The sequence below is a fragment of the Panthera pardus genome, unplaced genomic scaffold, assembly GCF_024362965.1.
Source record: "Panthera pardus isolate Hobbes unplaced genomic scaffold, ASM2436296v1 HiC_scaffold_2, whole genome shotgun sequence".
Taxonomy (NCBI): domain Eukaryota; kingdom Metazoa; phylum Chordata; class Mammalia; order Carnivora; family Felidae; genus Panthera; species Panthera pardus.
The window spans coordinates 51,549,778-52,126,493 of NW_026526765.1; the positions used below are offsets into that span (position 1 = coordinate 51,549,778).

Here is a 576,716-nt window from a genome sequence, read left to right on the forward strand (position 1 = left end):
TTTTGAATTTTCTCAGGAAACTCCATACTGTTTTCCAGAGTGGCTGCAACAGCTAGCATTCCACCAGCTGTGCAAAAGAGATCCTCTTTCTCCACATCCTTGCCAACATCTGTTGTTGCCCGAGTTATTAATATTATCCATCCTGACAGGTGTGAGGTGGTATCTCACTGTGGTTTTGATTTGTATTTCCCTGATGATGAGTGAAGTTGCGCATTTTTAAATGTGTCAGTTGGCCATCTGGATGTCTTCCTTGGAGAAGTGTCTATTCATGTCTTTTGCCCATTTCTTCACTGGATTGTTTTTTGGGTGTTGAGTTTGATAAGTTCTTTATAGATTTTGGATACTAACCCTTTCTCTGATGTGTCATTTGCAAATATCTCCTCCCATTCTGTCAGTTGCCTTTTAGTTTTGCTGATTGTTTCCTTTGTTGTGCGGAAGCTTTTTATTTTGATGAGGTTCCAGTAGTTCATTTTTGCTTTTTTTTTCCTTGCCTCTGGAGATGTGTTGAGTAAGAAGTTGCTGTGGCAGAGGTCAAAGAGGTTTTTGCCTGCTTTATCCTCGAGGACTTTTTTTAAACTTTAACTTGTTTTATTTTTTATTTTTTAAATTTATATCCAAATTAGCATATAGTGCAACAATGATTTCAGGAATAGATTCCTTAGTGCCCCTTACCCATTTAGCCCAACCCCCCTCCCACAACCCCTCCAGCAACCCTCAGTTTGTTCTCCATATTTAGGAGTCTCTTCTGTTTTGTTCCCCTCCTGTTTTTATATTATTTTTGTTTCCCTTCCCTTATGTTCATCTGTTTTGTCTCTTAAAGTCCTCATATGAGTGAAGTCATGTGATTTTTGTCTTTGTCTAATTTCACTTAGCATAATACCCTCCAGTTCCAGCCACGTAGTTGCAAATGGCAAGATTTCATTCTCTTTAATTGCTGAGTAATACTACATTGCATATATATATATATATATATATATATATATATACACACACATACACACACATACCACATCTTCTTTATCCATTCATCCATCGATGGACATTTGGGCTCTTTCCATACTTTGGCTATTGTTGATAATGCTGCTATAAACATGGGGGTGCATGTGCCCCTTTGAAACAACACACCTGTATCCCGTGGATAAATGCCTAGTAGTGCAATTGCTGGGTCATAAGGTAGTTCTGTTTTTAGTTTTTTTGAGGAGCCTCCATACTGTTTTCCAGAGTGGCTGCACCAGCTTGCATTCCCATCTCCTTGAGGATTTTGATGGCTTCCTGTCTTACATTTAGGTCTTTCATCCATTTTGAGTTTATTTTTGTGGATGGTGTAAAAAAAGTTGTCCAGGTTCACTGTTCTGCATGTAGCTGTCCAGTTTTCCCAGCACCATTTGCTGAAAAGACTGTCTTTATTCCATTGGATATTCTTTCCTGCTTTGTCAAAGATTAGTTGGCCATATGTTTGTGGGTCCATTTCTGGGTTCTATATTCTGTTCCATTGATCTTAGTGTCTGTTTTTGAGCCATACGATACTGTCTTGATGATTACAACTTTGTAATGCATCTTGAAGTCTGGCATTGTGATGCCTCCAGCTTTGGTTTTCTTTTTCAAGATTGCTTTGGCTATTTGGCATCTTTTCTGGTTCCATACAAATTTTAGGATTATTTGTTCTAGCTCTGTGAAGAATGCTGGTATTACTTTGATAGGGATTGCATTGAATATGTAGATTGCTTTGGGTAGTATCGACATTTTAACAATGTTTGTTCTTCCAATCCAGGAACATTGAAAAATTTTCCATTTTTTTGTGTCGTCTTGAATTTCTTTCATAAGCTTTCTATAGTTTTCATGTATAGATTTTTCACCTCTTGGTTAGGTTTATTCCTAGGTATTGTATGGTTTTTGGTGCAATTGTAAATGGGATCGATTCCTTGGTTTCTCTTTCTGTTGCTTCATTGGTGGTGTATAGGAATGCAACCGATTTCTGTGCATTGATTTTATTGAATTCATGAATCAGTTCTAGCATTTTTTGGTGGAATCTTTTGGGTTTTCCATATAGAGTATCATGTTATCTGCGAAGAAAGTTTGACTTCCTCTTTGCTGACTTGGATGCCTTTTATTCCTTTGTGTTGTCTGATTGCTGAGGCTGACTTCCAACACTATGTTGAATCACCACAGTGGCAAGAGTGGACATCCCTGTCATGTTCCTGACCTTAGGGGGAAAGCCCTCGGTTTTTCCTCATTGAAGATGATATTGGCGGTGGGTCTTTAATATATGGCTTTTATGATCTTGAGGTATGATCCTTCTATCCCTACTTTCTTGAGGGTTTTTATCAAGAAAGGATGCTGTATTCTATCAAATGCTTTCTCTGCATCTATTGAGAGGATTATATGGTTCTTGTCCTTTCTTTTATTGATGTGGTGAGTCATATTGATTGTTTTGTGGATATGGAACCAGCCCTGCATCCCAGGTATAAATCCCACTTGGTTGTGGTGAATAATTATCTCAATGTTTTGTTGGATCTGGTTGGCTAGTATCTTGTTGAGGATTTTTGCATCCATGTTCATCAGGGAAATTGGTCTGTAGTTCTCCTTTTTAGTGGGGTCTTTGTCTGGTTTTGGAATCAAGATAATGCTGCCCTTATAGAATGAGTTTGGAAGTTTTCCTTCCATTTATATTTTCTGGAACATCTTCAAAAGAATAAGTGTTAACTCTTCTTTAAATTTTTTATAGAATTCCCCTGAAAAGCCATCTGGCCTTGGACTCTAGTTTTTTTGGGAGATTTTTGATTACTAATTCAATTTCTTTGCTGATTATGGGTTTGTTCAAATTTTCTATTTCTTCCTCTTTCAGTTTTGGAGGTGTATATGTTTCTAGGAATTTGTCCATTTCTTCCAGATTAGCCATTTTATTGGCATATTGTTCATAATATTCTCTTATTATTGTTTGTATTTCTGCTGTGTTGGTTGTGATCTCTCCTCTGTCATTCTTGATCTTATTTATTTGGGTCCTTTCCTTTTTCTTCTTGATCAAACTGGCTAGGAGTTTATCAATTTTGTTAATTCTTTCAAAGAACCAGGTTTTGGTTTCATTGATCTGTTCTACTGTTTTTTTGGGTTTTTTTTTGGTTTCAATAGCATTGATTTCTGCTCTAATCTTTATTTCCTGTCTTCTGCTGTTTTTGGGTGTTATTTGCTGTTCTTTTTCCAGCTCTTTAAGGTATAAGGGTAGGTTTTGTATTTTAGACCTTTCTTCCTTTTTAGGAAGGCCTGGATTGCTATATACTTTCCTCTTATGATTGCCTTTGATGTGTCCCAGAGATTTTGCTCTGGTATTATCATTATCATTGGCTTTCATGTACTTTTTAATTTCTTCTTTAACTTCTTGGTTATCCCATTCATTCTTTAGCAGGATGTTCTTTAGTCTCCGAGTACTTGTTACCTTTCCAAATTTTTACTTGTGTTCATAGCGTTGTGGTCTGAAAATATGCACGGAATGATCTCGATCCTTTTGCACTTGTTGAGGGCTGATTTGTGCCCCAGTATGTGATCTATTCTGGAGAATGTTCCATGTGCACTGGAGCAAAATGTGTATTCTGCTGCTTTAGGATGAAATGTTCTGAATATATCTGTTAAGTCCATCTGGTCCAGTGTGTCATTCAAAGCCATTGTTTCCTTGTTGATTTTCTGTTTAGATGATCTTTCCATTGCTGTAAGTGGGGTGTTGAAGTCCCCGACTATTATGGTATTATTATCAATGAGTTTATTTATGTTTGTGATTAATTGATTTATATATTTGGGTACTTCCATGTTTGGAGAATAAATGTTTACAATCATTAGATCTTCTTGGTGGATAGACCCCTTAATTATGAGATAATGCCCTTCTTCATCTCTTATTAGTCTTTATTTTAAAATCTAGATTGTCTGATGTAAGTATGGCTACTCAGGCTTTCTTTGGCAACTATGAGCATGATAGGTGATTCTCATCTTCCACACTTTCAATCTGAAGGTCTAAATGGGTCTCTTGTAAATAACATATAGATGGATCTTGTTTTTTATCCATTCTATTACCCTATGTCTTTTTATTGGAACATTTAGTCCATTGCCATTTAGAGTGAGTACTGAAAGATATGAATCTATTGCCATTGTGTTGCATGTAGAGTTATAGTTTTTGGTGGTGTTCTCTGGTCCTTTCTAGTCTTTGTTGCTTTTGGTCTTTTTTTTTTTCTTCATCTTTTCTCCCCTCAGAGAGTCCCCCTTAAAATTTCTTTCAGGGCTGGTTTAGTGGTCACAAACTCCTTTAATTTTTGTTTGGGAAACTTTTAACTCTCCTATTTTGAAAGATAGCCTTGCTGGATAAAGAATTCTTGCCTGCATATTTTTCTGATTCAGCACATTGAATATATCCTGCCACTCCTTTCTGGCCTGCTAAGTTTCTTTGGATAGGTCTGCTGCAAACCTGATCTGTCTTCTCTTGTGGGTTAAGGACCTTTTTTCCCTTTCTGCTTTCATGATTCTCTCCTTGCTTGAGTATTTTGTGAATTTGACTATATATGCCTTGTTGATGGTAGGTTTTTGTTGAATCTAATGGGAGTCCTCTGTGCTTCCTGGATTTTGATGTCTGTGTCTTTCCCTTGGTTGGGAAAGTTTTCTACTATGATTTGCTCACATAAAACTTCTACCCCTTTTTCTCTCTCTTCATCTTCTGGGACCCCTATGATTCTGGTGTTATTTCTTTTTTTTAATTTTTTAAATATTTATTTTATTTTGTTATTTTTAAAAATTTTATTTTTTATTTTTTAAAATTTACATCCAAATTAGTTAGCATATAGTGAAACAATGATTTCAGGAGTAGATTCCTTAATGCCCCTTACCCATTTAGCCCATCCCCCCTCCCACAACCCCTCCAGCAACCCTCAGTTTGTTCTCCATATTTAGGAGTCTCTTCTGTTTTGCCCCCCTCCCTGTTTTTATATTATTTTTGTTTCCATTCCCTTATGTTCATCTGTTTTGTCTCTTAAATTCCTCATATGAGTGAAATCATATATTTGTCTTTCTCTGACTAATTTCACTTAGCATAACACCCTCCAGTTTCAGCCACGTAGTTGCAAATGGCAAGATTTCATTCTTTTTGATTGCCAAGTAATACCCCATTGTATATATATACCACATCTTCTTTATCCATTCATCCATTGATGGACATTTGGGCTCTTTCCATACTTTGGCTATTGTTGATAGTGCTGCTATAAACATGGGGGTGCATGTGCCCTTTGAAACAGCATACCTGTATCCCATGGATAAATGCCTAGTAGTGCAATTGCTGGGTCATAGGGTAGTTTTATTTTTAGTTTTTTGAGGAACCTCAATACTGTTTTCCAGAGTGGCTGCACCAGCTTGCATTCCCACCAACAATGCAAAAGAGATCCTCTTTCTCCACATCCTCGCCAACATCTGTCATTGCCTGAGTTGTTAATGGTAGCCATTCTGACAGGTGTGAGGTTGTATCTCATTGTGGTTTTGATTTGTATTTCCCTGATGATGAGTGATATTGAGCATATTTTCATGTGTCATTTGGCCATCTGGATTTCTTCCTTGGAGAAGTGTCTATTCATGTCTTTTGCCCATTTCTTCACTGTATTATTTGTTTTTTGGGTGTTGAGTTTGATAAGTTCTTTATAGATTTTGGATACTAACTGTTTTTCTGATATGTCGTTTAACAAATATCTTCTCCCATTCTGTTGGTTGCCTTTTTAAAAAAATGTTTTTATTTATTTTTGAAGGAGAGAAAGAGAGCATGAGCGGGGGAGGAGAAGAGAGAGAGGGAGACACAGAATTTGAAGCAGGCTCCAGGCTCTAAGCTGTCAGCACAGAGCCAGGTGCAGGGCTCGAACCCACAAACTGTGAGATCATGACCTGAGCCGACGCCAAACGCTCAACCGACTGAGCCACCCAGGCACCCCATGGTTGCCTTTTAGTTTTGCTGATTGTTTCCTTTGCTTTGCAGAAGGTTTTTATTTTGATGAGGTCCTAGTAGTTCATTTTTGCTTTTGTTTCCCTTGCCTCCAGAGATTTGTTGAGTAAGTTGCTGAGGCCAAGATCAAAGAGGTTTTTGCCTGCTTTCTCCTCAAGGATTTTGATGGCTTCCTGTCTTACATTGAGGTCTTTCATCCACTTTGAGTTTATTTTTGTGTATGGTGTAAGAAAGTGGTCCAGGTTCATTCTTCTGCATGTCGCTGTCCAGTTTTCCCAGCACCACTCGAAGAGACTGTCTTTATTCCATTGCATATTCTTTCCTGCTTTGTCAATGATTAGTTGGCCATACATTTGTGGGCCCATTTCTGGGTTCTCTATTCTGTTCCATTGATCTGAGTGTCTGCTCCATGCTGTCTTGGTGATTACAGCTTTGTAGTATAGCTTGAAGTCTGGGATTGTGATGCCTCTTGCTTTGGTTTTCTTTTTCAAGATTGCTTTGGCTATTTGGGGTCTTTTCTGGTTCCATACAAATTTTAGGATTATTTGTTCTAGCTCTGTGAAGAATGCTGGTATTGCTTTGATAGGGATTGCACTGAATATGTAGATTGCTTTGGGTAATATTGACATTTTAACAATATTTGTTCTTTATCCAGGAGCATGGAATCTTTTTCCATTTTTTGGTGTCCTCTTCAATTTCTTTCATAAGCTTTCTATAGTTTTCAGTGTATAGATTTTTCACCTCTTTGGTTAGATTTATTCCTAGGTATTATATGTTTTTTTTGTGTGTGTGCAACTGTAAATGGGATCGATTCCTTGATTTCTCTTTCTGTTGCTTCATTGGTGGTGTATAGGAATGCAACCGATTTCTGTGCATTGATTTTATATCCTGCAACCTTGCTGAATTCCTGAATCCGTTCTAGCAGTTTTTTGGTGGAATGTTTTGGGTTTTCCATATAGAGTATCATGTCATCTGTGAAGAGTGAAAGTTTGACCTCCTCCTGGATGATATGGATGCCTTTTATTTCTTTGTGTTTTCTGATTACAGAGGCTAAGACTTCCAATACTATGTTGAATAACAGTGGCAAGAGTGGACATCCCTCTCTTGTTCCTGACCTTAGGGGGAAAACTCTCAGTTTTTCCCCATTGAGGATGATATTAGCGTTGGGTCGTTCATGTATGGCTTTTATGATCTCGAGGTATGATCCTTCTATCCCTACTTTCTTGTGGGTTTTTATCAGGAAAGTATGCTCTATTTTGTCAAATGCTTTCTCTGCATCTATTGAGAGGATCATATGGTTCTTGTCCTTTCTTTTATTAATGTGATGAATCACGTTGTTTTGTGGATATTGAACCAGCCCTGCATCCCAGGTATAAATCCCACTTGGTCGTGGTGAATAATTTTTTTAATGTATTGTTGGATCTGGTTGGCTAATATATTGTTGAGGATTTTTGCATCCATGTTCATCAGGGAAATTTGTCTATAATTCTCCTTTTTTGTGGGGTCTCTGTCTGGTTTTGGAATCAAGGTAATGCTGGCTTCATAGAGTTTGGAAGTTTTCCTTCCATTTCTATTTTTTGGAACAGTTTCAAGAGAATAGGTGTTAACTCTTCCTTAAATGTTTGGTAGAATTCCCCAGGAAAGCCATCTGGCCCTGGACTCTTGTTTTTTTGGCAGATTTTTGATTACTAATTCGATTTCCTTACTGGTTATGGGTCTGTTCAAATTTTCTTTCTCTTCCTGTTTCAGTTTTCATAGTGTATATGTTTCTAGGAATTTGTCCATTTCTTCCAGATTACCCATTTTATTGGCATGTAATTATCACAATATTCTCTTATTATTGTTTTTATTTCTGTTGTGTTGATTGTGATCTCTCCTCTTTCATTCTTGATTTTATTTATTTGGGTCCTTTCCTTTTTCTTCTTGATCAAACTGGCTAGTGGTTTATCAATTTTGTTAATTCTTTCAAAGAACCAGGTTCTGGTTTCATTGATCTGTTCTACTGTCTTTTTGGTTTCGATAACATTAATTTCTGCTCTAATCTTCATTATTTCCTGTCTTGTGCTGGTTTTGGGTTTTATTTGCTGTTCTTTTTCCAGCTCCTTAAAGTGTAAGGTTAGGTTGTGTATCTGAGATCTTTCTTCCTTCTTGACTGCTATATACTTTCCTCTTATGACTGCCTTTGCTGCATCCCAGAGGTTTTGGATTGTGGTGTTATCATTTTCATTGACTTCCATATACTTTTTAATTTCCTCTTTAACTGCTTGGTTAGCCCATTCATTCTTTAGTAGGATGTTCTTCAGTCTCTAAGTTTTGATACCTTTCCAAATTTTTTCTTGTGGTTGATTTCGAGTTTCATAGCATTGTGGTCTGAAAATATGCACGGTATGATCTCGATCCTTTTGCACTTACTTAGGGCTGATTTGTGTCCCAGTATATGGTATATTCTGGAGAACATTCCATGTGCACTGGAGAAGAATGTATATTCTGCTGTGTTAGGATGAAATGTTCTGAATATATCTGTTAAGTCCATCTGGTCCAGGGTGTCAGTCTAAGCCATTGTTTCCTTGTTGATTTTTTGATTAGATGATCTGTCCATTGTTGTGAGTAGGGTGTTGAAGTCTCCTATTATGGTATTACTATTGATGAGTTTCTTTATGTTTGTGATTAATTGATGTATATATTTGGGTGCTTTCACATTTGGCACATAAATGTTTACAATAGTTAGGTCATCTTGGTGGATAGACCCCTTGATTATGATATAATGCCCTTCTGCATCCTTGATATAGTCTTTATTTTAAGGTCTAGATTGTCTGATATAAGTATGGCTACTCTGGCTTTCTTTTGATGACCATTAGCATGATAGATGGTTCTCCATCCCCTTATTTTCAATCTGAAGGTGTCTTTAGGTCTAAAGTGGGTCTCTTGTAAACAGCATATAGATGGATCTTATTTTTTAATCCATTCTGTTACCCTATGTCTTTTGATAGGACAATTGAGTCCATTGATGTTTAGAGTGAATACTGAAAGATATGAATTTATTGCCATTATGATGCTTGTGGAGTTGGAGTTTCTGGTAATGTTCTCTGGTCCTTTCTAATCTTTTGTTGCTTTTGGTGTGTGTGTGTGTGTGTGTGTGTGTATACATACATATACGTATATATATATTTTCATCTTTTCTCCCCTCAGAAATTGCCCCTTAAAATTTCTTGCAGGGCTGGTTTAGTGGTCACAAACTCCTTTAATTTTTGTTTGTCTGGGAAACTTTTTATCTCTCCTTCTATTTTGAATGGCAGCCTTGCTGGATAAAGAATTCTTGGCTGCATATTGTTCTGATTCAGCACACTGAATATTTCCCACCACTCCTTTCTGGCCTGCCAAGTTTCTGTGGATAGGTCTGCTGCAAACCTGATCTGTCTTCCCTTGTTAAGTTAGGGACTTTTTTTCCCTTGCTGCTTTCATGATTCTCTCTTTGCATAAGTATTTTGCGAATTTGACTATGATATGCCTTGTTGATGGTCGGTTTTTGTTGAATCTAATGGGAATCCTCTGTGCTTCCTGGATTTTGATGTCTGTGTCTTTACCGAGGTTAGGAAAGTTTTCTACTATGATTTGCTCACATAATCCTTCTACCCCTATTACTCTCTCTTCCTCTTCTGGGACCCCTATGATTCTGATATTGTTCCTTTTTAATGTGTCACTGATTTCTCTAATTCTTAAATCGTGCTCTTTTGCCTTAATCTCCCTTTTTTTCTGCTTCGTTATTCTTTATAAGTTTGTCCTCTATATCGCTGATTCTCTGCTCTGCCTCATCCATCCTTGCTGCTGCTGCATCCATCTGTGATTGCAGCTTGGTTATAGCATTTTTAATTTCATTCTGGCTAGTTTTTACTTCTTTTTTATCTGCAGAAAGGATTCTAATCTATTTTCCACTCCAGCTAGTATTCTTATTATCGTGATTCTAAGTTCTGGTTCAGACATCTTGCTTATATCTGTGTTGGTTAAATCCCTGGCTGTCGTTTCTTTGTGCTCTTTCTTTTGGGGTGAATTCCTTCGTTTTGTCATTTTGAAGGGAGAAAAGGAATTAATGAGGTAGAAAAATTGAAATAAAAAAATAAAATGAAAAAAATATTGACATTAAAAATTACACACACACACACACACACACACAAACACACACACACACACACACACACACAAATCAAATAGATGATGCTAGATCCTAGGTGTGTTGTGGTCTGGGTGTTGACAGTGATTTGACAGATTAGAGAAAAAAAAGGGAGGGGGGAAGGAAATCGTTTGAGAATTTGAAAAATTGAATACACTGAAGTAGACTAAAATGAGATGACGGGAGTAAAATAGAATTTGAAAAAATACACATAAAAGTAAAGAATGTAGGGAGAGAAGAGGGGAAGATGGCGGCATAGGAGGACGCTGGGCTCACCGTGTCCTGCTGATCACTTAGATTCCACCTACACGTGCTTAAATAACCCAGAAAACTGCCAGAAGACTAGCAGAATGGATTCTCTGGAGCCAAGTGCAGACTAGAGGCCCACGGAAGAGGGTAGGAAGGGCGGAGAGGTGGTGCACACTACACAGACTTGTGTGAGGGAGCCAGGGCAGAGGGCAGCCCGCTGGCCAAGCAGAGGCCCCGGGTCTGGCTTGCAAAAGCAGAGGGGCCAGATGGAGTGTGTTCAGGCAGTAAGCGGGACTTAACATCTGGAAGGTTATAAGCTAACAGCTCTGCTTAGAGAACAGGAGGGCTGGAGGACAACGGGAGGGAGAGCTGTTGAGCCTCGGAGGACAGAGCTCAGCTTGGTGGGGAACAAAGGAACTCACCAGCGCCATCTCCCTCGCCCATCCCCCAGCCAAAATCCCAAAGGGAACCAGTTCCTGCCAGGGAACTTGCTTGCACCATGCAAACACCTAACGCTGTGCTTCTGTGGATCCATCCCTCTGGCGGCGGGTCTGACTCCCTCCCAGTGCCACAGGGCCCCTCCCGAAGTGGATCACTGAAGGATAAGCGAGCTGAGCCTACCCCTCCACCACTGTGTACCTTGCCTATCCACCCCAGCTAATATGCCAGGTCCCCAGGACCACAAGCCTGGCAGTGTGCAAGTAGCCCTGACCGCCACGCCACCCCACAGTGAATCCTGCCCCTAGGAGAGGGGAAGAGAAAGTACACACCAGTCTGACTGTGGCCCCAGTGGTGGGCTGGGGCAGACATCAGGTCTGACTGCGGCCCCGCCCACCAACTCCAGTTATTGAAGACAGCACAGGGGAAGTGCCCTGCAGTTCCGCACCACTCCAGGTACTATCCAAAATGACCAAACGGAAGAATTCCCCTCAAAAGAATCTCCAGGAAGTAACAACAGCTAACGAACAGATCAAAAAGGATTTAAGCAATATAACAGAAAGTGAATTTAGAATAATAGTCATAAAATTAATCGCTGGGATTGAAAACAGTATAGAGGACAGCAGAGAATCTATTGCTACAGAGATCAAGAGACTAAGGAATAGTCAGGAGGAGCTAAAAAAATTCTATAAACGAGCTGCAAAATAAAATGGAAATGACCACAGCTTGGATTGAAGAGGCAGAGGAGAGAATAGGTGAACTAGAAGATAAAATTATGGAAAAAGAGGAAGCTGAGAAAAAGATGAAAAAAAATCCAGGAGTATGAGGGGAAACTTAGAGAACTAAGTGATGCACTAAAGAGAAATAATCTACGCATAATTCATATTCCAGAGGAGGAAGAGAGAGGGAAAGGTGCTGAAGGTGTACTTGAAGAAATAATAGCTGAGAACTTCCCTGATCTGGGGAAGGAAAAAGGCATTGAAATCCAAGAGTCACAGAGAACTCCCTTCAGATGTAACTTGAATTGATCTTCTGCAGGACATATCATAGTGAAACTGGCAAAATACAAGGATAGAGAGAAAATTCTGAAAGCAGAAAGGGATAAACGTGCCCTCACATATAAAGGGAGACTGATAAGACTCGTGACAGATCTCTCTATTGAAACGTGGCAGACCAGAAAGGAATGGCAGGAAATCTTCAATGTGATGAACAGAAAAAAATATGCAGTTGAGAATCCTTTATCCAACAAGTCTGTCATTTAGAATAGAAGGAGAGATAAAGGTCTTCCCAAACAAACAAAAACTGAAGGAATTCGTCACCACTAAACCAGCCCTACAAGAGATCCTAAGGGGGATCCTGTGAGACAAAGTACCAGAGACATTGCTACAAGCATGAAACCTATGGACATCACAATGACGCTAAACCCATATCTTTCTATAATAACACTGAATGTAAATGGACTAAATGCGCCAACCAAAAGACATACGGTATCAGAATGGATAAAAAAAAACAAGACCCATCTATTTGCTGTCTACAAGAGACTCATTTTAGACCTGAGGACACCTTCAGATTGAGAGTGAGGGGATGGAGAACTATTTATCATGCCACTGGAGGTCAAAAGAAAGCTGGAGTAGCCATACTTCTTTCAGACAAACTAGACTTTAAATTAAAGGCTGTAACAGGAGATGAAGAAGGGCATTATATAATAATCACAGGGTCTATCCATCAGGAAGAGCTAACAATTATAAATGTCTATGCACCGAATACAGGAGCCCCCAAATATATAAAACAATTACAAACATAAGCAACCTTATTGATAAGAATGTGGTCATTGCAGGGGACTTTAACCCTCCACTTACAGAAATGGATAGATCATCTAGACACACGGTCAATAAAGAAACAAGGATACATTGGATCAGATGGACTTGACAGATATATTTAGAACTCTGCATCCCAAAGCAACAGAATATACTTTCTTCTCGAGTGCACATGGAACATTCTCCAAGCTAGATCACATACTGGGTCACAAAACAGCCCTTCATAAGTGTACAAGAATTGAGATCATACCATGCATACTTTCAGACCACAATGCTATGAAGCTTGAAATCAACCACAGGAAAAAGTCTGGAAAACCTCCAAAAGCGTGGAAGTTAAAGAACACCCTACTAAAGAATGAATGGGTCAACCAGGCAATTAGAGAAGAAATTAAAAAATATATGGAAACAAACGAAAATGAAAATACAACAATCCAAACGCTTTGGGACGCAACGAAGGCAGTCCTGAGAGGAAAATACATTGCAATCCAGGCCTATCTCAAGAAACAAGAAAAATCCCAAATACAAAATCTAACAGCACACCTAAAGGAAATAGAAACAAAACAGCAAAGACAGCCTAACCCCAGCAGAAGAAGAGAAATAATAAAGATCAGAGCAGAAATAAACAATATAGAATCTAAAAAAACTGTAGAGCAGATCAACAAAACCAAGAGTTGGTTTTTTGAAAAAATAAACAAAATTGATAAATCTCTAGCCAGGCTTCTTAAAAAGAAAAGGGAGATGACCAAAATAGATAACATCATGAATGAAAATGTAATGATTACAACCAATCCCTCAGAGATACAAGCAATTATCAGGAAATACTATGAAAAATTATATGTCAACAAACTGGACAACCTGGGAGAAATGGACAAATGCCTAAACACCCACACGCTTCCAAAACTCAATCCGGAGGAAATAGAAAGCTTGAACAGACCCATAACCAGCGAAGTAATTGAATCAGTCATCAAAAATCTCCCAACAAATAAGAGTCCAGGACCAGATGGCTTCCCAGGGGAGTTCTACCAGACGTTTAAAGCAGAGATAATCCCTATCCTTCTCAAGCTATTCCAAAAAATAGAAAGGGAAGGAAAACTTCCAGATTCATTCTATGAAGCCAGTATTACTTTGATTCCTAAACCAGACAGAGACCCAGTAAAAAAAGAGAACTACAGGCCAATATCCCTGATGAATTTGGATGCAAAAATTCTCAATAAGATACTAGCAAATCGAATTTAACAGCACATAAAAAGAATTATTCACCATGATCAAGTGGGATTCATTCCTGGGATGCAGGGCTTGTTCAACATTTGCAAATCAATCAACGTGATACATCACATTAATAAAAGAAAAGATAAGAACCATATGATCCTGTCAATCGATGCAGAAAAGGCATTTGACAAATGACAAAATTCAGCAACCTTTCTTAATAAAAACCTCGAGAAAGTCGGGATAGAAGGAACATACTTAAACATCATAAAAGCCATTTATGAAAAGCCCACAGCTAACATCATCGTCAATGGGGAAAAACTGAGAGCTTTTTCCCTGAGATCAGGAACACGACATGGATGTCCACTCTCACCGCTGTTGTTTAACATAGTGTTGGAAGTGCTAGCATCAGCAATCAGACAACAAAAGGAAATCAAAGGCATCAAAATTGGCAAAGATGAAGTCAAGCTTTCACTTTTTGCAGATGACATGATATTCTACATGGAAAATCCGATAGACTCCACCAAAAGTCTGCTAGAACTGATACATGAATTCAGCAAAGTTGCAGGATACAAAATCAATGTACAGAAATCAGTTGCATTCTTATACACTAGTAATATGAAGCAACAGAAAGACATATAAAGAAACTGATCCCATTCACAATTGCACCAAGAAGCATAAAATACCTAGGAATAAATCTAACCAAAGATGTAAAAGATCTGTATGCTGAAAACTATAGAAAGCTTATGAAGGAAATTGAAGAAGATATAAAGAAATGGAAAAACATTCCATGGTCATGGATTGGAAGAATAAATATTGTCAAAATGTCAATACTATCCAAAGCTATCTACACGTTCAATGCAATCCCAATCAAAATTGCACCAGCATTCTTCTCGAAACTAGAACAAGCAATCCTAAAATTCATATGGAACCAGAAAAGGCCCAGAATAGCCAAAGTAATTTTGAAGAAGACCAAAGCAGGAGGCATCACAATCCCAGACTTTAGCCTCTACTACAAAGCTGTCATCATCAAGACAGCATGGTATTGGCACAAAAGCAGACACATAGATCAATGGAATAGAATAGAAACCCCAGAACTAGACCCACAAACATATGGCCAACTCATCTTTGACAAAGCAGGAAAGAACATCCAAAGGAAAAAAGACAGTCTCTTTAACAAATGGTGCTGGGAGAACTGGACAGCAACATGCAGAAAGTTGAAACTAGACCACTTTCTCACATCATTCACAAAAATAAACTCAAAATGGATAAAGTACCTGAATGTGAGACAGGAAACCATCAAAAACCTACAAGAGAAAGCAGAAGACCTCTCTCTCTGACCTCAGTCATAGCAATTTCTTGCTTGACACATCCCCAAAGGCAAGGGAATTAAAAGCAAAAATGAACTACTGAGACCTTATGAAAATAAAAAGCTTCTGCACAGCAAAGGAAACAACCAACAAAACTAAAAGGCAACCAACGGAATGGGAAAAGATATTTGCAAATGACATATCGGACAAAGGGCTAGTATCCAAAATCTATAAAGAGCTCACCAAGCTCCACACCCAAAAAACAACCCAGTGAAGAAATGGGCAAAAACATGAATAGACACTTCTCTAAAGACATCTGGATGGCCAACAGGCACATGAAAAGATGCTCAACGTCACTCCTCATCAGGGAAATACAAATCAGAACCACACTCAGATATCACCTCATGCCAGAGTGGCCAAAATGAACAAATCAGGAGACTATAGATGCTGGCGAGGATGTGGAGAAACGGGAACCCTCTTGCACTGTTGGTGGGAATGCAAATTGGTGCAGCCACTCTGGAAAACAGTGTGGAGGTTCCTCAAAAACGTAAAAATAGACCTACCCTATGACCCAGCAGTAGTACTGCTAGGAATTTACCCAAGGGATACAGGAGTACTGATGCATAGGGGCACTTGTACCCCAATGTTTATAGCAGCACTCTCAACAATAGCCAAATTATGGAAAGAGCCTAAATGTCCATCAACTGATGAATGGATAAAGAAATTATGGTTCGTATACACAATGGAGTACTATGTGGCAATGAGAAAGAATGAAATATGGCCCTTTGTCACAATGTGGATGGAACTGGAGAATGTGATGCTAAGTGAAATATGCCATACAGAGAAAGATAGATACCATATGTTTTCACTCTTATGTGGATCCTGAGAAACTTAACAGAAACCCGTGGGGGGAGGGTAAGGAGAAAAAAAAGAGGTTAGAGTGGGAGAGAGCCAAAGCATAAGAGACTGTTAAAAACTGAGAACAAACTGAGGGTTGATGGGGAGTGGGAGGGAGGGTAGGGTAGGTGATGGGTATTGAGGAGGGGACCTTTTGGGATGAGCACTGGGTGTTGTATGGAAACCAATTTGACAATAAATTCCATATATTAAAAAAAAATAAAAACTGAGAACAAACTGTGGGTTGATGGGTGGTGAAGGGAGGGGAGGGTGGGTGATGGGTATTGAGGAGGGCACCTTTTGGGATGAGCACTGGGCGTTGTATGGAAACCAATTTGACAATAAATTTTATATATTGAAAAAAATAAAAAAAATAAACTAGTTCCATCTTAAAAAAAAAAAAGAATGGGAAGTAAATGTCCCATCTCCTTAAGGGCAGGATATTTACACAAACCATTTGGAATTCTTCTGCATAGGAGATTTGTCTTTTTTCTCCATTTTTATTTCTTAAATAATTTATTCATATTAGTATGGCTTCCTTGGTTCCTAATCTTTCTATGACAAAGAGTTTATTTAATTTCAGTTACATATATAGGCCTTCTTCTAACTAGGAATCTTCTTTTTTCTTTTCATGCTTTCCCCTTTAATAAAGTCTGTAGAATCATGCTCTTAAAATTTAGGCCAGTAATTTTTTTTATCTAAGAGGACAGATATTAAATATTCTGTCCCCCAAAATATTGGCTTTATTAAATAATTTGGGCCTTACGGTTTCTGTTATAACTATGTGAAGGCAGTCACAGACAACACGTTAAGAATAATTCATTGTTGTAGCCAATAAAACTTTATTTATAGAAGCAGGTGAGGCAGATTTGGGTCAGAGGCCCTGTCTTAGAACATTAATTCAATGTCTCTAAGACCTTTACTCCCTTATCCTCTTTCTATGGTCTAATAACCTCTTTCCTGGAATAACTTCCAGTTTTGGGGATTCTTAATTGTCTTCCTTGCTAAGAGATATTTTAAATTTTTTATATGTAATTAAAAGTTAAATTTTTTATGTGTAAGAGAAGTTGGCACATAACTAAGAATGTGAATTCTGAATTCAAGAATTTGTTGAAGAAAGAGTATTGGCACTTTCTCTTTATAGACTTTGGATTAAGACAGAGCTAAACATTCTGGAGCAAGATACTTGGCTCTGTTTGTTATAAATATTTCTTTATCTTTTCCTTTAAAAATAAAGAATGTAGTAGAAAAAATTAAAGAAAAATATTTTTAATAAAAATTAAAAATATATATGAATTTTTAATTTTTGTATTTAAGAAAAAAGAAAAATGAAAAAGAGAGATAAAAAAAGAAAAAATCATTTGAAAATTTGAAAAAGTGAATACACTGTAGTAGACTAAAATAAAATGATGGAATTAAAATAGAATTTGAAAAAACATAACAACAAAAATTATAGTAATAAAAATTAAATAAATATTTTTAATAGGAATTGAAAGTAAAAATGGAGGTTTTCTCTTTCTGCAATCAAGAAAAGCAAAAGAAATGAAAAAGGAAAAAAGAAAAAGAAAGAAAAAAAAAAAAGGAAGTTGAGAATTTGAAAAGGTGAGTACACTGAAGTAGACTAATATAAAATGATGGAAGTAAAGTAGAATTTGACAAAAATTTACACAAAAGTATAAAACGTATAGTAATAAAAATTAGATATTTTTAATGAAAATTGAAAATAAAAATGAATTTTTTCTCTTTATTCAAGAAAACGAAAAGAATTGTAAAGAGGAAAAGGAAAATGAAGAAAGAAAGAAAATTGAATAGATGAACTTGCTAATAGATTGAAGTAGGACTGAAATTGTTTTGTTTTCCCCCAGAAGTCAGTCTACGTAGCTCTTTAGAGTCCATAAATTAAGATGGCAGTGAGACTTGTGTTCTTGAAGAGCGAAGTTAGCCTGGTTGGGCGGTTGTCAGTGTAACAGCTTTGCTCTCCACTAGCTGGTGCTGCTAGCCTACTGGGGTGGATTGTTGCGGGGCTCATAGGTGCGTATGTGCATGCGTGGGAGCAGTGAAAATGGTGCCACCCAGGTACCCTTTCTGTTCTCTCCGATCAGCAATTGTATACCCTCTGTCTTCAGCTCTTGTCCACTCCCAGCTTCTTCACTCTCCATGACCTGGCCCCAGGCAGCACCTCTTTCCCAAACCTTGTCTCAGGTACGGCTGTTTTCCCCGACTCCCTACTTCCGAAGGACTGTGGCTTTGACCCGTTCCGCCCCTCTGCAGGAGGGTCTCACCAAGAAATGGCCAAATGAGCAGTGGCCATATATCGCCTGCACCCAGGTACGCCCGCTGGACCCTGTTGTTGCCGGTGCCCTGAGACTGCGGCTAGGTGCCAGCCCATCCCAGAAAATGTTCGCGAGACAGTGTAGCAGCCCCGTCTCAGGGATTATGGAAAATCACAACACACATCTGGCACCAGGCTTCACCCTTAACAACCTTGCCCCAGACCAGTGAACTTGGCTGCCTTCTGGGGTCTGCTGGAACCAGGTGGCTTCAACAGTCTCTACCAAATGTCATTCTAGCAGTGGAATCGCTTTTCCCCATGTGGCCCTGGCATCTCCCAGATCCCACTCCGTTCATGGGGATTTACCCTTCTCACCAGAGCACCACCAGGTATGAAGCTGCAGAATTGCAGCCTTTGCGCTCCCCTTGTTTACAGTCTTAATGGAATTTAAACCCTCGCCTTTCTCCTTTCTCCCTTTTTAGTTTAGCCCTGTGGCTGTTTCTAATTTTCCACTTTCTTTCCAGCTGCTTTTGGGGAGGGGTGATTTTCCCATTTTCTACCCCCCTCCCCAGTCTCCATCCTCTCTCCACCCGCAAATTGGTTCCCTACCTTTCAGGGCTTCTTGCTCCCCAAGTTCAGCTCTCCACACCACGTACCTGCTGAATTCAGTGGTTCAGGTTGTGCAGATTGTTGTGTTAATCCTCCAATCAGTTTTCTAGGTATGTAGGATGGTTCAGTGTTGGTCTGGTTGTATTTTATGGATGTGAGACACACAAAAAGCTTCCATGCTCTTCCACCATCTTGGCTCCTCTCTCTGTCATTCCTTTTTTTTTTTTTTTTTTTTTTTAATTTTTTTTTTTCAACGTTTTTTATTTATTTTTGGGACAGAGAGAGACAGAGCATGAACGGGGGAGGGGCAGAGAGAGAGGGAGACACAGAATCGGAAACAGGCTCCAGGCTCCGAGCCATCAGCCCAGAGCCTGACGCGGGGCTCGAACTCACAGACCGCGAGATCGTGACCTGGCTGAAGTCGGACGCTTAACCAACTGCGCCACCCAGGCGCCCCTCTCTGTCATTCCTTTTTAATGAGTCACTGAGTTCTCTAATTCTTATATTGGGCTCTTTTGCCTTAGTCTCCCTCTTTTTTCCTGCTTCATTATTCTCCAGAAGTTTGTCTTGTATATTGCTGATTTGCTGCTCTGCTTCATCCATCCTTGCCACTGTAGTATCCATTCGATATTGCAGCTCAGTTATAATATTTTTTATTTCATCCTGACTAGTTTTTATTTCTTTTATCTCTGCAGAAAGGGATTCTTCTAATCTATTTTCAACCCCGCTAGTATTCTTATTATCCTGATTCTGAATTCTGGTTCAGGCATCTTGCTTGTATCTGTGTTGATTAAATCACTGCCTGTCATTTCTTCCTGTTCTTTCCTTTGGGGTGAATTCCTTTCTTTCATCATCTTGAAGGAAGAAAAGGAATTAATAAAGTAAAATAATAAAAATTAAAAAATTAAAAACAACACAAAAAATAAAGGGTGCTAGATCCTAGGTATGTTTTGGTCTGGTTGTTGAAAGAAGCTTGGTAGATTAAGAAAAAAAAGGGAAAGATAGGAAAAAAAAAAAAAAGGAAAAGGAAACGTTTGAAAATTTGAAAAAATAAATACAATAAAATAGAATAAAATGAAATGATGAAAGTAAATTAGAATTTAAAAATTAAAAAATGAAGGAATAGAGTAGAAGAAAATTAAAAATCTTTTTAATAAAAATGGAAAAAAAAATTCTCTTCCTGTATTTGAATGAGAAAAGAAAAGAAAAAGAGAAAAAAAGTTAGATAGATGGACCAACAAACAGAATTAAATATGATTAAAATTACATCTGGTTTCCCCTAGAAGTCAAACTATGAAGCACTTTATAGCCTGTAAACTAAGCAGGTGGAGAGACTTGTGGTGTTTCTCAAGAGAAGTTGAGCTGCTCTTGGCCCAGTTGGGTGGGGTGTAGTGTAACGGCTTCATTCTCCACTAGATTGCAATGCTTAGCTTACTTGGGTGGATCGTTGTGGCATGTGTAGGCATATATGTGCACGTGTGGGAGAGGTGAAAATGGCGTCACCCAGTTACACAGTCTCTAGTATCGGAACTCTCTGTTCTCCCCTACTGGCAACCAAGCATCCCTCCATTGTTTCCTGCTTTTGTCTACTCCCTGCTTCTACACTGTCCCTGATCAAGTCGTCAGGCCACCAGGCATTACCTCCCTCCTGAGTTTTATCTCAGATGGGGCTGTGTTTCCCAACCCCCAACTTCTGAGGGACTGTGCCTTTGACCTGCTCAGACCCTCTGGGGGAGGGTCTCTGGCCCATCCCCAGGAATGTTTATGAGACTGTGCTGCTGCTAATGCCCAGTGACTGTGGCTAGGTGCCAGCCCATCCCAGAAAAATTTCATGCGATTGTGTAGCAGCAGCTTTTCAGGAATTATGGTAAATCACAACATACATCTGGCACCAGGCTTCACCCTTAACATCCTTGGTCTAAGTGGTTGTTCTCCAGGGTCTGCTGGGACCTTTGTGTGGAGGCTGTACATCCTCTACCAAATGTCTTCCCAGCAAGGGAACCACCACTCCCCATGTGGCCCTAAGACCCCTTGAACCTTGCTCTCCGCTCCTGGGGATTCACCCTTCCCACCAGAGCACCGCCAGGTATCAAGCTGTGGAGTTTCAGACTCTGATCTCCCCGTCTATAGAGTCGAAAGGGAATTTAAACCCTCTCCTTTCTCCTTTTTCTCTTCTTTGTTCATTCCCTTGTCCACTCTTCCACTTTCTTTCCAGCTGATTTTGGGGCAGGGGTGATTTTCCCATACTCCCTCCCACCCTCCACCCATCTCTGTCCTCTCTCTGCAAGCAAAAACAGTTCCCTGTCCTCTGTGGCTTCTCTCTCCCCCAGTTCACCTTTCTGTGCCACGTACCTGCCGAGTTCTGTGGTCCAGGTTGTGCAGATTGTTGTGTTAATCCTCAAATCAGTTTTCTAGGTGTGCAAGATGGTTTAGTGTTGATCTGCTTGAATTGCAGGGTTGACAGAGCTGAAAAAACTTTCATGATGTTCTGCCATCTTGGCCCCTCCCCCAAGCACCATTTACTTTTTATTTAATTAAAAAATTTTTTTTGAATTGTGCACTTTATTTTTTATTTTTTTTATATAACTTATTGTCAAGTCAGCTAACAGTGTAAAACTGTGCTCTTGGCTTTAGAAGTAGGTTCCCATGATTCATCACTTACATACCACACCCAGTGCTCATCCCAACAGGTGCCCTCCTCAATGCCCATGACCTATTTTCCCCATCCCCCTACCTCCACCCCCTCAACCCTCAGTTTGTTCTCTGTATTTAAGAGTCTCTTATAGTTTGCCTCCCTCTCTGTAGCTATTTTTTTTCTTTTCATTCCCCCATGGTCTTCTGTTAAATTTCTCCACTTTCACGTATAAGTGAAAAACATATATCTGTCTTTATCTGACTGAGGTATTTCACTTAGCATAATACCTTCCAGTTCCATCCACATTGTTGCAAATGGCAGTATTTCATTCTTTTTCATTGCCGAGTAGTATTCCATTGTATAGGTATATACCACATCTTCTTTATCCATTCATCAGTTGATGGACATTTAGACTTTTTCCATATTTTGGCTATTGTTTACAGCACTTCTATAAACACCGGGGTACATGTGCTTCTGTGAATCAGTACTCCTGTATCCTTGGATAAATTTATAGTAGTGCTATTGCTGGGTTATAGCAATAGGTTAATTTTTTGAGGAATCTCCACAGTTTTCCAGAGTGCCTGCACCAGTTTTCATTTCCAACAACAATCCAAGAGGGTTTCCCTGTTTTCACATCCTCACCAATATCTGTTGTTTCCTGAGTTGTTCATTTTAGCCACTCTGACTAGCCCAGCACCATTTATTGAAGATACTGTCTTTTCCCCATTGCATACTTTTGCCTCCTTTGTCATAGACTAATTAACCATGTAAGCATGGGTTTCTTTCTGGGTTATCTATTTTGTGCCATATATGTGTCTATTTTTGTGCCAGTACCATACTGTTTTGATTACTATAGCTTTGTAGTACAATTTGAAATCTGAGAGCACGATAGTTCCAGCTTTGTTCTTTCTCAAGATTGCTCTGACTATTCAGGGTCTTTTGTGGTTCCACCTAAATTTTAGGAGTATTAGTTCTGGTTCTACACAAAATCCTATTGATATGTGGTAGGAATTGCACTGAATCTGTAGACTGCTTTGGGTAGTATGGACATTTTAACAAAATTCCTCTAATTGATGAACATGGTATACTTTTCCATTTATTTGTGTCATCAGCAATTTCTCTCATCAAAGTCTTATAGTTTTCAGAGTGAAAGTCTTTAACTTCCTTGGTTAAATTTATTCCTAGGCATTTTATTCTTTTTCATGCAATTGTAAGTGGGATTGTGTTCTTAATTTCTCTTTTTGCTACTTTATTATTTGTGTATAGAAATGTGACAGATTTATGTGTATTAATTTCATTTCCTGAAATTTTATTGAATTCATTTATTCTCATAGTTTTTTGGTACAGTCTTTAGGGTTTTCTCTATATAGTATCCTGTCATCTACAAGCAGTGATAGTTTTATTTCTTCCTTATCAGTTGGGATATTTTTTATTTCTTTTTCTTGTGTGCTTACTGAGCTACGATTCTAGTACTATGTTGAATAGTAGTGGTAGGAGTGGGCATCCTTGCCTTGTTCCTGATTTTAGAGGAAAAACTTTCAGCTTTTTACTGTTGAGTATGATGTTATCTGTGAGTTTGTTATATATGGCCTTTATTATGTTGACATATGTTCCCTGTATATTCACTTAGTTGAGAATCTTTATCACAAATGGATGTTGCATTTGGTCACCTGCTTTTTTTTTCTTTTTCTTTTTTTTTTTTTTTGCATCTATTGATATGACCATATAATTTTTATTCTTCATTTTGTTTATGTGCTGTATCATGTTAATTGATTTGCAGATATCAAATCATCCTTGCATACCTACAATAAATCCCACTTGATTGTAGTAAATGCTCCTTTTAATGCATTGCTGAATTTGGCTTACTAATATTTTGTTGAGAATTTTTGTACCTGTATTCATGAGGGATATTGGCCTGTAATTTTCTTTTTTGTAGTATCTTCATCTGGTTTTGAGATCAGGGAATGCTGGCCTCCTAGAATGATTTGGAAGTGTTTCTTTCTCTTCAATTTTTTTTGGAATAGTTTGAGACGGATAAATATTAACTCTTCTTTAAATGTTTGGTAGAATTTACCCGGGAAGACATCTGGTCCTGGACTTGGATGGGAGTTTTTTTTATTACTTATTCATTATGTCATTACTAGTGATTTGTCTTTTCAGATTTTCTACTTCTTGATTCAGTCTTGGGAGATAGTATGTTTCAAGGAATTTATTCACTTATTCTAGGTTGTCCGATTTGTTGACATAAATTTTTGTCATAGTCTCATAATCCTTTATATTTCTGTGGTGTTAATCATAACCTCTCCCCTTTAATTTATGATTTTATTTATTTGAGCCCTCTCTCTTTTTCTTGAGGGGTGTGTCTAAAGGTTTACCAATTTCGTTAATATTTTCAAAGGACAAGCTCTTCATTTTATTGATTTTTTTAAAAAAATTCAAAGTTTATTTATTTTGAGTGAGTAGAGTGAGGGAATGAGGGAGAGGCAGAGAGAGAGGGAGAGAGAATCCCAAGAATTCCCTGCACTATTAGCATGGAGCCCGATGTGGGGTTCGAATCCAAGAACCCTGAGCCAAGTTCAAGAGTTAGACACTTAACTGAGCCACCCAGGTGTCCATTTTCTACTTTTTTCTTAGTTTTGATTTAATTTATTTCCACTCTGATCTTTATTATTGCCTTCTTTATGCTAACTTTGAACTTTGTTCTTCTTTTTCTAGTTCCTTTGGGTATAAAGTTAGATTGTTAGAGATTTTTCTTGTTTCTTGAAGTAGTCCTGTATTGTTATAAGTTGACCTTTTAGAAATGATTTTGCAATATCCTGAAGATTTTGGAACGCTATGTTTCTATTTTCATTTGTCTCTATATTTTTTATTATCTTTTTTGATTTCTTCCTTGACCTATTCGTTGTTTGATAGCATGTTGTTTTGTCTTCATGTGCCTGTTTCCCCCTCCCCCCCCCCCCGTTTTTATCTTGTAATTAATTTATGGTTTCATGCCATTGTTGGGAAAGTTGCTTGATATGATTTCAATCTTCTTAAATTTGTTGAGGCTTGTTTTGTGGCCTAACGTGATCTATTCTGGAGAATGTTCCCTGCAAATTTGAAGAGAATGTGTATTCTGTTTTTTTTCTGGATGGAATTTTCTGTATGTATCTGTTAAGTCCATCTGCTCTATTGTGTCATTTGAATCTACTGTCTGGATGATCTATTCATTGATGTAAATGGGGTGTTAAGCTCCCCTACTATTATCATATTCTCTCTTAACATCAATTTCTCTTTATGTCTGTTAATACATAACAGACATATGTCTGTTGGGTACATACATATTTATAATTGTTACATCCTCTTGTTGGATTGATCCCTTTATCATTCTCTAATGCCTTTCTTTGTCTGTTATAGTCTTTGTTTTAAAGTTTATTTTGTTTGATATAAGTATTGCTACCCCAACTTTTTTTTTTGGCTTCCATTTGCATGGAGTATCTTTTTCTGTCTCTTTACTTTCAGTTTGTATGTGTCTTTAGATGTGAAGTAAGTCTCCTGTAGGTAGTATGTATGTGTGTGTATACACACACACACATACACACACACATACATCCATATGTATACTGGTGGTATTTTTTTTAAAAATCAATTCAGTCACTATATGTCTTTTAATTGGAGCATTTAGTCCTTTACATTTAAAGTAATTATTGATAGGCATGTACTTATTGCCATTTTTTAATTGTTTCCTTACTGTTTTTGTAGTTATTCTCTATTCCTTCTCTTGCTCTCTTTCCTTGTGATTTGATAATTATCTTTAGTGTTATGCTTGGATTCCTTTCTCTTTCTTTTTTTTATGTATCTAATATAGGTTTTTGGTTTGTGGTTACCATGAAGTTCATACATAACACCCTATGTACATAGCAGTATATTTTAAAGTGATGATCACTGAAATTTGAACACATTCTAAAAGAACTATATTTTTACTCCTCCCTAACTTTTTATGTATGTGATGTCACATTTTAATATTCTTATTTTGTGTTTCCTTTACTAATTTTTATAGATAGAATTAAACATTTTTAAAAAGTAATACAATTATTTATTTTGAGAGAGAGCGAGCATGTGTGTGATTGGGGGAGAGGCAGAGAGAGAGGGAGAGAGAATCCCAAGCAGGCTCTGCACTGTCATCACAGAGCCCAATGCAGGGCTGATCCCATGAACAGTGAGATCATGACCTGAGCCAAGATCAAGAGTTGGATGCTTAACCAACCAACTGAGAGACCCAGTTGCCCCTAACTTTACTACTTTTGTTCTTCAACCATCATACTAGCTTTATAAGTGGTTGAGCTACTATCTTTACTATATGTTTGCTTTTACCAGTGAAATTTTATCTTTCATAATTTTCTTCTAGCTATGGCAATTTCTTTTCTGTTTAAGTTTCTTTAACATTTCTTGTAAGGCTGGGTTAGTGGTGGCAAACTTTTTAAACTTTTGTTTGGGAAACTCTTTATCTTTCTTTCTTTTTTTAAAAGTTTATTTATTTTGAGAAAGAGATTATGTGAGCTGGGAGGGGCTGAGAGAGAGGAAGAGAGAGAATCCCAAGCAAGTTCCACACTGTCAGCTCAGAGCCCAATGCAGGGCTTGATCCCATGAACTGTGAAATCATGACCTGAGCCAAAATCAAGAGTCAGATGTTTAACTTACTGAGCCACCTAGTGCCCCATATCTTTCTTTTAAATCTGAATATTACCTTTGCTGGGTAGAGGTCTTTTTGGTTGTAGGTTTTTTCCTTTTAGTACTTTGAACATATCATTCCACTTCCTTTTGTCCTGTAAGTTTTTGCTGAAAAATCAGCTGATAATCTTATGGATGTTCCCTTGTAGATAACTAGTTGTGTTTCTCTTGTTGCTTTTAAGACTATTTCTTTATCTTTAAATTTTTTACATTTAAATTATTTTGTGTCTTGGTGTAGACATCTTTGGGTCCATCTTGTTTGGGGCTTTGATTCCTGGACCTGGATATCTGTTTCTTTCCCCAAATAGGGAAATTTTCACCTATTTTTTCTTCGGCTAAAATTTCTCCCTCCCCCCTTCTCTCTCTTCTTCTGTTGTCCCAGAGGTCCCTTAACCTAGCCTTATTTTTGTTAAATTGTTTTTTTCTTTTTTGCAGTTCAGTTTAGATAATTTCTATTATGTGTCTTCCGGATCACTGACCTATTCTCTTGCATCCTTTAATCTGTTGATTCCTTTTAGTGTATTTTTCATTTCAGCAATTATATTCTTCAGCTCAGATTGGTTTTATGTATGTATGTATGTATGTATGTATGTATGTATGTATGTATGTTTCTGTTGAAATTCTCATTGAGTTTATTCATTCTTTTCCCATGTTCAATGAGCATCTTTATTACTATTACTTTGAACTATTTATCAGGTAGATTGCTTACCACCATCTCATTTAGTTCTTTTTATGTGATTTTTGTCTTGTTCTTTTGTTTAGAACATATTCCTCTGTCTCCTCATTTTATCTCTCTCTGTTTGTTTCTATGTATTAGGTAGATTAGCTATGTCTCCTGGTCTTGAAGGGAGTGGTGTCATATAGAAAGTGTCCTGTGGGACCCAGAAATGCAATCCCTCTTGGTCATGAGAACCAGGTACCCCAGGGGTACTCCTGTGTGGGCTGCATGTGTCCTCCTGTTAATGACTGGGCTGTAAGTGATGCAAGCACAATGGTGGGCATGACTGGCTGAGAGACATGCTGTAGCTACTATAGATGTTTGGGTGGGTGGGACTGGCTCCTACCCTCCTTGGGGCAGAAGTCACTTTGAAGGTACATGGTTCTGATCAAGGCTGCCTGTTGCATGCTATAGGAAGGGAGGTGTTTTGGAAGGGTGCCTGCTAAGAAAGGTGTTAGGGGCAGGGTCGGCCCACATGGGAACACTGGGGCATAGTAATTGGTGTTCAAGAAGTAGATGGAGAGTGTCAGAACTAGTGCCTACTAGCATTGGCCAGTTAGGCTGAAGGAAGGCAAGAAAAATGGAACCTTTCAGTATTTCTTTTTCCAGGAAAAGTTCCCACAGATCCCTGGCCTTCTGGCACATGCCCTAAAATTAGTCAATAAATCTTCCTGTATGGCCCAGGGCTTTTCAAACTATTGACTCTGCTGGATCTTAGAATAAGTGAGATTGTGTGTATGCCCTTTAAAAGTGGAGTCTCGGTTTCCTATAGCCCTCTGCAACTCTCAGTTAAGCTCCATTGATTTTTCAAAGCCAAATGTTATGGGAGCTCATTTTCTTGGTGCACCAAACCATGTGGTTTGCTGTGTTAGGGATTTGATTTTGACCAGATCACATGTATGCTCCTCCTACCATTGATTTTTTTTTTTTTATGTGTGGAAGAGTTGTTTTACTAGTCTTCAGAGCATTCTCAGAGGGAGTTGCTTTATATGTAGCTGCTGCCTTGGTGTGTTCATGGGAAGAGGTGAGTTCAGGATCTTCCTGCTTCACCATATTCCCATTGCTCTCTATTTCTGAGCCATTCTGAGGTTCTTTGACTTTATCCTGGTTTCTCACCCTGTAGATCCTTTGCAGAGAGAGGAAAGATGATATCTAATCTATTTACCACTCCTTCATTTCTTTTCCATTTTCTTTAGTTTCATTGACCCCTCCCTTTTGCATCTATTTCTTTCCGTGTCTTATTGTTCTTGAGGTTTTAGACTTTCTTCTTCCTTAACTCATATTCTAATGGGATTTTAGAAAAGAATGGAGAAAAATGTGTATGTCAATCCATCACATTTAAGTGGAAATTGAGCTGATTATTTCTTTTTATTCTTCAGAAGTTAACTTTGCTATTGTTGGTTATTTGAGTTTGCCAGGCTTTCATTAACTAGAGACATTTGGTTTCATCTTGGAAGATTTGTGTTTTTTTTAAGCTTAAGAATTTGTCTTTAGAAGATTTTTTTCAAGTTGCTGATATCTGCCCAAATTTCAAAGCTTGTATGACTGAGCAATACATCCATTCAAGAGAAGGGGTAGAAAGTCTTAACAATCTGGACTTACCAATGTGGACCCAGGGGCCTTTCACATATCCAATAAATCTGCCATAGAATATTGCTGAGCTATATTAGTTACTAAAAAAGTCTACATATCTCTCAGACACAGCGCATGTCTCCTGTGCTCCGTGTTTATGTATCTACAGTCATTAGTATCATCTCTGAGTGTTTTCTGCACTTTGCTGAGATTCTGTGTTAATTTGGTGCTGCTTCTGTCTACCTCATATATTTCTTTGGCCACAAAATATACAGCTGCTTCTGTACTAGCATGGTGTGTTCCTTGTACCATTTCAGTTCTTACTACTTCATAGACCCTGTAGGCATGAAAGATTTTAGAAATCATCTAGTGGCTTCAAACTTGTATTCTACAGATTAAAAATGCTTTAAAAAAAAAGAATCTTAGGGAAAATGCTGGCATATGAAACAGGATGAGAGCTTCTCTGGGTAATGTAGGGAAGGGAATTTGACCATATCCATCTCAGAGAGATAGTTTAAATACCACTGATCCTTTTTAACTCTCATTTTAAACACCAGTGTCTGAGTCCCTGAGAGGGAAAGAATTTGCACAAGGTCATCCAGTAGATTAGTCCAGGATTTGAATTAAGGCTTCCTTATACTATACCAGTTGCTCTAGATGCACAAATCATGACACTTGAAGGGAAATTGTGGAGACTCTAAAGTTAATAGTCAAACAGTGGCCTATTAGCTGGGATACCCCCTTTTTTGGATGCCTCATAACCTTGCACTCCATCTTTAGTCTTGTATGAAAAATTATAAATAATAATTCTTCCTGAAACAGCCTCCTTCCTGCCCCAGTATTTGTGTACTGCTGGCTTGTTAATTTTAGTTTGTGAGACCTAGTTCAGTTTCAGAGACCTAGTGATGACCACTATCATGCCAGGCTTCTTTGCTGTTCAATAGATGCTAATAAAGCATAATCTGCCATCCTAACAATCGCTGCTGCCTGAACCAAAATGCAAGGGCAAAGATTACGTTGGTCTGAATTGGATTTGAAAAGGCTGAAAGAACAGGCTTTGAGTGCGCAGTGGAAATGCCGGTTGAATATTAATTATAGCAGCACTGCTGGTCTGTGGAAGGTTCAGCAATGAGCACTAGAGAGGGATTATCAAACACATGCAAGATGGTTCTGCATGTGGAATCCAGGAATGTGGCTTCAAACAGAGTCCAGGGAGCCTCGGGTGGTTTTCTGCAACTTTCCTGGTGTTCAAGGTCTTTTTGGCCTTCTAATTTGCTCTTTTTATTTACTTCTCAAAATCACCAGGATGAGTTGGCCAGGAGCTATCTTAGGGGCAGGTTTTAATTAGTGGCTTGGGGATTCAGAAAGTGGCAGTGAGGTAGATTGGGGTTCCATAACCTCTCTGCCCTACTGATTATTTCCCACGTTTTAGGAATGAAATACTCTTGTCTACCATGATCCAGACATGTAATTACAACCAGTCTCTTTACTTAGTGGTTATCTACACACAAACACAGAGCATTAATAGCATAGGGTGGGGGTGGGCGGGGATAGTGGTTTGCTTATGGGTGTACCAAGCTGTAGGCAAGTAATAATTTCCATATACCTCAACCCCTGGCAAACTTTTAAATTATGTACATTGAATAATTTCCTACAGATCTAACTGCCTGATAGATTGTGTGACTAATTGTTTCTTTCCACTTAAAATGGGAGCCTCCTGGTAGGCTGTATGTTTTGGTGCAATTATGTCGCCCAGACCAGGGCTGAGGCCATTTTAGCCCCCTGAAGAGTGTGCTAATTGTTCTGAAGTATGTTGCCTGGTGTGTGCCTCATTGCTGTAGTGGTTTTAATGGAACTTCTAATTAAAAATAAGAAGAGAGGCAGGGCTGGGTACATTCCTCCCTCATCAGGGGTTCAGGCAGGGCCCCTTTGAGCATGGCAATGTGAGCCTTCCCATGGTGGGAGCCAGCTGGGGCAGAAATTAATGTGCTTCTGGTATGGTTTGTCTGCTAGGCACAGACAGGCTGTTGGAGCTGTAATTAGAGCTAGGCCAATGTCATCATGTCTTCCAGGGTGCCAGTCCTTCTCCTAGGCTCTGTGTCAGTGTTTGGAAGGTGTGTCTATGGAGAAACTGGGAGGGAAAGAGGGTGGAAAGCTTAAGTGGCTGGAGGTACAGACAAGACCCTGAGGGAGTTTGTGAGACAGAACTGTGGAAAATTACATGATGTGCTATTTACCAAACACCAGGCTTTCTGTTAGTTACAGTGGGCTGGGAATCTGGTCTGGGTTTGGAATACTATTCCTGCCTCTTATTAATAGTGCATTTTTGTATAAGGTACCTAACTTTTCTGAGTCTGTTTGCTTACTTATAAAATGGGAATAAAAATACCAATTAAAATTTTGATGCTATTTTGGTGTCATGGACATAGAATACAAGAATGTGGGCATCTTACATGAATAGTCACTGTCTTTCCTCTGTGGGCCTCCAGTTTCCCATTGCTCTACTTCCTTCCCCAGACTAGTACTACCAGAGTCATTAGAAGAATGGAAACAGAAATAGTTTATTAATAACTGAGCCCATGGCCCAAAGTATAAGAGGGAAAAGGGAGTAAAAGAGAGGTTGGCCTTCCCTGTGGGGTGAATCTTAGCTTAGTTGTGCCGTTTGACCTCATGGAAGGAGGAAACAGAAGAGAGAGAAGAGCCAAAGATGTATCTGGAACCATTTTAAGATTAGGCCCTCAAGAACCACTGATTTTCCTGGAACATTGACCATTGTATCATCTTCTGGTCTTTGCCTTCAGGAAGAGAAGAAGGAGGAGGCCAAGGCAGAGACCTCCTGGGATGGGGAGAGGTAGATGAAATGCCTCTCCCTACCCCTGCCCCCTGGATTTGTAGTCAGGAGTAGATGAGAAAACATTGTTTTTTTTCTTAAGAACATTCTTATGAGCTAGTCCCCTACTATCATTGGCCAAGCCTTGGTCTAGCCCTAGGATGAATCATTTAGGACCTGTTACTTCAGGCTCTGTCATTCTAGAAGGAATGATTTAAAAAAGAAAGAAAGAAAAAGATCTGAGTAACTAGATGTGTCTGTATTGAGTTCTGTAAGTGATGTGCAGAGAGCTTTGGGAGGTCAGCAACTAGGGATAGCTTTATGGAAGAAGTGGTCTGTAGAGGGCTATATTTGAGATTCAGGCTTTGAACAGGCATTTTAGGTAGAGGAGATGGCTCAAACCAAAGGCACAGAGGTGGGAAAGTATAAAATGTAGTTATATAATGGGAGCAATTTATGTTTCCTTGAACATGGGCTCTGAGCCTGGCAAGGTAGATCAGGACCAAGTAATGGAGGTCCAGTGTATACCTGGCTCAGGAGCTGGGAAATAAGTAGAGCACACAACTCTTATTTCCTTTGGGAGTTATCTTAATATCCTTCAGATTTCTTCCCTAACACCTGCTTACTCCTGCTCACCTCCCCAAGCTGTATTTGTGATTTGCTTAGCCAGTCAGCAGGTCTTCAGTTGACTTACTAGTGCCTTTAATTATCCTTTACAAGAGCTGATTAGTCTGGTTTCTAACACATCTACTTGAAAAAAGATTTCTTATTGATAGGTTGAGTGAAAGCTTCAAGGGAATTTATGAGTAAATGGAGTATGTGTTCTTACAGGTGAGAATCATGAATTCAGAAAAATCTGGGGTCCTTAGAAGTCTCTGACCAATCCCCTAATTTTACAGATGGAGAAAGAAAGGGGAAGAAAACTTTCACAATAAGAAACTTGTAGATTTGGGGGTCTGGATCTCCCAACTCTAAATTCAGTCAGGGCTCTTTTCTATTCTATGTAAGTATATAGCCTAGTGGTTAATATTTTGGGCCCTGAAGTTGGGCAACTTGGGGTTGAATTTCTGCTCTCAGCCACAAATTTGCCTGTTGACTTTGGGTAAGTTATCAAACATCAGTTTGCTTCTCTATATAATGGAACAAGGAAACCAAGTGGAAAAACACATTAGCATTTGCAGGGGACAAAAAAAGGAGGTATATTCTCTGTTTGTCCTATTGCAAGAGCTGTCTGATGTGTAGGCCATCACTTCCAGGGGGTGAAGCAAGGGATTTCTAAAGAAAGGGTCTTCTGGTCAAAGGTGTATATCCCCTACCCCTCTGCTCTGGCCTGCCACCCTACCTGAACTCCTGCTTATTCTTTGTGATGAAGTACCCCAAACTGCTGTTAAAACAGATGAGTTACCAAAATCTCACATTAGGTCATGATATTAAGACCATGGCCCGAAAGACATCCTCTGATTATCCAGAACCAATTGATTGAATGGGTCTATTTGGTAAAAGCACCTATTAAGGGTATCCCATAAGTTTTATTTTCAACATAGAATGTATCTTCTAAATTACTGTCTTTCAGCCACCTGGGGCAAGCTCATGAGATATCTGAGGGTAGCAGAGGTGATTCTCATTCTCTGGCAAGTTCACCCTCTTATCTGGGCCTTGCATTGCCTCTTTGGTTCCTTGCTCTTCAAAAAGAGAAATGGTTGTCTAGAAGCATAGCAGATGTTAAGCTGCCCTAGGTTCTTGTACTTCTCTCTTGAAAGAGAGCTCTCACTGCCCAACATACCGGTCTGTTACAAATGGGGAAAGCAATAGGATGTTTCTTTTAAACATTTGTTTTTGTAAAAGGGACAAAAGCATAATACAGTCCTTCCTTCCCTCTTTCTTTTCTTTTTCTTTTTTCACCTCTCTTTTCCTTCTTTCTTCAGAAAAAGGTGGGTTGTTTTGAAGGCAGAATCAGAGGCTCAGAAGCAGCAGTTGGTGGGGCTTCAGAATTCGTTTCTGCCCCTGCAGATGGGAGAAGAGAATTTGGCTTACTGGTATAATCCCCTTCTTCAACCCTAGGCTGCCCATTGGCAAAGAGGGTGATATGAGGAGTTCTGGAAGGATTCCATGGTTAAACAGGTCTACCCTGACTCACCTGCCATGTGGTCTGATATTTTGAAAATTTTACTCCTTTTCATTAATATTCTGATATTTAAATGTCCAATCAGCCCTGGAAAGGATTGCCAGTTAATCTCTGGCTGACAAGATAGTTGAAAAGCCCTCACTGAATGGTTAGGAGACCCCAATTCCAGTCTCAGTTCTAATTCTAAATTACCTGGTAATCCTTGGACTCATATCTGTTATCTGAGTTTTGTCATCTGCATCTGCAGGAATATCTTTCACCACATCTTGTGGGATAGAGGTTAGTTGGGGTAGGAAAAGCCTATAATACTGGGGGAAAAACATTTTTCCTTAAAGTTCAGTTAAGTGTCTGGTCAGCCAGCTTCCCTTTGTTGAACTGGGTTTGAAGGCAGGCACTGAGGATAATGTCACCTCCCAGGTGGTCTTGGTTCTTGAGATGCCTGGGCTTCTCTTTCCTCAGGCCTGACCTCTGAGGGGCTGGCTTCTCTTGAAGACAGACTGAGAGGGCAAAAATGGTGGCAGTTTAATTTTTTTTTAAGCTTATTTATTTTAAGAGAGAGCACAAGTGGAGGAGGGGCAGAGACAGAGAATCCCAAGCAGAAAATCCCCTGCACTGACAGCATGGGGACTGAAGCTGGGCTTGAATCTGTGAAACAGGAGATCATTGCGTGAGTTGAAATCAAGAATCAGATGTGTACCTGACTGAGCTACCCAGGAGCCCAGTGATAGTTTAAATATCAGCAGAGGAGGGGCTTAGGGGCAGTGATATGCATGGAAGGGGCTACTGGAGACTCAACTTGGTGCTTTATTTATAGAGAAAGCAGTTGTGTTTAAGGGGAGGTGGAGGTATTGAAGGAGGTCATAGGAGACTAAATCTGCTCTTCTCCACTCCTTAGACTCCTCAGCACCTTGAGTGAGCCTATGGCCTGTTTGAGGGAAAGAGGTGTCCTAGCTCTGGTTTCCCTCATGACAGCTGGAGATAGTGGCTGTCCTGGACCTGCTTTAGGTATTTGCTGCTTACTATTCACTGAGGTGAAAAAGACAATGAGGGACCTCAAAAAGGCTTAGGGGGTTCATTATCTTCTCAAATAGTGTTGCTCTTCTCCTGCCTGCTATACTCCGAGACCAGACCCCATCAATGAGTTTCTTCAACAGCAAGACTCACAACATTGTTGAACCCTGCCATTTGCTAAGCATTTGGAACATAACAGAGAACAAGATTGCAGGGTCTCTCCCTCATGGGATCTTCCACCATGTGTGTGCATGACAGAGAATCAGACAGCTGCACAGATACTAAACTAAAGGCTTTGATTGCACAGGGGCATTCCTGCACTGTAATCTCCCCCAAATAGCTCTTAGAACCACAGAATGTTAGAACCAGTCCTGTTCCCACCTTGAGCATTTGAGAAAAACCAAAAGAACCTCAGTTTGAGGTTGAAACCTGGTGAAGGGATTTGTCCAGAGTCACAGTGGATACCACTGGCAGAGTGGACTTAAAATCTAGGCTCCCGGTTCCTGGCTCAGTTCTCTTCTGTCTTCTTTACCTTGCTCTAGCTACAGAAGAGTCCTCAGAAGCGGCAGCTCCTCCACTGATGCTAGGTGGCACCAGAACGCCTTTGAACAAAAAGGCTCTTGTCTCAGCTCCTGTCTGACAATGCCCAGATCCTCCTTGTGGGAGGCCTAAAATTGGGATGGGCAAGATTCCTTCTGTAGTGCTCTCAAAAGGCCTACTTGCCCCAGCTCACAATCCCCATCCTTCTTTTTTTTTTTTAAGTTTGTTTATTTTTGAGAGAGAGAGAGAGAGAGTGCAAATGAGCAGGGAGGGGCAGAGAGGGAGAGAGAGAATCCCAAGTAGGCTCTGTGCTGTCAGAGCTCGACAAGGGGCTCTGACTTACTAACCGTGAGATCATGACCTGACAAGAAACCAAGAATCTGATGCTTAATCATTGAGCCACCCAGACACCCCATCCCCACCTTCCTTATCAGTGAAATCCTGCCTGGGTTAAAGGTAGGTATGTGTGTGTTTGTGTTCTCTAATTTCCTGGGAGAATTTGCTCCTGTATGATTGATTTCTCCTAGGACTCTCAGTGCAGGATAGAAAGTTCTGGCTAGGTGATCAGCTCACTGGAAGATATTTTAGGGATGTGCAGGCATGAGTTATAGTTCTTCTTAGCTATTAGTATTTTCTGAGACTTTTGTGTGGGTGCTCAATCCAGTTGAACATGGTGTGGTCTTTCTCCGGGTCACATTGCCAGTCTGTGACAGAGTTGTGGTGGAATTCTAGCTAACTAACTACTGAACTACCTTGCCTCTCAGAAGAATGGAAAAAACCAGACCCTCTGTCATCTGGTTCCTATCTGCCCCTTCAGCCCCATCTTGTAGTTGTGTAGCTTTGTGGCTAGGAGTATAGGCTCTGGTTTCAGACTCTTGAATGCTGCCACCCCACGGGCTGTGAGACTGTGTCCTATTTATGTAACTTGACTTTACCTCAGTTTCTCCTTTTGTAATCGAATGTAATGTGATGGATTGCAAATGACCTCAAATTTCTTTGTAGATCCTACCATTAAAGGTAGAGGATATTTTCCCAACCCCTTGAAACTGGGCTGGCCTTATGATTTGTTTGATAGAATACAAATCAGCGGCACTGATGATGTGTGAGTTCTGAGCCTAGGTCTCAAGAGGCTTTGTAGATTATGTTCTCACTCCCAGAACATTGCTGACATGTGACACTGTTGGTTGATGATTTTAAGGATGGGAGATCCCAGCCATCCCACCTCAAATAGAATTGTGAAAACATAAGTAATTGTATTAGTCCACTAAATTTTGCGGGGAAGGGGAGTGGTTTGTTATGTCACAGAAACTAACTGAAATAGTAGAAAATAACAGTCCCTATCTCAGAGGGTTGCTTTGAGGTTTACATGATGATAGGCACTTAGTCTAGTATGTAGCACACAGTGAGCTAGTACAGTTGTTCCTATAAGCATTATCACAGGGTCACTATCTCTTTTTTATTTGTGTTCTAGTCATGCTGACCTTTCCTTTTTTTTTTTCCTCCTCCTCCTCCTTCTGTATACCAAACTTGTCCTTTTTAGGACTTTTGTAATTAATTCTCTCCATTTGGAATGGCCCGGTCTTATTTTCATGGTTGAAGTCTCCTCTCCTCCCCTCCATGGGAAGACCTTTTCCTGATCACCTTGGGAACCACCCGGTCCCTTTTTCTCCATTCTTCTTTCTCCTCATGGAGTACAATGATCCCATTTATTTACTTGATTATTGCCTCTCTTCCCTTTTAGGTTGTAAATTCCTTGGGAGGAGATGGCCCTGTTTTGTTTCCTATTTTATCCTTACTGCCTAATACGGTGCTGTGTATAGCAGGCACTCGATATTTTCTGAATGAGTGACTGAAAAGAGGCACCTGTATCAATCTGGAATTGAGGCTAGTGTCAGGATTCCAGCAAGAGGAGAGTAGCCAGGTTAGAGTTTCAGACAGAGGAGACTCTCTGTGCTGCTGCTTCTAATTCCTACAGCCATTTTGGCTTGTGTCACACTCTCATGTTGGATCAAATATGTTCCTGATAGTCTGTCTGACAAAGTGTGAGTTTAAGACTGAGTCTTAAGACTGAGTCTCTGTCTTAAACTCACAGCCCCTAGCACATCACAAGGCATCTAGTAGGGGCTTAACAGAAGTTTATTGGATAGATAAATGGATGGACAGATGACTAGAATAAATAAATGAGTGTGAAGAAGGATGGGTGAACAAATGAGATGGTGCCCAGAACTGCCGGCAATTGTGAAAAACAATATTTATTTCTTTTTTTCTAATAAAGAATAGCACATTTCCAGTCAATCAGTAAAAGAAAAAGTATAAAAATTACTAAGTACAGTCATTAGCATAATGTTATAGGAAAAATCATAACCTTTTCCCCTAAATGGCATGTTGGGTGGTCACAGTTGCTTTGGTTTCAAAGGGGGGCAAGAGTATGTAATCAGCTATCTCAGGTGGCCCAGGACTGAGGAAATTTTCAGTATAAAACTTGGAAAACCCCAGGCAAACTGGGATGGTTGGTCATGCAAGAAAGAGTGCGACATCACAATGTTGGGTATGGCTTGGCATTTAGGTACAGTGGTCTGACATCTGCATGACTTTCCTATTACCTTGTTTCCTCTTAGCTCTGAAATAAAAATTCCTGTGTTATTGTTGAGGGTGTTACAACTTTCAAAGGGTTTTCACGTCCCTTATGTAATTTTGACTTGATCCTTAGGCCAAGTCCAGGAGGTAGGCCAGTTCTAACCTAATTTGCAGGTGTGGCATCTTGTTTCAAGGCTCCTAGAGAGTACAGTAGCAATGACTCAATCCAGATTTCCTGAAGCCAGTGTTCTTTCCACTATTCTCTTCCTCTCTGAAACATCCCACCTATCTCAATATGGCTTGCAGGAGTGGGCAGGAATCAAATGGGGGAAAGGGAGGACCTTGAGATCCAAGTTTTGGCTCAATCTTCTCATTTGGAACAATTCATATCATTACTGCTTTGCCTCTCTAACAATCTCCATGTAGGATTCTCCTGTTGGCCATTATTAGTAACATCATGTGGCACATTCAGTAAAAGAGATTCAGCATACTGACTCCAGGATAATGCTTCAAATGGTCCCTCCAGTTAGGTTTGTTAGCAGAATGGTCAGTGGATGAGCTCAGTTTGCCATTTGCCAACTTGATTGTTGAGATCTTTTTGTTCATCTTTGCTGAAAAGTTACTCAAGTGTTAAGTCAACTTGTGTGTGGGGGTGCTATGACTCTTAGGCTCAAACACTTATCACAACATTGCATCCATCCCCTAATATACAGGGATTTTGCTGAATATATAGGTACTATCTTAAAGAGGAGAGGGTTCAGTAGCCTTCTCTGGCTTATCTTAACAACTAGGGACAGGCTATCCTTGCCCATAGTATACCTTAATTCTCTTGATAGCCTCTTAGAATTCTATCAGTCATTTTTAAAATTTCAATACTTTTTTGAGTTCTTTTACATTTTGGCACTTATAACTCTATGGATAAGAAGTTGTGTAATCCTTTTACCTCTACAGTGAGACTTACTCTGATTCTCCCTAAAATAACTGAAGCATGGGTCGGTGTCTTCCAGGTCTTTAAGGTGTAATTGTTTGGGCTCAGTGTTGCTCTCATCCATACTATTCTGGATGCAGATGTATTAAAGTCTACCAATCTTAGAGCTGAATGAGGATGTGTACTTGTATTTTAAAAATGAATAAATAGCTTTAAAAAAGAATACTGCTCCTATCCTCTTGGTACAGATTGTGGACATATGGTCTATTAGCTAAAGCTTGGGGTTTCCAGTGCACCCATTTGCTTTAGCATGTTCCTTCTGCCTCTTACACTAGGTGTGGACCTATAATTCTCAAAAGTCTCTGTGACACTGAGTTAAAATCTAGTTTTAATCTTTAGATATGGTTTTCTTTGGGTTAGAGACAAAAACAACCCAATTCTTGATGAATGAAAGAATTCATATACTCAAGAATTCATATACTCAAGATAAAGTACCTGTGTGTATGGGTTTCTTTTGAAACTTTAACTCTTGGCACAACGAGGTGATGTGATGGCTTGACAAGCCCAGAAACTTCCATACCTTGAGAAATTGCCTGGGTAGATAGATCTCTTAGAATATTGGAAAAGTATGGCCTAGTTGCATTGGCCACTGGCTATACTTATCTAAAGAGCCACAGGAATGTCTCTGGGCTAAAAAAAATTAAAACTCAATGCATGAGAAACATACCTTCCTTATAAAAATTCTGTTTGCATGATCTGCTACCTGGCAGCAGGAGAAAGGTAGAGGGTGACTGGTTTCCAGTCTTTTTATGTCAAAGCCCTTGGGGCCAGCACTTTCTTCAAGGAAGTCAAACCTGGTCAGGAGAAAAGAACAAGAATGACACATCCTTTCCTCCATGAAGAGGAAGAGTCATGGGTTAATTAGGCCATTGATTGGGTGGTTTCTTCTGAGTTTATACAGATTTCTGCAGGCTATTCATATGGTCAGTGAACTCTGGGATCAGCGATGACTGCTCCTGCTTGAGGGCTGGTACTCAGCAATCTGTCCACTTGAGTAGGTTCCAGAAGCCATTGTCCTACTAGACCCAGAAGAAGGTATTCCCTGGATTAGAGTTTAGCTGAGGAGTCCTCTGGGCATGGGTCATTCCTCAGATGGTCTCTACTGCATTTCTCTCCATGCAGCACCCAGTCCTTCTTTCACTTGTACTTGGAAGGGCTAGAGCTCTTTGGGCTGTTGGCTCTGAAGTCCTGTTCTGGGACAGGTGGCACTGGATGGTGGGTATGCTGAGCCTCTTCAGGAATGGGGGCAGGCCTCTGTCTGTTTCTCCAACTCTGGATTTCTAGATCTCTTTTGTCCATAGGGAGTTTGTCGATTTTCTGAGCTTTTAAGATCAGAGACTTCCCATAAGTCCCTTGTAGAGATAGGAAAAAGTACCTGGTATGAAATAAAAGAATAAAGGCATTTTGATTTTTGTTGACTTGAATTTTAGCATTGAAAAGGACCTTAGAATCTAACTCCCCACACAGGGCAAGATCCTCTTTGTTACACTCCTGTTGGCTATCAAATCTATGTCTAGGCATCTCTGGAATTGGGGAGTTCAACAATAACAAAATATAATAGCTAACAGTTATTATCTACCAGGGCTATCCTAAGTGATTTAGGCATTAACTTACTTCATTCTTCCAACAATCCCATGAAGTTGTACTTTCGTTTCCCTGTATGTACAGATGAGGAAACTGAGGCACCAAGAGATTAGTGATTTGTCCAGGGGAGCCACACAGTGATGGAGTAGTGATCAGAACCAAGCACTCTGGATCCCAAGGCTTTTATCCACCATGTACAAGGTGGTGCATTCTATTTCTGGGCAATTCTAAATCAGGAAAATGTACTTCCTTTGCAATGTCAATGCTTTGCCTAACTTATTAATGTTTAAGTAGTTTCTAAATACATGTTCTTTCCCTGAATCTGTGGGTTGACTTGACAGCATCACTATATTATCACTATTTGCTAGATGAAGAAACTGAGTCCCTAAGTGATAAGAAGGGTTTCCCAAGATTTCCAGAGAAGTTAATTGACCTCCCTGAATGGTTAACTCAGGTGTTTCTTTCCCCCTGTCAAGTTGAAGGTAGTGGACTCTGGATTTGGGAGTCTCCATCTGTGTTTAGAATCTAAGTTTAGGGAAAAAAGGAATGAGAAGGTGAATAAAACCATGTGGTATATGGAGAAAAAAATCACACCATTACATCATTTTGTGATATTGGGCAATTCATGTTCCCTCTTTTGGTGTCAGTTTCTTAACCTAATGTGTAATTCAGTTGCTCAGGATACCTGTGATCATTTCCAAAAATAATCCTTTAAAAGTTTTTATTTCTAAAGCCTTATAGAAAGACTCCATCCTTCCACTATTGTCTAAAAACTTTAGGGTGACATTACAGTGGCCAAAGGGTTTCTGAAGACAACAGTAGTTTCCATGGAATCAGATAAACTTTCCCTCATTCTTTCTCTTCTCACCCAGTGAGGCAGTACTGGTGACCATATATATGTTTCAGGAAATACTAACTTTCTTGCTTGGAAATTTGAATTTTCTCAGTTTAAGCCTTTCCTCCAAGCTATTACTTTCCTTCTTCCAGCCATTTATTTAACAAATATTTGTAGAGTCCCTACAATGGGCCAGGCCCCAAGGGATTAAAGTGTGAACAAGACAAGGTTCTTGCTCTCATGTAGCACATACGTAGACTTCTAAATGCAGAGAGCACAGAGAGTGTCAAACACCTGATCTAGTTTGAGAGAACTTCCTTGAGAAGGAAACATTTGAGGACTGAGAGATGCATAGGAGGTAGCCAGGCAAAGAAGGGGTGAGAGAACAAAATCCTGAGCATGATGGCTGAAGTATGGATAGTGAGGGCAGAGTGTGGAAATATGACACAGAAGGTGTTGGTAAGGCCAGAACAGGCAAGGTCTGGGGGCCATATCTTGGTTTTTGTGCTTTATTGTGATGACCTTGGGAAGCTCTTGGGAGGGACATACACGGATGACACGATTACACTTTGACACAATAATAATAGGTTAGAGCAAACCCAATAGGAGACTACTGAAGTAATTTGGGGTAAAAAGATTAGAAATAGAAAGAGCAGATGGATATGAGAAATAGGTACAAGACAAAACTGTCAGGTCTTGGTGACAAGCCAGATATGAGGTGGTGAGTGGTATCAAGGATAACTCCCAGGGGTCTGTCCTGGTCCTGTGTGGGTAGCATTTGAGAGAACTCTGGAGGAGACCCAAGTTTCTTTGATGGTGGTGCTGACAGAGGATGGATTATGAATTAAATTATAGAGGTCTCTCTGTTTCCTCAGACCTAACATGCCTAGTGGAGGTGATGATTGGTATCTAGAAAGATGTATCTAGAATTCAGAAGAGAGGTCTGGACTGGGAATTTACATTGGAGATTTGTCTGTTAAAAATGATATTTAACTTCACAATAGTGGTTGCTATGTATATGGTGAGAACATAAAGTCAGAAGACAGAAGAACCCAAGACTAAGACTAGACATCAACTATGTCAAGGACATGAAGCAGCAAGGAAAATAAAGAAGTAGGAGAAAGATGAAGAGAATGTTGTGTGATTTAAGCCAAGGAAAGAGTGTTCAAGGACTGTTATCCTCTCTTGTAGCTAATTAAGATACTGCTTTGTGTTGTAAAGTTAGTGTGTTATTTCTTTTGTCTTATCTGTAAAATAATTTACATATTCCTAGTTTAAGAGACTCAGTACAGTTCTTTAATATTGCTTGAATTAATTAGACCAAGATAAGTGAGGTCACAGCTAGTGGGCTAATTATCACAAGCTTGGTGAGTGAGATCAATCTCCATTATGATAAATATAGCTTATAACTTCAAGTGAACAAATAGTTTTCTGTGGTGAACATTCGATTATGTAGATTTAAGAAACATTTATTGTTCCAAAGTTATAAGTCCACAGTCCTTGGAACTATTAAAATAATTGTTTCTCTATCAGAGGAAACCTCTGCCTTTCTTAGTAAACAACATTAAGCAGAAATCCAACTTTACAATGATAATAAAGAATAGCAGAGATTTAACTTCTGTGTTATTGGTAACTAGCAAGTAAATATTTTCCAGCTTTCCCCTAATTTGTCCCTCATCTGTTTTAACAATCTATAACACTGAAGGTTCGTCTTGTCAACAGTCTTCATTCTTTCCAAGGATCATCATCAAACTGGTTGCTGTTGGCTCTAAGTGTTTTCTAGCCAAGGGTAAGCAAAGAATGTATGATAATTTTCTTTCCATATCCTAAATCTGATACAGAACAGGGAGCTCAGTCCTTGGGTAATGGTGATCATAACTGTGTGTAACCCAAAAGTGTGGACAAAAATACTTAACCCATATATTTGATGTTTTTCCAATGAGAGCACAATCTTCTTTGTCTCCCCCAAGGGTTTGGGCTGAAGAAGGTGTGGGGTGGGCAATATTTCCTCTGAGGTTTGTACTTGTTCTTAATTGCTTCCTGCTCTTCACTCAGGGCCCTCTATCAATACTAGTCACTTTCACCTGTATTATGGTCACAGTTGTGTCTGAATCGTATACTGAGTTGCAGGTTTCTTGAGAACAAGGGCTCTGTTTTATTCACCTTTCTGTTCTTCTAACATCTATTGCTCGTTTATCTCAGAGTGCAGCATATGTGATAGGAACCGTGCTAAATGCTGGTTATATAATAGTAAGAAGGATACCTTCTATCCAGGAGTTAATGGTCAGACAGAGACAGACAACAAATGGCTAAAGGCAGTGACAGGGTTACACCAAGGTGATGGGAACACATAGGAGAGGGGGATGTATTTCCAGGTAGGAAGGTAGGCAAAGTCACAGAAGGGTTGGAATTGATGCCTGAAATGATGTCAGAGAATGAGGAGGTTTGGTCATAGGAAGTGTATTCCAAGTAGAAGAAATTGCATGAATAAGGGCAGGAAGGTGAGAAGGCATGGGCCTTCAGGGGAGCACAGGAAGCCTGGTGGTGTTGAATCCAAACTTTGAAGCAGGGAGGTGGGAGAGGACTGATGCTGCAGACACCAGCAAGGGACAAGGAGGGAGGCATTGCACATAGAGCATACTTAGAACTCAACTGGTATTTATGTTTGCCATCTAGGTATCTTCAGCCTTTATGCATCAGAGGTCAAGGCTCTGAGTTGGCTTAGGACAAGGAAATGGAAACCAACCTAGGTTAAGCAAGGTGCCACATTTATTAAAGGAAGTAAGGTCTGCTATAGTTCTACCTAATTTTGGATTAGAAAAAGTTCTGTGCAATGTTGAGATAGTCTGTTTACTATAGCTTATAATGGTAGGGAGGCTGAATTTTGATGTTTAGAGTGGAAAGATCTTAAGAATGGAGAGGGGCTAAGTCTTGCCCATGGGGTACATCATTGTGAAGTTCACTGACTGCTCTGACTAGAGTGTGGGCTGCAGAATAGAACATTGGCCATTGAATTGGGAGAATCCAGCTCCCACTGTTAGGTGTGGTGGACTTGTGGACACATTATGTTCTTTCTTGGGACTTAGCTGTCCCATGAGCAAGTGGGACTAGAACCATAGCTCTGTTTAACTTCTAGGTGATGGCAAAAGCAAAATGAAGTGCTAGGTAGCATGTGGCAAGAGTGAGCTTCAAGGAAATATAAGGTATTATTGTTGCTGTTTTTCTGGATAAGGCAAATGCAGAAGGTTTAGGCTAGAAATGTTAGAAATAGTCCCTGGGCATAAATGATTTATTTGGCTAATACAGGTTGTGGGTGTGTGTGTTAAACAAATTTGAGTAACATTAAAAAGTTGACTATTTCATGCAAAATTTGGATTTATGAAAAAAAAATCTAAAGCTCTGGAATGCTAAGACTTGATCTTTCCTGGTGGCAATGATAGGGTGAAGCTGAGAAGGTCTTTTTCCCCACGTCTGTACTTCACCTGGTTTGTTGCAGTTGCTTGTCTGTCCCTGTAGATATTTGAGTATGAGACTCCTTGGCTAGTAAATAAATGATCCTTTATGTACAACAAAATTTGTAAGGCAGGAGGACAGGAATTATTACTCATTTTACAGATACCACAACTGAGGCCAAGCCAGTTGGGGACTTTGCTACTCTGTGGCTGACCTGGGACCACACTCTGTGTTATTTGCTTTTTAGTTTATTGTTCTCTCTGTCCTAGTACCCTGTCTTTGAAACTGTAGTCTCAAGGTTCCTATCAGGAATCAAACTCCTGACTCTTGGATTAATAAGTGGGCATTGGTAGTTCTATGAAGACGACAGCCCCTGTGCTCAAACCTTGGCAGAAGAGCTGTGACTGGTGTGACGAAGCAGATGAGGTAGAAAGTGGGGTCTGAGAGCTGGCCTTCCATCACCCAATAGGGATTGGTGGGACTGTTGCAGTTGATGCAGATGGCATTGTAAACAAGGGACACCACAAAGTACATCAGGAAGCTGCCTGCCAGAACAAGTCCGTGGATAATGGTCTGTGGAAGGAAAGGAGAAGTAAACACTGTTAAAAGTATAGCTTAGATCGGGAGGCAGTACAATCATGGCACTTGGCTAACTTTGTTGTAAACATTTTTTGGGGGGAAATAAATAATTAAAAAAAAACCATGCAGCTTAATGGATCATTATAAAGTGAACACCCATGTTGCTATAATCCAGAATTTGAACACACCTACCCAAAGAGCCCTGAAAGATTCTGTCTCACCCTTGACTTTGGTGATAATTTCCAAGCCATCCTTTGTCGTTTCACTGCCTATCTACTGTTTCTAAATGTTAGGTAAATAGAATCCTATTTGGTGTGATGAATCCATTTTTTTCACATGTGGCTGCAGTTTATTATTTTCAAAGCAGACAGTATTCTGTTGTCTGATCTTATTCTGTTTTGTGTTTCTTTCCCCATTCTTATCCTCTTTTAACTTACTATTTTGTACAATTTCATTTTCTCCCTTTACTGGTTTGAAAGTTATACACTCCATTTCTATTCTTTCAGTGATTACTCAATAAACGATAATAAGCAATCTTAAATTACCACAGTCTAAAATATGTAACTACTTTTCCCTCCTCCTGAATTATACAAGGACTTTAGAGCACTTTAACTCTTAACCTCTCTCCTGACTTATTGCTACTGCATTTTTTTCTGATTTTTTAAAAAAAATTCAAGTTAGTTAACATACAGTGTTGTCCTGGTTTTAGGAGTAGAACCCAGTGATTTATCTCTTACATATGACACCCAGTGCTCATCCCAAGAAGTGCCCTCCTTAATGCCCATCACCCATTTAGCCCATCCCCACACCACTTCCCCTCCAGCAATCCTGTTTGTTCCTTGTATTTAAGCGTCTTTAATGGTTTGCCTCCTTATAGTTGAATATTGTCAATATTCATAAAATTCAGTTACATGTTGACTACTGTTTATGACTTCATTCCTTCTTGCATCTTGGACTGTCCATCTGAGATTTTTTTCCTTTTGCTTTGTACCTCCTTTAGAATTACCTTTAGTGGGAATCTGCTGGTGATCTATTCTGATGTTTCATTTCATTCTCATACTTGAAGGATATTTTTGACAGATAACAGAATTCTTGTTTGGCAGTTCTTTTTTTCTTTGCATATTTAAAATAGCATTCCATTGTTTTTGGCTTATGTTTTTACTACTGAGATGTCTGTTACTTTTGTTTCTAAGAATGAAATCTTTATGTCTTAAGATCTGGCTATTTTTATGGTTTTTGTCTTTAGTATTCTATAGTTTCTTTATGGTAAGTATGTGTTTCTTTTATCTTGGGTTTTGTTGAACTTGAATTTGTGGATAGACGTTTTTCATTTTTGCAAAATTCTTAAGTAACCATCTTTTTTTGTGTGTGTTTTACATTTTATTTATTTATTTTTTTAATATATGAAATTTAGTAACCATCTTTTAAACTTACTGCCTATCTCATTTTCTCTCTCCTTTCCTTAGACTCTGATCAAATGTATGTAGACCTTTTCAGATGCCACACTATTCTGTATACATTTTGTACCTTTTCCATAAGTTTTATTTTTCTTCTGTTTTATATTTTGCATAATTTCTCTTGACAAATTCAATAAATCTCCCTTTCAATTTTTTCTGATTTTTTGTTAAGCCAGCTACTGTATTTTATTTCTAAATGTTTTATTTGGTTTCTTTTTAAATTTGCTAGGTTGCTTTATATAGTTTACCAATCCTTGCAGATATTTTAAAGCTTATTCTTTACTTCTTTAAACATAGTAAACATAATTTTCTATAATATATATCTGATAATACCAACATCTGAAATATTTTTCTTTAATTTATTTATTTTGGGAGAGAGAGTGCATAAGCAGGGGAGTAGCCTAAGCAGGCTCCAATCTGTGTAGAGCCCAGTGTGTGGTTCTATCTCATGAACTGTGAGATCATGACCTAAGTTGAAATCAAGAGTCAGCTGCTTAACTGAATGAGCCATCCAGGTGCCCCTGATGCTTGTTTTTTTTTTGATCCTCACCAATTGGTTTTTGTTTCTTTGAGAGTTGGTTACTTTGGATTATGTGATGCTCATTGCCCTTAAAGTTGCTAGGAACAGTTTGAGGCATAGGATGAGATACCTTTCTCTAGAGAGGGTGTATGTGTTTATTTTGCAATGTCCTTGGCAACTGTCAGTCTTGAATTCACTTTAAACTGAATTCATATGTCAAAATTTGGCTCAACGATGAACTAGAAACTTGGGCTGCAAATATGTCTGAGGCCAGCTCATGGTTCTTTTCCTAGGACAGGTCTTTTTTACAGATTCTCCAAGCCCTGTTCACAATGAGAATGATTCCTACAGTACCTGCTGGGGAGATTGAATAGGTAGGTCCATTTTTTGGGTGTACCATTACCCTGAGGTATAGCTTTGGGGTCCTAATTTATTTATTTTTAAGAATTAAACATTTATTTGCCTTCTAAAAAGATGGAAGCAATAAATCATAAAAACTTCTTTGAAAAAAAGTCTTTGAAAATAACTTTTCATGGCTTCCAGGGGAAGAAAATCCATCACCTGGTTAGCATCAAGTGGTATCAGTAGTTGATTGATGTTTTTCTTTTTCTTTTCTCTCTTTTTTAAAAATTTACATCCAAGTTAGTTAGCATATAGTGCAACGATGCTTTCAGGAGGAGATTCCTTAATTCCCCTTACCCATTTAGCCCATCTCCCCTCCCACAACCCCTCCAGTAACCCTGTGTGTTCTCCATATTTAAGAATCTCTTGTCTCTCTCCTCCCCTGTTTTTATATTATTTTTGCTTCCCTTCTCTTATATTCATTTTTAAAAATTTACATCCAAATTAGCATAGAGTGCAACAATGATTTCAGGAGTAGATTCCTTAGTGTCCCTTACCCATTTAGCCCATCCCCCCTCCCACAACCTTTCCATTAACCCTCAGTTTGTTCTCCATATTTATGAGTCTCCTCTGTTTTGTCTTCCTTCCTGTTTTTATATTATTTTTGTTTCCCTTCCCTTATGTTCATCTGTTTTGTCTCTTAAAGTCCTCATATGAGTGAAGTCATACGATTTTTGTCTTTCTCTAATTTCACTTAGCATAATACCCTCTAGTTCCATCCATGTAGTTGCAAATGGCAAGATTTCATTCTTTTTGATTGCCGAGTAATTCTCCATTGGATATATATGTACCACATCTTCTTTATCCATTCATCCATCGATGGACATTTGGGCTCTTTCCATAGTTTGGCTATTGTTGATAGTGCTGCTATAAACATTGGGGTGCATGTGCCCGTTTGAAACAGCATACCTGTATCCCGTGGATAAATGCCTAGTAGTGCAATTGCTGGGTCGTAGGGTAGTTCTATTTTTAATTTTTTGAGGAGCCTCCATACTGTTTTCCAGAGTGCTGCACCAGCTTGCTTTCTTTGGGGGTCCTAATTTAATGTGGGCTCTTATTAGACTCTTGCCTTGGGTGGCTGGGTTTGATTTCTGAACTTTTTGCTCAGTCAAGGTGCCAGAAACAAAGTTCTTTTTGAGCAGGGTTGCAAATACCCTCAAGGAAACAGGATTTGGGTCTTTGTCTAGAATCCCCCCTTCTCAAAGGTTTTTGTTACTATCCTGTTAGCTTTTTTATGATTTTGAAGAGTTTTTTTTTTAATTATTCATTTTTAGTTTTCAGTAGGAGAGATGATCTGAATACTCCAGCCCCTGTTCGTGAAGAAGAAAGCAGTTAGCTATTTGTTGTTGTTGTGGTTATTTAGTTAGTTTTATTAGGTAGCAGTTAGCTGCTTTGGTGGGAACTGTGGAAACTGACAGTTATTCAAATTCATGTTAGATTTCTATCTGGGAAAACAAAGAGACTGTCCTTCTGCTTCAGGTACTTTCAAAAGAGAAATGCGTTTTTTCATAATGATTCCAATAGCTGACTCCTTTGCCAAGAGCACTGGAAATTGCCAGTAACCACTGGGTTAGCTAGTCTAGAGATGCATTAGGTGAGTTAATAATGCTGAATGGTGAGTGAAAGGAACAGGTACCCTCTTTGAAAGCAGCCAGATGCAGTGCTGTGAGAAAGTGGGCTGAGTGACCAGTTAGGATATAGAATCTTTAGTCTCATCACCCATATAATATATGGTTGAGGACTGCTTATGCATTTCAAGGCATTTTGAAAAGTTAAAAGAGAGTAGAATTCTTCTTGGGAAATATCTTGGGCTAGTTTTTTAAAAAATGGAATTAAATTGTGAAATACTTCAAGCATACACATAGTACACCTCATATAGCCAGCACCTAGCTTTATCAGTTTTAACTTTGTCATATTTGCCTCCAATTTTTATTAAAAAATTAAGTTTAACATATACAATTAAAGCACCCATAATACCCTGCAAATGTTTTCTCCTTAGTCTAGAACATAAATTCAGTGTTCTCATCACTCTCAGACACATTTTATACCTACATGTTTATGAATACTTTTTTACTTTATCATGTATATGTATCCTTCAACTTTTTTTTCACTAGACCTTATCCTTTTGGAGTTTCATCCATGTTGATAGATATGGCTTTAGTTAGTTATTTTACCTGTTCTATTGTATGAATATGCCACAATTTATTTTCCTATTGATGAACACTTATGCTTTTTCTTTTCTTTTTTTTTTTCTATTAAGAATGATTAATTCTTGAACATGTTTCTGTATATACACATGCAAGAGTAATTTTCAGGATGCATCATACTTAGAAGTGGAATTGTGTCATAGCAGATGAGTACTTAAACTCCTCCAGCTATTTTCAAATTGCTCTCCAGAGTGATGGCATTAGCTTATATTTTGTAGTCTACTACCAGGACATAAAAGCTCTTTGGTCGGGACTTATTATCTTTAACACACTGCTGAGTCGATTTGCCATTCACTTAAAATGTTTATTTATTTTGAGAGAGAGAGAGAGAACTCCGGCAGGGGAGGGGCAGGGAGAGAGGGAGAAAGAATTCTAAGCAGGCTCTGTGCTGTGAGCACAGACCCCAATGCTGGGTTCCATCTCAAGAACTGAGAGATCATGACCTGGGTCCAAATCAAGAGGGGGACACTTAACAGACTGAGCCACCCAGGCACCCTGCCAATAATTTATTTAGAAGTTTTATATCTCTGTTTGTTATGGTCTATGATTTTCTTTCCTTGTGACCTATGCTTATTTCGGTATCAGGATTATTTTAGCTAATTTCTGTAATGGTGACTAGTTTATTCAGGTTTGCTGACTGACCTCGGTTATGTTTTGGTAAATTTTAAAGAAATTATCAACTTGGTTTAAATTTTCAAAAAATATTAAAAAATTATTATAGCTATGTTTATCAGTCTTTTTCATCTTGTTTTTGTGGTCTTTGTGTATGTCTGTGTGTGTGTGTGTGTTCTGGATCAGTTTTGCCAGAGATTAGTTTTAATTAAAATTCCAGTTTGGGTGTTCCTGGGTGGCTATCAGCATGCAGCCTGCTTGGGATTCTCTCTCTCTCTCACAATAAATAAATAAACTTTAAAATAAAATTCCAGTTAGTTCACATACAGTGTACTATTAGTTTCAGGTGTACAGTATAGTGATTCAACACTTCCATATAACACCCTGTACTCATCACAAGTGCAATCCTTAATCCCCATTACCTATTTAACTCATCCCTCCACCCACCTCCCCTCTGGTAACCCTCTATTTGTTCTCTATAGCTAAGAGTTTTTTTCTTGGTTTGCCTCTCTCTCTTTTTGCCTTTGCTTGTTTATTTTATTTCTTAAATTCCACATGAGTCAAATCATATGGTATTTTTCTTACTTCACTTAGCATAATACTCTCTAGCTCCATCCATGTCATTGCAAATGGCAAGATTTTATTCTTTTTTATGGCTGAGTAACACAGATTAGTTTTTATTAGGGTTTTGAGGAACTCCATTATTGGTCTTACTGATCCTTTCAATTGTTTCCTTGATTTTTCTCTTTAGGTTCTTGAATTGAATTCTTTTTTTTTTTTTTTTAAATAATAAATGCATTAGATGCATCCCATAAGTTTGCATATATGGTACTTTTATAGGCATTTAGCAATAATTTCCATCATGATATATGCTGAACCTTGTGAATTATTTAGAAGTACATTTTGAAATTTCCAAGCATGTTAAGTTTGTTTCGCTCTCTTTTTATTGCTCATTTTTAATCTAAATGTGTTGTCAGAAAATCTGTTTATGATTCTTTCAAATTCCTTTGTGAGAATTTGGTCTTTTAATTTTTGGTATATCATCTGTGTTTGAAAGATACATGTTTGGTATTTGTTTGGAACAGGATTTTATATATTATGTGATAATTTATTCAAGGCTTCTATATTGTTTTTGTTTGATCCATTTCTGATAGAATTATATAAATCTCACAGTTCTCACAGTATAATTGTGAATTTGTCTATTTCCCCTTATATTTGCTGGACAAAAATATCCAATCTGATAATTTTTGGTTTTAACAGGTGAATTAAATCTATTTACATTATTATGGGTGTTGATATATTTGGGTTTCTCTTGAACATCTTGTGTTTTATTTTGGGGGCAATCATTTTTCTTTGCTCTTAATTTTTTTATCTTTCCTATATCCTGCAGAATTGATAGTTTTCTATTTTCCTCTTATTTATTTCCATTCCTTTATGGTTAACCTTAAGTTTTTAAGCTACATTTTCAAGTATTAAGATACCTTACATCTTTAGACACACTAAATAGGGACTTTTATGGAAAAATTGATAGTTAAATGCCTATTTCTATCTTCCTCCCATTAATGACAAAGGCTGTAGCATAAATTGTCTATTGAATAGCTCTTTCTTTTTTTTTAATGTTTCTTTATTTATTTTTGAGACAGAGAGAGACAGAGCACGAATGGGGCAGGGGCAGACAGAGAGGGAGACACAGAATCAGAAGCAGGCTCCAGGCTCTGAGCCAGCATCAGCACAGAGCCCGACGCGGGGCTCGAACCCACGGACCGTGAGATCGTGACCTGAGCTGAAGTCGGATGCTTAACCGACTGAGCCACCCAGGCGCCCCTTGAATAGCTCTTTCTTACCGTTATGTTGTTTCTTACAGTTTTAGCTTTCATGTTCTTGCAGAAGTATGTTTCTACTTTTGTTTCAGTATCTGAAAATGTCATTTATTTTGCCCTGTTCTTACGTGATGTGCAACTCTTTATTTCCCCTCAGGTCTTTGAAGATGATTACTCCACTGTTTTCTAGCTTCTATTGTTTGTCAGTTTAACTGCTATTCCTTTTCAAGTAAGTTGTCCATAGTCTTTGGTAGACTTTAAGATCGTCTCTTGTACATTGTATAGTTTTGCTATGATATATCCAGATTTATATTAATTTTCTTTTTCAATGATTATCTTTTCAGATATTGCTTCTCTACCATTCTTCTTCTAGCCATTATTCCTTTGAATTACTTTTTTCATATTTGTGTGGCATTCCAGATGAGTTCCTAGTAATATCTTTCAATTTGGTAGTTTACTCCTTGCCAGTGTCTGATCTAGAGTGGATCCCATGAATTGAATTTTTAATTTCAATGACAAAATTTTCATTTTGAAGAGTTCTAAATGTTTCCCTAGCTTGCTTCAGTTCCCAGGATTAAAGTTGTCTCTTTGATTCTTAACCACCTTCCTCATGGCTTCTGATAAAACTGGAATTCCAAATAGCATGTCAACTTTTCTTCAGCTTGCTTTCTTGAGTGGGGAATTTCAGCCCAGACCCTGGACCTAGCAGTAAACAGGGCTCCAGTCTTTCTTAACCCATAGGAACAAGACTCTCCTCTGCCACAGTTTCCTGTCCTGGATTCCAGAAAGCCTTCAGTTTGGGCCAGCCCAGTACCTCTTCCTCCCCTGTCCCACTGTTTTTCAGTCTCTCCTCATGCTGGTGCTTCTTGAGGAAATTTATCCTGTACTTGGCTCTGCTATACATTTTTTGGGTTTATCACTTTATTCTATTTATCTTTGGCATGAATTGGAACAGGGGGTCTGGGATCTGAAGTTTCCTTGGGTGGCTCTTACTAGCTACTGCACATCATGTCAGGGGCTGATCTGGTTTAGTTAACATCCATTATATCACAATATATGTATGTCAAGTGATTATTCTGTACACCTTAAACTTATACAGTGGTATATAAGTCAATTATACCTCAGTAAGACTGACACTGACCCCCCCACCCACCAACAAAGGTCTCTAGGAGGTTAAATGAGATAATACACTAAAAATCATATAAATAGGTACCTGGTAAATAATTTTAAGCTCTTTGTTGTTATTACCATTGTTTAGAAGAATTTAATGAGAAAACTGGCATTGCTGTTTTTAGATACTGAAATGTGATATTTAGACATGCTTGTGATGTGCTTACCCTGAAATTAAATGGAGAGAACAGACCTCCCTAACACAGCCTCAAGTATAGTCAGGCTACCATTTTCCTCATCTCTGAAACATCCTCGATTTTTTAAATCAAAAATACAGATTTAAAGGGGGTACATGCACCCTAATGTTTCTAGCAGCATTATCAACAATAGCCAAACTATGTAAAGAACCCAAGCATCCATTTACTAATGGGTGGATAAAGATATGGTGTATATATACATACACACAATGGAGTATTACTCAGCCATGAAAAGAATAAAATCTTGCCATTTGCAATAACATGGATGGAGCTAGAGTGTATTATGCTAAGTGAAATAAGTTGGTAAGAAAAAGACAAATATTATATGATTTCACTCATATGTGGAATTTAGGAAACAAAGCAGATGAACATATGGGAAGGGGAAAAAAAAGGGAAGCAAACCATAACAAAGTCTCAACTATAGAGAACAAACCGAGGATTGATGGAGGGAGGTGGGTCAGAGGATGTGTTAAATGCGTGATGGGCATTAAGGAGTGCACTTGTTGTAATGAGTACTGGGTATTATATGTAAGTGATGAATCACTAAATTCTCCTGAAACCAACATTACACTGTACGTTAACTAACTAGAATTTATATAAAAATTTGGAAAATACATTCTATTTTTGCAAAAAATTGTCCCATTATTTTATAGGTCTTAGTTTTATCATTCTGGATAGATAATAAGCAAGTTGAGGCTGGGGACTTTATCTTTTATACCTCCCTCATTCCTGTACAAATGGGACACAGTGTAGGAGTTCAGCAGTTAGTTATTGATTAGATCAATGATACAGAGTAAAATGAATGAAATTTTTCAGGTCAAAGGGGCTCTTGGGTGCTTACCCAGGTCTTCATTTCCATTGCGTGGTGCAAGAGAATTGTGGCAAGGGAGATGGTGTTGATGGGTGTCCCAAAGGTAAAGACATCAATATCAGAGTCTTTGTAGGTCTGCAGAGGAGGAAAAAACAGGCACTGTCAGATGTATCCTTGGATTCAAGGCCTTGATTTTGACACAGTGATGATAAAGCATCAGTGAAGGCAGATATCATGGGAGGGGAAGGAATGAGAAGATACTCAGCTGCCATCCCTGGGGAACTGACCCAAGGAACAGACAAGATGAGGAGTGAGTTAATATGGTTAAATTCCTTGGAAACATATTTGTAGCAGAAGCCATGATGTGTATTCCAGAACATTGCAGAATGGATGAACAAGGAATTTATTGAGCAACCAGCAGGCACAATGCCAACTGCTGAAGATGCTTCTGTGTACCTTCAAGGAGTCTATAGTCTACTAGGCAGGGAAAATGTAGTACAATTTAAGGTAGCAAATGATACAATGGTACCAGGTATACAAAGTACCCCAGGGGGTACAGAAGAGAATATATATCATAATCAGAGGAGTTAATCTCTTGAAAAGAGAGGAAAGGCAGACCAGGGAAAAGTGAGAACTTGATGCTGAAAAGTTCAAAAAGGTCCCAGATGGTCCATTAGTTGAGCGCATAGTAGGGGAAAAAAATGAAGTAGGAAAGGTAAGCAGAGTCCTAGAGAAGGAAGGTATTGTAAGCTAGGGAAATTCAAATGAAGCACAAAATCACTCGACCCATCTTGTTGCTGACTGCAAAAGGATGTGAGGCAGGGTAGACACCACAGTTTAGCACTTGACCCATATTCTGTTTTCCCTGTCCAGGAGAAATACGGATTATATTCTGCTATCTTTGTTCCCAGTCTTCAAACTGGGAACCAAATTGAGATGGGGCTGGTATCCCTTGCTTTCTGTATTCTTGCTTTTATTTCAGATAATGTAGTATCCTTTATTATCAGAACTTATTTCCTGAATGTGTGCGGCCTTGACCTTGAAAGCAGAAACCTAAATATAAATCAAGGGTTGTAAATTCAAATACCTTCAATATTCAAGTAAGAAATAGTAAATGAGTGAAGAAAGCTAGGTATAAGACAAAATGTAGTGGTAGGGACTATGGCAAACTGAAGAACATGCACCCCATCTAAGCAGGGCTGTGAATCAATTCTGGATTTTTGCCACGTGGCAAAAATGACCCAGTGTAATGACAGTTTCCAGTTTTTTAAAAGGTGGCAGAAATTAAGATGTTTTGGAAAAAATTCTGATTTTTCAAATACCCTGAGTTGGATATAGTCTGCAGACCACCTGTTTGGATCCTCTGTGCTGCATCATCCAGAAAGATACTACTAGTCTAGGATTCATGTTTACAGTACCAGTTGCAATCCACTCTGTGATTTGTATGATTAGAAAGGGACTATACGACTTACCAGGTAAGGAATGAAGAAACAGACAAGGCTCTGATAGAATGCATCCACTATGCAAATCCAGAAAGTCATAGAGTTATAGCACTGCCAGAAAAGAACACATCAACCACCATCAAAGCAAGCCTTTGTAAGGAATGTTCTTGTGCTATCTGGGGCAAACAATAGGGTATTTAGAATGCTTTTTATCTTAGAGGCAATAGAATGGGACCATTAAGAACACAGACCTGGGGATGACAGACCTTAGTTCAAGTCTCAGCTCTGCCCGAACCTTGAACCTTACGACCTTGTGAAAGTCACTAAACCGCTTTGATAATTGCTTCTTCTTCCATAAAAAAGGATGAAAACACCAACTATCTCCTTGGGTTTCAAGAAATCTAAATGTGGTTGTGCTGTAGTACCTAGTAAGTGCTCAGTTATCAATAACTGTCATTCATTAGCACCATGCTAGCACTAATACACAATGGGTAAGTTTAGAGATTCTAAGGTTTCTATATAGCCTCTGAAAGGGAGCTCTCCATCACAGCCCAGGATCACAGATTCCCAAGAGACAGGGCTCAGTGGCTTCAGAGACCAGTGTTTTCATTTTGTGCTTCACTGCCCATGGTCTGGCTTCTCCAAATCACTAAGGGTGTCAGTGTGACCTCTGTCTTCCAGGAAACCATCCTGATGGTTTCCCAGGCCTTCTTTAGTCTACTGGCCACCAGCAAATTCTAGACCATGTGTAATCTTGTGTTCTAAGCTTTGTATTCCCCAACATGAGTAGAAGCCCTTATTTATCACCCAGTGATGAGCAAACTAGCTTTTAATCCCAGGGGTTCCCAAACCAAGCCTTGGGGGTTCTGTCAAAGGCCTGGAAAAGGGGCCAGTTGAGGGCAATGGGATCTCTGTGCATGTCCTCTCCGCATTCAACTAGGACAGTCCCATGTTACTTAATTAACAAATAACTAAAAAAGAAAAATACCCACTGGTCTGGTCCATTGCCCTCAACAGCAAATGCGAAACAGACCAGGAACAGGGAGTGGAGCTACTGGGTCACAAAGGAGCTAAGAGGCAGGGTAGCGACCAGAGTGTAGGGCCCCTAACCCCAGGCCAGTGCTCTTTCTCTGACACCTGCAGGGAGGATTCAGAGACAGGGAGGAGTTGAGGCCCCTCCAGCTTACCTCAGAGTTTTGGCCACTCTTGTACAGCTCTGGCAATGCCAGGAGTGTTTCTGCAGAGATGTCTTTATCGAGGACTCCAAAGATGAGAGGAGGCAAGGAGGTGAAGAAGAGATTAAAGAATATCATCTGCCAATAATCGATCATGGTGGAGCCAGAGAAACCACAGAAAAACTGGTACCAGAAGAGCAGGTTGACATAACACTGCAGGCAGAAAGAGTGGCCTTGTGAGTGAGGACCCATGGGCAGTAGTCAACAACCGTTGCTTAGAAGCCTCTGGCAAGTCACTATGCTGACTTGGAGCTTCCATTTTCTCATTTGTGACATGCAGAGTTGTGTAAGCATCAGAGATAAATAATCCATAGAGCTGCTGCTGCTACTACTATTACTATTACTGCTCTTCGGGACCTGAAGGGAATTGCACCAACTTGTTAAGGTAAGTGTAATGGGGTGGTTAAGAGCACAGGTTATGGAGGCAGAAAAGGCTGGTTTGGAATGATTACATCTGTTATTTACTAGCTGTGTGAGCTTGAGCAAATCACTTAACCTTTCTGAACATCATTTTGGCATCTTTCAGATGGGAATAGTAGCATCTTAGACCATGGCACAGGATATCAAAAGGCAGTAGTTATGATTAGTAGTGTGGGAAGAGAAGGGGGTGTCCCAGGGAAGGGATGATAGAAAGACCAGATACTGGGCAGAAAGCCTGGTGGGAAGATGATTTCATGAGATTTTCCTCACAATATATTCCTAATGGTGATGCAACTCAGACAGGTGAGGAAGAATATCTTCTCCTTAACTGTTGCTTTATGGTTTCTGAAGCTGTTTTCCACTCAGGACTGCCCACCTGAGAATGCAAACTGGTGCAGCCACTCTGGAAAACAAAAAATTAAAAATAGAACTATCCTGTGATCCAGCAATTGTTCTACTAGGTATTTGTCCAAAGGACACAAAAATGCTGATTGAAAGGGGCAATGCACCCCAATGTTTATAGCAGCACTATTGACAATAGCCAAAGTATGGAAAGAGCCCAAATGTTATCAACTTATGAATGGAAAAAGAAGATGTTATGTGTATATACGTATGTACATATGTATATGTATATGTATATATATACACACACACACACATATACATAAAATGGAATATTGACTATCAAAAAGAAAACCTTTCTGTTTGCAACAACACGGATGGAACTATAACATACACTAATTGAAATAAGTCAGAGAAAGACTAATACCAAATGATTTCACTCCTATGTGGAATTTAAAAAACAAGACAGATGAACACAGGGGAAAGGAAGCAAAATAAGATAAAAACAGAGAAAGAGAGACAAACTATAAGAGACTGTTAAATACAGAGAACAGAGTTGCTGGTGGAGTGTTGGGTGGGGGATGGGCTAAATGGGCAATGGGCATTAAGGAGGATACTTGTTGGGATGAGCACTGGGTATTACATGTAAGTGATGAATCACTAAATTATATTCTTAAAATCATTATTATACTATATGTTAACTAACTTGGATTTAAATAAAAACATTTTTTTTAATTAAAAAAAAAAAGACTGCCCACCTGAGATGGGCTGGGATCACTAGTATTGTTTACCCCCATGCGATGTGGCTTGGTGACTTGACCAAAGTCATCACTTAAGCTGCTGCTCCCAGTGCTGGGACCAGAATGTCCTGTGTGGCTGAGGCACACAGGATAAAAAGTATAGTAAGAAATTGTTCCTTAGGTTTGTGTACAAACTATAACGCCCATAACCTAACTGCCAGACTAGTGTTATTTTGAAAAGGATGTAATAATATGGGCATGTTAATGTTATTAGTGACACCAATGATTATACTGGAGCTTCTATTTGTGCCAGGTGTGTGATATATATTATAGCATATTACTATATAGTATATTAGATGTGCAATAGACCTTATCATTTGTCCCGTGTTGAAAGATTATTGCTAAAGATAGTACATATTATATTAGTGTTATATCTCAATGATAATATTATTAGCCCCACTCTACAGATAAGGAACCTAACGCTCTAAGATACTCAGTTACTTCCTGCCTAAGTTCAGAGCCAGAAAATCACACAACCAGCATCTGAGTTTCAAGCCTTCCTCTTTGACCATTCCTAAACTTTCTCAATCTCCTATTGGATTCTACAATAACAATGCTGACTGAGAGGCTTCTAGCCAAAGAGCTCCATCCTTTGGCTTTTCTGGTGACCAGTGGGAAGTTTTCTGGTTCTGAAAGAGATCCTGATGCCCTGAGATTTCCTGGATCTTGCATCTTTGTGTCCAAAGAAGGGAGAAGGCTCAGTCTGTTTACTGAGCTACAGGTAGGTTTGAAATGCACTATGGGAAGACTTTGAGACTCCAGATCGACAGCAACCACTTGTGCACTTGATGTGGTGGGTTTAAGAAGAACTGAAGTACTGAAGTTCCCTTGATACTATCATTCAGCAGCTGTTATGAAGCTTTGACTTTCTTTCCCCTTTGAGAATCTTGTCTCGCTTCTCCCTCCTCAGCTAAATGGGAAAAATAGTAACTCTTCTCTCTCTTACACATGGGTAGGTCAAGTGGCTCAGATGAGCTAAGTGACCACACCAAATGCCCTTGGCCACTTGGGGCTGGAACTGTGACTTGAGGCTGTAGTAGCCTAGGATACCAGAGCTGGAAGGGACACCATCTTACAGATGAGGCCAATAATAGCAACAACAGCAAATAACAACAGCAACAAAGACACATAAAGCACATACTATATGCTAAGCTATGTTCTGACCCATTAAATCTACCTAGCAGCCCTTTGAGGTAGTGATTACTACTCTCATTTTACAATTTAGGAAACTGAGCTTCAGAGAGGGGTCAAGTCATTGGGCTGGGGGTATAGAGCTAGTAAGTAACAAAATTGGAGTTCAAATCCAGAGGTTCTGGATGCAGAATCCATCCTCATGAACTTGATGTGGAAAGTGGATGCACTTGTTAAAGTGAATTCAAGGTCGGAGATCACAGTTCAGTCTCCGGCACTAATGTCCAGAATCCTTGATTCTACACTGTGAGAGGCCAGTAGGATCCATTTTAAAGTGCTAGAAGTGGGGAAAGTACTGGACACAGAATGCTGTGATTGGCAGTTTCTTCCAGGGATGCCAAGGGAGGAAGTTTGCCAGTTATAGGCCATGCTCTGATAGTTGCAATGTAGATTTGGTCCTTCTGACTCTAAGCCTCAGTCTTTCCTCTCCATCAACTTCATCTTGCCAAATTCCAGCTTTTAATTTGTGCAATCTTATCTGGTGGATGCTGTGATGCTTGACCCAGTTTTCACCCAAGCCTCAGACATAGGCTAAAGCCAAGGGAGGAAGAGAGCAGTAACCTGGCTGGTGTCGGAGGCTGTTTGAAGCTCTGTGTCCAAGTGTGATGATCTCATCACATGATATTTCTTGAACAATTTATGTTGAGACACAGTGCTAGAGATGCTTGGACAGTGGACAACACACAACATGGATCAGAGTGATCTCTGCCTTCAAAGAGTTTGGCAACCACTGGAGAACAGGCTTCTTAGACCTCTAGGAGGCACTGAGTGCCATGGAGTGAGGGCATTCAGTCTGGGGAATTTGGAGTACAGTAGAACTAGGTCCAATCCCGATTCTGTGATGTACTTAGTTATGTGACCTGGGTAACCCCTCTGGCTCTCAGCAACCAGATCTATAGAGAGATAACTGTCCCCACCTCACAGGGTTGTTAGCACCTGCTGCCATCATCATCATCATCCTAGTTTAATCTGGACAAATGATGCATTTATTATGTACCTCACACATGTAAACTCATTTATGCACACAATAACCCTGTGAATTAGGTAGCATCTCCCTTTTACAGATGAAAACACTGAGACACAGAGCTTAAGTAAATTACTGAGGCCATATTGCTGCTGAGTAGCAGAGTGGGGCTGGGATTTGAACCCAGCCTTGTTCTAGCACATACGCTCTTAACCCCTATATTACACTTGTCTCTCATAGTTACATACATACATAAAGTTCTTAGCACAGTGTCTGGTATGTGGTAGGTTCCCTGTAGATGATGGTGGATGTTAATGTTAATAATGCTATGCCAAACAGTACCAAGTTGTACTAAGTACCAAAAAAACTACAGGAATCAAGGGTGGCATGGGGAACGTTGGTGACCTGGGTGTTGGAGGACTAGCATTTACTGAACTTGTCTTACACTACACACACTGCAGTATTAAAGGGCTTTAAGCCCTAGTCAAAGCAATAAAACACTGCTTGGATATCACTTGCTCATTTTTCCATAGAAATACTCTTACTGAATTATAATTTAATATTGATTTTTATTAAGAGTTGTTAGAGAAAAAGAGTGGCCATATGGAGGTTAATTTTCATTTCCTACAAAAATGCCACTGAAGACAGTTTCCTGAAGGTTTTTGTGTGACCTTTTTCTAAGGATTTCCTTGAATAATTGATCTCTACATTTAAAGCAAAGAGAGGGTGTTCCTCATGAAGAACTGGTCTGCTTGTTTTAACCAAACATTTAATACTTAGCATCTTATCTGAAGTTCCTGGTGCAAACTACCTCTTCTCTTTCTATGGTTCTGGTCTGTACTCTTATAAATTTCTCTTGTAACTTCCCTATTGCTTTGTGTTCTTACTGTAAGTCATGTACATCTCGTTTTAGAATTAGATATAGCATATGACATAAAATTGTAAAGACTCAGGTTGTTAAGCCTCTTTTTCTTGGCAGGGAAACTGGCAAATTCTTCTTTTAGGTCATAGCTTAAACGTTGTTGTCTTTCTAATTTATTTGGTCAAGAATCTCCTGGTGATATGTCCATAGCACCCTGACCTTCTTTGAGGGAGATGTGCCTAAGAAAATGTTTGTAAAACTTTAATCTCCTTCCCCTATACCAGCACTTCTCAATCTTTAAGGTTCATACAAATCATCCAGGACTCTTACTAAAAGTGCTGATTCTGAGGTAGGAGGCCTGGGATGCAGTCTGAGGATCTGCATTTCTAATAAGCATCCAGGTGATGCAAATGTGCTGGTCCAGGAGCCACATTTTGAGAAGCAAGATTTATTAAGATGAGGAGATGACAAACTACTTCCTGGAGGCTGAATCAAGCCATAAATAAGGTTTTATTGGGACACAGCCACATGGATTCATTTGCATGCTGTCTTATAGCTGCTTTCATGTGGCCGCAGCAGAGTTGAGTAGGTACAATGGGCTATATGGCCCACAAAACTAAAAATATTATCTGGCTCTTTGCAGAATAAGCTTACTGAGCCCTGATTTAGACTGTCAGCCTCATGAGGCAGGGACCACGTCTGTCTAATTCTCTATACCCAGTGTCTGATAAGGTTCCAGACACAGCTGTTCAATGATGATTTGAATAAATGAAATAAATCTTTGCTGTTCTATTGTCCCAATACCCACCCTGGAGTTTAACACTGAAGTGTTTCCTTCCTCCGCAGGCCCTGTTTGGACCTTGTTTGCTTCCACTTCCTCTGGTTGGAATCTTTGCGCCTCTGAGGGCACCCACTGAACCTGGTGACAGCCTCACGGAGACTGGGGCCTGCGTTTTCCTCCCAAGTGGCTACAGTGCAGTAATTAATTCATTGTTCAAATTTCAGAGCATGTAGGGTTTTAATCCCCTCTGAAATTGGTTTTGGATGTGGAAGTCATAGTTCTCCACCCTCTAATTGCAATGGGGAGATAATGCCGCATCAGTATCACAATTTCGAGCATGGCATTGGGCTGGAAATAAATACCATTTAAGCTTTGAAAGCATGGCTGGCTGGAAACGTTTCCTTTTCTATTTCACAAATTTAATGCAGAGAAGAGGTTGTGCTTATTCAAAAGAACGGCTCCTTTGGAGGCAAGAAAAAAATTAAATGGGCATTTTGAATTCTAAGTAAACAGTCTTTCATGCTCAGAGTGAGTTTCAAGTTAAATAGAGTGACTTGTTTGCATAGACTTGCTGAATATTACCATCCAGTTTATCGAATTTACATTATTTTTTGTCATGCTGTTTATTTACATACACATTGAACTTTGCACAAAAATGCTCACTCTTGAGCAAGGGCAACTGTGACATGCCTAAATCAGGACTGGGAGAGTGGAATAAGGGGACACAATGCAATTTCATAGCTGCTACTTGGCTAATGCATTTTTCTTCTACCACCCTGCTCTTAATCCTCCCTTTTTCCTTATGCAAACAGGAATCAGATTCTATTTGCAGACTCCTGGGGATTATTCAAAGGTCCTTGAACTAGGTAATGAAAACTCAGTTCCCCTGTACCTCCCCACCTCCCCTTAGTACAGCAATATTCTGTCTTCTTCTAATTCCCATTGTTAATCAAGGACTTTTCAAACAAAAGCTGCTGACAGTTTTAATGCCTCAGTTGGTGTGTGCCTGCTTTGGGCCCTTATCAATAAGACAAAAATGAACTATTTTTCAGGAGAAACAATGGCATCTTCCTAGGATTGTATTTTATAGTGTTACATACTTTCCTGAGCTCTGACTCTAAAGCCTCTTAAATAATACTTCTAGGGAAGAGGGAGTCATAGTGTCTCCATATTACTGATGAGGAAACCAAGGCTCAGAGTGGTTAAGTGACTCTTCCAAGTTCACACAGCATGCTAGAGTCAGGCAAAACTAAAATCCAGATGATCTCCCCCTTTAAAACATTTTTGCTAATAGATATTTTATTTAAATATCCTGACCTCTGTGAATTCTCTGCTGGGAAGGCTGGCAAAGTTGAAGTGATACATAGAGTCTCAGGTGGAAGCTAGGAGACTGGTCTTAACCTGTACAAGGGATAGGCTATAGCTCCCAAGGGATAGGCTATAGCTCTTGCATTGGGGTGGCTCTATAGGGAGAGAAAAATCTCAGATACATGTCAGGCTAGTTATTCGAGTTTTTTCTTCCTTGCAGTCAGAAAATAAATCTCATTTATGGAGCCCATCTAAGAGTAATGACAATAGTAACAATAATAAAAAATAATGGCTAACTTTATAAGGTGATTACTATGTGCCAATCACTTTATATACAAGCTCCCATTTAACCCTTGTAGCAAATATACAAGAAAGGTACTCTTATCATCCCCACTTTACAGTTGGTGAAACTAAGGTGTAAGGCCATTATCAAATGTAAGAGCATAGATTTGAACCAAATAAGATTGACGCAAGAGTCTGTGCTTGTAACCACTCACACTGCCTTCTGTGTGCCAGGTGCTTTCCATACAGTATTGCTAATGCTCACAATAACTTCACACAATAGTCTTAGCCCATTTTACCAAAGAAGAAATTGAGGCTCAGAGAAATGAATTACATTGCTCAAGTTCACAGAGCTAGTAGGAGACAGTCTCAGGATTCAAAATCCAGGCCACCCTGACTTACTCCCTTATGCTGAAAAGGTTTGTCTACCACTGTGGTGGGAGCTGGGTCCCTGGCTGGGCCTCCCAAGGCCTGGGTGGGAGGTTGCTATAGGGCTACTCACCACATTCTTGTAGAAGTAGTACACCACCATCCTGGATAGGCGTGAGTAACACCAGTGGCCGTGCACAAGCAGCAGCTTCTTGAGGTGTCTGAAGCGGGAGATGGCAAAGTCACTGGACATGACAGCCTGAGAGGGCAGAACAGAGACATCAGCCTCTATCCACAGCTGCCAGTGAACCACAGAGACTCCCTCAAGGGCCATGCTTTGTTCTAGGTCCACAGCTGGTAGGGCCGAAAAGACCCTTTGTAATTATGTGGCACCCTTGGGTGGTTCACCCTATCCTCTCTTCTGGAAAAGCCAAACCTTACTAGAATCCAAGAAAGGCAGCTCATAAGGGACCACTGGTCTAGTCTGGCCCTTCGTCTCCTTCTGTTTATCCAATAAACAGTAACTATGGCCTAAAATGTGTTGGCACCATGCTAGAGATATGATGGCTAACCAGAGAGTAGGGGCTTCTGTGCAAGTAATTCTCAAACCTCTCAACTCCCTTGGTCACCTCCTGTGGCAGACCATTTGATCCATTCTCAGATGGAGCTGATGGTTGGATAGTTTTTCCTTTACATGGAGCTGAAATATGTCTTCTGCCCTTAGGATTGCTTAGAACAAGACATAGCTCTTAGTACTCTTTTAAGAGTATAAAATTGAAATATGCCTGGTTATAAATCCTGGTGTGAGTCTTGGTCAGACTGTTTAACCTCTCCCAGACTAAGTTTCATTTGAAAGAATGGAGTAATAATCCCTAACACATGGGGTTGTGATTGTTCATGTTAATTGGAGAATCAAGTGAGGTGCCTAGTAGAGTGCTGGCATATGGTAGATACTCAAAAGGTAACTGCGTTCTTTCATCCTTATCAACAAACTTAGGCAATACCTATTGTATGCACCAGAGGTGGGAATATGATTGATTGTTAATAGTTCAGAATGATAAGGTGGGGTTTGTTTTAATGGGAGACATTAGTAGCTCAAGTTATATGCTTGTCCCAAGCTGAATTTTGACTTAGGTATGTCTATTAAAGTGTACCAAACAATTTATAGGTCAATCTAGCCATCAAGACTAAAATGGCAATTGAAATGTGTTTTCAAATGTTCTTATATCTGTCACTGCTCATGGAGGGCACTATACCCTTGGATGTGGGTATAGGCTACAGGGAGGAAATATGGAGTCAGAGGAAGGCTTAGCCCTACCTGAATGGTTAGGCACTCTTTGGCTTTAGAATACAGGTATTGCCAGCTGTCTATAAAAAGCCAAACACCTTTCTATTTTCCTCTGTACCAGAGGGACTGGGCAGCAGGGGTATAGTGATGGAGGTTATGTAAGAGGAAGTAAGTTACATAAGAAGGAAGCCCCCCCCCCCCCCCCAACTCTAAGATGATAATTCTGCAAAGCTCTTGGGGAGAGATTCCTCCAACACTGTGGGGAATTCCATAACTCTCCAATAAGGGGAGTTAGGGTAGAAAGGAGAAGAATGGAGGGGAACAATACCTGCAGGCCTTCCTGTCCAGATATTCCAATTCCAATGTCAGCAGCATGAATCATGCTTACATCGTTTGCTCCATCACCTGAAAGAAGAGATGTCATGAGGTATCTTTATTGCTGGTCTAATTGCTGCATGACAATGAAAAGGGTGTTACATGAGTGGCTCTAACGTGTCCCCATTTGTATATAATCGAATCCTTTTACAATGCTCTGATTAGTCCTATAGGAAAAGTCACTGCTACTTGGCCTGAGAGAGGTTTTTTCTTTTTTGACAAGAAGCTCTATTATTCAACAAATGTTTATTGTGTCTTTTTTTCTAGGCACATTAGGTATTGGGAATACAGTAGTGACTGAGACTTGAGCAGTGCTTTACAGTTTACAAAAAAGGGCTTCACAAATGTTACAGTGGACTTTACTAATGACTAAATGGAGAATTTGAGCAAAGTAGAGATTTAGCAAGGGTAATACAGCTAGGGAAAAGGCCCAGAAGCATTGGCACTAAGATCTTTCTGATAACTTTCCTAACTCAGTATAACTTAAAATACTGACCATATTAAGACTGCTAGAATGTCTGGACAGCTAAATCATCAAAGATTGTCAATAGTGTCCAGGGGCAGGGATGGTATTCAGTTTTGTTTCTGAATATAGGAAAATAGGATCGACTGGGTTTTTTTGGTTGAGGAACATTTAATCACACTGAGTTCCCGTTTAATGAACTAAGTTGTTTCAGAAAATTGGAGGTTAGGGCATGGAAATACACATATACACATAGCTTCCAGCACTGTCAAATAGCTTTTTCTGTGATAATGGAAATGTGCTATATCTTTACAGTCAAAGAGGGAAACCACTAGCCCCATGTGACCATTGAAATGCAGCTGGTGAAATTTTGTTTAATTTTAAATTTCCATACCTATGCAGAGCTGGGTGTCAACCATTTTGGACAGCACAGCTCTACACAATTGAGGCTTTCCTTACAAACCTGGCTTTTCCCAGAGCTTTATCTTTCAGAATAGAGTTTAGCAAACTTTTTCTGTAAGGGGCCAGATAGTAAATATTTTAAGCTCTGTGGCCAAGAAGCAAAATTGAACAACTGTTCTTGCTGAGAGGCAGTCTTTTACACGTTTTACATTTAAAAACATAAAAATCGTTCTTCGTATCCCTGCAAAATCATGTAGTGGGCTGGATTCATCCTGGTGGACTGGTTTGTGGACTGCATTGCCTTTATTCTCCTCCTGGCCACACCTCTTTTTCCAGTAAGTTCTCATAATATGTAATTAAATTTATATTAGATACCATAGAGACTATGGGATTGGGAGAATTTTCTTCCCTTAATTATTTGGCAATGAAATTTGTTAATATTAACAATTTTCTCACTATAAGTAGCCATTATTTTTGTAATGATTACTTTTTTTTCATGATAGCATAACAGGACATAATTTTTATCTTCCCCATGGCAAACAAGTCCACCCTTTAACCTCTTCTGTTAGCAAACTACTGGAAGTAGAGGTGTGGAATCATGCCATTGCTTACCCTGCTGTTTTTATTTCTGCCTCTATGGCAGCAGAACCAATTTCTTACCTCAGGGAGTCAGTCCTGGGCTGTTGCCTTGTGTGTGTCTAAAGTTCTGAAGAGGGCAATTCAGGGAATAAAATTAGGATGCAGTTGCTAAAGTTTTGCTCCCTGTATCCTGTCTACCCACTCCTCCCCTCCCCTTTTTGTTTTGAACTGCTTTTACCTGAAGAATGGGAGAAAAAAACAATATATAATATAGAGTTATTTGAAATGCCAGGAAGGAAAATCTCTTTCCATGTCTGTGTAGGAAGGATAGAACCTGGAACCATCTGCAAGAATATCCTTAAATGAATGCAATATTTACTATGTGCTTGGAGTGTGCAGAGCATGGGATGAAATGGTATGAATGATATGGTCCCTCTATTCAAGGAACTCATGGTCTGCTGAGCAGGCCCTCACAGAAGGCAAACCAGTGCTCTGCAGCTCTGAGGGCTGTGTGCTGTGGGAGTTCTCAGAGATAAGGAAAGTTAGGTGGGATTAGAAGAAGGGGTGTTTTATAGAGGAAATAGCTTGTACAAAGGCCTGGGAGTGAGAGAGATAGGACAAACCTCATGGAGAATGGAGGCAGTTCCATTTGACTGGAGCATGGAGTTCAAATGTTGGGGACAGGGGTTTCTGTGGTTAAGGACATGACTGGAGGGTTAGCAGAGACTACATCATGAAGATTCCTGCAAACCAGGTTTGCTTGTTGATGTAGGTACAGTTTTTATTTCTCTGCCTTAACCATGATTAAAGTTTAGTCTCTTATGAGAAATTTTTTCATCAACCAAGAGGCTAGCATTTGTTGAGAATGTGCTTTGTGCTGGGCCTTGTATTTAGGAATGAACATATGTGAAAGTCTCAGCTTCTAAAATCTCCCCACCAGCCGTCAATATGCAGAATATCAAATCCACAAACATCTTAGGTTTATGTTATTATGCCATGTGTTAAGTATCGAAAGGGAAATGGTCTGCATCCCAGAACTGATTGGCCTGAGTGTACATTATTGAGTTATGTGAATGTTCTAAATTTGAGGTCTCTTTTGGCTTTGACCTCCATCCAAGCCCTGTTTTCCTTTGTGACCTGCTAATCCTCAGAGCTGTGAATCACTTTCTCACTCTACTTAGCCTCTGTTTCATCTCCAGCTGCCACGTATTGATTGTCACTTTGAACTCTCTCAGTCTGAGAAAATGATCCTCAGCCTGGCTGTCTCAACTTTGATATGTGACCTCCCACCTCTGGCCCAGGACTTTTGTCAGATCAGCCTTACAAGCTGCACCCACATCTCAGCATGATGGGTACCTATGGAAAGGGTCATGACGCTCAACTTGTCTCGCACCAGCTTGACTATCATACTCTTCTGGAGAGGGGTAGAACGGCAGCATAGGACAGACCGGCAATACTGAGTCAGCTCTAAAAATTTCATCTCCAGCTTTCCCTGGAAAATGGCATTCAATGTCTTCCCATTGATGACCAATCCAACTTCTGGAACTGCAGCTCTTGAGGTAGGAGGTGGTGTCTCAGAAGGTAGGCAGAGCCCAAAGAGCTTGCGGTTTGGCTTCTGTGGTCCATGAAATTGCTTCACTTCTTCCAGTGCATAGTTAAGGATGGATTCACAGGTTTCCTATAGAGTCAGAATAACAAGTATGGTATTAGTAAACAACACAGAAATGTAGGTTAAAGATCTCACTTTATCTTTTAGTAAAATAGTTATGAAATTCTACCACCATAGAGATTACCCAGGAATCATTTTCTGATTCTTACATTTCTCTTCAACCTTTCAAAAAGCATCAAAGCAATATTAATTTGGAAGCAAATTAATGGCAAAATAGGAGAGACTGCTAGGCAATGGGAGTGGAAATAGCTCAGCAAGATGGGGAATGATACAGGGACGGTATAAGCTAATAAATATGAATGTGATGGTAAATAATGATATGTCATGATAATACAGTGCTTATTTCTTACAAATCATTTTGGTTCTCCTGAGGAAACTGAGTGATGAGGAAGTTGAAACAGTGAAATCTTTAGTAACTTGCACTAGCTCATCCAACTTACTAGTGGAGGCAGATCATCACTGCTTGAATTATCGCTTCCCAATTGAAAAAATACACTGCGTGTTTACCTGTTGATATGAATGTGTTGCTCATACATGTTAAAACTGACTATGAATGTGAACATTTTACTGATGTAAAGAAACGTATTTTTTCTGACATTTACCTCGAAACATAGTGAAGCATTCATTTCCTCTTTTACTTTTGATTATATCAGAGATCAAGTCAGATTTTGGTTCTAAATATATCCTTAGTACCTTATTAGATTTTGCAACATTACTTTCAAATAAAGTTGTGGCAGTCAGTAGTATTATTGATTTTAATAGCATTGTTTTGTTCACATGATCTTTATTTAGCAGTGTTCTTTTATCCATGGCAAGGATGATGGTTTTCATTTAGTATAGTCCTAAAAAATTATTCTAAAAATAAATTTAAAAGTGTTCAAAGTGAGTCAATTTAAATGAATTCATTACTGGAAAAAAAAGTACAGGTAATATGTGGATTTAAGCAAAAATTGTGAAGATTTTTCTGATATGACAGGTTTGGGGACCATTGATCTAGAAGCTTCTGAGATTATTTGGGATACTTTCTTGTGGAGTGAGCAGAACTGCAGTTAATCATTCCCGAGTCTTCCCTTAGGGGATGCTAAATTGAGTGTTGCAAGCAGTAGGGTATGCCCAGAACCTAGAGGGGTGAGATGAAGCTGTGCCAGGGGTGGGTGGTTATGCCTGAGGCACTTATCTGGGAAAGAGATCAAGATAGTCCTTGCTGGGAGTTGGGGCCAGCATAAATTATATAAATTCCTCCAACGCAGGACTGCAGGAAGTCACTGGAGATATGTTTCAAAATAAAATTTCTGAATTTGCTTATTTCAAAGTATGATGTAATAACCACAATAGTTACCATTCATTTAACCTTTAGTGTATGCCGGGTACTGTGGTAGGCAGCCTCCAAGATGGTTCTCAATGATCTCTGCCATCCTGGGATGCATGCCCCTGTGCAATCCCTCCCCTTGGTTATGAGCCACACCTAGCAATTCCTTTCTAATGTAGAGAATTCTGCAAAAGTGATAGGATGTCACTTTCCAGATTAGCTTATAAAAAGACTTGTGGCTTCCAATTTGGCACTCTTTTCCCTCTCTCTTGGATGGCTTGCTGTGGGAGAAAGCAGCTGCCATGTTGTGAAACAGCTCTATGGAGAGGCCCATGTGGTAAGGAAATGAAGTTTGCCAGCAATCATGTCTGTAAGCTTTGAGGATGGCCTTCTCTTCATTCCCAAACAACCCACTAGTTGGGGCCTTTAGATGAGCCCACAGACCTGACAGGTTGAATTCAGCCTTCAGAGAGACTTTGAACCAGAGGTACCCAGCTAAGCTGACCCTGGACTCCTAACCCACAGAAACTGTGGGATAATAAATGTTGGTTGTTTTCAGCCACTGAATTTTGGAGTGTGTTAAATACTGTGCTAATAAGTATTTTTCTTCTATGATCTTATTGAATCCTCCCAATAGCCTCTGAAATAAATCTTTCTAATCCCTATTTTACATATGATGAGGGTGAAGTTTAGGGAGGTATGATATCTGGACCATATTAAGCTTTCAATATACGCTACTAATAATGACAATCATTTCTGTTATTGGTTTTTAATGCTCTAGTTCCTTCTAAATTCCTTGACAGACCAGCACTTCCACTGATGATGATAGTAATTCTCTCATTTTATGAAAGAGAACCTTGAGGTCTACAGAGGTCCCATAACCTGCTTACAGCTTTAAGATACATAACAAAGAAACAGTAGCCCTAAATCAATTTATAATGAATTAGGCAGATTAAAACCCTTGGAGGAAATATCCACTGAATACATAATTATATTAAACTAAGGTTTAAATAAATCTGAGATTTGGAATGGATTTCCTGTTTTTGGCTTAACATTTCCATGTACCCACCACTTTTTCTCAGGTAGAAAGACTAATCTTACAGGTTTAAAGGACTCAGGGCATGGGCTGGTCCTAACATTCAGGTACCATCAGGGTCCCAAACATCTTTGAATGATTCAACAGTGACTGAACCAAACATGAAATGTGACATGCTATTCCTTAGGAACATTGGATAATTAATTGTTAAACATCTTCAGCTTCCTGTAGGAATGCATTGTATTTAACAGAAACCACAGAAGCCCACTCTATCCCCCTTGGACTGGCTGACTCACAAGTTTGCCCATGTCCTCCTCCTGGAATTACCTGAAGTGAAATGATCATTGCAAACAGAATTTCCATTGTGAGTAGGGCAGGCAGACATCAACGCTATTACAGGGATCAAGTACTCAAGCAAGCAGCAAATTACTTTCTTTCCTAAGCATAATATTAATGCCAAAGATTTCCCCAAGATTATTTTCATTTTGAAAATTCATTGGAGTTTAATATAATCAGAGCATAATCTGTGCACCTGACAAGAAAGTGATTTTTCCAATTCATCTAAAGGGCCTCAGGCACTTTTCATAGTATACACTACTGTTTAAAAAGTATGTGATATGGATTTGTTACGGAATAAAAACCAGAGTTAAATCTTCCGAACTTCTTTTCTGGGTCCATATCTGTTTTAAGCAAAACCAAAAGAGGTTCCGGCACTGTCCCTGTATCCTGTTTTTGTGCTGTTCTTTCCCATGTTCCTCCCTCTTCTCCATCCTTTCTCCCATGGTGTGTCTAGGTCTCCCTTCCAGTGCCCTGCTCCCACTGCCCTTCCAGGACAATGTTTTCCTGCTTCCTTTTGGAAGCATACATCTCAGTGCCTACTTCCCATATTCATCAACCAAGGTGTTAAAATTTCACTTTCTGTGGTTTGCATTGTGAAAATAGATTTTTTCTCCTAAATACAAAATTGTATTATAACTTTGAATACTCTTCTCCAGATTTTACACAGCCCTTTCTCCAAACCCCATCCCCTGCCACCCACAACCTACTGGGGTTTAAAATTGCAGTTTTAGGACTTTGCTTCTCTCTCTCCTATCCTGTCAAAATTTACTGGTCTCATGAATCATTTCCTTCAGGTTTTATTCTGTGGCAAACCAATCTGACATACAAATTGGAGCTGCAGTTTTAAACTCATAATCATTTCAATTTAGTTGGGGCTTTTTCAATGGAAGAGTTAGTCCAAAGTATAAGAAACTAACAACTGGGGTTCTGTGAGCAAACAATGTGGTATAATGAAGATAGCACTGGCCTGGCAGAGAACGGTGTTCTAGACTTAGTTCTATTAGAAACTATCAGGGTGACCCTGGGCAAGTGACTTAGTCTCAAGGGTCTTTAGTTTCCTTATTTGTAAAATGAGGAGATTGGGCCAAAGGTGAAATCTGGAAGATCAAAACTTTCTAACATGTACTACTAGATGTAATATAATCAAACTGGTCAGCCATGCATGGGGATGAGGTGGATGATTTCTGGGGACCTCTGAGCCCCAAGGTTCAGTGATATTTTAAGGGTAGGGGTGCTTCCCCTCTGCACCCAAATCCCTCCCATAACCCTATCTCTTGTTGGTCTAGGGGCTGTTCTGCACTTGGACATGTGGTCCCTACTTTGGCCTCACCTGATTTTCTGTATTAATGGAGTAAACAGTGTCAGTCTGATCTAACAATCTGCAGGAATAGGCGATATTAACTGCTGTCTCCTGCTTATCTCCAGTCAAGACCCAGAGCTGGATCCCAGCTTCCCGCAGAGCAGCAATTGTGTCTGGAACCCCTTCTTGCAGCTGGTCTTCAATCCCAGTGGCTCCTGGAGTGATCAAAGACACCAGAGCTTACATTTAGAGTGAAAAAGTAGCTGTTTAATTTCCCCAAAGCCCTATCAAGTCAGACAATGATTACTAAATATCTCCAATGTTCTAGGCTCTGCTAAGCACCCAAGATACAGCAGTGAAACGGAGCTGGTCCCTCTTGCAGCTGAAAAGATTATTGAAAAAGAATTTATAACTGAACTATATGAGGGGCAAAGCCCAGGATGCCAGGTGAACATATACTAGAAGACCTGAACTTCATCTAGATAGTCAGGGAAGGCCTTGCTAGGAAGTGCTACTTAAGCTCAGACCTGGAAGATAAGGCCAAGAAGTGGCAAAGGAGGAGAATTCCAGGTAGAGTGATGAGCATGTATGAAGGCTCAGAGGCCAGAGTAGATGAAGGTGAAGAAAGGGAGGCAGAATGGGGTGAAAGATGGGGCCAGGAAGGGAGGTAAGGCTGTTGGATCATGCAGAGCCTTGTCAGAGCATTAAAGGATTTGGAATTTATTTGGTAGACAAGAAAGCTATTAAAGGGAGTTAAGTTGGAGAGTGACAGGATCAGTTTTGAGTTTTAAGAAGATCATTCTAGGGAACAGATTGGGAAGCAGGATGAGATTAGAGGTTTAGCAGAGTTGTGGAGGAGTAGCCCCTGTGGGCCTACCAGCAATGGGAGTGGAGAGAAGTAGAGAGACTGAGACCTTTGCTCTCTAACAGTTCACAGCAAAATAAGGACTCAGGTTTTTGATGATAATCTTGGAATTAAACATGCAGATTCCATAATTTTTGAACGATCTCAAGCTTTGCACCAACCCTGATGAATATATACCCAAATATCAAATAGTTACTGATTAGGCAAAAATCTGTATTTAAATTGAGATTCTTTTCAGACCACAGACTAATGGCTACCCACTTCACTCTGGGCAGGAGCAAGGCATTTCATTTCTTTTAACAATCCCTACTGACAATAGGTTGGCAAAGCAGTTACACTGGATGGATACTGAAAAGACCATTTCATGGTGTGGGACTCAGTGTAAATGCAAATGCAGTATTAGTGACAGGGCAGATTCTTGGTGGTAAGATGAAATCTCTTCCCAGTCCCAGTCCTCTCCTTCCAAAGCCACTTTGAGGGAACAAAAATGATGACTCTATCCTGATAAGTGCCTCTTTTGTATTGCAGGCTCAGATGTGCAGGTAAACAACCCCATGATAAGTGTTGCTTCAATCCTTGTCTTTCTCTCCAAGGGTTAGCCTGGAAGGTGAGATTCTGAAGCTGATTTATACTATAGGGAGGCAGAGTGAAGGAGGAGAGAGGAAAAACACATTTATTTGTGTGAAAGAAAAAATGAAACAGAGAGGTGGTGAAAGTCTTTCCCAGAAAGGGAAGCCAACAGATCTTGACAAGCACGTTCTCTTTCATGCCGAACCAGCTGAGGAGCACCTCTCACTGACTGAAACTAGAACCCTCCCCTGAAACAAAAGCAGCCTCAGGCAGGTGAGGAAGGAGTCACATGCCCTAATGGGATGACATTCTGTGGCCTCGTGTGGTGGATAGAGCTGTCTGGCCTGGCTACCCTCTGGTTTCTGTTAAAATAAGTTCTCATGGCCAGCTTTCAGAGGGGCTTTGGGAGGCAATAGGCAAAGGTCCTGGAATCAAAACACAGGAACAAAAATAAGGCAGAAGGAGGTGGGGAACAAATGGTCTCCCTTGCTTGCCACTCCTCCTGCCAAATCCTGTTGCTATATTTAGTATGTAAAGGCATCACCATCTTCTTTCAGCAACCCTAGGTCTGTCGCCTTGCACCCCTGCGTGGCTGAGAGCTTGGAGCAGTATGGTTTATACAGAAGAGAAACTAAAGCTCAGGGGGGTGGGGGTTGTATATAGCACAAGGCCAAGATTTGGCCCTCATCCCCAGTTCAGCATTGCCTCCCAAGATGAAAGAAGGCTTTAGCCATGTGGCCAGTGGCAGGGTGCTGTCACATGTTGCCTTTTTCAGATCTTGCTCCTGAGCTGTGAGGTAATTAACCCTGATTAAATAAAGCTTCCTCCTTCTACCTGGGTAAATGCTTTTTCTCCCACAGAAACACAATACTACAGTCTTAGCTGGTCTCCCTGCTTCTCGTCTTCCCTCAGTGTATCAATCGAATTTCCATACAGCAGCAGCCAGAGTAATTTTTGTAAAGCATGAACCTGTCCCTGCTTTTACTCCCTTCTCTCTAAACTGTTAGCATATGATTTAAGTGCCTTCATAACCTGGGTCATACTGACCTTTCCCACCTCACATCATTTCTCCCCCCAACTCTGTGGTCCAGTCATAGCAGACCTTGGAGTTCCTAGCCTCTTGGGTCTGTCTCACCTCTATCTCTTCATTCTGTCCCCTCCCTCTGCCTGAAAATTCTTCCTCTTTGCCTGACTAGCTCCATTGCTCGGCTCAGTTCTTACCTTCCTGCACTCTCCTTGGCCCCAGTCTAGATTGTGGTCCCATACAACCAGGCATGTCTTCCAGCCCAACCCTCATCACACTCACTTGAAATTCCTTGTTGAATCATCCAGTTTCCTTGCTAGATTGAGCTCTGAGAAGATAGGGCCTGTGGCTCTTGTTCCCTAGTCCCAATGCCTAGCATGCACCTTGGCATATAGTAGGTGCTCAATAAGCATTTGAAAAAATGGAGAAGCAACCAAGCTCCTGGGTTTTGTCCAACAGAAAGTGTGGGAATGCTCCTGGGCATCCTCAGGAAGTGGTGTGTGGAGTCTGGGTTGGATATTGGCACCATTTGTGCCAAATACCTGGAAGGGCACTCCAGGGAAGGTTCCTAATTGAGACACATCTGTAGCAGTGTCAGAGTCGGGCCAAGAACTCCCTTTCCAGCTTGTAGCATTTTTTTTTTTTAATTTAATGATGACTTATTTTTAGCTACCGAGTAAGGTGAGTTGATTCTCCAGATGTTGTGCCGTCTCCATTAGAAGCTCATCTCGGTTGTCGAGGGATGCCTCCGCCTCACACCGGAAACTGGCCCATCGTCGGAAGTCATCTTCACTTATGACCTACGGAACAGGAAGAGGTTCTTTCACAATGCTGGGTGAATACTGGCCAATTCAGATGTGCCTGGCCTGTCTGAGCTTCCCTACACAATTATTTCTCCTCAATGTTTTTTTGTTTGTTTGTTTGTTTTGAATGCATGAATCAACGAAGGATTGATCCTCATGTTCCATTATCACCAAACATCCATTGAGCCCCTGCTCCTGCTATGCTCTGGGCACTGGCGGTATAGCAGTGATTAAGACAGACAAGATTCCTGGGCTTATGGGGTAGTGGAGGGTGAGAGATATTAATCCATGTAAATTATTTAAAAGAACAGATAATTTTAGGAAAATAAAGAGTGACATGATAGAATGTGACTGGATAGGGTGATAGCTGTGGGAAGAAGGATTATTTCATTTGGATTTTTAGTTTTCTTAGACAAAGTGAAGTCCAAGTTGAGATACACTGATAAGAAGGGGTCAGTCACAGGGAGGGGCAAATGCAAGCAATGGACTTGGCTTTCTTTCTGTTCCTTGAAGACATCAGTTGAAGGATGGAGAGCCAGGTAGAGAGGTGGCAGCAATTGGAGTACCCAATAGCTGGAAGAACCAAACTAGAGGGCATCTCTTCCTCCTTTGGAGTCCACAGCACATTTATATCCCTCTGTTAGCATTACATGCATACTGTCTCTTATTACAATAAATTATTCTTTTGTCCAACATGGAATTATAAGGAAAACCAAGGGGACACAATAGGCCTTTGCTTTTGAGGAATTCACAGTCTTATTAGAGGAGGCAAAGTAGGCACAAATAATTTCAGGGGAAAATAGAAGGTGGTAAGGGTATAATTATAATCTGTGGAGTAGTAAGCACTGGTCACTGTCTCAGGCACTACACATGTGTTATTTCAGTAATCTCTATTACAACTGTTTGAGGTAGGAGGCATTAGTATATTTTACAGATAAGAAAATTCCAAACTCAGAGAGGTGAAGAAACTTTCCCAAGGTCACACACCAGGTAAGTGGTGAGATTGGAACTTGTACCCAGGTAGGTCTGACTTTAAAGTGGGTGCTCTTAAACTTTGCTGCACTAAGCACCATAAAAGATGAAGAGCTCTGAGGATCTGCAGAGAAGAAACTACTTTTAGCCATCTAGCAGTGGATGTCATCATAGCTCCCCATCTGACTTTAGGTGCCTCATTAGATGCCTCTAATCTGATATTCATCTCTCTTTGCCTGCCTTCCTTGCAGGTGTTGCAAAGTCAAAAGGCCTGCAGGGTGAGAGGTGGGTAAATACATAACTATAGCTGAGCCAAGGGCAATGCAACAGGGAAGTTAGGGGCTGTGACCAATTATAGAACACAGGAGAATATATCCCTCATCAAAGGGATCAGCTACTACTTGGTTCTAGCTATTAGCTGCCTTTCAAGAATGTCGACCCCATTCATCAGATGCTCTACATTTATAAGAGAAATCAGAAATCTAGAATTTTATGTGATCACAGAGTATCTCTTGAATTTCAAATCTAGGCAAATAATGCAAAATTTAAAAGGATACTTTGAAGGTAAAATTATAACAGTAAAAATTATTTTATGAGTAATGGGTTACCAATTATATGTATAAATAATGAAAAATGGGGAACAACAAAGCCATGCTAATATGGAATCTTGCCATCCAGAGTTTTGTCCCAGAATAATTATCAAAATCCTTGGTCTTTGTGGTGAGTCAGAATTTGGAATGTTTGAAATAGCTAATTTTGAAAATATTAAAACAACCACTATTAAGGGCCTTCTAAAATGGAATAGAAATGACCAACTCAGTGTTGAGACCTTAAAGCCACTAAAGGAGAAATTTATTTTTACCTTTTTGGCGATGCACAGTGTTCGAAGGCCATCTCTTGCATACAAGTCTAGGTGCTTCTGGGTCCTGGCTCGGATTTTCCTTACCTTCTTTTCCACATCAGAATCAGTTGCTGTAAAATAGTCATTGTCCTCCATGAGTGAGGAGGAATCCCCTTATAACCCACCCCAGAAACATAGAAGATCTCTCTTGGCTGTCAGGACGTCCCAAAAGGTGATGACTCCAGGAGTCTTTAAATTCTCTGCCTTCTGTATCTGACCAAAAAGGCCTAGCTGAGAAAAGTTCTATTTAGGGAAGGTAGGTCATTTTAGGTATTGTTCCCAAACACTTGTTTGCATTAGAATCACCTGGGAACTTAAACAAATAATAGAGATTCCCAGGTCCAGTTGAAGTCCTTCTGAATCAGGGGATGGACCAGAAGTCTGAATCTTTGTTATTACCTCAGGTGTTTTCCAGGTAGCCAGTTTATCCCTGGATAAACTGTTTGCTAAGTCTTAGACATATCATCCATCATCCCCTGTGTCATCTATTTCAGTCTTTATATCAAGTTAGATCCCAAGACAGCCACAGATCTGAATCTCATTGTTAAGTTCTTCACCACATAGGGGGGTGTTTTTCTGAGTTAGGCTTTCTTTCTATAATAGGAAATGGCCTTAGAAAAAATATTTTTTGCATTTCCTATAACTCCAGTATAAAAATATTTCATTGTGTTGCTCAAAGTCCCCTTTAGGAAGTCTTACATGTTTCTTTCAGAAGAAATTTATCTTTTTCTCCTGCAATTATAGTACTTTTATCTATCAGATAAAAATAATTTTTCAGCCTGGGTTGGTGGGTATGGGGCAGGATTGATGCCATCACCACCTCCTTTATCTAAGATGTTACAGACATCACTAATCAGGTGCAGCACTGTGTAAAAGTCAGCTGGGAGAAAGCTTCAGAATCCTTCTTTACCAGGGCTGGATTGCAATCTTTGGAGGCCAGAAGTAGCAAGCAGATTTTATGTACCTCATCTACTCCCTTCATATAATGCAAAAATTAAACATACAATTCTTTACGGTAAAATAATTATAAGGAAATCCAACAAATCTCTGATTTTTCCCATGGTATTATTCCAAGGATATTTTATGCAATATAAAAATCCTTTTAAAGATTATCTTCTCATTTTTCAGGTTCTACTTTTCCCCTAGTGCCTGAAGCACAATCTTTGTGCCTATTGAGCACTACTGTCTTATTGAGCACTATCTACAATATTTTATTTTCAAAGACATCAGCTCCCCAAGATGAAACCCTTTTGCCTTCTACCTGTGTGCCCTGGAGTGTTCACTTTTTTTTCTCAGGCTACTAGGAACCTCAGGGTCAAGTTGAATGTTCAAACACTGTAAATATATTACATCTTGGGTTATTTTCTTCCCTGCTTTTCAAAGCTTTGACTCTCAGTTTTAATAGTAATATTGTGTACATGTCTTTTATTGGAAGCATCTCTATTTTTGAATCAGGTGAGGGACAAATAAAAAAAATATCTCCAGGGCAGCTTGGATGGCTGTTGCCCAGGGATAGAGTGCCGTGGTTCCCTTGACTCAGGAACACTGAATTCACTTGTCTGCCAGAGTCTGGGGATGAAGAGACCTAATTAGCTCCCTTCCCATTCTAAATACTCATCAATCCCCATGAACCTCTTGGCTTTAATCCATAGCTGATAATGCAGGAGGCACAGGGCTGCCTGGGCAATTCTAAAGCTTGGCTGGAATCTACTATCCTGGGAGAATCACAGCCCCATAACTGTCTTCTTGTTAGCAATAAGGAAGCGGCTGCACACTAATTCATGCTGCAAAATTGGACACTGATATGTAGGGACTTTGGAACATTTTTCTGGCTTGGAGCAAGTTTATGAAAATCCATTTGGGGGAGGCTGGGGAAAAGGATGATAAAGGGGGACACCTGAGGCTTCCCAGAGAGAACTGAGCCTGGTGTAGAATTCTGGTGGCATAGAAAGAACTCTGAACTGAGATTCAATATACCTAGGCCTAGGATTTACCACTGGTTAGCTGTGCCACCTCTATTAAGTCACTTCCTTCTCTGGGTTCAGCTGGCTTCTCTCCACAAGTAAGAGGACCACAGTGTGTTCTAGGTTATGTTAATGAGTGTCCTGGTAGAAAAAAAATTGTGTGTGGATAATCCATGTTTAAAAAATGAGTTTGGAAAACCAGAAACTGGGATAAATAAAGAAGTTTCTTCAGTATAAGACTATAATAAGCTCATGAGCACTGTAATAATCCTGGGTGAGGAGATGCAGAATGCAGCATGATTTAAGAGAACTCCTTTGAAGAAAGCATCTTGTGGCCTCTGTTCCAGCTGAGACCTCTGGACTAAATGACACTATAACTCCAGCTCCTCATTACTGTTCCATACTGCCTCCTAAACCAAGGACCCCTCTTCCCGGAACCCTGGTGAGGTGGGACTCACCGCAGGCCGGGTCTTCCAGCAGGTCCATGATAACTGAGTCTGCGCCTTTGGTGTAGACGATGATCTCACCCGTCAGTGGGTGCCTCACAACCACAGACATTCTCTTCCTGACAGAGTCAAAGCCCAGGGTGCAGAGGACATCGAAGGTGAGGCAGGTGCCCTGGGGCAAGCGCACGGTCACCTGCTCTGGTGTCCGGGACACCAGAGTGAAGCTGTAGGCATGGGCAGCATGCACCAGGGCTGCCTCATCAGGGCTCTCAGCCTCATAACAGAGCTCAGGGCTGGCCAGGCCTAGAGCTGGGGCCTCCAGCACCTCTTCCAAGGAAGCGTCTAATCCAGACCCCTGGATGTCAACCTGGTCCCATGTGCTGCTCCTATAGCCACCATCAGTGGAGTTACCTCCACTGCACACAGACATGTCATCTCTCTCTTCTGAGTCTGGGGTTGGAATGTTGGCCCCCAAACTCTCTCCCAGGTCAGTGTCAGAGGGCACAGTGGATGAGAATGACTGGCTAAGGTTCAAAAGCTTCAGTCTGTGGAACAGTTGTTGAATCTTCTCCAGGGATGTCCCCAGAGCCTTGGCAGAGGGTGGCATGGTGACCTTGTGGTAAAAGGAGGAAAGTGGAACATTAACTCTCAGTGTTGGAAAAAAAAATATCAAGCTGTTTTATGGCAGAAGAGGAAGGTCATTTTACAATAAATGGATTATTTGGGGCTTTAGGGATTATAGGCAAGTCTCACCTCTGTGAGCCTCAGTTTACCTACCTACAGCATGAGAAGATTAGGCCAGATATTGCTTTCCAGCCTTGACATTCTAGGGATTGGTAATGCTCAATTTTACAATCCTGCTTTGGTCATGGACAAAGGAAAGAAAAGGAGACAAAAGCCAGACCCATAGTAAGAGTTTACATTCCCCGGGCTTTTCCCATGACCTTGTCTGCTTTATCCTTGCATGCAGTATCTTATCTCGCCCTCCCCAGCAATTCTAGCAGATGCCATGTAATCCTAACTTCTAGATGAGGAAACTGAGGCACAGAGAGGTTCAATAAATTGGCTATGACCACCTAGAGTGTAGTAGTAGAGCTGGACTAAAATCTGGGTGTTCCTGGCTCCAGAGATTGGACTCCTGAGTTACCTGTCAGCTAACATCTCCCCATTAACTTGAAAATTGGGAGTTGGATGCTGTCCTTCCCAATATGTACTTCTTCCTTTCTTGAAAATAGAGTTAATTTCTCAGAAAACATTTCCTGCCTCCCAAATCTCCCTAAAAACTTTTGATAACTTGGTGACTTTTTAGTGGCTGAATGGGATCTAAGTGTAATATGGGAGGCTTTGGTTTGGTACCTGGGTGAACCCTCTTTTTCTTGATTTCATTAGCCACAAGTTAAAACACTCAATTATTCTCTTCAGTCACTCATAAGGGAGCTTGGGTGAGAGTCTGTGGATAATCGAAGATCAATCTATCTTTAGTGCTGAAAAAAACAATTCAGAGTATAAACTTCTATAAATGGCCATACAGCTGCATTATCTCAAAATTGGCAGAGCTTCACCCATGGTTTTTATTATTATTATTATTAATTATTATTTGCCCTCACATAAAAACAGAGACCAGTATAATGTGATATTGTTATGTAGCTGTACAGAGGGTTCTTCTGTGTAGTTCCCATACATCCTTTGTGAAGTTGTCCAAGCTCTCTGAGCCACTGTTTCTTCACTTGTGAAATGCAAGGACATAGCTCACAGGGTTGTTGGGTTGTGAGGGTTAAATGATAATGCAGGTGATGTGTTTGGCATGGAGACTGACACACAGCACTGCTTAGTAAATATTAACTCTTAATATCTACCCTACAGACAGATAGATACAAAGTTTAAAAGCTACATAGAAAGCTCATCTATAACTTATTCCATTTCTTTTAAAAAATGAAGAAACTGAGGCCCAGAAAAAAAAATCTGTTCAAGGTCCCACAGTGGTGAAATGGTGATGCTGTGACTAGGGTCCAAGTATCTTGTCTCTCTATTCAGGGCTTCACCCCTTGTCCCATCTCCCATCCATCCCACCACCCACTATCGGTGGTCCTTACTCTCTGCCTGGTCTCAGTGGTTGTAGAGACCATGACGGAGTTGCAGATGGTTAGGGCGAGGAAGAAGTCAGCAATGGAGGAGGTGGTGGAGAGAGAAGGCTTGGCTGGTTTTGTGTCTGACAAGGTCTCCAGCCACAGAGCAGCATCTTGTACTTTGGCCAGTAGATTTTTGTCTGGAGTCACATCTTTTTCCTGAGAAAGAAAGGCCTGGATGAGAATATTTCATGAAGGGATTGGGGAGGAAGACCCCCTCCAGAAGATTCTTTGTACATCTGTAGAAAGGATAATACAGTCTTCCTGAAAGTCCTGCCTCCAGCACATCTCTTCCTCCCACAGGCCTGGTCAATGCATTCTTATGTGACTCCTCCCTTTCCCTCAACCTGACATGTCACATACTCATTGGTTATAGACTCTGGCAGCCCTTCCCTCACTGTGGCTCCCTGCTTTCACTGCTGATGCTTTCAGCCAGACTCAGACCTCTAGCCCTCAAATCTAGATTCCTGCATCAGCCTCTAAAGTAATTTCTATCTCTTACCTCTTTTCTTTCTAACCCTTCATATATGTTATCCATGCGTCTTCCTAAAACATCCTTTCCCTCAAGGTATTTTTGAGCTTGAAAACTTTCAGGAGATCTTAATTGTTAGCACAATCAATTCAGTCTGGCATCTAAATGTTTTCACAGTCTGCATTTCTACTCTTTACTTCCACCACTTCTCAATGTAGGCCCTCAGCTCAGCCTGTTGGTTTGTTTGCTGCCTCCTGGATATGTACTCCCTTTTTATGCCTCTGATCATACCTTGCTTGAAAAGACCTCTCCTGCCTACCAAAATGCTACCTAGACTTCAGGATCCATGAGAAATATTCATATGTTCATGAGATCTTATCCAGCCCACAATGAGTTCTCAGTCTTCTGAGCCACAATAGTGTGTTCTTGAACTCAGAATCTCCATGGGAATCAGGCAGGTAAGGTGGATGAGGGAAGTTGCCCAGGTACAGATGAGGACACTGTGGGATGGCGGGGGTTGTGAGACCTGGCAAGTGCTACCTGTGTGAAAGGTGGCAACTGTTCTGCTGGTGAAATGCTCTGGTGCTAGTCCAGTTTGCCAAATCTATTGATTTTTCAAGATAGAGATGATGTGACAACTCCTGTTTTTTGAAAAGAAAAATCTGTGGGCAGGATCTGACTCATGGATTTCCAATTTTTCACATCCTTGTAGAAGCTGCCAGTTGTACCATCCCTTTGGAATTCACCACATATTGACCTATATTTTAAATTTAATTTTTTTATATCCATATTGAATCTCTCTAGAGATAATAGCCTCAGAGATAGAGACTGCATTTTCCACAAAGTTGTACATTCTAGAGCCCCAACTATTGTTTTGTTTGAAGCAGAAGTTCAACAAACACTGGCTCTTAACAGATAGGACAAAAGCTACCATGCAAAGAAATTGCCACACAAAACCATTTATATCAGTGTTAATAGTTCATAGGTTAATTAAAGTTTAGAAGAAAGAGAGTTAATGGTTGAAAATGGTGGACTGGGGTGCCTGGGTGGCGCAGTCGGTTAAGCGTCCGACTTCAGCCAGGTCACAATCTCGCGGTCCGTGAGTTCGAGCCCCGCATCAGGCTCTGGGCTGATGGCTAGGAGCCTGGAGCCTGTTTCCGATTCTGTGTCTCCCTCTCTCTCTGCCCCTCCCCCGTTCATGCTCTGTCTCTCTCTGTCCCAAAAATAAATAAAAAACGTTGAAAAAAAAATTAAAAAAAAAATCGTGGACTGAAGAAATCTTGATTAATTTATGCAGGGTAAGACTGAGTGCCAATGAGCTAACAGATTTTACAAATAAGAACCCAGGTTGAGATTAAAAAAAAAAAAAAATGAAACAAAACCCTGTGGATAAAGAGTCCTCAGAATGTGTCTTCTCTGATTACCAAATGCAATGATTTCAAAAGTCAGACTCTATCCTCCCTGGGGCTGCTGGCACAGGTGAGCCACAGGAGAGGAAACCCAGACACACAGGGGAGATACTTGATGCCTGCAGAGATGAGAGTTGGGCTTTCCAATAGCACAGGGAGGTGAAAAGAAATGGACGGGAGCAGAGAGTTCTAGCTTTCATTTGGAGTGTTCTCTGAGAGTCAACACTGTACCTCCTCTTGTTCATACCCTCTTAAGAAGACAACAACCAGAAAAAAGTACTTCTTATTAAAAGGAAGAGTGCTAGTAAGACTGAAACAAATCTGCATTTCTTCTCATTGCCTTGTGATAAGCAGCAGTGAACGATCCACACCATATGGTGTCACTATTTTCAGAAAGCCAAGGAAGGGAGCATGTATCATCCAACCTCTCAGCCTTTGAATGCCATCTTCCTAGCAATAGTTCACACTGATCAAGCTCTTCCTACTTTTCCAAGCAATGTCTTTTATGTGACCTCACCGGCTTCTCATAGTCCCAGGTTGAGATGAAATGAGTCTCAACCTAATTGAAACTGAGAAAGATGGCTGACATGACCAATATCACTCAGTGAGTCAGCAGAAAGCCAGAATCAGATGTCAGACCCTTTAACTGAGTCCTTTCCATGGTCATGGTAAAGTTGACTTCTTCCCTTACTAATGCTCTTAATGCTCCCTGGCAGACTCCCCTCACCAGATTCCAGGCTCCATCTACTGCCTGTCATCAGTGTACAATCATCACTCAAGGAGCTCTGAGCTCATTTCTCAAAGTAGTAATGATAGTTCCTATTCATATAGTGCTTCTTCTGTGTACATCGATTCTGTGTACATCCATTATTTCATTGCATCTCCACAGCAACATTATCTGTTGAGTACTATTCTCCTCCTGGTTATCTGTGTATCAGATGAGGAAATTGCTATCCAGGGAGATTAAGTGTTTTTCCCAAGGTCACACAGTAAGTAGGTGAGACTCCTTCACTTGATTTGACATAGTCCAACTAGAATTCATGCTCTTAACCTTTGTGCCAGACAAGGTCCCCCACAAGAAGGAAGTAGCCTCTGATACTTGCTGACAGACAGCATCTTTAGTGTTTGGCATCCCATGCACAACAGGTTTATATATCCAGTCCTTAAGGCTCATCAGATAGTATTTGAGATTATAAAAGATATTATGGGAATCTCCTTTTTTTTTTTTTTTTAGAAAATAGACTTCATTTGGGGGGGTATACATGATGGGATGTTTTATTTTTTATTAAAAAATTTTTTAATGTCTATTTTTGAGAGAGACAGAGAGACAGAGACAGAGTACGAGCATGTGAGGGGCAGAGAGAGAGGGAGACACAGAATCTGAAGCAGGCTCCAGGTTCTGAGCTGTCAGCACAGAGCCCAACATGGGGCTTAAGCCCAGGAATGGTAAGATCATGACCTGAGCTGAAGTTGGACGCTTAACTGACTGAGCCACCCAGGAGCCCCAATTGGATGCTTAAAAACCCCTTTTATTTATTCTGAGAGAGAGAGAGGGAATGAGAGAGAGAGAGAAAGAGGCATAGTCCCTCTTAGAGGGGCTGAGCAGGAGAGGGAGAGACTCCTAGCACAGGCTCTGTGCTAATTGCATGAGACAGACATGGGGCTCCATCTTATTAACCATGAGATCATGACAAGAGCTGGCACTCAACCAACTGAGCCACACAGGCACCCCACGAATGGGATGTTTTTAACCCTTACCACAGATGCCCAGAGTTGCAAACAAGGTTGGACGTCACCAAAACAAATCTTTCATTTTCCTGATGACAAAATTGAATGGCAGAGAGAAGGGAGGTGAACTATTCAAGACTTCACAATGAATTAGGGTCAGAACTAGGGCAGCTTTCATACCACCTGACTCCCAACCTCTGACAACACACTGCTTTGCTCTAAGCTATGTATTACGTCTTTCCAAATTGTGACACAGTTAAAATGATTTAGGGTTATTTATTGCATGTCCATTTACCCTTTAGTATATGAGTGCCATGAGGGCAGAGGCAATCTGTGATATGTCCCCAGTGCCTGGCAGACTGCAGGCATTCAAACTTCTGTTGACAGACTCCTATCTAGGACACCACACTACCCCACCACTGATTAACTCATGGGATCTCTTTGTTAAAATACTTCTTTAGTATATTTCCTTCCAATCATAAAGCAATGCATTAAAAAAAATCTCTGCAAAGGGCCTACTTCTCTCTGGGAATGGCAGCAAGCCCAGCCTGCAGGTGTCAGCCGTAGATGTCAGTTAAGCTTTATCCAGTCACCACAGACTGTTTTCATGGGGCAAGGTTCTTCATGGTTCTTCTTGCCCACAGCCCATTGGTTTCCTGTCTGGCCCATTAACATTTAGGAACTTGGCACTTAGGATACTTAGAGAAAGCAGTGCCCGCACCCACCTCTGGGCCCTTTGGCTAGTCTATTTCTCTGAAGGAAAAGAAATAAAATTGTGGGTTACCAGTTCTTCAGATTAGAGCTTTGTGGCAGTCAGGTACCCAACTGGTTAGATTTCTTTCTATTGCAGAACATGTAAAGCTCATACAAACCTTTGATGAAGGTGATCTCAGGCCTCACACTATACCCTCAAAGATCCTATTATTATCATTAGAATACATTTATTGACAATTTACAACAAAGTCAGGTGCTTTGCTAAGTGTGTTTATCTACATCATTTACTCATCACGACAGCATTGAAATAGCTACTATTATTCTCCCATTTTAATTATGAGGTAAATGAGGCTCATTGAATTTAAGTAACTTGTTCAAGGTCACAAAATCAAGAAAAAGGCTGGGTCTTGAATCCAGTTCTGCCTCCTGATGCCAAAAGCTGAACCCTTAAACATGATGCCAGAACTTTCCAAACTTTAACATGCACACAAATCAACTGGGCATCTTGTTTATACTCAGATGCTTAAACTCAGATGCTGATTCAGTGGGTCAGGAGTGGAGCCTGAGCATCTGCATTTCTAGAAGCTCCCAAATATGCTCATGCTGCTGGTCTGAGGACCACAGTTTGAGTAGTGAGGATTTATATGGACACTGTATGCTACATGACTGGGGTATATTCCACATTGAAGGCTGGGAAAAGGAGGCCAACTGCTAATCTGCTACTCTCTTCTCAGTTTTATTTTTTATTTACAAAATTTTTAAATTGTATTTAAATCCAAGTTAGTTAACACAGAGTGTAATAATGATTTCAGGTCTCTTCTCAGTTTTAATGATAACTTACTCAAGTTCACATGGATGACTATCATTCATTGGATGCCTATAGCCCCTCTGTACCCATACACTCAGCACCAAGAGCAGTTTTCTGTAGGCACTGGTGTTCTTCTCACCTCTCTACTAGGCTGTAACTTCTATATATTTTTGGTGAGTGTCTAAACTGGTACAACCTCTTGGGAAGTATCAATCAAGATAAAAAAGGTATACACAGTTTAACAATTATGCTAGAAGAATGAATACTATAGAAAAATATACATGTGTAAGCAATGGCTCAACCATCCAACAAATTCTAATGCCATTAATAAAAAGATGAGGCAGATCTCCAGCATGTCTGTCTACAGATATGAAATATTCCCTCAGATTCACTAAGTAAAATGCCAAAGTCCAAATCAATGTGTAGGGGATGCTCCTATGTGCAGTAAAGGATGTGCTCATGTGTCTACCACACTTGTATGCTTCTATATAGGTGAAACACCTCTGGGTCATACATGAGAAACTTCAAATAATGGTTGCTGCTGGGGTTGTGGGGAACATAGAAGAGAGGGAGACTTACTTTTTACCTTTTGAAGTTTAGTTACTTTCCACTACTTACTTAACCATGTGGTTATATTACTATCGTGGAAACAAACTTAACTGGTTGCTGGGAAGCTGGAGGCTCAAATATGTTTTAGGGGAGTGATGTATTTTTTTTTTTTTTTTTAACGTTTATTTATTTTTGAGACAGAGAGAGACAGAGCATGAACGGGGGAGGGGCAGAGAGAGGGAGACACAGAATCGGAAGCAGGCTCCAGGCTCTGAGCCATCAGCCCAGAGCCCGACGCGGGGCTCGAACTCACAGACCGTGAGATCATGACCTGAGCCAAAGTCGGATGCTCAACCGACTGAGCCACCCAGGCGCCCCTAGGGGATTGATGTTTTTGCCCAGGTTGAGGTTGTGGCCTAGAGGATACTGCCTTCCATTCAAGAACCGAGAGAACCCAATGTTAACAAATATTTGCTTAAATAGAAGCATGTGGATTGTTAAGGTAAGCTTTGTCCAAAAGGGACATAACCTCAAGGAAAGAAATTAAGTGGGTGAGCAAGAAGGGAGTTTTCTAGATCTTGCAAGACCCCACCCTTTGTGAACAGGGTCACTGCAATTGTGTGCTGCCCTTTGGGACCCTTTGGGAAGTTAAGGTAGGCCCAGCTGAGATAGGCTTTATCTGTTCCTGCCCTGTGTGGTCATATTACTTCCAAAAAGATTTTGTGTGCTTGGCTAATTAAATCAGGACTCTTACCTAACTTTTTTTTTTTTAATGTTTATTTTTTTTATTTTTGAGAGAGACAGAGCATGAGTGGGGGAGGATCAGAGAGAGAGGGAGGCACAGAATCAGAAGCAGGCTCCAGGCTCCGAGCTGTCAGCACAGAGCCCGACCACGCAGGGCTCGAACTCACAAACTGTGAGGTCATGACCTGAGCCGAAGTCAGACACTTAACTGACTGAGCCACCCAGGCGCCCCTCTTACCTAACTTTAAAGTGGGAGTGTGTATCTGTGGGCTGTCCCTGCCAGTCTGGAAAGAAAGGAAGGAAAACCAAGTTAAGGAAAGGAGGCAGAGGGCCAAAGACACCTCCTTTACCTTAACTGTGTTCTTTCCAGACAGGAGAAGTCAGGCCCACGGAAGGAAATTGTGGTGCCATCTGGAGGAGCCTAAGCGGCAAATTTTATGATTAGGAAGATATTCTTTGGTCTGATGGTTCTGGAAAACCTTTTGCAAGTGCCACTTTTAAACAAAGACTCTCTGCTCAAAGCTTGGCTTCTTATACACCGGGGGAGGGGGGGGGGGTTTCATTTTCCATCTGCCAGTACTCTTAAACATTGGCTCAGAAATCACCACTTTCCTAAGTATATTATCCCCACCCTAAAGCCACAGATTTTATAGCAGCCAATTAGGCAGCAATAACTGATGCTTCCTTGTTCTTTGTAGTAAAAGAAAAAAAGCCATCTTTTGTTGCTGTTTGCCTTGATGCTCATTTTATTTGGGGTTTAGGGCAAATTTCCAAGAAAACCAACAACTGGTTTCTTTAGAATGTGGAAGGGTGCTTGCACTGCCAGGATTTGGCATCATGGAGGTTTCAGAGAAAGTTCTGACTAATTTACAAAGGGAAGATAAAGACCTGGTGGTGCCTGGAGAGTATTACCCTACCAGACCGGATGCCAGATGGGCGGGTGGAAAAGGAAGCAAGCTCAGAGAGCCTGCCAAGATTGGGTGGGGGCAGGAGCCAGGAGGTCCACCTGGGGCTGCCACAGATATTCTCTATAGGCTAATTCAAGGATCTGCCACTCCAGCCACAGATATTTTATGGATTAGCGTCAGAGTCCCTTAAGGAAGCATGAATCATCCCGTTCAGCCAATGCCTCCCAAGCCGTAGAACATACCCATTTGAGCCAAATGAAGATTATTTCCTAGCAGAGCAATGCTATGCTTAGAGAGGTTCTCAACCTTGGTTGCTCACTAGAATCATCAGAAATTAAAAAAAATATGAATGTTCAGGCCCTATTCTAGACCAATATACCAGAATTTCAGGGGAGAGAGCTTGACATCGCATTTTATGAAAGCTCCCATCTCCCACTCCATATCATCAGATACAAACATTTGTGCAAGGAAGACAGATTTCCTTGAGAAAGATTTAGAAGTTTAAGACTTCTTTTAGTTATCTATCTAGAACCTATAATTGTAAGAGTTATGTCCTCAAAATAAAGTAATGAGACAGAACAATACTCCTTTTTAAAGATGGGGACATTGAGGTTCTAGCTCAGTAAGTTGACCAAAGTCACATTATAGATGATGGAGCTGAGATGAAAACCTGGGACATTTGACCCCAAATGTGCTAATTTATAGCTGGAAGGAACCTTGCAGGGCATCATAAACATCATGTGATTTAACTTTTAGGACAGCCAGTGATGGTTGTAGGCCTTAATGATAGGTCCTAAATAAAAGTCACACTGGCTGGCTAAGGGCTGCACTTTTTCTGGGTGACTAAGATTTGTCAGGTTGAACAAGGGGCAGTGAATCTTTGTGTTCCAACTGAGATCTACAAAGGAAATCTTCCTGCTTCTGCCCATGTGTCCTGGGGCAGACATTCTCAGGCACATGGGATGCCCATGGTGCTTAGAACTGGAAGGTGCCAAAAGACACAAGTAGTGCAAGACCTAGAACATGTGCCTGATGAGAATTCACTAAATTCGTTGTTCAAATATTTAGGTAATGAGCTGGGGAAGAGCATTTCATTCAGAGGGGTCAGAATTAAATCAAAGAAGGAAAAGATGCAATATGCATGCCCTGTTATCTCACCTGAGAAAAGAGAAAAGAAAAAATCTTTCCAAAGGCATCCATGGATCATTCCTCTTGTATGTTTATGAGCATCATAGGCCTTAACACCTGGCTCATGTTTTATCCTTGTTAATGTTGCATTTGTTGGTCAAGACAGTACATGAGAGTTAACTGTACTCACCTGAAGTTAGATAAGTTCTAACCCAGAACACACAGATTCACAGCATTACTTTGTCATGATCAGAAAACACAGTTCTGGATTATGAAAACCAGGTAGCAATATGGAAGACGCTTTTGATACTTTTGATATCATATCAGATTAAAAAAAACCCAGAACCTTTAATTTATAGGTATTATGACTGCAAAAATGTTACATATATGTAGTTATGTGTGTATTAATGGAGAAAATAAAAATTGGAAGGAAATTCATTATGAGGATAATTTTGAAATTATGAGGATAATTTTCTAATAATGATATAATAGCACTTCAGTCCTTCTTGTAATATGTGTGTTTTGTTCAAGATAGCTGGGGCTCCCTGTGGTCTTTTCTGTAAGTGTAGAAGATTCTTGGTGGTGTGTTTCCTAGAGAAAGAACATGGTATGGAGGAAAGTAAAATGGAACAGAAGTCAGAAAGCCCTAGTTCTGGCCTTGCCTTTGAGGGAATGGTGTGTAATCTTGGGGAAGAAACTCAATTTCTTTACATGCTACCTGGATGTTTAGTGATAGCTGTATCATTGGATCACATGTGAAAGAACCATATACAAAAACTCCAGACCAGAGTTAAATCCCCACAGGGGCCAGGCAATTAATTTAAGGGAATGAAATGTGCTGGTTGATTTTGATATAGAAGTTCTTTGCTTTAAGACTCTTTTTGATTATCACAAAAAAAGTACATTCTTCATTTTTGAAATCTGCAAGCCTTAAGGCTCGTCTTTTGTTTCTTTACTTTATAGAAACATAGCATGACAACTGTTTCTTTTTTCTTGAACTGTATTTTGGAAACACATGTATCATGGACACACTGCTGGCCTTCAGTTTAGTGATGGGGGTAAACAGAGAAGGGGGATAGTCTGTGTTGAACAGAAGCCCACCTGCTTCTAAGGAGCATGTCTAAGGAGCATCAACTTGGTCATTAAGGCCAATTATTGCCACAAGGAAATACTGGCTTAGTGTCAAGAAATTTTCCAATTCCTTTTTTAAAAGAGAAGCCAGAGGATCACCTGGGTGGCTCAGTCGGTTATACGTCTGACTTTGGCTCAGGTCATGATCTCACGGTTTGTGGGTTCGAGCTCCACGTTGGGCTCTGTGCTGACAGCTTGGAGCCTGGAGGCTGCTTCAAATTTTGTGTCTCCTTCTCTCTCTGCCCCTCCCCCACTCGCACTCTGTCTCTGTCTCTCTCAAAGTAATAAACATTAATTTTTTTTAAATAAAAAAGAAGCCAGAAATCTATATGTTTATGTGACATCTCCCAATTTCTAAACACTAAACATTTAAAATGAATGAGAGTTGTATTTACCCAACAAAACACAAATGCAGATTGCATATAAGACTTAAAGGGCTGCCATTTTAAGAGGTCTTTAGGGCTTATACGGTCTTTTCTCTTTCACACCCCAGAGTCCTCTCCCATCTATCTGCAACAGAAGCCACTGCAACTCTAAGAGAAAAAGACAGGGACTTACTAGGGAGCTGCTGAAGGCCACAGGAGGCTGTGAGCTTTCACAGTGCCCCACAGACCTTTGTCGGGAGTGACCCTGGATAGGTACCCGGGCACTGTGGCACCTCCTTAGAGGCTGGGCTCGTCCTTGGCCTCCCACTGTTGCTGGGCGCTGAGACCATCGGGCTGGGAAGGATAGGCACTTGTATTGGGTCCACTCTTCACTGTCTGAGTCCAGCTCCTTTGGGGTCTCCAGTCGTTTGGCTGCAAGAAAGGAGTCCTGTTATTGCACCAGTCCACCTTGGCCAAGTCACAGGTGGGGGAATCCCAGACATTGTGGGGGGGGAGCAAAGGGCACAGGATAAGAGCACTCTGCTGCCCTGGAGCATGGGCAGCTGGACTACCTTGACCGGAGAGGGAAGGGTGCAACTAAATTGCACAGATTTAAATCCGACTCTACTACTTCCTAGCTAGGTGACTGAGCTTTGACTAAACCTGTGCCTCTATTTCCTCAATTAGGGGTTTTAAAAAAATACCTATCATAGGGTTATTTTGAAGACTTAATGAAATAATGTGTCAAAGTGATCAGAATACTCTAAGTACTGGTAATGGTAGTTGTTATTATTATTAAGAAGAGATCAGAAGCTCCCATGTAAATGGTTACCAACATGGCAAAGGTGATTGGGCTCCCCATAGTATCGCCTGCTTTCTTCTTCTCTGTTCCTTTCACTCAAAGGAATGAATGCTGCTCTCTTGAAACTCCTTCTCTTAGTTAGAAAGTGTGGGCAGTGTGTGGTGATGATGGCAGAGGGTTGCTGCTGAGAAAATCAGGTCAGCTTTACAGGCCAGCTTTAGTTCATGCATGATGACATTTCAGGCATTATTCAGCCACACCTCCCAACTTGAAGCTCTCCCTCAGTAAAAATCCAAGAGATGAGTTAACATGGAAGGCTTTTCCTGGATGTATTGAATCTGACCATGTACCTACACTGAGGCTGTCTTGCATGTCAGGTAAAGTGACCCCCCAAATTCTTAAAACTTGGCTGTATAATGGGTAAACAATTTGGACATATCCCCAATCCATTCCTGACAGATAGAAATCCTGTGTGTAAATGGCACCAAAGACTGACTGGAGGGCTACCACACAGGAGATCACTAATGGCCTTTGTGAACAAAGGAAAGTTTACAGGTGATAAAAACAGCACTGATCTAGGACAAGGAAGCCCACAGGGCTATAAGAAGCAACCTGCCACAGAGCCAGGAAAAACTGTGGGGAACCAGGGAAATGTCTTTCATTACCATTCTTTTAGGAGAGCAGAGTGATTCATTTAGAAAGAGTGGTGAAAGCCCCTGAGAATCCTTGTACCATTTTCTTGGTGAGAATATTCGCTGCCCATGATAGTGCAACGCCGGAACACCATCTTGTTTTCAGTCAGCGTCCCCGTCTTGTCAGAGAAGACATACTGGATCTGGCCCAAGTCCTCAGTGATGTTGAGGGCTCGACACTGGATGGACAAATCAGTCTCTTCATCGTACAGGTCAAGGTCATTTTGCAGGAAGAAGATTTGCCCAAGCTTCACCAGCTCAATGGATATATACAGGGAGATTGGGATCAGCACCTGTGGAGAGATTGATTCCCACTGTGTCAGAGAGCAGGCTAGTTCCAAGTCTTAGAACTCTCACCAGTGAGCAGCGAAGGCATTTAATGGAAAGCTGTGGTCAGCTCACATCATAGACTTTCTCTGAGAAACTAAAGGTCAATGACTTCATCCCTCCCTAAGAATTCTTAGGGGCATTTGAAAAGCATGTGCCTCTTGTTGGGATGAGCACTGGGTGTTGTATGGAAGCCAATTTGACAATAAATTGTATTTAAAAAGTCAAAAAGTATGTGCCTTCTTTAATAAGGGAGATCTGGTTTGGAGTAGGCACTCATCTGGGTGCCTGGGTGGTTAGGGGATGAGGAGCTCTAGTGCCTCTGTCCACAGTTTCCTGACACCCCTCAGATCTCTATGCCACCAGTGGCTGCCACTCACTTTTAAATGTATTCTGACCCATTGTTGATTACTGTCCACTGATTAAATACCTAATATCTATCAAGTGCTTGCCATGTGTCAGATCCTGTTCTAGGTCCTGAAGATGGCAGTGAGCAGAAAAAAAATCCCTAGCCTTGAAAACCTCATATTCTAGTAAACAAATATATATCAGGCATTGAAAGAGAAAAATCAAGAGGGTAGAAGGTAGCTGGGAGGGACTCTTTTATAAAAATGATCACCTTTGAGCAGAGACCTGAAGAAATGAGGGTGTGAACCAGAAACTTATCTGTGGGAAGAGGAGCACTGTGGGCAAAGCCTGGGCAGTGGGAGTGGGCTGGGTATTTGAGGGGTAAGAGTAAGCAGGTCTGGTATGAATGAGCAGGAGTTGGCTAGGAGATGAGGGAGTCAGGGTCCAAATCACATAGGGCCTCATTTGCTGCCATAAGGACTGTGGATTTGAGTGGATTGTGAAACCGTTGGATGGTTCTGTGCAAAGGAAGGGTATGACTCAACTCACATTTAAAAAGCATTGCTCTGCTGAATGAATGAATGAACTAATGACTGAAAAAGTTCACCTTTAAGAGGACAATAAAACACCCTCAAATACTGCAAGAAATTGAATGTAAATGGAGCTTCATAAAACAAAACTGCAACTTCATCTTTTCACCGACTGTAATTTCTTACAGAGTCTGAAGAATTTATTCATCCTCTTATTCCTGACTGCCCCTTTCTTGTAGGTGGCTCTATGCTTTTGTGTTTTTTTTCTTTACAGGGCCAGTTGTGTTTTTTCCCTCTTAGTCTATTTGATGCTAAAACACTAACCTGTGGTTCCTTTCTCCCATGCTTGGGGATTGACAGTTCCCTGTAGTTCTCTGGGTTATTTTATCTTCTGTTCCCAGGTCATTAGGATTTTACCTGTTCTATTATATCTGGCAAAGGTACAGGTATACTTGGATCACTATTGTAATCTTACTCTTAAGCAGTAAAGCCTGATAAATATTTTTGTCCACTATTATCTGGGGCAAGGTTCCTTCCACAAGGTAGGGCTGGCCCTGACATTGTCCCAAATTTGAGTACTTTCAAAGACCCACAAGAAAGCAATGAGCATATTCTCATCTTAGTTCAGTTAGTTCTTTCCTGGGTCCAGCACTGATTTTTCTTTCTTTTTTTAAATTTTTTAAATGTTTATTTATATTTGAGAGAGAGAGAGAGAGAGAGAGAGAGAGAGAGAGAGAGAGAGAGAGAATGAATGAGAATGCATGCGAGCATGAGCGGGGGAAAGCAGAGAGAGAGTGAGAGCAGAGAGAGAGTGAGAGCAGAGAGAGAGGGAGACATAGAATCTGAAGAAGGCTCCAGGCTCTGAGCTGTCAGCACAGAGCCCGATGTGGGGCTCGAAATCATGAGCTGTGAGATCATGACCTGAACCAATGTTGGATGTTTAACTAATTGAGTCAGCCAGTTTTTAACTAATTTATTGATTTTATTTTATTTTTCTTTATTTCACAAAATTGAGTGAGTATTGGCCACAGGTCTTTTTGAGTCCCTAGTTAAGGAAGGCTTCCTACCTGGAGCAGGATGATCATTGTAAGGAACATGTAAAAGCCCCTAAGGGCAAGGGGAAGGAAGTTGCCCTTGGCATCTGGAACATCAAAGGGAGGGTGTTCTTCAAAGGTCCCATTCCAGAGGCTGTGACCTGAGAGGAGGCAAAATCATAGATGAAGCAGAATCCTTAATTAATTCTAAATTGGTCTATTATAGCAGTCCTTAATATATTCCTGGAAATGAGTGTGCTTTGGAGGAACCCATTCTTATTCTTTACATCCTAGTCCTAGTGTGTGAGTATTCATCTAAAGTGGTCCTTCACATAACCTACATTTCAATCTCTTGATAGACATTAAAGTCTGTCTTACCTGGAGGAGACTAGCATTGGGATTACCTATATTTTGATGAAGTCATGTTATACAAGGATTGGAAAGAGAAAAGGGAACACAGTTCTTTTTAGTTGTGTGGCAGAAAGTGCATGGTCGGGGATCTTAACAGACCTGTATGCTGGGCCCTCTCCTTCCCCCATGCACATACCCATCTATCCATCTACACATCCACCCTTTCACAATTCATCCATCCACCCACCTATCCATTTATTAATTCAGGAAGGAATCAATCTCAGTTCTTGTCTTTGAGCAGGTAGCTAAAAATCCAGAGGCCAGATGTAAAGGGACAAATCCCACAGATTGTGAGAGGTACTACACAGAGCATCTGCAAATGCACAGCAAGCCCCATTTCCTTGTCTGCAGACAGGGATAACAACATCTGTCGTGTGAGGAAGTGCTTCAGAGCTCTCTGAATCTCAGTGTTCTCATCTGCCAATTAGTAATAATACCTCCTCTGTAGGGTTATTATGAAAATAGACTAACTGAGTGTGTATAATGCTCTCAGCCCCAGGGTAGGAACTACAGGGTATTAAAGATATAACGGATGTACCCTGCCCCCAAGATGCTTCTTTGCCCAAGATGTTAGAGGCTGGCCCCAATGCCTTTATATATGGCTGAAGAAAGGGGAGTTACTGACATGAGGTTATTTGAAGGTAATTTTATAGGGCAAATGACCAAGGGCCAAATACATGACTCAGAGTAAGGACCACTGGTCTTCAGGGGAAGCCAGGGAAGGCTGCACAGAGGAGGAGTCCTTGAGGTGTCCTGGAGACCAGGAAGGAAGGTGTAAGGTGATCAGAAATGCCTGAGGAGGGCATTCTGGGCAGAGAAAAAAGAAACACTACCCTGACACAATCCAAGTAAGCAGGTGATAGAGAACTCTGGAAATGGCACTCACTAGAGAGCTTTCACAGCAAGGGCTGTGCTTTAATTAGGTGCCACCAGAGGCCTGTCACTCTGTATGAGTCTTGATTCTCAGCATACAATTCTGCCCCTTCCTGTTACTTTCTCAATTTATTTATTATTTTGGGCCATCTGCCAAGTAGATTGTTTGCCTATACCTTATCTCACTGTGTGACCTTTTAATCATTAACTTCCTTTCTCTGGAGACACAGTGAGATGATCTCAAATGTCCTTTCCAGCTCGGACATTCCCTGAAAAGCCTTTTCTGAAGCAGAGGCAACAGTTCCTGCAGTGTCTCTGAGGACATGAGGTGGCCACATGGGGATGGTTTTGTTTGCCTGCTTCCCTGGCCCTCTAGGTGTTCTCCTTCCAGCTGTGGGCGACACTCACCTGGAGTGCCATTAGACACAACTGGGAAGTGTATTAGTTAAAAACTGCAGGCTACTCACAAGGCTAAATCCCATTGTCCTCACCATGGTGGCACACAAAATCTCTCTGAGGTCTAGGAGGTCTTAGCCTTTCAGTCATGATTTTCCAAGAACTGCAATGGACACAATTTCCAACCAAGGCAAATAAAGAGCAAATACAATTGCTGCCCACTGTTTTGGGGTCAACGGGGTGGGGGTGGGGTCTGGAGCCAGCACATAAGTGTTTCCTTTTGAATGTCCCTCGTTCTTTTGGGGAGGGTTCCTTTAAGGTCTTGAGGGCCATTCTTAGAGAAAGTGGGCACAGCAAGTGTCCTCTTTGCCCTCTGAGAATCAACTTTAAATGGCTGAGATTACCAATGTCTATACCTCCTGCAGCTTTCCACACTCAGCATTTGTAGAACTTGGTCACAGCCTGGTTCTAATCAGGTCTCCATGGTTGGCTTTGCTCTTGCCACACCAAACAGTCAAATGTTTCTCTGCATAAAAGGATTCTTCTTCCTATCTCTGTGCTTTGCTTGTGCTGTTTCCAGGGCTAAGAGTAACTTCTCTCTTTTTAAAGCTTCCTGCCCATTCTGCCTCTACCACCTACCTCCTGTGATGAAAACCTACTGCATTCAGGAATCAGCTCTGTCTACCTCCTCCAGGAAGACCTCCTCCCCTGATGCTCTCATATTACCAATAGTAGGGTGAATAATAGCCTCCCCAGAAGCCCACATCCTAATTCCCCAGCCCCATCAATATATCTTTTTTTTGGTTTATTTATTTATTTTGACAGAGACAGAGAGAGAGAGAGAACAAGCAGAGGAGGGGCAGAGAGAGAGGGAGACAGAGAATCCCACAGGCTTTGCACCATTAGTACAGAGCCCAATGCGGGGCTGGAACCCACAAAGCATGAGATCATAACCTGAACCAAAATCAAGATTCAGACACGTAACCCACTGAGCCACCCAGGTGCCCCTCAATATGCTATCTTATATGGCAAAAGGGGCTTTGCATATGTGATTTAAGTTAAAGGTCTTGAGATGGGGAAGAGTATCCTTGATTATCCAGATGGGCCCAAAGATGTAGTTACAAATGTCCTTATAAAAAAGAAGACAAGAGAGATATTACTATAGAAAAAGGAGAAGGACATGTGAGCTGAGATTGGAGTAATGCACTATGAAGAAGGAGAAAGGAATCACTAGAATGTCAAAAAGACAAGGGACAGATTCTTCCCTCATAGCCTCCAGAAGGGGTAAGCCCTGCTGACACCCTGACCTTAATTCAGTGAAATTAATTTTGGATTTCTGACCTCCAGTGCTATAACAGAATAAACAAATGTTGTTTTAAACTGCTAAGTTTGTGTTGTGGTTTTATAGGAACAATAGAAAACTAATACAGTACTTCTCTGCAGTCTTCAATGTGTAGGACAAATTGTTATCAATCCTGTTCACAATTGGACTCCTTCCTGATAAACTATGAGCTCTTTGAGGACCAGTCCTTATACTGATACATCTTTTTATTCTTTTATTCTGAGAGAGTGCCTAGGTTTAATTAGTATTTCTCAGAGAAATAAACAACAGATGATATTCCTAATATTTAGATTATACAGGCATGTAGATTTTCACAAACATTTTATTCAATTGATATCCTATTCAAATACATGATAGGACTTATTTTTTATTAGTTCTTTTTTGTAGATGAGGAAATCGAGGCTCAGAGAGCTGAAACAACTTGCCTAAAGAAACAACTTGCCTAAAGAAACAGAAGATTATTGTGGTCTTGTTCTTTCCGAACATTCCATACCTACAGCTCCGACGAGACACATGAGGAAGAGGAGCCCAATGCAGAAGAAGATGTCTGTGTTCATGCGCCTCTCTATCTTGCTGCGTTTGTATCGTGGGCCATTGTTGTTCAGCATGGCTTTTGTCTCATGGCCTTTGGAAGAAAATGAGGTAGTAAGTCCTTTAGCTTCTGTTTTTCTCTGGCCTGGATCATGTCTTTACCTCTTCCAAGAGCTTATAATAGAAAAGAGGCTTCATCCTCTAACCTAAATATTTTCTGCCTCAGGGAGATTGCTGAGAACAGCTGTAGAGGCCTTACACAATTTGTTACCACGTGTTTTACTGAGCATCCCCTACGCACCAGACGCTGTGGTATGTGCTGACAGAGCTACTATGTACAGGTTGTATACTGCACAACTCTAGAAACACCCCTCATTTTTTAAGTTGTCATAGATTTGTAGGTTTATTAGGATAAATTTACGCAAATGACAGAAAGCTCTCTGGAGGAAGGGCTATTTTTTTCTAATTTGCACAAAGGCACTGTTACGGGCTAATGGTAGGATACAAGGATGAGACAGATGACTCACATTTTGGTGAAAATACACAAGAAAACAAATAAATAATTATAGCCAGTAATAAGTCCCATGAAATAAGCAATGGGCTGGTAAATAAGAGATGGTGTTAGAGAACATGGTCAGGGAAGGCTTCTCAGAGGAGGTGACATATAAGGAAGACCTTAAGGGAGAAAGAAGAGTTGGGAGAACAGGGTTTTAGGCTCGGGAACAGTACATGCCAAGGCCCTGTGACAGGACAGTGTCTGAGGCCAGTAGTTTTCTATGTGCTTCTTAGCCTAAGGTGTTGGTTTCACTTGTGCAAGAGTGGTAAGGGCCTCCACCGCAGCATTAGCCTTGAGCTGCTCCATGCCTATCTTGGAGTTCTGCATAAAATTTTGTTCAAAGAGAGGACAACATATTTGAAACGTACCAATCTCATCTAAGTCACCCTTGTTCCAGTTGGAAACTGGGGACCAATCAGTAGAAGGGACTTGCCCAAAGGAAATAAGCCATAACATCAGAGCCATACTGAGAACCCAGGATTCTGATTCCCATTCTCTTTCTCCTTCCACCAATCCATGTTACCCAGGCCATACAGCTAAGAGCTGAGAGCCAAACTGAGACTGTCTTTAGACAGTCCTTTGGGGCTGCTAAACTTAACCACCATGCTGTATTCCTCAGCAAATTAAAAAACACCACATATTTGCTGTGCAAAATTAAAGAAAACCAATACATCAGCTCCAGCAGTGAATGGCTTTAATGCTGTTTAGCTGGTTGCCTGGTGGATTTAAAGCAGCAGCAAAACAGTAGGAGTGAGGAAACTCTGGGCTTATTAACCAGACTCCAGTCCCTGTAGTTGTGGGGGAATTTCCACAGCACAATGAGCACAGGATGACTGCACTGAAGGCACTGTGGCCTTCCTACCTTCAGGCTCACCCCATGTAAGGGGTCCTCAGAGCACCCTTTCCACCCATCTTGCTTCTCACCTTCTGAGATTCCTCTGTTCTCCTGGAAAACATTGGGTTCACAGGGGAGGTAGCATGGTATAATGGTTGGAATGTGGTCTCCAGAATCAGACAGGGCTTGGCCCTGCAGATACTTGACATTAGGTTATAAGGAATTAATCTCAGGAGATAAATGACCTTGGGTGAATTAATCCCTTTGTACCTCAATTCCTCATTTTCAGAATGAGAGATAATAGTTGTGGGTATGTTGGGGTAGGAGAGTGAATTAATATACACAAAGTACACAAATTACATCCTTAAACACAGTAGGGGCTCAAATGTTTGGAGTGAGGAGCAAACACCTCTACATTGTATCTCTTTCTTCTGGAAGGCTAACTTTGGCCTTTTTTGTCTCTGAGGTGCTTCTATTTTTTCCATCCATATAATCAGAGGAGGAAATATGACTCTAGACTAGTCGTTCTCAACCAGGGGTGATTTTATCTCCCAGGGGACATGTGGCAATGTCTTGAGAAATTTTGGGTTGTCACATCTTAATGGCATCTAGATACCAGGGATTCTGCTAAACATTCCCCAGGACAGCCCCTGACCACAAAGAACAATCTAGAACAAAATTTCAATAGTGCCAAGGTGGAGAACCCCTTGCTGTAGACAATTACACTAAAAACACTTAGTACCATTTTTGCTCACGATTTTTGAGAGCCTAATATATGCCAGTCATTGTGTTAAACCCCTTTTCACAATCTCATTTGAACTTTATAACCCTATAAGGTGGGAACTATTAGTCTCCTTGTGTTGAAAGCTTAACCAGCATGTTCAGGAACATGCATCCAGTGAGTGGATTTCACCCCCAGGCAGCCTGACTCCTCAGAGTCATGATTCACTCTCTTCCAACTCTGCCCCCTCATTTACCACATCCATCACCCACTCAGAGTTTGCTTCTGATCAGGCAGAAAAGTGACCAGGGGTTTTTTGGAGGGGTGGACATTTGGGGGGGGGGGAGTTCATCTTTAGTAGGTCCACCAGATGGCATTGAACTCCATTGCCAAAGACCCTCGAAAAGAGTTACCTGAACTGACATGCACAACCAGCCTCCACCAAGTTAGGTAAAGCTAGATATATTGGGACATTATTTTTCCTTGATCTATTTTTCTTTGACAGTCCCAAAAAGTGAATCTTAGCATCTTAAATTCCCTTCCATGTCCATCAAAAGTGGAGTTCTATGAATTCTGAAACAAATCACATCAAGGAAAATAATGAACAAGCAAAATATATCAAGACATCCTAGGGAGTCGAAGACCCAGGAAAACATGTTCTAGGATCTTCCAATGAAGGTAGACACTCAAGGGAGACTGTGTTTTCTCTGTGGAAGAAGTCTGAAGCTGTTGATATAAGAAAAGAAATTGATGGAGCCCCAATTGAATGCTGGACATGAAGTAGGAGGGATATAGCAGTCCCAAGACTGCACCCTCAGACTTCAGATTCATTGTGAATGTTATCTTTTTTTCCCCATTGGAAAGCAAAATCAAAGCATAAAGGAGAACTAGAGCACCTCAAAATGAATAAAGATAATAATAAATGCATAATTGTATATGCAACAACTAAAACCCACTGAGAATTCAGTTTGTTAAGACACAGTGTTGGGTGCTTTTCCTATGTTGGGTCATTTTATCATCATGAGTATGCTATGAGTCTGAGCCAAATGTTCTTGCCATTGCATAGATGAGGAAACTCATCACACTTCTCACAAAAAGGTGGAGTTGTTAAGTTTGGCTCAAGATACACTCTTTTTCCTGCCTTTAGTTAGTGTTAAAACACCATTCGAGGTGAATAAGTATGAATTTCTCTTTCTGTTCAGATGAGTGGTGTTAGCTTGGAATCTAAATATATTTCTTGTAGATGGAGTGAGCTGTTAGGATTCTAGCCTCTCTTTGCTTAGCTGAGAAATGGGAAGTTTCTTGTACCACTTATAAATGTGAATTCCCACTAATGGAAGATGGATTTGGAAGACAAAGAGGGGGGAGGATAAGGGGAAACCACAAGATAAGTCAATGACCTGCGTAGATGACAATGCCAACAGCCACCTTGGTGTTCCTGATGGTGCAGCCTCGAAGCAGAAGACTCTCACTGCCAAAGCCGGTCCTCGACTGGTCAGGATGCTCCCTGGGGATGAGGAAATATGGAGAGTGGTTTGGTGGCCTCTCTATGCTGTCACTGGTTAGTGTCGTAAAACTAGAAGTGGTGAGTGAACTCGACCTCTCTCCAGTCTCATTTTCAGAAGAGCGGTGGACATTATTAACTTTGTGTCTAATCTTCATGTTCAAGTGCAAACTCCACTGCTCCTGGGAGTCCTGGTGGGGGCTGGACCATTACAAGGGGATTATCCATTCCTCTGGAAATCATCACTCACCCACCTTCAAGTCAGAGCTCTGCTGAAAAAACCTTGGCTGATTCAGATTTCTCACTCAAAACAATTTTTGGGACACAGTGTGGGAACTGGCTTGTGGCCCTACAAAGATTGTGCTGTGTTTCCTCAGGCAGTGTTCCCTGCTCACTCTCACCCCACAGCTGGGACCAGATGGCACAAGTTCAATGTGCAAGTCTGTCAACATCAAAGTCACCAGACAGTCCCCATTTCTCACACTGTGAGATGGCAAAGCTCCTCTTGTTTGGAGCTAAATCTCTCACACGCCTCTCTCCTGTATCACCCTCCTCTTGCTCAGTCTCTTGTGAAATAAACAGACCTCCAAGGAGGTGGACGTGGCCCTCTGTGTAGTGTATGGGAGGCAGCTCCTTAAAGCAGAGGGAGAGCTCTTTCTCTGCTCTAGCCTCAGGTGCATGGCAGTTTTCCACCTCTCACCAGAAACTTCTGAGGCCAACCAACACCTGTTATTACTTGGGATCTGGCCCTTACTCGATCCTAATGCTCTTCCTTGGGGATATTCAGGTCATTTAAATATAACTTCCCCAAAACATTAGGAGGAACAAAAAAAATAGTAATCTGAACCTGTAGGGCTTTTCTCTGTTCAGTTCTTAAATGCTTCATTTCTCTAGGTCCAGTTATAATTGTTTTCCATTTACAAACTCAGTTAATCGTCATGACAACCTTGTAAGATAGGTTATGTTATTATACCCACTTTATAGACAGAGAAACTGAGGCAAGCTCATAAAGCTAGTAAATGGCAGAATAGGGATTCAAGTCCACAAAGTCTGGCTCTAAAGTGCTATACTGCCACTCAATATGCCTTTTAATGCCAACTATTCCTTACAGTAGTTATAACCTAAGTTTACTTACATCATTTTATTTGATTCCTGATAGCTCTGGGAAGTTAGCAGGGTGATTATCCTTCCTTGTGAAAAAGATAAAGCCCAGAGAGGGTGAGAGAATTTTCCAAGTTTGCACACCTAGTACATGGGATATCCTAGGACTCAAAAACCCAGGCCACAGATACCAGCCCTCATGCATTTTTCCAACACTAGGGTTCCCCACTAACTTGCATGGAATCACAGAGTGATTTCCATTTGCATTTTGTAAATATGAAATTTATTGTCAAATTGGTTTCCATATAACACTCAGTGCTCATCCCAACAGGTGTCCTCCTCAATGCCCATCACCAACTTTCCCCTCTCTCCCACCCCTCATCAACCCTCAGTTTATTCTCAGTTTTTAAGAGTCTCTCATGGTTTGCCTCCCTCCCTAACCTTTTTTTTTTTCCTTCCCCTCCCCCATGGTCTTCTGTTAAATTTCTCAGGATCCACAAAAGAGTGAAAACATATATCTGTCTTTCTCTGTATGACTTATTTCACTTAGCATAACACTCTCCAGTTCCATCTACGTTGCTACAAAAGGCCATATTTCATTCTTTCTCATTGCCACGTAGTATTCCATTGTGTATATAAACCACAATTTCTTTATCCATTCATCAGTTGATGGACATTTAGGCTCTTTCCATAATTTGGCTATTGTTGAAAGTGCTGCTATAAACATTGGGGTACAAGTGCCCCTGTCCATCAACACTCCTGTATCCCTTGGGTAAATTCCTAGCAGTGCTATTGGTTGGTCATAGTGTAGACCTGTTTTTAATTTTTTGAGGAACCTCCACACGGTTTTCCACATCAGCTGCATCAGTTTGCATTCCCACCAAGAGTGCAAGAGGGTTCCCGTTTCTCCACATCCTCGCCAGCATGTATAGTCTCCTGATTTGTTCATTTTAGCTACTCTGACTGGAGTGAGGTGATATCTCAGGGTGTTTTTGATTTGTATTTCCCTGATGAGGAGTGACATTGAGCATCTTTTCATGTGCCTGTTGGCCATCTGGATGTCTTCTTTAGAGACATGTCTATTCATGTCTTCCGCCCATTTCTTCACTGGATTATTTGTTTTTAATGTCCACTTAGTTTTGAAAGAGAGAGAGAGAGCATGAGCAGGGGAGGGAGAGAGAGAGGGAGACACAGAATCCAAAGCTGGCTTCAGGCTCTGAGCTGTCAGCATAGAGCCCAGCGTGGGGCTTGAACCCATGAACTGCAAGATCATGACCTGAGCTGAAGTCTGATACTTGACTGACTGAGCCACCCAGGCGCCCTTGATTTACAATTCTTTTGATTCTAACAAGAGAATGTTTCACAGCTGACTTGGGATGAATCAAATCCACAAACCACAGCATGAGGGAGGGCCTCTTTGCTGGGGCAGGTGGCAAGCTCTACCTGAACAGATGTCTGCAACGAATTCTCCTCTTTGCCAGGAGCTCAGGCCCTTCTCTGCCTGTCTCCATCTGTTCTGTGTGTTTGGAAATAATATGTGTTTAAGAGCTGCTGGTTATCTTGTATTGTTCTTATTCTTTCCCCTCTCATACTGCTCTTCATGACATCCCATACACGCCTGAGAAAATGTGGGTGGAGAGAAAGCACAGACATCTGCCTTCTAAGAAGTCTACTTAAGCTTCATTCCAGACTTGCTTGGTCAAGAGTTTCCCTTATCAAGCAGAGCTCTGTTCTGCACAACAAGAGGAAACACACTGGAGTTGAAAGACCTGAATTTAAGTCCTGGTGTTGTCTGGTACCTATTGTGCACCTTTGGGTCTATATGGAAAAGCCTCAGATCATCAGATTCCCTATCTGAAAAATGGAGATCATAATACTCATTTCCTTGGATGGTTGTACAGATTCAATGAGGTGATGTCCCGTGTAAGTACTCTAAAGGCTATTATAAGGGCATGTATTCACATCTGTTACCACTGCTTGTTTTTGGTCTTTCTCTGCATGAAGTAGTCTGATGTGGGAGCAGAAACACAGTAAGATTCTGAGGCCAAACCAAAGTTGAGGCATAAGAATAACAATTGCAACAGCGCAGCCACCATTAACTGAGTGTTTACTCTGTGCTAGTTGTTGTGCTAAGGGCTTCTCATGTGATAACTTAATTCTTAGAAAAGTCCTATGATGTAGATCTCAGAATCTTTATTTAACAGATAGGAAAACCAAGACCCAGAGAGGTTAATTTACTCAAAGCCAAGTCTGTCAAACTAAAAAGTCCCTGTTCTTACCTGTGATGCGATACAAGCTCTTTTAGAAAACTGACCTTAATGACGTCATACTAGCTTTTCCTGAGAGTGTAGTCTGATTGTTAAATTTAACCCTGCAAGATAATTAACTGCCATGCTGGCAAAAAAAAAAAAAAAAAAAAAAAAAAAAAGTAGGAAAAGTTTCCCAATTTAGGTTTCTCTAGCAGTTTTTAAAATGTTTACTTATTTATTTTGAGAGGGAAAGAGAGAGAGAGCACGAGCAACGGAAGGGCAGAGAATCCCAAGCAGGCTCTGCACTGTCAGCTCAGATCCAACTAGGAATCAATCTTACGAACCAAACCGTGAGATCATGACCTGAGCCGAAATCAAGAGTTGGACACTTAACCAACTGAGCCACCAAGGTGCCCCTAGCATTTCTTTAAGGCAAAAAGCAAGACACATCCTCAGGACCCCAATGCTTCTCTCTTTGGCCATTTCAAGAACAAATGTTTCCAGCAGCACAGGGGCATTAGATACTTACATATAACCCTTAAACTTGTTGAGGTGGTTGTTGGGTTTCTCACACACGATGGTGTTGCAGAAACATTCGGGTTCGAACTGTGCCTCCTGTGTGTGAGAGAGATCACCATGAGGTTATTAATTCAGAGGAATCCAGTTTTAATAGGATCACTAAGAGAGCTAATCACTGTTAGAAGCACTGTGAATAAGGTAATCCCTGCTTTGTCACACTGCAAGAGTTATAAAATGTGAGAAGAAAAGTGAAATCCTCATTAAGAAGGAGGAAGTAGGTGCAATGAAAATGCTAGAAAGTCAGATGTAGGGCAGAGGGAGGCTCCTGCCTGGCTCACATTTCTCTGGCAGTCCTGGGTTTGAGTTTCCTGACCAGCACTGCCCAACGGAGCTCACAGCGATGATGGGTGTGTCCTAAATCCTCACTGCCCAATGTGGAAGCTACTAATCATGTGTACCTGGTGAAATGTGGAAATAGGACCGAGAAATCGATTTTGAAATTTTATTTAATTTTAATTAAAGCTAAATAGCTACATGTGGCAGGTGGCTACCACATTGGACAGCACAGAAGTAATAAAAAAGAGATTATAAATCACACCACCTAAAGGTAACCAGAATTAATATTCTTGTGTGTATAATACTTCCAGGGTTAAAATACATATATACGTGTGTGTGTGTGTGTGTGTGTGTGTGTGTAAATTGTACAAAACACATACATCTATAATGTGCACACATTTATGGATTTTGGAAGATGAGATGGTGTTCATATAAACTGAAAGTTTTTACATCTTAAATTTTTTATACATCTTAACACCTGGATAGAAACCTGGTGTATGAATGCCACCATGTTCATTTAACCATTTCACTAGAGAACAGTTATATTGTCTCAATTTGTTTTTCTGTTGTAAACATGATGTGAAAACTGTAGCTAATAAACAGGCTTTGCTGTACTCTTGCTTCTTCTAGATGCTGTGATGAGGACATACTATCATTATATAAATATATATTAGAGGGAGAGGGAGAGAGAGGGAGAGTGAGAGAGAGGCAGAAGGAGAGGGGGAGAAAGAATCCCAAGCAGGCTCCACACCCAGTGCAGAGCCTGATGCAGGGCTTGATCCCATGACCGTGAGATCATGACCTGAACTGAAATCAAGAGTTGGATGCTCAACCGACTGAACCAGCCAGGTGCCCCACATATTATTTATTTTTACATTTATAATTATTCTATGAAGAATACTAATCATCCTCTCTTTAGGGATGGAAAAACCGTGGCTCAGAAGGGTAGGTAGGCTGCTCATAGCTGTACCAGCACTGGGATTTGAACCCAAGTATGACTGCAGGCCCCTTGTTTTCTACTTGCACAGCATGCTGCCCCCTCCCGCCCAAGTAAACATTCCTATAGCTAAGTACTTCAGACACATTCTTGCCTTTTTCTCCATGATTTCTCTTTCATTAGGTTATCTAGTTGTACAATATCTTAGAATCCAATGTTGGGGGCAAGGGACACAACTGGAGAAGAGGAGATCTTGCTTTCTATCCACGTTGGCTAATACTCCCTTCAATTCTCAAGCCTCAGTTTCCTACTCTGTAGACTGGGGCTAACACCACCTTCCCTGTCCATTTCATTTGTGTCTGGAAAGATAGAATTCATGTGGAAAGTTTTAGCAGATGTAACATGCTATGTAGAAGGAAGGAGTGTTAAAGATGGGATTAGAAATGGTTTCCTGGGTAGAGCTTTCGGCATGGGGGCTGAATTTATTGCCAAAAGCTTCAAGGTACAGCTGTTCAAAGGGGCAAATTGATTAGAAGAAATGATAGCATTTTCTGGCTTCGTATAAATATACTGTCCATTGGATCTGTGGGGGCGCCAACATAAATAAACTCTCCACTCACTTGAAATAAATTACCCATCCAGGAGTTTCTAAAAATATGGTCCTTTTCTCTCCAGGTATCGATTCTTTCAGGGACAAACACTTGCCGAGTCCTGAGATGATGACAAATCACGCTGTAATTTGTCAGCTGCTTTCATGCCTCTGATTAAGCCGTGTGCTTCACTCTGAGCTATACCTCTCGGCTCATTGCAGGCTTTCTAAATCCAAACTCATTTCAGGTATGAGTGGCAGCGGGTCTCAGAGCTAATGATCCTGCTGCAGTCAGTCCGCGGTGTCTGTTTAATCACACCCAGCAGATGCCAGCAATGTGAGGTTTGCGTCTCTTGTCCCTCAGCTGGGGCTTCCTGGTCACCTTCCTCTTCAAGTGTCCCATGTTCTCTTTTTCTTCTGGGAACTGGCCTTGGGTCCTCTGTCTCCCTCTATCCTGGAGAAGTGACTTCGCCCTTTCTAATTACCTTTTCCCTGGGCTTCCTACTTCCTTCCTCAAGATGGGCTGTGAAGAGGGGCATGTGGGTCTTGCTACCTTCCAAGATAACCTCTCAGGATTACTTGTTCTGAAGGACTTGCTATAGCCACTCCAGGCAGCTGCCAGGAGAACCAAGGATAGGAAGGCATGGGGGGGGGGGGGTACTATATGAAACCCTATAAATCTGTCAGGGTCATTATTTTTTATTTTTAATGTTAATTTATTTATGAGAGACAGAGCATAAGCTGGGGAGGGGGAGAGAGAGAGAGAAAGAGAGAGAAAGAGGGAGAGAGAGAGAGAGAGAGAGAGAGAGAGAGAGAGAGAGAGAGAGAATATCCAAAGCAGGCTCTAGGCTCTGAGCTGTCAGCATAGAGCCCATTGTGAGGCTTGGACTCATGAACTCTGAGATCATGATCTGGGCCCAAGGCTTAAGCAACTGAGTCACCCAGGTGTCCTGAGGGTCCTCATTTTAACCTTGGTCAGAGGTTCTGACCTTGGTCAGAAGTTTCTGATTCATTACCACACAGCTCTTTTTAGCTTGCGGATGTAGCCTACCTATCTGACATTTCTTTCCGACTCAGCCCTTTACCTGAGAAAGCCCCACTAATAAGCAAAAAGGCCTGGGGAGCCATCAGGGTCCAGGAAAAGATAAAGCCTTTCCAGAGAGGAAGGTGTATGTCTCTGCAGTTCTTCAGGCCAGACCCACCTCCTCTGAACACACACAATGTGCCAGGCACCTGTCATTAGGTTCTCACAGTAACTGGTAGATGTGCAAATGGAGACTGAAGTAAAGCAATTGTCTTGTGGCTGGTAACAGGACCATGACTGCCCCTCAAATCACTGGAATCCAAAGCTAATTACCATCATTGTTGTCGACATGGTCAATTGGTGTTACCATCATCGATGTGTTTAATCCTCTTTGTCCTCCTATTTTTACTGTTCTTGCCACAGCACTTATTGAGTGCTTGCTGTGTGCCAAGAATGAACTAAATATCTTATATACACTATTGCCTTTAAATTACACAATAATGCTATCAGGTAGGTATGATTATTATCTCTATTTTACAAGTGAAGGAATTAAGGTCAAGGAGATCCAGTGATTTTCCCAGTGACACACAGATAGCAAAATGAGAACACAGGATTTAACCATAGGACTTCTGATGTCATATGGTTTGCTCTCTTAAACCATGGTGTTATTTTGATGCACAAAGTAAAGATCAGTGTTTAAGGTCTCCTCTTGGCTCCATTTCCTTTCCTATGTTCCTTTCCTACTTTCTATAATTGAAGTATCTGACATAATAAATAAATTCATATATGTGGAATTAAAAAACCAACCCCCAAAACACTGAGCTCATAGATCTAGAGAACAGATTGGAGGCTGCCAGAGGTGGGGTGGGGTGAAATGGGTAAAGGGGATCAAAAGATAATAAACTTTCAGTTAAAAAATAAGTCATGCAATGCAATGTATAGCAAGACTATAGTTAATAATATTGTACTGTATATTTGAAAGTTGCTAAGAGTACATCTTAAAAGATCTCATCACAAGAAAAAAAAATATAACTATGTGAGGTAATGGATGTTAACTAGACTTATTGTGATTTCACAGTATATACAAATATGAAATAATTATGTTATTTACCTAAAACTAGTAAGTGACTTATATCTTAATAAAAAAATAAGCAAATCCCAATGCCTAGAAATCATCATTATTATCATGATCATGATCAGCATCATCCTTTTTAATGTGGGTCAAATAAGGAAGCATAAAAAAACTAAATTACATAATATTGTCATACTGACCTTTGATTTGCCTCTATTGAATGTTTTTGATTGTTTCTAAAAGATTTCTATGTTTTATAAAAGGTTTTTCTTAGAGTCATTGGCTCACTCTCATCCTTTTTCTTAAGATCTATATAGACAGCTAGTTGGTAGGCAGGTCAAGGCATTTCTAGACCAGAGTATCTCAACTTTGGCACTATTGACATTTTGGGCTGGATAATTCTTTGACTTTTAGCAGCATTCCTGGTCTTTAAGAACTTGATACCAGTAGCACTCTCCCCTTCTGCCAGATGTGATGACCAAAAATGTTTAAGGACATTGCCCAGTGTTTCCTGCATAGAACTGAGCATTGCTTTAGAAGAAATTCAGGGTAAGGAGATATAAAGTTGCCCAGATTGAGAACACCCTCTAACCTATCTGTCCATCAGGAGAGGACATGATAGGATTTTTTTTCCTTTCTCTTCAATTGGAAAAAAAAGGTTAGGTTTTATGACTGGGGGGAGGGAGGGTCCTAATGACTTGTAATAAGAGACATCTGCATATATCACTCTATACTATATAAACTATGGAGTCTATTATATAAGCATGGTGGGGGTTTCCTTGCAATATATGTACTGTGCTAAGGTTAAAAATAAAAGGGAACTGATAATGGAAAAAAGTGAATTCCTTGTCTAAAATATAGTAGAAAATATATAGAAAAGACCACAACTAATAACCAATGCAATGTGTTATCTTTTCCAAGTATATTTGCATTTTAAAGTGGGGTACCTTCAAAGGGTAGAGGTTAAGACCCTACCCAGATAGGGGACATTCTTTTGAGGATTGTATACATACATACATACATACATACATACACATATACATATATTAATTTTTTAAGCACTCAAGAGGGGTTTTTTTGCCACCTCCTCTGTGAAGCCCACCCAAATCTCCACAGACCCTTTCACCCAGCCAATGAGAATTGTTCCTTTTTATGTGCTTCCACACCACACTGCTCATGACTCCATTTAACACTTACATATCTGAATCTATGCTTCCTCTCATAGCCTGCTAGCTGCCTCTGGGGCATCTCCCATAATACCTTGTGGCAACAGGCATACCACCAAGACTTGTTGAGATAAGGTTAGTACTGGAGAGGGTGATATTAAGAATGTATATATTGAAAGGTGATGGATGAAGAGATGAAAGGAAGACCTCTCTGTAAAGATCACCCAAAACAATTGGGAAAAGCCCCAGGGACAAATCTTAACTTTGATTCATGGGAATAGGACTTCTTGTAAGGAAATTCTTTGGCTCAACTAATTAAAAAAAATAAAGTCCTAGATCCCAACATTCCAACATGGGCCAGACTAGTCTCTTATCCATTCATTCATGTATTCAAACATTTATTGAATATCCATTATATATGAGGCATGGGGGAAAGTGAGAATCAGAAAGAAGGGAGAGTTTCTTCACTATTTTTTTTAATATTTATTTTTGAGAGAGAGTGACAGAGCATGAGCAGGGGAGGGGCAGAAAGAGAGGGAGGTACAGAATCTGAAGCAGACTCCAGGTTCTGAGCTGTCAGCAGAGAGCCCAATGTGGGGCTTGAACTCATGAACCATGAGATCATGACCTGAACCAAAGTTGGACGCATAACCAACTGAGCCACCCAGGTGCCCCACCAGGGAGAGGTTTCTGACACAAGTCAATTATTGCAATCATAAAATAACTCAAAACTCCCAGATTATCCCAGGTACATCAATGGAAATATGTATAACCCCTTCTTTGGGGTTAAGGTATCCTCACTGACCTACGGCTCAGAACCAACAAGCTGCATCCCCCAAGGACCGCTGGGAAGGCCAAGGTTTAGCAAACAGGATGACATATGTTCTAGTAGCCAGAATAGGCTATTTCCCCTGCACTGACCTCAACTTTTATTTTCCTAGACTTATTTTCCACTGTTCTTCACAAATGAATTTCAAGTTGATTAATAAATATGATTATATAAATGTATGAATGAGTTTTTGAAATTATTTGTAGTAGATAGTTGCCTTCTGGCTACCCACCTTCCAATCTGCTCTCTTTTCCTTAACAATCCTTTGACTTCCTTTTGAGAAATTACCTCTCCTCTGTGCTTTGTAATGTTGATGAATTCTAAGTCAGGATGCCCTTCCCATTAGACTCGCTCACTCTGGGACTTTGACTTGAGTGCAATGACTCAAGGAAGGAAAAACAAATGAGATCATGAAGTAATTGCTTCTTCCAATACTCTCCCATTGCACTGAGATTTCCTTTTTTTGGTTCTTTTTTGGGAGCTGGGGTTTCAACTTTCTTTTGATTCTGTGAGCCAGACTGTGTGCTTCTTCTTCCCTTCTACCCTACCTCCCACCACATTTTTGCAAGGATACTATTTTGCTTAAGTTGGCCAGAACTATTTCTGCTTCTTGCAAAAAGAAGTCTGATAAAAACAGTGGCCTATTCAATTGCATGGATAGATCTCCATCTTTAAAAACTAATGATTTTTATTTATTTGGTGAAATTGCAGTTCACAAAATGCTGCCCCTTATTTACTTGATCTTAATCGATCTTCCCAGATTTCCTGTAGAGAGTTCAGGACAGGCTAGTCCCATTTTATTGGAAAGAAAACTGAGTGTTGATTGTACTAAGTAGCTTGCCCAAGGTCACACAGCTCATGAGCACCAAGGTTTGTCTGATTCTAAAGCTTATACATGTCCTTTCCTTAATGTAAGCATTTAATGCTATCTGCCTACAGGAAAAAAAAAAAAACCCTCTGGGCCTTTTTCTTTTTTTTTTTTTTTTAAATGTTTTTTTTTAATTTTTTTTTAACGTTTATTTATTTTTGAGACAGAGAGAGACAGAGCATGAACAGGGGAGGGGCAGAGAGAGAGGGAGACACAGAATCTGAAACAGGCTCCAGGCTCTGAGCTGTCAGCACAGAGCCCGACGCGGGGCTTGAACTCACGGACCGTGAGATCATGACCTGAGCCGAAGTCAGATGCTTAACCGACCGAGCCACCCAGGTGCCCCTCTCTGGGCCTTTTTCATGCTTATTTGCAGGTTTTCCATATTGATAATTCTCTTAAACTTCCATTGCCAAGCTCAAGTATTAGACTTCTTAAGGACCCATGTGTCCACCACAGACAATAGCAATCTCTCCTTCCTTTGAACAGACAATTCTTAATATCCATACTACTCACTTGGAACTTGTAATATCTTACACTTTTAATAGTTAAATACCAAGCCATTTCTACAAGCCAATTGGTAGATTCAACATTACAACTTATCTACAAATCCCTATATGCAGCAAGAAGCCATCTGTAGACAGAGTAAAAATAAGTCTCATACACATGGTTTTCCAATTTCTGCAGGGATTCTTGAGATCAGCAAATTACAAATCCAAATCCACAGCTTTTTGTTTTATTTTCATAATAATGGACACTCAAAGGTCAATTGCTTTCAGGTAGGAGGGTTGGGGAGGGGTAAGGTTTTCAAAGATTTTTGATAATCACAAAGGGTCTTTAAATTAAAAAAAAAAATAGGTACCCGCAGTCTTAAATTCTTAGAGGATAAGAAGTATACTTTAGATCACTTTGAAACCCCACCACGGTCATTAGGAAATATTCAAGAAAGAGTCTGTTAGTAGAAGAGAGACAGAAGTCAGCTAAATTTTTTCCTTAAACACAGAATGTACTTATTTACAGAGTTTTTACTTTGATCCAGGGACATGTGTGAAAAAGAATTGAATCAGGGATGACCAAGCTTTGGTGCAGCTCTGTCTCTGTTTCTACATGACCCTCAGGGTAGATGACTAGAAAATCAGCCCCATACTGGAGAGAGGATGGCAAAGCAGAACTAAGTCTTTGTGGAGGGCTCATGGAGGTGGAGCCAGGTTTCAGATACACAGATTACAGCCTTCCAGGGGCTACACAGGAGATACACCGCATGCAACCTTAGGAGAATACTCTTTAAAGTTTCACTTCTTTTTTAAAGCTTATTAGTTTGGAGAATGCTCAAATCAAATGTTCTTCACTCCCTAGCTGCTGATCCAGGTGACTGAGGTTTCCTTCCTGGCATACAAATAAGCAACCCTCTGATTTCTGAGAATTCTGTCTGAAAAATAATGACAGTTACCAGCATTTGATAACCTTCCTGTTCCTGGCCAGTGGTTGAGGTTTTTTTTCAAGATAACTTGCAACAGAGTGACTGGCAGTTACTTTCCTTTCTGACTCTGGGTGAGGAAATGATCTGCATATGCAATCACCTGGGTGTGTGTCCCTGCCTGCCCAAGAGATTCCCACCAAAGCACACAGACTGGGTTACAGGGCTGTGGGCAGGAGATTCAATCTAAGGATTCCTTACAGTCTTGTGTGGCCTTTTTTCAAGTGTACAAATGTTCTGATTCTTATTCAGGGCTAAGACTAAGACTAAATTTAATCTCAAAATCAAGTTATGACACTTTCCAAGCTATAAGGCATGGGTTTGACATGGCAAGAAAATACTGGGAAAAGAATGATGTTTTCTGTCATTCTTAAAAGGAAACAATTACTAATTGTTTGTGGGACTGTTTATTAATAAATGTCTTTGTGATTCCCTGTTAGAGTATAGAGTCACAGCCTCTCTCTCATTTACAGCTGAACACTATAGCACCTGGCACAGAGGATATATTCAAGGACTCACTGGTGAATCAATGAGTGAATACATGATACCTGAAATATGGACATCTGCCACCAAGTGGGCAGTGCTGCCTTAACAGAATACAGTGTTAAACTGGCAAATTTTTTCTGCATCAGTTTTTCTTGCTGTGGATAACTGAGACCAAAGAAAGTAACATGACATCCAATATTTTGTACCTCATATTTTTGGCAAAGAAGATCACACACAAAAAAAAACCAGTATGAATTCTGGTTTGAGAAACTTCAATATTAAGTTAGTCACAGAAGAGATGACCATAATGTGTCACCTCTCATGAACAACAACAAAATATCCTAGCACAGATCTAATCAGATACTAGTTGGGTAAATGAATTTATTGACTGAAACACAGTGAGGTAGGCACTACTGCTGAGAGTGATAAGTCTATGGAAGCACAGAGGAAGGAGAGATTCACTCTGGGTACATTGCAGAGGATGTCCTGGAGGCAGAGAGAAGGCAGATAGGGAAGGAAGGTTTTGTAAGCGGGAATACCACTAGGGGCATGGGAGAGAGACAGATGACCTCAGGCCTTTCTCCTTAAGGATAGAGGAACTTGGTCAACAGTAAGTTGGGTGTATATAGCATAATTATATAATGGATATTTATTACTGAGCCGCTCAGAACTCTCCTGCACCTAGACCAATTTCCACCATACAGTTGAAGCAGAGGATGCCTTTCCCTCTGGCCTGAGTTAATTGGTCTAGGGGTGGGTACATAATACCAGCCAGACCAATCTGTGTCTCTTTCCCAGTCCCTCTCAGGAGGTGAAGCTGTGAGTGTAGGTCTGTTTGTGAGAGATGAAAGCCAAATACAGAGAGAAACACAGACAAAAAAATGAGCATTGCACTGATGGATTCCAAATTTCTGGTTGACATGACCCTAAGGCCCAATTCACCCTGTTTTCTTTCAATAAATTCTCTGTCTAAGCTATTTTGAATTGGGGTTCTGTCACATGCAGTCAAGAGTCTTGACTAATCCTTATACTAGATTGGTATGGTTCTCCTTTGAGGCATCAAATATTTCCCACATTGGGCTGAAATACTCACAGTTATCCTTAGTGGTTAAGACTGTGAAGACCACTATCAAAATGTAAATATGTTATCATGGGGCAGGGAGACAGTGGGAAAGAAGAAAACTTGAAGCTATCATCTATTAACACCTTTAGATGATTATATCTTTCATATAACCTAGCAGAGCTTCCTCATAAGGCCCTAAAGGGACAAAAATTAAAAAAAGGCTTTTTAAAAATGTTTTCTAACATTTATTTGTTGTTGAGAGACAGAGCGAGACAGAGCACAAGCAGGGGAGGGGCGGAGACAGAGGGCGACACAGAATCTGAAGGAGGCTCCAGGCTCTGAGTTGTCAGTACAGAACTGGAAGCAGGATCTAACCCATGAACCATGAGGCCATGACCTGAGCCAAAGTCAGACGTTCAACCAACTGAGCCTCCCAGGCACCCCTAAAAAAGACTTTTTAATAGAAGTTTTCAAATAGTGCTAAACACTGGGAAGGAGAAGGGATCTCCCATGTTTGTGGTGTGTGTGTGTGTGTGTGTGTGTGTGTGTGTGTGTGTGTATGCCCGCGCACGCACTCATGCCTTAGAAGACCTCTGGAGGGGAGAATCACCAAAAAAAGGTCAGAGGACTGCAAAAAATAAAAGTAAGCTTTTTGTAGGGTTGTGTCCATCATGGTCTCATTATTATCATTGCAAATAATTGTATAGTTTCATTATTTTCATATTTGTGAAATTGTATTTATTTGAGAAATAAAATAAACATGTAAAGGGATCTAAGAATTACTTTAGCAAAGGGAAAAATAATCAGGTACATCCAAATTGCCTTCCAAGTTTGGCATAACCCTGCATTAGCTGAGTAATCTTTGATAAGATTTAATCTTTTAGAAATTGTTTCCCCATCTTGAAATTATTACTAATTCTTCCCTTTTCTACTTCTAAGGATTGTTTTTGTCAAATATCAAAATACAGTATACTTCGTACTACAGAGGCTAATTGACTTTGTCTAATGTGGGAGAAGGACTTACATATTTAATATTGGTGAGGTTGTGTAAAGACCTCTAGTCCTGAATTTCAAGTACCAGCATAAATCCTCATCTATTTAATCTTTAAAAAGTCCTAGTTCTGTCCATTTAATGGCACAGAAATAATGATCAATCCAATACCAATATGTACCTTCAACATGTACTTATTGTGATTTCTAAACACCATTTTCTCTTAAAAGTGACTAGATCTATTGAAGACTATTGAGGTCATGAAAAAGAGCTCAGGAGCCAATGTGAAGAAGGTCCCGCTGGCTAAAAATGGGGCAATCAATAAAGATAACAAACGCACTGATTTGACACACATCAAATATGTTTAAATCCATGAGTGCATATTGATACTAAAATAGACAAACTCATTGGTCACCTGTGCAGGATGGTAGGGAATCAATTCATGCAACAGTGACATATCCACCCACAAACACAAATCTAACCTGAATCAGATTTAGGCACTAGCTCTGACTACCAATTTACAGAAATACAATGAACGGGGAGACATGTTAAATGACATAACTGGGAGATAATGCGATCAGCAAAATCCAGACTATGGGAAATTTCATAGGACAAACAATCTTATTGATTCAGCAACAAGAACTAAATATACAAGAAAAACAAACAAACAAAAAAAGAAAGATGAATAGGGAACCTATCGAATAAAAGAGAGTTAAGCTTATCTAAGTGTTTAGACTTATTTGGATTCTGCTTTTTTTAAAAAAAAATGTTTTTATTTATTTTTGAGAGACAGAGCAAAAGTGGGGCAGGGTCAGAGAGATGGGGGACAGAGGATCCTAAGCAGACCCTGTGCTGAAAGCAGAGAGCTTGATGTGGGGCTCAAACTCGTGAACCATGAGATCATGACCTGAGCTGAAGTTGGATGCTTGACTAAGCCACCCATGCACCTCTAGACTTGTTTGGATTCTGATTCAAATAAACTGGAAGATATTGAACACTGAATTGAAAGTTGATATCAAGGAATTAATGCTAATATTTTAGGAATGATAATGGTATAGGGGCATTTTTAAGAAATCCTATCCTTGAGAGATAGATATTAAAATGTTTGCCAGTAAAATGTTGCAACATTGAAGATTTGCTTTGAAATAAATTGCAGAATGAAGAGTGTGAGGCTATTGATAAAACAAGATTGATTATGAGTTGATTGTTGAAATCAGGTGATGGGCACATTAGAAACTTATCATATTATTCTCCCTACTTTTGGATATGCTTGAAAATTTTCATAGTAAAGAGTTAAAATAAGATAATCTTGAGTTTAAGTCCAAGCTTAGTCCACTGCTAGCAGGGTTACTTAACTCATCTGTCAAATGGCGATAATCAAAGTGCTTATCTCACAGGGTTATTTATGGGGAGTATAAAGAGATAATAGGTATAAAACACTTAGGAGAACTGCCTATGGCACACAGTATGTTTAATCAACCTATCTGTTGACATTATTTATTATCATTATATATCATCATGTAGATTTTATATTAAAGGGATACTAGAAAATTTGATCTCTGCTCAACATTTAAGCAGTGGATAATAGGTAGAAGGGCTATCGTTCTTTTTTTTTTAATTAATTTATTTATTTTGAGAGAGAGAGTGTGTGTGAGTGGAGGAGGGCCAGAGAGAGAGAGGGAAAGAGAGAAAGAGAGAAAGAGAGAGAGAGAGAGAGAGAGAGAGAGAGAGAGAGAGAGATAATCCCAAGCGGGCTTCGTGCTGTCAGCAGTGTGGAGCCCCAATGTGGGTCTTGAAATCATGAATCACAAGATCATGACCTGAGCTGAAATCAAGAGTTGGACGCTTAACCAACTGAGCCACCCAGGGGCCCTGAAAGACCCCTTAGGGTCTTTCTTAAGGAAACTTGGAACAACAGCCTATCAGGGGCAGGTTCCATTACAAAATCCACCAGGAAAGGGACTTTTTCTCTGGTTGTCAGGGTAGGCAGAGTTGAGAGAACATCTACCTTTTGCTTCATTCCAGGTGCATCATCAGTGAACCACGAGGGTGATAAATAACTCATTTACCCTATCTCAATCTTTTGGCAAAGTGCTCTCCTGCCTAAGTATGTTAAAGTCAGTGTACACATTCACTGCAGAGGATCCAAGCTACAATGGTTCTTCATAATTGAGAAAATGGTTTAAAATCACTAATCATCATGGAATGCAAGCTAGTTAAAAAGGAGAGTCAATTAAAAATCTTTAATTTGGGCAATAAACAGATAAGCACAATTATTACATCAATCATTGATGCCCTTGGCCACTGCTTTCAAACTTTACTGTGCACAGGAATCACCTGGGGATCTTGTTAAATTGCAAATTCCAATTGAGTTGGGGCAGGGCCTGAAATTCTGCATTTCTAACAAGCTTCCAATTGATGCTGAAGAGGTTAGTCCATATATCATACTTGCTGTAGCAAGCACTTGTTTAGTACTGGGAAATGATCTGACACATGTTTTAGTAGGACTTAGGATTCAGTGACTTGGATAAGATATACTCAGAAATATGTTTGATCTGAAATACTAACTGGAAGAATTCATTTCTGACTCTTTGGCTTTGGTAATTTACATCTACCAAAATAAATGTCACATACTCCTTTTCAGGCATTAAATTCCCAGTACTCATCTAGGAAATCCTTTTAAAGAAGAGATTTCAGGTATCAGAATGTCACCAAAGAGAAAATGGTACAATTTAATTCTCTAATAAAGTCCTCTGACCTGCTCAGCAGACCTTAGCATAAGACTAATTTTGGATCCCTTCCCTTTCCTCAGCAATGGGATGTAGGAATAAATACTGCAAGAATAGGTCAATAATTTTGTGAATTCAAAGATCACCCAGCATGATAAAAGTCTGAATTGAAAAAACAATTGGCCTGGTCCAAGTTGAATTCTGAGAAAAAGAATTTGAAAGCAACTCTTTGGGGGGTGCCTGGGTGGCTCAGTCGGTTGAATGGCTGGCTTCAGCTTGGGTCATGATTCTTACAGTTTGTGAGTTCGAGCCCCGCGTCGGGCTCTGTGCTGACAGCTTGGAGCCTGTTTCGGATTCTGTGTCTCCCTCTCTCTCTGCTCCTCCTCACTCATTCTCTGTCTCTCTCTCAAAAATAAATAAACGTTAAAAATATTATAAAAAAAAGAAAGCAACCCTTTGGAGACCTTGAGAATGATGTCTCATGTCACGGGAGGAAATTACTTTTGAGAAGCTCTTTTATGTTTATAATTTCATTGGAACCTGTTTGGGTAAGTGGAGAATGAATTGCCTAAGTCATGAAGATTGTTAACTTCTCTGTTACTGCTCACCTGCTTTGATCATGTGTGCTTCACAATCCAGGTTAATTTTTCCCCCAAATTTTCATGGGAATGCTAGAATTGTTGTCTTGAAGAACAGTTCTGAAAACTCAGGGTTAAAGTTTAAAAGATCTGTTGCCTGCAGATCTTCTCAGAGACCTTACTATGTTGATGTATGCTGGACCCTCTAAGAGAGGTCGACAGGACACAGATTTTTCCATCCAGATTTGACCATGAACCTTGTTTTTCAACAACTCTCTCTTGAGATAAGCATTTGGCAGACTTCACTTTGAGAAATGCTGATATAGGGGAGCTGGGACAAAGTTTGTCTTAGTGATTTTGAATTAACAGAATATACTAATCTCTCATCATCCACAAGATGTAAAAATGAGTGTGGGTGTACGAATGGGGTGGAAAATTTCTAGAAATCTGTTAGTAAAAACCCTTTTGGCAAGGTGAAGGTATTAACCCCTAAGGATTTAGAAGGAAAACAAACAAAAGCCATTGATACTTATTACTTAAGATATCAAATTTCCATACAAACCATATCTGTAGGTACCCAAAACCTTCTCTGAGACAATGGTAAAATTTGCTATTTCTATTCCTCAGAGTTTCATCTGTAAAGGAGGATAGATATATCCATCTCACAGGGTGGTTGCAAGGACTAACAGGGACAATGCATGCAAAGAAACTAGCACATGTAAGAAGCACAGAGATGGTAGCTTTTTTTTTATTATTAAAAGTGTTTTTTTTAGGTGCCCAAGGTGACACAGGTGACACCTGTTGTACAGGTTTTCAAGAAGGTAGTAGGTTCATGTTGAGATATAAGGGGGAACATTTAAAACATATCCATGCTTGGTCGGATGCGGAAGATGGCGGCGTAGGAGGACGCTGGGCTCACCGCACATCCTGCTGATCACTTAGATTCCTCCTACACCTGCCTAAATAACCCAGAAAACCGCCAGAGGATTAGCAGAACGGAGTCTCTGGAACCAAGCGAAGACGAGAGGCCCACAGAAAAGGGTAGGAAGGGCGGTGAGGCGGTGCGCGCTCCACGGACTGGCGGGAGGGATCTGGGGCGGAGGGGCAGCCTGCTGGCCAAGCAGAGCCCCCAAGTCTGGCTGGCAAAAGCGGAGGGGCCGGACGGACTGTGTTCGACAGCAAGCGCGACTTAGCATCTGGGAGGTCATAAGTTAACAGCTCTGCTCGGAAAGCGGGAAGGCTGGAGGACAAAGGGAGGGAGAGCTGCTGAGCCCCCGGAAGACAGAGCTCAGTTTGGTGGGGAACAAAGGCGCTCGCCAGCGCCATCTCCCTCACCCATCCCCCAGCCAAAATCCCAAAGGGAACCAGTTCCTGCCAGGGAACTTGCTCGCTCGGCGCAAACACCCAACTCTGTGCTTCTGAGGAGCCAAACCACCGGCAGTGGATCTGACTCCCTCCCGCTGTCACAGGGCCCCTCCTGAAGTGGATCACCTAAGGAGAAGCGAGCTAAGCCTGCCCCTCCTGTCCCCGTGCACCTTGCCTACCCACCCCAGCTAATACGCCAGATCCCCAGCACCACAAGCCTGGCAGTGTGCAAGTAGCCCAGATGGGCCACGCCACCCCACAGTGAATCCCGCCACTAGGAGAGGGGAAGAGAAGGCACACACCAGTCTGACTGTGGCCCCAGCGGTGGGCTGGGGGCAGACATCGGGTCGGACTGCGGCCCCGCCCACCAACTCCAGTTATACACCACAGCACAGGGGAAGTGCCCTGCAGGTCCTCACCACTCCAGGGACTATCCAAAATGACCAAACGGAAGAATTCCCCTCAGAAGAATCTCCAGGAAATAACAACAGCTAATGAACTGATCAAAAAGGATTTAAATAATATAACAGAAAGTGAATTTAGAATAATAGTCATAAAATTAATCGCTGGGCTTGAAAACAGTATAGAGGACAGCAGAGAATCCCTTGCTACAGAGATCAAGGGACTAAGGAACAGTCACGAGGAGCTGAAAAACGCTTTAAACAAAATGCAAAACAAAATGGAAACCACGACGGCTCGGCTTGAAGAGGCAGAGGAGAGAATAGGTGAACTAGAAGATAAAGTTATGCAAAAAGAGGAAGCTGAGAAAAAGAGAGATAAAAAAATCCAGGAGTATGTGGGGAAACTTAGAGAACTAAGTGATACACTAAAAAGAAATAATATACGCATAATTGGTATCCCAGAGGAGGAAGAGAGAGGGAAAGGTGCTGAAGGTGTATTTGAAGAAATAATAGCTGAGAACTTCCCTAAACTGGGGAAGGAAAAAGGCATTGAAATCCAAGAGTCACAGAGAACTCCCTTCAGATGTAACTTGAATCGATCTTCTGCGCGACATATCATAGTGAAACTGGCAGAATACAAGGATAAAGAGAAAATTCTGAAAGCAGAAAGGGATAAACGTGCCCTCACATATAAAGGGAGACCTATAAGACTCGTGACTGATCTCTCTTTTGAAGCTTGGCAGGCCAGAAAGGATTGGCACGAGATCTTCAGTGTGCTAAACAGAAAAAATACGCAGCCGAGAATCCTTTATTCAGCAAGTCTGTCATTTAGAATAGAAGGAGAGATAAAGGTCTTCCCAAACAAACAAAAACGGAAGGAATTTGTCACCACTAAACCAGCCCTACAAGAGATCCTAAGGGGGATCCTGTGAGACAAAGTACCAGAGACATCACTACAAGCATAAAACATACAGACATCACAATGACTCTAAACCCGTATCTTTCTATAATAACACTGAATGTAAATGGATTAAATGCGCCAACCAAAAGACATAGGATATCAGAATGATAAAAAAACAAGACCCATCTGTTTGCTGTCTACAAGAGACTCATTTTGGACCTGAGGACACCTTCAGATTGAGAGTGAGGGGATGGAGAACTATTTATCATGCTACTGGAAGCCAAAAGAAAGCTGGAGTAGTCATACTTCTATCAGACAAACTAGACTTTAAATTAAAGGCTGTAACAAGAGATGAAGAAGGGCATTATATAATAATTACAGGGTCTATCCATCAGGAAGAGCTAACAATTATAAATGTCTATGCACCGAATACCGGAGCCCCCAAATATATAAAACAATTACTCATAAACATAAGCAACCTTATTGATAAGAATGTGGTCATTGCAGGGGACTTTAACACTCCACTTACAGAAATGGATAGATCATCTAGACACACGGTCAATAAAGAAACAAGGGCCCTGAATGATACATTGGATCAGATGGACTTGACAGATATATTTACAACTCTGCATCCCAAAGCAACAGAATATACTTTCTTCTTGAGTGCACATGGAACATTCTCCAAGATAGATCATATACTGGGTCACAAAACAGCCCTTCATAAGTTTACAAGAATTGAAATTATACCATGCATACTTTCAGACCACAATGCTATGAAGCTTGAAATCAACCACAGGAAAAAGTCTGGAAAACCGCCAAAAGCGTGGAGGTTAAAGAACACCCTACTAAAGAATGAGTGGGTCAACCAGGCAATTAGAGAAGAAATTAAAAAATATATGGAAACAAAAGAAAATGAAAATACAACAATCCAAACGCTTTGGGACGCAGCGAAGGCAGTCCTGAGAGGAAAATACATTGCAATCCAGGCCTATCTCAAAAAACAAGAAAAATCCCAAATACAAAATCTAACAGCACACCTAAAGGAAATAGAAGCAGAACAGCAAAGGCAGCCTAAACCCAGCAGAAGAAGAGAAATAATAAAGATCAGAGCAGAAATAAACAATATAGAATCTAAAAAAACTGTAGAGCAGATCAACAAAACCAAGAGTTGGTTTTTTGAAAAAATAAACAAAATTGACAAACCTCTAGCCAGGCTTCTCAAAAAGAAAAGGGAGATGACCCAAATAGATAAAATCATGAATGAAAATGGAATGATTACAACCAATCCCTCAAAGATACAAACAATTATCAGTGAATACTATGAAAAATAATATGCCAACAAATTGGACAACCTGGAAGAAATGGACAAATTCCTAAACACCCACACTCTTCCAAAACTCAATCAGGAGGAAATAGAAAGCTTGAACAGACCTATAACCAGCGAAGAAATTGAATCAGTTATCAAAAATCTTCCAACAAATAAGAGTCCAGGACCAGATGGCTTCCCAGGGGAGTTCTACCAGACATTTAAAGCAGAGATAATACCTATCCTTCTCAAGCTATTCCAAGAAATAGAAAGGGAAGGAAAACTTCCAGACTCATTCTATGAAGCCAGTATTACTTTGATTCCTAAACCTGACAGAGACCCAGTAAAAAAAAGAGAACTACAGGCCAATATCCCTGATGAATATGGATGCAAAAATTCTCAATAAGATACTAGCAAATCGAATTCAACAGCATATAAAAATAATTATTCACCATGATCAAGTGGGATTCATTCCTGGGATGCAGGGCTGGTTCAACATTCACAAATCAATCAACGTGATACATCACATTAATAAAAAAAAAGATAAGAACCATATGATCCTGTCAATCGATGCAGAAAAGGCCTTTGACAAAATCCAGCACCCTTTCTTAATAAAAACCCTTGAGGAAGTCGGGATAGAAGGAACATACTTAAAGATCATAAAAGCCATTTATGAAAAGCCCACAGCTAACATCATCCTCAATGGGGAAAAACTGAGAGCTTTTTCCCTGAGATCAGGAACACGACAGGGATGCCCACTCTCACCGCTGTTGTTTAATATAGTGTTGGAAGTGCTAGCATCAGCAATCAGACAACAAAAGGAAATCAAAGGCATCCAAATTGGCAAAGATGAAGTCAAGCTTTCACTTTTTGCAGATGACATGATATTATACATGGAAAATCCAATAGACTCCACCAAAAGTCTGCTAGAACTGATACATGAATTCAGCAAAGTTGCAGGATACAAAATCAATGTACAGAAATCAGTTGCATTCTTATACACTAGTAATGAAGCAACAGAAAGACAAACTGATCCCATTCACAACTGCACCAAGAAGCATAAAATACCTAGGAATAAATCTAACCAAAGATGTAAAAGATCTGTATGCTGAAAACTATAGAAAGCTTATGAAGGAAATTGAAGAAGATATAAAGAAATGGAAAGACATTCCCTGCTCATGGATTGGAAGAAGAAATATTGTCAAAATGTCAATACTACCCAAAGCTATCTACACATTCAATGCAATCCCAATCAAAATTGCAGCAGCATTCTTCTCGAAACTAGAACAAGCAATTCTAAAATTCATATGGACCCACAAAAGGCCCCGAATAGCCAAAGTAATTTTGAAGAAGAAGACCAAAGCAGGAGGCATCACAATCCCAGACTTTAGCCTCTACTACAAAGCTGTAATCATCAAGACAGCATGGTATTGGCACAAAAACAGACACATAGACCAATGGAATAGAATAGAAACCCCAGAACTAGACCCACAAACGTATGGCCAACTAATCTTTGACAAAGCAGGAAAGAACATCCAATGGAAAAAAGACAGTCTCTTTAACAAATGGTGCTGGGAGAACTGGACAGCAACATGCAGAAGGTTGAAACTAGACCACTTTCTCACACCATTCACAAAAATAAACTCAAAATGGATAAAGGACCTGAATGTGAGACAGGAAACCATCAAAATCCTAGAGGAGAAAACAGGAAAGGACCTCTCTGACCTCAGCTGTAGCAATCTCTTACTCGACACATCCCCAAAGGCAAGGGAATTAAAAGCAAAAATGAATTACTGGGACCTTATGAAGATAAAAAGCTTCTGCACAGCAAAGGAAACAACCAACAAAACTAAAAGGCAACCAATGGAATGGGAAAAGATATTTGCAAATGACATATCGGACAAAGGGCTAGTATCCAAAATCTATAAAGAGCTCACCAAACTCCACACCCGAAAAACAAATAACCCAGTGAAGAAATGGGCAGAAAACATGAATAGACACTTCTCTAAAGAAGACATCTGGATGGCCAACAGGCACATGAAAAGATGCTCAACGTCTCTCCTCATCAGGGAAATACAAATCAGAACCACACTCAGATATCACCTCACGCCAGTCAGAGTGGCCAAAATGAACAAATCAGGAGACTATAGATGCTGGAGAGGATGTGGAGAAATGGGAACCCTCTTGCACTGTTGGTGGGAATGCAAATTGGTGCAGCCGCTCTGGAAAGCAGTGTGGAGGTTCCTCAGAAAATTAAAAATAGAACTACCCTATGACCCAGCAATAGCACTGCTGGGAATTTACCCAAGGGATACAGGAGTACTGATGCATAGGGGCACTTGTACCCTAATGTTTATAGCAGCACTCTCAACAATAGCCAAATTATGGAAAGAGCCTAAATGTCCATCAACTGATGAATGGATAAAGAAATTGTGGTTTATATACACAATGGAATACTACGTGGCAATGAGAAAGAATGAAATATGGCCTTTTGTAGCAACGTGGATGGAACTGGAGACTGTGATGCTAAGTGAAATAAGCCATACAGAGAAAGACAGATACCATATGGTTTCACTCTTATGTGGATCCTGAGAAACTTAACAGAAACCCATGGGGGAGGGGAAGAAAAAAAAAAAAAAGAGGTTAGAGTGGGAGAGAGCCAAAGCATAAGAGACTGTTAAAAACTGAGAACAAACTGAGGGTTGATGGGGGGTGGGAGGGAGGGGAGGGTGGGTGATGGGTATTGAGGAGGGCACCTTTTGGTATGAGTACTGGGTGTTGTATGGAAACCAATTTGACAATAAATTTCATATATTGGAAAAAAAAGAAAAAAAAAATAAAATCGCTATGCTTCAAATTTTCATCTGTAAAAAAAATAAATGATCCTTTTAGATAAAATAAATAAATAAATAAAAATAAAACATATGAACACTTGACCCCTACTCAGTCCTGGTGAGCCATAACTTAGTGATAATGTGGAAGGATGCATGTATATTTTTAAAAGATTCTTTCTGTGGTAATTATGGTACATCTTGAACACCTCTAATGTATTTGGGACAAATCCCTAAATTGTGATCCCACATCTCCTGTAGTAGTCCTGGAATGTGTTCCTTGGAATAAAAGGCTTCTGTGGTTAAGTGTTTAGAAATGCTACATACTAGTACCTGTCCCCTCTCCTCCTTGGGCTTACCAAAGTACCTGAGCAGTCTGGCAGGAATATTTGAAATATTTGAAAATTTGTAACCTAATGTCTTCTGTCTTTTTGATTTTGCAAAATGTATTTTTCTTGCAACTGTCATCAATGTCTGCCCAACACATTTGAGAAATGCTATAGTATAGAGTTAGAAGAGAATTCTACCTATATTCAGAAATCTTTTTGCACTGATGACATAAGGGAGAAACAAGATAGCAAAGAACAGCCCAGATTCCTTTTTCAGGGACCTGGATAAGCCTACTTTTATTCTTCCTACCATGTACTACTTATATGTGAAAAGAATATTAAAAATGATAAATGTGTGCTTTCAAGTAAACATCTCTGGGTAAACTCTGGGTAATAGTCAATAGGCCAGGGAGATGAGCTTCTACAAACCTTAAGAGTTGAGACTTTGGATAAACTTGGTTTTGAATCTTGTTTCAAGCACTTCCTGGCTCAGTGACCTTGGACAAGTTACTTAACCTTCCTATGCTTCATTTTCCTCAGGTGTATAGTGGGGACAATAATAGCCCTTCTCTCAGTGGGGATTTGTGAGGATAAAGGAGATAATCATGCAAAGGCTCAGTAAGGACTTAATAAAAGTACGTCATCATTATAACTATTTTCATAGAAATGGAAAAACACACTTAAGCAAAGTGAGGGGGAGAATGAAGGAACAAATAGAGAACGCTAAAAACCTTCAAGCTCAAATAAATCTTCTTCCCTTCACAAATGAATTTAACTTTTTTTTTTTTTTTTGTAAATCATTATGCCAACTACCCTGTGAGAATTCAGGGTTAGAGTTTGAGAGATGTTATTAAATTGGCTGGTCTATGGCACTGGAGTGTGAATGACCCTTTTATCTGGCTCTTCATTCCAGTCAAATCCCAAACTATCTGACTAATTAAAATACAAGAAACAGCTTGGGAGCTGCTGCCAGAGACAAAAAGAGAAGCTACTGGTTGAAACTCAACAACCCTGAAAACCCGCTGCCTGAGAGAGAATAAAGAGGACTCAGAACAGAGATGAGGAGATTGGGAAGGGGCGGCAGAGGGATAGGTTTGTAAGCAAACACAAGTTTCACTGCTCCCAGAGCTTTGTAAAATAATGAAATAGAATAGAAAGTCTCAGAGTGCTTTGCATGTAGTATCAGGTGGCAATTTTACATCTCACATACACACATCCACCTGTGTGTGTTGTACATTCATAATATGTATTTCTTACTGTGAATTATGTTTAAAGAAGCTTAAAAGTCTCTGATCTAGAGGGCAGGCCACAGGGCCCTGAGCCAGGAAATAGATTGCTGTGTATCTAGAATGGCTTTGTGAACTTTCCTCAGATCCTGCCCTTGTAAACTCTAGGGTGATTTGGTGAATGTGGTGGGGACAAGCAAAGGAGAGAAAACTTAGACACCCAGCACCAGTGCAGTGACTGACTTGGGTGGAGCCTGGAGACCAATGGAAAACTGAACGTGAGAAATGACAAGAAAAGCAGATGGCAGCCATGTGGTCATGGTGGTTTCCATGCCCAGGGCAGTAAGTGCAGCTGAGGTATCAGCAACAGACCATTTACTGTGGGCCTACTATGCACCAAGCCCTATATTTCATTCCCTCCTTCCTTTATCTCATGTGAATCTCATAACAGAACTAGGGGAGAAACACGCAGAGGCAAGAGAAGAGACTCCTGAGGAATCCATCGTACCAAAGAGATTTTGTGAGAACTGCTCATCCGGTGCTTTGGGAGGGGCAAAGTGAGGTAAGTGGAGTTGTCTTCTCTCAAGAAGTTTCAATCTAGATAACCTAACTCTAGCTTATGATAATCTCTGAGGAATGAAGCACTTGCCTTCTCACCCGTAAATCCCCTGACTCATCCAATTTCTCTCCTGCCGAAGACTGGCAGAATGAAGAAAGTGATAGAATTTTATTCTTTTCCATGTGCAGAGAAAGGTTCCAGATTGAAAATCAACCCTTTCAAGGGGACTTTTAATTAAAAATTGGAATATCAATCACACCCAGTTTCAATTACTCAATACATTGCCTATGAACACTGTTGATATTTACTGCAGACTATTTACTGGTCTCTTACTATATGTTTACCTTCATACTAAGTAATTGCTATACATATTGTTCAGTCTTAAGAATCACTCTAATGGAGAAGGTACTATTTTTATACCCATTTTCCAGGTGAGGGAATAAAGAAGTGAGAGAGGAGTAACTTTCCTGAGGTGACAATGCTAAAAATGGTAGTGTAGCTCTGTCAACCTCCGGAGCCTGGGCTCTTAAACCTCCAGACAATAATGACTTCCCCATGATGTTCAAGGTACCATATGTGTAAATGTGGGAGTTAAATAAAGATGTTGGCAATTGTTCCCTGTTTGTCTAGGAGGGAAGGTAAGATGTACACAAGTGAAAAAATAGTTACCAATACCTTCCTATAAGTTTATGCTGGGGTCAAAGTAGTACTAGAGAAGATTCAGGGAGGGAGAGGTTGAGGGAGCAGAGCTGGGCAGGATGGGCAGGGCTGCATAAACATGGAAAGCGGGTTGGTCCTAAGGGTAACCAAATAGATATTAGACTCCTTGGTTTAGAACAGAGACCACAGTTTCCTTAAACATAGTGGGCCCCCATTTAGGAATTCTGAGACTTTTAGCAAGTTATTTACCTTTCTTAAGCCTCAGTTTCCCCATCAGTGGTATAGGGATAATACCCATTAAGAGGCTTGCTGGGAAGATTAAGTGTACCTAAGTGCTTGGGAAAAGGAGGCATCTCCTACTTTCCCTCTGGCACCAGATTGAGTTCAGTTTTCCAGTAGAGTTGGCTTGCTTCTTCCCTTTGACCTCACCTTTGGAAATCTTAGAAAGATCCTTACCTGCTGTGAGAAGCCCTTCACAACACGCCTTTGTTTGAGGTTTGTCTCTCCATCCAGGTTGGCAGTTTCCAGGTGGCAGATCCCATTTGGGTCTGAAGAGAAGAGCAGGAGTATGTCTGCTGGGATGATCTCATTGCATTGCATTTGGATGAAGTCGCCCACACGCACATCCTTCCAGCACTTCTTCACGTAGCTCTGCTGTTTTCTTGGGTGGGAGAACAACAGGGGTCAGAGTGAGTTTTAAGGTTCTCTAGAAAATTAAATGAGTGAACAGAAGAAGGTCCCACCTGTGCCTAAATGTCCCACAGGAAGCCTGTCGCAAGACTGTTTAGTATTTTACCTCCAAATGACCACCATCATAATCTCTCTAGAAAAGCTAAGCATGACCTATAGAATACCACTAGTAGAAGGTCTGTTCTCAAGATCATTTAGAGTTTTGATTGACTGCTGGCTGTTGACTGTGCTTAGCTTTGCTTCTTAGCCGAAGAAGGAAGAGGGAGAAGGTGACTACATAGTCATATTATTATATTATTATTATAGTACTCTTAATATACATAATTTTCCAGAATAGGTAGCTAACCTGTAGAAAGCAGGTTGCAAGGAAAGATTATTTCTAATTATGAGAGGAAAGTGGCAGTAGGAAAGTGAGGATATAGACCATTGTGGAGGAAGATCTGGGGCTGTGCTGAAACAGAAAACTCTGGGCAGTCAGGGAATTAGGAAGACAGCAACAGTAAGGTTGATAAGATGGGACCCATGGTGATCATAGAATCAGAGGGCTAAAGAAATCTGAGGAGATTATGAACTGTCTCTTTCTATTCAATTTATCAAGCTCAGATATCACAGTGGCAACAATAATCACAAATGTAGGATTTCTACTGTGCCAAGCATTAATGTTTGTTAATACTTTATTTACTTGCATAATAACCCACTAGAATAGATATTGTTAGACCCAGTTCACAAATGAGGAAATTGAGGGTCCAAGAAAAGTTTCCAAGGTCTTACAAAAATAGAGCTGAAACCTGAGACCAGGTCCAGCTTGACACACATCCCTACAGTTTTCAATGCTTGGAGATCCTACTGCCTCAAAAGTATCCCCCTCCCTCCTCGGGTCTCAGGTGGTTATGCAGCCTCAGCTTTTGCACCAACAGCAAAAGGACTCCCTACTACCCAAGGCAAGACATTCTATTTCAAGGAGCTTTCATCTTAGAAAGTCCTCCAACTACATAGCCAAATATTGAGCTAGATCTGCTCTCCTGGAGAGCCTGATATATTCCATCTTCTACCATTTTGTAAATATTTTAAGGCATTCATCAGGTGTCCCCTGAAATCTTTTGGGCTTCCCAAGTCAAATTTAATTTTCCAAGTGTCCTCTGTTATTCTTGTATGAATGATAGTTTCAAGAGCTGTCCTGGAGGTGTGAGCTGTTTCGTCTAAGGCTGCATTTGGAAATATTTCTCTTTAAATATGGGATGTGGAACCAAACCAATATTCTACATGTGGTCTTTTCAACTGAGCCCAGCTGGCTTGCAGCTGGATGCCTCTCAGACCAGCCAGGCCTAAGGAGGTAAGCTCTCCTTTGCTGTTTTTCTCTACTGATGCTGAACCCCTCTGGGCATGTTATTGCTTCAGTTTCTGTTAGAATCTGGGTGCCCAGGCATGACAAGACTACTCTTCCACAGAGAAAGAGATGTGACTGGAATTTCACTTTTCTCTTTTGACTTCATAAAAGTCCCTAAGAAGGATAAGGGCTTGAGGTCTTGCTTCCTCTTTGGTGCCCCCTGGAGAACCCTGAACAAGCCCTCCTAAGACCCCATTGTCCTTGTCATAAAAGATCTGTGAAGATGACTCCCCTAGTCCCCTGAATGAGTGTGCTTCTATCTGGAAGGCCAACCAAGGGAAGGTCTGATCGGAGTCTACAAAATAATCAGGGACATTAGTATTGGGGAACACCCTGCCATGCTAAAGACCCATAGAATTCTTTGGAAGTTCCTGTGGCTCCAGAAAGCACAGCACGGCAGCTACTGGCAAAATCAGTCGATGGGCAGTATCACCCAAATGTCTATTGAAATCACTTCTGAGGATTTGGGAGGCAATGCATCTGTAGCATCTTAGTAATATTTCTTCTTTCCATGGAAGGACATTTAACAGGTTTCTAAACAATTTTTGATTCCATCAGCTTATTTTATCACCTTCTTTTTCCCCCGTGAAGAACAAGGACAGTCAGTCCCCACCCCCCATATTTATTTCTCAGTGGCACTTCAGAAATATATTTATCTGTTTATGGATATATTTAGGGTGGATACCCCTCCATCAGAAAGGTGAACATTACTGTAAAATAATTCATGGTTTCTCTGCTGATTCAGGGAAAGATTTGTTTTTTTCTTCAGAGTAGCCCTGAGAACACCTGTTAAATGTTCAATTATAAGACTACTTAAAGAAACTGGAATGGCCTGTACTCTCCATGGGAAAAGGAATCTCACAGGGCCAAAGAAAGATTGGATTTCTCTCTTGCTTTTTTGTTGTTATTGTTCTTTTTGAGGGGGTGCTTAAAACAAAACAAAAAATTCCTAAATATTGTAGCAAAATTGTTCCAAGTGATAAAGGATTATCACTGAACTTGTCCACATTCTTCCCCACCTCCCCTCTTTGAGTTCTGTGTCCTATCAGATAATGCCTTTGGGGATGGTGGGTATCAGCTGATTGCTATAATCTCAGCATTCTGACTGGTATTTGAGATTGAGTTTAGTGAGAATGGCTTTGACTCTGAGGAATATCCTGATTGCCAACTATTCCAGAGCGCACTGGTTCAGAAGATTGTCAAATGCTAGTTGGGATTGGTGTATATATAGACATATTGGAGGCAAGGCCAACATACCTCCATCCATGAATAGTGAATTTCATTCTTCCCCCTTCTAATAAAGGACACCACTGCTTCTTATGGGATCTGGGCTATAAGGGTGATGGAAGATGGAGGGTTATGGAGATGAGCTTATGGTATATACATATTTATAAGTGGTCACTTTTGTGAGCTGGGCTGGCATGTTGTCTTGTCAATTCCCATCATGATGATAGGTGTTATGTGGTAAGTGGAGCCGCCCAAGAGTCTGTAAGTCAGACCAGTCTCTGACTTCTATTATTTCTTGGATCTCAGGGAAGTCACTGCCTTACTAGTAACAATCACCTCTGTCTTTGCTTTATATTAATCCTCTTTTCCTTAGGATGATATGCGGTGGTAAAGAAACATTCTTAGTCCCTGTTGTAGGCTTACCATCCCCAAGAAAGAGAATGCACATCTCTGTGAACAGAATGAGTGCTTTTCAAACAGAGACATGCATGCTTCAGGCACACATCCCATTATGTGTGTCTGGGAATACAGAGGCTACCGAATCAACATGATTTTGGGATGTTAGTTTCAAAAAACATGTTTTTTGGGGGGACTGGGTGAGAGGATACAGTTTAGTAATTTAGCTGGTACATAATTTGAAGAATTATGTTTATATTAACCCTAGCATAGTTAGGTTATAAAATCAGAGTCAAATTTTAAAGGAATTTTTTTGGAAAACAATGAGATATCAGGGTAAAAAATGAGACCTTCTTTCACTTGGCTACTTTGTGCTAGTCTTCTGGTCCTCTGGAGTCCACTTTGTCTCCCTATATTCCTATAATCAGGAATATGAGTATGTCTGTGGAAAAGGCAAGGATGCACAGCCCAAGGGGTCCAGCCAGAGGAGGTAATGAGTGGCTGAACCCAGTTGATGCGGAAAATCAGCATGTCCCTGCATTGAGTGACATCCAGATGTGGCCAGCAGCTGGCTGGGTGCCACCTGAGGAAGTCATTTGGAACAGCTGCCTCAGGTGGATGTGTCCATACGCTCTTGATCACCTCCATGCTCAGTGAGTCACACCTGGGAACTGACTGCTATTTTAGTTTCATGGGATGTTCACTGCTGTTTAAAAATAAGACAAATCAACATGGCTTGGGATGAAGACTCCATCTGGCAGATTCTGCTTCGAGGAGAAATTAAGTGGTGCCGTGCTAAACGGCTTTCTGAGAGGAGATGGGGCTTATTAAGAGGGAAATAAACAGCAAGAGAGGTTTCTAACCAACTGGAGTCCATGGGGGAGCAGGTGAAAGGAGAGAAATAGGGGAGGAGAGGATGCTTAAGGCTCCATTTCTCAAGTGTGTGGGTTTTATGAAAAGGGCTTGAAGGAACTAGAGTAAAGAGGACTTATCAGGAGGTTTAGGTATCTGTGGGACTTCCTATTCAAAACAGGGTTAGGAACTGACCTCAGCTGTCTTTCTGGAAGCTTGAATGCCAGAGGCAGAACAGTCAGCATCACTACCCCATAATGAAAGGGGAATGTCAGGGACAATGAGTGCAGTAGAGGGATAAAGAGTAGATTTGAACTCCAGATTCACAGCTTATTACTCATGTGATGTTGGACAAGTTATATAACTTCTAGGAGCCTTTGTTTCTTCAGTTGAAGGTAATATGTGCACTTGCCTCAGAGGGTTGTTGAAAGGATTGGTGACATGACCCATGTAGGGGACTGAGCTAAGCTTTGCATTTAGTAAGTACTAAATAAATACAAGCTTCTTTTATGATGATGATGATGATGACTATGACCACAATGATAATGATGACAATGATTGTTAATATCATGGTGCGTGCTAACCCCCCACTCTGCCAGCCCCAGCACTCTCTCCTTCATGCTATTGGGACACCCATTTTATGCCCATGATTGCATTTTGTGGCTTGAGCCCAGTTATACAACACACAAACACAAGAAACTCTAAAAATTGAATCCGTTCCCTCAAGCTCAGAAAAGAGGGATTCAAATCCAGCCAATTGAAGACTTAGGTATCTGGCTACTGGCACAAACTCCCAGAAAAGTGTATCCTTAAAATCAGTGCTGCCCACCAAGTTAATTTGCAGATGTTGACAACTGGATTCTAAGGTTTATATAAAAGAGGCAAAAGACCCAGAACAGCCGATAAAATATTGAAGGAGAAGAACAAAACTGGAGGACGATTACTACCTCATTTCAAGACTTCAAGCTACAGTAATCAAGACAGTGTGGTACTGGTGAAAGAACAGTTTCTTACAAAACTAAATATACTTTGACCACATGGTCCAGCAATCATGCTCCTTGGTATTTACCCAAAGGAGTTAAAAAACTTATGTCCACACAGAAACCTTCACATGGATATTTATAGCAGCTTTATTCACCATTACCAAAATTTGGAAGCAAGAAAGACGACCTTCAGTAGGTGAATGGACAAACTGGTATATCCAAACAATGAAATATTAATCAATGCTAAAAAGAAGTGAGATATCAAGCCACAAAAAGACAGGGAGGAAATTTAAATGCATGTTAGTAAGTGAAAGAAGCCAATCAGAAAAGGCAACATACTGCTTGATTCCAACTATATGACATTCTGGAAAAGGCAAAACTATGGAGGCATAAAAACATTTGGGGTCGCCAGGGGTTGTGGGGGTGAGGCAGAGAAGGTGTAAAGGCAGAACACAGAGGATTTTTAAGACATTAAAACTATTCTGTGTGATACTATAATGATGGATACATGTTACTATACATTTGTCCAAATGCACAGAATATATAATACCAAGAGTGAGCCATAAACTATAGATTTTGGGTGATTATGATGTGTTGTGACAAATGTAGCACTCTGGTGGGGGATGTTGATAATGAGGAAGGCTATGTATGAGCGGGGCTAGGGGTAAATGGGAAATCTCTGTACCTTTCCCCTAATTTTGCTGTGAACCAACAGTAGACTACTCTAAAAAAATAAAGTCTTAATAAACAAAACAAAACAAATCAGGAATGAAGAGATTTGATGGATTTCTAATTCTCAGCTGAGAAAATGGAGGCTGAGTGACCTGGCCAACATACACAGTGATGAAACTTGCATTGGAATCTCTACTCTTTCTACAGTGCCAAGAAAGAGAACCAAGGGCCTTGTGGCTGGCTCATGAATACTTGTACTACCCAATTGTTTTGCCAGTGGTATGTTGAGGTAGAGGCAGTCCCACAGAGTGGTTAAAAACTTTGGAGTCAGTTGAACCTGATTTGAAACCTGGAACTATCTCCTATATGTGGTGATGCCTTGGACCCACTGCTTAACTATCTGACACTCAATTTATTCATCTATCAAATGGGACAACTAAAATATATTCTATAGGTTATAGTGAGAGCTAACTAAAATAATATGTGAGAAGTATCTAATGACCACACAGCAAATGGCCTTTACTGCTGCTATTATTATCATTATAGTTATTATTAGCTTGGAGCAAACAGGGTTACTGCTATGGAGACAGTGTTAATTGTCTATTTTTATGATGTCATATACATAAGGGTTTTTTTTTTTGCTTGTTTTTTTGTGGATTTTGTTTTTAGTTTTGCTGGAGGAGGAATCTGGCAAGAGAGTGTAGAAGACTTGAAAAGGGACAACAAAGGGGTGCCTGGGTGGCTCAGTCAGTTAAGCGTCCGACTTCAGCTTCAGGTCATGATCTCATACCTTATGGGTTAAAGCCCTGTATTGGACTCTGTATTGACAGCTCACAGCCTGAAGCCTGCTTCAGATTTTGTGTCTCCCTCTCCTTCTGTCCCTGCCCCACCCCTCAAAAATAAACATTAAAAAAATTAAAAAAAAAAGAAAAGAAAAGGGACAACAGGTTGTGTGGCCTTTGTCCTTGACCTGGCCCCAGGAAGTGGAACAGAAGCTAAAGCAGTTATGTTAAAGACAGTCTGAACCTGGGCAGTGAGTGCCCCCTGCCTGGCTATTCCTTGTCCTCTGCATCTAACTGTCAGCTACAGACCACAGTGAGTGGCCTTCAGGCTCACAGGATTGAGGAAAGTACCGGAAGGAGACAATGGAGGCCAGAGGAGTGGTAGGATACCTTGATTTCTGGCTTGGCTGGAAATATTGGTGGACACAGTGACATTCGCCATATGTAAGTATGCCCAGGCATATCTGGGGATGCTTGAAATTAGGGTGGGAGGACACATCTCAAATCAACAATTTGGGTCTGTCACTGGAGTATTTGTATTAATATGACCTCATCTAGAGGCCAATGAGGCCTAACACAACAGGTCACATCTGCTGTTAAAGTCCTTCTTTATACCGAGAGCCCCAGCTTTAAGTTTTTTAAAAATGTTTATTTACTTTTGAGAGACAGAAAGACAGAACATGAGCAGGGGAAGGGTAGAGAGAGAGGGAGACACAGAATCCGAAGTAGGCTCCAGGCTCTGAGCTGTCTGCACAGAGCCCAACGCGGGGCTAGAACTCACCAATCGCGAGATCATGACCTTAGCTGAAGTTGGCCGCTTAACCAACTGAGTCACCCAAGCACTCCAAGAGCTCCATCTTTATTGAAGCTCCAAGGAGCAGCCTACTCTCTAACCTCTTTGTGCACTTTGTCACATGCAGAAAGCAGAAATGAGCACAGAATGGCACAAACAGTGATGGCCATGGAAACACCCTGCTTAGGGGACAGGAGATTCACAGGTGCACTCCATCAAGATCACATTCACAGACTATGGGGAAACAGGCTGGGGGCATCAAAGGCATGAGATGTTACCCCAAATGTTACCTTGAGCCTCTGCAGATCCAAACACTACCTTTCACTTTCACTTCTGGGCAGTGAGTGTCAATGGTGCACTTTTCTTTGTCCCATTTCCTGACACATTATGGCCCTATTTGCTGTTTCATGTATCTCTTATTTTCAACATTCTAATAAGCTTGTGGAGAGCTAGGATGACCCTGGGCCTTATATTTCTGTTCCTTCATAGGGTCTGGTGGAGTGTCTAGCATATGGGGAAGTGTTCAGTAAATATTCAGTAACTGATTCTGTGTAGATCTGTCTTGAACATGAAGCAGTAGAAGGGAAGCTTTTCCTAACCTTTAGCCATTTTAACATCCAATTTGTTTTTGTTATGGACTCAGCAGGGAGACTTCTGATAATATACAATACAATACAATACAATACAATACAATACAATACAATACGCTTATCTGTCTTGGGCCCAGCACTTAACCTACATTACTTATTTAGCTGCCTAATAATGAGACAACTTTTGTTATCATTATCTCCATTTCATAGATGAGAAAGCAGGCCCAGAAAGGTTACCTAACTTGGGTGAGGTCACATAGGTATGTCTACAAGGACATACAAGTGACAGCCATAGGAGCTTCATGGCTTACTGTGGACCCTTGGTTTTGTATGGGAGTGAGGTACAAGGCAGATGAAGCCTCAGAAGCTAGTGACAAACAAGTGAAGCTGGGTTGAAAATTGGAGCCTTACCTTTTGGAATTGTGAGCTCCTTAACAGAAGCTTTAAATCCTCACCTGCCAAAATATAAATATAAATCATGCCTGTTGACATGAGGGCAGAGCTTCAGGGACACCTGAATTCTTGTTTTATGACTTTTCCATCCATTGAGTTTTGGAGAAGACCTAATGCATTCTATACTGAAATGACAAATGAATTGGTCCAAATAGTTTATGGCCTTCTGTGAGCACAGGACAGGCAGTGGGTATAGGGTGGGCACTTGTAAAATTGATGCTTCAGAGCAGAGCCTCATTTGCTGATGCCACATGTGAAGCAAAGATGTGTGCGATGAAAGAAATGGTCTGCTGGTCTGTAAACTCCAGCCAGTGGTGCTTTTCATGGTCATGCTTCATATGACACCAGATGTTTCTCTGTTGTCTGCGTTTTTCAGATTCTTCCCTCAGGCCCATTTCGCTATGTTATTAAGAGCCTGGAATTCAAGTTCTTTAGCTTAAGAGTTTGTCTTCTCTCATGTAGTTTCAAATGCTAGCCAATGGCATTTCTTCCTTAATCCTCTTGGGTCAAGTTCATGGCAACTCCTGGGTAGCAAGGTTATAGAACTCTCTTTAGCAATATTTTAGCTAACATTTTCTGAATGTCAGGCACTATGTAAGTATTTTACATGCATTCTCTCATTTAGTACCCACAACAACCCCGGGAGGTAGTTTTAGGATGAAAGCATGTTTATATGTCTTGATGTTAGAATAACCCTGGCAAAGCCTGAATTCTGTCTTATCAATCATCTCATCTCCTTTGGGTTTCCCAAAGAGCTGTTACCCAGAGGAAATAATAGTGAAATTGGGCCCAAATACCTGCTTTATTAATATCCACACAAGTGTGATATTCTCAAGCACACTCTGTGTTAGAAGTTGCATTGGCCAAAGTGCCCTAGGCTCTGGGCTGGTTGGGGCCATCTAGATCCCTTGCCTGAGTGTAAATGTTGGTATAGGTGTGCTCAGGTGTGCTGTAGAACAGGAGGAGGGGGAAAGATGGCCAGGCTCCAGAGGGGTTTCTTGATTTCAGGTTTAAAATTCTACCATACAGAATTTTATGAGGGAGCACAGCATAGGTTTTTGCTTTGAAAACATTGTAACTCTGCCCACTGATAAATGCAGCTCAAAGAATCCTTGATTTTTACTAATAATATAAGTGATTCCTCCCTTGTATGTGTGGGGAGTATGGTATGAAAGTTCAAAACTGAGGCTGGGCCTGGCACTGAAAAAATTAGAGTTGAAGTCACTGGAAATTAAAAAAAGATTGCTTAGTGCTACTTATGGTACAGAGGCAGACTTAAACGGGTTTATAAAGATGATCTCATTCAATCCACAGGACTCCAGGAAATAGGTGCTACTATTGTTCCCACTTTAGAGATGTTGAAATGAAGTCTCAAGTGATCCACTGACTACATATATTCACAGCTTTAGTAAGTGGCAGTTCTGGGACAATCCTAAGTCTGATGCCAAAGTCCTTGAAGCTAAGCACCTAGTAAGATGTCACATTTTAAACACCATTGTTGAGACTCATTTTTCACCCTCCTTTGGTACTGCATTGTATAGTTTATTTCTATAGCTCTGTTATTTTCAAGCACTCTTGCTCATCAACTGCACGTCTTTTTGCAAAATATACCATAGAGATTATGATCACTATTTAAAGATGAGACAATGGGGCCCCAACCACTTAAGTGACTTCACTGACATCATACGGTTAATTGTGGCAGACCCAGGACCAAAACTTCTGGTTTCCTCGTTCTCAGCTTTCCAATAATGTGGGCTCTGTCATGAAAGGCAACTGACATACAAATAAAAACAGGCTACAGGCCAGGCTTCTTTCTTCCCACCAGCGCTGGCTACTACTGGGAAATCAGACCCTCAGTGCTAGGCTGTCTGAAGACTGGCCACTCTCCCGTATCATCTGGAATTATTTTTCTGTTATAGAAGCCACCTGGCTTCCAGAAAAGAGAATCTCCAAGTATTAATCAAAGAGCCAGAATTTTAAACTTTCTAATCGGAGTCATTCTTCTAAGTTTCTGACATTTCTTGATTCTAGTCTTTTTGATACCAGCATAAGCCACACATACAACCTTTAGCTGACACATGAAGAGGCTGTGAGCTAAAATTGTGTTTCCTCTGCCTGTTTAATGCTACTCATCTTTTGATGCCTCTGGAAATGTCACCTCTTTGGGGAAGGTTTCCCTTGGCCTTGATATTTTCTGCAGGTAGATGAGTCACCTCATCCCCTTAACGACTATAGCCCTTTGTACAGAGGCATGGGACACTGTGGCTGTTTACAAGTTCCTTGTGATCACTGGACTGAGAGCCCCCGGAGGGCACTCAGGGCCTACCATGTGGTGCACACACACCAGATCCGGGTGAATATTTGGGACCAAATGACTGCTCAGCTGCTGAGACACTGGAGGGCTTTTGTTTCATTGCAGTATGGAGACAAAGCCCATCATGGATCTCCTCTGTTCACACCCCTGCTTCCTTACCACATGTTTTCTGAATACAAATAAAAATTTACTAAGCTGAATGGAAGGATAGAAATCTCTTGCTGGGTATGGTTCCCAGATTTATTAAACTGAGCCCTGGGAGAAACTAAGCTAATACAATTCTGAAGCTAATCTCTTCTTAAAGTCATTCCATAAATCTGATTAATGGGTCACCTTTAGACCACAAGCACAGTTGCTATATTAAAAGAAAATGCTCTAAAAGGATTGTAATTCTGTTAACAAGGCTTCTGCTGTTTGCAAAAGGACTCTTTCACAGTATAAACAAGTCTGGACCGTATGATGCATGGGACTGGGTTAAGCAACATTCTAAGGGCCCTAGTATTCAATTACATACAAGCGTATGCAAATCCTCCCCCCTACCTCCCCCCTTCCCCCCACCCCCACCTGCTACAAAGATATTATTTCTCAAATGTATGATTCTGAGACAAAATGGATACAGCTAGTGCTTGAGGGAGAAGCTTTTATCTTGTCCTGAACAAACGAATTGTCCTTTCGGATCTTGTATCCTTTGCCTAACATCCTATCATGTGTCATCGATATTTGGCAAAAGAAAATGTCCTTCAGCATCCATCAGTTAAGATAATAACTAACACTTATCTAGCATTTCCTGGCTTCCTATTCTGGAATATTTTATAGAATCAATCCACTTCAGAGTTGGAAGAGCTTCACTGATCTATAGTACAGAATGACGCCAAGTGTGTATGTTCCTAATATGTGGAAAGCAATTTACAAAGATTCTAGGCTCAAAAATATTTTAAGATGAGTACATAAAGGTGGCATCTCCAATATCTATTCCCCTTTCACTTAGAAACTATCTTATTTTTTTCCATTTGGGTTTTACATCTTCTCTGGGTGGCACATATGCTTTCAGGGAAGCTGACTTTGTGATGAACTCTGTGGTTCAGGTAAAATTCAATAAGCATAATCCCTACTCACAGGAGTGGTTCAGGGATGGACATGTGACTCACTGGGGTCACTGAGGTGTGAGGAGGATCTGGAAAGTAAGCTTCCTTGACCTTCTAAGAATGATCCCACAAGTGCCTTTCTTTCTCCCTTTGTGAGTTACCACATATAGACATGAAAGCTGGAGCTGTTGCAGCCATCTCACTGCCATGAGGAAAGTATGCCTGAGGGTAAAAATGATGCAGAGAGGACTGAATGAAATGGACAGCCAAGTGCGAGATCTAGGATGCAGATTCATGCCTGATCACTTGCCCATCTCAGAATATTTGTAGTGACTTAAAAACCGACAAGTCCCTTTGTTGTTTAAATTTGAGTTGAGGTTTCTGCTGCTTACAACAGAGAGTATTTCAGAGGACACAACTGAGTTACACAAAATTGGATAGGCTACTTACTGAGGGTCCTGGTAGGATCAAGTATGTCCTATTTCCCAAATTTATTTGGTTGTGGATTCTGTTCTTTCTAGCATATTTCACAGGACAAGATCTAGTCTGACTCCCAAGATCTAGTCTGATCCAGTCTGAAAGTGGAAACTGAGAGGGGCAACTGGGTGGCTAACTTGGTTAAGTGCCTGACTTTGGCTCAGGTCATGATCTTGCAGTCCATGAGTTTGAGCCCCACGTCAGGCTCTGTGCTGACAGCTCACAGCCTGAAGCCTGCTTTGGATTCTGTGTGTCTCTCTTTGCCTCTCCCCTGTTTGCACTCTGTCTTTCTCAAAAATAAATAAACATTAAACAAATTTTTTTAGGAAGTGGAAACTGAGATCCAGGATTTAAATGACTTTCTAAGCTGTTGTTAGTAGTCAGTCACAGGTCTGGGCTTAAAGTTTAGGCCTCCTGAGTATGAGGCCTGCATTCTTACTTCAAAGTCATACCCCATCTCTGCCCTAAGAGGTTAAGTGGTTCCCTCACTTGAAGATGAATCTCAAAAGAAGAATCTAATCATTCTTTTGCAGAGATCCAGATTCCTAGGACTCAATTATAAAGCAAAGTCTGCAAATTTGGGGCTCACAGGCAAAATAAGAACTTTAGGTCAAACAAAATAGGTGTGAAATAATTGAAAAATTATATTAGGTTATTTCACTTAAATGCCAGGTTATTTCAAATAAAAACATGAACTTCTAGCTCCTTTAACAAAATTCAGACAATCTGGCAACACTAGGTCTATATTTGCACATGGTGGCTAGCTCTGCCTTCTGATGTGAGGGCCTGGGTCCCCTTATTTGCTACAATGCCTACCGTTTCCTGTCTTAATCTAACACTGATGCTGAGTATCAGTCCCCATTTATCAGCACACAGACAACATTGCTCCCCTCTTTGTATTTAGTTTATTTCATTCAATTACCTGCCTGACCCTCTAGTCAATTATTTTGCTATACTGAAGAAAGTAAAATTCCCCAAATTTCCAAGGTTTAGTAAGTTTGGAACAACACTGAGTTAAGGATGGACAGATATCTTTACTGCGTATCTTAGTTCCCCCATGGAACATGGGTTAGGAGGGCTAATGTATAATTTTTTGATCATGAGTGTCTTTTTTTTCGGAGACCACCTCTTAGTCATTATTATTCCACTGAATACACTTCAGGAAATATTGCTATTATAAAACCTCTTATGTCCCTCCCTGCCAGTGAACCTATGAACTAAGGCTTCTTTTTGCTAGGATTGCTGCCACCTTGGTTTTTCACTGTTTCCTGGAAGCTATTTTGAGAACAGAACAACAGCCTGGCATACATCAAACCAGTTCTCAGCACAGGTCAATCTAGGGTCTGATAAACACTGAGATTATCCCCAAGAACAGGCCTGTGATTCTAGGAGGCTTAGGGCAGAGGATTTCTGGCAGAGCAGGGAGAATAGGATCAGGCTAATTGAGGTCCACACTCATTCTTCCCTAAGGAATCAGCTTCCTGGCTCACCACTGTGTATCTTCTCTGAGGAAAAAAAAAAAAAAAAAAAAAAAAAAAAAAAAAACAACAAAAAAACAAAACTAAGGAAAAAGAAAGGTAGCAAACAAAAAGTGAAGGTGTGGGTTGGTGACAGTCTCTTTGAAAAAAGGCAGCCTGCCAATTATTTTCCTTCTTTAGATGTTCAGTGTGCTAACAACATTCGAGACAATTAGAAAACACACACACCCTTCAGATTAACTTTTTTAGACGTGCAGTTGTGGCCCTGCCAGCAAAGAGGCCAGAAGTGAATCTGATGCTGAGGGGAGACATGGAGATTTTCGTAGAGGTGCCCTGAAGACAAATGAGTCCCTTGCATTCGATAGTCTCCCATTAAATCCTCTCATCAGCCAGCTACAAGTCGGTTACCTGCCATTCCCCTGGGGAAGAGAACCCCTCTTTATAAAGAAGCCCCTAAATGGCTACAGTGCACACCCTGAAGCCAGCCCCTTTCATCTTAAGAGGGACCAGAGCGACTGGAGAATTTCTGCCAATTAGGGCTGATAAAGTCAGAGGGAAAAAGTCAGACAGGAATGGTGCTCATCGAGAGAGAGATGGACATTTTCCTTATCTGCCAAGAAGTCAAGCCCTCACCTGCTAGTGACTCAATCATCAAAGGCTAGCCCACAAAGCACTCAGTCACGGAAGTCTCTCTCTTAGCCCAGACTTGACTCTCTTGCTTCTATCTTGGCTATATGTGCAGTCATAAAATTGAGACCTATAATAACTCTTATCTTCTCTTTCACTGGAGAAGAATATAGATATGACTGTCCAAGATCATATCCTTTCCCTAACAACCCTGTTTTGCCAAATGCTCAATGGAACCTTTGTAAAGTGACAGCATGTATAAAATAATTTTAAATAATGTGGCAAGATGGGTGGTGTGCAGTTTTTGCTTTTGTTGGGACGTCAGAGAGGAATTATAAAGAAAACCTTGATGATGGCGCTACTGTGAGTTTTACATTATAAAAATAGAGCAATTGTAGCTTGCACATTGAGCATTTACTATATATCAGGCATAGTTCTAAGCACCTTCCAAGGATGCAATTCTCATGAGCACCCCAGGAGAGGTTTCAATTTTACAGATGGTAAAACCAGACTCAGAGAGGTTGGGTAACCTGCCTAAAGTCATGTAGTTAATGAATGATTTGACCCAGGCAGTGTGTCTCCAGTTCATCTAATACAATGCTCTACTGCTCCGCTCCCCTGAAAAACAGTGATGCCTCTTCCCACCAATGGTCTCTAAATATGCTCCAGTGTGCTCATACACTGGACTAGGAATGGAGGAGAATTTATGCAAAATTCTTAAATGCTAAACACATTTGAAACAGCAAAGAAAACACCAAATAATAAAGACCTCCTAATTTTAATGAACATGGACTCAACCCTTTTTTTTTATGTGGTTTTTGGTTTTAGGTAATAATTCTGACATTGGAGAATTAAACAGCTTCACTGAGATAAAATGATGCTATCTCCCTACAGTATCCCCTCTATAAAAAGTAGCAGCAGTGGCAGCAGGCACAGAAAGATCTTCTGGACCCACCAGACTTCCCCAATGGGTTTTGCTTTACCTGCTATAGATGAGACATTCTTGGTTATTGATCACTTTATCAGATTTGCATCTTCGGAGGTCTTCCCAAGCATCCTTTATAGCAGTGACCGCCAGGATGATACAGATTGGTATCACACCTACCTCAGGCTGGAAAGCATTGGTCACGGGAACAAAATTCAGACCCACAATGCCCAGAAAATAGAGATTGGCAAACCGGTGTAGCTGTTCAAAGATGTTCTTGGGTATGAAGGACAACACGGTGTACTTGCTGGTCTTAATTTGATTCCCACAATAATGCCTGTTGGGATTCTCTTTGTAGGACCATACTTCAAAGGGCAGATTGGAGATTACTATGCGTTTCTTGTCTTCTTTCCTTTTCTGTCTTCTTTTGACTTCCTTTCCCATCTCTGCTCAATCCCGTTTCTTGAATTCTCATAGGATGGCATGTGAGTTCTCCGTAAAAGAGTTTTTTCCCCTAATCAGTTCCATTGTTCAGCTGCCGGTGAGTCACGTCCCTGATATCTTTTATTTGCGTTCTTTGCTGGAAATTTCTCTCTCTTCTTTCAAAAGGAAAATTAAAAACAAAAGGCTGGTTTACAAATGCTGGGGGAGAAATGACAAGGAAAAAGCTGGCAGAGAACAGGTGTGCACTTGTCAGGTCACTTCCTTCTACTTGTTGGGACTCCACCTATTGGAATGTAGACGTCACCCACAGGGATCTTCCTTTTCCACCCAGGCAGCTGAGAACAAGTGTGCCAACTCTAGTCATAAAACCTACCTGGTTAAGTTTTAAAAACAAGAATTTTTAGCCAAGAGCCTCAGATGCTTTAAAAATGGTATATGTTTTCTTGTTTGAGAGATGTCGCCTGTCACTCTCCAAAGAGCCGCTCTTAAATTTGGTCTCTTGAGATGATCCAGTAAATTCTAGAGACCAATTCTTGAGATTTAACCTTACTCTCAATAATACAACATTTTTGTGCTTAATATTTTGAGTGTTTACATGTGCTAAATTAAGGTTTCTAAATCTCAGCACTAGTGATATTTTGGGCTGGATGATAATTCTTTGTTGTGGAGGGGCTGTCCTGTATATTGTAAGATGTTTAGCATCATCCTTCTGCTTTTATCCACTACCTGACATTGGCATTCTCTTCAATATGGCAACCAAAATGTCTCCAGAAAGTGTCAAATGTTTCCTCCTCAGAAAGATTGCTCTGGTTGAGAATCACTGAATTAAGTGAACTTAAGAAAATAAAATGTGACAAGAGAGACCAATCCTTTGAAAATGCTGATGAGTTTTCATAACCTATTTGGAAGCAAGAAAAGAGAAGGGTGATTTCTTTTACCTTTCATATATCCAGATGTTGGAGCAGTTGATCTTTCTATCAAGACGATATCTCTTGAAGTCTTCCATGCCATCCTTGACCATGATGAGGAATAGCACAATAGCCAATGGTAACATGGTGATTTCTCTGTGGAAAACTTCCATGGAAGGCATCCAGTTGAGAATCACCAGGAATAGGAAATACAGATTAGCCCATCTGGAAGGGACAAGAAAAGTGTGAGTGAAAACCATGGAGAAGGAAATATACTTTCCACACTATTTCTTCCCTATTGTTGGCCTTTATCAACTAAAATGACATGCTCTTTTAGGGTGATCTCGAATTATGGTAAGGGCTCTGAAGCCAGATCCAGCTATATTCAAACTCAAATTGTTTATTAGTTGTGTGACTTTCTGGAGCTTGTTTCAACTTGTGTAAAATGGGGCAAGTACTATGTACTTTAAAGGGCTCTTATAAATATTACATAGGATTATATTTGTTACATATGTAATAGAGGGTTCTCAGTCATAGTAGTTTCTCAATAAATGACAACTTGTAACGATAATTACAAAATTTAGGATGATATCTAAGTGTATATTTTGCTTTATAATTAAAATACGATCTTGCATGTATCATCTCAAAATTATGGCTTACATTTTTAACTTTTCCAAGTGCATCTAGCATCCTTTTGCCACTGTGCCTTTGCACATGAAGGTCTGTTGGCAGGGACATTCTCCTGGCTCCCTTCCTGACTTCTCTCTGTTTTTACCAAGTTAATGCATTCTCTTCTTTCAGATTATTTCAATTGTCACTTATTCCTGGAAGTCTTTCCTGACTTTCTTAACTAGCCCAGATCTCCCTCTTATTTACTCTAACATCACCATATACCTCTTTTTAGAAGTATCTATTTAAATTCTAATTTGACATCAGTTTATATAATTCTTAAATTTAATGTCTGTCTCTTTCATGAGAAAATATAGTCAAGACTATGTCTCTCTTTTCCCCCTCATGTATCTCCAGCAGTGAACACATGGTCTAACACAGTAGAATCTGATATTTATTGAATGAATGAATGAATGAGCAAATGAATGACAAGTCTTTTTAAGGTACATGCATTTAGATATTAAAGGATAGGTATCCCAGAGGGCAGCATCTTTGTTTCAGAAATACTGGCAAATACTTGGTTAAAGCGTGTATCGTTTGGCCAAGTGGTTGTGTACCTATGAAACTGCTCAAAGAGATTCTGAGGCAGGAAAGTGAGAAAGGTGTATTTGGTTGTGCAGATTCTGTTGCCGGAGTATCTCCTGGTGATCTCTGCCCAATCTCGGTGGCACGTGCTGTTGTTGGGGAAGATGACCCGTTGTTGTGTCAGGTTGTAGCTTTGCCTCTTCTTCTCTTCAGACAATAGTGGTGTGGCTTCTGATGGAGACTGGGGGAGGCCATCTCTGACTCGCCACTGCCACCGGTGCCAGGATGAGTCCACTGAGAGTGCCATTTCTGGCAGCAAGCTATGGTCTAAAACAGACACATGAAGTTGTTATGGGCAGAAGAAAATATATGGTATATTGGCTCACCCACTTGTTCACCCATCCAACCAAGGTAGATTATGGAATACAATGTGAGGAAAATAGGTTCAATCCCTACAAACCACATGTTTAAGAGTGAGAGATGTAAAGCAAATAATCATATAAATATATAAATAATATACAACTAACACTGTGACAAGTACCATGAAAGCATTTAAGGTGGGGGGAAGGTGTAGATGACCTTGTTGGGCCTATGAGGAAAAGTATGGTTCTATGGGCTATGACACCAGAGGTCAGAATGCTATCTGTGGCTTGTTCCTAATGCTGAACTGTCTGTTTACCTTCCCGGTCTTCAGTTTCCTCACTGTAATATGAGGAAAACTAGTCTTATTCTACTTTTTCACGAGCGTTTTGTAAGGAATGAAATTGATAGTATATAAAGTATGCTGAGCCATGTCTTAAAGGGAAAGGTGTTCCCTAGCTATAAAATTTTCAGGTATTGGGTACTGATATTTTGAAGAACCTCATTTGTGATCAGAACCTCATAGAAGAGTAATATGTGGTACAAAGGAGATAGTTTCTTTCCTAGAAAACTTTGGCCTGAGGTGACTGGGCTGTATAGAATGTTGTTCCATGAACACCACCTGTTTTGTTTTTTTTGTTTTAAATGTGTTGATTGGGGGTGAGGGTGGGAAACCCCTTCCTTCCTCTCCACTCAATTTAGTGGTTTCTGAAACTGAGCACTTATTCAGATGATCCTCCTAGATGATGGACGAATGCTGTGTTATTTAGGATATTGCCATTTCTGAGCTCTTTTAATGGAACCTATAAGCAAAACTTTAAGGTTCCCTCTAGCCATTCTTACTTAAGTCCATGAAGGATATCATTAAGACATACTTTGAAAGGTTAGAAATTGTATATAATGGTGCTTCTCACCTAGTAGGCTCACAGGATGATTTTCTTTTGAATAAATGGATGAGTAAACATCAGATATTATTAATCTTATTATGAGAAACTCCACCTGTCATTGAAAACATAATCCTTTAAAGGAGAAAAAGTTCCATTTCTAGTTTAAGTGATAATATTTTACTTTCCTGATGCCCATATGATCGGACCCTTATCATAATTCTCATGACTTTAATCAATCCAAATGATTTTCAATCCACAGGAGCTCTTCAGAGTCTTAAGTGAATCCTTGTAGCAAGCATGAAAAAATAAATGCAATTACTGATGCCCATTATTATGTGACCAAAAGCAATATTATGACATATGGTAAGCCAGAAATAATATTGTATATCTTCGTTCTCATTTTAAAAAATGTCCCTTTCATGGATTTTTTTATTATTATAAAAGAAAAGGAAATGAAAAGATAATTCATGAATAGAGTTGAAAATGCAAATGAGAAATCTTGCAGTGGCTAATGCCATACATAACAGACTTCTCTCAATTTTAGGTTATAAGAACTTCAAAAAAGAAGATTGGGTTGATATGGGAGATGCAGGTATTTTTGGTGGGGTGGTTTAAAAAGTTCATTTATTGTATCATATTCTTAATTTTATTTTAGTTGTCTTTACTTTTCTTAACACTGTAAAATAAGTTTTCTTAAAAATAAAGCACATGCAAAATGGACGCCAAACTAGTGGACGTAAGTTTGATGAGGAACTGAATGTTTCCATAGTTTCAAAGTATCTTTCTCCCAAATCATTAATTACAATGGCCACACACACAAAAAAATCACTTTGCAGTGAAGTAACATGGCAGATACCACCTTACCCCAGAGATCAAAGCAATATCACCAATATGGTATAACTTGACATTCTGTGCCTCCTGATATGATGTACCAAGGACATGGCATCATTTCTGATATCACAAGGAAATATTGAAAAACTTCAAACTGGGGATTATTTTACATAATAACTAGCTTATGTTTTTCAAGTGTCAAAGATCAAAGAAAGGCAGAGGAACTATTTATGATTAAAAGAGACTAAAAAGATATGGCAAGTAAATGGATCCATCTTGGATTGGATCCTGGATTGGGGGAGATAAAGTGGGTATAAAGAACATAATAGGACAATGCATAAAATTTAAAAATGAACTGAAGATTAGTAATAATATTTCAATAATGTCAAAATTCTCCATTATAATAATTACATTGTGGTTATGTAAGAAAATGTTTTTGTTCCTAGGAAATCCATCCTAAAGTAGTTATGAGCAAAGGGGCAAGTTGTTTCAATGGCTTAGAAAATAATGTACATGTTTGTATATGTGTGTGTATACATATGTACACATACACACTTAGCTAGGTAGGAAGGTTGTGCGAGGGTGTTCCAGGTAGAAGAACTGGCTCTGGAAACACAGTTCATAGGAGTGTCCTATAGAATACATGAAGTGAGGGACAAAGAATAGTCACAGTTGAGGATGGAGGCACAGACAAGGACCAGATGGCCTGTTAAGGCTATTTATTATGCTCAGAGTATAAAGGAGTCCTGAAGAGTTTTAGGCATCGAAACACATGACCACAGCTGTGGATCCCACGCTTTGTTCTGGTGGAAGCACACAACGATGGACTGGGGACGGTGGCCAGGAGAGGACAGGAAAGTAGCTCATTAACCCATTGCTTCCTCTTTCTTCCAAGTAAGCTATTTCTTTCCAAAATTGGAACAGGAAACAAAGGGAGATTGTGCAATCCTTCGATCTGAGGTGTAGTTTATTGCTTTCATAAAGGGAGGGACATGTCTGAAGAATCTCTCCAAGGTCTGGTCACTGATAAAGTCTCTCATTCTAATTTTCTGAAACGGTACCTCCCACTAACAATAAACTTGAACATATTCTAGTTTTACTAATTTACACTCAGATCCTTCTGGCTTGAAGTAGTAATTCTTTCCAGCACCACTATCATTTGCCCCTGGGCAAAATGTGCTCTAGATGGTAGGGGGGTACATTTTTATTTTTTTCTTTTTAATTTTTTTTTTACATTTATTTATTTTTGAGAGACAGAGAGAGACAGAGCACAAGTGGGGGAGGGGCAGAGAGAGAAGGAGACACAGAATCCGAAGCAGGCTCCAGGCCCTGAGCTGTCAGCACAGAGCTCGACACAGGGTTCGAACCCACAAACCGTGAGATCATGACCCGAGCTGAAGTTGGATGCCCAACTGATTGAGCCACCCAGGCGTATTAGGGGGGTACATTTTTATATGGTGGGCCATTAGCCTAACATACTAAGTACAGTTTACTGACAAATCCTGTTCCTGCTCTCAACTTTCTCCATCTTGCCTAGCCCACATTCCAATTAATCCCATTTCCCTTTTTTATTTTAATGAACCGAGTAAACCCCATTTTTGGCAAATTCTACTTTCACTGTTAGGGGTCAACCAGTCTTTCACTGAGCCAAAAAATACTTGTTGAACTCTTGTTTTGTACCAAGTGAGTAAAGCCTATACATCTCTTTTCTTCTGGAACTTGCACTCTAGTGAGACTGACAGATTATAAATAAACACTCATAGAAATAATGATACAGTTGATTCTTGAACAACATGGCTTTGAACCACATGTGTGTGCTTATATGTGGAATTTTTTCAATGCAGCATAGAACGGTAAATGTATTTTCTCTTTCTTACTATTTTTTAAATATTTTTTTCTCTAGCTTACTTCATTATAAGAATACAGTATATAATACATATACAAATTATGTGCTAATTAACTGTTTATGTTATCCAAAAGGCTTCCCATAGGTTATTAGTGGTTAAGTTTTTGGAGGGTCAAAAGTTATATGGGGATTTTTGACTGTGTGGGGTGCCTGCACCCCTAACCCCCACACTGTTCAAGGGTCAAGTGTATACTCACCAACTAGGATAAGTGCCACAAAGGAGAACAGGGTGCACTGCTATTACATAACAGAAGGATGTGACCTTGTTGCTGATGAGGTGGGGCTTGAGCTAAGATCAGGATCATCAATGCGAGGTAACTGGATGGGATGTGTGTGTGTGTGTGTGTGTGTGTGTGTGTGTGTGTGTGTGTGTGTGTTTGTGTGTGTGTGTGTGTGTGTGTGTGTGTGGTGTTTGTGTATGTCTGGAAGTAAGTGAGCATTCTAGAAAGAAGCCACATTTGCAAGTGCCCTGTTAGCTAGAGCAAACATTGATTTTAAAAATGGAAAGAAAACTGAAGTAAGGCTAGAAAGCAGTAATAAGTGGTGACTAGAGAACTACTTTACCTAAAGGTCCAGTTCTTTAAAAAAGTATGTGAGTTGGGGGATGCCTGGGGGGCTGTCAGTTAAGTGTCCGACTCTTGATTTTGGCTCAGGTCATGATCTCATGGTTCACGAGTTTAAGTCCTGCATTCAACTCAGTACTGTCAGTGGGACCATGAGAGGGATTCTCTCTCACTCCCTCTCTGTCTGCACCTCTCCTGCTTGTGCTCTCTCTCTTTCTCAAAATAAGTAAACTTTAAAAATACTATAAAATTATGGGGTGCCTGGGTGGCTCAGTCGGTTAAGCGGCCGACTTCGGCTCAGGTCACGATCTCGCGGTCCATGAGTTCGAGCCCCGCGTCGGGCTCTGTTCTGACAGCTCAGAGCCTGGAGCCTGTTTCAGATTCTGTGTCTCCCTCTCTCTGACCCTCCCCTGTTCATGCTCTGTCTCTCTCTGTCTCAAAAATAAATAAACGTTAAAAAAATTAAAAAAAAAATACTATAAAATTAAATGTAATCTATACTTAGATTCTTAATAAATAGTACACTATCTTGATATTAGAATTAATTAGAAGCTAAGAGAGTTTGGCCTTCACTTAACCACAGGGGTTTGTAAAGCACTCTATCCTGCGTGCTACAAAATGTGTAAATCTCATAAAATAATTTCCTGTTAGACACCTCGTTAACAAACAATAACCACCTTAGAATAGTCAGGGATTAGTGTGTCCTTAAATCAATCAATTATGTCAGTTTTCCCCAAATTGTAGTCATTCTTGAATCACTGTTCCAATTTCTGCCATACCCAAAGATCATTTGTTTTATTAAGTGCAGTATATTTTAAGTTAAATCACTTAAAATTTTTTAATAATATTTATTTAAAATTTTTTAAATGTTTATTTTGAGAGAGAGAGAAAGACAGAGCATGAACAGGGGAGGGGCAAAGAGAGAGGGAGACACAGAACCTGAAGCAGGATCCAGGCTCTGAGCTGTCAGCACAGAGCCCGACATGGGGCTTGAACCCACAAAGTGTGAGATCATGACCTGAGCTAAAGTCAGACACCCAACCAACTGATCCACCCAGGTGCCCCCATTAATATTTATTTTGTAAAGAGGGAGACAGAGTGTGAGTGGGGGAGGGACAGAGAGGGAGAGAGGGAGAGGGAGACACAGAATCTCAAGCAGGTTCCAGGCTCTGAGCTGTCAGCACACACAGCCCAACGCGGGCTTAAACCCACCAACCATGAGATCATGACTTGAGCCAAAGTTGGACGCTTAACTGACTGAGCCACCCAGGCATCCCTCAAATAACTTTTCAAAAGCTTAAATGTTGACTTTGGCCTCATGTAAAGCAATGATATCTGAAATTAGAGGTTTGATACACACGATTTTTTTTCATAGGCACTAACATAGACCTACTTTTATTGAAATGAAAACTGTTGGCCCATTATCACAGCTTTGTCCCAGGCCTTCCATATCTCTATTTGCTATTCTGAGAATGAGGCTCAGAAACATCACCAATTATCCAGAGTGTCAGTCATTTTCATTATTGGAGGCTTACGTACTAATGCAGGAAAGGCTGCTAACATGTTTTTCAAGGTTTTTGTTTGTTTGTTCATTTCCCACAGAAGTGTCAAAACAACAAAGGCAACAGCAACAAAAGGTTTTTCATCTACCCTGAATTTAAAAATCCAGAGAACTCAATTCCTATATATTCCCCAAGAATTCTACTAGATCAAGGAAAGATTTGCAATATAACAATCTTATTACCAATTTTCTATTCATTCTGTTTTTTCCCCACTTAATCTAATTGGATTTGCTTGAGGAAATGGTCATAACTTTTATGTAGTCTTCTAACTATTTTACCCATACCCATTTTACAGATGGAGAAACAAAAAGGGGAATAGAATAATTCCTCTCTAGAACTTTCTTTCTCTCCCTTTCAGAAAAACCTATATTTTTTAGAATCCAAGATGTAATTTTTGGTTCACATTTTAACGTTTTGAACCTAGGATATGTCACATAACTGATATGGTAATAGGTTTCTTTTTTTTCTTTTTACCCTCACAATATATTATTAAATTCATGACATTTTAGATTCAAGGGAATATGTTTAGTTGTAGGCTAGAAAACAGAAATCACAATTTGAAAAGCCCTCACTAAGCTTTCCAGTTCTGGAACCTGCCTGGGAAAGTTTGGTAAGGACTTCTTGGGAAAGGAATGACCCAAGAGGAGACATTCTTCAATGCAATTCAGATAGGCTAGAAGCCTTGAAGATGGCTGAACATCAGAGCCTTCATTTGTCTTGTATGCAGCTATGGGATTCTACATATAGCTGCTGAGTGCAATCAGTTCTTACAAGCACCAGAAAGTGCTCTGTCCTTCCCAATGGGAAGAGCAGGAGCTGTGATTTGCCTCATTCACAGGCTACAAAATGTGTCCTATAATTAGGATGCCAGATGCTGACTTCCTCCAGAGAGAAATATTGAATAAGAAATGTGTCTGCAGGCCCTTGCACAGGGTGGGGTGGGGATTGTGGCTTTTGGAGGCTGGTGATAGTGGGCACCAGTGTGGAAGGGGAAGGCAGAGTGAAAAGAAAATAGGAATCACCTTAAGTAAAATTAACTGAAGGATGTACTTCTGTAGAAGGTAATAAAAACACGTGACAAATGAAATCCTATAGAACAGGTCTTTGTAGGAATGATCAAAGGGTAGATCTTTATAGAACTCAGACATCAATGGCGTACCACACTCAGTCTCCATCGCTAGTCTTTTTTGTGAATGCTGTTTACCCTGATTTTTCTTAGCACCATGGTCCATGAGAGCCTTAATCTAACAGATTTTCAAGGACAACGATTTTGTTTCTTTAAATTTTTTTTTAATGTTTATTTATTTTTGATACAGAGTGAGAGACAGAGTGCAATTGGGGGAAGGGCAGACAGAGGGTGGTACAGAATCTGAAGTGGGCTCCAGGCTCTGAGCTGCCAGCACAGAGCCCCACATGGGGCCTGAACTCACAAACCATGAGATCATGACCCAAGCCAAAGTTAGACGCCCAACCAACTGAGCCACTCAGGCACCCCATGATTTTGTTTCTTGGGCAACAAGAAAGATCTGTGGTCTGCTATGCTATACTCCATTACTCCCCAGGTTTTTTGGAGTTTAGGGCATCACCAGGCACCCAGCAAGCTGGTCTCCCATTAAGTATATCTGGAGCTCAGGCGTCACTCATGAGTTTTGGACAAGAGTATCCCACTGCTTCTTTGCCATCTTCATTTCTTTTCTAGGTGTCTTTGGTCCAGTAGCCCCCTTCCTATGAATAGCATCTACCTTTACCTGAATGACCTGGAACTCATCTTTGATTTTTCCTTCATTTGCTACAGCCAATCTATTTTTAAGTTCTATCCATTTTTACTTTCTAAATATTTTTCAAATCCATCTGTTTATCAACATTCCTCCTGCTTCCAGCCTAATAAAAGACATCACTGTCTCTTGTATGGACCACTACACAGACCTCCATCAGGGTCCTGCATCCTCACTTGCTCCTGTTCCAACCTAGTTTTCTCATGACAGCCAATGTTGTTTTTCTCAAGTGCAAATCATATCATGTCAGGTCTCTTCTTAATGCTCTCAATGATTATGTTTGCTTTTGTATAAAACCCAGCCTTCTCACCGTGGCCTACATTATACTTCATGTGACCCAGCTTGTACCTACCTCTTTTCTCCTTACTCAACTATTCTCAAACACTCCAAGCTTTCTCTCTTTCTCCTCTTCCCTCCCCATCCCTACATGAGAATCTGGGCACTTGGTAGTTCCTCTCCCTTGAGGGTCCTTCCTTCAGATTTTGCCTACCATATTAGTCAGGCTAGGCCATGGGCCAGGCTATGAGACAAAGTCCCAAATCTCAGTGGTTTAGCACAACCTATGAAGAGTTTGCAGTTCCAAATAATTCTCCTCAATCCAACGTTTCAGGGGTCCCGGCTCCTTCTGCATCACAATCTCAACATGTGGCTTTAAATAGAGCCATAACAGTATGCAGAAGTGAACTACATCACTTTGCTTCAGTCAAATGGTGACAATTAGCTACATTGTCTAATCCTGGCAATAAGAGAGGCTGACTATGTGGGGAACACATAGAATCTTTGGTAAGCACTGGTGTCATTTCCAGGTCCCAGATTAAATGACATTTTTTCACAGAGTGGGTATAGGATTAAACCACTGAGGGCTACTAAGGCAATGTGCCAGCATGGCCATAGGATATGGTAAGACCTGTCATTGTTTCCTATAAGCTAAGGAAAGGGATTCTACACTTTCTAAACACTCTGACACCTTCTATTTGGGTGTTCTCCTTCAAATTTGAAGCCAAGAGAGTGACCCCTAAACTCTGGCCCTCAGATGCTGCCCTGAGTTAGGCTGCTGATAGTGAGATGTTAGTGAATTCATACATGCTCCTGGCATAGTCTGTAGATAGAACACATCATGTGCTGCAGTCACATGTGAGACAGTACTTTTTTTAAGTTTTAATTTTAATTCCAGTTACTTAACATACAGTGTTATAATAGTTTCAGGTATACAATATAGTAATTCAACACTTCCATACATTACCTTGTGCTCATCATGACAGGTGCACTCATCAGTCCCCATCACCTATTTAACCCATTCCCTCACCTGCCTCCCTTCTCAAAGCCGTCAGTTTGTTCTCTACAATTAAAAGTGTTTCTTGCTTTGTCTCTCTCTCTGTTTCTCTAATTTTTCCCCTTTGCTTGTTTGTTTGATTTCTTAAATTCCACATGGGAGTGAAATTATATGGTGTTTGGCTTTCTCTGACTGATTTATTTTGCTTAGCATTATACTTTATACTTCCATCCATGCCATTGCAAATGTAAGCCACTGCTTTTAAGTGTAGCAGATATGGTTGAGATGTATATATTGCAAATTTGTTTAAAGGCATTACTGATTTCATGGTAAGCTTTTGCTATTATGTATTTTCTCAATCCATGGTACTAAAATTATACCAACTCTTAGGTATAGGTTATGAAATTCTTTTATGAAAAAAGAGGTCTTCGGGCTCTGAAAGGTTGGAAACACTGGTGTAGCAGAGGGAACATGAAACTGAATACAGGGTATTTGGCTAAGGGCAGAGGGAAAGTTCCCTAATGCACATTTCCCACCCCAACAAAATGGTTGGAGAGATGAGGTATATACACGGGAAAGGTAATAGACAGGGTATGAACAGGGAATTGAATAAACATAGATACTTTGGAAGTTGTCAAAGATAGAAGAAAATATGGGTGACTGGGGAGGACAAGGCAAGCTTCCTGGAGAAGCAGAAGTGGTCTATTAGTAAATAAGAAAGCTTGGGTATCCAGAAGCAGGGATAAGTCCAGAATGTGCAAGAAGAGGCAAGTGAGAAGCTCTGTCTCTTATTCCCACTTCTCGGATCTACTGAGTTAGGCACTCTAGGGGTGGGGTGGGAAATATGTACTCTTAACCAGCTCCCAGATCATTGTAAAGTAGTGACTTCCAAAGAACAAACATGGAGAGACCCTGCCTTATGCACTCACATATCTTCCCTCCATTGACATCTACCTTTAACCATTTTCTTTCCTCTGTTACAGGCCTGATTTCCCAAGTATCTTCTTAATAAAGGCAAAAGATCTTGGGAAATAAAAAGACAATGTGGGCAATCTTTTTTTTGTAAGAGGCAGGCAAAATGAGATGCATAATTTCATTTTTTATATCCCTTCAGGCAGAAATGTGATTTCACTTAAAAGTTGTTTTATAGATTCTTTTGGTTTACTTTACTGACAAAATAATTAAGTTGGGTCTAATTAAAAGTGAACAAATTGCTTGCACAAGCTGAATAAATCAGTGCTGAGCTGAAGGGTGAAGAAAGTTGTTCAAAGTCTGCAGGGCTGAAAGCAATTAAAAGACAATAGTGACACTGACAGGCTCAGTTCACCTCACTCCAAACATATGCATGATTATATGAGTTACATGCTCACTAATACCTCCAGGAAAGATGGAGGTGAGGCAGGCAGCAAGTGAGAAGGAAGTGGGAAATTTGGGAGAAGCTTTGTCAAGGTCAAATGGACTAGACACCTGGCTTAGTGCAAAGCAATTGCACCAGATTTGTAAAATGGGGTAAGAAAAACTGATATTTTAGCAGGTGCCTCCAGAGTTTCCTTAGGAAGGGAATATAGGCTGATTAGCACTTGGAATGAAAAATAAGGGAACACAAATTAAGGGGAAGAAGAAAAGGGAGAGGGAAAGGAGGAGAGAATTAGCTGGCAAGAGCACAAGAAACAGTGATTAAGATGGCAGCAGGTTCGTGCTTGTGTTGTCAGAAAAGGGTAGAGGGACTTTTTTTTTGAGATCTACTTTCTTAGCAATTTTTAAATATATAATACCTGTTATTAACTATAGTCATATGTTGTATGTTACATCCCCAGGACTTATTTATTTTATAACTGAAAGTTCATACATTTTGATCCCGTTCACCTATTTCATCCATCCCTACACCCCCACCTCTGGGAACCACCAATCTGTTCTCTATTTCTATGAGCACATTTTTTTAAATTTTGCTTTTTAGATTCCACATATAAGTGATTTTACTCTATATTTGTTTACCTCTGATTTATTTCACTTAGCATAAAGCCCTTAAGATCCACCACATGTAGTTGCAAATGGCAAGGCTTCCTTCTATTTTATGACCAAATAATATTCCATTGTATATATGAGACTTTTTTTAAAGGTCAGATATGTACTAATATATGTATGATATTGAAATATGATATATGTTCTTTTCATGTTACTTTAAAATTGTTTGTAAAACTTCACAATGCTGAATGGACTTTTATAAATGGTAACCTTTGATTAGAAGTCTAGAAGTCAAGAAGGAGTTGCTCCCATATTTGGCTCAATGTCAAGGGGAGAAGCTAAAAGAAGAGGCACAAGAAAGAGTGGAGAACAAGAAAGTTAGCAAATACTAGAAATCAGAACCAGAGATTACGAGGAGAAACATAAGTCCCATAAAAATTCACAGAAATTTGGGAGGCATGTAGTGGCATAGGGTTTTTCATTTTTCAAGTTCATCTAATTTGGATTTTAAAGGGAAGGGTAAGCCAAGCCAGGCTGACACCTGGTTTATACATCCCACTAACCAGCTGTGTGACCAGGAGCAAGGCTCTCTGGGCCTTAGTTCCTTCCACTATGAATGAGGGAATTGGAGCAGGTTATCACTCAGGCCCATGTGTGTCTCTAACACTTTTGCTTCAGGTTTAATCCCCACCCTGACTTTTCAGAAGTCAAGGAGATGAGCGGCCCTCATGAGGGACTTTACCAGAGAGAAGACTATTTCCTCCCCAGGTGATAGCCTATCCATAAAAAGGAAGATCTCAAGCACATAGTTGCTAAGTGGCTTCAGAAATAGAGGCTTTTTTGTAGATCTGTTTTGGCTGAGTTTTTCTTTCATCCACGCTTTGGGCTGAACATTCTCATATTTCCAAAGAAATAAGTGAATCCTCTCATATTTATTATTTCTCCTCTCTTAATAGATTAATATAGTAATGACAAGGTTCTCAAAAGGCCTCCACGTGTTCCAAACTTCTATTCGCAATATAAGGAGGAGTTTCAAGGAAGATCCGATTGTTCTACTGGACATCACCATCTGGACTTCTCTTAAGAATCTCAAGCTCAGTTTGCTTCTAAAGAGACTCATTATCTTTACTCCTATACTTGCTATTTGACCCCAGTTCTTATCTCATGGAATGGTGATGCTACCGCTTCAGCTACCCTTTTGATTTCTCTCTCATCCAATGTATCCAATCAACTATCATGTCCTGTTGATTCTAACCTATACACATTCTATCAGTTCTGTCCACTCACCTCTGGGCTCATTCCCACTACACATCAGTCTAAGCCACTCTCATCTCTTGCCTCAATTACTTGAACAGTTTCATAGTTTGTCCCCCTCAAAATTTGCTCCTCTCTAATCTGTTTTCACAAAATGAAATAAAAAAGATATCATCAAATTGTGAATCCATTCATCTCATTGCCTTGCTCAAAAACCCTTCCAAGCTTTCAAAATAGAATAAGGAACACAACTTTAACATGATTTACAAGTCCTTCCCTCCATGAACTAGATACAGCTCCTCTTTTGTTTATCTCTTTCATGCTCTATCTAGTCATAGGAAATTATTTTATTTCCTTTTGTGTCTCTCTTTCACCATCACAACCAATACCAGCAGCATTCTCTACTCCTCACCCCCAAAGCCTAGCTAATTTCCATTCATTTTTATGACTTAGATGTTCCCTCCCCCAGAAAACCTTCCTTGGTCCGGAAGTATGATTGAGGGGTTAATAATGTGCTTCATAGTACTCTGTCCTTATCTCATTTTAGCTCTTAGTTCTGTGTATTGAGCCTATGTGCTTCTCTAGATTGAAGGCTTCTATAGGGCAGTCATCACTCTACCCTCCAGGTTTCTTGGAAAAGTCACTATTTTAACCCCCCAGTGTCTCCTGAAAGCAGTGACCACTCTCTCCCTCCAGCGAATTCTGGGAGCAGTCACTACTCTTCCCCAGTGCTTGGCAGTTTCAGTCATCACTTTACTCCAGCACCTCCTAGGAACCATCAGCACTTTACATATTAAGGTAGCATACTACATAATTTTAATATAAATGGAATTTATCCTTTTAAAAAATAAGTATTGCACAGTTTCACTCACAATCTTCTCCCTAGAACTTTCTAATGCTTGTCTCCCCTAACACAAGAAACTTGAAATTAATTTTGTTTGCAGTGCACATCTGTTATGAAGCATAAGAACAAAATTGTTCTGATTTATGAAGAAGGGTTTTTTACTTCGGGCTTCTTAGATCTCAGTGATTCTGACTAGATCTTTGAGCTGGACAAATTACTCGGGAAGTGTTTCTGAAACTCCCTTCCCATGACACAGGATTACATGTCCTTAACTGCTCAGGAGCTTTTCTGACTAAAGTACTTGTAAAAGGATGCTCTTAGAGCTCTTAGCAAGAGCTCTTCCTGCAGTTCTAAAATCACAATTCCTGTGCTTTCAATATTCTTTATCTTTCAATATTATCTCATGCAAATATTTACTTCTGATACACTGTCCTTATGTATTACTAAATCTTTAGTTCCTTATTTTCTTAGAAATGACTTGATATTTGCACATAGTGGAACTGTATTGTTTAGGTCAGTTGGAAGATTGCAGAATTAAATTTGTTTATACTGAATTTTCATATTTGGTGAAATTGTGACTTGGAGGGTATGGCTGCGAATAATTCTGAATTTTTCCATCTTTAGAGATTGATCTGATGTATCTTTTACTCTGGAATAACAAAATTGATGAAGAAAGGTTAGGTGACTTGCTTAAGGTCACAAAGGTAATTAGTAGCAGAACTGTCAGTTTCCTAACGCACAGACTGGACAGCTTGGCTTTGGGTTTTTCTACCTCAATGTGAGCCATTTGTGTTTGCTCCTAAAACTTTAGACGTCTGTGATTGCCCTGGATGATTCATTTAAAAATAAACTTTTGATTTTAGAATAATTTTAGGCTTACAGAAAACTTGCAAAAGATAGTACAGAGAGTTCCTTTACCTGACATTCTCTTAATCTTACAGAATCAGGATACATTTATCAAAATAAGAAGCTAACATTGGTACAGTACTATTAACTAATTTACAGACTTTGCGTTTCACCTGGGCATTTAAAAAATTTCTTAAATTACAGAACATTTCAAATTAGATAACAGCACAGATCCTGACCGCAGTGCCACAATGATATTTGGTTATTGGTATCAAGAAACTCAATTGGTCAAAGGTTTGTTTATGGATCGTTCATTTGTTTTAATATTCCTTTATCCCTACCTGAAATAATACTAAGTGACTTTCTGCTGTGAGCCACACTACTTCTAGCTCTCCCACTAAGAGTAGGACCCTTGAGCTGGTATGGACATGCAGGAGTCTGGCACTTGAGGGCAGGAAACCTGGACTCTCCAGGATAGTGTATCATAACAGTTTTGCCTCATTTGAGATTCTTAAAGGCTCCCTGGTTGTCATAAGACTCATTAAACTTCAAGCAAGAATATGTCTGGACAGAGACTTTGCATTGGCATGTGACAACACATAAACTTTATTGCATAAACTTTTTTGTTTATTGCAATATGCATATTTTATCTTCAGGATAGGGGCAAATAGATCCATGTATAGCTTTCTGAAGAACAATACACCATACATATTCATCTGTTTCCTATAGGAAAGAGGTTTATCAAAGTTGGATGTGTGGAAGGAGGTAAAATTGTGAAGGAGAACATGACTGTAGTCTCCTATGACAAAACCACAGACCTGTAAACCCAGAGACAGAAGACACACACACACACACACACACACACACACACACACACACAAATGGAAAAAAAAAAGTAGGGAAACAAGTGTCATCACTTAAATACTCCTATGGCTAAATGGCAGAGGCTCATGGAAATGTGGAGAAGCAGCATAGTGATAAATCAATCTGTCACCACAAGCTTGAAGGAGAAGGACAAGAGTGATGTCCCCTTGACTGGACTGTTTGATGAGGGTTAGGAGTTCCCACCCCTTTAGGAATCTTTCCTTTCTGAAGACTTAGTCCCTGAGACTCAATTCTTCTCTCTTCATTAAACCTCAATCCTTGGCGAGAGAACCTGGATGTTTAGAAAAAAAACATTGGGCCTTGCTTTTTGTGTTCCTGTCTGATTGACTGTGATTGAGTCTGCTGAGGAGATCTGCTGACATTTCCTGGTGCCCAGGGGGGTTGGCAACCATTTAAACATCTTTAGGGTGTTTCAGGGTTTTTAAAATTTTATATATAAGACACAATTAGAATTCTTTCTAGGATACTTTCTTTGGCTTATTATTCTGATATAGGAAATTTAGAAAAAAGCAAATTAACACATGTACTCACCTTCCCTCCCACCCCCTAATCACTTCATTCTGTCCTTTCATGAAGGAGCCAAGGAGATAACATCCCTTGGTGAGTGGGTAATTTATTTCCAATTTTCTCAATCTTTTTAGAGTCATGCATGTAGAGATTTGGTGACCAATAAAGACCAATATAATGGTCTTTGTCACAAGGGCTTCATACTATCCAGGCTATAAATATAAAAGGCACCTATCTTTTCCTCTGGGCTATTAGAAAGACAAATGGCTTTCTGTCCAGCAAGTGGGGGAGGGGGACTGTTGAGTACAACATCATGAAGAGTAGGCTTTGATGGTGGCAGAATGAGTGTGTGGATTTTAGATCCTGAAACACCATGTATATGTATATTGAGATGAGAGGTAAAAGGCAAGTTTGAGTTAAATCTATTTCTCCCTTCTGCTGTGTTCCTGTGGCACTGAGACTTGTCCTACATAGTGTTGGAAGAGCTGTCTGAACAGGGGAAAATCCATCCTATGATTTGATTTATCTGCATGATGCCAACAAACCAAGGTTCCTGAATTATCTCATGGATTAAAGACCCCTTGGAGACAGATTCAGACAGTGCGTATTGGCACCAAAATAGCAAATAGACAAATGATACACACCAGAGAGCTGGGCAACAGACTTATGTACATATGGGGACTTGATATGTGACAGATGTGGCCTTACAAATCAATGCAGACAGACTACTCAGTCAGTAGTGCTGAGATCATCGTTAACTCATATAGCAACAACAACAACAAATTTCTACTTTACACTGCATGGAAAAAATAAATTCCAGGTACAGTAAAAACCTCCATCCCAGGGAGGGAGCATTTAAAACAAAATATAGGAGAAAATCCTTATGACCTTGTGATAGGGAGGGAACTCATAAGGCAAAGATATCAATAATTAAAGGTTGACAAATTGACTACATTAAATTTTCTGTGCCCTGGGGTGCCTGGTGGCTCAATTGGTTAAGTGTCTGACTTTAGCTCAAGTCATGATCTCACAGTTCATAAGTTTGAGCCCTGTGTTGGGCTCTGTGCTGACAGCTCAGAGCCTGGAGCCTGCTTCAGATTCTGTGTCGTCTTCTCTCTCTGTTCCTGCCCCACTCGCTCTCTCTCAAAAATAAATAAAGATTAAAAAAATTTTTTTAATTTCCTGTGCCCTAAAGATTGTAGAAAGGCAAGTCGCAGATGGGGAGATGTTTGTGACATTATTACATGTACAAATTCAAAAAGGAAAAGATAAACAACCCAGGGAAAAATAAGAAATGATACGAACAGGATGTTATCCGATGAGGAAACCCAAATGGCTTAAATCACGTGAAATTATTTCCAGCTTTACTGGTGGTCAAGGAAAAGCAAAGAAAAACAACAACAAAGTGATACCTTTCTAGGTCATTAGACTGGCAAAAAAATAATCCTAATTACATCCAGATTTTCAAAGATAAAATGCAATGAGCACTTTCTTATACAAATTGTTACAACCTCTTTGGAAAGCAATTTAGCTTTATCAAGCCAGGCTGAAAGTGCACATGCCCCTAGACTCAGCATTTCTACTTCTGGGTAGGTATCCTGGAAAAATTTGCACGTACGTCAGAAATTCAGGAAATGTATTCAGAAATGTTCAATGTATCATTGTTTAGTAAAAGTTAAAAACTGGAAACAACTTAAATACACATCAAACATAAAATGAAAAAATAAATTATAGCATGTTTATGAAATGGAATATTATGTGGCACTTAAAATTGAACTATACCATCATGGATAAATAGCAAAATAATAGTTAATAATTCTCTATAGGTTTAAGAATTTTCCTATAGGTAGTACTGTTAGCACTTTGCATGTAAATCTGAACTCATTTAATTCTCTTGATAATCTTCTGACAGTGGTACTATTATCATCCCAATTTTATAGATGAGCAAACCAAGTACAGAAAAATGTAAGTAATTACCCCCAAGCCTCATAGCTGTCAGTGACAGAGTTGGGCTGTAAATCGGCTAATTTTAGAATTGGTGATTTAAACACTGTACCTGTCTTATAAAATAAATTCAGAATGCTGAGCAACAAAAATATTATGTTGAGCAAAAAATTTAATTTGGAAGATGATTCATACAGTACAATTGTCTATTATTTCAGGTAAGTTTCAACTACATTTAACAACAAAAAGTGCCTTGAACAAGATATTTGTTTATAACATAAAATGAGTCTAGAGGTGGGTAGTCCAAGGCTGATACAGAGATTCCAAGGTCATGAGGGACTCAGACCTGTCTGCTCCACCATCCTGAGCACGGGTTTCTGACCTTAGGGTGATCTCCTGAACCAAAGAGCTACTGGAGTTTCATCTGCCAACTGTGCTCCAAGTAGGAAGGAAAAAGGAGGAAGAGCAAAAGGTACACCTGTCAGCTGAGTCACTTTAAAGGGTCATCCCAGAAGCCCTGCCCAATGACCTTTGCTTTCATCTCCCCGGCTATCCCTGTAGCTGTGAGAGAAGGTGGGAAAAGTAGGCCTTTAATAGGGAGCATTGTTGCCCAGAATATACTACATGTTCTATAAAGGAAGAAAATAAATACTGAGTAGGTCAACTAATAAATAAATATCGAGTAGGAAACTAAGATTTTCTATCATAGGTACCATTTATACAAGGCTTAAAAGAATATTATTGTTTATGAATTTATATTCATACTTATGGTAGAAAAACATGTATGGGAATAATATCACATTTAGGACAATAGTTATATTTAGAGAAGGAAGGACAATGAGGCACTAGAGAGGGATACACAATAAACTTCAACTATATCTCTAATCTTTAAAAAAACTCTAAACCAAAAATGAGATAATATTAAAATTTGGTAAGTTGGGTGGAAGATAAGACCTGATGTGTCATTTGGGGGGTATATGTGTGTTTTCTAGGATCTCTTCTTCTTTTGTGTAGTTCATTCACTGTCTTTTTTTCACTTGTCAAAGAAAAAAATTTGAAGAGAGGAGCTCTGAGGAGTTGTTAAACATGAAAGGCTTTTATGGGAAGGAGGGTGGGGCAAGGAAGTTATTAGCAAAATTTTAAAAAGTATTGTTCCAAGTAAGGCCACTTTCCTTTAGGGGGAAGGGCAGGGGTCTTAGGTGGTTTACACATTTTCCTTTGGGAATGCAGAGGGCCTATGTGGCAGATACCTTAATGATGCTGATCAGAAAATTCCTCACTTACCTAGTTAACACTACATTGAAATTAGGATTTGTATTAAGCCCTGGTTTGGTGACATGGTCTAAGTGACACCATTTTGGGCCTGCAGTTTTCTTTTTGACACTCTCTTCTTGAAGAGAACTGCCTCCCCTCTTGAAAACTTAAGCCCTTACTGGACTTAGGATAGTTTGTTCCAAAGTGCAGCATTTTTGGAATGCCTGCTTTAACAGGAGTAAATTATTTACTTATCAGTTCCTTATCAGTAACAGATATTTACTTATCAAATGTGAAGCACTGTAAACCCTCTCAAGGAACTGGGTACTTATGACTACTCAATATGCTTCAGCTGTAACTCCTAACCTAATGGTTTTCTACAGGCAAATCTAGTTGATATAATCGAAGTCCTTATTTCCATAGGATAGATGTTATGAATTGGTATTACCCTATGGAAACTTTGTATACCATAGAAACCCAACACTAATCATGAAAATAAATGATGGGGAAAACCCCTCAAATATGTGCTTTTACAAATATTTATTAAGAAGCTAAAATCAGTCCAGAAGCTTTCCTTCTGTTTTTATTTTTTAGACTAGTTTGAGAAGGATAGGTATTAACTCTGCTTTAAATGGCTGGTAGAATTTCCCTGGGAAGCCATGTGAACCAGGACTCTTATTGGTTGTGAGATTTTTGGTAACTGATTCAATTTCTTCACTGGTTATTGGTCTGTTCACATTTTCTATTTCTTCCCATTTGAGTTTTGGTAGTGTGTGGGTGTCTAGGAATTTGTCCATTTCCTCCAGGTTGTCCAGTTTGTTGGCATATAATTTTTCATAGTATTATGTAATAATTGTTTGTATTTCTGTAATGTTTGTTGTGATATGTCCTCTTTCATTTGTGATTTTATCCATTTGGGTCCTCTCTCTTTTCTTTTTGAGAAGTCTGGATAGGGGTTTACCAATTTTGTTTATTTTTTCAAAAATATGGCTCTTAGATTCATTGATCTGTTCTGCTGTTTTGGCAATGACAAAAAATGAAATCCTGCCATTTGCAACAATGTGGATGGAACTGGAGGGTTATTATGCCAATGAAATAGTCAGAGAAAGACATATCGTATGTTTTCAGTCATATGTGGACCTTGAGAAACTTAATAGGAGACCACAGGGGAAAGGAAGGGGTAAAAATAGTTTCAAACAGAGAAGGAGGTAAACCATAAGAGACTCTTAAATACAGAGAACAAACTGAGGGTTGATGGGTGGGAGGACTTGGGGGAGGGGGGAAATGGGGGAAATGGGCGAAATGGGAAATGGGTATCGAGGAGGGCACTTGTTGGGATGAGCACTGGGGTGTTGTATGTAAGTGATGAATCACAGGAATCTACGTCCCAAACCAAGAGCACACAGTGTACACTACACTGTATGTTAGCTAGCTTGATAATAAATTATATATATAAAAAATTAAAGTAAAATTTTGATATTTGGCTAAAAAAAAGGTGAAAATCAAATAGTGAATATAAAGTCTACTTCGTATTTTCTTTCTTTTTTTAAAAAAGACTTGACAAAAATATGAGTGCAATGAAGGTTGAAATGAAAATGCTGGCTTCCTATCTTGGCCAATATCTCTCTAACAAGCTTCTTAAGCAATCTTCTTTGCTTCAGAGTCCTTTGAACTGAATTTAAATTAAAGTCAACCTCCTAAACTTTTCTTATGAGTCAGTATGCCTGAAAACCTCTGCAATCAGGCTTTGACCAGGAAATCTTGATCTTGCTTTGTGATGTAAAATACTCTGCAATTGCTAGCCTCTTACTTCAATAGTTTCAACTCTGGAACTTTCTGGAATATTCTTGCCTTGATTCTTTTCTGTATTTGCATCTTTTCTTTGGGTATATAGCCTCCTCTTCCTGAAGAGCTCAAACTATCCTTTACTCATGCTGAAAACTCCTTTGATGTTTCACCACATTTGCTGTCAGCTTTTTAAAGCAAGATGTTGCCTTGGTCAAAATTGTAGCTTTGATAAAGAAGCATATGATTTGCATGTCTGCTTATAAGGCCTTAATAAAAAATTATTCCACTTCACGACTCAGTCCATTGCCTTTTCTTATTATTATTGGTGCCAATTCACTCAGATGGTAAATGGCAAGAGTGCCTACGTTGGCTGTAGTGAGTAGGCCAATTTTAATACAAGTTGTGACATCCAATGAGTGAGGGTATATGTGTGTGTGCTGTGTTACCTATGATAAAAATAGTATAAATAGGAAAGTTGCCACTTGGACTTTCATAAGTTGGGGACAATGTACACACATTGCTCTCTTTGAATCGCAGGTTGGGATGTATCACCTAGGGATTCATGTGTTCACCTAGGGATTTGTGAACAATGGTGCTCTGTCCTCATGGAATGTGTAAGGTTGGAAATATTTTCCCTTCTTCCATTCTAGGTTTTTTGGCTAATCTAAAAACTAAATTGACATAGGACAGATTAGCAGAAGAAAAACTAAAACATGAGACTCCTTGACAGTCAGGTAACTGGGACTTATATACCACTCTTAGGTAAGGAAAAGGAAGAGGGATCTGAGACTTCAAAGAGAAGGAAGACAATTCATAGGAAGATATAAAGAGCAAATGTTTGGTAAACAAATGTTTGCCATGACACGTAGGTAAGTCTTTTTGATATAAAAAGTTATCTCTGGTAATAGCTCTCTTCCTAGTACAGACCCCTTCTTTAAATTCTTTTGGGCAGTTGAGGGGGGAGGTTAAAAGCTATTTCTGAGTCTGCTAGGCCCTGACTATACTCAGCTTTAAATAATCCGCATGCCAAAGTGGCACATTCTGGGGTGGGACATTCTTCTCCCTCTCAAATATTAACACTTCCTGAGCAATGGACATTCATAGGTAATTATGGTGATGTTGACTGATTTATAATATTGATTTTATCAAAGGGGAAAATAAGGTTTCAAGGTATAAAGTGGGTTCTGCAAGATCTTCAGTGCTATCATCCCTGGGTTCAAGCCCACACTTTTGCCTTTTCCAAGGCCAAGGTTCATTACCATGAATATCATGGCATGAAGGAAGGGACATGGAACACACAGTTCTGAACTGGCTGCTACAGTGCAATTCAAGATATCCAATGAATCTTCTAGAAATTAAACTTTTAAATTCTATCCATTTAGGCTAATCATTATTTATCTCTAGAACCAAAGATGAAGGGTAAATGTGAGAGACAGATAGCAAAGGCTAAGAAGCTGTGATTGTGTGTTGGTCAGCTATGATGGGTCACATTTAAGCTGATGGGTAGGTTCATAGGCTACTCTTGCTGAGAAAACACAAAGAAAAGCTAAGAGACCAGATAGATGGTTGCAAAGGCTCCTGATGACTTGATAGTCTCTGGTTCTAATGCATTGTGAGGCTAGTTGCTCTCTTTGCCTTTGGATTCTATGAGATGCTCTGATTCTTTGCACTATACCCTCTTTTATAAGGCAAAACCAAAAACAACTCTATAACCATGTCCTCTCCTTGACCTACCAAAACATGTATATACAATTAGATCCAAACTACCTAAGTTAAAATCCTACCTCTGCCATTTACTAGTTATTAAGTACTACTTACCTTAGTATCTCAATGACACTATTTGTATGGGTTAGTAATAATATTTATCTAAGGTGGGTATTACATGAGATAATATATCTAAAACATTAGAACAATGACTGTCCCATACTAAATTTTTCCTTATAAGTGGTTGTTAACTAAATATATTTTTAAAAGCACGTTTCAAGCAATTCATGGATACTTGAGTCCATTGACCTGGATTAAAAATTCCTTTATTTGGATAAAAAGTTTTATTTGTACTCAGAACGCGTTTTTATTTACTTGAAGATTATATTCCATGGAAAACCATCTATATAAAGGCTAAATTTACTTAGACCAACAAAATAAGGACTAAATAATAAAATTTAGCATATATCCTCTCCTCTCAGCTAAAAAAGAGGGAATGATTTTTAAGTCTTCATTAATATATTCATCCATCCATCTATCCATCCATCCATCTATCCATCCATCCATCTATCCATCACACCAGTTGTTCTACCTCCTCTCTTTCCACTGGATTGTTTTTAGCATTATGTGAACTGATCACATAGGTTCCTCAGTGAGCCTATCTAACTTTTGGTTGCTACTTCAGCTGCTCCCAAGGATTTGAAATATTCGTTCCAGACCAAATGGCCTTTATACTGGCAGTGAGCATGTGAAACACAGAGAAAAAGACTCAGGGACTGAAAAAAGTAAGGCATAGAAAAAAGGACTTGCCATACCAAATGGAGCAAATCTTATTTACAAATGACCTCTAACCCCTGAGATCAACCCAAATAAAGAAGCATCTGTCATCTTTGGGAACATCCAATACTCTTCACCCTGACAAGGGGCCTCAAAAGACCAGATTCCATTTCAATCTAATTGGCTCCCTGCCCTTTTCCTGCCTTCCTCCAGCCATGCACAGCAAGCTAAACCATCTTGGGATGGAAAGCCAGCTCAGAGATGTGCGACATCTTGACAGCAGAACCAGGGGGCGGAGGCAGGGCAACAGCTCTGCTAATTAAAGAACAACCAGGTGCATTGATTTCAGTTTCAGAAGGAGCAGGCATGGACTGTGGTGCCCAGAATCTCAGAGCTCCTGCTGATTTCTGTATTTAGATAGAACTTTTCCTTTCATCAAGGCATAGCACAGGGAGATTTTTCAGAATGAACTGTATAACTTATGTGTGGTCTACCTTTTAAGTCTCTTCTTAATGCCAGTGACTAAATGTTCTAAACAGTAAATGTTTATGAGTGTATGAAACATATAGTACATATGTCAAACAAAGACATCATGGGAAATCCAGGCAGGCTGAGTGTTCCATCTTTTCACACTTATAAATATTTATCAAACATATGTTAAGGTGTTGAAACACTACTGTAGAAGCTGATGACATAGTATGAACTTGACACATGAGATCTTTGTCCTCATGAGGCTTACATTTTGGTGAAGGAAGTAGATGACAAAAAAATTAAGTAAGATTTTATGGCAGACTATGCTTAGTTTCCTGAAAGAAGTAAGCAGGAAAAAGAGGAGAATCATGAGAATAGCAGCTAACACTTGCTTGTTGTGAACCAGGAATAATTCTAAGCATTTTGCTTGTAACAACTCATTTAATTTTCATTTATTTATTTTTAAATGTTTATTTTTTTTTTTGAGAGGGAGAGAGGGAACAAGCAGGGGATGGGCATAGAGAGAGAGGGGGACAGCAGATCCCAAGCAGGCTCTATGCTGACAGCAGAAAGACCTATGTGGGGCTTGAACTCATCAACCATGAGATCATGACTTGAGACAAAGTTGGATGCTTCACCAACTAAGCCAGCCTGGTGTCCCTCACTTAATTTTTATAAACCTGTAATTTTAATTAATTTGCCCATTTGGTAGATGAGAAAACTGATGTAGAAAGAGATTAAACATAATTTGTTTCCAAATTGCAACTCCCATCTTTGTTGGCCAAATACTTTTGTGTCATTCTCATTTCCCTTTGACTTTGTCTGTCTCTATGTTATAACCTGTATCCAATTATATACAAGAAATCAGGAAATACTACCTTCTTTTCTGCCTCAATATGTGTCCAGAGTCTAACCATTTCTCACCACTGATATACCCTGGTCTAAACCACCATCATCTCTGAACTGGCTTGTTGCAATAAACACCAAGCTGATTGCATTTCTACTATGCATTTCTACTATTTCTTCCTTAAAGTCTGTTCTTAAAAGAATAGCCATACTTGTTCTTAAAAATATAAATCAAGTGATTTCATGACTCTAACTCAAAAGTTTCCAATGGCTTCCTATATGCTCAGGGCAAAAGTCAAAGTAACTGAAGTTCCTTTCTGGTTGTATTCCTTACTCTGCAGTTGCAACAGAAGATCCTATACATTCTGGCTGCTCCTCTCTTCTCTGACTCTCTAAGGCCCCTCCCCTCACACTCACTCTGCTCCAGCCACTGTTGCCTCTTAGTTGTTGTTAGGGCACTCCTGGCATGTGCCCCCTCAGAGCCCAAGAGACTGGTGTCACCTCTGTCCTGGTACCTGCTGGTCTCCCTTGATCACCTCATTCTTGCTCAAGTTTTATCTTTTCACAGGGGACTTAGCTGGCCACCATAAACTGCAAGCCCCCTATGCCTCAAAACTCTATTATTCTTCCTTAGATTTTTTTCCTCCAAAACATTTATCACTATTTTATAGATGTTTTTACTATTTTTTGTTTTCTTATTACTTGCTTCCCACTATTAAAATACAAACTGCATGAAGGTAGCGATTTTTGTGTATTTTGTCCTTTCCAGTTTTTAAGATTGCCTAGAATAGTTTGTGTGTAGAAGGCACTTAATAAATATTTGCTGTTTTAATGAATTAAAGAAGAGGCCCTATTCCTCTGACCTGATAATTTTGAAAATATCAAGATTGAAAAACATAATGATACCTGATTTAGAGAAGGAAGAGGAGGGAGAATGACTACAAATAAGGTAAAGGAAGGAAGGAATGTTCATAGGGGAAATATAATTTCAAGCGAAATGAGAGAGGCCAGGTATAAAAATAGCCAGAGACATTGAAAGCAAAATCTTTGCTTAGTTCACTTCAGTTCAGTCTTTACTCATTACCCAAGACTAGTTAGTCACCCACTCAGCTCACTAAGAATGTCTGTGACCTTGGAGAAATGACTTTCTCTCTCTAGACCTTATAGGTAAAATAAGAGCAGTGCACTGATGTTTAACTATCTTACCCAGTTTTTATGGCCTGGGACTATTTCACAGGCTTATCATGAGATTCTCAAGCAGAAAATGTAAAGTCTCCTTATCATTGACCATTCCAAGTGCCACGTTTGTGGGAAGAGGTGCAGAGAAGGAAATAGCAAAACCTGTGACTCAGATCTTTAACAGTCTGAAAACAGAGGCCCTGAACCAGGACATTTTTTGGATTTTCTTCTTTATGATTGTAGCACTGCAGGAGAAGGTATTTTGAAGGAAAGTGTACACAGAAGGCTGATCTCAACCACAGAATAGGAATCTGGAGAAGAATTCCCTTTCCTAAACCCTAGAATAATTCCAGGCAGCATCAGGGAGCCTCAGAAAGACGTACAAATGTGGCTCAGGATGGTGTGAGTTCTGTGGTCTCGCTAAGACCTGACTTCATAACATGGTCAACGTTACTCTTGGGTGCTTTAGACTCTTGCTCTGTGCAGTGGGCGTACTGGTTGCTAATGCTACTGAGAAGTGCAGAGCTTTTCTTAGGAAAATTCCCTGGCATGTGAGCCCAGCCATCCCTGTGAACCCAGAAGAGAAGCCCAAGCAAGACTATTGTATAACCAAAGGTGAAACAGGCCCAGACATCTGTAGCAGCTCGATTATTTTTGGAAAACACATTTTCATCTTCAATTTACACCAGATCTGGAGTGAAGCTAAGTTATTACAATGTGTTAGCTCTTATTCATCCCAGCCTGGGACAGCTGGCTTTGTCCCACAGATACCATCACCAGCTGTCTCTAGGGGGCAGCATATCCCAAGGCTGCTGCTTGCAGGATTTGGTTCCTCTGAGTCTGGCATTTCCTTATTCACAGCACACTGAAGTGGCATCCTCCTATCTTGAGAGAAGATGAAAGGTTGGAAAAGGAAACAGGATAAGGAGAATGAAAGAGATCATATGGGAGGGAGAGAGAGAGGGAAAGAGAGATCATGAGAGAGAAAAGGATGAAGAAAGGACTGAAGAAGGCTATTAATTTATTTGGTACCCACTACACATGAGCATTACATGAAGTATGTTAAAAGCATTAACTCTGATCCTTACAAACGCTGCCAGTGATAGGTATTTAATCCTCATTTTCCAAAGGGAAAAACTCAGGCTTAGAGATGTGAGTATCTGGCTGAAATTATGTGGGTAAAGTGACAGTGCACACAGGACTGTCTGACTCCAAAGCTCATGCATTTCCCACTATACTTTGCTGAAGTGAGGGTCGGGGCTTCAGAAGGAGTTTGTGCTACAAAGATTTTAACCTTGCCTGAAAAACGTCTACCCTTCTTCCACTTCTGGGAAGTAGTGTCTAAGGCCCCAGAAAGTCATGTGTGAGAGTGTTTTGTTTGCCTATGGATGTTGGGTTATGCTAGATAGTGTAACCATGTGATTTAGGGTGGGAACATTGGGTCACATAGTATCAGCTCAGCATGCAGAGGGCCTGGAGACTGAAATTAGCCATGTGGGCAGCCAACTGTGTCTATATGATGAATCCCCAATGAAAACCCTGAACACCAAGGGCAGGGGGATTACCCCTGGTTGGCAAATACTCTGTGCATGTTGTCACACATTGAAGTTGGGGAAGTAACACTATCCCTAGTTCTGTGGGAATAAGACAATGGAAACTCTGCATTTGGAACTTTCTTGGAAGCTGCTTCCTGAATCTTCCTCTGATTTTAATCTGTATCCTTTCCCCATCATAAACCATAACTATGAGTCTAACAGTTTACAATGAGTTCTGGGTCCTGCTAGCGAATTAACAACCATAAGGGTAGTCTTGGGAACCTCCAAACTTTAAGTTGGTGTCAAAGGTGAGGGTGGGCTTAGGGACTGTGCTCGTCTCTAACTTTGTGGGCTCACTCAGTCCTTTTGCTGGCTGCTTCATGCTTTTGGGCTGTGTACCTCTCCTTGTATAAATAATAAGCCCCTAGAATGAACCCTTGTCACATTGGGTTGGGCCAGCAAGGGACTGGGAGCATTAAGTCAGGGGTCAAACTCAGGAAAATGAAAATCAGGTAAAGCCTGAAAACAGCAGGTGGGAGCTAGGGAAGGATGGTCTGCACATGGCAGGCACAGAGGGGCCATGATCCTAGCTTCAGCTCTGCTGCTCACTTGCTTAATGCCTTTGGGGGTTGGAGGTTAAAGCTCTCTGGGCTTGTTTCTTTACATGTAATATACAGATACTGAATTAAATTATCACTAGGTCCCTTAAGGCTTTAGATTTTAGGGAAATTCTGTGACTGCCAGCATGGAAAGAGTGAAAACCCTCTAGAAGCTTATACTCAGAAGAAGCTTATTTTTCCAATTCTGGGTATTCATGCTGGGCTGAGTAGCTTGATTGATTAGAACACAGTGCTAATGCTTGTTGTGATCATGGATCTGAGCTCCCCAGAGGGCAGTTTACAGCACTCTGTATTTCTGCCTTTTTTCTTTTCCTTTCCTTTCCTTGCAACAATTCTGTATTCTACCATATGTCAGCCACTGTGCTAGCTAGCAGTGATTACAAAATGATTATGTACATTCCTGCCCCCTGCCCCTGATGGGGCTTTTAACAGGGTGGGAGATTGGGTTATGTAAACAACTAAATAGAATATCTAAATAAAACAGGGCTAATTATAAAGGAAGGTACAAGCAAAGTTTTAAGAAGTAAATGAATAACTCAGAAGGTGGCAATGGTAGTCCTTGAAATAAGGGCCTAGGAGGGTATATGGGATTTAAAATAAGAATTTCAGGGGAACTTGGGCGGTGCAGTCAGTTAAGCATCTGACTCTTGATCTGACTTAGGTTTCCATCTCATGGTTCATGAGTTCAAGCTCAGCACCAGACTCTGTGCTGATGGCATGGAACCTGCTTGGGATTATCTCTTTCCTTCTCTTTGCCCCTCCCTGACTTGTGCGCACACATTTTTTTTCTCTCTCTCTCTCAAATAAACTTAAAGAAAATAAGAATTTCAACAGGTAGAGATTAATGAAAGTGTTTTTCCAAGAAAAGAAAATGGCAAGAATAAAGCCCCAGAGATTTTTAAGTATAAAGTGTATTTGGGGACTGACCCATAACCAGTGAGCCTGGGTTATGAAATGCAGCAGGGGAAGCGGTAGGAACAGGAAGGAGAGAATGCAAGAAATGAGGCTGGAGATGGCTTTATCCAGCAAGTCAAAGTATTTTTATTTTACTTGGCAGCAAGGAAGAGTCTTTTGAAGAAAGATAAGAACATACTTTGAAGTTGTACTTTCTTCATTCTTGCTCCTACTGTGCTTTCTTGAATCAGTGGTGATGCTGATGATAATAGTAATGGTGACAATGATAATATCAAAAACTAAGTGTGCCCCCACAGGTATTTTACATTTTTCAAAGTACCATGACTTACCTAAAAAAGTCTTTTAACCAAGGTTTTAAGTCCTTGAAATATAAGGCTCTACGCACAGTGCTTTGTAGAAATTTTTTAATGCTGACAAAGCCCACACTGGGTACACCTGTCCTTGTTTTAGAGATGCAGAGTGTACAGTTCTGAGAAGGTGAGGCTTGAGCAGTTGCTTAGACTTAAGGTCTCTTTTATTAACTTCTGCACTGTACCACCAGCTAGCTCACTTCATTCTTACCTGTCTGGGAAAATATTACTCTTCCCATTTTATAGATGAGGAACCTGAGGCAAATAAAGGTTAAATCATAAGCCCAAGACCACATGATGAAGATGGAAATTAATTCTTTGGCTTCCCAAAGCACTTTCCCCCTGCTTGATGGGAGTTGTAATGATGCATGTAAGATACAGCATGCACAGGTGTTGCATATGCTCAAGGTTGAATGAGCTGCTGGGAAAAATCAATACTTTTTTGTTGTTAGTTCAGATGACTGAGTTGGCAAAGCATTTTTCTTTTGTATGTGTATGTTGCCCACAAAGCAGGTCCTCTAAATTGTCCTCTACTCTCCCTTATGCATTTGAGGCATTTTCGAGGATATTTGTCCACTTATTCTTTCTTTTCTGAAAACTACAACGCTCCTACCCCAGTATCATGTTTGATTCTTATATGATCCTCCCCGCTCCGGTCAAATGGTTGGAACAATTGGTTAGGCCTGAGAGCTTCTCAAAATCAGCTGGCCCAGTCAAATTATTTCTAGGCTTGGAGTTGACATGTGGTAATTCTAATGGCAGAACACTGGTGAAAGCATCCTGGACTTTTGTCCCCAGGGCTGCCTTGACCCCAGCCCTCCCAGAGGCCTGGGTACAGCCTTTCCTTGGATACTGTGTGAGACCCTATTAACCTTCCCATAAATGCCTTCTTAACATTTCCTCTAGTTGGAAGTAAGCAAAGCAAAGAAATTTAACCAATAGTCAATTCTGACTATAGAAACTATAGCAAAGCTGTAGAAGCTTCCATTAAAAAAACCCTCAACAATAGTCTCTGTTATTATTTTCAGTTACTTTTAAATATTAAAAGTCATAAACCCAGGATACCTACTGAGATGAACCCACCTTGTTTGCAGTGTATGGGTCTCAGGAAAACATGGGGAATAAAAATGCTTCTAATGTGTAAGTTCAGAACAGCTGTGTGGTTCTGACCCAGCCTTCTGTCATAATGACCAGCCAGGCCATATCTGGGCTGAACCTCTGTGGGTGAGTTTGGTTTTGCACAAGGGATCTCTCTGGCAAGTGAGCAGATAGCTTCTCTTGACGCCTTTGTAAGTGTTCGAGGGTAAGTTTACATTAAGGGGATCTTTCACAAGAATGATGCAATGGTTTTCTGGACTCTGGGCACTAGCTTCTGAATGGAGAATCTGGTGAAGTCATCAGGAGGTGAGATACAAGACAAGAGGCAGATGATGGTTCTGTCTGAATATAGTTAGCATTCTTTTAGCTACTTTTGAACAAATTCATCTATTTATTCAACACATATTTATCAAGTGCCTGATAATAAAACCTAGGACTTATTAAGTGCTAACTATACTCCAGGTATTGAGATAAGACCTCAATTTGTATTACTCATCCATCCATTTAATCACAAATAATTACTGAGTGCTTATTATATGTTGGGCATTGTTATAGGCCCTGAGGATATGGCAACAAAATCAACCCTCTGTCACCAAGTGTGTGTGTGTGCATGTGCATGTGCGAGAGAGAGAGAGAGAGAGAGAGAGAGAGAACTATATGATTGTTCAGAGAGTGATAAGTACAATGGGGCAAAATAAAGCAAGGTAAGGGGACTAGTTAATGATGATATGGTTGCTATTTTATGTGGTGAGTTCAGGGAAAATTTCTAGGGGAAGGCGACATTTGAACAGAAAGTGGAAGTAAGGGAGTAAAGCCATGAGAATATCTTAGGGAGGAGAACTGCTGGAAGAGAAAAGAGCCAGTGTATAGCCCTGAAGCAGAAGCATGCTTATCATTTTTGAGAAGAACAAGGAGACCAGTGTAGCCGGAGAAAAGAATGGAAGAAAAGCAGTTTGGAGGTTACTAAAATAATGTTGCTACTTAAAGGATTATGGCAGTTTAGACCAGTAAGCTAGGGTTAGAGATGATAAGCAGTCAGACTGTGGATATATTTAGAAGAGCCTAAAAAAAATTCCTGATGTACTGCATGCAGGATAAAAGAGAAAAAGTGGTCAAGAACCAGAGTGCAATATTTGATACAAGCAACTGGAAAGATGGAGTTATTATGTACTGAGATGGGAAGACTATGAAAGGAGGTGGCTTGAGAGATAAGGCAAGGAGTTCAGTTTTGCATAAGTAGGTTTGAGATAACTATTAATTATCCAAGTGAAAATAACCAGTATGCAACTAGTTATTTAAATCTGGAATCTGGAGAAGAGATCTAGGTTGGAGATATTTATTTTCAAGTCATCAATGTATAGATAGTATTTAAAGCAATGGGACAATATGAGATCAGTTAGACAGTGAATGAAGTATCCTAAGAACTGAAGCTGAAAGATTAAAAGAGAATGGCTGGTGAAGTAAAAGGAGAACTAAGAGAGAATAGAATCCTGGAAGCCAGTGAAGAAAGTGAAGAATGAGGAGTGATAACTGATTATTGGATTTGCCAATATGAAACTCTCAATGAGAAGTGTTCTCATGAGTTGATAGATAGAAAAGCCTGATTACATTGATCTAGCAGAAAATGGGGGGGGGGGGCAAGGAAAGGATCTCTTAAGGACTGTTAAATAGGGGATAGGCCAATGGAGAGGATGTGAGGTCAAAAGAAGTTCATTTTGTTTTAAGGAGAGAAGTCATCACAGCATGTTTGCACATTAGTAGGGGCAACTGAGTAGAGGTGGAAAACTGATGACCTAGGATAGAAAGGGAACAATCACAGGAACAATGTCCTTGAGTAAAAAAAAAATTACACCAAGTCCACAAGTGAAGGAATCACTTTATATAGCAGTGTTGACATTTCACAAGAGGAAAGAGGGAAAATGGACATGGATGTAAGTACAAAGGTAGATCAGTTGGTGGGAATGTGTGAAAGTTTCTTTTTCATTGCTACTTATTTCACACTTTCCTCAGTGAAATCAGAAGCAAAAATTCATTCAGTGAAAATGAAGAAGGGGCAGAGGCATTGGAAATTTGAGGGAAAAGAAGGTATAAAACACTCGAAGAATAAAAGAGTATTTGTACTAGGGAAATCATTTTATTTACCCTAAAATAGCCCCATAAATCAGGTATTGTTAAGTCTATTTTACAGTATAGGACACTGAAGTTACAGAGGTAAGTAACTTGTTAGAAATATACAGTAAATAAGAAGCACAATTTGGATTTAATCTTTATCTGACTTTAATTATGAGGAGGATAAAAAATAATTGCCTAAGACATATTTCTTGTGACCATGGAGTTTAGGCCAATTATGAGGGGGAAGAAATCCCACCTTTACCTCAAAAAGACATTATATGTAAAAAATGTTACTCAAAGGAGATGGTGTTAACTGGGAATAGAATGATGGAAGGTTTCAAAGTGGAATCTGAGTTAGGATTTAGATGGTAGGAAATGAATAATCAAAGAAGCACTAGAGAAGGAACTCAAAATGAGAGGAAGATCAAACGTAAAGAGAGATTGGTAGAAATGATAAAGAAGTATTTAAGAAATGGAATGTTGGCAAACCTAACCTGAGTAGAACTCAATACAAATAAAGCTTTATGTGTTAATAAGTTTCCCTACCAATAGAAGTAATTTTAACACCAAAAAGATGCAGAAGTGGAGGAGGAGGTGTGGGGAGGGGGCAATACATTTGGTGAAGAGCAGTTGGTAAGAGTGCTTGTGGAAAAATCTCAGTCTTTGTGACATGGGTAGCCAGAGGACTGGGTCTAGGGAAACCATATTCATTGTAGAAAGAAAGAGGAATGATTTCAAACAGGAATAAGCCAGAGAGGGGACCACCAAGTTCTGTTTGCTCGCATCTCTGGCTAATTCCTGAACTATGCATGATGGAATAGGCTCCAAGAATATCCATTAAAAACAAACAGATTTGACCTGAGATGGGAGTTGCTGTTCAAGAAAAAGAGTTTGCAGTTAAATTCCAACAAAGTATGTGCCTGTTAAAAGACAAAAAACTATATCTTGTGGAAAAATAACAGGATCCAGAATCTTCATGCTTAACATTCATAGTGTCCAGGATGCTCAACATATAAAACCAGGGAAAATGTGACTAATTCTAAAAGGAAAAACCCATCAGCTAAGACTAATCCCAAGGTGACTCAGACTTTGGAATTAGCAGACAGAAAATTTAAAGAAGCTATAACCATGAACATGAGGGAAGGGAAGGAAAAATAAGATAAAAACAGAGAGGGAGGCAAACCAGAAGAGGCTTTTACATACAGAGAACAAATTGAGGGTTGCTGGAGGGGTGTTGGCTTGGTGTATAAGCTAAATGGGTGATGGACATTAAGGAGGGCACTTGTTGGGATGAGCACTGGGTGTTATACGTAAGTGATGAATCACTAAATTCTACTCCTGAAACCATTAATTGGATTTAAATAAAATTTTTAAAAAAGCTATAACCACCTTCAATGATATAAAAGAAAACATGCTTGCAATAAATAATTTAAAATCTCAGTAGGGTGGGGCACCTGGGTGGCTCAGTCGGTTAAGTGTCTGACTTTGGCTCACGTCATGATCTCACGGTTTGTGAGTTTGAGCCCCGCATCGGGCTCTGTGCTAACAACTTGGAGCCTGGAGCCTGCTTCAGATTCTGTGTCTCCCTCTCTCTCTGGCCCTTCCCCTCTTGAGCTCTGTCTCTGTCTCTCAAAAATAAATAAAAACATTTAAAAAAAGTTTTAAAATCTCAGCAGGGATATGAAAACAATAAAAATGCAAAAAATTAGCATTCTATAACCAGAAATAAAATATCTGAAATTAAAAATTCATGGGAAAGACAACGGAGAATAGACAAGACAGAAAAAAGTTTGTGAATCTGCAGATAAATCAGTAAGAATTATCCAGTGTGAGGAACAGAGAGAAAATGAGGAGAGCCTCAGGTCCTTGTTACAAAATATAAAGTAGTCTGACATCAATGTTATTCAAGTCCCAGAAGGACAAGAATCAGAGAATGGGGAATAAAATATATGTAAAGAAATAATGGCCAAAAATTTCCCAAATTTGATAAATGATAAATTTACAAAGATACTCAATAAACCCAAGAAGAATAAACATGAAAAAGGCCACAGGCACATACATGTGTCAATGACTATGAAAAGCCAAAGAAGAGAGCAAATCTGGAGAGGAATCAAAGAAAAATGACACATTACATATAAGGGAACAATGGCTTGATTAAAGGCCAAAGAAGATTGGAACATCCTTAAAGAGTTGAAGGGGGGGAAACTGAATTATGAAAGCAGCAAAAATAATTCTTCAAGAGTAAAGCAAAACAGACATTTTCATCTAAAAGAAAACTATGAGAATTTGTTGCCACCAGATCTGCACTATAAGAAATACTAAAAGAACTTCTTCAGGCTAAAGCAAAGTGACACCAGATGGAAACTCAAATCTCCAGAAAGGAAAAGAAGGCATCACAAATGGTAAATATCTGCGTAAATGTAAAAAAGTGTATTTTTTTTGCTTGTTCCTCCTTAATTTGTTTATAATACATGTGCCTACATAAGGAAAAAAATAACATTGCCCCCTGGGATTTTTATGTAAGTAGATGTAATACATATAACAATAGCATAAAGATAGAATTAGAGAATAAATGGACTTTCTTGATTGCAAAGCTTTTACATTTCATGTGAAATGTTACACATTAACTCTAAGTAGACCATTAAAATTTAAGGATTTATACTTTAAGACCTAGTAAAACTACCAAAAAAAAAATAATATAAAGAAGTGTAGCTAAAAAAACAAGAGAAAAATTAAAATGGAATTCTAAAAATTATGAAAAGAATCCCCAAATTTTCAGGAACAGAGGAGCAACAATAACATAAAACAAAACCCAGAGGGAGCAATTTGAAAATAAATACCAAAATAGTAGCCTAAACATAACCATATAAAAGTTACATTAAATATTAAGAAAGTTAACACCCCAATTAAAATGTAGAATTTGTCAGAATGGGTAAAAATCAGTGAATTACAAATAAAATTAACATAAAAATAATATAAATAGACACAGGATGAAAATAAATGTATGGGAATAAAGATAAACTATGAAAACAGCAAGTATAAGAAGACTGGAGTGGCTATATTAATATCAGGAAAAAGATGATTTCAAGACAAAGATAAGGAGAGAAATTTCATAATGTTAAAGTATCAACTTATTAGGAAGATATGATGATCGTGCATATATATGAGCCTGAAAACAGACCTTTAAAGTCTGTATTTGAAGCAAACAATTAGTTAAAGGAGAAAATAGACAATTCTACAATTACAGTTAGAAATTTAATACCTTTCTCTTAGCAATTGGCAGAACTAACCAAAAACTTAGTGAAGACAGAATATCTGAGCATTATTATCAATCGCCTTTGTGTGTTTGACATTTATAGAACTATTAACGACTGCTAGCACATACATTCTTTTCAAGGGCACATGCTCACCAGGATATGTTAGGTCATAAAACAAATCTTAATAAATCTAAAGAGGCTGAAATCATACAATGTGTGATTTTTTAGAAGTTTATTTATTTTTAGAGAGATAGAGACAGCATGAGTGTGGGAGGCACGGAGAGGGAGACAGAGAATACCAAGCAGGCTCCGCCCTGCCAGTGCAGAGCCCACTGTGGGGCTTGAACTCATGAAACTGCGAGATCATGACCTGAGCCAAAAGTAAGAATTGGAGGCTCAACTGACTAAGTCACTCAGGCACATCTACAGTGTATATTCTCTAACCACCCTGGAATTAATTAAAAATCAATAGCAATAAGATATCTATGAAAGTCACACGTATTTGGAAAGTAAACAATGCTGTTTTAAATAGTTTGTGTACTAAAGAAGAAATAAATAAGGAAAAAATATTTTGAACTGAATAATTAAAGTAAAACATCAAATCTCGCGGTTTGTGAGTTTGAGCCTTCCCTCGGGCTCTGTGCTGACAGCTCAGAGCCTGGAGCCTGCTTCAGATTCTGTGTCTCCTCTCTCTGCCCCTTCCCCACTCATGCTCTGCCTCTCTCTGTCTCAGAAATAAATAAACATTAAAAATATTTTAAAAATTAAAAAATAAAATAAAATAAAACATCAAAATCTGTGGGATACAGATAAATGAGTACTTTGAAAGATATTTATAGCTTCAATTGCTTATATTAAAAAAGAAGATTTAAAAATCAAGGATCTAGGTTTCTACCTTAAGAAACTAGAAAAACACCAAGGTAAACCCAGGGTAAAGGAAGGAAAAAGATAATATATAAACCTAAGTATTTAAGCATCTGACTTCAGCTCAGGTCATGATCTCATGGTTCATGGATTGGAGCCCGGTGTAGGGCTCTGTGCTGACAGCTCAAAGTCTGGAACCTGCTTCAGATTCTGTGTCTCTCTCTCTCTGCCCCTCTCCCATTCATGCTCTGTTTCTGTCTCTGTCTCTCTGTCTCTCTCTCTCAAAAATAAACAGTAAAAAAAAAACCACATAAATATAGAAATCAATGAAATAAAAATTTGACACAAAACAGAAAACAAACAATAAATGAAACCAAAAGATCAATGATCTTTGAAAAAAGTCAATAAGTTGATGTATCACTATCTGATTGCTCAAGAAGACAAAATAAAATACCAATATCACTAAGCACTATATCCTATAGACATAAAATGGTAATAAGAGAATATTGTAAACACTATGGTAATAAATTTGACTGTTGAAAACAGACAAATCCTTTAATGGACATAAATGATAAAAATGTACACAAGAGGAAACAAAAAGAAATGAATACTCCTATGTCAATTAAAAATATGAATTAAAATCAAAATCTCTTTACAAAGAAGAACCAGGCACAGTTGGCTTTACTGGTGGATTCTACCCAACGTTTAAGAAAAGAAATCTTAAACTCCTTTAGGATATACAAGGGAAGGGAATACCTCTCAAATTATTTTATAAGTTCAGTATTACAGACAAATACATCACAAGAAAAGGAAACTATGTACCAATATCCTGCATGAACATAGGCTGAAAATCCATGACAAAATATTAGTAAATAAAGTATAGTCATATATAAAAGGAAAGTATATTATGATCAACTTGGATTTATTCCAGGAGGTCAAAGTTGGATTTAACGCACAAAATCAATTTTCCTCATATATTAATTGGATAAAGAAAAAAACCCATATGACCAATTCAGTAGAGGCAGGAAAAAAAAATAAAATCCACCTTTTTTTTGTGATAAAAACTCTAAGCAAACTAGGAACAGATGGGATTTTCTTCAACCCAATAAGGATATTTATACAAACTTTACAACTAATACCGTATTCAATAGTGAAAGATTAAATGTTATCCCCTAAGGTCAGAATTAAGGCAAGGATATCCACTCTCACAGCATATTCAACTAGGTATTAGTGTAGCTAAGCAGTTCAGTAAGGCAAGAAAATTAAAAGTCATACAGATTTAAAAGCAAGATATAAAAATGTCTTCATCTGCATATAATATGATAGCATATTTAGAAGGTCCTAAAAGGTAGAATAGATGAAATTAAGAGATTGCAGAATATGTGGTAAGTATACAAAAGCCAATTATATTCCTACATAGTAACCATGAACAATTGAAAAATAAAATTAAAATAATCCACTTAAAATATCTTAAAAATACTAAAGAACAAATCTAATGAAAGATGTGCAAGACTTACGTATGATCACAAAACATTGGAAAGAGAAATTAAAGAATGCCTAAATTAATGAAGAGAAATACTATGTTCATAGATTGGGAAACTTAATGTTGTTTCGATGGAATTCTTCCCAAGTTGATCTATAAGACTCAGTGAGATCTCAATCAAAACCTTAACCTTAATTTTGTTAAAGAAACTGCCAAACTAATTTTAATATTTATATGAAAGTGCAAAAGACCTGGAATAACCAAAACAATCTTGAAAGAGATGAAGTTTGAAGGACCTACTCTGCCTGATTTCAAAACTCACTGTGAAGTAATTAGGACAGTGTGGTATTAGCATAAATTAGAGAAGTGGAGCAGAATGGAGAACCTAGAAATAGACCCTTACACAGTCAATTGATTTTGACAAAGGTGCCAAGGTAATTCAATGGGGAAAGGATATTCTCTTTAACCACTGGTGCTGGAATAGCTGGATATCTGTGTGGGGAAAAAAAAAAGAATCTTGACTCTTATTTACACTATGCACAAAAATTAATTTGAAATTAATCATGGACCAAAATATAAGAGAAAAATAACAACAAAATCCCAGAAGAGAACATAGGAGATAATCTTTATTATCTTGGGTTAGGTAAAGATATCTTAGATAAGACACCAAAAGCACAAACTCTAAAAGAAAATATTCACAAATTAGATCATGACAAAATTAAAATCTTTTGTGTTTTGAAATACAAAGAGAAAACCAGAAAGCAAGACATACTATTATAGGACATATTTGCAAAACATTTATGTGAGAGATTGCTTCCTGAATTTATTAAGAACACTTAATAACTCAGTTATACTATGAAAAGCAACGTAATTTAGAAAGAGGACAAAATATTTGCACAAATATTTCACAAAAGAAGATAAAATGAGCACTTGAAAACAAGCATGTGAATGGCTGTGATTCCTTCAATTCTCAAACACATGAAAAAGTACTAGATACTATTAGTTATCAGAGAAATGCAAATTAAAACAACTTACACACATTAAGTTGGCTAAAACTGAAGAATGATAATATCAATTGTTGGGAAGAATTTAGAATAACTTGGACTCTCCTATAGTGCTGATGCCAGAGCAAAATAGGATAGCTGGCTTGAAAACCAGTTTGGCTGTTTCTTATAAAGTTAAACAGATACTTACCAAATAACCCAACAATCCCTGGTATTTACCCAAGAGAAAAGAAAACAAAGACTTGCATGTATATATTTCTAGTTACATTATTTATAATAGTCAAAAACTAAAAACAACTTAAATGTCCATCAACAGATAAATAAAGAGTTGTCATATAGTCATACTATGAACTGTTAGTCATAAAAGGGTATGAAATGTTGATACACTCAACAATGTGATTGTATCTTAAAAATGTTATGCTGAGTGAAAGAAGTCAAACACAAAAGACTTATATACAATATGACTCCATTTATATGCAATTTCAAAAAAGGGAAATCTGTAGTGACAGAAAGAAGATCAGTGGTTTCCAGTGGCCAAGAAGAAGGTGAAGGGATTGGCTGAAAGGAGCCTGGGTGCAAGGGAAGCTTTAATGATGATAAAATGTTCTGTATCTTAATTGTAATGACAGTTACAGAACTATATACAATTATTAAAACCAGACTGTAATCTAAAGTGAGTACGTTATATTCAAATTATACCTCACTGAAGCTGGGGGAAAAGATCCTAGCATGTAAGACCGAGGTAAGAGCCTTTACAATTATAGCAAAGATGCTATAGTTTCACCCAGATTTCACTTCTGCCCTCATTTTGTGAGAGTCATAAACTAGCAGCATATTTAGTTTCTGACTAGCACTCTCAATCTTATGTGCCACACACTCAGACACACCTAAATGTACATCAATTTAAATAACATAGGTAGTTCCTCCTGCTATTCCATCTGCTCACAGAGCTCATGCTCTGGCGAGAGTCACAAATAGATGCTATTCCTTCAAACCTCAAGCATCTGATCCCATTGAAAGTGAATCCAGTCTCTAGAGATACCCATTTTCCACCACAAAGTCCCCAGGGGCAATCCAGCCTTAATTGTCCAGGGTTGTAAAAAATAAAATCACACAGAAATACAGGTATTTTATGGGCAATTTAAAGGATTTCCAAAAGTAGTTTCAACCAAATATGATTTTTGTTTCAGGGCCAACTGTCAAAGCTAATTCCTACATATGCTATGACTTTATTGAACTTCAAGAGAACCCTAAGGCTACCCAGAACAGTTTGTAAACCACTCCATGCTTGGATGCTTCAAGGGGGGAACTTGTTAGCTCACAAAGCATTCCATTCCGTTTTGGACCACTGACCTGTCAATTTTCCAAATGCAGGGTCATCTTGTTGTGACCTCTACTTTTGGCCCTCTCTCTGCTCTCTGAAACCACTCTGAAAAAATGGTCTTTTTCCTGAGAGTTCTCTTCAAATATCTGAAGGGCTATCAGGTTCGCCTCTAGTGTTCTCTTTCCAATGCTAAACAATCCTAGTACCAGATTGATTTTTCTTCCCTTTTATAATCAGCCCAGCAAAGGCCCATGGTCTCAGCTCAAAACAAGTGCCAAATCAGGCAATGGTATCTTGGCACCACCTGTCTTCAAGTTACTTAACTTCAGCTATGGAAAAGTGCAGGAGGCCCTGGAGTCTGAAGAGTGCTTGCACTAATTACACTTTTCCAGTTGAGTTTTTCGACAAGGAGTAGCAGTGGTGAATGACTTTAGACCTTTACCTGACTTCCATCACTGACATGCAGCTGATCTGCTTTAGGAGATCACCATCCCTTGACAGCCCAAGAGCCCACTCAGCTCTTATTGCAATGGGACGTTATAAGGTCATGCAATAGAAATAGCCTCCCCAATCCTCCCTTCCTTTGCCCCAGCCTCTATCAGGAAGATATTCAAAATATAGTAATGATCTTTAAGAAGTTGCATGTTTATTTTGCAGGCAGTCTCTGCTGCCTCCATTAGTGGACTGAGCCCTCTCCCAGGCTTGTACAAACAGCTCTCTGGGAAGCAGTCACGCTTTATGAACTGTTCACAGGGTAAGCACATCACTAGCTGTCAGCAGCTGAATAATCTTTTACCCTGAAGAGCTAGAAAAGGAAGGAAAGACAAATAGCTCTGAAGAAATGCTTCTGTAAGTTTAGCAAACAGAATGGCTACACAGAATCACTTGATGCCTCTCATTCTCTTTAATGTCATTAGTCGGTATATCCAGCCTTGCCATGAGATCCAGAGGGGGAGAATGGGAAGAGTTTCTAAGACCCCTTGCATTCTGTGAGTGAGAAAGAAACCAGACTTGAGGTCAGGACTTGGGTCCCAATCTGACTCGGCCTTGAGTTGCCTTCATCAGGGGTTTCTAGCTGGCTCTCCTTGTCTAGGAATGTGCTAGAAGGGCCTACGGGTAACTAGCTTGTTGATAGCCATTGCCAGGATCAAATACAACAACAACAAAAACAGTATGCAAAGAATGAGAAAATTATTATTAGTTAAACCTGTTTTGCACTTTACAATTGTCAAAGATACTGTCTTATAGTTTAGTTCCTTGAGCCTTTCATTCTCTTTCTAAGCAATTGGAAGCAGATAATGTTAACTCCATTTTTGCCTAATTGGAAACTAGGCTGCAGACATCGAGACAGTCACACAAGAAAATGAGATGAACCTGTGGTCCTAATTGCTAGTGTAGAGGCCTTTTCATATACTGTTTTTCATAGACCACCATTATTTTCATCTAAATAACCATTCTTTTCAGAACCACTTGTTGAGCATTTATTAGATCCAGGCTTTGAGCTGTGTCATAAGCATTGTTTACAAACTGAATCCTTAGAACCCTGGGCTGAAAAATTACACATATGAAAACTCAAGCTCAAATGGGTCAGATAACTTGCTAGAGTTATTTTCTGATCCATGACAAACTGATATGTCATCTTAAGTGACTAACAACCTCTCTCACTCTTGGTATAATGGAGTTGATGCTATGTACCTCTGTCTCTCCAAGGCTAGCTAGCACAGGGACCATCTGCACTACTGGAAAGGAGAGTGTCTTGAAATGTGTAGAGTGACCATCCTTTGCTCACAGCTAGTAAGTGGCAGAGCTGGGATTCAAATTCCAAACAGGGATGTAGGCATGATACCACTGCATACAAATTACATACAAAGAAAGCCACCACCCAGGCCACTCTTTGATGATCACATACATAGAAGAAATAGCACCCCATGGTAAACACTTAAATCTTTGCAGATTAAAAAAAAAAGATGTCTGCAAGACTTTTGAGCCCCTAAATCCTAAAGGGCTATTTCCCTTATGCTGGACACACAGGCAGCAAGGAGTTAATGCTGGATGGTGAGAATGGGGCAAGAGCTACTGTGGCAGCACCTGAGATTCACCTCTTTGACCTTGTTTTTTTTTTGTTGTTGTTGTTTGTTTGTTTTTTACCTGCTGAGCAAATAAACATTACCAAGGAAACAAGATCTTTTCTCCCCTGTCATTTTGAAGTCAAGTGTAGCAGCTTCAGATGATGGCAGTAGCTACTTGTGGAAAAGGCAAGGTGGAGTTGGGAGGCCCTATGTAGGTGCCTAAGAAAAGAAAGAAGGGAAATTTGTGGGGGCCTGGCTGAAATTTGTGGGGGCCTGACTTCCTGGTTTCTGGTTCTGGCTGAGTTCATTGTAGATATCATGGACATTTTGGCTGGTGATTAAAAAGGGATGCTGACAAAAATTTTATTTTCTTTTAAAAATGTTTATTTCTACAAAAGTTCTTTTTAAAAAAAAATTTTAATGCCTATTGAGAGAGAGAGCGTGGGGGAGGGGCAGAGAGAGAGGAAGACAGAATCTGAATCAGGCTCCAGGCTCTGAGCTGTCAGCACAGAGCCTGATGCAGGGCTAGAACTCATGAACCATGAGATCATGGCCTGAGCTGAAGTCAGACGCTTAACCGACTGAGCCACCCAGACACCCCTCTACAAAAGTTCTTAAAGCAATCCCCTGGTTGCCTGAAGTCATGATCTCTAGGTACTTTTAGCAGAAATAGAAGAAAATGGAATGGAGTGATAATTACAAATAATTATAATGGTGATGATGCTAGGGATAACAGCATGTATTGAATGCTTCCTATATGCATACAACTTTGCTGAATACATATACCATTTTGTTAAATCCTGCTAGCAACCGGCCCTATTACTGTCCCTACTTTGTAGATAATAAAACTGAAGCTAAGAGTTTCTGGAACTTACAAGTTTGAAACTAATGGATGAGTGAGCCAGCATTCAAACCTAGGCTGTGGTCTGATTATGGAACTCAAACTCTTCAATACTATGCTCACAAACAGTGTGTGACTTAAGCCCTCAACTAATTAAGTAGTTATTACTGGAGAGAGTCAATAAGAAAAAGACAATTTACAAATATAAGGTAAAAAATAAATGATGCCCCTTGATAAGAGAAAGCTTGTCTGGGTGACTTAGCCTTAGCCTAGATACTTGCATTTATTTTTATGTTTCTTCCAGCTTAACATTCACAGGAAGAGGAGGGCTGATCAGTGCAGTTGGAAGCAACAGGAGGTGGTGAGAGAGGTGAACCTGTGAGGGATTATTAGAGCTAATTTTTTTTTAGTAACTGACTTGAGGTCAAGTACCCAAGAGCAACTGGAGTGATGGCAAACCACTGTGCCCTTGGCCTCAATGTATCCACCAGGGCATCTAGATAAAGGACAAGTTTAACAGTAGGGAAAATCTACTGAGTTTGACTTTTTATAGAAAACATCTGAAATATCATAGGGATCATAGGGATCATAGGACTGTAGCCAAATGGCACTTCTGAAATCATGTAATTCAGTGTTGTACTGGGATTTATTTTGATTTGTACTGGATTTTATTTTCTGGGAGTCAGTTGGAAATTTCTGGAGATATTTTTGATTGTCACAAATTGGGGGAGGGTCGGGTCATGCTAATGGCCTTTGGTGAGTCGAGGCCAGAAATGTTTCTAATTATTCTACAATGCCCAGGATAGTTCCTATAACAAAGAATCATCCAGCCTAAAATGTCAATAATGCCAAGGTTGAACAATTTGTTCTGGTTCAACTCCCTAGAAGCTTAATGTTTAAGTTCCATGTTTTATTTAGATGTTATATTTTATCAATAAAGTGTAAAGAAAATCAACCTCCAGAGAGGTTTACCTTATTATTATTTGTATCATCAGCCCCAGCCTATTCATGCAAATTAAATACCATACATTTGGTCCCTGACAAACCAGGTATCACCAGTGCCTCTGCACATCTCAAGCAAGCCAGGATCAGTGTCTCAGAGGGTGCTTCAAAACTCATTGGCTGTAGGGTCAGAGCCCAGCATTGGTGTGTTGTCCCACCCCATACTCCCATGAGTTGGCTCTCTTTTCGAATCCGTTCTTTCTCCCCAGCTCAGGATTAGATTCTCTCCCTTTCCCAGAGAAATCAGACAATCATGCTATCCTTGGCTAGAACCATGGCTTTCTTGTTCAGTTACCAGAGCCTAAGGTTCCCTGAAGGTGCCTCGTGGGCTACTGCCCTTGTCCCCCTTGGATGAGTGCAGTTCCCCTTGTATTTAACCACCCTAAAGGCTGGAAAGATTTTCACCAAATTTGGATACTAACATTTGGGTTATTCTGCCTTAAAATTTATGCTTTGAGGCAGACATGAATATTTCTTTGAAAGACCCAACGAAGCACCTCAGAGACAGACTAGCTAAGAGTGAGATACAATGACAGGCCTGTGTAACTGTCAGTCAGGTGAGACATTTAACATGTATTAAGTCCCTGTGGATAGTAAAATCGAACAATGGTTTCAATATGACCCCAAGTCATAAGCTGCAAATGCACAGCTCTGTAGTGCTGGCTCTCATTTGCAAGCAGCTGTAGTGAACCGGAGTTGAACAGCAGAGCAGTGGCATGGGAAAAGTCATGGGCCCTTAAGGCAGCCTGCCTGATGCCCACACTGAGCTCTATGACCTCGAGCAAATTACCTAACATTTCTGTGCCTCAGTTTCCTCATAGGGTTGTTGTAAGGCCTAGATGAGTTATCATGAGTCAGGTCTCAGAATAAATAGTGCCTGGCATGTGGCAAGTTCTTAGCAAGGACTTGGTGCTATTATTACCATCATCATTATTATTATGCCTTAGCAGCCCATAATGGACACCAGCTGACTCTATTTTATATGCTGGTATTCTATGTAAGGTTTCATTTTTTAAAAAAAGGGTTTTCTGCTAAAAATAAATTTGAAAACCACTGGACAGCTTCATTTTCACATCAAGAGCTTTTAGGACTAAATGACATCAATATGAAAGCAAGATTCCTCTTATTTTGAAGCATGAATTAAAATTGTCACATGACTGAGAAAAAAAGCTCAGTGATTAAATCTTAGGCCAAATGATGCAGCACTAAGGAGGGACCTTCTTACCTCTTCTTTGCCCTTCACATTTAAAGAAGTCTATGTAAGCTTTCAGGCATTCACTTTCATTTTTACGGACTTTCACTGGAGTTTGTTAAAGATAGCAGCCAATGCAATTGGGTCAGTATTTTGCATCCTACCTAGATCCGGGTAGATTGGTTGATGGAGGGTCTTAGAAATGTCAGAAACACTTATTGAATACTGCAATATAATGATTAAATATAGTGACTACACTACCTGGGTTTAAACCCTGGGCTTTGCCACTTACAAGTTCTGTGACCTCGGCAAGTTATTGAACATTTCAACCATGGCCCAGAGAGGGCACATAACTGACCCAAGGTCACAGAGAAAATGGCAAAACTAGCACTGGAAGTGACTCAAAGCCAGCACTGACCCTTGATCAACCAAACAAAGCAGCTGACCATGGGCTGGGACCAATTTTGCAGATAGGCTTGTTTAAAGTATATAATGTTTTGAAAAGTATTTGATTTAGCTGCTATGATTTAAAGGAATTGTGTTTCACCTAAAACTGTGCCGTTTCAGCTTCTGTTTCCTTGTTAATACAAGTCATTGTAATATCTACCACATGGACCTGGCATGAGGACTAACTGCAAATAATCCACGAAAGCTCTTAGTACAGTGCCTTGTATATAGAATAAGCACAATGAGCTGTTGTCCTTGACAGCATTAAAGCCACGATTTGAAGCTTTTCTGTCTCCAATCTGTGGCTGACTTTCTTACCCACTCAGATGTCCCTCACATTTCTGCATTTGGAATTCATGCTTTTAACAACTGTGATGAAATAGCTGCTAAGTCTTGCTGAGAGAGGAGGTAAGAAAGGACGTAAGCATGAGAAGGATTATTTAGCATTAGGCTGGGGCAGGCACTTTCTAGTGGCTTTAACTTGATCCACTTATATAATCCTTAGAATAACTGCATAAGGTCTCTCAAGTTTTCACATGTAGAAGTTTTATTTCTCAAATTAATCTGTAAGCACCTCCAGCATGGGCCTGGAATCCTATGCTTCTGAACATTCACTACCATCCCCAGGGGGAAGATCAAGACCATCTCATCCTACTGGGAAATTGTGGCCCGGAGATGGAGGGTAACTACCCAAGGTCACACAGCAGTGGCAAGCCTGGGACTTGAACCTGAGGCTCTTTACCTGTGGTGGCAAAGTGGCTGCTCATGACATCCTAGTGTGCAGGTGGGCTTAGTTGGCCTGTACCACATTATGAAAAAAAAAAAAGTTGCCAAAGTTTAAGAAAAATTGTGACATTTGACATATAAATCAGGGTTCTCAGCTCCTTGTTAGGTCTGGCCTCCCTGAACCTCAGTCCCACAAGGCAAATATGGCTGGGGCTGAAGAACCTTTGCCATTCCAAGGACTGTGGGCTAAGAGACAACCACCACTTTCCTAGCCTAGTTAGGCTACCTACCTGGCCTTTGCAGGCATGTGAATTTGTGGCCCTGATTTCCTGACTAGTACTCTTCCTGCTCCCTCCCACCTGCCCCCCGCCACACCTTCTACAATGCTGAGCTAAATTAACCAGTCAGCAGCTCTCTGAACAGCCTATAATGGGTTGAAATGTGTCTTCCTGAAAGGTATTGAAGTCCTAGCCCCCAGGACCTGTGGATGTTATCTTATTTGGAAATGGGGTTTTTGCTGATGTATTCAAGTTGAGTGAAATGAGGTCACACTGAATTGGAGTGGATCTACTTCCATTAGAAGAGGAGAAGAGATGTAGATGCAGAACCAGAAGCAAGATAGCCATGTGAAGTTAGAGGCAGAGGTTGGAGTTAGGCTACCAGAAGCCAAGAGGCAAGGAAAGATCCTGCCCTTAGAGGCTTCAGAGGGAGCATGGCCCTGCAGATGCTTTGATTTCAGACCTCCAGACTTCAAAACTATAGGAGAAGAAATTTCTGTTGTTTTAAGCCTCTCAGATTGTGGTACCTTATTATGGATGCCCTAGGAAATAAACACACAGCCCTATATATATCCCTTTCATTTTTTGTCCTCATAGCTTGCTTTTATCTTTGTTGTCCCTTCTTTTCTATTTCCTGTTTCTTCTCATCCCTCCTCTGGTGCATCTCTATCTTTTGCCCTGTCCTCCTCAGGTCCACTATGGACTCTGAGACTGACTCATGTCTCCCAGGATGAAAAGATTGCTGGAACCAATTCAGAGCTTGGCAAATAGGGAGGTGACAAAGGGGAGTAACTATCTGCAGGTGATGATATGGCTTAGAGCTGGGAGACATAGTTGCCAGGGTGCCAGAAACAGCTGCAGAAACCCGAGATGTGCAGTGCAGATCATTGCAGTACCACCTTTGGAAGCTGTTAGAACAACAAGCTTGCCCAGGACTTTGTGTGAATTGGCCCAGACACCTCCTTTCTCTCCCCAGCATCTCGAAATCGACTCTAGTAGCTTCTTAGCATTCAGTGCAGCACACGCTGGTGAAGCTTAGACAGGCTGTTTGCTCCCTACAAAGCAGGGTGCTGACAGCCTTTTTGCTTTTCTCTTCCTTATTGCTTAATCTGTCCACTTCCTGATACTAATGGATTTTTAAATGAGCCTAGGACAATTGATAGCATTTCCCAATTAAAACCAAATACCCTTCGTCTACCCTTTACATAGCCATAGGGCCACAAAGGAGCACTGGGGAGTGTATGCCCACCTAGACCTCTTTCCCTAGCTCTCCTGCCTCCTACCCTCTATGCCTGCATACATATACCCCCTCTCATAGGACCTGGATCTTGAGATGCAGGACTGACTTCTAGATGCCAGCTAGAGTGATGTTGGCTAAGATGTCTGAACAGTCACAGGGTTACTGGCAGAGACAGGATTTTTCCCCATCTTCTCTAATGTCAACTGGTTTCATAGCCACCAAATTCAGAAGCTTCCCTCAGGATGGGAGAAACATTATACAGCCATCATAACTGATAGAAAGTTTGAGAGAGGGTGGGCTAATGGTCTGGGGAAGCATATCTTCTTATTTATTACTATGATTTATTAAAAATGAAATAATATACCTACTGTTTACTGAGTCTCTGCTCTGTGTTAGGTCTTGGGCTTGGCCTCCTATATAAAGTATCTCTAATTCTTTTAAGAATGCTTAATAAAGATTATCTGTATTTTACAGATGAGGAAATAGACACTCACAGAAGTTAAATAACCCATCCAAGACTACACACTGCAGTAAATGTCAGAGCTGAGTCGAGGTAGTCTGAATCCAAATACGTGCTCTACTACTCCAGGAGTACCTTCTTGCTACTAACAGAGGAAGCATAAATTTAGTAACCCTATTTGGGGTCTGTGTTCAAGGTGACCTTAGAGGGTTGAAAAATAGTACTGGTACAGAGGACAGTTTATTAATTCACAATCTTATCCATGTGGGAGAAAAAATGCCTGGGAGTGGTAGTGCCACAACTCACAGAATTCTATCTTCTCAGACCTCAGCACCCTCTTGTAGGAAGATTCAAAATTACCCTGAAGGAAGTCCTCCCAGATAGGTCTAGATATGTATGCCAGAAAGAAGGAGAATTCAAAATATTTGCTCCTCTTCTTTCTACAATTCAGCTGCCCTCTTCATGCTATGGAAGCAAGTTCCAATTTCTGTTTCAGTTTCCACACCTACTTTCCAACCTTTGTCTTAGTGCTTCATCCACCTGGGGAGGAGGGGTAGGGTTCACTATTATTCCTCTAACACAGGGAAGGAAACTCTCTGAGAATTAAGAAACTTGTTCAAGATTAACTAACACATTAGCTAGTTGTGGTGTTAGGTCTTGAATCATCTCCCTTCATGCACGTTACTGGACGTTAAAATGGCAGAAACCAAGATCTTGCTTGGTGAAGCAACAAGTGAGGGTCACAGATGGAATCCTCTAGTCAGCCAGCTGGTCATCCACCACCAGATACAACTCATGTAGGCCACATCCCCTTATCACTAGACTCCAGCATGCCCCACCTTGGTATTCTCACTATAAACTTCTCCAAACCTGTCTGAGGTTGCTAAGCTCAACAAAAGCTAAATTTCTGGATGTTGGTGCAAATAGCTACAGGGAAATTAAGTTTCCTTCTTCTTCCAAGATTAAGGATGACCTCCAATCTTTTATGTGCAGATAGCAGTAGTGAAAGATGCAGAAAAAATGCAGGTTGTAAGTAAAGACAGAGATGCTCCAAATTGTTCTACTGTGGTTGTTCTTATGCATCTGGAGTCTACACAAATCTCATTCTAGAATCCTTCTTGTTGTATCTTATGCTAAACATGTCATCTTCTCATACAGTTTACAAGGCCTGTTTTAAACTGAGCATACCCACAATCTCACACACAAGTGTGACAAGTGACATTCTAAAAGCTTAACAAATGTGACTTCTTTGTAACCAACCAAAATGGCTGCTCATTCCTCCATCACTGACCTCCACCTAGCAAATGATCCCACCATTTACTCCATTGCCCAGCAACCTGGCTTCCTTTTTCACTTCCCTCTTTCATCTCCAATAAGTTCTATTGGTTCTAATTCATAGAATTTCTAGAATCCATGGACATTTCTCCACTGCCACGAGTCTTGTCTGCCACCACCCACACTCTTGATGTTAGAGAATGTCTCCCTCATTCCCTCCACCACTACCACCCTCCACTCTGCTGTCAGCACATTTCTCGTTATGCTACAAACCTGCTTAAAATGCCATAATGTCTCCTCATTGCTTTCCATATAAATTCTAAACCTTTGCATATGACTTATTGTAAGTTGCATTTTAGCCTGTGCTAACTTCTCCAGCCACGTTCATCCTCCCTCTTTGGCCCTCTGATGCTCCACTTCAGCCATAATGAGCTTCCTGTTGTCTTTCAGGTCCCAGGTTTCTCTCTCAGGACTTCAGCATATTTTGCTCCTTTAATCAGCAATGGCCCAGGACTTTTTCATCTGGCTTCCCCTACTAGTTCCTTAGATATTTCCTGTGGGAAATCTGCATACCCCCAACTTCCCACTCCAAACACCTGTGTCAGCCCACATGCCACCTACTCCCACTGCCCCCTGTACTTTTGACCTGGAACAAGTTGCCTTTATATCATAATTGCTTGTTTAGTTCTTTCTCTTACAGAGAGGGAACTCTGAGAGGTTGCAGACTATTCATTATTAAGCACAATGCCAAGCATGTGGTGAGCTCTCAATAAATATTTATCACTTTTTTTTTCTTCCTTCTCAGTTTCATCAGTACTGACGACACTGGCCACAGTTAGTTCCTCTCAAACACATCCTCAGCATCCCCAGGCTCTCTGCTCCCCCTTTATTTCCCTCTCATGCTCTCCCTTCCTTTCCACTGAGAAAAAGTTGTTTCAGGCTCATGCCATGAAATGTCATTTCAAAATATTTGACAAAAAACAGAGAGAAGCTTAGTGTTGTTTTCTTTTTTTCCTCCAGTCTGTAGTGACAGGATGAACTGAGCACGTAGTGGATCTGAGTTGCCATGGTAACTGATAATGGTCTAGTCCTTTCACTTTCTTTGTAGGAGAAAATATTCTTTTTTTTTTTTTATAACTAGCAAGGGATGAGGATTTATCTTATTGTTTGCTAGATACCTAATAGCCCAAAGGACTCATTCTCAATTACCTAGTGCTTTCATTCCATTCTGAAAACTCTTTGCTGCTGGCCAAAATGGTTCATCAGAACTGACACTGTCACTGGGGCCATCCTCTTGGTTGTCATTCTGGAGTCTCATAAAGGCTTGGCAGGAAGAATTCTAAATGTTTGGCCCAAGAGGTTTGGAGAAAGGAATGTGTGTGTCTGTATCTGTGTGTGTGTATTTGTGTGTACACATGCATATGTGTCCATTTGCAGTAGGGAACAGGTAAAAGGAAAGATGTTTCACATTTTTGTCCTAGATGAACTAGGTCATTAGATGTACCAACTCAGGGACTTTCTGAACATGAAGTCTTTACTATAAAGATCAAAAGATTCTTTGAGGCCCAGGATCAGTGTGCTATATCTAATAGGCCCAGTATCTAATTGCCTATATGTGTAGGAGTTAAAGATGGCTGCTCATAGACATTCTTGACTCTAAGTAGGACAGCCACATTTCCAATTTTTATGTAAAAAAAAGATATTCACAGAGAAAGAAAGACATTTATACATGCATGCAGGAGAATAAAGATAAATTAGAGCCAATCCAAACTTCAGGGGACAGATCTACTCCCTGCCCTCACTCCCATTTTTTTGCTCCAGGAGAAAGAACAAAAATAGGATTCCTTTCATTTGTAGAGTGTTTAGATTTCCCTGGGTCATTTCTCATTTTGGTCATCAATGCTATCAGGTGGGCATGGTGGATTACCCCGAAGTCCAGAGAGGCTAAATGACTTCCCAAAGGTCAGAGAGCAAGTTCATGACAGACTCAATGAGAATCCAGGTGCAAACTTGAAATCCAATGACTATCCCTACTCACCAAGCAAGGACTCCCTCTTAAGAGAGAACTGGGACTTCTGACAGTAGCCACCTCCTTTGCATTCTACCTCCACTGGCTATACATAAACATTTATGGAAAAACCCTCTGAGGCTAGACATTTATATGCAAGGAAATTGTCCAGTCTTCTAGAAGATTCTCTGTATGGGGTCTATACCCATGTTGTGAATTGAGTTTGCTACTGACCTCAGCACAGCAACTCAGTATAGTCAATAGTAATGTGATCCTCGTTTTAAAAGTGAAGACTCAGAGGGATGCCTGGGTGATTCAGTCAGTTAAGTGTCCAACTTCAGCTCAGGTCATGATCTCACAGTTCGTGGGTTTGGGCCCCATGTTGGGTTCTGTGCTGATAGCTCAGAGTCTGGAGCCTGCTTCAGATTCTGTGTCTCCCTCTCTCTCTGCCCCTCCCATGCTCATGCTCTGTCTCTCAATAATAAATAAAAGTTAAAAAAAGTTTTTTAAAAGTGAAGACTCAGAAAAGTTAAGTTCCTTGCCCAAGGTCAAGGAGTTAATAGCTTGTGGAACCAAAATTTGGGAGAAGAGAAAAGGAAAGAAGTGAAGATGAAAAAAGAAAACTCTTATGGGTAAATATTTTACCTACCAACTTCTGGGCGCTGTGCTGGGCATTTTTATATTTAGTATTGGATTTAATCTCATAACATCCCTGTGAGAGGCTATTTATTCTATGTGTGAGGAAACTGAGGTCCAAGGAGGTTAGATTGTATTCTGGAAATCGTACATCAAGTAAGTAGCAAAGTAGAAATACCAGCTCAGTTCTACCTGGCCAGGTGAAGCCTTAACAAGAAAGCACCCCATATGTAGCATTAGTGACATCAATTTTGAAAATCTATAGGGAAATAAACACTATGGAACAACTTTAGGACTAAAGAAGGCTAGGAGAAGCTTTTAGCTCTGTTTGGATGTGGGGAAGAACAAAGGAATTCTCAAACAGGGTCCAACAAATGTTCTATCATCTTCAGTGTAATGGACCCAGAATTGTATTGTATTTGGTGAAAAAACATGGATATCTGCCATTTATTAGCTTTGTGGTGGTGGGCAAATTGTCTACCCTCTGGGCCTCTGCTTTCCCATATGTGAAATCTGCAGTTTGAACTTGATTAGGATTGGCAGAAAGACTTCAAATCATAGGCCAATGCTGATGAATTAATTGGCAGTGGCTGCCTGGAATGTTGTGTTGTTAAGGACTCCAAGGCTGTACCTATGCCAAGATCATTATTGATCTCTTCCTTGGCCATTGGATGTAAGGATGGAAGGACATGTCATAGATTTGCCATCCCAAGTCTGATGAGTAATAGACATTTATAGTTTTATCACCTTTGTTTATTTGTCCAGTTTTTGGCAAAGCAACTTATATTTTTTATCTATATTTGCTTCAGTAATAAATTCTCATTCTGTGTAGATATTTATTGTCAAGCTACAAGGAAGAATCCCTTTATATCCTTTAGTGAAGAATTTGCCAGTCAAATGCATCTTCCTCTTCTCCAGTCCCATGATAATTTCATGGGCTTTAATCATTCCAAACTTTTGCTTCTGTCTTTCCAGATTAAAGAATCTTGAAAATGTCAGTATATCTCCTTTCTAAAAATAATTATGATGATTAGAAGAATAATGATAGGAAGAAGGATTTTTGATTTATTGAAAAATTTAGGATTTTTCGCTTTGGAAAGAAGTCCATTTAAAGGCAACCTGGTTGAAACAGATAAAAGCACAAACAGAGGTCAGAGGGATTGTGTGCTTTGATGAAGAAGCTTCTTTAGAAAATTGCATGAAGAAAGTTATTTACTTTCTACTTAGGGTAGAAACTTTCAAGGTGTGATCTAAATAACATTTAGGGTTTTGGGGGGCACCTGGGTGGCTCAGCCGGTTAAGCAGCTGACTTGGGCTCAGGTCATGATCTCATCGTTGGTGAGTTCAAGCCCTGCATCAGGCTCTGTGCTGGCAGCTCAGAGCCTAGAGCTTGCTTCAGATTTTGTGTCTCCCTCTCTCTCTTTCTGTCCCTTCCCAGATTGTGCTCTCTTTTAGTAACAAATAAACTTAAAAATAAAGAACATTTCGAGTTTCTTGAAAGTACTTCAGGGGAAGCCATAGGGGACAGGAGTATGTATGGGATTTGGTGGGATGGCCACTGGCTTCATTTCTCAACCTACACCCTTCAGCTCCTCTTATTTTCTGCTTTGTGAATTACATTTCCACACAAGGTTTAATGTGAGTAAACATAAGTTTGAAAACCATGCATTTAGACAAATAAAAGAAAGTACTATTTCACATAGCAGCAAGTAAATTACCAAATCCATTATATTAAGGAGTGCTACAGGGGACTGTTAAGACAAAATCATTGATTCAAAAAATTTGGAACATTTTTTTGAAGGATAAGCCTAAAGATAATTGTTGGAAGAAGCTGTGCTCTATCTAACATTACAGTGAGGAAACATCACTCACCACCCCCCCCCCTCCCCGCCCTCCGCCTTCTAGGCTACATATTTTGAGTGTAACTTGGTATGGGAAGTTTAAATTCCCTGTCTTAAAAATCTGCATAGTGTAGATGGCACCCTGCTTATTCGGAACACCTTTTCTAGAAGCACTCTTGTTGTTTACATAGAAAATAGCATGCTTGCTCCTGAGCTGGTAGGAGGATTGAAGAAGTAGCAAGTACTCAGAATTAATTAACTTTGATTTACAAAGCAGCATCACTGACATACATGATAATTAAAATCTCGCATTAGTTATTATTCTATTTGCTTTGCTGAGCAACACACACAGAGAAAGGGAGAGAGAGGGAGAGGGAGAGGGAGAGGGAGAGGGAGAAAGTGTCATTCTTACTGTGATATGAACATTTGGGTTTTCTTGGAATTTCTTCAGAGATAGCTATAGGGAACAGAATTTGTTTTGAAAACCAGAAGAGACAGAGTCTTAAATGAACAATGTCTACCATTTTCCCATACCTACTATGTAGCACATGTCATAACAAATAAGTACAATAATAATGCTGATGACAGCTAACATTTATTGAGTCCTCATCTTATTCCAGGTACTGTCATAAATGTTTTATATTTATTAATTGATTTAATCCACGACAACCTTAGGAGGTAGGTGCTCTTATTATGACTATATTGCAGATAAGAAAACCAAGGCACAGAGTAATGCAAGTTAAGTGTCAAGGTCAGAATTAAAATGTAGCATGTGTAGCTTCATATTCCATGATGTGAATGACTATACTATGGTTTCTTCTTATATAAAGTTCTTTAAAGAAAATCTCTTATTAAACCTTTACAACCATCATCCCACCTTACGGAAGAGAAAACTGAGGTTCACAAACATTAAAAAACTTGCCTAAGGTCATGCAGCTAGGAAATTGTACAGAAATTATTCAGATTTGAGTCCAAAGTTTGTGATAGTTTCTACTACAGTAGGAGGCCTGTCATGTAGAGTATAAATTATGATCACTTTCTGTTTAATATATACAGACATAAAGAAAACTGATGGGAAGGTGACAGAAATTTGTCTAAGAACATCATCATCATCTTTCCAAATACCATCTATGTAAATTCCCAAGTCTCAAACACATATTTAACCTATACCTGAGAGGAAGGTTGCTGGGAAATAAATGTCTTGACAAATTGTGGTCTTCATGTGGCTCAGGATTTTATGGTTTCTTGACAGGAAAGAGACAATGGAAAGTCAAAACAAATAAGCTTTCAAAGACATGTAATCAGGGGTACAAATACAGATCTGAAATGAAACTCTAGGATGATGTATTGCAAGGTTCTATGGCAGTGAAATATGTGCTCAGACACTGTTTTAGCAGATTGGGACTCATATGACCTCCAAGCTATGGCTTTGACTCTGAAATGATTGGTGTAACTCAATCCATATTTAATGATGAATATTACCCAAGATAAGGCCATTGATGTCACCAACTTGCAATTTCTAAGCAATTGTTGCCGTTTCAGTTCTTTGTGGGGTGGTTGACCACTGAATGACTACAACAGCAGAACCTTCCTAGAGATGACCCAGGTCAGGAGGCTGCAGGCAGTCACGTGAATGACCACTGTGGTTAACACTACAGGGATGGAAACAGATGCTCCCCACTGGGCAGCATCCGCTCATATGCAAAAATAAAGCTAAAGGACATAACCTGTTTTCATTGCCACAGACATACTTTATTTTACTATATTTCATTTTTCTACAGTTTTGAGGTATATTTGATGTATAATAAACCATGTGTATTTAAAGTGTGCAATTTGATCAATTTGACATAAGTATATATTCATGAAATTATCATTGCAATCAAGATAATGAACATATCCATCACCCAAAAAGTTTCTAGTTTCCTTTATAAGTTCCTGTGCCTCACCACTCCTGTCCTCCAGGCAATGACTGATTTCCTTTCTGTCCTAGAGATTTGTATTTTTTAGAATTTTATATAAATGGAATCATATAGTATTTTGGGGGTGAGATGGGGTAAGGAGTGTGTTTGGCTTCTCTCACTCAGCACAACTGTTTTAGTATTCCTCTTTCTTGTGTATATCAGTAATTTGTTCCTTTTTGTTGTACATATAGTATATACCACACACTTTTTTTTTTTTTAATTAGTTTTTGGGCTGTTTCCAGTTTTTTGCTAGTATAAATAAAGCTGCCCCTAAACATTTGTCTATATGAGTGGATATAGGTTTCTTTTTCTTTGGGGGGGTTACTTAGGAGGGGAATTGCTAGGTCAAATAGTGGGGATATAATGAATTCAATATAATTGGGTTTCAGTGGGTATATAATTATATAATTAATTTTTAAGAAACTTCTAGAGTGCTATACAAAGTGATTTTTACCATTTTTCATTCCCACCAGCAGTGTATGAAAGTTCTAGTTACTCCACACTTTTTTAAACTTCATTTTAAGAGAGATAGGGAGAGAATCCCAAGCAATTTCCACACTGTCAGTGCAGAGGCTGACATGGGGCTCAAACTCACGAACCCCATGAGATAATGACCTGAGCTGAAATCAAGAGTCAGATGCTTAACTGACTGAGCCACCCAGGCATCCCAGTTGCTCCACATTCTTAACAATTTGTGGTATGGTTTGTCTTCTTAATTTTTAACCATTTTAATAGACTGCAGTGGTATTTCATTGTGATTTTAATTTGCCTTTCCTTAATGACTAAAGATGTTGCATATATCTCATGTGTTTTTTGCCATCTGCAAATTGTTTTTGGTGAAATGTCTTTTCAATTTTTTTCCCTATTTTTTTGTTTATGGATTGCTGGTATTATCATAGAGTTCTTTACATAATTTAGATATAAGTCCTATGTTAGATATATGTCATGCAAATATTTTCTCCCAGTCTACAGCTTGTTTTATTTTTGTAAGTGTCTTTTCATGTGCAAACTTTTTGGTTTTATGAAATCTGAATTATTGATTTTTTCTTTTATTTTTCATGCTTTTGTGTCATGTTTAAGAAACATTTGCTAAGCCCAAGGTTACTAAGATTTTCTCATGTTTTTTTTTTCCAAGAAGTTTTGTAATTTTAGATCTCACATTTAGATTTATCATTTTTTTTTAAATATTTTTTTAACGTTTATTTATTTTTGAGACAGAGAGAGGCAGAGCATGAACGGGGGAGGGTCAGAGAGAGAGGGAGACACAGAATTGGAAGCAGGCTCCAGGCTCTGGGCCATCATCAGCCCAGAGCCCGACGCGGGGCTCCAACTCACGGACCGTGAGATCGTGACCTGAGCTGAAGTCGGACGCTTAACCGACTGAGCCACCGAGGCGCCCCTAGATTTATCATTTTTTAGTTAATTTCAATGTTGTGAAGGTTTAAGACTCATTTTTTTTTTTTTTTTGCATATGACTATCCAATTATTTTAGCCCCATGTGTTGAAAAGATTATTCTTTTCCCATTGTGTTGCCTTGGTACCTTTGTTTAAATCAATTGATTATATGTATGCGGTACATTTCTGGACTCTGTTCTATGGATCTATAAGCGTAAGCATATATTTACATGAAAATAGTCATGCTTTCCTTGAAGGCCTGTATTGTTAGAATATTTTTATTGGCTTTAAATATAGACATGACCAAATTAGGCAAGAGGGGATAATTCATACCTGGATAGGGAGTGTATTGGGTGAACATTCACTGGAGGATAAATTTTGTAAGAATAGAGATACTGTATTACTCAGCCTTGTTCCCAATGAATGGATGGGAGATTAGACATAGTGTAATTGGAAGATAGTTGAAACAGGAACTAGGTAATCTTAGATCTAGTGCTGGCTTTGTCATTCACTAGTATTTTATCAGTTTAATGGGTTATATAAGCCTCCATTTTTAGATAAGGGGAATATTAAACCAAATAGGTAACAGAAGACTGGAGAGTCAGTGTGGTGAGGATGGGACATACAAAAAGTGGAGAGGCTAGAATGACATTTTGCTCTCTCCAGAAATCTAAAGTCAAATGTAGAAAGTAGTTCAATTAACTGTGTATGGCAACAGAGCAAGATTTCTCCATCTCAGCAGCTTAGGTCAGATATTTCTTTGCTGTGGAGGGCTATCCTATGCACTGTAGGATGTTTACAGTATCCCAGGCACTCTCTGCTCCCAAGTGTGGCAATGAGAAATGTCTCCAGATGTTGTCAAAAGTCTATGGGAGCAAAATCAGCATGGTTGAGAGCCAAGGCTATAGAGGGTACAAATAGTTCTGTGTGGTAGGCTGTAGGGAGACAACATTTTCAATAGCAGGGGAGAATTTCATTGTATTCAGAATTACTGATGGTGAACCCAAGCTGCCTAAGAGTTGGGTGGTAGTAAAAGTGACTTTTCTGTTATGTCAACAGTGGTTGGCTACCCATTCATGGGTATGTACACACCAAGTAGACAGCTGAAGTAGGTGAAACCTGACCTTCCTAAGCCTGTTTCCTCATCTGTAACATGGGTATTATGATGCCATCAACACAATAGGTTCAGTGAAAATTAAACGAGATGATATACATAAAGACCCGTGAACAGCGTCTAACACATAGTATATACTTACTATGTAATGGACATTGTTATTACTATAGAGGCAGAAACACCTGCACTCTAGAATCACTTTCCTACAACAGGAAGCTTTTGGCTCTGTCCATTGTCTTCCTTATTCCTCTGCAAGGCAAGAAAGGAGGCTTACCTGACTGATCGAAGCATTGACATAGAGGTCACTAGTGGTCAAGGTCATTATATCCTGAAAACTTTTGGTCTCTTTCTTGCACTTCTGTCTTTCTATTTCTGTGTGGTAAACATATGTAGGCTGGCCTGGCCACTAGGGAAGAGTCTGCTAGTCTCTCTTCCTTTTCTGATTCACTTGCCCTCCTAGTTGGGCAAGTGGACATGGCTCTTGTTGGCACCTGATCACCTGTTTTTTCCTAGTGGCATGTTTTGGAATACTGGGTCAAGATTTAGATGAGGGCAAGGGAGATGGAGGACCAGGTCAAGCAGCAAAGTGGATGGAACTGGAGGGTACTATGCTAGGTGAAATAAGTCAGTCAGAGAAAGACAGATACCATATAATTTCACTCATATGTGGATCTTGGGAAACTTAACAGAAGACCATGGGGGAAGGGAAGGGGGGAAAAATAGTTATAAACAGAGAGGGAGGGAGGCAAACCACAAGAGACTCTTAAATACAGAAAACAAACTGAGGGTTGATGGGGGATAGGGAAGAGAGGAAAGTGGGTGATGGGCATTGAGGAGGGCACCTGTTGGGATGAGCACTGGGTGTTGTATGGAAGCCAATTTGACAATAAATTATATTAAAAAAACAATAAAATTTAAAAATATTAGCCCTCAGGAAATCCTGTGATTCAATCTAACCTTCTCTCAGAGTTTTGCAACATTCCCAAACTCTATTAATAATGTCGTGCTTTGGATCCCTTTTACTGTTAACCCTTGTACACGGATTTTCTCGGGAAACCCATAAAGTAGCAGGATGATTAACACAGCTGGCTTTGGGCACTGAAGGGCCCCAGACTCTATGACTACAGAATAACCATCAATTCAGCAATCTATAATAATTTACATTATAATCCTTAGAGTTTCTTTCACAAATAAAAAATTTATGATTCAAAAATCTGTAAAAAAAAAAAAAAAGGTTAAGCTTGCCTTTCTGGGTCCTGTTAAGCTGTAATTATTTTCTCTGAGTTTTCCTTATTATCTACCTTTTTATAGAATTCTAGGCATAGACACCATTAAATATAGTGCACTGTCCACGATAAGAAAAGCCCTTCCTGGTATCTGGTGGATCAATCCATATTATGATTTTTTCCAAGGCCTCTCCTGAAATGACAATTCATATTTTGAATAACATCTCAGTCTTTAAATTGTTTCACGATAGAAGCACAGGTAATCATGATAGCTTATTCCAAGGCTCTAACCCTGATAATAAGAGAATAGCTTTGTCATCCATAAATGAGGTCCAGTTATCTTTCACTGAATGTACACAAAGAAAACAAAAGTCATTTTTTAGAAAGATATTTGTATCTCCACATTTTACTGAACTTAGTAAGCAAGGGTGAACATCTGAGGTCTTTGTAAATCTAGTCTTTCCAAATATCAGAACATGTTTTGTAGACACTTGGCAATAGACTGCATAAGAACAGTAGGTCTGTACCAAAAGGAATATCTGTCTGCTCTTTCCTGTGCCCTCTCCTATCATCTCTATTCAGCATCTTCATGCAAATATTTCATTCTTCACCTCCCATCCTCACCAAAGGAAAATTATTTTCTTTTCAGAAGCACCTTCTTCCAGAGTGGAAATTCTAACGTTGCCCCTATTTACTTACCTCTGTTCCTATCTGAAAACAGTAATTCAGCCCCCATGTTTGCTGTCCCTGTTCCAGGATTTGCTTGTTAACAGGAATTCTGGAGTCCTTGAGCATCCACTAACATTACTGCCATGACTGCAGAGGCATCGAGGCCCCACTCTGGAGGTCAGACCCAGACTTCAGCATTTCACAAATGTTCTCTCAGCTGCATTCTTAGAGAACAGTAGGAAGTGCTGGCAGTTTTAGGATATGACTCCCAAATTCTAAACATGAAGAGAGAGATCAACTTCTATTCTCATTCTGGGAAAATCAGGTAGTCTGAACATCTGATACCTTCAAAATGTAAGTCATCACCTCCTCTTGCTAACTGGAGATGGGCACTTTGCAAACACAACAATAGTGTTGGTATTTCAGTGAAAGCAGGTGCAACTGGGTTTTAAATTGTGTGCATGCGGCTTGAAATAATCAATAACCAGGTAGGTTAGAATCTTTCTTTTCCCACGACCTTGCTTCCTGTATATACTCAAAGACAATAATCCTAGATAAAAGATACTGCGATTGCCACTAATTTCCCACTCAGCAAAAGGAAGATTTTCTGTTTCCTAGGCACATGTTCCCATCCTAGGCACATGGGTTATACAGTTGAAAAAAAATGTCCAAAGAAATTGGACAAGCTGATCTAGGATTGTTAAGGTTTTACTTTTCCAGTTAAGTTAAAAACAAAACCCAAGCCAGAACTACCTTCACACTTACCATGGGTTTTATTCTGTTAACATTAGGAATGACACGATCTTAGAACAATGATAGTCATTAAGGTAATTAATCTCACTTTATGAAAACCCCATTATATTTTTTATTTTTCTCACTTTGCTGAAGACTGACTTGAGGGCAACAATGGTGTGATTTCATCCACATACATTCATCCAGAATATGGTAAAGGAAAACTGGAGTTTGACACCTGCTCCCACCCAGTCTCCAGGGGATTTTCAAAGTTTATGGAGAAGTTTGAGGCTCCCAGGATCATTGGGGTTGATATGCTCACCTTTGCATCTTCTCTGGGGTACATGGGCAATCTGAGGAAACACAGCACTGAGCGATTGGAGAAAATCAGTTCTGACTAAACATCTGAATATTCAGACTGACTGAGTATGCCTAACATGTCAGGCACTGTGCTTAGTGCTTACCTATATTTTATCCATAAAAAATAATAGAGTTTTATCCCCTTTTTACAAATGATGGGCCTATGCTTCAGAGAAATTAAGTAACTTGTCTGAACTCATATTGCCATTTAATAATTCTGGGATTTGAACAAACATCTGTCTGACTCCCAAATCCTTGATTTGGAATACAATATCTGTGGCCATGAAATTGATTACAGCTATTATTTCAGTGGAAGCAAAAATTGATACTGGGGGAAAGGAGACTTCATCCTCAGAAAATCTCCAAAAAAAACAGGTTATGCTGACTGGTTGTGGTCCCTAAAATGTTAGAACCTCAATTATTACACATAAACCTTGAAACCCTAGCAAAGCAATTTAATCCCAGATGTTTGCTATGCTAATGTCTGTGGAAACGTCCTGAACTTTATGAATTTGGTAATCACATGAAAAAGATGCTGTTTTTTCCACAAGGAACAGACACATGTAAACTTAGTATCCTTGGAGATTTTGGGGGTATATTCCTTTAAACACTTATATTTTGCATTTGGTGAGCATGACCTTCACATGTCTGACTTCCTTGCACTCCTTGCAAGTAAACCTTTCCTTTCCTGTCCTGAAAGTTTCTGTTGCTCAGTATTTCTTTGTCACTTCACAGTTTTTGAGGTTTTCTTGAATTGGCTCCCTACTAGGAAATAATAGGGAGTTTCCTCCCCAAGTGCACAAGACTCTTTCCTTCCTTCCAATCAGAGCACTTTCCATGTGGGGTCTTGGCCATTGCTGGCATTGCATCATTAACTTCTCCTATCATCATCATTGTTATCTATTAAGCATTTGCTATATGTCTGAAGTTTTTAAAAATTCTCTAATCCTAATGTTTTCTTTAATGCTTTTGCTATAATCAAAGTGTTCTCATTTTTTAAAAAAGAAGACTAAGGTTTAGACAGATTATGTTATTCACCCAAATTCATGTGGCTGGAAAATGGTAAAACTGGGAATGTAAGCCAACATTGTCCATAATCCACACTGTTAACTGCTTTCTATGTCTTTCCCTCTTTACCCAGAAGGCCTTGCATAACTTCTCTGACCACCCATACTCCAGACCTATAGCAAGACCTTTCCCATTTTCCTGGGCAGCAGGAATTCCTTTTCCTCTCAACTCCTCCAACATTCAATCAGTACCCTAACGGTAGGCATTTTTTCTGTTTTGTACCCTTTGCCACTACATTACAAGTGCTCTTTCTCCTCAGCAAAAATGTAAGCTAGCTGGGAGTCCACAGGCATGCAAGAGATAATTAGGAAACAATGTAAACCAACTAAGAGCATCCCTATTCTTATAGCCAGTGAACACACTGCCAGGCAGAATTTCCAGTGAGTTACTCTGGTGGGCCCAGAGCTTTGAGAAGGTCCAGAAGGATGCATTCAGGAAGCTAATGGGTCTCAGTGGTTTGGCAATACTGCCTCAGTTGACTAATCACTCATTCTTTCTTTCCATAAATGCTTATTGAGCCCATAAGCTGGCGGGCTCTGCAAGAGGTATTGGGGATACAGTGGGAGATAAAACAGATGTTGCAGGTGAAGTTCCATAAAACAGGGGCCTCAGTCTTCAGTTGGCAGTCTGTCATGGAAAACTGAGAGACTGTTCCCAGTGTCCTGGAAACACAAGCGCTCCTGAGGCCACTCTGACCACCTCCTGTCACATTTGCACCTCCTGCTGCAACTGACAGAGGCTCATTAGAGGAGGCTGGAGTGCTACATAGCACATTTGTTTGAACAGGGGAGGGAAGATGATCATTTAAACCCTTGACAATTTTCACTGTCTTTATAAATTCAATTGCTTCCTAGAGCCCCACCTTTCTTCCCTCTCCCCCTGGAAAGGTTTTCGAAACTGCTCTGTTGCCAAGCTTCTCTTCTAACTGACTGTATTTGTTATGAAGATTGGCATGGGGGTTACATGAAGAACAGCGCAGAGTACCTGGAATTGAGATGGGGCCTGCATTTCACAGTTGTGGCACATTCTACAAGGCCCACACAATTGCTCTATTAAATTAAATGGCTGCAGTCTCCATCTGCACTAGTAATCTCCAGATAGGCTGGGCTCCTTTACAGCCAATAGCCTGCAGGTGTGCAAATAAGCACTCTGTCCACACCAGATGTCAGGGCCTAATTAAAATATAGAATGAAAGTGCTCCTCCCCAGGTGCTGAGCAGTCAGCATTGCGGTGCTTCTTGGGACAGGAAGTGGCAAAGGCAGAGAATTTAATTCTAGTTTTAGAAGCAAATGACTGCAAGAAATCCATCTCTTGAGAACCACTTAGCAAGAAGTAGAAAGCAAAAAGAAACACTGAAACCATCTCAATCACTTGTTCAGCATCATTTTTGGTGCTAATTCAGTTAGTGTGGCTGATTTTTAAGTTTATCCATTTTGAGAGAGAGAGAGAAGGAGGAAGGGAGGGAGAGAGAAAAGAAGCACGCACAAGTAGGTGAAGGGCAGAGAGAAAGGAAGGGAGAGAAAATCCCAAGCAAGCCCCACACTGTTAGCATGGAGCCAACATGGGGCTTAAACTCATGAACTGTGAGACAAGGCCTGAGCTGAAACCAGGAGTCGGACGCTTAACTGACTGAGCCACCCAGGCGTCCCTGTGTGGCTAATTTTTAGACCAAGGACAGGGACTCAGTTAAGGATCTCAGCTTGATTTTCAGATCTTGGAGTCACATTGCCTTGGTTATGTTGGACAGTTCATACTTTTGCCATACTGTGTAGCCTATCACATGGATTCTAAGAAGAGTTTTAAAGGCTTAAGAGAAAAGACACCTGAAGAGCTGTCAGTCACCTAATTAACACACAGTGAAATGTGTTAGGAAGTAATTGCATTTTACAACCCGTAGAAGCCCAAGTATGGATAGCAAGAAAGGTTTACAAGTATGTAATATACCAAATCCTTCCCCCACCTATTTCTTTCCATATATATTTTCTCTTCTCCCTCCCACCCTCCCCGTATTCTTCCTCTGTATTTCTGTCTTCTCCACTTTCCCCCACCCACTTCCTCTACCTCCTTCCCATTGCCTCCATTTCTTGTGGTGAGGTGAAAAAACATTGGTTTTGGTATTAGAACTGAGTGTGAGTTCTGGGTTGGACATATTTTCATTTTCTTTTCACTGTGTGTGTATTTTTTTTTCTATACCCTAGGCTTAATTTAAACATTAGATGAATTCATCTTCAAGGCACCTTTTCAAAGTACAAAGGGTGGCTTTGTGATCATTTCCTCAAGGACCTCCAAGAGTACTCTCTTTTGTTTAGAAGGGGTCTTCTCCACACACAGTATTTTTATCTCTAAGTGATACACTTGGTAATTTTGCTCAGTACACTTTTGACTGTTGTGCACCTATTTTAACGTCATCTGTTACCTATTCTCTTCATCACCATTCTCTAAAGAGTCACTGAGACTCTGAGTAGTTCAGAAATTCACACAATGAGATAGAGCTGGGACTGAATTACAGCTCTGCCTGTAGCTGCACACCTTCAATTATACCACAATGCTCCTAGAAGCATGAACAGTGCCTGCACCTGGTAAGCTTGCAAGAAATGACAGCTGTTCATCAGCATTATCGTTTATGTAAAATATCCTTAAATTTTAATGTCAGCCCTGTGAGGTAAATGCTCATCTCTTCCTTTTACAGGTAATAAAATAGGTATTAAAAGGTTAAGTGAATTATAGGTAGTGTTGAGGAGTATTTAGGATTATTTCTAGAGGGTCTAATAATACATTGCCATTAGCATCTTTAACCCTCATTCCTGCTAAGTGCTAGCCAAGGGTCTTGGGTGTTCCATATAGGGGGTAGAATTATAAAACAATGAAAATAATCTTTAAAGAATTATTTCACAAGTTGCATGTAAAAAAGAAGTCACTGTCATTATTTTACTGTCCCATCTTGCTTTGACCCAAGCCAGAGTTGATGAGAAAATGTATCTATGATAGGAAGAACTCTAAGATCGTCCCCAATGTTCCTGGCCTCTGATCTATACGTGCCTTCTCCCATTAATTCAACTAAATAGTATTCTAAATACTGCTAGGAATGGGTCTGGCAGACATAATTCGGGTCCTAAAGCCACTGACTTTAAGATAGATTATCCTGGGTGAGTACGATTAATCAGTTGAGCCTCTCAAAGAGACTGGCAAGAGAGATTTGAAGTGTGGAACGTGTTTGATGGGAGGGAGATTTTCTATTGCTGGTTTAGAAGATAGGTATATAGATGGGGCTACGTGGGCAAGAATGTAGATGACCTTTAGGAGCTGAAAATAGTCTCAGCTCTGACAACTAGCAAAGAAATGGGGTCTGCAGTGCTACAAACTGCAAAAAACTGAATTGGCCCCAAGCCCTGAACAACTTGGAAGAACAGAGCCAGGTGAATACCTTGATTTCAGCTTTGTAAGACCTGGAGGAGAGAACCCAGCCATGACTTGCCTGGACTTCTGACCTACAGAAACTGTAACATGATAAATGAGTGTTGCTTCAGGCTAAGTTCCTGGTAATTTGTTACACAGCAATAAAAAACTAATGCAGTGTCTAAATCCCTAAATGGTATACATATTATATAAATTATTATATATATAAATGCACTCAGATGAATTATTCACCGAATTTTTCACCCTTAGATTTGAGTAAATTTTACTACTTAATAAAAGGAATCCACAGTCTGATAGCAATTATAATATATAATATTCATTGAACAATTATGATGTATTCATTGTGCCAAGTGCTTTTCATGCATTAAATCATTCAATCTTGATAATCTTCAGAAGTAGGCACATTATGAATGCTTATTTTACAAGTGAAGAAACTGAAGCATAAAGAAATATTGAGGGCAACATTCTGTTATTTAAAGGAAAAGTCATTAACATTTGGGGCACTTATTAAAAACAAAATTTGCTTCCTTTAGTAAAACCAGGAATGTTCCATTTTTCTCTTTTGTATGCCTTTCTGCTCATCCCAGGCCTGTGATCCCTACCCTGCAAGCTTACATTTCCTCAGTCTTTACAATGATGACAAATGAAAAGCACTGATAAATGAGAATAAAGGAAAAACAAGAGTATTATTCTTGCAAGACTGCTTAAGTAAGTTATCACAATAGTCGGCACATTTCATGGCACCTGGTCAGCCCTCAGATAAAGAACTTAATCCTCACCACAGGTTACGAATGTGATACATGCCATCCCTTATCAGTTTGTGTGCCTGGTTTGTTCTTTTGATTTTATCATTTCCATCTGGGCACAATGCCTGTCTTCACCCAGGAAGACACTTGGAAGTGGTGTCTGTGAGAGGGAACTGAGACACCTATACTGTGACCTTGTGTCCTAAAAAGCCAGCCTTCTCTGGAGCAGGTCAACAATGCTTCAACACTCACACTGCTCTCCCATCTTCCTGGGTTTAGGGTTCTGAGTTGCATATGGTAAGTTCTTAGGGAGAAACTTGATGACTCTAAATAGTTGGTAACATCATATACCAGGTCACACGGACCACACTGGAGACAATCGACAAGGAATTGTTCTTTCCTTAATTTAATTAATTTGGTGAGGTCATCAGACTAAAAATCAGAAGAACTAAGGGTGTATTTGTTGCTGTTATTATGATTTGCTAATTTGTTCCATGGTTCTGGGACTCTCAGGGCTTACATCACAGGCCCCCCCAAGATCACTTTAAGGACTGATGCTAATTTTGCTACTTAAGAATCACCTGTGGAGCTTTGAAAACTTCAGAAGCTGGTTCCTCACCTCAGAAATTTTGAAAAATAGTTACAGATGTTGTTGATGGAAGCACCTTACTTTTGCCCTTGCTAGACTCTGTAATTGCATATCAAAGGAGTGGGGAGGTCTTTGAGTTTGAGAGGATAAAAGTGGGCTATATGGGACAGGAGTGTCTGGGACCTAGCTATATGGAATTTTAGATAGCACCTCACACGAGGTTGTGCTCACTGAGATTTGGGAACTTCCGTGTGAGGTGATTTCTGGAGGCATTTCCAGCTCTACTAGAAACCTATCATCAAGATGGCCCATTTATTCAGCTAAGTAATTTACATGCCATTTGTTAGGTACATAATAGCTCCACTTTATAGTTGGAGTTTTCCAGTGTCACACAGCTAGAAAGTGGCAGATCTTTGCCTTGAATCCCTGTCTGACTGACCTGTCTGACTCTTGACCACCCTGCCACCATTTTCTGGGTTCTGGAAACGTCCTGCTGGCTCCGGCAAACACCCAATAGGTGTAGGTAACTTATTCTCTTCTGTGTATTCCTAATAGACCCTTGATAGTATTGCTTTCCTCTACAGGCAGGAAGGTGCAGCAGACTTTCTCCAGGGCTTTAATTCAGGAGGGTGTTTTCATCCACTGGGGTTCCTTAGGAGCTTTGTCAATATAACTCCAGGAGGCAGACATACACAATACATAACATTGGCCTTTGTTTTGACCCCATGGGAAGAGTAACTAAAGGTCCCGGCAACTTAATGACGGCTAATGAGGATGGAGGTCTTCCCAGGCTGCACTGGCTGTGTGGAGCACCCGCAGGCGTACTTGCATTTCCCTGTAGACACAGCTGAAGTCTGAGTGTGAACTGGGAGCAGAAGGAGCTTCGGTTCTGTTTCTTCCATCAAATTGCTGCATGGCTTTAGGCAGATCTCATAACCTGCTTGGATACTCACAGTTTGTAGACACATAAATTGAGTTAAAATACCCAGTGCCCCCCGCCCCATCCCGCCTTGGTGCTTCCAGGCTCAAATGTAACACCCCATCAGTTATGCCCTTGGAAAGGGATGATAACCCGTCTGGCTCTATCAGCTGTGCTCAGCCTCTTTGGCAAAGTCCTGGGCAGTCATTTATGTTTTCCTGTGGGAATCTCCACACCGGGAGACAGCTGGGGAGTTGATCCAGAAAGGACTTACTGCTTTAGATTTCTTAATCTCAGTTTGGGAACAAGATTACAAATCTAGTCTCTGTTTTGACCGGATGTTCTCTTTTGTAAGTAACATAGACCTGAACTCAGGCTCCAGCTGTGTTTGGCTTTGTCTATTTGTGAAGGGCAAGGTCTCTTTGTCTCCTGCAGGGAGTCTCTCTTCTCTGCTTTGTTTTTACTCCTCAACAATCATTTCACAATGCCTTAGGGTTGTGCAGATGCTCCCTTACTGGCTGGTAACTGTAGCCATGAATAAAGCCAACAAATGGGGGAAAATCATGCTGGCATCATTTTACTTATTACCAGCATCACTGGCTCCCTAGACCCACCAGGCGCCTGTGGAGATTCAGATGAATCTTCTGAATCAGGGAGTCAGAACTAAGTTTGTTCAACTCCTATGAACACAGCCCTCTGTGAGATAAGCAGTCGTGCTGCAGAAGTCGGCAGGCGGTGGCTGTGTTTATCAGTTAGACTCCTAGCTCAGCCTCTGCCCAGGTCTTCTGGGGCCATGCCTGTCTGTACCCAACCCAGTCAAGCCTCATTCCCATAAGCTCAAGGGAGCCAATATCTGCCACTGTCTGACCTAATAAGAGCTTGCTCCTTGACACAGGAATTCTTGAAAATTCAAGTAATTGGAGTTTAGGAGAGCAGAGCTAGTCAGTTTAAGTCCTACTGCCTTTGCTTTTAATTAGCTAGTGCTTGATTTCTTTGTTTTCATGGCTAAATGTCTCTATTTCTTACCCTTGGAGGGTAACTGTAGGAGCTCAGGTCACAAAAAAATGGGACCTACCTTCTATGTGATTAGCTGCAGCAATGACACAGCTTTTTGCTCAGGTTCCCTTTCCAGTTGAAGATCATCTTTCCTCCTGGAAGATAATGTAATGAACTGTGCTGCCTAGGTTCAAATACCAGCTCCAGCATTTTCTAGCTACATGACCTTAACAAGTCATTCTGCCTTCTGCACTCCTCAGATTTCTGATCCATAAAATGATGATCACAGTTGCTGCCCCACAAGGCTATAGAGGAGATTAAATGAGTACCCAGCAGCATCCAGTAAATTCTAGCTGCTGCAATTACTATCAAGAGTATTGGGGGGGGGGAGCATTTGAACTAGGCACCCTGGGGCAGCTTCACAAAGACAATGGGTGGGCGTTATGTCAAGGAACTCTGTGGCATCTTATTAAATTGCCAGCTCCATGAGGGTCATGGCGGCGACTTGCTCACCTGTTCCTCTATTCCCACTGCAGTAGAACATAGAAGGCACCAAAAAATTATTTGAAGAATTAAGGAGACAGATAGACCTAAGTTTAATTCTCAGTTCTGCTACTTTTGGTTTTGGGCAAGTTATTTATGTATCTTTTAAGTTCGCACATTTATAAAATGGGGAAAAACAATCTCGTAGGGATAGCTACAAGAATAACCAATTAGTACTTTGTATTTATGATGTAACAGGACGTGGGTTAAGCACTTTCCATGGGCTGACTCATTAGATCCTCATAGCAGCCGTTTTGAGGTATGTGTGGATACTGTTTTTTTGTTTTTGTTGTTGCTTTTTGTAGCAACATAACTGATGTACAGAGAGCTCAAGACTGTGTTCAGGTGACATAGCTACTGAGAGATGGAAATGGGGTTCCAAACCAGTTAGACTGACTGCAGGTCCTATACTCTTCAACACAATTCTCTGTGTCTTATACTGACTGCATGATGCCACAGGAATGCAAATGGAGCTTCTGCTGCTGCTGTTATTATTAAAGATTTCCCCCTGAGATGCTTATGGAAGCGAACAATACAATCAGCCGAGTCATCCATAAGCTTATAAAAATTTGTTCACATGTCAAAAATCTTGCCCAGTCAGAACTCAGAGGCTGAGATTTCAGTATATGTGTGTGTGTGTCTGTCACCTTTGCCAGAATACAGATTGGAAAATTAGAGCAAAAATGTGTTCAGGAGGCATTTCAGTTGGTCATCTGTGAATAATTTCCACATGTAGTTGGCCAGGAAGGCAAGAGGAAGGACCAGATTTCCACATCTGGCAAGTTCTGAGTGATCTGACAAGATCGGGACCAAAGAAAATAAAGGCAGATGCCTGAGTCTGACACCTCCCTCCCCCATATGTGATGACAAATCACAAAGTTGGGGAAAGCTTCAGATGGGTGGTATGTTAGAGATCATCTAGGCTTGCTGTGGAAAGAGGACTAGAGAGGCAGGGTAATTCAGAGCTATAAAAGGGATAATCATAAAGGGTTGCTGATAGAGGGGTCTGCTTGAACACACACCAGAGTGGGCACCTATGGTTTGTGCCTAGCTAGCATGAAATCCCTATTTTCTGGTGACAGTATCTTGATTTGGGGAACTGCCCACACAGTACTAATACACTGACCTGAAAGGTGCAGCTCTTCCACTATACCCATACCATCATGGTAAACCTCGGTTAGCTAGTATGTGTCAGTGTTCTTATACTTGTTTCCCGGGACTGCAGTGGGAGACTAACAAATGGAAGATGGAGCCTTAGTTTCTCTAGTCTTCCAGGGAAATCACATACAAGTTTTCTCTTAGTAGCATTGTGGGGCTTACTCAGATAAGGTATCAAATATTAGAGCAAGGGGAGCACTGTCAGAGAATTATCTGGAAGACACAAAGGCAGTTATATGTCCCTATTATTCAGTTACTCCCCAACCTGGTGAAAAAATAACTATATAATCGTCAGGTGGCCAGAAAAAAACTATTAGACCCAACAGTGAAAGCCAAATGCTTTCCCAAACAATTCTGTAAAAGACATATCTATTGCAGCATTGTTTATAAGAGCAAAATATTGGAATCAACCTAAGTGTCCATATACAGAGGATTGGTTACATAAATTTTTGTGCATTCATACTATAGAATATTATGTGGCCATTAAGAAGGATAAGAAAGTTGGAAGGGTCCAACAGGGCAGAGAAATAGGGGGATCTGAAGTTCCCTCATCTCTCAAACACAGCAGTGTTGAATCCAAAAGACTTTGAACTCCAAGAGTCTGGGCGGCAAAGTGACAGAGATGTCTGCAGGGACCCACTGGGACAATCTGACAGGCCATAGGTCTGTGATTGCGAACTGGGAGAAATAAAATGGGTGGCATAGGCATGGAGGGGAGGGATCCCCTTCTGCAGAGAGACAAAGGGAAGAGAGAGAAAGGGTGAGGAAGCATAGGACTATAAGAGAAAAACCACGGACCAGGATGGAAAAGGATCCAATCTCTAACTGCAGGGTCTCCTCTGGACTGGGGCTGGCTGCCCGGTTCATGCACCTAGGGAGGAGGGGAGCCAGTCCTGGGCTCAGTAACTAGTTCAGAGGCACAGTCCTCAGTGGGAGAAAGCAATCCCCTCCCTGGAGTGCTGTGGAAAGAAGGTATATAAGCTTTCAAAGGACAAAGACTGCCTGTGCCTGCCAGCCAGAGACCATCTATTGGGCGGCACGGAGTGGCTGAAACTGGGGTGTACGGAGTGGGAACTTTAAAGGCATCAGGGTTTAAGTCCCAGCTGAGGGCCAGGAAGGTACGGGAGTTGGCAGAGTGGGACAAACGCTGTGTGTGGCACTGTGAGGCGGTGGGGTGACTCTTCCCTGAACCGGGACTCATGGGTTGGGAGTCTTTAAGACATCAGTGTTTAAATCCCAGCCAAGCACCAGGGAGGCATGGGAGTCAGCAGAGCAGGATACAACACCTCGTTTGCACCCGGGGGGCACAGTGATGATAGCTTGGACAGAGTGGTTTGGGATACCTGGTCTGTGGAGGAGAGACTGGGGTGTCGCCATTTTTCTCCCCACCACCACCAAGGTGGGGCTTCAGGGAACAGACAGTGGGCCCACAGTGGAGGTGGGTCCTGACTACACCAAATCATGCCCCCTCCATGCCTGGTAACTGTGTATCTACAAGAGCGGGAGTGATGCTGACAAACTGTTAGCTCCTACTCCAGACCAGTGCTGTTGCACTGCCTGATTTAATTCTTGGATAATTCTTGTCATATATATATTCTTCCTTCCTTTTCTCCTTACCTCTTCCCTCCTCTAATCAGGTTACTCTGGTTGTTGGTTTGTTTAAGCAGACACAGTTAGTGTATTCTCTTTATACATGTTCTACACCTCCTTCTTTATTTTCCTTTCTCTCTCTCTGGATTAAGCCATATAGTTTCTCTGTCTGGTCAATTTATTTTCTTTCCTTTTTCCCTACCCCTATCATTTCTCTCTTTGTATGGGATAAGGCCTCTTCCATCAGCAATGCCTCCACCTGTTTGCTTATAGTTGGTATTTCTGTTTTGTTTGTTTGTTTTTGTTTGTTGTTTGTTTGTTTTCCTTTCCAGGGCTGCTTCAAGGAACAAATCAAAGCACACCTGGTGGAGGGTCCAAAACATCACTACAAGTAGGGAGATAAAGTAACCAAGGTCACAACAGAGAGTAAGTAACACACTCCAAAAAATACCTCCTGAAGGGCCAGGCCCCAGACAGTGTATGACCCCTCTTTAATATAGTAGTGCTCGCAGGTGCAGGACACAACAAGCTTTTAAAACCTGTAAGGGACAGAAAACTAGCCAAAATGATGAGATGGAAGAATTCTCCTCAAAAGAAACTCCAGGAAGAAATGACAGCTAAAGAATTGATCAATATATAAACAATACAACTGAACAAGAATTTAGAATAATAGTCATATAATTAATCACTGGGCTTGAAAAGAGCATAGAAGAGAGCAGAGAATCTACTTCTGCAGAGATCAAGGAAGTGAAAAATAGAATGATTTAAAAAATGCTGTAAATGAGGTACAAAATAAACTAGAGGCAATGGCAGTGAGGATTGAAGAGGCAGAGGGGAGAATAAGTGACAGAAGATAACATTATGGAAAAAGTTCATGCTAAGAAAAAGAGAGACAAAAAATTCTGGACTATAAGGGGAAAATTAGAGAACTAAGTGATTCAATGAAACAGAATAATATCCATATCAGAGGGGTTCCAGAAGAAGAAGAAGAGATAGAAAGGGGCAGAAGGTATACTCAAACAAATCATAGAAGAAAACTTCCCCAATTTGGGGAAGGAAACAGACATTAAAATCCAGGAGGCACAGAGAAATCCCTTCAGATATAACTTGAATCAGTCTTCTGAATGACATATCACAGTGAAAGTGGCAAAATACAAAGATAAAGAGAGAATTCTGAAAACAGCTAGGGATAAATGGGCCTTAACCTACAAGGGTAGACATGTAAGGATAGTAATAGACCTATTTACTAAAACTTAGCAGGCCAGAAAGGAGTAGCAGGAAATTTTCAATGCACTCGATAGGAAAAATATGCAGCCAAGAATCCTTTATCCAGCAAGCCCGTCATTCATAATAGAAGGAGAGATAAAGGTTTCCCCAGACAAACAAAAACTGAAGGAATTCTTCACCACTAAACCAGCCCTACAAGAGATCCTAAAGGGGATTCTGTGAGTGGAATGTTGCAAAAACCACAAAGTACCAGAGACACCACTACAAGCATGAAACCTACAGATAACACAATGACTCTAAATCTAGATCTTTCAATAATAACACTGAATGTAAATGGACTAACTGCTCCAATCAAAAGACATAGGGTATCAGAATGGATAAAAAAAATAAGTCCCATCTATTTGATGTCTACAGGAGAACCCATTTAAGACCTGAGGGCACATTCAGATTGAAAGTGAGGGGATGAAGATCCATCTATCATGCTATTGGAAGTCAAAAGAAAGCTGAAGTAGCCATACTTATATCAGACAAACTAGATTTTAAACTAAAGGCTGTAATAAGTGATGAAGAAGGGCATTATAAAATAATTACAGGGTCTATCCATCAAGAAGAGCTAACAATTATAAATGTCTATGCACCAAATTTGGAAGTACCCAAATATATAAAACAATTTATTACAAACATAAGCAATCTTATTGGCAAGAATGTGGTAATTGCAGGAGACTTTAATACTCCACTTACAACAATGGACAGATCATCTAGACAGAAAATCAATAAAGAAACAATGGCCCTGAATAATATACTGTACCAGATGGGCTTGACAGATATATTCAGAACTTTTCATCCTAAAGCAGAATACACATTCTTTTCAGGTGCACATGGAACATGCCCCAAGATAGATCACATACTGGGTCACAAAACAGCCCTCAATAAATATAAAAGAATTGAGATCAAACCATGCACACTTTCAGATCACAATGCTATGAAACTTGAAATCAACCACAGGAAAAAGTTTGGAAAACCTCCAAAGGCATGGAGGTTAAAGAACATCCTACTGAAGAATGAATGGGTCAACCAGTGAATTAAAGAAGAAATTAAAAAATATATGGAAACAAATGAAAATGAAAACACAACAGTCCAAACGCTTTGGGATGCAGCAAAGGCAGTCCTAAGAGGAAAATACATTGCAATCCAGGCCTATCACAAGAAACAAGAAAAATCCCAAACACAAAATCTAACATAACACCTAAAGGAAGTAGAAGCAGAACAACAAAAAAATTCCAAGGCCAGCAGAAGAGAAATAATAAAGATCAGAGCAGAAATAAGCAATATAGAATAATAATAATAAAAAAAACAGAACAGATCAATGAAACTAAAGAATTTTTTTTTTTGAAAACATAAACAAAATTGATAAACCCCTAGACAGACTTCTCAAAAAGAATAGAGAGAGGACCCAAATAAGTAAAATCATGAATGAAAGAGGACAGATCACAACCAACATCACAGAAATACAATCATCAGAGAATACTATGAAAAATTATATGCCAACAAACTGGACAACCTGGAAGAAATGGCCAAATTCCTAAGCACCCACACACTACTAAAACTCAAATGGGAAGAAATAGAAAATGTCAACAGACCCATAACCAGAGAAGAAATTGAATCAGTTACAAAAATCTCCCAACAAAAGAGTCCTGAGCCAGATGGCTTCCCAGGGGAATTCTACCAGACATTTAAAGCAGAGATAATACCTATCCTTCTCAAGCATTCCAAAAAATAGAAGCAGAAGGAAAACTTCTGGACTTGTTCTATGAAGCCAAAATTACCTTGATTCCAAAACCAGACAGAGGCCCCACAAAAAAAGGAGAATTTTAGGCCAATATCCCTGATGAACATGAATGCAAAAATTCTCAACAAGATACTAGCAAATCGAATTCAGCAGCATATAAAAAGAATTATTCAGCATGATCAAGTGGGATTCATTCCTGGGATGCAGGGATGGTTCAATATTTGCAAATCAATGTGATACATCACATTAATAAAAGAAAAGATAAGAACCATACGATTCTGTCAAAAGATGCAGAAAAAGCATTTGACAAAACACAGCATCCTTTCTTAATAAAAACCCTCAGGAAAGTTGGGATAGAAGGAACATACTTAAACATCATATAAGCCATATATAAAAAGTCCACAGCTAATATCATCCTCAATGGGGAAAAACTGAGAGCTTTCCCCTGAGATCAGGAACACAACAGAGATTTTCACTTTCACCACTGTTGTTTAACACAGTGTTGAAAGTTTTAGAATCAGCAATCAGACAACAAAATGAAATAAAAGGCATCAAAATTAGCAAAGAAGAAGTCAAACTTTCACTTTTCACAGATGACATGATACTCTACATGGAAAGCCCGAAAGACCCCACCAAAAAGCTGCAGAAACTGATACATGAATTCAGCAAAGTCGCAGGATACAAAATCAATGTACAAAAATCAGTTGCATTTTTACACACCAATAATGAACAACAGAAAGAGAAATCAAGAAACTGATCCCATTTACAATTGCACCAAGAACCATAAAATACCTAGGAATAAACCTAACCAAAGATGTAAAAGATCTGTAGGCTGAAAACTATAGGAAACTTACGAAGGAAATTGAAGAAGACACAAAGAAATGGAAAAACATTCCATGGTCATGGATTGGAAGAATAAATATTGTCAAATTGTCAATACTACCCAAAGAAATCTACACATTCAATGCAACCCCAATCAAAATTGCACTGGCATCCTTCCAAAAACTAGAAAAAACAATCCTAAAATTTGTATGGAACCACAAATGACCCCGAATAGTCAAACTAATATTGAAGAAGAAAACCAAAGTGGGGAGCACCACAATCCCAGACTTTAGCCTCTACTACAAAGCTGTAATCATCAAGACAGTATGGTATTGACACAAGAACAGACACATAGACCAATGGAACAGAATACAGAACCCAGAATTAGACCCATAAATGTATGGCCAACTAATCTTTGACAAAGCAGGAAAGCATATCTAATGGAAAAAAGAGTCTCGTTCACAAATGGTGCTAGGAGAACTGGACAGCAACATGCAGACGAATGAAACTAGACCACTTTCTCACACCATTCACAAAAACAAACTCAAAATGGATGAAGGACCTGAATATGAGACAGGAAACCATCAAAACCCTAGAAAAGAAAGCAGGAAAAAACCTCTATGACTTCAGGTGTAGCAATTTCTTACTCAACACATCTCCAAAGGCAAGGGAATTAAAAGCAAAAATGAGCTATTGGGGCCTCATCAAAATAAAAAGCTTCTGCACTGCAAAGGAAACAATCAACAAAACTAAAAGGCAACCAACAGAATGGGAAGATATTTGCAAATGACATATCCAACAAAGGGCTAGTATCCAAAATCTATAAAGAACTCACCAAATTCTACACCTGAAAAACAAATAATCCAGTGAAGAAATGGGCAGAAGACATTCATATACACTTCTCTAAAGAAGACATCCAGATGGCCCACAGGAACATGAAAAGATGCCCAACGTCACTCCTTATCAGGGAAATACAGATCAAAACCACACTGAGATATCACCTCATGCCAGTCAGAGTGGCTAAAATGAACAAATCAGGAGACTATAGATGCTGGAGACGATGTGGAAAAATGGGAACCCTCTTGCACTGTTGGTGGGAATGCAAACTGGTGCAGCCACTCTGGAAAACAGTGTGGAGGTTCCTCAAAAAATTAAAAATAGAACTACCCTACAATCCATCAATTGCACCACTAGGAATTTATCCAAAGGATACAGGAGTGCTGATGCATAGGGGCACATGTACCCCAGTGTTTACTGTAACACTTTCAACAATAGCCAAAATATGGAAAGAGCCTAAATGTCCATCAACTGATGAATGGATAAAGAAGATATGGCTTATATATACAATGGAATACTACTTGGCAATGAGAAAGAATGAAATCATGCCATTTGCAGCAAGGTGGATGGAACTGGAAGGTATTATGCTAAATGAAATAAGTCAGTCAGAGAAGGACAGATATCATATGTTTTCACTCATATGTGGAATTTGAGAAACTTAACAGAAGACCATGGGGGAAGCAAAGGGAAAAAAATTAGCTACAAACTGAGTGGGAGGGAGGCCAACCACAAGAGACTCTTAAATACAGAGAACAAATTGAGTGTGGATGGGGGCGGGGGTGGAGTTAGGAGAAAATGGGTGATGGGCATTGAAGAGGGCACTTGTTGGGATGAGCACTGGGTGTTATATGTAAGCAATGAACCACAGGAATCTACCCCAAAAACCAGGAGCACATTTTACACAGTGTATATTAGCCAATTTGACAATGAATTATATTTAAAAAAAAAAAACAAAACGAAGGATAAGAAAATGTTCTGTGTACTAATGTAACACCATCTACAAGAAAAAATAATTGAAAAAACATTAAGGCACAAAACATTTGGGATACAAAAAAAAAGTGTGGGCATCCACACGTATATGTGAATGGACACAGACTCTCACTGGAAGGATACACACACACAAAATGGTTATATTAGGGGAAGAGAGCAGAGAGGTTGAGGACAGGCTATGGGGAAAGCTTAATTATCACTGAATAGTCATAATGCACTAAACATGTTTTTCATGTGAATGAATTACCTGTTTAAAATAAACATGTAATTTTTAGACAATAATAAATTGTTCCTTATAAAGCAGAGAGCCTCAGTTGGAAACTACATCTGCACTTTTCCCCACCTCTCATGTCTGATCAGGAAGAAGATTTAAAAGCATTTTTTTTTTATTCCATAGTGAAGCCCCACAGCTCTGAGCTGGGAGAAGTCTGCTCCAATCCTGCAATATTCTTTCTTAAGTGACTTGATGAAACTAAGTAAGAAGAAGGAATTGGTAAAACTCCTACTCATTCAACATTTCTCCTAACATTTATCATGGGGTGAGGAAGAGAATGACAGCCAGTTTCTTCCTTTTTTAAGTGGCTAGAAAGGAGAAGCTTCGCACTGTATCTCCAACCAGCCCACTGGACTGTCCACTAGGGAGTCATGGATCATAGGATGCCACAATTGAAAGAGTGTTAGCTTGGTAGTTTCCAGTGTGGGGGTGACTCCAGGGGAGGGCAAGACAATCCATGGTGGTATGGATAGAAGAACTTCTATTCACAATCACTATTAAAAGTAAGCTTAACTCATATTTAATTATAGATTAAGATGTCCTTTATAAATACATATACACATAGTAAGGGTATATTCTGAGTTTTTGCTAACTCAGGGGTTCACTGTCAAAACATTTTGAGGACCACTCTGTAGAGTAATTCTAGAGATGGCAAAAGGCTTAGTAACCATTACATCAGCTTTAAATTCAAAATCCAAGCTCTCTCCCTTATCAGCTAGATCATCTTGAATAAATGAATGCCTCTCTATGCCTGCTTCCTCATTTGTAAAAATGGGATAATAACAGTACATATCTTAAGAGGTCATGGTGGAGATTAAATGGGATAAGGCATTTATGGCAGGCTGCTTGTAAAAGGGCTCCCAGTGATTCCCACTTCCTAGTATTCTCACCCTTCCCTTGAGTGGACACAGTGGCCTGTATCTAATGAGTACAACAGGCGAAGGTGATGGCATAGTATTTCTCTAACTAGGTTGAAAAATACTGTGACTTCACTGTTCCTAACATTCTCTCTCACTCTTGCATCGTTGCCCTATGGTGAGGCCAAGAGCCTTCAAGGAATTCAATGCTACCAATAACCACATAAGTGATCTTGAATCTTTCCCCAACTTAGCCTTTGAATGAGACTGTAGCCTCTGCTGATACCTTGATTATATCCTCATAGGAAACCCTGAGACAGAGAACCCAGGAAAGCAGCTCAAAGAGTCCTGATGCTCAGAAACTATACGATAATAAATGTTATTCTCTTAAGCTACCAAAGTTTGGGGTAATTTGTTACTTAGCAATAGATAACTAAGACAGCATACAAGAAGCTTGACAATGAATGGCGGGTAAAGATTTAGTAAATGTTAGTATGAAACATTATATGGCTGATGTATGGCTATGTTCATACCCAGAGCAGATATCACTGATTGATCCCGTTTTTTTCTCCCCTGGTTAACCCAGATGCAGCCTCAGAATCCTTTTTAATACAGAACTCCAGGAAGCTCTCAATTGCTCATATGAAACTTACTTGCCAACTCTGATCCAGTCAATACTTCTTATCTCTTCAAGTTTCTCACGTGTAATTTTCCTTTAATGGGAGACCAAGACTTTCTTTCATCTTGAGAGATAGGACTACAAATTGTTAGAACAAATCTGTGAAAATAATAAACAGCTAGCATTGTGTGTTATTCCAAGAATAGATTTTGCTTGAAGTAAGATTTAGAGTCTGAGAGTCCTGGAAACCATAAGAGATAAGAGATAAGTTCATAAGGAGAGTCTGAGAGCACCAAAGATCACTTTTTTTTTTACCCCTCATTAAAAAAAAATGTTTTTTCATTTTTGAGAAAGAGAGAGAGAGAGAAAGAGAGCGAGCGTGCAGGAGAGGGTCAGAGAGAGAGAGAGAGAGAGGGAGACGCAGAATCTGAAGCGGGCTCCCGGCTCTGAGCTATCAGCACAGAGCCTGATGCGGGCTGAAACTCATGAACAATGAGATCAGACCTGAGCTGAAGTCGGATGCTTAACGACTGAGCCACCCAGGCGTCCCTCTTACCCCTCATTTTTAGCCATGATTTGGTCTTTTTGTAGGACTATTATTTAGAACAAATGAGAGAATGGGGAGTAAATTGCTTTGAAAAAATGAAATGCTCTCAGGACTAAGTAGTTTTTTTTTTTTTTTTAATAGAGAAAATATCCTTTAAATTAGTATGAAAGATTTTTCTTGCCTAACATAATGGTGTGAGTTATTGAAGTAATGCACTTTTAGTTATTCCATACTTTACACATGCTTCATTTTGTTGCCTAAAACAGGGAGATATTTTGGAAACAGAGAGATATCAGGGAGAACGGACCCAAGAGACTATCCTTTAGATCTGTAAGGTGCATACCAAATACCCAAGTGTCTTGAGAAATGTATAATATGACATTACATCTGAGATAAGGTTTGGGATTCTGGATTTTTAAGAAGCTAGTAGGGGATGCTTATGCTGTTGGTCTCCAGACTTCACTTTGAAAAGCCAAAGAGCAATCTCTCTTTTTCTTCAAGGATAGTTGAAGTACTTTGAGGGTTAATACTACTCTCAAGTCCAGGAATCTATGGAGTTGTCAGTTGGCTGATGGGTTTAGGGTGTCTCTGTTTAGCTTGCTCTTTGGCTGGGCACAGAAGAGCAGACAAATGTTAAGTGAGTTAGGAAGCATGAAAACTACCTCACTGCTCTGGGAAGGATGACAAGACTTCAAGAAGCTTAGATAAAACCCTGAATGATGTGACAGGAAACACTTTTGGAAAGAGAAAAGGCAAATAAGTATCATTTATGGAAAGAAAAAAATCTCTTTCCAGTGTGTTTTTGGGGCAAGTCAAACTGGCACATTATAGAATATTGCAATGGCTAGAATTTAGTATAAATTCACATCTCTAAGTCCATTTCTCCCTTGATTTTCATAATCTCACAGAAACTCACCTTGTTTAGAAAGGGAAGTAAGAGGTAAAAATAAATCAAATGCTGGTCATGAAAATAGGTTGACCCTACTAAGGTCAGTGGTTGAGTGATTTACATTAAAGATAAATCTTGACTGATAGGGATGACTCATGTGTAACAACTTGTTTTATACACTATTTCCTGAGACAGAATCATCTTTTGCCCTAATATAGTTGATGCATCTGCAGTTGTATGGCTTTCCATTTCCACTGTTATGGGATAGAGAGTATAATAGACAAAAGTCATATTGGGCATTGGGTAGAAGATTGGGAAGAGAATAGAGTCCCTAGCATTTCACTCTTTAGGAGCTTCCTTCCAAATCCCTTCCATCATGAAACATTTTCTATGTAATTAACTTACTCTTTAACCCCCCTTCCCCAAACACATCCACACACAATAAATGTCAGGCATTCAGCACATATTAGTGAACAACAAAAGAAAATCAGACCCAGCTTCTACCCATGGGGACTTTACAGTCTAGACAAAAGATTGATACATACTACTCAAGTAAACATAAAAATAATTATGATTGCCTGTAACAGTACTTCCCTTATTGTTTCATTACAGCAAAAGATAAAAATGTGGCATTAAAAACGTTCATAGGTCATGCATTTTTGTCCCCATTTTATTCCCCCTGTCATTTCACCTCTCCCTTCTGTAGGAGCTCAAGGCTTTACTGGCATACCCAGAACCCCCCAGAGGGCCCGTGATCTGATAGCCCATATCCAGGGCCAAGATTCTAGCCCTTTATGACTCTCCCTTTAACATAGCTGGTTAAGCTTTCACTAACTCAGCAATCATCCTTCTAGGAACTTGACTAAAAAGATAACCATATGTGTGGAGAAAGATCCCTGTGCATAAAAATATTTGGTGTAATTTAAAATAGTAACACTAGAAACTAGCAATGACTAATATACTTGGATAGGGAATTGAGTAAATAAATTGCCATTCGTTCCGGAGACGTAATACTAATTAATGGTAAAAAAAAAAATTATGTGTATACAAATACACATATACTGCAATGTAAAGATGTCTGTAATATATTGTAAGTTTAAAAAACAGGTTATAGAAGGGCTTTTATTAAAAGGAATTCACTTAAGGGGTGCCTGGGCGGCTCAGTCGGTTAAATGTCTGAGTCTGGCTCAGGTCTTGAGCTCGCAGTCTATGAGTTTGAGCTCTGCATCAGGCTCTGTTCTGACAGTTTGGAACCTGGAGCCTGCTTTGGATTCTGTCTCTGTCTCTCTCTCTGCCCTTCCCCTGCTTGCTGTCTCTGTCTCTCTCAAAAATAAATAAACATTAAGAAAAAAATTTAAAAGGAATTCACTTATGTAACACTGTACATATGTGTGTTGTGTTTACACATAATCTTTGATATATAGATACATATACATATATTTATACATGCATACCTCATTTTACTACTTTCATTTTATTGTGTTTTGCTAATATTGTGGTTTTTACAAATTAAACTTTTGTGACAACCCTGGGTTTCTGAGCAAGTCTACTGGTGCCATTTTCCCAAGAGCATTTGCGTACTTCATGTACATATGTGTCACATTTTGGTAATTCAAGCAGTATTTCACACTTTTTCATTGTTATTATATTTGTTATGGCGATCTGTGAACAGTAATCTTTGATGTTACTATTGTGTTCCAAACCATACTCCAATAAAATGTTGAACAATCAATAAATGTTGTGTGTATTTTGACTCGCCCACTGACTGTTCCTTCATCTCTCTCCCTGTCCGCAGGCCTCCCCGTTCCCTGAGATACAACAGTATTGAAATTAGGTCAGTTGATAACCCCACAGTGGCATCTTAGTTTTCAAGTGAAAGGAAGAGTCATGTCTTTCACTTTAAGTCAGAAGCTAAAACTGAGTAAGCTCAGTGAAGGAGGCATGTGAAAAGCCAAGACAGGTTGAAGGTTAGGCCTTTTGCACCAGTTAGTCAAATTGCAAATACAAAGAAAAAGTTCTTGAAAGAAATTAAACACATGTGAACACATGAATGATAAGAAAGTACAAGAGCTTTATTGCTGATATGGAGAAAATTTTAGTGGTCTGGACAGAAGATCAAGCCAGCCACAAAATTCCATTATGTCAAAGTTTAATCCAGAGTAAAGCCCTAACTCTCTTCATTTCCAAGAAGGTTAAGAGAGGTGAGGAAGCTGCAGAAGTTTGAAGCTGGTAGAGGTTCGTTCATGAAGTTTAAGGAAAGAAGCCATCTCCATGAGATAAAAGTCAAGGTGAAGCAGCAAGTGCTGATGTAGAAGCTGCAGCAAGTTATCTAGATGATCTAAGTAATTAATACAGATGGCTGCACTAAAAAACAAAAGAGATTTTCAATGTACACAAAACAGCCCTTTGTTAGAAGAAGATTCTATTTCTAACTTTCATAGTTAGAGAGGAGAAGTCAATGCCTGGCTTTAAAGCTTAGAAGGACAGGGTGATTCTTTTGTTTAAAGACTAGTGCAGCTAGTAACTTTAAGTTGAAGCCAATGCTCGTTTACCATTCTGAAAATCCTAGGCTCCTTAAGAGTTATGCATGATCTACTTTGCTTGTGCTGTATAAATGGAACAAGAACAAGAACAAAAAGCCTGAATGACAGCTAATCTGTTTACGACATGCTTTGCTGAATATTTTAAACCTACTGTTACAACCTATTGTTCAGAAAAAAAATATTCTTTTCAAAATATTATTGCTCATTGACAATGAATACATTTAAGAGCTCTGGTGGAGATGTATGAGATTTATGCTATTTGCATGCCTGCTAACACAACATCCATTCTATAGCCCAAGTAATTTTTACTTTCAAATCTTATTATTTAAGAAATACATTTTATAAGCCTATAGCTGTCATTGATAGTGAGTCCTCTGATAACCTAGGCAAAGTAAATTGAAAACCTCTGGCATGGATTCACCATTCTAGACACCATTAAAAATATGACTCATGGGAAGAGGTCAAAATATCAACTTGAATAGGAGTTTGAAAGAAGTTGATTCCAACCCTCATGGCTGACTTTGAGGGGTTCAAGACTTCAGTGGAGAAATTAACTGCAGATGTGGTAGAAACAACAAGAGAACTAGAATTAGAAGTGGAGCCTGAAGATGTGACTGAATTGCTGCAATCTCATGATAAAACGTGAATGGATGAGTAGTTGCTTTTTATGGATAAGCAAAGAAAGTGGTTTCTTAAGATGGAATCTATTCCTGGTGAAGATGTGGTGAAGATTGTTGAAATGACAACAAATGATTTAGAATATTTACATAAACTTCATTGATAAAGCAGCAGCAGGGTTTGAGAGGACTGGTTTCAAATTTGAAAAAAGTTCTACTGTGGGTAAAATGCTATCAAAGAGAAACACATGCTACAGAGAAACTGTGAAAAGAAGAGTCAATTGAAGAGGCAAACTTTATTGTTATCTTATTTTCAGAAATTGCCACAGCCACCCAACTTTCAGCAACCACCACCCTGATCAGTTAGCATCCACCAACATCAAGGCAAGACCTTCCACAAGCAAAAAGATTACAACTCTTTGAAAGCTCAGTGATGGCTAGCACTTTTTAGCAATAAAGTATTTTAAATTAAGGTGTGTACATTGGTTTTTTTTAGACATAGTGGTATTTCACATGTAAACAGACGATAGTGTAGTGTAAACATAACTTTTATATGCAGTGGGAAACCAAGTGATTTGACTTGTTTTATTGTGGTATTTGCTTTATTGTGGTGGTCTGGAACTAAACCCCCAGTATCTCTGAGTTATGCTTGTATACATGGTTTGTAATTTATCTCCAGGAGCACTTCTCTGGATGCACATCTGTATCTTGTGTCTCAGTCATCAATGGGGCTAACTAATGAACTCAAATTGAGGAGCCTAAAACAGTATAACTTGGCCAGATAGCATATTTTTACTATAGCTGAGACCTTCAAAGCCCAAGTCAGGGATTTTTGTGGATATTTTAGGTAGATTGCTAATAGATTTGGGGGCAAGAAGATCTTTTTGCATCTCCTCAATCACTTCATATAAAGTTCAAATATAAGAACATACATAGCTCACAGGTGACTAAAAGCAGAATGGAGACATCTGAAGAAATATTACCTTCTTTTGGCTGAACAAAACAAGAGCTACACCTGAATGATGTTAGTCAACACACAGAATAGTGAATGTGGGAGTTATTTTAATAGAATTATCTCTTATTGATAATTTTCAGACATAAAGTCAAATTCTTTAACAAATTTTTGGTTTTAGCTTTTCCTGTTAATTTCTTTTTATACAGGTGGAAGATTTTATTAAGCCTCAGTATCTACAGAGTTGTTCATGTCTTTGTGAATATCCCAGACAAATTAAAAAGTCAAATTAGCAATGCATATTTAATACTACTTTGTAGTTTTTTTTTTTTTAAGTTGGCAGCAATACTTAGTTTTTGAGGAGGAGTTTATAATTATGCAAATTGGAGACAGTCTGCATATGGTATAATAATGCTTTGGGTTTTATATCCAGAGTCAAAAGTATTTCTAATATTTCTTCAATTAATCAGTGACTTTGGGCGAGGTTAGCCAAGGCTGGGTGCCTGCTTTTTCTCCAGTAGTGAAATATATGACACTTTGGAACTTAGGTACCTAAGCAAACTTTCATCTTGCAGGAAATATCACTAAGATTTGCCTAGTATTGCCTTATAGCAGATAGCATTGATTGTTTTTACAATAACTATTCGTCCTTCATTTATCCTTTTAAACAAGACATTAATTATGTTCAGATATTCTCTCTTCTATGTGACCGTGTACTTCAGGGGATATAGGTCCTATCCCTAGCCCCAGGAAGGGACGCATGATTTGGTTTAATCCAATCAAACTGGTCCCATTTGCTTTGCAAGGTATTGATTCAAGCAGGGTATTTTTTCATTGGCTTCTGGCCAGTGAACATGAGTAAAAGCCTATTGAGGGATTTCTGGAAAGGCTGATAAAAAGAAATAAATGAAAGAGACAGCCCACTGAAGAGTTTAAAATCCAAATTATGATGACACTTTTGAGCTACTCAATTAACCAACTATGGACCTATCCTACTTTAGGACTTCTTGTTCTGAGTGCTAATAACATTTTTCTTTGCTTTACTTTTTATTATTCAAGCCATCTTGAGTCTGTATTTTCTGTTATTTGCAGCCATGAGCACACCTTGAATGGTCTGCAAGTTGACAGTTCCTATATTGCTCTGTGGTGTGTGTGTGTGTGTGTGTGTGTGTGTGTGTGTGTGATGAGGGGAAAGAAATGTAAGCCATATACCTGGCATTCGATTTAACAATGAAGCCAGTTTGTTTAACTGAATTGGAGGAAGGAATGGTAGTTTAATAAAGCTCATTTTGGTACCAGAGAGCAGTCCATATTCTATAACTAATAAACAACAGGAAAAACTACTCACTATTCACACTGTTGTCATTGAAACAAGTGTCACCGTTTCCAATCCTTTTATCAAGGCAAGGCTGCAAGAAACAGAGAGAAAATATATACAAAATATACAATCTCATTTTGGCATCAGGCACTAATCAAGTATTTTGCCTTCTTCTCTCCAGGTGCATGGTTTCAGCTTTAAACAAACTCCACAGATCTGGATACTTTCCCAGGAAGTTGTTTCAATAAGAACAGTTTATTCCTATCAGGGAATCAAGTCTACCACTGTATCTGCTATGGTCTGGAATGTACATCATGTTCCCAGAGACTCCAGCTAAATGCCTAATTGTTTCATGAAATGTGTACTGGCCCAGTCACTCAGTGCATTTCATCTCCTTTGCCACATCAACTGGTTCAGAAATGAGCATAGGACCTGCAGCAGGCCAATGAAAGTCAGTCCCAAAACTCAAGTGGACAATGTAGGCGAGGAGAAGATCTCTTTTGACTGTACTTAGAAAGGTAAGGAAGCACCTGGAGCTGCTGGCTCCAATGAGAAAAATGAAGTCTGCAGTTCTGAGTGATGGATACCAAGCCCTGATATTGTGTGGGCAACTGGATCCAGCTATGATTTAGATGCTTGAACTTTCGAGTTGTGTGAATACATGCATGCTTTTGATTAAGCTCACTGGGTTTTCTGCTTCTCCTAATCAAGAATCTTCACTAATACAGGAAGGTAGGTCAGAAATACCTCATTCTCACTTTACAAAGTATGAAATGGAAGCTTGGAAAAATGTTAAGTTGGGGAGGTCCACGACCTCTAAAATTCAAGGGCTCCTTTCCACTTATTCAGTGAGTCATTACAGTAAAATGGGAAGAATTTACACATTCAATGCTACCTTTAATGATTTTAACATTTCTGCTTTTGAGAAAATGGATGAATCTCCCATAGGGCTACCAAGGGAGATAATCTATATTAATTTAGCAAAGTAAAGATGATTATACACATACAGTATAAAAGGCTATGGTAGGTGTTTTGGATTTGTGCAGATCTTCTCCCCCAAGGATCTGTCCAGGCTGCTCTGGACAGGCTCTGATGGCTCTGATTGAAGCCCACTCTCCCCAGGGGGCTGCTGCACTGAGTCTATGGACCATCTCTCTTTCCTCAGTCATCCTCATGCCAGCCTTATCTACTGGTCTGTAGCTGGACTGGTTTCAAACTCTCCACTCAGCAGACTGACCTGTGCAGTGCCCTGTCCATCTGCACTGAGTCACTTGGCAGAGATCACAAAGAGGAAGCCCACAACCCAATCCCACTCTTCCATGTGTTTTGTTTGATTCACATTTTTTTTTGATCTACATTTAAACATTGAAAAAGCTTACAAAAAAAAAGGTTTCAAGCTTCACTTGAAAAAAATCAGGGGCACCTGGGTGACTTAGACAGTTAAGCGTCTGATTTTGACTCAGGTCATGATCTCACAGTTCAGGGGTTCGAGCCCTGCATTGGACAGGAGGCTGACAGCTCAGAGCCTGGAGCTGCTTAGGATTCTGTGTCTCCCTCTCTGTCTGTGCCTCCCCCGCTCATGCTCGGTCTTTCTCTCACACTCTCTCTCTTTCAAAAATAAACATTAAAAAGTTTTTTTAAAAAATCAAAAAGACTGTCAACTGTGTGCATTGCCACAGGGTGACACGGGCCAAATCTGAGTGGTATCTGAGTCCTTTAGATGTATTTCCTTCCTTGACTCTATTCCCCATCTGGTCTCCTTTTCTCATTTCTGCCAACAACCTGGCTACAGTAAACATAGACATTTTCAACCCTTGTCCTAACTTTCCTTTGACCTATTTGGGGCTAACCCAACTGAGATGCCACCTTGCCCTCCAGTGGCCATGTCTGGAAGTATCCTGTTTCCAGCCAGGTTCCCACCTCAGGCTCCAGTCTTTCCAGAAATAAAATCACATTATGTGCGATTTCATTTTATTATATCCTTATTCTTGATGCATCCTCCAAATCCTCTGTAAAAATAGGACTTATTTATTTGAATCAGAAAGTCAAATTTTCTAAAAGCTCTTTTGAAAATAAAGCTGCCCTGTGTCCTGCAGGAGAGAGGGACTTGAGGGAGGCTGTATGGCATAATCAGCTAGGCACAAGATGAGAAGTCAGAAGACTTTGTGACTTGGTGAACTTTCATAAATGATTTCCTTCTCCCTACATCAGTTTTTCCATCTATCAAGAGAAAAAGTTGAGCTAGATTAGAAGTTGTAAACTGGTGGCCTACAAGATGTATCCAGCCAATAGATAGTACTTTTTTCCATTGCAACAGCTACAAAGGATATTTTGAATAAGAATCCAGACTTGGAAAAGAATACGGACTTGTCAGATCTAGTGACCCTTGACAGTGAGCCAACATTCCCACATGACACTGGCGGTTGGATGGGTTCATCCCAGTCTTCACCCACTTCCTAGTGGACACATCCGCATATCCTGACCAGTTGCTTCAGTCATTTACATCCCTGCCTGCCCTTGTAGGCATTTGTTCTTGCCACCCTTGGATAACATGACCTCTGAGAACACATTGTCAGTCCCAATTCTGTGAATTGAGACCAGTGATCTGAGAGTTGGAGACCATGTGGAGAAGAGAAAAATGTGAACAAAAAGACCTCACTGTGCCATTTCAGTAAACCTCAATGAATCACTCCTCCTCCTCCTCTCCACTTGGCCCAGAGTTGAAACAGCAAGACGCCTAGGCTTTTGTGAAGGTCCCACTACATGGTTAAACCTGAAAAGGCAACAGCTTGGTTTTGAAAGTAGCAAGAAATATTCTTCCGTTGGGGTTGCTAGCTGATTCTCTAAGTAATTTGCAATTCAAGTGTCTCTTTGTTTTGTATGAAAATTTGCTGCTATTTGGAAAGTGGGGAAGAGCTAAATTGCATCCTGCTGGTTTTACTTTGACTGTATCAAAAAAGAAACTGTTAATCTGGTTCCATAATTAACTTTCCTGTTCTAAAAAGGCCCTGGGAGAGAGTCCAGAGAGTGGCTGTCAACTCCCTGCCTCTCTCCTCAATAACTCCTTTCAACAGGATGCCCTGAAAAGGAGGATGGATCCAGGTGGACATTGGTCTTGATTTTCTCTTTCTTGGATTTTTCTTCCCCTTTCTTCCCAATCCAACCAACATTTATTGAGCCCTTACTGTGGGTCAGGCGCTATGTGACCAGAGTGGTTATGAAAATAAATAAATTGCTGTGGAGCTGCCAGAGAACATAAGTTTCCATCCATCCATCCATCCATCCATCCATCCATCCATCCATCTGTTCAAAATGTGTTAGTTTCCTTTTTTATATGCTAGACACTGTGCTAGGCATTGGTATGTGACAAATGCAACAGTGACTTAATCAGCATCCAAGAATTCTAAAACGAAGAGATGACTTCTGATTGAGGCCATAATAGGTGGCTTCATGGAGAAGATATTGGTTTTGATCCCTGTGATATCTGCATATGTACATGTGTGTGCACATATACTCACATGTGTGCATAAAATGCTAAAGGGACAGGGTAACTGACACGAGCAATGGCAGATAGGAGCCTGGAAATAAAGTTTGACAATCAAGGGGAGACCACTTTGGCATTACCAGAGGGTTTGGACTAACATTAAGAGAAAATGCCCATTGACTGTCAGGAACTTTACTAAGCACTATTTATCTATTATCTCAATGAAACCTCACAATGCCAAGTAGTAATTATTGGTTATATGCTACAGACAGGAGACAGACTTAGGTAAGTCTGAGTTCCCAGGGAACACACTGGTAGGATAAATGGCAGAGGTGGGACCTGGATCCACATGTGACTTTAGACCATAAGCTTTTAAGCATAGGCCACAATGACTACTGGGAAAAAAAGATTGAAGAGGGACTTGGATGTCTACCAATTAATCAATAATGCATTCATTCATTTATTCATGTAATATGTATTTGTTACTACCTATGAAAAGCAGGACTCTGAGAGCTGGGGAGTAAAGAAAAAAGGACAGATGAGGTCCTTGTCCATTTGGAGCTTACATTCCATTGACCTCACAATGAAGTGCCTCTTTCTTCCAAGTGCATCAGGGACAAAGTACAAAAATCAAACCATAATGTTTTTAAAAACATTTTTTTAATGTTTATTTTGAGAGAGAGAGAGAGAGGGAGAGAGAGAAAAGAGAGATAGGGAGGAAGTGGGGGAGGGGCAGAGAGAGAGGGAGACACAGAATCCAAAGCAAGTTCTAGGCTCTGAGCTGTCAACACAGAGCCCAACATGGGACTTGAACTCGTGAACCACAAGACCATGATCTGAGCCAAAGTTGGATGTTTAACTGACTGAGCCACCCAGGCTCCCCAAACCATAATGAGATTTTAAGGAGAGCATTACCAATCAGAAGACTTCTTCAGCTCCATCCAGATAATTTAGATGGTACTCCATCTCCTCATTTTCTTGGAGGAGCATCTATTCCCTTCTTTCTCTTCTCTCTGAAATTACTTCCTTGGGTAGAATACATCCATTTTCCAATCCTATCCTCAAATCTAACCTGAAACAATCTGTAAGGAACTTGCTCTTTGCAACCTACTCAGTAGACCTAAGTAATTTTTCAGTTTCCTAGGCTCTTTCAGCTGCAGACTTTAAGGAAGGTTTGAGACAGATACTAGTATTAGCTCTGGTCCCAACCCCACACTTCTTGGAAAAAACTCCCAGTATTCACCAAATTTGGCCTGCAATCTGGCCCATCAAAAACCTACTATATGTTTCTATGAAGTTGACACATCGCCCAATTTTCTTTGGAGTTTGGGCAAAGATACTGTATTATTCCTGAGAATTGGAGGAGACCAGGATACCTGACTAGGTCAAGGCTACCAAGGACCCCAAGCATCCAGTATAGATGACTTCTTGGGTAATAACACCTGTAAGTGAGGAGGACAGCTGAAACAAGATATTAAATTGATAGGAGAAGAAAGGTACACTGAGGGAACTTCATGTTCTCAGACTATGACTGATACCCAAAAATGTGCATGCTCTTTGGGAGCCTGTTGCCTGTCAATTTGTTACCTTACATGGCAAAAGGAGCTTTGAAGATGAAATTTAAGGTTACAGACCTTAAGACAGGGAGGTTATCCTGGATCATTTTGGTAGGCTGTAAATGTGGAAAATGCAGGCAGAGATATGCAGTGTTGGAAAAAGACTTAGGAGAGATTTGAAATGTGAGATGGATTGATCCACTATTGCTGGTTTAACGATGGAGGAAGGGGACCATAAACCAAGGAATGTGGATAGCCTCTAGAAGCTGGAAATAGTCTTTAGCCAAAAACTAGCAAAGAAATGGGAGCTCTTAGTTTTATGTCTGCAAGGAACTAAATTCATCCAACAACCAGAATGAGAAAGAAGATGGATTTTCCCCAAGAACCTCCTGGGAGGGACATCCCTTGTTGACACCTTGATTTTAGTGCAGTGAGACCTATGTTGGATTTCTGACTTATAAAACTGTAAGATGAATAACGTTGTGTTGCTTTAAGCCTCCAAGTTTGTGGTAATGTGTATGGTAGCAATAGGGCACTAATGTCCTTTTGGTTTACCCCCCATCCATTGTTAAGTTTGATTTAGTACCAGGTGGGGCATGTAAGCTACTTGTGCTGAGGACTTGGTGTGATTGAATGTGACATAAAACTCCAAATAGCAGTGGCTTAAACATTTTTGTTTGTTTTTGTTTTAAAGAAGTCTGGAGGTAGGCACTTCATGGCTTTCTACTCAGGGATTTTATAGAGTAATCAGGAAAGCTAGGCTAATTTTAACTTTCTGTTCTGCCACTTTCAAGGTTAGCTCTCATTCTTCCGACTCAATATGGATACCAGAGCTCTAGTTATCACATTTGAATTGCAGGTAGGAGGATGGAGAGCGTGCAAAGGAAAACTATTTCTTCACAAATACTTCTCAGTGGTTGTATACAATGCCTCCACTTATATCTCATTGGCCCAAAGTTAGTCACATGATCACATATAACTCTAAATAAGGCTATGGAGGGCAATATGCTCAACTAAAAGAATTGTCTTCAGTAAGAAAATAGAGAATATATTTGGAAAGATAACCAAAAATACCTACTTTTATATAGTTATTCTTTCTGCAGGGGGTGGGGAGTATTGCTGGATGGTTCTCAAAAGGTCATAGGTATGAAAATGACTGTCTGGGATGCCAGTTCTTTCCACTGTAGTGACTTAAAGGCCCATCTCTCCCTCTTTCCAGCCCTTTTTCTTAAATTTATAGTTTTACTGAATCTTAAGGACCCATTTCAAATTTTACCTCATCCAAGAATTTTTCCTCAAGTCCACTCAGAGGAGGAAAAAACAACCCTTCCTTAAACATTTATAACACTGGGTTTATATTTACTCCTTGTCATACTTCACCTTATTGTGAGGGTTATTGCTGTATGTGAAAGTGTCTCTTGCCTTCTGGAATGCAGGTCATTGTCTTTTTTTTTTTAAGTTTTTAATGTTTATTCATTTTTGAGAGATAAAGAGAGACAGTGCAAGTGGGGGAGGGGCAGAGAGAGAGGGAGACACAGAATCTGAAGCAGGCTCCAGGCTCTGAGCTGTAAGCACAGAGTCCAACGTGGGGCTCAAACCCATGAACTGTGAGATTATGACCTGGGCTGAAGTCAGACGCTTAACTGACAGAGCTACCCAGACGCCCCTGCAGGTCATTGTGTTACACATAGTTGAAAGCCTCAAACATGGTGTGGACTCGGTATATGCATGCCATAGCAGAGATTGCTAGTTTGTCCTCCGGTAACCATAATCCCCTTTTCCTAGAAATAACCCCCTTTCCTTGGCCTAAGTGTTATTGGTGTACACAGCTGTCCAACTGGGTATTTCAGTGCTCTAACCCTTGGGGTTATGTGTGACTATGTGACTAAGTTAGGGCCAAGGGAGCATGAATAGGAGTGATATTTGAAAATTATCTCTCATCTTCATAAAGATAAATCTACTTGTCAGGACTTTTCCTCTCAGGCACCTTCCTGGTGGCTGGCAAAAAGTATAGGAGTTTCCCAGGAAGCCATATGATGAAGAAGCCGCAGGTCAGCATGTGACTCAGACCTAGACCACTCTCTCACTTTTGGACTGTGAGGGATACACAGGTTTGCTCTTCTAAGCTCTTGTGCTTGGTCTCCATGATAGCAGTTTATCTGTGCCTTAACTCATCCATCTGGTTAACGGAATTGGTCTCTTGGTCTGTGGACGGAGTCCGGCTTCCTTTCCACTTGTCATTTTCTAGGGGGTGGCACCTGGGTTAAAATGATGAAAGTACTGAACGTACAACTGAAGTGCTTGTGCCCTGCCTTGAAAGCAGCCAAGGGCATGAGGTGGGAGGGAGTTGTGAGCTCTATCATTCTGGTTAGCTAGAAGAGTTAAGTAAATAGGTTCATGCCTAGCATTTTATTATTTCTGCTAAAGTCATTCTTGAAAATATCTTTTAATCAGAAATATGTATAGGCTTTCTAAATAATGTTTTGTATCAAAATTCATTGCTGATTTATTCTTCTCAAACCTCTCATTTTAGAAAATTGTCTTTTGCTACCTAAGCATTTCTTGCCATTCAAAACTTTCTTTATAAAATTTTATTTTTATTTTTTTTACCATACCCCTTTAAGAGCCTATTTAGACAATTCTGCTGATCATTCATTTCCTAGCTGACTATTAACAGTGAAATGCCTTGTGTTTGTATGCTGTTTAATACATTTCAAAGCCCTTTCACAGTCTAACAACATTTAATCATCAAAGAAGCCTGGTAAGTTATGCAGCAGAAGTATTAGTATTCCTGCTCCCTAGATCAACAGTCCTCAACAATAGTGTGGTATAACAGTAGCATTTAGTTATCCATTGTGAAGTATGTTATAATGCAAATCATGTGGGGGTTTTTTTTCCAGATAATAAAATGTCCTTCTTTTAATTCATTCTATCAATACAATAGACAGCTTTTCAGAAGAAATGTTCTAGGAGCTGTCTTCAGCATAGGGAAAACAGTGGTGAATAAGAGAGACAATATCCCTGCTCCTGAGGATCTGGTGGGTAGTAGATGAATTAAGAGAGTAAATATCTACTGTCTCATCTATCTTACATTAACTCCTTTCTTTGGGAAACTGCTTCCCTGTTGCTCCCACCATGTGATTCTAATGGGGCTGTTGACCACAAAGGGAGGCCTGCCATTTCTGAGTGTGTTCCTCTGGCTACAATGATTGGTTCAAGAGAGGTCACATGACCCAAACCTGCACCAACAAAATGTTTTCTGAGGTTTACACTTTAGTACTAAGGCAGAGATAGAGGCTCTTTGATTTGTCATTACTGCTTGGATGGTGTAATCTTGGAGCTATCTTTTGCTCCATATCTTTTACTACATGGAATGAGCCATTTTTGCAATAGAAAAGTAGAACCAAGAAAGACAGGTGGTGGGGAGGTGAAGAGGCAGGCATTGAGGGGTAGGTAGTCACAGCAATTTGGAAGACAGACTAGTTGGACCAGACACTAAAATAATGACTGGTTCATAGTAGGTACTCATTACTTATTTGTTGAAATGGTAAATGAAAAAGAGAGATCTGAACACTACTTTTGAGCTCCTTTGTCTGGGAATCCTTATCACCCCAGAGTGTTGAGCAGAGGAGATGCTCAAGACATTTTTTTTTTTTTTAATGAATGAATGACATGATCTTGACTGTATCTTCAGCTAGGTGGAAAGGAGTTCAAAACTGAAAAAAATTCCACTATCTTATTTTGTCATAAATTTCACCCATTCTTGAAGTACTGCAGAGCAGAGTGGTAAGTAAAGAACAAGAGCTTAGATATCAGGAAGACCTGGCTTTTATTTCTGGCTTTATTAGCAGCAAGCTATATGATTGTTGAGAAAATGATAACCACCCCCTTCTAAGGGTTTTTGAGGAGGACGTACTGATATAAGTGTGAAGATTTAAGCACAGAAGTTGACATGTAATCAAAAGTTATAATGTTACCTGTAGTCATTAAACCAATTTTTATTGAGTGAGTGTCTTCTAGGCCTGGGGATGCAGGAAGATCAGACAGATGAGGGCCTAATCCTCAAGGAGCCTCTGTTTGAGTGGGAAGGATATGATAACAAAATAAAAAACAAATAAATGAACAAGTAACTTGAGGCAATAATTCAGGACATGGGTATTAACGTAGGGAGAGAAATAAACAGAGCCTCCTTTAGTCTGGGTGGTCAGAGATAGCCTCTAAGGGAAGATGATATCTGAGCTGAAATTGGATTCCAAAAGAAGCCAGCCACATGAATATATGGGGCAAGAGTGCTCCAGGCAGAGGTGCAAAGGCCCTGAGGTCAGAATGAGTTTGGTGTGTTTGAGAAATTGAAAGGCGGTTGTGTAGCAGGGTATAAAGAGTGATGGTAGACAGAATGGTGGGAGAGGGGTCAGAGACTAAGGGTAATTCACCAGCCATTCAGACTGACTTATACTGAGGCAGGCACTAACATATGTTAGGAGCCAGGAAAATAAACAGGAAAAGGCAAAAACGACCTCAAGTAGTTCTCAATTTATCTAATCTCACTGAATTTTGTTAAAGAAGGTTTCAGGTGAGTTGAATTTTAGTATAGCCACATTTTGACCATATCTCACATGTCTAATTGGGTTAGAGGTAGCAGATAGTTCTGTGTCAGGCTTTGTCCACTGAGCAAGCAGGAGGCAGTTACCAGTAAACATGAACTTGTCTGCAGGAAAGAAATCCATTAATTTATGTAAGTACACCTCAAAAAGTAGAAATCAAGTACAAATTCGATCTATGTGACCCATGCAATGTTTTGGAGAAGTGATGGTGATTCCCATCGGAGCCTGAGGTGGCTAGTCAAACTCCATTCTTGTGAAAGATTGCACTACCAGTCATGCTCAAGCCTTTTATCCACTGGCTGTCCTTAGACATTTTCTGACTTCTATATGCAAAGTCATCTTTAGATAATGCCATGTTTTGGTTTGGGAAACTTTGAGGGTCTAGAGGTCTCAAAACAAAGAGAGCAATGTATCTATAAGCTAGAAAAGGATAAAGCACAAAAGTGATCAGAACTCAGGCTTAAATCAGGGCAGAATGAGATGTAAATCCATTTCCTGAAAGAGTACCTGATCCTACTCTCCCTTGGTGATTTTGTCCATTCCTATGGCTTTCTTAAATATCACTATAGGCTGGTGATTCTTTAATTATATCTCCAGCTTAGACCATGGCCTTGAGCTCTAAACTCATATATTCGATACCTGATTTGACATCTCCACTTTGGTGTTTCATAGGCTTATCTTACTTAACATGGCACTACAAGATCTCTTCATGATCTGGTTCTACTTGTCCTCCCCAGAATTGTTCCTTCCTTATTCTGCATCATCTCTGTAAATGCACCACCATCCATCCATTTGCTCCTCACTTGCCTTTTTTGTTCCTGTCCAACATTTAGTACAGCAATCCAGTCTTATAGGATCTACTTCCTAACGGTACCTCAGATCGGTCCTCACATTTCCATATGTACAGCCACTACCCAAGTCCAGCTTCCACCATCTGCTGCTCAGGCCAGTACTATAGACTCCTAACAGGTCTATTGCCCTCCTATAATATCTGCTCCACAGATTTTTAAAAATGCAAATTAGTCTCTCCTCTCCCAACACACATACTTATAACAAACACTTCAATCCTTTGTACTTTCCGCCTCTGGATTGCAAGATGAAAAGTGGCACCTGCCCACCTCTACAATCTTATGCCATTTACCTTGACATCCAGCTCTAAGTTCTGGCCATATTGGCCTTCTAACTGTTCTAAAAACATGACAAGCTCACTAGCTCCTTTAGAGCATTTCACTTAAATTTTGGAGACCTTGTCTAATTCTTCTACCTAAAGTAGAATAATCAATAATATACTCCCTCACAGGATTCTATCTTATTCATAGCAGTTTTCAAATTTCAAAATAGCTCTCTCTTGTTTTATTATTATTATTGTTGTCTGTCTTTCCCATATTATAGTATATTACACAAAGATAAGAAATACATTCATCTTGTTCATTATGGTCTCCCCAGCCAAGCACACTCCCTGGCACAAGGTAGGTATTCAATTTGTTGAACTGTATGAACAGTTGAACTGTATGTTCATTCAGTAACTGTATGAACAAAGAACAGTATGAACAGATGAATGTTTTTCATTGATTGTAAGGATGGAGGCCATGTGAAATCATTCCCTTTTCCATTTGAACACTGATATGGTGCACTGGCCATTCCATTTCTTTATCTTCTTATAAACTATCTTTTAAAATCCTCATTAGAAAAAATAGATTCCTTGAATTGAGTCTCAGACTGGATATCTCAATAGCAAAAACAAAACAAACAAAAAAAGGCAACAAAACTTCCTTAAAGCTTTCCAGTTACTCAAAGATATCTTCTAAACATTGCAGGAAATGCCCATATAACTCTTATCTTTGGGTAAAACCATTGAGAACTGGTGAAGAGAGAAGCCCTGAATCTGTTTAGTAACTATCATACTGTCTTAAGTTATTTTCCTCACTGGTCCTCACATTTCTATACTGAGATTTCTTCTAGCTCCTTTGTTTGCTGGCACTGAGACCTTGGGCGAGTTATTTAACCTATGAGTTCTAGCATGCTGGTAGTGGGTTGAATAGTGCCCCCAAAATATATACCCATGTTTCAATTCCATGCATTTGTGAATGTTTCATTATTTAGAAAAAAAAAATGTCTTTGAAGTTGATCTTGAGATGAGATCCTCCTGGGTTATTCAGGTGGGTCCCAAATCCAATGATAAGTTGCTTATAAGAGAAAGGCAGAGGGAGATTTGTAGAAAGAGGAGAAAGCAATGTGACTACAGAGACAGAGATTGGAGCGATGAAGCCACAAGTCAAGGAATGGTAAGAGCCATGAGGAACTAGAAGAAGGAAAAAACAAATTCTCCCCCTTGAGTCCCCAGAGGTAGTATGGCTCTGTGGAATTTTGGACTTCTGACTTTCTAAAACATGAAGGAATAAATTTCTGTTGTTTTAAGTTACTAAATTGGTGGTAATTTGTTATTGCAGCCCTAGGAAATGGACATAATATTCATCTGTACCATAAGTGTGACTGAGGGTCACTCAGCCTCTTTAGCACAGAGCCTACATTGAGGCTAGTCTTTAATGTCACCACATCTGGTACTGTACCAAGCCCACCTAGAAACTTTGTCAATCAATGCATAGTCTAATAAAAAATAGAAACAGAGGATAGTCTTGTCCACATCATGCTACAAAGCCTTCTTAAATATTCAATGTTCAGGGAACCTGGGGGGCTCAGTTGGTTAAGCCTCTGATTCTCGATTTTGGCTCAGGTCATGATCTTGTGGTTAGTGGGTTCAAGCTCCATGTTGGGGTCTGTGTTGACAGCATGGAGCCTGCTTGGGAGGCTCTCTCTCGCTCTCTCTCTGCTCCTCCCCTACTTGTGTGCACTCTTTCTCAAAAGAAGTAAACTTAAAAAAAATTCAGTGTTCACATTCCACTTTCCATGGCAGCTACATTTCTTCCTTTTTTTTTTTTTTTCCCTCTTGCTCCTTTCTCTGTGGCTTCTCCTCCAGCCACCTTCAGCCATGTGGCATCTCCTTTCCATCCTCACTCCCTCTCCAAGCTCCCTCACCCAGTACAGCAGCAAGTGCTTAAGGAGGGCCCAGTCTTGTTCTAGGTGCTATGGAGACTTCTGCTTCCACAAGCAATATGAAAATATTAATAATAGTAAGAACAATAGAAGGAACAATAACTACCAGTAACTAGTCGTTTACCATGGAGACTTCTGCTTCCACAAGCAATATGAAAATATTAACAATAGTAGGAACAATAGTAGGAACAATAGTAGGAACAATAGTAGCTACCAGTAACCATGTGGCAACCACCATGCTAAACATTTAAATGTCTTAGCTCTTTCAGCCTCCAAAAACAGTACTTCCTAAATAAATTTTTTCACAAATGTATTCATGATAAAGCCCACTGTCTACATCCTCAGGGTCCCTGAGTTGTGTTGCCGTTTCTCATTTACATGTGTCCTTCCCAAAGATCTCCTTCCTCTAAAAGGACATTGGATGCTAACCAGCAAATTTCAGAGAAAATTACATCTTATATTTACTGCGTGACAAGTGACTCCCTTCTCCTCTGACATATCATCGACTGTAGACTTTTACAGGAAGTGAAAATCTTGACAGTGAACGCTTCACCCAGGTATCACCCCACTGCACCTGGAGGACCAGAAAGGAGTCCAGAAGGAATAAAGACAGAAAAGGCAGCTTTTCTGAGCCAGCTGGAGTAAAAGGTTTCTTGGAGTAAAAGGTTGAGTGCCATTTGCTCCAGGAGCAGCAGGATTTAGTTTAACCTGAAGCTTAAAGGATCCTCTTAGGGTGGGAGGTAGAGAGAGGGAGGCAGAACCTGCCCAGCTGCTAGGGCCATCCAAGGGTAGGCAGTGAAAGCTCTCCCTGAGTCTCTGAGATATTTCAAAAGTCACTGAACACACATGGCTCTCAGGCCTCTGGGGGCCCAGGAACCAGAGCACAGGAACCCCTGGCTGAGAAAGGCATCATCTGCAGCATCTTCCTCTTGAACATTTCGCTTGTTGCAGCAGCTGGGTTCAGGCATCCACTCCACCTGGCTCCACTGAGTCCAGCTCACAGATGTGCCTAATGCCCTGGAGATTACCCACAGTTGTGTGCACCCTGAATCACTTTCACTTTTTGCATCAATACCAGCTCCTTTTTGCTCTGAAAGCAACTTTCCAAGCCCCTCCCCACCTGTGTCCCTCTGCTCCCCCAAGACTGCCAGCTTTAACAGATTGTTTACTCTGAGTTCTTCCTGCAGCAATTTTTCAGTCCCCTTCTGCTTGAACTTAACACCTATTTTAGAATTATTTGTGTTTACCTCTGATCTCACCTCCAGCCTAAGTTCTTTGAACACAGGAATTATATTTCATATACTTCATGTCCCCCACATGCCTAGCCCTTGACCTTGCATATAATAGATACTAACATTTTTTTTTAATAAAAAACTATTCATTTAGTATAATTGATTGGTGACAAGGGACTTAATTGGTGCTAGAGCAACAAACTATGGGAGAACAAACCAGTTGTGGAACTCCTGGTGGACAAACTTACATTTTAGTGAGAAAGTTAGGAAAATCCACATACAAACAAGAGAAGCATTGACATGGTGCTAAATAACAGAAAAGAAATAAGTGTGGAGACTAGGAAGTGATAATGTGGTAGAGAAGCTTAGATACGATGTGCAAAGGAGGATTCTTTGAGATGGTGGTATTTTAACCAAGACTTGAAGGGTGAGAAGGAGCTAGCAAGGCCAAGAGATGGCAGCCAGGGGAGCATTCCAGGAAGAGGACTTGGAAGTTCAAAGGGCAGAGGTGGGAAAGTGTTTGACAGATCCAGACAACTGAGGGGACACCAATGTGTCTAGAGTTTAGCTGGTGAGGTTGGGGTAATCGAAATGGAGATGCATTGGGTTGAAAGGTGTCCCCCTACAATTAAGGTCCACCTGAAACCTCAGAAGTTAATCTTATTTGGAGATACATCTTTGTAGATGTAGCTGGTTAAGGTGAGGTCATACTGCCATGTCAAGATGGAGGCAGAGATAGGAGTCAATTGTCTGCAAGGTCAGCTGTGTCAAGGATTTCTGGTCCTCACCAGAAGCTAGGGACAAGCAAAGAAGGATACTCCTTGAGAACATTCAGAGAAAGCATGGCCCTTTCCACATCTCTATTTCAGATTACAAGCCTCCAGACTGTGAGAGAATACATTTCTTTTGTTTAGATTCTCCAAATGTAGTGATTCGTTAGAACAGCCCTAGGAAACTGATGCAGGGGGCAAGCAAATGACAGTTTCATTATTAAAGAAACAAAGATCCATGAAAAAATGTTAATAGCAACAAGAATGGATTTTTTTTTTCATATTTGTATTTAAAAAAGGTACATCAAGTGAATGAAAAAAGTCCTCATGCTCAGAACATGTCTCTCCTTAAGGCTGAGAGGCTTACACCCTTTACTGTGCCCTCAGCAACATAGCTGTGCACTGACTGGGCATAGTGTATTGCTCTAGAAGATTGGTCATCTGGTTTAACTGTCTCCACCATTAGAAATTTGAGGTTTCTAATCACTTCCCTTCTATTTTTGAACAAACAGGATTCTACTTCTGCATTCTGAATTTAGTTGTTTTTCTCCCCAGACACGTGGTGATGTGTTGTCCTTTATCCTTGTCCCCCTAGCCCCCTTCAGATCTAATGGAAAACATTATACATTCTGAAGTCACTGTTAATTAATGCTGATGTTTGCTTTGCTGACATTGCTATAAAAAGTGCTTATTTAAAGGATGAAGGGTTTTTTTCTAATTCTGAACACAACTTTCAGTATGTGCTAAAAATCAATGGATGACTGGATTCAGGTGCCCAATTACTGCTTGAATTAAGCCATTCATGAGCGCTAGCTGTCTGGTGCTTCTGGAAAAACACATAACTTCAGGGGAAGAATGGCCAAATGGGGCAGAAGCTCCAGAAATTTCTGGAGTGCACAGCTTTATGCAACTTAAGATTTGGAGTTCTTAGCTTTTCAGGGTCTGGAAGAAAATAATTTTCCTTCCTCCTTACAAGTGATGAGTTCACCTATAATGCTCATCTGTTCAGGATGCAAAATGTTCTGATTAGAAATTTAAACCTCATTCCTTGCCAATTATAATAGACTTGTGAATTGAAGCACTAACAATGTGTCAGTTATCAAACCAAATGTTGTATATTCATTATCTCATTTAAGAAGGAAATTGTATGGCATTGATAATGATCAAAATGCCAACATCTGTCATTTATGGAGTGTCAAAAATCTGGGTTGGTAGTTCATATATATTTATTTCTTATAATCTTATTATTGTAGGGTAGTAGTAAAAAAAAAAATGAACTTGGAGTCTAACACCCAGGGTTTAAATCCTAGCTCTGAAAATTAGTAGCTGAGTGACTTAGTTGCTTAATCTTTCTAGACCTCAGTTTCTGCACCTTGGAAATAAATAATGATAATAAAATTTCTCTCCTATAAGTATTAAATGAAGTTCTGTAATACAGTCTTTCCTATAATAGGGTTGATAATAAAAATTATAATAGATAACAGTTGCATAGCATTTGCTATGTGTCAGCCATGCTTTTGAACACAGATATAATTATTCCTATTTCATAGATAGAAAATTGAAAAGTAGAGAGGTTACGAAACTTTTTCTCTACCACACAGTGATCACACAGTAGAGCTGGAATTTGGTCTGTCACCATTAGCCAATGGTAGCCCTGTGAGCTAGAGTTATTACTATGTGCTTCATACCAAGTACATGTTGTATAAATATTTGTGGATTGATAAGTTATAGGCAGTATATTCCTGACAGAGGAGAATCCTGGATCTTGCTTTAGTCTTTATGTAGTCTTTATGTGTTTGAGTTGGCTCCTAACACAATTGCTCTTTTTTCTTCTTCCACTGAATTCAGCAGAGATAGGCCATTTTCCTTTGATTATCAGTATTTGCTCAGGCTGAGCAAGAAGGATTTCCTAATCATCATTGGGGGAAGAGACATCAGCTTAGGAAGCAAATTTGAAACATCCATATTTCAAGGCTTAGGTAAAGACCTGCCTCTTCTAAGAAGCTTTGCAGCTTTCCTGTCATCTAGAGCCCTTGCAGGACCCTTCACAGCCTGAACCTTTCTTTTACCTCTTACTAAATAGGTTTGTAATGCAGAGTTTGCTGACTTTTGGTTCCAATTTCATGCTACAAAATCTTGGTCACACTGCAGAATGTACTACAGTTACGGCTAGGACTTTCACATGAATTGGCTCACCTTTGGCCTCCTCCTTGATTTCTGTAGCCCAGGAATCTACTGGTGATGTATTTGCCCACCACCCCATATTCTGGTCACAAACCGCACTCGGAATTGAAATGGTGCTTCGTCCCCTGTAGAAATGTAGATACTGCCCCTCTCTGCAACCTGACCTTTCACTTTGTCCCATTGATCCTGCATCTCTCTGCTTTTGATCGTATCTCACAAAACCCTCATATTAACAGCTCCATTGGTCTCTGCTTGTAGCACCCCTCTGCCCTCAGTCTCCAACTGCAGCCAGGCTGAGAGACCGGGGGATGCCTGATTTTTTTTCCTTTGTAGTTCTTATTACTAACAACAATTAGCATCATTTTTGACATTTCTGCTTAAGGTCTGTCTTCGCCATTAGATGATAAACTCCATGAGGGAATGAACTAAATATGCTTTGATCACCATCTCACATTTTGAGTAGCACAGTTGTGAACATAGGAGTGCTCAGTAAATATGTGTTGAATGAATGCATAAACAAACTATCTTACTTTTATGAACTCACACCCCACACAGGTACCCAGGCAAGGAAGGCAGAAGGTCTAAAGCAAATCAATGTCTAGGAAGAGACCAACCACCTACGCTGCCTCCTGGTAATATATACCCCAAGTTCACCAGTTAATCAGAGTCCATTTCTGGATTCCAATTTCAGGTCTTGAACTTAGGAGATACATAGCCTACATGTTTTCCCAAATAGATTGGAAGCTTTGAAGTTGGAATCAATATCTTCATCTTAGCACCTTCCACCTCATCTAGCACAATGCCTAACACAGAAGATCTGCTCAGGAAATATTTGTTGGCCAAGCATAATGGTCAAAATGAACATTTGCCAGCTTGTCAGAGTCCCCATCGATTTACAGCTGTCTTCCTGACATGGCACAGAAAAGATTTTTGCAACAACATTTTCCTTAAGCTCACCTCTCTGGACATGGTTTATACTACTTCATATCAAGTACTGAGAAACTATTTCCTAAAAATATAGGCAGACCTTAGAAAGACTAAAATAAGCTATGGAAGATGAACACCTCATGACTGGTTCCTTCCACACCAAACAAGGGGAGGAGTTCCGGGCTTCCTGATTTGCCTCAGTTTGCAAAGACTGAACAAAAATATCTAGCCTAGCAGTGCAGGGTCTTTTCCTCAGTAATGTCAGGCCATGGACTCTAGGCTCTGCCAATGAAATTAAATGAAATGAATGCCAGGAACATGCTTAACCCCCAGCAGTGGATTGTTTCAAGTCATGGTTCCCAACTGGGGGCAATCTTAGACCCCAGAAGATACTTGGCAATATCTAGAGACACTTTTGATTGTCCCAACTGGGGAGTTCTACTGATATATAAATGGAAGAGGCCAAGGATGTTGCTAAACACTTACAATGAATGCAAAGAACAATCCTCACAACAAAGAATTATTCAGCGCACAAAGTGCTGAGGTTGAGAAACTCTGGCCTAGATAATTTAGAAACATAGGTCAAGGAGCACTGAATTCACAGAGCCTGCGGCCTACTATTCAAGGTGCTTGAATCTTTTCCCCTTTCTTTCTGCCTAGCATTGTTTGCTAATGGCTGCACATCTCCTTGCCCCCAGTGCAGCCTCCTGAATGCTGAGTGTGCACATTAGGTGGCAACTTTGTTTCAGACTTGCAGCCACTGCTGTGGCAGGATCCCAGGAGAAGAAGGGTGTGCTTTTATCTGGCTTTTCATCCTTCTTCTCCTGAGTTCATGGGAGGAAATAGCTTCCAGTTCCACAATTCTGCATCTTGTATCCCATTCTAGAAAAACGAAGAAGGGGAGAAACATTTGGGGATCAACATAAGGTACACTCACTGCTTATAAAGAGGGACTTCCAGTTGACCTCATGCTCTTGCACACGCTTCCTAGGCAGGCTTTTTCTTTAAAGTTTTCCCTTTAGCAGGTTTCTTTAACAGCTTCTGTTAGTTGATCAGGCCTAGAGGGTTTGGATCCTGCTGACCTGACTTGGACTAGCTGTGTAATATTAAACCTCTGAAATTTAGTTCTCATTTCATGTAAAAGGAAAAGTCTATTACTGCCCATTTTTGTTGTGCTATGTAGATTAAACAACCACCCTATCACCTGCCACGAACCACCAACTCGATTCATACTGGCGTGAGGATTACCCCATGCCAGGGAATGTGCTAAGTGCTTTACGCATTCTCTCCTTTAACCTTCACCTAAACCATTTTTCAGAGGAGTAAAGTAAGGCATAGAAACTTACTTGCTCAAGGTCACATGGCTTATAAGTGGTGGAATTTAGAACTGGTAGTCCGACAAGTAAGCTCTACTTTAATGATAAAGAAAAACAGCTCTGGATAATGTGAGATATTAAATAAATCTTGAAATTTCCCCCTAGGCTTTGTATTTGTTCTTTACTCTCTAATTTTCACTGAGCACCTCTTGTATGTTAGAGGTTCTGCTAGAGGAGGTTAACGCTGAGGTTTCTTCAATAGTGGCCCTTGAAGTTTTCGCAGAGAGCAAAAATAAGATTTCTGACAGCAGTTCCTGACCCCACCTACCATTTTGTGATGGCTTCTGAGTTCAGATGCTCAAAGTCCCAGCAAAAAAAAAAAAAAAAAAAAAAAAAAAACCATCAAATGTTCTATACCTATGCTAATGCATAGAGACAAATAGATGGGGTCAAATAGCCACACCTATAAAGGATGAGAGTTACAGGTATTGATCACCTTCTCAGAGATACTGTTTGTCTTGGTCAAAGACACTCTATACAGTTTCCCAATAGCATGTACCCTTGTCCTTCTCAGCACCTGTTTAGTCTCATTTACATGTGTGATAAGAACATGAACCACTCTGGACTGCTTTCGCTCATCACTTTTGCCTGTGCTGTCCACAGGGGTGGTACATTGAGAATATTCTATAAATAAGGCCAATGAGTGAACGTGAGTTCCTGCTATGTGCCAGGTCCTGTGGTCAGGGGTTTTCATGCATTACCATGTGAGCATGCCCATAGTGCTGACATTTCTTTTATCATGTAACCATGTGTAGTGCTGACATTTTCCAGATAAGGAAACAGGCTCAGGAGTCCCCGGTCACACAGCTAATAAGTGTGGAGTCAGGATTCTAATCCAGACTCACCTACATGCAAAGCCCCACATCCCTTCAGTATTAGACTAGGGATTGAAAACCAAATAAGTCTGCAGTCATGTGGGAGATGGTATGATCAGCAGTTAAGCATGCAGTTTCCAGATGCAGTTGCTTGTGTTCAAGCCTCAGCTCCATCACCCTCTGTGGAGAATAAGCTTAGGAATTCCCTGAACTTGCACAGAAGGTTTAACAAGGCATAAAGAATTAGCCACAGATGATTTATCCAAGGGATACAGGTATGATGTTTTGAAGGGGCACATGCACCCCAATGTTTATAGCAGCCCTATCAATAGTAGCCAAAGTATGGAAAGAGCCCACATGTCCACTGATGGATGAATGGATAAAGAAGATGTGGTATATATATATACAAAGGAGTATTACTTGGCAATCAAAAAGAATGAAATCTTGCCATTTGCAACTATGTGGATGGAACTAGAGGGTATTATGCTAAACGAAATTAGTCAGAGAAAGACAAATATCAAATGGCTTCACACATATGAGGACTTTAAGATACAAAACCGATGAACATAAGGGAAGGGAAGCAAAAATAATATTAAAACAGTGGGGGAGGGGAGAGACAAAACATAAGAGATTCTTAAATATGGAGAACAAACAGAGGGTTACTGGAGGGGTTGTGGGAGGGGGGATGGGCTAAATGGGTAAGGGACATTAAGGAATATACTCTTGAAATCATTGTTGCACTCTGCTAACTATTTTGATGTAAATAAAAAAAAAAAAAAGGAAAAGAAAAAAAGAATTAGCCACAGATGAACACACCTAAGTTTGGGTAAACAAGATTGGGTAAACAAGATTAAACAGGGCAAAGGCCCCTAGTATAGGACAAAGGCATAGGCATAGAAAAGCCTCAGGATGAAAACATCAAAAATGAGGTAAACAAGATTAGATTTTCAGGACGGAAATGCCTCCCCCAACTTAGTACAATAGCAGAAAGCTGGTTTCATAGGAAGGAAGGACCAAAATAGGTAAACAGGTAAACAGGGCTGTAGACTGCAGCAAGGCAAAGCTGCCCAGAGCAGAGCTAATTAGCAAAAGAAAGGTACCTTGGTGACCCTGTGGTAGCTTGCTCTTTCTCCTCCCCTAGACCAGTTCAGGTAAACAGAGGTGGGGCCTCAGGTTTTCTGTAAACAACCTTCTATCCAGCACCACAATTTTATTTTGTATTGACTCAAACCCCTAACACTGCATATCTCCAAAATCCCTTTTACCCCAAGCACATGAGTTAATGTTCACGGTTTCATTGTCTCTTTGTGCATACCCATCATGCTTGTAAGCCTTCTGATCCTAATAAAAACGGAGCAAGGACCCTTACTCAGGGCTCTTGTCTCTTCCCAGACATTAGCTTCTCTCACATTTTAATTCTGTATCCCTCTCTCTTGCTGGACAAGAGAAAACTCCAGACCCAGAGTCTATGACAACTGTGCACGTAGAGGTGTTTAACTATAGGTCATGTATCCACTCTGTGCCTCAGTTTCCTTATATATAAAATAGATATAGACAGGACAATCTCGTGGTGTAGTGTGAGGTTAATTGTATTATTTGTAAGGTAATCAGAATAGGATTTGTTATATCGTATGTGCCCACATATCATACATATTAGTTTTTATTCTTTTTGGAAAAAGGAAGAGCTTTAAAGATTATATATCATTGTTTTTGTATTGTATTTAGGATTCTGCACATAAGTACTACAATTTGATAAGAAATATTAAAATATAAATGCTGATGCTTAAAATCATTTAGCAATAACTAATACTAACATGTGTTGCCTACATGGGAGTTCCTCAGCATATTCTTATTAAACAATCATTGCTATTTAACAGTATCTTGTTAAATTTAACTGTCTTATGGAGTATACCTTGAAGAAATCATTTAGATCATCACTGAGATTTTAAGCTGTCTGTTCATTTTAGAAACTGAACCAAAGCTGCCTGCAATGCTTGTTGCAATGCAATGTTTCGAGGATGAACACACATTATCTTTTCTGGGTGACTACACTAACTGGGTCACACCCACCAAGAAGGGCCACTGAGACTAACCCACATTCTCCAGAGCCAGAAAGCTGTCTTGCTGTCTGCCAACCTCCCAGGTACAGTGAAATATAAGGCACTTAAGAGCATTTACAGTGCTTATGGTGGCCCTGAGTGCCTCAGAGGCTCTTGCTGATTCCTGTGTGTTTAACAGCTGTGTGTGTGAGCAGATGGCCCCAGGTTTAAGATGGGGGGATTCCATGGGAAGACAATTCCAAGTCAAATGACACTCATCTGACACAGATCAAGGTCAAATACCCATGTTGCTGGTAAGGATAAGATGTGAAAAAGTGGCTGGGCATTGCCATCTTTCCATAATCAGAGTACATGTGCGCGCACACACACAATCCATCATAGGAGAGGGGACAAGGTTTAGAAGGCAGAAAGGCAAGCTGAGAGTAGAGGTTTCTCTTCACTGTGTTTGTCTTTTACTCCAAGCAATGTCCAAGAAGTCTGGGAGGTTGATCTTTATTCTCCAAAGAAGATGTAGATAACAATCATTAGCATTGACTGAACATTTACCATGTGCTGGGCATTTGATAAACATCATTAAGTGATCCACTCAACACAAGTTACATGGATGCTGTGATTATTCCCATTTTACAGTTGAATAAATTGAGGAGACAGAGAGCTGGAGTAACTGGTCAAAGGTCACTTAGCTGTAAGTGGCAAAGCCCAGATTTGAACATGGGCTATCCTGTCTTTGTGACCAGTATCTGTACTGGTTCCAGAATTCACCATGACTTCCACAGTTGTTTATGGCAGCAGAGCACTGTGCCAGCCCCCCAGGGACACTTTCCTTACTTCATGTGGGAATTCAGTACAGCACAAAAGTGGCATTAGTTCCATTTTCAAGTGCTCCAGAGAAGACTTATGAGGAAAAATTATGGAGATCCAGAGGTCAGCCCCGTAAAAGAGAATCTAGCAAGAAATTAGAAGCACAAAAGAAAACTATGCATACAACTTATTAAAAAAGAATGAGCAATTCTCTAGATCCTGATATGGAAACTCCAAGAGAAAAAAAAAAAACAAACACAAGGGGCAGAAGGAGGTATATAGTTGCACCAATTGTGTTGCAAAAAGAAAATCTTCGTGTTTGTTCATAAATGCATAGACTTGGCTGGTAACTGCCTCTGGGAGGGAAACTATTTGGAGGGGAGTGGGGGGGAGAGACAATTTTCTATGTAAACCATCTTTCTAATCTTTAAAATTTTGCTTCATGTACTTATATTACCTGTTCCAAGTGTACTTTGAAGTTAGAACTGAGAAACAGAATGGGCTATTCTTTGAGGCAGTGAGTGGACAAGGAATATTCAAATAATGAAGATATCAGAGATGATGTAAAGGTATTTTGGAGGGCAGATTCAGACTGGAGGCATTCTAATGAATCTGCTATTATTCTAACATCCCCAGAAATGGCAATTATGCCATATTCTCTGTGAGCACAATATCTTGAGGAAGGCAAATTGCCTGTGACTGAGGGATATCAGGGGACCCTCACCATGGTCTTCATGACCCCCAAACATAGGAGGACAAATCCAATTGTGAATGTTCTGTTTTTGGTCATCATTTATCCTTCAAAAGGCCCCAAATCTACATTCTATCATTAATTCCTTCCACTGTCCCCCACAATCATGTTCTCTTTTAATAAATTGTAAACTAGCTTTTCTCTATCTTAGCTCGGTAGGCCACATCATTCTCTCTCACTGGGATGTTCTGCCACCAACTCATGGCTTGCCTGCATCCTTTTTATCCCTCCAATGTTAGCTTAAATAAGACATTCCTAGGAAAGTTTTCCTTGACCGTTTTATCTACGCACATCCCTCATTGTTCTCTGATGCATTCTTCACTTATTATCTTTATGTATTAAGATTACATTCTGTATTTGCACAGCTGCCTTAACAGAGTATCACAAACGGAGTATGTTAAACAGCATCAATTTATTTTCTCACAGTTCTGGAGGCTAGAGGTCCAAAATGTAGAAGTTGACAGGGTTGATTCCTTCTTTTTTTTTTATTTTTTTTTATTTTTTTAACATTTATTTATTTTTGAGACAGAGAGAGACAGAGCATGAACAGGGGAGGGTCAGAGAGAGAGGGAGACACAGAATCGGAAGCAGGCTCCAGGCTCTGGGCCATCAGCCCAGAGCCTGACGCGGGGCTCGAACCCACGGACCGCGAAATCGTGACCTGAGCTGAAGTCGGACGCTCAACCGACTGAGCCACCCGGGCGCCCCGGGGGGTTGATTCCTTCTGAAGGCTGTGAAGGAAGGATCTGTTGCAGCCCCTCTCCTAGTTTCTGGTAGTTTTCTGGCCATCTTTTACATTCCTTGGCTTGTAGAAGTTCAGCCTCATCTCTATCCTCGTCTTTACATGATATTCTACCTGTGTGCCTATTTCAGTATCAAAATTCCTCCTCCTTATTAGGACACCAGTCATAGTGGATTAGGGCCCACCCTAATGGTCCCCTTTTAATTCATTACATATGCAATGATCCAATTTTCCAAGTTCACAGTTTGAGGTAGTGGGGGTTAGGACTTCAACATCTGAATTTTGGAGGACACAATTAAATACATAACAAAATGTATTCAACTTGATTTGTTTACCTGTTTGTTTCTTGTCCCCTCACTGGGATGTGGGCATTTTGTGGGTAGCAATTATGTCTATTCCCTTTCCACCTATAAACTGAGTGCTCACCAGACTGTCTTGCATGTCATTTCTATTAGTTTGTCTTTTATTGTTGTTGATTTGTAAACTTTCTTAAATGACTCTAGATAATAATGTTTGGTTGGTTATATAAATTTCAAATTTTTTTCCAAATCTGACTTGCTTTTTAACCTTTGAGATAATTTTTCAGAACCCATTGACAGTTTTATTAGATTTTTCATGTACACTCATTTGTGATATGGCCAATACTTTTCCTTTCTTAATGCTCTTGTCTGATTCGTCTTCAAAGTCATATCAGCTTTACATATGGAATTGGAACCATTCTTTCCTTTTCTAAGGCAGTTAAACAGTGATATGATCTGTTCCTTGAACATAAATCAAACTCATCATTCTGCCTTGGTATGTATAGAAGGAATTGGGAATGAGGGAAAGGCAGATCTTTTTAAACCATCATTTTTATTTTCTTTAGTGGTTATGACCTTTTTTGTGCATGTACTATACTTTTTAATAATCATTCAGCTTTTTTATTTTTTCTTGAATCAGTTTTAATAAATTATATTTTTAAAGAAAACATATTGATCATGGAAACTAAAGTCTTCACAATTACTGATCTAGAGTTGTAAATAATATTCTGTATTTCTTTTTAACCTCTACCGTTTTTCTCTTCCTTTCCTTGATCAACTTTGCCAGAAGTATGAAGGGTTTAGTAAGTCTTCTCAAAGAACCAGCTATTGACTTTTTATTCTATTTTTTCTAGTTCATCTTTTTTTTAATTTTTATTATTTCCTTCCTGTCATGCTAGCTCTTCTTTTTTCATAATGTGAGTCCTTCATACATTAGTTTTTCTTCTATTGAGGTTTTGTAAATTGTTATGCAGCATTTTCATTATATTTTAGTTCCTAACATTTTAAATTCTCTATTATTTTTTCTTTCACTTCTTAGAATGTTTAATATTTCCAATTATATGAGAATTTAAGGCAGTTATCTTTTTGTTATTGCTTATTCATTTAATTATTCTAATTAAACTGTTTAGTATTATACCAATTATTTAGCATTTGAGATTTGTTTTATGTTTCATACATGAACAATTTTATAAATATCTGTTCTCAAAATACCTATTGTCTAATTTGGGTGCTGGGTTCCCTGTGTGTCCATTATATCAACTTGCTAAATATAGTCTTCAAATACGTTTATGTTCTCATCAAATTTTCACGTTTTAGTGAGAATCTCTTAGTGTTACATTGTTTTAATCTTTGTCTGAAAACATCTTTATTTTGTTTTCACTCTTTAGTACTACCTTAGCTGGATATACACTTTGAAGTTAAAAGTTACTTTTCTCTAGCGCCATTTTTGTTCTTTCATTTTGCAGTGAGAAGTCTGATGTTTATTTGCAAACAACATCTATTGTTTACAAGTTTTTCTAAGATTTCTCTTTGTCAACTAGTCTGTAGCTTACTCTAGGTCTCAGTATGGCATGGAATTTCATCTCTGAATTGCACTCCAGTTAATCTGAGATACCAGAGCTACAGTTCTGATTGGCTCCCAATTTTAATTTCTCTCACTACCATCTCCATCAGCCTCTCCTCTATTTCTTCCCCTGTTCAGAATTTCTATCTCATTAACTCGCTGTTCTTGTGTGTGTGTGTGTGTGTGTGTGTAATATCTTTATAGCTATATTCCAGTTTTCTACTTCTCTATTCTCCGTGTCTGGTCTGTTGTGTAGCTAGCACATCAATTAATTTTAAAAGTCATTGACTGTGTTTTTTAAATTTTATTTCTTTTATTCCATAAATCCTATTTGTTTTGTTTTTTTTTTTTTAAATCTCCCTGGGTCATTTTTGAGATAATCTTGTTCCATTTGTCATAATTTCAGTGCCCTCTTTCATGTGTTTCATCATTCATATTTCACAGCCTTTGCCATTTCCATTCCTAGAAGTTCATAGCATCTGATTCTGATAATTTGTTGTGCTAATAACTTATTCTTGATAAGTTGTTTTTGCATGTGTTTTTTTAGCTTTACCATTCTGAACAGAGAAGAATGTTTTCTTTAAGAAGTTTTATAGCTTTAGCTTCAATATTTCAGTCCAGTGTCAGTTCATTTTTTTCAAGTTCGGTCATTCTAGCACCATTTTTGAAAAGATGGTTTTTCCCTATTGAATTACATTGACTGCTCTGTCAAAAACCAATGGATCATATATATGTGCATCTGTTTCTGGTGTCTCTATTCTGTTCTATTGATCCACCTGTCCATATGGATGTCAATACAATGGTATCTTGATTACAACAATTTTATAATAATTCCAGAAATCAGATAGTGTAAGTTCTCCAACTTTTTTAAAAGAATTTTTCTAGCTTTTTAAATGTTTTTCAACATTTATTTATTTTTGACAGAGAGAGAGAGATAGAGCATGAGTGGGGGAGGGGCAAAGAGAGAGGGAGACACAGAATCCAAAGCAGGCTCCAGGCTCTGAGCTGTCAGCACAGAGCCCAACGCGGGGCTCAAACCCACAGACCACAAGATCATGACCTGAGCCGAAGTTGGACATTCAACCTACTGAAACACCAAGGCGCCCCCCCCCCCCCCAACTCTGTGCTTCATTAAAATTTCTTTGACTATGTTAGGTCTTTGTATTTCCATATACATTTTAGAGTCATCTTTTTAAATTTTTACAATAAAGCCTGCTTGGACTTTCATTAGGATTGTACAGGATTCATAGTCAAATTTCAATAGAACTGACATCTTAACAACATGGAGTCTCCCAATCCATGAATTTAGTATGTCTTCCTATTTATTTAGGTTTTTAAATTTTTCTCTCAGCAGAGATTTGTGGATAACATATTTTGTTTAATGGTTTTTGTTTTGTTTTGTTTGGTGCTAAGTGGTTGTTTTACATTTTACTTCCAATCATTATTTCCATTTTATAAAAATGTAAGTGACTTTTATATATTTACCCTGTGACCTTCCTAAATTTACTTATTGTTCTGGTAGTTTTTGAGAATTTTCCCTGTATGCAATCATGTTTTCTATAGTTATTAATTCTTACTTTTGTTCCTTTCTAGGTAATGTGTCTTTTTTCCTCTTGTTGCTTTTAAGATTTATCACTGCTTTTTAGCAACTTAATTAAGATGTATTGTAGTGTGGTTTTTCTTATGTTTATCTTACATGAAGTTTTGTTGAGCTTGTTGGATTTATAGTTTTCATTATTTTTTGAAAAATTTTTAGACAATATTACTTAAAAACTGCCCGCCCCCCCCACCCCCCACTGTCCCTTCTGGGATTCTAAGCACACATAATTAGTTTACTTATTGTTGCCTCATATGTCACTAAGTCCCTCTCTTTTTCCTCCATTATTTTGTTTCTCTCTTTGCTTTAGTTCAGGTAGACTTCCTCTTTGGCCTTTAACCTCAATCTTTTCTTCTGTAATGTGAAATTGGCTGTTCATCCCATCTCGTGAATTCTTTGTTGAATATAATTTTCAGCTTTTAAAGTTCCATTTGGTTCTTTATATCTTTTATTTCTCTCCTTACTATGTTCCAATTTCTTTTAAATAACTAAGAATATTTATAACAGGTATTTTAAGGTTGTTGTCTACTAATTGCATCATCTCTGTTATTTCTGGATATGTATGTCCTGACTGGCTTTTTCTCCTGGATATGGATCACATCTTCATGTTTCATTGTTAAGTCTAGTAGTATTTGATTGGATACTAGACATTGTGAATTTTATATATTGTTGTGTATCAGAATCTCTCATCTTCTTTTAATGAGTATTGGACTTTGTTCTGGCAGTTGGGTAGATTATTTGTAGGTCATGCTGATCTTTTGAATCATATATATTTTTTAAACATTTATTTATTATTGAGAGACAGAGACAGAGCATGAGCATGGGAGGGGCAGAGAGAGGAGGAGACACAAAATCTGAATGAAGCAGGTTCCAGGCTCTGAGCTGTCAGCACAGAGCCCAACGCGGGGCTCGAACTCACCGTGAGATCATGACCTGAGCCGAAGTCGGATGCTTAACTGACTGAGCCACCCAGGTGCCCCTTGAATCATATTTTAAGATTCCTTAGAGTCAGACTGAAGTAACTTCTACTCTACAGCCAAATTTAGTCCACTTACTCAGGTGTGTAAGGTGTGGTCTTATGGGGTTGCTACTGAGCACCTTCAGTATCCGATGATTACCCGTATTCTATTATTTCAGAGTATAGGCATCTCCCAGCCCTGCATGAGCCCTGTGAATTGACCAGAATGCCATCTTGAAGTTTTCCTTCAGTTGGTCTCCTATAGTTTCATCCTGCACATGTCCATTTTAATATTAAGCAACAGAATCAAAGGGACCCTATACAATTTCCAGGAACTTTTTTTTTTTTTTCTAATAATTTCCTCTTTTCTGGTACACTGGCTTTCCAAGTTCCTTTCACCTCAGTCTTCTTGTACGCTATTTCAGCTTTCTGAAATCACCAAGTCTGCTGTGATTTACTTGGGTTCTCCCTCTCTACACTGTAGTATGGAAAGTGTCCACAGGCAGAAGTTAGGACAATAGAAAGCTTACCATATTTGTTTCCCTTTTCTTAGGGATTACAGCCCTATACGGTCTTTTGTTCATTGTGTCATTTATTTTGTCCAGTTTTCTTTTTTTTTAATTTTTAAAAATATTTATTTTTGAGAAAGAGAGACAGTGCACAAACAGAGGAGGGACAGAGAGAGAGAAAGGGGGAGGAACAGAATCCGAAGCAGGCTCCAGGCTCTGAGCTGTCAGCACAGAGCCCAGTGCAGGACTTGAACTCAGGAACCATGAAATCATGACCTGAGCTGAAGTCTGACTGAGCCATCCAGGTGCCCCAGTTTTGTCTAGTTTTGTAGTCATTCGTGGAGGGAATAAAGTTTAGTTTAGTTATTCCATCAAGGCAGAAGCAGAAAAACTCAAGACTGTTTTTGTATGAATTTTACAGCACAATAATTCCTGGACCAAGCAGATGGCATAAAATTCAAACTCCAAACACAAACGAAGGCATACTCATTATCAATTTTCAGGGGAGGCTTCTTTATACCTTCAGGACATGGTACATAAACTTCTAGTGTCCCGATGTTGATAAGCAAATTGCTCTTCAGTTATTGTCTTTCACTAAAGTTGTAATCCTTAGAAGTTTCTAGTTTTACAAAAGCAACTTAATTCAAGATTCCTCAAATAACTGAGGCCCAAGATTTTGGCTATTGCATGCTAGTGTTTGTTAAAATATTCAAGTTCTTACATTATGGAGAATATCAGCCCTAGCTGCCATCCCTAAAACTCACTGTAGGCACTCAGTAACAATATCCATGATTTCTCTCTTTTTCTGTTTCTCTTTGGTTTTGACCCCTTGGCATTTTCTTTACTTCTTCAGTGCTTAGCTAGCACTTATAAGGATGTTTGTTGTATTTTCACTTCTAGGTGTCTTTCAGAGTATGTAGTCAAATTGCCTTATAAAATTTTTACTTTATTTAATCAGCCATAATGCTAGAAATGAAAACATTATGTTAAGCATTTTTTTCATGCATCTAGACAGCTGTTATTATTAATAGCTTTATAATGTTCTAAAATTGATCTAATTTGTCTGGCTTGTCTCCATTATTTGACATCTAAGGTGTTTATATAATTCTTACTATTGTAACCAGTTCTCTTCATACAGTGAATCCTTATTTTTTTCCTTTTTAATAACCTCTCTTAAACTCTAGGAAGTAGAATTTTGAGGCTGCAGTACATGAACATGTTTAAGATTCCCATCTAGTTGCTACAAAGCTTTCTATCTGTCTATCTCAGTAGTCCTGTGAATAAAACTAAAAAGGGCTTCAGACTGAATAGCAGGTGGATATTGGTTTTCCAGTTTTCATTATTTTATGAATAGTAAAGGGGTTAAACTAATTCCTGGAAAAGACAGCTCTTTGTGGCCTGGAGACATATCCAACACAAACAAGAAGTCCTCTAACAAACCTCCAAGTAGTGACATTGCAGAAATGCAGCAGCTCTTTATTTGCACGCCTGCTATGCCAAGAAGAATTTTCAGTAAATACCAGGATTTCCCACTTTGTTACAGGTGATTCTAATGTAAAACAGTTTACAAAGAAGTACCCCCTATCACATTCTATAATGAAAGTGTTTATTTCAAATTGCTTGTGTTTTCCATTGCTCTCTGGCAAATATTTAGGCATGCTCACAAATGTTCATTGTAACCGAAGCAGCCCAGGAGTAGAAAATCTGTAGGAACAACTGTTTCCCAGGTGAGAAGTGTGCCAGAAAAGGTTAGTTTTTTTTTTTAATATCTCCAAAAAAGGGTTCTCAAATGCACTTGAGAGGCAGTAGCCTGGGTGTCAAGGATGTTCTGAGTACCATTCTGCCAATCGCTAGCTTTGAGTCAGCTACCTTCTCTCTCTGTGCCTGGTTTCCTCCTTGGCAAAGGGGGATTTTTCTGTGATTCTCAAAGTCTTTTCTAGTATTTCCAGAGGTTAAATATAACTGGTCAACTAGCTTTATGCATTTCATAGAGGTTAACCAATTGTTTATGACTTTTATTCACTTTTTTGTTTATGCTATTATATCCCTTGTTTAAAAGAAAACCACAGGCCCAAAATGGCAGCACTTAGGTTAAGACCTGAAAAATTTACTGATAGACCCCTTTAAGATCTCTTTAGGAGGGCAATCTTGCCTAAATTGAATTCTTTGCTAATAAATTCCTTTTTTTTTTAATGTCCTCTATTTGCCTTTAAAAAAACCCTTGTTTTGTTTATCTCAATGGAGATCTCTGCTACTTATTAAGATGGGATGCTTCCTGATTCATAAATACTTTAATAAAGCCAGTTAGATCTTCAAGTTTACAAGGATGACTTTTTTTTTTTTTTATTTTTGAGACAGAGAGAGACAGAGCATGAATGGGGGAGGGGCAGAGAGAGAGGGAGACACAGAATGGGAAGCAGGCTCCAGGCTCTGGGTCATCAGCCCAGAGCCCCATGCGGGGCTCAAACTCACGGACCGTGAGATTGTGACCTGAGCTGAAGTCGGACGCTTAACCGACTGAGCCACCCAGGCGCCCTGGATGACTTTTGTTTTTAACACCATTAGTAAGTTGTATGATTATTATATTTTTAATGTCTCTCTTTTCCATTCAGCTATAAGATGTTTGGGATAAAAAACCATCTATGCATCCTCCAAATTCCCAGGATCTAGCACATACTTAGCATGTAAGAGTTGCTCAGCAAATATTTGAATGTGCATGAAATTTCTAATATAAAACTCATTTTACTAATGCCATTTAGGTGATTTTTTGCTGATGTTTATTTGTATGTCAGAAGTTAGTAGTACACATTTTTATATTTTCTTTAATCTCCCCCTTTTTTTTTTAATAATCTTCCCAGATGTACTCAAGCAGTTCATTCCTTAATTTTGTCCAATCACTGTATGTTTGTGTAGGCATTGCAAGAACTGACATGGTACTTGGAAATGAAGTGCTCAATACATATTTGATGAATATGTTTTCTGCATGTGACAAATTGTAATCACAGCACTAGATCAAATAGGTCTAAAGTTTTTGAGCTTGAAAAACCTGTGCTTTGCTTTCTTAAATGTGCTTCCAGCTGCAGATTAATCTAAGCCTTATTTTGTCCTGGTACTGATTGGTTATCCCCAGAGAAAACATTGTTGACCACATGTAATCCAAATTCTTTAGGAATTGAGCCAAATTTCTGTATATGAAACTCTCTTGACTGAGCTTTTTCTTAGCTCAGAGATGCTCTATAGGTCCTTTATCTGCAGTGAAGATTTCTATTGCATATTCTACAACTGATGTCAGTGGAAGCTCCAGAGGAGAAATGAAGACAGCATACAGAATGCAATCTAGATAGATGACTGATAAGTGGAGATTTTACCCCAGTTGTCCTGGCCTTCAATCTCTGACTCTCATCTGAATTAATATGACATATGAAAGCAAAGCTTTGGTTAGTTTCAATCTCATTTTCTGTCTGTGTCTTTCTTACATATACACTCATGGTGGAGAGAATAGTGTAGTGGTCAAAAAGCAGACTTTGAAATGGAACAGACTTAGTTTAAATCTCAGCTTTGCCAGTTAGTTTTTCATTTGCTTTATGACTTTAAACAAATTAGTATTAGTTTTTAGTTTCATTGGGTCTAAAATTCTTTATCTGTCCAGTGGAGATAACAGTAATATTTTCTTAGCCTGTTGTTGAATGAAGTAAATGCAATAATTCAAGTAAACTTCTTAGCATCATGGTTGGCATATGATAAGTTTACGGTTAATGGTGACTCTACCTAGCATACAATCTCTGTTTAAATGCACAGCTCTCTTCTGCTATCATATGATGAATAAGATTACTGAACTTTCCCACTCTTCCTCTTCTGTTACGATACATTCTCCTTGTCTAAGCCTTACATAAGCAAGTGACTTCCCTGAATCAGGAGTTAAGGAGATAAATAAGCACATCATACTTCACTTATGGAAAAACACAGATGAGAATCTTGAAAGAAGAGCTCTGAGAAAGCCAAATAAGCTCAATAGAGTTCAGGCATTAAAAGTTCTCATAATTGACTCATGAGAGAACTCATTAAGTCCTATCTCAAAGTGCCAATTTTTAGTTCATAAACAATTATTAATTTTTTAAATGTTTATTTTTGTGGGGGTAAGGGTTGGAGAGAGAGAGAGAGAGAAATGGGGGAGGGGCAGAGAGAGAGGGAGAAACAGAATCCGAAGCAGGTTCCAGGCTCTGAGCTGTCAGCACAGAGCCTGATGTGGGGTTCAAACCCAAAACTGTGAGATCATGACCTGAGCTGAAGTTGGATGTTTAACTGACTGAGTCACCCAGGTACCCCAGTTCACAAACAATTCTACCTCTTAGAGATGGTTCCCCATGTCTTAGAGATGGTTCCTCATTTCTAAGAGGGAATGGACTTTCTGGACTAGGAGACTTACATATCAGAAGAAAAGCACAACTCATTGTGAAAGTGCTGAAAGCCTAACCACAAGTGAAGAGAGAGGAGAAACAGGACTGTTTTTATTTATTAAAGAAATTGGAGCAGCATTTCCCAAATTATGTTCTTTCTATAGGGTGTCAACACATAATAAGCAATGAAAGAGTTTCTTGATCAAAAGGTATGGAAAACACTGGGATAAATAAAGCAAGATAGATTACTCTTTTGCATGGATTCACAAAGTCTTTATTATGTTGAACTATATTCAAGACCTCTAAGGAGGATGTGTGGACATAGTATATAGGGGTTCCCAATCTAACTTGGCTACTGAACCCCTTTTTATGGAATATTCATGGCACTAACATTCCAAAGAATCTACTTTTGGTTACTCTGCTGTCAGGCCTTTATACAAGGGGTTAAATAGCTCAACACTTGTCAACAAGTGGTCAGGGCATCCCAACAGCATAGTGATACCACAATGATGCCACAGTTTTATGAAAAGATTCAAGTGTATTTAATGTTATATTTTAAAGGAAGTAAATACCTTCAAACTAGCTACTTTACTGCTCAGTATTCAATCTTAGAAATATAAAATTTTGCCTACCTTTGTAAGATTATTCCTGGAAGTGTTATTTATAATGTAAAAACACTTAATGACTAAAGGTCTATTGGTAAGAAATCGCTAGGATATTATGGAATACTATACAAGTGTTCAAAGAATGTGGTAGCTTTACCTGTGTTGACAGGGAAATATACACTCAATACATTGTTGGGAAAAAAAGGAAGGTGTAGAAGGAATGCATAGCAGATTATATATTTATTTTACATATTTATTTTAAAGTCACACACACACACACACACACACACACACACACACACACACACACAAATAAACTGTGTTTATGGATGTATGTGGGGAGCAAGAAGATTTTCAATTTTCACTGTATTATTTCTTCTTCCAGTTATAACATAGAATGTTGTAAGAGACTGCACCCTGACAATAATATAAGGCTAAATCAACCACAAAATCATATTAAAAAATTATTCATAGAGCAGAGGATATAAAGAAACCTAAATGAAATAAACCTAAAGGGATGAGCTACTCCTAGGGGAGAATGCCACAACTTCTTACATCCCTGAAGGAATGGCAGACAGAGGCTCAAAGCTGGCATAAATAGATTTAGTGAGAACCAAGGCCAATTTATAACAATTATTTTCAAGGCCAAGTGGTCAGGTGTGGGCTGGCATGACAAATTAGAATCCTGAACAATGCAAACCAAAGCAAGAATTCGCTCACATGCCACTCCTTTTCCACAGCACCTTTATAAAGTGCACAGGATTTGAGTGCCAAAACAAGTGGTAGGCCAGGAGATATGATAGAATTTCCTTTATGGGAATGGGCCTTCACCAAATGTAAGGCAAGGTACCCATCTTTTTTTTTTTTTTTTTTTTTATAAAGCAGGAATTTTCTGATAGCTGGTGTCAGAGTAGTATGATGGAGAGATTGAATAAAGCAGAAAAAACTAAGAAGCTGATGGCTATATCATAAAAAAAGAGGCAGACCTCACACCATTTGGGGAGCTAGAAACTTAATTGTAGAGGATAGCAAGTTCTCAAAATTCTCAATAGTAATGAGATCCCAAACCGTGATGAAGGGAAAACTCAGATCTGCCATTAAATCTGTTGAAGCCAATAGTGAACTGAATTTAACTAAAATTGCAACAATTCCCAGAACCAGCTCAATTGCAGGTTAGATTATTAGATGGACTTAAATTTCCACATTAGCAGTCTGAACGGAAAGGGAAATACTCTTTTTAAGGAGTTGTATTTTATTCTATGGTTCTTTTTATATACAATGTCCACCTACAACCAAAAATTATGAGGTGGTCAAAGAGGCATGAAAAGGTGACTCATAATCAAGAGAAAAAATAGTCAATATAAGGAATCCAGTGTTGGAATTAGAAGAAAGACTTTAACTGATCGATATGCTAAGGAATCTAGTGGAAGAAAGTGGGAAGTTTATGAAGAGATGGAGAATTTTAACTAAGAATGAAAGCTATAAAAAAGAACCATATTTTTTATGTTGTGTGATTTTGTGTCATTTATATTTTAACAGTGAGAAGACATGTATTGAATTTTAAAGGAGGTTAGAAACAAATTCCAGATGGTTAAAGTGTAATTCAAATACTTTAGAAGGAAATATCAACTCTATGGAAAAACTTTGGTATAGATCTATGCACATCCTGAGGTTTACTGGCAATAACGTTTCTATCATACATGGAAGCAATAATTCAATGAAGTTCTTCAGATGGACATTTAGACATTAAAATGGTGACCACACCAATGGTACTTCTGAAAGTCTGTATGTAGAAAGCAGACTTTTCAATCCCACCAGTATGAGTCCAGGACAAACAGTTGTCCCTAGAGGAGAGAGAAGCATTGTTTTCTTTGGGAAGACACTTTTTACTTCTGTCTTTTCAAGGAGCTATAGCAGATTCTTTTGCAGTTATGGGCATAATGCTGTTATAGAGTAATGGGCATTCTGTCTAGGGTGGTCAAGTTCAGTCCTGGGCTGGATATGGCAGCAACCAATAAATGTTGATTATTAAAATATATATTTGATTCATCAATTAAAAATATATATTTGATTCATTACAGGAAGTTGTTGCCTTTTCACAGCAACATTATTTGTAAGATGCTATTGGTAGAGTTAAAATATGGATAAAACTGAAAAAATAGAGAGGTGTATCAATAGGGTGAATGGTGCTTAAAATCTAATGAGATAAAACCATAATCAGGGGATATAAATGATGCATATTGTCACTTTAAACATTCTTCCAGACACCTATAAGTTCTCATCAAGCAGAGAAACTCTTTAGTCATGATTCTTGTAATATACATTTTAGATCTTTTATACATGTTTTCTAGCTCACTCATGAATTAGTTATTATGTTCCTATATTTCCTTGAGGACTGAGAATCTGGAAGACTATGCATCCTCAATCCTTCTCAGCAACAGTAATGGCCAGAACAAGGTTGGTCTGCATGTATCTCATGCATCCCTTGACCAGAAATTTGTACCTGCCTCATTCAAGACTCCCACTTCCAAGTTCCTTATAAGATTTTGTGTGTTTCCCAAAAACTGAAAATCAAGCGTTTTTTGTTTTTAAAGAAGTGAAAGCTGAGATTACAGATTACTGAGATACAGATGAGTTGCAAAGTCCCTCTGAACACGTAGTGGGAGAATATCCAAAAGAAATGTTGTAGAGCTGAAGGAGACATAATTCCTCAGGATATTTTTTTTTTCATTCTAAGATAGTTCTGTTTCTTATAGTGTGGATTAAGATATGGTAAAAAAATAATTTAATAATGAGATAGAGGGGAATAAAATTATTGGGTTGAACTGTCACTTCAAATTTCAAACATTGGCTTAGAAACAGACTGTTCTTGCTGAAGAATAAGCTGAGATATATAGCTTGTGGTGGTTTTTTGTTGGAAGGAAGGTTAAGCTTTTGCTTATCAGTCACCTGTAGGGGTAAGGGGAGTATAAAATGACAAGAAGAAATGGCAAGAGGAGCATATGGTCATCTCTCTCTGCTGCCCAAGGTTTCAGAACATGCTGTTCTTTGGGACCTCCTACCTCCATCAGGAATAAGCTTATGTGCCACATTTGGATCTTGATCCACTGGTTTGAATCCAGTTTATTTCTCTCCTCAGAGGTTAAGAATGAAGACAAGCATGGGGCACATAAAGCATTGTGAAGATAAATATCACCATGCCATTTTCAAACAAAATGTATTTTCTTCTTCCTGATTCCAAATAGCTATTTGCCTATGCTATATGTTTGAATAATGTCTAAAAAAAATTGGACATTGGCTTAGGATATTTGCCTTCTAGGTGGGGATTTTTCTTCATGCATTGGAAATATACAAGTCCTCCATAGGGTTTCTGATTGCTCCCTGTAGTCAAATCTGGTATTTTCCATTTTTGGTTGCTTAGATAGAATTTCAGTTTCAGTGGAAATAAAACAAAAAGGCCATATGGAGAAGTAAGAGAGTTAAGTTTGTTTGCTTGTTTCATGCAATTTATAATCGTTTGTATGGCGTATTATTTTTTTGGAGGGGTGGGGAGTGTATAGCTTATTCTTAATGTTTGATCCTGACTACTGATATCCTTGAGTGTGGAATGTGAACATTTCTAAAATAGTTGGACATCTGAACCTTGGATGATATGTGATAGAGATGCTATAGTCAAGTGCTGAGTGAATAAAATATTTGTGGAATGCCTGCCATGTGCTCAATAATGTTCTAGTTATTTGTAAAAGACAAAATGAGATGGAGTCCTTGTGCTTCTATTCTCTGCACTACTGTCATAAGTACTCTATTTACCTTTACATTGCTCCTCCATTGTTACCTTTCTAAAGCCCTGATCTCAATGCATTATTCTTTGTTGCTTACTAAATAAAGTCCAAATGAACACCCTCTGTGGACTAATTGCAAACTATTTTTGTTTACTCAGCTTTTCTGTACTGAATAGAAAAATTATTTTTTCCCCCAACAAAATTCCTAGAAAATTCAAGGTTTCATATGTTTGGTCACTGTGATTCCTCTGAATGAGTAATTATTTCTCAGGCACTGGGCCCATCTATATCCTTCAAGGCTGACATTAAATGCCACCTCCTCCCAGGATTCTTCCTTCATATTCTACCTCTGTCCACTATTTTCTCCTCCTTCTTGTATTGCATAGTGCCATCATTCCTTGCAGCTTCACCCTGAACTATGAGGTTATGTCAATATTCTCATCCTGGGGTTATCAAATATTTCCTGGCCAAAGCTGCATGTGTCTTCCTTTAATGTCTCACTTTTCTTTTTCTTAAGAGGTTTCCAGTACAACAACTCTATGGAAAAATCACTGTTTGGCTTCTAGGCATATGGATTCACTATCTTAACATATTTCCAGGCAATCAAAAGTCTTTCCACCTCATCAGTCAGTCCATCATCTTTTCTCATCAATGCTGATTACATTTGTCTAATGTTGCAAGTTGTTTAGCTGTTCTAAGAAAGAGTTTTGTGGGATTTTCTTTTTTCAACTAGAAAGGTCCATTTAAAGCAGAGATAAAAGATATTAGGTACTATAAATGTAGGTGAGGTGGGTTATTTATATATAGTTATTATCTCTATATAAAACAGAAGCTTTAATTACTGGAATATTCTTCATAAAAATTTAAAAATTATTTGAGGTCAAGGGATATATTTTATCCTTCTTTATATTCCCTTAGTACCTTTGTACAGTGCCATGGATATAGCAAAAGCTTATTGAACATTTGTTGAGTTGAATAGTTTCCAAAAGGGAAAGCCATGTTAGTGTTTCTCTTCCTAAAATGTTAGTTTTTTATTTCATGATAAAGACCCAACAGAGCTTATAAAATATGATAAATGTTTCTTACCAAGGTATTTTTTTTCCATGAAATCACAGCAGAAGTAACACATTTTTTTATTCTGGCCATTAAAATATCATTTGGTGGTAGTTCTCCCCTCTCAAGTTAATAGTCCTTAACAAAGAAGCTATGCTACAGAAAATACAGGCATTGCTTTCAGAGTATAAATGTAAATAGCTATAATTTGTTCTCCCCCATTTTTCAAATATATACCATCTGGCTTATCCCTTAGCCCTGCAGAACTGTTTTTAGAATTATTTCCTCAGGATCCATTCTCCATCCCATTCTTGCCCTGGAGATATTCCTGTACTTATCATTAGCTAACCAGGATATAATAACCATTTCTGCTTATAAAGGTATTCATTATCTCATAGAAGTTTGAACAAAGTTATCAGAACCCAATTCTTTCACACCAGGATTCTACAATTGAGCCACAGATTGTAGGCGCCATTTGGGATTGGGCTATCTCTCACTAATAAACTTTTGCCAAAACTACAAGATTAAGTTAGTACTTAGAAGTCTATTCCAATTGCTTTCTCATCTGGCACAAATTTTAAAGCCCCAGGTTACTATGCTATACCTCATCAATTCATGATGACTCTCTTCTCTGATTTATGTAGCATGAAGTTGGAAAACTGCATGGGACAGCTGGTGCTAGACTTCCAGTCTGGGGGGTTCTCATATGGTACAGTTTTACTTGTGGGTACAAATGGACACTTATCCTATATTCCTGTTAGAATGGTCTAGGAAACATAAGAAAATAGGCCCATATATACTATCAAAACAAGACATCGATGGTTTATATGGTCAATTAATCTATGACAAAGGAGGCGAGAATATGCAATGAGGAAAGGACAGTCTCTTCAATAAATGGTGCTGGGAGAACTGGACAATTATATGGCAAAAGAATAAGACTAGACCACTTTCCAATACCAAATGCTAGAATAAACACAAAATGAATGATCTAAATTTGAGACCTGAAATTGTAAAACTCTTAGAAGAGAACATAGGCAATAATTTCTTTGACATTGGCTATAGCAACATTTTTCTAGATAGGTCTCATAAGGCAAGGGGAACAAAAGCAGACAAACTATTGGACCACATCAAATTAAAAAGCTTTTGCACAGTGAAGGAAACTATCAACAAAACAAAAAAGCAAGCTACTGAATGGGAGAAGGTATTTGAAAATTGTATATCTTATGAGGGGTTAATATCTACAATATATAAAGAACTCCTATAACTCAACTCCCCCCTCTAAAAAATTGATTATTGGGGTGCCTGGGTGACTCAGTCGGTTAAGCATCTGACTTCAGCTCAGGTCATGATCTTACACTCCCTGAGTTCAAGCCCCACGTTAGGCTCTGTGTTGACAGCTCAGAGCCTGGAGCCTGCTTCAGACTCTGTGACTCCTTCTCTCTCTGCCCCTCCACCTGTCATGCTCTGTCTCTCTCTGTCTGTCTCTCAAAAATAAACACTAAATGGGGCGCCTGGGTGGCGCAGTCGGTTGAGCGTCCGACTTCAGCCAGGTCACGATCTCGCGGTCCGTGAGTTCGAGCCCCGCGTCGGGCTCTGGGCTGATGGCTCGGAGCCTGGAGCCTGTTTCCGATTCTGTGTCTCCCTCTCTCTCTGCCCTTCCCCTGTTCATGCTCTGTCTCTCTCTGTCCCAAAAATAAATAAAAAACGTTGAAAAAAAAAAAACAAAAAAAAAACACTAAAAAAATTTAAAAAATAAATAAAAAATAAAAAGTTGATTATTAAATGGGTGGAGGACCTTGGTAGACATTTTTCCAAAGAAAACACACAGATGGCCAGCAGGTAAATAAAAAGATACTAAGCATCACTAATCATTGGGGAAATGCAAATCAAAATTACAGTGAATTACTACTTTTCATCAGCCAGAATGGCTTGTATCAAGAAGATAAGAAATAACAATTCTTGCTTAGGATGTGGAGAAAAAGGAATTTTCATGGATTTTTGGTTGGAATGTATATTGGTGCAGCCTCTGTGGAAAACAGTATGACATTTCCTCAAAAAAGAAATACCATATGATTCAATAATTCCACCACTGGGTATTTACCCAAGGAAAATTAAAACACTAATTTGAAAACACATATGCACCCTATGTTTATTGCACCATTATTTACCATAGCTAAGATCTGAAGGCAAACTCAGTTTTTATCAATAGATGAATGGATAAAGACGTTGTATATACATATACAAGAGACTATTACTCAGCCATAAAAAAGACTGAAATCTTTTTATTGAAATGGATGGACCTAGAGGGTATTATGCTAAGCAAAGTAAGCCAGAGAAAGAAAAATACCATGTGATCTCATTTATATGTGGAATCTAATAAACAAAATAATGAACAAACAAAGCAAAATAGAAACAGATTCACAAATACAGAGAGGAAACTGGAGGTTGCCAGAGAGAATGAAGCTAGGGGGGAAGGGTGAACTGGGTGAAGGGGATTAAAAGATACAAACTTCTAGTTATAAAAAGAGTTAAGTCACAGAGATGTAAAGTACAGCATAGGGAATACAGTTAATAATATTGTAATAACTATATATGGTGGCTAATAGTAACTAGACTTACTATGGTAATAATTTTGTAATATATACATAAATGTTAAATCACTATCTCCCATAATTGAAGTAATTTAATAATTTATGTCAACTATATTTCAGTTAAAAAAAAAATAAAATTATAGGGGCACCTGGGTGGCTCATTCGTTTAAGTGTCCGACTTTGGCTCAGGTCATGATCTCACTGTTTGTGAGTTCAAGCCCCACGTGGGCCTCTGAGACAGCTCAGAGCCTGAAGCCTGCTTCAGATTCTGTGTCTCCCTCTCTCTCTGCCTTCCCCTGCTTGAGCTCTGTCTCTGTCTCAAAAATAAACAAACATTAAAAAAATTTTTAAAAATATTATAAATACTCCAGAAAAACAGGATGAAGACATGAAGATTTAATTTAGAAGAAGATATAAACATGAGCCTTGAACTTAAGATATTCAACTTAATTTATATTAAGACAAATGCAATTTAAAATTTATTGAGATACTATATCTCACTCATCAGATTGGCAAAAATTCAAAAACTTAAGAATACTTTTTGTTCCCATGGCTGTGGAAAATCAAGTACTCTCATACATTTCTAATAGAAATGAAAAAAGGTAGAAATGCAAATCCTATGGAGGGGAATTTAGTACCAGTTAATAAAAAATCTATCCTTCAACTCTGCAGTATCACTTATAGGAATGTACCCCGAAGATACACTACCAACAGTACAAAAAATATATATACACAAAGAGCTACTACTTTCAGTATTATTTTTAGGAAACTATTTAAATGCCCTATACTTATAGGAGATTAATTAAATAGATTATGACCCTTATATTCAATGGACTATTATACAGCTATAAACAAAGAATGAGAAAAATATCTATGAACTGATGTGATATTTGGGACGTATTGTTAAGTGAAAAAGGGAAGTTGCAAAAGAGCTTAAAGGCAATACTGTATAAAAGAAATAAGAGGAAATAAGAGAACATATGTATACCTACTTATCTTAAAAAACACACAAAAAGAATAAATCAGGAAACAATAATGTTGGTTACCTACATAGTGTAGGGGAAAGGGAACAGAAGAAATGCAGGAGGCAGTGATACTTTTCTGAGTATACTCAAAAATAGGAAAAGTTAAAACTGAAAGCAAATTATAAACAAATGAACTACATTTATTATAAATAATATAATCACACTAAAAGGGAACAGAACTATTCTAATGAATTTATGAACAGAGTATTTGATCATATACTCTTAGTCCAATATAGAATTTCAAGTGCATGCAAAACATTTTACCAAAATGAACCCCATACTGGCCGTGAAACAAGTCTCAACAAATTTAAAAGGATAAAAATCAGAGAGAGGATGTTCTCAGACCTCAATGGATATAAGCTAGAAAGAAGTAACAAAAATATGACTATAAAATATTTTCTCCCAAGCTGAAAACTAAGCAATAAACTGATAAATAGCCGATGGGACAAAGAAGAAATCATAATGGAGGTTTAGAAAATATTCTGAACTGAACAATAATGAATATAGCATATCAAAATTTGTAGATGTAGCTAAATCCATGCTTAGAGGGAAATTATGAACACAGATGAATATATTAGGAAAAAAAGCTAAAAACAACTATCTAAATATCTTTCACAAAGAGATAAAGGGGAGAAAAGCAATGTAACTCAAAAAATGTAAATGGAACAAAGTTAATAAACTTAAAAAATTTACAGTAGAATTTTAAAAATTCAAAAGGTACAACTTAGAAAAAACTACAAAAAGCAATAACCCCCTGGAAAGACTCATCAAGAAAAAGAGAAGACACAAATAACCAATAACATGAAGAGAATTAAAGGAATATTATTAAAGATGCATCTGACAAGAAAATACTATTCAAAGATATTATGAGCAACTTTATATCAATAAAATTAAAAATTTAGATGATGTGGACACACTCCTATAAAATAAAACCTATAATTGATATAAGAAACAGAAGAAAATGTGAATAGCCCTATATCTATTAAACAATTGAATTCATTATTTAAAACATTCCCACAAGAAAATTTGAGGACCATGTAGCTTTACTGCTGATTTCTTCTAAAATTTAAGGAATAAATAGCACTTTGATTTTATTCAAAGTGTTCCAAAATGTAGAAAAATAGGAAACAATTCCCAATTTACTTTATATGGCTAGCACTGCCTTGATATTCAAACCAGATAGACACCTTATATGAAATGAGAGAAAGAAAGAAAACACTATTATTGGAAGTCTGATCCAAGTTTGTCACATAGAAACCTTGTGAACTCTTCTCTTTCCATAAACTACTGAATCTACAGCTACTTATGGAGCAATTCCCTGTGGAAGCAATCTATAAAGTAGCTGAGCAGCTCCTATACATCAAGGTAAAGAAGAAAAAATAGCTATTTCATCCATATCAAAATGGCTGGGAAGGACAAACACAGGCTTGACATAAACCTGATCTCTGGCATAGTACTATATAATTGAGAGGAAAGTCCCAACCTCTCCCTGAGGAGCAAAAGGTTTGAACACCATATTTAGTGCCCCAACTTTTAAGAATCCCACTTGGGATGGGCCCCCAAAACACCTAGTTCTGAAAGCTAAAGGGCTAGTGTCCACAAGACACACAAGACTATAGCAAACAAATAAATAGTTCATAAGGGGCTTGTGTAGACTCAGTGGAGCTATCTGCCAAGGCTCAGTAGACAGGGAACAGGAAAAAACTCTCATCTCTCAGTCTCTCCTTGGAAGAGACCTATTTGCATACTTTTATGCTGCTGTTTGGGGGTCAGTCTTCTATTTTTTTTAACATTTATTTTGAGAGGAGGGCAGGGGAATGAACAAGCAGGGGAGGGGCAGACAGTGGGGCAGAGAGTGAGGCAGAGAGAGAATCCCAAGCAGGATCGATGCTGACAGTGTGGAGCCTCATGTGGGGCTTGATCCCATGAACCATGAGATCATGACCTGAGCCAAAACCAAGAGTCAGACACCCAGGCACCGTAAGGGTCAGGCTTCTAATTTAACATGCATTTAAGGGTTGATTATGATACTCCTTGGAGACTGGGGCAGCTAGCAGATGCCATCTTCACCTCCTCACTTCAGCCCACTCCAATTTTCCAGTATCTTTCTAGAATGAGCTTCTACACACATCTGGTGCCCCAGCTATTGTGGCTGTTACCCAACGTATATACTCCTAGATTGTCTGGCTCTGATAGCTAATGGGGCCTGCATTCACGAGTTCCACAAGACTATAGCAAACAAGGAAACCATGCTTACCAGGCTATCCTCCCAGGACTCAGGGCAGAGAGTAAAGTCAGAATCACCCATGTCTCAGACTTACCCTGAAAAAGCCTTATTTGTATACTTTAAAAGACGCTTTCTGAAGATCAGGCTTCTAATTCAACATACATCTAGGAGCTGACTGTTGTCTTCTATCAATGACAAGAAAGTTCAAGGATACCCTTACTGACATTTTCTAGTCACCAGTAACACCCCGGATGGAGAATGTACCTTCATCTGGTGCCCCAGATTTTGCGGTGCTACCCAAGGGATGAACTTAGGATCATCTGGCTCTAATAACCAAAGGGGCTTGCATTAGCAAAACCTACAGAATTTTAGAAAATAAAGAAGCAGTTATTAACAGGTTCAGGAGCAGCCCTGATGGGTATATGCTCAGACCCAACACAGAGCGAGCAGGCAAAAAAGCCTATATCCCAGTTCCTCCTCAAAAGGGATCTAAATACATACTTTTTCACACATACTGCTGCATGAGGGTCTGGCTTTCAATCATCCTGCATCTCAATGCAGATTGTAATTCTCCCTTTGGGGCACAGATAGGTCTTGGCACACGCTCAACTACTGGGAGCCACAAAGAACAAACAAGGTGGCATGAACAAACACAAAGATTTGAGAGACAACCAGAAACACTGGTTGGGCTGAATGCTGATTATCTGCTATAGGATGCTGCTCTGTCAAGACTAGGAGAGGTGGTTGCTTTATCTAATGTGCAGAAACAAACACAGTCAAGAAAAGTGAAGAAACAGAGGCATATGTTCCAAACAAACAAACAAAAACAAGATAAAGCTCCAGAAACAGATTTTAATAAAATTGAGATAAGTGATTTACCTGATAAAGAGTTCAAAATAATGGTCATAAAAATGCTGAGGTCAAGAAACAATGCATTAAAAAAAAAATGAGAATTTCAACAAAGAAATATAAAATCTAAGAGTGTCAAACAGAAATCACAGAGCTGAATAATACAACAACTTAACTGAAAAATGCAAGAGAAAGTTTCAATAGCAGAATAGAATTGGCTAACTGAACAACAGAGCAGTGTACTTTATCCAATCAGAGCAGCAAAAAGAAAAATGAATAAAGAAGGCAGATAACAAAGGGACTTATGGGAAATCATCAAGCAGCTAATGTAGACATTATAGGGGGTCCCAGAAGGAAAAGAGCAGGGAGGCAGAAACTTATGCAAAGAAATAGTGGCTGAAAACTTCCCTAAATTGGGTAAAGAAACAGACATCCAAATCTGAGAAGTCCACGGAATTCCAAATGAAATGAATCTAAGGAGACCCACAATGAGACACGTTATAATTAAATTGCCAAGTTAAAGACAACAAGATTAAAAAAAGTAATTCTTACATGCAAGAGAACCCTCATAAGACTGTCAGCAGATTTTTCAGCAGAAACTTTGCAGGCCAGAAGGGAGTGGCATGATATATTCAAACTGCTGAAAGGAAAAAAAATTGCCAGCCAAAAATACTGTCCCTGGAAGTTTTCCCCATAATGGAAGGAGAGATAAAGACTTTTCCAGAAAAGCAAAAGCTGAAGGAGTTCATTACCACTAGAATGCCCTTACAAAATTTTTAAATGAACTTTTTAAAGCTGGAATAAAAGGATGGTAACTAGTAACAGGAAAATATATAAAAGTATAAATTTCATTGGTAAAGGTAAATATATAGTAAAATTCAGAATACTCCAATGTTGTAATGATGGTGGGTAAATCACTTATAATTTTAGTAGGAAGGTTAAATGAAAATAATTATTAAAACAACTATAACTAGAATAAATTGTCAATGAACACACAAGATAAAAAGATGTAGATAGTGACATCAAAATGTATGGAGGAGAGTATAATTGCAAAGCTTTATTCTACATTTGAAGTTAAGTTGTTATCAGCTTAAAATAGACTGTTATACATAGAAGATATTTTATGTCAGCCTCATGGTAATCAAAGCAAAAATCTATAGTAGATAAAAGAGAAAGAAGAAAAAGGAATCTAAGTATGTTATTACAGAAAATTATCAAGTATTGAAGGAGAGTATAAAAGAATGAAGAATTACAAAAATGCCAGAAAGCAGTTAACAAAATGTTAACAGTAAGTCCATACTTATTACTTTAAAAGTAAATGGACTAAATTCTCCAATCAAAAGACGTGGTTGAATTGATTAAAAAAAAAAAAATCAAGACCCATCTATATGTTGCCTATGAGAGACTCACCTCTGTTTTAAGGATACACACAGAGTTAAAGTGAAGAATAGAAAAAAAAAATATTGAATGTAATGGAAACAAAAAGAAATCACAAGTATGTGTACTTATATCAGGCAAAATATACTTTTGGTCAAAGACTACAAAAGGCAAAACAATCACTACATGACAGTAAAAGCTGATTTTTTGAAAAGATAAACAAAAATTAAACCTTTTCTCTTACCAAAAAAAAAAAAAAAAAAAGATTGAGGACTCAAAAAACTAATGACATAGGAGACATTACAACTGAGGTCACACAAATGTAAATGATTATAAGAGACTACCATGAAAAATTATACACCAACAAATTGGACAACCTAGAAGAAATAAATTCCTACCAAGGCTGAATCCTGAAGAAATGGAAAATCTGAATCGATTGTTTAAGAGTGAGGAGATTAAATCACTAATGAAAAACAAACAAACAAACACCCAAGAAAACTACCAACAAATGAAAGTCCAGGACCAGATGGCTTTTTTTTTTTGGTGAAACCTTCCAAACATTTAAAGAGTAGTACTCCTTCTTAAACTCTCCCAAAACTTAGTAGAAAAGGGAACTCTTTCAAATTCATTTTACAATGTCAACATTACTCTGACCCCAAACCGGGCAAGGACACTACAAGAAAATGAAATTACAGGGGGCAATATCCTTGATGAACATAAATGCAAATATTCTCAAAAAATACTAGCAAACTAAATTTTACAGCACATGAAAAGGATCCTAACACTGTGATTAAGTGGGATTTATTCCAGGGATGCAAAGATGGCTTAACATCTACAAAAATCAGTCAATGTGATACACCACATGAAAAAATAAAGGGTAAAAACCACATGATCATTTCATTAGATGCAGAAGGATTGACAAATTCCACATCCATTTATGATAATAATTCTTAACCAAGGCTTTACACAATAAGCTGAGAGTTAATGTAATACACAAGAGTGAAAAAGTGAATACTCTAAAAGCTTTCAGCTTTTCCTCTACAGTCAGGAGCAAGACACCACTACCACCACTTTTATTCAACTTGTATCAGACATTATAGCCAGAACAATTAGGTGAGAAAAAGAAACAAAAGTCATCCAAATTGTAAAGAAGTAAAATTCTATTTGCTGATGACCTGATTTTATATGTAGAAAACCCCATAGAATCCACTAAAAAACTATTAGAATTATAAACAAATTCAGTAAAGTTACAGGATGACACAGTTTTAAAAGGCAGTTGTGATTATACACACTAACAATGAACTATTAAAAAGAGAAAATAAGGAAACAATCCCATTACAATTGCATCAAATTGCAAAATACTTAGGAATAAATTTAACCAAGGAAGTGAAAGATCTATACACTGAAACCTGTAAGACACTGATGAAAGAAATTGAAGGAGAAACAAATAAATGAAAAAATATCCTCCATTCATGGACTGGAAGAATTAATATTGCTGGCACATCCATACTATCTAAAGCTATCTATAGATTCAATGCACTCTCTATCAAAATTCCAGTGGCTTTCTTCACAGAAATAGGGCAAATTCTTAAAATTTTAATGGAATCACAATAGGCCCCAAAGAAGCTAAAATAATCTTAAACAAGAATAACAAAGCTGGGGACAACACACTTCCTGATTTCAAAGCAAATTACAAAGCTTTCATAATTAAAAAAAAATTTTTTTTAATGTTTTATTTATTTTTGAGACAGAGTGAGATAGAGCATGAATGGGGGAGGGTCAGAGAGAGAGGGAGACACAGAATCTGAAGCAGGCTCCAGGCTCTGAGCTGTCAGCACAGAGCCCGACGCGGGGCTCGAACTCACAGACCGTGAGATCATGACCTGAGCCGAAATCGAATGCTTAACCGACTGAGCCACCCAGTCTCCCCAAAAGCTTTCATAATTAAATCAGTATGGTATTAACATAGAAACAAACACATACATTAGTGGAACTGAATAGAAAGCCCAGGCACAAACCTATTCATGCATGATTAATTAATTTATAACAAGGTACAATTTACCTTCAAAAATTGCTTCTAGGAAAACTGGACAGCTGCATGGAAAAGAATGGAAGCGAATCTCCGTCTTACAACATATGTAAAAATTAACTCAAAATGGATTAGACTTGAACCAGAGACCTGAAACCATAAAACTCCTAGAGGAAAATATAGGCGTTAAGCTCCTTGACATCAGTCTTGGCAATAATTTTTGGATTTGACACATAAGCAAAGGAAACAGAAGAAAAAAAAAACAAATGGAACTACATCAAACTAAAAAACTCTGCATAGCAAAAGAAGCACCTACAAAATGAAAGGCAACCTATGGAAAGGGAGAAAATATTTGTAAATCATTTATCTCAATAGGGGTTAGACATTAAACATATAAAGATCTTATGCAACTCAATAGCAAAAAACAAAAGCAAACAAGCAAAAACCAATCTGATTTTGAAATTTGCAGAGGATCTGAATAAACATTTATCCAAAGAAGACATACAAATGGTCAACAGGTTCATGAAAAGGAGTTCAACTTTAGTAATTATCAGAGAAATCCAAATTAAAATCATAGTAAGATATCACCTCACACCTATTAAAATGAGTATTATCAAAAGACGAGATGGGGCGCCTGGGTGGCTCAGTCGGTTAAGCGTCCGACTTCGGCTCAGGTCATGATCCTACAGTCCGTGGGTTCGAGCCCCACGACGGGCTCTGTGCTGATGGCTCAGAGCCTGGAGCCTGTTTCAGATTCTGTGTCTCCTTCTCTCTGTGACCCTCCCCCGTTCATGCTCTGTCTCTCTCTGTCTCAAAAATAAATAAACATTAAAAAAATTAAAAAAAAAAAGACGAGAGATAACAACTATTGGTGAGGATGTGGAGAAAATGAAACCTTGCACACTGTTGGTAGAAAAGTAAATTGGTGCAACCATTATGGAAAACAGTATAGACGTTCCTCAAATAATTAAAAATAGAACTACCAGATGATCCAGCAATCCCACTTCTGTGTATATATTCAAGGGAAATAAAAACAGGCTATTAAAGAGGTATCTGTATTCTTATGCTCATTTCAGCATTACTCACAATAGCCAAGATATGGAAACAACCTAAGTATCTATCAACAGATGAATAAAGATATGGTATATAAACAATGGAATATTACCATCAGTAATGGTAAAAAAGGAATCTTCCTATTTGTGGCAACATGGACATAACTTGAGGGCATTATGCTAACTAAAATAATCCAGGCAGAGAAATATCAATACTGCATGGTATCACTTATATGTGAAATCTAAAAAAGAAAAAAAAAAGTCAAATTCATAGAAACAGATAGTAGAAAAGTGGTTGCCAGGGTCTAAAATTTGGGGAACATAAAGAAAGTTTTAGTGAAGAATATAAACTTTTAGCTATTGGGTAAATATTAATCTGATATTCTAATGTATAACTTGGTGACTACAACGCACATAACGTTGTATTGTATAAATGAAATTTACCAAGAGTAGAACTTAAACGTCCTCACCTAAATATGTGTGTGTGTGTGTGTGTGTGTGTGTGTATGGTATGCACGCATGGTCATTAATGTGTTAATCAGTTAGGTGGGAGGATTGCTTTCACAACATTCAAGGGTATGTTGTTTTACTGTGCTTCTCTTGATTGCATGCCCTACCTACTTCTTTTTGGGGTACTTTTTGTTGTTTGATTTAATAAATTCAAGGTTTGTGAGAACCCTGGGTAGAACAAAGTTTATTGATGCCGTTTTTCCAACAGAATTTGCTCATGTTGTGTTTTTTTTCATGTTTTTTTTTTCATAATTTTTATATTTGTTGCAGTGATCCATGGTCAATGATATTTGATGTTACCATTATAATAAATTTAGGGGTCCACGGAGCATTCTCATGTAAGACAGTGAAATTGATAAATAAATGTATGTGTTCTGACTGCTCCACTGAGGAACAGCCCCTCCATCTCTCTCCCTCTCCTTGGGCCTCACTTGGGCCTGAGACACAGCAATATTGAAATTAGGCCAATTAATTAGGCCACAGTGGCCTCTAAGTGTTCAAATGAAAGGAAGCCACAAGTTTCTCACTTTAAATCAAAAGCTAGAAATGATTAAGCTCAGGGAGGAAGGCATGTTGTAAACTGAGATAAGCCTAAAAGAGACCTCTTGCACCAAACAGGTAACAAAGTTGTGACTGCAAAGGAAAAGTTCTTGGAGAAAATTAAAAGTGTTACTTCTGTGAACACATGAATGATTAAAGAAATAAAGCACAATAGCTTTATTGCTGCTATCGATAAAATTTTAGTGGTCTGGATAGAAGATCAAACCAGCCACAACATTCTCTTAAGTCAAAGTCTAATCCAGAGCAAGGCCCTAACTCTCTTCAATGTATGAATGTTGCAAGAGGTGAGGAAGCTGCAGAAGTCTGAAGCTAGCAGAGGTTGGTTCATGATGTTTAAGGAAAGAAGCTATCTTCATAACATAAAAGTCAAGGTGAAGCAGCAAGTGCTGATGTAGAGGCTGAAGCAAGCTATCTAGTAGAACTGGCTAAGATGATTAACGAAGGTGGCTACATTAAACAACAGATTTTCAGTGTAGACAAAACAGCCGTCTGTTGGAAGAAGATGCCATTTAGGACTTCAGAGTTAGAAAAGAGAAGTCAATGCATGGCTTTAAGTTTCAAAGGACAGATTGATTCTCTTCTTAGGGACTAATGTAGCTGGTGACTAAGTTGAATCCAATGCTCACTTACCATTCTGAAAATCCCAGGTCCCTTAAGAATTATGCTAGATCTACTTTGCCCGTCCTCTATAAATGGAACAACAAAGCCTGGATGACAGCTCATCTGTTTACAACATGGTTTACTTAATATTTTAAGCCTACCATTGAGACTTGTTGCTCAGAAAAAAAGATTCCTTTCAAAATATTACTGCTCACTCAAAATGTACCTGGTCACCCAAGAGCTCTGATGGAGATGTACAAAAAGATGAATGTTGTTTTCATGCCTAACACAACATCCATTCTGCAGGCCACAGATCAGTAGTAATATTGACTTTCAGGTCTTAGTACTTGAGAAATACATTTCATAAAGTCTGTAGCTGCCAGACAGCTATATTATTATATATAATTCCTCTGATGGATCTGGTCATGGTAAATTGAAAACCTTCTGGAAAGCATTCACCATTTTAGGTGCCATTAAGAACATTCATGATACATAGGAAGAGATCAAAATATCAACATGAACAGGAGTTTGGAAGAAGTTGATTCCAATCTGCATGGATGACTTTGAGGGGTTCAAGACTTCAGGGGAGGAAATAACTGCAGATGTAGTGGAAATAACAAGAGAACTAGAAGTGGAGCCTGAAGATGTGATTGAATTGCTGTAATCTCATGATAAACCATGAATGGATGAGGGGTTGCTTCTTACAAACGAGCAAAGAAAGCGGTCTTTTGAAATGGAATCTATCCCTGGTGAAGATGTGGAGACTGTTGAAATGACAACAAATAATTTAGAATATTTACATAAACTTACATGATAGAACAGCAGCAGGTTTTGAAAAGATTGATTCCAATTTTGAAAGAAGTTCTACTGTGGGTAAAATGCTATCAAAGAGAAATACATTCTACAGAGAAATTGTTCATGAAAGGTAGAGTCAATCAATGTGTCCAACTTCATTGTCTTATTTTAAGAAAATGCCGCAGCCATCACAAACTTTAGCAACTAAGACCCTGATCAGACAGCAGCCATCAACACTGAGGCAGGATCCTTCACCAGCAAAAAGATTATGGACTAGCTGAAAGCTCAGATGATGGTTTGCATTTTTTAGCAATCAAATATTTTTTAATTTTTTTTTAATGTTTATTTATTTTTGAGACAGAGAGAGACAGAGCATGAACGGGGAGGGTCAGAGAGAGAGGGAGACACAGAATCTGAAACAGGGTCCAGGCTCTGAGCCGTCAGCACAGAGCCTGACGCGGGGCTCGAACTCATGGACCGTGAGATCATGACCTGAGCCGAAGTTGGACGCTTAACCGCCTGAGCCACCCAGGCGCCCCAGCAATGAAATATTTTTAAATTTAGGGATGTATTTTTTTTAGACTTAATGCTATTGCACACTATATAGACTATGTAAAGTATACATTACTTTTATATATACTGGGAAACCAATAATAGAAATGGATATCATACAGCAATTTTTTCAGGTTCCTTAGTGTCTCAGGAATTTTTCGTAGTATTGTTACACCAAAACAAATACCTAACAGTTCTGATTATTAAGTAGTTAGCTCCCAGCAATGTAATAAATATTCATATCATAACAACATAGAGGCTATGTTTAAAAAGTACACAACAATTGGAAGGAAAAAAAACTAATGTTTGTATTTCATTCTTAAATAACCACAATAACCTACTAATGGGATGTGCGTGCCTTCTAGGCTCTGCACAGTTTCTGAAATTTTAGAGTGAGATTGGATACTGCCACCCTCATTTTTGTTCCACATTGATTTTTTGCATGTATTTACCTTTCATCACAACTGCCCTTAAATTCTGCAAAAAACTATGACCCACAAAAAGAAACATGGTGCAATCTAATGTTGAAACTGTGAACTACCATAAGCTATCTGTCCAGTTTCTGACAGATGTTGAATATTACTATTTCTCTAAAATTTAAAAATATCCTGCAGTGCTGTGTGATACTTTGGCACACAGTTAAGGAGCCATGATTTTTGAAATCACTTTGAACAAAAACAGACACAAGGGAATCTATGTGATTCCATTTGCATATGATTATTGCAAAGATACAGGCATGTATTTTTTTTTTTCCAACTCTAAGGAGAAAAACTAAGAACAAGATGTTAGCAACATTGTTGACTCAAAAACCCAGCATCCAGGCCCCTAATTTTGCTATCTATATCCTATGGTTAGGTCTCCCTTTCTAAACTTGGGGAAAAAAATGGATCTCAGCATAGTTTTAGAACTGGAAGAATCCTCAGTGATCATGTAGTCCACATTCCTCATTCTAACAAGGAAGAGCTGTAAGCCAAGAGACAAAGGATTGTCCTAGTTCACATTAGGGGGTAAATAGCAGATACGGGCTTTGACCCCATATCTACAATATTTGTTCTGCATTGTCTCTTTGCCTTCCATGTTTATGATGTTGTCTTTGCATCCTTCTAGCACCCCATCAGAACCACTGCCCCTCATCTAAACCTCTGCCCAAAGACAATACTCAGTAAATGTCATTATGGAGACTGAAAAATGATGGACTGTCCTTTCAGAGAGGGTAGCCCCAAAGATCATTGCAGGTCTCTGACAGCCCAACCCATGCCTAGTCTTTTAAAATAAACTTTACTAGTTGTTGGTTTTTCCCCATTATGAGGGTAATACATGCTCATTATAGTAGATATGGAAAATACTTCAAAGTAGAATAATAGCATCGATGTTTTACAACTCAGGAAAAACTCCTATTAATACATGGGTAGTTTTCTAGCTTTTCCCCATGAATAGCTCATAAACAGAGTTTTAATTTACCATATTACAAATATAATTTAGATTTCTACTTTAATATACAACTTTTATTTTTATTTTTCACTATGTCCTCCCCAACACCTGCCCCCTAACCATCAGTCTGTTATCTGTATCTAGGAGCTTATTTTTGTTTTGTTTAAATTTTACATATAAGAGAGATCATATGGCACTTCTTTCTCTGACTTATTTCACTTAGCGTAATGCCTACAAGGTCTACCCATGTTGCTAATGGCAAGATTTCATTTTTTGACGGCTAAATAATATCTCATTGTATATATACACAATTTCTTTACCTATTCATCCATCAATGGATGCTTACATTTTTTCCCTTATTTTCTCTATTGTAAATTATGTTGCAAGAACCATAGAGGTACTTGAAAAGTCAAGGTAGCATTTTATTTCTTTGGATAAAAACTCAGAAGTGGAATTGCTAGATCATGTGGTAGTTCTTTTTTTTTTTTAAATATTTTGAGGACCCTCCATACGGTTTTCCATTTACTTTTCTATCAATTGCATGGGGTTCCCTTTTCTCCATATCCTTGTCAAAACTTGTAATTTGTATTTTTGATAAAAGCCACTCTAACAGGTGTGAAGTATTATCTCACCCTGGCTGTGATTTGCATTTTCCTGATGATTAAGGATGTGGCATATCTTTTCATGTACTGTTGTTCATCTGTATGTCTCTTCTTTGGAAAAATGTCTATTCAGACCTTCCGCACATTTTTAAATCAGAATTTTTTTTTTTTTTTTTTTTGCTATTGAGTTGTATGAGCTTGTTATATAAATATTAGTCCCTTATGAGATATATAATTTGCAAATATTTTCTCCCATTCAGCAGGTTGTCTTTTCATTTTGTTAATGATTTCCTTTGTTGTGCAGAAGCTTTTTAGTTTGATGTAGCCCCCCTTGTTTATTTTTTATTGTATTGCTTTTGCTTTTGGTGTCAGCTTAAAAAAATATATTTCCAAGACCTATGTCAAGGAACTTATGTGCCTATGTTTTCTTCCATCTAATCCATTTTGAGTTAATTTTTGTGAGTGGTAAGATAGTGGTCAAGTTTTATTTTGCATGCAGCTGTCCAGTTTTCCCAACATCATTTACTGAAGAGATTGTCCTGTCCTCATTGTATGCTTGTCTTTTTCATAAATTGACTATATATGCATGGGTTTATTTCTAGGCTCTCTAATGTGTCCCACTGATCTATCTATGTGTTTTAGGACAATACATTTTAATTACTCTAGCTTTTTAATACATTTTGAAATCAGGAAGCATGATCCTCTAGCTTTGCTTTTGTTTCTCAAGACTGCTTTGGCTATTTGGATCTCTTGAGGTTCCAGACAATTCTAGGATTTTTTGTTCTATTATTGTTAAAAAGGACACTGAGATGTTGATAGGGATTGCACTGAATATGTAGATTGCTTTGAGTAGTACAGAAATTTCAACAATATTGATTCTTACAATCCATGAGCATGGAATATCCATTTGTGTCATCTTTAATTTCTTTCATTAATGTCTTATAAATTCCATTATAGAGGTCTTTTACTTCCTTGTTTAAATTTATTCCTAGATATTTTCTTTTTGATGTAATTATAAGTAGAATTGAATAACAGATTTAATCCTTGGTATTAGAAATCAGAATGGTGGTTACATTTGTGAAGAGGAAGATAGGAATGATTGAGAAGGAGCACATCAGGACCTATTGGAAAGCTAAAAAAATTCAAAAAAAAATTTTAATCATGTGGTGGTTTCTTGAACTATATATAACTATATACACTCATGTGTTCATTTTGTTATAATTCATCAATCTATACTCAAGATTAGTCTACTGTTCTTGTGTGTGAGTTATGAATAAAAAAAAATTAGCAAAGAAAAAATATTCTCAACAACAAAATACAGAAAATTATACCTTAGGGGTGAAGCCCCTTCTGATGCCCGAGCCAAATTAAATACTTTTTCCTTTGTCTTCCTTTAGAGCATTGTCTACTATCCCACAATTATGTGCTAATTTGCTGGCATCTCTGGCTAGACTGTGAGCCTCTGGAGGGTAGGGACACATCTCCTTTAGCTCTAATTTCCTAGTGCTTCAAACATGACAACATGCAAGGAGGTTAACTATTTTTAAACAAAAAAAATTAAATATAAATATACTAATAGACCAAGGAACACATGGGTTTCTTTTCTCTATCTTATCCAAATGCCCTGAGTAAAATTTGTATCACACTTCTGTGGCCTTTCTTTTAAAAATTCCTAATGTTTTAAAATATTCATTTGTAATCTCCAAAGAATATATATTTTTAAAGGGAAGGGGACACACACACACTTTCTTTTAGGAATGTATTTATTTATCAGAGTTCTAATGTTACTCAAAGCATAGTTCATGAACCAGTGCCAATGTATGAACTGTTTATTAATGATTTAGAAGTTAAATACAGAAATTAATATGTGTTTAGAAATGGGTATGATTTGACTCTACCAAATTATCTAAACATGTGTAGTAAACTTGCCTTACTATGACATGAACTATATACCAATCGTTCATGGTAGAACTAGTTACTGGAAATGAATTAAAACAAAAAAAGATCATTTTTTTTAACATGTAATTTTAAAAGCTCTGTCATTGATAATAGAGCTAGAGAAGATCAACACCATTATTTTAGAAATAATGGGTAAACTGAGACCTAGATTTTTACCCAGTTCCTGACTACCAAGCCAGTGATCTTTACAGTATCGTGCCGCCTGCATTCCTTATATTAATGAGTTTCAAAGATAAAATCAGGATCATTTCTACCATTATTAGCAGTAATAGCTGCAGCTACTATAAAGCCATATTCAATGTTTATAAGGTAGAACCACATGAAGTTGCTATTTAAAAACGCTTTTGGTTTATTTATATATTTTGAGAGAGAGAGAGAAAGTAAGTGGGTGGGGGCAGAGAGAAAATCCCAAGCAGGCTCTGCACCATCAGTGCAGAGCCCGATGTGGGGCTCAATCTCACAAACTGTGAGATGATGCCGTGAGCCAAAATCAAGAGTCATACATTTAACTGACTAAGCTACTTAGGTGCCTCTGAAATTGCTAGTTTTATAGGGAAAAAATGGTCAAGTGTCTGTAATTTCACATGGCTCAACTCATTTGAAATGCCAGGAACAATATCAAGTGTTTTTAAAGCCTTAAAGAGGCAACTGGAGCCAGACTACATAATGTCTGGTGAGTTAAGTTCTCTCTGGGGTCCATTCCCACATCCATAACTTGGAACTAATAACAGTATGTAGGCTCAGATTTATGGAGACCTAAATGATCCAAGTTCTGGGAATGACACCTGGCAGGTCATAAGTGCTCAGTGACTATTAGCCCTTATGATTATTTCCAACATTAATTCTCCGTACAGTCTTCTGAAGTAGGAACATTTTATTCTCAGTTAATAGATGTGGAGACCAGAGCTTAAAGAGATAGGGAGATAGTAACTTGAACCTTTCTTTGTCCCTCTGACTTCAAGCACATTCCCTGCAACTTACATAGTAATTTTCAATTAAGTGACAGCTGAATTGAGTCAAATAGTCCCACTGGGGTGTATCATCAGAATCGCCAATATTAGAGAGTATCTATCTTCCTGGACTCTTTAATAGCCAGTTACATAAAAGACAGTGCAAGCTATTGTACAGTCCGATTGAGAGAAACTATGTGCACCACTCTTGTTTTTAGGTCTTCTGATTGATGAGAATGCTCTAAGCAATAAACAAGCTGATGATTACCGCCTCTGATTTCATAACATTTCAGTGTTGTAGTATATCCTTAAGTATTTCTTTCACCTGCTGAAGGACCCCCAAACTCCATCAGCACCATCCTCTGGAATGCTGAAAAGGGAAAACTCCATGTGGCACTTGCTAACTAGAACCTGTGCTGTTAAACCTGGTCAGAGTTTTGTACAAGACCAAAGAAACACTGTTGACTCTTTCTCCTTAAACAGAATATGCAGTCAAGCAATTCCCTTGAGGAGCAACAAGAGCTGATTGAATTTTTCAGAATTTTCTATTATTCTATCAAGTTCACTTGACAGCAAAGGACAAGCTGCCTTTCAAATGCTGTAAGTGAACACATCAGCAATTCAGGAGGAAAAACGTGAGTTATTAAGTAGGAACAAGTCTCTCTGAATATATTTACACCAAGTCATGGAAACCACTGTCCTCAGAAACCTCTGTGACAATCTATTTTCTAGTCTCACTATTGCTTTAAGTTTGACAGATGATAATAAAATACAATGAAATTACCTTTGAGCTCTGAAATGTACATCAGCTCACACATTCCTCATGACTTGATTTTTATTTTTCCAACACAGCTCATTCACTTTAAATATTATTCCCAAGCACTCAAGGTCTTTATCTGGGTAATATAGCTACTTATGCCTACTTCATGTTTGCGTAAAGGCAGGGAATACCAATTTTATATGTTTATACACACACACAAAATATCCATGTATATACATATTAGTTAAGAGCTAGAAGGGGCTTTTGAGATCAAGTCTCCTTTTGTTGGCTTACAGATGAGGTCTCAGAAGCCCCAAAGGACATGGTATCCTGGAGGCTACACAGCTAACTGGCTTTCAGTTAAAGCTTGAGAAAATAAAATTATAGCAACTACCTACTATATTCTTAGGATTATAGCCAGTATTTCCCATACATAAATTCTTTTTTCTTAATGTTGATTTTTGAGAGAGAGAGAGAGAGAGAGCGAGCGAGCATGAGTAGGGGAGGGGCAGAAAGAGAGGAAGACAGAATCTGAAGCAGGCTCCAGGCTCTGAGCTGTCAGCACAGAGCCCAGTACGGGGCTCGAACCCACAAACCACGAGACTGTGACCTGAGCTGAAGTCAGATGCTCAACCAACTGAGCCACCCAGGCACCCCACCCATACATAAATTCTTACACCATTTCTATTTTGTTAGTACCATCACTCTCATTTGACAGATGAGAAAACTGAGGCTAGGAAAACTAGTATAGTCAATAAATGCCACAAAATAGAATTAAGATGTTGATGAGGCATACTAGATTCTCTCTACTGTGCTGGCATTTCTCTGAATGCATTCACTTGTGCATCACTGATTTTTGCCATATCCACACATCAACTGTATTGTTTTCTTAACCTTTTCTTTAAATTGAACATTAACATTAAATAAAAAACCTTTTTATCACCAATTAAATATAAAACAATGTGCCATAAATTGAAGATATTAAAGTAAAAATAAAGAAATGAAAATATAACTAAATTCTAGCTACACTCTGCCTCTCCCTAAAGGCACAGGATTTGCATCCTACTGTCTTTGTTGGAAAAGAAGATTAGCCACAGTTAGGGTATGAGAGGCCTATAAACGTCAAACCAAGACTTAAAAGTTCAAAGAATCAAGACAGGAAAACTTTCACGATGTGATTCAGCTGTTAGTTGCCACATGGGAAGTCATCATTGTCCGATGTTGGATCATTCTGAGTCCTGCCCTGGTACCTCCTTGTCACATGAAACAGTGCAGCACATGGGCAAATTCTCCAGGTGATAATTCTCTAACTCTAGTGAGCAACAGAATCACCTGGAAGTTTGTTAAAAACAGATTTTTTTAATCTTCCCCAGGGTATGACTCAGCATGTCTACAGTTAAGCCCAAGAATTTGCATTTCTAACAAGTTCCTAAGTAAAGCTGATGCAGCTGGCCCAGGAACCACATTTCCAGAACCAGTGCTCTGGGTCACACTTGAGGAGGAGGATTTCGATAACATATGGTGGCATGTGTGTGAACATGTCACGATTAAGCTTGCTGGTGATTGCAGAGATTTGGGATTTTTATTTCAAGAAGCAGAAGAGACAAACACTCAATGTATTCTTGGGGTCCTGTGTTGTTTCTTCAATCTAGTGACTTAAGATTGATACTACACCACAACAGAGCCGCCTGCAACAACCTTGGATGAGCCATAAGAAGTACCTCCTTCTTGAGGCACCTGGGTAGCTTAGTTGGTTAAGACTCAGACTCTTGTTATCAGCTCAGGTCATGATCTCACAGTTCATGAGACCAAGTCCCACACCGGGCTCCTTGCTGACAGTATTGAGCCTGCTATTCTCTGTTTCTCTGCCCTCCCACACATGTGTGTGCTCTCTTTCTCTCAAAAATGTACCTTCTCATCGGTAATATAGCTTATTCGTAGGCTGCTAACTACCTGCAAGGCTCTCTGCATGCATTGGTGGCAGCAGCTGGTGGTCATTAATACCAAAAACAGAAAATGAGATTCTCTTTCTTTCCTCTAACATTAAAGAACATTTAAAAAATGCCATGACACTCTTAAATACATATATATGTATGTGTGTGTGTGTGTGTGTATATATATATATATATACACATATATATATATATACACACACACACACATTCTTCCCCTACAGGAAAAAAATGCCATTACAGTTAACATTTTCTGATATGGTTCCAGTTACAGTAATAATAATTGTTAAGGGCCTTCTATACATGTCATTGTATGTACCAGGTGATTACACAGAAACACTTCCTTTTTCAGTGTTAGGATGTGAAAATTTAACTTGTCTGAGATCAATTACTAAGAAGTAGATCAGAGATTCAATTTCAAGTTCAATTCCAATGCCTATTTCTTTTCTAAGCTGCACCACTGCTATTGTTACTACCCAATTATCAATCTCTTCATAGAAGCATATTTTATATGGACCTAAAAGATAAGAAGGAGAAAACACTCCATAAGCTTAAATTCAGAGCTCAAAGGGTTCAAATCAGGATTTAAGAATGTCTGGCTAAATTTTGCATTTAGAAGAATGGGTAAGTGGATAGAATGAATCTCAGAAATCTCAACAGGAAGGAGATTTTTATTCCCTCCTGATATGGCAAGGGCCATTAGGAGAACCAGTGTGGTAGAAGAGAGAACAATGGATTGGGAGCCATGAGCCTTGGATTCTTGGAGTCATTACTTTGTCTCAGTAACTGAGACTTCATTCCTCTCAGGTTGTGGTTTCACCATCTGTATACCAGGCAGCTGGGCTAAGCTCCCTTCCTGGCTGGCTCTGCCTTTGAGAATGGCAGATTCCTTCAACTGTATTTATTAGCACCATATGCCTCAAAATGATAATGCCCATCTTTCAATATAAGGAGACTATGGTTTGACTGCAAACTCAGCATGTGGTTTTCAACCTTCAGTCTCTCAAGAGCCTATTTATCTACCCATATGTGAGATTATCCTGCTATATTATTTTTTAATGTTTGGGAGGGAGGGCAGGAGGGAGGGAGGGAGAGAGAGAGGGGGACAGAGGATCCAAAGTGGGTTCTATACCGATGGCAGAGAGCCCAATGCAGGGCTTAAACTCATGAACCCTGAAATCATGACCCAAGTCAAAGTCAGGTGCTTCACTGACTGAGCTACCCAGGAGCCCCCCTGATATATTCTTTGGGAAATACGTGGTGACAATTGGATGAGAGATCTTGAACTCTTCATTGTAGAAATACAACTGAAATCCATATAAATAGAATTTAAGAAATGAACTATCAGATCAAATTTTAAAAAGTCATCAATGGCAATGAAATGACAAATTCAGTAAGTGTTATTAGGCGTAATTATAGTAACATCTAGAAAGAAAACAACATCTGTGATTTGCTTGATTAATGGCTTAACAGAATAGTGCATCTGTTAATGGAATAAACTCCTAGCACTGTTGACTATATGTTTGCAAGATCTGGAAACAGAGAAAGGATTATGGGAGATGAGCAGAACAGAGTGCAGATTGGCTATTGGAGGTCCAGTTCTTCCCCAGAATTTCAATTCCCCTTTAGCTATCTTGACCAGAGTTGTGTAGCAATTTAAGAAGACAAATGAATTCCACCAGGCATATGAACTTCTGCAGGCTAACCAACTAGCTGCTCAGAGTGATTAAAAATTATTTACTTTTCATCTGTGGTGGGAGATGTTTTACACCATGCCACAGTAGGATTATACTGAAGGTGCTCATCACAGACTGCATGCATGGGGCTTTTTTTCTGGCTTGAGTAGTTAATACTCAGGGAGTTAAAATATTTTTCCTTAAGCATGAATTTTCTCCTTTGAACTCAAAGTAGAACCAAAATTCCAACCTATAGCTGAAACCCACTGCAATGAGCCAGCTTCGGAGTTTATCAAAATGAAATTATAAAGGCATGTAATAATCTCATGCTCTTCTTCAAAGCTGTAGTTTCTTTCTGCTTTGAGAACACAACACTAACTCTGCTTCCTCGAGGCTGCACGGGATGAATGCAAAATATATTATGTATCATAAAACGTATGCAGGTACATTCAGGCAGCAACCTCTTGCATAAGGAAGAAGCATTTGCCATCAGCTTATCCTAATGAAATCAATGAAAGAAAAACCCAACATTCTGTGACAAAAGGAATGTGGATCTTGTACCCAGTAAGCCAAATGACATTTTAAATGCAGCATGAAGAAAAGTAGGTATTTCCTGGGCCTGATTCAAAATTTAGGATTAGTGATTATAGGAGGCAATCATTTCCCCATAATAAGGGAAGGGCCAGGTGGCTTGTACTTACCCCGGCAAAGCTGGCTTCCCTCCTGAGCAGGCTCCATTAGAAGCTATGGAAAACAGAACTTGAAAGTGGCACTATTTCTCTTGTACGGCTTGGCTAAAGTATCATTTATCTTTCCTGTGGCATCTTTCATTTCTCTGATTTTATCAGATGGCATCAAGACAAGGTATTAAGCTAACACTCTCTTGGTGTTAAACTCCAAGAAGATGGCCTGGCAAGAAACAACTGTGGCCCGTAAAGGAAGTGGGAAAAATAAGCCACCTCACAAGGGCCACGAGGGAGAGAGAATAGCAGGACTGTGAGTGTGGGCCCTAGTCCCAGAACAGTGAAGGCAGTGTTCTTGGCTCGGCTGCGCATTTACACAGCACCATCACTGTTAGACATGGGTCTTGCATAAATTTCTACTTTCTGCGAATCAATGAGCCAGCAATATAAAAATTCATAAGCGATCTTATTCTCTATACCTGTTACAAGAATGACTTTGTCCATTTACCTTTTGCAATGCATGTAATTAAGTGTGAGACAATTATAACCTTGTAGTTCTCCTTGGGGGCCTGGAAACATAATTCAGTTGCTGGGTTTCAAGGGCACTTAAAGAAAAGACTCTCTGCATTGACTTTTATATGCGTGCTGGTGATGAATTCACCCTCAAAGCCTCAGAAGTCTCGTTTCGCAGTGGTCTAGTTCTTATTGATTACTATTTGATTATACAAAATAAGGAAAATTGGACCAATATATTATACTTATAGATTATGTGAATGCTTCAGATATTCAGAAAATCAGACTTATTTATGGGCTTATGAGAGTGCCAATTCATACCCTAAAGGAAATTTTCATGTATAATCTTTTTTACTGAGTTGCCTATAATTCTACTAATTGGGGTAAATGTCACAAACCAGTTGCTATATTTATGGATAGTTATGGGTGAGTCCATAAACAAAAAAGAAGCTAGAGCAAGCAACAAGCCTATTCTGAAGGTAGCAAAAGGGAATATTACCAAGCTTAGGAATTAGACGAGGTGAGAAAAAGTGAAGATAATGTCTAACTTCATGAATATCTTTCCATAGGATCTTGGTTGGTTGCTAGGGTAATTGTGAACTTATGTGTACTGTTGGATTCTATCAGACTACTAAGAAGAAATGTGGACATAAAAACATTTAAGAAGGAATGAAACACCTACACATCTAAAATCAGAATAGCTGCAACTGTAAGATACAAGTTGGGAATATTTAAGAACATGAAATTTGCCTAACACTTTAGATAGTCTAGAACTTTTTAAAAGGCACTTGGCATTCCACAGTTTTCCATCTGCTGAAAGAAAAGAATGCTTTGCAAGCCCTCTTTCTTTCCTCCTAGAGTCTCATGGTTTCTCGTCACAAGTGTGACCTAGAATCACAGATTTGGTTAATCACAAAGTGTTAGCACCAGAAGGTAATTAGAAGTCGTTTAGTGCTGCTTCCTCGTGCTGTGGGTAAGGACACTGAAGTTTAGAGAAGTTAAATGTGCCTAAGGCCACACAGGAAATTAGTGGAAGAGACGGAACTAGAAACCATATCTCCTTACTTCTACAACCAGTGCTCTTTCTTCTCAGAGAGAGAGAGAGAGAGAGGCAGGGGTGGGGGGGAGAAAAGGGGGAGAGAGACATACCATTTTGAGATGAGAGAGTCATGCTAATAAATACACAGTGCTCAAAGCATAGGCTTACTTTCTAAGCTGCTTAGAAATTTAAATACTAACAGGCATGTGGCAGGTTATTTATATCATGAAGTTGGAATTAAATGCCACTTTCTGGCTAATTAGAACCCTAATAACAAATAATAGATAAAAGATGCTATGTTCTGTTTTGGTTAGGCCATGTTTCTTTTGCCTAGCTGCTAGAATTCTCTAATAAATCACGTTAAAGGATCACACATCGCAGACCTTTATATAATTCCCCTTTCCAGCAGTCAGCTTCTCTACACTTAAGCAAATTCAGCATTTTATATATATTTGCATTTCTCACTGATTGTATCATGCTTTTCATTTATGATTTTTAGACAGTTTGTCATGTTTAGCCTTTCTGCTGTTGCCCAAACTTGCCAATTAAAGAAGTAACTGTTGACAGAGGGTTTTTTTTGTCCCATCTCACATCACCAGTACCATATGACTAGAATGAATTTTATAAACTCAAGACCAGTTATTTACTACAAGCTGTGAAAATTTTACTAGTAGTAATTGTTATAACTGTTAGTGACCAATTTATGCTGAACACTCTATTAAGCACTCTACATAATAACTCATTTAAATTCCTCAGCAACCTTAGTAAATTAACTATTTTAATAATAATAAAAAAAAAAACAAGACTACTGGGGTACCTGGGTGGCTCAGTTGGTTAAGCCAACTGTTGATTTCAGCTCAGGTCATGATCTCATAGTCGTGAGATCAAGCCCCACATTGGGGGCTTTTCCATGACTTTCTCAGGCTGGGCATGGAGCTTAAGATTCTCCCCCCTCTCCCTCTGCCCTGCGCTCTTTCAAAACCAACCCAACCCAACCCAACCCAGGGTTATCAAATTCTTCAAACCAACTGAAATAGAAAAAGTCGTAAGGAAAAATCTCATGGTTACTTTGATAAATTAAGGCATTAGATAAGCATTGACTTTAGTCATAAGAAAGGCAAGAGTCTAGACTAAGTGAATAAGCAAAATAACGTTTTAAGCATTTGGAACGTAAAGTAGCTTAAAACATTTTAAGTGGTTAACCAGATGTCAACATTGCTATGAGATTAATAAACAAGAGTTGGAAGAAGTATTAAGCAAGTAAAAACATGAGGAGGAATTGGTAACATGAGACATTAGCCATAAAACTAGTTCCTTCAGGACTGAAGCAAAGGGATGGACAGCAGCACAGTTGTCCAGGGCATCAAACATGTCTGCAAATGTAACATGATCAAACATTTCATTAACCAGAACTCAGAGTACAGGGAAAGCAGGCTGAGAAAAGATGAGAGATCCCCAAGGAGCATGCATGAATACTTCTAGACCAGTGGTCCTCAACAAGGGCTGCTGGTGTTTCTTGGAGGCATTTGGCAATATCTGGAAACATTTTTGCCAAATTGCTTGGGGACACTACTGGTCTCTGGTAGATAGAGCCCAGGGATGCTGCTAAACATTCTACATTGCACAGGATAGCCTCCTACAACAAAGAATTATTTGTCCCAAAATGTCAGTTGTGCTGAGGTTAAGAAATCTTGTCTTAGAGGTTTTCTGAATTCTCAAGGCAATGCATTAAGATAATGGCAGGACTGATTTATTGAGTGAACAAATTGAGTTTGGGGAGTCTTGTCTACCTCTTCCCCAACCTGAGCTTGGTTCTTTTTCCAGATGTTAAACAACCTTTTAAAGATGAGCGATTTGAAGGAGTGTGAAGTCTCAGTCTAGGCCTCTACCAATTAATTTTATTTCTGAAGTAATTTTAGAAAACAAAGACAAAATAATGATGAGAAGCCTTTATATTAAGTAATGTTAAGGGGGTAAGGGACAGGCTCGGGTGGAAAAAAAACAGACTACCTTAGGGAAGGGTATATTCTTGGTCCTCTACACCAAGTAATTCATGTCATATCTGGTGTTCCTAAACCAGATGTTACAGAATGGTAACCATCTACAGAAGTATTTTGTTTGGCCTACGCAGACCTAAATTTTATATTAGCCAGCAGCATTTAAACATTGGACACTTCTCATAATAACGTAGATTCTTTTTTTGTGGAAGAAGCTAAAGAACTGACAACGCTGGATACACATTCCCACTAGTCAAGAGTTGGCTATTGCTGAATAATGGCCAGCCATTTTGGACAGGGCACGAATATCCCCATTCCTCACATGAACAGCTTCAGTAGGTTATGTTACCTGCTGTATTCTGGCAGCAATCTTAGTTTGCAACTTCTGTCTTAAAAGATTATATTTATACTCCTTTTACTTCACTCTTCAGGGTAATATTATATAACAAACTGTTTGGAATGTGTTATGCAGCTCTTCCTGGATAAATTTTCATCCAATGAATCCTGCACCATCTTTTGGCCATTTTTTTCCCCAAAAAACACAATTTTGGCTTTTCCAGGACTTTCTCTCCTCCAATTTTTTTTGGGGGGCGGGGCTAATCAAATAGTGACTAACTGGTGGAGAATAACTTGATATTTACCCACTGGAATAGAAATTCACCACAAGTCCCAAGGCTACACACTTTGCTAGCTTAATAATTTTTACTCTATAAAACACAAATAAAAAAAACCCCAGAATAAATATTTTGACCATGGTGTGTAAGGAAATGGCAAGGATAACTTACTGGGATCTACAGAAACTAAGTTTTAGAATAAAGTATTGAATATTGATGTTGAAAGTGTTTATAGCCAAAATTCATACAGGTATTTTATAGCATTAGATTAAGTCAGTAGGAGGTCACAAAGGATGTTGTGATTCTTTGAATAACAATTTGTTTGAATCAATGCATTAGGAGGAATAGATTAGTTTTTACATTCATAAAGTGAGGCCAAGTTTTTACACTATTTCATGATGTGCAAGAGAAGATATTTACAATGATTTATTATAAATATAAGGATAAATACTGAGGTGTTTGTTTTATTGATAAGAGTAAGGTTATGTAATAATTCCATTTGTTTAGAATTATGGTTCTCAAACCCTTTAGAATTAGGATTCCTTGACACTCTTAAAAATTATTTAGAATCCAATGAGTTTTTGCTTATGTGTGTTGAACTAATCTATATTTACTGTATTAGAAACTTAAATCAGAAATTAAAAAGTTATACATTTCTTTAAAAATAATATATTCATTACATGTTAACATACATTTTTCCAAAAAATAACTATTCTCTAAAACAAAAAAATTAGTGAGAAAAAATTTTAAATCTGTTTAATATATGAATAGAAGACAATTAAATTCTCATACCTGCTTATACATTTGATCTGTCTTGCTATGAAGAATAATCCAGCCTCCTACCTAGTTTTAAAAGGAAGACTAGTTGGAATTTGGGGGACTGCGATGTTAGTTTTATGTGTCTATATGCAAGACTACAATCCCTAGTTAGTCAATCAAACACTAGTCTAGGCATTGCTAAGAGATTTTGTAGACATAATTAAAGTCCATAATCAGTTGATTTTAAAGAAGAGCCTATCCTAGATAACCTGGGTGGGTCTCATTTGATCAGTTGAAAGGCCTTAGAAAAAATGTTGTCTCTACTCTGAAGAAGAAATTCCATCTACAGATAGCAGCTTCAGCCTATGCTTGAGAATTCCAGCTGGCCTGACTGATGGTCTGTCCTATGAATGTCACACTTGCCTACCCAGCCCAACAATCATGGAAGCCAACCCTCTGGAGTAAATCTCTTAATATGTATCTCCTATTGGTGTAGTTTCTCCAACTGAACTCTAATACACAGAGACTTTGAGATCAGTGGTATAGGATATACTTCACAAAGAGTTCCATGTCACTAATTAGCTTAACATAATAATTCTATGGAGTAAGGCAAAAACCATCACTTCTATCCTCAGAGAGGATATTTATCAGATGGCATGGATCTTTCAAGTGGCTTTTAGTCTTGATCCTTAAATTCCTGGTTTCTATGCCAGTGCACTTTACCTTTCAGCACAATAACCTTCTATATATTTGGAAATATACTTGCAGATATAGACATTCATATTATTTAATACACACGTCACAAAGAAAATCCTTACAAACGGGGCAGGACACAAAACCTGTATCTAGGTATGAGTGGAAGTGATGCAAATGAAACACAGGGTTTTATTTTATGCTTAAGGAGCTTATAATTTACCTGGGAAAAATAAGATTCTTTATCCCTGAAGATATGAGATGGGGTTTAATAAAGTGATTAGGACTCTGATTCTTTATTAATACTTTTTCGAGTACTAGGCAATGCGATAGAGTCATTTTCATCCTTTTCAGCTGCTTCTGGTGCAATTGATGTCCCCTCCATATCTGATGCCCCTCTAGTGTGTGAGTTTATGGGAGACAGTGATAATGACCAATCAGCAGGTACAGAATACTAACAACCTGTTCACTGAATGACTAAGGAAGCAGAGAATGGATGCAAAACAAAGGTGAGAAGGAAGAGCCAAAGTGGAAACATTGGGAGAAATGGAAAACCAAAGAACTGGAAGATAGAATATGACTTTAAGATAATGAAATGAAAACTGGGCTGAAGAAGGTGTGTGTTAAAAAGTAACAAGAGGTTTAGCAGAACAAATGAAGGGTTCCCATTTTATGAAAGAGACTGGCCAAGAAGAGTGTTTTATTAGCATGAGGAGGCAGAATAGGATCATGGCTCAGTGTATGAACTTTAGTCAGACAGATCTGAGTTTGGGTACTAGTTCCATCACGTACTAGCTATGTCATCTTGGATAAATAGCCTGACCTCTTTGGACCTCAGTTTCCACAAATGTGAACTTTCAGAGTTATTATGAAAATTAAATGAGAAAATTTATATAAAGTACATCAAATAATGCCTAGCATAGAGTAAATCCATTAAGTATTGACTCTCATAATTATTGTTATTACTATTATTATTAATTCTAGAAGCAACAAGGAGCCAATAGGAGATGTTTAATTGGGATGGTGATATGGGGACACTTGTTAGCTTGGAAAATATGTCTGATTTTAGTTAGAATAAATCATCAAGGTAAAATACTGGAGCTAGAGCAATCAGGAAGTTACCTCAATAGTCCAAGCACAAAAAAGTGACAGGCAAGGTACAACCTAGCCCAAGACTCCTCCCACTGGATCATCACATACACTATAGATTTGACATCGTTGGTTTATTCTAAATAGGAGCATATACTATTTATGTATAATTGGTAAATGGGAAACACTACAAATTTTTTTAAACATTTAATTTAAGCACATAATTTATCAGATTTAGGGGAGAATTTTAGAAGTTGAAAATTGCAACTTTTATTTTATTTTTATTTTTTTAAAGTTTTATTTATTACTTATTTTGAGAGAGTGAGAGCAAATGGGGAAGGGGCAGAGAGAGAATCCCAAGCAGCCTCTGCACAGTCAGCACAAAGCCCAATGTGAGGCTCTGAAAGTTGCAACTTTAGAGAATATCAAATGCCCTGACATAGCAATTGGGCTTCCTAATTCTCTCTGCTTATATAGAAAATTAACTAGAGGTTCCTAGAAAATTAATCACTAAGGAGGCGCCAGTCCAGATTAAAAACAAACAAACAAAAAACCTGTATAAAGCACATAAATATCTATGTATGTCTAGGATTATATAAGAGTTATATGTGGTTGCCTCAGTCGGTTAAGCGTCCGACTTCGGCTCAGGTCATGATCTCATGGTATGTGAGTTTGAGTCCCACCTGGGGCTCTGTGCTGACAGCTCAGAGCCTGGAGCCTGCCTCGGATTCTGTGTCTCCCCCTCTCTCTGCCCCTCCCATGCTCATGCTCTGTCTCTCAATAATAAATAAATGTTAAAAAATTAAAAAAAAAAGAATTGTATGTAGTTGCATGTGAGAATATCTACAGAACTTACAAATGGTGGTTCTTCATATGCAGTGAAACCCATTTGTTAATATCTGGGGATGCTGGAAATAAATTTAATTAACAACAGATAGTTGTAACAGGATCCAACTAGGAAAACTCACCTGCCTATCTATGACACTGGTCTCATTTATGTCTATATCCATTAAGTGACAACGACATCTTTTTTTTTTTTTTAACGTTTATTTATTTTTGAGACAGAGAGAGACAGAGCATGAACGGGGGAGGGTCAGAGAGAGGGAGACACAGAATCTGAAACAGGCTCCAGGCTCTGAGCTGTCAGCACAGAGCCCGTCGCAGGGCTCGAACTCACGGACCGCAAGATCATGACCTGAGCCGAAGTCGGCCACTTAACTGACTGAGCCACCCAGGTGCCCCAACATCTTTTAAATTTCAAGTAAGCTCTTGGCCTTATTGTGAGGCTTAATCTTCATTTTAGAACACAGACGGAACTGGCACTCTTCCTGAACAGCTTGCCATACAGCAGAATGTCATAGGATAGATGCAAGTTTTTAAAAATTGTACGATTTTAATAATCTGTGCAGATTAAAATCCAAAAGATATGATGATATCCATATATGATACTTTTCACTTAGTTTAGGAGGTAAATAACAAATAGTATAGAACTTTCAGCAGAATTAGGATACAGCTGCTAAAGTTGAATTTCTAGTCTCAGAGTTGATTAGCATATCCATGTTTGTGTTTGAATGTAATAGATGTGAATCTCCTTTCCAAAAGAATTAGAAGTTTTCACTGTGCATTTGTGTGGAAATCATTGGTTGGAATAAATTTTTAAGAATGTAAAGGAAAAAATAAAGACATGAAGTAAGAGACACAGCACAGTGGCCTTTGGATATGATTTTCTATCCATTGAGTACAAGTATTCAAGATGATTTTCCAGGTGGAAAGGATAGATTTTCTCAGAGCCAAGCATGAACTGTTGTATCAGCCCTGTGACTGTCTAACATCACACATTTGCAAGGTAGCTTCTTGGGCTAGAGGTGGAATGAGGCCTGGGAACAGAGAGATGTGATCTTCATCTAAAAATACAAGCCTTGCATTAATTAGATGTGCTAATAAGCAGTGTGTATCACTCACCATTCCCTAGGACTTCTAGGTGAGATAACTATGAATTAATAAAGTTAAAACAATGGAATTTGGAATAAAAACAGAAGATGACATAGGGTCTCAGATTTTATGTGATCCAGTATTAGTATATCCACTGATAAAGGAGACAGACTCGTGAAGATAAAGTAGCTTGCTTGAGGTCACAAGTCAATGTCACTGCTAAGTCTATCTTATAATTTCTCACTTATTCTGCAGCTACTCATTGTCTCCATGAGGTTACCGTAATCATTGTATTTAGACAGTACTGTTTTCTACCTAGCTCAAGCTAATTAAGCAAGAAGAGGAATCTATTGGCCCACATAACTGGAGTGTCATAAGCTCTCTCCTTGCAGGTTTTAGGCTGACTTTCTCCATGTGGTAGGCCAGGTGCCCTTTTGGAACTCCAGATACACATAGTGACTCAGCCTCATTAGAAAGCTTTTCCTAAAACATTTTATTTTGCCCAAGTCCCGGGAAAGCCTCTGATTAGTTCACTTTGCACTAGGCTCATTCCTGGACCAATTACTGTTGTCACAGGGATGAATACTCTGATTCACCAACTCATGTACACATTGCTGTACAAAGCCATCTCTTTTAACCACATGAAACACATTATTCACCAGAAAAGCGGTTGTCAGAAGGATGTCAGGGATTCTTTTTCTTTTTAAAAAAATTTTTTTAAACATGTTTATTTATTTTTGAGAGAGAGAGAGAGAGAGAGAGAGAGAGAGAGCGCGCATGAGAGAGCGCACCAGCAGGGGAGAGGCAGAGGGAGAGGGAGACACAATCTGAAGCAGGCTCCAGGCTGTCAACACAGAGCCTGAGGTGGGGATTGAACCCATGAATCATGAGATCATGACCTGAGCCGAAGTCAGCTGCTTAACTGACTGAGCCACCCAGGTGTCCCATGAGGTCAGGGATTCTTAACAGGCACAAACAACAAATATATTATAATCATATTCTAAAATGCAACTTCATAGGAAGAATACATAAGAACTAAAACTTACCAGACATAGGAATAACAACTATGGAAATGGTGTTGCTTTTCTTCTTCTAAGTAACTTGTGTCAATATCTGTAATGACAAAGATACAGAAAAATCTCGTTTCTTAACATGGAATAAAAGATTGATTCACTAGGGTTTACAACAGGATAATTGATTTCATACATATTAACATACACAGTATTTAGTGTTCTTAGAACACTGTCTGGCATTGAATGAATGCTTATCCTCTTCCTTTGCATATATAAATAGTTTATATATAATTGTTCACTTGTGTGGTTCCAAGGCCACATCACCACTTTTCATCACCACAGACTGTCAGTGTAATTTACGTCATCAAGTCTTTAAAGACAAAATACTATAAACTGTTTCATATTTTTGGTTTTCAATATTTGAGTTTTTGAATCCCACTGTTGCCAAAATGACCTACCATTGTTCTTTGTGATTTCATAGCATGTGTTCCCAACTCTCCTAATGCTGTGATGGAGCTTGCATTATTTTGATTTTGTTTTTAACTGAGGTATAGATGACATATAACATTGTATTAGTTTCAGATTACAACATAATGATTTAATATTTGTACACATTGTGAAATGATCACAATACATCTAATTAACATTCATCACCATGCAGCTTCATTTTTTTTCTTCTTGTGTTGAGGAGTTTTAATATCTATTCTTTTAGCAACTTTCAACTATGCAGCAACACAGTGTTACTAACTATAGTCACCATGCTGTACATTATATTTCCATGACTTATTGTATAACTGGAAGTTTGTACCTTTGGCCCTCTTCAGCCATCTTACCCATCCCAAACTTCCGCCTATGGCAACCACTAACCTGTTTTCTGTATCTATGAGCTTGGTTTTTATTTGATGGTCCTTTTTCTTCCTCCTAGATTCCACATAGAAGTGAGATCATACCGTATTTATCCTGCTTTATCAAAGTTATTTCATTTAACAGAATGCCCCAAGTTCTATCCATGTTATTCTGATTTTTTTTTTGTTTCAACTCATGTGAACTTTGGTTATTATGGCTTTGAGAATCTTATGATATAAAGATATTATGGAAGCTGGCAAAATTAGGTGTTTACAATGTCATTTTTGAGGAAAATTAAAGACTTAAGTGTAGCACAAATGATTAAGAAATTGCCACTTGTTGGGGCACCTGGGTGGCTAAGTCAGTTGAGAGTTGGACTGTGGTTCAGGTCATGATGTTGTGGTTCATGAGTTCAAGCCCCACATTTGGCTCTGTGCTGACAGCTGGGAGCCTGGAGCCTGCTTTGGATTTGATGTCTCCTTCTCTCTCTTCCCCTCCTCTGCTTGTGTTCTCTCCCTCCCTCCCCCCCCCCCTCTCTAAACAAACGTTAAAAAATTAAAAAAAAGAAAAGAAAAGAAATTGCCACTTGTTTAGTTTCAGAAGAGGCTGAAGAGGTGGCATATGGTCATGGGTAGGAGCTAGGTCTTTTAACTTACATGATTCTGGGTTCAAATTCTGGCTTCTTGCTAGTCATGTGAACTTGAGCAAGTTACTGTACCTCTTTAAGCCTTAATAACCTCACCTATAATGTGGGAATACCATCACCACCTAATTCGTAGATAACACAAATATAGTATGTAGTACTCTTTGAGCTCTAAATGAAGATTAACCATTGTTATGACAGTCACAATAAAGTAATTTATGTGTAGACGATGAAATAAAGAACAAAAATAGCACCTATTACAATTCTTAGCACATAATGGGAAACATATACAGTTGTGGAAATACTGATTTTTATGGATGGAGACATCTATTTTTGACATTTTCTCTAAGAATACACCTCAAATTTCTTTGTTCTCAATGACCCATTTCCTTTTGGATTCTTTGTAGTTACAATACAATTTAATCCCCAATTATCAACTACTTACTACATAAGCAATTGCATTAGTATTATCTCCAACTGGAATTTTAGTAACTTTTCTTGCAGGAATTATACCTTACTTCTTTGAAAAAAAAATTTTTTTTAAAGTTACTTTTATTTTTTTTTAAATTTTTTTTTTTCAATATATGAAATTTATTGTCAAATTGGTTTCCATACAACACCCAGTGCTCATCCCAAAAGGTGCCCTCCTCAATACCCATCACCCACCCTCCCCTCCCTCCCACCCCCCATCAACCCTCAGTTTGTTCTCAGTTTTTAACATTCTCTTATGCTTTGGCTGTCTCCCACTCTAACCTCTTTTTTTTTTTTTTTTCCTTCCCCTCCCCCATGGATTTCTGTTAAGTTTCTCAGGATCCACATAAGAGTGAAACCATATGGTATCTGTCTTTCTCTGTATGGCTTATTTCACTTAGCATCACACTCTCCAGTTCCATCCACGTTGCTACAAAAGGCCATATTTCATTCTTTCTCATTGCCACGTAGTACACCATTGTGTATATAAACCACAATTTCTTTATCCATTCATCAGTTGATGGACATTTAGGCTCTTTCCATAATTTGGCTATTGTTGAGAGTGCTGCTATAAACATTGGGGTACAAGTGCCTCTATGCATCAGTACTCCTGTATCCCTTGGATAAATTCCTAGCAGTGCTATTGCCGGGTCATAGGGTAGGTCTATTTTTAATTTTCTGAGGAACCTCCACACTGCTTTCCAGAGTGGCTGCACCAATTTGCATTCCCACCAACAGTGCAAGAGGGTTCCCGTTTCTCCACATCCTCTCCAGCATCTATAGTCTCCTGATTTGTTCATTTTGGCCACTCTGACTGGCGTGAGGTGATATCTGAGTGTGGTTTTGATTTGTATTTCCCTGATGAAAAAAAATTTTTAATGTTTATTTTTGAGAGAGAGACACAGCCTGAAGTGGGGAGGGGCAGAGAGACACAGGGAGACAGAGAATCTGAAACAGGCTTCAGGCTCTGAGCTGTCAGCACAGAGTCCAATGTGGGGCTCAAACTCGGGAACAGTGAGATCATGACCTAGGCTGAAGTCAGACACTTAACCAACTGAGCCACCTAGGTGCCCCTATACCTTACTTTTTGTGTGGTCTCTGTGTAACCATCCTGAGCTTATAGTAAGAAGCCAATACTTGACAATGGATTGATCGGTGAAAGAACTTCTTTCTCTCCTGTAACACTTTTAAATCAAACTGGGCTGTTCTACATAAAGTGGACAGGAGAACCACTTACAGTTACTATGGATATATGGATTGGGATGAGAGCCCTTCTTAAAATGTTCTAAGATTCTCAAGCTCTTCCTGTGTATGGATGTGTAAGGCCCATAAATCCTAAATTCTTATTCACTTACTTCTTCAACAGCCCAAGTAAGCCTATCCCTTATTATTATTTTTACCTCTTAGTATTCTTCTATTATAAAAGATATAGGAAAAAGGGTAATGGGGCTGCACTTTCTGATAACTTTGGTGCTCTTGGTTAGGTATCATCTTTAACATCTTGGTTTGACCGAAGGCTGGAGCCAAAGCATCATGCAGTCTGTGACAATAAACAATGGTATATAAAGTGTCTGTTGGGACTTTGGTCCAAGAGCAACAGACTCTGGATCCCACAGTGTGACATTTTTAGTAGGCTCAAGTATTTGATTCATCCAGTAAGATATTTCCCAATGTCTTTCCTGCATAGGATAATGGAGGCAGAGGCATCACACGTTTGCTATGGACACTTTTGCATCCAAATAGTCTGGCAAAGACTTCCAAAGCCTTGTCAAATCTTCAAAATTTTTCTCCATTCTATCACTCCTTCACTTCATATCTGTATAATATTGATTTAAAAATATCATTTCTGATTTGCAGGGTCTGCCTTGACTTTTGGTGCCCCTGCAGAGTGGAATCCCATCTCCTCAATCAACACACTAACATCATATAAAGGTTCCCCAACTATATGTCCGAAAGTGGGCATCCCCACAATTCTACATTGCAACTAACTCTGAATTGGGCCAAATACTTATAGCATGACAGGTTCATCCTTGATTTTCCATCAACCTCAGCAGTGATTAATATTCCACTATCCTTGGTAACTTTTCTCCTGCTGGTAAATTCTATTGAAAAGATTCATTCAAATTAGTTTCAGATCAAAGGTCATATTACCATATATTCTCACTGTTTTACATACTAATGTTTCTGAAACTGTGGTGCATTTTACATTTGATAAATACCCTTAGTGAGATATTTTAAATCTCCACATGCTATTATTTAATTTATAAATGCAGTGTATAATTGATGAAATCTTAGAACTCAAGGTATTTGGTAATGTTACTCTTCATATTACCGGTTCTCAAGTACATTTTACGGCTCTGGCTTCATTATTTCACTGCATTCATGCCACTTAAAAGAGCTAAAGAGTGAGGTCTTTAAGAACTGTGAAAATCAACCAAATCCTGAGCATCACAAAGCTAGAGGGGTATTAAGCCTGGTTTGCACAGACATGCCTGGCCTTCCCTCTGAAGCTCCCATACAAAAACAACAGAACCTTTTCCCCCAAGAGAAGCTGCCAGAATACCATCTCCACATCTGGGGTGGAGTAGTGGCTAATTTTGCACAAAGAGTGAGTGTCTATTTGACTTTTTGCCTGAATTCTCCTGGCTTCTCCATCAACTTCAATATGTTGAGGAGTTGGTTTTCATATCAGGGAAAACCTACAAGTCCATTTGATCCTTTTTATTCCTTTTCTCTCATTTAAATTTATAAGTAATCATTGCAGGGTTTTAAATGAGGCTTTACCCAATTTCCCCACATGCATTCAACATTTCATTTGCTGAAACCATTGGTACGAAGTTTAAGAATTTGGGACAAAAAAAGTTTGCATTTTTTCCAACAAGAACCTCATTTCTAAGGCATATGAACATGTGATCAGAAACAAGTTCATATCTGATATGAAAACATACTATCTCAAATTATTTTTCTTACAACAAAAGTGTAAGTATATCTCTCTGATCTGGAAGTCAGGTTGAATTATCATAGATTTACAAAGAAAAGACTTCCTTCTCTTGACCAATCAACTACAAGCTACTACTCTAACCTTTAGAAAGTTAAGTGACCTTCTATAAGACCTACAAATTTGGCACAAAAACAGACAGTCAGATCAACGGAAAAGAATAGAGAACCCAGTAATGGACCCACAAACATATGGCCAACTAATCATTGACAAAGCAGGAAAGAATATCCAATGGAATAAAGACAGTTTCTTCAGCAAATTGTGCTGGGAAAACTGGACAGCAACATGCAGAAGAATGAAGCTGGACCACTTTCTTACACCATACACACAAATAAACTCAAAATGGATGAAAGACCTAAGTGTAAGACATGAAGTCATCAAAATCCTCGAGGAGAAAGCAGGCAAAAACCTCTTTGATCTTGGCTGCAGCAACTTCTTAACACGTCTCTGGAGGCAAGGGAAACAAAAGCAAAAATTAAATATTGGAACTTCATCAAAATAAAAAGCTTCTGCACAACAAAGGAAACAATCAGCAAAACTAAAAGGCAACCGACAGGATGGGAGAAGATATTTGCAGATGACACATCAGATAAAGGGTTAGTATCCAAAATCTATAAAGAACTTATCAAACTCAACTCCCAAAAAACAAATAATCCAGTGAAGAAATGGGCAAAAGATAGAATAGACACTTCTCCAAAGAAGACAACCCAGATGGCCAACTGACACATGAAAAAACGCTCAACATCATTCATCATCAGGGGAATACAAATCAAAACCACAATGAGCTATCACCTTACACCTGTCAGAATGGCTAACATGAACAGCTCAGGCAACAACAGATGTTGGTGAGGATGCAGAGAAAGAGGATCTCTTTTGTATTGTTGGTGGCAATGCAAGCTGGTCAGCCATTCTGGAAAACAGTCTGGAAGTTCCTCAAAAAATTAAAAATAGAACTACCCTATGACCTAGCAATTGCACTACTAGGCATTTATCCAAGGGATACAGGTGTGCTGTTTCAAAGGGGCACATGCACCCCCATGTTTATAGAAGCACTCTCAACAATAGTCAAAGTATGGAAAGAGCCCAAATGTCCATCGATGGATGAATAAAGAAAATGCAGTATACATATACAATGGAGTATTACTCGGCAATAAAAAAGAATGAAATCTTGCCATTTGCAACAACGTGGGTGGAACTAGAGGGTATTATGCTAAATGAAATTAGTCAGAGAAAGACAAATATATGATTTCACTCAAATGAGAACTTTAAGACACAGAACGGATGAACATAAGGAAAGGGAAGCAAAAATAATATAAAAACAGGGAGGAGAACAAAACACAAGAGACTCTTAAATATGGAGAACAGAGGGTTACTTGAGGGGTTGTGGGAGGGGGGATGGGCTAAATGGGTAAGGGGCATTAAGAAATCTACTCCTGAGGGGAGCCTGGGTGGCTCAGTTGGTTGGATGTCTGACTTCGGCTCAGGTCATGATCTCGCGGTCCGTGAGTTCAAGCCCCGCATCGGGCTCTGTGCTGACAACTCAGAGCCTGAAGCCTATTTCGGATTCTGTGTCTCACTCTTTCTGACCCTCCCCCGTTCATGCTCTGTCTCTCTCTGTCTCAAAAATAAATAAACGTTAAAAAAATTTAAAAAAAAAAAGCAAAAGAATTCTACTCCTGAAATCATTATTACACTATATGCTAACTAATTTGGATGTAAATATAAAAAATAAAATAAAAGACGTATACATTGATAATGACTAAGATTCATTGGGATTATGTATTAGGTATGCTTTTGAATATTAGGAATATTTTGTGAGGAGACTGCTGGAATTTATACCATTATATCTATTTAAATTAAGAGAATCAAAATTTGGAGCCCTCAATAGTTGTTGAAGTATAATGTAGTATGTACCCTATCTATAATTATTCAATTGCATTAAATAGGAAAGCCAATTAATTCCTATTATGGGTTAATTATGTATCAACCACTGGGGAGTAAGTTAGGTTGAATATGCATTAGAATTGATTCACTCAGACCTAGTTAATTTCACCTCTGCCACATTTTCCTGGCTATTTGAACTTGAAAAGCTACTTGATCTCTCAGTCTTAGTTTCTTATTCTGAAAAATAAGCAAAGTAATATCTGCTTTACATGATTATTATAAGTTTCCTCTCTATATATCTGTATCTCATATGTATGCATGTATATCTGGCCTAACACTTGATGGAAGTTATTACTGTACTCTACCCAACCCAGCCATAAACTCAGGTACCACATCTAACAGCTTTCATTTTTCCCATCAGTATGAGAATTGGACAATTTATTTCATCTCATAGGCTACTATCATTTATCATCTCACTTTCAGTCTCTTTTTGGTTAAGACAAGCTCAGGGAATAGGACTAAAAATTATAAAAATTCCTAATTTCAAGGCCAACATAACTGTGTGACAGAAATTAGTCCTGTAATTGCCTATTCCTTTCAGCTGGGGAAAGAAAGTCTAGAAAAACTTACAAATCCTTCCCTGTAAAAATCTCCCCTAGCAACTCTTTCATCAAAACCTCCTGTAAATAACTGGCTTGGTATCAAGGAATCTTATTCAAAGATTCACAAAGAAAATTATAAAAGCTGTCAATATTATAGCTAGATACTATGCAGAGAAAAAGAAAATGAAACAGGGAAAGCAAAGTAAAATAACAAACAGTCAACAAAAAAAATTGCCATGGAGAATATAAAAGTATGACCAAGATTTCATTGTGAACCGGCACAACAAAACTACCTCATGAAGCAATCATTGCTAAAATGCAGAGATCATGTCAGAACTCTAAAGCCTAGAAAAGTGTTTGGTGTAAGGAAAGAAATGGAGGATAAGTGAGAAGCCAACAACAACAAAAAATGAATCTGACCTGAGAAACAACACAAGGAAGAACAAAAGCTGCTATAAATGCAGTAGACTACAGAATATAGGAATAAGAAATGTTAAAAAGGATTCATGAGAGAGAAATTAATGATCTCAAAGGCAGATGGGATTGTCCAGTATGTGTATAATTGGAGCCTTTTATGAGGAAAATGGAAATAGGCAAGTAAAGCAGATATTGAAAATTATTAAACAATTAAAGAAAAAAAATTAAAGACAGAGAAAGAGTTGGATATATAGTTTGAAAGGGTAGTCTATGTTCTATGAAATAGGTGACACAGAATAGCCGACATGATGACATACCCTCATGAAGTTACCACATATCAGGGATAAAGAGGGGATCCTTTAGGCAGCCAGAGAGGAACTATTCAGGTCTTGGGTAAGGTGGGAAAATGGCTTCAGCAAATGCTCAAAGAAAGGTAGCATTGCCTTAAAAATCCTCAAGAATAGAAAATATGGTTTAAGAACCTGACCCCTAGCCAAACTATGAACTGCATTTTGGAAAATACAAGAACTTCTGGAATATTGGTCCCAAGAGTCTTCACTGATAGTTCTGTTGGAGGAAAAAGATCAGCTCACCCAAAGAGGATTATAAAAATTACAGCAAAAAGAGTTGTGGTGAGGTCTGAAATCTATTCATTTGCAGGAATGAGACTAAATGTCATGTGGGGATAACAGTTTTAGTGCAAAATACACATTTTATTATCCTGACAAAAGTTGGGAAGAGAAAAGGGACAAATAGGACAGGTGATATAAATACAGTGACTATCTTATGTTTTATAGCCCAGAATGATGAAGTGAACACCACAAGTTCTAACAGAACATAAGAAAACACCAAAGATAGTACTGTATACTGGGTGGTGAATAAAGGGGAAAAGAGAAGATATACTAGTTTTTTTAAAAATTTTAATGTTTATTTATTTTTGAGAGAGAGAGAGAAAGAGAGAGAGAAAGCACGAAGGGGGAAGGGCAGAGAGAGAGGGAGACATGGAATCTGAAGCAGGTTCCAAGCTCTGAGCTGTTGGCACAGAGTCTGACATGGGACTCAAGCCCAGAAACGTGAGATTCTGACCTGAGCTGAAGTCAGTGCTTAACCTTTTGAGCCACCCAGACACCCTAAAGATATACCAGTTTTATAATGCTTATAACTAAGTTGATAGATACTATTTAGGTAGAGATTTAATAGTTATTACTAATGTTACAGTTAAAGTAATTAATTACTTACACATTAAGTATAAGCTTTCCAAGTTACAAAACAAATATTCACAAAAATAGAGAACATTAGAGGTTTAAAAAATACTAACAAAAGGCCCCATGCTCTTTACTTTAAGCTTATTAAAACTTAGAGCAGACATGGCTACTTTTCTATGTTAGATCAGTATTGTTTATATAGTCCAACAATCAATAAACTAAATGCCATTCAAGTAATCACTGCTACTTTTCCCTTGAAGCTCTATCAGAAAATCTCAGCATATTAAAAGACAGATAAAGCTTTTTTTTGTCCCTGGAAATTATGTAAATTTTTCATCAACAAATCAACTAAATAACACCCAAATTAATGTCAATTTCTTAAATAAAAGTGCCACTTGTTTTTCTTGGAAGTTCTGGAAGACTCTTCTGAGTCAAGTGTACATTTGCACATATGGTGTATTGACTGACAGTTATGAGACTTGTTATTTGAGCAAATGACATGTGCCAAGTCTCCAACCCTTCCCTCTTGCAGGAGGGTGGTTAAGAGATATCAGTTCACTAGGGCTGCTATGACAAAGTGTCACAAACTGGGTAGCTTAACCTACAGATATTTATGGCCTTATAGTTTCAGAGGCTAAAAGTCCCAGATCAAGGTGTTGGCAGAGTTGGTTCATTCTTGAGGGCAGGAAAGAGAATTTGGTTCATGACTTCCTCCTTTTTTGTTTTGTTAGCAATCTTTTATGTGCCTTGGCTTATAGACACGCTATCTTGATCTCTGCCCCCATGTTCACATGGTGTTCTTCCTCTATGTGTGTATGTATACATTCCTCCTTTTCATGAGGGTACCAGTCAGATTAGGAACCCACCTACTTTAGTGTGACCCTATCATAACTTGACTAATTACACCTGCACACTTCTTTTTGCAAATGAACTCACATTCTTAGGTAATAGTTAAGACTTCACATATGAGTTTTGGGGAAACACAAACCCACAGAAAGAGAGAAGAGAAAGTGGTAGTTCTGAACCGATATGGCAGACCATCCTACCTGTCAACACAGACAGACAAAACCAAACTGGATGTCCATTATAATCAGGTGCCATTGCTGGTATATTTGTTAATTTTCACTGCCACCTCTTACAGGTTCTCTACTCCCTAAGTAGGTAATTCTGTTTATTGATATGTATTATTGATGTAAAAGAAGGTAGATGAGTACATTAGAGTATGAGAAGAAATTAGGATCCAAATCTAAGCACCTTGAAATTGAGGACATCTAATAAGTGAATGGGAATATTCTTAAATTTGTGAGACTTTCCAACTTTACTAACAGTTCATTATGCTATCCAGCATACTGTTTATAAGCAACCTAATATCATTAAATGAGCATAATTTACTGCTGCAGGATCCAAGCAAGTCTTCCAAAATGTCATCTGGATTAACTCCTCAAAGAGACACACGTGTTCTGCTTTGAGACTAACCATACTGCAGCAATTCTTTGTTGGCAACATGGAGTAGTAGAGGTGAGGGTGACAGAGGCTTGATGTTATACTTGTTGGAATGAACCCAAGTGTCTACAAAGACTTCCTTATCTTCCAGATAGCAGAGAAACTCTATCCCACTAATTTCCGCATCACTAAATAAATCAGTGCTTCCCAGCATAGGAGGATGATATGTAATAGGGTCTTAGAGAGTGTGAGATAATGTAGGATACTACTTAAAAGGGAGTAATGGAACTCTGATGTCTATAATGGGATTTTTCTTTTTTTAGTTCCTTTTGTATTGATTCAAGCAAAAGAATTGGCTATCTCAATTTGGTGTTAGCTTGATTTTAATCCTTAACACATTCTAATTTCCTTGGTAACACACAGGAAGACATCAAAGCTCAGGTTTTTAGGTAGGTGCTATTGTTTATTTACAATGTGATGTTCCTTTTAATTCATTTTATCATTACTTTTTAGTGAGGGCAATTGATATAAAGGTTACATTTATGGAAGGGACACATATTTTTTAAAATAAATTGAGAAGTTAATTTTTTTAATTGCAAAATAAATAACAGTTATGTAGTTAAGCAAACATTTGAAAAGTGGCATACAAATGGCTGAAATCTGGAAACCACTGGATTCATTCTTTCATTTATTCTGAATTCATTTGCATATAAGAACAAAGCATTCCAGTGGATGTTCAATAAATGTATTTAGTTGCAGGAAAAAGTTACACTCTGCACACAAATTTGCATGTTTTGGATGAGCAGAATGCAAAAACCCAGAAACCTGACAAATCTCTGTTTTGTTGGAATAGAGCCAAGGCTGAATTGCAAACCACCTTTGGAGCTGGTGGCAAGGCTTCCTCCTTTCTTTCTGTTTTTATCCCTAGTTTTCTTGTTTTGCATTATGTTTGATCCTGCAAGCCACCTCTGATCCTTTTGGGAATAGGCAGAGTATATAAAAAGGGAGGTGATTAATCAGTATTTGTTGAATAAATGAATACATAAGTGAATGAATAAATAAACAGAAAACAGATGAACTGAGAGGGAGAATTACACAGATCTGGTTGCTCTGAACTCCCCCATTTAGTAAGGGAGTATTAGTTCAAGGAGCACACTGTGATTCTAACAGGGAAGGCAACACCCCGCATGGTCCAGATGGGTAACATGAAATCTGAACCAGCAGGACATTAGAGAAAACACTTAGTGTCTGTCTTCCCTCCAGATGTGTTTGCGGGGCCGGCTGAAAACCCCATGAACACAATGGACCCCCAAAAGACTTTTCAGGCAAGTCAGAGAAGCTGGAGCTTATGGTTACATTGCCTAACCTCAGTATTAACTGTACTGATTTCTAATTTATAGAATCATGAAAATAAAAGTCCTGGTTTTGGTGGAAAGGAAAGTTACAAAATCCATTTGAGTGTTTATCCAGCCTGAATTAATTAGAGGGGAAATGGGAGGGGAGAGAGAGGGAAATGACAGATCTTTGTTCTCTGCTCAGGAAGGGCATCAGCATGACACTGAAAGCTCTTCTGGGGGACAAAAGAAAATCCCAGGTGGTTTAGTGAAAGTGGTTTTCATCCCAGTTGATGGGATGATTCATAGGCTGTTGGAGAAATTATCAGCAGCAGAGAAACACCAAAATGATGTAACCTATTGTTCCTAGTCCTCTAGATTTTAGCAATACTCCTTAATTTGTGATATAGTAATTTACATACAAGTCTTCACTCTCTTTCTAAATTGGACTCTACTAGAGGGGAGGATCTACTGGATTCATTTTTGTATTCTCTATGGTACCCATTATTTGAGGTGCAGTGGGTGCTCAGTATGTAGCACCTGTTAGTTAAATGTATGAATAAACGTAGATATTTGAAAATTGCTACAGCTGCTGTATACATACTTTTCCACCAATGTTTGAGCACTTACCATGAACTGGACAGTACTGTTAACCACTGGGAGAAACTAAAATTCAGGGCACAGCCTCCCTTCTCATGTGGCTGATTCAACCATGAATACAAGTAACTTTCATACAACTGAGAAACAGATGGGGAAATAAGACAAAGAGATGTGGTGCCTGGAGAGTCAGATTTCAACTTTGAGGGTTGCTTAGGGTGAGGATGAAGAAGCATTTGATGAAGGCGTTGAAGAATGAAATTCAACAGGTAGAGATAACTCTGGAAAAGGACGTCCCAATGGAATATGCTACCAAAGACAAAATCTGGAGATGAGATAGAGTGTGTTTTGGGGTACTGGGTAGTTTAAAGGGGCTACAATAATGTCCAGAATGTAGGGTGTATGTGTATATGAGTGTGGGTGAAGGGGGAGGGAAAATATGGGACAGGAAATGAATCAAGGAATTAAAGACCACCTTGGCACAGATTTCACAAAGCCTTAAAAACCTGGTGAAGGCATTTGAATACAACTAATGAAAGTTGTTGAGCAATGGATATGGCACTATCTCCACTGCTTTCTAGGATCTGGACACAAAAATAAGCTCATGTGATCAGCAAGTCTAGGGAAGATTTATCAACACCCTCTCCTCCAGGGCCATTCTTATCCTTCCAGGTACCAGGGTGCACCATCCAAACAAAAGGAGGCTCCAACAGATTTCAGCTAATTAAAGGAATGGCTCCCTGCTGGAACTTCATCCCCAGTAGGAAGAAAGGAGAAGACAGTATAAGAAAAAAACAGTTGGAGAACCCTTTTTTTTTAACTTTTAAAAAAAACATTTACTCATTTTTGAGAGATAGACAGAACATGAGCAGGGAAGGGGCAGAAAGAGAGAGAGAGAGAGAGAGAATTGGAAGCAGACTCCAGGCTCTGAGCTGTCAGCACAGAGTCCAGCGTAGGGCTTGAACCCACCAACGGGGAGATCATGACCTGAGCTGAAGTTCCATGTTTAACTGACTGAACCACCAGGCACCCCAGTGGGAGAGTCCTTCTAAAGCACAAGGCACATTTGTCTCTATTTGAGAGTCTATTAAAAAAAATGGCTTTCCTTGAAAATTAGTTATTAAAGAATATGACCTTAGCATTTATTTTTACTTTCCAGCAGAAAACATATTCCTGGGCAATCAAATATCCAGGTTGATGAGAGAAGGCTTTACTTCACAAAGGAATGTCAGCTGATGAAGGAGTATAAGTGATAGAATTTTAAAAAGCAATAATGTAATTGATTCAGGCCCAAATTTTCAATTGGTGTTAAAGCTACTAGGTGAATGAAAATATAAGCAATTAATGAATACAACAAAAGTGAGATCTCGTTTTTCTTCTGATTAAAACCCAGCATGGGCATCTATTTCACTAACAGCCCAAGTCCTTACAGAGGGCCCAAAAGTCTCACACAATCAGAACCCATTACTTCTCTGACCTCAACCTTCTTAATGATACTCTCCACACCCCTCAACCGCTCCCCACAACTCTTATCACTTCAGCCACATTGACCTCATTATTATTCTTTGGACATAGCAGTCATGCACCCTTCCTTAGGGTCTTTCACTTACTGTCCCTATGGTCTGGATTGCTCTTCCCCCAGATATCTGCATGACTAACTCTTTCCTGATACAACTTCTCAACACCCTATTTGCAAACACATCTCACCCCATTGCTATCCTCAAGCATTCCCAGCCCTACCCTTTTTGTTTTTCCTTACTAGGCATTTATTAACTACTAACCTGTGATATAATTTACTTATGTTGGGAGGCATAGAGTTTTGCATTTTGTTCTCTGCAAAAATCCCAGGCATCTAGAATAGCACCTGAGATGTAGTCGTCACTCAAGTATTTTAGTGTATTGAATAAGAGGCTATGAGCAAAAAGGAGTCTTTTGTGAATTATACTTGATAAGTGGCTCTTACACTGCCCATGCATGCAATTGGAACACAGATCACAAGTGTGGACTGGCCTCTGTGTTGCATGAAGGGGGCAAGTTTGGCCCATGGGCATTCACTACCATAAATATGTGAAAAGTGGTGCCTAATTAGAGGATAAAGGAAATGTATTAATGCTGAGAAATTAATGAGCTTGGGGAAAAGAAAATCGGCACCTTTCACAAAGAAATCTGTTAGAAAAACATAAATGCAGCAGAGGCCAAGAGAGAGGGCAATGCCAATTTCCAGACTTTGTCCTTTCTGCTTCAGAGATCCCCAAGTTTTGCTTTTTATGATAAAATTCATTAAGTAGTCAACAGAAGTCTCTCAACACCCAGGCAGCTTCTTTGAACTTTCATCAGTTTGTGAGCCATTCTAGAAACCAGCTCAGGGATTGCACACTGGTGATAGAAGGTCAAGGAGGAAGGCAGTCTGCTTCTTGAATCTGGGAGGATCTTTCTCCGGGGATGAGGAGGGATACAGTATCATCACCTGCTTGGTGGGAAAGAGAGGAGAGGAGGCAGAAGAAAGCAGCCCCACCTCAATGCAGACTGTGAAGCCTTTCCATTTTCCCTCCCATAATCAGCTTTTTCTTTGTTCCCTAGGATTATGATCTTTTATGTCTTTCACTCCAGTGGTTCCAAGGGGTCTGCAAATCTGTGATTACTAGACATTATCTCTAGGTTAAATAAATATGAGTTTGTGTATACCTATATGTTTTTGAAATGTAGATGTTAGTGGGAATGATGAAATATGAATCCTATTAAAAACTGCTACTCAATTCATAGGATGGTTTGTCATAATGCTCAACGCAGTAACCTTTTGTCACAGTGGCTTAGATAAATATAGGTTGCTATTATCACGATCGACAAAGTCTTCTGTGGGAAGATAGAATAGGGATAAACCATCTAAATCAAGTTCCTATTTAGTTCCTTAATAGGATGGGAAACCAGAGAGATGGAGTGACCCTAAGGTCTCATGGTGAACTGATAGGCCTGGGGTAAAACCCAGGTCTCTGGATGCCAAGTCCAGTGCTTTCTCAACACCCCCGCCCCCCCTGCCCGCCAGTAGACCTCAGGCTTCCCACATTCCTCATTGAAAGGATGTTCCCTATCTTTTGATTGTTTAACCTCTTGCTAGGACAGTCTGAATTAAGAGGTCAGAGTGCTCAGCTAGAAGAGGGTCTTATTCTTCAAGGAAAGACCTGATTATCGCAAACAAAGCAGCTGCTGCCCATTCACAGGCAGGGCAACACTTACATAGCTTCCCAGGTGAGGTAATCCTATACCAAGACTTCCCTTCTACTACAGAATCCAGCATCTGGCAGCCCTGAATCTCTTCTCACCCCAAACCAATCCATTCTCCACACTGCAGTGTGAGTGATAATTTCAAGATAGAAATCCATGAGTTAATTCAACAAGTCTTTTAACACCTAGTGTGTGCTGTGTCCACTAGATCAGTGGGCAGTCCCTATCTTTATGCAGAAGTAGTGTGAGACAGTAAACAAAGACATGTCAGTAGTGGTGAAAGGTATGAGGATAGAAAGTGCAGGGCTGGGAATGGAAACACGGAGTGTGTTTGGTTCCAAAAACTCAGACCAAAATCCTGAATGTGACTTTCAGGGCTCTGTGTGATCTTGCCTTCTCTAGGCTCCAGGCTGCCTTTCTAGGTTCATCTTATACCGGCCTTCTTTTCTTGTTTACAACTCAGCCACACAAACTTTTTTTCAGATCCTGACCTTTAGCACATAATCTCCTATCACTGGGCCTTAGCACATGCTGTTCCCTCTCTATCTCAAGCTGCCTTTCATTCTCCTAGTAAATTCTTTAGAAGGCTCCTCAGTTGTTATTTTATCAGGAAAGCATTCCCCAACTCTCATTCTGGTACCATAGAACTTCTTCAGACTATTCATCACATTAATATTTTATATTCCTGCAGTTATTTCATTAATGTCTTTTGTCTCTGCTAGGCTGTAAACTCTATAAAGGCAGAGACCACGTATCATTGGGCTTATTCCAATATCTAACACAGTAGGTGTTCAATAGATATAAGCAAAATGAATAAAGATTATCTAGAGATTCTGTTTATGGACTGTGAGGTTTCCCTTAGCTGGGAATTTTGGGTGCTCTCCATGACTCTGCTGAATTTTTTCTTACTGAGAAAACTTATGTAACTTAATCATTTAAAGTATACAAACAGTGCTATTTGATACACTCGCAATGTAATGTATTCACATCACCTTTATCAAGTTCAACATGTTCAGTACCCATTAAATAGTCATTCCTCATTCTCAACCCCAGTCCATGGCAACCAACCACTAATCTGCTTTCTATCTCTGTGGATTAGCCTATTCTAGACATTTTAATGTAAGCAGAATCACAAAATATGTGACCTTCTGTGTCTGGCATCTTTCACTTAATAGAAGTCCCGAAGTTCATTTGCATCATAGCATATATCAGAAATTCATTTTGATGACTGACATATCCCATTGTATGGATATGCCACATTATATCCGTCCATTCATCATCTGATGGACCTTTGAGGGCTGCAACTCATGTAACTATGACCATTCATTTATAAGATTTTGGGGTTTATTTTGATTATGTGTTTTTATTGGGGGGGATATATATTGAGAAGCAGAATTGCTGGGTCACATAGTAATTTGGTTTAATTTTTTGAAGCCTTTTGTGTATGAAGAATAGATATCTATGTTTGTGAAGTTGCTAAGGTTTGCTTATGTTGCTTAGCAACATCCCTAATTTCTGTAACTTGCTTCTTGTGTTACCTTGAAAGGTAGAGAGTAACCTTGCACACATGGGCATCATGGGCACTCTGTCCGTTGTCCCAGCATCCCACCTCATGTGCCCTTCACCCTCAATGATTTTCTTCATTACTGCCTCCTTTCAGTGCATGACCTATTTTCTTTCTAAAAGCTATTAGCTTCCATGGGGGCTAAAAGAACAGGTTTTAATGGGACCTTGAGGCAAAAAGTTGCAGAGAAGTTTTGATAGAGACATTTCCCTTAGCTCTACTGATTTACCTAGGTAAGCTAGTCTCAAAGTTTTGTCAACTTTGTTAAAATTATTTAACCCAATTCAGTTTTCTTATCTGTAAAATAGGAATAATACATGTTTTATAGAGGTAAATGAGAAATATAGATAAAATGCCTGGTGTTGTGCCCTGGCAGGTAGCATATTTCAATATAAATAGTCATTTGTTATTTTTCTCTGAACTAAGTTGCCATAATATACAGAATTATTCATAACTATTGTTTTAGCCAGAAAACTGACATTTTCATTTTTCTGTATCCATTAATGAGAAGCTATCATCTTCATCGAATCAAATTGTGCCGCTTTTCTGACAGAGACTTTCCTATTTCTTCTCTATTTATGCATTTAGAATGAAACCTAAATCTCTTCTGAGGCCCACATGGGCTCTGACCTGGCCCTCCCTTGCCTCTCCTGCAACTGTGTTCTCAGGCATCTCTCCATAGCTCTCATGCTCTGGCCATGTTAGCCTGCTGATCCCTTGAGGCCCCAATTTCTTTCCTGCCTCAGGTCTTTGGCATCTGCTCATGACCTAGCCTAGAACCTTGTTCCCCAGGCTTCCTGAAGCTTTTCTGTAAGAAGGAAACTGTTATCAACTTAGTTAATTGCTTCCATTCTGACAGCCCTTTCCTTATGCTTTACATCAAAGAGGAAAACAAATCCAGAATTCTTTTTTGTCACTACATGCTTTTTATTTTCCTTCATAAATGATTATTTGTTTACTTGCATGTGCTTAGCCCTCTTTTTAAGCCGTGAGCTTCGTGGGGGTAAGGAACCTGCTTCGTCTTGCCCTCCTCTGCATATACCAAGCTGCCTCATAGGAGCATCCCACCCCTTGTTGAATGAAGCTGTGGTTTCTCTTCCATCCTGGAGCCAAAATCATCTCCAGTGAGCCTTACTTCCAATTCCATCAGGAAATCAAAAGTGATAATAAGAGTTGATGCAAAAACATCTCCACTTGCAATAAGGAATATTAAGAGGCACAATTCTCCTTTTAAAAGTGGCTTAGACACTGGGTGGATTGGGGTCACAGTTTTTAGTGGAATATGGAGAAAACTTCTATGAGAATCCAGTCTCAGAAAAAAGAAATCACAGGAACATGAAAACATCAGATTGTCTAATTACTGATAATAAGATGGAAAGGAATAAAAATGTAGCCATGCAGAAAGCTTAGGGGGCATGGGTGGTAGTGGGAGGGACCATGAAGGGGCACAAAAAAACCAGGGGTGACAGATGTTCATTAGGTTGGTTGTGGTGATGGTTTCACGGGTGTATTCATATGTTGCAAACTAAATACAGGGTTTTAAATACATATAGTTTATTGCATAGCAATTATGCCTCAATAAAGCTGTTAAAAGATCATATGGAAAACAAAGCAACTACTACAACAAAACAGCAGTCATAGATTTTCTCTGGCTGGTGAGCTCAGAATGTAAGTTTCTGAAGGTGGAGATGATTCATCCCATTTATTCTGACCATTCTGGAATGGGACAAGGATGGGTGGGACAGGTGAAGGAGAAAGAATAGCCTATGTAGGACACCTGTGGCCTCCCACACCTCACCTCTGTGCTTAGGGGACTCTGCTCCTGGGAGAGCAGAGGCAAAGACCCCTCTCCCCACCCACTGCATCAGGCACCCTCAAGAGGAAGCTTACAGCCCAGACAAGCAGAAGAAAATTGTGTTATTGTTTTGTTGTTACTTCAAGCACCAAGGAGCTCAGACACACAGAGCAGCAGCTCCTGCAGAAAATCTGCCATTTCCTATATGGCATTGACCCTTCCTCTCCTGAGGCTGCCCTCAACTACTGAATACCTTCAGTTTATGGAAAAAGCATTTCTTTTCCTTTCTTCTCCCCTGTTTTTCTCTGCTCACATTTTCTCTTTTTTTCTTGTTCTATTCCCTCTTTGAATATGAAAATGAATGAACACTAGTTAAACACTGTGCGGTCAACCACTTTCCTTACACTATTTTCTTTGATCCTTAAAACCACCACAGGGAAGACCTGCCATTACTTTTCCTATATTACAAACAGAAAAAAATGATTCTGTGAGTAGTTCAGAGGCTTAGGAATGTCCCGCTGCTTGTGCGTGCAGAGCCTGGATTTGAACATGGGACATCTCCAATGTCTCCGCTTTCAACTCCCAGACACAGAGAGCCCTTATTCCTAAGTTCCCCAAGTTTCTCTTTCCTTTACACAGGTATTAATGTATGTGGTGCTTCCATTGGGTGAAGGAGTATATTAAATGGCATGGAAAATGGTCCTTACATTCTGTGAAGCATAAAAAACATGTTCAATAATTTTGTGTTTTATGATCAGCATATAGGTATATAGTAAATGAGATACATATACACCAAAATGTATCACTGGTCATCTGCATTATGAGATGATGAATGAGATATACTTTCTTCCTTTGTTTATCTGTGTTCTTTTAAATTTTTGTGATGAGCATATATTACTCATGTCATTAAAAATAGTACAAGAACATTCTCTGAGAAGTATAAACACTTTTGAAGTATTTTTTTTTCTCCTTATAACCTTGATTCTGACTAGTGAGTAGCAGCTCTTCTCTCCCAAGAGAACAACATAATGTAGTTGTTTCAGGATCATAGGACAATATCAGAGGTGCAAATCAAACTTGTCTAAAGCAAAATTCAGTTCCAGTTCAGACGGGAGCTTTCTTCCTGAGAGTGACCACAAGCCCATCTGACAAAAGGGTTCCATCCAGGAAATGCTTTGGAAATGTTATGAACTTTCAATGGCACCTTCTACTAAAGATTTCCTGCACCTGAGGTCAGATATCTGGTTCCTGGACCTGCTTTGAAAGCATAAACAGAACACTATAGTTATACTACTTGCATTATTAGCTCCACTTTGTATTTTGTTTCCTACTTCTGTTTTTATGCACCTCTTAACCTCATCCATGATTAATTATTAACCTTGCCTTTTTCACCCCTATTCCCTGTTTACCCACCGATTATAGAAACCTAACGGGGACTGGATGACATCATTTGTCTTGAAGTTATCTGATGTAACTGATTGTGCCAAGTACCGAATGGCGCCTCACCGTCCGCAAGAATGCATGGTTCCAGATTGTTTCGAGTGCTACCTTCCCCCCACCCCCAGGTTTCAAGACATGCCTCACCCTCCTCTCATGTAGTCACCTCCTTCCACAAACATATATAAGATGTCCAGAGGCTCAACAGAAGGCAGCTTTAGGAATAATCCTGCCTTCTCGTTGGGTTGTCCTTTTCATAAAGTTCTCTTTCCTTTATTTTTTTTTTAATTTTTTAATTTTTATTTTTTTTCAATATATGAAGTTTATTGTCAAACTGGTTTCCGTACAACACCCAGTGCTCATCCCAAAAGGTGCCCTCCTCTATACCCATCACCCACCCTCCCCTCCCTCCCACCCCCCATCAACCCTCAGTTTGTTCTCAGTTTTTAACATTCTCTTATGCTTTGGCTGTCTCCCACTCTAACCTCTTTTTTTTTTTTTTTTCCTTCCCCTCCCCCATGGGTTTCTGTTAAGTTTCTCAGAATCCTCATAAGAGTGAAACCATATGGTATCTGTTGTTCTCTGTATGGCTTATTTCACTTAGCATCACACTCTCCAGTTCGATCCACGTTGCTACAAAGGGCCATATTGCATTCTTTCTCATTGCCACGTAGTACACCATTGTGTATATAAACCACAATTTCTTTATCCATTCATCAGTTGATGGACATTTAGGCTCTTTCCATAATTTGGCTATTGTTGAGAGTGCTCTATAAACATTGGGGTACAAGTGCCTCTATGCATCAGTACTCCTGTATCCCTTGGGTAAATTCCTAGAGGTGCTATTGCTGGGTCATAGGGTAGGTCTATTTTTATTTTTGAGGAACCTCCACACTGTTTTCCAGAGTGGCTGCACCAATTTGCATTCCCACCAATAGTGCAAGAGGGTTCCCGTTTCTCCACATCCTCTCCAGCATCTATAGTCTCCTGATTTGTTCATTTTGGCCACTCTGACTGGCGTGAGGTGATGTCTGAGTGTGGTTCTGATTTGTATTTCCCTGATGAGGAGCGACATTCAGCATCTTTTCATGTGCCTGTTGGCCATCCAGATGTCTTCTTTAGAGAAGTGTCTATTCATGTTTTCTGCCCATTTCTTCACTGGGTTATTTGTTTTTCGGGTGTGGAGTTTGGTGAGCTCTTTATAGATTTTGGATACTAGCCCTTTGTCTGATATGTCATTCGCAAATATCTTTTCCCATTCCGTTGGTTGCCTTTTAGTTTTGTTGGTTGTTTCCTTTGCTGTGCAGACGCTTTTTACTTTCATAAGGTCCCAGTAGTTCATTTTTGCTTTTAATTCCCTTGCCTTTGGGGATGTGTCGAGTAAGAGATTGCTATGGCTGAGATCAGAGAGGTCTTTTCCTGGTTTCTCCTCAAGGGTTTTGATGGTTTCCTGTCTCACATTCAGGTCCTTTATCCATTTTGAGTTTATTTTTGTGAATGGTGTGAGAAAGTGGTCTAGTTTCAATCTTCTGCATGTTGCTGTCCAGTTCTCCCAGCACCATTTGTTAAAGAGACTGTCTTTTTTCCATTGGATGTTCTTTCCTGCTTTGTCAAAGATGAGTTGGCCATACGTTTGTGGGTCTAGTTCTGGGGTTTCTATTCTATTCCATTGGTCTATGTGTCTGTTTTTGTGCCAATACCATGCTGTCTTGATGATGACAGCTTTGTAGTAGAGGCTAAAGTCTGGGATTGTGATGCCTCCTGCTTTGGTCTTCTTCAAAATTACTTTGGCTATTCGGGGCCTTTTGTGATTCCATATGAATTTTAGGATTGCTTGTTCTAGTTTCGAGAAGAATGCTGGTGCAATTTTGATTGGGATTGCATTGAACGTGTAGATAGCTTTGGGTAGTATTGACAATTTGACAATATTTATTCTTCCAATCCATGAGCATGGAATGTTTTTCCATTTCTTTATATCTTCTTCAATTTCCTTCATAAGCTTTCTATAGTTTTCAGCATACAGATCTTGTACATCTTTGGTTAGATTTATTCCTAGGTATTTTATGCTTCTTGGTGCAGTTGTGAATGGGATCAGTTTGTCTTTGTTGCTTCATTACTAGTGTATAAGAATGCAACTGATTTCTGTACATTGATTTTGTATCCTGCAACTTTGCTAAATTCACGTATCAGTTCTAGCAGACTTTTGGTGGAGTCTATCAGATTTTTCATGTATAATATCATGTCATCTGCAAAAAGTGAAGGCTTAGCTTCATCTTTGCCAATTTTGATGCCTTTGATTTCCTTTTGTTGTCTGCTGATGCTAGCACTTCCAACACTATGTTAAACAACAGCGGTGAGAGTGGATATCCCTGTCGTGTTCCTGATCTCAGGGAAAAAGCTCTCAGTTTTTCTCCATTGACGATGATGTTAGCTGTGGGCTTTTCATAAATGGCTTTTAGGATGTTTAAGTATGTTCCTTCTATCCTGACTTTCTCGAGGGTTTTTATTACGAAAGGGTGCTGAATTTTGTCAAAGGCCTTTTTTGCATCGATTGACAGGATCATATGGTTCTTCTCTTTTCTTTTATTAATGTGATGTATCACATTGATTGATTTGCGAATGTTGAACCAGCCCTGCATCCCAGGAATGAATCCCACTTGATCATGGTGAATAATTCTTTTTATATGCTGTTGAATTCGATTTGCTAGTATCTTATTGAGAATTTTTGCATCCATATTCATCAGGGATATTGGCCTGTAGTTCTCTTTTTTTACTGGGTCTCTGTCTGGTTTAGGAACCAAAGTAATACTGGCTTCATAGAATGAGTCTGGAAGTTTTCCTTCCCTTTCTATTTCTTGGAATAGTTTGAGAAGGATAGATATTATCTCTGCTTTAAACGTCTGGTAGAACTCCCCTGGGAAGCCATCTGGTCCTGGACTCTTATTTGTTGGGAGATTTTTGATAACCGATTCAATTTCTTCGCTGGTTATGGGTCTGTTCAAGCTTTCTATTTCCTCTGGATTGAGTTTTGGAAGCGTGTGGGTGTTCAGGAATTTGTCCATTTCTTCCAGGTTGTCCAGTTTGTTGGCATATAATTTTTCATAGTATTCCCTGATAATTGCTTGTATCTGAGGGATTGGTTGTAATCATTCCATTTTCATTCATGATTTTATCTCTTTGGGTCATCTCCCTTTTCTTTTTGAGAAGCCTGGCTAGAGGTTTATCAATTTTGTTTATTTTTTCAAAAAACCAACTCTTGTTTTCGTTGATCTGCTCTACAGTTTTTTTAGATTCTATATTGTTTATTTCTGCTCTGATCTTTATTATTTCTCTTCTTCTGCTGGATTTAGGCTGCCTTTGCTGATCTGCTTCTATTTACTTTAGGTGTGCTGTTAGATTTTGTATTGGGGATTTTTCTTGTTTCTTGAGATAGGCCTGGATTGCAATGTATTTTCCTCTCAGGACTGCCTTTGCTGCATCCCAAAGCGTTTGGATTGTTGTATTTTCATTTTCGTTTGTTTCCATATATTTTTTAATTTCTTCTCTAATTGCCTGGTTGACCCATTCATTCTTTAGTAGGGTGTTCTTTAACCTGCATGTTTTTGGAGGTTTTCCAGACTTTTTCCTGTGGTTGATTTCAAGCTTCATGGCATTGTGGTCTGAAAGTATGCATGGTATGATTTCAATCCTTGTATACTAATGACAGGCTGTTTTGTGACCCAGGATGTGATCTATCTTGGAGAATGTTCCATGTGTACTCGAGAAGAAAGTCTATTCTGTTGCTTTGGGATGCAGAGTTCTAAATATATCTGTCAAGTCCATCTGATCCAATGTATCCTTGTTTCTTTATTGACCGTGTGTCTAGATGATCTATCCATTTCTGTAAGTAGAGTGTTAAAGTCCCCTGCAATTACCACATTCTTATCAATAAGGTTGCTTATGTTTGTAATTGTTTTATATATTTGGGGGCTCCTGTATTTGGTGTATAGACATTTATAATTGTTAGCTCTTCCTGATGGATAGACCCTGTGATTATTATATAATGCCCTTCTTCATCTCTTGTTTTCCCTTCTTCATCTCTTGTTGCAGCCTTTAATTTAAAGTCTAGTTTGTCTGATGTAAGTATGGCTACTCCAGCTTTCTTTTGACTTCCAGTGGCATGATAAATAGTTCTCTATCCCCTCACTCTCAATCTGAAGGTGTCCACAGGTCTAAAATGAGTCTCTTCTAGACCGCAAATAGATGGGTCTTGTTTTTTTATCTATTCTGATACCCTATGTCTTTTGGTTGGCACATTTAGTCCATTCACATTCAGTGTTATTATAGAAAGATACGGGTTTAGAGTCATTGTGATGTCTGTAGGTTTCATGCTTGTAGCAATGTCTCTTGTACTTTGTCTCACAGGATCCCCCTTAGGATCTCTTGTAGGGCTGGTTTAGTGGTGACAAATTCCTTCAGTTTTTGTTTGTTTGGGAAAACCTTTAGCTCTCCTTCTATCCCAAATGACAGACTTGCTGGATAAAGGATTCTCGGCTGCATATTTTTTTTTGTTCATCACATTGAAGATCTCCTGCCATTCCTTTCTGGCCTGCCAAGTTTCAGTAGAGAGATCGGTCACGAGTCTTATAGGTCTCCCTTTATATATAAGAGCACGTTTATCTCTAGCTGCTTTCAGAATTTTCTCTTTATCCTTGTATTTTGCCAGTTTCACTATGATATGTCATGCAGAAGATCCATTCAAGTTACGTCTAAAGGGAGTTCTCTGTGCCTCTTGCATTTCAATGCCTTTTTCCTTCCCTAGTTTAGGGAAGTTCTCAGCTATTATTTCTTCAAGTACACCTTCAGCACCTTTCCCTCTCTCTTCCTCCTCTGGAATACCAATTATGTGTGGTTTATTTCTCTTTAGTCCATCACTTAGTTCTCTAATTTTCCCCTCATACTCCTGGATTTTTTTTTTTTCTCAGCTTCTTCTTTTTCCATAATTTTATCTTCTAGTTCACCTATTCTCTCCTCTGCCTCTTCAATCGGAGCCATAGTTGTCTCCATTTTATTTTGCAGCTCATTGATAGCATTTTTTTAGCTCCTCCTGGCTGTTCCTTAGTCCCTTGATCTCTGTAGCAAGAGATTCTCTGCTGTCCTCTATACTGTTTTCAAGCCCAGTGATTAATTTTATGACTATTATTCTAAATTCACTTTCTGTTATATTGTTTAAACCCTTTTTGATCAGTTCACTAGCTGTCGTTATTTCCTGGAGATTCTTTTGAGGGGAATTCTTCCATTTCGTCATTTTGGATAGTCCCTGGAGTGGTGCGGAACTGCAGGGCACTTCCCCTGTGCTGTCTTGAATAACTTGCGTTGGTGGGCGGGCCACAGTCAGACCTGATGTCTGCCCCCAGCCCACCGCTGGCGTCACAGTCAGACTGGTGTGTACCTTCTCTTCCCCTCTCCTAGGGGCGGGATTCACTGTGGGGTGGTGTGGTCCATCTGGGCTACTTGCACACTGCCAGACTTTTGGTGCTGGGGATCTGGCGTATTAGCTAGGGTGGATCGGCAAGGTGCACAGGGGCAGCAGGGGCCGGCTCAGCTCACTTATCCTTCAGTGAACCACTTTGCGAGGGGCCCTGCGGCTCGGGGAGGGAGGCAGACCCGCCGGAGTTATGGATCCGCAGAAGCACAGTGTTGGGTGTTTGGGTGCTGCAAGCAAGTTCCCTGGCAGGAACTGGTTCTCTTTGGGATTTTGGCTGGGGGATGAGGGAGGAAGATGGCGCTGGTGAGTGCCTTTGTTCCCTGCCAAGCTGAGCTCTGTTGTCAGGGGCTCAACAACTCTCTCTCCCATTGTCCTCCAGCCCTCCCGTTCTCCTAGCAGAGCTGTTAGCTTATAACCTTCCAAATGTCAAGTCCCACTTGCTGTTGGAACACACTCCGTCTGGCCCCTCCACTTTTGCAAGCCAGACTCGGGGGCTCTGTTTGGCCAGCAGGCCACCCCTCCACCCCGTCTCCCTCCTGCCAGTCAGTGGAGCGTGCACCACCTTGTTCCCCTTCCTACCCTCTTCCGTGGGCCTCTCGTCTGCGCTTGGCTCCAGAGACTCCATTCTGCTAGTCTTCCGGTGGTTTTCTGGGTTATTTAGGAAGGTGTAGGTGGAATCTAAGTGATTAGCAGGATGCGTGGTGAGCCCAGCGTCCTCCTATGCAGCCATCTTCCCAGGACCCCCCAGTTCTCTTTCCCTTAAAACCAATGTCTCCAGACATTGCCTTACTGCACATCAGGTACATGGACAAGTTTGAGTTCAGTAACACATCTCTCTCACCCCAGCTGCCTTTGCCCTTCCTCTTCTGCATATGGCGCTTTCATTTATACCTACTTTGTAAACCTATCTTTGTTTGCTCTGAGGCAGAAAATTAATCTTAGTAAAGCAGAGCATTTAAAAAGTTAACTTAAAGGTTCTTATGCTTCCCATAAGATTTGGTCGTGAGTCAAATCCAGGTAAGACCTATGTCCATCTGTTTTCTTCTTCAGGGTATCCTCAGTAGCTAGGATAAGTTCATTCATTTAAAAATAGTTAGGACGTCTACTTGGTTCCAAGCACTGGGTTGAGTGCTCGGGGATTTAATAATGAAAAAGCAAAGTTTCAGCTGCCTCCAGGGGAAGGGAACACCTAATAAGCACCCAAAGCTACAGAACGTGGTTATAAAGTGAAGGAAATACACAAGGTGATGGGATGAAGATTAACAAGGGAATGGTTCTAAATGTGGTGGAAGGGGAGGCCTTCTTATAGGGAGGATATTGGAGCTGAGATTTAGAAGTAGGAGGATAGAATAGGAAGCACATGAAAGGTATGTGTCAAGTATTTGCCTAGAAATCAATGTGTCAGCCTTTTCAGCTTTTTCTGCATCCCCCAACAGGTCCTTGTGCACAGCAGGAGACCAATAAAAGTTGTAGAACTTGGTTCAGACAGGCTATTGAGCTCCTGTAATTTGCTAACCATTACATTTTATAGACTATCTCACTTAATCTTTCCAACCACCCCATGAGGCAGTCCTTAAATAAAGGACCCCCATTCTGCTGATGAAGAAAATGTTCGATGACATTAACTTGCTCAAAGTCACATGGCTGGTAACAGAACCAAGATCAGAGCCCACATCTTTTGGACAATCTCCAAGATGCACCTGCTTCCACTAATCCTTGAACAAGGAAAGGTAGGAGGGTTTATTGAAAAAAACTAAAAATGAGCACATTACTGTCTACATAGTGGAAATCCAAAATCAAGCATTAATTTTATAGAAGCCTTTTGCCTCTTTTAAATGTAAGGTGAAATTCCAGAAAATAAAACTTTTTTTTTAAATAAAACAAAAGTTTCATTGCTTTGGTAACAACTCCGATAGATGCTAAGACTTGCAAAAAATATTCTTGTGGGCAGGAAAGTTTAAGAGCAATGAGTGAGTGAGTCTATTTCCTAGGCTGATCTTGTGACAGGTTTGCTGTGTGATATTGGAGAAACCCACCACTCTCTACTTCGGAACCCCTGATGATGCCCTCACTATCAAACAGCAATGTGAGGCAATGTGACAAATGTGTGCATGAGAACTATAGGGTCAAAGTTCCCTGAAAGTGGGGAAATGCCAGGCATATAAGGAGATCTATAGAATGGCAGAGTAGAACACAGTTTCAAAGTCTGTTCTGGGGGGAAAGAAAGGGAGCTCAGGATGGAAAAAAATAATATCAGGCAAGGACAGAAGGTTCTGAAGAGAAATGGGAGCATCTTTTCCCAAATAGCCACAGACTCCTTGATGTCAGTGCACAGTTTCTCCTAATTTTGTTTTTCCTCTATAGTACCCTTCAGAGGGTCCTAGCACATGTTAAGTAATTCAACAACTGCTTAGTAACTTGGAACATTCTGGGAGATGAGAAAGGACACTGTTACTACAAAGATGTTGACCAGTAAGTGATAAAGGAAACAAGGATACAAAGTCAGATGACTAAAGGGATCCTCTGTATAAGCTTCAGAAGTTTTCACCAGCAATTAGCATGGCCACACTCTGAGTGGTGTGCATGTGAATACTTGCTATGAGTGCCTAGGGAAGACAGTATAGAGAAATCAGACCCATCCAACTACTATTCATCTGACATTTACTAAGCATCCACTCTGTTAGGCACTGTTGAACTCTGGAGACAGAATCTTGAACCAAACAGATCTGCCCTCTTGGAGCCTAGAACCTTACAGATCAGTTACCTTGCTTCAAAAACTAATAATACAAGTAACTATTAGCAACAGCAACAAATGGCTGAGAATTTATTTGGCCTGTAACATTCTAACGAAGAAATCTTAGAGACTATTCAATCTAAACGTTCTATCTTACACACAGGAAGGTAGAGGCCCAGAAATGCCTACTTGCTCAGGGCTATGTAGTTTGTTTGTGTCAGACTCAAGACCAGAACCCAACCTGCTGAAAGTTTCTAAGTTGCTAGGCTGGGTCTCAGGGAAGCCTGTAATTGTTCCTAATGTAGTGAGCCTGAGGCATTGGGACTTGAAGCCCTGCCACATGTGGTCCTTGGTTTATCATTCCTCAGAGAAAGAGACATGCTTCTAGCAGGCATTGGTTTATAGGCTCTCACAGGCCCAAATGCATTTTATTATCTGAAGGGACTTCACTGAGCCACTGAGGGAGCAGCACCACCGAACACATTCTCAGTAAGTGGAAAACTTGTACTAACACGAATCTGCTCTTTTGTGCTGCACAAAATCCTAAATAACCATTTGATGGTCTACTGAAAATTAAATATTACAGAAGCCATCCCATTTAGCTTCTTGCAGAACAAGTCCCATCATCATTTAAGGGGTCTGTCATATGCTTGACAAGTTGTGGCCTGGTGGCTCCCTGCAGGTATCACACAACCAACAACAGCAGAACAGGAGCACAGCAAGGCCCCCTGCTTACCCACCCGGCCTCATGGTGTTCTCATTCAGAAAGTGGTGCCGGTGCACTGCTCACAGGCTGTTCAGTTGCAGCTCTCCCCAAACCCCAGAACAACGAGGGCTGGAGGAGACATCTGGGGGCCATCTCTGTGGACCAGATCATTCGTGGCTAGTTGCACCATAAGTTTTTGCCTACTGACATATGGGAAGTCAGAATATCCATGAGGTGGTTTCACCTGGAAGCTTCTGTCACCAAAGACTTGAGAACTGAGGGTCTCAGCTTTTGCTGATTCCCCCACCCCTGCACTCTTCCTTAGGACTGGGAAAGATCCCAGGGCCCGTTTTTTTTTTTTTTTTTGTTTTGTTTTTTGTTTTTTGTTTTTAAATAAAGGGAGCTGGACATTGTTTCCTGCTTTTAAAAATGGGCTTAAGGTCAGAAAATATAGAAAGTTCTGAGAGTGGTGGTAAACAGTCACCTAGCTGAGTAAGCTGCTTAATCTCTTTGAGCCTCATATATATTTATAAATAAAGATATTAATACTACCTACACAATAGAGCAACTGTGAGGAGTAGATGAGGCAGCCCATGTGAAATGCTTGCACCAAGACCAAGAATCTAGTTGTCATCCAATATATGTTAGTTCTTCCTATTCTGGACCTTCACTTAGACAAATGTAAGGTGGGCATACAGTCCCGGCAAAGCAATAACAGTAATTGTCTTTCTCTCTCTCAATATATAGGTGTGTGTGTGCGTGTGTGTGTGTGTGTGTGCATGCACGTGCTTCTGCACACACTTGCATGTATTACACATGTTAGCTGCAACGCCTATTTTAGCTAATATGATACTTTGCTAAGCTGCTCTGCCCAACTTGCACTATATATATTTAGACAAAATATGTATTTTATCAACATTAGCAAGAGAAGCAAAGGGATGAACAGATTCATGAAATTACATATGAAAACGCCTCTATCATGTTCTGAAGAGCAGTTGGCAGGTAGCCAGAACTCTGCAAATAAAAGCTTTTATAATCGTTAAGAATTTGGGAGCTATGAAATTTTTCTCGCCGACGTTAACCATGTGTTTATTTTCACAAAGGCCTTATGCTTCCCTTAGTTGCCACACAAGACTGTGTGGCTTCACTTGGGGTCTGACTGAACCATGCGAAGTGTGGAATGACAGCTACAAGGGAATATCAAGAGAATGTCCCCCTACTTCATATATGGGGAAACTGAAGTTTAGAGAAAAGGAGGAGATTCATTAAAGCTATACAATGAGTTAGAAAATGGTTAAAATTTAAACAAGCTGGGAGAAAAATAACAACTAACAGTTATTTTACAATAAACTCTGACTGGGCATTGTTCCAAGTGCTTACAACAACTTACTAAGTAGGTATTACTCTTAGTCCCTTTTAACATATAAGTAAGCAGATGCTTAGAGAAGTTAAGAAACTCCCTAATGGCAGAGAGGTAGTTTAGTTTCAGAGTCTGTGTTCTTGACTACTCACTGAACTGTGTATGTAAATCTACATAATGGGGTTATGGATAGGGAGTTAATGCACGAGATATCTTCAGCCTTTGGTAAAAAGCCTTGTGGGATAGCCCAGCTTTGCATTTAAGAATCAGATGGACCTGGGTTCAATCCCAGCTCTGCCATTTAAGAGCTCTGCTGTTGGCCCTGGGCAAGTCACCAACTTCCTTGGGCCCAGGGTTCCTTGGGTATATGGTGAGACAGTCTATGTCCCAAAGAGCTGCTGAGAAAATAAAATAGCAGCATAGCCTGGTGAATCAGAGAGCACGTGTGACTCACAACTCTATCACCTGAAGCTATGATATTTGACAAATTTCATAACTTGCCTGGGTCTTCAATTTCCTCGTATACAAGTGATAGTACCTTTTACATGGGTTGGTTTTTGTGCTGAGTAAAGAAGATCATTCATGTAAAGAACAAGCACAGAGCCTGGGGCTCAATGAGTGCTTCCTAAATATTAGTCAATATTCCTGTTACAATATACATAAAGTTCCAACTAAAGCACACAACTTAGCTGGCATTCAAGTCAATCTGGCCAATAAATGGATGATACACTGAACTCTTTTGTAAAATGTTAAAAGGCCTAAGTGTTTATTGTTTAGGCTTCTGTCTTAAGACTAATTTCATTGAAATAAAAAAGTAATGTGGAGGAGTGAGGACAGGGTTAAGAAAGAAATGAGACAATTTTGAAAGAGAAATTAAGAGAATAATCCCTTTTACAATTCCATCAAGAAGAAAATACCTAGGAATAAATTTAACCAAGACAGTCAAAGACCTGTACTCTAAAAACTATGACACTAATGAAAGAAATAGAAGAACACATGGAAAGATATTCCATATGAAGTAGAAGAATTAATGTTGTTAAAGTGTGCATAATATCCAAAGCAATCTACAGATTCAATGCAATATGCATCAAAATGCCAATGTCATTTTTCATAGAACAGGAACACAAAATTCTAAAACTTGTATGGAACCACAAAATACCTCAATTAGCCAAATCAATCTTAAAGAGCAAAGCTAAAAATATCATGCTTTCTGCTTTCAAACTATACTGTAAAACCATAGTAGTCAAAACAGTATGGTACTGGTACAAAAGCAGCCACATGGATTAATGGGAGTAGAATAGAGCCCAGAAATAAATCCATGCTTATATGGTCAATTACTCTTCTGATAAATAAGGAAAAAGCCTCTTTAATAAATGGTGTTGGCTACTAGGTATTTATTCAAAGGATACAGTGTACTGTTTTGAAGGGGCACATGCACCCCCAATGTTTACAGCAGCAATATCAACAAGAGCCAAAGTATGGAAAGAGCTCAAATGTCCCTCAACAAATGAATGGATAAAGAAGATGTGATATATATATATATATATATATATATATATATATATATTATATGTATAATGACTCCTGAAGTCATTATTGCAGTGTATGCTAGCAACTTGGGTATAAATTAAAAAATAAATTAATTTAAAAAATGGTGTTGGAAAACTGGATAGCAACTGTGTACAAGAATAAAACTGGATCAGTATTTTACACCGTATACAAAAATAAATTTGAAGTGGATTAAAGACTTGAATATAAGACCTGACACCATAGAACTCCTAAAATAAAACATAGACAGTAAGCTCTTTGACATCAGTCTTAACAACATATATTCTTTGGAACATTCTCCTTAGGCAAAGGCAACAAAAGCTAAAATAAACAAATAGCATTGTATCAAACTGAAAAGCTTCTGCACGGTGAAAAATACCATCAACAAAATGAAAAGAAAATCTACTGAATGTTAGAAGATATTTGCAAATCATACATCTGATAAAGGGTTAATATCCAAAATAGATGAACTTATACAACTTGATATTTAAAAAACTCAAATAAGCAGAAGATTTGAAAAAAACATTTTTCCAAAGAAAATACACAATTCGCCAAAAGGTATATAAAAAGATGTTCAAGATCACTAATCATCAGGGAAATGCAAATCAAAACCACAATGAGGTATCACCTCACACTAGTCAGATTGGCTATTACCAAAAAAACAAAACAAAACAAAAAAAAAATCAAATGTTGGTAAGGATGTGGGGAAAAGGGAATCCTTGTACATTGTTGGGGGTGTAAACTGGTGCAGTCACTATGAAAACAAGTATGGAGATTCCTAAAAAATTAAAAATAGAACTACCAGGGGTGTCTGGGTGGCTCAGTCGGTTGAACATCCAATTCTTGATTTAGGCTCAGGTCATGATCTCATGGTTCATGTTGGCAGTACAGAGCCTGCTTGGGATTCTTTCTCTTTCGCTCTGCCCCTCCCTTGCTCTGCACTTTCTCTCCCTCTCTCTCTCTCTCAAAATAAATAAATAAAAACTTAAAAACAACCAAACACTGCTGGTTCTTTAAAAGAATAGAACTACCATATAATCCACTTTGGGGTATTCCTCTGTAGAAAATGAAAACACCAATTCCAACAGATATATGCACCCCTGTAAGTTTATTCCAGTATTATTTATAATAACCAAGATATGGAAGCAATCTAAGTTCCCACTGATAGATGAATGGATAAAGAAGATGTGGTATACACACACATAGGCACATGCACACACACACACACACACACACACACACACACACACATGAATACTACTCAACCATAAAAAAAATTAAATCTTGCCATGAGCGACAACATGGATAGACCTAGTGGGTATCATACTAAGTGAAATAAGTCAGAGAAAAATAACTACTGTATACTTATATGTGGAATCTGAAATACAAATGAACAGAACAAAACAGAAATAGATTTTAGATACAGGAAAAAACTGTTACCAGAGGAAAAAGGGGTTGAGGTGTGGGCAAAACAGATGAACGAGATTAAGAGGTACAAAGTTCCAGTATTAAAATAAATCAAGGGAATATAATGCACAGCATAAGGAATATGGTCAACAACATGGTAATAACTTTGTAAGGTGAGAGATAGTAACTAGACTTATTATGGGGGTAATTCTGCAATGCATAAAAAAAAATCAGATCACTATCATGTACATCTGAAAGTAATAGGATATTGTATGCCAATTATAGTTCAATGAAACAAAACAAGACAAACTAAAAGAAATGGGATAATTTTGTTTAGCTGAGGACATAATTCTCCATAGAGACTTATCATGCCTTCTCTGACTTCCTCTGCACCCTCCCTTTTACTTCCACTACATGTAGAATCCTGCCCCAAAGGGTATTTATAAAATTGAACTGCATGGCTTTTAGATTTAGACTTCAGATTTTGAATATCTAAAGTTAAGAAAGGTTCGTTCTGAGGAAACTTAGAAAATAGCTTCCATTTATTGTGAATTTTGAATGGATTAGGTATTACACCTATTGTAAAATATTCTACCCATATCTTTCTTGCCAGTGTGTTACCATAGAAGTGTATTGTGCTAGAACCTTTGATAACTTTCACTATAGAAGGGGCTTTTAACTAGCCATCCAGCCAGAAGCAACTTCGAGGAAATCATCAATCAACCCAGGTCACTCCCCCTATCCAATACTACTCAGGTTCTCCCAGGTCAGGAATGGGTTCTACAAATCCCAAGAAACAATTTCCACATCTATCCATTCTTAATAAGCACCTTGGAGTGAAGAATTAATGCAATGAATTCTTCAGGTTCAGGCCAGTTGGAATTGCCTTCTACCTTCCTCCTCTTAATACTCATTAACATTAATGTTAAATTGTGGACATGGGGCACACACTGTAGATTAGCAGATCTAATCTCTAGTAGATTAACTTCTCTTTTGTTTAAACCTACCAAAGTGTATTTAAAAAACTGAAGGAATTTTCCAGGTTTCCTTGAAACTAGGATTACCCATGTGTCACAGTTTTTTCCAATGGGATGGAATAGAGTATGACTCTCCTTCCTCCTACTGTAGGCCATGGAGTGGCCATATTGTGATTATAAGGTAAGGGGATGAGAAAATACTGTTGCTGAGGAGGCAGAGAGGAAGGTTATAATGAAATGGGTCCCTGAGGGCATCTTTGAGTCCATACACTAGCTATGGACTGCTTCCCTCTGCACTTCTTGTTTAAGCTACTGTAATTGGGTATTATTTGTGTGTGTCTTATTCCTAACTGACAAAATGAATGGACAGTTGTTATTTGTGGCCACTTAGGCTCCTTCTCTTATAGCAATAGCACCCACATTTACTTTGAAAGAACTATTCCTTCCCTTTATGGAACCCTGGGTAGAAGGGCTGTCAAAATGCCTACTCCTTGGTTTATCAAGGGGTTGGCACAAAACCAAATCATTTCCTATACTTCCTACATGGAATCCAACTGATGGTTTTTTACAATTAGTTTTTCAGTCTTAGATTCTAAGAGTTACCCCAAATCCTCCCAATAAGTTCCGTAGTTTCTGAAGTTAGAGCCTCTTTCTATTGTCTGCAGCCACAGAACCCTCTGTGGTACTAGCAATCTACACAAAAACATCGATACTGAATAGTTTCTATTCAAGTTCCTGCAAATATTATCCCATGAAATCGTTACAAAGTTCCATGCAGTAGGAACTATTAGGGACATTTTAGAAGTTTAGTAAACTGAGGCTCAAAGAGGTTAAGTGATCATTCTTACCAACGTCACACAATAAGAATGTAGCAGAAGCAATACTCACCAAATACCTATGTGCTACTCCTAGTATAGCCTCTCCTGCATTTGGTTGGGCCCTTGTAACTAGTACTGGCCAATGGAACATGAGTGACAATGACATATGCCACTACCAGGCTGAGGTCTGCTAAGAGCTGGACTATCTCCTCTATTTCTCATCCCATGACTCAGTGACCTTGAGGATGGCTTAGCTACAGGTTGAAGGATGATCTCCCAACCCAGAACAAACTGTGATTATGACAGATGAGTAAACTATTACCCCTTAAGCCAATGAGACTTCAAGGTTTATCTGTTGTGCATTTAGAGTTAGTTATCCTGCCCAATGTATTGACAGTGAATTGAAATCATTTCTGGTTTACTTCTCTGTTTTATTTAACAGAAACATTACAGAACTAAAAGAGGAGATAGAAAGGACACCTACTAAAAATGGTCTTTTTTGAGCTCTCTGGTCCTAGCCTGGTCTCTCTGGAAGATATTCCCTTTATGTTTTCTTGTCTTGGATTCATGCTAATGGAGTTGCCTCTAGCAAATAATGATGATCATCATATAATAACTACCTCTACCTTTTAATGAGTGTTCACTTGTTATTGGCCACTGAATTAGTAAGTGGCAGAGTGTGAATTCAAACCATGAACATCTGATTTCAAAGCCCATACTCAGAGTTCTGGTCCAAGATGACAATATAGGAAGATCCCAAACTCATTTCCTCAACAAACACACCAAATCTACATTTATTTATAGAGCATTCCTAGAAGAGAAACAGAACTGACTGAACAGCTTCTGCATAATAAAAGAGCACAAATGGCAGGAATGAAGAGCAACAGTGAACGAAACACAATCACAAAGGAAACCTCCACCCCTGAGGCTGGGATCTACAGTAGGGAGGAATAGTACCAAGGGGCCAGGAACAAATCCACCTGCTCTGGGCACAGGAAAAAAAACAAACAAACAAACAAAACTGTGCATGGTTTGAAAGAGCAACTAGTATATAAAAGATCCAGGCCTAGAACTTTGCCAAATGACAAGGGAGCTGCTGGAACTCTCTCTTGGTCAGAGAGGTTGGCGAGTGCCATGGTTTATATTCTTACTCCACCTTGAGAACAAAGAAGGGACAGGATTCAGATGCCTTAGCTGGCCTGCTGCCTCACCGAGCACTGGGCCTCTAGCCCAAGACCAGCTCTCAGCACCCTGGTGCCCAGGAAAAAAAAAAGCTGTGGTTTAACAGAGTAGCTACAATAGAAAAGATCCAGCAGTAGAACCCTGCCAAATGGCAAGGCAGCTGCCGGAACTCTCTTAGGGTTGGAAGGGCTAGTGAGCACCATGGTTTATACTCCCCCTCCATTCTGTGTAAATAGGGAGAGCTGGTCTGGCATTTTAACAGGTCTATTGCCTCAATGGGCCATGGGCCACTAGCTCAGGCCAGCTAGTCCATCCCACAAGGCTGACCCAGGACAGTACACACCAGGACCATGACCCCCCTTGTCAGCACTCACTATATCTCCAGCTATTGTGCCAAGGTGAAAAGGGGAGAGCACCCCAAAACACTCTAGGCCCTCACCATTTTGGCTTTAGATGGCTTGCTAGGGCACCCCAGGTGCAAAGTGCTCCAAGACTTACTGGGTGATACATGCTTTGGCCCCAGCCACCCTGCTAAAGTGCCCCCTGTTCAGAGAGCCCCAGGATACTCCTGCCTGTGCTGACCTAGGTTCCAGTCACTCTGCCAGGGCACTCTCTGCACTTGGGACACCTCAGCTTGCATCCACTTCAACTTCAGCTGTTTGTCTGGGTACCCTTAGCACAAAGAGTCCTGGAATACTCTGGCTTATACCACTTCATCTTTAGCTATCCTGCCAAGGTGACCTCTCTGCACAGAGCTCCAGGATTCTCTGGCTTGTACCCTTTTCAGCTTCAGTTGTCCTGCCAGGGCACCCTCTGTGGGGAGTCCAGGAACTACACTAAACTGAACCCACTTCAGCTTTAGCTGTTCTTCCAGAGTGTCTTCTGTGTATAGAGTCCCAGAACCCCTATAATCCCCAGCTTGCATGCACTTAAGCTTCAACTGTGTGCATAGGTGTGCCTAGGACTTGTGTTCATAGGACACTTGGAACTCTTGGCCTGCACCTACTTCAGCTTCAGCCATCCGACAAGGAAACCCCAGCACGGAGTGCCCTGTGACTCCCAGCCCACACCAGCCACAGCTCCAGCCAGCCAGTGAAAGCAATCAAGTACACACAATTTACACAGAGAATGGACATATACAAGACCATTCCTTCAAGTTTAGAAATAGCTCTTCTGTCTAATGTATAGAAACAAAAGGTCAAGCAAATGAGGAGGGAGAAGAAAATTCTCCAAATAAAAGAACAAGATAAAAACATCAGAAAAAGATCTAAATCAAATGGATAGAAGCAATATGCCTGAAAGAGTTTAAAGTGATGATCATCAAGATGCTCACTAGGCTGGAGAGAGGAGTGGAAGAACTTAGTAAGACCCTAAACAAAGAGAGAGAAAATATAGGGGCACCTGGTGGCTCAGTTGGCTAAGGCGTCTGACTTCAGGTCATGATCTCATGGTTCCTGAGTTTGGGCCCCATGTCAGGCTATGTGCTACCAGCATGGTTCGGATTCTGTGTCTCCCTCTCTCTCTACCCCTCCCTCACTGACTGTCTCTCTCTCAAAAATAAATAAACGTTTAAAAAATTTATAAAAAGAGATAGAAAATATAAAAAAGAGCCAGCGTTGAAGAATAGAGTAGCTGACATGAAGAATATACTAGAGGAAATCAATACTAGATTAGCAGATCCAGAAAAATGGATCAGTAATCTGGAAGACAGGGTAATGGAAAGCATCCAAGATGAACAAAAAATAAAAAAATATATAAAAAAAATGAGACTAGGTTAAGGAATCTCTTAGACAACATCAAATGAACAAACACAAGCATTATAGGGGTCTCAGAAGGGGAAGAGAGAGAAAAGGGCAGAAAACTTATTTGAAGAAATAAGAGCGGAAACTTCCCCCAAAAGGGAAGGAAATACAGATTTAGAATGTATAGAGTTCAGATTCAGAAAGTATAGAGATTCAGGAAGTACAGAGAGTTCCAAAGAAGATGAACCCAAAGAAATCCACATCATGACACATGACAATTAAAATGTCAAGGTTTAAAGATAAAGAGAATTTTAAGAGCAGCAAGAGAGAAGCAAAAAGCTACGTACAAGAAAAATCCCCAAAGGCTCTCAGCTAATTTTTCAGTAGAAACTTTGCAGGCCAGAAGAGAGCAGCATGATGTATTCAAAGTGCTGAAAGCAAAAGAACCTAAAATCATGAATACTCTATCTGGCAAGGTTATCATTAAGAATTGAAGGTTAGGGTGCCTGGGTGGCTCAGTCAGTTAAACATTCGACTTAAGCTTGGGTCAGGATCTCGTGGTTCAGGGGTTCAAGCCCCATATTAGACTGTGCTGACAGCTCAGAGCCTGGGGCCTGTTGCATATTCTGTGTGTGTGTGTATGTGTGTGTGTGCGTGCCCTTCCCCCCTTGCACTCTGTCTCTCCCAGAAAAAAACAAACATTAAAAAAAAAGGAACTGAAGGAGAAGGGGTGCCTAGGGTCTCGGTAGTTTAAGCAGGTCATGATCTCACAGTTGTGTGCACAGTCCCTCTCTTTCTCTTAAAAAAAAACTCAAGGAGAGAAAGATTTTTCCCAAGCAAAAGCTACAGGTGTTTATCATCACTAAACTAACTTCACAGGAAAGGTGATAGTCCTTTTAAGGACTTCGTTAAATGAAAAAGAAAAGGCCATAATTAGATAAGGAAGTTATGAATAAAAAATGTAAAACATAGTAACATATACATAAAATGTGGAGGGGGAGTAGAAAAAAGTTTTTTTTAGGATATGTTTAAACTCAGGGGCTCATGGGTTGCTCAGTCAGTTAAGCGTCCAGCTTCGTCTCAGGTCATGATCTCACACTCCATGAGTTCGAGTGTCGCGTCAGGCTCTGTGCTGACAGCTCAGAGCCTGGAGCCTGCTTCGGATTCTGTGTCTCCCTCCCTCTCTGCCCCTCCTTTCCCTCATGCTCTGTCCCTCCCTGTCTCAAAACTGAATAAAAGTATTAAAAATTTTTTTTAAAAGAATATGTTTAAACTCAAATGACCATCAACTTAATATAGATTGCTATATACTTAGGATGTTATATATGAACCTCATGGTAACCACAAACCCCAAGACCTATAGTAGACACACAGAAAATACAGACAAGGTACACATGGGTGGCTCAGTTGGTTAAACATTCAACTCTTGATTTCGGCTCAGGTCATCTCATGGTTTGTGAGACTGAGCCCTGTGTTGGGGTCTGTACTGTCAGCAAGAAGCCTGCTTGGGATTTTCTCTCTTGTCTCTCTCTCTGTCCCTCCCTCACTCTCTCTCTCTCTCTCTAAATAAACAAACAAACTTGAAAAAAATACTGACAAAGCAATACAAACTTAAGACTACAGAAAACTCAATTACAGGGGTGTCTGGGTAGTTTAGTCAGTTAAGTACCCAACTCTTGGTTTCGGCTCAGTCATGATCTCACAGTTCATGGGATTGAGCCCCATCTCAGGCTCTGTGCTGGCAGGATGAAGCCTGCCTGGGATTCTTTCTCTTCTCTCTCTGCCCCTTCCTGCTCACTCTCCCTCAAAAATAAACTTAAAAAATTAAAAACAAAATTAATTTCAAAAAAAAAGAACAGAAGAACTACACAGTCAGAAAACAATAAACAAAATGGTAGTATATACCTATCAATTATTTTAAATGCAAATGGTCTAAATGCTCCAATAAAAATACAGGGTGTCAGAATGGATAAAAAAAATAAGACAAATCTATATACTTCCTGTCAGAGACTCATTTCAGACCTAGGGATACATACAGACAAAGTGAAGCGATTAAAAAAATTTTACACAAATTCCAAGCAAAAAAAAAAAAAAAAAAAAATAGCTGGGGTAACAATACTTTTATGAGACAAAACAGAATTTAAAAAATACTGTAAAAACAGAAACAGAAGGACATTATATAATGATAAATAGATCAATACAACAAGAAGGTATAATAATAAATATCTATGCACCAACATTGGAACACCTAAATACATAAAAAAATATTAACAGGCATAAAGGGAGCAATTGATGGTAATGCAATAATAGGGGACTTAAACACCTCACTTATATTAATGGATATATCATCCAGGCAGAAAATCAATAAAGAAACAGTGTCTTTAGATAACACCTTAGACCAGATATACATATTTAGAACATTCCATCAAAAAACAAAGTACACAATATTTTCAGGTATACATCAAAAAATTCACCAAGATAGCTCACATCTTAGGCCACAGAATAAGTCTCAATAAATTTAAGAAGACTGAAAACATATTATGCATCTTTTCTGACCACAATGGTATGAAACTAGAGATCACACACACACACACACACACACACACACACACACACACACAACTGGAAAAAAATTTCAAACACATGGAGGGTAAACAACATGCTACTAAACAATGTGAGTCAACCAAGAAAGGAAATAAGAAATAATACACGGAGACAAATGAAAATGAAAAGACAATGATCTAAAATGTTTGGGACACAGCAAAAGCTGTTCTGAGAGGGAAATTTATAGCAATGCAGGCCTACATCAAGAAGTAAGAAAAAACTCACATAAACAATCTAATTTTACACCTAAAGGAACTAGAAAAGGAACAAAGAAAGCCCAAAATTACTAAAAGGAAGAAAATAATATAAGAACATAAATAATGTAAAGACTAGAAAGAAACAATAGAAAACATCGATGAAACAAAAGCTGTTCTTGAAAAGGTAAACAAAATTGAGAACACTTTAGCCAGACTCATCAGGAAAGAACCCAAATAAGTAAAATCAGAAATGAAAGAGGAGAAACAACTCACACCACAGAAATATGAAGGATTATAAAAAATATTATGAAAATTATACACCAGCAAATTAGACAACCTAGAGGAAAGCAGTATTCTTAAAAAATATAATATTCCAAAACTGAATCAAGAAGTGGGTAATGTGAACAGACTAATTACTTGTAATAAAACTGAATGAGAAATAAAAAACTACCAAAATCGGTAGACAAAACAACTTGAAAGAAAACACTTTCAAGAGGAAATGAGATATCTCAAGAGAATGAGATGTCAAGAGGGAGCTTTGAAAAAGCCCAACGTATTCCTGGGAATTTGAAGGCAGGAGCAAGTACAGGGCTGTGTATCTGTCCAGAAAAACCTGAGAAAGCTGTAAGAGCTCACTCCTTGTTGACCTTGCACAAACACAAAATGAAAGCTGAGGCAGAGTAAATGGCCTGCCACAGCATCCAGAGCATGCCCCAACCAGAGCCCTTCAAATTCACTAGAGGGGCTCAACAGTAGATTTGAATAGGCAGAAGAATCAGCAAATATGAAGACAGTTCAAATTATTGAACTAAAAAAAAAAAAATGAAGAAAAATAAGTAGAGGCGCACCTGGGTGGCTCAGCTGTTGAGTATCTGACTTTGGTTCAGGTCATGATCTCACAGTTTGTGAGTTTGAGTCACGCATCGGGCTCTGTGCTGACAGCTCAGAGCCTAAAACCTGCTTCAGATTCTGTGTCTCCCTCTCTCTCTGACCCTTCCCCACTTGCTCTCTCTCTCTCAAAAATAAATTAAAAAAAAAACTACCAAAATCCATAAGTGCATGACTAGGTGGATTCACAGGTAAATTCTATCAAACATTTCAAGTTTATTCTTGCATCCCAAAAAAACTGAAGAGGAAGGAATTCTATCAGCATTACCCTGATACCAAAACCAGACAAAGACACCACAAAGAAAACTACAAACCAATATCCCTGATGAGCATGGATGCAAAAATCTTCAACAAAAGATTAGCAAACCACATTAAATAATACATTAAAAGAATAATTCACCACAATCAAGTGAGATTTATCCTGAGAATGCAAGGTCCTCAATATTTACAAATCAATGTGATATACTAAATTAACAAAACAGAGGACAAACATCCTATGATCATCTTAATGGATGCAGAAAAAAGCATTTGACAAATTTCACAATCTGCTCATGATGAAATTCTCAACAAAGTGGGTTTAGAGGGAACATACCTCAATATAATAAAGACCATAAAAAAAAAAAACCCTACAGCTAACATAATACTCAATGGTGAAATACTGAAAGCTTTCCTCAAAGATCAGCAACCGGACAGGGATGTCCATTCTTGCCACTTTGATTCAACACAGTACTGGAAGTCCTGGCCACTACAATCAGACAAGAAATAGAAATAGAAAGCATCCATATTGGTGAGAAAAAGTTAAACTATCACTATTTGCAGATGACAGGATACTATACATAGAAAACCCTAAAGACTACACACACACACACACACACACACACACACACACACACACACAATTAGAATAAATGAATTCAGTAAAATCTCAGGATACAACATTAATATTCAGAAATTTGTTGTTTACGCACTAACAATGAAGTAGCAAAAAGAGAAATTAACAGTTCCATTGAATATTGCACCAAAAAGAATAAAATATCTGGGAGTAAACTGAATCAAGGAGGTGAAAGACCTGCACTCTGAACACTATAAAATATTGATGAAGAATTAATGGTGACACAAACAAATGAAAGAACATTCCAGGCTCATGAGTTGGCAGAATACTGTTAATATGTCCACACTCTCCAAAGCAATTGACAGATTCAATGTAATCCCTATCAAAATACTAATAGCACTTTTCACAGAATTGAAGTAATTCTAAAATTTATGTGAAACCACAGAAGACCCTAAATTTCCAAACCAATCTTAAAGCTGGAAATATCACAATTCCAAATTTCAAGCTATACTACAAAGCTGTAGTAATCAAAACACTATGGTACTGGTACAAAAAATGAACACATAGATCAGTAAAACAAAATAGTCCAGAAATAAACCTATAGTTACATGGTAAATCTATGACAAAGGAGGCAAGAATACGCAATGGGGAAAAGATGGTCTCTTCAGTAAATGGTTCTGGGAATACTGGACAGGTAGAAAAATGAAACTTTTTTGTACCATAAACAAAAATAAACTCAAAGTGGATTTGAGATATAAATGTGAGACCTTAAACTGTACAACTTTTAGAAGAAATAGGCAATAACCTTTTTTTTAATATTGGCCATTGCAGTATTTTTCTAGATATATCTCCTAAGGCAAGGAAAACAAAAGTAATAAACTATTGGGACTACACCCAAATAAAAAGATATTACACAGCAAAGGAAATCATAAAGAAAAAAGTCAACCTACTGAATGGGATAAGGTATCTATAAATGACTTATTTGACAAGGGGTTGATATCCAAAATATATAAAGAACTTATGCTACTCAACACCAAACAAACAACAAACAATCTTATAAAAAATGGGTAAAGGACTTGAATAGACCTGTTTCCAAAGAAGACATATAGATGGCCAGATACATGGAAAGATGCTTAACATCACTAATCAGGGAAATACGAATCAAAAACACAATAATAAATCACCTTACACCTGGCAGAACGGCTAGAATAAAAAAGACAAAAAATAACAAGTGCTGGCAAGTGGAAAAAATGGAACCCTCGTGAACTGTTGATAGGTATATAAATTGGTGCAGCTGCTGTGAAAAAGAATATAGTTTTCTCAAAAAAAAATACACATACTGTATGATCCAATAATTCCACTACTGGGTATTTATTCAAAGAAAGCAAAACACTAATTGGGAATGATATATTTGCAGCATTATTTACAATAGCCAAGATAGGGAAGCAACCAAGTGCCTACTTATCAATAGATAAATGGATAAAGAAGTTGTGGAAAATTATATACACACACACACACACACACACACACACACACACACACGAAAGGGAATATTACTCAGCCATAAAAAGGATGATATTTTGCCATTTGGGACATGGATGGACCTAGAGAATATTATGCTAAGTGAAATAAATCAGATTGAGAAAGACAAATACCATGATTTCACTTATATGTGGAAACTAAAGAACAAAACAAATGAATAAACAAACAGCAAAATCATATCAATAACAGAAAGCAAACTGACAGTTTCCAGAGAGGAGAGGGTGGGCAAAATGGGTAATGGAATGAATAAGTTACAGGAATCAAAGATACAGCATAGGGAATATAGGCAATGGTATCGTAATAGTGTTGTATTACGTAGATACAGATGGTAGCTGTATCTACGTAATACAGATGGTAGCTATACTTGTGGTGAGCATAGCATGATGTATAAACCTGCTGAATCGTTATGTTGTACACCTAAAACTCATGTAATACTGGGTGTCAAGTCTACTTAAAGAGTAAGTAACAAAAGCCAAACTCAGACTCCAAATAAAAAGGCCCAACTCAGACTCCAAATCTTGGTGTACACTAAGTGAGTTTGCTCATCTCTCTCCATAGGACTGAGATGAGTGGATACAGCTTACAGTTTCTGCTCCCTTTCTCCCTCCAAGATATCATCTTCTTTTCAAAAACATTCTGGGGCCAGCTGGATTTGAACATCATTTACTCTGTCCTCAGCAGGAAAGCAACAGTGATCTCTGGTTACCTCCCAGCTCCCAGCATGAGAAGATTTTGGTTATCATTCTGCTAATGATTTTAGTAAGTGTGTGCTATTTATCTCTATTGGTCTGCTGAGAGGGGAGCAGGCAATACAGTTTGATGCTTATTATTCTCTTATTCTGCTGGCCAGCACTCTCCTACCCACTCATCAAATTCAATGTTTTGTCAGGCATAGTGGCCTTCAAGTCCTGACCCCAAATTCCTTCTGACATACTTGCCACCCTCTGCCTTGGAACACTGATAATCAATTTAATTCAACATATTAAACATTAAACATCTATGTTCCTGGTATTGTGTAAGGCTCTGGGAATTGAATGGCGGACATAATAAAATAGGGTACCTGTTCCCCATAAATGCCTACGGTATCATGGAGGTCAGATATAGATAGACAATCCTGATACTGTGTGATGAGGGTTCTGATGGGAGAAGTAGAGCAGGCTCTGGGAACCCTAGTAGATGCACCGCAGCCTGGACTATCAGGAAGGCTTTCTCAGCATGGTAAGGATCCAATTTATCTGGCTAAGAATTCACCATATTGATGGAAAAGGTAAATAGGATAAATCAAATGCTGGCTGTTCTTGAATTCTCAGTTGCCAAATAAGACATGTGGCTGGAGGGGATTCCTTCATACACATCTTGAGGCTATAGAGGATCCTCTACATCACAGTCCTCTTATGTGTGGGCTTATAGCAACATTCAACATTCTTGAAGAAGAATTATAAGACTTAAAGTTTCAGTCTACCCAAGCTCTTCAACTTAGTGGTAACAAGACCACATTCTCAGCATGGGGAGAAAGCAGAGTGAATACTGAGGTGTCCCCCCCCAAATCTTCTCTGCCTCCAGCACCTTCAAAAGCCCCTTTCCTCGCAATGCATCTAGTCCAGGTAGGAAAAGGGATTATCATTTTTTCATTTTCTCTTCTTCTATATCTGTACTATGCTTATGCCGACATAGCTGTCAGTCCCCTGACCTGAAAAGCTACCGCCTCCTTTCTCATCCTGCCAAGTTCAAGCCCCCTTTCTCCAAAGCCTTCTGGTTGGTCCAGTTTGCATCCCTCTCTCCTCTCTCTGTTCCTCCCAGGAACATACATTATGGCATTTGGAAGTATAAAATCCTAAATAATATTTTAATTAGACATTATTCTTTTAAGTGTTAAACTCTTTAGGACAGAAACTGTTTTATTATATCCCCTATAGACTTCATAATGTTTGGTTCAAGGATGTCCTAAATATTAATTAGTTGGGTGTATGTGGTACAGTTCAAGGCATTCAGTAAGTGTTCAATAGTTTTCGGACCAGTATATTATGTATGGAGCAAAAATAGCCAGATTGATCTGAGACACCAAGAACCCTTAATTCTAGGAGGTGTTATAGGAAGGGAAGGGACATATGGAACCTGATACTTTGACAGAATCTTTTGTTTACTTTTGTATGCAAAATACTTACATTGTTCAGGTTAATTATAACAGCCCTGAGTTATCTTGATATAATAGATGACAATTATATGGTATTAGAAAATGATTCAAATTCAAATATGACCTCAGGATATAGGTTTTCTCCTATAAGACACTGGTTCCCCAATTGGGCATGCCAAGGGATGATCTCTGATAACACATGTTCCAGTCCCAGGCCAGTATTTTAGAAGGGATGAGTAGAGGAACCTGGTGGAGGCTATTATTAGTTTTAAATTTTTTTAAATGTTTATATTTGAGAGAGAGAGAAAGAGAGAGAGAGGGAGGGAGGGAGAGAAGAGGGGGGAGGGAGGGAATGAGCAGGGGAGGTGTAGAGAGAGACAGACAGAATCTGAAGCAGGTTGTCAGGCTCTGAGCTGTCAGCACATACAGCCGGACTTGGGACTTGAACCCATGAGCTGTGAGATCATGACCTGAGGCAAAGACAGATGCTTAATGGACTGAACCACCCAGGCATCCATCTATGATTAGCTTTAGCAGACCCTCTCTTGAGACAGTGTCCTAAATCGAGGAGGAGGATGCTGTTAGATACAGTATGTAATTGTACTGTTCCCAAAGGATCAGCAATAGAGATAACTCAGATGAGCTGGTTTGCAGAGACACCCATCAGGTCTTTTTTCCATCTGTACTATTTCAGTATTTTATTATTTTTTTAGGTTTTTTTTTTTTTTTTTTTTTTTTTTGAGAGAGAGAAAGTGAGTGTGAGTGAGCATGAGCAGGGGAGGAGCAGATGTGGGAGGAGAGAGGGAGGGAGGGAGGGAGGGAGGGAGAGGGAGTATCCCAAGCAGGCTCCATACTGTTAGTGCAGAGCCTGATGTGGGGCTTGAACCTAGGAACCATGAGATCATGACCTGAGCCAAAAAAAGTCAGACGCTCAACTAACTGAGCCACCCAGGTGACCTTGGACTATTTCAGTATTTTCATAACTAATGTTGACCTAAATGGCTTGGAATCTCTTCCATTTTGGCTTTTCTTTTATAAACAGGTAAGTGATGAGAATACATTCATTTATAATTAGGAGGAAAAAATATATTAGAAAGAATGTGGGAAAAACCACAATTGCAAAAAGTATGTAGGAATGTCAGGTTTTATCTTGAAGGCTTCAGCTGACCAACATGAAAGCTGCTGTTTGCAAGCAGCTCAGTAAAGCAGATCAATGGTCAGGAAGTGAAAAGATCTAATTTCCAAAACCATAGACTGTTTTCAGTGACTTTGAACAAGTCACTTCACCTTTGGGCTTTAGTTTCTGAATTTGTTAAAAGTAGAGGCTGGATACAGTAAAACCCAAGCTCTTTATCATAGCCTAAGAGGCCATATATGATCTAGCCTTTGCTCTGTTCTCTCCTTTCTGCCCCTCTTTCCTCCTTACCCACTGTGTTCCAGCCATACTCTCCTGGACTTTTGACAGGATTGTACCAGGGCCTTTGTGTTTGCTCCTATCTCTTATGAAATGCTTTTCCATCCTTTTCCCTTCAAGATGAGTGCATTCCTTTTTGACATTCAGATTTCAGCTCAGGCAGGCTTATCCTGACACTCCTAGCCAAAATAGTCCTAACTAAGTATTTCTCCATTACCTTATTTTATATATAGTATTCGCCACTTTCTGAAATCTTCCTTATTTGATTAATTTTTTTTTAACATTTATTTATTTTTGAGACAGGGAGAGACAGAGCATGAACAGGGGAGGGTCAGAGAGAGGGAGACACAGAATCTGAAACAGGCTTCAGGCTCTGAGCTGTCAGCGCAGAGCCCTACACAGGGCTTGAACTCACAGACCGCGAGATCATGACCTGAGCTGAAGTCGGCCGCTTAACCGACTGAGCCACCCAGGCGCCCCTGAAATCTTCCTTATTTGTGTGCATATTTTTGATCTCTTCACAGTAGAATGAAAACTCCATGAGAGCAGAATCTTTAATGTTTTTCAATGCTCTATTCCCTATATGGAAAACAAGGTCTGGTACAGAGTATATGCTCAGTAAATGCTCAACTGATTGAATAATAATGAGTACTTATATGGGTCTTTTTAGTTTTCAAAATACCCAATATTTAGTCTCATTCAGGCTTCAGCATCCTATAAATTAAGCAAGAATTATTACGTTTTAGTACCAAAATCAATTTTTTTTTTGGTGGGAGATAATCTAGTAATTTTTAGAAGGGTTAAAGGGGAAGAGGAAAAACACTACTCTGAATGAGCTTATAATTTATAAAGGGTGAATCTGCTTAAGAAATGTTGATGACAAAAAAGTGTGTGACTTAGAATGAAGGAAATAGTATTATAACTTAAAAAATGGCGAAGAAACCAAATCCTGAAACTAGCCAGTGGAAGAGGCTGGTTTTCAAACTACTTTTTCTTCAGAGGTCTTCTGCATTCCAGATTTAACATCCATGACTAGCATCATCTCCTTTACTCACCTTTTCAAGGCTCAGAAGGCAAAGGAGATATAACTCAAAACTCTCCTGCTGCTTCTTGAAAACTCTTAAAATTCTGCAAATGTTCTGTCATTCCCACTTCTACATGCCCCAGCTTTAAAACCATGGCTAAGCACTAAAAAGGAGGAATCTGAGTTTGGACTGACCTAGAAGGAATTGGAGAGAGAAAAGAATGAATAGAAATGAATCACAAAAGAAGATTGAGGCTTCCCTTCACCTAATGTGGCCAGGATGCTTAAGTACAGAGCCAGTTAGAAACAGGAGGCTGAACTAGATGCTCTCAAGGTCATTTCTGACTTTAGCAGATGGTTTTTGGTAGGCAGAGGAGGGCACATGCTAAGATAAAGTGAAGCTTTACTCAAAGTAGGTGAGAGTCTGAGGCACTGATAGCCTGTAATGTTGGCCAAACAGTTAAGTGTTAAAAACACACTATGGGAGATGGTCTTCTTTTAACAGAACTTAATACAGAAATGTTTCTCTTCAGGAAGTCTGAGAGGGGAACATTTCAAAGGATATACTCTCAGGGATGAAATTCACCTCAAAGGACCATCTAACCCAGCTTGCTTTCTTTAGACACAGAAAATATGGTAGTATTTCCACATACCCTATGAGGAAACAGCAACCTCCTTGCTAAATATGATGCATATAGAGTTCTCAGTCCAGTGTCTAGTAAATAGTAAGCGTGAAGACATTGTGATTATCATGACTATTAATCTATTCTAGTTGACAAATATTTAGTTCAACATACTATGTGTAAAGACCCAAGAGCAAGACAAAAAAAAAAAAAAAAGTAAGCACTGCCAAGGAGCTTGTACCCCAGAAGGGAGAGAGATTACTTCCACTGGTGTTGAAAGGGGCTGTGTGAGCACTGGCCAGAGATGGAAACAGGTAAGGCAGAGCCTGTGTACTCAACATAACAATTGAATGCAAGTTCTCACAGGGTAGATTGGGATAAAACAAAACAAGCAAATATAAGGGATACAATAATGAAGAATAAATTACCTAAGAAAACACTGGACTTTCATGAGACAGGGATAATTCTTTGTCATTTTTTTTAAAGATTCTAGATGGTATTGAGTAACTGTGCTTTCCCTATCTCTTGAGACCCTAAGGATACCAGGTGAGGTGGTTCAGTGGCATCCCACACTTCCCTGTGCTCTGTGTGACCTTAAAGAATAGGATTGGCATAATTCAGAAGGTGCGTTTTCCTGCTTCTTTGATAAATAGGTTTTTTAAAAAGGTAGTACTTCAGATGAGGGGGAATAGCTATTGAGGCCACTGGCTCAGTGGGGGCAAGAGAACAAGATGGGCCATGACTCAATTCCAGGGCAACATCCTAATGTTCCTCATACAATAGATATTCTGCAGATTATAAAACAATTCTAGATTTGATTGAAATATTTAGCTTTGTTAAAGGCAGCGAAGCCAAGGTACAGAAGCAACATAAGGTTCTATTGATGGATCAATGGATAAAAAAAATGTGTTTGTATGTTTGTACACACATATACACAATGGCATCTTATTCAGGTATAAAAAAGGAAATCCTACCATTTCCTACAACATGGGTAGATCTTGACATCATTATGTTAACTGAAATAAGTTAAAGAAAGATAGATACCTTATGATCTCACCTTTGAAATAAAAAAAACCCAAGCTCATAGATACAGAGAATAGATATTGGTGGTTGCCAGAAGTGGGGTAGAGACGAGCAAAATGGGTGGACAGGATCAAAAGGTATGAACTTCTTGTTATAAAATAAGTGAGTCACGGATTTGCAATATACATCATAGTGGCTATAATTAACACTGCATTATATATTTGAAAGATGCTAAGAGAATAGATCTTAAAAGTTGTCATCATTTGGGTGCCTGAGTGGCTAGTTGATTAAGCATCTGCCTCTTAGTTTTGGCTCAGGTTATGATATCACAATTTCATGAGTTTGAGCCCTGCATTGGGATCTGTGCTCAGAGCACAGAGCCTGCTTGGGATTCTCTCCCCTTCTCTCTGCCTTTCCCCAATTCACACTGCCTTTATCTCTCTCAAAATAAACTTAAAAAAAAAGTTGTCATCACAATTAGAAAATGGTTTTATGAGGGGGTGCTTGGGTGGCCCAGTCGATTAAGGAACTGACTTCAGCTCAGGTCATGAGCTCACAGTTTGTGGGTTCAAGCCCCGCGTTGGGCTCTGTGCTGACAGCTCAGAGCTTGGAGCCTGCTTCAGATTCTGTCTCTCTCTCTCTCTTTGTCCCTCCCCTGCTTGAGCTCTCTCTCTCAAAAATAAACAAACATTAAAAAAAAATTTTTTTTAAGTTATGTATGCTGATGAATGTTAACTAGACTTATTCTGGTGGTGATCACTTTATAATATATACATATCAAGTCATTATGTTGTACCCCTAAAATAAATACAATACTTCATGTCAATTATACCTCAATTGCAGACAAACGCGTGTGCACACACACACACACCCCACACACCATGGATAACTCCTTCAAATAAGTCTCCAAATAGATAAGCAGATAAGTGATCTCTTGATCATCTTCCTATAACACCAGCACCAGGATGGGAATTAGGAGATCAAAGTTCCAGCCCCAGGTCCATGCTTTTTGCACCCTGAGGCAAGACTTTAACCACCGTATACAACTCCATGGGACCTGCTGCTCCCTGGAAATCTACTTCTAAAGTTTAAGGAGCTAAGGTTGATGGAAAAATGGGAGGCTAGAGGAATTCCCTTCTGGCTTTTTTTATTTCCTTCCCTCTCTCAGAACTTCATTGGATCCCAGAGGCAGAGTGGGCACCAGACTTTAGCCATGGGACTACAGCCTTATAAAACTGGCTCCCAGAAAATGAAAGCTGCATACACCTAGTGGTTCACTGGCTACTCTGAGCTCTTTATCCCAGTCTGTCCATTATCTCCTTTACTTTAGTCCACTTGGCCCAAATCGCACATTCTAATTTGGTTGTACAACTCATTTCTTTCATTTCCTTTAGCTAAAGTCCTACAAAGAGAGTGCTAGCAAAAAAAAAAAAAAAAAAAAAAAAAAAAAAGGTTGAAGAAATGTAAAGAACCTGAATGTTCTATCTCCTTTATGTATTCTTTATGCTTTTCACCTTTTATAGGGTTGGAAGCTTTGTACTGATAATAATGAGTTATTCAGGGCATGCAGTGTTACCAGGCCTGGGTGTAATGTAAATGGAATTATTTGCCATAGAAATACCCAGTCAATCTCTTGGCAAATTGCAATCCCTAAAACTAAGTCCCTTTGAAAGGTGCTTACATAAATGTATACCTTGTTTGAAAGATTTGCAGCAATTTGAGACATATTGAGTTCTTTCTAAGATGAACATAGATCAGCTCTGCTCCGTCATAAGATTTAATTAGCAATCATTTATTAGTACCTATTAACTGCCTGATTTTTTAGTTTTACTGATTGACTTGCCAGCATATTTCTACAAAAATGCAAGCTATGTGCCACTTAAGTGTGTGTGTGTGTATTTATTTATAAAAGAAAATTAACCAGGCCTTTGTGTTTTACTTGGTTACGTTAAAAAAGTAAGTTCTTAAACTAAGCCTTCTTCTATGTTCAGAAATCTGTGAGACCCAATGGCAAAAAGGTTATAAAACACCACCTTCTTCTCAAGACACTGACAAGTCTAACTGGGGAGATAAGACTTATAAACGTGAACTAGGTAGATGAAAAATATGAGGTTATATGTAGCCATGACTATATGTCCAGATACTAACTATACAGCTGTTCAGGGAAAGAAGTCACCAACATGGGATCAATGAGGTAGACTTTCCACAACATTAATAAAAGGCTGGTGAAGTTGTCCAGTTCTCTTTTTAAAGGGTCACGAGGAAAATTCCTCTCAGGGTTTAGACCTAGGAAATAGCTGTCTTGTCTTCTCTTCTTGGAGAGAGTATGGGGATTGATCTCAGGGAAGCCTAGTCATAGGAGTTTCTTAAAGCCTAGAAGAGAGCTCTGTTGAGGCTGGGGCTCAAATACAAGCTGGAGACCAACGTATATCCTAGGAGTGAGATACTGTAGGACCACCATGACTGCTATAACAAAGGAAGGGTCTTGATTCAGAATCAAGAGACCTGGCTCTTGTGCCAGCCTCACAAGTCCCTCCTTGAACAAGTCACTAGACCTTCTTCAGATCATATCGTCTTTTGTTTTATATTTTTAATGTTTATTTTTTGAGAGAGAGAGAGAGAGAGAGAGAGAGAGAGAGAGAACACGAGAGGGAGGCAGGCAAAGAGAGAGAGGGAGACACAGAATCCGAAGCAGGCTCCAGGCTCTGAGCTGTCAGCACAGCCTGACATGAAGCTCCAACTCATTAAACATGAGATCATAACCTGAGACAAAATCAGATGCTTAGCCAACTGAGCCACGCAGGCACCTCAAATTGTGTCTTCTTAAAATTATTTTAGAGAGAGAGCTTACAAGTTGGGGAGAGGGACAGAAAGAGAATCTTAAGCAGGCTCTATGCTCCATGTGGAGCCTGACATGGGGCTCAATCCCACAACTATGGGATCTTGACCTGAGGTGAAATCAAGAGTAAGATGCTCAACTGATTGAATCACCTAGGCACCCCTAAATTATGTCTTTAAAAGCTTTAAAAAATTTTTTTAACATTTACTTATTTTTGAGAGAGTGTGAGCAGGGGAGGGGCAGAGAGAGAGGGAGACAGAATCAGAAGCAGGCTGCAGGCCCTGAGCTGTCAGCACAGAGCCCAACATGGGGCTCGAACTCACAAGCTGTGAGATAATGACCTGAGCCGAAGTCAGACACTCAACCGACTGAGCCACCCAGGCACCCCTAAAAGATTCTCAAAGTATGATGAGGTAACATTCAAAGGTGGGGATTTCCTTGTTTGGATGTGGTATCTCCGAGAGCGCCAATCTCTGGATATCCAGGCAAGGGAAATCACAAAAATAGAATGAAGCGTTTCTTTCCCCCCACTCTTTGGCTCAAGGCTATCCATCAAGTATACCAACTTATTTTCTAGGATTATGATATGTTTTGGAGAGGAAACCCTTTCCATTCCATTAGTCTGCCTTTTGTGTAGAAGAAAGTGTTGACTTCCCAGAAGCAGAGACAGGGGGTCAGAGGGTGGGGTGAGTAGCCCACTTAATCTGTGTTCCCTCTGAGGTGGGAACTTTACAACCACTCAGGAAGTACAGTATATCCCTATTCTACAGAGAAGCAAACTGGGGCTCAGAGATGTTCAGAAACTTGCTGAGGTCATACCATTAGTAGGGGGAAAAGCAGGGATGGAATGCAAGTCTTTGTGGGGCTCTTACTATGTCTGCATTTGGGGAGGAAGAGTGTGTGCATGGAAAAGAACACCAGGCTGGGAACTGGAAACCCACACTCTAGTTCTTGCTTTACTTCTACTTCATTACGTGATCTTGGGCCAAGCCTTTCCCTCATTCAGGCCTCAGGGCCCCATTGAAGACAATGAGCTAACTGCTCTCTGAATTAAATGCACAGGAATTTTCAGCATATAACTTTCCAAGTAAAGAGCCCATAGCTTTAATAGATTTACAAAGGGATGCATAATCCCCTAAAAGGTTTATAAAAAACATTAAAAATGCTAAACAATACAGTAACTTCCAATACTTACAAATTTTTTTTTTAGCATTCTATGTATTTTACCTATTTAACTCATTTAATCCTCAAAGTAACTCTATGAGATATATACTCCTTTATACCCATTTTAGAAATGGGGAAATGAAAACAAAGAAATGTTAAATAACTTCCCTAAGGACACACAGTATGTGGCAGAAGCCAGAGTCAAGCCCACGCAGGCTGGTTCCATAGCCCACAGTCTTTACTGTGGTCTTGTTACTTTCTGACACACATCTGAGACAGGACTATGCATTCCAGTATTACAGCTGGAGTGTCAGGGGACTGATAGAGTTCAGAGTTTATCTGGTTTAGTGGCTTCTAAATCTTTTCATGCTCTACTGGGTCCTATCTCTTTATCACCTACAGTGCTATATACCCTTCACAGCACACCAGTACATGAAGCAGATGAAACCTTCTCTAAGAAGATAGTATACGTCATCATTTCAAGGATACATGTGAGCATGTGTGTGTGCACGTGGTTCAGACATAGGGATAAATATTTGGGAGGACTGCTTCAAGGACCTACTTCCTGCCCTGCATGGTGGCTTCAAATCATCCCTTTCAACACCTCTATGTACCCACAGAAAACATAATGAGAAAACCACTCCAATTGTTCTTTCCCTTTGTTTGCAGGGGCACAAACAGCATGTACCCAAGTGTGGGGCCCAGGCTTCTGAGCTCAGTGAACTTCTCTCCTTCTGCTTAATTTCCTTGCTACAACCAGGCCACTGCCCAACCCATGGCCATAGAGCTGTTACCAGTCAAGGACAAAGACATTCACATACATACCTTCCAATCCTCTCCCTGGGGTACCTAAAGGTTTGGAGGCTTCTAACCTTTAAGCTACCTGGGGGCAGTCACCAGAAGGCTTTCTAGGACAAGCCAATAGGAAGAAAACTTTGTGGTGGTTTGGCCGTGTCAGGAATGTCAATGTCCTATCAATGTTAATGACAGGGAAATGTTCAGCTTCACGTGGTATAATTGGGTGGGGAGGAGGGTTGTCATCTGGAAGGCTATTATACTTCTCAAGTCTAATCACAACATGGGTCTGCCATGTGAGGGGCAGTGAGAGGAGGAAGAGTAGCAGCTCTCCCATCGCCAGCCCCCAGAGTCTGTTAAAGCTCATTCTTCCAGATGGAGCATGTCTGAGGATGTCATACCTACTTACAAGACACAACTTTGCTTTCCTCCCTGCCACCTGCCTCCCCTTCTGGGTTTGCCACCCTGCACTTCTGCTGCCTCAGCAGTTGGCAGCTGGACCTTACTGAGTGTTCCAAAGAACAGGCTCTCAGACAACTGTGGCCTGATTTGAGCAGGGAGGAGAACACCAAGGGGCAGGGTAGGACCAGCAGCCACAATGCTTCCCTGCAAATGCCTGCCCTGCTGAATGACAGGGGATGGGGGGAAGGTGTGGGGGGTTTCTATGCATAACGAGTTGAGGAACATGCTCACAGGACCACAGTAAGAAAGGGAAACTAGGCATTCTTATCTGCCTATTTTCTCTTTTCATACTTGGGAAGTAATAAGGGCTGCAGATGATCAATTATTCATTCCAGGGCGTACCTACATGGTGCCAGGCACTATGTTATATGCCGGGGGAGAAAATGAAGATAAAGTCAGTCCTCTTGAAGCTGCCAGCATAATGGGAGAGGCAAATGAAATTAAGAATACAGTTTGTACTTGGAAACGATAATCTGCTTTGTAAAGGAACATAAGAAGTTAGAATATATAGAGTGAGTTTGATGGAATCTATGGTTGGGACAAAAAAACTTCCATGTGGCAGTGATATAACTAAAACTGAAGTCTGAAGGATAATAAAATGACCAGGGTAAGAGATGGGAAGCAAACCCAGATGGAAGAAACTGGTGCTAGTCCAAAAGCATCGAGCTTGTAAATCATACTTCTTTATTCCTCATGAAATATCAGTGACCTATTTTTTTTCTCTCTCACACACATACCCTATCTACTCATTACCCACCATGCCACACATACTTGGCATTATCTCATTGCTTCTTTCCCAAGGTGTTAGAAAGACCGACACAAACTTGGAATAGACTTAAATGAAAAATTGTATATGGCATGCAACAGGGACATAAAGCAGGGCTATAATCACTGAAACACCTAGAAGGTTGGGGAGTCCAGGGAAATTTATTGGAAAAAAATCCCTGGGTAAGAGTAAGATTTCCTAGGCAAAGTGAGTAAGGAATAAAATGATAATCTTGAGCAGTCAAACAAAAGCTCTAAGGTAGAAAACAGCCTGGTACCTGTATAGGCAACTTACAAGATTTCAATGTTACTGGGAGACATACTGCAAAGCAGGGGGTGGTAAATTAGGCAGGAACTCCCTGTATCACATCCTTGCATATGTTTATTCCTACCATGAATATTTATCAAGCATCTGCTACAAACTAGGCCCTAACGCTATGAGACTGCACAAAATCAGACTTGGTCTATGACCTAGGAATCAGGACTCAAACAAAGCAAGAACTCAATCGAGGGAGGAAAATGCCCAGTGATCAAAGCGAGACTTTGTAGACGCCATTAGGCAAGCTAGTCTTCACTTTCAAAGTACTAAGAAACTCTCATAGGGTTTTAGGCCAAGGTTTAAACATGTTCAGATTTGCATTTTGAAAAGATGATTCTGGGTGCTGTGGGGGAGAACATCTATCTCTGACTTGGATACCCTATCCCTCTCCTCCAACTGGTGCCTGTCACAACAGTGGAAGGGAAGCATGGCGTCCACCCTACACCATCAATCAATGCAGAAGCCTAGCAGCTTCCAACAGCTCTCTGCACTTGGCAGCCATCTCAGGGCACTGACAATGACGCCTTCCTGCCTGCCTCTGAGGCCAACTGCAGTGTCTCAGCAACAATTATATTAATATCAGAGCTAGGAATGAGCTGATGGAAAGCTGTTCATCCATGTAATGAGGTTTCGCTTGTATTTTAGAAATGTGTCAGATAATTTGGTAAGAGACAGCAGAGTTTTTTTGTTGTTGTTTGTCAAGAGACCGGGGAGGTAGAAGGCGAGTTCCTTGGCTTCTATTGTAATGTGAGAAATGTCATCTGTACTAAAGATGCTCAAGGCAGATAAGCAAATGTGAAGGGAGAAGTGACAGCAAGAGAACCCCAGGACAAGATGCAGCAGGGAGGGGACAGTGGACATAAACATCCAGTTGTCACTTCACAGTAAGCAAACCCTTATGATGGATCAAGCATTATCTATACCATCTCATTGAAGCAACATAGTTCTATGGGGTTAGATGTTAACCCCATTGGGCATGGGGCTCAGAGAGGTAAATTCAAATGCAGGTCTTTCCAACTCCAAAGTCTGATTTTGTGATGATCTGATATTATGCCATATTCCTGGATAAAAAAAATTAATCGGTATGTGTTTGGTGTAAACTGTGAAGTCTGTTATATGGGGGGGGGGGGGGGCGTGAAGTACTCAAAGCTAGTAAAGAAGAACATTTTCCCCATCAAGCTCAGGTGAATCTCAATGTTACACGTTCCTGTGATGTTTGTGAGATCTGAGGCTGGTGCTCTCAAGTGTGGCATGTGTAATGATTTTTAAGAGACATACAGGGACCATACCCAATAAAATGGAATCCCTTAATAGGGAAATTCAAGCTCTTCATTTTCCCCAGTTGTGTTGTCAGGGACTCTCAGCATCCGCTGCCCTGTGGAATCACCTGGAGTGCTTTAATCAACTCCAGGCTCAAGCCCCACCTCAAGAGATTCTGATTTAATTAGTCCTATGCCATGCTTCTCCCTCTTTAATGTCCTGCAAACCACCTAGTGATTTTGGGCCAAGGCATACTCTGATTCCATGGGTGTGGGTGGGGCTGGAAAGCCTCATTCCCAACCAGGTGATGCTGATGCCACTCTTGGGGGAGCTTACTTGGAGCAGCTATGGTCTAGGGTGCAGGCAAGGTTGAGAACAACTGCTTCAGGGTGACAGTTTCATTGTGGTGCTAGTCAATCTTTTATTAGGGCTTAAAAAATTATCATCAACTAGAATGAGTTATAGGTGCACAGGGAACACAAATCACACAGCCAACAATGATGCTCCCTCCCTCTTTGTTCCCAACGACAGGGCCCCTTCTACAGATTCAGATACCATCATTCTTTCAGAGGGATCCTTACATATGAAAGCATAGAGGTGTGTGTGTCTTTTTTTTTTTTTAATCTAGAAGTTACACATTTTAATCACCCCGTTCAGCACTTTGTTTTCACTTAGGATATCTTAGATTGTTTTATAAGTGTACAAAAAGCCTTGCCTCATTCCCTTCCCCCCCTCCATGGTGATAAAATATATTAACAACTTACTGCATTAACTATTTTTAAAAATCTTTTTTAAAGTTTATTTTGAGAGGGCCAGGAAAAAGGGGGGTGGGGGGGGAGAGAGAGAGAGAGCACACATGAGCATGCACAAGCACAGGAGCAGGGGAGGGACGGGGCGGGGAGCATCTCAAGCAGGCTCTGCACTGTCAGTGCTGAGCTCAACTTGGGGCTCAAACCCACAAACAGATTGTGACCTGAGCAGAAACCAAGAGTCGGAGGCTTAACTGACTGAGCACCCAGCCGCCCCCTGTATTAACCATTTAAGCCCAGAGTTCAGTGGCATTAAATACACTCACACTGTTGTAGCTGCCACCATCTCCAGAACTTCCCAAACTGAAACTTCATACCCACAAAACTGTGCCAGTTAATATTTAACTCTCTTTTTGAAACAAAGGGAGAGCCAGTCTCAGGGCAAGAACTCTCCACAGACAGCACTGTCTGGATAGAGTTTACTCATGGTGCTCTGTGATCACTGAATTTTACAGTTGCTCTGTTTGTGGTAATACTAATTTCCCATTTAAAGTAGTTTCCTTTTTAAACAAAACTATTTCTGTTGAAATGATGTCTGTTAAATGCTAGTGCAGGCTGCCTCTGACAGAGGAGCCACAAGATGTGACAATTGTACATCATGAGGAAGTGAAGAATAGGATCCCCCCCCCCCCCCGCCCCCATCCCCTTTCTGAGCTCCTAGCTGACTTTCATCTCCACACACTGGGCAGTGGAAATGGCTTTCCCTTAGGGCCTCATTACCTGTACCCAAAGGCAGATTTTTTCTGAGGTCTGGGGCTGTTTTCTCTCAGACCACACAAAAGCCCCTCCTCCTCCATCATCCTCAACAGAATGGCAACCAAGAGTGAAGGCACAGGCCCCTTATGGGATTTTGGGTTTCTTAGTAGATACAGGGAACTCAGTCCCATGCACCTCACAGTAGGTGACATCAGAAATGGCCCTTCTAGAAACATCACACGTTTCATGTGGTGGAGATCTGGCTTGAGAAAGGTCAGAAAAGACCAGTGTTCCTCTCACATGGGAGGTTCCATAACAGGCCTCCCCTTAAGTCAAGGGGAGGCTGCTGTACAGCCCATGGTGGAAAGAGCTTGGGGTTGGGAGCCCACAGACCTGACATGGAGGCCTGGGTTCACCATCAATCAGCTCAGGGACCTGTAGCAAGTCACTTTACCTTTCCAATTGTCAGGGTTTTTAAAATCTGCAAAATGCTAAGGTGGAGGTCTTGGGATGGTTAAATGTAGTAGTATATGGAGGTATTTAGCACTATGCCTGGTTCATTGCTAGTGCTAACTGGAAATCTTACAGTCCTAGAAGCAAGGAAAAAAGGAGAATGTGGGCAAAAAATGGGGTCCAGGGATGCTCAGTTGGTTACTGCTCAGCCATGGTTCCACCTGGGATGGAAAGAGGTGGAATGTGTGGGACAGGCCTCTCCATGTGAGCCATGACAAAAAAGATGCTGCTAGTTTATGGGAGGGAAATGACCTCCATCCTAAGGGTCCAAACTCAAAGTGTGGCTGGGCAGAGACACTGTGATAAGAGAAGCTCTTTGCAAATATAAAGATTTAAATGACCCAACACTTACCCCCTCAGCCCCTCGTTTTTTGTTTACTCTTAAGCCAAACAGAAAATCTAGAAAACAAGCATGTAATACACATACTTTTTAAAAAAAAATTTTCCGTTTTAGGTGCTAATATACTGATTCAGCGAATAACATGTGAGCCTGTCCTAGGTGCCTGGTACTGACCAGGGTGTTGGGGAATAGAGATGAATGAGATGGAGAAGACTTTTGTACTCTTAGTCTTAAGTCCTCATGGGTCCCCTCCAAGCCCCTGACTCCATGGCTCATTCGGCTTACCCACACACAACCCCTGCTTTTGTCCTGGTATGTTCTGGAAATGCAGCAGTGTCTAGTGATGCTTCTGCCATGCAGAGCAAGAAGAAATAAATGGCTGTATTTTCAGAAGTAAGTGTAAGTATTTGTTGAGAAGATCAACTGTTAGAAACAAAGATCTACTCTCATCGATGAGGGGTCTTTTTCTGTGACAGGGAGAACAGACGAAAAGGAAGGGATAATGAGTGATGATCTGGGCATGGGCTGGAGCTGCTCTGGTCATCAATTGGAAGTCTGGAAAATGAGGAGCAGTGCAGTCTGACAGGGCTTGGGAAAGTGTCCACAGCATGAGCTGCTCAAGAGAAAGACTTGTGCATGTTCGTGTGGTAAAAAGGGAAGAATTTAACACTGAACTAACAGCCAGTGCATTACGCTGGTCCAGGGAATGGATTTTGACTTTGAAAGAACTGGCTTGAAATCGCATCTCTACCACTTAATAGGTGCTTAACTTTACCTTAAGTTTTCTAACCTGTGAAGTGAAGATCACAGGACTTACTTCATTAGGTTGGTGGGAGACTTAAGTCAAATGTATACGTATAGGGGTCAGTGCTTGGGACACTGTAGAAATGTTGTCAGTAAATATATGCAGAGCTAAACAAAATGAAAGCAGTGTTATGCTACTGTGGAAAATGAGTAATTCGTGCAAGATCACATAGGCATTAAGAGGCACGCTATCTAAGATTTAACTAGATTTTTCCAAGTCCTTTCTGGTCCTTTTCAAGTCCTTTCAGGTCCTTCCAAGTACTTACTGGTAATAGTCTAGTTGCATAAGCAACACTTGATAGACAGCTACAATGAAGACCACCATTTTGTCTGCTTTTTGTAAAAGACACTTCACAGGCCAGCGCTCAGGCTCAGATGCCAATTACTGAATTGTCTCACAGCATTGAAAATATGCTTTATGATCTGTGATCAAATCTGCCTTGTTCTTAAACCATGTTGAAAAGAGAACAAGAAAGAAATTTGAAAAACTCAAAAGGGTTACTTTTCCAAAGGGTAAGAAATGGGCTGAGGGTGCTTTGGGGAGACAAATTCCGTTCTCAAGCTTATCTACTGTGATAATCCAGTGGCTGAAGGGTTAGGGAAGGAAGGCCAAGTTATTAAGGAGATCAACTGTGTCTGGATAAGATGGGGCAAAGGGAAAAACAAACTCACCACCCAGATCAGGGCGGGAAGTACCAGGGAAACCAGGTGAGGCAGGTTGGTGAGCCAGTCTAACGAGTTTTTCCACAGCTAATCAGTAATGTGTTATCAAGCCATCTAGGTGAGGGTGATTCAGGCAGGAGGAGTTTGGAGAAGCACAGAGTTGAAGAACAGGTATTTAGTCACACAGGTTTGGGTTTATGTCCTCATGGCACCACTTTCAGCTGGGGTCTCCTGGTCATGTGTATGAGCTCTCCACATGTCATCTTCCTCTTCACTAGAGAGGCTAATACTGGAACCTACTTGAGAGGATTGTTGTGTTAGGATTACATCAAGTAATTAAGTAAACTCACACATAGCAAGTACTCAATAGAAGGAAGCTGTTGTTAATTATTAATTACTGCCATTATTTGGGAGGCATTTAGGAGGCATGCATTCTCAGATCAGGCAGAGGAAGATGGCTGCTTTTTACGAGTCATAGAGCTCTTACATTGCGTGCTGGGATACTGGCAGAGGCAGGTCCCCACTCAGGGGGAGAAGGAATTTGTAAAATAACTCCACTACCCAATTGGGTGCAAGACAAAAGAGTACAAGTGCTGGCCTCTGTGTTTGACTAGCCCAGGAGAGATATATGGACAATTTATTCTGGTTACTTATCCCAACATTTGTATGAACTCAAGTTTCGATAAACAGATTTAAGCCAGTATAGGGTGGTGTTCTCTTAGAGCTAAAAGAAGCCTCCTAACTAGTCAGGTCAGCCCTTGGTCTTGGGGAACAGTAGTGCCACTGATTGCTTTTAATGAGCAAACTACACCTCACGGCCAGTGTGGTTGCCTGCCCACAGAAAGAATCCTGAATAGGGGAAAAAGTTCTGGCTGGTTGAGGATACCCTGGGGACACAACTTAGTCATTTTCAAGAGGACATTGGACTCACCAACCTGAAGGTAACAGGAGACCAATAAATACCTTTAGGTACATGCCTGGGGACAAAGTATGTTTGGTCTTAGAGTATAAACCCAATCAAACTGTGAGTTCCTAGACATATTTTTGTTTCCCTGAGAGTTTGAGGAAACAAAACATAGGGAGGGAAAGCTCTAGATGAACATAGTTGGAAGTTCAAATGCTGATTCTAGCTGTGTGACCTGATTCTTCATCCATGTCTACGTTTATAGGATGGGGGAACGAGGACTTATAGAAGGGCTGAGGGAAAAGTAACAGTAGCAGCCAATATTTGAGAGTCCATTATATACCAAGAACTGTTCCCAGCACTTCTGTGTATCCATTTCTATAACATGCCTACCACTAGAGGCAAAGTTCAGTAATATCCCCAATCATAGACTGGGAACCTGAAAAGCAGAGAGGCTGAGAAATTTGTCGAAGGTCACAAGACTAGCAGCTGACAGAGCCACGCACTCTCAACCACAAGGCTACACCCTTCACCACTGTGATGCATGGCCTCTCACACAGGAAAATAATGAGGAAACTGCTTCTCTCAGTGCTGAATATGAGGAGGTGGTTAGTCAATATTGGCTGTCAGTCTTTAGAACAACATATAATATTTGTACATTCTCCTAAACATTTTAAGAATTTAAAAATGTTTGGGTCCAGCCTAGTATCCAATGTATGCTTAAAGGTGATGATTTTTCTATTTCCTGACAAGACAAACTATTTTTTGAATGTTTGACTATTTTATGAAAATATTTGTCATTTTCTTCAAAGGCCACTTGAAGTCCTTACAGAACATTTCTCTAAATCTTGGCAAACAAGAAATAAGAACAATGGTGAAATAAAACTGCACAATTCTAATGAATCTTCATAGGCATCATCTCATCAGATGACAGACTGTGAGGAGGGCAGGCCTTGTGATGTCAAATTGTCAATAAATAAAGATCCCAGCATAGTGTATCTGAGTAAATGGAAAGAAACCTGGTAGGTAAGAACATGCACTCTCAAGTCAACAAGCATGCATTCAAATCCGAGTTCCATCCCTCACTACCTGATAACCTCATACCCTCCACCTCTCACATGCCCTATTTCTAAACACAGAGATCATTAGGACAAACATCACGGGACATTTTTCAAGGAATTCTCTAAGCACTTAGTAAGTCCTCAATAAAAGTCCACTGCTCATATTGTTATTATCCCCACCAAGGCCCCAGAAATTGGACAAGGGTTATTAAGAAGCAGAGCCAGGATTCTAGCCCAGGTCTCCACTTATTGTAATGCTCTTTCCATGGTACAACTTGGCTTATGGGCCCCTTCTTCCCCAGAAAATCATTAGGACTCTGGCATGACTCCTGATTCGTAGATATTTTCTTTCAAAAAGGACATTTTTAAAAATCTGCAAGTCAAGAGTAGTACAAGGAAATAGAACAAGCTAAGGAATGCCTTGAATTATAGAACAACCTGAGGATCAGATATAAAATCAGATGTCTCTTAAATCAAATAGGGCCAGGGCCAGAGCTGATGCCAGGAAGGCTTAACATACATTACAACGAAGAACACAGAAATGTAAGAAGGGACCCATAAAAACCACCAGCATGTGAAATACTGCCAAATGCTGTGTGCTTGCCAACGAGGCAGCATCACTAGGCTGGATTCTAATGTTCCTTGCTGCAAAGCAAATAGGCTGGGTGTTAATTAAAGTGTGTAAGTTGATTCGTGAGGTAGCTGCCTGGGAAAAGGAATCCTGCAGAGGAGTTTCTTCCTTTCATAGACTTCTTTTCTGCAAGTGAAATTATCCCAAATAAACACACCTGTGTACTCTCTGCTCCCTATCACTTACAGGGCTGGGTGCTTGTGAGTCAGAGACTTATTGTTGCTAGTTTCTAGATCACTCTCACGTGGAGTACCCAAAGAGCTGGCCTGTCTGCACTTCACAACAGCCTCACAGGCTCTAGAGGGAAGCTGGAATCATTCCATTTTACAGAGGAGAAACATGACAGGTGGAGGCACTAAGGGACTTGCCCACAATTGCAGAGTGGTAGAGCCCATAGAAAAATCTTGATTCCCCTGGTCCCTAATATAAGCCTCTTTCTACCTTATAAGTGAATGACACCCACAATAGCAAAAGACAGGCAAAGCATGGTGAGAATTTAAATGAATAGCCTGAGGAAGCAGGGCTGGAAGGGTGCAAGCTCAGCTTTCTGAAATCCTATTGGTATGGCAAGTACCCAGTCATGACTCTCATCAATACCACATTTGGTCCAGAAAAGCATGCTCGGCTGAATCATAGGCAGTGCTGTTTATCCACACTGGTCAAGCAGAGCCAGCCTTATTGTACCTTGCCAATTTTCAGGGAACTAAATCCTTTTGATGCCATTTGGCTTTTTTTTTTTTTTTTTCTCTAGGTTACTCCAGGAATGAAATCAGTTGCCTCTTAGGCACTTAAAAACAAACAAACAAAAACAAACAACTCTGACTTTTCAAGTTTATTTGAGAGAGAAAGAGCGAGCAGGAGAGTGGCAGAGAGAAAGGGAGAGAGAGAATCCCAAGCAGGCGCCATGCTGTCATCTGCAGAGTCCAATGTGGGGCTCAATCCCACCAACTATGAGATCATGACCCAAGCCAAAAATCCAGAGTCTGGCGCTTAACCGACTGAGCCACCCAGGCATGCCAAACATTCAGGCACTTTTCACTTCCATTTCTAGACTAAGGGTTTTGCCTGGTCAAGGGAGATTGAAGGGCAATATTGAATGAGGAGGTATCCTCATGGTCAAGTTATTTCCTGATCCTTTCTATTATTCATTTACCCTGTTAACACAGCCTGTTATTATTGGGAAATCTGCTAAGCCCTGGGTACTCAGGAATGTCCAGTAGGCAGAAGACACAGAGGATTCCTTCCTGCAGGGAACTTGTGTTCTAGTGGCAAGATATACAATAAGAAGAGAGAACTTCAGATGATCATTGGCATTGAAAAAATAATCAATGCTGTGAGGGAGTGTCATTGGGGAGGATAGTGTTGATGGTGGGCCCATTTTAGATTCTGTGGGCATTTTAGGAAGCCCTCTTGAACAAGCAACTTTTTTTTTTTTTAATTTATTTACTTTGAGAGATACAGAGAGCACAAGTGGGGATGGGCAGAGGGAGAGAATCCCAAGCAGGCTCCACACTGGGAGCACAGAGCCTGATGTGGGGCTTGAACCCACAAAGGTGTGAGATTATGACTTGATCCAAAACCAAGAGTCAGAGGTTTAACCAACTGAGCCAACAAAGCTCCCTGAACAGGCAACATTTGAGCTGCCATTTCATTGAAGAGAGAAAGACAAATACAGGAAAAGTCTAGGGTAACATGTTCCCAGGGGAGGCAAATCTAGGTACATAGGTCCCAAGGAAGAAAAGAACATAGGCAGCCAGTGTTGCTGGCCCACCATGAACTGAGGGATTGGATATTAGCTGAGATTGGGAATGGGCAAGAGTTGAGGTTGTGAGAGGTCTGGTAAACCATTTTGGAGGCATTGGGTTTAATTCTAAGTGGCCACAGTGTACTCGCCTGAGGTTGGCCTCTGAGTGCATTCCCTTTCTCCTTCCACTGTGGGCTCTGGTGTTTTAAAGACCAGCTTCATTGCTCAGCTGCACAGTCTCTGAATTCTTAATGGCACAGATCATGTGGACTACATATTGCAGACAGTGGGCATCAAACAGTTTCCAAATTCATGGAAAGGGGGTATCGAGGCATGAGAAGTAGAGACAAAGTCTCAATTATTTCCTAAATATGGCAACAGGAGATGGAGGCTGTCAGCTTTGTTCTGCTTGGAGAAAAGCTTCTTTACAGGTGGTTGTTCCTTACCGCCCCTGGACATTTTGAATCTGAAAGACCCCAGAGCAAATATGACCTCATTGATTAAATGCAGAGCATGGACTGGAACCTGCAAATGTTGGGTTGGCTCAGTTAACTTCCCTGACCCTCAGCATCCTTGTCAGTAATTGTAGCTAATACCAACACCTGCCTCAGGGGCTTGCAACAAGATGAAAGGTGGTTCAACCTCACGCTTTGCACGTTGTAAGCTTGCAATAAGCTCTCATCATTACTATTTTTAGTCTCCATCATCAAAATCCCAGCTCTTTCCCATTCTCTCTACCTCACACATGTGTACTTGTATCAAAATCCTGCGAAATGGTTTTATAAGCTTTTGGAAGAGGCCCTGGAATAGTATAGGTAACGACCAATGCCTGTACATTATGACTCTACACAGGTAATTCATTTCAAACTATAGGCAACAAAGGCAGAGGCTGCCCTCTCCTGAGCATGTAGAAAAGCCAAAATCACATGCAGTAATCATCATGCATCATCATCTGCAACCGCCCTCGTATCCCAGCCAACTATACAGGTAAAGCTTTCCAGCATGGGCAAAGAGGTCCCCCAAATAGAGTCACTTGGAGCCTGGAGCTGCTGGTAGCTAACGGGGTACACAGCTGCAGCCCCCAGGACCCAGGGTACTGAGAATGAGGCCAGTGACAACCTCAAAGGCTCCCTCTGAAGTAACATCCCTGTCCCACGCCAGCAAGAGGTGGGGAGAGCTGAGGAGAAAAAAACTGCCCCCCAGTCTTAGCATTAAGTAGGACACTTACCTTCTCCTTCCTTGGTAAAGGCTCCACAGCTATGACGGGGGGGTCAGGGCTCCTAAGGTGTTTTTATTCTGATGGGGCGGTGGAGACAGAGGCTGGGTTGCTACCCCCTCCAGTTATCCCATCCAAGGGGAGCAAGTGCCAGTAAGAGCTTTCTTCTCATCTCTGGCTGGAAAAGGTAGCTCCAACCCCTTTTAGAAGCCCAGCCCAGGTGTCACACACCTGAACACAATTCCTCCACCCCATTTCCTCCTCTCCTGGCCTGCTGCAGAAACCCGCTTAGCCCCGCCCTCTCCAAGGCTTCTAGGCTCTTCTTCCAAGCCCTGCATCTCCACCCTTCTCCTCAGCTCCCTGGCAGGGCTGGTCTAACCACCTCAGGTACCCAGACCTAACCCCAGGGAGGCCTGTGCTGTTACCTGGTGGGTGGTTGGCCTGGTCTCTACCCATCTGGCTCTGGCCTCTCCATTTTGCTTGTTTGTTTATTTATTCTTTAAAATGTTTGTTTATTTTTGAGTGAGGGAGGAGCAGAGAGGGGGGAGACAGAGGATCCCAAGCAGGCTCTTCCCTGTCAGCCCAGAGCCCAATGTGGGGCTCGAACTCATGACCTGAGCAGAATTCGGACACTTAATTGAGCCACCCAGGTGCCCTTCCAAATTACTTTGAGAGGGAGGCCCTGAGTTAGAGCCAGAACTTGGACACTTGGCCCAGCTATGCGAAACCAGAGAGTATCCATTTTCTGGTGATTGATTTAAAAACTTACAGGAATTCAAAGGCCAAGTGTCGGGAGATGGGGCTCTGTCTAGCTACTTCACAGGGTAACTTCATTCCAAGCCAAAAGCTGTATCTCTATGCCAGAGACTTGGCTATATTGCACCCCTATTTTAGTGACCCCAGCTTTTCTCATGACAGATGTAGCAGCTGCCTTTATTCTCAGTAAAAAGATGAGGAGGAGAACTTGAAAGATAGGTTGAAATCTGACCACCAGGCCCAAAGGAGATTCTACTTTTTCCTCTCTGTTGGGGAGATCAGCAAAGAAGTTACAGCAATATACTCCATATCTATTATTAAAAAGCACTTAGTCATGCCAATTAATGGCTGCTTCACTGAATCCACAGGTGGTCTTAAAATAAGGAGTTAAATTATCCTTGAAAAAAGATAATCATTGCTCAGGTCCCACATCTAAGCATTGGGGATTTTATTTTCCTACCCCAGCAAGGTAGTATTCCCTCTCTCCAGATCAGAGATTTACAGATCTGCTGACTCATCGGAATTATCTGGGGTTTTAAAAGTGCAATTTCTGCCTGAAACTCTCATATTCTAAGAGGGCTCAGGAATCTGCATTTAAAAAATTTCCCCTACAGGATTCTCGTTTGAGTGGTCTGGCTACTGTGCTTCAAAGAACACTGCCAGAGAATAGTGTGTTACATTCTCTCTTTCCAGACCCCAGCCTGCATTTCTTGTTGCCTTTTAAATTCAGCTAAGGACCAAGTTGTTTCCATTGTTTTCAATTCATGCTTCCACCCCTGCCTTCAGGAATTTCCCAGCTGGCTCCAGCTTGTTCCTCCTCCCTTTCACTGACAAATAGCTTTGTCAGAGGACAGAGTGTTAGACTCACAGATATTCCAGCCTTAAGAGACCTTAGAAATGATGTCATTGAACCCTTTCTTATCTCACCAGAAAAGATATTGAGCCCTACTTCTGCCCTTTCTCCCTTCTGACACCCAGACCTTACATTATTGCCACCACTACCCTGCCTGTCCCAAAGCTGACTCCTCTCACGCCCACACCTCCCCAGGCTCACTGCCTGTGGCACCAGTACTTCTGGAAAAGAAGCCAGGTGCATGGGCCTCACCCATCAATTCCTCTTCCTGCTCCATGGCTAAGGCAATGTGTTCAAGTTTCTTATTTCTTGACTCAGGTTTAGTTTTAGAATAAGATTCTCACATCCCACCTGCTCCCTCAAATAGACTTATCTTACAGGCAACCAGATCTCATATGACTGTCTGTCCATCCCAATCATTTAAATCATAAGGCAAGAGTACAGGACCCATTTGATTCTACACGCATTTACTAAACACCTAATATGTGCAGGGCATTGTGCTAGAAACAGCAAGGATTGTGAAGAGAACCAAAAGGTATTGATAATGATGCCATTATTGTTATAGGCATTGCTGTACCAGTGAATTGGAGAGATGAGAGAGAACACTGAGTAGGAACCAAGTAATGAGAGAGATGTTGGAAAATGTGTGAGTCTTATTTGCCCCAGGGGAAATGCTCTCCTGGAGCTGCCCATGCCACCTTATCAGTAGCTCAGGTGATCCCATGTGATATAATAGGGGAATTAAAATTAAATGTTTTTGGGGTGCCTGGGTAGTTAAGCATCTGACTCTTGATCTTGGCTTAGGTTATGATCTTGCAGACTGGGTTCAAGCCCCACATCAGGCTCTGCACTGATGGCTTGGAGCCTGCTGGGAATTCTGCCTCTCCTTCTCTGGGCCCCTTCCCCACTTGTGTGTGTTGTGTGTGTGTGCATTCTCTCTCTCTCTCTCTCTCTCTCTCTCTCTCTCTCTCAAAATAAATAAACTTAAAAAAATTGAAAAATAAGTAAATAAAATTAAATGTTTTCTTGCCTTGCCAGTACAGTTACACAAGTCTTTCCCAGTACTCATAACCTTCAGATGAAATGAATGACAGCATAATCTAGTTACAAACAGACTTTGGCACTAGAATGCTGGGATTCAAACCTTTACTCCACCAGCTTCCAGTTGTGTGGTTTTGGGTAAAGTACCAAACTTCCCTGGGGATGGGGTGGGGGGGCGGTGAGGGTAGATTGTCGTGTTTACATCACAAAGTGGTCATCAGGATAGTATCAACTAATATGTATAATCTACTTTAAAAGTGAGAGTGCTTACATATTATTATTCAGGAGATCCTGAACATTGTTACCATGTATTTATTTACACTAAAAAAAGATACAATGTTTTCTCATCCAAGGACCAAAAATATCTTCCAAATATTTGCTCCATTTGATTTATGCATCTCATTTCTATGTTTAAGATCCTTTCTTAGTTTATCCATGCTTTCCTTCCTGTATCCATTTAAATATATATATATATATTTTGGAGGGCACCTGGATGGCTCAGTTGGGTAAGCGTCCAATTTCAGTTCAGGTCATGATCTCACTGATTGTGGGTTCCAGCCCCATGTCAGTCTCTGTGCTGACAGCTCAGAGCCTGGAGACTGCTTCGGACTGTAACTCCCTCTCTCTCTGCCCCTCCTCTGCTTTGCTCTCTCTCTCTCTCTCTCTCTCTCTCTCAAAAATAAATAAACATTAAAAAAACTATATATATATAGTTTTCATTGGGGATATACTGTGTGCCAAGCATTGTGCTAAGTCCTGGGAGTCCAATGGGTGAACAAACAGCCACTATCCCTGCTCTGAAGGAGTTCACAGTCCACTGGCATACTAGATATTGATTGAACAATCACACACAAGCTGTGACATTATGATCATGTTAAGAAGGAGCAGTACCCAGTGCTGAGAAAGCCTGTGAGAAGAATATGACCTGGTCAGGGATAGAGTGGAACTGAGATGTAAACAAAGAGATGGCGTTAACTGTACAGAGTGGAAGTGGCTGAAGGAGAGATGGGTGGGGGGATGGGCTAAATGGGTGATGGGCATTAAGGAGGGCACTTGTTGGGATGAGCACTGGGTGTTGTCTGTAAGTGATGAATCACTGGATTTGACTCCTGAAACCAATACTACGCTGTATGTTAACTAACTTGAATATAAATAAATACATTTACAAAAGGAATATTCTAGATAAACAAATGCCATGTGCCATTTTAGTGCTGTTATAAGTGACCTCCACAGCTCAGTGGCTTATACTGGAAAGGTTTGTTACTCACTTATTACTCACATGTAGGCTGTAGCTCTGATCAGGCTGTGACTCTGCTTCTCATTCAAGGACTGAAACTGAAGGAGCATCCCCAGTGTGGGACATGCTATCCCTGTAGCAGAACAGAAGGTCAAGAGCACTGTTGAAAACCTTGCCGTAACACTGAAGGCTTCTGCTTAGATGTAGCCTTGTTGTGTTTGCTTAAATTCCTTTTGATGACAGTGAACTTTTAAGAGTCTCAAAATCCACAAGAAAGGGCCACTGAGACCTGAGAAGTAGAGACCAAGGTCAAACTCAAAGCCAATGGGACAGGGATGTATAATCAACAATGGGGCCATAGCAAAGTATATTGCAGTGAGCAGGAGCATAAGCCTCTTGGGGGAGGACATGGGGATATATAATGGCAAAACTAATATAATCCTCTGTGGTAGAAAGTAAATGGCAAAAAACCTAGAGGCCTTTGTGGCTAAGGCTGAGAGGGTTGATGGGAATGTAACGAGATGAGACGAGTGGTAGTTACAGGCAAGCCATGTAAGGGCATCTGACCTTTATGCACTGACCTTTTACTCATTCAACCCCTTTCCTTAGTTGTTAAAAGAATACTTTTCATGTTTTTCTGGTTTCTATTTTATTTATTTATTCATTTATCTATTTATTAAAGTTTATTTATTTTGAATTTTTTTCAATGTTTATTTTTGAGACAGAGAGAGACAGAGCATGAGCAGGGAAGGGGCAGAGAGAGAGGGAGACACAGAATGTGAAGCAGGCTTCAGGCTCTGAGCTGTCAGCACAGAGCCCGATGTGGGGCTCTAACTCATGAACTGTGAGATCATGACCTGAGCTGAAGTCGGACGCTTAACCGACTCAGCCACCCAGGCGCCCCAAAGTTTATTTATTTTGAGAAAGCATGCGTACAAGCAGGGGAGAAGCAGAGAGAGGGAGAGAAGGAAAATTCCAAGCAGGCCCCACGCTGTCCACGTAGAGCCTGATATAGGGCTGGAACTCACAAACCGTGAGATCATGACCTGAGCTGAAACCAAGAATCAGACACTTAATCAATTGAGCCACCCAGGTGCCCCTGGTTTCTAAAGCATACATGTTCATTATAGGAAATGTAGAAATGACAGATAAAAAAAAAAAAAGAAAGAAAAAAATACAAATCAAATTTACTTGTAAATTTACAAGTCAGAGAGAATCATCATTGAGTGATATTTTGGTGAATGATTTAGACTTTTAGATGCTTTTTAATGTATGGGAAATACTTTTAAAATCAAAATTGGATCACATTCTTTATCAGTTGTTACGAATATTTTTCAAGTTATTAAATATTCTACTCCTCATCATCATATGGATGCATCATAATTTAATTCCCACCTATTGGACATACACATTTTTGTAATTTTTCCATTTTACAAAAATCCAACCCTGATTTCATTTCATAGACGTGGCATTTTTATCATAAAATGTATGACCAATTTTCAAGCCATTGATATACATTGCTAGTTGACCTTCAAGATAAGTTGTAGCAAATCACATACAACTCCAGAGCAAGATTTAACAACTCCTTGATAATTATTATTTTATATTGCCAATTTAATCAGTGGAAAATATTGTCTTATTTTTATTTTGCATTTATTTGATAATTAAGGACAGACTTTAGTTTATATAATTCCCAGTGCTTTCATCAGGGAAAGATTTACTTGATTGAAACTCTAGGCCTTTCAGATCTTCTGCTTGGAATACACTCTTATTTCCTCTTCAGAAAATTGTAACTATTTTAACTCATTATAAGACATTCTTCTGCTTCCTATCAAATGCATTCTCTGATCATCTCTGCCCCTGATTATCTCCTTACTGTGGGAGCCAGAGGAGGATATGAACAGTTGGTTCAATATATATGGTGGGATGATATTGTTTGCATGTACTCTGTCTTCCCAGATGGAGAGGGTGCCTTCTTGTGACTGAATTTGTGTCCTTCTGAAGTGTCTCACCCTGTGCTCGGCATGGGTTCTGATCCATAAATATTTTGAGTGAATACTAAGAAAAGGCATAATGGCACATGGGTGGGTAAATTCTGACTTGATGAATGACTCAGTTGTAGAGAATTGCACTAGCTATATTAATAAGTCATCTGGACCAAAGTAATTTCGAATGCCACCCAGGATCTCTTTTGGGATTGTAATCTAACACCAATTTTATTTTCAACTTTCATAATGTAGGTTAGTAACACAGGACATTCTGATTTGACAGACGTGCAATCGCTTTATGTCTCTGAAATTTCTTCCCCCCGCCCCAAAGAACTTCTGTCCATTTGATATGTGGTATGTTATTTTTATTAATTTGGGGTGTTTTTCTTCATCTTCCTGTTACATGTTGTGCTAATGTCTTGTCAAGCTAGTCTGACAATGTACATTGTATCTTCATGCTCCCCTTCTCATGTTACAGGGAGAGGACAAATGAAACGACCATTAACAGAGCATTTCAGTGTGTCATTGGGGGGAACATGGGGAAAAGAGCAACCCCTGCTGACACGGTCTTGCTTCCTGTGGTTGTACAGTAAGTGCTTGAAAGTCTCTCAGAGGCCTCAGGCTAATTGGCTTTATGATGATGTCTATCTACATTGGCATCATTCTCAAACTGGCTCACTTTATCTGTGGCCTGTTGCTCACCTGCACACTTGTCTTGAGGGAACAGGAACCAGAGCCTGTCAAGCACTTGTCCTACCATGTGACATCTTCTACATTTATTCTGGGCCACTGAAAACTACCCACAAGTAATTTTAGGAGTATTCTGCTGCATAGCTCCCTGTGGCCTCCTTCAGTGACTAGAACCCTTACATGAGATGAGACCTATTTGCATCAATACTATCAGGTGGTGCTTGAATCTAGTCTATAGTTGAACATACATTGTCACTGCTCTTTTCCATTTTACAAATATTATCTATTCTTCAAGCAAATAGATGCCTGTCTCCTTCCAGGAATAGTGAGGTTTTGATTTATAATTATTGTTTTCCAAATAAAGCCAAGGCATACCTAAACAGGTGTTCTCTCCATGAATTACTTAATTAAAATAACTCCCTGAAGGCCGTCGAAATACCAGAGAAAGAGAGTGAAGCACAGAGATTTAATTTTAAGTAACTCCTTTATTAAAATGGAAGGAAATACAATCTGGCCTACTTGAATTTAGGAGACTGCATTAAAAATCTATCAGCAGGGGTGCCTGGGTGGCTCAGTCGGTTGAGCGTCCAACTTCGGCTCAGGTCATGATCACACAGCTCGTGAGTTCGAGCCCCGCGTCAGGCTCTGTGCTGACAGCTCAGAGCCTGGAGCCTGCTTCGGATTCTGTGTCTCCCTCTCTCTCTGCCCCTAACCCACTCGCATTCTGTCTCTGTCTCTCTCAAAAATAAATAACCAGTAAAAAAAAATCTACCAGCCAAGAATGATGTCCTTTAATAAAGCCATGTTTCCAGAGTGTGGGGGAAAGACCACCTACATCAGAATGATTTGGGGAACTTCTAAAACATTCATGTTCTTGGCTTCACCCCAGACCTACTGAACTCTCTGAGAGCAGACCCTGGGACCTGCATTTTAATACCCACCACCCCAGATAATTTCTACGTACAGTGAAGTTTGAGAATCAATCAGGGATTGATGATACATTGGAGGAGGGGAGACTCTGAATGTTACATGGTCTTCTGAAAACTCCATGTGTGAGAACATTGTTTAATGTCTGCCTCCCCCACTAAATTGTGAAGTCTGTGAAGACAGTGACCAGTGAGCCCACTCCCATAGCCCCAGAACCCAGCATAGTGCCTGGTTCACCCCATACCTACTGGATCAGAAACTCAGGGAGTCAGGCTTATTGACCTTTACTTTAACAAGTCCTGCAGATTTCCCTGATGCATGCTATAGTTGCAATAGCATAAAAGGATCTTTCTGGAAAAAAAATATACTTCTAAAGAGTAGCAACATTTTTTTCCCCTTTCGACTTCAAATTGGATATTCTTAGGTCTATATGCTACCATGTATCTTTTAAGATCAGGGTATATTAAATCCCTGGCATGATTTCAAGAAAAGGAAACATTATCCCCATTTTACAGCAGAAGAAAGTGAGGTTCATGGGATGCAAGTGCCTTGTGAGGTCATGCAGCTGATAAGGGACAGACCTAGAGTTGAATTCAAGATCTCTTAGATACTAATGCCCATGTTATTCTTTGTTCTTCTACCAGTTCCTCAGGTCCTGGCTTTTGTTTCCCTGGGATGCATGAGGACTCTTCTGAGAGTTAAGGGAGGAAGTTACATAGTCTTGATCTCTTCATGCATCACTAGCGATAGCATCTGGAGGACATCTGCCTCGTGGGGTCTTGAGTCTAATTAGTTCCCTGAACATACCATCTAGAAGTGGCTTAGGGAGATTCACCAGGACTTACAGGCTGGAGAGGCAACCTGATTATTGTGGGACTGTCTCCATTTGCATCCACCAAATAGTTTAAAAACCATGCTTTTTCCTTATTCTATTCCAATAACCAAAATAAGTCATATTTCATGGACTGGAGGGAACCAGAGTAGGTTTAATGGGAGAATACTCATTGGGACTAAATCAATATTTATGCTGAAGGCAAATCTGTGCTTTTTTTAAAAAAAATCAGATTTATGTGGGAGGTCATGCTTGTTTGGTCTGGAGCAAAGTAGACAATATCATTCATTCATTCATTCATTCATTCACCTTCTATGCCCAGTTGGAACTCAAAGCTGTATGAATCCAAATGAACAACAGACAATGAAAATATAGCAAGATGAGTGCCATGGCAAGGAAAGGTAGATGATGTAGAAACACGTAAGAGGGCAAGCCAACTATGTTTGGGAGTTGAGGAAGGTTTCCCACAGGAAGCGGTATCTAGCTAGGACCTAAAGATTTTTATAGGCACTATCAGCCATGGAATGAGCAACCAGAGAAATATAGGGAAGAAGAAAATGTTTCTCAGCCTAATGAATTACATGTGAGGAGTGTTCAAGCAGAGTCAGGCCATCTAGGTCTCTTAACTGTTCCCCAACCCATCCCTTCTCTTGGGGAAATCCAAGCCAAGACAGAGATAGAATACAGACTTTAGTCCAGGAATTCAGAGTCTTGGTATTCTCATTATTCTGATTCATTACCATCATCAATATCATCACCATTATTACATTAATATGAGAACCATTGGGATCACAAGCTACATTAATGTAACTTTGTATTCAGAACAGGGAGAATGGAAAATACTGTTTCCCTGTTCTTAAATATACCTGGGGTTCACATCTGATGGCTCAACCTAAAGAGGATAAAGTATAGGGTGTTGGGGGTAAGAGATGAAAAGTACCTCACTTGAGGAATATTTAAAAGGATCCGAAATCGTATTCAATTCTCAATTATTGTTATCGAAGGAGGGCTTCCATGACAGCCAATTGAAAGCAGCCCATGAAACTGTCACAGCACCTTTGAAGCTGTGACTTTCACTGGGGTAAGGAGAAAGTTTGTGCTGCTTACTACTTCTTCCCCAGTACCTCACCACAGTGCCTTGTTCATACTAGGAACTTAACAGATATTTATCGAATGAATGAATGGCTGGGACACAGATGTTAATTGCACGGCTTTTCCAGTCTCTGTATTATGCCCACCCTTTCCAAATGTGGTTTTTCTCCCTCTCAACTGGAGATACGGCTCCTTTTTAAAATATTAAATATAATTTATTGTCAAATTGGTTTCCATACCACACCCAGTGTCATCCCAACAGGTGCCCTCCTCAATGCCCATCACACACGTTCCCCTAGATATGGCTCTTTTGAAATGTTCAAAGCACATCACATCATTGTGACTGGCTTCAAGGTATATCTGTAGACAAATCCTTTAAGAAACTTTACCTTCAGAGAAGATGCAGTGACTAATGGTTCTGCTGTATAGGTTGGGGACTTTATCTTTCACAAGCTGTTTTATGCATCTTGAACCAAAATATATCATTGGAATCAAAAATGAGAAGATACACTACATTTTTTCAGATCCAAAGACCTGGGAATTGACCCCTCTGCCTAATCTACTGTTAAGTACCCTGAGCTTGTACAAGAGGAAGGTGGGTATAAGTGAAGATTGTAATCATAGGGTTCAATGCGCCCCAAGCAGTTTTCTGAATTCCTTGAGCATAAGAGCATTGTACCAAGGGATTTTGGAGACCATTTGGTTCAACATCTTCATTTTTTTATATAGGTCAACTTGAATCTCAAAAAGTAAAGTGTCTTTTTCCCATTGAAGCATCCTATTAGTGGCAGAGCAGGTATCTTTACTCGAAGACCTGCTTTTTTTTTCACCATGCTCTGCTATTTTTCTGCTATTCTTTCTTCTCCACCTTTGTTAAGCTACGTATTCATCTTCCTCTAAAAATCAAAGATGGGCAAAAACATTAGGCTGTTTTTCTTCAATTTCCCCTTCCAGAATCATGTCCTTTGCAGTCACTTCTTTTCATACACAGCCTAGAGCAGATATTCCCCCCATTATCTCCCCTTTGGGTTTTCTTTTTAGCCAAAATGACTTATTTAACTTATAATGATCATTTACATCTTGGCACTCTGGAAGCCTATAGTAAAATAACAGATGTAGGAAAATCAAGTGGAGGAAGGCATTCTGAAGATCTGGACTTACAAAGAATAAGAAAACACTCAGCTTCCATGACTTCTTGTTCATTTTTCTAATTAATGCACTTAAATACATAAAATACAATGCTCATCTCAAGCAGCTGCTCATTTATGAGGTTTCTGGCACCAGCCACCAAAACTTGAGTTTTTGAAAATCAAATGATTGATGCTTTTCTTTTTAATCTGAATTTTTCATATTCATCATATGAATGCTTATTTATAACTAGGTCTAGGTTGCAGGTTGAATGATTTGAAGACTAGAAGGCTTCTCCACATCATATTATTTTTCCATTAGCTTATTAAACAATCTAGAATAAGACACATAATCTTTTTTCATGAAGCCATTTGTCCCAGGAACCTCCCACAAAATCTAGTTAGGACTAGCACACTTAAGATGCTGGAAGTCACCAGCTATTGAATGAACAGTTTAGTTTACCAGGAAACCGTTTTTTCCTTGAAAATTTGAAAATATAATTCCTTTCATAAATGGAAAGCAAGACAAGTAAGTTTTGATACATGGATTTTTGAAACATAAATCATATGTACAGTAAAGGAAGTGGGCGCTATGAGGAACAGTGGTGGGAGAGTGAGTAATAAAAGGATACTTATTAGAGTACTTTAATAAGACATACATTCCTTATCACTTTGCATAGGGACAGACTAGATAGAAAAAAACTTAATCTTTGAAACTTTCATTTCAATAATGTATTTTATTTTTTCAGCAAACACTTCATGAACACTTACTGTGTACAGTCTTGGTGGGCAAGGTGTGTAAAGAAGAAAGAGAGGCAGTGTTTGGTTGCTACCTTGTTAAATTCATAATAAAGAGATGGGGGAAACATACAACTAAAGGATGCAAAGTAAGGCAGAGTTAGATGTAGCTTGCAATAGGGGAGCATGTTTAAAGTGAAGGCATGAAGAGGAACAATTGATAAATTCCAACAGTGGCAGCTCTGTTTCAGAGGCATCTCTTGTGTTACCTCTTGGACTCTATTTTCAAGGTTGGGGAGAACCTTGAAAGACACATTGTGTCTTCCTTTAGACACAATGTAGACTGAGAAGTTAATTGCCCGCAAACAATCTTCAGGATTGAGGACAAATAGTTGTTTTTGTGTCAGTCCTGCTAAGAGAGGTGGTCTCTTGGATGTGAAAACATTCTCAACTCCTGTTCTTTGTACTATCTCATCACTGACTCCCTTTATAGGATACCCCAAAGAAGGTTTTGTGATCTCCATCTTTCCCTGTCTCCTCAAGTCGTTGCTCTCTCCTTTGATTTCAACCTGTTGGTAGGAAGGGAAACTATGGCTTTTCTGTATTAGCCTAAAATGCAAACAGTGGGCAAATAAACAATTCTAGCATAACTAAAATTAAGATAGACTCCAGAATCCAGGTTTTTAACGTTTTACTATACTCTCTTCCAAAGGAGTCCCAGAAATCTTCAGCTGGGTTTTAATGAATGGCAATGTACTCTGAAAAAATAAACACCTCCCCTCCACACACCATTAACCCTTACCTTGACTGCTTTAGCTTTATTTTAGCCTTTTGAGTCCTCATGCAAGTGTTGAGATCAAGCAGAGTTGAAAGGGAGCCTTTATCTTAGCTTTCTAAGGTCCAGTATTAGGATGAGAACTCCTCATTTGGATTAACGGTTCTCTAGCAAAGTGTGTTTCTAAGAAAAAATAGTTGCTTATACTGAATTACGACAGTGTGGGGCAGGGTACAAACACTGTCTCTGTAGATTAACACTTAGTGTTTCCTCTTGTTTTCCCTTTCAGGTTATCTTTTGACTTCTTGTCTCATTTGGGTGTTTTCTTTTGTCCAGATATATCTAAGGAATTGACATTGATTTTCTGAGCATTGGGCCCACAGTTTCTAGAGTGTGGTTTTCTATCTCATAGGTAGTTCCAGATATCACACTTGGAGATTAACACATTGGCCCTTGTTCTATTCATTAGTGGGAAAATGTGTTTCAATTTAGGAAAAGAGAACTTTAACTCTGGTACATCCAAGGATGATAGGTGAGAAGGGCTTTCCTGAGAGTTGAGAATGTTGTTGTGCTTTATAAAAGATGAGACATAAAAAATAAATCTTGCTGTAATGCCATGGAAATGCTTGTTTCTCATATTTGCTTTGGAATAGAGCTCTGGTCTCTTTTTAACACAATTCAACCTTGATGTTTGAAATATTAACATTTTATACTCAAATATGCTTACAAATCACAAATCATACTGGTAAATATTCATGGATCATGCTCTTTTGCTTCCTAGAAAAGTATGAAGACTAGAAAAAAATCTTATGGGGTCAGAGCTTGGGATGTGGTGGGGGATAAGATTGAATATCAGCAGAGTTAAGCTGGCAATAAATTTGAATTTCCATTTGCGGAGCTTGGTTACAAAATAACTTTAAGCACTTTCAGAGGTGAATGATGCTGGGAAAAGGTGAAACCAAACTTGCTGGCTCTAATCCAAGCACATATAGGCTGGGATGCTGGAGAATCAGTAGTAGTGGTGCCTCACGTAATACCTTGCCTTGCACTTTGTAGAATGCTTTAGAATTTTTGAATTACTTGCCCATTTTTTTTGTTACCAGATCCTATGAAATGTATTATGATCCCCATTTCCAAAATAAAGAGACTGATGTTCTTTGATGTTTAAAAGTTTTGCCCATGCTTATAAGGCTAATAACTCAAAAAATGAAACCCAGATCTTAGAACCATTGACTATTTACTGGTCTAGGATTCATTTAGGATTTGGATTAAGACACCTTTTCCTCTGGCAGGACTTTCTGTCCACCTAAGTGTGGATAAGGTAAACATCTCTGGGCTACAAAAAGTACCTTATAACAGCCTCGCTCTCATCACATTGACTTGTGATGAATTATTTCCTTGACTATATTTTCTACTGGAGTAGGAGCTCCATGAGAGAAGTGGCTTGTTTACCATTGTAACATCAACACATGGGGCCTGGCACATGGTAAATGTTCTTTAAATCTTTGTGAAGAGAACTGAATTCCAATACTTATTTTTCCAAAACAAGGAAGTCAGTAAAATCTTGGCTTCTAGATTGACATACTCCAAACCTGGATAGAATGGGTGTCTTCCAAGAAGAGCAAGTTACTGGTGCTGTTCTCTTAAGTATCCTATAGCAAATGCCCAAGAAAGAAGACTGAAAAATTCTTTTTAACACTGACAATTGTTCTGCTTTGGGAACTGGCCTTGTTTCATTTTCATTTGAAGGGCATTTCTGCCAAGTTGCTAATTAAAGCTGGTAAAGAAATGAGAGATCGCCAAAGTTCTCTGAACACATAGAACCCTTTCCTGCTTTTCACTCATCAATGCCCACAAGTTTGCAGAAGAGGAATGTGTATATTTAACTCACTAGAAAAGCTATATCTGTTCCCCAAACCACCCATTCTCTGCCAGGCAGATAATTGTTATGATGAGGTTGGCAGAAGCGCCAGATGATGTCTTATCATCCCCCATGGAAAAAGAGTGAACATTAAGTGAAGATAAACAATGAAAATATCCATTTAAAACCCATAACCTGTGCAATTCAAAATTGGAAGTGGGACTTAGGACCTCACTCCCCTTTGGAAATTTGTAAATTCTACCTCCACTTCTGTGAGATTCTCCATTGCGACCAGCACAGCCAGAGTTGGCTGGACTCCTAGGTGCAATGCATAGTCCATCTGTTTGGTGTGAGCTTGGATAATGAGTTGTGTGCATGGGACAGATTCCAGTTGAATTTGAATTGCCTAAATACTTTGAAGATGTGGTTGTAAGTCCTGAATTCAATGAGCCCTAAGAGTTAAGGAGTCCCACTGTAGGCCATTCCAACCCCAACTTTTTCAGTCCACACACAACAGTGGTTCAGAAAGATATACTCTGCTATAAGACTGGAAAATCTAGTTTAGCATGATTCTTGGATTATAGTAGGTATTTAATAACCATTTCTTTAATAATAGTAGCATGTCTTCAGTACTTCTATGCATCAGGTGATAGACTTCCCTTCCTTTCCTTCCTCACTTTTCCCTTTTCTTCCTCCCATCCAGTCCTCCCTTCTTTCCTTCCTCCCTCCTTCTTTACTTATTTCCCACAAATGTTCATTGAGTTTCCTCTACTATCAGGTACTTTTCTAAGAGCTCTGGCTATAGTAGTGAACAAGTAACATTATGCACGTTGAATTCTAGTTGTATAATTCTATATTAATAATAATCAGGTAAACAAACAACTTCAGATAGTGACGCAAGAAGGAAGGACTACGTTCTTTGAGCGTACGGGGAAAACTTCTCTATGGGAGATGTATTTGAACTGACATTCTTTTAATGGGGGCAGTTTTCCAGGAAGATGATTATTCCAATATAAATGTCCCATATGAACCAGACTTGTTTGTGAAATTAAAAAAAAAAAAAAAGACAGCATCTCTGGAGCAAGATGCATAATGGGAGAGAGTATTTCATGCATGAGGTTGGAGAGGAAAGCAGATGGCAGATCATACAGAGATGTTGTAGGCCCTGGTGAATAAGACTTCAGTGTATTATCAATTTCTTTAGCCAACACAATAACCCTGGGATGTAGGTGTTATTTGTAAGCCCTATTCTCAGACAAGAAAAGTGATATTGACAGAGGTGGCATCAGAGTCACATCACTGGCTAGTCACAAAGTCCATATTTGAACCCAGGCAGCCTGACTCCAGAAATCACTCCACTATATATTGGGTATATATTACCCAATATAAATCCAGACATCATCAACAGCACCTTAGAATTACTTCCTTTCACACATCTGACCACTCGTCCTCTCATGTTCCCATCCCCAACACAGAACAGCAGGTAGTAGCAGGGATATGGGAGTTGGAATCAAAAAGCCTTAGTTTAAAATAGCTTTGACTGGCTATTGACCTGATAAAGTCATCTAATTCCTTAGGGCTTCAGTTTTCTCATCTGTAAAACGACACTAATACTACTACTTTCTTCCCACATGTTAGGGTGTTGTGAGACTAAAGTAATACATTTGCTCATGGTAAGTGTCAATGAATTCTTAACTACAAACCAAACCAAAGCAATCTCCTAATATATAGCCCCAATTGCCACAACCAGTCTCTCCTTTCTCCATCCTCCCACACTGCTATCTGGGGTGTAGACCACTATTATTACCACCCAAACTTTCTGAATCAGGCTCTGGAGATGAAGTCATAAAGGTGCATTTTAACACGCTCCCTGACTCTGATGCAAACCAAGAGTTTAGGACCACTGAAATGGACCATAAACCAAGATTCAAGAGGATCTTGGTAGATGTCTCTATCAAATTTGGAAATTGAAACTATATTTGCAAATATACACAGTGTTGGGGTTAAGTGGCATTTTGGATCTTTTCATTGCTATTTTAACGGTATTATAGCCAGAGTTTTTATAGTACATGAATCCTTCCCTGCTACTGCCCATCTTTCATATTTTCCTGCCCTCACAATGTTCCTGTGTAAACTATATGTGAAGAATAACAGCCAAATGGTATTTAAAGTACAATGTGTAATAACTCTCAGTGCACAACCATGGTAAAGGCTAATCTGATTCACCTGTTTACATACATTCAAGTCCTAACATTTAATTCAGATGTTGACATCTCAATTTGATTCTTCAATAGGCATTTCAAATTTAATATGTGTAAAACCAAACTCATTACCATTCCTCTAAATCTGCTCCTTCAATAACATTTCTCATTTGGGAAATAAGCATATCTATCCTTCCAACTGTTCAGACTTGCAGGGATCAATTTCTCTTCTATTTCCCTCATGGCTGGTAGCAGCAAATCATGTTGATTTTATCTTCAGAACATATCCAAGGTGTGAGTTCTCAACAACCCTGCTGCCACCACCATGAACTAAACCATTATCATTTTTTGTCTGAGATTTTGCAAGAGCCACCTGATTGGTTCCTTTGTTTCTGCCTTTGCAATTCCAAAAGTCTATTCTCAACAGAGCAGCCAGAGAACCCTTTAGAAACCCAAGTCAGTATATAGGCTCCCCCCACTATCTAGAAGTAGAGAATTCCTACAAAACCTTTAATAAGGCAAAAACATAAAGCAAAGGTTATATCCCACTTTCCAAATGTTCACACTAACTAGGTGGCTTTGCTTTTAGGAAAGACCTACATTCATACAATAACAGCTTTTCTCATAAAAGCAAAAATTATCTTCGGATTTCCTTCAGTTAGCTAAAATCAGATGCTAAGGTAGGTCTTTCCTAAAAGAGAACTGGTGTAAACCAAACTTTCAGAAAGCAGGAATACCTGTTTCTATGGTAGGCTGTATAATACCCCCCAATATGCCCATGTCCTAATCATCAGAACCTATGACCATTATCATATATAGTAAAAAGAGATGTTGCAGATATGAATTCATTAAGGATTTTGAGCTGAGGAGATACTCTTGGATTTTGCGGGGGGGATCTGATGTAACTACAATCATCTTTATAAGAGAGTACTGGAATAGTCAGAGTCAGGGAAGAAGGCAATATGATAATGCAAACAGAGACTGGAGCCATGAGCTTTGAAAATGAAGGAAGGGGCCACAAACAAAGGCATACAGGGGACTACTAACCCTTGAAAAACTACTCACAAACTACAAAAGGAACCATCCTTGCCAATACCTTGACCGTAGTCCAGTAAAACTGATTTTGGAATTCTGACTTCCAAAGTTGCAAAAGAATAAATTTGTTGTTTAAAGCTATTGAATTAATATTAATTTGTAACAGCACTAATAGGAAACTAATATACCTCTTCTTTATTCCTCCTAATCCTGAGTAAAATCAAAAGTCAATACAATGACCTACAAGCCCTCAAGCAATCTGCTCTCCACCATCCACCTCATAACTCTGAATTCATCTCCTATCATTCTTCCTTCTGCTCACTCAGTTCCAGTCACTTGGCCACCTTACTGCTCCTCAGACACCCAGGCATGCCCCCTGTTCTTTGCCTTTGCTCCTTTCCTTACCTGGAGTGCCTCATCCCACCCACCCCCACCCCCAAAGAATCACATGATTGAATTTTTGCTTTCTTGGGTGTTATTCAGCTGTCACCTTCTCATTGAGGGCTTTCTGACCATTCTATTTGAAATTAGAACAGTTATTTTCACCCCTCCATTCCCTATTCCACTTGGGTGTTTTAATGGTATCCAAAGTGCTTATCATCATCTGAATAGCTTTAGGTTTTACTTATTAAAAGAAGGTAAGATCTGGGCACCTGGGTGGCTCAGTTGGTTAAGCATCTGACTTTGGCTCAGGTCATGATCTCACGGTTTGTGGATTTGAGCCCCGCATTGGGCTCTGTGCTGACAGCTCAGAGCCTGAAGCCTGCTTCAAATTCTGTCTCCCTCTCTTTCTGCCCCTCCCCTGCTTGCACTCGGTCTCTCTCATTCAAAAATAAATAAACATAAAAAATTTTTAAAAAGGAAGGTAAGATCTATTTTTCTGGGCTTTGTACATGGCTAATGCCCACCACCCACCATGATGCTTGCACATAGTAGGTGCTCAAAATAATTTTGTTAATGAGAAGGAACTGAAATGAATAAAATTCTAAGCCAGCACAATGTCCAGCATGATTTGACATGCAGGCAGAGAGTGATGGCTAGGCTCCAAGGAGAACTCTGACTCAGCTAAGTGAAAGTTTCCTGAAGTTTAGGAAGAGGAGAGGCAGCTGACAAGTCCTGCCGAGGAAAGTCCTCATTTGACTTACTAACCAAGCTGTGTGTAGTGGAAAGCATGGAGAGAGGGATAGAACACAGGTTAAGATCTCTAATCCATTAATATTCATGGCACAATTACTTCTTGATTTCTGACCAATCATATTAGCAGTTTTCCCCCTTCCCTTGAAAGGAGACCTGGAAAATGGTGCATAGAAAAGGGAGTTAAATTTTCTTTTCCCTGTATTGGGTTATTTTAAAACTCTTCAGAAAGTCTCAAGGAAATGATTTAATGAGGAACCCACAAACTTCCAGACTTTTAATGACAAAAGATGATCTTTGAGCAAAGTTTAGCTTCCTTTTCAGCATAAGGATGTATTCTATGCAAATTAAAATATCCTCAGCAGTCATCCATTAGTAATGGCATGATAAACTCCATTACACACACACATCACACTGTACAGTGCAAGGGAAATTGATACCTTTGGGACCTAAACCATGGATAGGATCCAAAGAAAAAGCCTGGCCAGAGCAGCTGCAGGGATGTTAAACAGTCTAGCTTATCTGTCAGTTCTAAAGTAGTTGCCTGAAGCTCTGAGTCCTCATCAAGGAGGGGTAGGAGAAAGTGCTGTTATGCTAAATTAGCGATGCTGGCTGAGGGCGTAGGAAAGCCCCACAAGTCACAATCTTGCTTGCTTTGTGTTAGAGAAGACATTTGAGGGATCAGGATTTGCAAAACAAACTAATGGGAACCACTGTGTATTTTGCATCCCTTTCTCTTCCATGGATTGCCACTCTTGACTAATACCCTGTTAAGAAGAGAGAAAGCAAGTTAGAGTGAAGTTAAGGGATGTGGTTGAACCTATACATTAACGTATGAAAGGGCAAAAGGACCCAAGTCTTACAGCAACTCTTGTTATCATTAGTGACTGCATGTGACATATTGAAGGATGGGCACTTACAGAACAGTACTTTGTGTGGAGCTTCCATGAATGAACAAAAACCTATTCTCCTCATCCTGATCTATCATTTCTCACCACATGTGCTATTTATCAGAAAATTGGCTCACTAGTCACCAAATATGTGATGGTTATTGATAAGACAAGAAGACAAAACTAAAAGGAAAAAGGAAATCAGGCATCTAGAAAATTACCCTGCCACTAATCTTCATTATTGTAGTGGATTGCCCAATCCATTCTGCTCTTGAAGTTGGCTTTGAGTCAGCCTCCTTTGGAGACCTGCTGATTGTGTTTCAAATATGGATTTGACATGTAGCAGATGAGGATTTTTCAAACACATGTTCAGTTAAGAGGGAGGTCACAGCTTAAGTGAAATCAACACAGGTTCTTGGCCTGGCTTAGATTGGAGGACCCAGTGCATAAAATCTACCTGGAGGGTCATGCAGATACACCTGGGGAACAACCTTATATCTTTCCATCAACCTCTAGATCTTAAGAGGTCTCTTGTCATGGGGACCTTTCCTCAGGTGCTCCCATGATCTGTCAGGGTTTTGGTCTTTTCTGGCAATTTTCAAGGATGTTTCTATCATCCTCTCTCATCATTTCCCTTCCCTGAAATTATCTTGTGGATAATCCTGGCAGCTGATCTCACACAATGTTGCTCTGGTAGTTGCTTTTGGTGGTAGAATCTTTTCCTGCAGCTTTTACTCCTGATGGTGGGGAGAGTGTATGCCAGGTGACCAGGCAGAGCAGATGGCCTCACTTGTCATCTGGTTCCTATTTAAAATCAGGTTCTTCTCTTCTTATAGCATGTATGTCAAAAGTTACTCCTCTTAAGCAATATTTACTAACATTAATTATTCCTAGATTCAGATTTACCCTGAAAGAAACTTTAGATGCTATAAAAATTGTTAACCATATATTTATTTTATAAATGAAAAATATACATGGTGTAGTAAATTCTAAAAACATACAAGAAGCACAAAATAGAAGATAAAGGTGTCTTCTCTCTCTATTTCTCCTAAAGAACACTGATAAGCTTTCTTATGTATCTATCCAGAAATGCATCTCTATTTATTTCTATATCCTTCTATCCTTTTTCTGATTCTGAGAATTGGAGTAATACTCTGTGTACTTGTCTACAATCAGCCTTTTATTTTTAATAATAATTAATCTTTGCTGTGCAGAAGCTTTTTATTTTGATGAAGTCTCAAAAGTTTATTTTTGCTTTTGTTTGTCTTGCCTCAGGAGACATATCTAGAAAGAAGTTGCTGTAGTAGATGTCAAAGAGGTTACTGTCTGCATTCTCCTCTAGGATATTTATGGTTTCAGGTCTCACATTTAGCTCTTTAATCCATTTTGAATTTATTTTTGTGTATGGTATAAGAAAGTGGTCCAGTTTCATCCTGTTGCAAGTTGCCGTCTAGTTTTCCCAATATCATTTGTTGAAGAGACTGTCTTTTTCCTGTTGGATATTCTTTCCCGCTTTGTTGAAGATTAATTGACCAGATAGTTGTGGGTTCATTTCTGGCTTTTCTATTCTGTTCTATTGATCTATGCGTCTATTTTTGTGCCAGTACCATAATGTTTTGATCACTACAGGTTTGAAATATAACTTGAAGTCTGGAATTGTGATGCCTCCAGCTTTGTTTTTCCTTTTTGAGGTTGTTTTGGCTATTCAGAGTCCTTTGTGGTTCTATATAAATTTTAGGATTGTTTGTTCTAGCTCTGTGAAAATGCTGTTGATACTTTGATAGAGATTGCATTAAATGTGTAGATTGCTTTGAGTGGTATAAATATTTTAACAACATTTGCTCTTCTACTCATGAGCATGGAATGTTTTTCCATTTCTTTGTGTCATCTTCTATTTTTTTCATTAGTGCTTTATAGTTTTCAGAGTATAAGTCTTTCACTTCTTTGGTTAAGTTTATTCCTAAGTATCTTATTATTTTTGGTGCAATGGTAAGTGGTATTCATTCCTCAATTTCTCTTTCTACTGCTTAATTATTGTATAGCTTCTGCACAGTAAAGGACACAATCAACAAAATTAAAAGTCAACCTATGGAATGGAAGAAGATATTTGCAAATGACATATCTGATAAAGGGCTAGTCAAAATATATAAAGAACTTATAAAACTTAACAACCATAAAATGAGTAATCCAATTAAAAGTGAGCAGAAGATATGAATAGACATTTCTGTAAAGAAGACATACAGATGGACACCAGACATGAAAAGATGCTCAACATCACTGATTATCAGGAAAATACAAATCAAAACTACAATAAGATATTATCTACTAACTGTCAGAATGGCTAAAATTAACAACACAGGAAACAACAGACATTGGTGAGGACTCAAAGAAAGGGGAACCCTCTTACACTGTTGGTGGGAATGAAAACCGGTGCAGCCACTCTGGAAAACAGTATAGAAGTTAAAAAAGTTTTAACTCAAAAAGTTAAAAATAAAAATACCCTATGATCTAGAAATCTTACTACGAGGTATTTATCTAAAGAACATAACAATGCTAATTCAAAGCAATAAATGCCCCCCAATGTTTTTAGCAGCATTATCTACAAGAGCCAAATTATGGAAATAGCCCAACTGTCCATTGGTTCATAATTGGATAAAAAATATGTGGTATATATATGCAATGGAATGTTACTCCACTATAAAGAAGAATGAAATTTGCCATTTGCAATGATATGGATAGAGCTAGAAAGTATTATGCTAAGCTAAATAAGTCAGAGAAAGACAAATACCATATGACTCCATCACATGTGGAATTTAAGAAAGAAAACAAATGAGCAAAGGGAAAATAAAAAGGGTGGGGATCAAGAAACAAACTCATAACTACAGAGAATAAACTGATGGTTAGCAGAGGGGAGATAGGTAGAGGGATGGGTAAAATTGATGATGGGGATTAAGGAGTGCCCTTGTGATGAGCACTGGGTATTGTATGGAATTGTTGAATCACTATATTGTATACACAAAACTAATATTACACTATATGTTAACTAACTGGAATTTAAATAAAACTTAAAAAAAGTTCTAGGAACTATAGCATGTACAATTACACATCATTTTGTAGTGCACTAATATAATATTTTTATGTTATTAAATACTCTTAAAAATAAAATAATAATAATCAAAAATAATTTATCTCAGAGATAGTGTTATATAAGCATTCTAATCTCATATTCTAGTCATTTTATTAACAACATGGTATTCCATCACATAAATGTACCAAAATTTAATTCTTTAGGCTCTTAGATGTGCACATCTGGGCTATTTTAGTAACTATCATTATTTTTTTGCTACTAAAAACATTTGAGGTATGAACATCTCTGTAATTGGCTCACTTCTGCACATATGTAATAATTTTTAAATGACTTTGCTCTCCTATAATTCTTTAGTATCTTACCCTGTTTTATTTTCTTCATAGCATTTGTTTTCTAAGCTAACTCATTTATTTCTACTTACATCCTCTTCCCTCAAATTAGAATATTGACGTATCATAAGATGAGGCAGCACTGTCTTATTCATCTCTTTATTACTAGTACCCAGAATCGTGCATGGGACACAGTGGGTGCTCAATAAATATCTGTTGAATTAAAAAGCAATGAGCCACAACATCTCCTATAGAATGAATTTGGCTGCATGTGACAGAAAACTACAATGCAAATTGGCTTAAACAAAAAGGAAATTGGCTTAAACAAAAAGGAAATTGGCTTTCTCACAAAACTGGAAGTCTAGCAATTTGACAGGTTCCAGGCATTTTTGATCAGTGCCTTAATACAGTCATTGAAGACTCAAATTCTTCCCATCTTTCTATTTTGTCATTTTCAACATGAGCTTTATTTTATGGATGGTTGTGTGATCAAAGATGGTTGCAGGACTTGTGGACCCCATCTCCAGATGTGATAATGTCCAAAGGAAAAAGGTGGACTATCTCTTTCTGTATTTCTTTCCTAGAAATAATAAATCCTTTAGAAATTCCCACAGGCTGTCCTCCAGTATTTTATTAGCCAGATTGGTCATGCGCACATTTCAGAGTCAGTCATAAGCACAGGATGTGGCATTACCTGGCTTGGCCTAGACTAATCACCTGGAGTGGAACTGAGATAGTGGAGTAATCCATAAAAGTCCATAATACTTGAGCTCTGGAGTCAAGCTAACAGTCCTGGCATTCTGGGGTTCTAAACCTGACCGTGGGTAAGGTAGCAGTTAGTTATACAATATAAATGGGACCAAACTAGGAGGTAGAAGGTTGGAACTACTAGGGATTTAAGGAACTAAACTGTTCTGTAATCACAGAATACGTTTTCTGTGATGGAGACAGAGATACATATTTTCAGACTAGGTTTCTTCAGGGGATAACTTTCTATGTCTGGGTTTAGACATAGCTGTGACTAAAGTTGGTGGCTAGTTTTAAGGTGATGTGTGCATTTTTATTTGAACAGTCACCCACAGATGTCAGAGCTGCAATAGAATACTTTACAAAGGTGTGGGCATGGTTTTCTCTGTAGACCATGGCAGCTCACCCAAAAACCAAGATAGTATTGATTCAAAACATATTGCAGAAACAAACCATGCTCATCATTTCCACTCCTACAAATTTAGTTGAAGCCCCCTTCATCTCTTGCCTGGACTACTGCTGCCTGGTGTTGTGCCTTCCATAAGTTATCAGTTTTCATACAGCAGCCAAGCAGGCTTTTAAAAACAAAATCAGGGATCCTGGGAAGATGGCTGCGTAGGAGGACGCTGGGCTCACCACGTGTCCTGCTGATCACTTAGATTCCACCCACACCTGCCGAAATAACCCAGAAAACCGCCAGAAGACTAGCAGAATGGAGTTTCTGGAGCCAAGCGCAGAGGAGAGGCCCACGGAAGAGGGTAGGAAGGGCGGCTAGTCGGTGTGCACTCCACGGACTGGCGGGAGGGAGCCGGGGTGGAGGGGTGGCCTGCTGGCCAAGCAGAGCCCCCGAGTCTGGCTTGCAAAAGCAGAGTGGCCGGACAGAGTGTGTTCCGACAGCAAGGGGGACTTGACATCTGGAAGGTTATAAGCTAACAGCTCTGCTCTGAGAACGGAGGACTGGAGGACAACGGGAGGGAGAGTGGTTGAGCCCCCGGACGACAGAGCTCAGCTTGGCGGGGAACAAAGGCGCTCACCAGCTCCATCTCCCTCACCCATCCTCCAGCCAAAATCCCAAAGGGAACCAGTTCCTGCCAGGGAACTTACTTGCTCCGCACAAACACCCAATGCTGTGCTTCTGCGGATCCATCCCTCCAGCGGGTCTGACTCCCTCCCGGTGCTGCAGGATCCCTCCCAAAGCAGATCTCTGAAGGAAAAGCAAGCTGAGCCTGCCCCTCCGGCCCCTGTGCACCTTGCCGATCCACCCTGGCTAATATGCCAGGTCCCCAGCACCACAAGCCTGGCAGTGTACAAGTAGCCCAGACGGGCCACGCCACCCCACAGTGAATCCCGCCTCTAGGAGAGGGGAAGAGAAGGCACACACCAGTCTGACTGTGGCCCCAGCGGTGGGCTGGGGGCAGACATCAGGTCTGACTGTGGCCCGCCCACCAACGCAAGTTATTCAAGACAACACAGGGGAAGTGCCCCACAGTCCCACACCACTCCAGGCACTATCCAAAATGATGAAATGGAAGAATTCCCCTCAGAAAAACGTCCAGGAAATAACAACAGCTAATGAACTGATCAAAAATGTTTTAAACAATATAACAGAAAGTGAATTTAGAATAATAGTCATAAAATTAATCGCTGGGCTTGAAAACAGTATAAAGGACAGCAGAGAATCTCTTGCTACAGAGATCAAGGGACTAAGGAACAGTCAGGAGAAGCTAAAAAATGCTATCAATGAGCTGTAAAATAAAATGAAGACAACTACAGCTAGGATTGAAGAGGCAGAGGAGAGAATAGGTGAACTAGAAGATAAAATTATGGAAAAAGAAGAAGCTGAGAAAAAGAGAGATAAAAAAAATCCAGGAGTATGAGGGGAAACTTAGAGAACTAAGTGATGCACTGAAGAGAAATAATCTACGCATAATTCGTAATCCAGAGGAGGAAGAGAGAGGGAAAGTGCTGAAGGTGTACTTGAAGAAATAATAGCTGACAACTTCCCAGATCTGGGGAAGGAAAAAGGCTTTGAAATCCAAGAGGCACAGAGAACTCCCTTCAGACGTAACTTGAATGGATCTTCTGCACGACATATCATAGTGAAACTGGAAAAATGCAAGGATAAAGAGAAAATTCTGAAAGCAGCTAGAGATAAACGTGCTCTAACATATAAAGGGAGACCTATAAGACTCGTGACCGATCTCTCTACTGAAACTTGGCAGGCCAGAAAGGAATGGCAGGAGATCTTCAATGTGATGAACAAAAAAAAATATGCAGCCGAGAATCCTTTATCCAGCAAGTCTGTCATTTAGAATAGAAGGAGAGATAAAGGTCTTCCCAAACAAACAAAAACTGAAGGAATTCGTCACCACTAAACCAGCCCTACAAGAGATCCTAAGGGGGATCCTGTGAGACAAAGTACCAGAGACATCACTACAAGCATGAAACCTACAGACATCACAATGACTCTAAACCCATATCTTTCTATAATAACACTGAATGTAAATGGACTAAATGCACCAACCAAAAGACATAGGGTATCAGAATGGATAAAAAAAAAAAAAAGACCATTCTATTTGCTGTCTACAAGAGACTCATTTTAGACCTGAGGACACCTTCAGATTGAAAGTGAGGGGATGGAGAACTATTTATCATGCCACTGGAAGTCAAAAGAAAGCTGGAGTAGCCATACTTCTATCAGACAAACTAGACTTTAAATTAAAAGCTGTAACAAGAGATGAAGAAGGACATTATATAATAATCACAGGGTCTATCCATCAGGAAGAGCTAACAATTATAAATGTCTATGCGCCGAATACAGGAGCCCCCAAATATATAAAACAATTACTCACAAACATAAGCAACCTTATTGATAAGAATGTGGTAATTGCAGGGGACTTTAACACTCTACTTACAGAAATGGATAGATCATCTAGACAAACGGTCAATAAAGAAACAAGGGCCCTGAATGATACATTGGATCAGATGGACTTGACAGATATATTTAGAACTCTGCATCCCAAAGCAACAGAATAGACTTTCTTCTCGAGTGCACATAGAACATTCTCCAAGATAGATCACATACTGGGTCACAAAACAGCCCGTCATAAGTATACAAGAATCGAAATCATACCATGTATACTTTCAGACCACAATGCTATGAAGCTTGAAATCAACCACAGGAAAAAGTCTGGAAAACCTCCAAAAGCATGCAGGTTAAAGAACACCCTACTAAAGAATGAATGGGTCAACCAGGCAATTAGAGAAGAAATTAAAAAATATATGGAAACAAACGAAAATGAAAATACAACAATCCAAACGCTTTGGGATGCAGCAAAGGCAGTCCTGAGAGGAAAATACATTGCAATCCAGGCCTATCTCAAGAAACAAGAAAAATCCCAAATACAAAATCTAACAGCACACCTAAAGTAAATAGAAGCAGATCAGCAAAGGCAGCCTAAACCCAGCAGAAGAAGAGAAATAATAAAGATCAGAGCAGAAATAAACAATATAGAATCTAAAAAAACTGTAGAGCAGATCAACGAAACCAAGAGTTGGTTTTTTGAAAAAATAAACAAAATTGATAAACCTCTAGCCAGGCTTCTCAAAAAGAAAAGGGAGATGACCCAAAGAGATAAAATCATGAATGAAAATGGAATGATTACAACCAATCCCTCAGATACAAGCAATTATCAGGGAATACTATGAAAAATTATATGCCAACAAACTGGACAACCTGGAAGAAATGGACAAATTCCTAAACACCCACACGCTTCCAAAACTCAATCCAGAGGAAATAGAAAGCTTGAACAGACCCATAACCAGTGAAGAAATTGAATCAGTCATCAAAAATCTCCCAAGAAATAAGAGTCCAGGACCAGATGGCTTCCCAGGGGAGTTCTACCAGACGTTTAAAGCAGAGATAATACCTATCCTTCTCAAGCTATTCCAAGAAATAGAAAGGGAAGGAAAACTTCCAGGCTCATTCTATGAAGCCAGTATTACTTTGATTCCTAAACCAGACAGAGACCCAGTAAAAAAAGAGAACTACAGGCCAATATCCCTGATGAATATAGATGCGAAAATTCTCAATAAGATACTAGCAAATCGAATTCAACAGCATATAAAAAGAATTATTCACCATGATCAAGTGGGATTCATTCCTGGGATGCAGGGCTGGTTCAACATTCGCAAAACAATCAATGTGATACATCACATTAAGAAAAGAAAAGATAAGAACCATATGATCCTGTCAATCGATGCAGAAAAGGCCTTTGACAAAATGCAGCACCCTTGCTTAATAAAAACCCTCGAGAAAGTCGGGATAGAAGGAACATACTTAAACATCATAAAAGCCATTTATGAAAAGCTCACAGCTAACTTCATCGTCAATGGGGAAAAACTGAGAGCTTTTTCCTTGAGATCAGGAACACGACAGGGATGCCCACTCTTACCGCTGTTGTTTAACATAGTGTTGGAAGTGCTAGCATCAGCAATCAGACAACAAAAGGAAATCAAAGGCATCAAAATTGGCAAAGATGAAGTTAAGCTTTCATTTTTTGCAGATGACATGATATTATACATGGAAAATCTGATAGACTCCACCAGAAGTCTGCTAGAACTGATACGTGAATTTAGCAAAGTTGCAGGATACAAAATCAATGTACAGAAATCAGTTGCATTCTTATACACTAGTAATGAAGCAACAGAAAGACAAACTGATCCCATTCACAACTGCACCAAGAAGCATAAAATACCTAGGAATAAATCTAACCAAAGATGTAAAAGATTTGTATGCTGAAAACTATAGAAAGCTTATGAAGGAAGGAAATTGAAGAAGATATAAAGAAATGGAAAAACATTCTGTGCTCATGGATTGGAAGAAGAAATATTGTCAAAATGTCAATACTACCCAAAGCTATCTACACATTCAATGCAATCCCAATCAAAATTGCACCACATTCTTCTCGAAACTAGAACAAGCAATCCTAAAATTCATATGGAACCACAAAAGGCCCCGAATAGCCAAAGTAATTTTGAAGAAGAAGACCAAAGCAGGAGGCATCACAATCCCAGACTTTAGCCTCTACTACAAAGCTGTAATTATCAAGACAGCATGGTATTGGCACAAAAACAGACACATAGACCAATGGAATAGAAGAGAAACCCCAGAATTAGACCCACAAACGTATGACTAACTAATCTTTGACAAAGCAGGAAAGAACATCCAATGGAAAAAAGACCATCTCTTTAACAAATGGTGCTGGGAGAACTGGACAGCAACATGCAGAAGATTGAAACTAGACCACTTTCTCACACCATTCACAAAAATAAACTCAAAATGGATAAAGGACCTGAATGTGAGACAGGAAACCATCAAAACCTTAGAGGAGAAACCAGGAAAAGACCTCTCTGACCTCAGCTGTAACAATTTCTTACTTGACACATCCCCAAAGGCAAGGGAATTAAAAGCAAAAATGAACTACTGGGACCTTATGAAGATAAAAAGCTTCTGCACAGCAAAGGAAACAACGAACAAAACTAAAAGGCAACCAACGGAATGGGAAAAGATATTTGCAAATGACATATCGGACAAAGGGCTAGTATCCAAAATCTATAAAGAGCTCACCAAACTCCACACCCAAAAAACAAATAACCCAGTGAAGAAATGGGCAGAAAACATGAATAGACACTTCTCTAAAGAAGACATCCGGATGGCCCACAGGCACATGAAAAGATGCTCAACGTCGCTCCTCATCAGGGAAATACAAATCAAAACCACACTCAGATATCACCTCACGCCAGTCAGAGTGGCCAAAATGAACAAATCAGGAGACTATAGATGCTGGAGAGGATGTGGAGAAACGGGAACCCTCTTGCACTGTTGGTGGGAATGCAAATTGGTGCAGCCACTCTGGAAAACAGTGTGGAGGTTCCTCAAAAAATTAAAAATAGACCTTCCCTATGACCCAGTAATAGCACCACTAGGAATTTACCCAAGGGATACAGGAGTACTGATATAGAGGCACTTGTACCCCAATGTTTATAGCAGCACTCTCAACAATAGCCAAATTATGGAAAGAGCCTAAATGTCCATCAACTGATGAATGGATAAAGAAATTGTGGTTTATATACACAATGGAATACTACATGGCAATGAGAAAGAATGAAATATGGCCTTTTGTAGCAACGTGGATGGAACTGGAGAGTGTGATGCTAAGTGAAATAAGCCATACAGAGAAAGACAGATACTATATGTGTTCACTCATATGGATCCTGAGAAACTTAACAGAAACCCATGGGGGAGGGGAAGGAAAAAAAAAGAGGTTAGAGGGGAAGAGAGCCAAAGCATAAGAGACACTTAAAAACTGAGAACAAACTGAGGGTTGATGGGGGGTGGGAGGTAGGGAAGGGTGGGTGATGGGTATTGAGGAGGGCACATTTTGGGATGAGCACTGGGTGTTGTATGGAAACCAATTTGACAATAAACTTCATATATTGAAAAAAAAAAACAAAAAACAAAATCAGTCAAGACACCTGGATGGCTCAGTCAATTAAAGGTCTCACTCTTGGTTTCAGCTCAGGTCATGATCTCATGGTTTGTGAAATCAATCCCCACTTCTGGCTCTGTGCCAACAGTATGAAACCTGCTTGTGATTGTCTCTCCCCCTCTCTCTTTGCACCTTCCCCTGCATACATGGGCATGCTCCCTCTCTCAATCAAAATAAATAAAGTTAAAAAAAATTAAATACAAAATAAGTCATCATTCCTTGGCTCAAATCCTCACATAACTTTTCACCTGTCTAAGAGTAAAATGCTCTCCCCTTCCTTATGACCTGGACCTCTCCACGATGAGGTGATATGTCACTGCAATCCCTTCACGGTAGCACTCCAACCCCATGGATGCTGGTCTTTTCCCTTGAACATGCCAAGCCATTTTATCATCTGAAGGTCTTTGGGCAGGATTTCTACTTTGTCATATGATTGCCACCTTCAGATTATTCTGGTCGCACCTCTGACATCACATGCTCCATAGGTCATCCCTGAACACTATAGTTAAAGTATAGTTTAACTATAGTTACTATACGCCCATCCCTAGGCCTAGTAACTCTATCCCATGCTTTATTTTAATTTCTTCAACATTTTATCACTAAATAATATCTTACATATTAATTTATTTACTAATTAATTTTCAGTCTCTCCCAATAAGAAGGTGTACTTCTGGAGGGTGGTGTTTTGTTTGGCATTTTATTCTCAGCACCTAGAACAATGGCTGGCTTAATTCATATTTGAATGTTTAATTAATATTTGTTAATAACAATGCCAACATTTGTTCTTTTAACTCCATCTATGTAGTACTTTCATATCACATGTCCCATATGAAGGCCCAGAGAAGAAAAAACTTCATAGCAGCCGTGTTTGGTTTGGAGAACAGAAAAGAGTGTGGGTATAGGCTTAATGACCTTTTGTCAAATATTTAAAGCACTGTCATGTGGAAGAGTGGCTCTGAGGTCAAGTCACTTCACCAGGACCAGTAGGTAGGAATTAGCAGACATTGACTTAGACTTCTACAACCCACAGAAGTTAATCCCCAAATTGCCAGATCAATTTCTTCCTCTTGTGAAAGGAATAATTTTTTTGCTGAGAGAGACGCTAAATCATTCTGTTAATAAAGGGCTGGGAGAGAGAGGGCAATGGAAGGAAGAAGGAGAGGAGCCTTAGGGGGAGCAGAGGAGGAATTTTGGTAGGGGGGGATGATGTGATGGAATCATCACATAGAAAGAAGGATGGGAGAAGGAAGGATTTTGTGATGTGTTTGTGTAGCTGAGTGAAGACTAGAATTCCTTTCTCATTATTTTTGGATATTGACTACACTTTTTGAATATAAACTCCCTCTGAGACAGCACCAACTGGGTCCCTGAGTTATAATGGCTATGTTTAAAAAAATACAACTTTAAAACAATTGACTAAAAGTAGGAAAAGCTGCCTGATAAATAAGTTAGTAGCTTGCCATTTGAAATTTAAGGACCTCAAAGACAATTTGCAGGAGATGGAATTCTAGATTATCAATTCCCCAGACTCTGACTTTAGTCTAGTGGCAGGTAGGAAGAGCTTCTCAGAGTAGAGCAGAGGGACCATTGCATTTGCTCACAGTGGCTCCTGGATGAAATTTGGCCAGTGCGGGACTAGAAACGGGTATAGTGATGGGACATTGATTGTTTCTGCTTTCCTTCTAAACTTTCATGCTGAATCACTTGCAGGATGGAGAAAATGGAGGTGTCAGGGGACTGTGGGGAAATGAGGAGCTGGGACCAGTTCTGGCCAACGTTGGGTATGTGACATCATGTTAGCCGCCAACCTCTGTGTGCAATCTCTCCTGTTAATTGCATGCAGGAGAATGGTATTCTGTGTAGAGAAAAGATGATCTGGTTGGGGAGCCACTTTGACCTCAGCAAAAACTGGGCCCAGGCGAGCAAGTAAACAGGTGGTGGGCCAGGCACAATAGACTGGGAAGATGGGCATTGGACTGAGGTGTGCATGTGTGATCTTGGGAGGTCCCTTCCCTCTCCAGGCCTCACTCTGTTTATTGCGAATAAAGGGGGCTAGACAAGTCACCCTGAAAGCCTCCTCTGACACTCTATTTTGCAAAGTTTCAGGTCAGAATATTTTTGTCACTGCATAATCCTTAAAAACTAAGGTTTAGAATAAAACTAGGATATAAAAATAAGGTAGAGGATGGCATCGATAAGAAATGAAAAGAATTGAACTTGAAAGGCACCAATTAGAGAATGGAAAATCATAAACATGGTTGGACAAAGTAATTTTACAAGTGGCCAGCAAAGTAAATTCTCAGCAGACTCTTCTACTACAAGTATTTCTGAGATATGGAGAACTACAGACAAAAAAAATCTCCTTTTTCCTTGTTCTTCTTTACTCTTCATAGTTGGTTTGAAAATTTGATTTTAACATACACATGGTTCTCCATAATATATCTTTTCTACTTTATCTCTCTACAATCACTCCTGATCTTTTATGGAGGAGACCACTTTGGTCTCTTCTTCACAAAGACTTTGTACTTTGCTCAGGCTGCCATAAGAAAACACCACAGACTGGGTGGCTTTATCAACAGAATTTTTTCTCTCACAGTTCTTAAGTCCACAAGTCCAAGATCAAGATTCTGGCAAGTTTGGTTTCTCCTGAGGCCTGTTTCCTTGGCTTGCAGATGCTCACCTTTTCACTGGGCCCTCACATGGCCTTTCCACTGGTGCCTCTTCTTTCTGTAAGGACACCACTCATATCTGATCAGGGCCCTACCTTAATGACCTCATTTTAACTTAATCCTCTCTTTAAAGTCCCTAAATACAGTATCCCTAAATACAGTAACATTTCAAGGTACTGGGGGTTAAGACTTCAACATAGGAATTTTGGGGACACAGCTCAGCTCATAACACTATCTCACAGACTTTGTTCAAATGATTTCTTGGAATGCCATCTCTCCTTACCTATCTTTCAAAATCCTATGCATCCTTTAATTCCATCTTAAAAGCCCCTTCCTCCTTCCCTTTCCTTTATCACCCGTCCCTATGTAACTGGCTTTTCTTTTAATTGAAGAAGTAACATTTGCATATTGTATAATAATAAAAGCACAAAAGTGCTATTGTGTAAATGATAATATTGTTTAATACCCACAACCCTGTTCAGAGTGCTCCTGTGCAAGCAAAGAATTAATACTAGTTTTGAAGACTCTTGTCTGACCCACAACACCATTAAGCCACATTGTCTAGAGAGAGGCAGTAATTCTGAACAAGAGATGGACAAAGACATCCTAGTCTGTTGCAAATACTCTCATGCAAGGACTTTTCCCATTCCTGATGACTAGGAGGGCTCCCTGCCTAGGCAGTGGTCCACAGAGAAGCCTTAGGCTTTATGAATCACATAGCCTTGGATTTCAATCACAACACTAGAATGAACTAATTGTGTACTTTGGAAAAATTGTTTCACCACTTTGGGTCTCTGTTTACTTGCCTATGAAATAGAGACAATAATTATACTTTCTCCAGAGAGCCATAAGATGAAAGAGGTTGCTTGTGAAATGCCATGAGAATGGCACCCAATAGTGCTGAGGATAGGTTTTTCCTTTTTGTTGCCCTCTGGGTCTCTTCACAACTCTGCAACTATTTCCTCACTCATGGAGCTACTTTGATCTCAGCCTGTCCTGAGGCTCCTTTGAGGTCGGAGTAGGCAGGGGGTGGAGGCCCATGTGGGTGCAGCTCTATATATCTCTGAAGATCCACTAATTCTAACTCAATGCCTATTTAGGCGATTAATAAACATTAACTGAAATTTAAAACAGGAACTATCTGGCACACAAAAGGCAAAGCATCATGTTTTGCTGTAGAAAGACTCGGTGAGTAACCCAGTTCTGTCACCTAATTGAAGTGTGGCCTCCAGCAAGTCATTTAAGCCTCTCTCTTCCTCAGGTTCCTTATCTGTAGAATGTGGGTGGCCATCTCTACCTTAAGGGGCTGATGAGAGGAAAACTGAGGGAAGCACCGAGCTGTTGCAGGAAGCAGAGTTAAATAGAACTATGATGATCTTTCTTAGTTTTTGTTTTCCCTTTCACATGAAATTCTCCCTTTCAGTACACAGTGTCTCTGTTCCTTCTGATTGTATCCCCTTCCTCATATTGATAGCTCACAATAATCAAGGGCAGGGGGAGGGGGTAGATAAGAAACTAAGGTCTGTGCAAATGTTCTAAGAGTCATTCTTTTCCTAAATTCTGACAGTTTCAAACTGCATTGCTGCAATTTTCTTTTCCACTGTCAGACTGACGTGAATGAATCATCTCTATGGTAATCATTAGAGAAACTGTTACCTGATAATTTACTTAATGATAGAATCCACACTGTTCTGCACATGCCTGTCCTCCTAAAATACAGTCAGCCAGTGAGCAGCAGGACATCCGTCACTTAGTGACCCATTTGGTGTTACTCAGCATCTTCTGTGCAAGTTCTAACTTCAGCATCCTGTTCTCTGGTACCTCATTTGATATTCAGGAACCTTCCATCTGACCTCCTTGAGGGACAAAGCAAAGTCTCTGATCTGATCCCATATCCCCATCTCAAGATCATAGCCTGAGTAGATCTTAATTTAAAGCAGACAGCAGCCTTGAAGTAGAAGTCAGGGAAGGCCATCAGGCAGGCTTATGGTTGGAATGGGGGTAGGCAGAGATTTAGAAAGAGGGGACTAAATTTGTTCAGGACAATGGTTCTCAAACATTTTAATCTCAGGACTCCTTTGCACTTATAGAAATTACTGAGGACCCTAAAAAGATTTTGTTTATGTGCATTATGGCTATCAATAGTTATCCTGACTAGAAATTAGAAGTTAAATTTTGTAAATTAAAAAAATAGCAATAATAACATGTTAACATCAGAGAGAATACCAATCTATGTCATGTAGCCTCTGGAAAACTCCATTTTACTCTCAAAAACGAGTGAAAGTAAAAAAGGCAATGATGTTTTAGTACTACTATAAAAATAATTTTGATCTCATAGACCTCCAAAAAGGGTCTTGGGTAAACTTTCAAAGCTATTGGACTAGGCAAGGACATTTGAGATTAGAACCTGAATGTGTATGTGTGTATAATATACATGAATATATATACAAATACATGCATATATATTTGCATATATATGCATATATATGCATATATATATATATGCATGAATATACATACTCTCTTTTTTCTTTCTTTTTTGGTAATAATAGCACATTAAATGTTTAATGTGAATTAGATATTATGCTAGCTCACAGTTTCTACTTTATTTAATCCCTATAGTACTCATGAGAGAAGATACTATTATTATACCCATTTTATAGATTAAGAAATGAGGCACAGGGAGGTTAAAACTCAAAGTGAGGCCTGATTTCTAAGATGAATATCAGAAAAGGACAAATTATATTTCTAATGCAAATCACCGTGAGAGTATTCTAAAGCATGTAGATAGAAAACAAAGAGACTTAAGTAACACTCTTCTGCAAGCAAACTTCAGGTATGGGTTATTTGGCCTTGAAGGATGACAAGAGTAACTTGCTGGTTGGGTTCTGGAAAGACAGGGAGAGAATGCTGTACTACAGGCTGTCTTGTGCTGTCCACAGCCTTCTCAGAGCTGTGGGACTCCTGTACATACTGCTGAGTACTCTCAGTGAGTTCATCTCTAGGAATTATTCTCAAAGACAGCATCTAACTCAACATCACACCTCCTCCCCTGGGGCAGCCCAAAGCCAGGACTGGTTAGCAGGTATAGACAAGCCCTTGCCTTAAGGCAGGACAACTCTGCAAAACCATCTAATTCCAGACCTCCCATGGGATCTGAGGAGGCCTTTCTTGCTAGAGCATTATTGCTCATTACCTCCCTTTGCCAGCCCCTCTTCTCTCACTTGCCTGCAGGTATTGATCCTGAGGGCACTTCTCAATCAACATCTTGCAGCCAAGTCTCCCTATCTGTTTCCCAGGGGAACCAACCTAACACAGATTCCAAAACCTCCACCATTCAATACAGTTCACTCCAATTTCTCTTAAATATTAGGGCTCCATATATTTAATATTAAGTCTCTTTAAGCTCAACAACAAGTGGGACCAGTCCTGGCTTATGTTTATCCTGTCTTCCAGTATTCCATGTTGATCTCTTCCCATTTTGAGAGTTCTTCCTCCTACTGAATTGAAATCAGCCTGCCTGGTGTCCATCCATCTTCTTGTTTTCCACGTGGAATTTCCAAGTTTGATTCATTCATTCTTCCATGATGGCTGTCTACATTACTTTATGGGTGGAGTTTTTAAAACTGGATCCATGAAGACCTTACCGTAAGTCAGAGAACTAGACCAGATGACATTTTAGGTGTTTTCTGGTTCTGAGGTTTTCTGATTCCAGAAAGTTTTTTTCTGGTAGGGGGTTCGTGATAAAATGTCTCCCCTTTCTAACCTCCACTTTCCATGTAGACTTAGATGCCCCAGACTATAAAAAGGAGTAGCAAAACAAACTTCCTTCTAATTCTTCTTTTGTTTTACATTATAGTAAAATGAGAGTGAAGATTTGGGTCCCCTTAGCTCCATGGTTTTCAATTTGACCCCATGTATATTCTTTTTTATGAACTTAGTTTTGCACAATCTCATCTTCCTTGCTGTGCTCTGGAGGTAGGACAATTGTCAGTGTTATTTTTAATCATGTAGCACTCACAGAGATAATGATATTGATTAAAATGTGAGCCTAAGGTAATTCTCTTGGAGAGGAATACATGGAAGAAGTGTGTTTTGCCTCCAAGTTTCCACCAGGTGGCATTTTATTAAAGTAGTATTGCTATTGTGCTTATTAGTGGTAATTGCTCAAGCTATTATTCTTAAAGGGATGGTAGTAAGTTCCTTGAAAATTTAAATGACAATTTTCCATGAGTAATTATAGTGAGGATTCTAAAACAAAAGCTTGTCATATTTTTAAAGATAAAATATCCATGTGCATGCTTACTAAATCTAGCTTAATCTGAAAAGAGACAAAATGTCTAAAGAGGTGAAGGGGATTAAGAGGTACAAACTTCTAGTTATAAAATAAATGTGACAGAGATGGAGAATATAGTTAATAGTATTGTTATGTTGCATGGTGACAGACTACACTTATCTTGGTGAGCATTGCATAATGTATAAAATTATAGAATTGTCAATTCACTGTTGTACAAGTGAAACTAATATAACATTGTATGTAAACTATACTTCAATGAAAAAAAAGGCAAAGCAAAACAAAAAGATTTCTAACGTGGGCTTTGACGCTAATTTATCGTATGGCTTTGTGAAGTCACTTTCCCTCTCTGGGCTAATTTCTTTTTTGAAATGAGAAAGCAAAAACAAATAGACAGTCTTCTAAGATCTCTTTACTTCTAATACTTATAATTCTATTTCTTTTAATAATGTATTTAAATTATAAGTTTCCTAATACCCTCATTGCTGACTTTGTAATAAAGACAAAATTTAACCACTGATTTGTTCATAAGATAACTTTATATGAAATTTTATTGTGATTTTGGACTATACTGACTTTTATTGTTTTAGAGGGTCTGTGAAAGGCATTTCTTCTCATACTAAGTCTCAGAATCTTTTATTTCAAGCCAAACAACTTCAGTGGCTGACAACCTCTTTTCTATCCGTTCAAGGTATTATTGTGGAATCAGTTTCTTTGAAACCTAGAGGAACTCATCTGGGAGAGCAAGAGAGGTCTTCACAGATAATTATCAACATTAGACAGGTGACAAGCCCTCAATTCTCCTGTCCAGTTCTGCCAAAATAAAATAAAATAAAATAACTTCTTTAAATTTTCTATTTTCCAGATTGTTTTTACTGAACTACAAAAGATCCTACTGAACAGAGGGTTATACTACTTTACAATGTCACAGAATTTTTTCCTATCTTTCAATCTTGAAGCCTTCAAAAAACCACACAAAAACAAAAACAAAAAAACCCAGGAGGAATTGTGCCTTCAGAGCCCAAGCTCCTCTGGGCATAGGGATTTGGGCTCAGGGGAAGGCAGCATTAACTCTTGAGGGCCGTTATTACTCTAATGTGACATTCAATGAGGCTGGATTAATTAATTCTGTGGTTTGAAATCTCCCTCACCTTCACTGCTCTCCTCACCCCAAATTCACAGAACCTACGTCTACCTGGCTCCATGTTCTTCAAAGGTTGTTTCATGAATAAGAGCCACTGTATGAAAAAGAAATGGCTCTTTCATCAAAGAAGTTTTAGAAAGGCTGCAAAGAATACTTCTCTGAAATCGCCACAGTGCACATTAGCATTCTCTGGGAATTGCTACAGGAAGAGAATCTATTTGTATAACCCATTGTCTTGCACACCTATGGAATGCTTTGGGGGATATAGCTCTAACTTAATCATTTTATTTTTTTAGGTAATGAATAAACAGAGTTTAGTCAAGAATAAAGTCAGGAATTTAGTCACAATAAAAATGTAGGGGGATAATTGGGCTCAAAACCCTGTATTTATTAGGTTAAGCCCTGTTTTCCCCCCATACATTCTAATTGCAGATCCAAATTGAGAACACTTTCTATAATTTTACTAAGTGTAATATGGATTATACACATTTTAAAACAAAAATGGACCTCGTCAATGCTGCTTAATATATTGCTAATGAGCAAAGCGAGTATCAGTGATATTGTGATCTTCTCAAGGCCATACAACTAAGTAGGAATGGAACTAGGGATGAGATGAATTTGCTCCATGTCTGGCATGGGATAGTATCTATGATCATGCCATCTGTCTACTTTAACCCATACCTTTGAATTAAGAATGAAGATTACATCTTAGTTATTCTATACATATGTCATTGTCAGCAATTAACAACTTCAGCTAAAAAGGATTGCTGTTTTTCCTTCAGCAGAGGAATGTGACAACAGGACAGACAAGTTTTGACTAGGAAGAACCAATAAAAACAAGGATAAAAAATGCCAAATAGACAACTGTGAACACAATCTCCCCTTCTTTAAAGTTTGACTTAGACTAGTTTTGTAAGAAATGTGTTATTAATAGATTTTTAAAATCCAATTCCAGCTGTGAGTAGTAGTGACAAAAAGCCCCAATATTAAAGATACTAACAATCATAGAAATACAGATAGATACCAGTTACTACGTGTTTATGCAGTGCCAGGCACTGTGCTAAGGACTTATATACACTGAACCTCCCAGTGCCTCTACGAGGTAAGTATGGACATTTTATGGATGATCAAACTGAAGGTCAGAGAGGTTAAGAGATTAGCAAAAGGTCACACAGTAGCAAGTGGTAGAATAAAGATTTGACCCTATGAAGTTAGTTTTTATAGCCAGTGTTCTTAAATATTTTACAATATTTGAAAATAAAATCTGAAAAGTATGGTATTAGACATGTCTTCCTCCTCTGAATGTCCCCTTGCCAAGCAGGAATCATGAAGTCCCTTTTCTTACACACATTTCTGATAGTGAGTTCATTGCTGGCCCCTCCCTAGCTAAGGCTCTGCTGCCTTATCCTCTGACGGCTCTTATAGCATAAACACAGACACTTCTAATTTCATGTGTAATGGAATTACGTGATTTGGAGAAGGAACTGGGATAAAGGCAACCTTCCAAACTCTGGAAAGTTTGCCAAAGAAAATGATGATGTGAATAGGATGACCTTAAGTGTAGTCTGAGTAAGAAAACTAGTCTAAAATAAGTTGGCAGATTTCCAAAATGCGCTTATTGACAAGATGCCAGTCCATCTAAACATACTCTGTAATAACCTTTGTTTGCTTTCCCTTATAACCAAGTTTATAGTAGTGACATCCTTGGTTTTGGAGAATGAACAACCTTCATTGAATGGCTGCTTCCACGACTCTGGGAAGGCTGAATTATCATCTAGACTTCCAGGAGTTCCAAGGGCTGGCTTCCTCTTGCTGACTTATCTCTTGCTCCTGCAGCTCTGGTGGTGTTGGCCCATTTTCTTGTTTCCAGGGAAATAAAGCTACTTCCTTTTTGTAAGTCAGATCACTTTACTGAAAATTTGAAGTGTCACAGAGAAAGCGTACATGTGTCCTGCAAAGTTTTCTGCCATCTTTGCCTTCCCCTTCTCTCCCTTCCTATGCTTCTCCCTATTCCCTTTTACCCTGTTCGGAACAAATTCCCCTTCATGTCACTAGCAGGAGGCTCTGCCCTTCTCTGAAGGCTCCTTGTAGGCTGAAATGCAATTCCCACAGCCACTCAATGACCTCAAGAGAGGCACTAAGGAGACTCTTCCAAGAAATGTGCTTTTTTCCTTAGGAGAAATTCTGTAACATACTATTAAGAATAGAGTTTTCTCCACTTGTTATAACCAACCACTTGTGCTTGAAAATAGCAAAACTGTGTCTCTTCTTTCAAATGCAGTCAACCTTTCTTCCTGGTTATTTAATACTTACAGTTCACTAAGAATACAGTTCTACCTGTTGAAAATACTATGCCTCTAAATCATCTATTAAATCATGTCTCCTCATCCTCTTTGTATAAGCCAAGTAGGGACAATGTGGTTAAATGTGCTCTAAAAATAAACAAAATTGAGGTGTAGGAAGGTGAAATGATCAGTCAAAACTCAACCTCTACATAGCTACACCAACACCCCTGTTCTTCCTTGATGTACTCTGATACACATCCTCCAAAATATAGTTTAGAGGATCACCAGTTAAACCAGTATGCACACACTATGCAAGCTCTGTAGTTCAGTTCTGGGGCTGGAGGCCACCACAAAGAGAAAGAAAAAAAAACAGGGACAAAGAAAATTTCCACTATCATTGGTCTTCCAAGAGCTTTGGTGAAATCATCTGGGAGCAGCTTTTGTCTACCCTGAAGAAGGAATGTGCTTTTATATTTAATTAGATCGTTATTAAAGTTTAAACAGCTTCCTTTTGCTCTTGGGTCAAAAATCCAAGCTCCTGAACAAGTTCCTGAGTGATCTGCCCCGTCTCTCTTTTATCCTCAGCTTATTTACCTTTTTCCTCCTTCAATCTGCTTCAGCCACCTAGCCTCTTTGTAGTTCTTCAAATGAGCCATGCCATCTTCCGTCCCAGAGTTCTCCCATGCTTTTCTCCCTGCCTAAAATTATCCACCCCCCACTTCCCACCTGCTACCTTTCCACCTGGTCCATGTTTTCTGGTTCTATAATTTCTGCTTATTTCCTCTTTTGAAAATCCCTTCCACTACCCTGTATTGAAGAGCCCGCCCTCATTTTCCCCTATATATTGACATTATTTCTTATGGTCTGTAGTCCCCACAAACCTTATTAGGCTCTGAGGGCTATGCTTTGTGTAGTTCCAGGCACATAATAAGCTTTCAATAAATAATGAATGTTTGAATGAATGAATGAGCAAGACAGGATGGTTGAGTGTTCTTTTCTGTCTGTGCGCCACTCATGTATTTGCCCATTTTACAAATGCTTATGGGGCCTCCCCCACCTTGTGTGCGTATGAAAGGGACCAAGGATTCAATGTGTCATAGGCCCTGCCATCTGACACGACTGAGTAGGAAGCTCTCTGGGAGGCAGTTGTGGAACACAGTAACAGAGCAAAGACTTTGTTTCTGCCAAACCTTCTTATCTACAACCTTCCAGAATCTCCTTAAGGCTGCCCAACATGTTCCATGCCCAACACATCATGATGGCCCTTTAAGCTGCCAGGTCAGCTGTATTAAAATAAGCATGACTCCTCAGTCCTGCTGCAGTTCCAGGGATTTCTAGGCTTTGGTTTTGCAATTGCTGAAAGAACTGCAAGGACTCTTGGGATTAGTAGCTGTATTTAATCTGTTTGTTGATCATGAATTGAGAAAGGAAGTGTTGCTACTTCCTCCTAAAAGGGAAAACATTTTAAAATTACACATTAGAGTGCTTATCCCAATTCCCTTCAACTTCCAGAGCTCACACAGGCCTAACTCCTTCCTGAGCTAACCTGGCCTACTGTTCATATTCTGTATTCATTCTCTTTATCTCTCATTCTGTCACCTAATCATGTCAACTTACATAGTATTACATAAATAGTGTTGTATTATTATTTAGCTATTTGAGGGATGTGTGTATTTTCTGTCCCCCTATGAAGTCTCTTGGGGACAAGAACATGTGTTCTTCCTTTATAAATGCCATAGCACTTAGCATGGTCATAGGTAATTCTCAGAAGGTCAAGGATGGATATCCCATAACAGTATGTCACATATTGGGTTCTCCAGAAGCAGACACTAAGATGAAATTTGGCTTGCGGGATATTTATCAGGTATCAAAACATGTGGAAGGAAGTTAGGAGAAGAAGGACTGAGAAGATGGAGAAGTCCAACTGGGAGGCCAACCCAACACAGCCTCAGCTCACACCACAGAATTCTTCCACAAAACACCAAAATGACAAGGTCTTTATAGCCTCCAGCCCCTACCTTGATCAGTCATCATATGTGAGGCTCCCCCATAGTGGCATGCCCTTGGGTGGCTTTCTCCCATAGAAACAAGGCTTGGAGAAGCTGACAGCTGAGGCTGCCTGATGACAAGTGAGGTAACAAGTCCTTCCATGAATAGGAAGCTGGGTGACACATCTTGTCCACCATAAAGTAGGTGGCACTACTCAACAAAAGCCTTGTGAGATTAAAATTTGATAAATACCTATGGGACTGAATTCCATTGGCCAGACCTGTGGTTAAGCTAAAAGACCAACATATGAATCCAGACTCTACCTGTTAAGGGAAAAATAGTGATGACATCTTGGTGTGGGGATGATATGGGACAGCTGATGCATCCCCCAGAAGTTAAAAGGGTGCTAGACACATAGAAAGACTGACATGTCTCAAATTCATCCAGGACCAGTCCTTTCTATAGACAGTTCCCATGCAGTGAGTTCCGAAGTGCTCCCCACCCAACCATATTTCCCTAACAATGCCTGAAATCTCTCCCATTTTACTGCACATGACAACATGATATCATCTGCCTTATATAAAAGCCTATGAATTAGCAACTGCTGCTCCTTATTGAAAGCCAACAATGTACTAGGTATTTTACATATCTATTTCTTAATGTGTGTGGGATTATAAACCAGGTCCTGTGCTAAGCACTTTTTTTGGATCATCTCATTTAATCATAATATTATAATATTGATTCTATTTACATTGTATATTCTTTTATCCTTATTTTGCAGATAGGGAAATTGAAGTTTAACCAGGAGAAACAACTTGCCCAAGGTCACAAGCTAGTAGGTTGAAGAACTAGAATTTAATCCAAGCAGTCTGATTCTAGGGAGATTTTAAGTTTTCCTTACAAGGACACCACTTTCCACTAAAGATTCTTGCTTATTTTTTGAAGTTTCTCTTCATAAGTCCCTTAAGGTTACAGGACCACAGGGAGTTGCCTCCAAGGCTTTAGAGGATAGAAACTATTCTACTTAATAATAGCAAGGTAAGAAATTCAAGTTCCCCAGGAAGTAAATGAGAGAGGCCAGGCAGATTGGTCCCTGTGTGGAGGAAGAATCAGAAAGTACCCCTGCCCCCATCATACCTATAGCAGCTCAGTAGAAAGTCTTTAGGGGAAAAAAAGGAGGAATGAAAGTTAAAAAAAAAAAAAAAACATGTACATAATATAAAGTTCTTCCTCATTCTTATAAAAGCTGGAGTAAAGGGGCACCTGGGTGGCTCAGTCACTTGAGCCTCCAACTTTGGTTTCAGCTCTGGTATCTCATGGTTTGTGAGATCCAGCCCCAACTCAGGCTCCACATTGAGCATGGAAACTGCTTGGGATTCTCTCTCTCTTCCTCACTCTCTGCCCCTTCCCCAACATGTGCGTGTACACGTGTGTGTGTGCATGCATGAGTGTGCTCTCCCTCTGTCCCCCTCTCAAAATAAATAAATAAACTTAAAAAAAAAAAGCTGCAGTCAATTCGACAAGACACTTGTGTGAGTGGGTTCTTTACAGAACTTGAAGAGGTGTTGAGATCAGCATTCAAGTGGGTACTGGGTGATTATGGAGACAATCTCTTGAGACAAAGGATCCCCAGGACAAGAAGGTCAAGAGGATAACTGATAAGTGAGTTTCCCTTTCATTTAAAACATCTCATCAGACAAGTTGATGTTTCCATCTTAGGGCTGGAGAGATAGTGACTGTAAGACATTAGCTTGCTGAATGTCATACAGAGAATAATGACAAACCAGGGGTCATGACAAACCAGGTTCTATAGTCTGAATTTTTTTTCTATTACCTTAAACTATCATCAGAAGAGGTCAGGAGACATACTAAACCAAACAAAAACCTGTTAATATTTTGATTCCTCTCTTAGTCTTTAATTTTAATCTCTTTGAACTGAGTAGAAGAAGCCAAATGAAAAGTGAAAGGCACAAATAAGAATCCTTCTGAGTGACTATGTGCATAATGAGAGAGAGCTCTGATCCCCTATCTTTCCCCATGAGTGACAGTCATCACTGCATAATGAGGTTATAGCTCTTGGAGGAGATTCAAGGAACCAAGGGATTTTCAGCCTCAGAGAGCTACAGAAGTTATATATCATAACCTCTCAAAGTTGGGGACCCTGTTCCTACCCATGACATCTCTGCAAAGCAGTCATGAAATTTAAAACCACAGAGACTTGAGTGTTGATTCAGCATGCAAGTGCCTAGCCCTCCAAGGAGCAACAGTGTTTATGTAAAAAAAGAAGCTGAAACATGAAAGCTTGCTATCAGCATCACATCAGAAACCCAGCCAGAGCACTCTCCTCTAGTTTTTCCATTTTTGCTGAAATAGGCATGCCCGCCGGAGGGATTGCAGACCTAGATGTCCTCATCTGACCCATAGATGGGTGGGTGGAAAGAAGCAGACCAGCTCAGGCAAATGTTTCAGCTTTGAACATTTACTCCATGCTAGGCTATGTTTCCTCTATTCTCAGGGTATCTAGCACATTAGAGAATAAGAGAAATGAGATCCTTGCCCTCATGGGACTCAGTTAAATGGACAAGATGGGTAGGAAGATCTGGAATACAAGACAGAGGAGCAAGGGGGGATTCTCAAACTCGGAAGACAAGACTCTTAGTGACTTAAATTGAGATGCAAGGAGGCTTTGAGGATAAGAAATGGGCAAACTTTTAGAAATTAGAACCAGTCCTTTCCAAACTCATGATTCAGCAGGTAAAGCAGAGAACAGGTATTGGGGTTGGGGCTAGGAGAACCACATTGCCCCTGCCTCATCCACTCATCTAGACATGAAAAACAACAGTGGTATATCAGGGACTCCTGGGACTTCTTTTGCCACACTATTCATGAGGATTTTCCACAAAACTTCTGCCCATTTCTTTGGTGCCCCACACTCTTTAAAATCTTTGCCAGCAGTCATCACATTAAACTTCTCAATGCTTTGTCACATTGTACATTATTGGGTAAATTGACAAGAAATGTAGCCAGTAGATTAAAGTTCTATATTACTGTTCAATTCACTGAAGCTGAGAACTGTACTCTGGGTGTATAGAAGAAAATATCCGTCTTAGGAAATACACACTGAAATAGTTAGGGATAAAGGGCAAAAATGAATGTAATTTACTTTCCAACATTCAGAAAAAAGAGTAGTCATGTATATATGTTAAAGTGAGGTGAATGTGGGTAAATAATATGCTTGTCACTATTCATGCGACTTCTAAGTTTGAAAATGTTTTCAAATGAAAAGTATTATAAACTGGTCCATGACCCTGTCCCCTAAATTTTGTCCTCACTTTGAGACTCTAACTTTTGCTTTTCACACTGCCAGCATCATACAAGCCCTCCAGAGATGTGGTAATCCATCTGTAAATCCTTTGTATAAGGTTCTGTCTCAGGCAAATGTCCTGGGATACACTTATTACAACAGAGGTTTGAACATTTCAAGCAGGGTTTTATAGAATACTGGAAAAGAGAGAAAGACAAATGGAATAATAAACCTATACACATACCAAAATACAAAATAAATACAAGAATACAAGGAGGAGGCTGACATACCTGGGATCCAATCCTTGCTGACACACACCCAGGGCAGGACATTGCCTCTCTTTTTCTTCTGTTTTCTGATCTAGAGTGTGGAGATAAATACAGTAGTTTAAGTGGGAAAAAAATAGATAAGTCATAGGAAAAAGATTAATGGGAAAGAAGTATATAAAGGGAAAACTATCCCTATCAGACAAGTATAACATCAAGCAACTATAGTTGAAGCAGAGTGGTACCAATACAGTGCTGGACAGAAAAACAGTGAAGCAGAATCACAGTCCAGAAATCAACTCAACTACCGAAGAAATGTTATGTTTGAAACAGAATGCATTTCAGATTTTGGGAGAAAGTTAGTCAATATGTTCTGTTGAGAAAAAGGACTGAAGAGAGAAATGGATTTTCAGAATGATGGAAAACAGGAAACTGAGATGCTCAGGAACATCTGGGTCCTGCCGTCACTTTTCTATCTCGTATGCTAATTTGAAGAGTAGCAAAGAGCTTATACAAGAGAAAATCGAGGATTGCTAGACATAAGATAGTCAAGTAAAGAGCTGAAGTTCTATTTTTGTTTGAGTAAACAGAAACAGCCCACATTTTGTTTAGGAATACACCTCCTCCCATGCACACACTTTCAGTCTACAAGAATCAGAATGGGCATATGCAGCTGACATCATGTATTGAAGAAATTAACTAGAGCAAGAGTAGGCAAATTTTGTTTGTAAAGGGCCAGATAGTAAATACTTTAGACTTTATGGAACAAGAGACAAAATTAAGGACCCCATGTAGGAGGCAGGCAGAATAGCCAAAGTTTCTCACCTCTGGAATAAAACCAACAGGTAGCAAAACAGCCAGAGGGAATCTGCAAAGGACCACAGAAGAGAATTCACAAACAAGTGTTCCTTTATCATTCCTTTTGTAAAATCTGAAGATTCAGCAACAGTAAGCCCACATGACAATATTCCCATATGGCAATAATTGGCTGCTTTAGATAGGCCATGTCTTCTCCACCTGGCCTATTTCCCTCATTTATGCATTTGAAGTTCATCTACATTGTTGCATATATCAACAGTTCATCCCCTTTTATTTCTGGATAGTATCCCATTGTAGGATACACGACAATTATTCATTCACCAGGTGATGGTCATTCAGATTTTTTTTTTTTTTTGACTACCATGAGTAAGTCTACTATAAACATTCACATACAAGACTTTGCATAGATATATGTTTTCATTTCTCATGGGTAGATACTGAGAGCTGACTTGCTGGATCATATGGTAAATCTATGTTTAGCATTTTGAGAAACTGTTTTTCAAGCTGGCTTTTCAAAAAATTGGCTTATTATATTGAGTTGTTTCTTATATGTTCTGGATATGTCCTTTATCAGATATATGATTTGAAAATATTTTCTTTCAATTTGTAACTTATTTTTTCATTAATTTTTTTTGAAATATAAAAGTTTTTAATTTAAGGCCAATTTATTTCTCTTATTGATGTTCTTTCTCTCCTTTCTTTCTTTCTTCTTCTTCTTTCTGTTTTTTTGTAACCTAAGAGATGTTTGGTTAACCTGCAGTCACAATGATTTTTCTGTCATGATTTGCTCTGGAAGTTTTATTATTTTTGTGATTGCATTTAGTTCTATGATCCATTTTGAGTTAATTTTGCATGTGGTATGAGACTAAGATCTAAATACATTTTTTTCGGGGAGGTTCCGGAAGATGGCGGCGTAGGAGGACGCGGGGCTCACAGCGCGTCCTGCCGATCACTTAGATTCCACCTACACCTGCCTAAAGAACCCAGAAAACCGCCAGAGGATTAGCAGAAGGGAGTCTCCGGAGTCAAGCGCAGACTAGAGGCCCACAGAAGAGGGTAGGAAGGGCGGCGAGGCGGTGCGCGCTCCACGGACTGGCGGGAGGGAACCGGGGCGGAGAGGCGGCTCACCGGCCAAGCAGAGCCCCCGAGTCTGGCTGGCAAAAGCGGAGGGGCCGGACAGACTGTGTTCCGACAGCAAGCGCGACTTAGCGTCTGGGAGGTCATAAGTTAACAGCTCTGCTCGGAAAGCGGGAAGGCTGGAGGACAAAGGGAGGGAGAGCTGCTGAGCCCCCGGACGGCAGAGCTCAGCTTGGCGGGGAACAAAGGCGCCAGCGCCATCTCCCCCGCCCATCCCCCAGCCAAAATCCCAAAGGGAACCAGTTCCTGCCAGGGAACTTGCTCGCTCCGCGCAAACACCCAACTCTGTGCTTCTGCGGAGCCAAACCTCCGGCAGCGGATCTGACTCCCTCCCGCTGCCACAGGGCTCCTCCTGAAGTGGATCACCTAAGGAGAAGCGAGCTAAGCCTGCCCCTCCTGCCCCCATGCACCTTGCCTACCCACCCCAGCTAATACGCCAGATCCCCAGCAACACAAGCCTGGCAGTGTGCAAGTAGCCCAGACGGGACACGCCACCCCACAGTGAATCCCGCCCCTAGGAGAGGGGAAGAGAAGGCACACACCAGTCTGACTGTGGCCCCAGCAGTGGGCTGGGGGCAGACATCGGGTCGGACTGCGGCCCCGCCCACTAACTCCAGTTATACACCACAGCACAGGGGAAGTGCACTGCAGGTCCTCACCACGCAAGGGACTCTCCAAAATGACCAAACGGAAGAATTCCCCTCAGAAGAATCTCCAGGAAATAACAACAGCTAATGAACTGATCAAAAAGGATTTAAATAATATAACAGAAAGTGAATTTAGAATAATAGTCATAAAATTAATCGCTGGGCTTGAAAACAGTATAGAGGACAGCAGAGAATCCCTTGCTACAGAGATCAAGGGACTAAGGAACAGTCACGAGGAGCTGAAAAACGCTTTAAACAAAATGCAAAACAAAATGGAAACCACGACGGCTCGGCTTGAAGAGGCAGAGGAGAGAATAGGTGAACTAGAAGATAAAGTTATGCAAAAAGAGGAAGCTGAGAAAAAGAGAGATAAAAAAATCCAGGAGTATGAGGGGAAAATTAGAGAACTAAGTGATACACTAAAAAAAAATAATATACGCATAATTGGTATCCCAGAGGAGGAAGAGAGAGGGAAAGGTGCTGAAGGGGTACTTGAACAAATTATAGCTGAGAACTTCCCTGAACTGGGGAAGGAAAAAGGCATTGAAATCCAAGAGGCACAGAGAACTCCCTTCAGACGTAACTTGAATCGATCTTCTGCACGACATATCATAGTGAAACTGGCAAAATACAAGGATAAAGAGAAAATTCTGAAAGCAGCAAGGGATAAACGTGCCCTCACATATAAAGGGAGACCTATAAGACTCGTGACTGATCTCTCCTTTGAAACTTGGCAGGCCAGAAAGGCTTGGCACGATATCTACAGTGTGCTAAACAGAAAAAATATGCAGCCGAGAATCCTTTATCCAGCAAGTCTGTCATTTAGAATAGAAGGAGAGATAAAGGTCTTCCCAAACAAACAAAAACTGAAGGAATTCGTCACCACTAAACCAGCCCTACAAGAGATCCTAAGGGGGATCCTGTGAGACAAAGTACCAGAGACATCACTACAAGCATGAAACCTACAGACATCACAATGACTCTAAACCCATATCTTTCTATAATAACACTGAATGTAAATGGATTAAATGCGCCAACTAAAAGACATAGGGTATCAGAATGGATAAAAAAGCAAGACCCATCTATTTGCTGTCTACAAGAGACTCATTTTAGATCTGAGGACACCTTTAGATTGAGAGTGAGGGGATGGAGAACTATTTATCATGCTCCTGGAAGCCAAAAGAAAGCTGGAGTAGCCATACTTATATCAGACAAACTAGACTTTAAATTACAGGCGCTAACAAGAGATGAAGAAGGGCATTATATAATAATCACAGGGTCTATCCACCAGGAAGAGCTAACTATTATAAATGTCTATGCGCCAAATACCCGAGCCCCCAGATATATAAAACAATTACTCATAAACATAAGCAACCTTATTGATAAGAATGTGGTCATTGCAGGGGACTTTAACACCCCACTTACAGAAATGGATAGATCATCTAGACACACAGTCAATAAAGAAACAAGGGCCCTGAATGATACATTGGATCAGATGGACTTGACAGATATATTTAGAACTCTGCATCCCAAAGCAACAGAATATACTTTCTTCTCGAGTGCACATGGAACATTCTCCAAGATAGATCATATACTGGGTCACAACACAGCCCTTCATAAGTTTACAAGAATTGAAATTATACCATGCATACTTTCAGACCACAATGCTATGAAGCTTGAAATCAACCACAGGAAAAAGTCTGGAAAACCTCCAAAAGCATGGAGGTTAAAGAACACCCTACTAACGAATGAGTGGGTCAACCAGGCAATTAGAGAAGAAATTAAAACATATATGGAAACAAACGAAAATGAAAATACAACAATCCAAACGCTTTGGGATGCAGCGAAGGCAGTCCTGAGAGGAAAATACATTGCAATCCAGGCCTATCTCAAGAAACAAGAAAAATCCCAAATACAAAATCTAACAGCACACCTAAAGGAAATAGAAGCAGAACAGCAAAGGCAGCCTAAACCCAGCAGAAGAAGAGAAATAATAAAGATCAGAGCAGAAATAAACAATATAGAATCTAAAAAAACTGTAGAGCAGATCAACGAAACCAAGAGTTGGTTTTTTGAAAAAATAAACAAAATTGACAAACCTCTAGCCAGGCTTCTCAAAAAGAAAAGGGAGATGACCCAAATAGATAAAATCATGAATGAAAATGGAATGATTACAACCAATCCCTCAGAGATACAAACAATTATCAGGGAATACTATGAAAAATTATATGCCAGCAAATTGGACAACCTGGAAGAAATGGACAAATTTCTAAACACCCACACTCTTCCAAAACTCAATCAGGAGGAAATAGAAAGCTTGAACAGACCCATAACCAGCGAAGAAATTGAATCGGTTATCAAAAATCTCCCAACAAATAAGAGTCCAGGACCAGATGGCTTCCCAGGGGAGTTCTACCAGACATTTAAAGCAGAGATAATACCTATCCTTCTCAAGCTATTCCAAGAAATAGAAAGGGAAGGAAAACTTCCCGACTCATTCTATGAAGCCAGTATTACTTTGATTCCTAAACCAGACAGAGACCCAGTAAAAAAAGAGAACTACAGGCCAATATCCCTGATGAATATGGATGCAAAAATTCTTAATAAGATACTAGCAAATCGAATTCAACAGCATATAAAAAGAATTATTCACCATGATCAAGTGGGATTCATTCCTGGGATGCAGGGCTGGTTCAACATTCGCAAATCGATCAACGTGATACATCACATTAACAAAAAAAAAGAGAAGAACCATATGATCCTGTCAATCGATGCAGAAAAGGCCTTTGACAAAATCCAGCACCCTTTCTTAATAAAAACCCTTGAGAAAGTCGGGATAGAAGGAACATACTTAAAGATCATAAAGGCCATTTATGAAAAGCCCACAGCTAACATCATCCTCAACGGGGAAAAACTGAGAGCTTTTTCCCTGAGATCAGGAACACGACAGGGATGCCCACTGTCACCGCTCTTGTTTAACATAGTGCTGGAAGTTCTAGCATCAGCAATCAGACAACAAAAGGAAATCAAAGGCATCAAAATTGGCAAAGATGAAGTCAAGCTTTCGCTTTTTGCAGATGACATGATATTATACATGGAAAATCCGATAGACTCCACCAAAAGTCTGCTAGAACTGATACATGAATTCAGCAAAGTTGCAGGATACAAAATCAATGTGCAGAAATCAGTTGCATTCTTATACACTAACAATGAAGCAACAGAAAGACAAATGAAGAAACTGATCCCATTCACAATTGCACCAAGAAGCATCAAATACCTAGGAATAAATCTAACCAAAGATGTAAAAGATCTGTATGCTGAAAACTATAGAAAGCTTATGCAGGTAATTGAAGAAGATATAAAGAAATGGAAAGACATTCCCTGCTCATGGATTGGAAGAATAAATATTGTCAAAATGTCAATACTACCCAAAGCTATCTACACATTCAATGCAATCCCAATCAAAATTGCACCAGCATTCTTCTCGAAACTAGAACAAGCAATCCTAAAATTCATATGGAACCACAAAAGGCCCCGAATAGCCAAAGTAATTTTGAAGAAGAAGACCAAAGCGGGAGGCATCACAATCCCAGACTTTAGCCTCTACTACAAAGCTGTCATCATCAAGTCAGCATGGTATTGGCATAAAAACAGACACATAGACCAATGGAATAGAATAGAAACCCCAGAACTAGACCCACACACGTATGGCCAACTCATCTTTGACAAAGCAGGAAAGAACATCCAATGGAAAAAAGACAGTCTCTTTAACAAATGGTGCTGGGAGAACTGGACAGCAACATGCAGAAGGTTGAAACTAGACCACTTTCTCACACCATTCACAAAAATAAACTCAAAATGGATAAAGGACCTGAATGTGAGACAGGAAACCATCAAAACCTTAGAGGAGAAAGCAGGAAAAGACCTCTCTGACCTCAGCCGTAGCAATCTCTTACTCGGCACATCCCCAAAGGCAAGGGAATTAAAAGCAAAAGTGAATTACTGGGACCTTATGAAGATAAAAAGCTTCTGCACAGCAAAGGAAACAACCAACAAAACTAAAAGGCAACCAACGGAATGGGAAAAGATATTTGCAAATGACACAACGGACAAAGGGCTAGTATCCAAAATCTATAAAGAGCTCATCAAACTCCATACCCGAAAAACAAATAACCCAGTGAAGAAATGGGCAGAAAACATGAATAGACACTTCTCTAAAGAAGACATCCGGATGGCCAACAGGCACATGAAAAGATGTTCAACGTCGCTCCTTATCAGGGAAATACAAATCAAAACCACACTCAGATATCACCTCACGCCAGTCAGAGTGGCCAAAATGAAGAAATCAGGAGACTATAGATGCTGGAGAGGATGTGGAGAAACAGGAACCCTCTTGCACTGTTGGTGGGAATGCAAATTGGTGCAGCCGCTCTGGAAAGCAGTGTGGAGGTTCCTCAGAAAATTAAAAATAGACCTACCCTATGACCCAGCAATAGCACTGCTAGGAATTTACCCAAGGGATACAGGAGTACTGATGCATAGGGGCACCTGTACCCCAATGTTTATAGCGGCACTCTCAACAATAGCCAAATTATGGAAAGAGCCTAAATGTCCATCAACTGATGAATGGATAAAGAAATTGTGGTTTATATACACAATGGAATACTACGTGGCAATGAGAAAAAATGAAATATGGCCTTTTGTAGCAACATGGATGGAACTGGAGAGTGTGATGCTAAGTGAAATAAGCCATACAGAGAAAGACAGATACCATATGGTTTCACTCTTATGTGGATCCTGAGAAACATAACAGAAACCCATGGGGGAGGGGAAGGAAAAAAAAAAAAAAAAGAGGCTAGAGTGGGAGAGAGCCAAAGCATAAGAGACTGTTAAAAACTGAGAACAAACTGAGGGTTGATGGGGGGTGGGAGGGAGGGCAGGGTGGGTGATGGGTATTGAGGAGGGCACCTTTTGGGATGAGCACTGGGTGTTGTATGGAAACCAATTTGACAGTAAATTTCATATATTAAAAAAAATAAATAAATAAATAAATAAATACATTTTTTTCAAGTCAATATCTAATTGTTCCATTACCAATTGTTGAAAAGCATCCTTTCTCCCAAAGAATTACCTTGGCCCTTTTGTTGAAATTACTAGACTACAAATGTAAGAGTATATTTCTAAATTCTCAATTCTGTTCTGTTGATCTATATAACTATTTTTATGTCAATACCACACTACCTTGATTCTTATACCTTTCTTTTTTGTTTTGAAGTTGGGAAATACAAGTCCTCTAATTTTGTTCTTTTTCTTTAAAATTGTTCTGCTATTTTAGTCATTTGCCCTTCCATATAAATTTTAGGTTAGCTTGTCAATTTCTGCAAAAAAAAAAAAAAAGCCTGCTGAGTTACTGATAAAGATTACATTTAATCCATACATCAATTTTGGGGAAAATTCCATCTTAATAACATTGAATCTTTCAATTCATGAATACAGAATCTCTCTATATTTATTTAGGTCTTCTAAATCTATTTCCATAGTGTTTTGTAAATTTTGCCCTTCTTTCATTAAACTTATTCCTATATATTTTTACTCTTACAGTGCTATCATAAATGGAATTACATAATTTATTCCAGGGGGCACCTGGCTGGCCTAATTGATAGAGAATGTGACTCTTAATCTCAGGGTCATGAGTTTGAGTCCCGTGATGGGTGCAGAGATTACTTAAATAATTTTTAAAAATTTTTGGATTGTTCAGTGTTTGCATATAGAAACATAACTGATTTTGTATGTTCATCTTCTATCCTGTGATATTGCTGAAATCATTCATTTGTTCTAGTAGTATGTGGGTGTATTCCTTAGATTTTCTACATACAGATGATGTATCTATGAATGTGTATAGTGTTCTTTCTTTTTCCAATCTGGATGCCCTTTAGCCTGTCTTGTTGCCTGATTCCAATAGCTACAATTTTTATTACTGAGTAGAAATTACAAAGGCAGACATCTTTACCTTGTTCTTGATGTTGAGGGAAAGAATTAAGACTTTCATTATTTCATTTAATGTCGTTTTTTGGGTGTTTTTTGTAAATGCTTTTTATTTTGCTGGGAGAAATTTCATTCTATGCTTAGTTTGTTGAGAGACTTATTTTTCCTTTGAAATCATGAAAGGGATTTGGATATTTTAAATTCTTTTTCTGCATTTGTTAAGACGATCATGTGGTTTTTGCTCTTTTTTAAAAATTAATATGGTATATTACATTAACTGATTTTTGGAGGATAATTTAACTTTGCATTCCTAGGATACATCCTACTTGGACAATATGTATAAACCTTTTTATTTGTTCTTGATTTGGCTTGCTAGTATTTGTTGAAAAATTTTTGTATCTGTATATATTGAAAAATATTGGTCTGCAGTTTTTAGGCTTGTTCGTTTTTGGTGAGTGATGTCTTTGTCTTTGGTTATCGAGGCCTTACAGGATTAGTTGTGTTCCCTCTTCCCCTGTTTGCTGAAGACTTTGTGGAGGATTGCTATTATCTCTTCTCTAAATATTAAAAAAATTCACCAGTGAAACCATTTGGCCATTGACTTTATTTTGTGGGTCTCCTTATGTATTATAGGTCTATTAGATTTTCAATCTGTTCTTGAGTCAGTTTTGCTAATTTATATCTATTAATTTTTCCTTTTCATCTAAGCTGTAGAATTTGTTGGCATGAAGTCAATTATAGTACTTTTGAAAATTCTTTTAACTTTATCAATTTGGTAACATCCACACTTTTTGGGGTTTTTTTTTGTTTTTGTTTTTGTTTTGTTTTGTTTTGTTTTTTTGGTAACCTGTGTCTTTGTGTGTGTGTGTTGTGTGTGTGTGTGCATGTTTTTTATTCTTTGTCAGTTTAGACAAAACTAAACTGTTCTATTGTTTGCATTCAGGTAAAAATATTTTCTAATTTTCTTGGTGATTTCTTCTTTGACTTCTGTGTTTTTATATTTTAAAATACTTATGAATTTTGCATATTTCCTTTTGTCATCAATTTATAATTTAATTCCATTGTGAGAACATCCTTTGTATAATTGAATACTTTCAATGCATTGCTACTGCTTTATGTCCTTGCATATGACCAATACTAGAGAATGTTCCATATGCACTTAAAAAGAATGCGTATTTCTCAGTTGTTGGATGGATTGTTCCCTAGCTGTCAATTATGTCATGTTGATTGATAGTTGATGTTGTTTAAATTTAATGGTTGTTAACTTTTTGTCTAGTTTTATGTCGATTTTTTTGAGAAGAGACTTTAAGTTTCCAATTATTTTTGTTCTATGTATTTCTTTTCAGTTCTGTCAGTTTTTGTTTCATGTATTTTGGGATTCTGCTGTTATGTACAAATATGTTTATAATTGTTACATATTCCTATTAATCATTTTACTATTATAAAATACTCCCATGTCTCTAACATTTTTAATCTATTTTTTAAAATATTTATTTTTGGGAGAGTGAAAGTGGGGGAGGGGCAGAAAGAGGGGGACAAATGATCAGAAGAAGGCTCTGCATTGACAGGCTGACAGCAGAGAGCCTCATGTGGAGCTTGAACTCACAAAGAGTTTTTTGTTTTGAGCTGAAGTCAGGCACTCAACCAACTGAGCTACTCAGGTGCCCCAACATTTTTTATCTTAAAGTCCATTTTGTCAGATATTAGTATAGCTCCTCTAGATCTCTCATTTTTACTGTTTGCATGGTATAACTTTCTCTATCCTTTTGCTTTAATTTTGTCTTAAAATTTGTATGTATGTATGTAAAGCTCTTTCAGGTAGCATATTGTTGAGTCTTATGTTTGTTTTAGTCAGTGTGATAGCCTCTGCCTTTTGTTTGGAGTTTTTAATCTATATTTAGTGTTTAATATGGTTGAATTTATTTCCACCATTTTGCTAGTTATGTTTTATGTGTTTTATTCCTTTTTGTGTTTGTATGTTCATTTTTTACTGTCTTTTACACATTTATTGCCTTTTACACACATTTGTGTGTGTGTACCATTTACATTCCTTTGTTGATATTTTTCTCATATATTTAAAGTTTGTTCATTATTTTTTTAAAGCTGCTTTAGGGATTACAATATGCATTTATCACAACTGACTTCAGATTTATATAAACTTAAATCTAGTAAAAAATAGAAACCTTTTTTCCATTATAGCTCCATTCTCTTCCCCTACTTTGCGCATTTATTTCCAAATATATGTTCATATGTTATAAACTCAATAACACAGTTTAGGAATGTTTATAGTACAGTTGTCTTGAAGTTGAGATAAGAAAGAGAAAATTTGTATATTTTTAAAGCATATCTTTGCAATTACCTTTACCAGTGTATTTCTTTACATAAATTCATGTTATCATCCAGTGTCGTTTCCTCTTAACCTGAAGGATTTCCTTTGGGATTTATTTTAAGGCATATCTGTTAGAAATTAATAAATGCTATATTTTAGTATTTCACCTTCAGTTTTTAAATGTTCACCTTCATTTTTTAAGGATAATTTTGGTGGATATAGAATTATTTTTCAATGTTTTTTCAGCATGTTAAATATGTTATCTCATTGCTTTATGGCTTCTATTTTTTCTGATGAGAAGTAAGCTATTACTATTATTATGGTTCCTTTTAAGATATTCTGTTTTTGAATTTATCAGGTTATGATGTGACTAGAAGTTGATCTTCTTGTCTTTATCACACGTAGAACTTGTTGTGCTTTTTCGATGTATAGCTTAATGTTTTTCAAACATTTTGGAAGTCTGCAGCCATTATTTCTTTATTTTCTCTGGCCATTTCTTTCTCTTTTTCTGGGACTTACATTATTCACATATTGGTACTTTTGATATAGTTCCACAGGTCTCTGAGGCCTTGTTTATTTTCCTCATTTTTCCATTTTTCAGACTGCATAGTCTCTATTGATCTATTCTATTTTGCTGATTATTCTGCCGGCTCAAACCTTCTATTGAGTCCTTCTAATGTATTTTTTATGTCAGTTATTGTACATTTAGTTCAGAATTTCAGTTTTGTTCTCCTTTATATTTTCTATCTCTATAGACATTCTTTATTAGTGATTTTCTGTCATATTTTCCTTTAATTCTTTAAACATAATTTCCTTATGCCTTTGAATGCATTTATTACCCTTCATATTCTCCCTTTGTAGCTGCTTTGTAGTCTGTCTGTTAAATCTCTGGCTCATCTCAGCAATAATTTCTATTTATGCTTTCTTTGTGTGTGTATTGGACAAACTTTCCTGTTACTCTGCATTTTTCTCTTTTGCTGTTGTTGAAATGGGCATTTTAGATGTATTGTAGCACTCTGGATTTTGATTTCCCCCATCCCAAGGGATGTTGTTGCTTTAGTTGTTTGTTTGTTTAGTGACTTGGCTACACCAATTCTGTCAAACCTTTCTATCCTGTATTATGCAATCAGTGGTGTCTCTACTCAGGTTATTTTTCTGATTTTTTTTAACCTTTAAGACTGGCTTTCTTAGGTTTGCCTCTGTCAGCATAGCTTAGTGGTCAGCCAAAGATTGGTCAGAAGTTGTGTTTGAACACTTTGAGACTTTCCTTTTTTGCTGATGGCTCTGTGTGTAGATTACAGAATACTTCAAAGCTCAAGCACTTATCAAATATGCTCCAGCTTTTATTTTCTGCTGTACAAGGCCTCACATTCATCCAGTGATGAGTAGATAGCCAGGACCTTCTCTTGTCTCTTCTGGGCAGGGACACAGCTTTCTAGACCATCAGAAACATTTGAGTTATTATAAAAACTTATCATGTCTACCCTGTTCCTTGTATATCCTTATTATATCTCTGGCTAATGTGTTGTCTGGCCCAGTCAGCATCACAATCTCTGAAAGATGTGATGTTAGCCCTCCCAGATTGGCAGAGAGATCACTATTATTTTGAAAAAGCCCTAGGGCATGTGGCTTCTCTCTACTCTGTCTCAAATCAAGTAAGCCCTTTATGGTGGTAGAACTGTCTCTTATACCCAGCCTAGCTATGGCAGAGCCATCATGCCATGAGCTGGATGGAAGGATGGGAGCAGGCTATAAAGTCACAAACTTTTACTGTCCTTAGAGATGGTTAGTAGTTTTTCTTGAATAAACACTTCTCAACTTATTGTATGCCTTTGTTCAATTTTCAGAGTTCTACAATGATTGCTTTAAACAATTCTGACCAGTTTTATCATTGTTTTTTTAGAGTATCTGCGAAACCTCTTCTCTGACGTTTTGTGGTTCCTTCTATAAGCATATAAATTTTATAAAGCATATTCTCCCATACATTTATACACTACGTATAAATGTTATCAATCTTCAAAGCTGAATCCCAAAACCATCATGAGGTACTGTCCAGCACCCCACAACAACTCATAACAAAATTTTAATCTCCTTCTTACTCCCTCTGAAATTTCATGAAAAAGATATAATTTTAATAATATCAAGATTAAAAACCACACAGCTTTTCTTTCTTTGATCACTGGTAACAATAGAAATGAGGAAGATGTCTTAGACTCATTCTATTTCCCATGTACCATCATTCCTGATGTAAATAAGAACCTAGAAGGAATAGGATGGTAGTAACCATAGATATAAACATTATTTACTTGACACTCTCATTTTACAGATGAACAGACTGAGTCCCAGGGAGATTGGCTCTGGGAGTAAATTTTGGATTGTTGCTTGTTAGAGAGTCAGTTATATGTATGTAGCCATTATTTTTTTTTAGAGCAACAGATAGAGTTGGAGGAGTTGAAAAGCTGTGTGGAAGACTGATGTTGGCTGTTTGGCAGGATAAAAGTACTCCCAGTAATTACTTTTATTTTCTTTCTAAGGAAAAGAATATGCTGTGTTGTGACAGCAAAGGACTCTTTCCACAGAAAAAGAAAAATCAATTTCTACAGATGCCAGCTCTGCATTCTCTAGCTATATGGCTAGAAACATGAAATTGAAATATAATGGTCAGGGATTTGTATGAGGATTCACTTGGGGTTGTGTGCTGGGAAGAGGATGTGACAAACTCACAGTGCCTTGCTTCCACACTCAGTTTAGAAACCAGACATCTACTTGAGTCACTGACATCAACACTCAGAGTATCACCATTCCCTAGTGTCTCTCATAAGATTCTGGGCTGATGTAGGACACCTGCTTCCAGAAATGGGCTAGACATTAAACAAGTAGATATCTTTAAAAGAGGTAGCAATTTCCTGTGGTTTGGCTAAAGTCTTTATCATCCCTCATACCTAATGGCAGTGATTTATACTTAATACCTGTCCCATTGTATTCGATGTGTGGTTTGGATTTTGCTATACTTGGGCTTTGCTTCACACTTCCTGTACCAAACACCCAGCATAGGAGTACATATACACATCTCTGTAATTGTGGAGGTAATTTATATGTCAGACACTAGGACAAGGGATATTTTTTAGATAAAATAACAGGTAGCTTTTAAAGATTGTGGAGGGAGGATTAAGGGAATGATATTTTGAGGTCCTTAGATGTTAGAATTTGAAATCATCTGATATTGAATAGCATAGGCCTGATGGTCAGAACTGTTTTCATATGGGGATAAATCTTGTTGTCTTGAATAACACCTGACCACAAGTTATGAAGTTAGAAAAGACTGATGGCGTGAGGAGGAAGAGAGACAGCAGGAGTGATAAGTAAAGGATAGAGAAAAAGAGGAAAAAGGGAAAAGAAATAAGGGGACTCGGAGGAGGAGGTAGCAGAAAAAGAAAGGAAAAAAGGAAGTTTGAGTAAGAAACGAAAAATAGAGGAAGAGCAAGCAGAAAACAAGGAAAGATGACAATGAAAGCTCTATTATACATCATAGGACCTGGGCATTAGTCTCCTACTTTGGAGATGTCTGTTAACCTCTGTGGGCTTCTGTTTTCCCACTTGTTTGAATGAATAGACTGGATTGAGTGATTACTTAGGTTCTTGGTGGCTTAACATTCTATATGAATAGTACGCCATCAAAGACTATTTTTCAACATGTTTCCATCTGTGTTATCTTATTTTCTTCTACCACTTTCCTTACTTGGCCACTCTGCTCCAGTCAAGCATCTCTTCTTGCTATTCTCCATCATGTAGATTCCACTCATCCTACTGGCCCACCTAAGCCTTTTGCATTGCCATTCCTTCTCCATGGAGTTTTCTCCCACTAGATCTTCCTGCAGCATGCTCTTTCACGTCACTTAGATTTATTCCTAAATATCACCCCCTTGGAGAGTTCTTCAAGAACTTCCTATGTAATAGGAGACCTCACCTGCACCCTCCCTCCCCTTCCTCACTCTCAATCCCATTACTCAGTTCTACTTCTGAGTAGTATAATATGGTATAATTTAAATGTATGTATTTACATTTTTAAAAATCTCTCTATGAGGCAAGGATTTAGTCTTGTTCTGTGATGTATCCTTAGCACCAAGGACATTACCTGTTACGTCATAGACACTCAATAAATATTTATAGAATAAATCTTACACCTGGTTGTGGTGGTAGATCAGCCAAGTTTTAATATCCCCTTTTTATAGATCAGGACACCACAGTATAAAACAAGAATCAGTTTAAAACACCCTGTGATTTGGTAGTTATTTTTGCCTTATTCCCCTGTCAGTCTGTACACTTGCCTTGCATTTATGCTAGACTTCAGTGCTGTGCTACCCCACCCCCAAACTCTGTAACATCCTGCTCTGATTAATAAATTGCAATCAATTGCAATGCCTAATTATCTCCTTAGGAGGTCTGAAAAGAATGTAATAGATGGAGCATACTTACCTCTCAGCATGGGAGGGGAGTTATGGCTGGGTAACCCAGAAAAAAAAATGCTTCAAGGAGAAAAAAATAACAAGAGAGCAAATGAAAAGTTGTTATAAGTAGAAATAACTGCAATATGTTTGCTACTTCCAAATATCAAATTTAATAAAAGTTGTTTGATTTGATGTCTAGAGTGCTTAAAGCAGTATTTCTCTAAGTATGATTAACAGACCACCTGATTCAGATATACCCATGATGCTTGATAAAAATGCAAATGCCCAGGGAAACTCCAGATTGATGGAATCAGAATCTCTGAAGATGTAGTCCAGAAATCTGCCTCTTTGCTAAATTGCCTATGATGTTTTCTGATGCACACTAGAATTTAGAATAACATTAGCTGAAAAATTATTCAGTTTTATTTGGCTTTTTAAAGAGTAATATGCTTTGATATAGATATTTTTTCATTTATTTATCATAAAAACTCTTGCTGAGTGAGTGCCTACTTCAGAGAGACACTGTGCTGGGTGGATGCAGAGATGAATTAGATGTGAGGTTTGTGGTACAAGACCTCTGTCTTTTAAAATTACTGAAGGTCAGAGAGAGAGAAGACAATACAGTGCAATGGAGGAGACCCATCCTGTGGTCTGTACTCTGTGTGGGAAATCTACTATCAGGAGATTTGAAGGGGTACCATGTGGAAGGGGCATAGGCCATGTTCAGTATGGTCCGGAGAACAGAAGTAAGGCCAACGGGTGGCTGTTTGAGGAAAGTTAATTTGGGCTCCATATGGAGAAGAATTTTCCTGTGACCAGAGCTTCCCAGTTGGGGAGCAAGTGCTCACTGGCCTCATCCAAGTGGGTATTGGAAGACCATCTGTTAGAAATTTGAAAGCAGGGAATCCCATACTTAGAAGTAGAGCTCCTTTGCTTTTGACTGAGATTCACTGATTCACCAAAAATACTGTATTAATGATATTCTACAACAATTTGTGGACCAGAATTCTTTTCTGCCTAGACTGTGTAAAGGGTATAAAATAGACAAGATAAGCTCATCATTGTTACAGAAGAAGAAGAAGAAGAAGAAGAAGAAGAAGAAGAGGAGGAGGGTGAAGAGAAGGGGAGGAATAGGAGGAGGGGGAGGGGGAGGGGGAGGAGGAGGAAGAAGAAAAACAGTTACTAAGATTGACAGCCAGCATTTCTGGCATGCTTCCTGTGTGTTGGACCTTATGTTAAATACCACCCATGCATTACTTTCTTTGTCCTTAGAGCAATGCTTTAATGTGATTATTTAGAGAGTATTAGCTCTATTTTTCTGGTGAATTCAGTGATATTTAACCCAATGACGTCCTCATCCAAGGAAGAGGAATACCATCTTGAAATGATTCAGCTTTTCAGATTTTAAAATGTTAAGACAAAGTTTCTCACATGATTCTTTGATTATTTCCCTGGTTAATGTGTACTCAGCTTCAGATCATGCCTTTAATGTCACTTGTTTGGGACAACCTTCACAACTCCCCTAGATTAAACCAGGTCTCCTATCATCTGCTTTCTCAGTACCCTGTAACTCTTCTTAGCTATTGCCCTAGTTGCTATGAACTATTATAAAGGGAGGAAATAGCTGTAAATTGACTTAATAGAGATTCAATTTATTCAGTTGAAACTATACCTCATTTTATGCTATAATGGCATCATGGTCACTGAACCCTAAATGTTCTTGGAGGGTTTCTCAGCCTGGAAGAGAATCATAGAATTTCATTTTTAATACAGACTGTATCTGTTACATAAAAATCTCAAAGATTCCTAGGCCTACAGTCAGTGGCTTTAGGTTTGCATATGAAATCCTCCTGAGGTGGTCCGTGACCACCACTCCTTGCTGACCCTTCCTTCTCCACCTCTCACCCCTACCATAAATACTAGCTATGCTGAGCTACTGACAGTTTCCTCATGAGCCTTGTTGTTTCTTGTTTCCATTATTTACTCACACTATTACCTCTGCTTGCATTACTGTTCTCTGTCTCTCTGGTTATCGTTCAAGACAACATCTTCTGAGAAACCACCCCTGCTTCATTTGAGCCCACACAATATATCCCACACAGAATTCTATAACACCAGCACCACTTGATTTCACTTAGACATACTTTACTAGATCAAGGGTCAGCAAACTTTTTCTGTAAAGACTCAGAGAATAAATATTTTCAATTTTGTGGGGTGCACAGATTCTGTTAGTAACTACTCCACTCTGCTACTATAGCACAAAAGTAGCCACAGATAATATGTAAACAAATGGTCCTTTGTGTATTTCAATAAAACTTGATTTAGCAAATCGGGAATGGGGAAAATTTGGCCCACAGTCTGTAGTTTGTTTTCTGTGTCCTAGACTATAGACTATTCAGGGTATCAACCATGAATTATTCATCTATTATTTCTAGGTGTTAGTCTGGTACCTAGTCTATGGTAGGTGTTCAGAAATGTTTTTTGGCTGACCATATGATTCCAATCCTTATATAAAATTTTTTTAAATTTATTTTTGAAAGTGGGAGACACAGAGTGCGAGCAGGGAAGGGTCAGAGAGAGAGACACACACACAGAATCCAGACCAGGCTCCAGACTCTGAGCTGTCAGCACAGAGCTCGACATGGGGCTTGAACCCACGAACTGTGAGTCATGACCTGAACAGAAGTCAGACGCTTAACCGACTGAGCTACCCAGGAGCCCCCATCCTTATATAAACCATGCTGTAAGCTGAGACAATTTTCCTTCCAAGAAATATCTTAAAATTTCAACATTCTTTCCATTTTAGCATCAATTTTATCCTCTGACAAATGAGGGAAATACCAATTACCTTGCATCACTTGGGGTTTTCAAGAGGATCAAAGTGGCACTGCACTTGAATGTGGACTTCTACAAAGAAGACCATGCACATGAGGGACTTTAACTTCTATCATATGTTAACTGGACCTGTAACCAGTGAGATTGTCCCAAAAATTTAGTGAAGAAGTAAGTATACAAGTGTAAGGTCTGATATGGCAAATGAAGCTGAAAAGAAGACCCTGTGTAATTGACAGCAAAATCTAAGGAGCACATGGAGGAGGTAGGAGAAGCATTTGCATCCAGAAACTGCACTTATTGCTCCATCTCAACCTCAGCATGTGCTGTTTTGCTGCCTCATTACTATCTTATCAGTTGTTCAGGGCAGGGGTGGCAAACTGGTTTGTCATGCTAAGCACTTGTGCCCAGTTGCTTCTCAAGGCCTGCCTACAACTGAGAAGGATTCTGAGTCTGTGCCCAGCCTCAGTGAGTTTTACCAAAGAGCAATGATTGCTCAATGGAACTCTGCCATTGAGGGGTAGACATATTATATAGATCAAGTTGCCCCAAGGACCTGAGTGTGTCCACTATAGTGGGAAGTGAAGGGAAACTTGTAGGTGCCAGGTACGTGGGAAAGGGCATACAGGGCAATTGAGAAAGTAAGGTAACAGGATGCCAAAATCAAACCTACACCATATCAAATTTTTTGTTAGAATTAGACCAGGAAAGGGGAGCCTGGGTGGCTCAGTCGGTTGAGCATCCGACGTCAGCTCAGATCATGGTCTCACAGTTTGTGAGTTCAAGCCCTGCGTCAGGCTCTGTACTAACAAACAGCTCAGAGCTTGGAGCCTGCTTCTGATTCTGTATCTCTCTCTCTCTCTCCCCCTCCCCTGCCCATGCTCTGCCTCTCTCTGTCTCTCAAAAATGAATAAACGTTAAAAAAAAAAAAAGAATTAAACCAGTAAAGATGGAGGAATCTTCATGTCTTCCTTTTCCCTCTTACTCTGAAGGGCCTAAAGGTAACCCTGTGTTATTGGTTCTTGAGATTGCTTATTTTATGGTCAGTTAAGCCCCTTGGTACTACTGGGATATTGTGGTAATCTTTCTCCATTTAGAACATTGCCTTTGTCAGTAAATTAGTTCTAAGGTTTTCCCAATTGATCTAAAAGCATGAATATACTCTTAGGCCAGTTTTACCCTATTTGGCTTCTGTCTGATTGGTCTGTTGTTTTGCTTTCTTGTTCTTCATGAATATTCTGAATCCAGCTCATCCTTCTGCTTCTGATTTTAACCCCTTAACACTGGCTGTATGAAAGAATCATGTGGAGAGTTTTTAAGATGGTTTGGTGCTTGGGACTCCATTAATATGGGCAGGACCTCTCCCAGAGGAGATTCTAATTTTTTACTGAAGTTGAACACAGTTGGTTAGAGGTCAGGCTCTTGGGACAGATAGGGATGGTTTTGTGTCCTACTTCCTCCGCTTACCATGTGACCATGGGAAGGTGGCATAACTTCTCTGTTCCTTAGTTATTTCATGTTGTTTAATGGGGCAAATAATTGTACCCTTCTTATAGAATTATTATAAAGAAGGTAAACATAACAGTCTCCAGCACATGATAGAGGAATAATAAATATTAACTATTATCCATATTGTAGTTTCTGTTCTTCTTACTGTGATTGTTATGATGATGATGATTAGGAGCATGATATACGTACTTTATTTGCCTAGGCCTAGAACCCTGTGGTTACTCCCAAGCACAACAGCATGCTAATTTCCTATTTTTGGTTTTTTACATTCTATACCCAGGTATGTAAATAACTATAGAACAGGGGTCTAGAACTAGAATCAGGAGTCCTAGGTTGTAGAGCCCACTTATGCCACATACTAACTATGTGGTCTTGGGTAGTCATCTAGTTTTCTCAGTTACAAATAGGACATACCAATATATATTCACAAAAGAACACCAGCAATTCCTGAGAGGGAAAATATTTATACTTTTTTTTTGTGCATGCTGTTCCACAAGCAGGATGTGGAATATCTTCTCTTTTGATTCTTCTTCCAGTGTACTCCTTTTAATGATTTAAGAACAAGCCAAAATTCTACCTTCCTGCTTAAAAATGTATGGATGGATTACATTAATTTTTATGTCCCTGCAGCATATTATTGGCACTTATTTTGGCACTCTTATTTTGTCTTGAGTTATAATTAGTTATTTCTCTTCTCTCTTACTATAAGGTCACTAAAGGTAGAGATTCCTGTTTACTCATTTGTAGACAGACGTTTTCTAGAATAGAATCTAATGTATTATATTAATCAACTATAGCTGCATAACAAACCTCAAAATCTTAGAGGCATACAAAATAGGCATTGATTTCCTGATCATGCTTTGTTGGTCAGCTGGGGAACTCCTGCTTCAGGCTGCTGGTCTATGGGTTCGCTGGGGCTGCTGTGATCCCTATGTCTCTCTTCCTCCTTCTGGGATCATTGGGTTAGCTGGAACATGTTCTCATGATCACTGCAGAAGCTTAAGAGGACAAGCTCAACTATGCAAATCCAATTTAAGCCATTGCTCATATTGTGTGTTTTATACCATTGGCCAAAGCAAACTACATGATTAAAGACTGAATGAATTTTTCATTGGAAGAACTGAAAAGTTACATGACAAAGGTTATGATCCTAGGAAGTGATAAAAAATCGTAACCAATAATTCATTCTAGCATGTACACAGTAAAATTGGAAAAGGAAAGAAAAAGCAAATAAGCATTTATATCTACTAAACCATATCGTGGTGCTAGGAAAACATTTTATAAAATATTCATCATGGAACACTAATTCCAGAAGTCATGACTAAGTGTTTCATGATAAAGGAGGGGTGGAATGGGGTTCTATAGAAGGATAAGTATGGGAAATACAGAATTATATTTAAATGGTTTTTGTTTTCTTAACTGTAGCATTTTCAGAAATTTTTATTTGTTAACTTGTATCATAAATATGTTAAAGAACTATGTAGTAGTAGCTTTAGCAAAATTTACAGGACCATGGAACTTCCTTTTAGGAACTTCTTGTTGAACTAGTATTATATGAGACTCATTTTCGGACAAAGTGTGTTAGAATAACAAGAACACATTTTTCTTGGTCTTTCACTTAGAAGAGTTGCTTGGGGAGCTGAAAAAGGATTATTAAGGCAGTAAGTACAGAAGAATGGCCAATTAGAAAGTTGAGTGAAGATTCCAATTGATAATAGGAAGTATATATAGTGAGGTAACTATTTAAGAAAATATGCCCTTGAGAAATCCAGATAATAAATTTAGAAATTGAGAATTCTATGAAGACCTTCCCTGCTGCAAATCACTATAATGTCAAAGCAGAACCTTGCTGATGAATCAGAGTTATGCCTTTGAATTGAAATTGCAAGTAATTAAGTGTGATGAGATTGGTCAGGACAGGCACTCCCCATCCTCTGAAGTTCCATGCTTCAGGCTGCAAAGCTGGGGTTGGTTTTCAAGGTTAGGGGACACCCACAGAGGGGATGAGTTATTGGCCCATGCTGTGCTCTCCAATCTGTCCATCTCCTCCCCCTCCACCCCCTACCTCAGTCCTTTGTCCTCTGCTTTTACACTTTACTGAACTCTAATCTTGAAAACAGGGAGTCAAAACTCTCTGGGCTCTGTTGACAAATAGCTGATGCATTGATTAGATGGGTGAGACTGATAGAAGCAAGGCTATTGCTGGGAGTGGAATGAGAAGTGTAGATAAGTGCAGAGAGGGAGAGGACTAGGAAAAGAGACAGAAAACCAATCGTGCAGAGTAGGAGGGCTCTTCTGTACCGATCAGGGCCAGGCTGCAGGGAAATTTATTTAGATGGCCTTGTGAATCAGGATTGAGCAATAAATGTCGGGTGAGAAATAGGGGTGGGAAGCACAAAATTTGAAGAGACACAGAAAGTGTTAAATAGTCTCTTATAGTTTCAAAAAGAAACATTTCTTTGTTTTCCTCATGACTATTCCAAGTTTTGAGAGCACAATGTTGACTCTCCCTGTCAAGAAAATAATAAAGATAGCTCTTACAGCAAAGGTTCATATGACTAGAAAGTCTAGGGAAATGATGTTAATGGGTGGAATTGGACAGAGATAAACTGGGGAGAGAGGGGATAGTGGTCAGTAGACCAGAAGGCACATGTCCCATCAAACACAACAAAAGCTAGAGTTAATCTTCAGACAATTGTTGCCTTGCTAGGATGGGGATCCAGAGTTGCCAAATGTTCTGATTTATAAAGAAAGGGTATAAATACACATTTTGTGTGTGTAAATTGATACCTGTGGGGGCATCCTGTGGGGTCCATCCAACCCATCATTCAGCAGTCTACGAACTCTGTCTTATAAGATTTCAGGGAGGCAAGATTGGGAATGCTAGCCTTGGAGTCCAACACCTAGACTTAGATCCTGGTGACCTGGAGATTACTTAATAACTGACTCAAAATTTCCTTATTAGTAGGATGGGGGGTGATAATACCTACCTCACAGATTTAAGTGGCTTCACATAGCAGAGTAAGCTTTTGCTCTTCTTCTTTGGGGTATAATCATTTTTGGGTAGTGGTTTCCCAACAGTGACTACATTTCTTAGCTCCTGCTTACAACCAGACATGGCCTGGTGAATAGTTATCAATGATGGACTCAGGGCAGAAATGATACATATCACTTCTGGACCAAGGCTTTCAGTAAGCAGGCATGCCTTCTTCCTCATTCTGTCAGCTGAATGCATGTGATGCTGAGGGTGGCTGAGCCACTAGATGAAAGAAGACTGGGTCTTAGAATTACCTTGTGGAGGAAAACCAGCTGCTAACCAGGAACATCCACTTTCACTGTAGATGAGTGATAAATGAATTTCTATTTGTTTTGAATTTCTATACACTTTGAGATCAATTTGTTACTATAGCCTGGCATAGCCTCGTAATGCTATCCTTAATACATACTGGGTGCTTTGTGAATGTGAGTTCTTTTTCCTTGAATTATACTCATAATTATTCTCAGTTACCTTCTCTTCTGTATCTATTGCGTGTGTTGCACTCCCTTAGGCTCTTTACCTGCACAGTGTCATTCCTCACTACAGTCCTGCTAGGTAGATATTACCACTTAAACTTTATAGATGGAGAATCAGCAACTTTGAGAGGTTAAGTTACACACTCAAGGTGACCCAGCTAGTAAGTAGTAGAGCTATGTAAACTATGTCCATCTAATTCCATACCTGGGGTCTTCATTGTGAACCATGCTATTTTCCTGTGGCATTGGAGATGAATGGCCCTGGAGATGAATGGACTATAATGGGAGAAAGATTCCACATGACTTTGAATACTATGCTCAGAGCTTTTAGTTCTTTTTCTTTCTTTACCAATAAATAGAGCATAGACAGCTTCAGGAAACATTTCAGTAATTTAGACAGATTTGTGTGACTCCTTCCTGGGACCTAAAAAGTACTTTTGCTTATCCAAATTAGATAAAGGATGTGACTTTCCAAAGAAAATTCACACTGAATTACTCTATGACAATAGTATCAGATTGGACTTGCCCAGCTGCGTTTAAGATAAGTGAAGAGAAAAGACTTTTCAATGTACAAGAGACAGTATGGTCTCATCTCAAGTTTATCTGTGTATCCCTGGGGTCTATGTAGTCTCGAGCACACAACAAGCACCCAATTATGGTTTGGAAGAGAGAGAAGTGGGGGATGGGGGGAGAGGGGTCAGAGAGATTAGGGAAGGAGGGAGAGAAAGTAAGAGCAGGAGAGAAAGAGGAGGAAGAGGCATCATAGTGCTAAGCTGCAGTCCTGTGTTCTATTTTTGGTTGAAGTCTCAGTGCTTGCAGTAACCAGTTCTATAAACTCCTAACATAAATTTAGTATTGAAAGTCACCTTGGGTATCTTGTCTGAGCCTATCTTTGAAGACGAGGAATTTGAGATTCAGAGGTTAGAAGACTTTACAAGATTTCTCAGCTAGTTAATTACAGAACCACGATTTGAACCTAGTTCTTTTGACTCCCATTTATGCCAATTAAAAATTTTTTTTTCACCACACATTTGCTGATGATAAATGAAGCTGGGATGAAAGAACAGGGGCTTTTGGGCAGAGAAATCAGCAAGAAAAAGTACATATGTGTATTTATGTAGCTTCATTATTCTGAGTCAGTGATTTATGATAAGCAACCTGGCTAAATTTCACAGGTAAGTCCAGTGAAGTCCCCACAAACATTTAATTTTGGCAATTTTTAACTCCAGAAGCTCAGCAGTGAAAGAGAGAATCAAAGAGGGAGGGGGATTTAAATTATGCAGGTGACTTGCCAATTATGCCACTCAAACATTCAGTCCAGGCAGCCTGACACTGGAGCTGTGGACCTGCTGTTATTCCCTTGATGCTAAGTTCTCTCACGCTTTCCCGTGGAGTGAGCATCTCACTCTGCTGAGTGTTTAGTGTTTAAAGATACATATTTTTCATACAACATTGCCCCTGAATGCAAGCCAACTCACCACTTCATCTGGTGTTCAACTGAAGAAAGAGCAATCTGTTTCAAAATAGGAGCAAATGTAGTCTGTGTTGGATATGCTTTGAGTTAGTATTACGATCGCCAATGTAGTGCCTTTTGAGGGGTGTTGAAGGATGATTTTGACTATTTGTGGTATTTGCTTTAGAAGCTGATCCTCTGTTGAGATGTGGGGTCTTTGTATTGATTTCTACAATGGAGGTTCACTGTCCATTTGCTTGCTACTCTGACTTCAGGTAAAGCATCATACATTTTAATTGCAAAATTAGTGACTTTTTGGCCTTGACTCAAACTGTATTATCAGGACACATGTCTGGATGATGGGAAATATTTAAGGTTCCTAGAACACTGGGGACCCATAACATAAAACTGGCAGGTCCTTTTTTATGGTAATATTTAAGATTTCTCTAATTATGATGACCAAGAACACATATTCCCCTGAAGACAGGAATTGTATAGACTTCAAAGAGCAGTGGATAAGAGGGCTAAGTCCTGAATTTGAATCTTAGTCTGCCATTGATAGATGGGTGGCACCAGGCATGCCATTTACACTATCTGGGATTTGATTTCATCACCTAAAACATGTGCAGGTTGTACTAATAATCTCAAAAGCTGTTTCCAGATTGTATATTGCTTCAGTATATTAAATGAGTTTCCCTTTCTTGTGTGCACAAGAAGAAGATAAAATACCTCTCTAGACTGTTTGCCCACCTGTTACTTGGTAGATAAGAAGGCGAGGACCAAATTGAGTCTATAATTTGACTCATTCTCAAATTAGAAATTTGAAGCTGTCTTACATTTCTTACAGGGTTTCTTTTTCTGCTGTTGTAGACAGAGTCACTGGTTGAATTCAGCTTCGTTCTTTACGTCCAACATTCAAAATCTAAGAAACCAACTCCCAGAGTGTATCTCACTGCCCTGCCAATGCAGTCTCATTCCAGTGAATCTTTGAATTACTGACTGGTCAGGGGGTTCTTACAGACTCTGGTGTTAAGGCTACTAATGTTGTCTTATTTTAATGCCACCAAAGGTTTATTCCCTGAGAGATCCTGCCCACTTCCACTGGTTCTTCTAATACATAGTGACCAAGAAGAGTTGGTGGCTCTTCAAAGTCAAAGAAAAGAACACTATGATCTTAGGCTTCTCTTTTCTTCCCATCAGACAAGAATACTAATGCAAACCTTCTATCCCAGCCAAAGCACAACACAGAGCCATAACATCATACCACCTTTTGATTTAAACAAGGAAAAAATCAGCAAGGAAAGGGCTAAGATGAAAGGATACACAAACACTAATGTATGGGGAGGAGAAATACGATACCAATAGTGGAATGTTTCAAAAAGGAGAACAAATATTCAGATGAATGACATGGCCTCCCTTTTTTTAGAAGTCCTCCAGAGACATGAGCTATCACCAAATGAAAGAGAATGTATGCTCATGAAGGGAAAAAACTGAAGATAGTGGATTCTCATGAGAAGATACATTCACAGATCTTTGAACCTTGTTTGAGCCATTAATACAGTGGATGCTTCCCTTTAGGGTCAAGACATGGACATGCCTTCTCATGTCACAGTGGAGTATATTCTTCATGTTTGTTTGTCTTCTTTACCTAACTATGAGGACTTGAGGCCTAAGACCAGGTACATAGAACATGTTTTCCTTTATTAAACATTCTTCTAGAATATGTCTGCTTTCACTGCCCTCATTGTGAAAAAGTAAACTAGTTTTTCTTTTGTAAGGATCAGGATAGAGGAGAAGGTGATGTTTAAGGTCCTCTGTTAGGAGTATATTTATATAAGAGTAATTTGTAAGTGAAGAATTCAATACAGACAAGGGTGAAAATTACAGGGGCAGCTGAGCAAACTAAACAGAAGGATACTAAGTTAAAATACAAGCAAGATTTAAACAATTCCAAGTTAGAAGAGGAGCATAATAAGAATTCAGAGACAGGGATGAGGACTGTGGGCTGAAGCCTCATGTGGCATTCAGCTGCCAGAGTCCTGTTGAGATGAGAACATCCTACATAACAGTAGCTGCAGTGTGGGAAGCTGGGAGGATCTTATATTTGCATTGTCCAGGTCTTTGGCTCAAAGAGCCAAAAGGGCCCAAATCTCCTTCTTCCAGCAGGGGGAGCCATGTGGCCTGAACATCTCTGGCCATTGGAGCATGGAGGAAAAAATACAAGATCTTCAGAGATTAAGGTACCCACCTGCCATATTTAAGAGACTTGCTTCATAATAATTAATTTATGAGAAGTACTTCCACCACTTGTTTTGTAACAATCAAGTGCAAGCAATATCCCAATGATGAAGGAGGGTATGGTGATTAAAAAAAAAGTGATAGGTGTAACATAATCGTTAATTTAATTTTTTAACATTTTATTTATTTTTGAGAGACAGAGAGTGAGCAGGGGAGGGGCAGAGAGAGGGAGACACAGAATCTGAAGCAGGCTCCAGGCTCTGAGCTGTCAGCACAGAGCCCTATGCGGGGCTTGAACCCATGAACCATATTATGACCTGAACTGAAGCTGGATGCTTAACTGACTGAGCCACCCAGGTGCCCTATAATAATTTTTAAAAAACCAAAAAACTTTTCTGAAAGACTGAGAAGATTTAGACAATATGTATTCTTTTAGCTGTATAAATTTTGCCTCTGATGAGAAGGCAATGGAGAATTTTACTGAAGTTTACTATGGGCCAGATAGATATTTTGCTAAGCACTTTTTATGGCTTGTCTCCCTCAACCCTCACAACACTATATATTATAGACTGGGCTATGATTGGACTCACTTTTAAAGATGCAGAAATGATACAAAATGAAGTTATAAGAAAATGCTGATAAGTACTGGAGCCAACACACAAAAAAAACCTGGACAGCCTGAGTTCAGTGTCCACATTTTCAGGAACTGTGCGTGATAGGAGCCAACTTTTATTATGGCAAGTATTTATTATGGTGGATGCTTTAAAAGTATCTTGTTTAGGGGCACCTGGGTGGTTCAGCCGGTTGAGCATTCGACTCTTGATTTTGGCTCGGGTCCTTATCCCAGGGGTCATAGGATTGAACACCACATTGGGCTCTGTGCTGAACATGGAACCAGTTTAAGATGCTCTCTCTCCCTCTCTCACTGCCCCTCCCCCACTTGTGTTCTCTAAAAAAAATTAAAAAAATAAAAATAAAGTATCTTCTTTAAATAGCTCCTTCCAAAACACTAAAACTGAGGGAAGTGATTTGCCTAATACCACATAGCTAGTAAGCAGCTGAGAAAGGTCATTTATTTCAAAGACACATTTTTGACGTAGGAACTGGGAAGATATAGAAGAACAGATAGGGGTGCCTGGGTGGCTTGGTCGGTTCATCCTCTGACTTTGGCTCAGGTCATGGTCTCATAGTTTGTTTGAGCCCCACATTGGGCTCTGTGCTGTCAGCAAAGAGCCTGCTTTGGATCCTCTGTCTCCCTCTTTTTGTGCCCCTCCCCCCTTCAAAAATAAACAAACATTTAAAAAATCATTAAAAAAAGAAAAAGAGCAGATATTGATTCCTCCCCTCTAGAACCTTACAGTATCATAAAAGGTACAGAAAGCAATGGACAGAAAGCAGCACAAGTTGGATTAAAACTCTAGTTCAAAATACAAGGGTTAGCAATTGACTGTGAGTCCCAGAAGGAATGGGGGACAATCGGGGCCTGAAAGCTCCTAGAGGGGAAAGGTCAGTTCTAGGATTTATAGAAAGCCTTGTCAGTCTCATTCTAATCATCTCTACATCTATCTGTTTCTTCCCTATGGATCTTGAAATAAACCTCTTGTCTATTTTCAGCTGAATGATGCCATGGAGACAGGCCTGGTGTCCAGGAAGTAGAGATCTAAGCAGTCTGTCCTGGAATGCCTCCTGACTCCCGATCTGGGGTCAGAGGCAGAGCGGCCTGTGTTGCGGGGAGCCAGCCTGTGTGTGGTTGGAGGTGGCTGTGCAGCTGTGTGGGATGCTGGGAAAGGTCTCAGGTGGGGGTATTGGAAATTGGAAATACAGGCTACCAATTACTACCATTTAATTTGAAGAGACTTTTGCAACAAACAGCAGCAAAATATGTTCAGTGCAATTGTGTATAGAAAGATGGGCCAAGGACATGTTCATAAGAGAGAAGAATAAGGCATGTTGATTACATATTTTCACATATTTTTTTAGTTTTACAGAAAACACTAAGAACTACTTTGTGTTGAGTATGTACTATGTGCGGGTGCTCTAATTACTTGATCTCTATTAATAGAATTCCTATTCAACGGAAGATAGAAATGGAGAATTTAAAGAAATTAAAGTAAAATTACACATCTTTGAGCCTAGATTTGCCTGAATCCAAAGCCCATGCTTTTTGACTTGACATTCAAATGTCCTACAAGTGTTTACAGAATCCATGCCACAGATAAAGCATAATCCCAGAACTTCCTCTCACATCCAGGAGCAGTTTTGTGTTATAGTTTTTATATTTATATGTGGGGAATGTCTTGCAGACACAATGGTGGAGGCTCTCCTGGAGCAGCTGGGTGAAACTTCTTTACCTCCATCATTGTTGGTCCCAGTTGTGGGTAACATCTGCAATAGAGCTACCATAGAACAGCAGGTGGGATGACTGGACATTTCTCCTAATTGCACTTGATCTTGATTAAGTAGCATCCCAGTACGGTTTCCAGAAATCATGTAAGCTTATAATAAATAAACCATTTTCTGTTTGAACTACTCAGAGCAAATTCTGTGGTTTGCAAAAGTTCTCACAATTTATTTTATTACTCTATTTGACAACTAGGGAAATGGAGGCTTAGATGATGTGACTTGCTTATGCATTCTTTCCATCATATTCTTTTTGCTTTGTAAACATAATTTATCATAAAATTCCTCTTTGGACAGAGTTTATCTGTAAGAAATAGGAGCTTAGCCTGTTTAGGTGACTTTCACCCTCAGTGACTGTTATCATGTGACATTATTTTAGGTAACATGGAATTCTCTTTTTGACTTAACTTTAAAGGAATAAGAGTCCTCCAAAACATCATACAATAAGAGGCAATATATGTTGCACTAAAAATAAAGAATATATGGATATGTGTTGTTTTGCCAATTCAGCAGACTTCTCCTTTTTTTGTTAAGAGCTGCCTGTTTTTCCTTTAGATAACAGTTTTTCCTCCCTCCAAGTGATTCTGATGAGGCTGAATCAAAAGGCCTCTGCTAAAGGGCTGGCATGTTGCTCAGATTGGCCAATCAGAGTACCAGCATGGTACTCATGTGAGGGTACATGGCCCAAGTAAGGTCAACCAGAGCCAGTTTTGTGTTTTGCTTTGACTCTTGAGAGAGAGGGAGAGAGGAGGTTATTTGCAATATACTCTATGTTTTCATAAGCACAGAAGCTTGAAACTTCAAGGGACCATCTTGCTACCATATGGAACAAACCAATTTGAGAATGAAGTTTAAAAAGATGAAAGCAGAACTGATAACAGAGAGAGGAGACCTAGATGGGGAGAAACATCTTGAGAAAGAGAGGCAAAGACTGAAAGAAAAAGGCAGAAGGAGCCAAAGGGAAGGCAGACAAAAACAGAGAAAGAGGAATTACCTTAGGCACATATACATAGAGATCACACAGATACATACACACATACACACAAAGACAGGGAACACACACACACACGCACACACACACACAATCAGAGGACTACATGGCACTGCCACTTGATATCATTTGAAGTCCTGCAAGCATCTGTGCCTAAGACAATATCTGCTCATTGTACTTCTTGGTTTTAAGAGCCAACATTTCTTAAGTACACTGGGGTTGGAGTCCTAAAGAATTCTAAGAATCTGGTGGTTCTGGCCCCATTTTGGTCATTCAACCAGCTCTGTGCCTCTCTGTATTTCAGATTCCTTAGTTTTCTCATCTTTAAAATGTAGCAGTGATACCTGCTTCACCTGTCTCCAATGTTGTGAGAGCTGATATGATGAGGCCATGAAAGGGGCTTGAAAGCAAAAAACAATGTTATACCAATATATGAACGCCACTATGGAACATCTCTCATGAAAATTGCCATGGTAGGAGTTTGGATATTGTTTTTTAAATGCTGTGGTTTTCCCAGTGGACAAGGCTGGAGAAAAAGCTAATCCACACAGGTGATGCTTTTTGAGGTAACAGAAAGCAGCTATTAAAGGTGTCAAACATTTGGGGAGCTGATGTATCAAATGGGAGGGAACTGCTCTGAACAGAGATGATTGCTACTTTTAAGGACACTTTGAGGAAATGACCCAGAAAATTAGCATGATCACCTGCTGCAAAGTGGTTCTCGCATCTGCATTTGCTTTCAGATGAAAGGAAACTGGAGGAAGGACACATAATCCTAATATTTCAAATCCTTTTTCTTTTTTTTTTTGCAGAGTTAAATCTTTGGTTAAAAAGAAGAAAAATATTTCTCTGACTTTATCCTCATGCCTCTCCGATGAGACATGTTTTGCTTGTAATTTGTTGGGTTCCCTAAGTAGCAGTATTGCTGTACTATTTTTTGTGATAAAGAAACAATAGATATACGGCAGTTATTTTAAACAGGTTGCCTTCTAAAAGCAAGCTGAAATTTTATGTAGAAAATCATCTCCAAATTTAGTCCAATCACTATATTGTATACCTGAAACTAATAAAAATTTGTATGTTAAAAAGTAATAAAATTATTAACTCAAAGAGAATATTTGACATGTATTGAGTGCAGGACAGCAAAATAGATGTTTCATGTTCTTTATCTCCTTTAACACTCACAGGTATGGGATCACATCTTATAGATAAGGACACTGAGGTGTAGAGAATCTAGGGCAGAGGCTCTCAAAACTGGTGGCCCATTTGTATCACTCAAAGTGCTTGTTTAAAAATCAGACTCTTGTGGCCCCTGGGTGGCTCAGTTAGGTAAGCTGACTCTTGATTTCAGCTCAGGTCATGACCTCAAGGTTTGTGGGATCAGGATGGAGCCCCATGTTGGGCTCTTGCTAAGCATGGAGACTGCTTGAGATTCTCTCCCTCCCTCTTTCCATGCCCCACGCATATGCACACACACCCTCTCTTTCTCTCTCTAAAAATAAATAAATAAACCTTAAAAAATACCCAAAAAACCCAACAACAACCAGATTCTTTGGCTGAATCCCAAGTGACTCCGATGTGTATGATCAGGTTTGGAAAAAATTGTTTTCAGTAACTTGGCTAAGATTATACTGCTAGTTGATGGGACCAGTATTTGGTCTAAGTCATTCTGACTCCAAATTCCACATTCCTTTTGTTTCATCATCTTTGTTGATGATCCTTCAAGGTAGCTTAAAAAAACAAGTAAACATACTCGACCACACACATCCTTTGTGTTGCTCCCTATACCTAAAACATTCCATCAAGAGACAGGAAGTCACAAATCCTATTGAGTCTACACTTCCGGAAAACAATTTTTCCTCCAGTGTCTATTTTAGACTAAACACAGGGCTAATTAAGTGCTCACTGTCTTTTGCCAGGTTTGGCAAGTGGCATTGGAGTGGTTTTCTGCTTACTGGTGAAATTAAGAGAACAAAACACATTCACTAGAGTGTGGAAGGTCAGCTCTCCTTAATAAAGCGTTTGCAGCTTTGTGAAATTGGAAAAGAAATGATGTATTCTGAAGCTATTTTCATCCCATTAACTTAAGTCAAGAAGAATAAAGGCAAATGTAGTTTCAAAGATTAGCCTCCAAATCTGATGTGCATTTAAGAGGCATAATGGACTTTTTTTTTTTTTTCTACCACCTCTACTTTCCTCTTTCCCTTTCCCCTCAGCTTAGAAACTTGGAACTGGAACATTCACAAATGCTGTAAGTATACTTGTACTTTTCATGTTTTTCTTTGACAAGACATACATTTTATGAGCTCAGGGTCTGTAATTCTGCTGATCCTTAGGGAAGGAATGAATTCTGTTTCCTTCTCTAAGGCCAGACACCCCCTCCACCATCTGTCTTCTTTATGACAGAAACCAAATAAATATGGGACCCCAATGTTTTCTAAAATTTAATTTGGAGCTGGTGGAAAACTTGCTTTAATTTAGTGTAATCAGGTTTCTCCAAGTGGTCTGTGTTCTGATTTGAGACATTCCCCCCTAGCGGTTCTGGCTTTCTGAGAGTACCAACATAGAGAAAGGGATTTGAACTATAGGAAGCATGACCACAGCTCAAGCCCTTCTCAAAAGAGTAGAGACTGTTTGTGGTTTATAAACCACAGAAATACTCAAAGCACAACGGAGGAGAGGCATTTCCAGAGTGTGATCTTTTCCAACATGACCTATATATACTTGATGTATACATAATCTTTCTAGTATTCACAGTAAACTGGAATTCAAGATTTTTACAACTCTCTGATATTCTGAGTCAAAGACTAGCATTTCACTTTTAAGGATCTTGAGTTGTCTAGTTTTTTTAATATATATATATATATATATATATAGAGAGAGAGAGAGATATGTATATATATTATATACACATATATATATGTATATAATATATATTTAAAATAAATCTGGGTTCTCATCAGAGCTACAAAAAGTTCAAGGTAAAAGGATGAGAGAGGGAAAAGGAAGGCCTCAAAATGCACAGATGGGATTTTGAACCAACTGCCTTTAGCAGTGTAATTCCTAGTGGTAGACAAGACCTGGGTGAGTGGGGAGAATGTAGCATTATGAAGTATGCTGTCTGTCTTAATAAATTATTCCACTTAATTTTGGTAGTGTGCCTTCATTATTTTAAGACACATCACTCCTTTGAAGAGAAATCCAAAGCTATGTCTACTACAGAGTGGCTCCTTCCTTCCTTCCTTCCTTCCTTCCTTCCTTCCTTCCTTCCAGAGTGAGTAGGGGGGAAGGGCAGAGGGAGAGAGAAAGAATCTTAACCAGGCTCCACACTCAGCATAAGCCCAATGTGGGACGCGATCTAATGACCCTGGGATCATGACCTGAGTGAAAATCAAGAGTTGGATGCTCAACAAATGGAGCCACCCAGCTGCCCCCAAAGTGGGGCGTTTATTTTTTTTTTAATTTTTTTAAATATGAAATTTATTGTCAAATTGGATTCCATACAACACCCAGTGCTCATCCCAACAGGTGCCCTCCTCAATACTCATTACCCACCCTCCCTTCCCTCCCAGCCCCCATCAACTCTCACTTTGTTCTCAGTTTTTAAGAGTCTCTTATGTTTTGGCTCTCTCCCTCTCTAACCTCCTTTTTTTCCCCTTCCCCTCCCCCATGGTCTTCTGTTAAGTTTCTCAGGATCCACATAAGAGTGAAAACATATGGTATCTGTCTTTCTCTGTATGACTTATTTCACTTAGTATAACACTCTCCAGTTCCATTCACGTTGCTACAAAAGGCCATATTTCATTCTTTCTCATTGCCATGTAGTATTCCATTGTGTATACAAACCACAGTTTCTTTACCCATTCATCAGTTGATGGACATTTAGGCTGTTTCCATCATTTGGCTATTGTTGAAAGTGCTGCTATAAACATCAGGTTACAAGTGCCCCTATGCATCAGCACTCTTGTATCCCTTGGGTAAATTCCTAGCAGTGCTATTGCTGGGTCATAGGGTAGACCTGTTTTTAATTTTTTGAGGAACCTCCACACTGTTTTCCAGATCAGCTGCATCAGTTTGCATTCCCACCAACAGTGCAAGAGGGTTCCCATTTCTCCACATCCTCGCCAGCATCTGTAGTCTCCTCATTTGCTCAATGTCACTCCTCATCAGGGAAATACAAATCAAAACCACACTGAGATACCACCTCACGCCAGTCAGAGTGGCTAAAATGATCATAGTGGGGCTTTTAAACCAGCTCAGTGAATCCACCTTCTAGGTTGTTCATACAATGAACTCCAATGGTATGGTCATGAAAACTCTTCCCTACTGTGTCTTTGTCTGGCTTCTCACTTTGTTCCAGACCTCATGGGAATTTTTTTCCATCTTCAACCACCTAAGTAAGGCAGAGTTGATTTTCCCAGTTTGCTCCTCTTTTTTATACAACCTACACTTGATCTTCGACTTTTTTTACACTAGGCCATTCTGAGAAACCACTTGGTTCACTCCAAATGCAGCTTCCAGGATCCTTCTAGCTTCTGGCTGTATCAGCTGATTTAGTTGGCATCCATTCATTCTTGCTGAAATTTTTGTGAGAGGCATCATTTCACTCCATTTTTTGCCCGTCAACCAGATAACCAGATCTCAAACTCCATCTGACTAATTTGCTTTTGTGGCAAATGCCTCTTAGAAATCAATCAGAGACAAAAGTTAATCATATAAGGTTTGTGATATCAAGATCCTAAATCACGAAAAGCGTGACCATCTTTTAAGTATAGTTCCTACTAATCTTGTCAGCCCATCTCTCATTCATAGAGGAAGACTTACAGAAGCTAATAGTCTTTAGTACTTTTCAGGCTCTGGTTCCAACTCCTTTATATTTTACATAACTGTTGAACTGGCCTAAAACCAACCTATGAACATATTTTTTACTGACATCAGTGGCTGGCCTGAGTGTTTCCTTCAGTAGCACCCTGTTTCCTTCAGGTTCAGAGGAAGAAGTCCTTTAGGCTTCTAAAAGGAGGAAACAGGTCTTTAACCTCATAGGACCAAAAAGAATTAAACAATACCATGAGAAAAGGGCCCAGAGAGAATTCCATTCACCCTTTAGTTCCATTCACAATATATTACCCCCATTTTCTCCATTTTGTTTTTAAACCTTATTATGGTACCACCTTTACCTTGATGGTGAAGTGAAATGAGGTGTGGCGGGCAGTGTGTGTGTGTGTGTGTGTGTGTGTGTGTGTGTGTGTATCAGGGGTTAGAATGTATGCCAATAATGACCTTGAGGTCATTTGATGAAAAGGAGAGCTGCATAGTGAAGGTGTGGGGAAACCAGTCATTCTCAAACTATGCTGGTTGAAGGCAAATTGATAAAAGTTTGCTTGAGAAAAATCTGTTAATATGTATCAATTATCTTGAGTGCCTGGGTGGCTCAGTCAGTTGAGCATCTGACTCTTGAGTTTGGCTCAGGACATGATCTTACAGTTCTTGAGATCGAGCCTTGTGTCCCGCTCTGTGCAGACAGCACAGGATCTGTTTGAGATTCTCTCCCTCTCTCTCTGCTCCTTTCCCACTTGCTCTCTCTCAAAATAAATAAATGAGCATTTAAAATATATGTATCAATTATCTTTAAAATATGTATTTCTTGGGGAGCCTGGGTGGCTCAGGAGGTTAACTCTCTAACTCTTGGTTTCCACTCAGGTCATGATCTCACAGTTCGATGGATGGATCCCCATATTGGACTATTGACTCAGAGCCCACTTGGCATTCTGTCTCTCCCTCTCCCTATGCCCTTCCCCTTCCAGTGCTGTCTCTCTCAAAATAAATAAATAGACTTAAAAATAAAATGTATATTCCCTTCTTTAGGAATCTATTTTTAAAGAATTAAGAAATGCAGAAAAGGATTTGTGTACAAAGATCTGGATCTCAGCATCACTTATACCAATTAAAAAACTCAGGGATTTATTAGATAAGTTATGAAAATATCCACACAGTGGAAATCTGTCATTAAAAACACTGTTCCTGAAGAATACTTAATGGTGAGGAAATGATTACACTACATGATAAGAATAAGTATAAAACTATGTGACTATAATAGTTTTGCTATTGGAAAATACTCTCTACAAAATGTTACTTGAATTTTAAGTGATTTTCCTTTCTTTGTATTTTCTGTATTTAAACACACACACACACACACACACACACACACACACACACACACACGTATGCACACACGCATGCCCACACCTCCAAACAACAACCACTACATAACGAAAGAAAAAAGTAAGACTTAAAAGTTTATTAGATGAAGTGAAGGCAAAATTTCAATGCCAGGTGTGTCTGGGAGGTTCCCATTTGCAAATGATAAAAGCTGATCCTGATGCAATAAGTAAAAAGATTGCTGAAAAGCTATCTGGGACGTAGAGAATTGATGAGAAAACTAAAGATAAAGCTAGAGAAAGGCAAGTAAGCTATCCAGAACGTAGAGATGTCAGGGCAAGAGTACAAATGGAGGCCCATATACTTTATGTTTAAATATTTATGAGTTATAAATCAAACTAACAAACTATTACATGAAATATGGTCTCTCCTTTGCTCCTGACAAATAGATCTTCTTAAAAAAATATATGTGCAAAGCAACAGTTACTTCCAAGTAACTGTGCCTGGCTTGTGCATTTGCTATGAGGATATGCAGACACAGCAGAAGCCAGACAGGAATGGGGAGAGACAACAGAGAAAAACTTTTCCCTGGCTTGCTGGCTCCATCCTCAGTTTCCACTTCTGATGTTTCAGGAAATCCCTGAGAAAAGCTCCCACAGTTTTCTTCCTCTTTGGACAGTTCTTGGAGGTAGGGGAGTATTTTATGCTCGAGCTTAGCTCTTTGCCCACTGACACCCCCTCACTCCCCACTCTAAGCATTTCATAAGCTACAAGGTTTCTCTTCACCCTACTTAGTCCAAACTGGGCAACCTCTGCCCACAAAGTGCCCCAGCACCCTTGGCCCCTGATTGCTCTTAGAGGTTTCTCAGAAGAACCTCCTATTCTTCTCTTCTTACCCATTCTCAGGCCCCAGTAGGGCCTTGTCAGTGCATACATGGATACCCTACATCAACTTATATTCACATCCTACTCTTCTTTACAAAAGCCATCCCATGGCCAATCTTAGGTCCCAGGAGTGTGTGCGCAAGTGGCAGCATGGTCCTCCCTCAGAAGTAAAAATGTGGGGAAGCAATGAATGCAGGCTGTGACCATGTGAGTAGGGACTTTTGGAAACTGGGCATCCAAAATGGGGTGGGTAAGCTCCGAGTGAGGATATCTCTTTAGCTCCACTGGAAATAGGAAAAGGGAAACCCTGAAAGAAAAAGAAAAGGAAGCAGGAAACCAAGGGTGTCTAGTCACCACCAGAAGAACCTGGTCAGGAATAACTGGTTATGGTCACTGCCACTTGGTGCTAGGTCAGGATTCAAAATCCAGGGAGAGATCTTCTGACTGGGGACACTTGGTTTCTTGACAGCCCCTAACTGAACTAGGTAGCAGGTGGAAGAAATATGCTACTGGGCTCCTGGGTAGCTCAGTTGATTAAGCATCTGACCTTGTCTGAGGTCATGAACTCTCAGTCTGTGAGTTCAAGCCCTGCGTCGGGCTCTGGGCTGACAGTGCAGAGCCTGGAGCCTGCTTCAGATTCTGTGTCTCCCTCTCTCTCTGCCCCTCCCCCACTCATACTCTGTCTCTGTCTGTCTCTCTCAAAAGTAAACATTAAAAATAATTAAAAAATAAAAAAGAAATATGCTACCATAGTTGGAGGGGGCAGGTACTGGAAAATGTCCTTCTGCCAAGACAATATACAATGGAAGAGGAATCTTCCAAATAGATATAAGGAGGCCACTGAAAAGGGGAGTGGATTCTGGGGTCATCACAAAGAAAACAGATCATTTATCTATAAAATTACTAACATAAGAGAAGGGCACAGCTGGAGCTTTTTTTCTGAGAAGATTAATTCGGTTATAGTACACACTATGGTCTAAAAGTTTGTGTCCTCCCAAATTCATTTGTTGACATCTTAACCCTCAAAATGATAGTAGTAGGGCCTTTGGGAATTTAAGTTATGCAAATGGAATTCTCATGATTGAGATTAGTGCCTTATAGAAGAGATCCAGAGAGATCTCTTGCTCCTTTCACCATGAGAGGACACAGAGAGAGTGCTGGATAAGAACCAGGAAGAGGATCCACACCAGAAAGTGACTATGTTGGTGCCTAAATCTTGGACTTTTCAGCCTCCTGAACTATGAGCAATGCAATTCTAAGCTACCCATTCTATGGGATTTTGATATAGCAGCTTGAATGGACTAAGGCAGTGCAGAAGATAAATGGAGATAGGAAGATAAGTTAGGAATGCTCTCTGCCTTGGAGTAAGTGTTCATGGTTATTTAAAACTATGACCCTCCTGGGACATGTGAATGGCTAAACATCTGACTCTTGATTTCAGCTCAGGTCATGATCTCGTGATTCATGAGTTCAAGCCCTGCCCCAGCCTCTGTGCTGACAGTGTAGAGCATGCTTGGGATTCTCTCTCTCCCTCTCTCTTTGCCCCTCCTCTGTTCGCACTCTTACTCTCTCTCAAAATAAATAAAAATAAAATTAAACAAATAAAACTATGACCCTCACATTGCATTTGGGGACGTGGGCTCTAGGTAGTTACTTCTAATCCTCTGGAATTATGGACTGACTGTCTTGCCCATCTGGTTGGACTGTAAATGATGGTGGGTGAATTAGCTTTCTGCTTTCTCCCAGCTCAGAAATACATTTAGAACACAGAGACAGACAGGCAGTTTTGTGTATGGAAGAACTACCCATGAATAGGAGAAGTAACACAAATCCCCACTGTGTCTGGGAGCACTGGAGCACTTGCCTATCAAGGACTCAGTGGGCCCCTTTGAGAGTAGGTCTGTCTAACACACACATACACACACATGCACAGAGAGAGAGAGAGAAAGAGAGAGAGAGAGAGAGAGAGAGAGAGAATATATACTGAGGGGACCTGGTAACACATAGCTGCAATAAGAGAATTTATGTGTCAAACTCCTTTCAACTGACCTCAACATTTGTATGTGACTAAATGTAGGGAAATTCATGGGGGAAGAACCCTTTATTTCATACCTAAACTTGTGAGTATAAGGCCTAGCTTCTGGTTCAGACCTTCTGAAAATTGAGAGAGAAGATCTCTGGGATTAGGAATTACAAATTTTCTCCTTCAGGATCAATTATTTCAAAAACTGTAACTCTGGTGTGTAAATGCCTGTGCTTCTGGGCTGAATGAACCATGGACTCTAAAGGTTGAAGCAACGATGATGTTTCATACCTTATTGACTTCTATTTTCTCATTCTTTCTTTGTCCTTCCACCCGAGGCTTCTTTCTTTTTACTTTCAGTTTCCCTCTTGCTCCAAATTAGCCACCTTCTCAGACTTTGCCATTTCTGTCAATAGGGCAATTATTGTCTTATTCAGAATCAATGCCTGGTTGACATAATCAATGCCTCCATTTTCTTCACATCTAATCCATCACAATTTCTGCCAGTCCTGTCAGTGTTGCCTGTATGGCATCTCTGACATGCTGCCATTTATCCATTCCCTGCTATCATCATATGGTCTCCATAACTCCTCATCCTGAAAACCTCAGGCACATTTTTTACCTGATTATCTTTGCTTCTGCTCTTCTACCTGCCTGAAATTCTCTCCCTAATGTTACTGCACCATTTAAAGACAATCTCAAATCTGACCTTTGCTTTGGAACATTTTCTGGTTCCCTAACTTAGAATATTTTCTTCTCCTCTAAATACCTATATGAACTTGCTCTCTTTAGCACTCTATCATTTTAATTTAATGCTAACTAGTTGTAATGTTATTTCTCTATTAATAGAAATACCCAGTCTTCCAGCTATGTTGTATATTCCTTGAGTGTATAACCTTTCTTTTATATTGTTTTGACTTAAAACTCTAACAACAATTAATAAAAAGAATAAGAGCAACTATCATTAGGTGTTTGCTATATGCCTGATACTGGGCTAAGAGTTTTATGCTTATGATATCACTTGACCCCTTATATCACTAAACGAGGTAGGCACTGATAATCTTTCCGTTCATGCACAAGGAAGCTGAAGCTTAGAGAAGGAAAGTCATTTATTTGAGGTCACAAAACCAGTAAGTTATAAAGTTAGTATTTGAACCTTGATCTTTCTTGCAGCAGAGCCTAAACTTATAAACTTGTTTTCTATACTGAACCTCTACTTTTAAATTCAGTGTGCTACATTCAAGGAATTTTCAAGGACCAACCAAATACCAAGTATTTGTTTTATAAGTTATTCGTTGATATGATAACTACAAATAGCTAAATGTAGCCTGCCGAAATGGGCTGCTTTCTGTGAAGGCACACAACATTCAGAATCCCAAGTACTTCCAGCTACCATGCAGGATTAAGGATAGCTTCCAATTCCTTTCTACTCTTTTCATCAGAAGTCTAATTCTCCACCTCTTAAAATTAAACTGGATTTAATGAATTACTTCACTAGTAGATTTGGGGCAGAGGAGAATGTAGTTGCAGTTTCCAGCCTGGGACTTTAACACATTTGCAGCTTTCACTTCCTCTCTTAGAATACTTTCTGGGGGATCTTTCTTTCTTTCTTTCTTTCTTTCTTTCTTTCTTTCTTTCTTTTTTAATATGAAATTTATTCTCACATTCGTTTCCATACAACACCCAGTGCTCATCCCAACAGGTGCCCTCCCCAGTGTTCATCACCCACTTTCCCCTCCCTCCGACCCCCCATCAACCCTCAGTTTATTCTCAGTTTTTAAGAGTCTCTTATGTTTTGGCTCCCTCCCTCTCTAACTTTTTTTTCCCTTCCCCTCCCCCATGGTCTTCTGTTAAGTTTCTCAGGATCCACATAAGAGTGAAAACATATGATATCTGTCTTTCTCTGTATGACTTATTTCACTTAGCATGACAATCTCCAGTTCCATTCACATTGCTACAAAAGGCCACATTTCATTCTTTCTCATTGCCAAGTAGTATTCCATTGTGTATATAAACCACAGTTTCTTTATCCATTCATCAGTTGATGGACATTAGGCTCTTTCCATAATTTGGCTATTGTTGAAAGCACTGCTGTAACGTTGGGGTACAAGTGCCCCTATGCACCAGCACTCTTGTATCCCTTGGGTAAATTCCTAGCAGTGCTATTGCTGGGTCATAGGTTAGACCTGTTTTTAATTTTTTGAGGAACCTCCACACTGTTTTCCAGAGTGGCTGCACCAATTTGCATTCCCACCAACAGTGCAAGAGGGTTCCCATTTCTCCACACCCTCCCCAGCATCTATAGTCTCCTGATTTGTTCATTTTAGCCACTCTGACTGGTGTGAGGTGATATCTCAGTGTGGTTTTGATTTGTATTTCCCTGATGAGGAGTGATGTTGAGCATTTTTTCATGTGCCTGTGGGCCATCTGGATATCTTCTTTAGAGAAGTGTCTATTCATGTCTTCTGCCCATTTCTTCACTGGATTATTTGTTTTTTGAGTGTGGAGTTTGATGTGTTCTTTATAGATTTGGGATACTAGCTCTTTTTCCATTATGTCATTTGCAAGTATATTTTCCCTTTCCATCAGTTGCTTTCAGTTTTGTTGATTGTTTCCTTTGCAGTGCAGAAGATTTTTATCTTCATGAGGTACCAATAGTTCATTTTTGCTTTTAATTCCTTTGCCTTTAGAGATGTGTCAAGTAAGAAATTGCTGCGACTGATGTCAGAGAGGTTTTTTCCTGCTTTCTCCTCTAGGGTTTTGTTGGTTTCCTGTATCACATTCAGTTCCTTCACCCATTTTGAGTTTATTTTTGTGAATGGTGTAAGAAAGTGGTCTAGTTTCATTCTTCTGCATGTTGCTGTCCAGTTCTCCCAGCACCATTTGTTAAAGAGACTGTCTTTTTCCATTGGATATCCTTTCCTGCTTTGTCAAAGATGAGTTGGCCATACTTTTGTGGGTCTAATTCTGGACTCTCTATTTTGTTCCATTGGTCTATGTGTCTGTTTTTGTGCCAATACCATGCTGTCTTGATGGTTACAGCTTTGTAGTAGAGGTTAAAGTCTGGGATTGTGATGCCTCCTGCTTTGGTCTTCTTCAATATTACTTTGGCTATTTGGGGTCTTTTGTGGTTCCATATAAATTTTAGGATTGCTTGTTCTAGCTTTGAGAAGAATGCTGGTGCAATTTTGATTAGGATTGCATTGAATGTGCAGATTACTTTGGGTAGTATTTATATTTTAACAATATTTATTCTTCAAATCCATGAGCACAGAATGTTTTTCCATTTCTTTATATCTTCTTCAATTTCCTTCATAAGCTTTCTATAGTTTTCAGCATACAGATCTTTTACATCTTTGGTTAAGTTTATTCCTAGGTATTTCACGATTCTTGGTGCAATTGTGAATGGGATCAGATTCTTTATTTGTCTTTATGTTGCTTCATTGTTAGTGTATAAGAATGCAACTGATTTCTGTACATTGATTTTGTATCCTGCGACATTGCTGAATTCATGTATCAGTTCTAGCAGACTTTTGGTGGAGTGTATCGGGTTTTCCATGTATAGTATCATATCATCTGCAAAAAGTGAAAGTTTGACTTCATCTTTGCCAATTTTGATGCCTTTGATTTCCTTTTGTTGTCTGATTGCTGATGCTAGCACTTCCAACACTATGATAAACAACAGCGGTGAGAGTGAACATCCCTGTCGTGTTCCTGATCTCAGGGGGAAAGCTCTCAGTTTTTCCTCTGGGGGATTTCTGAGCCACTCTGAAACAAACCCAACTAATTGAAGACTGCCATACTGCAGAGGTCATATGTAGATAGTCAGGTTGACAGTTTCAGCTGACCCCGGACTTCCTCCAGTCTTACCAAGGCACTACATATATGAGCAGAGCTATCATGAACCCTCTAGACCAGTCCGCCTGCCAGCTGAAGTAACTTCAGTCAATGACATATGAAGGGAGACCCACCCACTTAAGCTCTGCCCTAATTTCTAACCCACAAAACCATGAGATATACTGAAATTGTTGTTTAAGACCCTAACTTTTGAGTTAATCTGTATGGCAAGTGGTAACTGAGATAACTAGAACCAGGGACTGTTAACCATAAACTGCTCTTTGGGCCTACAGGGCCTTCCATCCCTTTTCCTTATTAAGTGTCCATGTCATTCTTATCCCTTTCTATGGAATGATTTCCTGTTTTCCTGTGCATATAGCAGGAACTGGTCATAGCACAGTTCCCTAGTTTATGTATCCTTCTGGTTCAATAGACAATGGAAACTCAATAGTATCTCTTACTTTAATTCTAAATTTCCACAGGAGAGATTTTTAAATTGGGCTCAGCTTGAGTTGGTTTCCAACTCCTGCTACAATAAGCTGTAGCTAAGGGGAAGTGATCATATAATGCAAATATGGCTCCCAGCATCCACAACAGAGTGTGTGTGGTGGGGGGTGAAGCAATTATCAAAAATGCTCAGTTATGCTTCACTTAAAAGTCTACCTTCCTTAGTTCTGGATCCTTAAATGACGCTGCTCTCTGGTTGTAGCCTGAGAGGTGTATCAACCTTCTAAAATGCTTCACATGCTCATTAGCACAATATTGATCTCTTCAGTGGCCTCCATTACTCACTGTCCTCCAATAGTTCTTTAGGAAGCATAGGATTTGGCATGTAGACATAGTCAGCTTCCTCCCTCTCCTCTTCTTTCCTTTTCTCAATTAAACATTTGCCTAGAAGCAGTGGTTGGGATGCTGGTCCAGAGGAAGAGTAGCAGAGTGGTTAGGAAGGGGTTTAACATATTTATACACATTCCCTAACGCAATATTTTACACACATTAGTCATTCATTTCCACATGTTGGATTCAGGGCCATTCACATCTACTAATGATACTAATATTTACTTCATATTTTCTTTTAAATAAATTATTCATACACACACACACACACACACACCACACATACATGCAATTATTTAAAAGGTAACTATTAATGGGCACTGGGCATTGTATATAAGTGATGAATCACAATTCTATACCTGGAACTAACATTACATTGCATGTTAACTAACAGGAATTTAAATAAAAACTTGGAGAAAAAATATAAAAGGTAATCATTAGGACTTCTGGCTTATGGGTCAGCCTGTAAGCAGCTTGGAAGTCACTACTCTGTACTAAGAAGTAAAAAACTGAGCAGACTGAAAAGTCCTCACACCTTCTTGGATCCATATCAGAGATGAGGACTCAGGGTAAACTGCTGCCCCCGAGACTTGAGAAACAGGTGAATACAGGGAATCACAGATTACTAGAGCAGAGACTCATGAGTAGAAACTGCCTTGGAAACTAGAGTCCTGCAAATGACAAACTGCTAAGAAAACCTGACTTGCAATTGACAAACTGCTGAAAGCTCAATGTGGCCAACTCTGAGAGTTAAAAACACCAGATGACTAAGTCATGGTAGGAGTCACCTTTTTGCGAGTTTTACCTCTTGGAGTCCTACCATATTCTCACAGCAAATATCAAAGAAAAATCTCCTCAAGATTCCTACAGGGGGAAGGGAAAGGGAATCAAATACCCCAGAGCACTCCATTCTTTTTTAAGTAATTATTTTTTTTTGAGAGAGAATGAGCAAGAGCACGAACAGGGGAGGGGCAGATGGAAATGGAGAAAGAATCTTAAGCAGCTCCTTGCTCAGTGTGGAGCCCCATATGGGGCTTGACCTCACAACCACAAGATCATGACCTGAGCCAAAATCAAGAGTTGGACACTTAACTGACTGAGCCACCCAGGCACCGTCAGAGCACTCCCTCCTCCTCCTCCTCCTTTTTTTTTAAATTTTTAAAATGTTTATTTTTGAGAGAGAGAGAGAGACAGACAGAGACAGAGTGCGTCAGCAGGAGAGGGGCAGAAAAAGAAAGGGAGACATAGAATCTGAAGCAGGCTCCAGGCTCTAAGCTGTCAGCAGAGTCCAATGGGGGGGGGGGGCTTGAACCCACAAGGTGAGACATCATGACCTAAGCCGAAGTCAGATGCTTAACCAACTGAGCCAACCATGTACTCCAGAGCACTCCCTTCTTAACAAGGTTCCTACCCTTAGAGGAAACGAGTCAATCCAGGGCCTAACCTGCTCAAGTATTATCAGAACGTACCTGACCTAGGGAAAGGAAAATAACCAACTCCAGTCAGCTCTAATTTCCATGTATGTTAAAGGAAACATTCAATTCCTGTCTAGGCTAGCAATCCATGTGTGAGGAGGGAAATACCCAACTCCAGCTCACTGTAGTCATCCTGTGCCAACTAAGGGGGGGAGAGAATGTAAAAATACATGTGAAGTTCACAGTCCAGAGGCACAGGCTTACTAGAAGACTAAGACCTATTCATAGGACTATGGAACACTTCTCTTCCATACATATACCTCACCACTACATTATTAAAGGCCTAGTCATAGTACTTTCTTTTACCTGGTACATCATATCTGATTATCAAGAAAATGATGTTACAAGTCATACTAAAAGGCAATGAAACAAAACAAAACATAGTTTGAAACAACAGAGAAACTATCAGAACTAGCTATGGCAGGGATATTGGAATTATCAGACTAGGAAGTTTAGTGACTACAATTAATGTAGTAGGGCTTTGATAAAATAGAAATGCAAGAACAAATGGTAAATGTTAAGCAGAGACTTGAAAATCCTAAGAAAGAAAAAACTGTTAGAGAACAAAAACACTGACAAAATGAGGACTGCTTTTGATTGGCTTACTAGAAGACTGGACATACCTGAGGAAAGAATCTCTGAGTTTACGGATTTTTTTTTTTTTTTATTGTTATGTCCAAACTGAAAAGCAAAGAGAATAAACACTGGAAAACAAAAACAAAAACAGAATATCCAAGGACAACGTGACAACTACAAAAGGTGTAACGTTTGCATAATAGGAATACCAGAAGGAGAAGAGAGAAAAGAACTATTTGAAACAATAATGACAGAATTTTACCCAAATTAATGTCAGACATGAAACCAGAGGAAGCTCAGGTTCCTCTGCTTATGTTCCTTAAGCAACATAAATACCAAACAAAAACACAAGACAACAAAAAGGTTATACCTAGCTATATCATTTTCAGACTACAGGAAATAAAAGATAAACAAAGAAGCCAAAGGGGGAAAACACCTTAACTAAAGAAAAACAAAAAATTGTACTCAACTTCTCAGAAACTGTGCAAACAGTAAGTGGAATGAAATATTTAAAATGTTAAGAGAAAAAGAAGACCCTTCAACCTAAAATCCTGTACTATGTAAAATTATCCTTCAAAAGTGAAGAAGAAAAAAGACTTTGTCAAAAATACAAAAATGGAAAGAATTTCTTGCTAGTCAACGTGCCTTGCAGAAATGTTAAAAGAAGTTCTATAGGGAGAAGGAAAATAATATAGGTCAGAAACTTGGATCTACATAAGAAAGGAGAGCATAAAAGAATAAGTGAAGATAAAACACTTATTTTTCTTTTTAAAAATTATATATTATATATATACATAGACTGATATACACTAATTTATACATATGCATATATATGCTTATATATAAGTGAAATGAATGACAACAATGATACAAGGGATGAAAGGGAGGAATTAGATTTTTTTATTATAGCATACCCATACTGCCTGTGAAGACTTATAATTTTATTTGAAAGTGGAATTGAATTAGTTGTCAATGCATATTACTAACTCTATGTTAACCACGTAATTTTTTAAAAAGGTATAATTAATACAATAATAAACTAGAAAGTGGAGTCATGTAAATACTCAATTAAAATCACAAAAGGCAGCAAAAGCAGTTCTAAGAGGGAAGTTGATAGTGATACAGGCCTACATCAAGAAACAAGAAAAATCTCAATCTAACCTTATACTTAAAGGAACTAGAAAAAGAATAATAAACCAAGTCTAAAGTTAGAAGGAAGAAAATAATAAAGATTAGAGAAAAATTAAAGAGACTGAAAAACAATAGGAAAAAAGCAATGAAATCAAGAGTTGTTTCTTTTAAAGGAAACAAAACTAATAAACCTTTATCCAGACTCCTCAAGAATAAGGGAGACTCAAAATTAGAAATGAAGGAGAAATAACAACCCATACCACAGACAGAAGTCCATGGTTTCACTCTACCAAACATGTAAAGAAAAGTTAGTATCACATCTTTTCCATGAGCACACGATGATGTCCTCATGGATAGTGTTGAATTACTATATTGTACACTTGAAACCAATATAACGTTTTATGTTAACTAACTGAAGTTAAAATAAAAACTTTAAAAAAAGAAGAGTTAATACCTATTTTTCTTAAACTATTCCAAAAAACAGAAGAGGAAGAAAAACTTCCAAATTTATTCTATGTATCCAGCATTATCTTGATACCAAAACCAAACACTGCAATACAAATGATCAAACAAAATACAGACCTATATTCCTGATGAACATAGATGCAAAATTCAACAAAATATTAATAAACCAAATTCAATAATACACTAAAAGGATCATTCACCATGATTAAGTGGGATTTATTTCAGAGATACAAGGGTGATTCAATATTCACAAATCAATGAAAGAGGAAGGATATGACTATATGATCATCTCAGCAGATACAGAAAAAGCATTTGTCAAAATATAGCATCTGTTTGTGATAAAAACTCTCAACAAAGTGAATTTAGAGGAAACATACCTCAACATAGTGTATGAAAAACTCACAGCTAACATCATACTCAATGGTGAAAAACAAAAGCTTTTTCTCTAAGATAAGGAACAAGACAAGGATGCCCAATCTCAACACTTTCATTCAGGAGTAGAATTCCTAGCTGCAGCAATAAGACAATAAAAAGAAATAAAAGTCATCCAAATTGGCAAAAAAGAAAGTAAAACTGCCACTATTTGTAGATGGCATGATGCTATATATAGAAAACCCTAAAGATTATACCAAAAAAACTATCATAATACATGATTTTACTAAAGTTGCAGGACACAAAATTAATATTTAGAAATCTGTTTCTATACACTAATAACAAAATAGTGGTACTGGAAAGAGAAATTTAAAAAAATAATCTGACTTAGAATTACACCTAAAGGAGTATCTTCTGGATTAGGTGGAAGATGGCAGCATAGGAGAGTGCTGGGCTCACCGCGTCCTGCTGATCACTTAGATTCCACACACATCTGCCTAAATAACCCAGAAAACCATCAGAAGACTAGCAGAAAGCAGAGAGGCTGGATTCCATGAGTTCTAACAGCCAGAGGGAATTAACATCTGGAATGTTATTAGTCAACAGCTTTGCTCAGTGAGCTGGAGGGCAAGAGCACACTGGGAGGGAGAGGTGTTGAGCCCTGGAAGACAGAGCTCAGCTCAGCAGGGAGCAAAGGCGCTGGGAAGCGCCTTCTCCCTTGCCCATTCCCCAGCCAAAATCCCAAAAGGAACCAGTTCCCCTCACCAAAATTGCTTGCACTGTGCAAACACCCAGTGCTGTGCTTCTGTGGATCCATTCTTCCAACGGGTCTGCCTGCCTCCCTCCCCATGCTGCAGGGCCCCTCCCGCAGGGGACCACCCATGGCAAAGCGAGCTTAGCCTCCCCCTCCTGGCCCTGTGCACCTTGCGGATCCACCCCGGCTAATATACCAGATCCCATCGAAGCAGCACCACAAGCCTGGCAGGGTGCAAGTAGCCCAGAAACAGGGGCCACACCACTCCACAGTGAGTCCTGCTCCTGGGAGAGAGGAAGATAAGGTACACACCAGTCTGTGGCCCCAGCAGTGGGTTGGGGACAGACATCAGGTCTGGCTGCGGCCCCACCCACCAATGCAAGTTACTCCAGACAGCACAGGGGAAGTGCCCTGCAGTTCTAAGCCACCCCAGGAACTATCCAAAATGATGAAACGGAAGAATTCTCCTCAAAAGAAACTCCAGGGAGTAGCGACAGGTAATGAATTGATAAAAAAACGATTTAAGCAATATAATGGAACAAGAATTTAGAATAATAGTCATAAAATTAATCGCTGGGCTTGAAAAAGTATAGAGGACAGCAGAGAATCTATTGCTACAGAAATCAAGGGAATAAGAAATAGTCATGAGGAGCTAAAAAATGGTATAAATGAGGTGCAAAATAAAATGGAGGTGACCACAGCTCGGATTGAAGAGGCAGAGGAGAGAATAGATGAATTAGAAGATAAAATTATGGAAAAAGAGGAAGCTGAGAAAAAGAGAGATAAAAAAAATCCAGGAGTATGAGGGGAGAATTAGATAACTAAGTGATGCAATGAAAGGGAACAATATCCATATAATAGGAATTCCAGAAGAAGAAGAGAGAGAAAAAGGGGCTGAAGGTGTACTTGAACAAATCATAGCTGAGAACTTCCTGGATCTGGGGAAGGAAAACGGCATTGAAATCCAAGAGGCACAGAAAACTCCCTTCAGACCTAACTTGAATCTATCTTCTGCACGACATATCATAGTAAAACTGGCAAAATATAAGGATAAAGAGAAAATTCTGAAAGCAGCTAGGGATAAACACGCTCTAACATATAAAGGGAGAACGATAAGCCTAGTGGCAGACCTATCTACTGAAACGAGGCAAGCCAGAAAGGAATGGCAGGAAATCTTCAATGTGATGAACAGAAAAAAATATGCAGCCGAGAATCCTTTATCCAGCAAGTTTGTCATTCAGAATAGAAGGAGAGATAAAGATCTTCCAAAAAACCAAAAACTGAAGGAATTCATCACCACTAGACCAACCTACAAAAGATCCTAAGGGGGATTCTGTGAGTGAAACGTTGCAAGGACCACAAAGTACCAGAGATATCACTACAAGCATGAAACCTACAGATAACACAATGACTCTAAATCCATATCTTTCTATAATAACACTGAATGTAAATGGACTAAATGCTCCAACCAAAAGACATAGGGTATCAGAATGGATAAGAAAACAAGACCCATCTATTTGCTGTCTACAAGAGACTCATTTTAGACCTTAGGACACCTTCAGATTGAAAGTGAGGGGATGGAGAACTATCATGCTACTGGAAGTCAAAAGAAAGCTGGAGTAGTCATATCAGACAAACTAGACTTTAAAGTAAAGCTGTAACAAGAGACGAAGAAGGGCATTATATAATAATTACAGGGTCTATCCATCAGGAGGACCTAACAATTATAAATGTCTATGTGCCAAATACGGGAGCCCCCAAATATATAAAACAATTACTCACAAACATAAGCAACCTTATTGATAAGAATGTGGTAATTGCAGGGGACTTTAATACTCCACTTACAACAATTGATAGATCATCTAGATGCAGGATCAATAAAGAAACAAGGGCCCTGAATGATACATTAGATCAGATGGACTTGATAGATATATATAGAACTCTGCATCCCAAAGCAACAGAATAGACTTTCTTGTCGAGTGCACATGGAACATTCTCCAAGATAGATCACATACTGGGTCACAAAACAGCCCTTCATAAGTATAAAAGAATTGAGATCATACCACGCACACTTTCAGACCACAATGCTATGAAACTTGAAATCAACCACAGGAAAAAGTCTGAAAAACCTCCAAAACCATGGAGGTTAAAGAACACCCTACTAAAGAATGAATGAGTCAACCAGGCAATTAGCAAAGAAATTAAAAAAATATATGGAAACAAATGAAGATGAAAATACAACAATCCAATTGCTTTGGGATCCAGTAAAGGCAGTCCTGAGAGCAAAATACATTGCAATCCAGGCCTATCTCAAGAAACAAGAAAAATCCCAATATGAAATCTAACAGCACACATAAAGGAAATAGAAGCAGAACAGCAAAGACATCCCAAACCCAGCAGAAGAAGAGAAATAATAAAGATCAGAGCAGAAATAAACAATATAGAATCTAAAAAAAAACTGTTGAGCAGATCAATGAAACCAAGAATTGGTTTTTTGAAAAAATAAACAAAATTGATAAACCTCTAGCCAGGCTTCTCAAAAAGAAAAGGGAGATGACCCAAAGAGATAAAATCATGAATGAAAATGGAATGATTACAACCAATCCCTCAAAAATACAAACAATTATCAGGGAATGCTATGAAAAATTATATGCCAACAAACTGGACAACCTAGAAGAAATGGACAAATTCCTAAACACCCACACACTTCCAAAACTCAAACAGGAAGAAATAGAAAACTTGAACAGACCCATAACCAGTGAAGAAATTGAATCAGTTATCAAAAATCTCCCAACAAATAAGAGTCCAGGACCAGATGGCTTCCCTGGGGAATTCCACCAGACATTTAAAGCAGAGATAATACCTATCCTTCTCAAGCAGTTCCAAGAAATAGAAAGGGAAGGAAAACTTCCAGACTCATTCTATGAAGCCAGCATTACTTTGATTCCTAAACCAGACAGAGACCCAGTAAAAAAAGAGAACTACAGGCCAATATCCCTGATGAATATGGATGCAAAAATTCTCAATAAGATACTAGCAAATCAAATTCAACAGCATATAAAAAGAATTTTTCACCATGATCAAGTGGGATTCATTCCTGGGCTAGAGGGCTGGTTCAACATTCACAAATCAATCAATGTGATACATCACATTAATAAAAGAAAAGATAAGAACCATATGATCCTGTCAATTGAGGCAGAAAAAGCATTTGACAAAATTCAGCATCCTTTCTTAATAAAAACCCTCGAGAAATTGGGAATAGAAGGAACATACTTAAACATAATAAAATCCATTTATGAAAACCCCACAGCTAGTATCATCCTCATTGGGGAAAAACTGAGCTTTCCACCTGAGATCAAGAACACGACAGGCATATCCACTCTTATCGCTGTTGTTTAACATAGTATTGGAAGTTCTAGCATCAGCAATCAGACAACAAAAGGAAATCAAAGGCATCAAAATTGGCAAAGATGAAGTCAAGCTTTCACTTTTTGCAGATGACATGATATTATACATGGAAACCTCGATAGATTCCACCAAAAGTCCGCTAGAACTGATACATGAATTCAGCAAAGTTGCAGGATACAAAGTCAATGTACAGAAATCAGTTGCATTCTTATACACTAACAATGAAGCAACATAAAGACAAATAAAGAAACTGATACCATTCACAATTGCACCAAGAAGCATGAAATACCTAGGAATAAACCTAACCAAAGATGTAAAAGATCTGTATGCTGAAGACTATAGAAAGCTTATGAAGGAAATTGAAGAAGATATAAAGAAATGGAAAAACATTCTGTGCTCATGGATTGGAAGAATAAATATTGTTAAAATATCAATACTACCCAAAGCTATCTACACATTCAATGCAATCCCAATCAAAATTGCACCAGCATTCTTCTCGAAACTAGAACCAGCAATCCTAAAATTTGTATGGAACCACAAAAGTCCCCGAATAGCCAAAGTAATTTTGAAGAAGAAGACCAAAGTGGGAGGCAACAAGATCTCAGACTTTAGTCTCTACTACAAAGCTGTAATCATCAAGACAGCATGGTATTGGCACAAAAACAGATACATAGACCAATGGAATAGAATAGAAACCCCAGAATTAGACCCACAAACGTATGGCCAACTCATCTTTGACAAAGCAGGAAAGAACATCCAATGGAAAAAAGACAGTCTCTTTAACAAATGGTGCTGGGAGAACTGGACAGCAACATGCAGAAGGTTGAAACTAGACTACTTTCTTACACCATTCACAAAAATAAACTCAAAATGGATGAAAGGCCTAAATGTGAGACAGGAAACCAACAAAACCCCAGAGGAGAAAGCAGGCAACAATATCTTTGACCTCAGCTGCAACAATACCTTACTAGACACATCACCAAAGGCAAGGGAATTAAAAGCAAAAATGGCTTATTTCACTTAGCATCACCCTCTCCAGTTCATCAAAGACAGATACCATATGGTTTCACTCTTATGTGGATCCTGAGAAACATAACAGAAACCCATGGGGGAGGGGAAGGAAAAAAAAAAAAAAGAGGTTAGAGTGGGAGAGAGCCAAAGCATAAGAGACTGTTAAAAACTGAGAACAAAATGAGGGTTGATGGGGGGTGGGAGGGAGGGCAGGGTGGGAGGGAGGGCAGGGTGGGTGATGGGTATTGAGGAGGGCACCTTTTGGGATGAGCACTGGGTGTTGTATGGAAACCAATTTGACAGTAAATTTCATATATTAAAAAATAAAAAAAAATAAAAAAAAAGCAAAAATGAACTATTGGGACCTCATGAAGATAAAAATCTTCTGTACTACAAAGGAAACAATCAACAAAACAAAAGGCAACCAACGGAATGGGAAACGATATTTGCAAATGACATATCGGACAAAGGGCTTGTATCCAAAATCTATAAAGAGCTCACCAAACTCAATACCCGAAAAACAAATAATCCAGTGAAGAAATGGGCAGAAAACATGAATAGACATTTCTCTAAAGAAGACATTCAGATGGCCAACAGGCACATGAAAAGATGCTCAACGTTGCTCATCAGGGAAATACAAATCAAAACCACACTGAGATACCACCTCATGCCAGTCAGAGTGGCTAAAATGAACAAATCAGGAGACTATAGATGCTGGTGAGGATGTGGAGAAATGGGAACCCTCTTGCCCCGTTAGTGGGAGTGCAAACTGATGCAGCTGCTCTGGAAAACAGTGTGGAGGTTCCTCAAAAAATTAAAAGTAGATCTACCCTATGACCCAGCAATAACACTGTTAGGAATTAACCCAAGGGGTACAGGAGTGCTGATGCATAAGGGCACTTGTACCCCAATATTCAAGCAGTGCTTTCAACAATAGCCAAATTATGGAAAGAGCCTAATGTCCATCAACTGATGAATGGATAAAGAAACTGTGGTTTATATACACAATGGAATACATGGCAATGAGAAAGAATGAAATATGGCCTTTTGTAGCAATGTGAATGGAACTGGAGAGTGTCATGCTAAGTGAAATAAGTCATACAGAGAAAGACAGATATCATATGTTTTCACTCTTATGTGGATTCTGAGAAACTTAACAGAAGACCATGGGGGAGGGGAAGAAAACAAAAGGAGGTTAGAGAGGGAGGGAGCCAAAACATAAGAGACTTAAAAATTGAGAACAAACTGAGGGTTGGTGGGGGTAGGAAGGCAGGGAGGTCGGCTGATGGGAATTGAGGAGGGCACCTGTTGGGATGAGCACTGGGTGTTGTATGGAATCCAATTTGGCAATGAATTTCATATTAAAAAAATAAAAAATAAACATTAAAAAATAAAAAAAAGAATTACACCTAAAAGAATAAGATAAGTAAAAATTAATTTAACAAAGGAGGTGAAAGATCTATATTTGAAAACTTTAAGACATTGATAAAAGAAATTGAAGATAACACAAACGTAAAGATATAACATGCTTATAAATTAGATATTTTTTTAAAAGTGTCCATACTGCCTGAAGCAATTTACAAACTCAATGTAATTCCTATCAAAATACAATTTTTGGGGGGCACCTGGGTGGCTCAGTCAGTTGGGTGTTCCACTTTGCTCAGGTAGTGATTTCACGGTTTGTGATTTCAAGCCCTGCATCAGGCTCTGTGCTGACAGCTAGCAGCCTGGAGCCTACTTCAGATTCTGTGTCTTCCTCTGTCTCTGCCCCTACCCTGCTTGCACTCTGTCTCTCTGTCTCTCTCTTTCTCTCAAAAGTAAATAACCATAAAAAATTTTTAAAGAAAATATTTTAATAGAACTGGAACAAACAACGTTAAAATTTTCATGAAACCATAAAAGATGTCAAATAGACAAAAAAATCTTGACAAAAAACAAAGCTGAAGGTATCACAATCCCAGATTTCAATCTAAACTACAAAACTATGGTATTCTACATGGTAAGTTACTGGCACAAAAATAGACATACAGATCAATGCAACATGATAGAGAGCCCAAAAATGTATTCATGTTTATATGATCAATTAATCTACCACAGAGGAAGTAAGAATATACAATGGAGAAAAGACAGTATTTTCGATAAATGGTACTAGGAAAACTGGACAGTTCTGTGCATAAGAATGAAACTAGACCACTTTCTGACACCACAAAAAAATAATCTTAAAATGGATTAAGGACATAAATGAGGACCTGAAACCATAAAACTGCTAAAATCAAACATAGGTAGTAATCTCTGGGTCACTGGTATTAGTAACGTATTTATGGATATGCCTCTGTAGGCAAGGAAAACAAAAGAAGAAAAACTATAAGGACTACACCAAAATAATAAGCTTTTGCACAGCAAAACAAAAAAAAATCATCAACAAAATGGAAAAGCAAATGGGAGAAGGAAATTGAGAGAAGATATTTGCCAATGATATATTCAATATCTAAAAATATATAAAGAACTTATATAACTCAATACCAAAAGGGGAAAAAAAAAGCCAAGTAATCCAATTTAAAAATGGCAGTATGGTCATGTTTCTAAAGAAGACATACATATGGCCAACAGACACATTAAAAGATGCTCAGCACCACTAGTCATCAGGGAACTGCAAGTCAAAGCCATAATGAGCTATTACCTTACACCTATCAGAATGGCTGTTATTAAAAAGACAAGAAATAATAAGCAGTGGTGAGGATGTAAAAAAAGAAAACCCTTATGCACTGTTGGTGGGAATGTAAATTGGTGCACCACTGTGGAAAACGATATGGAGATTCCTCAAAAATATTAAAACTAGAAATACCATACAATTCAATAATTCTACTACTGGGTATTTATCCAAAGAAAACAAAAACACTAGTTAGAAAAGATATATGTAATTTCATATATTGAAAAAAAAAGAAAAGATATATGTAACCCTATGTTTATTGCAGCATTATTTACAATAGCCAAGATATGTAAGCAGCCTAAGTGTCCATCAAAAGATGGATGGATAAGGAAAATGTAATGTGTACATGTGTGTGTGTGTGTGTGTGTGTGTGTGTGTGTGTGTGTGTGTACACACACAAGGGAATATTACTCAGCCATAAAGAGCGGTATCTTGCCATTTGTAATGACATGGATGGACTTAGAGAGTATTATGCTAAGTGAGGTAAGTCAGACAGAAAAAGACAAATACTATATGATTTCACTTATATGTGGAATCTGAAAAACAAAACAAATAGACAAAAAAAATAAAAGACAGACCCATAAATACAAAGAACTGGTGGTTGCCAGAGGGGAGGAAGGGCGAAATGGGTGAAGGGGAGTGGGAAGTATTGGCTTCTGGTTATGGAATGAATAAATCACAAAAATGAAAAGTATATCATAGGGAATATAGTCAGTGGTATTGTAATATTATGGTGGCAGATGGTAGCAACACTTGCGGCTAGCATAGCATAATATATAGAGTTGTTGAATCACTATGTTGTACATGTGAAACTCATGAAACATTGTGTGTCAGCCACAAGTTAGAAAGTAAAATTAAACACAAAAATTCAAGGAACAAAACATTTTTAAAAACCTTTTTTTTTTTTTAACAAGAAAGTTGCTCATTGTCAAATCGTATGAAGGATAAACAGAATAGTCTCTGGGAGAAATGATTATTTCAAGCCAAAAAGTCAAATGCTGTTTAAAATAGCTTATATTTGAATTTCTGCTGATATTCCTATATGAAATAACATTCTGCTGAAAAATTAGTGGAGATTTTTTCCACTGGAACAAAAAATTCCAAACCAAAGGTTGGCTTTCTGGTTAAAAATAAAGAGGGAAATAACTAATTTTAAAAATAAAATGTCCAGTTTAACAATTTATGAGATATGCAAAGAAATAAAAATGTATGAACCATACTCAGGAAAAAAGCAGCTATTACAGTCAATGGAAAATATATTCCCAGACACTCAATTTAGTAAAGATTTCAAAGCAGTTATTACAAATATTTTCAAAGAAGAAAATAATTTTTAAGAATTAAATAAAAGTATGTTAATCATAAATAAAAATAAAATTTTCTTTTTTTTTTTTTTTACGTTTATTTTTGAGACAGAGAGAGACAGAGCATGAACGGGGGAGGGGCAGACAGAGAGGGAGACACAGAATCGGAAGCAGGCTCCTGGCTCTGAGCCATCAGCCCAGAGCCTGACGCGGGGCTCGAACTCACGGTCTGTGAGATCATGACCTGAGCTGAAGTCAGACGCTTAACTGACCATGCCACCCAGGCGCCCCAAAAATAAAATTTTCAATAAGAAAGCAAATTATAAAAAAGAACCAAATAGAAAGTCTGGATTTAAGAACAGTAACAGAAGTGAGAAATTCACTAGAACATTCAATAGAACATTTGAACTGGCAGAAGAATCAGTTGTATTTGAAGCTAGATCAACAAAAATTAAAGGATAGAGAAAAACATATTGAAGAGAAATGGACAGAACCTCAGACTTCTGAGATAATATCGTGAATTAACTAACATATCTGTATTCAGAGTGCAAAGAGAAAAGAGAATGGATCAGATTATTTGAAGAAATCATGGGCAAGTTTCCCTAATTTGATGAAAATCACTTATTTACATACCTAGGATGCTAAATGAATTCCAAGTAGAAGAAATACAAAGAGATTCATATCCAGACACAACATAGTCAAATTGATGAAAATGAAAGACAAACAAAAAGAGGTCATTGCTACCTGAGGGCCTCATAATGTTTATCAAAACCCTGCACAAAACAACATCTGTGATTTCTACTCTTTAGTGGGCATATGATTAGGTCTCTTATCCAAGGGATTAGAATTGCAACAACTCTCTGTGCAGAAGAACCCTTGTGAGCACTTGTACAACGTATTTTGTCTCCGACTGTGGAACAGAGTAATCATAACTGAAACACACTTTATGAAAACGACACAAGTTGGCCATATTCAGAGCAGCTTCTTTGGCCTGATAGACTTGTCTAGAATGAACCTTTTGTCTCAGAGGAAGAGGTCAGTTGCCTCTTGACTTTTTAGGCATATTAGGTTCCCCAGAGAAGTGAGGAGGATTTTCTAGTATTTCTGAAAATAGGGACAGAGACATTCACACCTGGAGCCTATGAAAAGATTTAAACTAACAAGAGCTCATCGAGACCTGGCTGTTGATACCTAGTTTATTTTTTCCAGACTCCCCAGACATTCCCATTCTTTCTCCCCAGACAGTCCCTAGAATCAGACTGACTTCTTTAGGCAGGAATTCCTAATAGCACCTTTGAGAACTGAATATTCAGATCAAAGCATGGAGTGTTCAGGAACAATACAACTCCAACTTCAATGACATCTGTTCTGTCCCATGGCCCTCATCTTTTGGAACAGTAAATCTTTTTTTCATTGTGAATCTACAGTCCACATGATAATTTCTTGGAAATTATGAAGCCTCAAGTCAGCTCATCTGCCAATATCTCATCAATGGTAGGTCTTACTCTGCCTGAAATAGGTCATAAGTTTGGTGGATCAAGATAATAAAAATTTTTCTCCTCTAATCTTTTTGCTCCCTTTATCCTCAAAGGGTATTTCATTAGCAGGATTACAAGGGCCTCTTACTGCCCACCAGGCTCTGGGATGTAGAAAGAAAAATAAGTAGCTCATAGGAGAAATAATTCAGCTCATAGGAGAAATTTAAACCATCTAACTTCCAGCAGTGATATTGCAACATCCTTACTAGATTTAAGGAGTCACTTAAAGATAGGAATCAGATCTTACTAGTCTTTTGATCATAATACGTTATAGGTTCTCAATCTCAGTGTTGAAAGTTGCAGATTATCTGTTTTGAAATATAATAATTGGGCATAATCTTTTTTGCAGGAGGAGGGGCTTGTGATTTAAACCAGTTCACTGGTCTCTTGGCAGTAATGGTTAGAGTTGTGGAGCTTCCTAAAATACATATTTACTTAACCTCAGTGAATGTTCATTAATGTTTAGAGTCTATCTTCTTTCTTCTTTATGATTCCCTAATGAAGCATCTATTTGTAGTGCACTCAGAACATTTCATGGTGCATTAACATCTACTGGTGTATTTTTCAACACTACCCTATTTATAAAAGTACTGCATAAATAGTGCAATTTAAGTGTACACATTAACAATTATTTTCACTTTGCCAAAGGGAGAATTTTAATAAACACTTAGTTTAATGCCTGATAAACCAAATTCATTAAAATGTCCATGTTTTGCCCTTTCCTGTTTTCTTTCCCATTGTATGTTTAACCTTTGTAGCTGGTTTCTCTCTTCCAATGGGAAGGCGGGAGGATAGGGAGAGATCACTCTTTCACACACAATTTCTTTTCTTGCCAGATTCTTTGGTAGTGATAGTCTCTGGTCCCAGAATTTATCTTAGCTTTTGCTATCAACCTGAGCTGTAAGAGTATTTGTAATTTTTATTTTCCTCTAGTCTTTTGCAGATACTTGTTAGGGTCTTTATTCCACAAGCCATGGATAGGCAATATTGGTGTCGTCTGGGAACTTGTTCAAACTGCAGCAGGTCAGGTGCCATTGCAGAGTCTTCATTTTATCAAGATCAAAAGTGATCTGTATGAACATTAAGAAAAAAGAAAAGCACTGCTCTAACCCACTGGCTCTCAAACTTGGCTGCCTATTGGAAAGATCTAAGGGCTTACCAAAAATACTGATATTAGATCTAATCCTCAGAATTCTGGTTAAATTGGTATGGATATTGTTATTTAAAGAAATCCCCAGATGATTATAGTATACAGCAACATTTGAGAACTACTGCTATCCACACACTTGTTACATTTACAGATATACCGTGATGCTGTAAATAAACTTTAAGTAAGATGCCTAGGTCTTCTTCTCAGTACAACTGGTACATCAGAAGGTAGGTTATTAATATGCCCATTTTACAACTGGAAACAATTATATTCAAGATGAATAAGTTACATAGGAGAGATAATTATGATTTAATATACCATATAATTTGCTCTTCTGATGCTTTTTTCTATATTGCCACATTGTCTTTTGTGTAAGACACAAAATACTATTTTCAAAACTTAGGCAATGTGTACTTCAACTGTAACTGTTTCAGACCCTAGCACCAAAAACCAATTTTATTAAAATAACTTGCTTTTTTTGTATAGGTTATTCTAGAAAGCTTGTTAAGTTGAAATAAAAGGAGTATCAATATGATCTCATCATTATTTAAGCAATTTAATTTAAAAAAATTTTTTTTAATGTTTATTTTCGAGAGAGCGAGAGAGAGATCATGAGCACGAAAGGGGCAGAGAGAGAGAGTGAGGGAGACACAGAATCCGAAGCAGGCTCCAGGCTCTGAGCTGTCAGCACAGAGCCCAATCGGGGCTTGAACCCACAGACTGTGAGATCATGACCTGAGCTGAAGTCAGACGTTTAAACTGACTGAGTCACTCAGGTGCCCCAATTTACTTGTTATTTTTAAAATTAGAGATCAAAGTTATTTAAGTCCACTAGCCAAAAGTCACTAGGAATACCCAGCAAAAAAGTTTGGCTTATCTCACTTGTTGCAGCACAAAACACCTTCCAGAGAAACCATGGGGCATGTTAGGGAGAAGGAAGCTATGATGGCTTGTATAGGCTTGTGCTGGATGATTCTCAGGAGAGATTACAGAAGCAGGTACTGGTTCTAGACTGGAAGCTTTCAAGAGACAGTGATTATGTACCTTTTATCTAGGAGGTAGAAGGATTATAGGGAGCTTGAATTGTCACTGGTAAAGAATCATCAGGATCATGTATGTCAGTCAGAAGACATGGTATGTAGTGTCTGTTGTGGCAGAATGGACCTATTTCTGTTGTGTTTCGAATATAGTCCTAAGGTGGTCATGTCTGAGCTTTATTCATATTCTGTGAAATGTCACAGTCTGGCTAAAAGACTTTTTTTTTTTTTTTTTTTTTTTTTTACTTTGTAAAAGTATCCTTTCATATGCCTTTAAGTTCTAATTACTCTTGAAAATTCTAAAAAGGAAAAAGAAAAGGAAGGAATACAAATACCTGCTTTTTTATTACTATTGAAAACTTTGAAAATTGATATAGTAGGGATTTCCTTTGGAAGTAGATTCTAAAATATTATTAATAAATCAAAAATTTAATCAGTTATAACCCAACAGCATTTTAAAGAGTGGATTTTGGTAGTTGAGAAATACCCAAAACAAGTAAAAGAGGGGAAATGGAGTAAGAAAAGAAATGTCTATCTCAATAAAAAAAAAAAAAGTGAACAAGATAGAATAAAAAGCAGAGAAAAAATATAAAGCATCACAAAAATAGTAGAAATCAGTTCAAACATATTAGTAATCAGAATGAATTAAAATGGATTATGCCTATCAATGAGGGAACAGACTACCAGATAATTTTTTTAAAAATCCGTGTCTATAATATTTAAAAGGCACCAGACTATGGGAAGACTGAAGGAAAAAGGAAGGAAATAGGCATAACGGCCAAGTACTAACCAAGAGAAAGCTAAGTGATAAGATGAATCATACTTTAAGATCAAAAAAGAACATGATTAGCTGTAAGGCAAATTACCAGTAAATGCTGATAGGATGGGTCCAACTTACCAGAAAGGCATAATAATTGTAAAATTATATGTCTGTGTATATAATGTAATTATATAATATATTTATATATATTTGTGTGCATATATATATAATACAAAAATATATAATTGTAAAATATATGTGTGTATATATAGCATAAGAACTACATGGGCACACTGACAGATCCACCTGGTAGAAATTTCCAATATGTTTCTCACTTTTAAGACAAACAGATGAGAAATTAGTTGGAGAAAGACATTTGAATACGCATGTAGCCAGCCGGATAAATGGACAGAACACTGCCTCTAATCACTAGAGAATATATATTTTTAAGAACATATAGAATATTTATAAAACAGACAAAATACCATCCCCCAAAACAATTTTCAATAAATTTCAGAACATGTGTATCATTAGAACATATTTTATAATCACAATGCATTTAGAAATACTTTTTTAAAGATAAATTGAAAGAACACTGAAACAAAGTTAAAAAAACTCTAAAGTTTTCGTCTTGAGACACAAAAGAAAATTGTAACAGAAATAAAAACTACAACTGAGTGATAATTAAAATACTAAATATACTGTGGTATAGGCACATAACAGTATGCCATAGAGTAGTGAAAACTGACAAATTACTGCTGTATGGAACCACATGGATGAATCTCAGCAACGTCAAAGTGAGTAAAGAAGCCACATAGAAAAGTTTACACAATCAATGATTTCTTTTTCATAAAGATAAGAAAAGAGGCAAAACTAATGGATGGTAACAAATGTCAGGATCAGACTTCCTTTCATGAAAGGACAGTGGGGAAGAGCAGGAGGGTGTACTCTGAGGTCCCGATGACGTCTTTACTGTGATGTGGGTAGTGATCTCATGGGGATACCTCTGCCATCACCACAACTACTACCACTACTAATAACTACTTTCATTCTGTCAACACTCCACACACTGCAGACTTATGGTTTATGCATTTCTGTGTCCCTCACATGACACTATTAATACATAATTAATTAACACACAATTAATATGAATACATTAAGATACTATTAATACATATGTGCTGAAACTTTTCTCTTTAAATAAGATAATTGTATACCCAAAATTGAGAATAGCAGTTACCTCTGAGGAGCAGTGGGAGGCTGGCATGTGACTGGGGAGGAACATAGGACATCATTAGAAGTGGTGATGTTCAGGGTGTCTGGGTGGCTCAGTCGGTTAAGTGTCCAGCTTCAGCTTAGGTCATGATCTCGTGGTTTGTGGGTTTGAGCCCCAGGCCGGGCTCTGTGCTGACAGCTCAGAGTCTGGAGCCTGCTTCAGATTCTGTGTGTGTCTCTCTCTCTTTGCCCCTGCCCTGCTCATGCTCTATCTGCCTGTCTGTCTCTCCCAAAAATAAACAAACAAAAAAAAACTCGTGATGTTCTAGGCCAGGAGTTGGCAAACTCTTTCTGTCAAGAGACAAATAGCAAATGTTTTCTCTTTTGTTGGACATAAAGTCACTGTTGCAACTATTCGTGGAGGTAGCTATAGACAACACATAAATGAATGGGCTTGATGGTGTTTTAATAACGTTATTTACAAGAATAGGGGGTGGACTGGATTTGGTCTGCAGGTCAAAGTTTGCAGATACCTGTTCTCATTCTTCACAGAAGATCATATGGCCTCATTGACAGTTGTTCACATTATTCTCTGCATTTTTATGCTTTATGATTTTTATCTGTTTTACTTACATGATTTTGCACATTTCAGAAAATAGGCATCCATGAAACTCACATGGGGTAGTATAAGGGAATTTAATGTGAAAATGCTTTAAGGATGGAGTTGCTACTTTAGATTTCAGTTGTATACACAGTGCAAATAGGTTAGTGAGTGTCATTACTTTTTGCCTAGCTGACCTTGAGCAAATTATCCAACTTGTTTCTTCACCTATAAAATGAGGATAAAAAGTCTGTGTTTTTCAAAGCTATGAAACCTAAAGGAAATAGTGTAAATAAAATGCATAGTACTCTATCCAGTTCCTAGGGAGCATCTTGCACTGCTGCTATAACCACCACCATGGCCACCGCCACAGCCATCGACATTATGGCTATTGCCACTACTGTATTGCTATTATTAACCTCTAAGGTCCTAGTTCTGTTTGGTAGAAAATGAAAGCAAATTCTAACTGCATTTCTCATTCCGTGTCACAGACAGATATGAACTGAGGATTGACATGTGTTTGTCCTGTTGAGGTGACCTGACTTAACGAATAAATAAAAACAAGGATATTCAGTCTATGTGTATGACTATTTTCTAATGCCCTTGGGGATGCCCGAGGACAGTTTGCTTCCTTAAGTAGTTCAAACACATTCATAGCACCGTTCATTTACACTGGATATGAAGAAAGTATTTGCTGGATAATATGTATTGTTAACCTCAACATCAGAATGTTGATAAATCCCTAATGAGTTAGGCTTTACTGTAGAAAAGATACTGAAAAGAGGTCAGGAAGGGGGGTGGGGAGGCATAAGGATACATGGAGCTATACAGCCAAAAATTTAGTGTTGCTGAAAAGTGCAGCCATGGAGTATATTGGCTCTCCTGGTAGACTTGAATTCCATTCTGATTCTTCCACTTCCTAACTAACTCACTGGTGGAGTTACTTCAAGCTGGAGTCTCAGTTTCTTAATCTGTAAAGTACCTCTTAATGTTGAATACATGACAATCACTTTGCTTCATAACTGCATTAGTAAATGTTCAACAAAGGTCTTAGTATCAATAAACTATCGTCTGAGTGTTTGTTTCAAAAATGGAAGACAGAGATCAAATTTTAAACAACACTTTGAAAGAATGGTTTTTTCCTCACAAGGATTCAAGAATGAAAGAAGATACCATGCATTTGTTCATGCTATATGCAAAAAATCAGTCTAGGGAGATATATATATATATATATATATATATATATATATATATATATATATATATATATATCACTTAATCCTTAGCATATTCCCATGGAGGTGGACATTAGTATCCCCTTTTACAGAAAAATAAACTCATGCTGAGAAAGGATGGATAATTTATTCCACGTCACATAGCTAGGAGCTTAATCAAGGTCTCTGACTTGAAACACAGTACTTTTTTCAGCTCATCACACTTCTCTTTTTCAGCAGATCCCTTTGTTCTGCAACACTGTTTCAGCGGTTCAAGTTGTACATTCATTATTGCATCTCTCATTGGGATATTGGCCTCTGACCTACTAGACTCTCTTGTGCCAGGAATCTGAAGTTACTACATTCCTCTCAGCCCAGAAGTTAACTTCGAGAGTAAGAAATATGCTGGTTTCTAGTTCCCTCATATGTGCAGATATCTCCTGGAGGAAATAGTTGTCCATGTGTTTATTCAAGATAGACTTCTTAGTGCTACAGAAAGACTAAGAGCATGTGTTCTGCAAATTTGAGCCCCCTTCTCCCAAGGGCCATTTTTATATAAACCCAGCATGGAAACATTTTCTGATACTTCCCAAGAATAACAATTACCTATTACCAATTGAAGAATTATGTCAGATAGCTTTGCACTTAAAGGAGAATAAAAGAACTGAAAATAGTGGGAAATACTTTGTCAACTATAGGACCTTGAGGTCCTGGTACAAGAGCTCTAATTTGGGAAGGGTAGACACAGCAGGACACTACCTGCTTCCAGCAAATGTCCCATCTCCTTAGAGTAGACTTGGCTTTGATGGAACTTTACTTCAGCCAAATAAAATCAGGAGAAAAAGAACACTACTCTTCATACACAGAATCAACACGTTGTGATGACATCCTCTTGTTAGCATTCATGAGTTGTTTTTGTGACTGCGGGTTGATACCTTTTCACTGCACCATTTTGGTCAGTCCCACTTCTGACCCGTATGTATTTGTGTGGCTGAACTCCATAGCATCTAACTGTAAGAGTTGGGAGAAACCAACCGGTCTGCAAAGATAACACACTCACCTAAGTGATGTGTCTAAGTGACGTTCATCTTTATCAACCTAATAAATGAATAGTCCCTTTCTCTACTGACTTGGTAAAGTCATCTAGTTTATATGTGAGCAAAAAAATTAAAAAGTTAAAAAGAATGCATGTAAACAGAGGAAACCATACTAAGTATTTTGTGCCAGGTGTTACATGAGGTGTTGTATATATATTATGTCATTTAGTTCTTAACACAACCTAGCATTCTGGGTGAAGTAAATTTCCAAGTGATTTCATCAAACCTTGCCCTAGCAGGGCTATTATTCCTATTTATGGGCAAAGAACATAACCCCACAGACACTGACTGAATTTTTCCAATGTCTTGAAGTCTCAGAAACCAGATTCAAATGCAAATACATTTTCATAATCCCATGCTTCCTCTCTCTCCCAAATTTTAAATTTCCATCTTCATATGAGGTAAGTACTATTATTATCTTCATTTTACAGATGAGATACTCATGCTGAGAAAGCGAGCAAATTGCCTGAGATGACAGATTTTGTATTTGCAAAAAATAAAATTCCCAATCAGGTACATCTCACTCCAACAAATTATAAGTATTAGCAGTGGGACTTGGTTTTTACTGTTTTAGTTTTTTTTTAATAAAATACTATGTCCAACTAAACAAGTTGACCATTGACTTGCTAATTTCAGATAGAAAGACCAGGACTGAATCAAACTACAAGGACAGAGAAGGAGATAGTAGTTTCAAAAGTCTGCTCTGATTAGCCACTCAGCAAACCTCTTTTTCCTATTTTGCCTAATCAAAGAGTCACTGACAACTGTGTCTTCACAGCTTAGTTAAGAACCACTGTTCTTTAACTGAGCAGTGGAATTACATAACTGCAAAGAAAACGTACAGCAGAAAGTGTTTTGCTTGCTAACTCATTACTACCTTCCAGAAAGCATAGTGATGCCTGGAGTGTGGAGAACGGGACAGTGGGAAGGGTTTGTGAGACCTGATGGTAAATTCTCAGGTTGAGCTGTGATTTGAACAAGTAAATCCAATTCTGCTATATTACTCACCTACTAGATGACCCAGCACCAGGGGCAGGTGTGTGTACTGGGGAGGGGTGGGGGAGGGGAAGGAGTTAAACTCCTGTGATGTTGAAAAGATTAAGTGAGTTTGGGCAGGTGAAGTATTTGGCACAGATCCTGGTACATAGCAATAAGAATGTCATAATTGTTCATTATTATCACTACAGCATTAACCGAGGCAAAGGCTTAACAGTATCGGTCCAGACTGAAGTTTATCTTGGTTCATTCGTGTGCTACCCTGGTCTCTTGTTACTGCAAAGCAGAGGGGTGGTGAGTGACATGAGGAGGCCACATGCTTGATGCTGTCTGCAGCTTTGCTGCTTAGCCTGCTCTGCAGACCAGGTGTTCCAGTCACCAAATCTTTTGCAGGTACTTAGCAAATCAAAGCTGACAGCAGGAGGCTGTCAGCCTGACATATGATAAACACCCTCTGTAATTTAGCACTTTAACACAGCGAGTGTGCTAGCAGGATGAGTTAATTGCCAAGCTATCAACAAGGAGCACCTTGGAAGCCAGCTGAGAATGGTCTAAGAAACTTGGGGCTCTGGGGTAGTGGGAAGTTGTCAGGCCTGAAGAGAAAATTGGGCGGAGATGGCCAGTGAGGGGATTGGCTGGTGATACTACAAGCTACGTTAACCAACACTTGACAATATGATTACCTACCAGCAGATGAAAAACAAAAACCAGAAAGAACAGAAATCAGAAGGACCCCTGGAAATAACGTAATAGAAACCTTTCATTTTACAGGTAGAAAGTGAGGCCAGGGATGAGGCAGCGGTAGAGGGGACAAGAATAGACTGAAGGCTAGAGAGTCAGTGACAAAGCCAGCACTGATATAGTCCTGATCTTTTGAGTCTGAATTCAGTTTTCATGAAACTATATGGCCTTGTTTTCTATGCTTTATTAAAATGGTGTCCTGAAATTCACAATTCACAGCATAGTATAGACTCTGGCAGATCTTGACCTTGCCAATTACTAGTTCTGTGAACTCAGGCAAATTATTTAGTCTTACTGTGCCTCTTTCCTTAACTCTAAAATGGGTTAATATTAGTATCTATCCCAACGGTAATATTATTATGACAATTATTTATTAATTTTTTCCTGTTTATTCTTTTGAGAGAGAGACAGAGGGCAAGCAGGAGAGGGACTGAGAGAGAGGGAGACACAGAATCTGAGGCAGGCTCCAGGCTCTGGACTGTTAGCACAGAACTCGACATGGGGCTCGAACCCATGGACCTTGAGATCATGACCTGAGCCAAAGTTGGATACTTAACTGACTGAGCCACCTAGGTGCCCAAATAACTAAATGAGATCATACATGTTAAAGATTTCAAAGTCTGTGAAGGGGTCAATAAAATTCATTTAATGCTATTATTATTATTGCCCCCAGATTGTTAGCTTTAACTTATTGGTGATGGGTTTGGTTGCAATTTTTGTTGTGACTGAGGACATGGTAGACACATCAACTCTCTGATAAACTGCCACAAGAGTCTTCTCTTGTATTTCTCAAATTCACATTGAGGGAATAAACCTATAAACAGAAAAAAGCCCTGGACCAGTATCGTAGAATTTGATTCTGGTCTCAGGTGTGGAGTAATTACTGACTCAACAACAGACCATCCACTTGATTCTTTTGAGCCTTCTTTTCCTTATCTGCAAAGGGAATAATAAGGTCAATCCTACTGTGTTTACTGTGACAATCAAATCATATAATGCATGGGAAGTATTTCATAAAATCCGTATCAACAAAGTATAAACTTTATATATAGATTTAATTTTTTAACACTTATTTTTGAGAAATAGAGCATGAGTGGGGGAGGGGCAGAGAGAGAGGGGGACACAGAATCTGAAACAGGCTCCAGGCGCCGAGCTGTCAGCACAGAGCCCCATGTGGGGTGCTAGTCATAAGCTAGCCAGTCATAAGCTCAGTTTATCACCCGTCCTTCTGTTCAACCAGCCCTAGTTTAGAGGTTCCACAAAACTCAGAGAAACACTGTACTTACTAGATTACTTGTTATGAAGGTATGTAACTCAAGGATAGGCAGATGGAAGAAACACCTAGAGCCAAGTATGGGAAAGGAAATGAATCAACCATGCCTCTCAGAGTGCACCACTCTCCCCAAACTCCATGTATTCACTAACCTGGAAATTCTCTGACCCGTCTCCTTTTGAGTTTTTATGGAGGCTTTATTTACACAGGCACGGTTGATTAACTTGTTGGCCATTGATGATTGAACTCAGTTGCCAGCTCCTCTCCCCTCCCTGGAGGTCAAGGGGTGGGGCAGAGAGTTGCAACCTCTAATTTTTTGTTGGTTCTCCTGTTATCCAGCCCCCATCCTTAGGTGCCTTCCATAAATCACCTCATTCATGCAACAAAAAACACTTTTAATGCTCCCATAACTTAGGAAATTCCAAGGTTCTTGGTAGCTCTGTTCCAGAAAAAGGAAGATCAAAAGAATATATGTATCTTACTACAAATCACAATGTCATACTTTCCCACCTCACAATATTGAACATAATGTTTCTTCACCTTGAAATGATCTTGTTTCCACTCTCCTATGAAATAATTTCTTGTTTTTGATGTCTCAATTTAATTGTTGCCTCAAGGAGGATTGACCTGACCCTGCAATCCAAATTGGCAGCTTTTTTTTGGTACACACTTTTTTTTACCTCACGCTCTTTCTTCGTAGCACTTACCTTTTAAATTGTGTGCTTATTTTTTTTTTAAATGTTAATTCTCCCACTCAATTGTAAGTTCTATAATGGCAAGGGCCATATATGTATTGCACGTTTGTATCACTTGAAGCTATTTCCAAATAGGATAAAGTAAGTAGCAAAAAGCTCTTGCTTCTACATAGCAACCACACCTAACAGAATCAATATTTAGAACTATTTTTAAAAATATACTGGAAAGGTATGGTAGCAAAGATGGACAGGAAAAATTCCTAAGAGGGAAAAGCCTCTTCCAGGTGGGCTTGAGATCAAGGTCCTCTTCCTTTCTCATGGAGATGTTTGCCAAGTCTGGGAGTAGGCTCTCCGTCTGGCTTGCTATTGCCAGAGGGTCATTTTTAGGAGAAAGAAACACGTGGAGCTTCAGAAGGTTATGGTTTCCTGCTGTGGCAATATGAAATCTAAAAGATTTCCAGGTCCATGCTTGGCATGCTTGGTATGGACACCAGGACATTTGCCTTACCCCCTGTTCCCCTCCCACCCCCACTCTCCACTCCCCAGCTTTCTTGATATAATTAACAAATAAAAATCTTATGTATGTATGTACGTATGTATTTATTTGTTTATTTAACATTTTTTAAATGTTTATTTATTTTGAGAGAGAAAGCACACATGTGAGCAGGAGAGGGGTAGGGAGAGAGGGAGAGAGAGAATCCCAAGCAGGCTCCATGTTGTCAGCACAGAGCTCAGTGTGGGCCTTGATCTCACCAACTGTGAGATCATGACCTGAGCCAACATCAAGAGATGGATGCTCAACTGACTGAGCCACTGAGGGACCCCCCAAAATGTTATGTATTTAAAGGATGCAATGTAATGTTTTGCTATACATTTACATTGTGAAGTGATTATCATAATCAGGCTAATTAACATACCCATCACTGCACAAAGTTACTTTTTTTCTTCATTTTTTTTTGTGGTGAGGATACTTGAGACCTACTCTTTCAGAAAATTTCAAGTATATAATACAGTATTATTAACTATAGTCACCATGCTTTACTTGGGTCTCTAGGACTTATTATAACCAAAAGTTTGTACCACTTGACCAGCTTCTCTCTATTCTTCCCTCTTCCCCAGCTACTGGTAACACTATTCTAATCTGTTATGTTGACATTTGTAGATTCCACATATAGGAGAGATCATGCAGTATTTGTCTTTCTGTGCCTGGCTTATTTCACTAAGCATAATGTCCTCCAGGTTCATCCAAATTGTTGCAAATGGAAGGATTTCCTCCTTTTTTTTTTTTTTTTTAAGGTTGAATAATATTCTAGCATGTCTGCGTATTTCACATGTTTTTAATCCGTTCATCCAGCTAGGGACACTAAAATTGTTTTCACATCTTGGTTACTGTTAATAATGACTTCATCAACATAGGAATGCAGATAACTCTTCAAAATACTGATTTCACTTTCTCTGGATATATACCCAAAAGTGGGATTGCTGGATCATACAAGATTTTTATTTTCAATTCTTTGAGGATACTCTGCATTGTTTTCCATCCTGGCTGTGCCAATTTACATTTCCACAACAGTAATCATAGTTCCATCTGTTCTACCCTGTCAGCAACATTTTTTATCTCTTTTTGAGGATAGCCATTCTAACAAGTGTGAGCTCGTATCTATCTCATTGTGGTTTTGATTTGTATTTCCCTGATAATTAGTGATATTGAGCATCTTTTTCATATACCTGTTAGCCATTTGTACACATTCTTTGGAAAAATTTCTATTCACTTTCTCTGCTTATTTTTAATTGGGTTTTTATTTTTTTCTATTGATTTTTATGAGAACTTTATATATTTTAAACATTATTCCCTTTTCAAATATATGATTTGAAAACAGTTTTTCCCACTCCATATGTTGACTTTTTATTTTGTTGATGTTTTCTTTTGCTGTGCAAAAGCTATTTAGATTGACACAGTCCCACTTATTAATATTTGCTTTTGTTGATTGTACTTTTGGTGTCATATTCAAAAAATCATTGCCAAAACTAGTGTCGAGGAGCTTTCTCCCTATGATTTCTTCTAGGAGGTTTATGATTTCAGGTCTTATGTTGAAGTCTGTAATTCATTTTGACTTAATTTTTATGAGTAGTATAAGATGGAGGTCCAGTTTTATTTTTTTTTGCATGTGATATTTAGTTTTCACAGCTCCATTTACTTAAGAGACTATTCTTTCCCCATTGTATATTATTAGTGCCCTTGAAAAGATTAGTTGACCATATATGCGTGGCTTATTTGGGGGTTCAATTCTGTTCCATTAGTCAGTGTGTATGTTTATACCAGTACCATACTGTTTTGATAACTATAGCTTCATAATATAATTTGAAATTAGGAAGTGTGATACCTCAAGCTTAGTTCTTGCTTAATATCGCTTTGGCTACTCAGGGTTGTTTGCAGTTCCATACAGATTTCAGAATTGTCTGTTCTGTTGCTATGAAAAATACCACAAGAATTTTGATAGTGACTGCATTGAATCTGTAGATAGCTTTTGGGTTGTATGTACATTTTAACAGTATTAATTATTCTAATCCATAAATATGGCATGTCTTTCCATTTATATCTTCGATTTCTTTCATATTTTATAGTTGTCAGTGTAGAGATCTTTCACCTTTTTGGTTAAATTTATTTCTGTTTTATTCTATTTGATGTTATTGTAAATGGGATTGTTTTTTTAAATTTTTTTGATAATTTATTGTTAATGTATAGAAATAACATGGATTTTTGTATGTTGATTTTTTATCCCACAACTTTACTGAATTTGTATATTAGTTCTATCAGTTTTTTGGTGGGGTCTTTAGGGATTTCTATATATATATACATATAATCATGTCATCTGCAAATATAATTTTACTTCTTCCTTTCTTATAGATGCCTTTTACTTTTTTCTCCTGCCCTATTGCTCTGGCTTGGACTTCCAGGACTATGTTGAATACGAGTGGTGAGAGTGGAAACATTTGTCTTTTTCCTAAACTTAGAGGAAAAGCTTTCAATCATTCACCATTGAATATAATGTTATCTGTAGGCCTGTCACTTATGGTCTATACTATGTTGAGGTAACTTTCTTCTATACCAAATTTGGTAAGAGTTTTAAATCATGCTGAATTGTGTCAGATACTTTTTTTGAATCTGTTGAGATGATCATGTGATTTTCATCTTTCTATTAACATGGTGTATCATATTTATTGATTTGTGTATGTTGAATCATGCTTGCATCCCAGGGATAAATCCCTCTTGATCATGGTGTAAGATCTTTTTAACGTGCTGTTGAATTCAGTTTGCTATTATTTTGTTAAGGATTTTTGTATCTATGTTCATCAGAAATATGGGGTGCAATTTTCTTTTCTTATAGTGTCCTTGTCTCACTTAGGGTAATGCTGGTGTCCTAAAATGAGTTTGGAAGTGTTTCCTTCTCTTTTGTTTTTTGAAAGAGTTTGAGAGGGATTGGTGTTCGTTCTATTTTAAACATTTGTTAGAATTCATCACTGGGGATGGCTGGGTGGCTCACTAGGTTGAGCATCTGACTTCGTCTCAGGTCATGATCTCATGGTTCTTGAGTTCAAGCCCCACATAGGACTCTACACTAACAGCTGGGAACCTGGAGCTTGTGTCAGATTCTGTCTCTCTCTCTCTCTCTCTCCTCCTCCTCCTCCTCCTCCTCCCTCACTTGTGCACTCTCTATCTCTCAGAAATGAATAAACCTTAAAAAAAAGAATTCATCAGTGAAGTCATCTGTTCCTGGCCTTTTTTTTACTGGAAAAATTTATTACTGATTCAATTTTCCTACTTGTTATTGGTCTGTTCAGGTTTTCTTTTTCTTTGTGATTCAGACTTGGTAGGTTGTTTGTTTACAGACATTTATCCATTTCATCTAGGTTATCCAATTCGTTGGTCTATAATTGTTCATAGCATTCTCTTGTGATTCTTAGTATTTTTGCAGGATTAGTGGTAATGTCTCCTCTTTCATTTCTGATTTTATTTGAATTTTCTCTTTTATTTTTCTTGGTTAGTCTAGCCAAAATTTGTTAATTTTGCTTATATTTTCAAAATCCAGCTCGGTTTCATTGATCTTCTGTATCGTTTTATTCTCTGGTATCTATTTTATTTAAGGTCTTGTCTTTGTTATTCTCTTCATTCTGCTAACTTTGAGTTTAGTTTGTTCTTTTTCTAGTTCTTTGAGGTGTTTACTTGAGATAGGTTGTTTATTTGAGATATTTTTTTTTCTTAATATAGGTAGTTATCACTATAAACTGTCCTCTTACAAATGCTTTGCTGCATCTCATAAGAGGCTCAGGAAAACAAAGTCTTGTTGCATCTTGTATATTGTGTTTCCATTTTCATTTGTCTCAAGATATTTTTAAGTTTCCTATTTAACTTCTTTTTTGATTGATTGTTCAGGAATGTGATGTTTAATTGCCACCCATTTGTGAATTTTCCAGTTTTTCTTCGGTTACTGATTTCTAGTTTTATATTATTGTGGTTAGAAAAGATATTGATATGATTTCAATCTTCTTCAATTTGTCAATATTTGTTTTCTTACCTAGCATATGATCTATTCCTTAGAATGTTCCACATGCATTTGAAAAGAATGTGTATTCTATTGCTTAGATGGAATCCTCTGTATATCTTAGGTCCTTCTGGTCTAAAACATAGTTCAAATCCAATGATTTGTAATTAATTTTGTCTAGATAATCTATCCATTGTTGAAAGTGTGGTATTAAAATTCTCTACTATTACTGTATTTTAATATATTTCTCCATTAAAGTTTGTTAATATTGGCTTTATATACTTAGGTACTCTAATGTTGGGTGCATATATACTTACAATTTTTATAACCTCTTGATGAATTTACTCCTTTATCATTATACAGTGATTTTCTTTGTCACTTAGTATAGCTTTTTACTATAAACTGGTTTTGTCTGATATAAAATAGTTACTTCTGTTCTCTCTTTGTTTCCATTCATGGAATATCTTTTTTCATCCCTTCACTCATCCTATATGTGTTGTTAAATCTAAAGTGAGTCTTGTATGGGCAACATATAGTTGGCTTTTGCTTTTTATTCATTCAACCATTCTGTGTGTTTTGACTGGAAAATTTAATTCATTTAAATTTAAAGTAATTGTTTGGTGAGCTCTTTATAGATTTTGGATACTAGCCCTTTGTCCGATATGTCATTTGCAAATATCTTTTCCCATTCCGTTGGTTGCCTTTTAGTTTTGTTGGTTGTTTCCTTTGCTGTGCAGAAGCTTTTTATCTTCATAAGGTCCCAGTAATTCATTTTTGCTTTTAATTCCCTTGCCTTTGGGGATGTGTCGAGTAAGAAATTGCTACGGCTGAGGTCAGAGAGGTCTTTTCCTGCTTTCTCCTCTAGGATAAAGAAATTGTGGTTTATATACACAATGGAGTACTACATGGCAATGAGAAAGAACGAAATATGGCCCTTTGTAGCAACGTGGATGGAACTGGAGAGGGTGATGCTAAGTGAAATGAGCCATACAGAGAAAGACAGATACCATATGTTTTCGCTCTTATATGGATCCTGAGAAACTTAACAGAAACCCATGGAGGAGGGGAAGAAAAAAAAAAAGAGGTTAGAGTGGAAGAGAACCAAAGCATAAGAGACTCTCAAAAACTGAGAACAAACTGAGGGTTGATGGGGGGTGGGAGGGAGGGGAGGGTGGGTGATGGGTATTGAGGAGGGCACATTTTGGGATGAGCACTGGGTGTTGTATGGAAACCAATTTGACAATAAATTTCATATATTGAAAAAAAATAAAAATAAACATCTGACCCATAGGGTTTCAGAATTTTTTGGACCAGTAAACAAAAAAAATTTAAAGTAATTGTTAATAAGTAGGTACTTACTGACATTTTGTTAGTTGTTCCTGGTGTTTTGTAGTTCCTTTATTCATTTTATTTTCTCTCTTGTTGTCTTATTTTGTGCTTTGATGATTATAATGGTATGCTTTAAGTCCTCTTTCTTTGCTTTTGTATATTCAACAGGACATTTGTAGTAGGCTGCAGTGTTATGGGGATCCAGAAAACTTGGGGAAAAAAGAAATAATACAGTCTTGGATATTTTGCAATGCATAGAAGACAAAATTCCACTAACATGAGGTATCTAGAATGAGCACAAAATGGAGCATTAAACTAGACTCTGAACGTAACTAAAGTTATACCCAGTCCTGGCCTTGCTCAATTCTTAATTTATTTGAGGTAATCAGCCCTTCAATCTGTACCTAAAAGAGGAAAAGAAAAACACTCTTTGGAAATGAAATAACAGCAATCTCAGTGTTCTATAACTCTTTTATATGAAATATCTGGTATGCAATAAAAAATTACTAGACACCTGAACTGTTAGGAGAAAGTGACAGAAAATTGAGAGAGAAAGGTACTAACAGAAGCAGCACCTTAGATAAAGCCAGAGGTTGGAGAAGGCAGACAAATAAAATAACTATGACCGATAAGTCAAATAGAATATGGATAATATAAATCAAGAGAGAAAAAAAACATTCAATAGACATTTCAATATATAAAAAAGTAGATATTCTAGAATGAAAACATACAACACTTGAAACTAAGAATTCATTGGATGTGTTAAACAGCAGGTGGTAAGCACCAGAAGACTTTTAGTTTCCTATTAGTAAACTCAGAACAGGTCAATAGATAATATATAACTGAAGGTTGGAGATAAAAATGGTGAACAGAGCAGAGGAGACACTTGGGACAAGTTTAACTTTTAACACTTATGTCTGAGTCCTAGAAAAATGAGCAGAGAGAAATAAATATTTAGAAGCAATACATGAGGGACACCTGGGTGGCTCAGTCGGTTAATTGTCTGACTTTGGCTCAGGTCATGATCTCGCTGTTTGTGAGTTTGAGCCCCATATGGGACTCTGTGCTGACAGCTCAGAGCTTGAAGCCTGCTTCGGATTCTGTGTCTCCCTCTCTCTCTGCCCCTCCCCTGCTAATGCTCTATCTCTCTCTCAAAAACAAATAAACATTAAATGTATATATATATATTTAGAAGCAATATGTGAAAAGATAATGACTGAAGAATCTCCACAACCCGTTGAGGACTTCAATCTACACATTCAAAAAGCAAATTTCAAATAAGATGAAATAAATCACACCTTGGTACAAAACATTTGAATGCTTAAAACCAAAGACAAAGGAACAAGAGACAAAAACAAAGCAAAGCAAAACAAAACAATAGTAATTTCATAATGAGGACTATGGAGGCCATAAAAGACAGATTTAGTTTACACTGCATAAAGAAAAAAAAACTTTACCAAAAAGCCCTTCAAAAATGAATGCAAAATTAAGATATATTTCTAAAAAACAAAAGCTGAGAGAATTTGTTACTAGCTCATGGCACTACATGAGATACTAAAGGAAATGCTTCAGGATGAAGGGAAATTATCCTAAAGGAAGCACAAAACTCTGAAAGAACTAAAAGAACCAGAAAAGATAAATTTAAATGAATATTGGTGATTTTTAGCAACAATAATTGTGTTGTGGAGTTTATACCATGTAGAAGTAAAATACATACAAATAATAGCTCAGAGGTTGAAAAGGGGTTAACAAAATTGAACTGTGGTAAGGTTTTTACAATATTTGAGAAGTACTAATGATTTAAGTTTGAATATTTATGTTCAGGACACCTATTGTAATCTCTAGGGTGACCACTAACATAATAAGGCAAAACAGTATAACCAAAAAGCTAATGGAAGAGATAAAATAATATGGATTTTTAAAATAATATGTAATCATTAAAAAACAATTAATAAAAAAGAATGTAAAACAAAAGGGATAAATAAATAACAAATGGAAGAGAAAAAATGAATAAAAGAAAACAAATGTCAAGATAGTAGGCTTAACCCCAAATTATAGCAATAATTATGTTATATGTAAATGGATTTAGCATTCCAAGTAAAAGACAAAAGATTGTTGACTTACTAAAATAAAAAAAAAAAAACAACAAAAAAACAAAGACACAAAACCAACAAGTATATCTGTATACAGGAGCCACATTCTACAAGACCAGTGCTCTAACCCCTGAGCTATGGAGCCAGGAGCTACATTCTAAATATAAGGTCATTGAATGCTTGGCATTAAACATGTAGAAAAGATATACCATGCAAACACTAACCAAAGAAATTGTGTGTGACTATATTATTATCAGATAAACATAATTTTAAGGCTAGAGGTATTATTAAACATAAAAAAGAATATTTAATAATAAAAACTTAATTAAACAGGCAGATATAATTATGCATGTTTTCTATGCACTTAATATGGCTTTAAAATATATAACACAAATGTTGATAGAAGAGGAGAAATAGGTAAATACATAATTTTACTTGGAAGTTTTAGCATACCTCTTTTAGCAACTGATAAAAAAGCAGACAAAAAATCAGTTAGAATATAGAATTAATGTTTATAAAAAATAACACTCAACAAGTATAGAATATAAATTCTTTTTTAGTACATATGGGTCAATTACAAAAATAGAGCTTCATTAGGCTAAAAACAATACATTTCAAAATATTGAAGTTACACAGTGTATGTTCTCTTAACATAGAATTATAGAAATCAACAACAGAAAAATAACTAGATTATTCCCAAATGCCCAGAGATTAAGAAGCATACTACTTAAGAGACTCTTGGTCAAAGAAATCACAATGAAAATTAGAAAGTATTTTGAAACTGAATAAAAATAGAAAAATGACATAAATTCATTTAAAATTACTTTGTAGCCAGTGTGTTTGAATTTGAAGATTTTTAGAAGTAAAGTAAGATTGAAAAGTCCTATGGTGACATGGTAAATTTATTTCCTAGGGCTGCCATAAAAAAGTACTACAGATGGGGTAGCTTAATGATTTATTTTCTCACAGTTCTGGAGGCTAGACATCCAAGATCAAGGGTTCAGCAGGTTTGGTTCTTCTGAGGCACCCCTCCTTGGCTTACAGATGGCCACTTTCTTGCTGTGTCTCCATTTGGCCTTTCCTCTATGCAGGTACATCCCTGATGTCTCTTCTTATAGGGACACCAGACATGTCAGATGAGGGCTCAGTTGTATGACCTCATTTAATCTTGATCAGCTCTTTAAGGGCCTTGCCTCTAAACATAGGCACATTGGAGGTTAATAGTTCAACATATGTCCTTTGAGGGACGACTTAACTCAGTCCATAACAGATGAAAAGATCTTGGCCTGGCTTCTCTACATCTTTAAGGTTGGGCAAAGAAAAGAGGCAGAGATGAAGAATAAAAAGAAATTTCTTAGAAAAATAGGTGCTCAAGAAAAGAGAAAACTCTAAAAACTGGGCTATTGTCAGTAGTTAAAAGGCCACAAAGAGTAGCAACAATAATATTGCTAGCCATTAACATTTGTTACCTGCTTATTGTTAAGATTTTCTTGATGATTAAATGAAATAGTCACATAACACTACAGCAAAATTCAGAGCACATACCAAGCATTTAATAAATGCCACACTTTTGTTACTATTTCCGAGAGCTTTGTTCTTGCTTGTGGAAGAAAGGGGCAAGCAGTGTCTCAGGAGCTGAATTTTGTTTAAAATGTAGCTATTAAAAATGTATGGTGCTGTGTTATCAAGTTTTTTTTTCAAGAAGTATAATGGCAAATGGAGGTTAGAAGGAGTCTGCTGATGTATGATAGAAAGTACTGGTTGTCATGGTGAATCAAACCTTGAAGTAAGCAGAACATGTTTCATTTTATTTTAACTCTTATCCAAATGTCTCTAAAAGTATTCTCTCATTTGGAAAAGAATACAAGTAAGCTATGAAAAATTGATTTCTCACTAACAGGATATTTGGAAAATATAATGTAAATATGTATAAGTAGGAAAGCAAAAAATGGTTTTGTTTCATTTTAGTTGAAGTAAAAGGACATAGGATGGAATTGTACCATGGACAAATTTCTTTATATTGTCCTCCAAGGTCTCTACCACCCATTACATTTGAAGGGAAAACCTGTGATACAGATAACAACAACAATGGCCCTTTATTGAATACTTACTATATGCCACACACTGTAAATCATTTTCTTCCTAAAGAAAGTCTGCTAAAATAAGAATGAAACATTAAAATAGAAAACGAAGTCTCAGAGGGATTATGTGACTTGCCCAGGTTCACATAACTATAAATGGGTGAACTAAGATATAAACCCAAGTTTGATGGATTGAAATTTCATCCTCTTTCCACTAAAGAAATGTTTATTTATTGAGTAGTTACTGGGAAAAGAGGCTGGAGTAATGAAATGCTGCAGCATTATTTGATACAGACTCTGAGATTTCAGAACTGGCCCTTTTTCCTCTGAGGGAGGAAGCCAGCTGGGTAGCCTACCCTTGACCCTCCCATGACTTCATCTTTCCCTTCCCTCCTCTGTGCCCTCTCCCAGGCCTTCAGTAACAACTTCTTAAGTAATGTAACTATCTCTGGTCAGTCCCTAGTCAAAGCTATCCTCTATATACACTGCTGCCATACTTAGGTTTTCTGAAACACAGCCTGGAATTTGTCACTTCTTTGCTAAAACTGCAGCAACAAAATCACTACCCTGCATCATATTCAGAACAAAATTTCAATTCACCCCAAGCTGCCTTTCCTACTCCCAGACCTATTGGTGTCTAACCACCCTGAGATTACTACTTTACATTATATGTGTGTCCTGTAATTCCTCACTTCCATGCCTTGGCTTATGATATTCTGTGGACTGTCCTCCCATATGATATATCCCCATAGATCAAAATTCCTCTATATATTTTACGGTCAACATCAATGCAGCTTTTCTTTCCAGAAGTCTGGAAATATTTCCAGAAACACAGAGTCCCATTTCTCCCAGAGCACTATCTATCCTTACTTTCACATTTGACATGACTACCTTATTGGTTTCCTGAAGGATAAGCCATTTAAAGACATGGCCTGTCTCTATTTCCACTATAGCCTTTCCTCAATAAGTGTTTGCTTTGGTTGAAGAGAGAATTCGTAATACTTGTATATTTAGTGTTTACTAAATATAGTTGCTATAAAATTTGGGCAGAAAGGGACACAGTAGCTTGTTTTTAAAATCTTATTTGGTCTAAGTTTGTGTATCTTTAGAGTCAGAATTCCTTTTTCCTATTGGAAGGATATTGAAACGATTTATTTAGAAAGTTTGTGTTGTGAAAATCAAGTGAAGATTACAGAGTCATTTTTTTTCTAATAGAAAACCACTTCACAAATGATAGCTGAAACAAACAAAAAAAATGGGGGGAGGGCAGGCCAAGTGTGGGAAACAGAGATTGTTAGAACTCTCATTCATTTTACACATAGAGAAACTGAGACGTGTGAAGTGATTGACCTAAAATGATTCTATTATCAAATGCTTGACTATTTATAATCTAGTGGAGCATGTAGAGCTTGGCCTGCCACCCAAGTGTTCAGTCTTCAACTTTTGTCCGTAATTATTAGTTGTTGTGGTGGTGGTGGTGGTTGAGAGAAATGGCTCTGAAGTCAGGTAAAACACGTTTGACTATTCACTAGTGATGGCCTTTGATGAATTAATGAATTTGTCTAAGGATCATTTTATCATCTATATATAGAGAAAAGTATCAGTGTCTACTTCATACAGATGTTGTAAGGATACAGCTGAATGATGTTTGTAAAGGGAGCAGCTCAGAGTACAATGGAGTACTCAGTGAATATTACTGTCACCATCATCAAGAGCATTATGTTTTTATTGTCATTATTGCTAATCACACTTCTTTAACAAAATTTGTTCTTAACGTTTATTTATTATTGAGAGACAGAGAGAGACAGAGCATAAGCATGGGAAGGGCAAAGAGAGAGGGAGACACAGAATCCGAAGCAGGCTCCAGGCTCCCAGCTGTCAGCAAAGAGCCCTACATGGGGCTTGAACTCACAAACCACAAGATCATGACCTGAGCTGAAGTTAGAACTTAACCAACTGAGCCACCCAGGTGCCCCACTAATCACACTTCTTTACTGTTTCCTTTCATGGGGTCCTGTATATACATATATATTATTACACACACTTATATTTCCTTGTTTAGTCAGCTGAGAGGGCCTACATGCAAGGAACCCCCATAGAAACCAGAATACATAATGCTAAAAAGAAATGGGAGCTCCATGGAGAAATGGCTGATTTTAGAATTGTGACAGGAAATATACAAGATGGGCCTAGAGCGTTTTGTGCCAGAAAGTTAGTGCTAAAAACAAACAAACAAAAATCCCCAAATAATCCCACAATGATGGGATTATGTCAAAGGGACATAGGAACCAACTGAAAGGACCCCTAATAGCCAAAGCCAGAACAATTTCAACAACAGAATAAATAAGTATTTGATATATAACTCAAAGTAAATATCCATAAGTCCATAAATAATGATTTAAGTGATAAATAAGTAAGTAAATGCTTAGATAAATAAATAACTGAAGGTTAAGAGACAAATCTTGCCAGAAGAATTTCAGCAAATTTATTTAGATAATTCTATCCTCAACATATCAATATTGGTTCATCAGTTGTAACAGATATAACATACTAATTAATGTAAGATGTTTATAATGGGGCAACTAGGTGTAGAGTATATGGATACTCTCTGTACTATTTTTGCAATTTTCTGTAAATCTAAAACTACTGTAAAATTAAAAGCTTATTTAAAATAGGATGGGAAAAATATTCCTAACTAAAGTGAAAATCTGGTTTTATAATGCTCTTGCTTTAGAGACATCTGTTAGCATATTTGGACTTGCATGTTCAGATATGCTTTGGGTGCCAAGAAAATGCTTCCAAAATAACGGCCCCTGAACAAAAAGTCAGCTTTAGTAAAACAGCTTTGTGGCTTGTAGTTCAATGGGCTGGAGCCAGATTGTGTATTTGGTAACTAGAACCCCTCTCCTATTTGGATTGTCCAATCATAGCAAAAACAGCCCACCAATGTTAGAGACCATTTTGTAAGAAAAGAAAAAAAGGATTATTGTGTAACTTAGTACCTGTCTCAGCTGAATTGTTTTTAAGGCTTTTTTTTCCACTGAGGAGAGAGGAAAAAACACTTTGGAATAGTGAGCTGTTTGCATATTTTTGCACCTACTACATCACCTTTCTCCTATGTTTCACTATAGGAAATTTGTATTTATTGGAAAGAGAACACACCAACTATGTGTTTAGAGATCTGATTTTAGAGTCCGTTTCATATGAAGTGTATTATTCAAGACAGTCCCCATTAATTCCTTTAGCTTATGGGTTTTTGAATATCTAGAAAAACACCTTTCCTGTTTCTAAAATTTAAACTTGAAATGACTGTTTCTAATAAATACTAAACACATCTAATACTTCATTAAAATATTGAAAGACTGAGATTTGGAGCTTCAATATAATAAGTAAACATTTAACACAGGATTATTGGGATACTTGTCTTTGTAATTAATGTATTGATTGAATCAGTAATTACAATCTCTCAGCAAATTAGTATATTAACATATGCATTTAAACAGAAAAATTATATGCTTTAAAATAACTAAATATGTACTTAGCTTATCAGAATTATTTGAATAATTTAAAATTGGTGTTTTCTCCCATGAATTTAGACAGGAAATTCAGACAATCTGTTAAAGTGTTCTATTTTACTTTAAATAGAAGGAGTGGGGCAAGAAAAAAAAAGTATGAAAATTATAAAATAAAAATTTAAGTTTTTGTTCAGTACTGGAATTTTATCCTTTTTGGAATTAACATTCTCAATTATGCATGTCAAAGTCTTACTCATCTTTAAGGTCCAGCCTCTTAACTGTATATCCTTTAAGTGATTCTATTTGTTCACATATATGTAATGTCTCCCTCTTCAGAAACCCTATAGGGATGCCTGGGTGGCTCAGTCAGTTAGGCATCCATCTGACTTTGGCTCAGGTCATGATCTCACAGTTCATGAGTCCTGTGTCTGTCTCTGTGCTGACAGCTCAAAGCCTGGAGCCTGCTTCAGGTTTTGTGCCTCCCTCTCTCTCTGCCCCTCCCGTGCTTGTGCTCTCTCTCTTAAAAATATATAAATATTAAAAAAAAAGAAATCCTGTTAACTTCATAGATAAACATAAACAGACTACAAACAGATTACAAACATGTGAAGAAGACTTGTGTCTATCTAGTCTCAAGGGAAGCGATTCCAGACAAAACGAACTCAAATATTTTTCTCTTGATGGTCACATATAGAAAATAATGTAAAGGAATGTCCAGTTAAAGATTATTATGCAAATCACAAGTCTGATTCAATGACATCATTGTATCTTTAAAGATCTGGTTTGAGACTGTAGTACAGAGGGAGTGAGTAGCGTTCACTTCCCTTAGGCAGTTATTAATTAGATCATTGTTCAAGAATTTTATCAATAATTCTAGTTTTTTAGGAAGGGTTATAGATTTTTGTCATGAAAAAAGTTCTCAGATGAGGTTTAGGAAAATTTCCTTTCTCTGCACTGGATGACTCATCTCAAACCAGACTACATAAAACAGGAAGCAGAGAAATAAACATGGAAGGCTTTCCTACAATGTAAGTTTTATTAGAAGAGTTTTTAGAAGGAACAAAATTTCTTTTTCCCTCTTAAAGGGATTTGCCACAGATATGGACAGATAAATCAACAAAGTATCTGTTTTCTTCACTGACCAATATTATGTTTTCACCCTTGGGTTCCAAGCAAGCCCAAGGAACAGAACACTTACATACATGAGTAAGTAGAGAATTTTATACTTGTGTGCTTTCACAAACATTGTGCTGTTTGTGCTACATTAAATCAAAGTGAGAGAATGAAGGAGCTCATAATTCCAAACATAAAATAGCATGCTAATACTATAACCAGCTGCAATAGATGAAGAAAGACTTCTGTTTTTATAAACTTTCCTTGCTATCTTAGAAATTTCTATTGCTTTTTGCCCCCCTACCCCCCATAATAATTACAAATACAAAAAGAAAACCACAGGCGTTCACAAATCAATTCAATGACCTGTTTATACATTCAAATGTTTCATTCAAAAACAAGGGGCGATACTCAATTTCAGTTCTTATGTAACAAAAGAACCCCCTAATTCCTGGATATTGAGATTTTTATTTCTTTTGCCCTTATCTGAAACGAAGATAATTTCACTTGCAACAAGGAACACAAATTGTTCATTAAGAGAATGTTTGATTCATATGCTTATAGCCAGTGTAATTATGCAAGGCAATGAGGGAAATTCAGAATAATCTTGAGTCACTAATGCTTTTGATGAAAACAATATTGATGTTGAAGATATCACAATGAACTTAAAAGTGAAAAAGATGATAGCAATCCCAACCAACTACAATTAGGATTTCATGCACTCCATTCTGAGTACTTGATATACTGAGCAAACAAAAAAGTCAGAAAGGATATTGAAGATTTAATAGCAAAAATAATGTTTGTATAATGGATAATTGTACTCCAAATTTGAGAATATGTATTTTTTTCTCAAGCACATAAAGAACATTTAAAATAAATATATGCTATACCATAAGTTAAGTCTCAACTAACTTCAAAGAATTGGTATCATCCATATCACATTATGTGAACATAATTCAGCTTGTTAAGAAATCAGTAGTAAGAAGAAAAACAAGAACAATCCCTTATGATTAGAAATTAAGAGCAAAATATATATACTTCTCAACAATGGATGGGTCACAAAAGAAATCTTAAAGGAAATAGAATATACGTATAATTTAGCTATAATAATAGTACTACATATCAAAACCTATTGAGTACAGGTAATTAATTGGCACAAATGAATGTTTACTTTTGAACAAAGGAAAGCCAAATATCAATAAATAACAATCTAACTAAAATATTAGAAAAAGAATAAAAAATAAACACAAAGAAATTTGATATCAACATTAATAATATAGAGGGAGCAAAATGTAGTGAAATAGAAAGACACACTAGAGATAACCTACAAAGCTAAAGTTTTGTTGTTTGGAAAATTAAAAAAATTGACACATTTCTGCTTGGACTCTTCCAAACAGAGAGAGAAGAGGAACAAATAGACAAAATAAAAAAATGGGAAACTGGACATAACTCTAAATGCTACAGATATTAAAAATATAATTAAAAAAATTTTTTAAGTTTATTTATTTATTTTTTGACAGGAAGATATTAATATCTGACAGATATTAAAGATATAATTAAAAAATTTTTAAGTTTATTTATTTATTTTTTGACAGGGAGAGAGAGAGAGAGAGACAGAGCATGAGTTGGGGAGGGGCAGAGAGAGGGAGACACAGAATCTGAAGCAGGCTCCAGTCTCTGAGCTGTTAGCACAGAGCCCGATGGGGGACTTGAACTCACGGACCGCGAGATCATGACCTGAGCCGAAGTCAGATGCTCAACCGACTGAGCCACCCAGGCGCCCTAAAAATATAATTTTAAAATGGAAAAATTGCTAGAAAAAGATTATTTAGTAAAACTGAGTAAATAAAGAGGATATTTGTTTAGTTCTGTGACCACCAAATAAATTACAGATGTAGTAAAAAAATCTTCCCTCAAAAAAAAAAAAAAAAAAAACAACCTCACTAATACTCAGGTGATTTTCTAGGCAAGTTCTAATAATTATCCAAGGAACAGATGATCCCATCCCATGCAACTAACTCTAGGTTAATAAAAAAAAGGACTACAACTCCAGTTCCATTTATATAACCTAATATATTCTTGATACCAAAAGCTGATGAGGAAATAAGAGAAAGGAAACTTATAGTTCAATTTCACTCATAAACACTGATGCAAACATCCTAAACTAAATATTAGTAATGGAATCCATCAGAGCAAAAAACAAGATAACACAACATTAAAAAGTTAAGTCAAGCCAAAGATATAAGATTGGTTTAATAAATTTAAAATCCAATCAAATATAATTAACCAAATCAAAATATTAAAGAGAAAAAGATATTGTTATCTTATTAAAAAATATGTTCAATAAAATGTAACCTCCATAGATAAGAAAAAAAATTTAATGACTAAAAGTACAAAAGAACTTTTTAACTTGATAAGGTCATCTACACAAATATTTATAACAAGCATTATTAATAATAATGAGACACTTAAAGCACTGCTTTATGATTAGAGAAAAATACAAAGATACTGCAAAATTTTGTGTTCAACATTATATTGGTAGTTCAAGCTCTAGAAGTAAGGCAAAGATATATGCAGATGATAAAATTATCTACATAACCCAAAAGAATATACAGATATATTATTAGAACTTATAAAAGCATTTAGCAGTTCTTCTGCTGGATTAAAAAAAAATGATGGAGTGCCCGGGTGGCCCAGTCGGTTAAGCAACAGGTTTCATCTCAGGTCGTGATCTCTCAGTCTGTGAGTTCAAGCCCTGTTTCGGGCTCTGTGCTGACAGCCCAGAGCCTGGAGCCTGCTTTGGATTCTGTGTCTCCCTCTCTCTCTGCCACTCCCTGGCTTGTGCTGTTTCTCTCTGTCTCTAAAAAATAAATAAATGTTTAAAAAAATTTTTTTAATCAAAAACTGATAAAACTTCAAATAAATTTCTATACATCTCAAACAAACAGAAAACATAATTTAAAAATCTATCACTTACCTGGATATTACCTGGAGATAATAAACTTAAGTTATAAATCTGAAAAGATGTAAAGTCCATTATGGGGGAAAAAGTAAAAACTTCATTCAAAGACATTTAAAAAGACATAATTAAATGGGGACGTATACCATGTCCATGAATTAGAAACTAAATATCATGAAGACGTTAATGCTTCTCGAATTGACCTAATGCAATGTAATATCTTTTTTTAAAGTTTATTTATTTGAGAGAGAGAGAGAGAGAGAGAGAGAGAGAGAGAAAACGCATGAGCGCTAGTGGGGGAGGGACAGAGAAAGAGGGAGAGAGAATCCCAAGCAAGCTCTGTCTGCACTGTCAGTGCAGAGCCCGAAATGGGGCTGAAACTCATGAACCATGAGATATGACCTGAGCTGAAATCAAGAGTTGGACACTTAACCAATTGAGCCACCCAGACACCCCAATGTAATTTTAATCAAAATCCCAACAGCACGTTTTGTTGAACTGGATAAGTTGATTATGAGATTTATATATAAGAATAAAGGATCAGAAGACTGCCAAAGTATTTCTGAAGATGAATGAAGTGGGACAACGATGCTTGTAGAAATGAAGACTTAAAACTAAACTTTAAGTCTTCACATAACGCTATTGTAGTGGAGCATGAGAAATAGATCAATCAAACATAACAAAAGTCCAGACATAGGATTTCATATAAGGAAATTTGAGTATGACAAAAATGGAGTTTACACATCATGGGGAAAGAATGAAGTACTCAAAAAACAATGGTGGAACAGTTTGTTATCCAAAAGGAAAGAGTTGAACTCTCAAATCACATCATACAAAAATTCAACTTTAAAGGCAAATGTTAAAGCTTATAGGAGAAAATACAGAAGAATATCTTAAAAAATTTTTTAACATTTGTTCATTATTCATTCATTTTGATAGAGAGACAGAATGCAAGTGGGGGAAGGGCAAAGAGAGAGAGATAACAGAATCTGAGGCAGGTTCCAGTCTCTGAGCTGTAAGCACAGAGCCCAGTGTGGGGCTCCAACTCACAAACCCTGAAATAATGACCTGAGCCAAAGTTGGACACTTAACTAACTGAACCACCCAGGCGCCCACAGAATATCTTATAATCTAGGGCTAAGTAAGGATGTTAACAAAACACAAAAAATGCAATTGTAAAAGATTGACGAGTTTAACTTCATCAACAATAAAATGCATATTCATCAAAGATATGATAAGGAATGCTAAAATACAAATTAGCTGGTGTAAGGAGATTTATAATAAAGTAATTTTTTCCCTGAATATGTTATGAAATTCTACAAATTAACAAGAAAAAAGCAAATAACCCAACCAAATTGACAAAGGACTTAAGAGACCCTTTATAGAAGAAACAAAAATGGCTGATAAATACATGAAAATATGTTCAACATCTTAGCAGTCTTCAAATACAAATGGAAATGACAATGAACTTCTGTTTTACACCTATCAGACAGGCAAATTGGCAAGTTGGGCATCACAAGTATTGGCAAGATTGTGGAGCAGTGGGATTGCTCATACCCTGATGGCATTATTAATAATATAAATTAGCACAACTATTTTGGAAACAATTTGGCAATGTTTTGTGAAACTGAAATAGCTATTCACCACAAACCAGTAATTTTTGGAGAAATCTTGCATATATGTTAAGGAATTATGCTCAAGTATGTTCATTGCAATAGCAGAAAAAGGTGGAACAATCCACACACTGAGTGAAAAGAAAATGGAAAACTTAAGTGGTGTCTATTAAATTAATTCTAGACAGGATTGAAAACAAGTGAGTTAAAGTTGTATCCATCAACATGGATAAATCTCAAGAATATACTATTGAGATAAAAGAATGAGTTACTAAAGAATTCCTACAGTATTATTCCATACACCTCAATTTCAAAAACATGAAAAATTAATCTGTTGTTTGGTGATGTACATACAGGGAAACATTTTAAAACATTTTAAAACATAAAGTCATGGAATAATAGAAGTGAAATCCAGGACAATGATTAACTTAGGTGGTTGTGACGGGAAAATAAGGTAAGACTTATATGCAGTTGTAATGTTTTGACTCTTAAATGGGTTGTGGGTATATAGGTGTTTGAATTATTATTATTCCATATAATTTTCAACATATTATAAATATTATTTTGTATATATATTCAATCTGTAACATAAAAAAAAACAAAGAAAATCCATTCATATAACATTAGATCTTACCAGAAATGTCTTGCCTGAAAACAGTTAAACTAAAAGTAACTCAAAATTAAACAAAAATACATATTATACATTTATTTCATAATCATTTAAAAATGTGATGGTGACTACATAGGACAAAATTTGTCAATGTTCTGCTTGGTAGAAGTTTGGGTTGAAAGGTAGTAGCTAATCTTGGAAAGATTCACTTACTTCAACTATTAAATGGCACATTCCAACATACACACAATATATAATATACTTCATCAACGGTTTGGGAGGCCGAAGTTTACCTAATTCTTTCCTTAACTATTACTTACAATAAGAAAATAAGTGTCTTCATAATTTTGTCATTTTGTCATTTTATAAAGGTGTCATAAGTAGTCTTAGAGTGATGAAGTCTGAAATTATGTTAATTTGCAAAGTGATTCATGATAAGATAATTATTGAAAATATTTCAGCCTGAAATATAAACATTTTAGTGCATATGTGATTGACTGGGAAAGCTGACTAGACATGAGTAAATGAGGCCAAGCTGTTAACAGGCTACACAGTTAGAGTGGGTAACTTGATCATGGTTTCTAGGCTTCCTGAATTCACCATAGACTTCACTGCTTGAGTTTCCTTTTTAAATATTTTAGTGTGTACAATGGGCTACTTTGAAATAATTTTAACCATATTTTGAATACAAGTCTTTTTAGAAAAATTATAACCAAAGACTTCATCTTTCCACAATTATTTTCTGCCTAGGCCAGCAGAAGGAGCTAGTGAGTGTAAACATAGGGATTGAATTTGCTTTTCTTTAGAAGAAATAAAATGGATCACAAAACAAAGAGAAAGGAACAGGAGTGGGTAATTTTTTTCAGTTTAATAATCAAGAGAACCTTGCAGAATTGGTTTATGAAGTAGATGGTTTCTCAAGTCTATACACTTTAAATCAACAATTGCAAGCAAAAGGTGTAAATGTTTTTACTAAGCATTAAATGATTGCCGAAATGTAAAACAAGTTAGAGCAGTGGAAAAGCAAACTGACCATGGAGACTCTGAGTCATTTGAGTCTCTTGATTCATTAAGATGTGATGAAAGTAAACTTGCAAACAAGAAACTTCATCAGTAACTTTTAACCTCTCTTTCTCTCTCTCTTTCACACACACACACACACACACACACACACACACACACCCCTTTTGGTGGCTGTTCCGCTGAGAAAATAAGATCAACTACTTCAGCCTAAGATATGGTATCATTTTGGGTCTGTGAAAAAAGAAGGTTCTTTTGGTTCTTCATAAAATTTTACTAATTCTTTTTTAAATGTTTATTTATTCTTCTTTTGTTCTCTGGGTAGTGTCATTTTTATCTGTATTTGCATATATCTATATATCTATATCTATATCTATCTATATATATATCTATATATATCATAGATATATACTTTTTTTTAAAATATAATTTACTGTCAAGTTAGCTAACATACAGTGTATAAATTGTGCTCTTGGCTTAGGGAGTTGATTCCCATGATTCATTGTTTACATACAATACCCAGTGCTCATCCCAATAAGTGCCCTCCTCAATGTCCATCACTCATTTTTCCCCTCCCCTCTGCTCCCCCATCAACCCTCAGTTTGTTCTTTGTATTTAAGAGTCTCTTATGGTTTGCCTCCCTCTCTGTTTGAAACTAATTTTCTCCCCTTCCCTTCCCCGATTGTCTTCTGTTCAGTTTCTCAAATTCCACGTATGAGTGAAAACATATGATATTTGTCTTTTTCTGAGTGACTTATTTCACTTAGCATAATACCCTCCAGTTCCATCCATGTTGTTGTAAATGGCAAGATTTCATTCTTTCTCATTGCCAAGTAGTATTCCAGTGTATGTATAAACCACATCTTCTTTATCCATTCATCAGTTGATAGACATTTGGGCTCTTTCCATAATTTGGCTGTTGTTGATAGTGCAGCTATAAACATTGGGGTGTATTCGCCCCAGTGAATCAGCACTCCTGTATCCTTTGGATAAATTCCTAGTAGTGCTATTGCTGGGTCGTAGGGTAATTCTATTTTCAGTTTTTTGAGGAACTTCCACACTGTTTTCCAGAGTGGCTGCACCAGTTTGCACTCCCACCAACAGTGCAAGAGAGTTCCCATTTCTCCACATCCTTACCAATATCTGTTGTTTCCTGAGTTGTTAATTTTAGCCACTCTTACTGGCGTGAGGTGGTATCTCAATGTGGTTTTGATTTCTATTTCCTTGATGATGAGTGATATTGAGCATCTTTTCAAGTGTATGTTGGCCATCTGGATGTCTTCTTTGAAAAAGTGTTTACTCATGTATTCTTCCCATTTCTCCACTGGATTATTTGTTTTTCAAGTGTTGAGTTTGGTAAGTTCTTTATAGATTTTGGATACTAACCCCTTATTTGATATATCATTTGCAAATATCTTCTCCCATTCCCTCAGTTGCCTTTTAGTTTTGTTGATTGTTTCTTTTGCTGTGCAGAAGTTTTTATCTTGATGAGGTTCCAACAGTTCTTTATTCTTGAGAGAGAGAGAGAAAGAGAGAGAGAGAGAAGCAAGGAGAGAGGGAAAGAGAGAATCCCTAGCAGACTTTGTGCTGTCATCATAGGGCCCAACATGGGGGCTTGATCTCATGACCAAAATCAAGAGTCAGATGCTTAACAGGCTGAGCCACCCAGGCACCCCAAATCTTACTGATTCTTTAGCAGCATTCTGATCACATTGGCATAGCTCCTGAAAGAGTAAAAGTACTGTTTTGATTTAAACCCACAGGCTTAGTTTTGCTTCTGCTAAAATGTTTGCTCAAGTTTACCTGTTACACCATCTAGTCTCAAACATTTCAGAGAGTAGAGCATATAATTTTGAACCAACTTTAACAATTATCTTTGGAGAATGTTAGAAATGAAAGAGAATTTGGGAGGCAGTCCAGCACTTCCCTTCATCTTTCATTCTATATAAGTGGGAGGTCCAGAGAAGTGAAGATGAGCTCAAAGCAACACACTCTTATTTCTGATTCAATGATTGGTTTATCAATTATCTTTGCACAGAGGCAGCCGGGGGGTGAGAAGAAGTTTTATAGAGCAGAAACAGGATATCAAAATAACTCAAAACCTTAGAATATTCTGAAACCTGGGGATTTGTATATGATGAGGAAAAGTCAGGAGAAACCACCAGATGAAAACCACCCTGCTTCCTTACATCTTCTGCATATAGTTTCCTGCCCTGATGTCAGCACAAGGGACATTTATTTATACTACATACTCTCTTATAGTTCTCTGTAATGTCTGAATATGCCAATCATCACCCATTCCTATGGTTTCTATCCCTTGGATAGCTTACATACATTCATGATTAAGAAAGAAAGAGGGGCGTCTGGTGGCTCATTCAGTTAAGTGTCTGACTCTTGGCTTTGGTTCAAGTCATGATCTCACAGTTTCGTGGGTACACAGAGAGACTACTTGGGATTCTCTCTCTTTCCCTTTCTCTCTGCCCCTCCCCTGATAGTGCGCTGTCTCTGTCCCTCTCAAAATGAATGGATACACTTAGAAAAATAAAAAAAAAAAAAAACAAACAAAAGAAAGAGGGAGAGAGGTAGGAAGGAAGGAAGATCTATTTGAAAGATATTGGGAAATTCACTATATGTATTTAGTTCCTGGAAAAATCCAACAATTAGGGTGCAAATCACTTAACTTAGTTAAATTTCAAGAAACATAGCCACAGCTATATGTTCTCTGGAGCTGCTTTAAGTGACCCCCTTATTCACAATACACTGACACAGCTCCAGCTACTTGCTGCCTTACTCACTGGGCAGGGATAAAACAGGAACCTAACTAACTTTGGAATGGAAATGATAATAAGGCACTTTTCAGATCATGGCAGCTTTTCAATTGTTGGGGATTCCCTTACATGGAAACCACCACAGCTGTTGCAGATATTTTGACAATAGATAGCATGTGTCGGCATAAGTAGAATCAAATAAAAAAAAATCTGACATAGAACACATTAACTATTTTGGTAATTTGCAAGAATAAAGTTTTAAAATGTATAATAAATATTTTGAAATGTAAATAAAATAATTCAGATTTTTGCAAAAAAATCTAACAAATTAGAGATCTCACATTTTTCTATAGTTACACCATTAATTTTAATAACATTTTATCCATGTTTCAATGAGCCCTTAATTGCAATTATTTGGTTTCAAAAGATAGGGGATTTTTTTAAACAAGTGACAATAGTAGTGAACATCTTTATGAAGATATCTCATTTTACCGTATTTGTAGATTGTAATAGATTATTTGATAATCAATTACTTGGGTACTGAAAAGGACATTTTGCTATATCCATGGTATATATACTAAAATTCTATTTCAAGGGTTCATTTTTGATGGCAGGCTGTCAGGGTGATGAATAGACATGCTTGATGTGGTTTTCCAATTTTGTGATAATGAGGACGTGTGAAGATCTTCATGTTCATTGTGGAACATTCTTTATATCATAAAATTCTGCCATAAAGTACAGAGCTAGCAAGTCTCCAGATGGTAATTATAACTTTGTTGGAATGAAACAGATATGGTATTGAGAGGCTTTCAAGATGGACCAAATGTCACCAAAATGTGTCTTAAGTTTAAAACCAAGTTTCTCTTCCTTTGGAAGTTACACATAGGATTTTTGATTAGTAGTTACTGCAGTAATGTTTTCTCATATTGTATAGCACTTTATACAACACTTATGTTGTACATTAGGTTATATTAATTTTACTGACTTGCCCAAACCAAAGCACAAGAGAAAATGTAGCTCAGTCTTCCCTTCCATCATTAAGCATTTGCACTAAAGGGAGAAGGAGGCAAGAGAAATAAATTTGCTTTTTCTTTCCTCTCAGGTCTTTTATGCCTCTGTGTATAAGTCCTCACCTCACTGAGTGTGATTCTGCTACTTAAAGGTGAAATTTTTTATACAATCTGGCTCTTGGCCAATTTCCTCCACCTGGTTCTCCAGTGAAGAAACAGTTCCAAGACTGGAGGAAAGCCACCTATATTGGACTAGAGATGATTGCATTAGCTCTCTTATGGCATGTGAGGGTGGACATGAATTAGGGTTGCCAAATAAAATATAAGATACCTGATTTAAGTTGAATTGCAGATTAACAAAAAAAAAATTTAGTGTATGTTTGTTTTGCTAATTTTGGCAAAGCTACTGTAAATCCTATATTTTAAGGAATATTTCAAGGACATTTTTTCCCCACAGGTAATTTTGACTTTAACTGATTTTCATTTCCTGTATTGATTTTAGAATTTGACCCTCATACAAGAGAAGACCATGCTGAACTTTTATAAAATACTTTACAGCTATTGTCTCATTTAGATCTCTATGATGATGCTCATGGGGACTTTAAGCCTGTTTCATGCATGCCCATTTTCCAGATGAGAATGTTGATATTCAGAATCATCCTGTTACTCAAGGCCATTGGGAGAGTTAAGAGGCAGAGTTTGAATTCTCTTCTAGCCCAATTTTCTCTCAGAAACTCACTCTTACATGGGAGTGGATAATAACTGATTAATCTTATGAATATATTCCAGTTGGTTCATAATAATTCCTTCTGTCCCTCTTTCCTTCCCTTTGTATAAAGTACTATAGTACATTAATACAATACTATATAATAAAATTACATAATACTGCCTCTTTGATGGCATTGTGTTCTAGCCTAACAAAAATGTTTGTTTTCCTTCAAGATCCTAGATATAGGTGACTTGGGACAATATAGCCTTCTATTGAGAGATTCAGCAGGCCTAGTAACACCTTAACATTTTACAACATAGATTACCATCTCCTGAAATTGTTCAATGGCATAAAGCATGTTGGTGCATGAATTATAGAAATAATATTTTTAAAAGAATAGTTATTTAAATGATGAAGTCTTTTGAGGCACTCTTGCCCCTGTGCTCACACATATAAGCATATGCCTTTGATTGAAGCAGATCTCTAAACTTTCTTTCTTGAAATCACTTTCAGATGGCCTATTCAATTGTGTTTCATGGTTTTGATGGTATCAACCTGCTTTCTTTCGTGGTCTGTTTCCATTTCTGGAACTAACAGAAGTTACAAAGTGACAATATGATGTGATAGTTATGTTATCTATTTACTAAAATGTTCTAGATGTTTAATAGCACATACCAGGACATGTGGTCATGACCAGGCCAATTTTCAATTTTGCTACTTCTCTGGTATAATTTCCTCCCTCAATCATTTTAAATCTTCTTGGTAGAAGTGGAGAGTTAACAGTAATGTCAGGAGGAGTAAATTTTGAGTGAATAGTTTCTTCAGTGTTTAAAATGCCCTGAGCATTATCTTCACAGTATTGTCAATTACTGGCTTCTCAAAATGCCACATTTTCAGAGTGTAACAAACATGTGCCAACTTAAATGTGGTTTATCATGGCACAGTGGAGTGAGAAGATTAGTAAGGGATTAATATAAATGAAAAATATGGCTGAAGTTTTCCTATCCCCATGCATTTGTTAGTGGGTGAACTCATTTTCTGGATTCTTTATTTTTCTCAAGGTCATCTCATCAGATCCATTTTCAGTTAAGTCCTCAGTACTTTATCAGTAGACAAATTTATCTTCTTCTTTGGGGATAGATGGTAACATACAGGTGCAGAGTGACTTTAATGAAGAAATCTAAGGAATTCGGAAATAGAAAAAAACATAAAGAAAGAGAGGAGAAGGTGGGTGGGGGGAAACAGTCAAAGCAGAGGAGAGTGTGAAGAAAATATGGAAATTGAGACTTTAAATCCTTTCTGAGAGTAGAAAATCATGCCCTTCTTTTCTCAAAGGAAACTGAAGGCTTTATGAGTTCCTTGGACATCAAATATAATTTTGATACTTGATACTTCAATGAAGGAGAAATGTTCTGCTTAGATTTCCTTTGAAATTCACATTTGATATAAAACTCAAGTCTAAAAATGTTTTTAACATAAATAAATTTATAGCCAGCCAGCTCTGGAAGAACATGCAAATATATCAAAATACAACCCTATGGCTCCCCAGTTTTCTCTTTCTCTGGTACTGGCATGGAGAAGATATTTTGATTTTTTATTTAAATAAAGGAGCAGTGGCTAAAAAGAGGCATTGAGTACAGATTCAAATGAACAGAACTGATGAAGTGGAAATGAATATGCTTGAATTAATCATAATGCTTTAATCAGGGTTTTCTAATGCTAGTTAATTGCATCCACAAAATATAGAAGCAAATGAGCTTGGTGAGTGTAAAAGGGAGACTCAGAGACTTTGAATAGGATCCTGTTCTGAACAAGAGTGGTGTGGAAAAATTGACCAATTGCCACTGAAGCTGTTGTGTGCCCAAGTGGCTGAATAAGCTTGGTAACAGTCGACTCAATTAAATTATAGGTCTAAATTAAACTTATATGATAAGGCTACCATATTAAATTTCATTTGTTTTTCTAAGTAATTCCATTCCCAAGAGACACTAGACATCTCTCATGACTGAAAATAAATTATCTTTCTTTTCCAGTGTGGTTTCCATTAATTTAATTCTACTGCATAATAATTAAAACAGTTAGGCCTCTGTGGCATTGAAATATCTATGTGTTCAATGTGATTGTTGTCCCCAAGAACATCAGAGTAGGGGATTCTATGAACTTGCTCCTCCTTCAGAAACATCACTCTGGTCTCTTTGACAGGACCAAAAGTTTTTATCACTGATCTTCCTCTTTGGCTTAGCACATAAATGATCTTAATTTCACCCTGCCTGTGTGACATAAAGGGCCAAATCTTAAAACACTGTATTTGTTATTGACAACAAACCATTTGAATAATGAAAAACAATCTTTTTTTTTTCCAGCAACATACTTATTCAACTCCATGGCAAAGACTCTGGTGAAAATATGTTATTAGCATTTATAAGCTCCAATATCTCTGCAACTTCTGTTTCCACACTGACTTGCTTTAACATCTGAGTCCTTGAGAGCAAGCTTGTTCTGAGAAAAGCCAACTCTTAATTAGAACATGAAGTTTTTAATCAACAAACGTCTAATCTTTCTGAATCCCTTATGAATCTTAAGCCTTCTGATCTTTGAGGCTGATAGCAATGGTTTTATAACCCCAATTTTTAATATTGGGTTTCCTCCCAATCAATACCTCTTTATGCTAAAAAACAGAGTGTATTCTAGGGAAGAATTCTGGGAAGACTGTTTCCTTAATCACCCATGTGCTTGCTCTTGTCCCTCTAATAAGCTTTTTTTGGTCATCTTAATTCTAAACAACTAAGACCCTCTTAGTAATAGGCACTAACTTAGTGCCCTACAGTTTAAGACAGAATTCTATGAAGGAGTATTTTCTATTAAGTGGCAAGGAGTGATAACAGGAGTGATAACAGTGATAACAGGTGATAACAGTGATAACTTCTCTAAACCTGTTTCCTCATCTGTAAATCTACACTTAATGTTATCTCTTCAGAGAAAAGTCATAAGATCAAAATAAAAATAAAATTTTCATAATACATGAAAAAGAACTGAGAAAAGTAACTTCCTTTTTCCCATTTCACTCATTTACAATATTAGTAATAACATCAGGTAATGAGACACCATTTTCAAACATAGCTGCAACAATTCCTCCCATGTTTTGCAACATAACTCTGAAGCTAATCCCATCAATTTGTGGACCCTAGTTTTCCCAACTTTACATAGCTGGCCTTGTGACTTACTTTGATCAAAAGAATGTTGCAGATGACTTCTAAAGCTGGATCATATGAAGCTTTGCAGGTTTTGTTTTCACACTCTCAGAATGATGTCCTGAGGCCATCATTCCATGATGAAAGTTGGGAGGATGGCCACATGGAGATATCCAGATGTCCCAGTTATCTCAACAGAGTCCAGCCCTCAGTTAATTCTCTAACAGATTGCACTCATGAGTGATCCCAGGTGAGACTGCTCAACCAATAGCCAGGATTATGGAAAATAATAAACTGTTTTTTAAAAGCTATGAAGCTTTAGGATAGTTTGTTTTATGGAAATAGATAATCAATAGAATTATTTGTGGTAAGCATTAGCAGTGAACAATACAGAAGACCCTTGCTTCATAAGTGTATATTGTAGTATCAAAGGTTACTAAAATTGTATTGTAATTGAAATATATCTTACGCACTTTGTATTTATGCTATATAAAGGGATGACATGTAAAAGCATGAGTGAAATAATTTGCTGATTGTTGTCTGTGATGTGTAGTAAGAAACATACTGGAGTTAATGGCTAAATTTTTGAATGCTTACTACATAACAGGTTTACAGGTATTTGTACATGTATTAATTCATTAAATATGTACAGTAATCAGTAAATGTGATATATACTATTCTTACTCCCAATTTGCTTAAAAGGAACTTGAGGCACAGAGAGGATGCTAGCTTTAGCTAAATTCACATAGATAGTAAACATTGAGTTGGATTTCCAACTCAAGCAGTCTAGCTCCAGAGTCTACACCCTTAACTGCTGCACACTGTTAGAATAGGGAAACTACTGTAATTACACAGAAATTCTCACACTTAAAATTATTAGGTAATTTGGGGGAAAATTAATCTTTATTATAATGTATGAGATAAAAAAAATAAGGCAGATTAGGCCAGTAAATCTCTTAACACTTCCCATTGAATTTTCAAGGATGGATATAGAGATTTTTAGTTTTTTTTAAGCATCAATCAGACTTTCCTCAAGGTAGTAAATATAGTAGAAATTATATTTATTTGAACCAGGCAAATGGCACTGGACATCATTACACCAGATATTAAATTAATTAAATTATTGTTCTAAATAGAGAAATATTTAATGCATTTATTTTTATCACTAATATTTGGTTACCTATAAACCTATAAAATGTTCACACTTATTTTATCTACACTGTAACCTATTGATTATTTTGATTAGAGCACAGTACTTACTTCTATTTTAACATGAGTTGGAATTTAGCTCCCCTGAATTTTTCAGGACCATGGAGAGAAACCACCCCATCTGTGCTGATGATTTGCCTGCACAACCTGACGGCGAGCTACTAAATAACTGGACTTAACTATGGCCCTGCTAGGGAGGAAAAATCTGCTGAATTATAACCTTCAGAAATGGGAATCAGGAACACTGAGTATGTGAATACCTTCCTTAGGTAATTCTGAACATCAGCCAAGTATGGACCACCTGACCTGGCTATTTGCTATTTGTTTTATGGAAATAGATAATCAATAGAATTATTTGTGGTGTGTGTATATATATATACACATATATATGTATATATGTGTGTGTGTGTGTGTGTGTGTGTGTGTGTGTGTGTGTGTGTGTGTGTGGTGTGTGTGTGTATATATATATATATATATATATATATATATATATATATATATGTAAAATATTGGAATACTACCTTACCTGTACAGCCCCTCTTAACTATCCAAGGTTGTGGAGTTGCTCAAGAAAATTATTATTATTTTTTAATCTAATTATGAACTTTAAAAAGGAAGTTCTTGAGGTTTATATTCAGGGTATTGCCTTCTAGTTTATGGTTCTACCCGTTTGGTTATCCTTTTCCCTTAACTCAGGGACTTATTCCATGTTATACTCATCTATTTTAACCTACTCCTGAATATACTAAGATAAGCGATTCATGAACAATTGACATAAACTGGAAATTTACAGAAGAGGATTAAAAAAGGCCAAAACTCTAGAAAACATTAAAAGATGTTCAACCTCATAGATTATTAGATAAATGAAAAAGTTAAAAGTTTTGTAACCCATCAGCTGGGTAAGAAGCTTGAGTTTTCTAATGTTAGCAAGGATGAAATAAAATTGACATTTTCAGTCACTTCTGGGCATCAAACAAACACTGATATTTTTCTGACCTATACCCATCTCCTATCACTTTCTGTTGCCTACCTCAATTTAGAGACTAGAAATGTAAATTCTAATTTTCCCAGCATTCTTTGCAGCTATTGTGATTATATAACACAGTCTAGTCAATAAACATATAAAAAATTTTGCTGTGGAGGTATCTGGGAAATTGAGTATTTATTGATAAGAAAGCAGAACTGTAGTAAATGTCTCCTGTCTCTGCTTTGTTATGTTTTGAACATAGACATGATACTTGGAGGAATGGCTTTCATCTTGTCATCATAAAGGAAAGACCAAGGAACTTGCAGATATGCAGCTATAATATTTTTAGGTTATTGAACAAATGCCAGCAACTACCCGCACACTATTTTCTGAGACAAATAAACCATCATTTATTTAGATTACTTTTAATTTGAACTTTTTGTTACTTAAAGAATTCCTAACAGATACAATGGGATTATAAATTTATGCAATGTTTTTGGAAGGTAATTTGACATAATCTATCAAATTTAAAATGCACTAAGTATTATTAGTGCAGTTTTATGTCTGCAGTATGAGTTTGTCCTAAGGATATATTAATCCGTGTATACAAAAAATATATACGCATATAGATATGCATAAATATATAATGAATAAACATCATTTAAACATTCTTACAAAAGTAAATAATTATAAATTGTAAATAAGTTGTATGTTCACCGTTAAGAAGAATGGTTAAATAAAACATGGGTACTATGCAGCTATTAAAATAAGAGTAACCCCACACACAAAGAAAGGTCATCAAAATTCAGTGCTATTTTTAAAAATACATTTGAGAACAATATGTATAATATAGCCCCATTTATAAAGGAGAAAATATATGTGCGTGGATATGAGCTTACATATGAAACTTTGAGAATGGTTATTTTTTACATGGGAGAAGAGTAAGATTTTCAGTGTTCTTTCTAATTCTCAGTACAATTTGTATCTTGGGTTAATGAATATACAATAACATATTAACATGCTAATAAACTCATATAAACACTTGATAATAGCTTGAATGTTCACCTTTCCCATGAGAATTTGGGTTTCAAATAGTAACTAAAGGAATTGACTGAAGGTCCAGGTAAGCAAGGGAGAAATATGATATGTGTCTCTAAAACCATGCAGTATAGGTGGCCACTTTTTATCTGGTTGTAAATTAGTCTTTCTCCCATAGTGTTTGGTATTAAATGGATGAAAGATAGATCTTCAAAAAAAAGTACAGTTTTTATGAATACATAATAAAATATGTTTACAATTAACAAATCCATGAAGTTAGTATAGAAATCTGTAAGTGAATAGTGGATTTTTACAATTGTCACAATGTTTATCATAATATCTAACATATATTGAGCACTTGCTAGGCCCCTGACATGATGTAATCATTTTATATGCACTACCTCATTTAATTCTTTAAACAAGATATGAGATAGGTTCTATTATTTCTCCATTTTAAAATAGTTAGTTGCTCTTAGAGAACTTAAGTAATTTAGCCAATTAAGTAATATAACTAGCATAGAATTCTCTCCTAGGTCTCTATGACTCTGGAATTCAAATTGTTAATTATTCTTCTATACAGATTCCAAAAGCATTAAACATTGTATATGACATAGAGGGTGGGCTTTTATATAAGTCCCATGTTGACAAGTATATTGTTTCTGTTCAATGTTATATCACTAGGACTAGGGATAAAGTATGTATTTGGTTTATATTTGCCAAACATTTATGTGTTTTATATACACATAAATGCAAGGCTAATGATCTGCATGTAAAATTAACTCCTTTGTCTTCACAAAACCAGATCACCTCTCAGGATGCTATTAAGTGGTTTCCTTCTTTGAGTATTTGGCTGGAAAGATCTCTTAAGATACTTCCTGTTTAATAATTTTAACATTCTAGGAAATGTTGTTTATTAGTTCTAGAGAAATAGCCCATAACAAAAGATAACTAAATTTTTCCAAAACTAAAGACTAACTGGATTTTCCACTCATGAATGGAGAAAGTCCAAGTGGAACAGTGCTGAAAAACAGCCTCAAAACAGTATGTTCCCCTTTGCATCCTTCTTTGGGTCATAAAGAAACATGCTGAGAGTGCTGACTTTGAAGAGTTCCCAAGATAGCTTTCCAGATGACCTCTTGGTCACAAGGACCTGTTATTTTGAAAGGCATAAGTACCATGGAGATCAAAGGGAGTGACTGGAATTTCCTTTCTTGATTGGTGCATTATTCTGAGAAGAGCTGGATACAGATCATTCAGCCTCAGAGGGAGGGAGCACAACTCCTGGTGTTGCCTAATTTACAAATCCTAAATCTAATTAATCTTTCAGAACTCTAATGAACTTCCCAAACTGAAGAAAATAAGAATTTCTATATTTGTGACAAGAAAATAATAAAGGAAAATCTGGAATTTATGTGTCAGTGCACACTGAGATTATGCACAGTGCCTGCTACTAACAGATTAATTTTTCTAATGCATAGTTGGGGGAAAATTAAACCATTTCTCTGCTTAAGCACACTGCTTATGTGTCTCACTTCTTAAACTCATTAGCATTGAATTCTGAGCCCTCTACTTGGCTCTGTCTAGCATTATCTCTTACCACTATGTTATATCAATTCTTTGGTCCAGACAAAACAAGTTATTAGCTTCTATTCTAACGTGAATTTCAAGGCACAACATTAACACCTAGCATTTATCAAGCATTTACTATGTGCTAAATATTCTGCTAAATGCTTTATGTAGGTTATCTCACTTAACCTCATGACTCTATGAGGTAAATCCCATTTTATAGATAAAGATATTGAGGTATACAGAGGGTAAGTACCCTGCCCAAGTTCACACAGCTGTTAGTGGTAAACTGGAACTTAAACTTCAGCAGTTTAACTCCCCATTGCTTTAACTATTACCTTCCTCTCATAGAAATAAAATGGTCTAGACCCTTAGTTTTATTCTTTGGCCAACATATGGCATTGCAATAATAAGTTGAGTAGACTATCTTTTTCCTATCTCAAGAAGTTGGAAGATCTATAGATATCATGTGAATTTAGTTCATTCAGTCATTTGGCAAGTGTTTAATGAGTACCTCCTATGTGTAGGTACTGTTTTAGGCACTGAAGATACATTAGTGAAGAAAATAGAAATCCTTGACTTCATGTAACCTATATTTTAGTACATTGTAGTTCCTCATATTTTACCAAAGGGACCCAAGTCAGTCTGGGTGGCATAGAAAAGCTTTTGTCCTTGGCAAGGGACAAGCAGACATATAGCTAACTTTTCTCTTTCTTGGAGTCTGATCACTCAGACAAAGAGACATAGTTTATGGAGGTGAAAATGAGGTTTAATAACCAAGAGCTACCAATCTTTCATATTACAGGGGCCATCTGGGAAAGGTAGCAGAAAGTGGGTGAGGAGGTGACTGTGGTACACTAAAGAGTACTTATGCATTCTATAAAGGCAAGCCCTTCTCAGCTGTCATGGGCTGTCACCATCCTGGAATGTAGACTAGTGTTGTAAAGCTACCAGTATTTCAAGAGAAAACAGAGATCTCATTTTTTTGGTGAGTAAAATATTTAATTTTTTTTAAATTTTGGAAAATTAATTCGAAGTAAAAACAACAAAATACAAACCCCAAAACTCTGTGTCAATTTAAAATGACCATCTATTTTAAGGCTCAATAATGTGTCACAAATACTGCAAGATTTCACTTATATTGGGTATTTAAACTAGTCAAACTCATAGAATCCAAATTTAGAATTATAGTTGCCAGGGACTAAGGGGAAAAGAGAATGGGGTATTACTAATCAATGGGAATGAAGTCTCAATTATGCATGGAGAATGATTTCTAGAGCTCTGTTGTACAACATTACTCTAAAGTTAACAATATTGTATCATACACTTAAAAATTTGTTAAGAGGGTAGAAATCATAGTGTTTTTACCACAATAGAAAGTTGTATCTTACTGTGTGTGTGTGTGTGTGTGTGCGTGTGTGTGTTTGTGTGTGTGTGTGTATGTGTGTGTTGAGGTGGGGCAATTAGAAAGGTTCTAGCAGTTAGCACTGTGATTGTTCTAGAAGAATGTATCACGAGAGGCTTCTATCTAAACCTAGTAGAATATAGAATGTAGGAGGCCAGGGACCTTGCAAAAGATCCTAAAAAAAAAAAAAAAAAAAAAGGACAGAAGAAATGAAATCACTACAAAAAGAGGTGCAAGGAAAATTTGACAAAAGAATCAGGCAATGTCAAAATCAGCATGTATCTTTTTGCAATAACATCACACAAAATTTGTTTCAGCCAATGCCACTTCCCTTCAGGCTCTCTGCAGCTTGCTGACTTGCTCTGAGATAGAGAACAAGCAGGTCATTTCTTCTTTGTCCTGGAGCTTTAGTGGGGACAAACTTTTCCTCTGAAACTTCAGAGACAGGAATAAAGAAAGCCTAAGCCGGCAAAGGAGAAGTTCTACTTCACCTGTCCATTGGTCAGGATCTTGGGCGCTGCTGTTCTCTTGGCATGGTTTATTGTATCTATTATCTATCTATCTATCTATCTATCTATCTATCTATCTATCTAACTATCTATCATCTATCTATCATCTATCTCTACCACCTGTGTATTTATGTGGCAACAACATTTAACATGAGATCTACCAACTTAACAAAATTTTTAAATGTTTTTATTTATTTATTTTGAGAGAGAGAGAGCACAAGTGGGAGAGAGGGGAAGAGAGAGAGGAGATGATTTGTCATCTATTGCAATTGTAGTTAGCATAAGTTTTGGTCATTAATTTAACTGAAAAATTTATTTTTTTTATTTTTTAAAAGTGTATTTATTTATTTTGAGACAGAAAGAGATCACGAGCTGGGAAGGTACAGAGAGGGAGAGAGAATTCCAAGCAGGCTCTGGGCTTGTCAGTACAGAACCTGATGTGAGGCTTGATCCCATGAACCATGAAATCATGACCTGAGTCAAAATCAAGAGTCAGACACTTACTGTCTCAGCTACCCAGGCACCCCTGAAACATTTATTTTTATAAAACCTTCAAAAATAAAGTCATATGCATATTTTAATGAGAAAAAAAAGGTCTTGTTCAAGACACATCGCTAACTATTTCCTTGGCCAAAAATGTTAATGTTCTCAAGTAGCAAGATCATTGACCAATACCCTACTGAAATATAAGTAGTAATCACTATCATACAGAGTCTTAACAGATTCCCTGGTAGTTTATTAGGTTCAGTGTTTTTAGGCTCTTGAATTTTGATAGAATGTATCAGTTTTGATAGAATGCATCATTTTTTATTTTTGATAGAAAAAAATTAGTTAATTGTATTCAAAGTTACCATAAGACACAATCAAAAAATCTAAATAGTTTTATGGAAACATAATCCATATACTATATAATTCACTCACTTAAAGAGTACAAATTGGGGCGCATGGGTGGCTCAGTCGGTTAAGCGACCGACTTCAGCTCAGGTCACGATCTCGCGGCCCGTGAGTTCGAGCCCCGCGTCGGGCTCTGGGCTGATGGCTCAGAGCCTGGAGCCTGCTTCTGATTCTGTGTCTCCCTCTCTCTCTGCCCCTTCCCCGTTCATGCTCTGTCTCTCTCTGTCTCAAAAATAAATAAATGTTAAAAAAAAAATTAAAAAAAGAGTACAAATTAATGGTTTTTTATTATATTCACAGAGGTTTGAAACCATCCCTACAATCTAAGATTAGAACATTTTCATCACCATCAAAAGAAACTCTGTACCTAGCAGAACAATCACTTCCCCACCCCCTGCCTTCACCTAGCCCCCAGAAACCATGAATCAGTTTTCTGTCTTTGTGGATTTGCCTATTCTGGATATTTCATATAGAAAGGAACATACATTATGTGGTCTTTTGAGTCCGGCTTCTTTCAATTAGCATAAGTTTTCAAGTTTTATTCATGTATTAGTATTTTATTCCTTTTTATAGTTGAATAATATCCCATTGTATGCACATACCACATTTTGCTTATCTATTCATCCACTTATGGACATTTTATTTGTTTCCACTTTTTGGCTATTATGGTGCTGTGAACATTCATGTAAAAGTTTTTGTGTGAACATATGTTTTTAATTTTTTTGAGTATATACTTAAGAGTAGAATAGTAATAGTATAGTAGAATGAATATAGTAATATAGGAGAATATAGTAAGATAGTAAATAGTAATATAGTAGAACAAGTAGCCAAGATATGGAAGCAACACAAGTGTCCATTCATAGATGAATGGATAAAGAAAATGTGATATGTATATATACAATGGAATACTACTCAACCATAAGGCATATTTGATATCAGCTCAGCCACTCGTATAACCCCCAGATGCAAAAGACTTCCATCCTGCTAATTATCCCTTACATTTATATTACATTTAAGATTTACTGAATGTTTTCAAGTATATGATCTCATCCAAACCTAATGATAATCTGGCAGGTATAATGCACCTCATCGTGATTGATTTTTGATAGAAAATCAATCTGACTTTGAGAGGCTAAAGGACTTGCCTTGGGCCACATGGGTGTTGGAGTTAGACCTTGAACTCATGACTTCTGACTCTAGATTCAGCGTTATTCTCATTGCCCCAGGCTACTGTGAGACCTTATTTATCTTTTCATCCTGACACTGCCTTTTGCTTGTCATCATATATAAAGCCATGGTACATTCTGCCATAGAAATCACTTTAAAATGTATCAATGTGCTTTTAAATACTACTTGGATCATTTTTCTACCACCTAGAAGCTAAGTAATGAAAATTAAAAAACCCACAAGGACTTTGTAAAGACTCCAGCATATTTATTGGTTATAATTTAGTTTGGATATATACTATTCTCCAGTCATCTAATCAATAAAAAGTGATTAAAATAACTGATTAATAGATAAACATATTTATCTATTTTCAACCTAGTTACTGACTGGCCTAGATTGAGTATTTGGCCTAGTTATAGTGTAGTAGTCATTAAAGTGCTCACAAAAATTCTACCAGAGAATGTATTCAATGATCCATCTGTGTTTGGTAAAGAGGAAATTATACAAACTTAGGAAAGTACATGAAGTAAAGGTTTAAGAGCATGAACTCTAGGGTCAGGGAGACCTGGGTTTGAGTCCATACTAAGCTCTAAGCCATTTACTAGCTGTATGTCTTTAAGCAAATGCTTAGCCTCTCTAAATCTCAGTGTCCTCATCCATAAAATACAGATGACAATTTCTCCTACGTTGAATGTTTATTGTGGGTATTAAATGAGTCAATTCAAGTAATGGAATTATAGCATTAGCTAGTATATCAAAAATTTCAGGAAATAAGTGTTAATTACTGTTATGGTTATTATTATTTATTATCTCTAATTTAAGTTCCCTCATTATTTTCTTCAACCATAAAGAATGGTTAAAGAACCTATTCAGCTCCTTGTGTTGGTATCAATTTTTTTTGAAAAATTTTTTAAAAGTTTATTTATTTTTGAGAGGAAGAGATAGTGTGAGCAGGAGAGGGGCAGAGAGAGAGAGAGAGGGAGACACAGAATGCGAAACAGGCTCTGGACTCTGAGCTGTCAGCACAGAGCCCAACGCAGGGCTCAAACTCATCAGCGGTGACATAATGACCTCGGCTGAAGACGGACGCCCAGCTGACTGAGCCACCCAGGCGCTCCATGTTGGTACCAAAGTTAATGGGATAATTCAGAGAAAGCATTTATCACTCAGTGATTTGCAGAGCCTAAACACTAAATAAATATCCCCTACTATATTAGACACCTCCTGTGCCCCATCTCATATCTTCTTGGCTTGTCTTCTACTCCAGTCATTGCTAGGCAACTTACTTCATGTTGAAGCAGCCTCATAGCACCTCACCCACCTTAACCACAGCTGCGTTGTGTTTCTCACTTTCTGAGCCTTGATTTTTTTTTTTTTTGAGCCTTGATTTACTATGTGGCAGAGTTGAGGGATATGTATATATATGTATGTGTGTGTGTATATATACACACACACACACACACACATACATATACATATGTATATGTATATATATATATATATATATATATATATATATATATATATATGTATGAATCTTTTAGCACTGGTGTATGTGCAAATATGGAAATTTAAGAGAGTTAACACCCCCCAGGGAGCTTCCCAATGAAGGATTGAAGGTGGTAGACAACCCTGTCTTCTTCCATCCCTCAGGTGGACAGTGTAGTTGCATTTTATATAGCTTTTCAGAGGTCTTTGCAGGATTGAGCCAAGTTTCCCACAGCAGTGGCAGCTAGATAACACATCTTTCCTCTCGTACCCAATTTTAATCCTTCCAATCCCCAACTGCTGTTTCCTGGGATCACTTTCTAAATAAGCTACTTGCACAGAAGTGCTTGTCTCCAGTTGTGCTTTCAGGGGAACACAGAATTTTATAATATGTGGCATGAACCCTACTGAAGTAAATAAACCTTGTCTTTTAGGTTCTTTCTTCTAATAATTATATTAAGGGCTTTTCATAGTATAAGGAGAAGACTGTTAAAATGGATCTTGAAGTTAATTTACACTAATCTGTTAAATGTTTCTAGACTCTCTTTCAATGATCGTAAGTAGTATTTTAGCCCAGGGGTTGGCAAACTTTTTCTTCAAAGGGACTGATAGTAAATATTTTTGGCTTTGCAGGCCTGGTGTTCTCTGTTGAAACTACTTGACTCCATTGTTATAGCACAAAAGCAGTCAAAGATGATAAGGAAATGAATGGGTATGGCTGTGTTTCAACAAATCTTTATTTACATGTGGCAGGTCTAGATTTGCAATATAGAGATGGTATAATTTCAACATTTTTAGGCAGATATGTTAAAAAGTTAAGTTTTTTAAATTTAATTTTTTATGTTTATTTATTTTTGAGAGAGATAGAGCGTGAGTGGGGGACGGGCAGAGAAAGAGGGAGACACAGAATCTGAAGCTGGCTCCAGACTCTCAGCTTGTCAGCATAGAGCCCCACGTGGGATCTGAACTGGAACCATGAGATCATGACCTGACCTGAAGTCAGATCCTTAACCAACTGAGCCACCCATTCTCCCCTAATAAATTATTAAGTTTTTTTAAGTGCTAAAGATGTTTGTCTCAAAACATTTACTTTTTGAGTAAACAAAACAATAACTGTAAATGTCTTCATATATTTCTATTCCTTCTTCCCCCTCCTTCACCACCCCCGGCCCCTCATGTAGGTAAACTGACTCTCGGAAAGGTCCAAGTTGAAGTCTGGGAATTATTCACTGATAATAATTGCATTCATGAGTGCCTACTCTGTCTCAGGCTTGTAGTAAGTCCTTTTATGCCTTAGTTCATTTATTTTGAAAAGAAACTGAGGTTAAAGAGGCTGTAGGCAATCTGCCTATCTCCTCACAGCAAGTAACTGACAAAGTGAGAGTCAGACCCAACTCCATCTCTAAAGTACACCCTCTTAGGACCACAGGATGGTTTATAATATATTTGTAAAGCTAATAGTACTATTTGATGGTATAGCAAGTTATATCTAGATATATGAAGTCTAAACCAGGAGTGGAGACAAAAATGAGCATGGTTGTCTAAGAAAACTATATCTACCATTCTCTGTCAAAATATTTAACATGTTTTAGCAGTAAATAGCCAATTGCACAACTTTAAAAATATCTAAAATATGTTAGTGCTGTCATGTAGAACACAGTCTTAGTTATGCTGTAGTAATTTTTTAAATTGGATTTTCATTGTTAGCTCCTTGGGATTAGTCCAAGAATGAAGCAAAGCATGAAATTTTATATACGGACATTTACATCATTCATATCCATACTAAGAATGTATTTACAGCAGTTGACAACTGTCACTGCATTAGCAGCTAATTAGAAGGGCAATAAATTAAAAAAAAAAAAAGAACAATCTGCTCTATAATTTACGAGGACTTAGCTTTATATACTAGTTTTTTTTTATGATATACTAGTTCTTTACTTGTATAAATAATATAGACTTTCTGGCTAAACAACAAGCAACTATTTTTATGGCATTTAAAATATTCAACTTATTTAAACTAAAACAACAACAACAACATTTCATCCATGTCCCCCATCACCCACCCTCTGCTCTGGCAATCACGTCTGTTCTCTGTCTATGAGCTATGAGCTTGGTATTGTTTTTGTTGGAGTTTTTCTTTCTCCCCTCCCCCTCCCTGCCTTTTTAAAGATTCCACATATAAGAAGAATAGGTCATACAGTATTTGTCTTTGTTTGGCTTATCTCACTTAGCAAAAGGCCCTCAAGTTCTATCCATATTGTTGCAAATAGCAAGATTTCATTCTTTTTTATGGCTAAATACTATTCCATGTATATATACCCCATCTTCTTTATACATTCATCCATAGATGGACCCTTAGGTTGTTGGCATACCTTGACCATTGTAAATAATGCTGCAATGAATGGGGGAGGGCATATATATCTTTTTAAGTTAGTGTTTTCATTTTCTTTGGATAAATACCCAGAAACTGAAGTGTTGGATCATATGGTAGTTCTATTTTCAATTTTTTTTTAAATCTCCATACTGGACCAATCTACATTCCTACCAACAGTGCATAAGGGTTCCCTTTTCTCTACATCTTTGCCAACACTTGTTATTTCCTGTCTTTTTAAAAACTTTTTTTTTAAGTTTATTTATTTTTGAGACAGAGAGAGAGTGCAGGAGGGGTAGAGAGAGACAGACAGAGAGAAAGTTCCAAGCAGGTTTCACACCAACAGCATAGAGCCTGACATGGAGCTTCAACTCACAAACCATGAGATAATTACCTGAGCCAAAACCAAGAGTCAGATACTCAACCCAGTCAGACAAGAAGGTACCACCCCTTGTCTTTTTGATAGTAGCCAGTATAACAGGTATCAGGTGATATCTCATTGTGGCTTTGGTTTTTATTTTCCTGGTGATTAATAATGTTGAGCATCTTTCCATGTACCTGTTGGCTATCCATATGTCTTCTTAGAAAAAATGTCTATTCATATCTGCCTATTTTTTAATTGGATTGCTTGTTTTATTATTATATTATTATTATTATTATTATTATTATTTTCTATTGAATTATAGAGTTCTTTATATATTTTGGATATTAACCCCTTATCAAATATGACTTACAAATAATTTCTCCCATTCAGTAGTTTGCTTTGTCATTTTGTTGATGTTTGCTGTGCAGAAGCTTTTTAGTTTGATGTAAACACACTTTTTCTTCTTACTTTTGTTACTTTTTTTGTTTTATGGGTCAGATACAAAAAAACATTGTCAAGACCTATGTCCAGGAGCTCATTGCCTGTGAAGGAAGCTGTTTTTGAACATTGTAAATGATCGCAGGTTTTAATCACTGTTTAAATAAAAGAAAGATAGCAATAAAGATTAAGTGGACAAACCAAATCTAAGTGGACAAACCATTGTTATTGGATTTCTATAGACACTACCTTCAATCCACATTGAACTGATATACTGCCAGACCAAAGGGATGCACAGCTGGGGTGGGAGTCTATAGCTGATTCTAGATAAACATTAAGTTCAGCCATGGAACAGAGAATGTGAAGGCAAATGAAGAACAAGGCAGAGTGCTCCTTTGCCATTTTCCATTTGGTCTTTGAAGTGGAAGAAGGATAAGCTAACCATTACATAACATATGAGGTTTGGTTTGAACTGAAAATTTGAACAAACTTCAAATCTCAGAAAAACAGCAAAATGGGTAGCTGGATTCAGTCACATTGTGACCAGAACAACAACAACAATAGGGATGAGGGGATTAAATGTCTTCTTGAAAAAGGAGATCTGCACGTAAAGGGGAATATAGACTAGGAGAGGATAAATTGGTTTGAAGAAATATAGAAATATGGATAATTTTTTCTTGAACTACAAGATTTTCATATTGCTTTGCCCTCTTAGAAATTATCCAAGAAATAATCTTCACCATTTCTAGATCAGATTTTAAGACTTGGTCTGTGTTAAAGCATCTAAAATCAGTATGAACTGATGAAGTCAATTGTTCATTCATTTATTCAACAAACAGAAATCTTCAGTTTGTTGCCCTTCTCATCACAACTTTAAAATTTTGTTTTAGTATACATATCCTCTTTAGTGCACATACCCAGGTGACATGGGTGGGTTGCACCACTATCCCCTAACTTCAAGAGTGTCCCAGGTCAACTTAAGCCAATCAACATAATCCATATACCTTGACACCAAGGTTGATTCAGGAATGGGTAAGCATAGCCAGTTAAAACATAAGAAGATACTGGGCATCTTGGAAACGGGATTTTCCTCTCTCTTCCATGGCAGTAACTAGAAGAGATTCTTTGTCTCTCTGGTGGTATTATATTAAGATGGGGACCCCGGAAACACTGAAGCCATTATGCTGCCAAGAGAAGACACATGGGTTCAATGGGTTTGAACCACTGAATCAGGCTCTTCCCCAGTCAGAACATTTTCTGGAGATTTTGGTTTTATGACTTAATGAACTCTATTGCTTAAGCCTGTTTTATCTGGGTTTATTTTTGTCACTTACTTATAAGAATGTTTGTAGAGTAAAAGTACATTGTGTAAGGTTCTAAAGAACCAAGACAAGTAAGACTATGCTCTGTTTTCAGGAGAAATCCTATGTCATGGAAATACAACTTCTGAGCTGTTGTACTGATAAAGACCCAGATACTTTCAGGTAAGAGACTGGAGCACTAGAAGAAATTTCCAAATTAGTTTTTAAAAAGGGAAATTATAAGAGAAAAGAAAAGAAAGAAATATTTTCCAGGGTGGGGCAAGATACAGAAATGACTAACAAAAGCCTGTGCTACCCCCATGCATAGATAGAAAAATAAACCAAAAAAAAAATCACCTGAAAGTTTGAAAAGTTTATCTGATGCAAATCAAACCAGTTTCTATGGAAAATTCATCTGTGTTTACACACACACACACACACACACACACACACACACACACACACTGAAGGCTTATTGTGCAGAATTGAGGATATTTGGGTAATGTCCACAGCCTCTTAGAGCATAGAGCATGCTCCTTCCTCCTATGAATAATAGTGAATGGGATGTCTGTCCAGAATTAATCAGATTGGTGTCAAGGATGAGTTACAAACCCAGCAACATCTAAGATATCAACTGTGTTATCCTTATCCTTAAGAACAATTTAAGTCGTTAAAAATAGATTGACTGTATTTTGAGCTCATAGCTATATTCAATTACATCTGCTGTCACAGAAAAAGTAGCTGAGATTCTTAACCTTTCTTTTTCAAAAGAGTAAAAGCGCCTCCTGGCAAGACCAGGAATGGTTCTTTTTACTTAACACAGAATTGAGATTTATGGTGCTGGGTTATATAAAAGAAAAAGGAAAATAAATGTATTTGTCTTCTGGCTATAAAGAATGATCTCTTGTGGATTTAGCTTTGGACTTCTACATACAAAATAAGCATGTGTGTTACAGAACATAAAACTCAAACTCTAATGTGCATACACATCACGTGGGAATCATATTGAAATGCAGATTCAGATTCAGGAGATCTAAGTTGGGCCCTAGATCTGCATTTTTGACAAGATCCCCAATGATGCTGGTGCTTCCAGGTCCATGGACCATACTTTCAGAAGCAAAGATGTAGAGTGAAGAGCTGAGTTACATAGTGTGCAAGAAGTCTGGGTCTAGTTCCAGCTCCATCCTTAACCAGTTGTGAGACCTTGCTACTATCACTTAGACTTTGAATACTCCTCATATATAAAATGATGAAGTTGGATTTAGTCATTTCAAGATCCCTGACAAACCTAATCCAACAGGAAAAGGAGGTTTTATATATTATGTATGGTGTTTTAAAATCTTCTCTATATACATTTCTTTGCTCTTTTCCCTCATGGAAGGTGTCATCTACCACACCAGCAACATGACTATTGTCCTTGGCTCTTCTCTCTCTACCACCTCCCTATATTCAGTCAATCATCAAGTATCATCCAGTTCCTTACTAAATAATTGTAGGCTCTTTCATTTTGTTACTCCCACTGGTACAACTAAAATTCAAGTAACTATAATCTTCCATTTGACCACACTGTAACAGTCTTCTAAAAAGTTTCTATATCCCTTATGTCTCCCTTCCAATCTATTGTTCATTTATTCAGGAAATGGATATTTTTTAATAGTCTGCCTAGTGATATTTCCTGTCTTCTGGGTGTAATTTTCTTACACTGCAGCACACCTCTCCTCCTGTCCTCTCAGCCATGTGGTTAGGTGGGTTCCACCTTTGTTCTCATTCCAATATTGAATTTATATATAATCATCTCCAGCCCCTGTATGAAATCTTTCAGAATCTAACTTCCCGCTTTTTGTTAGGATATGGACCGCAGTCTCTATCATGAAACAGGCCATGCATGAGCTCACTCTTGTCCTCTCTCTCTCCCTCTCTTCCCTCTTGCTCTCACATTTTAGTCACACTGGGTTCTAAGTTATTTAAAAGCATCATGCTCTTTCTCATCTCAGCTTCTTTGTGCTTGCTCTTCCTTCAGCCTGTATATTTACTCTCCTCCTCCCTGAATCACTGAATCCCCACTGGTGAATTATTTTGCTGAGCCCAGCTAAAATGTCACTTCCTGATTCCCAAGGTTAATTTAGGTCAGGACTCTGAGATTAAATGTGCCAGAATGTATGTGCACTCGACCTTCATAATGCTTAGTAACACACTTTTAAATATTTGTCTAATGTCTGTTTTCACCAGTCGACTACATGCTTGATGAGGACAGGTAACCCATCTTCCTTATACAGGGCTGGGTTTTAGAATATTTGCAACAATTACTAACAGAACTCAAATGGAGAAACTACAGATAACAGTTTGGCTTCCCAACTCTGTAAAGTCCAGGTTTTATAGAATATTGGCCAATTCTTGGCTACTTTGGTCTCCCTGCCTCCAATTTCTCTTTATGTCAATCTTTCCTTGCATTACTAGCACTTCAAACCAGAGCCCTAGTCATCTTAATACTCTGCTCAAAAGTTACTTTACGGTTCATTATTGCCTATGGAGTAATCCAAAAACTCATAGGCTTAATTCAAGTTTCTCCATAAACTGTCCTATGTACTGCCCAGGCAAATATTCTAATATCTAACCAAATGGAATAACTAGCTGTCTTCCAAACCCCTCTTACATTCCCAGATTCCATGATTTTCTTTCTAATATGCTCCTTTTCTAGAATATTTCTATACACATGGCTCAACATAAATTCCATTTCATTATTAGTCTTTTTTATACAACCTGGATTAAAAATAATCTCTTCCTCCTTTACATTATTTTAGTAGCTCATCTGTCCCTTCATGCTGGAGGTTTAATGGAGTCTAATCACCCTTATTCTTTTGTCCCAGTTCTAGCCTCTGAAATGTACACAGGAAGCTAAAAGGGGTAATTAGTAAATGAGGCTTAAAAGCTCATAAATAACAAATCTTTCTAGATAGTTAAATATGACTTAGACCTAAGGGCCGTGCTATTACTCCACACCTTCCCAAGTCTACATCCCATGTGGAAAAAGTTAAGTCTGCTGAGAAGATGCCTATATAGCCAGCTAATTGCAAAATTGTAACTTCCTTCATAAACTCATTCAGGAAAATGACTTAAAGGAGCACTGTGCAATAGAAATATAATGCAAATTTCCTATACAGTTTTAAAGTTTTTAGTAACTACATAAAAATTCCAAAGAACAAAATTAATTTTAATAACATATTTAATTTGATCTAATATACCCAAGGCATTATCATTTTAGCAGGTAATCAATATAAATATTACTGATAAGATAATTTTCTTTTTTTGTCAAAATGAATCTGGTATGTATTTTTTAAAAAAAATTTTTAAGTATTTATTTTTGAAAGAGAGAGACAGAGACAGAGACAGAGACAGAGTGTGAGTGGGGGAGGGCAGAGAGAGAGGGAGATACAAAATCCGAAGCAGGCGCCAAGCTCTGAGCTGTCTTTACAGAGCCCGGGGTGGGGCCCTGGCTTACAGACCATGAGATCATGACCTGAAGTGGGACGCTTAACCAACTGAGCCACCCAGGTGCCCCATCTGGTATGTATTTTACACTTAAAAGATATCTCAGTGCTCAGTAATCGATTTGAAGCTAGTGGCTATTAGCAAAGCCTGAGAGAAATACATAGGCCACCACTGCCTTTTAAAAAACAAATTTTATTTTGAACTAATTATAGACTCAGAAGACATTGCAAAGAAATAAAGAATAAGGTTCTAGGAACCCTTCACCCTGTCTTCCCTAATGTTGATATCTTTATAATTATAGTACAATAGCAAAACCAGGACATTATGCTCGTCCACCATTGCCTTTTAAAAGCAGTGGACCTTTCCACCCTGAATACCCAAATTCTGTGAGATCAGCACTGGATAGGTTCTTTTTCCCACAAGGAAAGATAAGTAATAAATGAAGAGATGGGATAAAGTTGTTCACTCCAATATTGCTCTCTTCTAGAGCGTGGATCAGAAGTCACCTTCCACCTGTAAAAGGGAGAATTTTTCCCTCTACCCACACTAGTATGTTACACTCTGCCTCATTTTAGAGTTAACATTTCTCATTATACTTTTAATGAAAAGGTGATAAGATCCTGGGATGTAGGGAAACTTATTCTTTTCAATATCTTCCACACATACAATGGCTTACATAGAGAAGATGCTCAGTGAGTATTTATTGAGGTGGTTTCTTTAATCCAATTGTTACGTGAAAGACATCCATTATTCACATTTTCAAGCTAGTCAACTGTTATATGCCTAAAAGGGAAATGACATGACCTTTGAATAGGTTTGAAGAATGGCTTTTCTCAGGCAAGAAAGATTTACAGGCCACACAGTAAATTAGCCAATAGGGAATAGTCTATCGATCTAGAGATACAAGCCATTTTCCTTACTTGGTTTTAATTAGAAATAAGTCTTTGAGGACTTGTCATCCATTCTAGGTTTTGTTTTTTTTTTTTTTCTGAGTGTATCATCTCCATACTTCAAAAAGAGAAAAGCAGAGATGTAAAGACCTCCCAGCCATACTAGCCTACATGATTATTCAGCTAATAATTGGCGTACAGATACAAACCAATGTTTTCTTTGTCCAATTTTTTACAGTCTAGATGTGTTGAATGAGTTCCAAGAGTTACTGACTTCAAATAGATTAAAATACAAATACCTCATAAAAGTGCTATTAGAACTCACCAGGAAATGCCACCAGTTTCTCAGTATCTCTTGTCAACAGCCCTCCAAGGGCTTATGGCAAAAAACTTGAGTATATCTAGAGCCAATCATTCTCACTTTCCCTGTTTTTATCCAGGAATATCTGTATGTTAGAGCTTCAAGTTCTGGTCATCACTGTCTTCTAGGAATGCTCAAAGTCTACACAATAAACAGCAGCATGCCTTTAGATCTTTGTTTACCATTTATTTAGATATATCTCCCACCTACCAACCAGCCCCTCCTCTACTCTTTGACAGAAACCAAAACATTACCTTTGATTTTCCCTTTTTACTTATGCCCCCATATCTAATTTAATAGAAAATCCTATTGATTTTGACTCTAAAATGTCACTGAAATCTGTGCATTTCTCTTTCATGAAGCCATAATCCATATCTTAGATTGTAACTCCAATAATGACCAGGGTAGCCCCCACATTTCCACTCCTGCAGCTGTCCATTTGAAAGGTGAAGGTGGGTCATGTTACTTCTCTATTCCAAATCCTTCAACGTCCTCTCACTCTTAATGAACTATATCTCTGATATGACTTCAAAGATCTTGAATGATTTTACCCAGTCTGCTTCTCTAGGCTCATCTCTGCCACTCTCTCCTCATGTACCATACCCGAGCCACACTGGGCTTCCTTCAGATGTCTAAAAGTAACAAGATTTTCCTCTTCATGTCCTTTACACATGGTGTTCCCTCTGATTGAAAGTGTCCACTGCCCCTCCCTCTTTCATCAGCTGATGCCCATTTATCCTTCAAAATTCCACTTAAATGTAACTTCTTCTGACTGCTTAATTCGGATTAGAATTCTTTTATGATTCCATCCACATGTCACATTTCTTCTTTAGGACATTCATTGTAACTATAACTTCTTGTTTAGTATCCTGTTCCCTTGTTCTACTGTAATTGCCATGAGGCCAGGTTCTGTAAATGTCTACCTAATGCCTACCTAATGCCTAACACAATGCCTACCTAATACAATACCTGGTCAATTTTGGATGCTCATTAATTATTTATCAAAGAAATGGTGTATGTTCTCATCATTTTCAGTGCTCATTTTACTTTTCCTTTCACAGACCCCAATTTGCTTCATCCCATGACTTTTCTATCTTCATGAATAAATTATTAACAATCTTTACCTTTACATGCAGTGAAGTGGGAAACATGCCATTGTTGGAAGCTGGAGGGTTTGCCTGGGAAAACATGTTTGTCTGGTGTAACAAAAAGAGTGCTGAACAGGGAGGTGCAATTCCAAGTTTTAATGCCAGAGTTTACCATTAAGTAGCTATATAAACTTCAGCTAGTTCCTTCCTTGCTCCAGGTCTTAATTTACTTTTGTGTAAACTGCACAGTAGGGAAACTTTAAATGACCACCCAGGGCTAATGTTCTATGTTTAAGGGCTTCCCCAAAGCAAACCATGATAGTTGGCCCTTCAATTATAAACAGTGAAATCCACAAAAGTTTTAAAAATAAAGTATAACTGCCTTTTGGTTAATCTAAGGAAAATATTGATCTTTCTGGAAAAAAGGAATATGTGTACATGGATGACCATGACAAGTTTGCTTAGAAGTTAAGCAAGCATTGCTTCAAACTAAATTTACAGATATTTCTAAGACTATCTCTCTAGGCAAATTTTCAAAGTCACTGAAGTTTGACGTTTCTTTCTTTTCACCCTTATATTTTGCTCTCTTTTTGCTCAGTCACTTATAGGTGTGTGGACTACTTTCCATTTTGGTGTAAAAATCTCATTTTTTTTTCAATTGACATGAAATAGTACTTATCCAGCATATAGGAAAATTCCAAAAGGAATTAACAGGCCTACTAATTATGTAATAATATTAATAATGGTTAACACATATTGAACACTTACTAGATGTCAGGCATTGCTGTCAATACTTTACTTCTTAATTTCACTGATCTCCTTGATTAGCTTCTACTCCAGACTGTTTTTCCTTATTTCTTAAACACCTATACACGTTCCTACAACTGAACCTTTTCTAGCATCATGTCTTCTCTCTGATTCATCTATGGACAAATAATTTGTTCCTTTTTTAAAAAAAAATTATAAACTTTAATTTTTTTTAGAATAGTTTTGGGTTCACAGCAAAATTGAGTGGACAGTAAAGAGAGCTCCCATATACCCACTGCTGCCCACACATGCACAGGCTCTCCCACTATCAACACCCCACACCGAGTGGTTCATTACCACTGATGAACCTACATTGACATATTATTATCATCTAAAGTACATAGCTTACATTACGGCTCACCTCTGGTGTTATACATTTTGTGGTTTTTGACAAAGGGCTAATGACATGTGTTCTGTAACATGCAGAATAGTTTTGCTGCCCTAAAACTCCTCTGTGTTCTGCTTATTCATCTCCCCCAACCTCTGGCAACCACTGATATATTTACAGTTTTGCCTTTTTCAGAAGATCATATGATTGGAATCATACAGAATGGGACCTTTTTCAGATCGGCTTCTTTAACTTAGTAATACACATCTAGGTTTCCTTCATGGATTTTGATGGTTTGGTTGCTCATTTCTCTTTAGCACTGAATAATATCCTACTGTTTAGATGTACTACGGTTTATTTATGCACTTACCTACTGATGGATATCTTGATTGCTTCCAAGTTTTGGTAATTATAAATAAAGTGATATAAATATTTATGTTTATTTATTGTTTCCTCATTAACTATTTTCTCCATGGACTGTAAACTTTCTGAGGGCAGGGACCTTTTCTGTCATGTCTTAAATTACATTCCCTGATGTGTAGACTAACTGGCCTATACCTTGTGTTTTTTTGCTATTTGTTGAATGCATGCATTGATTAAATGGTTTCATTTTTTAACACACATATTCCAATTAACTATTTCTTTTTTATTTGACTCACTTTATTGTGATATTCATTTTAGTGCAATGGTCTGGAACTGATCCACAATTTTTCCGAGGTATGCTTGTATTTTGTTTGCTTGTTTTGTTTCGGTTGTCACAATGACTTGAGGGGTCTTCAGTAAGTTTTAAGTCCAGTGGCCAGTGGGACTAAATATTCTGCAATATGCAAAACAGCTTTACTGGTAAAAGAACCATCCTCTCCAAAATGCTACCTCCCCCCTCCCATAGTAGGGAGGTACAAATGAAATTTATGATCTGATTCCTGACCTTTAAGGATATAGGAAAAATATAATGTATATAATTAATTCAATTATGTGAATATGTTTGCCAAATAACTAGGAGAATGTAAAAAATGTGACTTTTTAAAATTTTTAAATTTTTTATTTTTTAAAATTTACATCAAAATTAGTTAGCATATAGTGCAACAATGATTTCAGGAATAGATTCCTTAGTGCCCCTTACCCATTTAGCCTATCCCCCCCTCCCACAACCCCTCCAGTAACCCTCAGTTTGTTCTACATATTTAGGAGTCTCTTCTGTTTTGTACCCCTCCCTGTTTTTATGTTATTTTTGTTTCCCTTCTCTTAGGTTCATCTGTTTTGTGTCTTAAAGTCCTCATATGAGTGAAGTCATATGACTTTTGTCTTTCTCTGACTAATTTCACTTAGCATAATACCCTCCAATTCCATCCATGTAGCTGCAAATGGCAAGATTTCTTTCTTTTTGATTGCCGAGTAATACTCCATTGTATATATATACCACATTTTCTTTATCCATTCATCCATCGATGGACATTTGGGCTCTTTCCATACTTTGGCTATTGTTGATAGTGCTGCTATAAACATGTGGGTGCATATGTCCCTTCAAAACAGCACACCTGTATCCCATGGATAAATGCCTAGTAGTGCAATTACGGAGTCATAGAACTACCGGAATAGATTTCAGGAATCACTGAATGAGGGGGTAGTCATTAGAACTACCGTTCTAATTTTAGTTTTTTGAGGAACCTCCATACTGTTTTCCAGAGTGGCTGAACCAGCTTGCACCCCCCAAAAATGTGACTTTTAATTTTCTTTACGATCAGGTAGTCAACTGAATGCTTTTGGTTTAAAACTCTTATTTTCTTGCTTCTCCTTTATCAAGCTGTTAGCACAGCTCAAAATGAGCATTAGATTTTCAGAGGTGAAGTTTGATTTTAGTTTCTTTCCCCAGCCTGGGAACAGTGGACTAATTATAAATGCTTATAGATTTATTTTTCTTCTTTTTTTTCTAATCCAGCCAATTCATTAGCATATGTTTAAGTACTGTTCTCTTTTTATTATATATTTATTGATACTCAGTGAATCCTTTCAATGTAGAGTTGAGTCTTCTTTCAGAATAGGAAAACAGTACTGATTTATACTTTGATAACTGTTTTCATTCCTTTTTCTAATCTCTGTTTCAGAAATGACAGTAATACTGTGAATCCATAGTCTCCAAAATCAGTACATTCTACTTCATTGTTTTCATTTTTTCTTCTGCTTCTGTGAAAGCTAGTTGAGATATTTTTCTGGGGTCCTTATTCAGTTTTGTATCATGTACCATATCTGTTTCTTTACTTTGACACTAATTTTATTTTACCTATTCATTTTTTTCTCCATGCTTTTAATTTAAAATTTTTCAAACCACGGAAAAGTATGACATAAATCATAGTACCACCATCCAGATGTAACAAATATTAACACTTGGGCTTAAATAGTTTGAATCTATTCTAAATGTTACATTTGCACCTGGAAATTGATCTGGACCCTTCCCTGATGCTGTTTCCTGATCCTGTTTCATGCGTGTAACTACACGCATGAAATTTGTGTTTAACTTTTAAATCTATTGTTTTACATTTTTACTACATATATATGTATCCGTAAACAGTATTTGGCATTGTTTTGAGGGTGTTTTTTTAAATTTGTTTTAATGTTTATTTTTGAGAAGAGAGAGACAGAGTGTGAGCAGGGGAGGGGCAGAGAGAGAGGAAGACACAGAATCCAAAGCAGGCTCCAAGTTCTGAGCTGTCAGAACGGAGTCCAACGTGGAGCCCGAACTCATGAACTGTGAGATCATGACCTGAACCAAAGTCAGATGCTTAACCGACTGAGCAAGACAGCCGCCCCTGTTTGAGGATGTTTTTAAAATCTTCATAAAATCGGGGCACCTGGCTGGTTCAGTTGGTAGAGCATGTGACTCTTGAACTTGGGGTCATAGCTCGAGCCCCAAGTTGGGCATGGAGCCTACTCAATAAAGAGAAAAAAATACTCTTATTTATTTTTCCTAACAGCATGGGTATTCTAACGCCAAACAATTTAAACACTGGTGTTTTGCTGTTTGTTTAATTTCATCCAATTGGCTTTCAACACACCACCATAACCACCTACACTTTGTAAGAATGAGGTGAGACAACATTGTCAGAGCATTCCTGGGGTGGGGCGATGTGTCTGTGCCACCAATTCAGAGTTGTTTTTTTTTCTAGTTTTCCATTTTGCCCTTAGCATCTTCTAATTTTTAGCACTTATAGGTAAACCCTGAAGGATTGGGCTTGCCTACACATCTTGATGCTCACATCATAGTTTGGATCCTTCTTTATGTTTAGCTTTAACATGTCATCTAAATACCAACATTATATAGATCCTATATGTCGGGCAGGGGTAAGGCTAAAAGCATTCTAAGATGACAATGGAGGGCAGACTATCACTAGATAGTTCAGACAAGTCTAACAGATAAGATAGAAAATTGAAGCATCACTTACAGCAATATCTTGGTCCTGACGAACAAAGAGAAGAAAATTTTCATCAGGGTAGACTTGTCTTCACTTAAAAAGGGAGTCTATTATAGTAATCCCAATACCAATAGAGCCTTTTCTGTTTATTATCTCAACTCTCCCAAAACTCTTCTCTGGCTTCTGTTTCTAAATCATGGTGGCTGAATTAAATATCTCTTGATTTTACTAACATTCTATGAATTTTCCATTCAGGCCAAAGAATCAGTAGTTCTTGATTGTCCCAACCTTTCCTGCACAGTATATTTATTATAGTAGTTTATTTACTTTTACATCACTAGTCTATGAGCTTCCTAAGGGCAGGTACCAGCCTTTTTTTCCATTAATGAATCCCTGGCATTAATTATAGTGACTATATAGACACTATAGTGACTGGCATATAGACAGAAATCAGTAGAGATTTGTTGAATTATTGAAACACCTAATTCTATGGAGCCTCTAGTCTCCATAGCTCATACATACAAGTGATCAATTGTTAGGGCCACAGGACATTACCACAAAAAGGATTTCTCAAGATTTTCTAGTTGAAATCCTTAACTATATACATGAAGAAATTGAGGCACAGCTAGGAATAGTCTCACACACCCAGAAAGTGGTTAATTTGGCCTACAGTGCTGGTTTTCTGTTCAGAAACACCAAAACTTAAGAGAATATATTTAACACAACAGTAATAGTGAATATAGTAGGATCTTTTCATAGTAATTCTCTAAGCTTTCAAATTCTTGCTGTTTTCCTGGGTCCTTCACAGGCATGATAATTCTTATGGAGAGATGTGCCAGTAAATACAGGTCTCTATTTTTTTCCAGTGTCGGATCATGGGGAGCTTGATTTGTTTCTATGGGTCCCCCCCCCGAAAAGAAAAGAAAAGAAAAGAAAAGAAAAGAAAAGAAAAGAAAAGAAAAGAAAAGAAAAGAAAAAAGATGCCTCTGGTTCGAGATGTGGCCAGGACCTCTGAGTTAATACATTTAATAGCTGCTAGTATTTATTTTGTACTTACTTTGTGCCAGACACTTCTCAATGTGCTTTATGTGAATTAAACTCATGGAATCTACACTGTAAAGTAGATTCTATTAATATCATTTTCATTCTGCAGGTGAAGCCACTGAGTCACAGAGAAGTTAGGTTACTTCCCCAAGGTTACACAGCTAGGTAGCAGAAGTGTCAAGATATGAAACCAGGCAAAGGTTTTTAAAGATGGTAGAGAAAACAAAGTATTATCATTCCAGATGAAGGGTATATCTGGCTCCCTTCCTCAATTGCTCGCAAAAGTGAGAGTTAGCTTTTTCATACTCGAGATACACCTTTGGACTACTAAGTTACATGAGTCCATTAGTTCTCTATTGTAATTAAGTCTCCCAGGGATGGATTTTCTGTTACTTGCCACCTAACTATTCCTAACTGATACAGTTTGCAAGTCAATTAAATGAGTCAATGTGTACCTGGAGCGATGTATTCAACATTGTTCTAGCCAGGAGCTTCTCTCTAGTTTTTGGCATATTCTGATGCTCTTTCTCAGGTTCTTAGAGCCTCTTGACCTATTTGAAATATCACCTACATTTTAGAGCTCACCTCAATACCAGATCCTTGGTATCTGTCTATAGCCAGCCTAGATGAGATGCTCAGGGCCTTGCTCTCCATGTTCACAGAGAATCTTCTTCCTCCATCATTTAACACAGAGCATTGTAATTAACTCTTTGCCTCTGCACCTTGAAGTCAAAGACTGTTTTCTATGGCTGTATTCCTTATAGCCTGACAGATAGTAGGTGCTCAATAAGAATGAATGATCAAATGCAGTTTCCTCAAACAAGTTCATCTCAGCAGTGATGCCCCTGGAGGAGGAGCAGGAAGAGTGTCAGGAACCCCCTTAGTATATCAGAGTCACATTAATAATTTATCACCAACAAGCAGATGAACAACAAAGCAGAGAAAGTTTTCCTAACTATATATTCCTGAAAACCAAGAGGGATTAGTTGACTGGGAGCTACTTATAAATGTATAGTTTGTTGGACTCTCTGGTAATGGTTTGTAAATATCCTTGACTTTTTTTTGTCAGAAAAATATTTCTTCATTCCTTCATCCTAATGCACCATATTTAAAACTCATTTTCCAAATATTGTCAAACTGAAAATTAAGCAGAGGCTCCCAATCCACTTATGAAGTCTTTTTTCTTATCATTTCTGCCAGTAATCAGGCAAAAAGCTTTAGGTAAGGAAGAGGGAGGCGCAGGGAACTCATTGCCTTGGCTGCCTCAGTGGGGAAAACTTTAGGTCAAACTTTTCCTTTTAAATTCTCAAGTTGAAAGTAATTTCCACATTCTATGAAAGGACTTGAGATGAGATTGAAGCAAGGTAACTGAGGGGGAGGTAGCCTCCCCCAACAGGGCTTTCCAAGGAGACTGATTGGGTCTCTTATTGTTCAAGAGGAGAAAAGAGAGCAGAAAGCATTTGATGCAGAACTTGAGCTGAGTCTCTCTGGGAACGAAAATGCTTCTATCTGTCTATTCTGGCTCTTGAGGTCAACTTCAAAACTCTGCTCCCCAACAGAGAATCTTAAGTAAAGAAGGCGCCTCTCCCCTGTTTCCTGCCTCAAAGCTGGACAGCTTGGAGCTGCCTTGTTTCAATGAATACATACATTTTCTGCATTAAGCTGGGATCAGGGTTAAGACGCCAGGGCAATGCCACTTTCCAAATTCAAGGAGTATGAGAAGGTCATAAAATATAGATATTTTCGTCTCAAACAATAATCATTTAGTTATGAACCTGTAAGTCAATGCTCCTGACCACTGTATGGTATTGCTAGTCTTAGTAAGTCAGCGTTTTTGTTTGTTTGTTCCTATAATGGTAGTTACTCTTTTGTTTTTTGTTGTTTTTTTTTTTTAATTTAATTTTATTTATTTATTTTTTTAATATATGAAATTTACTGTCAAATTGGTTTCCATACAACACCCAGTGCTCATCCCAAAAGGTGCCCTCCTCAATACCCATCACCCACCCTGCCCTCCCTCCCACCCCCCATCAACCCTCAGTTTGTTCTCAGTTTTTAACAGTCTCTTATGCTTTGGCTCTCTCCCACTCTAACCTCTTTTTTTTTTTTTTTTTTTTTCCTTCCCCTCCCCCATGGGTTTCTGTTATGTTTCTCAGGATCCACATAAGAGTGAAACCATATGGTATCTGTCTTTCTCTGTATGGCTTATTTCACTTAGCACCACACTCTCCAGTTCCATCCACGTTGCTACAAAGGGCCATATTTCATTCTTTCTCATTGCCACGTAGTACTCCATTGTGTATATAAACCACAATTTCTTTATCCATTCATCAGTTGATGGACATTTAGGCTCTTTCCATAATTTGGCTATTGTTGAGAGTGCCGCTATAAACATTGGGGTACAGGTGCCCCTATGCATCAGTACTCCTGTATCCCTTGGATAAATTCCTAGCAGTGCTATTGCTGGGTCATAGGGTAGGTCTATTTTTAATTTTCTGAGGAACCTCCACACTGCTTTCCAGAGCGGCTGCACCAATTTGCATTCCCACCAACAGTGCAAGAGGGTTCCTGTTTCTCCACATCCTCTCCAGCATCTATAGTCCCCTGATTTCTTCATTTTGGCCACTCTGACTGGTGTGAGGTGGTATCTGAGTGTGGTTTAGAATAGAAACCCCAGAACTAGACCCACAAACGTATGGCCAACTCATCTTTGACAAAGCAGGAAAGAACATCCAATGGAAAAAAGACAGTCTCTTTAACAAATGGTGCTGGGAGAACTGGACAGCAACATGCAGAAGGTTGAAACTAGACCACTTTCTCACACCATTCACAAAAATAAACTCAAAATGGATAAAGGACCTGAATGTGAGACAGGAAACCATCAAAACCTTAGAGGAGAAAGCAGGAAAAGACCTCTCTGACCTCAGCCGTAGCAATCTCTTACTCGGCACATCCCCAAAGGCAAGGGAATTAAAAGCAAAAGTGAATTACTGGGACCTTATGAAGATAAAAAGCTTCTGCACAGCAAAGGAAACAACCAACAAAACTAAAAGGCAACCAACGGAATGGGAAAAGATATTTGCAAATGATACTCTTTTGTTTTTTAACCATATTATTCTGTCTCTCTCTTCCTCTGAGTGTGTGTGTCCTCTCCAATACATGAATTCTTGTCATGTAAGTACCAGGAGGGACAAACGCAAATACCCTATATCCTCAAGAAGCAAGGAAATATAGTATAACAATAAGGAGTTTCAACTCCAGAGTCATCATCTAGACCAGAATTTGAACTCTGGTTCTGTGTCAAAGTCTATATGGCCTTGGTCAATTTACTACAAAGATCAAATGACATAATATTTTGTATATGTTATTGTATATAAAATTATACATTTATGTTGTACATAAAATTATACTGTTGTGTGTCAGAAACTGCTTATTTGATATACATTATTGTATATATTATATACATTATTGTATATTAAAAAATTAAATTGTATATTTAATATGCATTATTGTATATTAAAAAAAAAGTTTCTGACACATAATAGTTGCTCACAGGTAAATGGTGGTCCTACTGCTGACTTCCATCTAATGAAGTTTTAGACTACATTCTTTCTAGAAAAAAAATCTCGTTACACTTATTACTTGGGCACCATAATGTTACCATACTTTATCCCTCAATTATCCTGAACTTAATAGTAATTCCTACCAAATAACATTGTTCTTTCCATTGTGGAGGCAGTTAACTGTGTACGTGTGTGGTAGGGATAATGGGGAGTGGTTTGTTTAGTGAGTGAGAATGCAAAAGAGAAAAAAGTGAAAAGTTAAGTCCAGATCCCTTTTACTAGGCTCAGCTGCTATGTTTGTTGGCTGCTGATGGCTAGTAGCTGCAAAGTTTTCTTCAAAAATTTGCCCTAGGGCAGTAGAAGCCACCTTCTTCAGGGACCCCTAGGAGGATAAGTCAGCATCCCCAGTCCCAACCACAGGTATATCTCTCAGTCATGTAATGACTAACTTATATGGAGGATTAAAAGCTTGTTCTCTTGCTCCAAGGTGGGATGTTTGGGTGGTGCCATTGTGGCGGTGGAGTGCCCTGTAGGATCAGGCTGAGTCTTTGACTAGCATCTTCTCTGTCTGATCTTGTTTTCTAACTTTTAAATTGGTTTCCCCTGAGAACCCTCCCTCAATGGTTCACTTGTATACAAATTACCATCTTAGGCTCTGCTTCCAAGGGATCTGACCTAAGATAACAACCATTCATTAAAAATTCCACAGAACAATGCCCTCTCTATGCCCTGCCTCCTGGCTAAGAGGGGTAGTCCAAAATGAACCATTTGTTTTGGCTTCTAGCTGGCAGATGGGAGAATGAATTGCCAAGAAAGCAGAAGTGAGCTTGGAGAAGCACACCTGTGATGTCCTCGTGCTATGAGAGTTGGCAGATAGAAAGAGAGGGCACAAATCATTATTCGGTCACAAACACTGTGTTCAAACCTATGTCTACTTTATCTTTTTAAAATTCTAATAAGCTTAGTGTAATGTCCTCTGGGTTCACCCATGTCATTGCATATGGAAGGATTTTCTTCTTTTTAAAGGCTGAATAATATTCCATTGCATGTATATACCACATTTTCTTTATCCATTCATCTGTTAATGGACACCTAGGTTGTTTTAATATCTTAGCTGTTATGAATAATGCTGGGTGAACTTGAATGACATTATGTTAAGTGAAACAAGCCAGGAACAGAAGGAAAAGTATTGCATGATTCCATTTACATGAGGTATCTAAAACAGTCAAACTCATAGAAACAGAAAGTAGAATGGTGGTTGCCAGGGACAGCAGGGAAGGAAAAATGGGGAATTGTGTTTCAATGTGTAGAAAGTTTCAATTATGCTAAATTAGTAAATTCTAGAGATCTGCTATACATCATCGTACCTATAGTTAACGATGCTGTATTGTACACTTAAATTTTTTTAAAAGGGTAGATTTAATATTAAATATTCTTACCATAATAAAGAATAAATACATTATAATAAGCCTAAAAGGTGGCTTAATATTTTCACTCCCATTTTGTAGATAAGCAAACTAATGCATGGCAAGTGATTTATTTGCCCAGGGTTGTATAAGTTTGTATATGGCAGATGGAAAAATAAATCTATCTTATGTTTAGTTAATAGGATTCTTTCTAATATCGATGTATCTCTTTTTTTGTGAGCAGGGTTCATTTTTTATACTGTTTGTTATCACTCAAAACCAAGAACTTGATGGTAAGTTAAGGGGAAAAAATTAGGACAGTAAACCTAGTTAAGAGTCTCTGCTTATCTGGAACTTTCTTATCTGAAATGCAGGGTTTTCAGCAGTTATTTTCAAATTCAGCATGCATGGTTTCACGGAAGCCTTGTGATTTGAAATAATTTTATAATATTACCATAGCAATTTATGTGATTGTGCACATACTGTAAACCCACAACAAAACTGTTAGGAAGGTAATTTTTTAAAAACATATATATTTAGAACTAAATAAAAACATAATGATGGTGTTTTTGTGTGGTGATGGTGTAGAAAGTGTTAAAAGTGAATCTTTTTTTTTTTTTTTTTTTTTTTTAAATATGGGGAACTCTGTAAGGAAAATTCAATGTGATATGACAGGTATTAAAAAATCCTGAAGAAAATAGTGCTTGTGTAGCAATGTAAAACAGAGGGCTGCAGGAAGAGTTTTTATATTAGTAGAAGGTTTAAAATGTATTGAATAGGAGTAGCTGGAGAATATTTTAGAGGATTGGTGAAAATCATCAGTACAGTGATTGTTCATTCATTCCCTTCCCCAGCCACATGTGCCCAGTATGGGAGTTTCAAAACTAGGGAATTACAGACTATTCGAATGGAAAGAGTACTTAGAGGTCATTTATGATGTTTGATGCCACCGTCCTGCAAATTTTCCAGTAAATGATATACCAATAATATGCAGTGGTGGATGTCGGCAGTTTTGCCTGCATAATCTCTATTCCTCCTTTATATGTTAACATGTACTATGATTTTCTTTGAGATGTCACCCTTCCCCATTACATCCTTGTGTTTGAATGAGGCTGAATCTCCCCTAACCCCCTGGCTCCCGGGAGGACACATGGCTCAGCTAATCAGAGCACAGCATCCCCCCAACCACAGCAAGGAGATCAAGCCTAAGTAAGCACTGAAGTCCAGCAGATGAGAATTCACTTAGAATATTACTGGAACTCTTGGGAAAGAGGATATTTCTTTCCATTGGATTTGCTAAGGTGATGAGATGCAAGCTAAGAGAAGCAGGTATCCATCTGGGCACAAAGAGGATTAAGGCAGAGAACGAAGGCAAAATACAGAAATATCACCATAAACCTCAAATGGGCCCTTGGCAATACCTGACAATTCACAAATATTTTCCTGGTCAGTGTACTTTATCATTTTGCAAGAGAACCACTTCAAATCTTTCTCCTCAACCTTCCAGTACACTCCTCTCACCATTTATTCACGTCTGATGATCCTGCTTTTTATTTCAGGGAGAAAATGGAAGCTATCAGAAGAGAATTTCCACCGAAAAATCCATCAGCCTTCAAGCTTTTGTAGCCATGTAGTTTTTCTCCTCATATTACAATTGTGAAATCACTCTTGCCCTGTCCTCACCTGTCCTCACCAATGTCTCAGTAGCATTCTGCACTGTTACATAACTTCCACCTATTGACATACCAGCTTCAGTTGACTTTGAGAATATTTGCTTTTCCCTTGTCATTTGCTGTTCCTTTCTCATTTCTGTGGCTTGATCTTCTTCCTCTTTTAGAATAGAGCTCAGTCTTAGATCTTCTTCTCATCTCTATGTACACTTACTGTCTATGGCTTTAAATATTATCTTTTCACTCATGGATAACTCCCATGTTTTCACCTTCGGCTCTCATTTCTCCCTTGAGATGGTCTAATATGCATCTCTGAATCTCATAATATACATGTATAATTATTTTTCTGCTTAGGCCCTAAAATATCAGAGTTGATCTTCACTCCTCTCTTTCTCTTACACCACACATCTGGTTCACCATTAAGTCTTGTCTATCACAAACCTGACCACTTCTCTCCACCATGACAGCTTTGTCTTAGTATAAACCACTACTATCTCTCACTAATGATGGCATTTAAAGAAGTGAGAAGGAATGGTGTAGAACTGATTGAAGAAGGATCTGGGTCTCTAGAATCAGACAAATGGGACAACAAGTCCTTTAAGAGAGTTGTAGTGGAGGCACAAGAGTAATTCACTGAGCATTAGAACACATTTTTACCCCTGTGAGTAATCCCAGGCATTCTCTCTAAACACGCACAAAGAAGTCTTCAATTTTTTATTTTTTATGTGAATTCTTTAGTCTGATTTCTAAATTTCTTCCCAGCTCTTCACTTGTTTGATTTACAGCCACACTTGCCTCTCCACAGCCCAACACTCTTATAGGCTCCTGTTTTCCCACAGAAAAAGAAGTTCTGGTTCCCAAAGTCAGAGGTGGATGTTGTATTCTTTGTCCTTCTACTTTAATTTAATTATTTTGCATTTTCCAGCCTTTTCCAGGCAACAGGCCAAATAACAGCTCATATGTATTAAATTCATGCCTTTCAAGCTACTTAAATTCATCTCTTTAAAACACAGACTTGAAATAGCTTGCTCTATTTAAGTTGGGTCTCACAACTGGAGTAGGTTAGGGGTACACATATATGTATGAGTGAGTCATACATATTTCTTATTGTATATCCCTCTCTACTGAAGGGTATTTTCCTGTGGTCAAATTCATCCAAATTAAAGATCTCTCAGAAATGGCATAGGTAGCCATTTATAAAGAAGAAGGAGCGTAAAAGTAAACAAAGGAAGAAAGATTAATGTGCCCACCTTTAGGAATAATGTGCTGCCTTGCCTGAAAAGGAATCAGGCACTGTTGTTTCCAATAATGCTTCCATTAATCAAAACCTGGATGTAACTGCATAATGAGGCAAAGAAGTTAATTGATATTAGAATATTGCTGTACTTTCTCCTTTACTGGCATGAGTGGCAAGCTTGAGGTCTGTACCAGTACCATTTTCTCTGTCTCAAAATATTATAGCTGGAAAGAAAGAAAGGACTAGAGCAATTCCCAACGATGGTTCTGCAGATCACTCCCCAGCTCTGAAAGATGCTCCAAAGATAAAAACAGCTTCTCTGTTTGTACATGTAGAAAACTTTGCATACTGTAAAATTATCTTGGATATTTATAAAACCTATTACAAAGGCTCACAGTAAAGAAACCTGTTTACTTTTGTTGAATGCAAAGATTCTCAAACTACTCTGCTAACAATTATAACAATCTACAATAGACTTTGAGGAGGGTGGAGTTACTCTGTTTTATAGTTTCTAGAGTTTCGTTTACTTAATTACTAGAAGTGTCCAACTCAAACTCCACAAGGGTCAATACCATGGCTTATGTGCTGTCTCTACCTGAGCATAGTGCCTGGTACAGAACTTGTGCTAAGTCGATCTCAATTGAATATTAATTCAATTTTAATTGAACATTTTGCCTGTTGGTGATGTGTTCCTCTCAGTTTCTGTCAAACTATGAAGCCATTTCTCAAAAGCTTAACTGATCTCCATGTGGAGTCTCTCTTCTAGAACATGTTTGGAACTTATGCAGAGATTCAGCTTCAAGAAAATTCCACATATTTAATTCCCAGTTTAAAACCCAGAATTGCCTTTTAATAATTCAAAATCTACTGTTTTTAAGCTTCATGGAATTCTCTCTGGACTTAATTATTACAGTGTTTATTCGGTATAAAAGAAGATTCACCACATTAAAGTTTCCAGCTATTTTAAGATAACAAAGCTTCTTGGAGAAGTCTTCTTTGTTCTGAGAAGAATCTGTTTCCTTTCAGGAAAGGCTAGATTCAGAAGCCCACAGTACTTGCAGGAACTGTTTAATATGTTGACAGCACCTGAGCTAAGCTAGAGGTGCAAGCTGGTTGATTTATGAAGCTTTAAACGATCCTTTTGGAAGGAAAGGGATGGAAACCAACCGCTTTCCTTTTGGAGAAGTTATTAGAAATTCTCTGATAAATTAGAACAGTTCTAAAAAAGATTTTATATCAAAAATGGGGCCTCTAAAAGGAATTCATCATGACAAAAGAAAAATCCAACAGTCATGATGAAAAAGCTAGTCTGGGCAGAGAATAGGTGGCCTGTGTGACCAGCATGCCAGTGCTTAGGGCAAGTTTAGCGACAGGGACTGAACTGGTCAGTATTATCTAAAGGGCCCACACAGCATAGGGAACTGCAGGAATATTAGCACAGCACAGAATTCAAGCATATTATACTATGTGGGGCTAATTTTTAGTAGTCATACTGTGTATCAAAAATAGAAGCACCTATGAGTCAAAATCTCAAATCTTTTAGGAGAAAAATAATATGTTCTAATTCTTTCTGTATGGGAATGGACTGATCCATTTGGTTTGAGTAAGCCTCTAGAGAGCTGTAAATTTGAAGCAAGGGATTTAGGTGATTAAATGGCTTTAGCAAGATATGTGATTTTATTTTGCATCTGTTCATCTTTTGTTTCCAGAATTGTTCTCATAGCTTCCAAATACTAACCACTTAGCTCTGTACTCATGGACCCTGTGAATTTTTTTTTAATTTTTTTATGTTTATTTATTTTTGAGAGAGACAGACAGAACTGGAGCAGGGGACGGGCAGAGAGAGAGGGAGACACAGAATCTGAAGCAGGCTCCAGGCTCTGTCAGCACCGTGCCCAACGCAGGGCTCGAACCCATGGACTGTGGGATCATGACCTGAGCTGAAGTCGGACGCTCAATCAACTGAGCCACCCAGGCGCCCCTGTCTTTGAATTCTTTTAATTAAACACTTAAACATTTTCCATTAAAAGAATGTTTGTCTTTTGATGGGGTGAAGGGGTCTAGTGAGGGAGGTACCTGCTGAGAAAATGTGGCATACCACAAAAAGGAGGATAAACTTTCTACTGAAAAGTTTCCTTATCTGATAAAAATGGGGAAAATATTCACACTTCTCCCTGGTTTACTATATATAAAAACTTTTTTACGTACCAAAGAAATAATCTAATTTCTTTGTTAATTTCTCCAACATTGAATAAAAATCTGTGCATGTGTTAGATATTTAAAAAAAAACACCTGCTGGTTGATAGGAGGCAAGGAAATAGGGCAGTAACAGGATAATATTCACAAAGAAGACCAGACAACAAAAGCAGAGCGGGTATAACAGAATGGAGGGACATACAACCACACATAGGTTTACTTTGTGCCAGGAACTATGCTAAGTGTTTTCTCGTGTATCTGTTCAAGAATTCACCCAACCAAGTTATGACAAAGTGCTGCTATTATGCCCAATGTAAGCACTAGTGAGGTTACATTCACAAAGTAGCAGAGCTGGGAATTTGACCACAGGATGATTTAAATTTAGAACTCAAGTTCTCTGTCTCTCTGCCTGTCTCTCTCTCTCTTTTTCAGAAAGAGAGAGAGAGGAAGAGCATGCAAGAGGGAGAGGGGCAGAGGAAGAGGAAGAGAGAAAATCTTAAGCAGATGCCATGCTCAGTGTGGAGACTGACATGGGGCTTAATTTCATGGCCTTGAGATTATGACTTGAGCCAAAATTGCGAGTTGGATGCTTAACCAACTGAGCCACCCAGGTGTCACTAGAACTCAAGTTCTTAACAGCTTTACTATAATACATCTCTTATAAAAATTGACATCATCCCGAAGTGTCTAAATAAAAAAATACTTTATATTATAGATGCAGATAGAGACACGTAGATATAGATAGTGTCATATTTTTTAAATCAAATGACCAAATTCATAGGTTCAGCAGTGAGATGAGTAGTCTATTCTGTCCCTCTCCCATGACTCGGCATGCATATCTTCTGTTCATTTTCCAACAGCGATGGTAGATAATGCAGATTTTGTATATTACTCTTGGTATATGAACAGAGGAAAGCACAGTTCCGAGCCTGGTGAATCAACACTATCTGAAGATGACACTTTCTTTTCAAACAAGTTGGTATCTATTCCAAGGGGGAAACATTCATCTTCTTCAAATGCTAACACAATTTGGCACACTGTCCTGGGGCCACAATGAATCTAGCACCTGGAACCCCAGCTAAGTTATTCAGCTGTTCATGGCCTCAGTTTCCCTTCCTGTATCATGAAGGTTAGAACCAAATTTTGAAAAACCATCTAGCCCTGACATTTTGAAGACCTAGGTTAAGTTCAACATCATTTATAAGATTTATATTTATCTTATATCTCAACCAGTTTCCCTGCTATCACCAGATGATATATTCTAAGTAAAGAAGCAGTGCTTACTTTTTAGAAACTTTGTTTTGTTTATTTTTACTGAATTCCATTACAGAGAACATGATTTGTATGATTTTACTTTAAAAAATTTATTGAGATTTAAGGTCCAGAATATGGTCTATGTGCACCTGAAAAAAATGTGAGTAAGTGTTAGCAGAGCATTCTATACATGCCAATTCAGTCAAATTAGTTGATAGTATTGTTCTGGTCTTCTATATCTTTATTGATTTTTCTGTCTACTTAATCTATCAATGACTGAGAAAGGAGAAGTGAAGCCTCCAACTATAATTATGGTTTGCCCATTTTTCCCTTCAATTTTATCAGCATTTGCTTCATTTTTCTTGACATTTTATTGTTAGGTATATAACATTTAGCATAGTTGTGACTTCTTGGTGAACTGACCCCTGTATATAATAATGTCTTTATGTAATGCCTTCTTTCTTTCTGATAATATTTCTTGTTCTGAAGTCTACTTTTCTTATATTGAGATAAACATTCCAGATTTTGTTTTGGTAATTATTTGCATGGAAAATACTTTTCCCATTCTTTTATTTTTAGGTAGAAGTATTTACATTTAAGCTGTGTTTCTTGTTCACAACATACAATTAGGTCTTGCTTTTTTATCCGATTGACAATCTCTGTCTTGTAACTGATGTGTTAGAACAACTATAATTATTGATATTGTTGGATTTAAATCTATCATCTTCCTAGTTGCCTTCTATTTGTTCCCATCTATTCTCTGTTCCTTTTTCTCTTTTCTGTCTGCTCTTAAATTAAATATCCTTACTATTCTATTTTATCTCTACTACTAGCTTATTATTTAGTGTTTGTCTTAGTGCTTATGATGTGTATCCTTAATTTAATATAGTATACATTCAAATAATAGTATATGATTTCACACATAGAATAAGAACCTTAGAAGAGATTACTTTCTGTTTCACTATCCTATGCTTTGTGTTTTTGTTTTCATATTTTACTTTTATGTATGTTATAAAACAAAATACATTTTCTTTCTAATATGCTAACCTGATTCTATTACTTATGTGCTTAAACCCCTTCAGTGGATCCTCACTGCCTCAGAAAAAAAGTAACAAACTCCTTATGACATGCTCTGGTTGTACTGATGCATAAGAAATCACCCAAGGTTAGGATTTCAGATATAGCACAATGAGGATAGCTTATCTCTGTTCCACAATGTCTGTTATTTCATCTGGGAATACTTGAAGACCAGGAGTATCCTGACAAATGAGGACTGGTATCATCTGGAGGATAATTCACTCATGTGTCTGGTGGCTAATGTTAGCCGCTGACTGGGCATTAGTCAGCGATTGTCCAAAATACTTATGTGTAGCGTCTCTTGTGGGTTTTGTTTTGTTTTGTTTTGTTTTGTTGTTTTGTTTATACATGGGCTAGTTAGGGCTTCCTCACTTATTGTGACTGAGTTTCAAAAGCAAATGTTTCTAGAGAATAATACAGAAGTGCATGGCACTATATAAGCTAGTCTCAGAAATCAAAGTATCCACCCAGGTTCAAGGGAAGAAAGCACAGAGCTTTCATGATTTGATCCCTGCTTACATCTCTCTGGTATTACCATCACCTGTCTTGAACTCTGCTCTCCAGACATAATAACTTCTTTCCTTTAAATATACCATATTTACTTGCCTCTTGTAAACAAAACTACCTCTCTCTCTGAAATACTTTCCTATATCATTCTTCCACCCCTCCTCACAATTCCTGGCTAACTTCATCCTAGATGTTTTTCCTTACCTCTGATTTCCCTCCAAATCAGCGTTGTGCCTCTCTTCTTTTATTTCCATATCACCCAGGATAGTACTTGGAACATGATAAATGCTCAATAAATATTTGTTGAATGAATAGATATCTCTTCCAAATTAGACATTAGTGTCCAGCTCACCATGATATTCCCCCGAGAGTAGTATAGGGCTGACCCACAGCAGTTGCTCAAAAATATTTGCTGAAAGAATAAAGTACTGTGTTTTCTTGGTGATCGATATGGGACTTTTTGTTTTGAGAATTGATGGAGCTAGTCAGAGATCCTTGAAAGAAGGCATCATACTGAGCCATTCCTACACCCACTGTTGCTAACAGCACTCTGCAGAGATAAGCCATAAGTCTATTGTGTTGACATCCAAAGCTTCTTCCAGGTTGATTCTCTCTACCTCTCACTCAAATCAACCCAGTCTCTGCTCAAAGGAAAGAAGCTAAATTGGTCACATAAGAACTCACCAAGCAAAGAGCATTCTAAGATTGCTTCCAGCAACTTGGGTAGGGATTGAAAAGAAAAAATTATGCAGGTTTTCCTCTCTCAAGCTGGGCAACAGGGCTATGTGAGCTCCTTAGTCTTCCTGTAAACATTGCTATGGTAACTGACAGGTAATTAGCTATTTATCACACATGCACACATGCATACTCACATAGTTTCAAGCTGGAGTCCTCAGGCTGTAACAGACTGTAACATAAGGAAAGGAAATCGATTTTCACGTGGCACCTAAAATTAAATTTTTGGAAAGTCTTCCCATTGTGAACCTTCTCAGTAAAAAAATATTTATGGATGGACAAGCATAATAAAAATTATAATATTCTCAACTGTTCCCTAAACATTCTTCCTGTCACTCGTCTCTTAAAAATAGAGTTGGAGTTTAGAGATACATCTTCAAGTTGAGCTAAGGAGCTGACAGAAGAGACTGAAAAGCAAAGAAATGGAGATAATAATAGTAACACTAATGGTGAACTCACCTGTTAAGGAAATGTGCAAAGAAACCAAGTCCTTTTAGCTAGAGGTCAAAATGACTAATAATTTTCTTTCTATTCTCCAACGTGTCCCATAGTGCTACTATAAAGAAGGAATAAACAAGGTGGATACTAAAAGAAAGAAAATTGCTTATTTTGGTCCTAAGCTATATCATTTTATGAGAGGAATACTAAAGCCTATTGTGAATTTTATTCACATAATTTCTGAACATATTTGTATATAATAACCTTCCACCCATATATAATTACATCCTATTTATTCACAATCAAAAGAGGCATTTGGAAGAAAAACCAAGTTCATAATAAGATCTGCAATAGAGATTAAGAAGGGCCTAATTAAAATTTTTAAGGAGGAATGAATTCTTTCTCAATGCACACTTTATAATTATGCCATTTAAGTTTCTTGAAACACAACTTTCTTTTGAAAAAGACAAACAACTCCCCCCCCCCACCACCAACAACTAAAAACTATGAAGCAATTACCAGAGTATATATTTATCTTGCTTAAAGGAGCATAGCAACAAATACTTCTGGCACATGTAGATAGAACCTAAGCTAGCCCAATATTTATTAAATCATAATGTGCTATCACAGATCAAATGAGCATAAAGAACACGTTTCAGAAATTGTGCTAATGTGTTTCTTAACAAAAGGCCAGTGCTCCTTGATCATTTCTCTCCAGGAAGCCACGTCTGGTGTCATACACTAGTAAGGAGTGAGTTTGAAGAAGACAAATCATCAAGATAGAGGCAGGAAAGCTATTTTGTAAACTCTTAAAAGGAGTCATGACTGAAAACCTCAATGGGTGATGTGCCTCTCAGTAAATTCTAACATCATGGCTTATTATAGTTTTCCAGAGGTGTATTAACAGCAAACAAGCAGGGGTGTGGCTTCTGCCTCCTGAATATTGCACTGGAGAATCATCTTGGTGGTTAAAGTAAGAAACTAGGGCCACTGCCTCTCCTTCCATCATTTTAGCTTCATATTTCCTGGTTTCAGCCTTTGCCTTCAATAAGATGGGACTGTTCATTTGGGCTTTCTAGATTCAAAAAGCTGTACGGAGGGGAAATAATGGGGTCCCACAGCAAGTCGTGTGGCTTACGGTTTGGTAGGAAGAGGACACACATATATACACCCCTATTAAGCTGACCTTGACACAACTCCCATTGGGAAGAGAAGATGCCATATGACTCAGTATCACTTCCTTGGGTCTCTGCTAGGGACTCAATTGTGTGCCCCCCAAATTCATATAATGAAGCCCTCATGCCCCAATGTGACTTATAACAGTGCCATAAGGAGGCAATTAAGGTTAGATAAGGTCCCATAAGGGTAGGTCCCTGATCCAATGGAAATAGTGTCCTTATGAGAAGAGACACCAAGGAGTTAACTCTTTCCCCTTCCACTCCCCAGCCAAGTCCATACACCTAGGAAAGGTCACACAAGTACATAGGGAGAAGGTGGTCAGGAAGAGGACTCTCACAAGATACTGAATTGACTGATACCTTGGTCTTGGGCTAACCAGCTTTCAGAACTGTGAGAAATAAATTTCTGCTGTTTAAGTCACCTAGTCTTTAGTATTTTGTTATAGGAGCCCAAGCAGAATAATGTAGCCCCAAATATTTCTGATAAAGCCACAGCTGACAATGACATTATCCATGCATATGGGACCTTGCTGGATATAAAAGCTCCAGTCCTGGGGCGCCTGGGTGGCGCAGTCGGTTAAGCCTCCGACTTCAGCCAGGTCACGATCTCACGGTCCGTGAGTTCGAGCCCCGCGTCAGGCTCTGGGCCGATGGCTCGGAGCCTGGAGCCTGTTTCCGATTCTGTGTCTCCCTCTCTCTCTGCCCCTCCTCCGTTCATGCTCTGTCTCTCTCTGTCCCAAAAATAAATAAAAAACGTTGAAAAAAAAAATTTAAAAGCTCCAGTCCTGCCACATCACCACCCTGTACTTAGGGTTCCATCACTTGCCACTTATGATTTAAGAGAAAAATTACAAACATATAGCACTCCTTCTTCTCTAGCATCAATACAATTCTTGATTGTGGTAGGACTTGGGAAGTATGAGGGTAGAAAGCATTGTCAGTGTCCAGAATCCCCAGAATCTGCATAGCTCTGCCTCTAGAGTTTTCACCTCCAGAAACACCCTTTTCTAGTACTACCATTCCCTCAATGAAAGTTCATCACTTTCCACTGTGATAGCTAAAATAAGAATCATTTTTTATCCTTGTTATAAGTCTCACAACACTGTGTAATGTTATTAACCTCATTCTTTCAGATAAAGCATCTGAGAAGCTTTGTCATTTGCCCAAGATCACAAATCTAGATTCAGAATTTGAAACCAGGTTTGGCTGATTTCAAAGCTCATAATTCTAAAACAATAAATTCAAAGTGTTCTGTGGAGTGGATGAAACTAAATATGGAACTAACCTCATCAACAAACCAAGACTCAAAGATTAGCTATTGACTTAATAAAGTATTCCTCACTGGCAATATACTTAAATATTAACAAACACCATTTACCTATAGAGATATTCTCAAATTGGGGGTGAGTCTGAGTTATGGGCATTTATAGCTTGATGTGTAAGAAACTATTCTGTAAGAGAAAAGTATAAAAAACGAATGGTCACATTTCTGGTTTCTCCAAACCATTGAAAGAATCCAGAAGACAAAATTCTACTTTCAAAAGTTAGCGTATTAAAATGAAAAATACCAGACATAGGTTAGGGTTTTAGAATGATGAGTGCATTTTTCTTTATTTTTCATAATTTTTGCAATGTTGTTAATTGCCTTTGTTATAAAAAAATACAAAAGTGCTTATTGAAAACTTACTATTAAGATCTGAATACTCAATATATAATTAGCTCATTTAATCCTTATAACCATCATGTGAGTTAATTACTATCATCATTTTACAGACGAGGAACCAGTGTCTGGGAGATTTAATACTAGTAAGTGACAGAACCAGGATTTAAAGCCAGGCATTCTTTCTCTAGAGACCATGCACTGAAATTCTCCAATAAGCTGCTGTTTGAATGGTTGAATCTAGTGAAGGTGAGAGGGCCAGAGAACTAGAATTTGAAGGTCTAAGATAGAAAAGACAAAGAAGAGGTGGGACAGGGCAGCCTAAGAGCTGGACAAAGAGCCCTACTTTGAAACAGGTGGCAGAAAGAGCTTTACTCTGCATTAGTTTTCTTTCTGAAGTTAACATATCATGCTAAATTAATTCCAAGCCCTGAAATGAATGAGTGGCTTTATATTCTTATATCCTCAGCCCCAATAATCATATTCCATGCTTTATTTCACTCTCACTCTCATCGCAAATTACAAGGTAAATGCCTTTAATGGGTATGCTTTAGCCTCATAATTAGCAACCTTACATAACAAATTATTTTTTAGGTAATCCCATCTAGAGAGGGCAACAGCTGTAGTATTACAATGGTTTGTAAATAATAGAAACAAGATGTGTTGTCTAGAAGCCAGGCATTAAATACTCAAGCAAAATAACTTCTTGATATTTTATTTTTTAAAACATTTTTATTTATTTATTTTGAGATGGACAGAGAGGAAGAGAGAAAGAGAATGAGCTGGGGAGGGGCAGAGAGAGAGAGACAGAGAATCCCAAGCAGGCTCTGCACTGTCAGCGCAGAGGCAGATATGGGGCTTGATCTCACTAACTGTGAGATCATGACCTGAGCTGAACTCAAGAGTCGGAAGGTTAATCAACTAAGCCACCCAGGCCTGCTACTTCTTGATATTTCACATTACACCATTACCACCTCAAAAATAATTGTGTAATATTAGTTCTACTAAATACATAACAACAACAATACAAATCAGTCTAGAAGAACAAATATCCACCTATTATGTATTCTAATGGTTTCACAAGGATAATGAATTTCACCTTATCTGAGGAAACAGTTTTGTTGATGGTGGGAAAGTCACCATTTAGTTCGTCTACAAAGAAAAAAGAAAGCAAGAACCTTCATCTATGTACCCCCACATTTATCCATCATTCTATTTTATCTCCCCATCATCCACCCACTCACCCACCCACCTATCCACCCATCCATCCATCCACTCATCCATCCTTTAATTCGTCCATTCATCCATCTACCTTCCTAGCCACCTACTGATCTAGTGAATATTTGTTGAACACCTACACTATAGTTCATTCAGAAACTGCACTTTTGTTAACCGTGGATATTGTTTGGGCACATTCTCCTCCTTTGCTCTTACTTTATTATTTTTTTGTAAGTGTAGTCTATGGACCACCTGCTTCAGAATCTCCTAGGATATTATTAAAAATAATCTCCTAGGTCTTATTTAAAGCACATACTCCACACACCTATCTAACTTTACCTACTTTTAGGTAGGTAATCAGAATTACCTAATTTTTATCAGAATTACCTACTTTTATCAGAATTACTGGCAGGAATCTTTTTTTTTTTTTAAGTTTTATAATGTTTATTTTTGAGACAGAGAGACAGAGTGCAAGTGGGGGAAGGGCAGAGAAAGAGGGAGACAGAATCTAAAGCAGGCTTCAGGCTGTGAGCTGTCAGCACAGAGTCTGATGTGAGGCTTGAACTCATGAATCATGAGATCATGACCTGAGCAAAAGTGGGTTGTTTAACTGACTGAGCCACCCAGATGCCCCTAGAATCTTTTTTTTTTTTAAATATATATATCCTGGAGCACCTGAGTGGCTCAGTAGGTTAAGTGTATGACTTCGGCTCAGGTCATGATCTCATGGTTCAATCGTTCAAGCCCTACTCTGGGCTCTGTGCTGACAGCTCAGAGCCTGGAGCCTGCCTCGGATTCTGTGTCTTCCTCTCTCTCTGCCCCTCCCCTACTCATGTTCTGTCTCTCTCAAAAATAAATGAAACATTAAAAAAATTATATATATATATATATGTGTATATATATATATATACACACACATATATATATATATATATATATATATATATATATATATCCTAAAGATATACTTAATCTATTAAGATATGTTAACCTGGACTGACTCTGCTACATAAGGATTCTTCTAAAGAGAGTTCAGAGAACAGCAACAACTACAGCCATTCATTCAAAGGTATTTATTAATCTCTAGACACAAAGAGCTACTGATCTAGAGAGAAGGAAATGTGAATAGGATACTGAAGACCTTGAAGGGACATTTGCAGGAGCTGACCTTCCTTAGGTTGGACTCCAGAGGTAAGAAACTAGATTGAGAGAGGGTAAAATCAAAGATTTCTAAGCATTCTTAGACAATCATAGCTGTCCACTTATTTATACATATATGATGACCTTTGTTTTAGGCTTCTGACCACTGACATTTCACTTCAGAAGACTTCATAGCTGACTGTTCTTGAATTGGGAATCAGAATCACCAAAAACTTGTATGATCATGGACAAGTCATCTGCCTTCTCTCATCTTTAGATTATTTAACTGTAAAATGAGAAGGATTGCACCATGTAACTCTCAGGCTGTTCTGAAACAAATGTTGACATTACATTCCTTTTAGTTCTGTAGCTTTGCTCACCACTGGATTATAGTGTGCATGATTTTAGCTACCTCTAGCTCCTTAACCATGCTAGACCTGTTTATTTTTTAATCCTTCTTTTTATTGAATTCCTCTCCCTTTAACTATCTACTCCAAATAGCCCAAACCTCCCCTTTACATTTAAATTTGTGGTAAAAAAAATAACAACTCAGGCAACAGCAGATGTTAGAGAGGATGCGGAGGAAGAGAATCTTTTTTGCACTGCTGGTGGGAATGCAAACTGGTGCAGCCACTCTGGAAAACACTATGGAGGTTTCCCTAAAATTTAAAAATAGATCTACCCTATGACCCAGCAATTGCACTACTAGGTATTTATCCAAGGGATACAGGAGTGCTGTTTCGAAGGGGCACATGCACTCCAATATTTAGAGCAGCACTATCAACAATAGCCAAAGTATGGAAAGAGCCCAAATGTCCATCAATGGATGAATGGGTAAAGAAGATGTGGTATGTATATACAATGGAGTATTACTCAGCAATCAAAAAGAATGAAATATTGCCATTTGCAACTATATGGATGGAGCTAGAGCGTATTATGCTAAGTGAAATTAGTCAGAGAAAGACAAATATCATGTGACTTCATTCATATGAGGACTTTAAGACAGAACAGATGAACATAAGGAAAGATAAGTCAAAATAATATAAAACAGGGAGGGGGACGAAACCTAAGAGACTTAAATATGGAGAACAAACAGAGGGTTACTGGAGGGGTTGTGGGAGGGGCGATGGGCTAAATGGGTAAGGGGCATTAAGGAATCTACTCCTGAAATCATTGTTATACTATATGTTAACTAATTTGGATGTAAATTTTAAAAAAATGTGAATATGGAGAGGTATCTATCCATATATCTGCATGCTCAGAGCTAACAATCCAGTTGTGCTCAAGAAGTTGAATTTCAAAAAATTCAGAACAGGATTTTATGTATAAGACAATGAAGTAGCAACCAATGTAGAATTTCATAGTAGCTGTATTTCAAAAAGATGAGTAGAAACCTACACCACATATGAATGATAAATGCCAGAAATACTTCCTATACAAATTTCATCATCAGCACATCACTCAGTCACTCATTTATTCATTCACTTATCCATTTAGTTAATTATTTATTGAATTTCTACATGTCATACAGTATGTTGGGGGTTGGGGTTTCAACAATGTATAAAAGAGTTTGGACACCTGATCTCACAGAGCTGATAGTCTAGTGATAGAGTAGAACCATGTTATTTTATGCATGTAGACAGAAATAATAAACCCTTGAAAATGAGGGTTAGTGATATTCCAGCAAGTCAATTTTGTCTGTAGGTGGAAATTAAACCTGAATCACTAAGTAGACTTATGGGGATGGAAAAGGGATCAAAAAGGGAAAAATTGGAAAGAGGGGTTTATATTTTCATAAGAGTAAAGATAATTTTTAGGACTGTTTTTTCTTTAGATCTACAATGATTATCTTTTATGGAGTTAGCCCAGCAGTGCCCATTGTCATGTCCAAAATTTCTCCCACTCAGATAGCTTTGATACATCAATTAAAGTGGTGGGTAGACCCTCAGAGGTAAAGTTATGTATATGTGTATATATGTATTGGAATGGAGTGGTCTGAAAACTAGGGTTGAACTTTCTGTTCGGAAACTAAATTGACAAATAGCCTACTGTGAGGCTTAGGGGGACTAGATAAGGGGAAACCGCACCTATAAACATGCCCTCGTTCTAACAGGAGCTGGTTCCCAGTAGTACTAGGGTACACAAAGGTGACAACTGTCACTTCCAAGATTAGCAAGTTGTCATGTCCAAAAAAGGGAAGAACCTTATCCAAGGTCATTAAGCAAATTGTCAACAGAGCCAAGGTGGGAGCACAGGTCTCTTAATTTCTAGTCTAGCGTTCTTTCAACCACATCTCACCACATCCATATACTGAAGCTTTATGCTGCTGTCTGAGAGGATACTCATCTTTCTCTAGAAGCTGCTGACAAAGAACCCGTTTTCCACTGAGAATGTAACATGCAAGTGAGAGACTCATGCCAGATGGCCCATCACCTTAGTAACCAGCATATCAGTCCATTTTGCCTCCCATACTGAGGAGGCACTGTATAGAGCAAGACACTTGGAGTCTGAGGCTGCAGCTCACATCAAGTAAAGCTCCACTCAGAAGGCCTTATGCCATGAAGCTGACACCTATTATCCTCCTCATTGTTGTTAGTGTTAAAGACATCAGCACTGCCCACACAACTAATATTAATGTGTGCCAGACACTTCATATGGTAAAAAATTCAAATTATATAATAGCATATACATATATTCTTGCTTAACATGCACGAATTCAATTTTGCACACTTCTCATTCCCTATCTCCCTAACATTGTGTAGGGGGAGAGATAGAGACAGAAGAGGAAGGAACAGAGAGAGAACAAAAATATGTTAAATAAAACTGGCAATTTTGTCCCCTGGATAACATTTGCGAATACCAAATATCTTTGCCACTTGGCAGAAATAATGACTAATCCTAACCATTAGATTCTTCTCTTCAGGTAAAACTTTTGGCAAATTGTACATTACCTGGCATAAGTGAGAAATACTGACATTGGGTGCTGACTTCATGCCAGGCATTCTGTGAAAAGCTCTCATACAAATTGTTCCATTTAATCTTCTAACAGCCTTATGAGCTAACTCATACCTTTCATAGCAAAAGTTCTGGAATCATGAAACAGAGAAAATGTTTATATGACAATATTAGCTTTTACTTGTGCTAGCATTTATGTTTTCAAAGCATATCCATATCCATAACCTTACTCAATACAATTATTTTACAGATGAGAAAATAGAAACAGGGGCTAATTTTTTTTAAGTATCCTTTTCTTTGATGATTGTCTCCTCCCCCTTTTCATGTGGTCTTGGGGAAGTCAGTCATAGTGCTCACGAACAGCTATTCTGGTGTGCCACCTGTCCAATACACAGGGTTGAGCAGTCTGACTTCTCAGATGGTTGTATCCCCCCTGGTTCCTTGAGTTTTGATACCCAGATAAAGGAGAGATGGAGAGGTCTTTCTTCCTTTTGGACAAAAAGTTAAGACAAAAATCTTGGAGCTACTAATGGCCATATTTGTTACCACAAAGAAAGAGTCTGTACGAGAAGAATGTCTAATTAAAAATGGTTAGAGCTGAATTTTTTTTTAATATATGAAATTTATTGTCAAATTGGTTTCCATACAACACCCAGTGCTCATCCCAAAAGGTCCCCTCCTCAATACCCATCACCCACCCTCCCCTCCCTCCCACCCCCCCATCAGCCCTCAGTTTGTTCTCAGTTTTTAAGAGTCTCTTATGCTTTGGCTCTCTCCCACTCTAACCTCTTTTTTTTTCCTTCCCCTCCCCCATGGGTTCCTGTTAAGTTGCTCAGGATCCACATAAGAGTGAACACATATAGTATCTGTCTTTCTCTGTATGGCTTATTTCACTTAGCATAACACTCTCCAGTTCCATCCACATTGCTACAAAGGGCCATATTTCACTCTTTCTCATTGCCATGTAGTACTCCATTGTGTATATAAACCACAATTTCTTTATCCATTCATCAGTTGATGGACATTTAGGCTTTTTTCATAATTTGGCTATTGTTGAGAGTGCTGCTATAAACATGGGGTACAAGTGCCCCTATGCATCAGTACTCCTGTATCCCTTGGGTAAATTCCTAGCAGTGCTACTGCTGGGGCATAGGGTAGGTTAGAGCTGAATTTGATCAAAAGAAGGGTTTGAGAACTGGAGGGGACACTGAAGTTTGCTGTTATTGCTAAGCCCTTGGGTGATTGATTTCTTTCTTAAGCTAGTTTAACTTGGGTTTCTGTAGCTTCCAACAAAAGAAGTCACAACTAGTGGACACATAGAACAGGGACCAGAATCAGAATCTTGGTCTTTTCTCACGTCTAGTCCAGGCTTCTTTCTCTAGGGAAATCTGGTGTTTGAGAAATCATCTTGAGAAGGCAAATCAGATGAGAAAGGAAAGATGAAAACTCTCTTCTTTTAAAGGGAAGAGGAAGAATAAGGGTGGAACTGATCACTCAAATTTAAAAAGGACAAAATGAATAGGACCAGGAAATGAACACAATGAATACAAGTATACTTCTTTCCTAATTCTTTCAGTAGCCACCCCTAGAAATTAAATTTTATCTGCCATTCACTGCTGACTCCAAGACAATGATCCTTGTCAAGGAATTCACAGCTTCATTACTTAGGCATGGTAACTAAAACAGGAGTGGTTTCACCTTTCTTTCCATCTTTGCCACTGTTTTCTACAACTGGGCCTTCTGACCTGCTTAGAATATGTTAATTTACAGAATGTAGTCATTTCCCTTATCAGCCCCTCCAGGCATTTGGCAAGAAGTATTTTCAGCTACAGACCTTGCAATCAGCCACTCAGACCTGCTGGCTTCCTGTGCCCTGACAGATAGAGCTAATTAGCACTCAGCAGCTTTTAGGCATTATCTCTGGCTCCAGAACATCCCCATAAATGAGGGGCAGGCCTGTCTCCACCCCTAGGGGACAAGAAGAAAATCTCAAATATTTGGAGGTTAAACAACTTCCTAAAAGTTCTCCCTAGACTACATTTCAATTTCTTTTTTAATGGTCAGCTAATGTCCCATCTTATTGACACAGCCTTAGGAGACTACATCAACCTTTTTGTGATGTTTTCTTTGTCATGTAGATTCATATATAATTTTCCTACCATGCCATTATCATACACAGTGCAACAACTGGTGACACAATCTTTATTTATCCATCCTTCCATCCATCCATCCAGTCCACCAGCATTTCTTGAATCTGTAGCATATGTCAAGAAGAGTGGAGATTCATAGGACCATGCAGAAAATATAGCTTAGTTATACCATACTTGGGAGAGAGAGATAATGGATAAGAAAACAAAATACCAAGATACTTGCATATCATGATGAGAACTGAGTTAATAATCAAATAATGATATGCAGAATGAAGGGAGGATTGAGTGGTTAGAGAAATCCTCTCTGAGGAGGTGATGTACAAGTCCAGATAAGAGTTAGCCAAGCAAAGATGCAGGGATACTTCTTGCAGGAAGAAGGAAGCAGTGAGGCCAAGGCCTTGGTGTGGAAATGAGGCCTGTGCAGAAACAGAAGGAAAACAATGTGGCCGAAGTAAAATGAGAGAGGGAGAGGGTGGTTTGAGGAGAGGTCAAAGATTCACCCCTTCTTTGAATTTTCTTCTAACTGCCTTGGAAGGTCATTGGAAGGCTTTTATACCATCATGTATCAGGTAATTGATTCAAGTTTTCAAAAACTCACTCTGGATGCTAAGTGGGGAATGGACTGCAGGGGGCAGAAGACAAGTGCAGTAGCAGCAGAACAGCTTTACTACCAGTTCTGGTGCTTGGTATGTGCTTGGCTCTGTGTTAAGTGCTCCACTTATATTCCTCCTGAAGAAGTGCTGATAATTTTTGTATTTTATAGATGAAGAACAAGTTGGGAATTTCCCCCAAATCATAAATAGTAAGAGGTTGAGCTGGGATTTGGGGCTATATCCAAAAAACTCTGAAGCCTTTGTGCTTAAATGCTTTATTTATTGCATCATGCTGTGCCATAGACCCTTGACCTTCCGAGATTTAACAATCAAGGTTTTGATTAATTTTGAAAAATCCTAACGTCCCATGACGTATTAATTTTAATTTTGTGGAAGTACCCACCTGTGTGCAATATAAAGGTGGTATACAGCAGGGAGGCACTTAACGGGTGAGTGGCTCTTCAGCCAAGAATATGCAGTAACTCTTATGGAATGTCTCTCTAGAGGCTAAGCATAAAAGACATAATTCTCCAGGGAACTGTGATTCAAGAACAATTTTTTCTGATATATAGAATTAATAATGTGAAAAGAACACTTAAATTTTTTCAAATATTACTGCTTTTTTAAGAGAATTTATTTGCTATGGAAGTATTTGCAACTGAAGTCTTCTAGACATCTGTGGATATACTTCTCAGATTGTCAAGGGTCTATAGCATATCTATAAGTAAAGGCTTGGGAATATCCATCACTAGTCCCCTTCAGTGAGGCAGCCAAACTTTGTTTTGTCAATCTCACTTCTCTCATAATGTATACATAAAAACATAAATTTGATTACGGAATTTAATAGTCACAAACTCAATGACAAGATTAAATAAAATAAGCCATGCAAACTTTTGTAATTACTTTCAAAGCTGGTACCAAGACATTGGAATTATCAAAATACCTGGGTGATTTTCTTTTTAAATGGAAGAACAGCAAGATGAGGTAAGACCCAACTCAGAGGTCATTGGGTAGAAAGGAATTCTTCTTCTGGATTTCCAAGGGAAATAGCAAAATACCAGTCCATAGCCACTCGCTTGAGTTGGAACTAGTTGTGGGAATAGACAATATTCACATAGTCTCCAGCACCAACAATAAGTCCTGTCTAAATTGGGGAGAGTACCATCCCACTACGTGCCCTTTATAGCTGTCCAAGCTTCTGCCCCTCTCCTTAGAACCCACCTTTTCTTTCTGGAGGCCAAGGACTCATATAATTATTTGCTTGTACATCTTAGAGTATAATCACTACAGCTAAGGCAATGACATTGTACCAGCGATTTTATAGGGATAAGGCCTATCCCAAAGACCCAGATGCTCAGGCAGCTTTGTGGGTAATGTCTGGAGAGCCAAGCCTCATGTTTTGTCTAACTACCCTATTTATTCAAGGACTCCAGTTATTTATTAAGGACCATGACAATTATTTATGAAGTACCATGCCATATTAAGAGATTCTTCAAACATAAGGTATTGTCTAAATGATGGAAAAGTTATCTGGAAAGTTCTAGTATTAGCAAATAACCTTCACTTTGCTCCCTTTATTTTATGTATCCAAGAAATTCTTATTAAGCCTCTGCTATGCAACAGGAGCTCTTCCTGGTGCTTAGGGCACATCAATGAACTAAACAGGCAAGAATCCCTGCCTCTTATTTAATAGCCAAGAGGTGAAAACAACCAAAATGTTTATGAACAGATGAATGGATTAGAAATGTGGTCTATACATATAATGGAATACTATGAAGCCTTAAAAAGGAAGGTCCAATATGGATGGATCTTGAGAACATTATGCTAAATGAAATAAACTAGTTACAAAAGGACAAGCGCTGTATCATTCTACTTACCTAAAATAGTCAAATTCATGGAAATAAAAAGTAAAATGGTAGTTATCAGGGGCTGGACAGAAGGAGAAAAGGGGAATTATTTAATGGGTATAGAGTTTCAGTTCTGCAAGATACAAAAAAAATCTGGAGATATGTTTCACAATCAGTATAAATATTCTTTTTTTGTCTGTGTGCTAAAATCTGAGGTTGAGCAGTGTAAATATTCTTGTTTTTTTTATTTTTTTAATGTTTATTTTTATTTTTGAGGGAGAGAGAGAGAGAGAGAGAGAGAGAGAGAGAGAGAGAGAGAAGGAGAGAGAGAGAGATGAAGCAGAGAGGGGCAGAGAGAGAGACACAGAATCTGAAGCAGGCTCCATGCTGTCAGCACAGAACCTGACTGGGGGTCTGAACTCACAAACTATGAGGTCATGACCTGAGCCAAAGTTGATGCTTAACCAACTGAGCCATCTAGGTGCCCCAACAGTGTAAATATTCTTAACACTACTGAACTGTATACTTAAAAAAATAGTTAGGATGGTAAATTTTATACATGGTTTTATACACAATTAAAAAAAAAGTCCCTGCCTTATGGAGCTTATATTCTAGTGAGACTAGAGGTGTGATAGTGTTAAGTGACAATATATAATAAACATAGTAAATATAGAATATGTTTAAAAAAGATAAGATAAGTACTATTAAAAAAGTAAAATGCAGGGGTGCCTGGGTAGCTCAGTTGGTTTAGCATCCAACTCTTGGTTTTGGTTCAGGTCATGATATCACAGTTTGTGGGTTTGAGCCCTGTGTCAGACTCTTTGTTGACAGCATGGGGCCTGCTTGGGAATATCTCTCTCCCTCTCTCTCTCTGCCCCTCCCTGCTTGTGTGTGCTCTATATGAATGAATGAATGAATGAATGAATGAACAGATAAATAGATAAATAAATAAATACATAAATAAATAAAGTAATGGGTAACAGAGGACTCGAAGGGCTAATTGTGGAGGGAAGTTCAGTATTAATAGCATATAAAACCTCGATTAAAGGTAATATTTAGGAAAAACCTTGAAGCAATTGAGTGAATTAGCTAAAGAGATAACTGAGGAAAAGGCAAACATTTCAGGCAAAGGGGACAGGTAGAGTAAACCTAATGGTGGGAACATGCCTGTTACATTAGAGGAACAGCAAGATATTTAGTATATTTTCTGGGCGCCTGGATGGCTCAGTTGGTTAAGCGTCCAACTTCAGCTCACATCATGATCCTGCAGTACACGGGTTCAGGCCCCTTATTGGGCTCTGTGCTGACAGCTCAGAGCCTGGTGCCTGCTTTGGATTCTGTGTCTCCCTCTCTCTCTACCCATCGTCTGCTCACACTCTATCTCTCTCTATCTCAAAAATAAATAAACATAAAAAAAAGAAATTTAGTATATTTGCCCTTTTGAAATATGCATAATGTCTGGGGGCCATTCAACAAAGTGAAGGCCTGTGTCTTTGTGGGGAAGGTGATTAAAGTTTTACTCTAATGCGTACCATTCATTCATTCAATCATTCATTGCAAGTTTTGTTCTTTGTCAGGTTCTCAATATTGTGCCAGGGTCTAAAGATAAACTGGTAAGACTAGCATGTCTTTGTTGCTGGTAAGGGAGAGAAGTGACTCCCCAGGTAATAGCAGTAACTGTGGTCAGTGTTTTATAGGGATGTATGAGAACTTACTTGACCTGGGAGGTCAGAGAAGGCCTCTCTGAGGATAAAATGGACATTCTAGCTAAGATGTCAAGGAGTGGAAGTTAGCCAGAAAATGAGCCAGAGGAGCAGTGCTCTGGGTGGTGGGGTAGCATGTTGAAGGGCCTGGAGGCAATATGACAACATATGAGGAACTAAAACAAGGTTGGCATGATGGCATGAATAGAGTGTAAAGGGAAATGGTACCTAGTGGGCACAATGAGATAGAAAGATGCAGGGAACTTGAAAGCTATTTTAAGGATTTTTTAAATTAAAAAAAATAGAGTTACAAATTATTTTATTTATTTTTTTAAGTGTTTATTTTTAAGAAACATAGAGTGCTAGCGGGGAGGGGCAGAAAGAGAGGGAGACACAGAATCTGAAGCAGATTCCGGGTTCTGAGCTGTCAGCACAGAGCCACACACAGGACTCAAACTCACAGACCGTGAGATCATGACCTAAGCCGAAGTTGGATGCTTAACTCAGGTGCCTGTAGTTATAAAGTATTTTAAAGTGGAAAATGATGTAACCAAATTTTGCCCATATTCTTTTTTTTTTTCCTGTACAAAATTGGTCTCTTCAGAATCTTTGGCTCATGACCATATTCTCATCATTGACCCATGTATGGCTCTGATTGCTTAGTTATTTTCAATATAATAGTAATAACCTTTGGACTCACCACCCGTTATAAAAGCTATGAGGTTTTGACAGTATCATTCAAGTATTTATATGGTTTCCTCCAACCGCCCAGTCCCATACCCCTGTCCTTCCCAGTTCAAGGGGTTCTAAGTTTATCCTTCTCTTATTTCCCTTTCCTTTTTTGTTTAAAGTTTGACAATTAAAATTGTGGCAAAAAAAACCACAACATAAAATTTACCATCTTAATCACTGTTATGTATATAGTTTAGTAGGTGTATACTCACATTGTTGTGAAACAGATCTCTAGAATTATTTTATATTGCAAGACTGAAATCATATCCATGTGACAACAGCCCTCAACGTTCTCCTCCCTGTTGCCCCTGATGACCACCCTTCTACTTTCTTTTTCTATGATTCTGACTACTTTATATACCTTATATAAGTGGAATCCTACAGTATTTATCTTTTTTGTTACTAGCTTATTTCATATAGTATAATGTCCTCAAGGCTCATCCATGTTATAGCATGTGATAGAATTTCGTTCTTTTTTAAGCTGAATAGTATTCTTTTATAGTGCATTGCTTCAAGTATTCTTAAAAGGTATACTTTTATTTTGGCAAGAG

The 576,716-nt window shown here is 38.8% G+C and overlaps 1 protein-coding gene across 2 annotated transcripts; it reads right to left on the reverse strand.

Annotated features, from left to right (window-relative positions):
• Nucleotides 1–37,298: 37,298 nt before the first annotated feature.
• On the reverse strand, nucleotides 37,299–300,014 carry ATP10B (ATPase phospholipid transporting 10B (putative)). Of its 2 annotated transcripts, XM_019450218.2 has the most exons (23): nucleotides 299,517–300,014; nucleotides 149,468–149,762; nucleotides 148,272–148,466; nucleotides 131,615–131,819; nucleotides 107,446–107,531; nucleotides 103,463–103,569; nucleotides 99,913–100,044; nucleotides 96,431–96,558; nucleotides 94,199–94,451; nucleotides 92,858–93,096; nucleotides 82,676–82,867; nucleotides 80,595–81,195; nucleotides 78,134–78,243; nucleotides 76,170–76,296; nucleotides 73,068–73,252; nucleotides 68,741–69,062; nucleotides 65,894–65,970; nucleotides 64,411–64,536; nucleotides 56,911–57,111; nucleotides 55,754–55,834; nucleotides 54,312–54,416; nucleotides 44,892–45,079; nucleotides 37,299–40,009 (listed from the first exon to the last, which is right to left on the reverse strand). In XM_019450218.2, exons 1-23 carry the CDS (start codon nucleotides 299,551–299,553, stop codon nucleotides 39,772–39,774), a joined length of 4,230 nt encoding a protein of 1,409 aa, XP_019305763.2. In that variant the 5' UTR covers nucleotides 299,554–300,014; the 3' UTR covers nucleotides 37,299–39,771. The 2 variants fall into 2 exon arrangements, with proteins under 2 accessions (XP_019305763.2, XP_019305764.2); XM_019450219.2 differs by lacking the exons at nucleotides 148,272–148,466; nucleotides 149,468–149,762; nucleotides 299,517–300,014 and adding an exon at nucleotides 146,948–147,663.
• Nucleotides 300,015–576,716: the final 276,702 nt, after the last annotated feature.

Bases quoted from the DNA above. Each gene is read 5' to 3' on its own strand.
- ATP10B (XM_019450218.2), bottom strand. From the start codon at position 299,553: ATGGAGCCTGCTCAGGAGGGAAGCCAGCTTTGCCGGG. The intron at 82,868-92,857 runs GTAAGTCCCTGT...TTTCTTTCTCAG, and splicing joins TGGCCTTCAGCAGCTCCCTA to GAAAAAGATGTGACTCCAGA. The intron at 76,297-78,133 runs GTAAAAATAAAT...CCTGTTCCGTAG, and splicing joins CACTGTGCATCGCCAAAAAG to GTCATAAGTGAAGATGACTT.